Source organism: Sphaeramia orbicularis, chromosome 18, assembly GCF_902148855.1.
Source record: "Sphaeramia orbicularis chromosome 18, fSphaOr1.1, whole genome shotgun sequence".
In the NCBI taxonomy this organism is placed as follows: Eukaryota; Metazoa; Chordata; class Actinopteri; order Kurtiformes; family Apogonidae; genus Sphaeramia; species Sphaeramia orbicularis.
The window spans coordinates 17,661,582-18,238,297 of record NC_043974.1 but is presented as its reverse complement, the minus strand read 5'-3'; the positions used below and the strand labels follow the sequence as shown (position 1 = coordinate 18,238,297).

Below are 576,716 nucleotides of genomic sequence, written 5' to 3'. Positions count from 1 at the left end.
TTTGAACCCATAAAGACTGGACATGTGGTCTGATGAGTCCAGATTGACCCTGTTACAGACTGATGGGGCATCAAGGTGAGAACAGAGGTGAAATGAAATGATTACCCATCATGCCTAGTGCCTACAGTACAAGTCTGTGGGGTTAGTGTTATGATCAGTTGGATAGGTCAAGGTCCATCAACTTTTTGTGTCAAAAAATGATAGATATAAGTTTAGAAACATTGCATGAGCTTATTGATACTATACTACACTAAGTGTGTGTTGTAAACAATGAAATATTTGTGTAAATTTGTTTTTGGCCATGGTGTGTATGTTAAAATAATCAGAAAATTTCAATTGTGTGTTTCCTCAGGGCTCCTTGTGATTTTGAAGAAATTCCATGTTTTTGTCTGATGTCTTTTACACTATTTCAGTCCTTTATTTTCTGCTTACTTTTTTCCTTCTCATCTGGTTACCTCTTTTTACATTGTTTTAGTTCTATCTTTTGCATTATGGTTGACTTGTCTTTTACGCTTTCATATTTTATTTATATTTATAAAGTTTATTTGTCAGGGACAATGCAAATTACATAGTATTACTTCTACCTGTTACAGACTATCTGTAGTAACTGATGATTCACATAAAAAGATTATACTTATTGCGAGTTTCCATCTCCAGTCCCTAGTCAGGCTTTTAGCAGGGAAAGAAAGAAAGAAAGAAAGAAAGAAAGAAAGAAAGAAAGAAAGAAAGAAAGAAAGAAAGAAAGAAAGAAAGAAAGAAAGAAAGAAAGAAAGAAAGAAAGAAAGAAAGAAAGAAAGAAAAGTGAAAAACATTTAAGGTTGCATTAAATGACAATGTACAATCACACACACACACACACACACACACACACACACACACACACATATATATATATATATATATATATATATATATATATATATATATATATATATATATATATATATATATATAAACAGGAATACAGCATATGTAAATATTTAAAGTCACATAACAGTTAGATGAAATTACAGTAAAATCAGAGTTGTTACAAATGCTTACATCTCTGATTTTGCTTTAGCCAGCCTTTGACACTTCTATTAAAAGTTTTTATGTCTTGTGTTAATTGTATTTCTGTGGGCAGTGTGTTCCACATTTGAGAGTCTTTTATGGAGAACGCTGACTGCCCCATGGAGGTCTTTCCATATGTAATTTTGCAATTACCACTGGCTGCACCCCTGGTGTTCCCACCATTGTAGATATTATTATATCTTTGAAGTCATTTTCTTTTTCTTTTCTTTTCTTTTTTTTTTTTTTAACCTAATTTTCTTCTTATGATTTCTTTTTACTCATATTTTTCATGTACATCTCCTCTGCATTTCCATTGGTTTTGGTGAGATCAACTTGTATAAAATGTTACATACTGTGTTTTCTCTCTTTCATTTGTGTATCACATATTATATTATTGTTGTTTTGTACTGTATATTACTTATGACATCCCTAAGTTTCGGAAAGGTAGCAAAAAAAAAAAAAAAAAAAAAAAATCCTGTTCTTACGGTACTTCAATGTACACTCAAAATTGGAAAAAAAAAAAAATTGGACCACAAGTCTCCCATTGAATGTGTTCATTTTTTTTTTTATTGAATTATTATTGTTATTCTGAGCACCTATTCAAAACAGTTAAAAACATTTAATAAACACCCTGAGTGATGATTATTTCATCGTCTGCGGTGATTATCATTCCAGTCAGTAGTTTCACCCTTACTTCTATCCACCTCCATTAACACTATATATATACATTTCAGTTGTATCCAACTATAGAACGTCAAAACCCTTCTCAGTCATCAGCATACACAATCTAAATACATCACTAAATTTGGGGAAATATATGTCAGTTAAATAGTTCTTCACTAGAGGGCGAGAGAGAGCAGGAGGGTGTGAGTTTAGGGGATGTTTCACCTTTTTCTAAAAATACTTCATTGTCATGGTGACGGTGCTGATGCAGATTGTCAGCTCTGTTATTTTTCTAACCTCTTGTAATCTTGGACTGATTCCTCATTTAGGTGGATTCATCGCAGACAGGAACAGGAGTGATGAAGCTGATTTGAGGTGATAATCACTTCACAGTAACATACACATAATATATTTCATTGTAGGTGAGATGGGATGATAATGATTATGAAAAAACACAGTGTTTTTTTTTTTTTACAATATGTCCTCCTCACTGCTGGATTATAGGATCAGATTATAGGATGAAGAGGGATTAAAGGAGATCTGGTTAATGGCAGGTGTGCCAGGTGAAGCTGATGCTGTTATGTAATATTTTAGATGATCTCTGAACTATGTGTCCTTTCCACTCAGTAACTTTTGCTGGTTTCTAGTCAGCATCACAAGCATCATTAGAGTCTTTGCCAACAGCCATCAATGATTAAAGTACTTTCTGAAAAAATACCAAGACCTAATTAATTTGATAAATCATTATCTTCCTGACCTAATATTTTACAGAAACTGTGTCTCCAGAAACTACTCTGTTATGTTCAAGGTCTCCAAATTCTGCTGTTACTATTGTGTAGAGTTCATTAAACTGCAGAGGAGCTTAATTTACTTAATTTACTAAAAGCATTAAACAACATCTATATCTTCAGACTGATTTGTTCATTATGTTTGTCAAATTTTATGTTCTTAAAAGATTACCGTCTAGGAAAAGGTTCAGAGAAACAGCTCTAATCAAATCTGTCCATTCATCATCACGTTTAGCAAAATCCAATAAAACCAAAAACTCTGGCAAACTTTCCATCATTTTAGCTACTTAGGTGTCATATGCTTTATCGTCAAATAATTGTTCTTTAGCACAGGGATAAAATTAACTTAAATGTAATAAAATGGAGCATTTAAAAAAAAAAATAAAATACGGAAGAAGAGAAATTGTTAGCCTCATTGCATTATAACCCAAGTCATATATTTTCAGCACATAGCCAATGATGCAAAAAGAAACAGCAGCGTTAGGAGAGTAAACTTACACAGATATCACAGTTTGGACAAAAATATGACTCATGCACTAACTAACTAACTAACTAACTAACTAACTAACTAAATAACTAACTAAATAAATAACTAAATAAATAAATAAATAAAACCTGCATCAGTTTCACTGAAAGAATTTGCATCTGCCAAAGCAAAACACCTATAAACCACCCAAGAAGTTCAATAACAGGACAGTTAATGTAAATAATATGAATACTATGTAGGAAGTGCTGATGAAACAGTGCTACTGACATCTGGACTTCACTATAACCAGTGAAAGAACTCATGGGTCTGGTCTGGGCCTGGGTTTAGTCTGACTCTGGGGATGAGTCTGGGTCCGGTCTCGTGTGGGTATAATATCTGGTTGTGGGTCTGGTGTTGGTTTTTGTGTTGGTCTGATCTGGTCTGGTCTTGGTTTGGTGTGGGTGTGGGTGTGGGTCTGATCTGTGTCTAGTCTGTGTGTGTTCTGAGTCTTATCTAGATCTGGTCTGCATTTAGTCCGGCTTTGGTCTGAGTCTGGTCTGATCTAGGTCTGGGTCTAGTTTAGTCTGACCTGGGTCTGGGTTCGCCTCCGTCTCAGGTGCAGTTCCTGCAGTTGAGGCCTAGATGGAGCTGTTGTGCAGGATTTGAAACAAGGAAGCGCCGCCGTTCACAAGAAACTCATCTTCAACAAGTCAGACACCACATACAAACATGGCACCGGATGTAAGATTAATTTACTTTCAAAATAAAATAGATTAAAACGAGGGCTCTTAGAGGGTTTCCCACCATTCTGTCAAATATAGTTAAGGTTAATATAGTTCAGTTGTTGAAACAGTTTCATACAAAGCAGTAAATAAATCAACAAATAACCAACAGGGCTGTTGTCTTAGCATAAGATATATTATAACATTAAAAAAATATAAATGACATAGTTAACTATGTCATCTGTCAAACATGAATGACTTTTGTCTGTACAAAATAAAAGAATAAATAAATATTTTTGATCTACTTAAATTCATGGCCCTTAATAACAAAATAATGCTATATATAATGCTGTGTGATGAAAGCTTCTCAGAAACATAATGGGCAAATATTAAAGATAAAATTGCAAAATTAGATGAGAGAGAAAAAAAAAGATACTTAAAAAAAAAAAAAAAAAAAAAGCAAAAAAAAAAAAACCCTATCATAAATCAATGGACTTGGACTTAAATGTAGAATAAACATTGAACATTAAAATCAAAGCTCTTAATTAGCATTTTCTTTAATTTACAATTTGACACTAATTTTACTGGAAAATAATGTTCTAATCATTCTGCACTTGCAAGTTTGTGCTTTTCTTCTATTGTTTGAATTAAATGCTTTTTTTTTTTATTCTATAGCATGTACATTGTTACCAAGCTAATGCTAATTTGTTTTTGCATTTTATAACTACAATTGCAGCCTACTGTAAGTTTTATAATTTCATTTGCCAAAGTTGGATTTTATTACTATCACTTTCTGTTAAATTTTTTTCTAAATTTGACTTGGTTTAAAAGCCGTAGAAGTTTATATTTCCTGTTAAATAAAGTTTGGTGAAAACATTTACCAATCCAGTATTTTTTTTTTTTTTTTTTTTCATTCAAAACTGTATTTATTATTCAATGATAGAACATACAAAACATCAGAGTCAGAATCAGAATCAGCTTTACTGGTCAAGTATGTGAACACATACAAGGAATTTGGCTTTGATTTTTACATTGCTCATGACATAGTTTTGACATGAACCCAGACAACATGTGGACCTGGACACAATAGAGACAAACAGTCCATCGGAGACGAAGATGACAATGGGTGGAGATTTACATTGGATTTACAATGTGATATGTACAGAGTGCAAATTGGAGTTTTTATACAGTGAGTGGGGTGTGTGGGTCCGGTCTATTAAAAATATATGTATATGTATATATTATTTACAGTGGGTTTTATATTGTAGTATGTATAGAAAGTGCAAATTGAAGTATTTATACAGTGAATGGAAATGTACAGGAATACAGTCTGTAAAAAAAGACTGAACATATGAATATAACAAGAATATACAAAACATCAGACATTCAAAGACACAATAATCATAAACTAATAATAAGAAGACATAAAAACTACAAGAATAAATAAATAAAACAAATAAGACAAAATATAAATAAAAAAATTAATTTAACCCTCCGGTATCCTGTCCAGCAAGGCCCTTACTAAGCACCAAGTGTGCCTTTTTGGCACACTTGTGCAATAATGTCAAAATTTTTTTCATACAGTTTGTTTTTAATTCTTTTACGCTTTTTTCTATTTCATCAACTTGAGTTGTAAATAAAAATACCCAATACTCAATAACTGTCACATTTTTTAACCCTTTAAATGCCGTGTTTATAATGTAAACAAACCATTTTTTTGGATGCAAAAAACACAAAAAAATATTTTTTTTCAATATCCTACATAAAAAGTGGATCACATATTATTTGATTTTTTCATCCTGGCATATGTCAGTGATTAACTCCAACATTGGTTAATTTGCATTATTATTTTTGGCGCTAGGTCAAATGTTCAAAAATACTAGCATCTGTCATCAAGTGTGCCAAAAAGGCACACCTATAAATCAAACTATTAAATATTAGATATTGATTTATTTTTCTGCTCTAATTTGATTTTATTTTTGTAAATCAAGGTCAGCCCTAATCATACATATCAAATGGAAGAAATAGTGCGTTTTAGGCACACTTGGGAGACAGATGCTAGTCTTGTAATTTTCTTTTGTTTAAATGTGCAAATTTTAGTTGGTGGCCAGAATTTTAAAGACCATGCAAAAAAAATGAACAACTTTTGAATTCTAACCTTATTTAAATTGTAAAAAAAAAAAAAAAAAAAAAAAGAAGTTTTCTGGGCGACACGGTGGTGCAGTGGTTAGCACTCGTGCCTCACAGCAAGAAGGTCCTGGGTTTGATTCCAACACAAGTCGATGTGTGGAGTTTGCATGTTCTCCCCGTGTCTGCGTGGGTTCTCTCCGGGTACTCCGGCTTCCTCCCACCATCCAAAGATAATCTAAATCTAAATTGCCCATAGGTGTGAATGTGAGAGTGATTGTTTGTCTCTATATGTCAGCCCTGCGATGAACTGGCGACTTGTCCAGGGTGTACCCCACCTTCGCCCTATGTAGCTGGGATAGGCTCCAAGCGACCCCCGTGACCCTAGTGAGGATAAAGCGGGTTCAGAAAATGAATGAATGAATGAATATGAAGTTTTCTAACACGAAGTGCAAAGTGTGCCTAAAATGCGCACCAAGATACCGGAGGGTTAAGAGAATAAAAATGAAGACCCAACAATAATTAAAAGTACAATCAGAAAAGGAAAGAAAAATAATATTACAAATTTCCTCAAGTTTACCAGTCCACTCATGTTGAAGTGTTTTAATCATACCGCGCATGTGCTGTGGGGTTTTTATTTTGAAACATGTAGCCGGATGTGCGCATGTGCATTACATCTGTTTCGACAGTAGCCAACTAATCCAAGTGTCAGCCCAGAGACAAACACAACAGCAGGTCGCGACGTCCCTGTCAACTCCAGGAGAAGGTCCGGGGTGTGCGAACAGGAGCAACCGAGCCTTCACCGCCTTCACGAGCCACCACCGAACCTCACCTGAGCTCGCGCTTTCACTGTGCGTCCGGAAAGGCGACAAGTGACACCTTTAGGAGACTGTGGGAAAAAAGGGATTTGTGGAGAGTATTAAAGCGTCCCTCACCTGAACATGGCTTCAACGACCTGCACCAGGTTCACCGATGAGTACCAGCTGTACGAGGAGCTGGGGAAGTAAGTTTTTTCACATTACATTCTACCTGGAATTAACAGAGACACAGAAACATGTTGCTTTTTGCGTGTTTAGCCGCAGTTTTTCACGTAAATGAACCTCCGCCTACCTGGTCTTACCTGGATATAGGTTCACTGTGCGCCTGCGGGCTGTAAATCACATAAAAGGCATTGAATAAATCTTAAATAACAAAAACACACACTCACTCATAACCAAACAGCCTTGTAATATATAGAAAAAATTAAAAACATAACAACCTCATTGGTGTTAAATATCATAGTTCCTTCTTTTATTGGTTATTCAACTTTTTTGCATCGGTTTTCATTGCTGTTATCGGAGGAAAGCGCCGGAAGTAAATAAATATAATAATAATATTGCAATTCGAATTAAACAAGCGCGTCCACTTTTTATTTTATTAAAATATCACCTTTTGGATGTGTACAAATGGTGATATAAGAGGAAAAATAAAAAAAAAATAATGACATGCGTAAAATCTGAATGGAGCATGATGGTGCGTTCACGTACAAGTGCAGTGCTCCACACCTGTCATGGCAGGCGCTGATTATTAGTCACTTATCAGCTACTGGATGTGTTTTCTGTGCAGTTTTTGTCGGTGTTTGCAGAGGTTTCCGCCCCTATGTGCAAAATGCGGAGGGTTGAAATTCCTCAGTGATGTGTGGTGTTGTTTACTGCTTTCACATTGAGACGCTCAGCTCAAATGTGCATTACTTTCTGTCTTTATAAGATCAGTAGGTGGGGGAGGTATTTAAATGTTTATCTAGGTAAAACGAGCAATTCCATGCCATAAACCACCACTGTTATGAGTTAAAACAATACATTCAGTGGAAAAAAATGGCACCAAAATACACGAAAAGTATAAAAATTTCCCATTTCAGAAACCTATATATAGGAATGAATGCATTAATGCAGGGGTGTCAAACTCATTATAGTTCAGGGGCCACATTCAGCTAAATTTGATCTGAAGTGGGCTGGATCAGTAAAATAATATAACAATATAACATAATATAGAAATCATGTCGATTCCAAACTTTTTTCTGTGTTTTAGAGTGAAAAAAGTAAATTTACATCATGAAAATGTTTGCATCTACAAAGTATCCTTTCAAACAATGTGAATCACCTGAACAAACTGAAAAAATAAGTGTAATTTTAACAGTATTCTGTCTCAGTTTGTCATTTCCACATGTGCATTATAACGTACAGATCACAGTGGATCTTCAAATACACAAAACACTTAGTAACAGACAGAATCTTGGTTAAAAAAAAAAGTACTTACTTCTCTTAAGACATTTCAGGTTGTTCATATTTGTTCAGGTTATTCACATTTTTTGCGAAATTATACTATGTTTTAGTGTAAATCCATGAAAATATTTACATTTACAAACAGAAAAATTTGGAGTTGTAATTATTTATATGTTATTATGGTCGTATTTTACTGAATCCTGCCCCTTTAAGATTGAATTGGTCTGAATGTGGAACCTGAACTAAAAGGATTGTTAATATCTTCAGTGTAATTTTTGCATTTCACAAATTCATCCCAAGGGCCGGACTCGACCCTTTGGCGGGCCGGATTTGGCCCCCGGGCCACATGTTTGACACCTGTGCATTAATGTGTTCTTCATACATTCTATACTAACCCTTAAAGACCTAGAACTATTTTTCGATGAGTTTCAAATTAATTTTTTTCTACATTTAGCCTTTCTTGAGTGATTTATCAAAATTTATCATAACATTATCCTCTGCATTTTACATTTTTCAGTGAAAATCAGGATTTTCCCTTTATTTAACCCATAAAGACCTAGTGCTACTTTTCTGGCAGTTCCCAAATGAATTTTTCCTCTCTTTTTAACATTTCTTAAGTCACTTATGACCATGTATTGTAATATTATCCTCTGTATTTTGCATTTTTCATTGTAAATCATGTATGTTTCCCTATATTTGATTAGCAATCAAGTAGATGTTCATGAAAACGCAGAGTTAATTCAAAGGTTATTATATCAAAACAGAGAAAACTGAAGAAAAAGTGACTTTTCCAGCAAATCTATCAATATCTGAACGTAAAACAAGTGTGTCCATCCACAGTCATTGATCAAACTCTGTAGAAACTGTAGAAGATGACAGTGTTTCCATGTTCACTATGGAGTCCCTGAACGTCTAAAAGGGTCATATCTGATGACCATGAAAAGACGACAAACTGTATTTTACACCAGTTATTTTCATGTTTTGATAGGATTAGTGGATCAACAGGTATTAAACAGTTCACATCAGTAGCTGGTTTTGGTCACCAGTAGATGTTTGGGTCTTCAGGGGTTAATTCATTGATCATGTAGATGTTCATAAGTTAACAGTAAATTAAAAGGCTATTCTATCACCACAGAGAAAAATAAAGGAAATGAGACTCTTTCAACAAAATATATCATTGACTGAACATAAAAACAAGTGTCTACAACCACTGTTATTTGATAAACTACATGTGAGTCAAGGTTGCAGGAAATGATGGTGTTCCCACATTCTTTACAGTGTCTCTGAGCATCCAAATGGGTCATATCTGATGACCAAGAAAAGCTGAGAAACTGGGTTTGACCTGAATTATTTCAATATTTCAGCTGGATTAATGGTTCAAGTAACACTGGTCTACAATTTGTTTTAGAAATGATCCGTCTCAGAGATTAAATGTCCTAAATGTTACGTATTTTAATAAGATTAATAGAAAACAAATGACAGAAGTGCTGGTTTGCTGATGTTTTCAAGGTATATGATAAAGTGTCATTACACATATATATTGGTTTATGTACATTTATACAATAGATTTATAAATCTTCCACTAGATAGAACCTGTAAAGTGAATGTATTATTATAATGTGCAGACAGTGTTTTGAAGTAGATCTGGTAGCTCTGAGACTAATATTCCCTTTGAGTAACACCCATTCTTTTGTTAATTCTCAAATTTCACATTTTGACCCAAGACTGTACCTTGGAAACTTCAGCCAACCAGCAATTTTGACTTGATTTTTCTTCATCAGTATTCGCATTTCCATTGACTCTCAAATTGTGTAAATATAACTTGTGCATAAAAATTTGCCTAATGGAAAAACGACAATTTCGCAAAAACCCTCGTTTTTCCATAAAGAGTTTTTGCACTTACACACTTCTGTTTTTTTGACATTTAGTAAATATTGGTAAAGTTTTGTGCGTATGTCCAATGAAAAAGCAACTTGTGACTCACATGTGGTAAAATTTCACTACTTTTATTCTGAAAGCATTTTACTTGTAGATCAGTGTAATTAAACATTTTAGATCAGTCTATGCTTTTGGTTTCTAGTGGCTGTTTAGGTCTTTAAGTGTTAATGTTGCAGCAGATCATTATCCCTAATCTATATTATAAAAGCCAAGTGGTCTCTGTGTGCGTGTGTGTGTTTGTCTCAGGGTTCACACAAAATCCGTAAAGACCTCACTGCTGCAGTTTGGCATACTTCTGGATTTTTGGTCAAGGAACAGACTAGCGAAAATGGCAAGTTGATAGGACCAATATTTTGGGAGATATTAGTAATTTTGGAATATAATAGTCTTACAGTCACATTGCTATACCCAGACCACTTTGGCGGTGACAGCTGGACAGATGCGGTACAGCTTGCACGAATACACAACAGCATAAAAACTACCATGTCTAGCGGGTCAACGCACTAGTGTATAATAATCACCTTCATCATCAGTTATGTTTTTATTTCATATTAATAATATCAATTTGTGTCACAACTGCTGTACTGGGTAAAAAAAACACCAAATGTAAATGTGTACCAGGAAATCAGGAGCTTGCTAAGGGTGTGAAACCAGAAGGGACTGTTTAAAAAAAAAAAAAAAAGGTCATCAAAGTGCAAAAACTCACAGAAGGCCCTTTTTGCCCTTCAGTCATTCATAACTAAAGCTGTGAAACAAATGTGGCTGGGTAAAATTGCCATATTTGCCTCTGAGATGAGCAGAAAGTGTAAATACTCAAAGTGCTAAACATTACTTGTGTAAAGCATGCACTGGTTACCTTCCACTACTGCTTTAAATCAGTTTGACTGCAACATTTTTAGCAGCTGAGTGTTTTTCTCCTTATTTTTGTCTGTTTGCAGAGGTTTGTGTTGTTGACATGCATAACAATGCTCAACTTTTCACCTGTTTGGAGACTTCTTCTGTTGTAAAACCAAGCAGAAATGTGCACTTTATTGACCTAAACCTTGTCTTCAGTTTTATTTTGGAAGCTGTGACTCAGTTTCAGTTCAGGTTACACGAGTAGTCTTGATAATCAGGGAGCAAAGATCAATCACACTTATCAGATAACAAACCATATTGAAATAGGACTTCTGTGCTGGTATTCAGATCTGTTTTCATCAAAGACTAAATATAGGCATACATATCATTCATTCATTTATTATCTGAACCCGCTTTATCCTCACTAGGGTCACGGGGGTCGCTTGGAGCCTATCCCAGCTACTTATGGGCGAAGGCGGTGTACACCCTGGACATTTTGCCAGTTCATCACAGGGCTGGCATACATATCAGTTATCACTCTAATCTGTTAGCAGTAAAACAGCCTCTTAAAGTGAGTTTTGTTGTTAAATAATACCTGCTTATTCTGTGGTCAACCTGAGGCCTAAAGAACCTCTACCTTCAGGGAAAATTCTTGTAATGGCTCCTTGCACATAGTAATTTAGATTCCTGGTATTCGAGTTACTGTCGTGGAAATTTACCGTTCAACTGTTAACTCACACAAAGAAAAAGGGAGAAAGTTAGAGTTAAAATAATAAATGCATTTATTGAGAAATCAATCACAGACAAAGCTCTGTAAATGAAGTCTCCCTAAACAAGAGAAAACTAAAGATTATATAGAACCAAATCCAACCCCCTCAAACTATGCTGTCATTCCTTACGTACATCGTACCACCCCATACTACTCCTTCTCTGCTCCGTGAAGAGGTCATGAGGACCTCTTCACTCTACCCTTGCTTGAATACAGGCGCCATCCTCTATCTACACATTCAGACATTTAGGTGTTTGGGTTTCAACTCAAGGTAAGAACTTCGTCCCCAAGTCGGGGTTGCTACAGAGTGGTAAACAGCACACATAACAATGACTCAGCATGTACTTAACAGTATAACATATTAAAAGAGTATAGAATATAAAAAGTAAATTTTTCCACCACATTTCCTCCCTTTTGATTATTTATCCAAATCAATCATGTAAAAACATAAAATTTACGAACGAGTAAGGATTACAGGATTACACATTGCTTTCTTCGTCATCCTCAAAATCCTCTAAGTCATCAAAATCACAATCGTTATTATCATCATCAATCACTTCATGCAGTACCATACTAAAAGTACCAATCACTTTGCTGATCATTGACCGTATTATTGGAATGATGCAACAGGATAATACAAGGAGTAATACAAACACACCAAAAATCATAGCAACAATTTTCATCAACATTGTCTTCCATCCCCCAGACATCAGCCAGCCCCAAAAATCCCAACCTGTTGTAGTGTATGCAGTGTTTTCCTCATGTAGGACCCGTCTAAGGTGATCAAGCTGATTGTGGACATCTGACATGTTAGCAGTAACATCAGGTACATAGGTACAGCACTGATCGCCAATAAGATGACAGACACCTCCCTTTTCGGCCAATAGGAGATCCAAAGCTGCCCTATTCTGTAATGTGACAGTGCGGAGAGCCTTCATCTCACTGGTAAGAGCATCAAATCCTCTTTCAACTGACGCCGTGAGATTTTCTAGCTCCACTGAAAGCTCCTCTATGTACCAAGATAAACGAGCAGGGCCGTACATGGGAATAATACTGATTGCAAACTTATGGCCACCTGAAATCCGGTCCCGTTTTACACGGGTGTGAGGCGGTGACATAACTGGACTGATGGTCAATTTGGAGATAGCTGGAACCAAATAAGAGAGGTGACATGTGCCTGCCCATTTTGCTGGGAGATACAGATAAGAGTGTTGACCACACGTCCACACCATATCTGTAGGACAGACATACCCATAATCAGAAGGAGTTAAAGCTAGTACGTCATTATATGTAGTCGTAACATTAGTCTTAGAATCATAACGTATCAGTGGGGACTTACCTAATAATGCAGTGAGATTATAAACGACGATAAATGGAGAAGGAGAGAGTGTCCCTGTTGTTGGAAAAGTGTATTTATCAGTCCTGTTTTCACAATTTGCTAACCCACATGCTACCTTGAGAGTAATGTTACACCCAGATGTGTGCCCCAAATTATAACGTGTGTGTTCTGTGACTGGGGAATGGAAGCACAACTGTGGAATGAAAAAAGGATTAGACATGTCTCTCAGCCGAAAAACAACATTTTTCTGTACCATAGTAGTATTAGTATCTCTAGAGAAATTTCTGGGATTTCTGAAGGTCATGTTGGGTTTCCACCTCAGCCAGGGATACTCTTCGACAGACGGCCAATCACCCACTGTCCACTTTATCATTGTCAACAGTGTGTGATTGATCGAGAGAGGATAAGGAGCGAACAGAGTATCTTCATGTGAGCTGTGTGGCATCAAACTGCACACATAGCAAGACTGATCAGTGACACGTCGTGTCAGATCACGTGTCACTCGCCACCATGTGTTATCGCTATAGTCGTGGTGATCAATGAGGTGGAGGTCACGGCCGTGACGTCTCCGAAGCTCTTCTGACCCTGGCTGTCCTCCGACAGACCAGGGCGCAACAGGAATGTGATGTGTTGGTGAAGGATCAGATACCTGATAGAATGTGTCCATGTACCACATGTACAGGCACAGGAGGGTGATGCAGGTGACAGCTTTGATCACCTCCATCGTCATCGAATCAGTGTATGTGTGGGGCAGGGGGTCTTCAGTCACTCGCCAGCGACCAGGCAAAGGATAAGTGTATATGAGACGTCACTGGGGTCGTTACCACCGCTAGGTTTCAACCAGTGGGTCTTGTGTGTGTGGGTGCGTGATACAGCTGTGTCCAGCTCCGGTGTCCAGTCGTCCAGTCTACGCTGTCGATCGATGCTCCGGCCCGTCCTCGGCTGCAGCAGTTGGCGGTTCTCCCAGAAACCGCTTACAGTGGGTTGCGTGGATCCACGTGGCACGTTCAGCAACCTTGACCGCTGTGTGCGTCGTCAGGAGCACCTGGAAAGGTCCTCGCCACCTGCGCTGCTTCCAGTGCTTTCGCCTGAAGTCCCGGACCAGGATCCAATCCCCTGGCTGCAGCGGATGGAGCGGCCCCTCTGCAGGAACCGGTAATGCTGATTTCACCAATACCTGTACTTGAGATAATTCAGAGGAGAGTTTCCTACAATAAGACAACATGTCATGCTCCAACAATGATGTCATCCCGGTGCTTAATTGGGGGGCCTGGAGACCTGTATATGGGGGTCTCCCAAACATAATCTCAAACGGACTTAGCCCACTTCGAGTCCTACGTCTCATTCTCATTTGCATGAGAACCAGAGGTAGGGCCTTGACCCAGTTAAGGCCTGTTTCCTCACAGCATTTAGCTAGTTTTGATTTTAGGGTGCTATTTTCCCTTTCAACAGCCCCCCCTGATTGTGGATGGTATGCACAGTGTGTTTTGAGATCAAAACCTAGCATTTTCCCTAACTCAGTTAGTGCTGTGTTCACAAAGTGAGTACCGTTGTCTGATGAGATCCTTTTTGGGATCCCCCAACGAGGCAAAATTTCAGTTAACAAAGCCTTAGCCACTGTGGAGCTGTCTGCATGTTTTGCAGGAAAACATTCAACCCATTTGGACCACATGTCTACCATCACCAGACAATACTTTTTACCCTCAGCTGGAGACAGCTCCACAAAATCCATCATAAGGTGGTCAAAGGGGAGGTGTGGTTGCTCGTGACCTGCTGAGCGACATGGGAAAGACTTTGTAGTGTTATGAGCAGCACAGATAAGACATTTCTTGCAAAATTTCTCTGCAACTACTGTAAACCCCTTCGTGAACCAATACTGTGCTATAGCATCTAACATTCCTCCTTTAGACACATGATCTACGCCATGTGTCAACTTAGCAAACCAGGGGAAGAAATGTTTGGGTAGACAAGGTCGCCCATCAGCAGCACGCCACACAGAAGAAGAATCCAGTGCACAACCACACGAGGCCCAAACACGCCTTTCATCAGGAGTGGCAAAGGACTGTGTGTCAGACACTGACGCGGGAGGGGCCCCCTCTGACTGCTGAGACAAGAAGGAGGAGGCGGCCTCCAAGGACGCAGCAGCCCTGGCAGCTGCATCTGCTCGGGAATTCCCCTGCGTGACGTCAGTGTCTTCCTTCTGATGCGCCTGACATTTCACAACTGCAATAGCAGAAGGGAGAAGAACAGCATCCAACAGATGTGCCACAAGAGATGCATTCAGAATCGGCTTACCATCGGACTTCAAAAATCTACGGTGCTTCCACAGGGCCCCAAAGTCATGCACCACACCAAAGGCATACCTGGAATCAGTAAAGATAGTGACAGAATGGCCCTCAGCCAACTTACAGGCCTCCGTCAAAGCGACGAGCTCAGCCGCCTGTGCTGAATAGTGTGAGGGCAAGGGGCCTGAGGAGACCGTGTCGACGGACGTGCACACCGCAAAACCAACCCTGTTTGTGCCAGACGCGTCCCTAAAAGAAGAACCATCTGTGAAGAAAACAAAGTCAGGGTTTGACAAGGGCACATCAGAGATGTCCGGGCGAGGGGAACATGTCTGCTCCAACGCGGCCTCACAACAATGAGGTTCTCCATCCTCAGCAGTCGGAAGTAGTGTGGCGGGGTTAAGCGTCGTACAGCGCTTCACAGTGACATTTGGCATGTCCAGCAGAACGGTGGTATATCTGCGCCACCGGGCTGCGGACAGATGTGAGGTCTTCTGCTCTAAAAGAATGACAGAGACAGAATGTGGAACCAACACAGTCAAAGGGTTATACCCAACAATGTCACGTGATGCAGCCACAGCCTTTTCACATGCAGCGACGGCACGGAGGCAAGAAGGAAGACCCGCAGCCACAGAGTCAAGTTTAGTGGAGAAATACGCCACCGGGCGTAATCTGTCACCGTGAGCCTGCAACAAAACAGAAGACATAAACCCACGTTTCTCATCCACAGTCTGTGTGAATGGTTTGGCCGGGTCAGGGAGGGCCAAAGCAGGGGCAGAACCCAAGGCCATTTTGAGAGACGTGAACGCCTGTTCAGCCTCAGATGTCCACACAACTCTATCATGTGCATTCAGGCCCTTACCATGAATACATGATGTCAGAGGGTGCTCGAGCTCAGAATAATCAGGAATGAACGCCCTGCAATAACCAGTCATACCTAAAAATGACATCATCTGCTTTTTCGTGACCGGCCTAGCAATGTTCTGAATGGCTCGAATCCGTTTAGGATTGATGAGCCTTTGGTTCTGAGAGATCAGGTGCCCCAGAAACACAACCTGCTGTTTACAAAACTGGAGCTTTTTGGCGCTGACCTTATGACCCTCCTCCCCCAGGTGAAGCAACAACGACCTTGTGGCCTCGACACAAGCCTGTGAAGAAGGACAACAAAGGAGAAGGTCATCAACATACTGCAAAAGAGCAACACCTGGTGGGAGGTCAAGGTGGGACAGCGACTCAGCCAAAATGGAATTGTAAATGGTTGGGGCCTCACAATACCCCTGAGGCATGCGTGTCCATGTGTACATTTTGTTTTTGAACTGAAACGCAAACCAATATTGGCTATCTGCATGCACAGGCACAGATGTGAACGCGTTCGACAGGTCAATAACAGAAAAGTGAGACGCAGATGGCGGAATTTGTGACAAAATTGTGTGTGGATTTGGAACCGTGGGCACGCGTGGAACCACGGCTTTGTTTACTGCCTGCAGGTCTTGAATAAACCGCCATGTGTCTGGGTCAGGGGGGGTCCGTGCCTTTTTCAAAGGAAAAATCGGGGTCCTGACCGGTGAATCAGGACATGGGACTATAATTCCCGCATTCAAATAAGCTTCGAACACGGGAGTTATGCCATCGATTGCTTCCTGCTTCAGAGGATACTGTTTCTGACATGGCCTGTAGTCAGATCGCGGGGTGACGATGACCGGTGGGCAATTTCGGACGAGACCCACATCATGAGGACCCGCAGCCCAGACACCAGACGGGATATCAGCCAGTTCGGGTGGCACAGAGGCGGGAGGGGGATCTGTGGGAGATGTAGACACACATATGAGAGTTTCATCATCTACTAACTGTACAGTTTTCTGACAGTGAAACACTGATGTCATGCTCTGCCTGAATCCCCCCAGCCGGGGGGAGAACATGACGGTGGGGTCAGCAGTGGCACGCCAATCAGACACCCACAAGGCCTTTTTCATCCATGAGCCCACGTGTTTCCAATCCATACCACGTGGCTTGGAAAGTGCAATGTGCGGTGTGTCATCAAGCCTGTAGAAAAGACGTTGGTTATCAGTCAGAGACACAGACAAAGCACAACACTCTGAATCCCAAAACATATACCCAGCTGTGAGCTTATCAGAAGTTGTGTGGAAAAACTTTTCCTCGTATGTGGAATCAGGGCCACCAGGACTAAAATGAGAGGCGCAATATAAGTCGTCAGGGGGTGAAACATGGGCGCCAGGCTGAATTCTGTTGGCGCACAGTTCGACCCATTTTTGCGTAATTTGGGGAGAACAGACCCTCCACTGGTATGCATAGTCTGGAGCCCCAGCCGCATACCTAAGCATTGTGTGTGCATACACAGAATGTGAGTGGAGGCCTGTGCCCGCGACAGTGTTTCCCTGAGTTATCATTAACCCCTCTGGACCCGATTCAAGTTTTACCCCCAATTTACACATCAAATCCCGGCCGCACAAATTAATGGGACAGATGGGTGAGAGTAAAAACGAATGTTGGAATGAACATTCCTGTGAAACACATGTCAACGGAACAGTAAAGCACTCTCTGTCCTGTTTACCCCCAGCCGACACAGAAACAATAGTTTTTCCACTCAACTGTGGTGTAGGTGTTAGATCTGCATGCCTGATAACAGAATATGTAGCCCCACTATCTACTAAAAATGACAAATTGACACCATTAACAGTAAACTCAAGCACTGGGAGTTTCTTAAAGGAGTCAGTAGTTAGCTGAGCGTATGTGTGTGTGTGTGTGTCTGCTATCATTGCATGTGTGTGTGTGTCACCTCCTCCTCCCTGAGGCAGAGCTGCAGACCCAGCAGTGGGCGTGGAATCCGAGTCTGGAGGTCCGCCCCTCAAGGCCGCGAGTCAATCCCCGCCCCTGTTCCCTCTTCGTGGCTGTCTCCTCCTCTTCCTCTGTGGGCAGTCCCGCTTCCAATGTCCTTGCCGGCCACAGAGGTGACACGCCCCCTCACGTGACGGTGGACCACCCCTTCCTCCGGCAACAGGCGGCGCACGGCTGGTTTCCGGTCCCTTCCCCCCTCCACGCCGCTCTCCATTGTTACGCGGCATGGCAAGCAGAGTCAAAGCAGAGGAAAGAGATTTAGCTTGTTTGTCATCTCTGTCTTTCTGTCTCTGCCTGACGACATCCTGGGCATGATGTGCGTGTCGCACCAGCTCTTCCAGACGACAAACTTGCGCCATGCCCACGTAGTGGGAGCGAATGACAGTCCCAATGTCTTTCAGAAAGCCGTCCATCATGGTCTGGCAAAGCAGTTTCTCCCATGGGCCTGCGCTGTCTCCCAAGGGGGAAGGGCGGGCCAAGCCGGAGTTTTTGGTGAACTCCTCTTCGGCCCTGCACACAAAGTCTTCCACTGCCTCATCAGGCCGCTGTTTCAGGGCTCTCAAGGCCGTCAGTGAGCCCCGGGAGGGAAAAACCTCTGTCAGTGCGGTACACAGCTTTTCTACCGCCTCCCTATAGACAGCGTTCTCGGCATGTGCCCACTCAGTCTGTTGAACCCTCAGGTCGTCCCTGGGGATCTTGTCCCGGATCTTCGCCAAGTCACTAGGGCCCATCTTACCCCCTAGAAGACGCCTGAGCTCGACCCCGGTGGGCCTGTGTTCTTGGCAGAATGTCCGCAGCTCAGTGGCGAACTTCGCACCGTCATCTACTGGATTAGGCAGAAAAGCAGCGTTCTCCTTTAGGTCAGCAAATGTCCATGGTCTGAACACCAAGATGGGCCCGTCCGGCCCGCTGACTTCCACCATGGGCATCTGTGAGGTCGAAGGCCCCGCCGGGCCTCCCTCATGGTGGTATGCTCTTCCGCTTCTTGTCTTAGACGTCAGACTTTCATCAGCAGCCCCACCCATCAGGGCGGGGTCAGTCGAGTCGGGCATGCGCAGTGGAGAAGATGGGAGGACCCCGGCCCTGGGGGCTCGTGGTGTCGGTACCGGATGGGAGGTATCGACCGAGAAAACCTGGAGGGGATGTGGGTTGATGGGGCGGCGCGGCGGGCAGACGTCCAGATCCGGGTCCACTTTTGCAGCCTGCACAGAGACACAAGGGGGAGGGGAAAGCAGTGTATTGTAAAGCGGCGGCGGAGCCGAGGCATTGTCTGTTCTACCTATCACGGCCCCGCCTTCATCTCCCACTCCTGCCAATTGTTTACCATTCTTTCTCCTATCTCTACACTCAGCCTCCTCCAACCACATTCCAACACATTTGCTACACGACTCCCATTGTTTATAATCCCTAACCTTGATTCGCTTATCTTTTTTCTTAGCCTCCCACTGTTTCTCTAATTTTTCCTTCATCTCATTCAACTTCTGTATGCTTAAAGTCCCCGTTTTAGGAAAAATGCCCATGCTTACCCAATAATCAGCACAGTCAAGCACAATTTCCCCATATTTTTTACTCATCATTTTTGGAATTGGGGCCTCCCTGTCCACACCCCCGCCACTTTTCACCAGCTGGTTTCCCATGTTTACACTTAGAACGTCTCCTAAGCGGTTTTTGTTCCTCGGCGAACAAAATACTAAAAAACCCTTTTGATTTTTCTTTTCAGTTGTCAGCGAAAAAATCACCTAAAACGCTTACAAGTTTGTTATAAACTTTACCCTACTGTATTTACATACAGTAGCAACCTTATACGACTTTTCTTTTTTGGTTGAAGGCAGGCGAAAAAATCTCCCAAAAACACCTGTACTCTATTGCATTTGCCTACAATAGCAACCTTATACGATTTTCTTTTTGGTTGAAGGCGAAAAAAAATCTCACAAAAACGCCTGTACCCTATTGTATTTGCATACAATAGCAACCTTATACGATTTTCTTTTTGGTTGAAGGCGAAAAAATCTCACAAAAACGCCTGTACCCTATTGTATTTGCATACAATAGCAACCCGACTCAGGTCTATATATATTTTTCCCTCTTCTTTTTTTTTTTTTTTTTTTTTTTTTATTATATATATAAACCCGAATCGCACACCACTATTATTTCAGTGACGTGCCCAGTGACGTGAGTTTGGACCACAGGGAGTACCCCACCACCCCCAACTGTAACTTTCTCACCGTGTGTTGTGTCGTTGAACTCAGTCTATAGGCATACATATCATTCATTCATTTATTATCTGAACCCGCTTTATCCTCACTAGGGTCACGGGGGTCGCTTGGAGCCTATCCCAGCTACTTATGGGCGAAGGCGGTGTACACCCTGGACATTTTGCCAGTTCATCACAGGGCTGGCATACATATCAGTTATCACTCTAATCTGTTAGCAGTAAAACAGCCTCTTAAAGTGAGTTTTGTTGTTAAATAATACCTGCTTATTCTGTGGTCAACCTGAGGCCTAAAGAACCTCTACCTTCAGGGAAAATTCTTGTAATGGCTCCTTGCACATAGTAATTTAGATTCCTGGTATTCGAGTTACACATTTTCCGAATGAGCTCCTGTTCTAGACCTTTAAGAAAGGAGTATAAGTCAAGCGCAGTTTAAGGCAGTTAGTTGTTTTAATTAGTTTTAATGTTATGTGGTAATTTAACATGTCATACATTATATGAAGCTGGGTTTATTTTGCTAGCTTTTTAGACCCAATAATAAAAGACAAATTTAGACATATTTCCCCCCAGGATGTACCTAATGATGACATCGGATAACTGCAAAAAAATTATATTTTTGCCCTGAGCCATCCCAAAATTAATGAATTTTTAATCAAATATTGGGACAAAAATTGGGACAGGAAAAGCTACCTAGGTGTCAGTGCATTTGATCTGGAAAACATGGCTTGAAATGGTCTTATATACCACTATAAATAAAGACACTGTTAAATTTGATGATCTAGTGGTTTTTCTAATCCAGACATACGGGTTTTTCATGAATCTCAGTCTCATTTCAGGTTTCGTGTGTAATTCCATTGTATCCACTTGTGTTACACGCAGAACCTGCCCATTTAAACCACATATAAACCACGAGTGATTTTGCAGCAGCGGTCATTTTTGTGAAACACTCTGCCTTGCATAATTAGTCGGATTCCCAGAATGTACCTGTGAGAGAATAAATAGATATTTGAAAAAATAGTAGCGCATAATTTTTGTGTCCTTTTTGCTGTGTTACATGCAGATTTTTGTATGAAAATAATAAATAAGTGTTTTATCTGAAAAATAGTTTCTCTTTTAACTCAGTAAATATTTCTTTTTAAAATAGACCCAAAGTGCTTCCAAACTTGCTTCATAACATTCGTCTATATCTGGTTTGAATTTTTAGCCCCTCTGTCGTGTTTTTAGGGACCAGTTTCATAGAATCACCCAAGTCTTAAGTTATTTCTTCTGTCAATAATGTAATTTCATGCATTTGTGTGTTTTGGAAGGTCTTGCCTGTATGTTCTAACTGTGGCTGTTCCATAGGGGGGCTTTCTCTGTGGTGAGGCGGTGCATGAAGATTTCCACAGGGCAGGAATACGCTGCCAAAATAATCAATACCAAGAAGCTGTCTGCCAGGGGTAAGTACATGCTCTGCAGACTCATGAAAAACTGTCATGGAACATGTTGCGGCTGTGAGTGTTCAGGTCTGATGTGGGTGAAGTCTGTCAGGTTTGTCACACAAGGACTTTATCTGTGTCTAAAATGCTTCCTTTATTTTTGCCGTGTCACCAGCTTCCTTTTATGCATATTTTCACACGCCTTCACAAATTTTTCTTCCAGTCATGTCAGTAGTAGCGGTAGGTTGGTGGGCCGGATTCTAACACTAACCACATCTTACTGTCGTAGTCGTAAATTTACTTCCAGTTTCACGCTTCCCATCCCCCTTTCATTTTTGCCACTCCACTTATTAAAGTGATACTAAGCATGAACAGCTCTTTTGTGACTCATTTGCTGTTATTATCCACAGACTCTGATTTGTGATGAGCCGCGCATGAGTCACAGCGCCGTCTTTCACATTAACACACGAGACAGTGAAGGCAGCATGGCGCTCAAATCTAGAAAAAGTTGTTGTCTTTCCGTGTTGGTTTCTGCAGTATAATGGAGCATCTGTCTTCGAGTCAGAGGCCCGGATTCTTATATTTTCCCCCCTTTCACCTTTTATTCTCTCCTCATTATCCGTTTCCCCGTGCAACAGCCGGTGCAGCGTGGGCTGAAGCTTCCCCCGTTTGAATGTGGCGCTGCTGATTGATCCCCGTGCAAGGCCTTAATATGCACACAACACACAAACACAAGGAGATGGGCTTGAAAAGACACACAGCGATGGGTGAATGAGTGCACGGCAGCAGCAGATGTAGCGTCTCATGGGGGAAGCAGGGGGTTTCCTCACCGCTAGCAAGTAGAAAAGCAAAATGAGCGACTACATGTGGTTTTACAAAAGAGACGTTACTAACAATGAAACGAGGAGCAAAAACAAAAGGGATTTCTGCTTAGTTGGTTGATAAAGGCCAAAAGAACAGTATCTGTATTCATGTGTAGCCAGTCACTGTGAAGACTGTGGCTAAGTCCACTGAGAAAATAGTGGTTTTCCCTCTAATTAAGGCCGCCTTTACTTCTGAGGTGAGGAGAAAACATGAGCAATGAAAGGGAGGAGAGGAGAAAGAGAGGAGGGCAGATGTTTATAGAAGGGGACTCCGTGATTGATTCCATACTGGGATTGTTTTGGCCGAATGCCTTCTGAGCCCAAGCCTCCCTCACCTGAAGGAGAAAATGAGAGTGGAATGGAAAGGAGGAGGAGGAGGTGGAGTGTGTGAGTGTGTGTGAGTGTGTAAGGTCAGTAAAGCACTCATCAGCACCTTTTGATGGTTTGTACAGGGTGAAAGGGAAGTTTTCAGGAAGTAAAACTGAAGAAACTCATTTTGGTTCATAATGAAAGTCGGACAGAGGCCCCCCCAGAGTAGACGTCTGCTGATAAATAGACTATTGGCTTTTCCCTGTCTCCAAACTACAGTTATTATATCAGCCTTTAAAAATAGACCACCAGTCAATATCTATTGTTGGCATGAGACTGTAGCCCTGTGGTATTTATAGTATTCAGCTAAAATCTGCAGAGAGCTGCTACCCGCTACTGAAACTAAGTATTTAATTAAGCACTAATTACTAGGAATGCACTAATAAATCAGCTTTGTTGGCTGCTACCAGCAAGGGAGTTGATATTCACTCATGGCTGTGAGGTTCATATATTTGTATGATTGCACTTGTGGTCATTCAACAGTGTGATGAAAGCCTGACAACCAGTCCAATTAAGAGTGCATTTTTCCCATATTTTTAAAAAGGTAATTAATTAACAACAAAATAAACTTTGTCATAAGCTCACAGACAGATTGTTGTTGTTGTTAGGTGATGGCTCAGAATATTTCACATTACTTCATCCCTATTGACACCATATGACCTTTAAGAATCAACTGACACTTGGCTTAAACTAAACTTTTACACATGAGTGACTTTCACACACCACCCTACTTTCCATTTTATATTGTCTTTAGCTGTACACATGTATTACATTGTATTTTTTTGTAATACTTGTACAGGCATTTAACTGATTACATAAGCTGCTACTTTTATACCTATACTATATCATAGTGTTGTAGTCAAAACCGGCTAGACCAAGACTAAGACACTGCCAAGACTGAAGGATATCGAGACCAAGACCAAATGAGTTGAGTCCCTGACAAGACCGATACTATAAAAAAACAAAAAAAGTCTCGAAACCAAGACCAGTTTGGAGAACTACATCACTAGTGGACTGTGGAGGGCTGGCATCGTCTATTAAGAATATGTATACAATGTAACATGTTTATAAAATAGATGCCTCTGACTGGGTGCATTTGAAGAGGGCGCATAATAAATAATGATATTATGTTGTGATGATGTGGTTTTTGCACAAATCCCATCGAGACTGCTATGTCTGAGACCAAGGCTACAAAAAAATGGTCTCGAGACCGGTCTCAAAAACTACATCACTGCTATACCATGTGGGAAAGTCGACTCATTAGCTATTGTCCCTGATTTAAAAAAACAAAAAAACAAAAAACATGTAGAGTAGCTGGACTGAACTGGAACCCCAATACCAAAATTGTAATAAACCTGAATTATCTGTATGCAGAAATAGACATGCAACCCAAATTGACTCTCCATCACCATAATGAGCTATCTGTCCTGAAATAGTATGTAGTCAGATCTTTTTTCCCCCTCAGCTACAACTTGTTTGAATGGTGACCACAGCCTTCCTGTTGTTAGCCACAATCAGCCATTAGTCACACAAATACAAGCAATGTAGCTAAAAATAACCAAATTTTGCTGTTAAACAAGATTCAGTCTGACAGATGAATCAGCCTGATGACTTATGCTATTGGAGCCTTGTATGTTGATTCTTTTTAATGGTAAAAATTGCATATCACAGCCTCAAATCATACAAACCACCGTAATCCGCCTTATGGGCGTTTGACATGATGTCAGTGCAGTGGTGTCCTGGTAGATACTGGAGCAGGCAGGCTGAATTGAAGGTCACATCCAATGAGGGGAAACCCCAGACTTACTGCCAACGCTGCTGCTGCTGCCGCGTGATGAGAAATCCTAAACAGGAAGCTCCATCTCATCGGAGAGGCTTTATGTGGCTGTAAACCCTGGCTTCACACCAACCCTCTCTCATGTAGTGACAGGATCCTTCCCTTTCCTGGGAAAACTGAGAAGTATGACAGCAGAACTGTGATGTAAAATCTTTGAAAAGCATACACAAATTACAGTAACAGGATAAATAAAGCACACACATAAAGCAGAAATAGAGGAAGTTTTTTTTATCTGATGCAGTTGAAATGGTCCTAATGTTGCTGCACATAGTTTTCACTGTTTTTAGTTCTCAGCTTCTATCCCTAGTGGTTCTTTTACATAACACAGACACACCCAGAGACCAGTGATCTCACAATCTTAGATCCTGATCAGTTTTCGTTTGGCAGATGATCTACTTTTCAGAGGGATTATACAGACTGTGTCAATAAAAAATAGAAAGTGCCATCCAAACCTTTCTACTCAGTTAACATTCATTTTAAAAGGCCTGTTTATGACTTTTAAGTGCAGTTTAACAATGCTGCTTACTCCATACTTACTCCTAGCGCAGGTTTTTGTCATGATAGTGACCCCTTATTATTTCTAGTGCACTGGTAATGACTGAGGTGGGATTATTTTGTGTAGTTTGTTGTCTGCTCTGCTTTGCTTTTTTGTTGTTGTTTTTTTTTGTTTTTCTATGGTGCTAGCTGCGTTTAATTTACACCCATACTTAAGATTTCTTTCATGACCATTCAGCACTGCACTTGTATTATATTGAGAAAACTTCAATTAAAAGATCTTGATCAAGAAAAGGCCTGTTAATCAGCGTAATTATGTCATTTTACAGAGAGCATTGAACTAAGCTATAGGTTTGTAGCATTACTGTCACTAAGCTGGTTATAGAGTGGAATTCAGTTTGTTTATAATAATAGTTTAGCCTCTGTCTGCACTGAAGTATTTGTATTTAGGCTGCATTGACTTACACAGTTTGTGTAATGTGATGTTTTGATGCTGCTGACGACGTAAAGAGAAGAATTACCATAGATCCATCAGCTGTGGGTACGGCTTTTACACTGACTGATTTACACCGATGCTTAAGACTGACGCTAGTGTGAAAGTGTTTTGAATCATTATACAACTCCAGTGGGACACATTAGGCCACAGCTTTGGTAATTAATGGAAACACTGCAGCTTCATGGACAGGAAAATGTGGACTAGGGTTTAGTGCATCTGGATACTGTCAATATTCTAGTAAAATTTTCATGGTTTAGTCGTACTCACCTGTTTTTATTGATAATACTGCTTGAAGTTTTAGAGAAATCTGCACTTGTTTGATTGATCTACATTGTTTGCATGTGGATGAGAGACTAAAACATAGAGGAAATGCTCAGAAAACATCTGTACAAGTGTTGACAAGACATGTGTTTGGATGACTGGAAACACCTGCGATGCATTCAGGATATTTGAAGTGTTTCTTACTGATTTGCAGTATGTTTTCAGAATGTATTTATGCCAGTGCTTCATCCTCATGTCAGAATAAAGAATATTTGTGTCAGCTCAAGGTCACCCGTCTACGCAGGGGAACTCAGAAGTGGGCCACTGATATGTAGATAGGACACAGCTTGGATTGAGAGCAGTAAAGGTGAGACTCCTTAGGGTGCAGCCTCCACTCTGGAAGAATTCTGGGTGTAAAACATGTTTCTGTCAAGTGAATGTACTTTCTTAAATGGAGCTCTTGAAAGTCTGCTGCTGCCATTCTGGTTTATGTTTGTATACGTGTATTTCAGTGGATCTATTCACTGTTAGCCTCTAGGGGTGTTAGAAAATATCGGTTCTGCAATATATCGCGATATTTCATTACACGATATTAAAAAGTACTGTATCGATATTTTTAGATATTTATTAAAATGCAGATATGGCGGAGATTCATTTTTGTTTTTCTTTATTATTTATATCTTATTTATTATTATTTAACACTGTTTTATTTAGTAATGGTTATTTAAAGCATCCTAAAAGCACTTCTTACTGTCTGAGAGGCATATGTTAATTCCTTTGTTGGGACAAAAATAAAATTATGATGTTAGTTATGAACTAATAGAATATGAACATTTGAACAGGATCTTAAACTGTAATGTCTGTAAACATAAATTCAAGTTTGAACAGGAAAATTTTGTGATATAGCATTAGATCTTGTTGTGATGAAATAAAAATGTGTTTAGTATTTGTGCATATTTCTGGTGTATTTAAATTTTTTCCTGGAAATAACCCTTGTTTTTAAAAATAAACAAAATATTGCCTTTTTAACAGTATCATGATATATTGTGATATATCGTATTGTGATCCTAGTATTGTGATTTGTATCGTATTGCCAGATTCTTGCCAATACACACCCCTGTTAGCCTCAGTATTTGACAGGTATTAACTGAAATAGGAAATTGGGATCTCCTCCTGTTAAAGGTCCAGTGGATTGGAGGTCAGTAAATGGTATTGATGTATTAAAAGTTTACATTTGGGTTTTGATGCAGATTGTAGGTGGTTCGTGTGTGTTTGGTTTTAGATCTGGATTAGTTGTAGTTGCGTTCATTTGTTACGTCCACATTTGAGTATGCACCTGATGAATCCTGTATTCTGCTCTGTTTTGGAAAATCATTGCTTGGTATAAGGTTAATAAGCATGTTGCAGATTTTTTTCCTTTGTTAGTGGACATTATTCATATGGTTGTTTTTTGTTTGTTTTTTGTGCTTGCTGGACCTAAATCCTAACCTACAAGCTGATACTTGCTGCTCTTGGGTTTTATTTTCTGTGTGAGGGCTACTACTAGTGATAACTTTGCATAATATTTACATTTTTGCCCTTTCATTAATCGGTGCACAATGGTATGTTTCTAAATAGGTGGTTTTTGTACATTTTCAGAAGAAAAGATGCAAATTTATGCACATTTCCTTCCACTCCTGTTTTCGAGTATTAAGAGCTTTATCATGATCGTAGTGGCTCAAAACTTTGCCCAACATGGCTTATCTGAGTTCTTCATACATCAGGGGTGTCCAGATCCGGTCCTCGAGGGCCACTATCCTGCATGTTTTAGATGTAACCCTCTTCCAACACACTTGATTCAAGTGATAAGCCTATGATCAAGCTCTGCAGAAGCCTGATAATGACCTTCAGGTGTGCTGGAAGAGGGAAACATCTAAAACATGCAGGATAGCGGCGCTCGAGGACCAGGATTGGACACCCCTGTCATACATGGACCATGTGACAGCTTCTGCCCCTGACCTGAACCAAAGCACTGATCTGAATCCTATAATATTGTCAAAGCCTTTGTCTTAAATGTATTTCAGCAGGTCTTCATACGTGGCCACGTTCATTGGTGTTAGACATGTAGGCCTAATTTGGAATTTCTGTTTCTTGTATGTATTGGGGCATCTGTTTGAGTCTCCTAATGGGTCCACTATGCACGTATTCACTTTTTCTTTTTTTCTACTTCTCCAAGCATATATTTTGTTTGCAATAGTTTCTAAAATAATGGACATTTCAGCTTTTCTATGCACAAGTTTAAAATATGAACGCAATCTTCTGGATGGAAAAACACCTAATGTTTGGCTTATTCAGGAATCTGCTGTTATTTACTGCCTCGATCAAATATTTTTCTCATCTCTTCTGATAATTTTGCTAAAATGCGACATGCTAAGAGGTTTCTCCATGGGCTTTAATAAAGAGGATAAACACACCGCCACCATCCTCCAGTTGCCTTTGGCGTATTCTCCAGTAACAAAAGGTCCTCTCTGTCTTCTTCTGTAGTGTTGGGAAGCATTTCATCACATTTTCCTACTAATCAGAGTCTTTTTATTCAGATAATTCAGGTTAAACTAAAACACCCCACCTTTAGAAAACAGTCCAGTACAAGGATCTACTGTTTATTTATTTTCCCTACAAAATAAAAGTCCAATCACTGCGACAAACACAAACTGAAACATTATCCAGATGTAGTGAAGTGAAAGCCTGTCTTCTCTGACGGCGCAGGCTTGTATGAAGGGAAAACTAGGACAGCGGTTAAACACAGACCTAGTGATGCTTGGGCTCAGTGGAGTGGAAATGATCACTTGACAAACCCACCAGGCTGTGGAAAAGCCAGCTATGGCTCAGGAGCCCAGCCATTCTGTCGTTTGGCTTCTGGAAAATACCCCAGGCCCCAGTCGCTCACGGTGAACTCTTCATTCCCATGGAAACAACAGAGATGGAGTTCTAAATATAGTCTGTGGGGTAATATAGACATTGAAGTATATTTCACTCTTTGTCCTGTTAATTGTGAGTGTGTGATGCTGCCAGTCCTTTATGAATCATTGAGCTGAGGCACATTTAGCCAAACAATGAGTGGTATCATTTACTCTGAAATATGCCAGTTTTGGTTTGGCTTCATTTAACTGCAGTGAGCCTTGTAAGTCCTTCTGAAATCACAGGAACAAAGATATTTCCTCTAGAAAAGTGAAAAAGCCTTGTGTTTGGAAAATTAGTCTTATTTGTCATTTTTAGGCCTGTTTCTGTTAACTTCATTTTAAGAACACATGTAATTTTGCACCTAATATTGAGCTTATACTGGTTATAGATTTAACTTAAGATAAAATAATGGCTTGTACAATATCCCAGCAGAGGAGCAAGATTTTTCCAGTTTTCCTAATTTGAGAGTGAGACTGCTTCACATTTTAAAACTGTTTGAAATAATTATAATTAGCAGAACTTCATTAAAATTTAAAGTTTTTTTTTTCCAGTGTTTTGAACAGAGCTGGAACAACTCGTTAAATTCATTGAGTTGCCAAGTATTGAATCACCAACTATTTTTAATAATCAGTTCATCTTAAGTATTTTTTAATTTTCTGAGATGGAGAGAAAAATACAAGTTTGGGATTATTTACATAAAAATTTTGTCTTGATTGGAAATGGCAAATTGTAGCGTTTTTTTTTCCCACATACATTTTTCCCCAAAAGTGGACAAAAACCTCACAGCTGGGTCTCAGGAGGTTAAGAGTAGAACTCACAATTCTTTTATCCCACCTTTGTATTTTCTGATGTCTTTACTCCTCTATAACACATGCTGAATGTTTTTAACTTGTCAATCATATAAGACAGTGGTTCTCAAAATTTTTTACATCGGAGTACCCCCTGAAATACACTTCTTTAGCCAAGTACCCCAATTCTCAGTTCAGCATTTCTGATTGAAAAAAAAAAAAGAAAGAAAAATTTTGGCTAAACTTGTTCTTGTGCCAAAGGTGTCTGTTTCTATTTTCAAAACTTTGTAAACAAGCAACATATATTTAACTTTAACATATTGAAAATAACAAATCTTTATAAGTACATTTTGTGTGCAAAATATAAACTGAAAAGTGCCCTCCTTCATTGATAAGAAAAATAAATTAAATGAACCTTCAATCAACAAAAAATAATCACTGAATTGCTTAAATAACTCATATGGAATAATATATAATACAAATGTTCTTAAAATATTACCAAGAATTAAACAACATGATTAACAATAAAACTAGCAGTGTCACTTTTATTACATGAATGTATTTAGTATGTTTTTTATTTCAGTATTAATTCTCATTATTTATTTCGTATTCAGTATATGATGACTTATTTAATGTATTTTTCCCCCAAAAAATTTCATGTACCCCTGTGGGTACGCATACCCCCATTTGAAAGAGACTGATATAAGACATAGTGTTAGGGGTAATTCAATACTGTAAAAAATAAAAAATAATGTTCAGATTAAACGATATTGGAAGACTGTTGGATATAGACTAGACTTGTATTTATTTATGTATGTATGTATTTATTTATTTCTGCTTAATAAAAGACAATTTGGCAGTTTATATTGTTAAATATGGAGAGTATGTACTCCTGTCCAGTAGTGTGTATTATTTTATTTTACTGTAGTGTTTTCAGTGGAGCTCAACACAATAAAGCCAACTGCTTTTAATGTCAACCTCAGGTCACACATCAGAGGTGACGACCCAACCCTCGACCCTGTGGTTTATATTGAGGCTGGGTCAGTGTTGCCTAAATCCCTCCTGTCCTGCCTAAACACACACTCGCACACACACTGTGTCTAAATAAAGTGCTCCATCACATGTGTGTGGTGCCAGCGGGTGGCTTACCAGCTAATGTCAGGGGCTCAACACGCCATTTACACAGCACCCTGCTAAGACTAGACATGAAAGGATGGATCAAGAGAGAATACACTGTCTGTTTGTGTTTGTGTGCAGCACACGTGAGTTTGCGTGTAAAGAGGGAAAATGTCGAAATGGTATTTGAGCCGGTCTTGACATTGTATCCTGTAGCACAGCTCATCCCTCAGGTCCAGGCTGACCCATATGACTTAGATGACCGGTGAGCGCTTCATCCAGGCCTGTTGACACAAACATAAGTGATGACTCAGTGAGCTCAAAGAGAAAACCCCTGTGTCTCTGTCAAAGCTTAAACAGTCCTTCTCTCGTGCCTCTAGTGAGACTGTTAGACCTGCTTTACTTTTGTTACAAACGCCGTACTCTGATCGGATTTACTGCAAACATTTTTGCACCCTTCAGTTTATTGTGAAATTGGATCAATACGACAAATAATGAGGTGGTTGGTGTATGTGTGAGTTTAATCAGTTGAAAAGCCAAGAGAATTGTAATCTAGAACAGTTTTGATGATATTCAATTTCTTTGAGCCGTTTGGCAGTAAACTGAAAAACAAATCTGGGTCAGATTCAGAATGAACATATAGTGCTAAGTATGTTTTCACATGCAAAGGAATTTGTCGATATGCAAATGGAGACAATAACGGCAATAAACATATTTAGAAAAAAACTGAGAAATCAAAAGAAACACACAATAAATATAAATATATAAAAACAGTGCTGTCAAACGATTAAAATTTTAATCAGATTAATCACAGGGTTGCTGTGGATTAATTTCAATTAATCACAATTAAATGTCATGTTTAATCTGTATTAATTGTTTCATTTTGCATGAGCAAAGAGACTCAAGAAAGAAGGGAATATATAAGCACTTAACATGTTTGTCACAAGCTGGGTGACACGTTAGCCGAAGTTCTAGCAGAATCTCTGACTAATGTATGCTTTGTGTTAATGTGGTATTTTAATGTGGAAGTGCTTCGGTGAAAAGAAAACTCCTTCCTGCTGAGTGTGTATAATACTTTATGTTGGTCGACTGTTCCGTCTTGGGTTTTTTTGTCCTCATATTTCCATCCAGAGGGCCCATGTGCTGTTTAGTGTCTTCTATCTTTATGGGTTGGTTCTGCTGCCTGTCACTACTGGTTTAACTGCCAATTTGTGCATGTGCGATGCTAACTCTACTTGGACAAACTGCCCTAAATGTGTTGGCAGAGACGTTCAGTCATTCTGCGCTGCAGATGGGTTAATTGTGTTAAAATTCTTAATCATATTAATCATGATGATGGATTTATCTGTGTTAATGTGTTAATTTTGACAGCCCTTATATAAAAATAAAAATATGGCAGTGGCTACTGCCACAATACTGTGGCACAAAATATCGGTTTGTCTATTCCCACAGAGCCAATCAAATGATCCACATTCTGCACCCTGAATGTTGGTTGTCTCAGTGGTTGATTTATATTCATCAAAACCCAGGCAAATTCCTCATATGAGGCAAAACAGTTGCCACTTTTCATGTTGTTTGCCTGCATGCTGAAACTGAAAGTGTGAATAGGCGCAAAAACCAGCTTCTAGTAACTGGTACTGCAGCCTTTTCCTGTTCCTGGATAGGCACAGTGGCAGCAGAGTGACAGGTTACCAGACTACACATGATACAGCAAGGGTGTTGACTGGCTCTGTGGTAACAGACAAATAAGAAAGTAGTCCCACAGTACTGTGGCAATAGCCACTTTGAAAAAATATACAGGAATGTACATAATGTGTAATGCACAGATTTTAAAAAGACAAGGAAAAGAGTGTAAGAATTGTGCCGTGGTTTTCAACTCAAAGAATATTTACAGATGTCACCTTGGGCACTGAGAATGTAATGATAATAATCCTTGAGCCAAAAAGGTTGTTGACAGATGGTCAATAAACTGTAGCTGCAAACATATAAATATGTCCTGCATATTTTTATGTGCAGATGATTGTTGTGCCTGGCCCCACACTCTGAATTCAGATTACATCATACAAGAAGAAACTAGAGTCTCTAGTACAAGTCATTTCATTAAAATACACTGTTTTAAAGTCACATACATTTTAATGGACATCCAGAAAGAATCCACTTTTGATAAGAAACTGGCTCATGTACAAGAGCGTGCTAAACATGGAGGGAGTTGGTTCATTTCAGTACCTAATTAGAGTTAAAACATGCACTCGGATCATAAATTGGACAGCCAACAGCATCTCAGTCTGCTATGGTTTAGATATTCATTTAATCATGTGAGTCATTTTGGCAGGAAACAAGACTGTTTTGCTCTTTCTTGGGCAAAAAAAATTATCAGTTGAAGATGTCACCTTGGGCCCAAAGAACATAGTATAGAAAATACATAAATCCTTGAGCAAAAAGGTTGTTGGCAAGTGGGCAATAAACTGCAGACCCACACATATAAACAAGAGCTGAGATTATTATGTCAGGATTCACACTGAGAATGTACTCAGTTCAAAGGATATATGAATCATAAATCTATGCATGCAGGAAAAACAAATCATTATAGTAAGCATAGTGTTACAGCTGCGTGTGAAATATTAGTATTAAATAGAAAATGAGATGAACTGATACATGACCTTGAAGGTAGTTGGGTAGGCTGTAGTTTTATGCAACATGTTGAGCTGTTGAAAATACAGAATGTTTATCTGAAATATGCATGAAATAACCATGACTTATCTAAGGTCTATGAATCATGTGGATGTTTTCATGAACCTGTGAGTATAAATCTTTTAGTGACAGTGTAAAGCCAGTCCTTTTACCTGTTCAGGGAGCTCAGATTGGAACAGACACAAGCTGGCAAGTCATGTTTCTTCTTGACATTTCATCAAAAATAAAAAGGAGGCTTCTTTACCCGGTGAAGAAGTGTCAAAACGGTGCATCCTTTAGATAACATGTTGTTATATCTGTTCCACACTGGACTGGTGGGGATGTGTTTTGGTTTTTTGCTGAATACTGATCCAGAAGCAGCTTCTCCTGGTCTTTAGTTTATCAGGAAGGCTCTGATACCGTGGTTTGTATTGACTCTTAGCCAATTTGTACAACTGTAAGGTTAAAACGCACTGACGTGACTGCTTCAAAGTGTTGCAGTTTTTCTGTTGTCTTTGTACATCCTCAAATTTCTCCCCAAAACTCACCTTTTTAACTTAAAAAAATAAAAAATAAAAATAATAATAATAAATAAATAAATAAATAAATGAATATATATATATATATATATATATATATATATATATATATATATATATATAATTTGTCCTGATGATGTGTGTTGTTTTTTGCTCACATATATGAAGCTTAAGTGTGTCTGGTATGATTACTTTATTTCTATACTCCATGTTCTAATCCAGGGGTATCAAAGTTATTTTAGTCCAGGGGCCACATTCAGCCCAATATGATCTCAAGTAGACTAGAACACTAAAATAATAACATAATAGCCTATAAATACCACATTTTTCTCTTTGTTTTAGTGCAAAAAGTACAATTAAATTATGAAAATTTTTACATTTGGGTGGTTCTCTGAAACTGGTCCCTAAAAACAGGACATGAGGGCTAAAAATTCAAACAAGATGTAGACTAATGTTATAAAGCAAGTTTGGAAGCACTTTGGGTCTATTTAAAAAAAAAAATTTAGTGAGATAAAAGAGAAACTATTTTTCAGATAAAACACATTTTTCTATTGTTTTTATGCAAAAATCCGCATGTAACACGGTAAAAAGGACATGAAAATTACACGCTATTATTTTTTCGAATATATTTTTATTCTCTCACAGGTACATTTTGGGAATTGAACAAATTATGCAAGGCAGAGTGTTTCACAAAAATGGCCGCTGTTGCTAAATCACTTGAGATTTATTTGTGTTTAACTTGACAGGTTCTGTATGTAATGCCAGTGGACACAATGGGTTACACACGAAGTCTAGAATGAGACTGAGATTCATGAAAAACCCACATGTTTGGATTAGAAAAACCACTACGATCCTCAAATTTAGCACAGTGTCTTTATTTATAGTGGTATATAAGACCATTTCAAGCCACGTTTCCTAAATGAAATGCACTGACACCTAGGTAGCTTTTCATGTCCCAATTTTGGTCTTTTATTTTTGGCCCCAATATTTGATTAAAAAATCCTTAATTTTTGGATGGCTCAGAGCAAGAGTATAATTTTTTTTTTCATTTATCTGAGGTCACCATTAGGTACATCCTGGGGGGAAATATGTCTAAATTTCTCTTTGCCAGTGCCAGATACCAAAATAAACTCACTTTCATAGGAGCACCCATTTATAAACTATCCTTTAACAAAAAAGTTAACCTAAACAACCTGAAATTTCTAAAGAAAAATAAGTGCAATTTTCACAATATGCCTCAGCTTATCATTTATGCATGCACATTACATATCTCAGTGGATTCTACAAAGGCACAAAACATTTAGTAACAGGCATAATATTGCTCTGCCTCTTCAACCACTGCTCTCTTGCAGAATTATCAGGTTTTCTAAACAGGTTTGTCATCATGTGTTGATGGTTATTAGAAAAATACCATGTCTACAGCATATATCTTTCTGTATATCCTCCTGAGACCCAGCAATGCATTTTTGTCCTCTGTGAGAGACAAGAGTTTCACAGCTTTATTGAAAAAAAAAAAAAAAAAAAAAAAAAAATGCTGTCCACTGCAAAGGATGTTCCATAAATTTTTTAAATATGCATCTGAATAAAATGTTGTATCATGTTGTTTCCAATAAAGGCAATTATTTAATGTAAAAAAAAAAAAAAAAGAAAAAAAAAAGCCATAACTTCTACGTTTCTGGGTCTCAGGAGGATATTGTAGAAATGCATAATATTTTAAAATAAATTTGCAGGTAAATGGATGAATCTTTCAATCATGATATTTCAAAAGGCTTTATAAAGACTGTTGTGTCAAGATGAATAAAATATTTCATAGCTGTCAGTGATTTAACTTTACACCACTTATCAGTCTTTAGTTTTGCGAGTAAAAAATTGTGCAAATGTCATCCGTCATACAATGTACATATTTGACAAATCTGAGCTATGTTTTGACTTGCACGTCTTTATCACCGACCCCGATATGTTTGTAAAACGAGATACTAGAAAAAACACAACTGAGGTATTTGTGCTGAAGCTTGTTTTTTTTAAATAATTCTACTACATAAACAGACTGTGGATAGCCGTCACTTTTGTTAAGGTGGGATTCCACCTGGATAAGAGAGGCATCAAATGGCCTTAGTGTTACTTTCTGTGGCTGCTTTACTATGCTTACCAAGAATAACAGGTGGATATTGGTTTTATCTCCTTGATGTTTGTACTCAGCAAGGCTTTATAACCCTCAATTGATTTGTGCATGAGCATAAAACCTCAGAGTCTTCATTCCTCTGCGATTGATTCCACTGAGACAAAAAGGCTGTGGGAGCTTTTTACAATCTGCTTTGAACTCTTTGGACTCAATCAATCCAGAAACAGAAGGACTGTGAGTGAAAATGCAACAGTAAAGATTAACAGTAGTGCAGTGAGAGTGTTTGCGTATTTATACTAATTCACCCCAGACTCCCTCTTCTTGAAAGTGAAGCACAGCTGCTCACGGCGGGCTAAAAATATCTCATTAGGCCCACGCAAGGGAGCATGAAAATCAGAAATCAGGCTGCCATGTAATAGAGCGACTGATAGCGAGAGCGGAGGACTCCCCGGTCTGTGGCGGAAAGTATTTTTATGTCTGCCTGCCTAATTTTCCCATCAATCACCTGGCAAAGAGACAGACCTATCACTGAAGCATTTCTTTGTTTTTGAACAATTATTAATGCCATTTCCATTTCAGGTTTAGCAAATTCTGTTCAAGTTGAAAAAGAATGAATAATTGAAGGTGTGATGATGGCTGGGATGGAGGATAACAAGGCAGGGAAAATCAACAGCATGAAATATGCATCATAAGATAAACAGACACAGTAGAGGGGCATTTCATCACATGCCAGGCTGCATATGGAAACTCAAGGAAATAGAGTGAAATAATGAGATCCTATACGGTGAACATATACGTCCTCGGGTGGGAAGTTCAGAAAGATTTGATTTGCACTTAATATACACATCACATCCATGGGATCGTGTCTTATCCTAATGTTTATCTTTTTTTGACATGATGGCGATAACTGTTTTGGCAGTGAAGAGGAGTAGAATCAGTGTCTGAGAGGAGTTTGAAGGTTGAGGTTGAAGCTCTGCAGATCTTCAGCTTAAACAGCTTGATAGTTTTCATGAAGACTCTAGCACTGGTGACACAAGACAGCAGGTCTTAATGCACAATTTGGATTTTTTGGTGAAATTTGATTTTTTGTGTGCTCGTTCATATTGCACATTAAATACGAGTTCTGTCAGTTTTGAGTATGAACTGAATGCAACACTGAATGAGACCCTGAAGTAACCCTCATCTGCAAAAGAGGTCCTGACCAAGGTTATTATTGTTAACGAAAACTAACGAAATGACGAAAACTAGAATTGTAAAAACATTTTCTTTAACTGAAATAAATAAAAACTATAATTAAAAGAAAAAAAAAAAGATAACTGAAACTGTGGTGTGTGTTTGCAAAACTAAAACGGATACAAATTCTGGATAAAATTCCCTTTGTTTTCGTCCTTGTCAATGTCAGATTGATATGAAATCGATTTATTTCCCTCAAGCAATTTTAGCTGGTGGCACCATATGATATTTAAGGATCCGTCACTTGTGGTCACTTGTGGTTTCCAGTCATCTTCTGGCCCCCACTCTACCTGGAAACATGGAGACTAAAGGTGGGAGAAAGCAGCAGAGTCCTGTCTGGGATTTATTTGAATTCGACGGAGAAGAAGAGAAAAGATACGACAAAACTAAACTAAAACTAGGCATTTAGAAAATAACGAAAACTAATAAAGACTAGCAAACCTGCTCTAAAAACTAATTAAAAGGAGTTGAATTAGAGAAAAAAAGTCAAAACTAAATAAAACTAAACTATAATGAAAAATCCAAAACTATTATAACCTTGGTCCTGACCACGCAGGCACGCACTGTGTTCACAGAAGTAAAAATATTTTTCCCGATGTTCCTCCTCTTGTGATGCAGAATTGGAACATTTGTTGCATTTCAATGACATAAATAATAATGATGGATTAGATTTCTAAAGTGCTTTTCAAGGCACCCAAAGCACTTTACATTATTGATCCATTATTCATTCACTCACACATTCACACTCTGGCGGTGGTAAACTACATTTGTAGCCACATCTGTCCTGGGGCAGGCTGATGGAAGCGTGGCTGCCAATTTGCACCAGACGGCTCCTCGGACAACCACTGAACATTCATACACATTCATACGCCAGTGTGAGCGACACTGGAGTATCTTGGCCAAGGACACAATGGCACATGACTAGGACAACCGCCAACCCTTTAGTTATTGGACGACCCGCTCTACCTCCTGAGCCAAGGTTCGGATAAAGATGACCTGGCCGTTCAGACTTAAGTCGCATTGCAAAATATCAGATACATATCGGATTTAGGACCACATATGACAGTGGCCTGGATCGAATTTGAAAAAATCAGATTTGTGCTGTTCAAACTATCTGTAACAGATTGGCCATAGGTCACATATGGGCAAAAAAATCAGATTTGGGCCACATTTGCCTGCAGTCTGAATGTAGTGTTACTGATTCTCAATGTCCCATATTTGTATTTGACTTTTCTGTACACAGCTAAAATTACGAATACAAGTGTACTAATCAACTTTAATGGCTTAAAAAATTATATGAGCTGCAAAGGAAATTAAACGCTGATTGCAAAAAAACCAAAAAGTCACTCCAGGGGATGTTTTCTTGTGTGATTTGATTTGATATTAATTTACCTTGTGGTGTATCTGTCTTTTAGCAGATGGTATTCAGTCACCAACCCACAGTTTACCAAACAGATGACATATTGAAATGACAAGTGCCAGTTACTCTTTTTTTGCAAACTTATCACAGTCATTTGGTGCAAATAATGGACTTCTGGGTTTGTGATTGTTCAACACCAGTAAGATGATGACCCCTACATCAGTTTATCAAATTGGACACCCATCTTCCAGCTGTGAGATGTGTTACAGAGTGACATTTCCCAGTACTTGTAGATAATCATCATGAAAAGCGACAGTTTGTAACCATCAGCAGCTAAAAACAAGCTAATTTGTGTTGAGTAAGATAAAGAGAAGATGGATTCAATTAAACATGGAGTAGAATAATCCTGAATGGGAACATTTGGCTGTGTTGAGACGAACATTGAAGTGTTCCGTCACAGTAGTTTTTAATCGCTCATTTTGCGGGCAGCAGATGGCAGGTATTGATGTTTGATGATTAAATACATGGCAGAGTGCTAAGCTTATTTGTCTCGTATCAGCCACTCCATCAAAGTCCACAGGAGGCACTTCATCAATACTGATAAGCTGCATCGTCTTTTCTGTTGTGGAATAATAACACCGGATGGATTTTGGTGGATTAGTGTCTCCGTCTCTCGGTTTTAATGAATCAGCATTGAAGAGCAAGGCCAGGTTTGTCCTTTTGTGTCTTTTTCTTTTTCAGCTATGGCCAGTAGATGTTTGAAGGTCGATCGGTTTTGCCCTTCAGGACTAATTGTACCAAGTCTGTCTTTTTGTTTCCCACTGCTTTTAAAAACAGATGGGATGTGTAATGTTTGTCGTTTATTCTAGGTCTACTCAGTCAGACGTGCTCAGAATGTTCCACCAGTCTCCTTATCAGCCTAGACTACCACATCTGAATGCTTTGTCATGATCTACCAGTGCTTCTGCTCTTATCCTGACCCTAACAGGGGCTTCAGCGAATCTCTAAGCTACATTTTTACATGGGTTTTACTGGTTCACCTAGATTTTTCAGTTGAATTCCTGAAAAAATATAATACTGTCATGAGATGAGCACCAGCTGTGAAATAATTTAATATTATTAAATACTGAAATAAATAATAAATACAATAAATAATAATAATGAAAAAAAAAATACTAGCAAATTAGGCTACTGGTATTATTATTATTATTATTATTATTATTATTATTATTATTATTATTATTATACATTTTTGCATTATTACAACAATTATTTTCTCCCTCACTCCCCCCTCTTTCTTCTCACTTTCATTCACACTCCCCTCTTCCCCTTTTCCCTATCGCCCCTAACCAAGCTTTATTGTTTAGTTGCTGTTAACATTTATTTATTTGTTTGAATTTTTTTTTTTGTTTTGTTTTTGTGTTGTTGTTTTTCTGTCCACAATGTCTTGTTAACTATCACAAATTAAAAAAAAAAAAAAAATCCTTAAATGTCTTTTATAACTATGGTATTATATATTCTGCTCTGTTTTGTGTATGTAATTTAATCTGTACACTCGCTGGTGTTCAACAGGAGCTGATCTGCAGACCATGGCATGCCCCTGCCATAGTTAGGGATGTGTTTGTGAATGTAGACATGGTGATTTTTTAATGATTCCCTTCTGAATGTAAATAATTCCCATGGTAAAAGCACTGCTCTCAGCTTCGGATGCCTTCTCTCCAATACTTCTGATGCATAATATTGTCTCTTTGATTGGACAGTATATTCTCTGTGACACATATTTTGGGCTTTTTTGGATGTGGTAGACTAAGTGTAGCTCAGATGAGGCTATATCCGCTGAACGTGTCAGGATTAAAGGTGCCCTGCCACACAAAACCGTTTTACTTGTATTTTTTGAAATATCTTAGGTCCATAGGTGAATTTGAAAATGAACCGCTACCTCATCTGTCTGCTATTGCCACTGAAAAGAAATAAGCGGAGAAATCAGGTCAATTAGAAAAGCTGGTCTGTGTGACGTGTTAATGCCTGAGCTCATTACTATTCATGAGCTCACCCGGGTGAGACCACGCCCACAGAATTCATCTAGCTCAGTGACAGTTTTCGTATACAGCAAGCTAGGGCGCCGTACAGGCAGGCATAGAAGCCAGGAGTCAGATGTTCAAAGCATGTCAAGTTTCACTTTCCTTTTCACCAGTTCCTCTACTTGTTGTGCAGGGTAAAGGATGCTGAAAAGCCAGGCTCTCACTGGCTAGCTGTTAGCCAATCAGAGTCAAGCAGATTAGCATGTTGAATATTCATGAGAACCAAGGTTATTATCGTTAACGAAAACTAACGAAATGATGAAAACTAGACTTGTAAAAACATTTTTGTTAACTGAAATAAATAAAAACTATAATTAAAAGAAAAAAATAACTAACTGAAACTGTATTGTGTGTTTACAAAACTAACTAAAACGGATAAAATTCCCTTTGTTTTCGTCTTTGTCAACGTCGGATTGATACGAAAGTGATTTATTTCCCTCAAGCAATTTTAGCTAGCGGCACCATATGATATTTAACGGTCCGTCATTTGTGGTTTCCAGTCGTCTTCTGGTCCCCACTCTACCTGGAAACATGGAGACTGAAGTTGGGAGAAAACAGCAGAGTCCTGTCTGGGATTTATTTGAATACAACGGAGAAGAGAAAAGAGACGACAAAACTAAAAGTAAACTAAAACTAAGCATTTAGAAAAAAACCAAAACTAATAAAAACTAGCAAACCTGCTCTAAAAACTAATTAAAACTAACTGAATTACAGAAAAAAAAGTCAAAACTAAATAAAACTAAACTAAAATGCAAATTCCAAAATTATTATAAACTTGATGAGAACTGACACAAATCAAGCTGAGTCTTCCTGCAGGCTTTCTACACCACGTTAGAATGGCTTGAAACTGGGTAACAAAAGCATTTTTTCCACAAAAAATGTTACAGAGTCCATGGTTGAACTTCAAACATTACCACAAAAATAATGAAATACATGTGCCGGGGCACCTTTAAAGCACATGGTGGACCAGTGAATCTAGACTGGGCCTATCGCTGCAAAAAACTCTTAACTTGTTTTGAAATTGCCAGTCATTTTCAAGTTGGGATGTTGCCTCATTTGTTTTTTTCCAGTTAAGAGTACAGGTTTGAATCTTTAGAATTTTATATGACATGTCATGCTTTACAACTTTCATCAGGTCAGGATGTGGGTTGGAAGGAAATATTACACAAATTCACACAAAGGAACAGACTTTCTGGATGTCATATGTGCCAATGTAACTGATGAAAATGGTCATCACTGGTTTTGGATCCGTGTTCTACCATCTTATGAAGTGAACACATTCATCCTTTGGTCTTGCACCTTCTAGTTATGGTTGTCATCATTTCTACTCGGACATTAGGTAACGGCTGTCTTGTACGTCTACATTTTGAGTTTGTCTTGAAGAGAATCTCAAGGCAGATCTGAGGTATGAAGGACTGACTCCCCTAGCCTTAGGACTGGATCTCAGTGTCCATCTTTGACATCTTTGAGCTCTGTTGTGAATTAATTTATTTGGTTTGAGAATGTGTCAGTGCTTCAAACAAATGAGGTACGATGTTTGTGTTCCCTGAATAATTGTGTTGTGTGTGTACAGATTTGTGTCTTATTTGTTATAGCTACAGGAGGTAAATCTTAGGGGTCCATCTATGTGTCTTTGATTGGCGTCCACACAGGTGCCGTCTCTCCCCATCTCTCTGAAACATCAGGATAAACTGGAGTATTCCCTCTGGGCCTTATTCTAAATCCTCATTTAGCCAAGTAGGCCAGTCACTTGAGGGACAGGCTGCTTCCTTTAATTAGGTGTCTTTGTCTGTCACACAGACTGGGCACTCCAGTCCAGAGACGGCGTCTTCCAGCGGCGCTTTCCCCAGCCTTAATAAACCTCTGTGCTTCTCAGTGAGGGCACAAGGTCAGCCTTCTCTGTCTGGCTGATGCTTACCAGCTCTTATCCTAATCTCTGTCCTCTGTGCACTTCCTGTTAAAGAGAAGATGGAGGTCATTATTCTCCATGATGTTGAACTTTGGACTCCGGTTTTTGTTCAACACTTGCTCTCTGTGGGATAAAGGTAGAATGTAAATTGGAGTGTCCACAGTCTCACATTTTAGTGAGTCATAGAGGTTGTGCTGTCCATGTCATCCTGCCTTGAAACTTCACTTAATAATTTCAAAGAGGATTTAATGATGTGGAGCTGTGATACCTCAACAATCCAACAGAGCCTCCTGAGATATGAATCTGACCAGATAGATTACTTTATGGGTAAGGATGTAACGATTACCGGCATAACGATAAACCGCGGTAAAATTTCTGATGGTTAGAATTACCTTTTAAATTGTAATTATCATGATAACTGTGTTCAATTATCACACTTAGAAAACTAGAAAACTTGATATGTAAATGGTCAAACAAGCTCCACTATGACCTGTCCAGCTCCTTTTTTTTTTCCCACTCAAAAAATACTCAGGAATCGATAGGAGAATTGATAAGGAATTGGATTGGTAAACAGAATCGACAATAGCACTGATATTGATAAAATCCTACCAATTCCCACCCCTAATGCAGATATCTCTGGCCATAAGGTGCCATCTTTAATGCACATTTGTATGTTTGATGTTTACATGTTAATATTTGAATGTTTCTGCCACAGAGAGTACATTGTGCATGTTATGTTATTAGATTTTTTTTTTTTTCCAAAATACAACTTGGTTACATTATTTTAGTGTGCGTATAAGTACTTTGTGAACATTTTGAGCATATTTCAGCAATACCGCAATAATAATGATAACCGTGATAATTTTGGTCACAATAACCACAACATGAAATTTTCATATTGTTACATCCCTATTTATGGGTCTGTTTTCCTTAACATGACATAGATGTAAACATAGCAGTGAGGGTTTGAGCAGTGGACAAAGAAACCAGAGCAGCTATGGCTTGAGATCTTAACACAGAATGACCAAGGGGCAGACACAGGAGAGAAATGACTGAGGAGCCAAACACATGTTCATATGTGAAGTGATGGAGAGTGAGGCTTTTTAAAGTATGGTGCAATGCTGCAGATATTTTTACCTTTATCTGAGTGTCTACAGATTGCTGGACACATGTTTGAATTTTCTGGTGTGACGTTTCAAGTGATGCTGCTCTACCATGTAAGTCCTCAGGGTTTTCCCACGAAGATGTTATTTTCCATTATGTCAAGCTGCAATCGCTTTAAACCCCTCTGAATGTGAGCTTCAGCTTTCAGTGGATTAAGTTGTGATATGCCACAAAACAGCAGCAGTGACTGTGACAATATCTGTGACATAAAATATGCTGCATGTTTAGTTTCATTAAAAAAAAAAGAAAGAAATTTTGTATTGAAATACAACAAAACATTTGGCTGCTGCTTCATGACTTTCACCACTTTCTCATTTCCATATGAGCAGTTTATTATTCCACGGTTTTATAAAGATAATACGATGTAAAAGTATTAGAGAAAATACGCTGTCTAGGAATTGTAGGACATTGTGCATGCACATTTTAACCAGGATCATTCAATAGTCAACATTTATGCATTTATTTCTTGACTATTGAGTAGAGAATGCTACACACAGGCAGCTGTCTGCAGATATCAGACTGAACATTCTGTTCAAAATGTACTGAAACTAATTATTACTTTTTATGTCTTGGTGTTTATTTGAAAGGCTTTGGATTAAATCTGTTCTGTTGAATATTTTTTAATATGCATAACAATAACAGCAGGTTTTGCAGGTCTTTTAATTTCCTTTTTAGCATTTCTTTGGGGAAAATAAAATCATGAATCATCCCCGTGTCTGAATGATGGGATTTTCTCTAATACAGCTCTCAAAGTAGAAATTGATGTCAGCTTATAAATGGCTTTTATACATGAAAACATAGTAAGATATTGTGTGAAATCGCTCGGCCCACACGATCAATCCAATTTATTTAGACCATTCAATCTCAGTGCTAATGGTGTTAAATGGTTTGGGACAGTAGGTAATAAAGTGGATAATGTCAATAGAGCTTTTTTCTAACGATGACCCAACCATTGTTGAAACGTCACACTGGGGCTTCTCCCATAGTAATTAATGGTTTGTACATTGCTAATGGAGTTCGCTGAAGTTGCCTCATGTCTCGGAGGAACACTGTCTGGGTGTTAAGTAATGCTGTTTCGCTAATGCTTGGACAGCCCACACATATTATGGACCAACAGCAGAGGTGAAAAGCTGCCAGAACCATGCAACGGCATTGATCCCTCCAGGGATACTCTTGGCAAAGGTCTTGTTTTGTCTCTCTCCCTCCCTTTTTACAATGTGCTTTCTCCTTCTCATGCTCGGTGGATGAAATCAGGGATTACATCATTCATGTTTAATAAAGGCAGCCACAGGAAATGTTTTTTTTTCTGGCTAAGAAAGAGCTTTAGGTTCAAGTTAAAAGCAATAACAGCAGCACATTAAGTGTAATATGTAGTTGTAGGGCAGGTTAAGACATGCACAGAAGATTTTTCCGTCTCAGAAACACTGGATCCTTTATTTCCTGCGTTCTTCCCGTTTTTCTTATTCACCCTTTAGTTTTTCAATGCTGGCAAAAATATGTGTTAATATTCAAGTATTCCAGTGTGAGCTGAGACAACCACTGAGGATAAAGATAACCTCTGAAGATGTCATCAGGGTTATAATCAGAGAATAAACAACTCGGCACCAAATATTCTGCAGAAATGTTGTCATACTGAATAGTTGTCCACCTGACTGACTTTGGAAAGTCTGAAAGTTTCCCTCAAAAAGGTTGAGCTTGGTCACTACTGTCTATAACAGGGCTGTTAAACATGTGGTCTGTGGGCCAATACTGGCCCGCCAAAAGGTCCAATCTGGCCTACTGGATGGATTTGTGAGGTACAGAAATTAGTCTGACGATATTAACAGTCAAGGGTATCAAAGGAATTTATGTCAGGGGCCAAATACTCAGCTCAATCTGATCACAAGTGGATCAGACCAGTAAAATAACCTATAAATTACAGGATTTATATGGGTGCTTGAAACCCTTGAAAATGCTTCAGTTCCAATGTTGTCTTTTCAAGGTCTGAAAAGTGCTTGATCTTAGTTTAAATGCTTGAAAGTGCTTACAATTACAACTCTGTGATATGACTAATTTAATTGTTTTTCATATTAACTCTTCATATTAAAGCTACTTACAGAGAGGTGATACATTTTGAAAAATAAAACTTTGTCAAAATTTTATCTTAATCTTTGTCCCAGTGCGAGTGTGCCAGAAGAACACCAAGTGGCATCCTTTTTTTTTTTTTTTTGGATAAAACTTTGTTTTCTTTTAATTCAAAAATTTTTGCTATAATGAAACATAATTTTAGATTTTTATAGCATAATACATTGTACATCATTGTGATAAAAAATGAAAAAGATATTCATAAGTATATGTATTCCTCTAGATATGTATTTTACCCCAGTGATAAGGTACTGCACTGGAAAAATTTGAAAATTACCCTTAAAAGTGCGTGAAATTTTCTTGAATTTGACCTTGAAAAATGTGTAGTAACCCTGAAATTATGACAACTCCAAATTTTTCTTTTTCAGTGTGAAAAAAGTACAATTATATGATGAAAATTGTACAAACATTTTCATGTGCAAACTATCCTTTCACAAAAAATGTGAATAGCCTGAACAATCATGAACAACCTGAAATGTGTTAATAAAAGTAAGTGGAATTTTAACAATATTATGCCTGTTACTAAATGTTTTGTGCATTGGTAAATCCACTATAAGTTGTAATGCACATGTGTAAATGAGAAGCTGAGGCATAATATTGTTAAAATTGCACTTTAGTTTTATAACGAAATTTCAGGTTGCTCATGATTATTCATAATATTCACATATTTTTGATGGATAGTTTGTAAACGGAAACATTTTCATCATGTATTTTCTACTTTTTTTTTTACACAACAGAGAAAATTTTGGAGTTGTGATTATTTATAGGTTATTATGTTTTTAATTTACTGGTTTGAGATCATATTGGGCTGTATGTGGTCCCTAATTTGGACAACCCTGCTGTAAATTACATGTTGCTTTGCGCATTACAGTTTTTTGCACTAAAACAAAGAGATAAAATTTGGAGTTATAATTTCTAGGTGATAATGCTATTATTTCACTGGTCCAGTCTGCATGAGATCCAATTTGGCTGTATGAGGCCATTGAAACTAAAATGACTTTGGCACCCTTGGTCTATAATATATCATGTAATAAGACTGCAGTAAATACTAAAGGTAACATGTCATCCAGGTGTTGAATCCAGTTAGTTGGAGGTATTATTCAGACATAAAGCTACAGGTCATCTAACTCCATCTGCTCTGCCCACATGTTTTGCTGTTTCTGTATAAAAGTCCATGATGTTGCCATGACAGTATTTAACACAAAGCTCCAGTTTTTCTCTTGAACTGTGAAGACCATAACACAGCAGAGCTTCAATCCAACCTGGGTGGGTGGTTGGGTGTTTTTCATGTCCTGGCTTCATTAATGGTGAGATTTGATTCAGAAATTGGTCTTATAAATACATTTTCATGAAGTTTTTGCAGCCACCAATTACTCTCTCACTGCCATCTGTCACTAAGTAATTGAAGAAAAGAAGAAAATCAGAAGGGTTGGCACCATGATTTGGAAGTGTTACACACTACGTGATGAAAATAATGAGTTTAATGGAAAAGGTGACCAAAGAAACTCGCAATCTAACTGATGGGGATGTGCAGGTTGAAGGAATGCACTTTGTGAAATCCATTTTCAATTCACCTTCTGTCTGTTTTGATTGAAGCAAGAAAAGGGAATGAATTTATATAGAGATGGAGGCATGTGATGTAATGTGAAGATGGAGAAGAAATTAAGAAGCGAACAGGTTTACACAGACTGAGGTTAATGATCGTTTTTTTAAGTGTGTACATGGGTTTCTTTAGAGCAATATAACAGAAGAATGTTGTATTAAAAGTACACAGAGGTGAGTGAAAGAAAAAGGTTACTGTGAAATTGCAGAGTGTTTCAGCCTTGTGGAGACGCACTGATGTCAACCATGGAAGACTGATTAGTGTGTGGGTGAGAGTTAATAAAGTTCTGCTGAGTGGGCTGCTGCGATGTGAATCAGTAGAAGACATATGTTAAAATTCAGTATAGAGCAGGTTCTGGTCTTAAAACATTTTAATCTGATTACATTTATTTAACCTTAAACTCATCCCACCCCATAACAAAACAACAGCTATCTAATGGTGGCAGTGCATTGTGGGAATGATTTTTCTGGGCTGGTACCTGCTCTAACCTATGATATTTTTTTCTATGTCATATATAATGGTTTACTATTCAGAGGAGCCATACACATTTTGTCTTTATGTGCAGTTTCCATTCATTTGTGAAGGTCTGTTTATCAACGAAGGTACAGTGTCTTACAGAGGGTGCAGAGACAAGTGAGTTTATGTCAGTGTGTTTATAGCTTTACTGAAGTGTTAAAGGAGTGATGTTTTGCTTTTTTTAAAAAATGGAATTATGCATTTTAAAACATTTCCTTGTGGTCTACATAAACTGTAAATGCTATGCTTGGGTCTGAATTCTTCATTATTTCAACTCCACAGGTCCATCTCAAACTGATTTCTGAGTAATGACACCAGAAAGGTCGTTTTGAGCGCTGGCCCTTTAAATGCACATGAGCCACTTCACGCCCCGCCCCCCTCCAGGTTGTTGACTGTGCTGCTCTGTCCCGTTCAGCCATTTGTGTTTGTTAATAGAACCAACAATTGAACATTTTATGTAATCGACTCGAAGTTTGGACATATTTTCAGTATGGGCTACAACCGCTGCTGCTGACAAACAATTATGTCGTCCTCGGAGAAATGTTCGTTGGAGGTCTTGACCTTATACGTGCAAATGTCATGACGTAACGAGTTATAGACGTAACAAATTAAGCAGGAATTATAACGGGTTGTAGAAATTCACTTGATTTTTGCCTAAATGAATATAAAGATAGCATTGCAGCACCTGGAGGGTTCAAATTGAAAAGGGCAATTTGATTTGCAACAGAAGTGTACATATCTCACATATCACCAAAACAATCAATCTCACATAGTACAATAAATACAATAAATACAGTAAATAAGTCATCATAGTTAATGGTCCATTGTTCCCAAACAGCTCGTCTACAGGCTATTTAAAAACTTAACAGCAGATGGGACAAATAATTTGAGATATCAGTTTGATGTGACTCTGCAGGGGAAAGTGTACCTTCTCTTAGGTGGAAGAAGCTGAAACTCTGCATGAAGAGGATGGAGAGGGTTTTCCAAAATGGCCTTTGCCCTCTGACTGGCTTTGGCTTGATACAGATGATCAAGATCATTCAAGCCAGTGCCAATTGTCTTTTTTTGGCAGATTTTAACATTATTCCTCAGCTTCCCCTGCTACTTTGATTACACTTGAATAGAGCAATTGTAATACACAATTATTTTCCTCTGGGATTAATAAAGTATTCTGATTGTAATGATGTATAGAGATAAATGCAGATAACAAAAAGTCATCACACATACCTTTAAGTCCTAGTTGCGGTGGATTAGGATTTAGGAAATATGGCGTATTCACACAGAGACGAGCAAAGCCTCTTTTTTTTATGCAAAATAACAACATTATTCCCCAATCAAAGCTCACTCTTAGTCTTCAACTTACAGATAAGTGTTGGAAGAGAATGAAATACTAGTTATTGTACCTACTATGGGTTTAATTCATATCTTAATAGTTTTAGATTTTTCTCTTATGAAGAATTTAAGTTGCTTTTTGATTAAATGTCTGTTATATTGTGACAAACTTTCATTCAACATGACCAACCAGCCTTCATAGTACTCCACCAGGAAATAAATTAATAAATGCATGGAAAGAACAGAAAATTTACTAAATAAGAGATATTGAGTTGCACCAGATTAATATAATCACAGTAGTTTTTACTTTAACTGGAGACATGACAGAATTCACACGGAGTTAAGATAAGACCAATTATGTTTTTATAAACTATTAGTAGCTCTCAGAAAGTTTCCAGAAACCCTAATATAGTTTATAAGAGAAGAGAAAAGTTTAGTTCAGGTTGTGGATTGTAAGTCAAATAAAGAAAGAACAATATTTGTCAGTTATTATAAATAAATACAAAAAAATACACTTTCTTTTCTTAATTACTCCTTTGCCTGAGACCACAGAGCGGTGACTGCAGAGAGAATCCTCTGCATCAGAGCCAAAGCCAAATTACTGCATTTATTTTTTATTGGATAGAAAAAAAATACACGCAATTGTACAAATTTATATATGTATTGGATTTGATATTTAGTCTGGAAAGTAGTCTATTCCTGGTGTTGAACAGGTGTGTGTTTTCTGTCACTAAAAACACAAGGATGGGTGGTACTGCAGTGTTTCATTCTTTCACATGTATAAGATGTAAATAAGGTGTAATGTTTCATTTTATCGTGATGTGAACGTGTTGCTACGGAAGCAGGAACATTATTCAAGGGTTGACTGAAGGTCTGTTCCAACCTTACATTTTTGGACTTGGATAATGCACTAAGTTGGTGGTTCTTATCAAAGTGTAGGTCAACTTGAGGCCATCATGTGACTTGCTTTTCACATTTGAGTCCTGACCTTGTCACTGCTGAACCCACTGGTCTGATTAATAATCTACAGCGGCTACACTGTGGCCGGTGTTGGTTACGTTCCAGCTGCATTAGATCTGAATAAACAGCATCTTTGAAAGCTTTCATTCACACGTCACTGAAAAACCCATTAAATTTGACGTCATTTGCTGTTGTGCTCAATGTGGCACCATCAAAAACAAAGTTAATCCTTCTTTCATCCCACCTTTTTTCTTTTTTTGTCTCTTTTGGCTGCAGCTCAAATATTTGCTTCCAGTGTCTGTTAAGCGTTGGCTTCGGAACATCCTTGGCTCTCTTTTAGTTTCCGTCTAATAAATATTGTGGATGGACTGTGCAGGGAGGCCGGTGGAAATGTCCCCAAACAGATGGTCACTTTGCTCAGTGGAGCCAAACAGGGCAGAGAGGATCATGCTCACGCTGTTAACGCAGTCAAACTCAGGGATTCCATTGGCTTTTCCGCTGTGGCGGCACATGAAAACACACTGCAAACTAGAACATGCTGTATACAGTAGACTGTGTACTCAGAACGGCTCAGATGTAGGTGTTTGGCTTCTTTCAGGAGGGCACATGTTTTTGCATGATGGAAAGGAACGCTACGGTCAAATCTGATTTATTTGTTTTTATATTTTCAAGATACAGATTCTGATTTTTCTACTTTGAGCCGCCATATAGCTTGTAGCTGTGTAGACGTCTGTTCATATTTTGAACATTTTTATGCAAACTTCCACAAAGTTTTGACTCTTCTGAGGTATAGTTTCGCCTTTTCTAATATCCACTGACATTCAATATTATTGGCATAAAAAAATACAGTAGTAGCTGTATCTTTCAGGATCCATTGCTCAGTATGTGAATATATTTACTTCCTGAAAGCCTCATTGTCAGTTGGGTAACCTTGGTAACTGGCCAGTCTCACCTCTACCAGCATCTGTAGTACTATTCAGTCTGCTGGCAACTGACAATTAGGCTCTGTTGAACCTCCTTTTCCCTAATCACTGTTATGTTTATAGGATGTTCATGCAGGTGACGTGTTAAGATTCTCCATTCTGTAACATACTTACCGGTTTGGGTTTATACTGCAGTTTCAGACACTACAAGGAATGCTGCATATTAATTCAGCTACTCATTAGCATCGTTGCATGGAATTTTAATGGGAAATTGAAATGCCATTGTCAAATTCGTTGGCCTCATGGCATAGTTGCCATATTTGTCATATTTTTGGCCAAATTGTGATATGTGTAACTTTACTCTTAACACTGCTCCCTCAGTTTTCATCATTGGCTATATCCTGAAAGAAATCTGACTTAAGCAATTATGCTATGAGGCTAACAATAGTCTTTTTGGTTGTTTGTTTTTTGTGCCTTTTGGACTAAATTTACTGGACATTATGGGAACTCCATAGACTCGCCTTTCACCAAGGAGTGCAGTTATAATTTATTACTATCATCAATAGATCAATTAGCTACTCTTTAATGGGTTAAACAAAAGGTAGAAAAGTTACTTCTAAAGTCCAGTAAGTGACATTATCATAAGCTTCAATCACAAACCAACTGCCCAAAACTTTAAGATGGTTTAAGGTAGACTTTCTGGAAGACTAAAAAGGGTTAGAAATGGCAAAAATCATCACATTTGGGAAGGAATTGCTTTTACTGCTATTTTGGATGTGGATTCTTATTAAAGGAGTGATATTTTGCTTTTTTTTAAATGGAATTATGCATTTTAAAACATGTCCATGTGGTCTACATAAACTGTAAATGCTATGCTTGGGTCTGAATTCTTCACTAATTCAACTCCACAGGTCCATCTTCAACCCTATTTCTGAGTAATGACACAAGAAAGGTCGTTTTGAGCACTGGCCCTTTAAATGCACTTGAACCACTTCATGCCCCACCCCCTCCAGGTTGTTGGCTGTGCTGCTCTGTCCCGTTCAACCAACAACTGAAAATTTTAAGTAATCGGCTTGAAGTTTGGACATATTTTCAGTATGGACTACAACCACTACTGCTGATAAACAATAATATCGTACTCTGAGAAATTTTCGTTTAAGTCTTGGCCTTATATGTGCAAAAGTCGTGACGTAACTAGTTATAAAATGTAACAAATTAAGCAGGAATTAAATCAGGTTGTAGAAATCCACTCAAGTTTTGCCAAAATGAATATAAAGATAGCTTTGCATCATCTGGAGGGTTCAAATTCAAACTTTTGGAACTATTAGGGTCCCCAAATACACAAATAAATGAACCAAAGACCAATAAGTGGGTTTAGCAAAATATGACCCCTTTAAATAATCTAGAATTGTCGCAGCTCTGCTCTCAAAGTAAAGCAAAGTTTCATCACATCCAGTAAAGCCAGCACCTCTTTATCTGTACCTAAAGGGATGATGTAAGGACACTAAACAGAGCTGTTGAATACAAAACACTGCGGGTTATGAACACACTGTCCATAGCTTAGCAACAGCAATGATGTGATACTTTGCTGAAGACTTAAGATCTACAGTCAGTCCATCTAATTTGACCATAGAAGTTACGTAAAAGCTTTTTGGTGCAAATACATTAATGTCTGTGTGTCCAGCAAGTTTCTTTTCTTTCCGTTCGATTTCAGTCCTGGTGGGATCAGTGCGGCTGCAGCGAGAGATAATTGAGGTTGTGTCACACCACTGTCGAGATTAACCGCCTCCACTTGAGGGTGACTCAGTTCTATAAATTGACTAAATGAGCCAGAAGAGAGGAAAATATGCATGTGTCTTCATGTTCTGCCATGTGCATGATTTCAGTGGTTTTGTATGTCAGAACACTTGTTTCCCAGTGTTCTTTTTCTAATTTTTTGTCCAAGTTGCTCCGCATCAGATGCAAATCAGTGGCACAGGTGACACCCTGTTATACAAATAACACAAAGAGAAGCTATTACAGCAGGACTTGAAGGCTTTTGTGAAGTCCATTAAGACCCACTTGTTATTCTGACAGTTGACAGCGATGAAGAGATTTACTCTAAAACAGAGCTTCCGCTGTTTGCAAAAAGCATCTTTGACTAAATTCAGATATCATCACGCGTGTTCTTTTTACAAATGTGTTAAGTGTACATTGCATTATTTGCTGTTCCAAGTAACTGGTTTCTCCTCATTGCCACCAGCTAATCATAGTGTTAGTTTGCCACCCACTGTAGACAAAAATAAATGAGCTTGAACAGGCCATGATATGGTATCGCACTTTCCCCTTCTTTTCTAATTATGTGATTGTGATATATGTTTTTAAGAGAATGAAGGCTGGCTCTGGTTATTTTAAAATGGTTTCTGTTGGTTGACTGAAAAATCATATATGGATAAAAGAAATACTGAAGTGCCAGTGTGTAAAACTAAGATTTATCCATCAAATGCAGTATTTTCAAGGGAATAATGGCTTGTATGTGTATCTGTGTGTGTGTGTGTTCATCTATCTGTAAAAGAGACTTCACTTTATCACAATTCTTTAATATACAAATTTGGAAATAATTATTAGATCACATGTCCTTCAAAATGGTTACTGTATATTGTAAGAGTAGGTAATGATGCATTCAGTAAATGGTGTATAATATAATTTTTTATAAAATTTCACACTATCAACATTTTTGGGAAAATAGTGAGTGAATATGAGTGAGTATTTACAAAAACCAACACAGTTTATTGGTTTCAATATTGCATATCTTGATTTTGCAGTGTATTCAGTTAAATATTGTTTTTCTTTTTTTTTATTTCTTAACCTTTATTTAACCGGGAAAAAGACTTGTTGCAATTAAAAATCTCTTTTGCAGGAGTGTCTTGGCTAAGACAGCAGCAGCTGAAGTCAGAGAAAATAGAAATTTCAGTCATACATCCAAACTAAAAGTGTACATAAAACACATAGTAAAGCTCAGTTTTAAAACTATATAGAAAACACCAAACTAAAAACATTATAGGTCAAAAAGGATTTGCAAACCATTGTATTCTGTTTTTCTCTGTTTTACACACCATCCCAACTTGACTGGAAATGGAGTTGTATGTGCGTATAGTTGTATGTGCAACAATCAAAGGTCAATTTTAATGCAACCAAGAGAAGAGAGTGTTGAGCAGAAAACATGTTGATGTGTCATGAAGTGGAGGATAGTGAGAGTCTCCACTAGAAGAGCAGAAAAACAGATGTTTATTAAAACCTCCAGAAACAAAAAGTAGTCTGATCCAAGATCCATTAAGAGGCACAAAAACACTTTCCAGCATCACATCACGGTGGATTAGGAGTCTTCCCAACAGCTGGATTAGGGGTTTGCAGTATACACAGAGGGGATCAGCTGATTATCGGATCCAGTAGTCAGCATTTGTTTGATTAATAATTATCTGTTTTTTAATGATATCTGATTAAAGACATTAGTTTCAACATTGGCTCATTTGGCTCCTGAGTAACTTGCGTATACTTGAATTTATTAGCGCTAAATGCTTGTGTGTGATCCCTTCAGTTCAATGTGTAAACATTATTTAACTCCTTTCTTTGATTAGACGACCAGTGTTACTATCACTCAACCTTTACACCAAGGTTTTCATTTTACTTAAAGTATAGTATTGATTTTTGGTGTTCTTTATTACTAATAATTGGTATCACTTCCTCCACTAATAAAAGCAGCATACCATAGCAAATATGCATATGCTTAAGAGGGGGATTGTTGCCAACACACATCATTTAAGTATTTTCAGTCTTTTTGTCACTATAACTAATGTGGAATACTCATACCTTTCTATATTATAAACAAGACTGAATCACTGTGAGATATGGTGTTTTAATAATAGTTTCCAGTTATTGTATTTTCCATTCCAGCATGTATTTTTAATTACATCATGTGTTTTGGCCATGGTAGAGATACATTAAATGTGATGCAGCCACTCTTATACACTGCAGACTTTACCTGAATTGCTATGATTTTATAAGTTAAGTATAAGTTTATCAGGGACCATGAACCAAAACCTCATTAAAGAAGACATCCTAGTATATATAGTCCATCTGCAGTCCCTGGGCAGATAGACACAACATTTCAATACAAATACATATCCAATGGCTGATTACAAATAAGATGAGATGGTCAAACATAAATACATAGACATAGATAGCCCCATCCACTGATAATCCCTTCAATATATAATCATCATATAAAAATAATAATATAAGGATGAAAACGATCTATATTTAATTACGTTTTTTTTTTTTTTTTTTAAAAACATCATAAGAAAAAAAAAAAAAATAGCCACATTTTCAGATTCATTGAATTCACTTATTCTATTCCTTGCTGAAAACAACCAGAATTGTTTAATTGATAGCATCCTCGTGCATGTTATGAAAGTGAGATGAAATCATGACATGTTAAGCAGCGTCACACAGACTGTTCAGGGGAATGAGTAAAATGCAGGCTGCAGGCCAAATCCAGCGGTGGATTTGTGTTTTTGCGAGCTTGCATGTGTAATCCAGGGTTTATAATCCTAGTCCCGTGCTGCTGCTGCTGCAACTGCATCATGACCAGAGACTCGCACACCTCCTCCACACTCTGGATTATATCTTGTCTTTCTGTCACAGTCATGCATCTGTCAAAAAAAAAAAATATATATATAACAAAACCCTTCAGGGCAGGAGCAGTTTTGGACAAATGACAGCTGGGAGTTAGCAGGAGGAAGTGGTAGTCTCTAAGCAGCGTTAAGATCATATTTCAGACCGAAGGTATTTTACAGAATCGCAGTTTTCCATCCATGTAGAAGGAACCTGGGCATCATCAACACTTGGGCCAAGCTCCAGCTATAATTTCAGGATGAGAAATTCCATGTGAATATTGAAGCAGGACTAAATATAAATCTTCTTTTTTTAGTGCCAACTTCTGTCCATTCTGTAAACATAACAGCATGGAGCCAGATCAGCCAACATGTCAGTGCACATATACTCCAGACTAATCTATCCACATCAAAACAAGACAGAAAGACATTCTCTGGGCATACACATATGTCTCTTTAGCCGGTGTGATCAGTTTCCCCTTTAATTGCGTAGATTAATCAGGTGAGAGTAACTGTTTAATGCATCTTTGGCGTCTGACCAGATTACCTGAAGTGATCTTAACTGTATAGCTCCATGAAACACTAACACACGCCTTCCTGATGCCATTATTGGGAAGTTTTATTGTCAAAAAGAATGACCAAATGTTATAATTACCCCGCCCCACGAAGGGTAAGCAAACGGTATTGCTTTCAGTTTGGTTTGTTTGTTAGTTAGCACTCTAACAACAAAACTATTGGTTGAAATCATACTAAATTAGGTTTATAGATTGCCAGTGACCCATAAACATCTGATTACATTTTGGGAAAAGTAGGTCAAAGGTCAATTTTCTTATGAATTTTTTAAAGCTTTTTTTTCCCCCATTTACTTATAATGGGTGAAATTTCACATGTCTTTAGCAGCAAAACTGTTGGTTGAAATCATACCAAATTGGGTTTATAGATTGCCAGTGACCCAGAATAGATGCCATTACATCTTGGGAACAGTAGGTCAAAGTTCAAATTTTTTATGAATTAAAAAAAGAATTTTCTTCTCCCATTCACTTATAATGGGCGAAATTTCAAATGTCAATTAAAAACATCAATTTTGTTCCGATTTACTTCAAACTTGGCACATATATAGAAGCAGTTGATATGCTGACATTAGCATATGCACAGATATGATGACATCAGCTGGATCGATGCCAAAATAAGCTACAATACGTGCGAGGGGTGGGGTTTGTTGTGCCTGGCACCACTTGCTCCCTACAGTAATTTCTAAAAGTGATAGCCCTCCCTCACTTACCTAATGTATAATTCACACCATTTATGTTTCTAAATGCACTGTAATGAGTCTAAGCCGCTGAGAATTAGAGTAGGTTAGGCAGGGGTTGAACTTCATGGAAATATGTAACAGAGTCCTCATTCTGTGCTGCAGAGTTTAAGCCAACAGTTGACTCACTAAACAAACTGTTTCAGTGACTGTCGCTGACTCACACCTGAAGGACTGCTTCAGAGCTGATGAGAGCCCAGTTAGTTGAGATGATGGAAAAAATCCACAGGCTGGCCAAAAAAAGACACCACCTGGATTTAACTAAACAAATAAGTGAGAGTCTTCCATTGGGTAATTACTGCTGCGATTAAAGTTTCAACTGGAAACATGTTCTTTAACCCTTTAACTGATGCAGTAGGTTCTCGTTTCTGAAACAACCAACAGTTTATAGAGAATAAAGATTGGACTGTTTTTACATGGAAAAGGGTCATGTGGTCTGAGTCCAGACTGACCCTGTTCCAGAGTGATGGACGCATCAGGGTGAGAACAGAAGTAGATAAAGTGATTACCCATCATGCCTAGTGCCTACAGTACAGGCCTGTGGGGGCAGTGTTATGATTTGGGGTTGATTCATGCCATGTATATATGTAGCTGCGTATCTGCAAAAATGGATATGTTCTCATGTGTTTTTGTCTTTCATCCACATGAAACTTTGGTTTAAGTCATTGAAAACAATTGTTTCTGAAATCTTTGGTCAAAGTGGTTTTGGATTTGACAGCTTCTTTTGTGTGTGCTTGTGCACATATAGGGGGAAATGGAATTTTAGCATCTTGCTTAGGGCTTGGCGATTTGGAAAAAAAATCATATTGTGATAATTTTTTTCATATCAGATAATATTGATATGTATCTCAATATAAATCAAATCACTATTTTTGTCAAGCTTAAATTTTCTGTTACTCATAAGTTTGTTGTGAAGACATCAGAAGGTTATTTTTAATTTAAATATGATGTATTTTCTGTCAGAGGTTGAACATGACAGATGTGCTGAAGAACATTATACAACTGTTTCAGATAAATGAAACACATACATATATTGAAAACTAAATTAAAAGTCTGGCCAGCAGGCAAAAGCTTTCAAGTTTTAAAAGAGGATACAAACAAAACAGACCATCTTCACCAAACAGTACTAGGGGTATATACGTGGGGATGCATTCCTTAACTGCCTTAACTGGCGTAACCCGAAAATTAAACTTAACATCCTTTGAATGTCCAATTCCTGGCTTCTATGCCTCACCCTACTTTTCAGTAACCTTTTTACCCGAGTTCTTGGTCACATTTTCTCCAGAGGGAACACTCATTACCTCCCACTGCCGCCCAAATATTACCGTGTGTGCTGCAGCTGCTCTTCTGCCTGTGCTGTGTGCGTCAACCTAACTTGCTGTAGCTCTAGAGTGATTGGTTCGGTGCAGCGCTACTTAATTATGATTGGCTGTTCTTATGTCTGTCAAAACAAGGACGACTGAATTCTATCGAAATTGTATCGATCATGTCTCGTATTTCTATCAAGGAAAAGATATTTCGACATATATATCGCTATCGTTTTATCACCAGGCCCGTACAACACTTCATGCAACAAAAATGGCTTACCCTAAGGGCTCTATATGCAGGTTTGTGTTGATGAAATCTTTTATGAAAACAATCTTGTGTATACATTATTTTTGAAAATGGAGGTGGGTAAATGTCCATTTCTATGAATACCCGCCTACGTGTATACATGGCCTCAGTTGGTCAGACGTTATATGTCCAATAAATTGTGGAAACCCCGTGACCCTAGTGAGGATAAAGCAGGTTCAGAAAATGAATGAATGAATGAAATTGTGGAAATAAATGGCATTGCATAAGCTTATTGAAGCAATGCCACGGTGTAATCGAAGCTAAAGTTGGTCCCATGAAATATTAGACTATGGGACTTTTTTTTGGCCAGGTATTATCAGATTATTCCCAGTTGAAGGCATGTTGGAGGAAAATACTGAACCCATCTGCCGTTAGACTAGGGTTGGATTAGCATCGCTGTGTGCACATGCTCAGTAGTCACACAGGAAGATATGCAACAGCACATTTCATGCTCTGTTTTTTTGCTGCTTCATACAAAAGAGGAAATGACTAACTTATCGAGTAGAGAAGTTTGTCTGATAGAACATGATTTACATTGATTTAAAGGTTCCTAGATTTGGAGTTAGTTGATCATGACCTGTCAGAATCTTTTTGGTCTGGTGCATTTTAATAAGTTGTAGCAGAAATTTTAAGAACACATAGCTCACACTCCAGTCTACAAAGTCAGAAGTACTTTTTCAGTCATATTTTTTTCCACATTCAAATGACTCTGGTGAAAATCGCTGCATTTTAACATGCTGTAAATACACAAATGTCTTCTTTTCTCCAACGAAAACTGACAACAAACTTGCTTGGATACCGAGGTTAATCAGAGACTCTTTGGAAAACCGAAGGCAATTTGCCAAGCAGTTGACAAATGCTGTGGCAAAGTTCAAGAAATAATGGTTTGACCTGAAAGCAGCAGCAAAAAGAATGATCAGCAGCAGCTCAGAAAAAAAAAAAAGGAATCAGTGTCAGGGGAAGGGGGCAGAATATCACCTCAGTGTCATCCACCAGTGACAAAATAGCTGCAATTATTGGTGAAACATTTCTAAAAGGCATAATCACTTATGGTGAATCAAAGCCTTGAACTTCAGAAAAATAGTGCACTTAGCTTTTAATCAGTGCTTTACTTTAACCGTTACAATTAGGAGAAATGTCACTTCAGTTTGTAGCCTTGGTTTCAAAAATGTAGTTTATCATTAATGCATAATAACATTTGATTAAATACTAAGAGCGGTCATGTGTGCTCATCTAGCTGTGTTTATTTAGAGATGCTACGATGGAGGAAACACTTGAACAAATGTCTATCAAGCTGCTTCCATCCATGTTTTTGTACCGATAGTGTCTGAATTGACCATGCAATGCCTTAGGGGCTGTATAATAGTCACAGAAGCATTTGTTTACCTCTGTATAATTAAAATATCCTGGAAAAAAATATTGAAATCCTATTAGAATGTGTGTGTTACTGCTCCAAAGTAATTTCAAGCAGATATGGTAGTGATGGAGGGATCATTCTGTGCGTCATTGATTGTCATAGTCATAAAAAATGAAATTGTCAGTCAATATGTAAATCAAGTGGAGGATGTGTTACATATTTCAGGGTCATGGTTTCTTACTGCATCTCTACTATTAGGTACTGAACTTATGAAATCACCGCTAACGACTTACGCAATGCACAGTATTTAATATCCATTTGATTTTACTGCTAAGTGTGTACATTTAGCTCAACCTTATTACTGTTAATAATTACTATTAATTCCAGCTCCAATAAGAGACTGTACCACATTTAACAGTTTTAAAGACAATCTAAAAAAAAGTGGCTAAAAAGAAACCAGATCTGTCTGCACTAATTTTATGCTTCTCTGTGTCTTCTCAGTGTTCTTTGTTACTGTCATTAGTAATATTAATTAAAAAAAATAATAATAATAAATTTTAGTTGTATACTGCTTTTTGTGGTACTCAGACACTTTGCATACAGCAGATAAAAACAGAAACCAAACACACTGAAAACAGATAAACAGCAGGTGCAAAAGGCAGGTATATGAGTGTAAAACAGTTAAACATTAAAAGCAATCTTAAATAAATGAGTTTTTAAAAGGGATTTGAAGGTGTTTAGGTCGAAGCAGCATCGGATGGTAGGTGGGAGGGAGTTCAGAGGGTTGGAGCAGCAATAGAAAAAGTGTGCCAGTTGTCCAGTTTTTCTATTGTGTTGTTAATTTTCTAATTTTTTATATTTGTTATTTGTAATTTTTGCCATTATAATGTTATTTTTATGTTAATGTTAAGAGCCAACTGTTCAACAAGGGGTTCAAATAGCTTGGGACATGTACATAATGGAAAAAATCACCTTCACCGTTAATCTAAAATTAGAAATATTGGGAAAAATGGGAACAATATGTGAAACAATAGCTACATGCCAAATGTTACCTTGGTGATATAAAAGGAGACTATTCGATTTAGTATGTCCTTTTTTACATTTTATTTTCATTCTGTATTAACATCGCTCGTAATCTTTCTTTTCTATCGAATATCATACAAAGCTAGATATGTCCATGCTGTTCTCTTTCTGGATGTTTGAAGGAAAAAAAAAAAATCCATTCTAATCCTTAAGAAAGTGGGACAGAGACAACTAGAAATGTATTAACCTCACTGTACCTTGTTTGATGGAGAATGTGTAAATATGTACACAGTGAGGAGTATGTAACAGATTAATGTGATTGGAAGATGTGTCTCTTATGCTTCAATAAAAACAAAATAAAAAAAAAAAAAAAAGGATAGCTTTGCAGCACCTGAAGGGTTCAAATTCAAACTTTTTGAACTATTAAAGTCCCCAAATACACAAATAAATCTACCAAAGACTAATAAAAGTGGGTTTAGCAAAAAAAAAGGTTATTTCTTCTGACCTCCCAGGGACTGTGAATGGAAAGTAGCTAATTCTGGTATGTTTGCAGTTACATATACATTAATATGCACTGTTCCTTTAAATAAATAAACGTGTGACCCTATATATGGAATGATCTCTTCTTTCTACCAACACTCATAATGCAACTTGTCACATTTTAGATATGAAAATGACAGTTACACAATAGCACATCCGTGAGTGCTCACAACCAAGTGAGCGGTTTAGTGTTTACTACGTAGAAAGCAGTTAGTGAGTGCACCAGGGAGTGATTTCAGTGCAGCTATTATCCAAAAGTTTTTTCTAAATTTGCCAGTTGATATTTTTTGGTCATTAACAGTTTGTTGAAAGTGCCGTAATCACAGATATTTGGTCTAAACTGCAGTTCATGTCACTGCATTTATTAGAATGATGTTGCATGATGAGGCCCGTCTTTCCTGTCCTGCCTGTTCACTGTGTCACTCTGTTTTTTTCTCTGTTCTGCAATCTAGACTCTTTTATACAGTTTAATTGAGGTGTCTTTCTTTTCTGGTGTAGCGGTGAAACTGAAGGTTATTAATAACTTGCTCTTCAGGACCAGTTTACATGACAATGCTCTTGGGTGAAAACGACAAAATATTTTATCAGATGTGCCTTTCGTTTAGACCGCAACAGCGTTTTTGGGGGTTGAAAACACACAAAAGTGAAACCACCTTCCACAGTGGAAATCTTAAAAGTGCTCCACTCTCATGTCACTTTCTAAAGCAGTGTTTTTCACCCATAGGGACGTCTGGAATTCAAATGGGGTCGCCTGAAATTTCTAGTAATTGATTAAAAAAAAAAAGCAACCAAAAACTTACTAATAAAAAAATCAAGGATTAAATGTTCACTTGCTGCTTCATACAGGGGTTGGACAAAATAATGGAAACACCTTCACCTCAAGATGATAATTCCCCAATCCATACAGCTAGAATTGTTAAAGAATGGCATGAGGAACATTCTAATGAAGTTGAGCATCTCGTATGGCCGGCACAGTCCCCAGACCTCAACATTATTGAGCATTTATGGTCAGTTTTAGAGATTCAAGTAAGACGTCGATTTCCACCGCCATCGTCTCTAAAAGAGTTGGAGGGTATTCTAACTGAAGAATGGCTTAAAATTCCTTTGGAAACAATTCACAAGTTGTATGAATCAATACCTCGGAGAATTGAGGCTGTAATTACCGCAAAAGGCAGACCTACACCATATTAAATTATATTTAGTTGATTTTTTAAGGTGTTTCCATTATTTTGTCCAACCACTGTATATCGAACCTACTGACCAATACCATAGGAATGAGATAATCAACATTAATACCACTTTTCTTTGATCAATGTTAAACAGACAAAAACTTGGACATTAAAATCAGCCCAGTTTAAAGAATAACTGCACTGATTTTACAAAGTATGAGGTCATTTGTCATGAAGCATTATTTATATAATCTTTTTGAAAAACGAAGTGGTTCGTTGTATATTTATTGTTTAGAAGTCCAGGTTTTTGTAGCCCTAAACATGAAATAAGAATCTGACAAAAAAAACAACAACCTGTGCTGCTTCTGTCACTAGGCTTTTACCAGTTCCACAGTCTCTCAGCAACTAAATTGATCACAGCAGCAAACTGGACATGGGCAGCAGGAGGTGTGTTTCTTTGGTCCTTCACTGGAAGAACTGTGTTTAAGTAGAGAAATGTTTCCCGCAGCTGCTTCTATGTGCAGCTGAATTAGGTGCGGCTCCTAAGGAAGTGTCTGTTATTGGTGACAAAATGACTTTGAGTTATAGAAGTGATAAGAGTGATAAGATACCGCATGTTGTTTCTGCATCCACAAGATGAATTGGAAAGATGTGAAAGTGATGCATCTGACATTGTCAGGCTGCCAGGATCTAAACAAGATCTAATTTTCCTGATGACTGCTCAGTCTGAGCCTGGAGGGTTCATCAGCCTGCTTTGACAATCCTCGATTACAACATTAAAAGAAATTAGCATGTTGACCCATGGGGATCCACGGGTTCTAGATGTGGTAGTTTTTATGCTTTTGTGTATTTGTGCATGCTGTACCACATTTGTCCAGCAGTCACCACCAAAGCGTGATTGTAAGGCTATTGTATTTCAAAATTACTAATATCTCACAAAATATTGGGCCTATCAACTTCTTGGTAGTTCTTTTCGGTTCAACTGGACTACTTTAGCTCTTTTGAAAATATTTCGTCCCTCATCCAAGAGACTTCTTCAGAACTACAGAAGCCTGCACAATGAAATATTCCGAAAATGCCATGAAACTGATGTCTAAGTATCGTTTTTCATGATCACACACCCCGTATTATAAGATGACAGTTGACTTACACTGATTCCTTCCATTCCTTCCGGTAGCGGATGTGGTTTCATTGCTTGTTGTCTTAATGTTTGTTACTGCCGCGGCTGTGTGGAATTCCAATTCCCACAATGCACTTCGTGACAAAATTAGTGAAAAAGCCTGAGTGACGTTTCAGTTTGTTATGTAAACAAACAGACTGCTTATGATGGAGTCATCTTCGAAGTTGTTCACAATGAGGGAAGGGATTTAGGTAAGCACGGAAAGACAAACAGAATAGTGATAATTAGGCTATCACTGGGGTTTTACACATTTGGAAAAAAAATAGTGATGAAAGTCATATGCTGCTTTAAGGATGTACAGTTTATTTGCAAGACTAGAAGAGGAAACAGAGGTCATTAAAGCTGCTTATGGTCTACCTGTTATTTATGGTGGGATCTTTACCAAGCAGAAAGGCCAGTAGAATGAAAATGGTTACGAAAGAGATGAAGGTAAAACAAGAAGGGGATAAAGACAGAAAGAAAAGATAAAAGTGTGAGATGTGAGCATGTGTGGGTGGCAGTAAATAAAGGTTGCCAGCGGGGGATGTTCTCAGAGCTGGATGTGCCTGTGGTTTGACAGACAGGTCGTGTGTTGCCCTGTGTTTTTTTTTTTTTTTCCCCAACACTAGTGATGCCCTGAATGTGAAGATTATTTTTTATTATGACACAGATGGTACATGCCAGCATAGGGTTAAAAATATTAGTATTACATATGGAAAGGCAGAACTGAGTGCTAGGTTTATAGAGGTCCATTAGATCAGAACATCTGTTTGCAAAATTGTCCTTCACCCCTTCACCTCCATCAATTTAGGATTTCCTTCCAGTCATATTCATATTCATACCACTGTTTAACAGGTTGAACATTATTAGCTTCACGTCATTGTTTTCAATGAAGACTGTTCTTGTACCTTAACCCGTAAAGACCCAGTGCTACTTTTGTGACAGTTCCCTAATGAATTTTTTTTTATGTATTTAACCTTTCCTAAGTGATTTGTCACCATTTATTGTAATATTATCCTCTTTATTTGGAGTTTTTTTCAGTGTGAACGATATATTTTCCTATGTTTAATTCACTGATCATGTAGATGTTCATAAAAGCTCAGAGTAAATTCATTCATTCATTCATTATTCTATCAAAACAGAAGAAAAACTTACTTTTTCAGTAAAATATATCATTAACTGAATGTCAAAACAAGTGTCTCCATCCACTGTCATTGATCCAACTCCATGGGTTTTACTGGTGAATCAATGTTGTAGAAGATGACGGTGTTTCCACGGTAACTACAAAGCCTCTGAACGTCCAAATGGGTCATACCTGATGACCATGAAAAGATGACAAACTGTTTTTTACACCAATTATTTACATGTATTGATAGTATTAATGGATCAACAGGTATTAAACAGTTTAGATCAGTAGATGGTTTTGGTCACCAGTGGCTGTTTGGGTTTTTATGGGTTAAGTTGTGTCATGACATGAGATTCAGTAGATTTCTGTCATTATATGCACTGTACCCGAGTTTATTACATCCCTGTTGCGCTTTCTGGCTGCTGATAAACTTACAAGACTGTTTCATTTGCACAGTCTATTGGACTCTTAAAAGGTAGCCGTAGTTTAATTCATTGCATGTTCTGTGACATATTCACATTTTTATCATTTCTTCAAAGTCAAATATCTACAAGTACCTTAAAAGGTTAATGTTAGTTTAATATGGGCAATCACTGATATGTGACCAAAAGAAATTAGCCATTAAAGTGAAAACATTATGGATGAATGTTGATGGAAACATTTTATGTAAGTACAAGTCAAGTAAATGGGGAACATTAAACATTTTCAGATATTTTAATCCACAAATGCCACATAACCTTGGTATGCTACAGATTCTTGTTTATGCAGTATGTGTGTTATTATTATTATTATGTGTAAATAATTAAATTAATTAATTAATTAATTATAGCCCCATCCCTACAATTTTTTTAGGTTGGGACTGATGGCATTAAAGGGCAAACATTTAGACCTTAATGTGTTAAATCCGGCTTGACTGTAACTTACCATCTGTAATATTTTTCTCCTTGTGTTTGTGCACACATATTCATGACTATGACTTTATGTTTTACAAGTGTCAGGAAAAAAAATACTTTGGCTGATGGGGACACACCCAATTGTTGGCATTTTTTCAGGCCATTGGTACGACAGGTCTGTGCTTGTTGAGGCTTAGACAAAACACAAGAATGTGAGATTTTAGAACAGATAGCTGCCACATAACATCCTTCACCAGTTCTTATTTACTTTTCTGTCTTGGCCTACTGTGTTTCCATGGTGATCTACCTTGAATTCATAGCTTTTAGTGGTTGAAAATGTTCGATGTCACTGTCGTGGTGTAAATTTTGGGCAATGTGACATGTGAGAACTTGGCTGTGGCATTTTCAGCCTCACACTGATGTCACTGGTGTCAGCTGTTAAAGCGCCTTCAGGCCAAAAATAGCCTTCCTTTATCATACAACGGTGCTAATGTGGACATGCTGCTGCAAGTCCCTATGAAGAGATGGGATATGATCCAGGATGTCCAGGCTGAAGTTAATCCCATGTCTGAGCACTGCACAGAGCACAGCACTCCATACTGTTACAGGATGTTTCCTTCTTTTATTTTGTGCAGTTGATGTAAAAAGATATTGAACATATTTATCTGAAAATCCTAACTCCTTGGCCCCTCCTGTTTCCTGGGGAGAAAAAAAAATACCTGTATGGGAGCAGGATTTTTGGCATGTTTCTACTTGTGCGTCTGCCTGCATCTGTACGTCTGAAGATCATATGTACCGAAACAAAAACGTTCATGGCAAATATCCGTTAGAAGAGAAGTGCACTATGTTTAAACCGCAGTTTCTGACATTTTGTCTTCACACAATCAAGTTCAACAAGTGCTGTTATATGAGGACACATGACTCCACATCTGGTTGGGACACTCCTCACTAAACTGGTACTAAACTTTTAATGTAATCCTGCTGAAAGACAAAAACTAATAAACAGATGCAGGTGATTATTTCACCTCCTTTTTATATAAACAAAAATAAACAAGTCCGTGAGTTGAAGACTTGGCTTAAATCTAACTTCAGCAGTATATCAAGGCCCATTTTGACTACTGTCAGCTTTATAAATGAAAAAGGAGAACTTCAAAGATTATAGCGCTGACACAAGAACATAAATAAAATTGTAAGAATAAAATGCTTTTTTCTATATATATTTGTGCCTTTGTAAATATATGACTATATAATGTGTAATATATAATTAAGGTTCAAGGTTCACTTTATTGTCTCCCATGGGAGAAATTTGACTTAGAGAAGGGTAAAAACAAGCTGCACTGCAACACATAAAACAACACATGCTACTAAAAACACATAAAATAGTGAAATATAATAAATAAGTTAAAATAAGTTAAGTATTATAAAGACAAAAAAAAGAAATACACACACACCCCATACATACATACATGCATACATACATACCTTTAATGACTGACATAATGATGATTATTATTATCAGACAATGTATGTAGACTAACGTTCTCACAAGAGACTAGGACTGCATGATGAAAAACATTATTTGTTATCTTTTTGGTAAATTATTCTTTAGTTATTTTGCTGATAATTTCCAGTAAAATAGCCCGCCAATTTGAATAATTTCCAAAAGCATGATGTTTTGTACCCAAAACGATATGTTCTCTTGTGAGAAGATCTTTATTTACATACATTTTAAAACATAACTTCTATTGTTATCATCATCACACTTGAAACAGGGTGGCTTCTAAACTCATTACACATTCAGATACAGACACAGATTAATTTTCCACCAGATCAAGAAAATAAAAGAAAACACCAGCGCAATAGTTGAATGACTAAGGTATTGTAGAGTCTGCAATGGGGTTGAAGGATATTCTGTACATCTCACTTCAGCATTTTAATGATATTCTCTACATATTAACAACATAAATCCTCACTGTAAATAAGCTAACATATATTTGAATAGACCGGATCTAAATATTCATCTGCTCACTGTACTCTGACTAATTTGCACTCTGTACATATTGACAATATAAATCCTCACTGTAAATAATATATACATAAACATATATTTTAATAGACCGGATCTCTGTGCACATCTACTCAGTTATTTATATTTATTTTATACTATTCTTCAACCCATTGTTGTCCTTGTCTCTAGTCGAATGTTTGTTTATATTAAGTCTATGTTTAAGTGTGTTGAAATTGTATGTCGTGAGCCATTGGAGCTGCTTCTCTGGTTTGTCAGAATCGGGTGAAGAGGATGATCCAGATTGTTCAGGGTGTCCTCCACCTTTATACAGAGTGCATTCTCAGTTTCTCTCCAAATACTGAGGTAGCCTTCTTCACTTGTTTGTTCAGCCAGCTTGCATCCTTTTGTTTGATACTGCCCCCGCAGACACAGAACACTGTACTGGCTCCAACTGACTGGTCAAACATGTGCACGATCTTGTGCAGATGTTGAATCACCTAGGTGACTCTGTTCTTTTCAATAGAGTGAATCTGTGTCCAAATGTTGTCCAAGTGCACACCAAGACATTTGTGTGTCACCTTAATGTCCACTCTATAAATGTTGTGAGGTGGATTAGACTTTCTGAAATCTGTCACCATTCCATTAGTCACTGTAAAAAAAAACACCAAACAGTCAGGGATGTTACATTACTTCCTTGATGGAGGTGTTTATAGAGAGCATTGAACACAAGAATTCGGAACTCTTGCTCCTGTTAATCCTGAACGACTCAAAGTAAATTCTAAACCAACCGCATTTGTCAGATAAGGTGTCTGTGGTATTTAATCGTAACCTTGCAGCCACTGCGCTTCACTTCAGGTTCATTCTCAGTAGTCTTCATTATCTGTTTGTTCAATTATGATAATTTTTTGTGGCTGAACACTTTTGTTTTTGTGAAATCTACAGTGATAATGTTTCCACTGTTGCTTTGACGTCATAGCCAGGCTTTGTTCAGTAGTTCAGGTGTAAGGAGAGGAGCCTTTAGTGTTTCCCCTCTTATCTGTTTTATGTCAGCATCAGGGTGCTTGTTCCATTCCAGTCCCAGATTAGAGGAAGGAGAGGGGATTTAAGGGTCTGCCCTTTCAGTGGGCACTCAGCCTGAGAGGAAGGAATGAGGGATTTTCTGTTTTTTTTTTTTTTTTTTCCAATGCTCCACTATCATCAAAGTCAAACCACACACCGTCTGTCAGTGTATTGACATTGTAAAGATATATGTTGTTTTTCTATTTCTTTGTTACATTGTGATGAATTGTTGATTACCCGTGGGATGTTTTTTACACTTCCTCTTCTTCCTGTGGTAATATCGGAACAATATACAGGACTGTGCAAGAGTTATAGTCCAACATTAGGTTTGTTGGTTTAGTAAGGTTCAGTCTCTATATTACGATACAATCTGATATATGTGAAAGATGCACAGCAGTAAAAACAAAGATTTCAGGGGAAAAAACAGCTTCTATAAACCAAAGTGGTAGTATTTAGTGTGACCTCCCTTTCCACTCAACATTAACCTTTTTGTTCAGAAAATATGAGATTAATTTCATTAATTTTCTGATGTTTTATGCCAGATTTCATTCAACTAGACAGTGAGTTTAACCCTTTAGAACCAATTTAGTTCAGTTTTTTATGTGTTTTTTAAGGCTGTGCACATGTTTCCAGTATTTTCTTGTTCTATCTAAAGAAAAGAGAATGATAAATAAATATGTATGCTCATTTCAACCCTGCAGAAACAACAAACTTAGAGGCACCCTATGATTTTTGCTCAGTACTATTTCTTGCACTGTAAGCTTTCTTTAAATCAGTTAAATACATTGCATTTACATTTGATGAGACAAAGTTATCCAAACAGGACTGTTTGGATTTGGTTCCTCTATATTTGGTTATTATCACATTAGCACAAGTTAATGAAAATCCAAGCAATAGCAAAGGCCTGACTGATGACACAATGTTAAGAGTTAATATGGATGTTAATATTGGATTTTCTCTACTATTAATACATAGTGTAACATAATCATATTTGCTTTATAAATCTGTGTATGATACTTAATATACAATATGCAGCTTTACTAAGTTGTCAGGACAGACGTAAACAAAACAGTTCTTAAATAATCAAATATCTGCTGATTTACAGACCAAATGTGAGACTCTGAGACTGAGACCAAATCTGAGACTGGGCATTTTCACAGTCATTCTGATGTGAACATGCACAATAAACCCACCACACAGAACAGCTTATGTGGGCTATGCATTCACATCCAGAAAGTGAACATTTAATGGAGCCCTGAGCCTTGAGCAATGCATGTACACATCTGGACAATCAGATGAAGCCTCAGGTGACCATAACCAACCCTCAAATTAGATGGTATCAATTTGGTAGCGATGTTGAGATTGTGTGTTTATTTATTTATTGCTAGTCAAATCATCTGTGCAGTGTTGTGAAATGTCATTACACATTGCTAATTGGATGCAGAAAAGTGCTTTTTATTCCTGTTTTGGACAGAAATACACCACTGTCTTCACTCTGATATACTGGTTTATAGTAATGTTTTAATTTTAGTTGGTGTTGACTGGAAGTAAGAATCCAGCAGTGTAAATGTTTTGTAAATTTTTACAAAGAGGAAGTGATAAAATGGGGTAGACTCGACTGCATGATTTGTGTGAGAATACCCAAAGCTCAGTTTTGCTCTTGTTATTCTCCACTGATTAAATGATTGACACTGACTCAAAAAAACATGTTTTAAAGTTAGTATCCATTACATACACTGACTTGTGGGTTGACGGAGCAGTAGATACAGATAGGCAGGCAGGCAGGCAGGCAGGCAGGCAGGCAGGCAGGCAGGCAGGCAGGCAGGCAGGCAGGCAGGCAGGCAGGCAGGCAGGCAGGCAGGCAGGCAGGCAGGCAGGCAGGCAGGCAGGCTTGTTGTGCTTCACTGCCTCTCTGCTCCTTCCCTCCTCCCTTGAGAAAGCCGAGGTAAGCACTGTGAACTGAAAACATCTCTGAATGGGAGCTGTGAGGGAGCTTTTTCTGCACATTTCTCATCCTGCCAGATAGTAATGTAAGCAGATATAGATGACGACATGTTGTCAGGCTTTAAAGCTGCTATGTCACCTGTTTATTCACGATCTGAGCAGCAGCACCGAGGAATAAACCTGACGGGGAAACACCAGAAATCAGAACAGTGACATGAGGCCCCCTCCCACCTCACCTTGATGCATCGCTTTATTCTAGTGCCTCTGATTCAGCTCACACTCCCCTGTCCTTTTCCTCAGGATACACTTCTCTACCAACGTAATATATTCAAATTCACTGTTTCTTCACCTGCCCTCTTCTTCCCCTCCAGCTCATAGCTCTCCATTTTCATTCCTTTCACATCTGTCTGTCTACTTTTCATAACTCTCATGTATATTGAACACATTTTTTCTCTTTTGTCACCGAAAACCTCAAAGCTTTCATCTCTTTGTTGGAGAGACTCAAAATTTTAGCATTATACATTTTTCAGAATTAGAAAACTACTGTTTTTAAAATGAATGATGACGTATGGAAATATGATGGAGACAGTATAATAATGACTATATTTTTATTAGTATATTGAATATTTCTGTGTTTTCCAGAAGTAAATGAGAAAGATATGACTAAAAAAATAGAGTTAAATTTACTCTTTAAAGATTACAATATACTGCTGCAATGATCCAGCAGCTGTTTAACATCTTACAATGGCAAAAAATCAGATGCAAAACAGCTGAATAAAAGACATTCACTGCCTCCAGCAGGCAGGAGAAAAAAACATTATCATTTTCTTTGCGCATTTAAAACAGGAGGGCTCAAACCTCATAGCAATTATGACTGTGTAAATATGAAAAAAGAAAAAAGGGCCCAAAAGCCTGCATAAATGTAATCAAGACAGACAAATCCAGACTTCCTCATGGTAAATGTGTCAGAAGAATTCAAATGCAGGATTTATTTTATTGTGGATTTTGTAGTTTGGAGCAGATGAATAATTTTTTGGGAGGGGAAATGGTTGAAATAATAGCTCACAATTTACTACTACTAACTAAAACATCTAGATCTAAATCACCGACATTAAGGACCCTGGTCCATTGTTAACGATCACTCAGTTCAGATTTATTGAGGCGAGGGTCAATACAGGCATTAACCTTTTCATGCCTTACTCTTATGGGACAAATAGGAAATCGATGTGTCCAGTGGAAGATGTAACTGGATAAATGGCAGTGGCCTTCTGAGAGGGAGCATGCCTCATTAGACGTCAGTGACATCCACACACTGTGCTGCTAAGGGTGACGTAGACCTCCTCAGATCACATCATTTGAGGAAAAACATCAAAAAGTTGTTCGAGTGAGTTTGATTTGGTTGACTTTTCTAAAACTTTGAGCCCATGACTGAGCCGCTCTACAAATGAAAAATGGTTGATGAATTTTTATGACTCAACATTTTGTGAATTGCCATTTTCAATTTCACTGGAGAGCTTTCAAAGGGAAGAAAAGAAAAGAGCACTCACAAAACTAGCATAATGTGTGCTGGCAGGCATATCATTGGTCTCGGGATAAATTTTAAAAATCTGCAGTTTTGGAAATGTGCTGTTTTTGACATTTTTAGAAATGAAGATAATCACTGAACTAGAAATTTTGTAGAAGTAATAAACCCCTAAATGAATAAATGAGATAAGTGAATAAATCTTGAACACAACTTTAAACCGTGTGCACAAGCTCTGCATGTGTTTTGATCATGCATTTACCTTTTATTTGATAAAGTGGAGAGAGAGAGGGACTGACATGCAGCAAAAGGCCTCAGGTCAGAGTATTTTTTACCAAGTAAGCCATCAGGCACCACATGAATTTACCTTTTTTATTACTAGTTCCATCAACTTTAATATTGTTGTGGCAGATGTATAAATTTTATGAGTGGGCAAAGGTTTCGAAACAGGTCTTTGCAGGGTTGAATGGGAAGAAAGTATGTTGGAATCTCCATGTACAGCAGTGGAAAAAAGTTTTGTGAGATTTTGCATTAAGAATCAGTACTGTTCCATTCTCAAACCCACATGCTCACTTCTGCACATGCTGTTCCATCAAAATCAAAACTGGATGTTTCAGTAAGAAAATGAAACACATCCAGGGCTCGACATGTTGAAACAGTCATGAATTTAGTTTAGGTTGTTCTTGTTATAACGGCAGACACAAAATCATTTGCATTTTTTTGTTTCGGTCTGATGCAGTCACACCTTTTGAAACTCAAAAAACACTAGTGGCTTTTCCTTTGGACATCTGTGCAAAACCTTAGCAATACTTACTAAATGTAAAAAAAACAAAAAAAAAAACAGAAGTGCATAATGTCAGTTTTTCCATTAAATCACAAATGTGATGATTTGTTTATTTATTATTGTGAGATGACACGAGAAGTCATTCCATAAACATGGCAGCGAACATCAGTATGGTGTTGGTTTACAGATATATTCATTATTATTATATATTACCCCTCTATCCCGTACTAAATTAAAAAAAGGATTCAATTTCCTGGTGTGTCCACATATACTGTGCAGTGTGTCTTTTTAAACTCTTCGTCCTCGCTTGTTGTGACGTCCGCCAACATCTGTTTTTTTTTTTTTTTATTCACTCTAGTAGACTCTAGTTGTGGGAAAAGCTCTTTCCATTGCATTTTTGCGTGATATACCAGTTTCGCTATGCCGAGAAAACCACCTCTTACCAGCACAAAAACATTTCAGTGAAAAATGAGAGTTTGGGCGAAATTGTCGTTTTTCCATTAGGTAAATTTTTATGCCCGAGTTATATTCACGCAATTTGAGAGTCAATGGAAAAGTGACTACTTATATCATGATAATATTTGAGATTGTATAAAATTTTAAGGGTTTCTGAAACCTTTTTTCCACTACTGTTTATGCGTACTGTATACTGTGTATGCCCTAGTGGTCTTAATGCACTTTGGTCCACTGCAGTTGTTTCAAAGTGCTTTATAAATAAATTTGGATTGGATTGGATTGGATTGGATAATGCATAACAGCCAGTGTTCAAAGAAAAATTGAGCAGCTCATTAAAAGTAAAAGTATTAATATCAAAGTGAGACTTTTAAATTCAGATTCCACTAAAGTTTGAGAGGAACATTTAGCTACAGCTTTTGTTGCATTGTACTTGGCAGTTACCTTTGTTGCATAAAGCCCACACAAAACCAAATGGGACTTCAGAGAGACATCTGCCACATCAGAGGTTTGATGAGGTCTGTGTGGAGGCTCAGCTCTTCTGTGCACGCGTGACAGTGATGAGCTGTAAACCCCGCTGAGGTGGAGGAGCTGTTAAAACAGTTTGACACCTCGTCTCAATCAGCTCTCTGCCAGTCTCAGTCTCAGAGGCAGTTCTACAGCGAACACTGAGGACGCCGCTGAGAACATCACAGTGTCATAAAACACCTGTGATCAAACACCATATCAGAGGCTGAAAGGGATTTTAGAGATGTTGTTAAAGGTTGAGGTTCTAGTATTTTAATAGAAGTAGTTTTAAGAAGGGAAGGGATAATTAAAATTGTGGTGGTAAGTGGCAGAATTAGTTGAAATGCCTCCACTCTGGCTGTCAGTCACAAAAAGAAAAGTATAAGATAATATTTGTATTTACATTTCTGGCTAAGGTAAATTGTAGAAAGGTTCTTTTCTCATGCATGTGTTCAAATGTTATTTAGCTGTGATGTGTTTCCAATTACTAAAAGTGATCAAGACCAGCAAAAATCACTTCACCAGTTTTAAGTTGTGCCATTCTGATCAGTTTAAACAAACCTTCTGGAAGAAGATGGCTATAGATCAGGCTCCAAATAGTAAAAGCCATTTTGTTCTACAAATAGTTACACTAAAACAGCTTAAAATGTTAGTTACTGCTCATGAGATTGCATTATATTGCTAAAAATGAAGGCTTTCAAAGAGAATATCCTGATTGTTAGAAACTGGACAGATTTCCCTGCAGAATAAATAGTCAATAAGCTGGGACGTCACTGAAAAAGAGCAGCCTTAGCTGAGCGATTCAGTGTCCCCAAAGGGAAATAAGAGGAAAAAAAGGAAGAAATGTTGGCAGGGAAGCCCAGCTGGTCTGTCCAGCCTTCCCCTTCTCTCCACTCTGTGCCTAACAGCTGGGCCTGTCCTCTTCCTGTTTACACTACATCAGCTTCATCACATGGACAGCCTAAGCCATCAGCACACATGTTGTAGCTGCAATCTGGCTATTAGTATTAAAATCATCTGAGAGCCAAAGAAAGTCAGTAAGCATGTTATGTTCACAGCAGAACTATACTAAATCATTGCATTTATCGAATAAAGGCACGGCTCATGTGTCTCCTGGGCCCAGATTTGTGCAGCCGGTGTTAATCTGTGCACTCCATCATCAGCTAACCTCCTCATCAGATGCACATCCTGCTGGACGTCCACTCAGCTCTACTTAGACATGGCTGTGAGGAAGGTCTGCACTGTTTGTCAGCGGTGTGATGTGGGGCTGTCAGATTGTGGGTTTATGATGGATGTAGTACAGAGCACTCACGACGGTGTCAGACTGCCTGCGTGCGGGTGATAGCGCGCGGCGTGTTGACGGCAGCTTCTGCGGGCGGTGCCACCTGCCTGCCCACACACTGACTCGTCATATCATCTTCCTCCAAAGTCTGAATGGAAACCGTGCCTCAGGTGCCATAAACTGAAAGCCTCTTGGACAGAGAACATAGAGTTTAGCGTACTCTATCTGTGCCCTGTCAGGATTTACATTGACTGGCAGCACTGGAGTTGAAGCCTGCGGATTGGCCTGTCTGTCAGAGTTGGTGGAGCTAACCACAGCTGAGTCAGTGGAGTGGAAAAAGACCATTACATGTAGAATTGATGTTCCAAACTCAACAGCAGGGGAAGTAGCATACAAGATCGCACCGACAGCTACTGAAACCAGCAATAAAATAACACCATGCATCCACAGACTGTATCACTCACTGAATAAAGCACAGGTGTCAAACATACGGCCTGGGGGCCAAAACCGGCCCGCCAAAGGGTCCAATCCGGCCCCTGGGATGAATTTGTGAAATGTAAAAATTACACTGAAGATATAAACAATCAAGGATGTTCAATCTAAAGTGGGTCAGACCAGTAAAATACTATCATAATAACCTATAAATAATGAAAAAAAGCAATTTTTTTTTCTTTTTGTTTTAGTGTCAAAAAAGTGAAATGACACAAAAATGTTTACATTTACGGACTGGCTTTTCACAAAAAATATGAACAACCTGAAATGTCTGAAGAGAAGTATGTAGTATTTTAACAATATTCTGCCTATTATCAAATGTTGTGTATTTGTAGATCTGCTGTGATCTGTAAGTTGTGATGCACATGTATAAATGATAAACTGAGGCGTAATATTGTTAAAATGACACTTATTTTTCTTCAGAATTTTCAGGTTGTTCATATTTGTTCATGTTACGTTCAAGTGCGGTTCGTAGATGTAAATATTTTAATTACGGAATTTTACTTTTTTCACTCAAAAACATAGAGAAAACTTTGGAGTTGATATTATTTATAAGTTCTTATCCTATTATTTATATTATTTTAATGGTCCGGCCCATTTTAAATCATATTAGGCTCTATGTGGCCCCTGAACTAAAATGAGTTTGGCACCCCTGGAATAAAGTATATAACTGATTGTTTACACACACATCTGTATAATGGTATGGCATTTTCTCCTTCACATTAAAAACAAAACTAATTTATTTTGACAGTCGGCCAAATTAAATGTCTTGTAATTTTCACATAGGTTTTATATTTTACAAATTTTCCATTTTACATACATACATTCTGGATCTCTTGTACAAACACACTACTACAAGAGGATCATTTTTAATGTACAAGCTCTGCGGGTGTTTCAGACCAGCTCCATTTTTGGGGGTAGATGCTTTGAAAGATCTGCCAGCTCATACATGCTGCACTATTTGATGTTTATCCCATTTTATTGTGTTTATTGCTTGCTGAATTGCTTTTGTAATTGTTTTATCACCACAATTTGTACAAATATTGGCAACTCCACAGTATACAGAGACGAAATAAAGGTTGCAGGTGTTACATTTCCAACTGGTAAACGCATGTGTTGTCTGTCGCCACAGGTTTTGTTCTTATTGTGTTTAGTTGTATTCAGTCACACCTCTGTCAGACATTCTTTAGATTCCTGTCACCTTTTTCCATTTCCCTCTTGCAGTCCCAGCGCAATCTCTGAATTCTAGTTACACCTGCTCTTTGCTGTCACCCAAGGCACTGTTAGTCCTTTGCCTCATGTGTGCTACTGGTGCTAGTTTCTAACCCAGGTTATTTTTGACCCAACACATCAGCTTCAGCACAAGTCAGTCATTTGTTTTCCGTTTTGTTCCTGCTCTCATGTGCATTTGTCTCATCAGTTGCCTTAACCGTTCTAGTGTTTTGAAGCATCTCTTCATGATGGTGAAAGGTTAAAGGTGAAGGTACGACTACAGCGCACACTTTATCTCTCTTCTGTCTCGACAAGCTGCAAGTTACAGCTTCCTGTAGCTTTTATAGGCTTAGATTTAGATCTTGAGTCATAGTTTTTCCAAACATTTTACATGTTTTATTGCTTTACTTTTCCTGCCCATGTTACCATAACAGTGACGTCAGCCGTCTGATGGCTGAGTTTAGTGTGTGGGTTGAACTACTCTGTGTGGTCTCGCAACTGATGAGGCCATGAAGTCCAGGGTCTGGTCGGAATATCCTCTGTGGCTTAAACTGGGCTGGAAAGACTGGGGTATAACTGAGTGTGTGCAGGAGGTTTTGGTCTAAGGAAATCCAGACTGACATGGTGGAGCAGAATATGATCAGATAGATTCACTGGGGATAGACAGGATGAGGGTGGATAAAGAGCCAGGCAATAATTGGCTTGGTTAGTTTTTTCCCTGGTTTGGGTAACGCTTTAGATCACAGGTGTCAAAACGTACAGCCTGCGGGGCAAAATGGGACCACCAAAGGGTCTTATTAGTAGAGGTAGACTGATATATTGGGCCAGTGTATTGATTTTTTTCAATATCTGCCATTGGCCCTAATTTTTTTTTTTTTTTTTTTTTGAAAGCAGTTACCATACTTTCTGGGCTATAAGCCGCACCTGACTATAAGCTGCAGGTGTCCACATTGTAACATGAGATATTTACACAGAAAGACGGTAAACAGAATGATTTAAATATTTATTTCCATACCTTAACTGCTTTTTTCCAAACAGTGCCTATAACACGGCAGTGAAACGGCAGTAACACGGCTGATTAAAAAACCCAAAAAAGTCATTGATCGCTATCTTCATCTTCCTTCTGTGCATTGAAACCACTGAAGTCGTCTTCTTCAGTGTCAGAGTTGAACAGCCTCAAAGGCTCCATCACACACCTTCACTTTCTCAGTCTCTCTTCTGTTGTCACTCTCAATGGCGCTTCCATACAGCAGCTTTACTTCCTTCTTGGACAGACAGATCGATTGTTTTTAACTTAAAAGCTGCATCATATGCATTTCTTTGTGTGTTTTCCATAATGAGGGTTTGTGCATTTAAGCTTAAAACTTCTCCTCTTCGCATCACCTCTTCCACCTGTCTGTCACGCTTTTGCGCTTCCTGCTAGAGCGCCCCCAGGAGGCCGTTAGCCTGTAAAAATCTATACTCGAGCCGCATCATTGTATAAGCCGCAGGGTTCAAAGCGTGAGAAAAAAGTAGCGGCTTATAGTCCGGAAAGTATGGTATTTGATCAGTAGTAAAAATGTTATAAGATGTTTGATTAGACACTTGTGTGGGCAGCACTTGAAGTTCATTAAATGTTAAGAGTACTATGTGTATGTGTATTAATAACTTCATTTATATTGCTGCATAAAAATCTTAATTATCTGAGTGTTTCAATTGTATTTTACGATCAATGTGCTTTAAAATAAATAAATAAATAAATAAATATCGGCCTCAAAAATCGGCTGGAGATATTGGCTATCAGCTGACCAAATTCACTGGCATCGGCCTTAGAAAAACCTATATCAGTCGACTTCTACCTATCAGCCCCTGACATGAATTTGTGAAATGTGAAAATTACACAGTTAGACATTAATAATCAAGGATGTCAAAAACATTTTAATAATTCAGTATGATCTGAAGTGGGTCAAATGAGTAAAATACTATCATAATAACCTTTAAATAATAACTCCACATTTTCCTCTTTGTTTTAGGGTAAAAAAATAAAGTTACATGAAGCTATCTGCATTTACAAACTGTCCTTTCTCAAAAAAAAAAAGTGGATAATGTGAACAAATATGAACAACCTGAAATTTCTCCAGAAAAATAAGTGCAATTTTAGCAATATTCTACCTGTTGCTAAATGTTTTGTGTATTAGATACGATTCAATTAGATTAGATTAGACTTTAGACAACAGGGAAATTCAAAGGTCAAGGCAGCAACAGAATAAAAAGCAAGAAAAAAGTGTAGATGCATAAGGATAGTGCAAAAGCAAACAATATGAAATAAAAAAATAATAGTAATAAAAACTATATAGACTATACATATTTACAACAGAAGGGAAATTGTAAATATTCAGACAGTGCAGTTTTCATAATGCAATTTTACTTTTTTCAGTATTATTGTTTTTCTGATCTGGCCCACTTGAAATCATATTGGGCTGAATGTGGCCCCTGAACTAAAATGTGTTTGACACCCCTACTTTAGATGATCTGTGGTCATGTAAAAACCCTCTTTATAAAAGGTCACATGTCTAAGAAAATAAAATGACACTCACCATCATCCAGTGGCTGATTATTTAATATTGAATTTATGGTATTGCAAAGAAACTGTAAAGAAACTGAAAAACCTAAACCCTCGTTTTTAACATAAAGAGGATTCCTATTAAACATTTGTATTCTTCCAAAAATTCACAATCACTGAATCCCTGCTTTTATACATCAGGTAATTGAGGCCTGTGTTCAAGTCCAGTGTTTTCACAAATCTAATGTGCCATAAAGAAGTAACCTCTTGGGATATTGCACAAGTAAAATAGAAAAGACTGTCCTAAATTCTGTTCACAAAAGAAGGAATTTGATGCTACCTGAAGAACTGAAAGAAGACAACAGGTAGAAATAGGTGTAGGTAACATGGCTAAAGTCTTCTATCAAGGTGTATATGAGTTTATATTGCAATAATGGTGCAGTAAACGTAATCAAGACATGGTTTACAACACCTCACATTTGATTATTTTGTATTTTATTTGGAATTTCCCTATAACGATTCCAGTCCACAATTAGTCCAGTTTGTGACATGTTCACATTTTTGTTTTTTTGGTGCCTTCAGGCAAATTTCCTGCTTGCGCTTCTGCCAAGAAAGAACACAAGTGCATGATATTATGAAAAAATATTAGTAAAAAGTGTGACTTGCAACAGAAGACAGCAGAATGTGAAAAGATAGACATTCTTCTATGATCACATGATATTTGTGGGTGTATCATAAGCACCAAATCAGATGCAGTTTGGCTGTTTAAGAACTTTTTGTCTTCTGTTGATATTTCATAAGGCGTTTACACCTTTAGATATAACAGACAAGTGTGATTCTTATACATGTTCAAGGACACATCAGCTAATGTGTGATGCATGGATGTGTTTTATACATTTGCATTAATGTCCCAGATGCTCCTTTAAAGAAATCGTCCTCTTCCATGGTGAGGAATGTGGAGAAGAGTGTAGTTCTGCAACTAATTATCAATATAATCTGATTTGTATTTGAATTATTTGCGGTTTTATCTTTAAAACATCAGAATTGTGAATGATGTTTGTTGTACTGAAGTGGCTTTGTATTCCAACAAGAAAGCATCTGAAATATTCAGTTTGGTGTTAGCCGCCAAAGGAAAACGCATGAAATCTTCAAAGTAGAGAAGCCAGTTTTCATTTCATTTATCTCATTAATCAATTGATTAATCATCTCTGTAACAGTGGAAATTCTTTTACTGGGTGATTCATTATTTTGTACTTGGTTGGACGGGATCAAAGTAACTGAACTAATTGTGTCAAGAATGAAAACGATGGTTGGAGAGAGAAGTTCAAAGGCTTCCTGCTTTTACATCTGGACAGTCTCTCGGGTCAGTGGATCATCTGTTTCAGGAGGATTCAAGACCCGGATGCGGCCCCTAACTTCCTTTTTTCTAAATCAGAATGCTTGCACCGGTCTTAAATGTCTGTTAGGAGTATAAATACTGTATCACACACATAAGCACTCACAGGCTGCTTGGGGAATATTATTCTGTATTAAATTAAGCTTCACTGAATGCAGAAGTAGTTTGTTACATCTGAGCCTCCTTTCTACACTGCAAAAAAACTGTATACAATTGAAATAGCATCATCCCGTCATTTTTGCATGGTTTGTTTCAGTTTAGATATGAGCAGGATAAACTCTAGGTTCACTAAAAATTCAGTAACTCAACCTTCTTGGGTCCATTCCCCTCTGTCCTTAGGTTCTGTCTATTATCTTTCCATCTACAGGGTGCTTGCACAGGTCTTCAGCGTCTTTAAAACATATGGAATTTTGATTCGCTGTTTTCCAGACCTTGAAAAGTCTGGAATTTTGTGTGAAAGTCTTATTAAAGTATGGAAAAAAAGTACTTCTTCAAGAACATGGAGGGAACATTGCTGGAAAAATATAATTTCATTTTTCATAACTCCTAGAATTACACCTAAATATGTGTCCAGAGTTCAACCTTGTTGGAGAGAATCTGGAGATGTCAATGTAAATCATGCACATGTCTTTTGGTTATGTCCTAAACTTGCATCATTTTGGGATAATATATACTCAACAATTGTTACAATATTGGGTCATGCAATCCCTAAAACATGTTTGTTGATGTATTACTGGAAATAATGTAAGAAAAAATGATAGATATTTGGTTAAAATACTATTAGCAGCCTGTAAAAAGGCTATTACCAAAAAATGGTGCAGATTAGAACCACCAACAACTAACGACTGACTACAAATTGTGAATGGAATATTTGAGATGGAGATTCTGATCCACAGATTGAGGACTCGAGAAGAACAGTGTCATGATAAATGGAAGAAATGGACAATTTTCATTTCAGTGTTACATTACTAAAATCAGTTTTTAGTCACAAAGGTTTATTATGGTCAATGTATCCCAAATGTCCCTCATGCTTGTATTGTACAGAAATCAAACAATAAAAATAAAGTGTAAAAAAAAAAAAAGTATTCAAAAAAAGGTTTCTCATAGTTGATTTTTAGAGTATGGTCAAAGGAAAGGCACATAATCCTGTAAGATAAGAAATACAAATAGAAAAACTTTCACTAACCGGTCAGTACTGGAATTATTCTAGTGAAACATGTTTGTGTGAGATCCATGCATTTTTGTGTTTTTTTTTCATATGATTTGAAAACATAATTTACTGCAAATTATGCATTTATTCATACATATATTTATTAAAATGAACTTTTCTACTACACACAACAGGTACAATCTCAGCCAAAAATTACATAAAGTCAAAGTCTGGGGAAAAAAAAAATCACAGTTTTGAAAAAGTCTGTAAAAAATCTGAAGTTTGTGTTTAGAAAAATATTAAGCACCCTGTAAATGAGTTTGATATGATTTGATAGTGGACCACAGATCTATGAATGTAAGGAAAGGCTAACCTACCTGTTGACCCAGTGTCCTCAGGGATCGGATAAATGCAGCTTGATTAAAACATTTCAAGGCAGATGTCACTCACAAACCTCTACTTACATGTTCCGAGCACACAATTGAGTCTGATGAGTGGCCCTCCCCGTCTCACTTGACCTTAGCTTGACTCCATTAGCTCATCAACAGACAACACACATGGACACACACAGACAGAACTCTACAGCTAATTGCATTTTGACATGGTGCTCTTATTACAGTACTTCCAATTACGCCCACACCAAGAGCGGCCAGTGCATCTGTATCTGCAGCGCTGAATAAAGCTGTGATGATTATGCTCTCTAATGGTGATAGTCAGCTCCAGCAGCAGAGTAGACCTCTGGGAAGGCCCCGCTAACCTTGGATGCCACTGCACACATGTTCTTCATGAGCTGGTGTGCTTTGTTTATCTGAAAATATGTGTGTTTTTCAGACTTTACCACCTACTTATTGCATTCATTGTTTTTCGTGGTGTCTTATTTTCAGTCTCCGCATCCAGGAAGCCCAAGTTTTTATTTTGTCTCCCTTCCCTTTTTTGCATGAAATCTATGTCGTATGAACTTTTTTACAACCTGACGCTGGTCACAATGTTGAATCGAACATCAATCAACATATCACATGACAGGGTTGCATTTAGTTGTGTTGGTATGTTTGGAAATAAATAGCTTTGCTTGTACACTTTCAGCCAAAAAATAAATCCCGACAAAGAAAATAAATTAAAAAATGATCATAAATCTAATCTGAGCTCATATATAAACAGTTTCATATATCAATATACTTATCCATTTCTCACAGTATGATAAGATGATCTGTTTTTGTGTCAAATATCTTTTTATTGATTGATTCTTGACATGGGATTGTGATCGGTAGAAAAAGATGGGGTAAGGGGGCGGGAATATATAAGTTATACTTCATCCCGCTCCTTTTCAAATGTTTTGTTTTGTTTTGTTTTTTTACCTTTTTTTTTTACTTTTCTTGTCCTTGTTTTGTTTTTTTTTGTTTTTTATATTCAAAAGAAAACAAATTCTCAGTAGTGAATAACAGTAAAAATATTTTTTTCCACATAGACAACCACAGCTGACCATATATAGGGTGTGTTCTAAATAATGGATGAATAAAATTATAATTATAACCAACAATATAATATAAAATATCAATAATATACCTTAATAAAGTGTTTTTCAACCTTGGGGTTGCCTGGAATTCAAATGGGGTCGCCTGAAATGTCTAGTAATTAATAAAAAATAAACAGAACTTGCTAATAGAAACTATAGGATGACGCTCAAACTGTGAAGCTGAAACTGAAGCACTGTGGTACTGTTTAAAAAAAAAACAAAAAGAAAAAAAACTTAGTTATAAAAATATATAGTGAGGTGAGAGAGACAATCACAATCCATAAAAGACATGACAAACTCTGAAGTTGAAACTGAAGCACTGTGGTACTGTTTATCTTTCAAATGTTCATTGTGGTCGGTTTCAGATGCTGCAGCTCTTTCATAATTCATAGTTTGAGTTCTTGTTTGTTCAGTATTAATTGTCAGCCTTGTAAATCCAAGCTGGACTGACTGTACATATCCTGACCAAGGAAAATCAAATTCTCACTTTGTGCAGTAATCCACACCTGGCTTTTCTGCCTCCGTCCATAATAATATACATTATATAGACTAAATGTCGTCTAAACTTAACATTTATTAGCAACATATTATAGCAAGTTATTACATAATCGAAAACAAATTAATTTTAGCAAAAAAAAAAAAAGGTCTCCGTTTTGAATGTCTGGGGTCGCCACAAACTTGTGATGTTAAAATGGGGTCATGAGCCAAAAAAGGTTGGAATCCACTGTCTTAATACAAAGAGAATTATTCAATTAACAAAATAAAGAAGGAAGGAAGGACTCATAGATCATCATGCTAGTTTCTTAACCATGTGTCATACTTATTATTATTCCCCAGGTGGTGTAATGGATTTTTTTTTTTAATTTTTAAATTTTTATTTTTGCTTAAAACATGTCTGTCCAGTGTGAGTGGGAAGGAGGAGCAGAATCCTCTCTCTTGAGTAAAACAACTTGTCGAGCCAGTAGCAGAAGTAAAAGCCAGCATGTTCAGTTTTGCTTTGGGCAGATCCAAGCTTGGAAACACACCAAATGACAGTCAAAAGGATCTGGGCTTTAAGTAACAACTAATACTGAGAAATGAACATATTTTGATGGATTAATTTTACTTTACCAGAGTCACTGGTGTGTTATTGGTATTTTATTCATCCAATAACCTGACAACAGTAACACCGACACCGATCCAAAACTTCTTGTAAAATGTTCAGCTGTCGACACATCCGGCATCTTCTGATTCTGTCTACATCCCTGTTGGCTCTGTGCTGCGTTTGCTGGCATTGTGCAGAAAACATGACTGTGTTGTCGGTGGTGGGCATTTAAAAGAGTGAGCAGGAAATAAGAAACAGATAAGAGAGGCGATGTTTCCTGGGGGGAATAAAAAGAAATTACAAGTGGTGTTTATGCATCACAGTCCCATTCTGTCTCTTGGCACCAAAGTCCATTACTCACCTATTACTTTAAGAACAGCAGGTGAAAATAGTGAAGGATGACAGCTCCTTTCTAATGCTTAGTCTCGAGCAAAGGTCAGTACCCTAAATAGCACGATTTTACTCAGTTGAGAACATAATATTCACGTGGCTGCACATTTTTGCAGAACCAGCTGTGCTTCTTTACAGTCCTGTGAAGGCAGCTCATTTGATCAGTCATTGAAAATAGCTGCTGCCCTTCTTTTTTGCAATTCGATGAAAACATTGTGGAGTTCATCTGGGTGTCTTTTTTATTTTTATTTTTTTAAATGGGCCAACTCCTGAGTGAATCACACCAAGCACTCGAATTCATAAGTGAGAAATGTCTTTGGGTGGAACCGAGCAGCAAATGTGTCTTGGCTTCTGGCGCTGTGGAGAAGTAGAGTGGTATCCTGACCGGGGAAGACGCTGACACTGTTTGCCTGTCGTTAAAAGATTTACCAGACATGCACACTGTGTGGATGTGTCTGCAGGATTTGTGGCATCACTGATATTTTGTAACCATGTAATTTTTATATGTGGAGTTTAGAAGCATGAATTCATACTCACTGGACTTGTGGATACACTTGTGAAATTTACTATAATTAAATATAGTGTGAAAACCCTTAGCAAATGCATGTCTCTATTAAAGCAGAGAATTTTTTTTGAATTTTTAAAAAAAATGTTCTTGAGTTGGATCCTTTAGATTAGTATTGTACCCCTAGTGTATATACTGTCTGAGCCATAGAATCACCCTAAAAGTGTCATGGAAGTTTTTTAACACTCTGGACACAATTTGTTTTTGCGAAGCATTATCGTAGTACAGACTTGAGATCCCCTGATTGGTACATTATGCTTCATTTTTTTATATCAACATAACAAATGCACAATCAGAAATGAAAAGAAAACAACATTGATAAAGTGAGGAAAAAAATGAAAGAGAAGAAAAAGGGAGCAGAAAAACAAAAACACAATTAAAACACAAACATAATCCTGTTGTCGTTGGGGATTGTTGTTGTGTCATCCATGTTCTATCTATTACAGAGTATCGACAGATTCAAAGTTTTTTGCATCTAGAAATGCTTTTATAAATTCGTCATCAGCGAAATTTTGTTTTTTCATTATTTTGTCCACACACAGAGGCCCAAATACACATACATGTACAAACAGGACCAATATACATGCACTTACTGTGTAGAAAAGTGTCAGAGTGAGCCTGCTGCCTTATGGTTGGGTGCCCTGAGCAGTTGGGGGTTCAATGCCTTACTCAAGGGCACCTCAGCAGTGCCCTAGCATTGACTAGCACATCTCTAGCTACCAGGCCACATGCACTGACTTGTCCAGAATGGAACTTAAACCAATGACCTATCAGATCCCAATCAAAGTCCTGCATCATGGTTCTGATCAAACAATCTGATAAGGTCTGTAATTTAGAAATGTACCAATCATTTTTTTCAGTAGTGTCAGATATCTGTGAATATGTAATTTTACATCACCCTTTACAGGACACTCATAAAAATGCTCTGAAATTCAAAATGGGAACCTTAGTGTGTTTTTGGTGAACATAACAAGACTTTATTACTTTAGTGAAATTTTTCAAAATTTTGAATTGTCATATAGAAGATCAAGGTCAATGAAGTTACCATATTTGGTTCCTTACCCTTAAGTGACAAAAAAAAAAAAAAAAAATCTATCTGTCTGTCTGTCTGTCTGTCTGTCTGTCTGTCTGTCTGTCTCTCTCTCTCTCTCTCTCTCTCTCTCTCTCTCTCTCTCTCTCTCTCTCTCAAGTACAAGAAAAACACATGGAATGGATAAGGAACATGTATTTTACAACATTAGAACATTAGACCAACATAAGTACTGATCCAGACCCCTGTCCACATCCACATTATCCCTTTGAACATCATTCCTTACATTAGTACCATTACTTCATGGTACCTAACAAAGCAGGTACACTCACTGTTCATGCAGAGATGGACCTTACAGACCCTGTAGACCACATTGGACCTGAGATTGTTGCCTCTCTGTAACTGTTGCTGTCACTGTCTTGGAATGTGTGCAGAAATGACCAACAGCAGTCACTAGCCTAATAAAGTGTTAGATTGGATTTACTGTAGCGTTATATGGCAAGTTAGATTTACACACCTGTTGCTTTTTCTGTGATTTGAGACCATAACTCAGAAATAGAAATATTTAATGAAAGCATCACATTCAGGTGATTGACATCAGTCCAATATCTGTACAGTACAGTTTTGGACAGTGCTATGAACATGTTCGGTACAATGTGGAAAAAGTGTTGGGGTCTAATACCAAACACACAAGGTCTGAGGAGAATGTTAGTAGAGTACAATGTAGCTCTTTAAAATGATAGATGATAGTTTGTTGGTTCTGCTTCACGTTGCCACTAAACAGATCCATATAGAGATCACAGAGGTTGCAGTGAGGTTTGAGACGGTGAGTGAGTGCCACTCAGGCTGTAAATCCTGTTATGTCACACATTAGCAGTGTGCCATGCCGCTGATGTAGAGGCTGAGGTGGATAACCAGAGTGAAGCCAGCGTTCAGCGGGTTACCAGGATTACAGCTCTGTAAAAGCACATCCCATTGGTCTGAATAGGATTACAGCCTTGAAAACCGAGGTGCTATTGGGGATGGTGAGGCCACATCTGGGTGGAACCGGCCCGGGATTACAAGCCTGGTGACCCACTGTTGCTAGATAGAGATTACACTCACGGTCAGATCGACAAAGCAGCCTTTTCACTGGTGTCTGGACAGTTTCTGAGAACGCAGCAATTTATCCAGTGTACTGTCAATATTATCATCTGGTATTAGTTTCACACAGGCTGCAGAGGTGAACGCATACACTAGTCGCTTTTCCATTGACCGTCAAATTGCGCAAATATAACTTGCGCATAAAAATTTACCTAATGGAACAACGACAATTTCACCAAAAGTCTCATTTTTCAAAGTTTTTGCGCTGGCAAGAGGTGGTTTTTTGGGTGTAGCGCAAATGGTATATCACGCAAAACTGCAATGGAAAGACCTTTTTTTGCAATTACAGTCAGGTGAATTAAAAAAAACTGATGTTTACGTACATTACAACAAGCGAAGAAGAAACATGTTGCGATATGTGTGGACACACCAGGAAACCCAATCATTTTTTTATTTAGTACAGGATAGAGGGGTAATATATAATTATAATAATGAATATATCTGTAAATCAACACCATATTTATGTTTGTCGCCATGTTTATGGAATGACTTCTCATGTCATCTTGCGATAATAAATAAACAAATCATCACATTTTTGATGTAATGGAAAAACCAACTTTACACACTTTTGTTTTTCAACATTTAGTAAATATCAGTAAAGTTTTGCGCAGATGCCCAATGGAAAAGCGATTAGTGTAATACAGGAAAAACAAAAACCTCTGTCCACTCCACATGTACACAAACACTCCGTCTTTTAATCTTTTTCTGCCCTTTTTTCCCCCAGTCATCATTCACAGAGCTCCCCCTGGTAGATAAAAACACAGTGCCACTGACCTATACTGTATACAGTCTTATTTGTTAAAAACAGATAGACAGGAATAGAAAAAAAATCTACATAAGCACTGAAATAAAGTCACAAAATGATGATACTTTTAAAACTATAACTGATAAAAAAGAGTGAATTTGTATCTATTAATGTTGAAGGGAAAATGCTTTTTATGTTTTTCCAGACCAGTGGGATTTAATAGCATCATCTCGATGGCAGTAACTGTGTTTACTGATGTTTACTTGTGCTGTTTTAGTAATAGTACAACTAAACATCAAATAGCAGATTGTCCAAGCAGAAAAGTGTGTATGAAATAAATGCTAAAGAGGTTAATCCCTTCCACTGCAAAGCCCTGTTGACCTGGTGTATACAGTATATTATCATGTGCCATAACAACCGTATGTGCAGATACCGGCTGTTGATGGCCTGGTGTAGTTGAAAAACGCAGATGTATCACTTTAGACCAGGACTTCACAGCCTTTTTAACCATTTGTCTGAATCACAACCAATTCTCAGCACAAATATTCTGTAAAACCACACAGTCTGAAATGTAATAAGAGCATCAAAATTTGAATATTTCTGTGAGGTGGCAGTAAGAGTTTGGTGCAGGAGCAGCATGTTTTCCATGAAGCCTGCAGTGGAGCGTTGTTTTTCCAGCAGTGAGAGCTGTTTGTGTGAATTTCAGGGTACTCTACCTTAACTTTAATCCAGAATGATGGGACAGACAGCGATACAAATAAATCTTTAATCCCTCTCGTGGTTTATTTCCAGTAGTTTGCTCTCTTGTTCTGTCTCACGTGATGATGGTTCAGCAGTGATAGGGTGATGTATCCACCCCCTTTAGCTCCTCTTTCTCTGATCTAGTCGGTTGAATACAAATACTGTATCACACTAACAGGCTGCTTGGGGAATATTTTTGTGTTAAATTACGCTTCACTGAATGCAAAAGTAGTTTGTTACATCTGAACCCCCTTTTTATACAGCAAAAAAACTGTATACAAATGAAATGGCATCATCCCGTCGTGTTTGAACAAAACCATGCAAAAGTGGGTACAGTTTAGATACGAGCAGGATAAACTCTATAGGTTCACTAAAAACTAGGGCTGCATGATATTGGAAAAAACTGACATGTGAAATATGAAAAAAATATGAAAAAAAAATACTCAGAAGGGTATAATAGCTGTGTGGCGCTGATGTAAATGGTCAAACAAATTAGTTGTGTTTCCTCTTGTTGTGGCGACAGGTACAAGACACTATTGACACAGAACATGTCTTTCAGTGTCATCCCTTTTATAGCCACAATAATTCCAGATAACTGACGTTGCTTTTCTGTTTGGCACCAAGTCTTTGTTTTCTGTCATTTTTCTCTTGTTTGTTGCTCATTTTTCAACGTTGCAATGTTTCCTGTGGAATTGATCTGTTGGTGTGGCAGTGTGTAATCTGGGGGGGTGGGGGGTTTGGTCAGTAGGTCGGGGGTAGAGCTGCACAATATATCGTTTGAGCATCGTCATTGCAATGTATGTGTGCTCAATAGTCACATCGCAGGTCCTGCAATGTAGGAGGCAAATTAACTCAATGTGTTCTCATCTAATTTCCACCTGGGTACCTGACACACACTACGTGCAGCGATCCACCAATCACAAGCATTCTTTATCAGTTTGCCGAAGCAGACCACACCCCTGCACATGGAGTGAGTTGCTGGTAACAACATTGAAAAATGAGCAACAAACAAGAGAAAATGACTGAAACCTAAGACTTGTGGCCAAAAAGAAAAGCAACATCAGTTATATGGAATTATTTTGGCTACAAGAAGGATGATATTAAAACACGGGTTCTGTCTCGATGGTGCCTTCCACCTGTTGCCACAACGAGAGGAAACACAGCTAATTTGTTTGACTGTTTACATCCCCACACAGCTATTACATCCTCCTGCGTATTTTTTCATATTGCAATATATATATATCACAGGGTTAAAAAAAATCGCAATGTCAGTTTTTTCCAATATCGTGCAGCCCTAGTAGGGGGATACTAAACTACAGGGTGTATCAAAAACCCCCAGTTCCGTATTTGATCATTTTTGGAATTTTACTTCATGGACGTCGGTAGGTAAGGGATTGGTAGATATTTGTCCAAATTTACAGACCCAGGTTTTCATGCATGAGTGAGCAGGGGCAAATTGCGCAACCCAAGTTAAAACTGGTTTGCGCGAAGTAGCGGTGGGATTTAAATCCAATCAAAGGTCATGGGAGGGGACAATGGGCATCAATCTTGTTTTCCGCAAAATTGCCAGGTTACAGCATTAACACTGTGGCCACCATGTCAATTTCATTTCTTTACCCATGGCAGCTGTTCCTGCCTTTCAAAGTTAATTCAACTTGTTTAGGCCTGAAAATGTCACTGAGGACAGGCCAAGTTAGGGTTAAGGTTAACCCGAACCCCCAAATTGACATGGTGGCCAAAGTGTTAATGCTGTAACCTGGCAATTTTTTAGAAAACAAGATGGATGCCCAGTGTCCCCACCCTACCTACCAACGTCCATAGAAGAAAATTCCAAAAATTATCAGACACGGAACTGGGGGTAATTTTTCTAAATGTGTATATATATATATATATATATATATATATATATATTTTTTTTTTTTTTTTTTTTTTTTTTTTTATACACCAAGGTTATAACAGTTTTGGATTTTTCATTATAGTTTAGTTTTATTTAGTTTTGACTTTTTTTTTCCTGTAATTCAGTTAGTTTTAATTTGTTTTTAGAGCAGGTTTGCTAGTTTTTATTAGTTTTCGCTATTTTCTAAATGCTTAGTTTTAGTTTAGTTTTAGTTTTGTCCTATCTTTTCTCTTCTTCACCGTATTCAAATAAATCCCAGACAGGACTCTGCTGCTTTCTCCCAACTTTAGTCTACATGTTTCCAGGTAGAGTGGGGACCAGAAGATGACTGGAAACCACAAGTGACAAACCGTGAAGTGTCGTATGGTGCCGCTAGCTAAAATTGCTAGAGCAAAATAAATCGATTTCGTATCAATCCGACATTGACAAAGACGAAAACAAAGGGAATTTTATCCATAATTTTTATCCATTTTAGTTAGTTTTGTAAACACACAATACAGTTTCCATTAGTTAGCATTTTTTTCTTTTAATCAGTTTTTTATTTCAGTTAACGATAATGTTTTTACAATTCTAGTTTTCGTCATTTCGTTAGTTTTTGTTAACGATAATACCTTGTTATACACCCTGTAGTACAGATCAGAGATGTCTCAGGTTTAAACTAGAGTTTAATCCTGCACAAATCTAAACACGACCATACAAACTCACACATGATGCATGATGTTACTTCAAATGATGTTGAAGCGTTAATTCAGAAAACTGCAACGATGCCACCACACGTCTGATAAATTAAACTAGCTTTACACCAACACTAAGATAATTTGATGATCCAGTTGGTTTATATAGCGGTCAGCCATCACATATCGTTCTCTGGTAGAAACCACTTGCATTCACTACATGACAGCGTTGTCTAAATAAACACTTACTTAATATATCCCCTTTGAAATAATTCATCCCTGTTCATTATAATCAAGCCAGTGCAGGCGGCTGAAGTCATTAATACGACTGCGCGTTGTGAACGGATGAACTACACCTCACACTTCACCTCACTCTACACAGAAAAACCTTTTTAATACGTCTGTGTCAACCTTATCTAAGATCCACAGCGCTGAATAATACATACTTGAACAAGAACAGTGTATTAAATATGCAGCAGTCTTTTGGGTAACTTAGTCTCCATTAATTCAACATCCTCAAAGCCTCTTCATTTGAATGGCAAATCAGCTGCATTGGAGATGACCCCAGTGACACTTCTTAAATGTCTGAGCTACTCACAGCTTCGTACCCTATTGTTTCCTCCGTTCACTGTTATTATTGCGATTGAATGTCTAAATGATTTTTGATAAATTGGCCTGTCTGCTGCATTTATTTGTATACATCAACCTTTTCACTGACAGGTTCCTGTTTAACCTCGATATTTAGATTATTTCTGTGTGATCTTTTAATTAGATTCTCATTCAAGAAGGCACATATTTGCATCAGTTTTTATTTCGATGAGCATATAGCAGGTGCAATTATACAGAGATAATATGACGGCATCATCACACAGGTTTGGACCAGATAATCTGTAATGTAAACACTGGAGACTTGGCCGAGTTCATCTCCTGGTCACAGTAATGATAAGTAATCCACGCCTTTGTAATCACTTGGCTGGATTACAGTAATATATTTGATATAGGGGTTAGTGGGTCCTCTATCGCACGTTTTCAGCTGGTTCAGAACGCAGCTGCACGTCTTTTAACTGGCACAAGAAAGTTTGAGCAAATTTCACAGATTTTCACTTCCCTCCACTGGCTTTCCATCCATTTTAGAATTCATTTTAAAATTCTTTTTTTTTTTTTTGCTTTTAAATGTCTAATCAGTGGTTCCCAACCTTTTTTGGTTTGTGACCCCATTTAAATATCACAAATTTATGGTGACCCCAGACATTCAAAACGGAGACATTTTTTTTTTTTGATAAAATGAATTTGTTTTTGATCATGTAATAGTTTGTTATGCAAATAAAAGTTAAGTTTAGATTACATTTAGTCCATATAATGTATATTATTATGGACGAAGGCAGAAAAGCCAGGTGTAGATTACTGCACAAAGTGAGAATTTTATTTTCTTTGGTCAGGATATGTACAATCAGTACAACTTGTATTTACAAGGCTGACAATTAATACTGAACAAACAATAACTCAAACTATGAATTATAAAAGAGCTGCAGCGTATGAAACTGACCACAATGAATATTTGACAGATAAACAGTACCCCAGTGCTTCAGTTTTCAGCTTCACAGTTTGTCAGGTCTTTTATATATTGTGATTGTCTCTCTCAACTCACTATATATTTTTTATAACTAAGTTTTTTTTTTTCTTGTTTTTTTTTTTATCAATTACTAGAAATTTCAGGCGGCCCCACTTGAATTCCAGGCGACCACACGTGGGGTCCTGACCCCAAGGTTGAAAAACTCTGGTTTAAATGGTCTTGTCCCAGCATACCTCTCTGAGCTTCTGCACCCCTACACACCCAGCTGATCTCTCAGGTCAGCTGACCAGCTGCTCCTGAGGGTTCCCAAAGCGAGGCTGAAGCTCAGAGGGGACCGAGCGTTATCTGTCTCAGCTCCAAAACTATAGAATGAACCGCAGCTGCACATTAGACAGGCCTCCTCACTCTCTGATTTTAAAACTCTTCTTAAAACCCACCTCTTTTCTTTGGCGTTTCATACCGCATAGGATGTTGATTTTATGTGAACAGATGTTTTATCTGGGGTGATCAGTCTATTTATTTATTTATTATGTTTCATTGTGTTTTTATCTTGGTATTTTATCTTGTTTAGTATGTTTTTATTGTGTTTATTTTACTGTACAACACTTCGGTAACCTTTGTGTTTATTTAAATTTTTGCTTTATAAATAAAATGGATTGGTTAAGTTATGGTTGTTAGTTTTAAAGCTCCAGCTGGAGGGAGATGGCAGGAGCAGAGGGCGGAGTTTCTAATGCGTGGGGGTTTGAAGAACTTCAGGACAGCTGAACAGACAGATGTGACAAATGTGTCGTCTTTTTGTCTCAACAGATCACCAGAAGCTGGAGAGGGAGGCCAGGATCTGCCGCCTGCTCAAGCATCCCAACATCGGTGAGCTTTTATTCAGTGCATGTTGAGGGTGGTACCCAATGCTTTTGTGCATGACGTCAGCCATGGTTGATGTATAGATCTGATGTTGAGAACATACGGTACACTCGAGATGCACTTTTTACCCCGCCCCCCGAAGAGGAGGCAAGGGGCTGTTTTGGTTCGGTTTGTTTGTTTCTTTGATTGTTAACGCTCTGGCAGCAAAGCTATTGGTTGGATTCATACCAAATTGGGTTTATAGATTGCCAGTGACCCAGAATAGATCTGATTATATTTTGGGAAAAGTAGGTCAAAGTTTCAATTTTGTATGAATTTTTAACCCCCCCCGCCTATTTACTTATAATAGACGAAATTTCACTTGTCTTTAGCAGCATAACTATTGGTTGAATTCACACCAAATTGGGTTTATAGATTGCCAGTGATCCCCTATAGATTCGGTTACTTATTTTGGGAAAAGTAGGTCAAAATTCTAATTCTTTATGAATTTTTATATCTTATTTCTTCTCCCATTTACTTATAATGGGCGAAATTTCAAATGTCTATAAAAACATCAATTTTGTTTCAATTTACTTCAAATTTGGCACATATATAGAGGCAATTGATATGCTGACATCAGCACACACATAGATATGATGACATCAGCTGGATCGATGCCAAAATAAGCTACAAAACGTGCAAGGGGCGGGGTTTGTTGTACCTGGCACCACTTCTTACATTTCATTCATTTTGACAGGCTTTAGAACATAGGACTTTGTATTTGTACCCCACTGATGCACATTTTCAATACGCATTGTACAACATTCAACTGTTTTTTATTTATTCCCCAGATACATATCTTAACCCAAAACCTCCTAAGTAAATACACTTTTTAGTGATGATGCTTAGTTCATAGTATCAGTGCAAATATCCACAGGATCTTCTCATTCCATCTCATTCATTAGTCTGTAATGTGCCTGTTCTATGGGTATAAAAATGCATATGCACAAAGAACCTATAGAGACTTCTATGGCTAGAAAATGGTGATTTTCCTTCTTTTTTTTATACACCAGGGAGGTTTCATAGGGCTGAATATTTAAGAAGCCTTAAGACATACATGTAAATGAGCTGTGAAAGTGGCAGGCCTTCATGTTCTTGTTCTTTAATAGAACTTTAGTGAAATTGAAGAGATGTTTGGGGCAGAAAGGTCAGTCCAAAAACACAGTGTGCATTTCCATTAAACATGATGAGTGTATATTATACAGTATTTACTTTAGCTAAAAAACACGTAGATATGATGTACTTGGGAAGAGCTGTAAAATTAATGTGCATAAATTAGAATGAATTAAAATGATATCAGTGCTTATAAACTGCTATTTAAAAAAAAAAAAAAAAAAGCCCTGAGACCAATACTTGTGCTTTTTCGAGGTATATTTATTTGTGTTTGCTCCAAAATTGTTGCCATTTACCACAAGCATCTCATTTAAATAACTGGTCTGTATTATGGAGATTAAATGAAAGACAAAAACTTATGTACAACTATTCAGATTTTAACAACATAACTGATCAACAATGATCAATATTTGGTGGAATATCAGTGATCTTCAGTTGGGTTTCATATGTCTTGGCTTTTCTCCACCAGCGTGATGTAATTCTTCATCTTCCTCTCCATCATATCCAGAATTACCTGAAAAAGTGACGCACTGTAATGAAGCAACAGTAATTTGTGGCATCTCACATCTGTGTCCATTATAAATAGAAGCTTAAATCCCATAATTACCTTTCAACATACTGCACATATCTACCCTGTGACACTGACTTTGTCTAATTACAGGCATTGTCACACAGGTAGGAGGGTTAAATATATGATTGACAGCTGTAATTACCAATTGCTGATCAGACGTGACTACTGCTTTACTCTGTGGAAGGAAGTGTCTTCTCCTTTCCACAGCAGCGTCATTTATATTGATATTTTGTCCTCTGATTGCCACTCAGAGGAGATTTCAGGTCCTGAACATTAAAGCAAATATTATGACATATTTGAAGACAACAAGTCTATTGTAGGTAACAACCCCATAACTGATTTCAGTATCATCAAAAACTATGGGGATGTTGTCTTTACTGACCTGAATCAAACACACATCATGCACACACTCACCCTCCTTCGAGACCCATCTGTCTCCTGTCAAACAGTTATTGGTTGGTAGAAAGTGGTGCCGGTCTCATTATTATTCCGTTCACACAATATCCAGCGCTGGGAGAGCCCTCATTCGTTTGAGGTCGCCGTGGTGATAAATCTCCGAGATGTCAATCAGGAGATAAGCTAAACGGAGATGTCAGAGAGTCCACACTGGGAGAGTTTCTTTTTTTTTCTTTTCCCTCCTCATGCTCTGACCCATTTGTTTTTGACCTGAGTGGAAACAGCCTTTTCCAGCAACAAGCTATTTCACATCCAGTCACCCACATTCATTATATCATTAGTCTTTCCCCGTTGCTCTTATTAACTGGAGTCCATTATTTCTCTCAGAGCGCAGAAACCCTCACTGGTATATTTACTGCTAACCTTGAACAAGGAACACAGTTTAGTTAAAGTCTAGGGAAACAAACAGCCAAAGTCACTGAGTCTGTTTACATGACCATAAAAGTCCGATATCTGGGAGTAATCGGATAATTGTAATAATCAGATCTAACACATTTACATGCACTTAAGAAATGCGCTAATCAAAAACACCCTGGATTAGACACTCCACTCCAGTATCAGATTTCTTTCAGAGTATGTACGTACGTAGTGATGGTAGATGTTTGATTACGTAACTTCCGTTCTCTACTATTTTTAATTGTGTTTACACATGCACAGATGTAAAAGAACAAAATAAACCAGATTAACCTGTATACATGCAGGAAGACATCGGTGTATTGGAGAGAAATCCAGGTGTGTTGATCCAGTTTCTCATAATCAGATTACTGCTGTTATCAGATAAAGCCTATCAGATTATTCTGTTTACATGATCACTTGAATAATCTGATAACTCCAGAAATCAGGTCATGATTGGAGTATTGGTGTGCATGTAAACGGGTTCAATGATGTAAGGCGTTACAGCTGCATTATAGTGTCTTTAAATGGTCATTGGTCCTGTCATGATGATCCTTCTTTTTTTTTAATTGAATTTGATCAGTGTGTGGTTTACTTGTCTAATGTACAATGTTTTACCAACTTGTTTATCAGCACAGTAAAAAAATAAAAGCAACCCTAACCCAGTTATATACGTGGGGGTGCAGTCCATAGCTAGTAGTAGTCATAGTAGTAACTAACGCTGGCGTGAAACGAAAGTGAAACTTTACATACTGTACTTTCTGGGCTATAAGCTGCACCTGACTATAAGCCGCACCCGCCAAGTTTTAAAAGAAAAAAATATTTGTACATATATAAGCTGCATCTGATGATAAGCTGCAGGTGTTCACGTTGTAACATTAGATATTGACACAGAAAGATGGTAAACAGAAAGATTATTTAAATATTTATTTCCATACCTTAACTGTTTTTTTTCCAAACAGTGCCTGTAACATGGCAGTAAAACGGCAGGAACACGGCTGGTTAAAAAACCCAGAAAAGTCATTGATCGCTATCTTCACCCTCCTTCTGTGCATTGAAACCACTGAAGTAGTCTTCTTCAGTGTCGGAGTTGAACAGCCTCAGAAAGGCTCCGTCACACACCTTCACCTTCTCAGTCTCTCTTTTGTTGTCGCACTCAATGGCACTTCCATGCAGCAGCTCTATTTCCTTCTTGGACAGACAGATTGATTGCTTTTAACTTAAAAGCTGCATCATGTGCATTTCTTTGTGTGTTTTCCATGATGAGGGTTTGTGCATGACACACAAAATGATTGTTGAGTTAAGCTTAAAAGTTCTCCTCCTAGCATCACCTCTTCCATCTGTCTGTCTTGCTTTTGCGCTTCCTGCTAGAGCGCCCCCTGGAGGCCGTTAGCCTGTAAAAATCTATACTCGAACTGCATCGTTGTATAAGCTGCGGGGTTCAAAGCATAAGAAAAAAGTAGCGGCTTATAGTCCGGAAAGTACGGTACTTTCAGCATCCAACTCCCAGGGTTTATTCTTCTCTTATACAGTGGATCTTACAAGAAATTTTCACAACTTCTAACCTGTATCCACTGGACCCCCTTCACTGCTCTATGGCCCCCCCACAAATGCTGAGCCCCAGGAATTTGTCAGGCCCCCCCCCCCACCCCCACCCCGCTTTATGGCGGCTACAGAGAACGTTTGCGCATTCTGAGACTGCGGACAGTTTGGTTCAGGTGAACATTAGTGCCAGTAATGTAGGATATAGATGTAAGAAAACTGTCACAACCTGCCTGCTATTTACATTGGTTGGTTGCCCCCCCCCCCCCCCAGGATGAAATTCACTGAGCAGAAGTAGGGATGTAAAAACCACCCCTCCATCCCCCCCAACAAATTGCACCCTGAGTGTTTCTGTACCGATCTGCTGTTGAAATGATGAATCTTAAAGTAACAAATTACAAAGCAGTCATTCTGTTTTTCCACTATGCAGGACTCTTCAACAAGTCAGTATTTACAGAATAATTTCAGTGAGTCAGATTTATTCAATGATTCTATGGACAAATGACCGGACAGACTTGACAATTTGCAAACCTGTGTTTTTTAAATTTATTTATTTTACACCAGATATGTATAAATATCTTAGTGGAAGATATGATAAAAGCACTGGCTTGTTAAAAAGAAGCCTGCTGCATTAATGTTTTGTTAATTGCGCTTTAATCATGGAAAAATAGAGATATTAAATATTTCATATAATATTTTCCAGCCTCAGAGATTATATGTTTTAACAGTGTTGGACCCAAAGACGAACCTTCTATCACAGGCCAGATCTTGGCTGATGGGTTTTTTTTTTTTTTTGTTATACTTGTTAGCTAAAGGAGAATAGCTGAGGAAATGATTAGAGGATCTATACTCTTGTTGCTTACGTAATGTAGATACAAGGAACAAGTTTAAACAGAGGTCCCTCAGCTGTCAATCAGAGCCGCCACTGTCAAAATAGAAATACCATGTTGTAAACCAGCCAATTCTGGTGAAACTGTATCCCTAAGCTAATGCTACTGGACATTCTCAGTTCTTTGCTAGAGGCTTTGTACTAGTCACACTTTCAGCATCTCTGTCACTTCACACCATGTCATTTCACGTTTATTACACAGTGAAGCTAATTGGCTCCATGAACGCTCAGCGATGGCAGAGGTCATACCTTTCTGCTGCCATCACCTTCCTCTGCTCACCAAGTGGAAGAGACAGCTCTCCACCCTGACGTTCATACTCATTCAGGAGACCAAAGGACTAAAAATAGAGCAGCACGAGTAATGTGAAGAGAGCAGTGTTTTCTAATCAGCTCTAATGTACAATCGCAGATGTGACTCAGTTTACGTCATTTGCATATGGCTGCAAATGTGATGACCGGTCTCCAGGGGTTACACATGGGACTTTTTAACAGATACGAGGGGCGATTGAAAAGTTTTGAGCCTAACATGGAAAGGATTAAGATATGAAGACCAAATTTGGTCCATGAAATCTTTCACATATCTTAATCCTATCTACTAAATTTCTTGGTCATAGCAATCTTTTTTCCTGTTTTACAGGGCCATGAAATTTCTGTATCAAGTGTTTCCTGAAAAACGGACAAACTTGAGTATCGGGCTGTCATCCAGTATGCGTACGACCTTTGCCTTCTTTGGGGTTGGGGACATGGGATGTTTCCATTGTTTTGACTGCTCCTTGGTCTTAGGCTGATAGTGATGGACCCAAGTCTCATCCATAGTCACAAATCAGCCCCATACTCAAGTTTGTCCATTTTTCAGGAAACACTTGATACACAAAGTTCAGGGACCTGTAAAACAGGGAAAAAGATTGCTATGACCAAGAAATTTATTGGATAGGATTAAGATATGTGAAAGATTTCAAAGACCAAATTTGGTCTCCGTATCTTAATCCTTTCCATGTTAGGCTCAAAACTTTTCAATCACCCCTCGTATAAGGCATTTCTCAATATCAAGTTATGGAGTATGGTCTTGGTAAGAACAGTCTCAGAGAACAGACTTCTTAAGAATGCATGTCTGTTATTAGAACAGTTGTGTACTTATGAACGTTCTGCCCTGGCTCTGCTGTATTTCCACCATCAGCTCCTTAATGTATTCCCAGAATCCACCACAATATGTCACTCGATTTGATTTCAATACATCTGTATTACTATTGACATGTCTTTTATTCTTATTCATCAAAACTGGATAAACCAATTTTGTTGAATCCTGTATCATGATAATAAATAAAGTCATGTATTTTCTCACTATTCTGCCTCTGGCACATGTTCCAACATTGTATGACATCATCTGGTGATGGTCATCTACTCAATAAATATTTCTGAATTAGAAGCTGCTATTGCCTTTGAGAGTAAATTGACAGTAGCATGAAATGCATCTTGGGATATTTGCCAGCAAAGTCCACATGAACCACCAACTAGTGCATCCTTGGTTTAAGCTAGGAGACAAGAGCACCATCTGGGAATTCCATCAGATCTTGGTTTGTGCAAACTTTTAAATGGAACAGTGCCTTGGCTGCGACTTATGACGTTTCATGAGATCGCAATAACAGAAGAACAGACAAGAAGGTGTATTGAGAAACACCTATAGTATATGCATTTATGCCTTTACACACCATAAGCAGGATGAGTAAACAATATAACAGTGTAAAATACTCTATTTATGAGTATTTTTCATCAAAAGCATTCAAACAAATTGCTTACATTCAGCGATCTGTCTGAAAAATATTAAATTCCACCAAAAAATTTTTACAAATATTTCCAAGTAAAAAGCTTTTTGTCATCTAGGTCTAAAGAAATTATGTATATACCTAAATTATCAGTAATTGAGCAAATGGGAAGACAGGGAGAGAAAAGCCTATTGTCTGAATATTATAACCTGCTTAGGTCAAATTCTAAAGATTCAGCAATAGGTACATTGAATGCATGGAGACATGACATACAAGAAGACATAGATGAACCAGACTTGACCCAGGCCTGTTTGAAGGCCCAAAAAACAAACTATAAATACACAACTTAAGGTTCTACAATATAAATGGTTAACAATGGTTTATGTAACCCCTGAAAAACTTCATCATATGTCCAGTCATATTCCTGATACATGTACTCGATGCCAAGATAATAAAGGAACTCTTATTCACTGTCTATGGGAATGTTCAAAGATACAAGGATTCTGGAAGGAGGTCATGAAGTGTATATCTGAGGTTTTTTAACATCAAGATTCCATTTTGTGCCAAACTTTGTATACTGGGAATATATCCTGAGGATTTTACACAAACTAAGAAACAAACTAAAGTGTTGGACTTTGGACTGTTGCCTGCCAGAAGAGCTCTTGCTTTGAACTGGAATGGAAGCTCCTACTATGAAGCAATGGATAAAAGAACTATCAGAGTGCATCGGACTGGAAAAACTGACTTATATATGACCAAAGTAAAAATTAAGGAATTTGTACAATTATGGGAACCTTATATGAACATTATGGTATCTGAAAAATAGGGACATGACATCCAAATAATTACTGTTATATTTTTATTATGACTACGGTATTTTAAGTTTATCTCTACGTATATGTATACATGTTCATAAGAATCTGTCTGTCTGTCTGTCTGTCTATCTATCTATCTGTCTATCTATCTATGTAATGTAATCTAATGTAATCTATCGGTGCAAATTTACCTGGTATGAATGGGTGTGTGTATGAGCGTTTTTGTTGTTTTGCTTTATGTTCTTTTTTTACTTAGTTTACCTTTCATTATAAAACTTGAATACCAATAAAAATATTGTGGGAAAAAAAAACAACAACCTTCAAATGGGTGCCAGTGTGAACTAGCGATAGCAGCCTGTTCAGCAGAAACAATTTAAGTGATCAGTATTCTGTTCCTCTGGGTTTGTGTGCAGTCCAGTTACAAATACACATATTACATTAATACTACACAAGCTCCTCACTGTCCTGATTGTGTATTGTCTGGTATTGTCATTTTCATGTCCAGTTTGGGTAGAAGTCAACAGGTCAGTTGCTGTTGTTGTCGTAATGTTCATTTTACACATGTTACTTGGTTTGTTCGGTTCAGTGGTTTGTCACTGTCATCATACACCTTCAGCATATATGCAAGTGAGATAGTGTTCCCCATTCATCATAATACTCAACACACATTCATCACACTCCAACAGTCACGCTTTTAAAAGGCAAACAATCCACACATTAAAAACACAGTGACAGATTGAAAAATGCCGCTTTTCGCTTTAAATTTTGCTCTAAAAGTAAGTAAGACTGCATGTATCTACATAATATTTGCATTCTCTGTGCAGTCAAGTACTCATGACATGAACAATGGATCATAAACATACACCATGTTAAGTAAATACCAAAAATGCCTCTGGTGTATATGGATCTGTAATGGGATGTAACAGCTGTGAAACCGAGATTCAGTCTGTCATACTACTTTGTTACAAACAGTTTATATATAAACATAATGTTCCTTCATGTGTCGCTTAGAGCGACTTTCCACATTGTATTTGATTTAATAAAAAAATATTTCTTTTCTAGATATTCTTATTCACCCTTCCTCTACGAAAACAAAACAAGTAACATATGAACCAAACCATGGCTCAAAAATCAAGGTAGAAAAGATAGATTTTATTCCACACATTCTGCACAGTGATAAATACTACAATGCACAGTGAAATGTATTTTTGTACCTCCACCCACAAGTAAAATAGAAAGTACACATGCAGCAATGTATGTAGAAAAAATGTAAATGTAAAAGTGGTAACTGTACTATATACATGCAATTTACAGTATTACAGGTCTCAACCAAACCACTGATTTACAGTATGGCTGTAACTATTATCTCACAGTAGATTAACCTGTCCAATACTTTCTCACTTAGTTGATTAGAAAACCACATTTTATTATTGAAACCAGAAAATGTAAAAGGCAGGAATCAGAACATACTGGTTGACAACTGATGAATTAATCGTTGCTGTGCTAATTAATTATTAAACCCACCATAGTGGTGTAATTATCACATTCGTTTTTAACTGATCTCTAAAAAAAATCTCTGTTTGGAAGAGAAATACATGTCATTTCCACCAAGAGATCTAAGAACATGAGTAGTTTAATGGCTACTTCCTGTTCCCAGCAGTGACCTGCCTTTACACACACAAAATGACTTCAGAGTAAATGGAAGGTGGAAATGAGGTTTGTTTTTTTTTTTATTTATCTAAAATACCTGCTCTGGAACCCAAAGTAGAGAAGTGACACCCATGCATGTATGTGGAAAAGCCAGCTGAGTAAAGTAAATATTTCAGTCTGGAGGTCTGTTCACTGTACACTATACTGGTGCATATAGTACATATTAAAGCGGGTTTGTATTCTGAGCTGCATGTACAGAACTGACAGAGATGGTTAATAATTTGTTGTTGTATCAATATTTGAATCACTTCTATGAAAAGGAAAAACGGTCCAACCTGCATTCACTTTAGACCACCATGGATCACCACTGTTCTTTACTGTGTGGAGAAGTTACCACATGGAAATACAGCTGGATTTTACAATCAGTCCAGTGCTTTTGCTGCTGACTGTACAGTAGTAAAAGTTTTGCTATATTTCCATAAACTTTTTTCTTGGGTAGCTGCACTGACAGTATTATTAATTTCACCACTGGAAGTTCCTGTCTATAACAAAGCTTTACAGCAGGGTTCCACTGGAGAAACTGCATTTGTGACAGTAAAATGGATGGTTTGGGTTCAAGCCTCTGTCTGTGACAATGATGCAAAATGTCACAGTGTCAAAAGTCTTTTGGCACTTTTTGTCACCTTTTGTACTGATGTAACCATTGGAGCTGAAGTGGTACACTTCAGTTATGCAAAATCAGACCAGATAAAATCTCAGAAACTCAATTCTGTAACTTTTACTACATAGAAAGAAACACATCAAGCTTTTACATTTGCCAAATATCTACTCTATATAGATGATGTAACAGACCCAGAAGTCTTTGGTCTATAGATATTTTTCACATTTGTGCATTTTAATCCAGTTAAATCAGGCTGTGGTTCATTCTCATGCTTGGGGTGGTTTATTTGGGCAGGGGTGAACAGTGGTTGTGTTCTAGTGTGGATCAGAACAACCGCAGTAGAAGCTTTTCCATTGGACATATGCGCAATACTTTGCCAATAACAGAAGTGTGTAAAGTTGGTTTTTCCATTAAATCACAAATGTGATTATTTGTTTGCAAGATGACCGGAGAAGTCATTCCATAAACATAGTGATGAACATAAATATCATGTTGATTTACAGATGTATTCATTATTATATATAACCCCCCATCCCGTACTAAATTAAAAAATAATTCGGTTTCCTAGTATGTCCACACATACCGCACCACGTTTCTTTAAAAATTCTTCTTCTTTGCCTTTTGTAACGTCTGTCAGCATTGTTTTTTCTTTTTTTATTCACGTGACTCTAGTTGAGGAAAAAGGTCTTTCCATTGCAGTTTTGCATGATATAGCATTTGCGCTTCACCCGAAAAACCACCTCTTGCCAGCGCAAAAACCTTTAATCGAAAAACGGAAGTTTTGACGAAATTCTCATTTTTCCATTAGGTAAATTTTGATGCGCAAGTTATATTCGCGCAATTTGAGGGTCAGTGGAAAAGTGACTACTGAGACCATTGAGCAGATGGAGGACATTTCCACACTGTTTATCAGATTGCATATCATATTTGGATCTTACCATCATTACGTCTCCATATATTTCATTTGACTGATTTATAGATGGGTGGATATTTGACATTGGTTAATTTGATTTATTTTTAAGTTCTCTTCCATTTGTTTTTCTCCTGCATTTTGTTTATTAGCAATAACAGCCTTAAAAAACATCCTGTGATTCATGCAAACTTTGGAGTCACTATGTTTTTCACATAGTAAATGAACCGAACCATGGTTCAGTTTGATCCAGACCAGCCCTTTGGTCTGCACCACAGTCTGGCTGAGGTTTAGGTGTGACGGAGCCTGTCGTCTCCAGGTTCATGGTTCTTACCTTCTTAATGGATTCTGGACTCAACTAGCAGGTGGACTCTAGCAGACTCAGACAGTAGAGTGAACATTATCATGTGTTATGTCCTGATGCAGTATGGTTTTCTTGGGTTTTTTTCTGTTTCTGCTCCTAAACTCTAGAACTCTCTCCTACTGCACTTTTATTGACATTTAATCAGATTCATTTTTATTTTATTTCATTTTTATTTTGCCTTGAGTTTTCATTAGGATTTTCGCATTTAATATCCATTATCCTTTATGTGCTTTGAATGATTTAAAGAGAAGTTGAGTGATGTTGAATTTAATGCTAATATAATAATAAAAGAGCAGATGCCTTATTATTAATTGGCAGATATCACCACCACTCCCGAAAAATATTCTGCGTTATTAGAAATGTCGTATTTTTTATGTCTTTATAGATTAGATAACTCTTGCACTGAACATCAATTATTTAATTAACTGTCAAAATTGAGGTGATTCTGGGGTCAATATTGCTTATTACGTTCCCTCAAAGTAAGTTGAGAAGCCTGATATTACACTATCAGAGCCAGATTCTGCTGAGTTTGTAAAAAAAAATCCTGTCGGCACCAATAAATCAGCCTAACTTTGTTGTGAAATATTTTGTGATGTGGGCTCTTGGAGAAAAATAAATAAAGCTTAGATAAGATGAGACTGTAATTAATAGTAGCCAAGAACAGGCTCCAGCACAGACATAATTTCTGTCAGAACTGAAAAAGTGAAATTGGGAATAAAAAAAAAAAAAAAAGTAAGTCCAGAAATGTGTCTGAAACTCTTAAACACACTTCAGTCTTAAAGACAATGGTGTTTTTGTGATGCTCAGAGCTCAGTTTGTGGATAATGAAGTGTTCTGGATTCAAACTGTCACCTGCTGCTGCCTGTTCTTTGAGCCAAAATGGCAGGTTGCCTTCTGAGGCATTGTTGCATTTCCATAACTGAGTAACTTTTTTGTCTTTCTCTCCAAACAGTGAGACTCCATGACAGCATATCAGAGGAAGGATTCCACTATCTGGTGTTTGACCTGTAAGTGCACTTTCTGTATTTTGCACATCACAACTCATCCTCTTCACAGCTCTGTGAAGAAGATGAGGACATACACCTGACACCTGCCAATCACATCTTATCACCAAGACATGTTCACACTGAACCAACAGGTACAACCACTACTGGTGTAGAATAAGTAGATGTAGACGCTGATGTGGAATAGTGCATTATTACATTTCATCCACTAAAGCTAGTCTGCATTATTTAGGATCTCACACACTTTGAATCTCTCTGAATGATAATTAAAACTGGCCCACACAGATGGCAGGTAGCTCACTTTATTCATTCATGTAGTTTCAGCAGCCATCTATGAGGGGCCGTATGGGACATTATTCAGAATTACCATTCACACACACATATGAAATGCATTCATGCACACATGTGAAAACACACACACTTGCATATGAAATGCACTCACACATACATACTCTTAAGCACGGGGGCGGTCATGGCTCAGATGGTAGAGCAAGTCATCCGAAGGGGTGGTGGTTCGTATCCTGCTCTGTCCTAGTCAGTCCGTTGTGTCCTTGGGCAAGACACTTCACCCTCCTTGCCTCCAGTGCCACTCGCACTGGTTTATGAATGCGTATGACTGTTTGGTGGTGGTTGGAGGGGCTGTAGACGCGAATTGGCAGTCTTCTGTTGGTCTGCCCCAGGGCAGCTGTGGATACAGACGTAGTTTACCACACCAGAGGGGAATGTGAGAGCGGATGAATAATGGATCAATAATGTCAAAGCGCTTTGAGTAAACAAAAAAGCACTCTATAAATCTAATCCATTATTACATGTGAAAATGCACACACACACATGTGAAATGCATTCATAATTTGCTCCATAATTTGTTAGCTTCTGCACAGACACTGGCAGCTCTGGCAAATATGTCTACAGACGGCCAGCAACTGACTACTTCGACACAGTCGGTCGGATCCGTAGACAAACACCTAACAATGCTTTTTTCCTCACATCAAGCGGGCAACGGCTCGGAGCTGATTCTACCTTTATCTGCAGATATGCCTGGATGTTGCTTGGTGGTTGTCTACAGGTCCGACCGACTGTATCGAAGAAGTCGGCTGCTGGACTTTCGTGTCCAATCGCGTAATATTCAAAATGTTGTAAAATGGTGCAGTGCTGTGTCCCATGTTGCAACAACAGAAATGACATAAATAAAACCCCATTACTGCCGCTTTCCTCCGACAAAAAGAAGAGAAGATGGCTGAAGTTGATATGGTAAGTTGGATCTCAAATGATTAATATCATCAGAGGTCTTCCTGTTCAAGTGAAAAATTTTTGTTTGAGAAAGTATTTCACATGTGTTTGTGAATGCATTTCATATGTGTATGTGTGCGTTTTCAGGTGTGTGTGCGTTTTCACATGTATGTGTGAATGTATTTCATATGTGTGTGTGCATGCATGTGTGTTTTCACATGTGTGCATTTCATATGCATGTGTGAATGGTAATTCTGAATAATGTCTCATACAGCCCCTCATAGCCATCTGTTGCTTCTGCCTGGGAGTCGTCTGGTTATTAGATAATAAAATCACATTTAAAGATGTAAAGTGTATATATTTAAAACTCCTATTGGATGATAAACTTTGGATTGGTTCTTGGAATAAAAAGGTGGTGTGAATGCATCACCACTGGCTGACACTAATTCCTATCATACAGCTCTGGAAAAAATAATAGACCACTAAAAATGATCACTTTCTCTGATTTGACCATTTATAGGTATATGTTTGAGTAAAATGAACATTTTTGTTTTATTCTCTAAACTACTGACAACATTTCTCCCAAATTCCAATTAAAAATATTGTTATTTAGAGCATGTATATGCAGAACACGACACATGGTCAAAAGAACAAAAAGATGCAGTGTTTTCAGACCTCAAACAATGCAAAGAAAACCAGTTCATATTCATTTCTAAACAACACAAAACTATTGTTGTAACTTGGGAAAAGTTCAGAACTCAGTATTTGGTGGAATAACCCTGATTTTCAATGACAGCTTTCACGTGTCTTGGCTCTCCTCCGTTGCTGTTGGATGACTTTATGCAGCTCCTGGCAGAGAAATTCCAGAAGCTCAGACATGTTCCATGGCTTGTGACCATCCATGTTCCTCCAGAAGTTTTCAAAGTGGGTTCAGGTCTGGAGACTGGGCTGGCCATGACAGGGTCTTCATCTGGTGGTCCGTCATCCACACCTTTATTGACCTAGCTGAGGCCAGGAGCATTGTCCTGATAGAAAAACCAGTCCTCAGAGTTTGGGAACATTGTCAGAGCAGAAGTCCAGTAGTTTTCAATAGTTATTTTTGGATTCCAATTACTTTTGCGGTACTAATAGCACTGTTTTGTCTATTGTAAGAAGATAGTGATGGGCACATTAGTGGTTTTTATACTTCTCCTTCTTAAATAAGACATGGATCAGGTGTTTATTCAGTAGAATAAAGTGTGCTTGTGTTGGAATTCAACAGACACAGGAATGGAATGGCTGTCATACATGCAGACATGCGGATTTCACAGGAAATTGCAGTGGTCTCTGAATTTTTTCCACCATTTTGTCACTGCATTTCTGACATTCTGTCCTTCTGATTTTTCTCTATTTTAGAAATGACAGATTGATTTTTGTCAGAATATATAATAAATGTAGGAATTGTAGATTAACATATGATGCAATACTATCATGGTGTATTGTCTACAATGACAGTAGCATCACACATCAGTGCGTCTGTAGTACTTGATACATTACAACATGGCTGTCGACAATATGTCCTGATATCTGAGTAACTGAAGAAGAAAAACAACCCATAAACACGCAAAAGTAGAAACTGAAACATTGTGAAAACTGACATTTTTTGACAATAGAGATGTGACGTGACTCCAATTTAATTTTATGTATAGAGTCCGATATTACAACAAAGTCACTTCTCAGGGCTTTACAAAAATTGTTGAATTGATAAAGAAAAAAACAAAACAAAACAATGAAGATAAACAAACAGTCAAGTAATCAGTTTCTAAACAGTTGGTGAAGCAAATGGATCCTCTGTCCTTAGACCCTACTTCTCAGCAAGGAAAAACTCCAAAAAACCCAGTGGGAAAAAGAGAAACCTCAGGGAGAATCACAGCGAAGGAGAGATCCACTCCCGTGGATGGACAGGCTGTAGATGAGACCAGAACTGATGGACATCCATTTGCTGATGTCCGTCAGTCTGTTGTCTTAAACTCTATGTACTGTACATGGGATTAGTGTAACCTGTGAACCGGTGGTAATTTGTTGTAATTTTGGAGGTCGTCTGTGATCATAGTTCTGTGCAGATCAGCCATGTCTGGAACTGGTGAAGTAAAAAATTCACCACAAATGATTCATTATTTCATCAAATGCAGGTCGTTTTGTTTCCTCTGTGCATTTATTCAGCCTATTTCCTGGTTGAAGATGATGAAGGCTGCACTAGTGATGATAACTCAAAATTCTAAGTATGTTAGAAGGAAATTCAGGGAGCTCATGTTAGAATATACAACAAACTTGAATCTTTTAGCAGTGACATCTGGTAAGATGGATGGGAGAGAAGCATGACAGCTATAATTATGAATTTTTTTCAGTCTTAACAGTTATCTGACACTAGAACTGAGGAATAATGTCACTAAACTTAAGTCAAAAACAGACTTTACTTATCCTGCACCACATGAAACAGACGTGGGGGTTTATTTCCAAATGACCAGATGTTATCTGTGATGATAACTATCCTAGTCTTGTATGAATAAGGATTTTGCTAAGTGTCTGCTTAACTCACGCTGTAACTTTCATTTCCACATTTGCCTTTGGATTTAATAGTGGTATGTAACAATGTAATGTGATATATTGACACATCACTGTTTTTTTTCCTCTTCAGTCCATGATCATTTCCAATACTACTTCAGGCCCTAGTGTAATTGATCATGGTGCCCAGTGTGCTATCTCTTCTGGTATTATACCACATGTAGTTTTATTTATGTAGTGCCAATCATAATACACAATTGTCTCAAGGGACTTTACAAATGGAGGTCAAGACCTCATAATATTAAACAGAAAAACCCAACACATCCCCTGAGAGGAAGCCGCTGGCGACAGCTGGGAGGAAAAACTTCATTTAATGGGAATAAAATGTAACATGCAACTCAGAGAAGAGAGAGAACTGAGAGGAAAAAAACACAGTGGACAAGAAATTAGTGACATAATGATGATTATATAAACACAGCACCGAGCCCTCCACACTTCACCTCAGGACAGAAACCTCAACGGCCTCCACTGAAATCAATGAGAAACACTGGAAGTGCCATTGGCTGGTGCGTTATCGTCTAGAAATAATACTCTGTAATTTCCATTCTCTACAGAACCTCTTTTTACTATGAATACATGACTATTTGAGCAGTTCTTGTGAAAATTTGTGGTCACTGCTCATTGTGTGTCATCTTGGAAGCTGAGGAAATATCGCCACAGCCCCATAAAACCAAGTACAGGACATGTACTGGCTCCACCAACAAAACACACAACTACTGAACAAAAGTAGCTTTAAATATCTACTCACAAACACAAATCTAAAAATACATATGAAAATGATTGGATTAATTTTGAATGTGTTCGTCAGTTTAACACAAATATTAAACTGAAAATAATACTAAAGATTCAGAATGCAAGACTCCTGTGTGATTATGTGCATAACTGAAGTTTGTGTTTGAGTCTGTGTTCTGCTAAATCCAGTAGCACTAACGACCCTGAGGAGCAATGATGAGGATTTTTCTAAAAATCCAACCTGAATCCACTGGAAATCAGTATGTACTCACAAGGATGCAGACCATCAAGGCAAAAGTTAGTTTAGAAGTGCACTTACAGTGCTTTACAAATTTATTAGACCACCTTCGCCTATTTGTTTCTGAGACCATCCAGCATCATGAGGTGCTTTAATGTGAACTCAATATTTTACTATTTTGAACAGGAATGAAGAATTTCAGACTGAATTCACCTTTTTATTCCATATTTAAGCTGCTCACTTGTGTTCTCTGAGAAGTCACAAATTAATCACACATGACATTTAATCAATAAAACTGACTTTTCTGTTCAGGAATGCAAATAAATCAAGAAATAATTATTTGCTTGACTGTTTTTGTAATTTTTGTAAAACAGTCAATTTGAAAATGCATGGATAACAATCATATTTTAGCATAAAAATAAAATTTCAGTTAGAACACTTCAACATACTAGTGTTTGAACCATTACAGAAACATAAAAAAATTATTTTGGTAATTACTAATACTGTTAATTGCAGCTGTGCCATAATCCTTACATTGGGTGGTGGTCTAATATATTTGTTAAACACCAGAGCTTGTATCAACACATCCAGCTCCCAACAAGAAACAGACTTGAACACAAAGTTCACTCAAGTGCAGAAGCATCCATGAGTCTTGAACTCTTAAAAAAAAAAAAAAAAAAAAAAAAAACTTAAGTAACCTCCACTGCGTTGAATTTTTTTACCTGCTTGCGAGTTTTTACATGACAGATGAAATGTGCATGCATAAACTGCAAAAGACAAACATTATAACAAAAAATAATAATAATAGTAATGAATAAGAAACATTGTATATTTTGTCATGACACTGTATCACATCTTATGCTGTCAATTTCATAATTTAATTTTCTGAGCTAGTTTTTCTAAGGGCATTTATGGATCCGTGCTGTACCTGGATACGTTTACACTTTTCCTGCAGATGTTGCATTCACAAGCATGTACCATGGCCCGTGCCTGAGAAGGAGTGGGTGTTCCAGGGCCGAAACAGAAGGTGGCAGTGGGGAAGGAATTCTGTCGCTATCCAACAAACGCAGAAGACAAACCCTTATGTCATCAACTGAGCAACTGTTCTGTTCGCAGGCAATACTTTTCTATCTGTTAGCTTGTTTGAGGTAAAGAGAAGAAGACCGACCTTCGTTGTCCCTGATAGGCCTATATTACTGAGTGGTTCGGTCAGTTAGGCGAGTCTGTACCACGCAGCTCTGTGGCTTTTTCAGGAGACAACAGGAGTGCCATCTATGGTCTCATGGTGATTAGGTCACTTCCGATCTTGGGTACAAATTGCGGTCACCTGGCAAAATTCTGTACTGATATCCATACAGTCCATACCCAGGACTACCTTCTCAGCTGGACTCGGGTACAGTATTTGCACATGGAACATTTGCATTCACGTTGATAAAACTAGAAGCCCTCTGAGAGCGCAGACCTCCGCCAAGGCAGATCAGTGCCCCGAATTTGGATGAAAATTTCAGGAAATGTTGATACTGGCACAAGAAACAAATGATTACATTTTGGTGGTGATTGGGGGTGGGGGGGGGCACAGGGGCCCACTGATCTGCCTTGGCGGAGGTCTGCGCTCTATGAGTGCTTTTCTAGGAAAGACAGCGCAGACCTCCGCCAAGGCAGATCAGTGGGCCCCTGTGCCCCCCCCCCCCCCCAATCACCACCAAAATGTAATCATTTGTTTCTTGTGCCAGTATCAACATTTCCTGAAATTTTCATCCAAATCTGTCCATAACTTTTTGAGTTATCTTGCACACAAACAGACAGACAAACAGACAAACCAACGCCGACAAAAACATAATCTCCTTGGCAGAGGTAAAAATTAAGTGGACTTTGGGGTCCAATGTACTCTGATACCCAGCATGAAAACGGCCTAAATAGGTCAACCAAACATTGTTCCCTGGGGTGATTTGACTGTAATTCAACTTGGTAGTTTATAAAACTGTTGTCAAACTAGTTTCCTCAGTACTGTGCACTACTCAGTTTATACACACACAGATCAGTATCATCTTTCTTGTACTAAATCTAATATCCTGGCCATTGTCTGTCATTCATTTAATCTTCCGCCCTCCTGTTCATTCTCTGTCTTCCTTGAAATGCCTCCTCACCTTCCATAACCTTTGCTTCATTTCTCTCTCCTGTGTATTGTCAGCTGTTGTTTTCCATCTAATCTGGCAGCTAGTGAGGAAATTGATTTAAATGTATTTTAAATGCTGCGTTTAATTTGCCCGGGGCTATAGAATCTGAACAGAGGATCTTTTGTTTCTATTTTAGAAAAGTGAATGAATACAAATGATCAGCGAGATATAACAAGACCAGAAGTAGATGCAGCCATGAACTACAGTGGACACAGTGGAGAGCTTATGTTTATGTTTATGTTTATATTTATGCATTTGGCAGACACTTTCTTCCAAAGCGACTTACAGGGGAAAACCAATCAAGTCACTCAATCAATCAAATTTTATTTATATAGCGCCAGATCACAAAAAAGTTATCTCATGACACTTTAGAAATAGAGTTGGTCAAAACCAGACTCTAAGCCAATTTTACAGAAACCCAACAGAATAATATCATGTCTCATATTATATGAGGAGTTATTAACCATGGATTGAAACGGACTGAAAAATAATGTTGAAACAGAGGAAACTTTAATGTTCTTACATGTTTTGTGAGCTCCTGTATATGTGCCAATAATAGCACTTGGAATTGAGACACTGTTATAAACCCAAAGACATTGGAAGTTGAAATGTTTTCCACAGAGGCCGTGGAATAGTATTTTCTTTAAAAACTGTAATATTTTCAAGTCGTCTGCTGGGTATTTGTCAAGAGTAATATTTCAACTACAGGAAATTATCAAGATAAATCAGTAAACTTGAGTATATTGCTGTATTTATGTTATGTCAATGCAGAGACTGTTTACACTGCAATAAACACAGTTGTAATCCGAACTAATGCTGACACATTCACTGTACTACATCTATTACCATAACATGTAAATAAGCAGAGAGATAAGGAGAACGAAGATAAAAAAGGTTCAGTGTGTCAGAGTTTTGGGGATTTATGGTAATCATATTGCAGAAATGACATAATAGTTATGATGAGGTAAATTTTTGATTGTCACCCAAAGCAAAAATGATTGCAGGTGATAAAAGGTGACATCCATTACCATCCAGTTATTATCCCCTTGACCAAAAAACCCATAAATGACAAACCAAACAGCGGCTCTCATCAGGGTCTTCTGTGTTTTCTGCAGCTGTCAGAAGGGAGCAACTTCACTTTTACTTGCCACTAAATATTACACACCCATCCTTTAAAAAAATCACTACCTCAGAATATAAATCTGTTCACTTTCATCATGTGTTTTGTCAAACTAAGGTGAAAATGTTCATAAATCATACATCACAGTTTCACAGTCGTCCATTTGAGTGCAGCAAAACAGCTTCTGTTCCATCTGCAGAGAAACAGAAACCGGTAATAGCTCCACAGTCAGCAGACGTACAGAAAAAAGGTCACATAATTGAAAGAATCAGCACCGACAGACTTGGCGCCTTCTCACTTAAAGTTGCACATTGTACTATTTTACTACCACCTGTCAATGAGCCCTCACAGAAATTAAAGGTGTTATTAAAGCTGTAGTGCTTGGTAGGTTGTTTTTTTTTTAGCATCTATGGGTGAAAAGCCCATTATTACCTTTCAGTGCTTTATTATTCAAGTGATCTGACAGACTTCTGCATCTACGCTTTGACTGTTTTCAGGCTGTAGAAAAGCTGCCTTGTGATGCCAACATTTTAGTAAATTACAAGTGTTTTCTGTGTGTAACTGTTTACGTGTCACACTAACTGTCGCATTATAACGGTTGCATTATGCAGTTTCCAATCAAGACAATTTTTTAATGTAAAAAAGCTAGGACTTTCACTTTCCTGGGTTTCGGGAGGATATATTTAGAGGGACTTACAGTAATGGTGAGTCACATGCTGCATCATTTCCTCAGAATTTGACCTGTCACAGCACACTGGGACTAAAAATGTCAACAGCTGTATTGGCAGTATTTACAGAGTTAAATACAGGAGGTGCATAAGGTATAGATAAAAAAAAAAAAAAACCCTTCATAAATAGTTGAAATGGGAGTGAGAGTTAAGATACTAGCATCAATACTGCATAGCTTTATGAGGTGACAAGAAAAATCCTTTTTGCTCCAGTTTCCTTTTAGTCTCTTATGGACTGTATTCATTGTGTCGGCTCTGAAGTCCAACGGGGGCCTGCATACAGTATGTTATAGTTATAGTGCTCTGTTATTACTGTATATCCCTTCAGTCATTTTTCATGAGACCTTCCAGTCAGTGCTGCTCAGCTCCTTGGAAAAGCAGTGAATGTGAGTCACGACCTCAAACAAAGACATGGAAACTCTATCAGCTGAATAAACAATGTCCACATGAGCATATCTGCTAAAATGTGTTATTGCAGTGATTTCACTCAGACACACAAGCACAGCATCACTCTTTGACCCAGCTGGTCCCAAAATAATCTCTTCCACATGGGGGTTTGCAATCGCGCAGTGTGATCAGGTTTTTCAGTTGTGCAGAAGCAGAAATGAACATCTGTGTTTTTACACTTCACTTCATTTCAGCACATACATGTATTTCCTGTCCAGATTTCTCTATTCACTCTGTTTTGTCTTTCTTCCTCCCCCACTTCCAGAGTTACCGGTGGTGAGCTGTTCGAGGACATTGTTGCCAGGGAGTACTACAGTGAAGCTGATGCCAGGTCAGTGTCAAGCTCTGTTTGGCTATATTGTTCTTTTTGCTGTGTTATCTACAAATTCGCTGTATAAAAGCACTCAAAGGCATATTAAAGGCAGACAGAAGCACAATGGAATAATCATATACAGTGAAAGTGAAGCATATGGCTGAATCCCAATTTACCCCTTGGCCCTCCCCTTTACCCCTACCCCTCCATTTTGTGTATACACCTGAAGGGGGAGTGTTGTCCCGATTCTTGATTAGACAGAAGGGCTAAGGGTATAGCTGTATAGCCCTCGAAACTAAGATTTTCCAGGACCACACTACGAACAGAGGGGTAAGGCAAGGCAAGGCAAGGCAAGTTTATTTGTATAGCACATTTCAGCAACAAGGCAATTCAAGGTGCTTCACACAGAACATTGAAATACAACAACAAGGGAAAAAGAAACACATTTGAACATTATAAAAGAAACATGTAAAAGGTGATTAAAAACAGCAAGTTAGAAAACAACACATAAAACCCAAAAATATAAAAACACACACATATTAAAGTAACAGTTGCAGTGTAGGAGTTTGAAGGAGATTATAAAATTTAAAAAGTCAAAAGCCTTTTAGTCAAAGGCAGCAGTGAACAGGTGAGTCTTTAACCTTGACTTATAAGAACTCAGACTCTCAGCGGACCTGATATTTTCTGGTAGTTTGTTCCAGATATACAGAGGGTAGGAGAAATTCCCATAATTCTGTTTGAATCATTGGCAAGATGGAGATAAACACAGCCAAAAATTGCAGCAGTGTGATGAAAGAAACACACAAATGTATGTATTTTCTTCGTGAACAACTTAATCATTTGATCAACAGTTTAATGCTGTTTCAATGTGTTATAGATCACATTTCTGTCGCAAAAAGACAGCCAAAGCCCTTGCAACAGAGGTGGTTATAACTACTGATGGCATGATGAATACTTTCAGAAACAAAGTTGTCGCATCTGTTAAGAGCGGCATCAGTGACTGCTGATGACAGAACAGGTCACGAAGGGTTGTCCCATTTCATAAGAGAATGTTTCAACCCCTAACCCTTCCAGCTCTGTTTCAAGGGGGAGGGCTAAGGGGTGAATTGGATTGGGCCTATGTGTATGCCATAATGATGCAAACAGTATATATGTATATGCAACATAAAAACTGTAGCTCCTCTTGTATTATTGTGTAGTCATTACCGCTGTGCTCCAGTGTTTCCTGCTGCCTTTGAAAAGCCTCAAGTGCTGTCTGTCTTTTCTATCTTTGTTTTATGATTACGGGCTTATTTCTTCCGGTTCTACCATCATCTCCCTGTTTATTAATAATCCATTCAAAAGAGAATCCAGTACAGTGCTGTGCTGCAAGTAGACCTGTGGGTTTTATGAACAAAACAGAGGCAGCAGATGCTCTATTTAGCTTTGAGTTTCTGTTCCTTTTTATTTGGTTTTTTATTTGGTTTTGGTTTTTTATTATAATTCATAGTCATATTTCTTCAGTATTATCTGTATTAGAGAATAATTCATTACAATAAGTATCTAAAAGGGTCTGGATTCTGTTTTGTTGGGATTTTTACCGTCCAAAGGGGTATTGTAATCGTTTTGTCATCCGTCTGTCTGTCCACTCAACAACGTAATCGCATTATCTGAAGAATGCATTGAGATTACCGCACCAAATTTTCACAAAGACAATCTATACACTACACATCGTACACTATATTTGGCCGAGGGGTATTAAAACTGAAAAAGCGATAAACTGATCTGTAAAAGTTACTTTAAAGGTGTCATCTAAAACAAACCTATGAGGAAAACAACATTCATGTTTCCTTCCTCCTGTTCTCTACATTTTGAGCACCTTAAAAAAATCATTTCAACATTTTGGGAAATGTGCTTATTCACATTATTTTGAGAGTGAGATCAAAAGATAAACCTGAGTTATTTTTGCCTGGCAGAAAGTTTAGAATTAGTTAGAAGGGATTTTTTGATGTACTATATTTGCCATAAAAGCATCTGTGGTTGCCCTGAATAAATAACTGACTTTGCTGTTGTTACTTCAGGGGAAACGCGACTTGTGCTTGTATCAAGGCAACCAACATAAGCTAAGTAGTAAAAAATATACATGATATTCAGTCTATAGGAGAGTTAGAAGAACATTGAAGTGACTGTAAAGACGTACACATCCAGCAGTGACTGACCTGACCCCATCTTTCCAACTGATAAAGCTATGATTGCCCCAATATGCATCTCCAGTAGTACTTAAAAAAATAGAAATGTTTGTGTTCTATAACCAAATGTTTTAGTTTATTTTCAGCTTTTTGTTATCTTCTGGTCCCTTGGGGATGCTGAGCTTGGATCGTGAACCACAGAGTTAAACAAACACAACATGGTGAAAATGTGGTAGTTTTTTCTGATTTTAGTACAGTGTTTTTCTACCTTGGGGTTGGGACCCCACATGGGGTTGCCTGAAATTCAAATGGGGTCTCCTGAAATTTCTAGTAATTGATAAAATAAAAATAAAAACTTAGGAATGAAAAATATATGGTGAGTTGAGAGAGACAATCCCAATCCATAAAAGGCATGACAAACTGTGAAGCTGAAACTGAAGCACTGTGGTACTGTTTATCTTTCAAATGTTCATTGTGGTCGGTTTCAGATGCTGCAGCTCTTTCATAATTCATAGTTTGAGTTATTGTTTGTTCAGTATTAATTGTCAGCCTTGTAAATACAAGCTGGACTGACTGTACATATCCTGACCAAGGAAAATAAAATTCTCACTTTGTGCAGTAATCTACACCTGGCTTTTCTGCCTCCGTCCATAATAATATACATTATATAGACTAAATATCGTCTAAAATTAACATTCATTTGCAGCATAGTATAGCAAACTATTACATGATCAAAAACAAATTAATTTTAGCAAAAAAAAAAAAAAAAGTCTCTGTTTTGAATGTCTGGTGTCGCCAGAAATTTGTGATGTTAAAATGGGGTCACGAGCCAAAAAAAAGTAGGAACCACGTTTTAGTAGTTGTATTTGTATAGTTTGGACAGTGTGACGGAAACCATTTCACCGCTGCTTCATGTCTAAGTAAAGTTCTACATCAGGAATGTGGTCGTACTCTCGAAAATAAAGCGAGTAAGGACGTTTCCCAGAAGTCTTTAAAAACTGAAGTCTTGATGTTTTGTGTGGTTGCTGTGTTCTGTCTGCCTGTTGTTGTGTTGTGGTTTTCTGACATTTACCTGTTCTCCCTCTTCCTCTCCTTTTTGCTTCTGGCCTGGTTTCTTTCTCCTCCACAGTCACTGCATACAGCAGATTCTAGAAAGTGTAAATCATTGCCACATAAATGGCATAGTGCACAGGGACCTAAAGGTTAGTAAGTGACCACAGTAACTGCAAAAAGACACAGGCCTGGCCACTTCTGGCACCTTGCCTCGCTCCTCCACTGCCTGATCAGTCGACTAATTAACCTCTCACCGAGTACCGTCTCCTCCAATACCACCCCCCCCCTCCTCCACCAGTCACCCTCACATGCCACCACCTGTCAGAATACTTCTTAAAGCACCCACTGCAGGGCACTGTGGGCAGGTTGGCTGGAGAGGGGGCGGTAGGTCGCGTAGTGCTGGGAGGGTTGGTAGATCTCATCATGGCCTGCCTCCTCTAACGCCAGGACACACAGTGCATGTAGCATCTGTCCAAAAACCATGCTCTGACACGGCCGCTGGGAGTCTGACACCTGAGAGAGGAGGGTGGACGAGAAGGAATCATAGTCCTTTGTGTTCCTAATTACGGCACCAGACCACTGGAGAAAGTTATTAATTGGAACCTGCCTTCACATTATTTTTTATTAACATAAATCGAACTAATTGCAGGACGTGTTTGACCACATGACTATAGGCTTATGGAGCCCTGTTCAGACAAAAGATTCACATCAAGACGAGCTAAAATATTGCGAAACACCGATTCGAAAACCTGCCCAGTTCTTTACATCCACTCACACTGCAAGGTTTTGTAGCTAGATCAATTAGAAACCCATGAATGCATTTGTGTCCTCTGGAGGGGACAAGAGTTCACAGCTTTTCTTATTAAAAAAAAGGAAAGGAAAGGACATACATTAAAAAAAGAATAAAAAAAGAATCTGAAAAACTATTTTAGTATGCTCTCCTGCAATCAAGAAAAAAAAAAAAAAAGCCAAAACTTTTATAGTCCCTAGGTCTCAAGGACATATACGTATGAGTAGTAGCACCATTCTATTATTGATTAAATGTCTAGTATTAAAAAACTATTAAAAACAAAAGAACAAGATGGTTGAGAGATTTTCTCATTAATTACCAGAACAGGTCTTTTGTTTTGAACTTGTGCCATCTCCAGTAAGAGGTGACAGTGAAAGCAGAGACAGGATTTCACCAGGGGAACTGCAGCCCCAAATACTGATGACAAAACAAAACAATAACTAGTTGGGTTTGCATTACCCTCAGAAATGCGCAAAATATAAATTGTGAAATGGAAAACTGATAATGGAAACACAGAAATGTCGCAAAAACTGTCAAAGATTGCTAAAAAGTTTAGAGCTGCAACCGATTAATCGACTAGGTGCTTGAAGCCAATGCAAAAATTCCCAATTCGATTAATCGACTCGAATTGATTGAAGGGAGATATTCTGTTGCAGTTTTCCTGAATTGAAGCTTCACAATAAGCGTCCGTGTGAAACACAACACTGGAACCAATGTTTAACAGCAGAGAAATGAAGGAAACAAAGCTTTGATTCAGGAGAACTGTGGCTGAGTGATTTTTTTGGATCACTTTGAGTCGATAAATCGGTTGCAACTCTAAAAAAGTTTTACGCTTTCATGAGGCAGATTTTGAGATGTTTCCATATAGAAGTATTGTGCAAAAGTGCTTGGCCGCTGCCATAAATAAGGACTTTGCCTTGGGACAATCAGACGTGTCTGCAGAGTGAAATTGTTATGCACGGACTGCACCCCCCTCTTTCTTTCTCTCTCTGCGAGAAGTATGACGTTTTACGAGACGGGTAGACAGGACTTTACTTGAATCACCCATCAAAAACCACACACTCTCCAATGGAAACGCCTACAAATAGCAATTATACTTCATCGAAACTGTACAAATATCACTTTTATTTTCTGGAAAACTGTAATGAAAACCCATCTCATGACCCTCAGTAATCCAACCAGCTGAGTTGGCTGCAGTCAAGGTTATTATCGTTAACGAAAACTAACGAAATGACGAAAACTAGAATTGTAAAATATTTCGTTAACTGAAATAAATAAAACTATAATTAAAACAAAAAAACGATAACTAACTGAAACACTATTGTGTGCTTACAAAACTAACTAAAACGTATAAAAATTATGGATAAAATTCCCTTAGTTTTCATCTTTGTCAACATTGGATTGATATGAAATCGATTTATTTCACTCAAACAATTTTAGCTAGTGGCACCATATGATATTTAATGGTCCGTCACTTCTTGTTACTTGTGGTTTAGAGTCGTCTTCTGGTCCCCACTCTATTTGGAAACATGGAGACTAAAGTTGGGAGAAAACAGCAGAGTCCTGTATGGGATTTATTTGAATTCGATGGCAAAGAAGATAAAAGATATTAAAAAAACTAAAACTGAACTAAACTAAACATTTAGAAAATAACAAAACAAATAAAAACTAGCAAACTGCTCTGAAAACTAATTAAAACTAACTGAATTAGAGAAAAAAAAGGTCAAAACTAAATAAAACTAAACTATAATGAAAAATCCAAACTATTATAACCGTTGGCTGCAGTGCCATCAGCTCAAGGTCAAAATGTGATGTGCCAGTTCACACCGCTGCAACTTTTCTCTAAAACATCCCAAAGTGTTTCATCTCGTTGTTAATCTTTGGTCTGAATTTGTTTTTACAGACACCAGAACAGATCCAAACCACACACCACAGATTCCCTCCTCCCTTTATCAGGATCAGGCCTCCCATTGGCCGAGAGCTAACGCCACTTCTGTTTTGTCACTCGGGTTAGCAGTTAGCTGTGTGTATCTGTGGTGGACAGACATTATAACAGCGATACGAATGAATTATTTGTTCTTAGGTCTTTTTGTAAACATCCATGTACTATTGCTTTGAACATGCTATTCAATCGCATGTTTGGTTATTTCATTTTGTTATCTGAACACTATACCCACTGATGCCACCGGCGACTCCCCGAGTGTCAAAGCGAGCTCAGAGCCGCAGACAGTGAGTAGTAGCTTGTCACTAACCCATGGCCCCCTGGTGTTTGCATGCAGTCATTGCATTCAGCAGATCCTAGAGGCCGTGCTCCACTGCCACCAGATGGGCGTGGTCCACCGCGACCTCAAGGTAAGTCAACACCACCAACAAACGTTCTGTCACTTCACCGTCATGTGGCTGTGTCTCCTCTGTCATCTGTATTTGATTCTACTTTTATTTTCTGTGTCCAGCTGCTTGTTTTACTCATCCTCTGTCACTTACACTGTAACTCTGCTCCTTTCTGATATAAAAATTGTTAATAGCCCGTAGTAGCTTCAGTATGTTAGTTTACACCTTCCAGGGTCATGTTTCGATTAAATATCACCCACGACACAAATGTGTTTATGTGCCTGGAAGTAAGATTGGCTGTCCTCCAGTTAAAAACACCTCTGCATACTGTATGTAGACCCTGTTAAAAGGAAACAAATGTCTGCAGGATCTCAGTTTAAGTGTTCCAACTGGGTTTTTTATACAACACTGATGGATATCTTTTGGTTTTAAAGGGGTCATATTTTGCTAAACCCACTTTTATTAGTCTTTGGTACATTTATTTGTGTATTTGGACGCTAATAGTTCAAAAAGTTTGAATTTGAACCCTCCAGGAGCTGCAGAGCTATCCTTATATTCATTCAGGCAAAAATCCAGTGGATTTCTATAACCTGTTTTAATTTCTTCTTAATTTGTTATGTCTGTAACTAGTTACGTCATGACATTTGCACATATAAGGTCAAAACTTCTGACGAACATTTCTCAGAGTACACTATAATTGTTTGTCAGCAGCAGCGGTTGAAGTCCATACTGAAAATATGTCCAAACTTAGAGACGATTACCTAAAATATTCAGTTGTTGGTTGAATGGGACAGAGCAGCACAGCCAACAACCTGGAAGGGGTGGAGCATGAAGTGGCTCAGTTGCATTTAAAGGGCCAGCGCTCAAAATGACCTTTCTGGTGTCATTACTCAGAAATAGGGTTGAAGATGGACCTGTGGAGTTGAATTAATGAAGAATTCAGACCCAAGTATAGCATTTACAGTTTATGTAGACCACAGGGAAATGTTTTAAAATGCATAATTCCATTTAAAAAAGCAAAATATCACTCCTTTAATGTTTACAAGTGAACATTTTTGTAAAGAAAACAAAATGGTTCTTGATGAAATTCCAGAATATAGTGTATTTTTTCCTCAACTCTGTTTAGAGTGTTTTCTGTATATAATAAATACAGATAGTAAAGGTTAATATTTATAAAGGAACTTAGGAAGTTTCATTAAGTTTGCATTGTTATCACATCAAGGTTTTACTCTAGACATTGAAATGACTGACCTGATTAGAGACACATTTCCATGACTTATTGCAGTTTTTTTAAGTGTGTTTTATACTATCTGATAAGGGTGACTCTCTGGGTTAATTGCGTTTCACACACCGTAAAATGTGTCAAAAAATGTACCCTGCTGTATCAAGCCGTCCAGCATTAATACCAGATGGACTTTATGACTGTCATGCAGCTAATGTCCTCCCATGGTTCATCTGGACCACGCTCATGTTTTATAAGCAGCAAAAAACAAGCTTTGGCTGCAGACAGACAGAGCACTGGACTGTGTTAGCATCAGCTGTTTACCCTGTTTGGTTAATTAAGCATTGAGGCATTACTTCCTACATTTTTGTCACAGTTTTTGGTCACTGCAGCTCTAATTTTGCCTTTATTGATGTGTCTCGTAAAGTTATAAAACAACTGACAAATTAAAGGTTAAAACAAAACTGCACAGTTTGTATGATGCTTAACTAATTCATTTGTATTTAATGTAAATTTATCTAAATGATTCATTACTGCAGTGTGAATTGCTGACATTGGGAAAGCGGTTATCATTCATGTTTTTCCCCCTCTATGGAAGAACTAATTGTCTATTTATGAACAGTTAATGTTTTGCAGAGCATATATCTGCTTTATGCTATTTTATGCCTCTGTTTTGCTATACTGTCTGACAGTTGTAGTTAGTAATTATACAGATTTTCCTCCTTGGATAATATGTCAGACTTTTTAAATACAAAATAAATATTAGGTTTGTGACTTCCAGCAGTCTTGGCTGCACACTTTGTGCTTGATGCTTCTATGCTTTTATTTAAGTAGGATTTTCCATGCCTTCCTTTCACTTGTAATGTCATATTTTTACAGTGGTGTACTTGTAGTGCACTAATAGTCACACAAAAAATGGAGATGTAGCCTAGTAGAACAATCTCATGAAGCTGACTCATTACACTGTTGTTGTATTATATAGTTATAATCAGTATGAATGGGTAGATTTTAGTAAGTAATGTCAGATTTAGCTCACTTATTTTTTTAGAGAAGTTCTAACGGCAAACTATCACCAGAACCAAACCCACTCATGAACTATTTTAGTGTGTTGAGTGAGGTTAAATTATGCACCATCATTACTGAATAATGTATGTGTTTACGTATTGAGGCAGGATGTTAAACTAAACTCTGATTCTAGGTAGTTCTCGTTTCTGTTTCAAGTGCTATTTTTTTTTCACTGTGGTTTGGTCCCAGAGCTCTGATTTGCCAATCAAATGACCCGGGTGTGTCTGAGGTTTGCTCTAACTTCACCCATAATAAGCTCCCATTTTTGCATTTTGCCGACTGCCCTCTCTCTGCGTTCTGATTGGCTGTTGCCAGGCAGCCGCCATGGCTCAGTGCAGAAACACAAAGACAAAACAAACACAACCAAAACAAATAAGCAAGCCGCAGAGCACAGGCACTATGGAGAGCACCTTTTGCCACATTGTGTGTATTCAAGTGATTTCTTTTCCACAGATAGCGATTTGGGTCATACGCCACAGTGTAACGCACCCACACATGGAGCACAGAGTAGAAACACACAGCTGTCTTTATAAAGTTCTTGTAAAGCTTTATAGAGTAGGTGGATAGTCTAGAGTCTAGACATTTTGATTTATTGACACCATCAGACCTTTTTTTTGGAATGTGATGACACATTCTTCTTACTTCTGAACTTTTACCATTTCTTCTTTTACTTTAACATCAGCAACAAAGGGTGATATTAGACTAATTTCTTGAGTCTGGAAATTAAATGCTGACTGTATTGTGACAGGGAAAAAAACCTCATATGCCAGGGTTGTAGTTTTTAACCTCTTTTAATTGCCCTCTTACTTTCTACCTCAGTTCCTAGTTTGCTGAGCCACTTGTCAGATACTCCCCGTTGTGTTAAAGAAGGAAATGCTCCAGGGGAAACTTGTCTGAGTGCAACATTTTGCTCACAAGTGCAGTTTGTACAGTAACCATAACAGTAGTAGTCCCGCAGATTGAAGCAGAACCCCCGGGCCGGTTGAGGAAACCAGTAATTCTATCTACTTTATGGCTTACTGTATTAAACACAATCCAATTACAACTATTACACACCAGCAGCAAGAAGGCAGCATCAGTCCTGACCAGTCTGATATGAACAGAGCTTTGTGTACTCAGAAATCCTGTCTCATGCAGTGCAGGTTTACATGATGAATGTAGTTTTCTGATGTGACAGCTTCTTTGCAAGTGAACCTGACCACATCCTGGACCCTGTCATCAGTAAAATACATCCTAGGTATTTATTTGTATTTATTACCTGGATGTTTGACTACATTTGCATGTGTGTGGCAGCTGTAAATTAAACTACAGACCTGAAAGCCACATGAAGACACAATTAATGACTAAAAATATTTGTAGTATTAAGTGATTCGATAAAGAATTTGGCAGGTGTTTCTGTGTAAGGAAACGTTGCCATGAATTGCGTGATCATAAACCTAATGTTCCAAAACTTTTTAAGGAAGGAGCTTTTGAAGATCATCTTTTAGTCTCTATACTTGAAAGAGAACTTGAGTTTTTCACGACTAGGATTTTATCTTTTAGTATTGGAGATCATTTCTATCTTTGATGATAATTCTCAGCAAAAGAATCAGTGAAAGCCATGGATACAAAACAAAAAAAATGTTCACATGAAGACTATTGGTCCAAGAAACACAGTTAATTTGACAAAAAAAAAAGACATGACTTTATTTGGAATAAATACTGGATTCATAGCACAAGGAAGGGATTAATGTTTCTTTTTTTCTTTTTTTTTTTTTATAATTTATGGATTTTCAACTACATAACATGGATGCATCATACAGTGTGTATATTTTTCCTGTCCTTTTTAACATAAGTCCCCACCCCCAACCTAGATATAAACATAAACATGTACATATACTGTATATACCAAAAGACATCAGGAATATGAACAGGAAGCACATGGCATTCACACAAATTCTAGATGTGAAGGCATAGAAAAAGCAAAAATAAATGAAATAACATTAAATAAATATCAAGTTTAAAACCAAAAGAAACACAATATGTATAATACCTACAGTTATCCAGGTGATGACTGCTGATTTGGTATTAAAGTCGTGATAAAGTGCTCATTCTATAAGTTTCTATGTATTTTAGAAAAGGCTGCCATGCTTTATAGAATTTTGCAGTTGATCCTGCTAATGTACAACTCATCTTCTCCATATGTAAAAACCACATGATGTCTGCAATCCACTGATTGGATTAATGGGGTTCTGATCAAAATATTAAGAACTGAAAGCGTGCACCTAAAATGTTGGCATGTACAGAATTTTACCTTTCGTTCTCAGCAATCCTGGTATCTGGATGCCCTGAAATGCACCAAAATGAGAGAAAATCATTTGGTAATAGGTTTAGATTTTGGAGTCAGAAAAGTTCCATACTATCCTGTACTTTCCTTTGTCTTTTATCTGACTTGTGTTTACCTGTAGTTAACATGGGCTTATGGGTAATGGGTTGTGTTTGCAATGACTGCATGTCACCGCTGACTGCATTTCCCCCTCCTTTCCTTTTGCATTCCTCCCTTCTCTCCTCATCCTCAACCTCAGTGCACACTGTATGCCCCTTTGACTTGCACAGAAAACTGCTCTAACAACTTAAAAAAAAAAACACATTAACTGATGAAAATAACTGATTTTTGTAGATGTAGAGACTGATGCCAGTGAAGTACAGGCAATACTGAAATATATGTGCAGGTGATGTGTATGCAGCATCAGAGGAGGTGTATAAGCCAAAGTTCATGCTGAGCTACACTTGTTTCTACTGTCACTTACAGATTTTACATTTTCATTCAATAGATTAGAAGATATATGCATGTTTAAGGACTACATATGGATATTAAACTGCCAGGACAAAAAACACAAAATCTCAAACATAACATTTCTTTTTCACCACCTTCAGCTTTGATTATGAAACTCATTCAGTGTGATGCTGTTTTTGACACAAATACATATACAGTGTCACAGTAAATGTCACAGAATTGATTTCCATCCACGCTTGGATTCATTTTAGGTGAAAAACTTATACTGATGATGGGAAAGTCGGTCCACTGTGGGAAGTTTTTCAATAGGGTTTCAGGTCTGGACCAAGGTTATTAATGTTAACGAAAATGAAATGACGCAAACTAGAACATTTTCATTAACTGAAATTAATGAAAACTATAATTAAAAGAAAAAACATAACTAACTGAAACTGTATTGTGTGCTTACAAAACTAACACACGTATAACAATTATGGATAAAATTCCCTTTGTTTTCATCTTTGTCAGTGTCGGATTAATATGAAGTTGATTTATTTTGCTTGAGCAATTTTAGCTGGTGGCACCATACAGCACTTCACGCTCCGTCACTTCTTGTCACTTGTTTAGAGTCATCTTCTTGTCCCCACTCTACCTGGCGACTATAAGACTAAAGTTGGAAGAAAGCAGTAGAGTCCTGTGTGAGATTTATTTGAATACAACAGTGAAGAAGATTAACCCTCCGGTATCTGGGTGCGCCTTTTAGGCACACTTTGCACTTCATTTTAAAAAGCTTCATATTATTTTTTACAATTTAAATAAGGTTAGAAATCAAAAGTTGTTCATTTTTGCATGATCTTTAAAATTCTGGCCACCAACTAAAATCTGCACATTGTAAACAAAAGAAAATTACAAGACTAGCATCTGTCTCCCAAGTGTGCCTAAAACGCACTATTTCTTCCATTTGATATGTATGATTAGGGCTGACCTTGTTTTACAAAAATAAAATCCAATTAGAGCAGAAAAATAACTCAATATATAATATTTAATAGTTTGATTTATAGGTGTGCATTTTTCGTACACTTGGTAACAGATGCTAGTATTTTTGAACATTTGACCTAGCACCAAAAATAATAATGCAAATTAACCAATGTTGGAGTTAATCATTGACATATGCCAGGGTGCAAAAATCAAATAACATGTGATCCACTTTTTATGTAGGATATTGAAAAAAAATATTTTTGTGTGTTTTTTGCATAAAAAAAAAATGGTTTGTTTACATTACAAACACGGCATTTAAAGGGTTAAAAAAGTGACAGTTAATGAGTATTTGGTATTTTTATTTATGGCTCAAGCTGATGAAATAGAAAAAAGTGTAAAAGAATTAAAAACAAACTGCATGAAATTTTTTTTGACATTATTCCACAAGTGTGTGAAAAAGGCACACTTAGAGCTTAGTAAGGGCCTTGCTGGACGGGATACCGGAGGGTTAAAGATATGAAAAAACTAAAACTTAACTAAAACTAAGCATCCATCCATTTTCAGAACCTGCTTTATCCTCACTAGGGTCACTGGAGCCTATCCCAGCTCCTTATGGGCACCCTGGACATGTCGTTAGTTCATCACAGGGCTGACATATAGAGACAAACAGTCACTGTCACATTCACACCTATGGGCAATTTAGATTAACCTATCAGTGCATGTCTTTGGATGGTGGGAGGAAGCCGGAGTACCCGGAGAGAACCCATGCAAACACGGGGAGAACATGCAAACTCCACAGAGAAAGGTCCCACCCCCATCGACTGGTGTTGGAATCGAACCCAGGACCTTCTTGCTGTGAGACACGAGTGCTATCCACTACACCACTGTGTTGCCTTAGTTTTAAAACTAAGCATTTAGGAAAAAAAAGAAAACTAATAAAAACTAGCAAACCTGCTATAAAAGCTAATTAAAACTAACTGAATTAGAGAACAAAAAGTGAAAACTAAATAAAACTAAACTGTAATGAAAAATCCAAAACTATTATAACCTTGGTGTGGACTCTAGTGTCCAGTCCACTCTTTAACAACCTGATCCTGATGAATCCTAGTGTTGTCATCATGGAATAAGTCTGTGTCATCAGGGAAGACAAACTCCACTGATGTTCACACCTGCTTATTTGGTGCATTCATAACATCACTGATCAACTGAACCAACCCCAGACCATAACACTGCCCCCACAGGCTTGTACTGTAGGCACTAGGCATGATAGGTAATCATTTCATCCACCTCTTTTTTTACCGTGATGTAACCATCCGTCTGGAACAGGGTCAATCTGGACTCATTAGATCACATGACCTTTTTCCATTGAAACACAGTCCAGTCTTTATGCTTTTTATCAAATGAGAAGCTACTGCATCGGTTAGATTTAAAGAGCCGGTTGCAGGTGACGCATACGAGTATTAATCACTGCAGTAAATATCCAATGGAAGAGTCAGAACTATGGGCTCAGTTAATGCAGGTGGACACTTTTTCTTTTTTGGCGTGGCTGTGTAAGTGGTCATTAAGATCACTGACATTAGCTTTGCAGATTTTTTCTTATTGTTGCGTTTTTGGCCTTTTCACATCCGAAACTCCAAATCAAGGTTCGTGTCTTCTAATCCGGATTTTTTTAATGGCATTATTTCTAGTCAACCTTCATCTCCTCCTCTTCTCATATGCTTGCTATGGTTAATTTTTCCTCATCTGTTTGTTTGTTTGTTTGTTTGTTTGTTTTTTATCATCATTCTTTCATTTAATATCTGATGAAAGCTGTAACTTTCAAACCATCCAAAAAGTATGTTCATGGTTCAGTTTGATCATTTTGTCTGACAATAGACAGACCATGTATCTGTTTTTACACTTTTTACACCAGTTTGTGCCAGTAATTTACAAAGTATGTTTTTGTGGATGGCATGGAAGGTAAATGAAATCTTATTTATGAGGAAAGTTCAGTTATGTTGCCTGTAAATCTATAAAATAAATCAGAATAAGACATTAAATGTGCTGTAGGACGGGTTTATGTGGGTGAAAACGTAAATCACATTAAGTGTAGCTCCGTGTGAATCATGGCTTATACATCCACTTAGACGATGGAGTAGTTTCTCTCTTCAACAATACTCTCCCTTTTGTTGCTAATGTATTACAGTTGAACTATGTGAATTTATTATTAGGCTGCATCACTGAAACTGCTTTAAAAATGTCAGCAGATCTATTCATCATCCTCCTGATGTTCCCTGAAGCCACACCCCTTCCTCCAGTGGGGGTTTGAGGAGTCCTGGTAGAGTCCGACCCCACCAGCCTAACACGCTCGGCCAATTTGACCACAGCCCGTCAGCACAACGTGATATCATGACTCATGTGTTATCTGTACGCATTATAAGCTTTTCACGCGTATGTTCACGCCGTGTTAAATACCACGCACTGAGGGTTAGGGTTATGTGAACTGGAGATCTTGGCGGAAATTGACACGGCGCTGGAAAAACATGCAAAAGGATGAAAATGTGTAGCACGCTAAATGCCATAAGAACTGCCGTGACATACAACGTGATTTCATGAGATCAGCCTTGTTAGCATGTTGTTGAATGACATCAACCCAACGCCACTGGGCTGAGGTCAGCATTGGCCCCCGTCTGAACCGAATGGGCCTCATTACACCGCATGAGTCAGTGGTGGCTCAGTGTGCACAAGTTGGACTGTGATGCTGACAAACCTTCTTGGTGTAGATGTGTGTGAGTTGGAGCTGACGGCTGCTACAGACATGAACTGTTAAACACACCAACACATTTAATGACATCAGTCCTTATTGTGGTTACACTGAACCAGAATAAGCCCAACGCCAAACACCAAAGTGAATCTCCACCAAAGCCTCCTCGTCGCTGCTTTGTACCTTTTGTTAAGCGAATCTCACCGTACTAGTGCAGGATACTAAAAGTTTGTATCTGTTCTTTTATTCCAAGCCAGAGAATTTGCTCCTAGCCAGCAAGTTGAAGGGGGCGGCGGTTAAACTGGCAGATTTTGGCCTGGCCATTGAAGTGCAGGGAGACCAGCAGGCATGGTTTGGTGAGTACACACTGTATCAATCATTTCTAATTTGTTTTCATCTTTTGTGGTAGCGTGTATCTGTTTGTGGCTTACTTTCATGGGACTATTATCTGTTTTCTCCTCCATCTGTGTTTCATGTCTGGAGTCTTCACATGAGAAAGAGCCTGAGAATTTATTCACATTATTCCTAATATTAGTATGATTCCAATATGGGTTAGGAAGTGTCCGGTTGTTAGTTATAGGTTTAATCATTTATCCATCAATCAATCTAATTTTATTTATATAGCGCCAAATCAAAACAAAAGTTATCTCATGACACTTTACATATAGAGCCGGTTGGAACCAGATGATCAAGCCAAGTTACAGAAACCCAACAGAATCCTCCAGGAGCAAACACTTGTGACTGGTGACAGTGGTGAGGAAAAACTTCCTTTAACAGGCAGAAACCTGGAGCAGACCCTGACTCCTGGAGGATGGCCGTCTGCCTTAACCAGTTAGGGTTAAAGATAGAGGATAAAGGAGAGAGAGAGACTGGGGAAAGGGGGGCGGGGGGTAGAGGGAGACACATGGATGCAGTTGATGCACAGATAGCTGAACTATCAAAAAGTAGTACTAGTAGTAACATTTACTGTAGGTTTTGTCAGCAGGGGTGTGTGGACAACACTGGGGGGCGTTTTGAGCGAGAAAGCTGAGAGGGGCGGCATTCAGGCTCAAATAGGGGGCATTGGTCACTGTTATTCATCACAATGTATAAGTATCTATATCAGAACAAACTTTACTAATTTGAACATGAAATTATATAAAGCAAGTGGTGCCAGGCACAACAAACCCCACCCCTCGCACTTGTTGTTTATTTTGGCATTGATCCAGCTGATGTAATCATGTCTATGTGTGTGGTGATGTCAGCATATCAATTGCCTCTATATATGTTCCAAGTTTGAAGTAAATTGAAACAAAATTGGTGTGCTGGGTCACTGGCAATCTATAAACCCAGTCTGGTATGAATTCAACCAATAGTTCGGCTGCTACAGACATGTGAATTTTTGCCCTAGATAAGTAAAAGGGGAAAAGAAAATTCATAAAAAATTGAAACTTTTACCTATTTTTCCCAACATGTAATGACATCCACTTTGGGTCACTGGCAATCTATAAACCAAATTTGGTATGAATTCAACCAATAGTTTTGCTGCGGGAGCGTTAACAAACAAACAAACTGAACCAAAAACAATACCCCTAGCCTCCCCTTTGGGGAGCGGGTAACTATGCAGGGTGTATCAAAAAAAACTATACATTTTGAAAAATTACCCCCAGTTCTGCATTTGATAATTTTTGGAATTTTCTTTTATGGATGTCAGTAAGTAGGAGATTGATGGATATTTGTCCAGATTTACAGACCCAGGATTTCATGCATGAGTGAGCAGGGGCAAATTGCGCAATCCAAGTTAAAACTGGTTTGCGCGAAGTAGCAGTGGGATTTAAATCCAATCAAAGGTCATGGGAGGGGACAACGGGCATCCATCTTGTTTTCCATAAAATTGCCAGGTTACAGCATTAACACTGTGGCCACCATGTCAGTTTCATTTCTTTACCCATGGCAGCTGTTCCTGCCTTTCAAAGTTAATTCAACTTGTTTAGGCCTGAAAATGTCACTGAGGACAGGCCAAGTTAACCCTAACCCTATCGTTTTTATTTTTTTATTTTTTTTATATACCTTGTATACTTTGGGCGTGATTAAAAATACCAGTGCTGCTGATGATCTCCTTTCCCCACTACCAGCGTGTAATCTCCATAGCAACATCCCCAAATAAATTCCTATGCAGCAAGCACAATTTCGTATAAGAAGCGGCGGCAGGAGGCACATGATGAGATGAGGGAATGTTTGTTCAAAAAAGGTTGAGAACCACTGATTTACTACCTAGTAACTGTTCTGTCTGTTGAATACATCTGCATTCATTTTACCTTCTCTCTTTTGATGGATTGAACTTGTAACTTGGGTAGCAACATGAGCTGCTTGTGTTTGCACCAAACTTATTCATTTCTAATTGCCATAGCAATTCCCATAATTCTCAGTAGGGAAAACAAAAACCCTTGCAATAACCCAAACCCCAAATAATGAGCCGTTGAATATTATCGCATGTCTTCTGTGTTTGGAAACATATGGGAGGCCATTTATGGTCCAGTTTTGACTTCATAAATCACAGACATGACACGTTCACCTCTGATTAGGATCCAGACGACCACTGCAGTTGGTCCAAATTACAGAAGATCCCCAGGTAACAAGAGTTCAGAGAAAATAAGGGCTTTAATGACATTTGTTCTATACTTGAAGACAGACATTTTCCATGCCTGGGGTTTGCAGTTTTGCAGATGTTCAGTACAGACGGGGTAGGATCAGCTGTACTACCTTCTAATCACAGTTAAAAATGAGTTCAGTGATACTCTAGTTATTTGAAACAATTAGATATAAATTTGTAAATTGTTGTTGAGTGCTTGATTGCATGTTTGCCCACAGGTTTTGATCACACCATGCATAGTTTTGTTATTGAGAAGATATTAATTTTCCAAAAAAAAAAAAAAAAAGAAGAAGGGAAGACATATTGAGAGTTGTCTTTTTGTTTTATTTTCTGAACAGTGAACTTATATGGACTGTGTTTATATTAAATTTAGGGATGTAACGATATGAAAATTTCATATCACGGTTATTGTGACCAAAATTATCACGGTTATCATTATTATCGTGGTATTGTTGAAACTGTGCTCAAAATGTTCAGAAAATACTAATACACACACTGAAATAATTTAACCAAGTTGTATTCAAAAAAATAATAATAAAATAAAATAAATGGCACAATATCCCTTCTGTTGGCAGAAACATTCAAGTATTAACCCTTAGTGGTCTGAGCCTATTTTGTCCGTTTTTCAGTCCTTTTGATTTTGCCTTTATATACTATATAAACAAATGTTTACTATACACGTTTAGTATCTGTTTTTTCAGCACAACTTCATTTCTATCATCTGTCTATTATAATTGCACTTTAACCAACTATATCAACACAAAAGGACAAAAAACACACACAAAAAAAATAAAATCCAATTTGAAAAATGTATATAATTTATTGTATAAATAATACAAAGATGCTTAACGAACCTTTTCAAAGACTTTAAAAGTGAATATTGGTTCCAAATATTAGGAATATATAATTAAAATCGTAATAAATTAAAACTATACTCAAATATTTGACATAAAAACAGATCTTTGTATAGGTGTTTTCTATGGAAAAGTGTGGTAATCAAACACGGTTATCATGATAATTAGAATTTAAACGGTAAAACTAACCGTCTGCAATTTTACCGCGGTTTATCATTATACCGGTGATCGTTACATCCCTAATTAAATTTCATGCTTTACCATTGTTGATTTTTCAGACATGATTTACAAATGTGCTTAGTTGTTGTTGTTTAATTATAAAAAAATTAAAAGATATTAATTTTCATCTTTCACTTATGGCCAAATGTCAAATATATTGATAAAAACTACGAGTGTAAGAAAATTAGCAACAACTTTAACATTGCATTATTATGCTTTGTGATACTGTATTGAATTTTCAGTCACTGGCAGATTTGGCAGTTCCCTTTGTTTCCGCATCAATTTTTGCTAAAAAAAAAAAAAAAAAAAAAAGAAAGAAAGAAATGTGATGATGTTGGATGTTGTAGGGACTGTGATAGTTAGGAACAAACTATCACAAAAAAGTAAAATGGTTTAGTCAGATTTTATGCATATGTTTTCTTTACATTGACAGTTTTCCCAGAATCTAAAAGTGTTCTAAAATATTAAATTATAAATCCTATATATGTATCATATTGTTGGATTGGAGAAGTGTCGTGAGAACAGACTTTTTTCACCTGCTTTCTTGCGCAGTGATTGTTTCACTGGGCTGATTAAAAATATGAAATATAACCTGGAATATTTGTCCTAGTTTTGCATTTGACTCAACATCCAAATCAAATGAACATCGTCACTACGGAGCCAGTCACTCCTCGTACCTAAAGGGAGTAGGTGTGCCACTGCTCTCAGCTCTTTATTCCATTTGGATTGGATAGATTTCAGTCCTATTTCTCCCCTCTATTCCCTGTAGAAACAGAATAATTAGTTGAATCCCCCAGTGCCAGCTGCCATCTGGAACCAGTTCACTTCGTGTGCCTACTTACTACTAGTTGTACTACGATTCATGGCCCAAAGGGTGAGCTGGTACTTGGAGGCTTTTTAAAGTAGGCTGTGTGGATCTGGTTATGAGCCAAGAAGGGTGTTTTCCATTCTTGGAGCTTGTTGAAGTGGCCTCATAAACTTAACTTAATGTGACCACTGATTGTTAGCTGCAGTGAAAGGATTTGCTAACAGTTAGATAGACTTGTGAGACACTAATGCTCTAAATCAGAGGTCTCAAACATGCGACCCGGAGGCCAAATCTGGCCCACCAAAGGGTCCAGTCTGGCTCCTGGGATGAATTTGTGAAACGCAAAAATTGCACTGAAGATATTAATGATTATAGTTCAGGTTCCACATACAGACCAATTTAATCTCAAGTGGGTCTGATCAATAAAATCCTATCATAATAACCTATAAATACTCACAACTCAAAGTTTTTCTCTTTGTAATTGTGAACATTTTCATGCCATTTTACTGTATTTACACTAAAACAAACTATCATTTCACAAAAATGCGAATAACCTGAACAAATATGAACATTTTGAAAGGTCTCACATGCAAGTTTACCAATATTCTACCTGTTATTAAATGTTTTGTGTATTTGTAGATCCACTGTGATCTGTAAGTTGTAATTTATATGTGTAAATGATAAACTGAGACAGAATATTGTTAAAATTGCACTTTGTTTTCTTAAGAAATTTCAGTTTGTTCATGTTATTCACATTGTTTTTAAGGATAGTTGGTAGATATAAACATTTTCATTGCATAATTTTACTTCTTTTGCTCTCTAACATAGAGGAAAATTTGGAGTTGACATTATTTATTTATTATTATGTTATTATTTCACTGGGCCGACCCACTTCGGATCAAATTTGGCTTAATGTGGGCCCTGAACTAAAATGAGTTTGACACCCCCGCTCTAAATAATATAAATCTTGGTTGCAACGTGGAGGTAAAACTGTGATGTGTTTGTTTGTGCTGCAGGTTTTGCTGGGACACCAGGGTATCTGTCTCCAGAGGTGCTGAGGAAAGATCCCTACGGTAAACCGGTGGACATGTGGGCCTGCGGTAAGACTTTACTCTGACACTCCAATAGAAAACAGAGGCTTTTTTGTGATTGCACCGAATATAATACAATTAGAAGTGCAATAACATGTCATGGCACAAAACACTTCAATGGTCAATTAGTTTAATTAGGAGAAGCCACATGGAGCGGCTGCTTATTTTTAGATGCACATAAATGTCATTGCCTGAAAACCAGTCAGATGCCTTTCCTGGAGATGATCAAAGAGGCTTCAAAGAACATACCTGGCCTCCAGAGTCAATAATACTCACGTTTTATTTATTTGTGCACATTTAAAACAACAGCTATAGTAAGCAAAACTGCAGAATGTGTTGCACTGTGCTTATTTTTTACATTGATTTTGGACAAATTAATGGTTTATTGTGGTATTTAAGGTCATATAGCTGAATCTATAAGAGCGCACACCTCTACCAAGGCCAGTAGTACTTTCTTTCTCACTCCACAACATATCTGCACATGTGCTGTCTTCTTTTTGTCCATTTCTACTACTGGTTTGTGTAAATGTCCTCAAGGTCTTAGTGATTTAATAAATAAATAAATAAAAAAAGTCTGTAATATGTGAGTGTGAATCCTTGAGTGTGGACCTTTATAAAGCAGCTTCCATTTGATATGTGACATAATTTAGATTTACACCCTTAACATGCGTCAGGACGTATTCTGAGCAGCAAATGGTACTAGTTTCATATTCATAACATGTCAGCTAATTCTGTGACACTCTTTAATGTTAAAGTCTGCTATAGAACTGAAGGGCTTCAGATAAATGTGAGTGCTTTAATGTTCCTTCCACCAATGAGGGAATATGTGAAGTTCTTAGGATGAGAAAAACACGAACCTCTTCTTGTTATAATCCAAGTGACACCAATACCCTGTCTTAGCTTATTTTAACATATGTCTCACATTATAGTTGTAAATACTGTGAGAGTTTCACCATATTTAAAGGTGAAATCTAAATACCTGTAGTTCTGTTACATTCATTTCAATATTTTTGTCCTATTTAGTATTTTCTCCTGTAGATAACCTGTGTGTGTGTTCAGTGTATTCACCACAGCGAAGTTCAGAGGGCTCCAACCCCTTGAATTAATCATTGCTGATCCTCATTAAACACACTTATCACAGTCCAGGCCACCTGGGCTCAAGGTGTCAGACACACACAGGGGTTGGTAGAGGCGTATGTGTGTTTTCATGTGTCCACACAAACAATAAGCTGTGTTGTGTTTGCAGTCAGACTGTCTTGGCACATAGAGGGCCTTTCATCTTTTCCTGACAGCTCGCCAGCCAATCAAAAACCACGTTTCCTGGTTACAGAAGCACACCCAACTAAGTGCACGGTGTGTGTCTATAGCCACTACTGACGTACGCTATATTTATCTGTGGGACACCTTACAGAATGTCTGTGCAAAGCTGCAGATTTTGACATTAAGTTGTTTGATGTTTCTGTTACTCCTCTGTTATTCAGAATATGGCCTTATTCTGCATGTGACAGGTATCATGTGTACACCTTAGTTTCAATATGCTGATTATTGCCTTTTTTCTGCAGGGAGCTTTTTTTTAAATGCCATTTTCACCTTACTATGAACCAATCAGAAAAGCACTTGGAGAGCACAGACCTCCGCCAAGGCAGATCAGTCCTGTCCACCCCCCCGGCCCAAAAATTTAATCATTTGTTCCTTGTGCCGGTATCAACATTTCCTGAACATTTCATCCAAATCCATCCATAACTTTTAGAGTTATCTTGCTAACAGACAGACGAACAAACAAAAAAATCCCCCCCCACACACACACACACACATCCCGTCCCCCCCGATTACCACCAAAATTTTATCATTAGTTCCTTATGCCAGTATCAACATGTCCTGAAAATTTCATGAAAATCCATCCATAACTTTTTGAGTTATCTTGCTAACAGACAAAACGGACAGACAGACAAACCCCAATGAAAACATAACGGCGAAGGTAAATATCAGACAAGAACAGATGCAGGTCTTGATACAGAAGCTTTTCCACTGATGTGAAGCAAAAGTGACAGTGTGACAGTTCCATCTCCTCTAGTATTTTTCTCTTCATCTTTCTTCAGTTTTAGAAGTCATCTTTTCCATGGAGTGTTAGATAATTGACAATCCCCACAGTTGGAGGTTTCCTCTAAGCCAGCATTTGTTGACACTTTTTTTTCTTGCAACGAGGAAAACCCTCAGGAAGGACTCACAGATACAGAGAGGAGAATGACCCGTCTATTTTAAAGCCCAAAACCCTAGATATTACATGCCCTACATTTAGCCAGAGGGTTTGGGTGTGTGAGTGTAAAATAAAAATAAGTGAACTCGGTCCACCTGCATTGATCCACAGTCCCTTCAGCAACAGTGTGGTGTCCCTGTCAGTTTTGGATTTGTACTTTGGCTTTACAAAAAAAAGGAAGAACAAGAAGCACTCTCCTCCAGAAAAAAAACCCCAAAAAAACCTCTAGGTCAAATCAGGTGAGTTACATGTGGGACACTGTGTTTCCCAGGCATCTAGCTATCCCTCCTCTTATATTTCTACTTTCATATCTTCTTCACACACATAACAGAGAATTGGGTTATGGAAGTGATGGCACTTATTAGCTTAAACATAACCCTTTTGTTACATTTGCCCTCATAAGCCTCTAAGGAAAATCTGCCTTAATTATAGGATAGTGACCTTTCATCAGCCCAGGGAGCATTTTCTGTTTAAGAAATGTGGGAAATGCTAATATTAATGTGTTTTTATGAGGATTCTCTGGGCAGGTATCTTTCTGTATTGAATTGAACTGTTCTCATCATGCTGCACGGCTTTCCTCTGTATCCTCTGGTTTTCCCTGTCATTACAAATACATACACTACAAACAAAAAGTTAAGGATATTTTTTAATTTTTGGGCAATTTTTTTCAGTTGGGATTCTTGCACAGTGCTTTTTACTTTTTTTGTGTGAACTGAATTGAAACACATTAATGAGCAGACATAGTTTTATTTACAAATGGCAAAAATGACAAAAAAAGAAGAATTAGATAGATAGATAGATAGATAGATAGATAGATAGATAGATAGATAGATAGATAGATAGATAGATAGATAGATAGATAGATAGATAGACTTTATTAATCCTCAAGGGGATATTTATTTTATTTATTCATTTGCATAATAAAACAGCAAAAGAAAACAACAACATTCAAACAAGTAACAAAATTGTGCAGGAGAGGTTAGAAGCCAATAGAGGCTTTTATGAACACCTCCCCAAAATGAACAATACACAAGAAGAAAGAAAAAAAGAATTAAAAATACAATACAACAGAATTAATAAACTAAAATAAAAGCAATAAAAATGTAAATCACATTACAAATCACCAAATACAAATTAAATGATATATAGCCCTGCATTTTTTCATGAATGAAAGTCCTTTTCAGATGCTTCTTAAACAATGGCAAAGTAGATGTTGATTGAAGTACCGGTCGTAAATTATTCCAGAGGTTTGTCCCATGATATTTAAGGGAATACTGACTGACAGAAGTTTGGCAGTACGGAAGATAAAATTTGCTTGAATATCGTGTCGAATAGTTGTGAATAATAGAAGACAACATAAAAAAATTCTGAAAAACTTTGGGAAGAATGTGAGTTAAGTGAACATATTTGTACATGAAGATCCAGGTCTGGTAAACGTTCACATCAAAAACTGAGAGAAGTTTGATTTTTTTGAAAATATATCATTATATATATATATATAATGATATTCAAAATATGGTCACCGCTCTACAGAAACAGTCACACCACAGCAACAATAAATACAGAATGTAAATAGCTAAAAAATAAGTTAGATTAAAAAGAAAAGTAGAATTTAAAAAGGCAGGGTATGTACTCTACCTAACACGTTAAACATAGAACCCCCCAAGGACAGAAGTGTTCTGGTGCTTCTACCTCCCAAACACCCCAACACAGCTACCCCTCCTCCCATCTCCTCCCACCTCCCCTCCCGCTCAAAGAGTTGTGCTATCTGATTGCTCCAGGGACAAAAGACTTCATGTATCTGGTCATTAAGCAGCTCAGTCCTGTTGGTTAAGACACAGTGCAGTGGGTGGTTGGCATTGTTCATGATTGTCCTGAGTCTGGACAGTGTTCTGTTCAGTGTTCTATTGAGCTCAGCGCTTATGCTAATGCAAGGTGTTGTGTGTATTAGGATGCGTAAAACACAAACACCAATTTCCTTACTGGGTGAATAAATTGAGCTAACCTTTTATCTTTAATTTCTATGTTTTTATCCCTGTTGGAGCTCCTGTTAACACTTATTTCACACTGTACTTTTAGACAAACATGGTCTCTAGTTAAGGTCCAAAGATAAGTCCTCAGTTTTGCTCAGCAGGGAAAATGTGCCTGCTTTAACCATTATGAAACAGCATATCAACAGGTTTCTGTGTGTATTGGTAAAGACCAAAAAGCCAAGACATCAAGAAGGTGTTTGGAGGAATGAGAAAGAGGAAGTTGCGTTGACAAAGTGGAAACATCTGCCACCAGTGAAATCCCTGTTTTTAATCAGGGAGTGTTTTACAGCATGTAATGTCAGCTGAATATTAATGCACTTTGATTAACATGTAAACCACTGATTAGGAAATGTGTCTTTTTCAAAATTAGGGTAAAAATCTGTGCATGCAAACACAGTCATTGTTGTCAGAGTGAGTCACTGTGAGTTTGTGTCTGTGTGTAGGTGTTATCCTGTACATCCTGCTGGTGGGGTATCCTCCATTCTGGGATGAGGAACCAGCACCGACTCTACCAGCAGATTAAAGCCGGGGCTTATGATGTAGTTTTAGACTACTTTCATCTGTCCGTCACTCAAATCACAGTGTCAAAATTCCAATCAACATTTCTATCTTGCAAATAATAATTTTCCTGTAAAACAAGGGTTTTATCCTCAAGAATCCAACACTGATTGATTAGTAGCGTGTCAGATTATTTTGGAAGAGCAGCTCTGTTTACAGTGCAGCAAATAGAATCTGTTCTAATAAAGTGAGTCAATAATTGGCCTGTTTCCATCAATCCATTAGCAACTCTATCTAATTTTATAGAATGTTATAGCCCTTGTAGACCATCACCATGCAGTCATGGCGAGAAAATATAGATCAGATCAATGCAGTTTGATGTGTGGTGTGTGTTTATGTAACAAACTATACAGGAGGTACTCACCTGTACCTATTCTGTTTCTTATCTGTAAAATATTATGTTATAAATGAAATAATTTGTCACTTTTGTAGGTTATATCTATGTATATGTAAGAAAAAGCAAATAATTGGCTCCATAAAAGACATTTTTACCACATTAACCGTGAAACCAAGTGAAACACTGCACATTAAGGTTGTCCTGATCACATGTATTACTTGTTTTATAGTGTTTCTCCATTTCTATATTTCTGCCAGTGTTTGTTGGAAACCCATCAGAGCGCACAGTCCTGGAGCTTTGTAAAACTGTGTTTTTTGGTCTGTTGTGTTCCAGACAGATGGGTGGGAGGAGGGGAAGGATAACTGAGTAGAACAAACCTCAAAGGCCAGAACATTTAGCTTGAAGTGGATCGGGAATGAGGAGTCACCATGTACAGTTCATTAAAGTGTAGGCCTATGTATGCAAAAAAAATAAATGAATGTTGACTTAAATTATATATTAACAAGGGGTGGCAGGCATAACAAACTCCCGCCCCTCGTACGTATTGTAGCTTATTTGGCATCGATCCAGCTAATGTCCATCATGTCTATGCATGTGGTGATGTCAGCATATCATTTGCCCTTTAGATATGTGGCAAGTTTGAAGTAAATTGAAACAAATTGATGTTTTTATAGACATGTGAAATGTTGCCCATTATAAGTAAATGGGAGAAAAAAAATTGCCTAAAAATTTGAACTTTGACCTACTTTTCCCAAAAATGTAATTACGTCTATTCCTGGGTCACTTGCAGTCTATAAACCTAATCTGGTATGAATTCAACCAGTAGCTTTGCTGCTAGTGTTAAAAATCAAACAAAGAATAAACAAACCGAAACAGAAAAAAAAAAAACAAAACCTTGCCTCGTGGTAATAAATAGAGCTCAAAAGAGATACTTTGACTTTTGTTAGTCATTTATTTCACAAAAAAATACTCACACAACACTAAATCATGTAGTTTCCATTGCTATAATCTTTGTTCCTCTGCTTTGCATTCATCACTAGAGTATGGTTTTATGAGCTCCACCAAATTATGTTAACCTACACTGTGCCTGAACGCATCCTGTGTCGACACAGATGGTGGACTGAAGGTGCAGCTGCTGCTCTCCTAAGACGCTGCTCTCTGTAGGCAGCCTGTGTAGACAATGTGCAAAACATTCAGAATCTGTTACACCTTATATTACATCTATTTCAGTTTTTTAAAAAAACCCTGTTTGTTCCTCTATAATCTAAGTCCATGTCAGTACAGTTAACAGTTTTGTAGTAGTATCCAGGAGATGCTCAAGTTATGTTTTCATGTCCTGCAAACTGAAGCAGCTCTGATACTGATACAGCCTCTCTATAAACTTTGTAGTGATTTCAACAGGCCTGTAAAAGCCTCCCATCCAACTTAAATATGAAGGAAAAATACCTTTATTTCTCCTTCCTATATTGGCAAAACTCAAAAACAACTGAGATGGAAGTAATTTTATTAGGAGTGATTTTATGACCTCAAATACGTGTGTTCAACCTGCAGCCTGTAAACATTATGAATCCATTTGTCAGGTCGTTATTAGTGAGTAGCCAGTATAGCTCACTGTAAGCTGTTTGTGCCCATCAGAACATGACATAATTGTGTCAAATCTGGTCGGATGGATTAATATTCCTGCCAATAAGGGCTGTGTTCTGTTTTTTAACCATCTGTGAGTAGCCTTGATGGATGTCTGAAGGCCTTTTTTCTAGTTATATAGTGAATTTTGGAGTCTACTCCAAGGTTATAATAGTTTTGGATTTTTCATTATAGTTTAGTTTTATTTAGTTTTAACTTTTTTTCTCTAATTCAGTTAGTTTTAATTACTTTTTAGAGCAGGTTTGCTAGTTTTATTAATTTTCTTTTTTTTTTTTTTTTTTAAAAATGCTTAGTTTTAGTTTTTTTTTTATCTTTTATCTTCCTCACCGTCGTATCAAATAAATCCCATACAGGAGCGCTGCTGCTTTCTCCCCAACTTTAGTCTCCATGTTTCCAGGTAGAGTGGGGACGAAAGACGACTCTAAACCACAAGTGACGAGGAGTGACAGACCGTGAAGTTTTGTATGGTGCCGCCAGCTAAAATTGCTTGAGTGAAATAAATCGATTTCGTATCAATCCGACATTGACAAAGACGAAACAAAGGGAATTTTATCCATAATTTTTATACACTTTAGTTAGTTTTGTAAACACACGATACAGCTTCAGTTAGTTATCGTTTTTCTTTTATAGTTTTTAGAAAATGTTTTTTCAGTTCTAGTTTCATCAGTTTGTTAGCTGTCGTTAACGATAATAACCTTGGTTATTCACACCGATGTAGGTCAAATAAATAAGATGGTAAAAAAGACTTACTACTAGGACTATTAACCTTAACCTTTGGACAAATGTAATTGATGACCCCTTGCTTTACATTAATGTAAAAGTCTGTTTTTATTCATCAAAATTCTTAATACCACCTTTTAAAAAAGCACAAGTCCAATAGATATTTTACATCAGAATAGACTCTGAGCAGCAAATCTCACATTCAGAACATATAAACTGACCCTGTGATGTTTTGTCTGTGGGCAGTTTCCTTCTCCAGAGTGGGACACAGTGACCCCAGAGGCCAAAGACCTGATCAACAAGATGCTGACCATAAATCCGGCGAAGGAGAGTCACTGCCACAGATGCACTCAAAACACCCCTGGATCCTGCGTACGTGTCCTTCAGCTCACATCAGCTTCTTCAACACGTCTCCCTGCAAACAACAAAAGAGCTGTGAAAAACTGCTTTTACGTAACGGTGCACTCTTGATCTTTGTGTTCACAGCAACGCTCCACTGTGGCGTCCATGATGCACAGACAGGAGACTGTGGAGTGCCTGAAGAAATTTACGCTAGAAGGAAACTCAAGGTGTGTAATAAACAACACTCGCTCACTGAGATTTGTAGTTGGTTACTAAAACCAACTAAGGTCAAAGCAAAGTCCAAACATATCTAATCATTAACCTTCCAGCTTTTGTCAACAACATGGTAAGTGGTCTGTGTCCATTTTCCTCTCCCTAGGGTGCTATCCTGACTACAATGCTCGCAACCCGCAATTTCTCAGGTAGGACAGAACTTTACCCCTGATATTATTTACCTGACTTGTCAATTCCTTACAAGACTACACTGTTACTCACCATTTTTGTCGCTTAATGCCTCCCATAGTGATGCCTGTGTATGTACTGAGGTGTATTATTGTTAAAAGGCTGCTCTTTTGAGTACACCTGTTTCTTTTGTTTTTTAAATGTGCTGGCCTTAGAGTCCAATAAGCTCTGTCTGTCCAGCCCTTCAGTCCCTGCTGACGGAATGAATGAGCACATGGATCAATGCAGGTCCATCCTCAGGTCCCTCTAAAGGGCAAAACATTCAACCTGAGTCTGTAAACCGAACTTTATTGATTGTATCTCTTTATGACGAATGAAAAGCCAGATTCACAATGTTTTTGACTCACTTTAATGGTGTTTTTGTGATATCTAAACCATCTGTCATGCTAGGATTAGATCAGTATCAGTGTAAACATGCCCTTAGTGTTTACTCTTGTTTTTCTTCCTTCCTCATCTTGTGTGGTAACTCGTGTAAGGTAAGAGTCCTCGGTGTGGCTGGCACTTTTCCAGTGTCACACTACACTATCAGGTTTAATCCTGAGGCATGTCATGTCTAATAAAACATCAGGCTTTCAGTTGGCACAGGGATCCCTTGGCCGCCATGTTGGAGGAAAACACTGTCCCAGACTTTATACTGTGTCCAAACCTACAATATGCCGTTTATGAACATATGGAATAGCAGGCACAAATGCACTCTAATATCAGTTGTTGAGTGTGGTTTATGGCACAGTTAGTACACATCTGTTTAAATGAGTCAAAAAGTGTAAACTATGAATGGTTTTATTGATAATATGCATAAGTATGTAGAACCCTTATTTAATATATACTTTTTTTTTGTGCTTGCATTGTTATTGACATGCAAACTTCAATATTTTAATCTAAAGGACACACCTATGCATTAAAATACATGTGATGAAGTATTATTGCTGTATGTGTTTGGAAACTGGGTTAACCATGGGTAACATTTGTAGATTATCAGAATACTTTGTTAATCCCAGGGGGAAATTATTGGTGTCACAGTCGCTCCATTTAAGTATATTAAAAGTAGCAAGAAAGAATACAACAGAAAAAGAAAAATATATAAATGCATATAGAGCTGCAACCAATTAATCGACTAGGAGATATTCTATTGCAGTTTTCCTGAATTGAAGCTTCTTTGTGCGTCACAATAAATGTCCGTGTGAAACACAACAGTGGAACCAATGTTTAGCAGCAGAGAAATGAAGGAAACAAAGATTTAATTTAGGAGAATTGTGGTTGAATGATTTTTTTGGATCACTCAATCAGTCAATTAATCGGTTGCAGCTCTAAATACATATAAAGCGCTAAATATACAAACATATATATAGCTCATATATATGTATACACCAATATACATAATAAAATACTCTATTAAGACACAAACTTAGAGCAGCAATTTGTACTAGACAATTTATTATCGATATGATGACAGCTTTACTGATCTCTGTAGACATTTTAAGACTTTAAGGCATTTATCACATGACTAAAAGCTAAAAAGTACTAGATTTACCACACTGAAAAGTATTCTAACCTATTCTACTTTAACTAGAGTTAATTATTGAGTAGTTATGTATAGTTTAAGTATAGTTAAACTATGTATTATGGTGTATTTCAATACCAAATTAGTTAAAAGGAAAAAAAAAAAAACATATTTAGAGGTGTGCCTATGTATTTGACACACATATAAATATTACATTCTGTTTATAACTATGTTCTTGTACTATAAAGTACAAACAACATCAGCTCAACATTTCAGAATATGGACAAATCTACTGTATAGTCATCGTTGTAAAAGATTACTCACAATTTCAGGTTATTTATTTTATGTGTGGACTAAATTGTTATAATTTACCATGAATACTGCAGATGCTTGCATGAATAACTTTACGCATGTCACTTAAACACCTGTGTATGTTATGTTTATTCTTGCATATTATTGTCTTCATGTGCTGCTGAGCCCTGACAGCAAGGAAGAATAGCTTTTTGCAAGAATTGGTTTTACCTTTAAATTGGATATCAGTAAGTGATCCTGATGTGGTTGAACATACTTGTGTCCTGTCAGGTTCATAGTTGGTATATTGTCCTTAAAAAGCACAGGATGGACCTTTATTCTACTATTTGGCCCAATGAGAATGGGTGTAAAAAATGTTTAATTGTAAAGTGAGATCATTTCAAGCACATCCACCTGTCAAACCTGTAGGTATCTGTGTAGTGGTTCAATAAAAGTTCAACTGTCTTTTAGATTTTTAAAATTTAATGATATAATAGGGGGGTTAAATTGACCTCAGTAACACAAAAACAGCAGATGTTTGAGTTTGACATTTCAGTTTATGTCTGAGGAAAATCCAATACGTCTGCCAAAGATACCTGCCGCCACTGCAAAGCCTCTACCAGTGACTAAACATTAACATGTATGAATCCTTCTCTGTGTTAGAGGATGCACACACCCCTGAAACCCATGTCCTGCTCCCCCTACCACTACCAGTCATCCACTCCCTGTCCCTGTCCCTGCATGTTGACTTAATGGGTGGTCATTAATCGCCCTCTTAACCTGAATCAGTACTCACATTATTTAATCTCATGTCCTCGAACATAAAACAAATCACAGGTGTTCTTACTGTGTATCTGAGATTTGAAGAAGTCTGTGCTTCAGGGAAATCAAGTGGAGAACTGAAAACAGACGCTAAAAAAGCTCGGTTCCCTGAGTACGGCTGCTGCGACTGCCTCCTGTAGTCCTGGCACATGGATCTAATTGCATGTTTCTGACTAATGATTCACTAAGTTTTATTTCATCCCCTGACTTGATTTGCATTTTTTCTCCTCTGCTTCCAATTCTAGCAAGGCCCACTTTGAGGTCGCTAGTAATTGGCTAGCCTTGAATAGACAGTGTGTGTTGTGTGTGCTTGTGTTATATTTCCAGCTGGCCACTGATTTCCTTCCATTGTTACCTTTTTTTTTTTTTGTCTACAGCAGCCAAGAGCCTGCTGAACAAAAAACCGGATGGTGTCAAAGTAAGTTCCCTCTCACTCTTCCCACTTCTGTTTTTTTTTTATAATTCCATGTGCGTGAATCATTCGAATATTCAAGTATATGACACTTTAAGAAATGTTCTCTGTACAGGAACACCGCTGTTTGGGTAAAAATAGAAAAATAGTTCTGTTTCCTCTGTGAAATTAGTCCTTTCTGAGTGGGTGTGACGGAGATTGGCCAATAATTAGCCCCCTCTGCATTGTCAAACTGTGAGAAAAGAAAGAGCATCTGTTCTGTGAACTGAAGAAACTCTTGGAAACTGATGATTAAAATTCTGATTGGAGGGTAGGTGATGATCTTCATTTCTCTGCCCTTCATCAGTCAGTTGTCACTAAATTAAAATCCTCCACTGAGACTGCCAAAGAATGTGTGTGCTCTGTTTTAAGCACTATAAATCTGTCAATTTCACCCTTGTTGCAGTTGATGAGCTAGACTCCTCTCTCTTCCTCTTCCATAAATATAATTAGAGCTGGTTTTGTTTTCTCTGTACTTACCGCTCCTCATTATTATTATTATTAACCATATAATCTAACCGTTCAAAATGCACAATGTTAAATTAATTTTAGATAGAAATTCTTGTACTGTAAGTTGCAAATACCAACAGAAAGTAATAAATCTAAGTTGGATATGAAAGTACTATTGCACCTCATGCTGGTAGTGATAACTGAAAGTGATAAGACGTAATAAAAGGTACATGTTTATTGATGCTGTTATATGATAGTATTGTTCACGTTGATTTGCAGCCACTGGTCGTAAAGATCCAGTTTGGTTCTGTAGGTTGTTTAAAAGTGCATTCAGTAGTTTCACACCACTAGAGGGCACAGAAACTGCAAAACAACCTTAAAGCAACAGGCATTTGGAGTCAAGTTTGTCACCTAATAAATACTTGCTATTACTGTTCTGCTCCAGTGTCTGTCCATTACATCAATCTGATTTTTCAGCTATTCCCTTTAAATGCTTCCTTCTTTTTCATCATATCTGGGTGAATCACTGGGTCTTTATGTACAGATAATTGTTTGATTGATTTGGTATTTCCACTTTTTAATGTCAAGTCTTTGAGGGGTTGTATGTAATATTTATTTTTCAATCTTTCAACAGCAAGCAGAAGTTGAGTACAAGAACCTACTTAGGGCTATTAAAACCACCAATGAATCCAATGATTAATGTAATTCTTTAGTTAATTTAAAGGGGTCTGTGTGTAGTGTTGATATTCCAAACTCAACAGCAGGTGGAGGTCTCATATCAGAACACATTTATAACCACCAAAACCACCAACAAATCAACACTATGTTTCCACAGACTGTATCACTCACTGAATAAAGTGTAAAGATCATTGTTTACACACATCTGTATTATAGTATCATCAAGTTTTCTTCTTTAAACTAAAACTCAAACATGCTTATTTTGACAGCTGGTCAAAATAACATTGTGTCTTATAATCCTCAGCTAATAGTTTACATTATAGCTCCGTTAGCTTAGCTCTGTTTAAAGACTGAAAACAACCACAATAAAACCACAAATCACCTCCGTTTTCTGTCGTTTGTGTTCAGTTTAATTCAGTTTTATTTATAGAGTCCAAAGTCACCTCACAGGGCTATACAGAAATTGTTAAACTGATTTAAAAAAAAAAATCACAATAAAAATAAGCAAACAGTCAAGTAATCAGTTAGTAAACAGTGTTGTCAGTAGCTGAACTAAAGATCTGTTTGGAATCAAACAAACAAGGTCAGACCTGTCACAGTTTAGTCTGAACTATTCATCAACAATCTAACTTAGCAAAGATAAAAACAACAGCTAATCACTTTATACCTTCATAAGCCTCATAATCCAACCTGTGTGGAAGAAACGCTGTGATTTCATTATCAAACTCCATTCGTTTCATTTACAGCTGTGTCCGGTGGAGAAAACAACAACAGTGCTCTAGTTTTGATCACTTTCTTTGACTCTAAAAGTGGTTCTCATCTCATTTCATCACTTTCTGATGCTTTGGTCAAAGGCCCAGTGGCTTTTAGTTTTCCTAACCATGGGAGACCCCCAGAGTGACTCAGTTTAGTTTAATTTAGTTTAATTGTGTTTATTCAGACGTTTCAAGTATTATATATTTGTGCAGGATACAATGTTTAAAAACAAAAGAGTCTGAAAAGGAATAAGTTGAAGCCTAAGCTTATTATGCCGACCCCCCCTATTCATATCCCCAAACAAAATGAAATAAAATAGCTACCAATGCCTTTTAATAATAATAGCAAGAACAAAAAACAAAACCATTCAATCGTTTGGGTAGTGGAAATATTAACATACATACATTCTTTATATATTTTCATGTCATTTCTTTTAAACATAAATAGCGTTGTACAGACTTTTAACTCAGGATTTAACTTGTTCCAAACATTTATTCCAACAGTAGAAAGGCCAAATTGCTTCATGTTTGTTCTAACATAAGGTTTTTTGAACACGTTACTTCCTCTGAAATTATAAACACTTTCCCCGCATTTTAAACAAGCTCTAAATATGAACACTCACTCAATACTCCCTCTAGTGGTCTTATAAATCCACAGCCTGTTTGTGTGAATTGATTAAGTTCATATCTCTACAATCTAATACACTGGCATTTTCGGCAGAACTTCAGAACCCCGTAAACACTCTAATTTATTTATTTTTTTATTAACCTTGAGATTAAAATCTCTTTTTCAAGGTAGACCTGGCCAATACAGAACACCATTACAAAGTTACAAAAATTCTAAAATAAAACACGTTAAGAACAGACAAAGGACAACAGATACATACAACAAAATCCAGCTTCGGAAAAGCAATTGCACTCTTCAGCAACGTTTTTTTTTTTTTATCAGAGCTTCGAACTCTCCCAGGGAGACCAAATCATTAAGCTACAATGTGTTCTGAAGATTGTTCCATTGTTCCCGCAAAATAAGAGAAAGAGATGATAATGATAATTTTAGATCATTTTTTAATATTAAGTAGAAATACTACATGTAGCCCCTTTTTAATGAGAAAACAGTACTAGTTGGTGCTTATTCAGATGCACTCAGACTAAGTGGGTGGGTTCATTGATGCTGAATGCATACACTTCAGAATGTATGTGTCAGGTTTATGGTCATGATCGGGTTCAAATGTTTTCCTCATGCTGTGTTGTGGCTGCCGATGCAGAAAAGGAAGACCCATTGTACTGAAATTGTAAGGGTAGGCTGAATGTGCTGCTGCTTGTCAGACACCTGCTGTGGATAGTTAGCTGTAGAAAACATGTGCATTTAAACATCCCAAAGTGCAGCTCGGGGCTGGAGAGGCACTGCATGACTGAACATACCTCATGCATAATAAGTCTTCCACTTTCAGGGTTGGTATCAAAAATGCAGATTCAATGAATGTTCAAGCTCAAAAACATACCAGGTCATTTCTGAGAACAGTTGGATATCCTCTATACATGTGGTCAGGGTTGTAGATCGAAGCTACAGCCACTGGTTTTATTTCAATCTGAAGATTTGAGGTTTCAGGTGAAGATTTCGACGTTTATAGTTACAACTCGTCCGTCTTTGTCTGTTGCCTGAGGAGCAGTTTATTTTCAGAGAGAGCTCTTGTAGGAGGCTGTTTCCGATCGATTTCTACTCCTGACTGAACTCAAAGACAAGAATGTGGAGTCCAGTATCTCTGTAAAAACTCCAACTCTGAACTGGAAAATTAAATGTTCTTTGGCTCGTGTTTAGACGTGTTGTGTGTCTCCAGCCCTTCTTGTCTGATTTAGAAAAATATTAATAGATAATAATAATAGAAAATACTGTAATAAATATTAGAGGAATTAGAACCGGTAATATTTTTGTCTGCTTTTGTTCAGTTTCTTTTTTTAATGACAAATGCATATTAAATATTTGACCCTAACTCCTTCTTTGACAAATGATACCTTGGTCTTTTCATTTTAACAGCTTTTTCGGGATCTTTTACTGAAATGTTTTTGTCAGTATATTGAATCCACACGCTCACATTATTCAAAGTCCACTCTAGGTTTTTAACATGGGATCACAGGTTTGATATTCACTCAGAACAAAGTGTACGTGATTTATCCATTTGTCTTAAACTGCTTTTAAGAAAGAAGAAAATCTGTTGAATTTATGCTGCGTGTCTCAGCTCACAGAAATCCCCCTGAAATACAACCAGAAAAACAATACTTGAGTTCAGTGGATAAGCCAGAGAAAGGGTTGGAAATCCCCTGGTGTTTGTTCCATTGTTGTTCAGCTGCTAAATAAAATGCAATAATTTGACAAAAACATAAGGTTTTACAGGTCATTAGAACTATTGTTAATGTTAAAATATACATAAATGCTGAATTACTAACATATTAAGTCCAATGCAATCATGAACAAAACATTATCTGTTAGTATTTTTACAGTGTTTGTATCATATTATCATGATTACATTATTGTATTTAGCTCAAAAAGCCACACACTTTTGTGCACCACCACTTTAGTTTCATTAAAGTTTCAATATGCATGATTTGCATGTGCTTTTGTAATAACATGAAGTTGATTTTAGAGTCTTATGTTGCTGGAAGCCTGTTAACTGTAGCTGAGACCCTGTTAGTGTTACACATTATTACTGATGTAGGCGTTGAAGACCTCAAACATAATGATCACTGGAAAAACGGGCCAGATTCCTATAGTTTTTTTTTTTTTTTTCTGTAAAGCTATAAATATGGTAAGCTGTGAAGTGTTAAATAACAGCGCCCAGCATAAAAGACACTCCACTACAAGCACACAAGCGTATATATTTGACATGCAATCATAGTGAATTTTAGTGTGTAAGGGCCAAACAGTGCATTTCCAATAACCACTGTTTGGACAATTAAGTCTTTGGTAATTTAGCTGAATTTGACAGATGAAGGTTTTGTTTGTGGTTTTATTGTGATCCAGGCAGTCAACAGTGATCATGAAGTTCAGTCTAATTCATCAGTGCTCTACAGAATAATTGGGTCGTTTGTTTGACTCCGATGTGGTCGTCTATTCTTGTCCAGCTCCGTGAGCCGGCGGCCGTCTGATAACAAAACTCCACCTTGTTTTCTTAACCCTTCGCTGTGTGTGATGCCACATTGCATTGAGTGGATGTGGGGTTTTCTGGACTGGCTCACTGACACTTCCTTGACAGCAGGTTTGGCGCTGGTCCGTCCACAGCAGCAGCTTGAAGACTGGTTGTGTGAACACTAAGCCTTGTCACTTCTGCCCTGTCCTGTCTGTCTACTTGTCTGTCCACTCTGTCCCTCCAGATCAACAACAAGGCCAATGTGGTCACCAGCCCCAAAGAGCCTGTCCCCACTCCTTCTCTGGTACACTGTCTGCCTGCCTGCCTGCTTGTCTGTCTGTCTGTCTGCATGAATCTGTCTGTCTGTCAGCCCATACTGTCAGTGGTATCAGTCAGGATTAAGCAGCTCGGTTCAACTCTTACTGTTACATTTTTTCTGTAAAGCTTTAGATCCACAGTTCTATCAGTGGTTGTGTAACGTCCACATGCTCTTCTGGGTTGCTTTATCGCATTGCTGCGTTGCTGTACATGGGCTACATTCTCCTTTGTTGTTGATGAAAGCTGTAATGGCGACCCCAGGGCCATTGCATATCAGCTGTGGCTAATACACTTTTGCCACAAGCCTTTGTTCTCCTGCATGTTCGGCCTCAACCATACGGGTTTGTTACTGGGTTGAGGCACAGGAGTATTTCTATTTTTCTTTTATGAACAGCTACATCAATCAGTGTAGCTTTTGTACAATTACACATTGCTGCAAGGGTTGTAGAAGAAAAACTGTATTAAATATTGTAGTGTGTGTGAATTATAGCTGCATAGTCCTCTATCTACCTTCATGTTTAAGGATCGGTTAGAACAGGGGTGTCACACTCATTTTAGTTCAGGGGCCGCATTCACCCCAATTTGATCTCAAGTGGGCCAGACCAGTAAAATAATACCAGTGAAAAAAGTAAAATAATATTGTGATCAGGTTTACATCTCCAAAGTTTCCCTAAAAATCTGAATAACATGAACAACTTGAATTGTCTTAAGAAAAACAAGTGCAATTTTAACAATATTATGCCTCGGTTTATCAGTTTATCATTTACACATGTGCATCACAATCGCACAAAACATTTAGTAACAGGCAGAATATTGGTAAAATTGCATTTACTTTTCTTAAGACATTCCCGCTTGTTCATATTTGTTCAGGTTATTCACGTTTTCTGTAAAAGTATAGTTTGGTAATATAAACATTTTCATGTAATTTTACCTTTTTACACTAAAAAACAGAGAAAATTTGGGGTTGTCATTATTTATAGGTTATAATGATAATATTTTACTGGTCTGACCCACTTGAAATCTAATTGGACTGTATGTGTCTGTATGTGGAACCTGAATTAAAATGATTTTGAGACCAATGATCGTTAATATCTTCAGTGTAATTTTTGCATTTCACAAATTCATCCCATGGGCCGGATTGGACCCTTTAGCAGGTTGGATTTGGCCCCCGGACCACATGTTTGACACGAATGAATGTTAAATACAGAACTGGAACCAAATACTATTAAGCAGTGCTTCTTATGAACTGATTCAGTGTTATTTGTTTTATTTGCATGCTCACAAAAATGTATAAGTGGTGTGGTTTTTGATGTAAAGTGACAGCCTTGGGCGTAAATGACTACCATACCAGCCCATAACTAAAAAAGGTGATTAGAAAACTACTGTTAGTCACAATTACATCCTACGCACAAGATATGAACATGTAGTGTTATTAATATTATTAGAGAATACATAAGTATATATATAGCACGCCAAACAGGAAAGAAAAAAAAAAAAAAGTATGTATGGGAAAACTGCACTAAAAGCATTTTTAAAATTGTGAATAAGCAGATTTATCTATTATTAGGCTGTTGTGTTTTTTTTCTTCTTTGTTTTTGTATTTTCTTCTTTTTTTGTATTTTACCTTTTTTGTTCTATGAGTACTTTGCTGTTTTTTATTACTGTCGTTAAGTATGTTATGTAGGACCAGGAGTGGGAGGGTGAGGGGGTGGGAAGAATGGGACATGCCTTTGAAATGGAATATTCAAATCTTCAATGTAACTTAAATCTGCACCAAAAAATGATAAATAAATATGTAAAAAAAAAAAAAAAAAAAAGAAAACTACAGTTAGGTCTTAACAAATTATCATTTTTACTTGTGATGCATGCATACTTGACTAACTGAGTTAACTGAGTTAAATATACAACACTTAGCTTAAAAGTTATAAGTTGCAGTTTTACAGTTTCCTACTCTGTCCAGTCTTTAAGCTAAACTAGACTAACCAAATCCTGACTCATGCTCTGTATGAAACGCATGTATGAAAATGACATTGATCTCATCCACTCTCTCCTGAAAAGAAAGTAAATGTTAAATGATTTCAGAAACTCACACAACACAAATGGCTAATGCTACAGTAGCATTAGCCATTAGCTGTGTACCTATGACAGAGTTCACCTGCAGATCATCCAATCTTTCTCCTCAGGGGCTTTAGTCGAAGCTGCATGATGTTACAATGGGTCACATGGGACACAGTAAACGGCAGTGTACGGCAAACAGTTTTGTAATAGCACGAACTGTACATGTGACTGAAAAATCCATTACAATGGACCACGTTAACCTTTCTCTCATTGATTTTGGGTGATTTGTGTAATACCTATAGAGTAATACAGATGTGTGATGTGTAAAATGCACTTATCTCTGTGTGTTTTTGGATATTTAAGCTGTTATCTGGGATGTGTGTCTGATAAAGGACCATCTGTCATAGGCTTTGTTCAGACTGCAGCCAACTCACATTTATTTCTTGTTATTTGCAAGTGATCAGATCAGGTTTGTTTGTGTTGATATCACCACTTATCTGCATTAGTGACTGTGGTGAAGCAGCTTTGTGACTTTGTACTTTTTCCAGTTTCACATGTAAAGGAGGAGCCTCCACTAACGTACCATCAGACGGGTTATTTAGGCCGCCATGTTCTCCATAGTGCAGGTCATATATTGTAGTGACCAAACTGAGAAATCAGTTCCATTTGAACACTTAAAGGTGGGGTCTGAGATTTTGGAAAAACGGTTCGAGCTAGCTACATTTTTAACATACTCAATTCAAAAGTCCAAACCCCTTTCTTCAGATGTCCCTCCGAAGCCATGCCTCCAGAGTAGTGGCACGTGCAACGCTTGTTCCCGAGAGTTCACGAGCGCTGCACAGCAACAATTAGCCGTGAGGCTCTGCTCCGTCCCAGGCTTTACTCCGATGCCGTATACGGTCCGACCCAGCCCCGGCCACAGCTCCATCTCCTACGTGAGGCTCCCTCGCCGGCTACAGCCCCTGCTAAACCTCCAGCTCACGTATCCATGCATACCTCATTCAGTCTCCTCTAACACCCCCACTCTTCCAGAACAGCCCCAGTTCAGACCTACGTGACTAATGTTACATTTCCTAGTGATTTATGTTAGTGACAAAACAGTTTGCCGGTGAACTTTCCATCCTAATATAGCCAGGTTCTGGCTTCGCTTCCTGTACAAGCACTTCATGCTCGAAGAGGGGTACGTGCAGAGGGGGGAAGGGGGGAGGGATGAATGGCAGTTGAGTTTGATAGAGATATCACCATTTGCGTGGGCGCTCAAAATGGTCGAATGGTGTTTTTTCAGTCCTGTCCGTTCCACAGGTAACTAATTTTTTTATCATTTTTGCATTATAGCATTTAATTAATTAGTTATAATCGGGGTGTGAAGGGGATTTTAAGGAATATAGTAACAAATGCTCCAGAAAAACATCTCAGACCCCACCTTTAAGTATCCGTTTTTACTGTCATCAACCTGGATACAGGCTGGATAAGTCAACAACTGGAGTCTGGCAGTCTGAGCAAGGCCATCGTGTCATGATAATGTGTTTGTGTTTCATGTCTGTTATTGTCATTTTGTCGACAGTTTTGGGTGAAATGTACCGATCATGTGCCATAAAACAACTGATGTGAAGAGGATTGTTGTATTTCCAGTGTTGTATCATTACCATTTCCATCTACACTAGTGCTGTCGTGTATTGAGTCTGTTTTTAGAGCTTTCTTGCTTTCTCCCAAGTCTTTTTCCTTCTTTTTCCACAACCTTTTTATGTTTCAAGTGCTTTTTTTCCCCCTCAAACCTCCTTTCTAACTCACTTTCGTTCTGCACCAACTGTTCGTCTTTTCAAATCAGGAGCCTCAAACCACAGTTATCCACAACCCAGCTGATGGAAACAAGGTATACAGCTGCTCAGCTGCTAGTCTGAAGGTGTAGTTTGCTGGTAACGTGTGCTCCATTTACCGTAGAGCCATAGTGTCGCTTCTCATGATGATGATGTTCGTATGCCATTGGATGTTTATGACACTCAACATGCCGTGACAGAACAGGAAACCATGGATCCTGCTCAATATCGCATGCCAACTTCTGCATGCTTCTGTGATTTAATGTTTTTCGTCATCTTTTTTTATCAGCAGTTTCTAATGTTACCATTCGAATGTCTTTATAAATGACGGTTTTTATTGTAGATGTGTTTCTGTAACGTCATGGACTGAGTTTGTGACATCACATGCCGTTACTAAAACCTGGTAAAGCATGTGCTACCATCGTCAATATAACATAAGATGGAGGTGGTTATGTGACAAAGGGATTATACATGCTGCTCAAATACCATGGATACCAGAGCTGTTCCATGCTATATGTTTAACAGTATAGCCTGAGTCCATTTAGCGTGTGGAGGTGATTCGTCTGTGCAGATGTACACGTCTATTATCATGTATAATCCATCAGGCTCTCGTGTGCATGCTTGTACCTTCCGCTTTGTGCAGTGACTTGATGGTGTTAGAGCTCAAAGTGTAGCGTATGTGTTGTGTATATAGAGAGAATACTATGTAGAAATGGAAATTAAATGTATGTGCTGCATTGCTTTAACCTGTAACCTGCTTTAAATGTTGTAAAGCAGTAATGTCTTTTTTTTTTTCCCCACTCGTTGAATCGCATGTTTTTTTAATCTGCAGGATATGATTGGCGTGAAATGCAAATATAGCAGTACAAAACACAATATACCAAGAGAAAAGGACACAGGGCCTCAAGCAAAAAAGTACTTGTATAGGCAGAACATGACATTTAGAGTTCAGATATTCCATCGTCTCCTATGGTTGAACATTATGGAAGTAATTATGTCACATATCACAGCTGTTACTTTAGCATTATTAAGGATTCTTTTGCAATGTAGTAAGTGACATAGTACTAGTTATCTGGTTAAATGTGTATTAGTAATGTAACTAATTATATAGAATACATTTTTTTAAATTTTCCTTTTAGATGAAATTTTCACTGATAGTAAACGATAAAGTAAGGGGGGAAAAATGAGGAGAGAGATCCTCCTGAGACCCAGAAAAGTAGAAGTTTTATCTTTTTTTTTTTTTTTTACATCAGCACAAATTCAGATACCTGTTTACTTTTTTTTTTTTTTTTGATGGAATATGCTTTGCAGTGGACATTTTTTTTTTTTTTTTAACTAAAGCTGTGAAATGCATTGCTGAGTCTTAGGAGGATATTGTTGAAAAGCAAAAGGAAGTTATAACTACACATCATACATCATGAATTGGATATTCTGGGTGAAATATTTTTACTGAAATGAGTCCATTTTAATGTAACCCGTGTATAATTGGCAAAATTTTGAAAATCAATCACATTTTTTTGTCGGTACCCTTAATTTAGTTAATTTAGTTACTGCATTGATATACACTATAAACAAAAAGTTAAGGATATTTCTTTTTTTTTTTGTCTTTTTTCTGGTCATTTTTGCCATTTGAAAATAAAACTATGTTTGGTCATTAAAAAAAATGTGTTTTTATTCAATTCACACACAAAAAAGTAAAAAGCACTGCACAAGAATCCCAACTGAAAAAAGTAGCCCAAAAATTAAAACTATCCTTAACGTTTTATCAACTGAAAGAAAAATCCAAGGCACTCTCTTTAAACATTAAATGCCTTTATTGACATGGCACGGTCATATCTAGGTCTAGATATGACCGTGCCATGTCAATAAAGGCATTTAATGTTTAAAGAGAGTGCCTTGGATTTTTCTTTCAGTTGATATCTACTTTTTGAGTCCCTTTTTTTGAGCACCTCGAACAAACTCTTTTTTTTGGTTCGAGAAGCATTCCTTCCCATGAATTTTTTGAACTATCCTTAACTTTTTGTTTGTAGTGTATATATAAAAAAAGACCAAAACCAGAAATCAAACATAATGTTATTAGACAGAACTCTAGTAAAATGAATCCCAAACATGGTCCACTCCTGTTCCGACACTGAGGTCTAAGTAACAGCAAACACACAGAGCTTCATGACCAGACAGTATGTGGACGGTGTGTGTGTGTGTGTGATGATGGTGCAGTTGTGTGTGTTCCAGGTGCTGCAGTAGATGATCATAAACCCTCCTGCTCTGTGTGACTGCTGAGTGTACCGATGTCAGCGCAGCTTTAAATGTCTGTTTGCGCTCGTGTACCGGGCTGGTTTTCCTCACGACCGCTGTGTTTGTCGTTTGACAGGAGTCCAGCGAGAGCGCCAACACGACCATCGAGGACGAGGACGTGAGAGGTAAGGAGGCCGACTAATACAAAGGAGCAGGACGACGCCCACACACCTCATTAAAACTGCTGCCTATGACGCTAAGGTCACCTTCCTCCTGTACTTGGGTGGTTATTATTAGATGTGGACTCACCACAGTCCAGAGTGCCCCTCCTGCTTTGCATGAATGCGTTACGCTGGATTAGTTATTGTCTTTAACTATGTTTTATTCATTGTCTTGGAGCATGTTGTTCATTGGTTTGTTTTGCATGTTGAGCTCCTTTTAACCTTAACCTTGACCAGTAACTCTACCAGGCAGCGGTGTCTCACAGCTGGATGTGGAGGCTGGTGCTTTTAACAGCTACATGAACACATTTTCACTATTTTAAGTGACAGACTATAAATAGGAGGCCTTTTAAATTCAACTTTTTTGATCAAGATCTTTTTATTGAAGTTTTCTCAATGTAATACAAGTGCAGTGCGGAATGGTCCTTACAGAAATCGTACGTAAGCGTAGGTGTAAATCAATCACAGCTCGCACCATAGAGCAGTGTTTTTCAACCTTGGGGTCGGGACCCCACGTGGGATCGCCTGAAATTTCTAGTAGCTAATTGATGAAAATGAAATAAAAACTTACTAATAAAAAATATATGAGTTGACAGAGACATCCCAATACATAAACGACATGACAAACTGAGTCTGAAACTGAAGCATTGTGGTACTGTTTCTTTCAAATGTTCATTGTGGTCAGTTTCAGATGCTGCAGCTCTTTCATAATTCATAGTTTGAGTTATTGTTTGTTCAGTATTAATTGTCAGCCTTATAACTCCAACAAAAGAATCAGGTCAGAATTTGGAAACAAGGCATTTAATCATAGAATCAATAAAAGCTATATTTCTGTATTTTTAAATATTTTGAGGTGAACTGCAAAATTCAACTAGTACAATTTTGCCGAGAATGTTTTTCGATCAAATAAGGTCAGCTTTTAAACGAAAACGGCATAAATGGAAAATGTGTAACATATCTTACACCACAACCTTCACGTTACATCAGTTTACTTTAGTTTAATTTATTATATCAGTTTAGTTTATTATATTAGTTGAATTTATTATATTTGGTAAGTTTATTCTATTATTTTAGTTAATTGTAATAGGTTAGTTAATTACATTATTTTAGCTTATTATATTAGTTTATCATATTACTTTAGTTTATTATATTAGGTTAGCTTATATTAGTTTGGTTTGTTGTATTATTTTAGTTTATTATATTAGTTTAGTTTATTACATCAAAATACAAATACTGTGATGAGTGTAAGGAAATGTGTGATATCAAATAGTTCAGATGTTACGATATAACAAAGACAGTCAACAGGGGATCTGAGAGACAGCTTTTATAAATAAGGTCAGCTTTTAAATGAAAACGGCATAAATGGAAAATGTGTAACATCTTACACCACAACCTTCACGTTACATCAGTTTAGTTTAGTTTAGTTTAATTTATTGTATCAGTTTAGTTTATTATGTTAGTTGAATTTATTATATTTGGTAAGTTTATTATATTATTTTAGTTAATTGTAATAGGTTAGTTTATTACATTATTTTAGTTTATTATATTAGTTTATCATATTATTTTACTTTATTATATTTGTTTAGTTTATTATATTAGTTTGGTTTGTTACATTAGTTTAGTTTATTATATTAGGTTAGCTTATATTTGTTTGGTTTGTTGTATTATTTTAGTTTATTATATTAGTTTAGTTTATTACATTAGGTTAGCTTATATTAGTTTGTTTTGTTGTATTATTTTAGTTTATTATATTAGGTTAGTTTATTATATTAGTTTAGTTTATTACATTAGTTTAGTTTATTACATTAGGTTAGCTTATATTAGTTTGTTTTGTTGTATTATTTTAGTTTATTATATTAGTTTAGTTTATTACATTAGGTTAGCTTATATTAGTTTGGTCTGTTATATTAGTTTAGTTTATTTACATTAGTTTGGTTTGTTGTATTAGTTTAATTTATTATATTAGGTTGGTTTATTATGCTAGTTTATTATATTACTGTAGTTTATTCTATTAGTTTAGAATTGCCTAATGCATATCCTGTTTAGTTCCGTTTTGCCACATTTCTAAATGTCCTTAGATGTGAGCTCTGAGATCCACAGGAAATAACCACGAAATACAAATACTGTGATGAGTGTAAGGAAATGTGTGATATCAAATAGTTCAGATGCTACGATATAACAAAGACAGTCAACAGGGGATCTGAGAGACTGCAGAGGACAAGTACAGTGAATATTTGTATTGATTTGTGATTACGTTTGTGTTTTCTGATGGTTCACTACAGTATTGACCTTCACCTGAACTGATGATCTGACAGACAGAGGAGCTTTAACATGTACTCAACATAAATCTGATGCAGTGTTTATCAGTGTTGATCCTATTTGCCCTTTGTGGTCTTGTTTTTATCTGATCTGTGTGACAGATCATGGATTGTCACGTTGGTGTGTGTGTGTCTGCGTACAGGAAATTCCTGTGTGTTGCTAATGTATGGGTCCATTAGTGGACGCTTCACTGGCCTTTATAGAATGTCTGCCGTTGGTCGTCATCCTGGATGGGGTCGTCATCCCCCGCTGCTCCAATAACCTTATTCAGCAAAGCTTTGAAATGACCTCACGCTGCTCCACTTAAGGGTTCACACAGATTCTCGCGTTTCATTCGGTGGTTATTTTTCTTGTGGGTAATAATACAGCTCTATCTCTGTCTGCAATCCATGAACCTAATCCAATCTGTTGAAAATTAGGAGCAGATTTCAATGGAGGCTTCTTTTGTGATCTCAGCGCTGGTGAAGCTGCAGCATCTGTGGCAGGAAATGGGCTGATAGAAGAGCAAGGCTAGTGATGAGGGCTAATGGGATTTCCTACTCCTTCAATATAACGTGTGTGTGTGTGATGTATAGTTGGCAGCGTTACTTCAGTGTGTCATTTCCTCTGCAAAAGTGTTGAGAATGAGCAGCGTTTCTTTTCCTCAGTCGCTGGATTCAATAAAGAACGCGGTTTTCTGACAGAACACGCATTTTATGGAATAAGAATCAGAGCAAATGTTCCGATTCCTTTGGGGCATTTTGGAAAAGGCTGTAAACGCTAACATTGTCTTACGCTGTGTTAAAGCTCGTTTCTGGTGGGTTTTGGGTTTTTTCCCAAGAAATAGATAAAAATGTTATTTCCCAGTATCTTATCCAAAGAGGCTTTTGTACTTTTCTGTCTGTGTCTGCAGTGTTTTTCAACCGTGGGGTCGCCTGAAATTTCTAGTAGTTGATAAAAACAAACAAAAAAAACACTTACTAATAAAAAATATAATGTGAGTTGACAGAGACAATCCCAATACATAAAAGACATGAAAAAGTGTGAAGCTGAAACTGAAGCACTGTGGTGCTGTTTATCTTTCAAATGTTCATTGTGGTCGGTTTAAGATGCGGCAGTTCTTTCATAATTCATAGTAGGGCTGAAAGATATATCGTTATCGTATCTATATCTAGATATGAACATTCAAGATATTAATATTGAAAAAGCAATGATATAAACAATATAGATTTGCCCTGCATGTACAGCTCTGGAAGTCACAAGTCACAGTATTTATTCGTACTTTATGTTAATGTTGATGACTGGCAGTGAGTTCTTATAAATAAAACTGCACTTTCCACATTCTTTTGTATTATGATGTTTGTATTTTTCTGAAAAATGCTTGGTTTTCACCAAACCCGTAGTCATATTGTATTGTATCGATATCGAGATATCTGGCATGAATATCGAGATATGACATTTTGTCCATATTGTTCAGCCCTAATTCATAGTTTGAGTTCTTGTTTGTTCAGTGTTAATTGTCAGCCTTGTAAATCCAAGCTGGACTGACTGCACATATCCTGACCAAGGAAAATAAAATTCTCACTTTGTGCAGTAATCTACACCTGGCTTTTCTGCCTCCATCCAAAATAATATACATTATATATCTTAAATGTCATCTAAAAGTAACATTTATTTGCAACATAGTATAGCAAACTATTACATGATCAAAAACCAATTAATTTTAGCAACAAAAAAAAAAAGTCTCCATTTTGTCCGGGGTCGCCAGAAATTTATGTTAAAATTGTGTCACAAGCCAAAAAAGGCTGGGAACCACTGAGCTAATGCCAGACTTTTTATCTTTTTTTGAAGATTTAAACAGCTAAAATATGTTTAAATGAGAAAAAATAACTAAGCTTTTATACCTATTACACTGGTTACATAACTGTCAAGATGTATTTTTGTTTTACAGCACAGGAAGATGAGTAATTGACGATTAAGACGTTAAAACAGTGAGTCACTGTAGAAAAAGAGGTTCTCATAGTGACAAAAACTGATAAACACAGCTCTCAAATAGACCTCTGCTTTAACTACAGGTAGATGTTTAAGTAAAATGGATGTTTGTAGAACTAGTGACAGTCAAATTTCATGTAAAAGTACAGTCATAAAAAGCAGACAATGACAGCTGATCATCACAAAGATGAGAAAATTGATTGTTTTCAGAGTTCAGAAATTAGTGTTCAGTCCAAAAACGATTATTTCCATCAGCTGTTGTTCATGTTTGCGTATTCTCCATCAGTCGTCTGTGTTAATCTTGGATTCATTGCGTCTCCTGGAACAAAAATCCAGCAGCTCAGTTCTGTTTGCCAACTCCTGACTGTCTATCTCCCTCTCAATCGCATTCCAGAGGTTTTCAATGAGGTTGAAGTCTGGAAATTTGGAATGCCCTATTACAGTTTTTCCTTTAGCACAGCTTTTCGCATCTTTGTGCTAATTTTTGGGAGAGGTTTTATAATAACCACAATTTTCCTACTTTGGCTCATTATCACAGCAGTTTTATATGAGATTCTTGGAGCTGATGAGCAGTATGATGATCAGTTTGAGTATGTTTTAGAGAAATGACAAACCAAAGTCAAACCCAGGTCACCGGTATTTATTCACCAGGCAGCTGTAAATGTCAGTAATGATGTTTCATATTTACTGAGTTCAAATGTTTGCTCTATATTTTCAGGGTTGTCACTGCTGTTTTAAATGGTTTGTTCTACTGCCCCCAAGTGGCCAGAAATATGAGCGATGACTGCCCTCATACTAGTGGGTTATACACAAACAGTATTGGCATATTTAGTGGTATAAATACAAGTCTAAGCTCATAAATAAATACTTAAAAGGCTCGTCTCCGTCCACACAGATAAAGTACAGTTATTTTAATTTTAGGTGTTTATAAGTGCTGGGTTTGTTCAGTTGTGTTCGTGTCATGATTGTTCTTTTTCTCCTCATGTTGTTCATCTCTTCATCCTTTCCCCTCATGTTCTCATCCAGGCTGATTGGTTCAGATCTGCTACTATCTGAAGGATTCGAACAGCTTTCATTTCTTCATGTCATGTTTTCATTTTCTCCATTTCACTGTCATTTTAGAAAATTCTCGCCCCTCTAGTCCCCAGATCTTCCACCTTAAACACTTGCACTCCTACAGCTCCTCCATTCGCAGGCCCTCCTCCTCCTCCTCCTCCTCCTCCTCTTTGTCATCCTCCTCTTCCTCCTTCTTCTCCTCCTCTGTCTCCTTCTGGTCCTCCTTCTGCTGTTGGCCCAGTGCTGAGGACTGTTGCCGGTTCATCCTGTGGGTGCTGGTCGCTGTCTACCTGCTGCTCTTCTTCACATCTTCCTTTCTGGTCTTTTTCTCTGACCATCCCACTACATGCCACTGTGGCCCCCATCACACCCCCACAAAGGGCCCTGGGCCCCGACCCCGGCCCAGCCCGGGCCCCTCCAGGTCCCAGTGTAAGTCCACTTCCCCCAAGATCAGGATGGAGCTGGAAGCCTCCTGTTCTGATAGCAGAGTCTGTAGAGTAGAAAAAGTGGAACGAATCTATGAATGATTAAGAAATGATGGGCTTTATACTGTGAAATTTCATATAAGTTGAACTGGAACTTAGCCCACATTTGTTTTTGTTGGCACTGTTTTCTGTTAAACCCAGTATTCTTCTTAGGGTAGTGATAGTTTTGCCTTTGTTTGTCTTTTATTTGCAAAACATCTTCATATTCACAGCCTCTTTTGCAATGTTACAGCGTTTTTTGTAGTTGGTTTTCTTTCATACATGTGTTGCCGATGGCCAAATGCCATAACTGTGTAGATGTGTTACATTCTAAATAATGAATACCAGCTGATCTGAAGCAGGAGCATGTTACCTGCACAACTAAACTGTGACTTTCACTGTCACCTGAGGACACAGCCTGTGCACTGACCTTCTCAGACCTTATTTTGAGTTCTTGTGCCACAATATGGACTGAACTGGTGCAAATATTCACTGACCAGAGGGAATGTCCTCACTGAATGCACAAAACTAGACAATATCGACTGTATTTAATGATGTTGGAACTGTTAGTGCAGGTTAAGGCGGGTGCGCTGAGCAGTTTAGTGCATAAAGAGGGTTTACATCAGTAGCACAATATAGAGAATGTCTGCTGTCGGCAAAACAGGAAGGACTCAGATGAAGTATTTTACAAACGCTGTATTCAGTATTTGGGAACAGTCAGGGCCATATGAACATGTTGGGTGAAAAAAAAAAAACACCTTTTAAGACAGACTTATTTTGTCATTTGTAGCTGATACATAACTGTTAGGGAGTCCAAAAACTAACTGTACTGTTTCTAAATGATGTCTACAAAAACAAAGAGAGAGCCAATGGATTTTCACTGCTTTAGAAGACTATATTTGACGTCCACATTTACATTTTTGACTCATACTTTACTTGCCCAAGAGAGTACTGGTTTATATCTCAACCTTAATGATTATAGATTTTAAACATTATTTATACTTAGAATTATTCACTCCAGCATGATATTGGGATATTAAATAATTTGTGCTTGACAGATAATTTAGATTACCAGCCTCAAGGACCTGAGAATTTACCCTGCATAACCATAATCACTTTACCCTGCGTAACCAGACTTCACTTCATATTGACATCTCCCAATCCTAGACTGATTTTTTTTTTTTCGCTAAAATTGCAGGAGTTGCAGTTAACAGTAGACCTGACACTATGGTGATGTTAATTTAGGCAACTTAAAGTGAAAACAGAAACTTTTGATATGCTGAAAAATGTGCCAATTTTTGATGTTTTTTCGCCTTACGTAACTGAGATGTTTTTCATAAAGATTTCTGTGAAAATGGCTGAAATTGACCAACATCTTTTATTTGTTTATTTATTTGTTTAAATTGGATCCCCATTAGGTGCTACCAAGGTAACAACTAGTCTTCCTGGGATCCATCACTTAAAATGGCACATGCATCATTTTATATATAAAGAAAAGTTTACAAAATAGGCAACAGTGTATGTATTGTAACTTACAAATGTATTTCAAATTTGGACAGACTCTTACTTAGTCTTTTCTCACCCCACTGTCAGATTCTTACGTGGTCTTTTCTTAAGGATAATTTAAAAACTTCTTATATTGTTAGGTTTTTTTCACAGCACAAGGCCACCTATTCCACTGAGTAGCAGCTCTATGCAGACCGCCTCTGCATGGCCTCACAGTACTAGAAGTACCCTTTCCATCCATGTATAACACTTATATGCCAGGTAAATGTAGGCCGACTTGTTATCATCTGAGCAATTGTTTTACCCTACATAACCGTTTGACCGTGCCCATTTGCCAGTGTGTCGATAGGGAGTTTTTTTGGGAGCTAACATGATGCTTCAATGGCTCATACTCACCTGGTACAGTTCTAGTTTTATATTCTGAACTCAATCTAAAAGTAATTCAGCAAAAGCCATGCAGAGCACTGAGAGGTCATGTCACTCTCGGGTAGAAAATGAAAATCAAGCAGCTCAGTTCAGAACCACACCTCATTCACTGTGAGGGCACAGCTGCTGTCCTGCAGCGCCTCTCACTGGTCAGAAGCTGGAATGACACTTGTAATGTGTAAGTATCAGCATTAAGTTTCCATCTTTTACATAGTGACCAATTAACATAGTAAACACAGAATTAAATTGGTGTTAAAATAGTAGAAAGAAAGTACGTTTTCAAAGACCTGGAGAGGAAGAGAAAAAAATAGACAAAAAATACTGGCATGGTAGAGAAAACAAAACATCCTACTAAAATAAAATAGGAACATACATGGACAGTTGACAGTGTGTATTCCTTCATAGTAGATGGTACTGTGAATTATTAGTTTGGGTTTTACTGTCATTGGATAGTTTACTCTGTCTCTGCAGTTTCTCTATATATTTCTCTATATTCTCTTTGTGTTGTATCTATACAACTTGTGATAACATTGATATTTTAATGACAATAGGACTTATTTAATTATGCAGTAATAACTGAAGCATCACCACCAAACGGACACTGATGAATCGAACTGATGTTTCATGTGGATTCACAACTTCACATTGAGAAGATGATTAAAATCTGATTTATCAAAGGGTAAAATGAAAATATATAATATTAGTGTCTGTCCGTTCCAGTGGACCCCAGAGGACAGGTGTCCACAGCAGACAGATGTTAGAGGCTTTTATTTCCACTCTGTGAACACCCACAGCAGGACAGGGCTGTGTTTATGTGTAGTGACACTGAGGTTCTAAACTCTTATGTTTATTGTGGAAACCAGACCTGATGGTTTTATACATTTCTCCTCTGCTCATTTACACAGACCTGTGAAGTGGTAGAGGATTTAACATATCTCAGAGCCTCTGCTGTGTCAACACCAGTGTGACTGTGGACGTTTGCAGCTGAGTCAGTGTTTACTCTCACTGAAAGTAAAATTAATTCTCTGATTTCATTCGTCTGAATTTGAGCTCACTGAAAACTGTTCAAGCAGATACCTACAAAACGGACAAACAGGAATAGATTAAAGACTTATAAAGTTTAAATAAGCATATTTCCTGATATGATTAACATTGAATCCATATGGATTTGTTTGCCTGACTAAAAATGTTTTTGGTACATTTTAGTTTTAAGTCAGTTTGTGCTTAAACATAACACTATAATCAGTGGTGAATAATAAACTAGAGAATATTCTGGTTTTGGTAAAAGCATCAGTTTTGTGCCCACTAATGTTATAACTTCCTAAAACTATGTTAAAATATGCACTTAGATTTTTTTTACGTACATGTTATGATAAAATTTCAGAGAAAATGTAAATTTTTTATTACATGCATCACAATTATTGCATCGGTTTTAAACCGTATCCAACCATTACATTATTATTAATGATTTACTTTTAATGAGGTTAAGTGCAAATTATACTAGATTTTTTGCAAATGGTTGCATAATTCTGTGCCCCAAGCCCCTAGTTTACATAATCAGACACATGAGGAGCATCTCTCTGATCCACGTCAGTATAGCTCCAGTGTTTGCAAAGTAAAGTCCACAATGAACCAACAGTGGTTTATCTGTCAGGCCTTCTGCCAAATCAGCCAATCAGAGGATAGAAGGCCGGTCTGGACTAACCCTAGCGTCTCCTGTGTTCCAGTTGAAGTCAGTGGATGTGGTCTTAGTTGATCAGGCAGCATGTTTCCCATCTCAGCAGTGACTCTGTTGGTTTTTCTGTCAGCTGAGTGCATCAGCGCTCAGACTGTGAGTGTTCAGTTAGCTGGAAACAGCAGCACACCTCCAGCTGTGGAAGGTAAAACACACCTCTGTAATGATGCTGTGTGTCTGTGTGTGTGGGAGAGAGAGAGAAGTGTGTGTCGTATACAAAGGTTTCATGTGGTGACTGACTGCAGTGTCAGCTCATCCTGTAAATGTCTGCAGTGGATGTAGAAGAAGCACTTATTCTTTCCATTCATTGTCTCCTAGCTTACCTTCTTAGCATGAAAGGTAATGTAGATGTCGTCATGTGGTCCACGCTGACTAACTTCCTCTCACTCATTCATTTCTACATGACACTGGTGTTTCTTGTGTTTCTTGACATGTGAACTTCACACCATGAGTGACCAGCTGTTGTGGGTGGATGTCATCCTCATGTTCCGCACCACTCCTCTCTTCAGCCTGAGTTTGTGACTCTTCTCTTGGTGTTTTTAAAGCTTGTGTATCGCTGTGTAACGACCTGTGTGTCTCTGTGTCTCAGCTCGTAAACAGGAGATCATCAAAGTGACCGAGCAGCTTATAGAAGCCATCAACAATGGAGACTTCGAAGCCTACACGTCAGTTCAACTCCTTTCATACTTTACTACAGGGGTGTCAAACTCATTTTAGTTCAGGGGCCGCATTCACCCCAATTTGATCTTAAGTGGGCCAGACCAGTAAAATAATACCAGTGAAAAAAGTAAAATTATATTGTGATCAGGTTTACATCTCCAAAGTTTCCCTAAAAATCTGAATAACATGAACAACTTGAATTGTCTTAAGAAAAACAAGTGCAATTTTAACAATATTATGCCTCGGTTTATCAGTTTATCATTTACACGTGTGCATTACAATCGGACAAAACATTTAGTAATAGGCAGAATATTGGTAAAATTGCATTTACTTTTCTTTACACATTTCCATTTGTTCATATTTGTTCTGGATATTCATGTTGTTTGTAAAAGTATAGTTTGGTAATATAAACATTTTCAGGTAATTTTACCTTTTTATACCAAAAAAACAGAGAATTTGGGGTTGTCATAATTTATAGGTTATAATGATAATGTTTTACTGGTCTGACCCACTTGAAATCTAATTGGACTGTATGTGTCTGTGTGTGGAACCTGAATTAAAGTGATTTTGACACCATTGATTGTTAATATCTTCAGTGTAATTTTTGCATTTCACAAATTCATCCCACGGGCCAGACTGGACCCTTTGGCAGGCTGGATTTGGCCCCTGGGCCGCATGTTTGACACCTGGGCTTTACTAGATCTGATATCTAACGTTCACACAGTCCAGTCATGTAAGTTCTGTCTGTTCTTTCAGGAAGATCTGTGACCCTGGACTCACGTCCTTTGAACCCGAGGCCTTGGGTAACCTGGTGGAGGGCACCGACTTCCACCGCTTCTACTTCGAAAATGGTACAGATCTGTTTTTATTCTCCTGTGCACAGAAGGCAAACACTTAATAGAATCCTTCACATTATTGGCCCTCCAACATTTCATTGGAAACAAGTATTGGAAGGTTGTTTTTTACATATAACTTCTGCCTCTAAGCACTTCTCCATTGAAACAATAGCATCATTTAAAAAACACACTAATTAGCACTAGTTAGGCTAATTAGCAGTTAATGTCATGTAATATTGAGTTAGTGCTAGCATTAGCTTATGTAGCTACATTAGGGCTACTTCTGTATCAGTTTAAGCGATTTATGACCATTTATTATAATATTAGTCTCTGTATTTTGCATTTTTCACTGTAAATCATTTATTTTCCTATATGTAATTTCCTACATTTGATATAGATGTTCATGAAAACTCAAGAGTTAATTCAAAAGTTATTCCATCAAAACAGAAAAAAACTGAGGAAAAAGTGTCTTTTCAGTCCAGTCTCTCATTAACTGAACATAAACCCAGTGTGTCCATCCACCGTCATTGATCCAGCTCCATGGGTTTTACTGGTGAATCAATGTTGTAGAAGATGACAGTGTTTCCATGGTAACTACGGAGCCTCTGAACATCCACATGGGTCATATCTGATGACCATGAAAAGATGAATAACTGTATTGGCGTATTTTACACCAATTATTTACATGGATTGATAGAATTAGTGGATCAACAGGTATTAAACAGTTAAGGATGGGGGGATGTTTGGGTCTTTATGGGTTAAACTTTTGTGTGAGAGACTGATAAGATAATTTGTGACTCGCAGTATTGGACTACATCAAAAATGAACTGAACAGATTTTGTAGTTCAGGGAAACTAATTGCCAACATTATCTCATACGATCCTATTGGATTATTGGAAGAAAAACTTAAAGCAAACTGTATTTACTTGTGTTCATTTATATGTATATAAATCCAACAACCATGCGGTTTCATTATGTATAAAATCCAGCATATGTAAGACCTTTTTAAAGAATGAGCGGTATGTCACCATGTTTCAGTTAAATTCATTAAATCTCATGGATTGCTGTTAATACTATTCTATTAAATCACAATACATGAAATTCTCCTAAATCTGCATTATCACCTCGAAGGTACAAATCAAACAGGTAATTAATTCAATACTAGATAATGCAGTACCTTAACTAAACACACTGTACTGTAATGACTCAGAAACCTTCCTATTTAAAGAATAAATACTAGTAGTTTCTAAAAGGAGTGATAATCAGAGGAGCAGAGTTTAGCCTCCATCATTAGAACCAGGTCCAAAGTATGAGAGGTGGGACATGTCATGTCCATCACTAAAGGAGACCAGACCCTCCACTAACACTCATCTTGACGAGGGTGGGACGCCAGACCGAGGACAGGGCCAGTGCACTGTTTCTGTCTCTTTGTCCAGTATCCATGTGTGGTTGATGGACTGTGATCACTCCTAAATCCCATTTAGTCTCTTTGACCTGAACCTCCAAACAACATCTCCCTGAAGAGAGTCCAGTAGAACACCTCAGTGGGTTTTCTGGATGTTTCTTCATCACATCTCCATCACTGACCTGTTCCTCTTCATCAGACAGGATGAGGATCAGGATGAAGAGTCAGAACCCCTGGACTTTACTCAGCTCTGCCTCTTCTTCAGTTTGTCCTCCAGCTGAGACCCTGTTCTTGTCACATTCACTTCATGTGATGGTAAAGTGAGGCTGACCATGTTCCAGGCCTTTTTGGGTGGAGCAGCTTGGTTGTGAGTTTTTACAGGAAGTGGTTTAGTGACTGTGAGAGGCTCCTCTTCAGTTCTGAGATGTTCACTTCCAGCTGGTTAATGAAATCTTCAGCCTGGTTCTGTCTGATTCTGTCTGTGGTTTTCCTCCATGTCCCCTTGACTCCATCAGACCAGCAAAAATCTGAACCCCTTCTGCTGTCTTAGTTTTCCTACTGAGGTTGACTGAGTGTGTGATCGTCAAATCTTGTCTTTATGGACTCATCTACTGACTGTCAGCCTTTGTGCTCTAAAACTGCACACACATCTGATTAGTTGGTCTGGTAGAACGTCTTCAGAGGTCCACAGTGCCTCATACTTGTCCTGTGTGTGAGGGTCTCCACAGGGTCCACCAACTGATGAATTTTTAGCTGTGCATCTGTCAGATGAGCCTCTCAGCAGGAGTCCAGACACACCAGGCAGGACTTCAGAGCCTTCAGACTGGATTCAGTGCACACGTCATATGGAGCTTCTGCTTTTTCTGCAGCTTGTTCATGTGAGCTGCTGCTGCCGGCATCCTGCTGAGTTTTCTGTTTGAACTGAGAAACCTTCTCACAGCAGAGTTGAGATTTAACTGAGGTTTTTGGTGGACAATGATTTAGCACAACAGGCACACGTACTGGTCAGTCTTTGAGGACACTTTTGGACAAATTGTGTCTGCATGATCCAGACAGATGGACACTGTTCTTCAGTTGGCCAGTGGCAGATATGAACCACACAAAAGTACAGAATTATATACTATACGTGTTTAGGAAAAAAATATTTTGTTTCCCAAGTTTCTGCATAAAATTAGTTGAAACAAATATTGTCTTTCCTCACCAGATAAATACCGATAGTCATTTCACACTGAACAGCCACATTTCAGCTGCAGCTCTGCTCATTCATTTACATCTTTTCTCCACTTGCGACAAAATTCAGGAATAATTTAACCCACGTGCCAACAGGAAGAAGTGTGTGCTCCACCTACATTTCCATGAAGCTGTGGCCACATGTATTATTTTTTTTCTTTATTTCAGAGCTTTCTTCTCAGTAACAGTGCTCTCTCTCCCCTCAGTCATTCTTTATCTCCCTCAACCACTGATTTCTCTTGTTGATTGATTGACAGTGACAAATATTACAGTTTACATTTAATTTATTAGATTGGAAAAAACTAGAAAAGCACAGAGCTGTACCTAAGAATAGACTTTGTGTTCGTAACATGTTAAAGACATTCATTCCTGTCTTTTGGTTCTAATTATTTGGACATGAGTTTCCATTCATATAAAATACTTTATGTTCCAGTCGTAATGAGAATGAAATGTCAAATAACTGCAGGAAATGTTTCATCATCTTTTGTTTTCAGTTTTGAAAAAGTTACACAATTATCCTGTTATCATCCACACATTGGTGTAAAACTCTTCTTAGATCACTGAAGTGACACAATTACCAGCACACTCAACTCACACAGCGTTGATTACTGGTCTCCTTTAATACTAATGTCAGTATGAAAACCATCTGAGTGGATTCCTACTGTGCAATGCTGTCACTGAGTTTATTGTGGGGAAAGTACAACAGAGAGGCTAGTTTTCTAAAGAAATGACCAAATTTTTGCCAAAAGTGACAAAAATAGCTGTGGTTCTCCTCTTTGTACCATGATCTGATCATCCTTTGCTGTCTTCAGCGCTGTCCAAGGGGAAGCAGCCCATCCACACCATCCTGCTCAACCCTCACGTCCACCTGATCGGCGACGAGGCCGCCTGCATCGCCTACATCCGCCTCACCCAGTACATCGACAGCAACGGGATGCCCCGCACCATGCAGTCAGAGGAGACCCGCATCTGGCATCGCCGGGACAGCAAGTGGCAGAACATCCACTTCCACCGCTCCGGATCGCCCACTGTGCCCACCAAGTGAGTGGATGGCTGTGTTATTATTAGGGATGCACCTCTGGGAAAAAACTGAACTGTTTGGTCCGCTCTGCACGGGACAATCCGCCCCTATGGTTTTCGGTTTTGCGTTGGCTGCTTTACAGGCCACTGAGTGTGTGCCTGTCTCCCACAAGTTAATGTCCAATCACTGTTGTGCCTCCAAAACAGTCTGCACAGTAACTACAGATGGAGTGTAGATGCAGACATGGCTTGTCTGTCTGTCTGTCTCTGTCTGTCTGTCTGTCTGTCTGTCTGTCTGTCTCGCTGTCTCTGTCTCTCTGCTGGGGGTCAAGAAAATGTGTGCTGAATTTGAAAAGAACTGGGTGAATAGTTGACCAGTACTTAGTTCAGGTGTGTCAAACTCATTTTAGTTCAGGGGCCACATTCAGCCTAATATGATATCAAGTGGGACGAACCAGTAAAATTATTTATATACAGTACAGGTCAAAAGTTTGGACACACCTTCTCATTCTTTGCATTTTCTTTATTTTAATGACTATTTACATTGTAGATTCTCACTGAAGGCATCAAAACTATGAATGAACACATGTGGAATTATGTACTTAACAAAAAAGTGTGAAATAACTGAAAACATATCTTATATTCTAGTTTCTTCAAAGTAGCCACCCTTAGCTCTGATGACTGTTTTGCACACTCTTGGCATTCTCTTGATGAGCTTCAAGAGGTAGTCACCTGAAATGGTTTCCTAACAGTCTTGAAGAAGTTCCCAGAGATGCTTAGCACTTGTTGGCCCTTTTGCCTTCACTCTGCGGTCCAGCTCACCCCAAACCATCTCGATTGGGTTCAGGTCCGGTGACTGTGGAGGCCAGGTCATCTGGCGCAGCACTCCATCACTCTCCTTCTTGGTCAAATATCCCTCACACAGCCTGGAGGTGTGTTTGGGGTCATTGTCCTGTTGAAACATAAATGATGGTCCAACTAAACGCAAACCGGATGGAATGGCATGTCACTTCAGGATGCTGTGGTAGCCATGTTGATTCAGGTTGCCTTCAATCTTGAATAAATCCCCAACAGCGTCACCAGCAAAGCACCCCCACACCATCACACCACCTCCTCCATGCTTCACGGTGGGAACCAGGCATGTAGCATCCATCCGTTCACCTTTTCTGCGTCGCACAAAGACACGGCGGTTGGATCCAAAGATCTCAAATTTGGACTCATCAGACCAAAGCACAGATTTCCACTGCTCTAATGTCCATTCCTTGGGTTTCTTGGCCCAAATAAATCTCTTGTGTTTGTTGTCTCTCCTGAGCAGTGGTTTCCTAGCAGCTATTTGACCATGAAGGCCTGATTCACACAGTCTCCTCTTAACAGTTGTTGTAGAGATGTGTCTGCTGCTAGAGCTCTGTGTGGTATTCATCTGGTCTCTAATCTGAGCTGCTGTTAATTTGCGATTTCTGAGGCTGGTGACTCAGATGAACTTATCTTCAGCATCAGAGGTGACTCTTGGTCTTCCTTTCCTGGGGCGGTCCTCATGTGAGCCAGTTTCGTTGTAGCGCTTGATGGTTTTTGCGACTGCACTTGGGGACACATTCAAAGTTTTTGAAATTTTCTAGACTGACTGACCTTCATTTCTTAAAGTAATGATGGCCACTCGTTTGTCTTTACTTAGCTGATTGGTTCTCACCATAATATGCATTCTAACAGTTGTCCAATAGGGCTGTCAGCTGTGCATCAACCTGACTTCTGCACAACACAACTGATGGTCCCAACCCCATCAATAAGGCAAGAAATTCCACTAAGTAACCCTGACAAGGCACAGCTATGAAGTGAAAACCATTTCAGGTGACTACCTCTTGATGCTCATCAAGAGAATGCCAAGGGTGTGCAAGGCAGTCATCAGAGCTAAGGGTGGCTACTTTGAAGAAACTAGAATATAAGATATGTTTTCAGTTATTTCACACTTTTTTGTTAAGTACATAATTCCACATGTGTTCATTCATAGTTTTGATGCCTTCAGTGAGAATCTACAATGTAAATAGTCATGAAAATAAAGAAAATGCGAAGAATGAGAAGGTGTGTCCAAACTTTTGGCCTGTACTGTATATATATATATATATATATATATATATATATATATACATACACACACACACAAAAATAGTATAAGAATTTTCGAGTGAAAAAAGTAAAATTCTGTAATGAAAATGTTTAAATCTACAAACTGTATTTGAACATAACATGAACAAATATGAACAACCTGAAAATTCAAAGTGCAATGTTAACAATATTATGCCTTAGTTTATCATTTATACATGTGCCTCACAACATACTGATCACAGTTTATCTACAAATACACACAACTTTTAGAGAATATTTTTAAAATTCCACATACGTCTATTAGGACATTTCAGGTCATTCCCATTTTTTGTAAAAGGCTAGTCTGTAAATGTAAGCGTTTTTGTGAACTGTAACTTTTTTTTTTTTTTACACTAAAACAAAGAGAAAAATTAGCAGTTTTCATTATTCATAGGTTATTATGATAGTATTTTACTGGTCTGATCCACTTTAGGTTGAATTGACCTAAAATGATTCTGACATCTTTGATTGTTAATATCTTCAGTGTAATTCTTGCATTTCACAAATTCATCCCAGGGGCCGGATTGGACCCTTTGGCGGGCTGGATTTGGCCCCCGGGCCGCATGTTTGACACCTGTGACTTAGACAGAATTCCTGGTATTACCAAATACCCTATAATAACCATACCATACATAACCATACACACTACCAAACATTCAATAATTTGCATAACTATAACCCTTTAAATGCTGGTTTAATTAATTGAATTATGAATTATTTATTGCAAAAAACCAAATGCAATGTTTTCCACACAATAAATAGTAGGGGGGTGGGACATTGGTGGTCATTACAGACTTGGATATGTCAAAGATTAACAACAAAACTGATTTGAAATGTCACTACTTTTCTACCTCAAATTGAAATGGCAGTGAGATAAAAAAAAAAAAAAACTGGTTATAATAGAAATCAATGGCTATTTTTGGCCACCAGAGGGAGTATTTAACACTACAGAAAAAATCCTGATGCTATCAAACCCATTTCGTTGTTAATCTTTGATACATCTAAGACTCTAAACACCACTAATGCCCCATCCCCTACTTTTTATTATATGGAAAGTGTTTTTATTTTAATAAAATATATATATAATACAAATAACTAAACTGGTAATTAAAGGGTTGAAATGCTGAAAATGATCGAATGTTTGGCAGTTTTGAGTAGGGCTGAAACTGTTTAAGAGATTTATGAAAAAAAAAAAAAAAATAGTATGATGAGGGTAGGAAATTAGAAAAGGGCACAAGGGTTAAGAATGCCTGACCTAATTTCTGCAGCCAATCCAAACTTTAATCACTACTCTAATCAACACACGACTAAAATGAATTAGTTGCTATATATGTATATTAACTGTAATTTATTATAAATATCTAATTGTAAATTAATGCATCTACCCAAACAAACGTTAATTTCCTGAAATCCAAACCAAATACTCTGTGGTAAAGCCAGGTTTCCACACATTGTTCTGCTGACCTGTTACTGTCTGAGTTGAATGTGTTGTGGTGTTCTTCAGTCTACATGTTAAATGCTAAAGCTTTTCAGTAATGGGTTACAAGTCATGATTCTCACTGTAACCTAAACATTAATCTTTAGACGTGTTTAACTGGTGTCAACAAACCTCAGGTGTCGGCAGCAGGAGATGAAATGTAAACGGTCAAATAGATGAGACGGGAGACTGTCACCAGGTAGTCGCATGTGTGGACAGAAAATGAAAAAATAGTCTAATAAAGCTCTGTTCCTTAGAATAACAGTCTGCTTTAAAGGGTTACTTTAGATTGATTATTTTTGCGATATATTACACACATCATAACCTGTTTGCAGACGCAGAGTGCTACTTTGGATGAGGACAACAGCAGAAACATGTTTTATATAAATCTATGCTATATCTACGACATCTTTCACCACTTTATCTTACTGTTAGTCAACACTTTTGTTTTGCTCAGTGTAACGGCATCATTTCCCATTTGGAGACTTTTTGATGAAGTAAAGCAGTGTCAGTGTCAGTTACAATAAATTGTACAATCGTATCTTACACAAAACCCTTCAAATAAACCTGACTTTTTTTTTCCAGTGATTTTATCATCCTCAAGAGAAAACTAAATCCATCTCAGAACATTTTACCTCATTTCATCAAAGCTGTCAGGGTGTTTTTTTGTTTTGTTTTTTAGTAGAAGCTTAGAGTTTTTACATTTTCTGTGTTTTTCATTTCTGTTTCAGTTGAGGACTACCATTGACAACAAACACCCTCCAGCCTACGGTGGTCACCTGACCAGACCCCGCTTATCAAGTGTCCATCAACCCCTCAGCCAATCCCTGTCCACGATAGCTAGAGCTCCGCCCTTTTCAGTGTGTTGTTTACATATTGTCGCTGCTGGACTGAAGATTATTGTAAATGTTGGAAAAAACAAACAAAAAACAGCAAGGGAGATGCTTTAAGTCATAATATAATTTTGTAGTGTGAGTGTATGGTGTTGAGTTCACACTCATTCTGTCTGCAGCATGTTTTAACAAAAGGAGCCTGGTGTTTCAGTTGATTGTTTTTGTTTTTTTTTCTTCAAAATGGGCTGGTGAAACATGTGAAACCTTCCAGTCATCAAGTAGTGACAGTATCTCTCTTTAATATTGCACAGATGAGCTTGTGATGTTTTTTGCCTTTTGGCACAATGACCAATATATCACATATCTGCTTTTTACTCATGTATCTTTTTAACAGTTGCCATCTAGAAGAGCTCCGCCAGGCTTTGCTTTAGTTTCAGTGGTGTAGAGGTTTTTTGGTAATCGATGTAAATTGCTCTTTTGCGTAATCTTTAACAGTATCCTTATGATCTGAGTTGGCAAATTTTACTAACTGTTATCACATCTGCCATTGGCATTAAGTATGTTTACTAGGACTTTGAACTTCATGTTTAAAAGGGAAAGCCAGTTTTAACTGATTTACTTTGTCTCTATGGATCATCACAGCAGGACATCCTGATAGAATGTAAACTTTAGACGATACATAAGGCCATTCATTGTGTAACTCATAATATTTTCATAAGGAGATAATTATGTGAATCTCAGTTGTTTTGTTTACTTTTTATATTGTGATATTGATGCAGTAGCTTGTCCCTCCATTGAAACGCTTTCCTCTCTTCCCTTCTAACCTGACCCTTTATTGGTAATTTCTACATTCACACTGGTGTATGCAAATATGTTACAGCACCACGTACTACACTGGACCACGAGAAACATGACACTGACCCCAACACCAAACTCAGCCAAAGCATTAAGTTTCCTGTTCATTTTGATCACTTGGACACCGCTGGAGGTTCACTTGTTTTCCTTTCACTGTAGAACTGAGCTCAAGTGGGTAGTTGCAGTAGGTTTAGGAGCTGTTGTAGTAAAGTTCACGGATTTTCTGTCATTTAAGGTGAAGAGGAAATTTAATATAAGCAAACCACGAGAGTGGGGACGGATTTAATGATTAAATCTCATTGGGCCTCACTGATGATTGTTATTAGTGATGGCTTCACTAAATTGCTCACAGTTCTTCAGATGTTAGCCTTCTTTTGTTTCATCACATTTATTTTTCCACTAACACTTTGTTTTTATCTTACAAAGTTTCCTGATGGAACACTGGTACATAACGTTAACACGATGGGACAAGTCTGATGTGTGTTTTAAGAAATATCAAATAAATTGTGTGATTATGCCAAATAACCTGATTTCTGCTTATTTCATGTCTCTTTTTTTAAACTTGATTTGAAACTGTACCAAGAAAAAAAGTGTTAAATGGTGTTCAGTGTTGGAGTTTTTGAGCAGAGTTAGATGCACCCCAAGTCTGCAGAATTAAATCCAGACATCCACACAATGTTAATTTACAATGTTGAATTAATGGGTGCTTTAATACTACTTTATTTGTTTTCTATGACATTAAAATCAATGCATTTTAATGTTTGCTATATTTTGAATATTTTCAACAGTTTATGTTGCTATTGGGTCAAAAATAAGGGTGATTTTACCTCTGAGTGATGGTTGGGGATTTCCTGCTGATGGATGTGGATTTGGGTGTTGTCTTAACACTCCTGCAGTGTTAAAGACCGCCGTGGGTGAAGCCACATCCACACCTTGAAACACCATGAGTAAAGGAGGCTGCAGGAGGCTGATGATCATCCCTGTGCAGCTGCAGAAAAAGAGCAGAGCGATACTTTAAACCTTCCACGCCTTAGTTTCTCAGCCACACCCACAAAAAAACATTTATGCTCACTTTACATACGTAAATAGATTCGTATGCTTCAAACATCAAGCGTCACTGCCTTCATACTCATGCATCCATTCATTTTCCAGACTGTTTAGTCCTTGAGGACAAAATAATAATGTAAATAATTCAGGTAAAATGCAGTTTCTCAGTTTTTCATAGTCATCAGATATGACCCATTTGGACGTTCAGAGGCTCCGTAGTGAACATGGAAACACCGTCATCTTCTACAACACAGTCTTTGACTTTTGAATTCATGGTGAGGGTTTAGACTAGTGTTTTCAACCTTGGGGTCGGAACCCCATGTGGGGTCGCCTGGAATTCAAATGGGGTCACCTGAAATTTCTAGTAAATTGAAAAAAACAAACCTTACTAATAAAAATATGTGAGTTGACAGAGACAATCACAACACATAAAAGACATGACAAACGCTGAAGCTGAAACTGAAGCACTGTGGTACTGTTTATCTGTCAAATGTTCATTGTGGTCAGTTTCAGATGCTGCAGCTCTTTGATAATTCATAGTTTGAGTTCTTGTTTGTTCAGTATTAATTGTCAGTCTTGTAAATCCAAGCTGGACTGACTGTACATATCCTGACCAAGGAAATGAAATTCTCACTTTGTGCAGTAATCTACACCTGGCTTTTCTGCCTCCGTCCATAATAATATACATTATATAGACTAAATGTCGTCTAAAATTACTGTTTATTTGCAACATAGTATAGCAAATTATTACATGATCAAAAACAAATTAATTTTAGCAAAAAAAAAAAAAAAAAAGTCTGTTTTGAATGTCTGGGGTCGCCAGAAATTTGTGATGTTAAAATGGGGTCACGAGCCAAAAAAGGTTGGGAACCACTGGTTTAGACTTTATCTGGTATGAGGGGGTGTGGGATAAGATGGACTTAGTTCACCTCATCTGGAAAATGTCCCCTGTGCCATATGACTACTTCAGTGACTCTTTATCCTACCAGTGGGAGAGTGGATGCTGCGCTCGTTCACTGAGCCGTGGCACAAAGGGCTTGTTTGCTGTATTGTCAGTTAAGTTGTAACACTCAAAGGTCAAAAGCTTCGGTCCAGACACATCCAGATAATCATCCCATTCACTCAGCTCAGAGAGAAAAGCACTGTGACATCCAAAGAAATCCACCAGGGCAGGAGATAACATTTACTGGGCTACTAGACAATAAGCTTTTCCCAATACACCTGGTATTTCATTATCGTTTTCAAACATAAAGAAAATTAACATAGAGCAGGAGCCTTCAACTAAAATACCAAGAGGTCCAGTCGGTCTGCCTTTCTCTACAGCTGAAGTACGAACAATTTATGCTTTTTTGAGAAAGTTTACTGAACAACATAATCATTTTCTCAGTTTTACAGAAACATGTTGTGGTTTCACATAAAGGATTTGGCCACTCCTCTAAATACATAAACAGAAAGACACTTTCAGCGCAAAACTAGGCCACAATAAATATTTATTTTGTTTGTAAAAGGTAAGTTTTTTTCCAGTAACTTGTGGCGTTAATAATAGATATATCTGCTGTATATCCTGGTCGTATCCTTATACTGAAAGTGAATTTCGTGTGTGGTCATTATAAGTGAAACAATAAACCTTGTGGTGGAATAAGACTTTTACACACATGTGAATTTTCTTTTTAAACCTAATGGGTTTATGTTTCTCTGTCAGTAAGTGTTCAGGTGAGTTCATCTAAAAAAGTTTTAAGTTTACTTCAAGGAAGGAGGAGAAATTTGACAAGCTTCAGTATATTTTTTTACCAAATGAAACATTAAGACACTTAGACTGCTGAACACTGACAATTGAAATATGACCAAAAATGAGCCCTTACAAATGTGTGGGTTGGGAATACCAGGTAGTCTTGCCTAGAACAACTACTTATTATTTAACTTCAAAGTACAATGATAAGCACTTAGCTTAGATGATGATATCTTGTTCAGCTGAACTCCAGTGAGAAAGTCTGCCTTATCCCACCAGTTGGAGAAGAACGTTTCAGGAATTCAGGAGTTGGTTGCCATATCAGGTTGCTCCACCCACATGAGAAACCAAGGCTCCAACTGGACCCTGTGGTCTGAAAAAATGTTAAAAAAAAAAAAAAAAGTTAGTAATCTCAATAAGCAGCATCAAAAATGTTATCTATGGTTATATTAGCAGTGTCTTCATATAATATTATTTAAATAACAGGCCAAGTAAATACTCCTCTAAACCCTTCAGCCCTGCATGCCCCAGGCTCTGCTCATTTTATATTGAATCATATTTTCTGGTTTGTTTGTTTGTTTTTTATCTGAAATCATGACAGCATCATAACAACCTACTATTGAAATGGTTCAGTTTTTCAAAAATGAATGATTTGTCATCAGTAATTAGGTCACATGTAGTTGACAAAAATTACCTTAAAGGAGCGTATGACTTTCATCACAGGTTTTTCTTCAAATGTGTAAAACCCCAGTGATAGCCTAATTATCACTAATCCATTAGTCTTTTTGTGCTTACACACCTAAATCACTTCCCTCACGGTGAACAACTTTGAAGATGACTCCATCATAAGCAGTCTGTTTGTTTACATACCAAACCAAAATGTCACTAGGGCCTTTTTGGAAATTTCATCACAAAGTGCATTGTGGGAATGGGAATTCCACACAGCCACAACAAACAATGGAACAGTGTGCACTAAAAGGTGAGAAGAAATGGAAGGAATCGCCGTATGTCAGTTGTCATCTTATGATACGGGGTGTGTGATGGTGAAAAACAACACTTAGACGTCAGTTTCATGGCATTTTGGGAATATGTCATTGTGTAGGCTTATCATACACACCTTGCAAGCACACAGAGTATGGACGGGCCCCAACTGCTCACTCACTCCTCACAGTACATGTATGATAAGCCTTCAATAATGTTAAGCCTATGATAAGTGCTGCAGCTGCGGCTGCATGGAATTTCCATTTCCACAATGCACTTCGACACAAAATATCCAAAAAGGCCCAAGTGACTTATCAGTTTGGTATATAAACAATAGAGGTGCAGCGGTACAGGTAGCCCATGGTACGGCCCGTTCCATGGATTTTGGGCCATGTGCCGGTACATGTTTTGTGCGTAAAGGGAACTGTTTTTTTTTCTCCCAAAATTATATTTTTTATTTTGCTCATCAGTAAAAACTGAATTCTACAACAGGAACAAATTATATCACTGCAATGAACAATTTAACTCTTTCTTATTGCTCAACTACTTGAGAGAGAGAGAGAGAGAGAGAGAGAGAGACAGAGAGACAGAGAGAGAGAGAGAGACTACAGTGGTAAAATGCTCATTAATATCATTAATATTTGTGTTACACCTTCAAGAGAAACGATTTCTATCTCTGTTAAGGTTGATGTACTGTAAAAGTAAATCCTTTAACTAACAAATGTACATGGCAAAAACTAACGACACATAATACAATAAAATGAAAAGCAAATAAAACCAGCTTACTTTCCAACAATTCAAACAATGTATTGTGCTTTATGATCAGTGATTCACCACCAACAGGTAGTTTATTTTGCTAAGGACCTACCGTGAAGGAGGAGGGCTGGATGCAGGGTGCAGAGCTGGCAGGTACTTGGTGGGGGTTCATGCCATAACGCAAAGGCAGCTGGGAAACGCCATGGCTGTACAGTCCACGAAAGTAGTCTGACATGACATCATCATATGATACAGTGTGTGTGCACGCCTGAAGAGTAAAACACATGCATTAAACACATGTCAGTGAGAGTAAATACACCGCTTTAGAACACAAAAGACCTTCACCCATGCAGGTCAGTGGGGCTATCAGGTCAAAGTTCATGAGTCATCAAACATTTAGCTTCATGACCTCGATACACATTTCAACACTTGTGATTAAAAGCCTGTGCTGGAGCGTCAGTGAAGACAAACACTGAAAATGGAGCACAGCAGCAGAAGCAGATCATCCTCATGCTTTTTGTCAGATACATTAAAGAGACCAGGTTCCTTTCACCACCATATAAAACACAGTCAAACACGGACTGACGGTGCTAACATTTAACAAACACATCTAACTGACTACTATAACTGAACCTCAGAGGGTTTCAACAGTACAGCTCATTTTTAAGATTCTTCTTTAAAATGACTTTTCCTGGTCTGACTCAGATACAGAGTCCCAGGTTTTTGGCAGAATCCAGTACTGATCTGGTAACTGTGAAATAAAGGAGCAAAATTACGCTATGTGTGGAGGAGACTTTGATCATTCTGTTCTGAGTAAAGGATCAGACTTGACTTTAAACACTGTTTCCCAACTATTTTTTAAAAAATCTTTATATATGATTTTTTTTTTTTTTTTTTTTTTACAGATTCAAAAACAGAAAAAAACAAAACAAACAGGTCATGAGGTCATGGGATTACAAAGATCACATTGCTTAGACAACACAATTTTTACACTTACAGGTTTACGAGTTTGCCTCACAGGTTATGTAGACATGCCATTTTTCCCAAAGTTCTTCACCCAGTTCTTTCTGAAGTCATATGGTGTAGGTCACCTGTTCTAGTAAATGGAGACATTTTACAATATTGGTAAAGACAGTCATCAGTGGACATTCTCTCCGAAGTCAGTATTTTGTAACTGCCTTTTTACTCGCTGCCAGCAAGACCTTGAAGAGATAAGCGTCATTCTTACTAAGACCATCAGCTTCATGACCAAGAAAGAGGGAAGTGAGCTGTTCCCCAACTTTGTAAAACAGAATGCAACAAAAATATAGATACGTGCAAATCAGGCTGCACGATTAATCAATTTTAAATTGAAATCAGATTTTTTTTAATAAGGAAGATTTTTTAGAAAGGGAAATTAAATTCATCTTTCTCATGTTTCCGGGCCATGTGCCTCTGGGCTACTGGAGGCTCCTCCTCCTACCTGTGAGACCAGTCTCCACACACCAGTACAAACATGGCATTAAAAATCAAGAGCAAATTGGTTGTGTGGAAGTGGTACAGGTTCAAAGTTTCAGATGAAGATCAAACTATTCTTCGCTGCAAACTCTGCCTGAAGGTGGAATCTGTCAAGGACAGCAGCAGCACAACCAACTTATTTCAACACCTCAAAAATAATCACATGCCACAGTGGGAGCAGTGTGTTGCATTGTGGGGTGCCACTACACACAAAAACGCCAACGCCAGCCCATAAGCAGGAAACATTAGCAGCTTCCTTTTCACATGGTGTCCTGCATAACAAGACAGAGGCCAGGTGGAAAACAGATGTGGTGGCATTTCATCTCACTACAGACATGGTCCCTGTATGTACAGTAGAAAAGGCTGGGCTCAAATTCATGTTGAAAGTAACTGACTCACGCTATGAGCTACAAATCCTTTGGGGGACGCCATCTTGGCTCAGCTCTACGACACCTCATGTGCTAAAGTGTCAATGCAGTTTAAAGATATGCTGTTCTTCTCTGCGATGACAGACCAGGGACGGTTCCAGCCATTTTGGTGCTCTAGGCGAGATGTGAATTTGCAAAGCCTGAGAGGAGATGTACAAAGCAGCCAGCTGTAAACCAGATAGAAACATATATAAACCACATAGAAACATATAGAAACCACAAAGAAACATTTAGAAACCACAAAGAAACATTTAGAAACCAAACAGAAACACATATAACCCAGTTCATCATCAGTAAACACACACCTTGGCAGATCTCTCATATCTTAATCATCTCCAGTTCCATTATTAGCCAACTTTGCCTCATTTCACTTCAGCTAGCTGTTGCTAGCAACACCAAACATTTGTTTAACATTATAAAAGTTACATACCTCTATAATTGGATTACTTTCCTGCCTCCTCTTTTCTCTGCTTCGAAATTCTGAAGCCAAGTGCTTGGAAGGCCTTTTCATGGTGATAAATTCTCCAACCTTCAGCTGAACACTTACTTCTACACCTGTCTCAGACGGTCAATCAGCTCCGCTCTGACTCACACTCAGGCACATGCGCAGTGAGCACCGGGCATGGGCGAGTTCACCTGAGAAATTACAGGGGGGGGGGGTTTGTTTTTGTTTTTTTCCCCTCATTTCTTTATTTTTAAGACAGGTAATGAGAAATTATCATGCTATCAGTACTAGTATTTCTTTATTTACTATAATTTTTATTACTATTATTGTTATTTTTTATTTGTGTATTTTTTGCTTACCAGTGGTGCCCCCTATAGCGGGTGGCGCCATAGGCAACCACCTATATGCCCTATGTCAGGAGCCAGCCCCGTGACAAACCTAAGGCCAAGCCAGACTCCCAGACTTTAGAATCTTCCTAACACTAACCCTCACCACAAAACGGTCTAAAAATCAGTCTTTTTTTTTAGTAAAGGAACATCAGAATACTCAAAGAACATGTGACTATCAGAACTATAATTTCAGAACTTATCTGAGGTACAGACTAAACTGTCACAGTCTATACTTAATGAACTGATGAAGGAACTGTGACACTGTGATACATGTTCATCTACTTTGTGAGTGTTAATTTAACTAGAGAAACCTAAAAGCTGTAAAAACCAACTCGGTGGAAGTTAATTCAACACTGAACTTTTTGCTGTGTATAAAGCTGTTCTCTTTCATTTTCTATCCAAACTTATGATTTTCAGTCCATTTTTTATAGTCTTACTGCTTTACTGCTAAATACAACAGGTGGCCATGTGAAAAAAAGATTGGAAGCACTCTGAAAAGCATAAAGAAGTGCTTAAGACATTTAGGAAATTATCTATTAGAGATTAGAAACATGACATATTGTCCAAATGACTATTCAGAGCTGCTGTATAGAATACTCCTCATGTAACCGTGTGAAAAAACCTCAAAAAGCACTATTGCCCACTAAGCCAGTTTCACATTGTATTATACATTATAAAGATCAAACATTCAACAGTGTCACCTGAAAAAAGTCTTGAAAACATTCCCAAACACTTCAAGGAGAAGTGAATACTCTTTAAAATGTATCTAAAATCATTTATTAATTAAATGAAATATTATCCAAACAGACTATTTTCAGAGCTCATAGTACAGTCTTATTGCAACACCACTACAGACTGTTAGTGACAATGTTCTAATAGTTTTGGATTTTTCATTATAGTTTAGTTTTATTTAGTTTTTACTTTTTTTCCCCTCTAATTCAGTTAGTTTTAATTAGTTTTTAGAGCAGGTTTGCTAGTTTTTATTATTTTCTAAATGCTTAGTTTTAGTTTCTTTATATCTTTTCTCTTCTTCTCCGTCATATTCAAATAAATCCCAGACAGGACTCTGCTGCTTTCTCCAAACTTTAGTCTTCATGTTTCCAGGTAGAGTGGGGACCAGAAGACGACTCTAAATCACAAGTGACGAGAAATGACGGACCGTTAAATATCATATGGTGCCAGCAGATAAAATTGCTTGAGGGAAATAAATTGTTTTTGTATCAATCCGACATTGACAAAGACGAAAATGAAGGGAATTTTATCCAGAATTTTTACGCGTTTTAGTTAGTTTTGTAAACACACAATACAGTTTCAGTTAGTTATCATTTTTTCTTTCAATTATAGTTTTTATTTATTTCAGTTTACGAAAATGTTTTTACAATTCCAGTTTTCGTCATTTCATTAGTTTTCATTAACAGTAATAACCTTGGTTAGTGACCAACTGGAAAAGTCCTGATAAAACAATATGAAACACATTAAGGAGTGTCTGTTAATGTTGAAATGAAGTTAAATACAATGGATCTGTATAAGGTTTGAAACTCTAAAAACAGGTAATATCCACGTGATAGTGATGAAATGTGGTTTGTAGGCTGTAATGTAGTTCAAGTGGTTGGGGCAGATGTTTTGTCACCGTTGTTTCCTTGAGCAAAAATACCAACATCACACAGCGAAGAAAATTGAACACTATAAGAAACAGTTGACAATGCTTTAAAATGTGCATTAAACTCTTTAACACACAGGTTAATCTGTTCATGATGAGCGCAGACTACAGTCTTACCTCTTCTCCACCTGAAGCCTTTGGACAGGATTAGACCTAATCTGAAACGCTTTCACAGAGGCATGGTCACGTCTTCAAAATACCAAAACATGTCCAAACTTACCATTTTCAGACCATTATTAATTCACCACTTAGGGAATTTTTGGACACTAACTGAAAAAAAGTCTAAGAAATGAATCAAAACACCCTCAGACACACTTAATACTTTACTTTAGACCTAAAACCTTAGAAACATTTATGAAAAACTGTCAAACTAACCATTTGACATACATATATAGTAAAGCCTTACCACGTCACTACCTGAGGATGATGATCAACACCTGAAAAACAACAACCTGAAACACTGGAACTGTTGGACACAAGTGCAAACAAAACACTTTCATTTGTCTTATTTCATATTATTTGCTTTTTTTTTTCATTATTTTTAATTGGTCATTTATGCAGTGATATATTTGACTTAACATGTAATTAGCTTTACTGCTATTACTCACTTTATCTAAAGGTAATATGTTAATTATTGAACTGAATTTGTCCATTTTCAGTGTATTTTAGGAAAAGTCTTGATTGACTGGGTTAAGTTAAAGTATTAAAAGATGTTTAGTATTTATAGGTCAACTAGATCTCACAGCTTTGAGTCTAAGTAACACTAACATTAGCATATATTATTTAATTTCATTGTATATATCGGCTAAAATTTACTCAGGGGGTCAAATGAGTGGCCATTTTTGTCAAAAACAAAAGTTGTAAGAAATGCATAGAACTGTGTGGAAATAATGCTAATACATTTTTACACAGACTACTGATATTATTTGACAGTAGAAGCTCTATTTTCAGAAATATTGGATTTTGAACAGCACATGTATGTGAAAAGTGTTGCTGGTGGACGGACGTGACATTACCCATGATGATCTGGTCAGTACCAGTACTTTATTAGTAATAAACTTATATACTTACTATTGCTAATTCTCCTCTTATTTATAAATGTTAGTATTGTGGATCTAAAACAATAACAGCTGACACAAAAACACAAAATGTGGCAGTGGACGGATGTGACATGGTTGTTACAGATCTCATCATACTGATGCTCGGCAGCCATGTCACCGTTTACACAAATGATCCTTGTGCAAAAACTAGGATCAGAATTATTTATTGTATAGTTTATCATCATACTAAAGAGTAAATAACAATATAGAATTGTTATTTCTTTATAAAAATGCTTATTATTAGAAAACTGTTGATTTAAAAAGTGACGTGTGACATTCTTAATGTATGTATTGGCGTAACATAAGCAGGATGGATCAGCACCATACTCCATATAAAACATGTGATATTTAGGATATAATCTGGTAAGAAAAAATGGGGAATCTAAAAGAACAGAATATTTGTTTTTCAGGTAAATTCCGTTCAAATATAACTTGGCCATTTGTGACATGAAAATATAGCATTAATTGTGATAAAACTGGACATTTTTGAGCTGAAAACATAGTTCATATGAACATCAACATGTTGAACAGAACTGAAATCCTGTAAATTTGCATAACTTGCATTTACCAACACAAAGTTCCTTTGGGGATTCACTTATATTGATTTCTTTTGCACAAAGACATAAATAAGACCTCTAAGCAAATTTTAGCCGATATGTATAATGACAATAATGGCATTCTATTCTATTCTATTCTATTTTAAACTAGAAGCACTTGGAGAGCGCAGACCTCCGCCAAGGCTGATCAGTGCCCCCCCCCTGAAAATTTCATCCAAATCTGTCCATAACTTTTTGAGTTATGTTGCACACTAACGGACAGACAAACAGACAGACAAACAAACAAACAAACCCTGGCAAAAACATAACCTCCTTGGTGGAGGTAATAAATGTAACTCATGTCAACTGGTTCAGAAAATTCTACCCATGAGGGAAACGTGTCCTTATTAGGCCTTTTATTCTGTGTGTGATGAAATATATAAACCCAAAGGTCCACATCAAACACAGCATGTGAAAAAAAAAAACACTATATTAACTGCTTTAGATGGAGAAACAGGAGCTTGAATCCACTTTGTGTTTTCTGTTAAAAAACCACAGTCACGTCACATTTGACACATGTACAGTTTTATTTTTCTGCTGTGTACACACTGCAGCTGCTATGCCTTGTTAGCGTTTTTTAAGTTTTTTTTAGTAATAATTTGATAAACTCATACATGCCCGCATAGATATTTGCACTGGTAATATGTTGAATATTGTTATCACCATGGAAACAAGATGCTCATTTATCAAATCGATGGTCTCTTTTAACATTTCTTTTATTCTTCCATTTGATCACACTCAAAAAAGTAAATGGCAACATGAAGATTGTACTGTTACACAGATAAAGTCTGACCTGTAGTTTTACACCAAACCTATGTCATCAGGCCAAAACAGACTCATTTCAAGTCAAATCCTGTTTGTCTATGGTTGCAAAAGGGGAAAAAAAAATCTTCATTTGTCATTACTTTTAGCTTTAAAACACATTCAAACACACACCCAAACAGAAACACCAGTCTCAGCTTCCAACGCAGGAGTACACAGGGGGTCACAAACAGACGGCAATAAATAAATATAGTACAGAAGTGTTGATCGGAGGGCTCGTGGAAGTCATGATGTGTGGATCCTCTGACGACAACAAAAGGTCAAATCAACGACGGCGATTAAAGCAAAAGCGTCTCTACATGTGAGGGGTGTGTGAAACCGTAAAAGGATGAGGCTGGTGTTCTGACTGTCGACAAACCCGACAACAACACAGTGAGGAAATCCTACCAACAGTCTTAAAAAAAACAGCTCAAAATGCTGACGTTTGTAAAAAGCTCCCACATTTTGTCGATTACTGAGTATTTACAGCAACAGGACGGAGTCAAACACACTTCAGAGGCAGATCAGTGCATGCCAGTTCCCTTCCAATGCATCCACATCCATTTTTATTGAAGTTCCATTTGATAAGTCTCATTTATTTAGCTCACTTAATTGATTTCTAGCATCGCATACAGTACGACTGATGAGAAAAAACACTAGCAGACATTAAAACAATCAGCAAACAGCGACTAAAACCGAACATTTTCAATAAATTAGGGCTCAGAAGAAAGGTAACATCTGTCAGATTGATGTAGACGTGTACTGTTTAGAGTAACTGTTTTTAGAATACAGCAAAAACACCTCTACCTGAAAAAAACAAACAAACAAAAAACACTACTGTGGATGAAAAGCACTTGGATATCATGGGTTTGTAGCTTGTTCAGACCAGTTTATGTTACCGCTGTATGGAGACATTCAGACTGGGCTGCACCAACATTTAAGAACATTAACTCTTTCATGCATAGCGGTCACTCCAGTGGACAGTTCTTCTCCAGCTGTTCTCTTGTATATTCATGGGTTTTGTTGTTTTAGTTCCATATCAGCCAACACAGTGGACGATTATGCACCATCCCATACACTGACATTCATACCATTACTGTCACTTTCCTGTTCTTTTATCTAAATTAATTGCTAATTGTTACTAGACTGTAATTAACAGAGGGTTTTTTTTTTTTTTTTTTGCACATTATCTGAGTGAGTAATAACTAATATTATCGTATGTTCAAATGTGAGAAAACATTAGATTAGCAGCATTAACCTCCTGAAACCCAGGAAAGTGAAAATTTTAGCTTTTTTCCATTAAACAATTGTCTTGATTGGAAACTGGAATTTTTTTGTTTGTTTATTTTTTCAGATACATTTTTAAAAATTATTTTTATTTATTTATTTATTCTATTTTTTTTTAAGTGGAATGTCCTTTGCAATGGACAACATTTTTTTTTAAGTAAAACTGTCACACTTGTCCCCTACAGAGGACAAAAATGCATTGCTGGGTCTCAGGAGGGTAAAAATGTTTTTATTTCATAGTTTTCACACAGTATGTCAGTAAATACATGTTTCTTTACTTCAAAAATTAAACGCATGGTGTCCAGCTGAGTGAACATTTTTGTAGTGCCATGAAAAATAGGTTCATAAAAATAAATAAATAAATCAATCACATTGTTTTTTATGCCTAAAGAAGAATAAAAACACTCAGGAAAAACTCTTGATTAAGGTTCTCATAATTCATGCATGAAAGGGTTAAGGTCTGATCAGAACATAAAAAAAACTACATATAAAATGAGTAAATCCATATTTGTACTCATAAAGTATTAGTTAAAGTTTATGGATGTACACCACAGTTAAATAGAATTTCACCAGAATGCAGATGCTTGTCAAAATATAGTAAATAATCAATACATTCATGAAGACATAAATAATACATCTAATATAGTAGATCAGGAGATAGTGAGTATAAGAGAAAAGGCAAAACTGTCCGATAAAAAGTCGTATTTGATCGGATAAAAGTAAAGTAGCCAAGTCAAAAAGGCTCAGAAAAATGGCTCTAATTTTACTTCACTAAGGAAACATCTGGTGACTGAATAAACTAATAAAGCAAAATAATAGAAGATTAAGAAAACAAGCAACTTAACCACTTTTATTGAATCCATCTCATAAAAGCTGATATTAAATTGAAACCTCATGTGTTACTTTAAAATTAAACCTGGATCAGCAATATTGACACCCATTTTAATAATAATAAAAAAAAAGAGAACAGTGTACTTTGTGTCAATTATGTTCTGTGTAATATGTTGTGAGAAAAATCTGAATTAAAAAAAAATTAAAAAATTTGAGGAGTCAAAAACAATAGAAATTAGCTGCATCTGTTATTGAAGAAATGGACTCTTTATAAGATCCAGAGAGACAATATCAAAAACCTATGTATATCAGATCAGAGAGTTTGAGTTGTAGCAGTGAACTGTATTATTATCTGACCTATTGGTAAATAAAATGAAAACCTACAGGGGTTGGACAAAATAATGGAAACACCTAACATTGTGGCATCATAGAAGGTGTTTCCATTATTTTGTCCAACCCCTGTATAGAGAAGTAAAAGAGCTTTTTCTGTTGCTGCTCCAACCCTTTGAACTCCCTCCCACCTACCATCCGACACTGCTCCGACCTCAACACCTTCAAATCCCTTTTAAAAACTCATTTATTTAAGATTGCTTTTATTGTTTAATTGTTTTATATTCATATACCTGCCTTTTGTACCTGCTTTTAATCTGTTTTTAATGTGTTTGGTTTCTGTTTTTATCTGCTGTATGCAAAGTGTCTTTGAGTACCATGAAAAGCGCTATACAAATAAAATGTATTATTATTATTATTATTATTATTACTAGTGACATTGTACCCGTGGTGCTATTGTACGATAGCATGAGAGGCTAAAATCACCCAGCATACCTCGCTACATTTGGATACGGACATAAAATTGTGCCTAGTAGATAGTCAGGTAATGTTTATATTCATTTGGCGAGTTTGGCGGCGATTGGGCCTGTGAAGGCTGAGGAAAATCCGTACAAACACCCTCCTGTGCTGCAACATCGATCAGACACAGAAAAACAAAACAAACAAAAAAAAACAAAACAATTAAACCTGGATCACATTTTACACTGTTGTTTTGTTGAATTTACCCTCGAAGTACGGTTAAAAAGAGACTAACATTCTAAGAATAAGTGCAACATAATGTTAAGTTAAATTATAAATTAATCCTTGTTGGTGCAACCCAGACTCAGTGCATCCTACAATTCCCATAATGCAACTCTGAGGCTCTTTCACCACTTCTTTCACATATCCAGGCTTTCTGTTAAAAATACGATGACACTAATATGTGACTTTTTCAGATCGAACTGTTTTTCCAGCTGTAGTTCTGTCTTAAAGTAAAATGATGCTAAAGTGAGATTGAAGGAACAGGCGCGTACCTCATGTTTACGGTTTTAAAGAGGAGGAGCGTTTATTCCACACTCGTTGGTAGGATTAGCTCAGTGTTTCTTAGAGTTTGTTAACAATAAGTCAAAGCTTCATCCTTTAACAGGTTCGATGATGATAAATACGCGAGCGGCGCTGCAGTGCGATGTCAGGAGAAGCAGCATGTGTGGAGGTGAAATACAGTCGTCAGGGTCGGCGTCTACGGGGACGGTGGGTACAGTAAGTGGTCGATCTGCGTCAGATCTCATAAAACACAACATTCCTCTTCACTACTTTCTTTCTCTTATGACATATTGTATATACACACAGAGGCGGCAGCTCTGTGACGGATACAATGTGAGTGTACGATACACACAAGGAGGACAGACACACACACACAAAAAAAAGGGAAGATGCATCATGGGAAGACAAAAGGTGTGATCACACAGCCTGAAGATGTACACCTCTTTGTAAACAGATCAACGGGTTGATGTTTGGCTGTAAAAGAGTCCATGATGACACATTCACTCCTCCTCTGAACATTAATCTCTCTGTACGGTGGCCATTCTCCAGCTGAATCGGTGCATGTACAGCAGGTTTACGTGGGCTAATGTATTAAATGCTTTGAATTTTTTTGACTTTTTCCAGTCCAAGCATGTTTTTCCATCTCCTGTATATACAAAAGTTTACAACAGTTCCTCCAGAAGAGACCCATGCGTGAGGCGAACGTCCGAGATGCCCCCCCCCCCCCCCCCCGCCCAGAATCTGATCCACCTTTTTGTCGCGGTTCTACTTCTAATCACACCACAGCAGCCGGGTACAAAAATCGTCCGAGAGCAAAAAAAAACAAAACAAAGGGGCGCTATCTTTGGTCACAAAATGAGCAAAGGAAACACAATGTGCGAAAAGGAAGGAAAAAGAGTGAAAGCGTGAAGATACTGTTCCATCGACTGACAAAAAAAGAACGAAGGAAGAAATAACTCCAGTCATCAGCGAGGACAAGGATCTGAGTACGTCACTGGAAATGGAGGAAGAGGATCAGCTCAGTCTAAGCCCTCCTCCTCCTCCTCCTTCTTCCCATCCTCCTCCTCTTCCTTGTCATCCTTGCAGTATTGCTGGAGCAGTTGGTGCAGGTGCTGCTGAAGTGCGTCGGGCTGCATGGCGTCTGGGGTGTCGTCCAGCCGCTCCAGGTGCACATGCTTCCCCTGGGCATCCCTCACCACAGTCCTCTTCTGGGTTCGCGACTTACGCATTTGGCTTCTGTGGACAGAGAGGAAAAAAACCACAGAAGAAGAGTTACACTCGATCCTCGGATGTTCGCAGGTACACTTACAGTACACGTAATACCCCTTCTTTGTTTGTTAACACTTAAGCAGCAAAACTATTGGTTGAATTCATACCAAATTGTGTTTATAGATTGCCAGTGATCCAGAATAGATGTGATTACAATTTGGGAAAAGTAGGTCAAAGTTCAAATTTTCTATGATTTTTAAAATATCTTCCCATTTACTTCTAGTGGGCGAAATACATGCAAGGCATCACTCCTTTTTATATCTTATTTTTTTAGATTTCTTTTTACCGCCGCCAAGGAGGTTATGTTTTTGTCGGTGTTGGTTTGTCTGTTTGTCTGTGTGCAAGATAACTCAAAAAGTTATGTTTATGCATTTGGCAGATGTTTTTTTTCCAAAGCGACTTACAGGGGAAAACCAATCAAATCACTCAATCAATCAAATTTTATTTATATAGCACCAGATCACAACAAAAACGTTATCTCATGATACTTTATATACAGGGTGTCCCATAAGTCTCCATACATAGGAGACATAATACATATGGTTCTAAGATGTATTTCTTTATATTTCTTCTTTATAGTTCTTCAGCAGTGGAGGACACGCATTGAAATGTGTTCCCGACAAAATGGCAGTCATATAGAGCATATTATATAAATAAAAATGGTTTGTCAAGAAACGTTTATTTTTCCTATGTATGGAGACTTATGGGACACCCTGTATAGAGTTGGTCAAAACCAGACTCTGAGCCAATTTACAGAAACCCAACAATCCTCCAGGAGCAAACACTTGTGACTGGTGACAGTGACGAGGAAAAACTTCCCTTTAACAGGCAGAAACCTCGAGTTATGGACGGATTTGGATGAAAATTTCAGGAAATGTTGATACTGGCATAAGGAACAAATTATTAAATTTTGGTGGTAATCGGGGGTGGGGGGGCACTGATCTGCCTTGGCGGAGGTCTGCGCTCTCCGAGTGCTTCTAGTTTTTATTTGCTTTACACTAAATGTCAGAAATTTGCAAGAAATGAATAAAGCCACGAATATTTCTTAAATCCAGTTTTGGTGGATTTCCAATCAACAGCCAAAATGACACAATTCACTCTTTCCGGAGTTAAATAAGCTTTTTTTTTTTAATATTCACTGTCTTTTTCTATTTGCCTTGTTAATTCACATTCATGAGATGAACATGCCGAATTCCCTGTCTCAAATGCCTCAAATGAAAACGGAAAGTGAGGGTATATATGTTTATTTTAGCTCTAACATCAGTAAAAAAGACCTTCGTAAACATTTTCCATGGGTTTGTTAAACTCAGAATATGATGAAAAAGACTTTACAAACCACACACTGATTAGACAAACCATGCATCTTCCTACAAACCTCAGGCATGGTTCACACACATTCTGCATTTCGAAGCTTCTGAACTACTTTATGTTACATAGTTTACATTCAGTCCGTATAATGGAGCTCAATGGAAGACACATGGCCGGTAATATACAATGACTTGTACATCTGTGTAACTGGAGGTGAAATGAAAGGCTGAAGGACCAAAAATGCAGTGTACATTCAGTCATCAACCAGTGGTGGACTGATGGAAGACACTGAGGAAGAAAGTAATGCAACCACAAAACACTGCAGCAGGACTTTGAAACAGACACAACGCCTGAATCAGTTCACAAAGAGTCCATGTTACATAAAGAATGAGCACAGAGACGTTACTCTGTTGAGTCGAGCAGTGTTGTTGTGTCCCAGAGCTCACTTATGAGATCGGGGTGTTGTGTTTTACATAAACGACGACAAAAACTAACAAGACCCTGACTGTTTTTTTTCTATTTCCACTTACATGTATAAATAAAAGATTTGGACTGTCGAGTTACAGACTGGAAAAGAGAGTGAGATCAGACCATGCTTCTGTGATATAACCTGTTAGTAAACCCCAGTATCTTTGGGGCCTTTTCGTAACACTCCCATGCTGCAGTCCAACCTTTTAATCACAGAACCGTCGTCCTGCACAATCTCTTTCTCTACTAAATGAGGCAGGTGCACTTTGCCAAAGCCTCCAGCATAACTCAATGCCTGGAGGGGAAAGAACGAGGGAGGAGAGAAGGATGAGAAGGGCAAAAAGACCAAAGACACACACTAGAAACCTGGAAAAGATCTGTGCAAGTAACAGTAACTGATCAGGTATTAGAAGTGACTTTGTTCAAAACCTCATGATAAAATCCACTCTGTTGTTTCCTCCTTTGGACCCACTGACCTTCTCGAAGTCCTCCCTGGCTGAGGGGAGGTCAGCAGCCAATGAGGAGTCTCCCGTGTGTTTCTCCATCCTGTCACCCCTCACCACCGTCGTCTTGACAACCTTGCTGACCTTTCGACCCTGCACTGGCTCCACCTCGAATTCTGATGTGGTGGCGGCGCCCAGGGCCCGCGGCTCTGAGAAGGTGAGCTGGAGAGAATGTAAAATAATATGTCAATAAATGTACATGTACGGTGTTTAATGGATCTGGAATTTCATGAATGGAGTTGTTCCACTTTTATTCTGAAACAACAAAATTGTAAAAATGCAAAAAAAAAACATGACTGAAGTGCTTTCAAAGTGCACACCACAAACCAATATCATGTGTATGTACATACAGGGTGGGGAAGCAAAATTTACAATGAACATTTAGTTGTTTTTTCTCAGCAGGTACTCCGTCAATTGTTTTGACACCAAACATATATTGATGTCATAATCATACCTAACACTATTATCCATACCTTTTCAGAAACTTTTGCCCATATGAGTAATCAGGAAAGCAAACGTCAAAGAGTGTGTGATTTGCTGAATGCACTCGTCACACCAAAGGAGATTTCAAAAATAGTTGGAGTGTCCATAAAGACTGTTTATAATGGAAAGAAGAGAATGACTATGAGCAAAACTATTACGAGAAAGTCTGGAAGATACTACAGTCTACTCTCGTTAAACCGCCCGCCGTTATACCGCCATTTCCGCTTATCGCCATCCGCCAGCCCAGTTCCATGCACAAACAACACTTATACCATTGATTTCCCGACCGTTATACCGCCAGCGTCGCGGCACCTCCGAGGTGCGCCGCTGTGGCACCTCCGAGGTGCGGCTCCCAGTGTTGTCTTTTCCGTGGAAACCGGGTCGAAATGGCTCTTTGAGTGTTAAAGGTTGCCGATCCCTGCCTTACAACATAACAGAATCAAGATTTATTTAGAAACGCAATTAGAACGGGTTAACGGAGGCAGCATAGACATCATATAGTAAAGACATGCACATTATGGACGCAACCCGTTGTAACGCCATTTTCGCTATACCTCCAATTTGGCCGTGAACGGAAGTTGGCGGTATAACGAGAGTAGACTGTATTAAAGAAGAATGGGAGAAGTTGTCACCCGAATATTTGAGGAACACTTGCGCAAGTTTCAGGAAGCGTGTGAAGGCAGTTATTGAGAAAGAAGGAGGACACATAGAATAAAAACATTTTCTATTATGTAAATTTTCTTGTGGCAAATAAATTCTCATGACTTTCAATAAACTAATTGGTCATACACTGTCTTTCAATCCCTGCCTCAAAATATTGTAAATTTTGCTTCCCCACCCTGTACATATACTGTACATACACAGATATCGCCCCTTGAGAATCAGCTGGTTCTATGTCCACTTTTCCTCATTTTGAGAAAACAGAGTTTGAAAATTTCACCTGTCTGATCCCTGATATTTGGAGAGTTATCAATCATCTTTTGTGTGGAATAGTGTTGACTGTGGAAGGTACCCTAAACATATTGTTAACATGTTCTAAATCTCTCCAGAAATGCCAAATTTTGCGTCAAAATGCCTCATACACTCAAATATAAAATGACTATAAAGTACACAGGTTTATCATTGAGTTATCAATGATTTTTTCTGAGGAGTTCTCATTTTATGCTTTACATGTGCTCCATGACCATTTTGAGTGAATGTCACATGATCCAGGTATGGCCCCTGAGTGGGTCCTTGGACATACAACTACCTGATCTGAAATGAGCACCACTCAGGACATAGAACTAAATGTTTCTAGGTGTGAGTGTGTGTAGATGTTTAGCTTGGAGCTAAGCACTTTGAGACATAAACTTAAACTTAAAGCTTAACTCCATTTCTGCAAAAAGTGGACATAGAACCAGCTGATTCTCAAGGGACAATATACATACATATACCACACATTTGTACATCTTTGTAATACCCAGTGATTAAAGGACAGATATTAAAAATTGAGTTCTTTCTGAAACAAAGGTGCAAAAGAATTGGCAAAAAAGACCTTTTCTGACACTTTTATTGCAGAGGCAACATGAAGACACTTAGGCGGCCTGTTATAATGGCAGCCTGAAAAAGGTTCATTTATCACTACAAACCCACAAACCACTGTTAATACAGACACGATTTCAACCACACCACCCACAGGAGAATCAAGCAGAGATACTGACCTCTTTCTGACCTCCCTCACTGTGAAGCACAGTCCTCTTCACCACTCTGGAAACAGCATCGCCCTCTTCGATCTGCACACTCTCCTGATGAGAGCCTTCTATGGTCACTTCCTGCGTCTCCATGCCGTCAGGAGACACGTACTTCCGAATCACCTTCCGTGTGATCTAGTGGAGAAAAGACAGTGGGTATGACCTGTGAAACTGTTTGACATCAGGTGATGTACTGAGACTTAAATGGTAACTGGAATGTCCTCTTACCTTCTTGACTACCATGTTCCCATGCTCATCCGTGTACTTCTCCTCTGTGACTGACTGTGGTGGGATATCTGGTAGAGTATCCGCCTATGGAAAAAAAACATACAGACATTTACAGACCTGCACAACACTCAAAGAAAGAACTACAAGAAACAAATACCACACAACAGTGACAGTAACTGACACCATCAATATAGATGATCACATTATGGCTTTCATTCCTCAACATTAAACCATAGCATTTCTATAAAAGCACAGATATTATCTTACTGAAGTGACATAAATGGAAAAGAAACAGAAGTAACAACCAAAAGGCAAACAAACAAGCACTTTCCAATCCTCCTCCAATCTTAGAAGTGTGGTCACAGTAAGAGGAGACATAAGTGGTGTTAGCCAGCTACAAAACACACCAAAACCACTTAACCTGTTTACCACTAACCCTGCACCACAGTACTGCGCATCATGCTTGTTTACCTGAATGATAACTCTGCGTCGGACCACCCTGGTGGTCAACACCTCCTCCTCTGAACTATCAGAGGACAGCATCCCTAGCTCCTCTGCTATCTCCTGGGAGACAGCACACAACCAGTACAGGTCAATAAACCAGTCCGCACAGTAACACCACAGCACTAACAGTCCTGCAGGCAGCAGCTGATCCTTCTTTTCTCTTAACCTCACTTTTATATTCACTTGTGGAAAAGGATCATATGGAAAAAATGAAATGGGAAATAAACAAAGACAGTATATGCACTAGGAAGGGATGATAAAATTCACAGATTAGCAATGGTGCACCTGATTGAAAGTGTGGACCAAAGACAATTGGGGATGAATTTTTACATCTTTGAAACAAAAAAAATATTTGTCTATAACTATTAGTAGAAGACCCAAGCCTTTGCTATTTAAAAATATGGTAATTTTTATTTATTTTTTTACATTTACTAGTAAACTGATTCCTCCTCTCTGAAGTCAATAATGTTTCACACATGTATTAAAAAACCTTAAGACTGTTTTCGACACATTACAAAAGTGTAACTGGACATAGAATAGGAAGGAAGGAGTGGTTTAAAGAAAGACAGACCTGACTTTTGTCAGACAGTGTTTGTGAAAAGGGTCAAATAGACACATGAATAAGACGGCGGTACTAGAGAAAGAAATAGGTGATGTAAAAATGGGATGCCATTACTTAATTTAAGGAGGAACCAAAGAAATGAAATCAAATGTGTTTGTATCACGAGGTGTTGATTTGAAATAGCTCTGAATCACAGTGCCACATTGGTAGCTGCTTCATATTAATCTTTGCTCTAGTGGATTGTTCACAACGCCTTAACACTTGTGTCACATCCTGCCTCAGTGATGGAGATCCATAACGTGTACATATAACAGTGATGTGAGATGAAGAGAAGGCACAGGTATGCAAAAACCGTTAACTGAAAAACACATGCAAGGATGGAACAACAAGCAGAAATCAAAAGATGCAAAACAAGTGCATGACTTGTACCTGTTCTTTAGTGCAGTTGTGACAGTAAAAACATCTCATATAACAGCAACAGTTGTCACACCACTGCTCTGACAAACACGTTCAAAGAGTACTGATACACAATCCACCACAACTCATTCACTGGTCAGTTTGTGTTATTTTCAGTCTCTAAAGGGGAAGGCTCTCATGCATACAACAGCATTTGTTAGCCTCGTTTAGTCTGTACACTTGCGTCTCTTCAATGCAGCCCTACAGCAACCAGCCTGACCAGGCAACACACCAACCAGTGCAGCGTTGTGCTCATGCTCAACCTCTTACCCTTCCTAGGAAGTCGTCATCATCATAATACCCTGCCTGATCTCTGGAAGGCAGCTCCTCACACATGGGGAGATTGCCCTCTGCTCTACACTCTCGTGAATCTGAATCATAAGCAAATTCACCGAGGCTTTCACTGCCAGAGGAGAACCGCTTGTAATCTTCAACTCGGAGGAAAGGCTGAGCTCGGTACTGAGGGTTCCTTCTTAGGAAGCCAACGTCTGGGCTGCTTCCAGGCATAGGAGATGGGGGTTCTGATATGTGATAATAAAGTTCATGGTCTAGTTTTGGTTCTTCTGGGTCAGAGTAGTCAGAGAGGGCTTGTCTACAGTCATAGAATTCCACATCTGAGTCCGAGTGCTGTGGAGACTCTGTGTCCTTTCTTGGTTTCTTTGGAAGAACTTTTGGTTGCTCTGACTCAAATTCAGACGCAGTTTTCTCAAATTCTGACAGGACTCGATTAAAGTCTGGGGAAAACTCAAAGTCTCCCAGAGTTCCAGACTCTTTGCTGATGTCTTCAGTCACAATTTGAGCTGAGTTGCTGAACACAGGTGAAACAGGACTTAAATCATTCAAGGAGGCTTGACTACATTCAGAAACTCTCAGGGTTTGATGTCCTGAAAATACAGCTTCATAATCTGGAGGTATCAAGAACTGGCTGGACATGGGTGAAAAAAGCTCGCTGGACTGTGCTTCATTTGGGGGGAGCTCCCAGTCTGAGTCTCCAGTAAAACTGTGTGACTTCTTCTCATATGACGGTAGAACAGGTGTAACGGTTCTGTGGGTTGTGTATGAGCTGTGGTCGGGCAGCTGTAGAGGTCTCAGCTTGTCCAGTAAACTTTCTGAGTCATTAGTGGACAATGCACCTAATTCACTGGCTTCCTGAGTTTCATCTGATGCCTGAGAGGCCTGTAAGTGAAGGTCAACATAAGCTACATAAGTTCGTTTTCAGTCAGGTTACAGGTTTGTATGAACACACTGAACAACAACTGCATGTAGTGATCAAGTCAAATTTCATCCAGCCAGCATCTCATTTAGATTAGAATAATCAGTGTTGGGCATGACTCATTACATGTTAATAGCGTTAGGAAATGATATAAAACAAAAAAAGTAACTGCAACATGTTACAGTTACTGAGAAACATATGTAATTACGTTACAGTTACCATCAAGCGCTCATGACATTGAAAGGTTTACATTGAATTAGGGCTGCATGATTTTGGCAAAAAATAAATTCCCGATTTTTTTCCTCTAAAAACTCGATTTTCAATTTCAATTTTTGGGTTAAACTACAAAAGACAACAGAAATCAGCATGTCGTTTTCGCGAGCAGCCCACAATGCAAGCCACTGCTCCGACCTCAAATCTGTGATGGTAGCACATGATGGGCCCACAGAAGTTTTTTTTTTTCTTGATTAAGTCTTTATTGAATGAAGTAGAGTATACAAACAATGTATACAACAAGAAAATAACAGAACAAGTTTGCCAGAATACACTACAATACAATGCCCAAATCAGAGCAAATACTGATGGTTTTTATAGCCTTTTTGGTTCCAAATTTATGTAACAGCTTTGAATAAAGTTCAACATTATTCAAAAAATAAATAATATTTGGTTTTGTGTTACAGAACTTACATTTGTGAATGAAAAAATTAGCAAGTAAGAGGACTAAATTAATTATAAAAAAAATGTACAGTAGCCCACAGGCACGTGGCCCGGAGGCACGAGAAAGATGAAATTGATTTCACGATTTCCCTTTTTTAAAAATAATCCTAATTAAAAAATCCGATTTCAATTTAAAATCTATTAATCGTGCAGCCCTACATTGAATATATTCTCATCTGAAAGAAGCTGATATGTAGAATACAACATTCACTATGTTGTGTTGTGTGATTTACTAGGACAAAAATCCTTCATTTGGCAGGTTTGTGGGTCAGCAAAACTGATGCAAGAAAGACTCTTTTTGGACTCTTATTGTCCAGTTGTTAAAGTTACCAAAAATGAATTGTTGGATTACTAATTATTCTCAACAGGGTAACTTGTAATCTGTAACCTAATACATTTCAAAGTAACACTCCCAACACTGACAACAATATGTGTGAAGCCAAGACATGCAAATTTCACCTAATCGAGCATTACACAAATAACACTGGAACAATTACTAAAAATGTCAGAGATTAGTAATACTTAAACTTAATCTTTAATTTATATTTCCAGGACATTGTGAAAACATTCCGAGCATTAAGAGTACTTGGTGTTAGTTTATCATGACCATCTGTAAATGTGATTATGTGCATGTTTACTTGCATCATCCGGGGCATGTTAATGATTTCATCCAGAACACAGTGAGTCTCGATAGTCATGCTCTGACTCTTACCCTTTGTGGCGTTTCTTCTTCTGTTCCTTTGACACCTTGTGATCTCTTCACAGGGGAGTCTTTGTCACAAACAGTGGTTTGTGAAGTCAAGTAACTTCTAGTCATTGATTTAAACTGCAGCCAGTCCTCATACTCTGACTGTGTCATTTTAGACCAGTTAGGACTGGCAGGTCCTCCTTCAGATAATGCCTCACTAGTAGTTTTGTGAAGTCCTGATAAAGTCTGCTCAGGTGATGAGGTAGATGTCACATGACTCAAATGTCCTGGTCTAGAGACTAAAGTACTTAAACTTCCTGTACAATATAAGCCTGATTCCTCCTCTGACTCGATGCTCTGAGGGCTCAGTGGCCGTGGGCTGTCATCCATCCAATAATCAACAGGTAAAGCCACAAACTCAGACTCTGAGGTCAAAGACACAGGTGAGGAAGATCTATCTGAGGGACCTACATCCATAAAATATGAGGATAATATTCTCATAAACATAGGTACTGGTGAGTCAGGCATGAGTCGTCTGAACTCACTGACAGACGATATGGATTCAGGTGAGGATGGTCTCTCAGTGTCTGTGGTTCTCGATGATGTGACTATAAACTCACACTCCGAGTATGAACCAACCGATTCAGGCGATGATGATCTGATGGTAGTGGTATATGTGTCTAATGATGCCATAAACTGAAGCACAGGGGAATCAGGAGACAGTGATCTGTTCACACTGTGCTCTGTCATTGATTCTGGAGATGAAGCTCTTTTGTCAACCATGTACATGGCCGATTCCAGTGACATAGGTCTATACTCTGGCTCTGATTGAGGTGATAGTGACCTGTCTTTCTCATTCTGATCCTCTGACTGTGCAGACTCTGGAGATGATGCCCTCCACTCTGTAAATTCAAAATCCAGTGGCATATCATCTGTATCTGAAGCTACGTTCTCAGGTGAATATGATGCTGATCTCAGGAAGGTGATACACTCAGGCAGCGTACTCCTAAATTCTGGTAAAGGAGAATCAGGTGACAGCGCTCTAAACTCATTAACTGATGTTACAGATTCTGGTGATGATGCTCTTACTTCTACTTGCATGGCTGAATCAGGGGTCATGGGTCTGTACTCTGCTGAATCTGGTGAATAGCAGAGATCATTATCCTCTGCAACAGACATTGAAACATCAGCCTCTCTCTCATCATGTCGAGTTATTGATTCAGTCATTTCAAACATGTACTTAGTCTGCCTGTAAGGAACTGCTCCCGAAGGAAAAATATGTTCAAGCATTGGTGGAGGGGACTGCGCTATGTTGACTTGAGTTGTGTCTGTTGTGAACTTACTTCTGGTCTCTGAAGGAGGTTCTAAAACATTAGCCTCTTGCTCATCTTGAACTTTAAATGAATCATCTAGCTCATCATCTGAAACACTCCTTCCATATTCTATTTTGCTGCAAATGAATTGCATAAATCCTGTTTTACTGCTGAAAGTTTCCCCTGCATACTGAGGATCCCGTATGTGAGAGATTAACTTCCATAGCTCAGCATCATAAACTAGGTTGTACTCAGCAACCTCGACTGCTGATTCTTCACATGCAGTAGGAGCTTTTGGTTCTTCAGTTGGGACTTTTACTGTTGTCACTGATGATTTGCGTGACAACCTTAACTCCTCCTTATCTGATTCAACTGACTCTGGTGATGCTGCTCTCTCCACTGTACAAAACAGGTCTGAAGTTTGTGATAAATCATCGGAATCAGATAATTCACAGGGTGATATATCTGTCATTGTAATGATGTTTTCTACAAATGTCTCTGTAAAATCAGGTACTGGTGATTCAGGAGGCAGGGGTTTACATTCATCATCTGACTGAGGTGATGGTGGTCGCTTATCTGTGTCTTTTTTGTCTAATGAGTCTAAAAGTCCCATTCTGTGTCTGACAACATGGAATCTGGGGAAAAACAGTCATAGTAGGTCTCTGCTAGTGTAGATTCAAAAACATTTTGTGTAAATGATGGAAGAGGTGAGTCAGGAGATAATCTCTTGTATTCATTAAGTGATTCGGTAGATTCTGGAGATATGGATCGGATATTTCCAAGCAAGGTTAGTGCTTCAGGTGACAGGGGTTTGTATTCTGGTATGGATTCAGCTGATGGTGGCCTCTGCTGTACCTCTAACTGTACTGACTCTGGAGAATCTGGTCTATCCTTAATGTCATAATTCAGGGACATAATAAACTCAGTCAAAGCATACTCAATATCTGAGTCAAATGATTCAGGGGAGGGTGATCTATACCCAACATTCATAAAAACATATTCATGTACTGCTGGTTTGTAATCAGGTAAAGGTGAGTCTGGTGGTAGTGTCTGGTACTCATCACCAGATGCTCCTGAGCCAGGAGAAGAGAGTCTGTCATCATGAATTAGTGACCCAAGACTGACAACAATGTACTCTACATCTGAACATTCTGATTCAGGGGATGATGATCTATATCCAAAAAGAGACTCAGATAATTCATAGTGTTGAAGCATAAATTCAGGTACAGGGGAATCAGTTGAAAGTCTGCTGGATGCTCGAGATTCAGGAGATGAGGGTCTCTTTTCCAAGAAAGTTTGCAAAGATGATTCCCTGTCACTACCCCAATCTGACACCACTGACTCCGGAGAACAGGATCTTAAATCCATATGGGAAATGGTATGCTCTTGTAATGCCTGTGCAAAATGAGGAATTGGTGAATCTGGTGAAAGGCGTTTAAATTCATCTTTAGAGGCAGTTGAACCAGGAGATGAAGGTCTGTCTTCACAAAGCCAAGGGCTACACAAATCAGTCTCTAAGTCCTCATCTGAACCCACTGATTCAGGTGATGTTGACCTATATCTGACTCTAGTACACTGAATGTGAGTGTACTGTGGAACTGGAGAGTCTGGACACAAACGCTGGCTTTCATGAAATGACAAGATTGACTCTGGAGAATCTGGTCTCTCCTCTGTCTCAAACATCTGAGACACTAAGGGTGCAATTTCTATATCTACTGCCACTAATTCGGGGGATAAAGAGCCATCATTGATAATATCAGAACATGGAGCTGGAAAAGCTGGTCTGAAATCAGGTATGGGGGAATCAAGTGAAATACTGGATGCTTGAGATTCAGGAGATGAGGGTCTCTTTTCCATGAAAGTTCGCAAACATGATTCAATGTCTATTTCTAAATCTGACACAACTGATTTGGGTGAACAAGATCTGAAGTGCATATGGGAAATGGAAGACTCTTGTAATTCCTGTGTAAAATGAGGAATTGGTGAATCTGGTGAAAGGTGTCTGAATTCCTCTTTAGAGGCAGTTGAACCAGGAGATGAAACTCTGTCTTCCCAAAGCGAAGGGATACACAAATCAGTCTCTAAGTCCTCATCTGAAACAAATGATTCAGGCGATATGGATCTGTATCTGACTGTAGTTGGTACAAAATTAAAGTACTGTGGAATTGGAGAGTCTGGCTGACTTCCATGAAATGACAAGACTGACTGTGGGGAATCTGGCCTCTCCTCAACCTCATACAGCTGACATATCAAGGGAGCATATTCTACATCTATCACCAGTAATTCAGGTGAAGACCTGTCAGTGATAACATCAGAATATGGAGCTGGAAAAGCTGGTCTGAAATCAGGCACAGGAGAATCAGGTGAAAGTCCTCTATGTCTGCACAGAGATGATGAGGACTCAGGAGAAGAAGGCCGATCCTCACATATCACTGAGGAACTTGACTCCATATCCTCCTCCAGATCTGCGGAGACTGATTCTGGTGAAGTGGACCTACATTCTCTGGGTGTGCTAATTGCCATGTGTGGCATCTGTCTGAACTCTGGAATAGGGGAGTCTGGTGAAAGAGCTCTGAATTCACTAAGAGAGCTTGTTGATTCAGGAGAAGACGATCTGAAATCAGAAATGAACCTCAGTGATGCAGATGAAAGAGGTCTATACTCTGATTCAGAATCAGCTGACAGAGGTCTGTCTTCAGCATCTAAAACTAATGACTCTGGAGAATCTTGTCTATCTTCAGTGTCTGGAGGTCCACAGATCAAAGGTGCATACTCAACATCTGAGGAAAGATCTGATTCAGGGCCTTCTGACTCTGTCCTAAAACCAACAAATGAAGGAAAACGTTCAACCAATCTTGTTCCAAACTGAGGTACAGGTGAATCTGGTGGCAGAGCTCTGCACTCATTTCTACCTTCCACTAAATCAAGTGATGGAGGTCGACACTCATCGAATGCTGCAAACACCTCATATTCATAGTCTATATCTGAATAATAAACAGAAGAAGGTGAAATAGATCTGTATTCAGTGGGTGAAACAGTGCTTAGAGCCTCCATAAATACAGGTATGGGTGAATCACATGAAAGTGTCCAGAACTCATTTTCAGAGCTGGGCGTCAAGGATCTTGCTTGTCCTTCAATAAATACTGTGTCCAATACTTCCACTTCCATCTCTGAGGTTATAGACACAGGTGATGCTGTCCTACTCCCCCCTAGTAGTACAGCTGTTGTAATTTCTTGTCCAAACTGTGGTACAGGAGAATCAGGGGACAGCGTCCTAAATTCATTAACTGATGTTACTGAATCAGGAGAAGAGGTCCTCACTGCTGTAAGCATCAGCGAATGAGGTGACATTGGTCTATATTCTGAGTCTGAATCTGGTGAAAGTGGCCTTGTCTCATTTTCTGAAAATTTTATATCGCGTGAATCTAATCTGTCTTTAAAAGGAAGTTCTTCAGGCAAGAATTCGGATGAATCCTCAAGATCTGAAGACCCAAATTTACACTCTTTTATTCCCTGTCCACTGATGAAAGGTTCTAAGTAATGAGGGTCATAAAGCTGACAAATAAGTGTGTTGGCCTTAAATGTTACACCAGCATCTGACTTAATTTCTCCTGTCATGTAAACAACTGAATCTGGAGAGTCTGCCCTTTGCTCTGTGAAGACCTCAGATGTTGAAACCTCAAGCTCAGCATCTGAAAACACTGACTCTGGTGAAGATGACCTATACCCAATGACAGATGATTCAGTCTCTGCAGGTCTGAAGTCAGGTAAGGGTGAGTCTGCCGATAATGCCTGGTTTTCATCTACAGATATCACTGAACTAGGTGATGAAGGTCTGCTTTCACTAAAAAGTCCAAAAAAGCAAAGATCAGATTCCTCATCTGATATTGCAGGTTCTGGTGAATATGAACAAGATTGTACAACGGTAATAAACTCATTATAAAACTGTGGAACTGGTGAATCTGGACTCAAATCTTTTGTAGAGTCTGGGGAGTCTGACCTGAATATGCTAATTGAGGTCAATTCTCCAGGAGATAAAGGCCTGTATTCTGGCTCAGAATCACATGACACTGGTCTCTCATTACCCACAATCTTTAGTTGTTCCACTTGTAGAAAACCTACATCTGATGAGACATCCAACTTCACACTGTCCTCTGACTCTCCCTCTCTAAGGCCTGAATCATCATGAATGTACTCTATCCTTGTTCCAGCATATTCGAAAACCCCAGTCTTACTACAAAATGTCTCCCCAACATAATGAGGGTCGTGTATTTGTGAAATGAGCTTCCAAAGTTCTGCATCGTAAACAAGTTTATAGACCGGTACCCTGACTGCCTTTAGAGGTAAACTGTGATCCAACAGTTGTTCTGTGGTTTCTGACACTGTTGAATCTGGCGACTCTGGTCTCTCATAACTTATATATTCACTATATTCTGCATATTCAATGTCAGATGCTATTGACTCAGGGGGGGATGTGCATGGCATAACTGAAACCAATTCAATTAGACCTGTTTGGAAATCTGGCATGGGTGAGTCACCTCTGTAGTCATCTCCAGAAACAACTGAATTTGGTGAGGATGGTCTCACCTCACAAGACAGGGGTGATACAGACACATCCCCAAATTCTACATCTGAGCAAACTGAAACAGGTGATGAGGGCCTTTCTCGCAGTGTTGAAACCCAAAATTCTGTTGCAGCCTGCATAAATTCAGGAATAGGCGATTCAGGTGAAAGTGATCTGTTCTCGTCAATAGAATCGGGGGATAATGGTCTGTTGTTGTTAGTAAATGACAGCAAAGAAACACATTCCACATCTGAGGCCAATGATTCAATAGATGAAGACCGATCCAAACTAGACGGAAAAGTTAGTTCTTGCAGAAATGTTTTGAAGTCAGGAATTGGTGAGTCAGGAGACAGTGGTCTATTTTCATCAACAGAATCAGGTGATAATGGCCTCTTCTCAATTAAACCTGGAGAAAGAGACCTATAGTCTGGATCCGAAGCCAATGATTCACAAGATGAAGACTGTTTTAATCTATACTGAACAGTTGATTCTTGCAAGGATGGTCTGAAATCTGGAACTGGTGATTCAGGTGACAGTGGCCGGCTTTCATCAGCAGAATCAGGTGATAACAGTCTGTCACCAGTGAAAAATGAAGAGAGAGATTCACATTCTAGATCTGAGGCCAAAGATTCAATAGATGAGGACCGATCTAATTGAGATTTAACAACTGACTCTTGTAAAAATGTTCTGAAATCCGAAATTGGTGAATCAGGTGAAAGTTGTCTGTTTTCATCAACAGAAACAGGTGATAACGGTCTCTTCTCATTTAAAAAAGGAGAAAGACATCTATATTCTAGATCTGAAGCCAATGATTCAGGAGACGAAGACCGATCTAATCTAGAGTGAACGGTTGATTCTTGTAAAGATGGACTGAAGTCCGGAATTGGTGATTCAGGAGAAGGTGATCGGTGTCCATCAACAGAATCAGGGGATAACGGCCTCTTCACACTTAGAGACAGAGAGCCAGACTCATATTCAAGATCTGAGGCCAGGGATTCAAGAGATGAAGACTGATTCAATCTAGACTGAACAGATGCTTCTTGTAAAGATGGTCTAAAGTCTGGAATAGGTGAGTCAGGTGACAGAGCTCTGAGAGAACATACTGAAGCAGGAGACACTGGTCTGTCATCACATATCACTGAAAGGTTTAAGTCTCTCTCCAGGTCTGGATCCGATGACAGGGACTCTGTTGACGCTGCTCTGTGATAAAGCTCAGCGGCTGCACAGTAAGAGGAAAAGTACTGATCAACTGGAGAATCTGGAGTTAAAGCTCTCTGACTATCTACAGATCGTCCTGACTGGGGAGAATCGGGTCTGAGTGCATCCACTTCCCTGAGTGAATGTAATGACATAGGTATGTATTCTCCTTCAGAATCAGGTGAAAGGGATCTTTGGTTAATTTCTGATTGACAACTTTCTTCTTCTGGAAACAAATGTGTCTCATTTAACTTGTTTAAATCTGTTCTTTTTTCAGTAAACTGAACCACTCCTGTTTTACCCTGGTAGGTTTCTCCTACATACTGAGGGTCATGTATTTGAGAGATGAGCTTCCAAAGTTCTGCATCGTACACTAATTCATAGCTTGACACTATATTTTCTGTCAGAGGTGTAGAGAATGACAACTCTCCAGGTGTTTGCTGATTGTCAAGTGTATGTGAATCAGAGACTACTGAGCCTGTTTCTGTTGTTTCTGGTGACAGTGAAGAAAACAGTGCTTTATCAGACACTTCCATCTCCTCATGTACTGGTGGTAACGCAAATGATTTTAATTTTGTAATATCTTGCACAGTTTCATCCTCAGTTTGAGCTGCTTTCTTACATTTTTTCTTTTTTGTAGACTTTTTCTTCTGAGTTATAGGATTGTCTCTTTCTTCATGGCATGATTTCTCTTCAATTACTTCAGTTGTCATACCCTCAGTTCCACCTGATGGTATGAGAATGTTTCCATCTTCCTGTGCATCCTTAAGTAATGCTTCAGTTTCACAATGTTTCTGAGGATGTTTTTCCAAAGATTTTGAGGTGGTTACATATATGGTAATATTTTCTTCAGTTTCTGACTTTTCTTGTTCAAAAATGACACTACTTTTTGTTTCAACCAACTTTTCAGAAAAGGTATTTTCTACAAATGTTGTTGGTATGGTTTCATACTCTGTCTGAGGTGCTGATGAAGGATGTTGTTCAGTAATAGTATCCTGCATAGTTGGTGCATGTTGAATAAGATTAGAACTTGGCGACTGATACTCATCTAAGGTGTCTGATTGAGACACTTCAATATCTGACACTTCTGATTGTATGGATACTGCACTTACGTCAGATACTGTCTCTGATGAATGTTGTAGTTCCTCAATATCTGACAAAGACACAACAACCCAATCATCATCATTTTCAGATACTGATTCCAATCGTGTTTCTGGTTTGATGACAGGACATACAAAATCTTCATGTGACTCAACAGTAACACACACAGTCTCTGTGTGTTCTATTAATTCAGGTGAGGAAGACATGTGTGTAGTGATAGGTACTGCAGACTCCGCTTCATCTCCAGATGCAACTGAACAGGGAGATGAAGGTCTATTGTTATGATCAAATAATGCAGGAGATGCAGTACCATTTTCTACATCTGAACATACTGATTCAGGTGAAGTTGCTCTGTCACCAAAGATTGCAACAGTGCAGTCAGGCCAGTTGTGACTGAATTTAGGTACAGGTGAATCTGGTGACAATGATTTATGTTCATTCACTGATCCTACAGATTCTGGCGATGAGGGCCTGTTTTCACATGATGATGTCAAAAGCACTGTCTCAAATTCCAGACTTGATGACAATGAGTCCGGTGAAGTTGACCTACATCGCATAAATGTAAATGACTCTGCGACATATTGTCTAAACTGTGGAATGGGGGAGTCTGGTGAAAACTGATGCTGTGCAGTGAAAGATGTGACAGATTCAGGAGATGATGATCTCAATTCACTGAAATCAGTAGGAAATGTTACATGCTCACAAGATGTGAAGAGCCAAGGCATACTTTCTGAAATAACAGATTCAGGTGATAATGGTCTGTCTTCGATATCATAGCTTAATGACCGCATTGAAACGGGTGTGTCCCCACTATATTCACTGTCTTGTGATACTGGTCTTCCAAATGGTCTCTTATTTGAAACCATTGGTGTTAACGGCCTTTCTTCTGCTTCTGATCTTAAAAACTTAGCTACAGCTCCAGGTGCACATAACAATGGCTGCCCTTGGTCAGAAGCCAACTCATCACCAGCTTCCCAAGGTAAAACAGGGGGTGGCAGAGGGGAAAGAGGCCTGTACTGAGGAATGGGTGAATCAGGTGTAAGAAACTTCAGTTCATTTACTGATGATAGTGATTCAGGTGATGAGGCCCTTCTCTCTGCCAGCATTTCTGAATCAAAAGCAGATAGGCTGCTCATTGGCACAGGTGAATCACAAAACTCCATCCAACTTTTGTCAGCTACAGGACAAGGTGAAGATGATTTAACATGAGAGTCAAAAACAGTATCAAATGTGGGTTCAACTGTACTAAATTTATTTTCAGATTCTTCAGCTATTAGGGCCACACAAGCTCCTGTTTCCTGCAAAACTGTCATCAAATTTCTTGACTCTGTAGAGGTCATTTCTCTGTTTTCAGGCTGGCAACTAGCTAACAGAGTTGTTTCAGAGATGTATTCTGCTCCTGGTACAGAAGAAAAGGTATCACTTATCGAGTGAATATCTACCTGCTCAACAGTTGAGTCATGTGACACCTTAATGACAGAAGTAGAGGTTTCTGACTGTGGTTTTTGACTCATCAAACCTGATTTGGTAGGGCTACCATCAAAGGGATGTGCTTGAGAGGTAGTAACATGGAGATCTGAGGCAGAGGACTGAATAATTTCATATTCAAAGTCTGAAACACTTTCATCAAACAGGGCAGATCTTGTCACAACCTCATCTCTCCTGTCTTCAGCTTGAATCGCATCTTCAGGGGATGTGGGCAGATCCCCACTATCTGAATCTATAAGATCCACATCAAATCCATATAGGACTTTATATAGTCGACGTGAAACTTCATCCATGTGCCTTGCAGATGCTTGCTTTGCCTGCTCTGAGTCTGGCATTGTGGTAACAGGACCAGAGGGAGGTGCAGAATTCGGCTCAACTATTTTACTTGTTGATTTTTGAATAATGCTCTTCTTTTCAGAGATGTCACTACTTTCTGTAAGTTCCATAGACAGTTTCTTGAAGTCTTGCTCAGCTTGCTCACACTCTGTTAAACTGTCTCCGTAGTCGGTCATAGAGAGCGGTCGACTTTCACAAACACCAGTTCGAGAGCTGTTGAATGCTTCTCGCCAACTCAACAGTGATAAATGATGAGCATCATATTCGGACTGTCTGCTTTGTAGACACTCCAGGCTCCATTCCTCTCCCCCCTCAGCCCCCTCATATCCCACAGCTCCTTCATCATCACAGGGTTCGACATTAAGGCAAGGAGATGGGGTTATCTGAGCACACAACTTGGGGCCCCCTTTGTATACAGGGTCAATTACCTGGGATCGGAGATGGTAGGGGGAGGTTCGGTACAATGTGAAGAAGGGACTTACTTGTTTAAAACTGCCTGTATGAAGTGGAGGGTCGGCCACTTCCTCATATATTCCTTGTGATGAGCTGCAAAAAAAGAGAAGGATCCATTTCAGTATAGGGTCTTAGATGTAATAAATTTGAGTACAACATCAAGTTTGATGTGTGCATTCAATACAGTACAAGTCAATATACAACAATAAAACATCTTCATCATGCATCATCCATCTACAGCACTATAACCACTGTAATCAGAACTGTTATAGTAAACAATAAAACAAAGCAAGACAAAAAATATCTAGTTTGAGGTAAATGTTTTCATCATATATACATTTTCATTGTGTTGAGTGGTGCATCATTTCATGTTGGATTCCTGTTGGTTGGTACATTTCAGTAATAGCACCAATAACAGTCTGAGATGGTCATCAGATTATCTTTGATGGAGGACTGCTAGTCTGGAACCATAACAGAAGATATTGCTATTTTTCTTAATGTTGCTTAACTTTGGTCCAGGAAAGTCCAAAATTGCATAGATTTTACCTTACATTTTATGTAAGATAGCTTTTCTTACCATAGATGTTTATTTGTTTGTTTATTAAGAAAGCCACCATGATATAATACCAGACTCAGTGTTTGTAGTTGGGGAAATTAGTTAGAAAGCTAAAATGGGAGTGGAACTTACAAAAATGGTACATTAGTGCTGCATGCAAATAAGCACAAATGAAATGATTTAATGTGGCATTTAATCTAGCAATGAAACATTAAAATAAACATCAGCAAACTCGTTAAACAGTTCGTATTACTTACTATGCGGTTTCCATCTCTTTTTGTACTTTTCCTTTCTGGGTGTTTCTAAGAAGGCCTGTTGCCTCTGATCGTCCTGTTGTGTCATGAAGCGATGACAAACTGGAGGACAGGTCCTCTGCTGATACCACAGGTACATCTTGTCCTGAGCCTGGACTCCTACGTGCAGTATCTGTACGCCGGCCTGGTCTGGGGCTGTCGATGTCTTCATGAAGAGCAGAGAAACCTGACAAGAATACAGTGCAGGTATACACATATTTGAAGTATCCGAGTGTGTTTCATAGCAAATATTGATACAACACTTAAATCATGCTGCTTTAAGTTACAATGAGCAGGTTTACCTTCACTATGATCTAGAGCTATAGTCCGCTCTATTTCTGCATAGGTATGTGATGATGTCTCCTCCTGAGTGGACTTGATTATCTTGGTTTCAATGAGGTGAACTATGTCCATTCGGTTAATCTTAGTGAGTCTTCTAATCAGTGTTGTTTCTGTAGAGAAAGAAAATGGTTTGTTCCCCTTCACAGAAATATCAGTAATACTTTTGTAAAAATAAATACACTATATATGCCTCCTTTAATTAACCTGCAGCTTGTGGCCCTTCCTGCTCTGCCCAAAGTTTCAGAAGGGCATGGCTTTGGTCTTGCAATGAGTTGGGGTTTTCAATTCGTATTAGGTTGATCTTTTCCTCACTGAAGTCCAGTTCACGGGCAAGCTCTGTAGAGATTTAAAAAAAAAAAATCATGATTATGACAGTACTTATGAGAAGATCATTCTGTGTGTTTGAAATGTGTTAGATTTCTTGGGAACCGTTCATAAATGAAGCAATAATTTACAGACGGTTACAAATGAAAGGAAAAACAAACATAAAAATGTCTTCTTAAGGGGGATGGACCACCATATTTCACCCAAAACCTCTACTGAGAGTAAAGGTATTAACTGACAATTCACATCATTTACATGCTCTTTAAGCCCCCATGAATGAAGACATTGTCATCTAAGAAAACAGCACTGCTATCAGGTTTTTTCTTAAATTTGTCACCCGTCTGTATGAGTTGACTCACAGCATGATCTTACAACCAAAGAGTGGCTCACCTGTCCAGCTGAAGCCCAGGTGGTCAGCTATAATGGCCAACCGTTGCTCTTTTCTCTCTGCTTCATCCTGTGGATCTACTGCAAATACCACCAGACAGCCATGAGCGGTCAGAGCCGCAATATATACCAAATCAACTGACAACTAACACTGACTAAAAAAAAAAAAAAAGAAAATCTTCACTGGCTTTCTTAATTTTGTTGTACTGACAGGTGGAAAAAAAGAAAGGAATTGTAATCCACAAAACAAGAATGTACCTATATAGATCTAGAAATGATACTGAGATATTTACATCGGAATCACTGGAGGATCTTTAACATTAAGTCTAACATTATTCACACATTGATTTTGAAAGATTTCTAAGTTGTTTTCACTCCATAAAGCCTTTAAGTCAATCTTGAGATTTTCAGGACACAAGGAAAGAGAGACGCCAATACAAACACAAACACAGCTGAACGACAGCCACATGGATTCTTCAACTACACAGGGAATTCACTACAAGAGACAGAGAGGCGGCACCTTTACAGCTACAGTATACTAATGAGGCACAAGAGAGAGAGAAGAGCCCATTAAACTGGGGGGATACCTTGACTTTGGACTTTATCATCAGGGATTCGCTGCATCTGTGTCTCAACAGGGTCATCCCACAGTGGTCTAATGGGAAAGACGGCTCCAGAGGGAGGGAACTGCATCTCAGCGAAAGCTTCCCTTTCTAGGACTGATGGATCAATGAGACTGCTCTCATCATCTGAGTTGGCGGCTGCAGCCTCTAGCTCCTTCTCTGTCTCTGACTGTGCCAACCTTTCCACAACTTTTGCTGCTTCATCACTTATTTCTTCAAAGAAATCGTTGGCCTGTTTATGTGGCACACGTTTCTCTTTAGTAGATGTTGACTGACCACTTTTACCTCTGACTGGGAGTCTGGACTGGAAACCTTTAGATTTTGCTGACTCGACACTCAAGGGACGACCCTGTTCCTTTCTGGCGGATGGTCTGGTAGACTCCCCTTCACAGAAGCTCTTAGCTTTGGAAGATGGTGTCTTGGTTTTGATTTCCACAGAGGGACCTGCATCTGTCTCAGATTTTCTCCTTGCATCCTTTTTTACAGGGACCTTGATCTTTTTTTCTTGCATAGATTCAGCCCGTTTGGAAGCAGAATCAGGCTTCAGAGTGCTAGCCTTGATGGGAATTCTAGATTTAGACTCAGAAGTAGGGGAGGGGTCTTTTTTAGTAACTGAAGAAGTTCCAGAAGATGAAGATGACACTGTGGGTTTACCTCGACCTTGAGAAGCAGACTTAGCTTGTGTTTTGACTGGAGTCTTTTTAACACTACTGGAGGTACTTTGTTTGGATTTTCCTGTAGATTTTGGGGCTTCTATCACTGACTGTGGTTCCTCTGGAGAGGAATCAGAGGATTCCTGGCCTTGCTCAGAGTATACAGATCTAGTGACTGTAGTCTCTGCTGTCTGTACATTTGTTATCATTTGATCGGAGGAACTGGATTCTAACTCTAGTGATGCTTCATTTACATTTTTGTCTGTTTTAGTTTCAGGACCTTCAGGGGATGTTTGATCTTTCTTTGCAGATTTGGATGAAGCTGAAATGCCCATTTTTGGAATTTTTGATTTGGAAGCATCAGCTTTGGATAATGTCTGATCACCTTCAGGTGGGGATTGAAGCTGAGAGTCAGTTGTTTGTTTAGATTTCTCATCTTCCTCAGTCTTAACCTCTAGTGTTAGATTGAGGCCAACCTCAGGCTCTGCTGCTGATCTCTGACCTTCCTGTTTGACCTCCTCTAAGACAGGCTCCTCTACAAGTTGTTCACCTATCTGAAAAAAGGCAAAGCCACCACCCTCCTCCTCATAGCTCCTCTTAGTCATGTCAATGGCACCACTTCTGGTCATCTCAAAGAGTTTGCCTTCTTGGAACAGAAAGGGGTTGGGCTCACTGGTAGGAGTGCTCTCTTCTGTCGGTGTTCTACCAGGTGTTGTGTCTGGGGTTGCTTGAAGAGACTGACGGTCCACCACCAGATTTAGTATCTTCTGTTCCTCTTCTTTGACACGTGCTGCAAAAGCAGCATCATCCTCTCGCATGGCAGTCCATGAGTCAGTGTCTACCCTTGCAGTGACACCTTTTGACTCAGTTCTTGGTGGTTCCAGAGCCTCATCATCCTCCTCTGTGTCATCATAGATACAGACCTCTGGTTTGAACATGTCTTTTGTATGAGCAATACCAACGCTTGAACCAACTGTCCCACTTCGCCCCTTCTGATCTCCTTTTGCTTCATCAGTTACATTACTCCCCTGTTTTAGGGTCCCACTAACACCTAACTCTTCTTTGTTTTCTTTTGATTTTCGTAAGCACTCCTCTTTTTGCTCATCAGTCCTGTTTTCAGTATCTGATGTTACAGTTGCCTTTTTGGCAGTACCATCCTTATTAGCGGTTACAGACGCTGACAGTCCTTGTTCCTGGGCAGTTTTTGAGTTTGACTCTGAATGATGTTGGTCTGAGACAGAGTGAGATCCCTCTGAAGTGACAGTGGCTGTTGTTGTGTTCGTGACCTCTTTGCTCTTGGGTCCATCATGCAAACCTGCTGAAAAAGGAGAGGGAGGTTGTACTTTAATATGGGGATCAACACAAAGAGCTACCTTTGAATCTTCTGTGGGTCTACTGAGACCGCAAGCACTTTGGGAAAGCTTCTCATTTTGGGAGTCTAATGTTTCATAGCTGTCATCCCCTATTTTGGCATCTGCTGAGGAACATAAATCTTTTCTAGAGTTCTTTTTGGTCCTTGCTTCTTGTTCCATTTCATCAAATGTTTTTATTTTGGCTGCCATTTTAAACATCTCCTCCTCTGGAGTGAACTTTCTCTTAGCTTCATAGCTGTCTGATGTATCCTCTTCATCTGGATCTTCAGGGATGACAGCCGGTTTGGATTGAACACACAGGAATGAATGGTCAGGGGGTTTGGGGTTTACCTCATAACTTACCTCTTCAGAACTAGGAGTTTCAGGGGAGAGGGGACTCTTACCAGAACTTGTCATCTGAGATGTCTGCTCACAACTGTCATCGTCGGCACTAGCATCATGGTCTCTTAGCAGCCTACTACGCAAAGCATCTTGGGGGAATTCTTTAGCTTTGGAGGGTTCTGGATGGCTAGAGATTGTACTAGAAGGATCTAGCACTGCTGGGAAGGATAGATGTGTTTTTTGCTCTACAGGACTGTTCTCTAAGGAGTCATGAGGTGGTGACTCCTTAGTTGGGCTAGGTTCAATTGAATCTGGGGACTTATGGGAGGAGTTTTCTTCCATGAGAGGACTACCCTCTAGAGAGTCTCTGTGGCTTATTGTCAAAGAGTCATCAGCTAAAGGACTAAGAGCATCTGAGTCCTGTTTTAAATTAAGCTCTAAGCTGTCTTGACGCTGAGAAGAGGATCTAGTGACTGGAGAACCAAAAGATAACCCTAGCTGGCGCTCAGGGCTCTCATCATCACTAAGAAAAGTTTCTACTGTCTCTGAAATTCTCTTTGTAAGCTTATGAGGTTTACTTGGCTTAGATTCGCTCCTCCTAACAGATATAGACTCACTTGTAGTGTGGTCATCTGCAGCCGTGCTTGAAGAGACAGGGAGGGTCAGTTCTGTAGGCAGTTGTTCACCAGTGGTTCCTAACCCAGAGTCTCCAGACTTCTCTGTATCTTTACTTTCTTTTTTGTCTGTTGTCTCAGCAGCTGCTGATGACTTAGAGGTCTGTCCACTTTTGGGAGAGAGACACAAACTCTCAGGGCTTGTGCCTGGAGTTGCAAGACCCTCATGCTTGTAACTGTCCTCAGAGCTCAGATGAGGGGTTCCATCTCCAGAACTGGCACTTAGTGAGTCTGCCACACCTTCATGCTTTAGGCTGTCAGAGCTATCATCAAGGCCACCATTTCCAAAGTCTACAGTTTCAGTTAGCTCTGAATGGGCGGCAGAAGTAAACTTAGCCGTCTTCTCTTTGTCTTGTGTGGGTTCTTTCTTGCGAGGTTTTGAATCCAAAGACATTTCCTTTTCTTGAGAGACACGTGAGGTTATTGCTTTGGTCATGGTTTTTGACTGGATGGTTTCAGATTTTGTAGTTTTTTCTGATCTTGATGTTGTGGATGTTTTTACCTCAAAAAGCCCAGTCTTTCTCTTTGAGGGGTCTTGCCCTGTTTGGAATGCTTGCATTAGCTCTTTAACTGACATGGTCTCCTCAAGTTTTTCAGATTCAGCTTTGGGAGATTTAGGGGGGCCCTGTTTAGATTTAGGGCTCTCTTTGGCTTTTGGGGAAGGTTTGCTTGAAACAGGCAATTGTGAAGGTTTGCTCCCAGTGACCTTTTTGCTCTTTTGCTCTGCCTCGACTTTCTGTTGTAAGGCTTTGACTTTGTCCTTTATGGATCCTATTGGAGTTTCTTCTACTACTGGGGATACAGGTGATTTTTGGGCCGGGGCTGTAGGCACATTTAGAAGACCACCTGCCTCTGCTGATTCCTCTGCCGGTCCATGGTCTTTCCCCTTCCTTCTGACAGGCTTTTTAATGTCACCAGTAGTGCTTTTTTCTTGCACTTTAGTTGTTGGTTTTGCACTTTTACGGAGTACAACATCGGTGAATTTTTCTTGCACAGGTGTCTCTTTTTTAGCTTTTGTTTTGGAGCTTACTGGTGAATCAAGGAGGTATTCTTTTAGGTCACCACTGTCCTTTATGGCTTTAGGTCTGGGAGCCCCTCTGTTAGCTCTACTTTCACGTAGGACTGGCTCTTTTACTTCTAAGGCTGCCATCTTTTTGGCCTCCTCTATCTCACTGTCAGAAAGGAGAACCCACTCCTCTGCCATTCTAGCAGCCTTGGCTGCCTCCTCCGCTGCCTCTCCCTCATAAGTCCCACTCCTCAGTATCTCACTGACTTTCTCTAGGTCCTCTTTGACTTTCTCTAAATCCTTTTCCATTATTTCTAATGGCTCTCCTGACACATCCTCAGTCCCTTTCTCTAGACCACACCCTCCTATGGAAGGCGATTTCTCTGTGGAGTCTGCAGTCAAGATGGCAGTCATTTTGATCAAATCTTGTTTCATCTCTGACACGTCGGATAGGAGGTCTGGTTCTCGAATCAGCTCTGATTTCAGCCCTGATGTCGCCGTCTCTTCATCTTCCATATGGAAGAAGAACAAGTAAGGAGTAAACAAAACCAAAAATTCAAATGAAAGGAGACAGACATTGGAGAATGTGGTCAGGATAAGATTGGAGCACACTTCAGGGATCATAGGACAACAAATTCACAATGGGTTCTACATCTGGGTCTTAAAGGAACTGGGCTCAAACGCTCATACAGTATGTCTCTGGGGATCTGTGGTAAAGCAAAAGCTAAAGAATACCAATGGGAAGGAAGTGAGCAGGAAATAACTTGCTTATACACTCAGCACATCCACACTGACAAGACAAAACTATAGAACAAAACTAAAGTACATACAAAAACTAAACCAACTAAATACGAGTGAGATCAGATGGTGAAGAAACCCACCAAGCATAATGGAAAAAGGGAAAACAAAGGAAACAACAAAACATCACAACATCTCAAGATTGCTTAAATGTATGATAAATGTCAAAATGATAACAGCAAAAAAATGGCTTCAAGAATGGTATCAACTATCAGTGAAAGCCAGTGATGACATATGCCATATGATGATTTGACATGCTTTTCATTCTAAATAAAAGCACATTTTCTTTCAACTCTAAAGAAGCAATGCTAGAAAAAGTAATCTGAAGCACAACTGAAAATTATAGTGGACAACTCATAAAAGACACAGTGCACAGAACCATAAACAAATATTCTTGTGAGGGAACATTCCAAACAAAACAACAAATGAGCTCTTAAAGACTTCACATATAAAACATACAGACATACAATCACACCCATACACATTTATGTAAGGCAAGTTATTTCCATGCAAAGCAAAGGGAACTGCTGATGGAGAGGTCATGGTAGAGAGTGAATGGAATGAGTGGGAAATTAAGCATATCAATAAAATACAGAATTAGAGGATAAGTGGCACTCATAATGAAGAGCCACTTGTTAATATAGTAAAACCCCCATTCAGTAATGTGGTGAGTTCTTCATCTTCTGCTACTTTACATATGAAGGATATAATTTTCAGGTCTACATAACTAAGTTCAAGAGGGTAAAAGGGGACGGATTAGGAGTGGGGGAGGGATTGGCTAATAATTTGCTTTACCATTCTACTGCAGGAGCAAGAAATCTACATTTTTGGCCTCTAATTTCTTGAAATTCAGCACTAGTGCCATCATTACCATAGAGTTTCAGGAGCTTGGCGAATAAGCAAACAATTTTTGGAAACAAGCTGCTTGGACTACATCAGCGTATCATAGTTGCAGCAGGATTGGCATAAATAGAAGTTTAACCAGTGATGGTTTAAAGGATCAGCATGTGACTGGAAAAACATCTCTGGTCATTTATAAATTTTTTTAGTCAGACCACCCATCTTAACCTATAGCAAAGGTCTGGGATTCCTGTAGTTGTTTCTACACAAAAAACACTGTTTTACCGTAGACAGGGACAGATGTATTTTATAATTCTTATTTACATTTTTGAGTAAATCACTGGATATAAGAAAACAATACAGTAAATAAATTTGAGTTTATTTAATTGTATATAAACTCATATTTTCTTCACCAATACTTTTTGTGGCCACATGGGAAGTTCTGGTTTGCTATAACTCTCCATGTAGTCTGTGCTAAGATAATCCTTACAATGGATGACTACTTAAGACTATATTGTCTTGCCTTCTGCACAATCAATTACCAATCTCTGAGTTGATGCCTGTCTTTTTATGTGCAGTGCTTGTGTTTGTACTGTGGCTGATTTACCGATGATGCAAATGTTTGACCAAACTAATTTTCCTTTGACACTATTTTCCAAACAGAGGCGATTTCTCATAGACTGCAAGGGAAGCCCGGCTTCCCCTAAAATTATGAAAATTAAATGGTTAAATATGTTCGGTTGTGTTGACATTTTATTGACTACAAATGTGTTAGAACACGTTCATCTCAAAGACGAGTTCGATCATAATCAGCTTTATCACAAATCAACGGACTCGATGTTGTTCACTTCTCATACATTCCCGTTGCGCTGTTTCTCATACGATCTCTGCTCAGTGCATTTGCCCGTAGAAGCTCGGCGTCCATGCACTTCAATGGGACTGAGTGGAACAGATTTTTTCATTGACTCAAAACTGGACGGTAATTGCATAAATGCCACGATGTTGTCCCGCCCTGGATGCTCGGCGTCTCTGGGGGTGAATGGAGCTGTGGGCGGAGCGCAGCTGGGCTGGACGCCGGGATTCCACGTGCTGATTGGAGGATCAGTTGAAAGGCTGAATCCTGTTTGTTTGACAGCTATTTTGAGATCTACTCCTTCACTTGACAGAGTTCAGTTTAATACCGTCGCGCATTCTGCTGTGAAAGCGAGAGAGAAACCACTACGAAATTACTTGTTTGTTTCTTGGACTGTAAATAAAACACTCATTGTACTTCCTTGTTTCAATTTAACACAATTTCAACGTTTTCTTGTTTACTTGGTACGATAAGGTCACTGACCATTTTCTTAAAAAGGAACGGAGGGCCGAATTTATGTTTAAATAACTTGACTTTTTTTTTTAATGTAAGCTGACAATGAGCTTCCCCTCTCTGAAAGACGAGCAGCCGCCACTGTTTGCAAACATATTGTCAGTGCATCCTGTGCTTGGTACCACCTAAGATGAGTATGATTTGTTTCAAGAAAAACAAACTACTCATACTAAAAAAATCCAGAGGGTTTCTTTTTTTTGCTCTTCTAGAATAACCATGGAAAGTGCCAGGTCTATTTCCAGTGCTGACATATCTCTAATGAGGTGTGGCAACGGGACAGAGTAAAATCCACACCATACATCGACACTGATTTGGCAAAAAAGAAGTAAATCCATTTCCAGTCACCATAGCTGTCCTTAAAACTGTCACTGCTTGAATTCTTATTATTTTAGATAGAAGGCATTATCAGCAGGGGTGGCGATGCTACAGTAGAAGTGACACTACTGGACATCAGCTCATCTCACTCCTTTAAAAGACATTTCATGTGCCACTGAGATAACTGCAGAGAGTCAAACTAAACCCCACATATAGTTATGAATGCCACCACACTGACAGGAGTTGCTCACTGGTTTAAAGTCTGCTTTCATTCATTGAATTGAAATATAAGTGTGCAATGCAGACTTAAAAATGTTGTAACCAAACATTGCAGCAGTGGAGCTTCATTAATACAAACTCAAAAGTGTGTTAATGCTTCTGTTGGCTTTGGGCCAGTACAAAATTAGAGGCCATTACCACATAATTATCACCACAGTATGAATGAGTTTAAATGTAAAAGGTACATACGTAGATGGATGTGTTTAACTCTTTCTCCGCATTTGCGATCTCAAATTATGAAGGGGAAAGAGTTAGTGTTGAGACAATAAGCCAGGTGTGAAACCAGAAAAAACGTAAAGTCAGAGGAAAATAGATAATATTGTGAATTTAAGACGGAGGAAAAACAAAACACTGACATGGGGAGATGCAGGTAAAACCTTTTAGTTTGTGTGACAAGACAAAAAAAAAACAAAACAGGAAGCTTAAAAGGCTTTGATAAGATGTATATGTAAGAGAGGGTGAAGCTGTTTGTGTCAGTGTATCAGTCTGATTATTACTCTGCGTATTAACCTAATCACCCATTAGTTTAATTAATGCATGCAGTCAATATTATTATAGAACAGCATCAATTTTAGTACATGTTAAATAGAAAATAGAATAAATGTCTTACATTTCTCTAGCGTTCTGCCGTTCTGGAAAAAAAAAAAAAGTACAGAAAACAGATCAAAGTTAGAACTGATTCACCTGCTGCATGTAGCAAATCTAAAACTACTTCTACTTATACAGTTACTACAGAAAAAAGGGGCATACAGGACACAGCACAAACACAGAAATGAATTAACCACAAACCGATGTAACAAAATAAACAAATCTGAAATCAAGTCAAATGTTCTTTATCTAGTCTTTATAAAAGATTGGTCAGGTCAGATCAGCAGAGCTACTGGGGTTAGTAGAAGGAGGACGGGAAGCGGTGGCTGCTTTTACCTCTTCCTCTTGGTCGGAATCGGACTCCTTTTGAAAGCAAGAAGCAGCGAGAAGCAGAAAGATGTACACATAAAACAACAGTGACATTAAAAGTGAGGAAAAAGACAAAGGGAAATGTGTAGTTAACCATGGCAACAAAGACAACCAGTCAGGGGAATGAGTTTAGTTCTTAAAAGCAGAATTAGGCCAAAAAATACACACATTCACATTCTTAGTTGTTTTTGACATTTTGATATAAAACATTACAGACACTGTGGGTTAAATTAAAGCTACATTTACACTAATATACTTTAAAATAGTGTTTTAATATTCTTCCCAAATGAGATTTCTATCCATTCTAAGACGCCCGAAACAGATCTAACTCGACTGCAACAGCTAAGAGTCAAGACTGATGTTTTGTTTTCATACAGAAAGAGACACATGATAGAAACACAATGAATCTGACGACTTGTAGTGAATGATGTGACAGACCCAAACAAGCTGCAAACATGGGTGTCTGTACTGTTTCTCCACTACTGTTCCTCTAGACTGCAGTGCAATCCTGGAGTTTGTAAACTAAAACAAGCTTTTGAAATGCATTATATGCTACTTGGAACACACACACATATGTTATACATGGCAATTATACACATGGCAATGACTTTTAAAGTAAAACATATCTAAATGAATGTTTTAGAGATTTTCACTGTTTTCCTTATTGTTTAATTGCATGTTTACAGTCTATAATGTTGGTTTAAGATAACTCAGTGGGTAGAAATGTCATTTTACACACTTGAATTTAATACAATGTGCTGAAGAACTAATCAAGTTATTTCTACCGAGAATTTTTTGAAGTAGAAGAGGAATTATGCAGCATGCTGACAGTAACAGAGTGTAGTCCTCACCTTACAGTATGATGGGAGAGTGATATTGAGGTTGCATATGGCATTTTGGGTAAGCGACCTGTAATTCCTGGGTTCTTTCATAAAGGATAGACGACCACATGGCTCCTGAGTGTTGTCTCTAATCTATAAAAAATAACACAGTTCGGTATTATTCAGGTAGTTGGCTGCTCGTCAGGATAAACAGGCTTATAATGAGAACAGTGGATTACAGAAGAAATGGTGCTTACTTTGATGAAGAGAGCTAGTCTGTTCTCCTTGAAGGCAAAAAAGCTGAAAAGATGGTGCTGGCCACTTTTGGTGAGGGGGACGAGGTTTCCAAAACAGTCTGCATAGATAGGTTTACCTTCCAGGACCTAAGAATAATAAAAAAAAAAGGTGTGTACAAAAAAAAACAAAAAACTGATGAGATATACTGTATGTATGGCTCGTCCTATGGTGAAGAAATAAATACTGAAATAAATGACTAATAAGCCGAATAACTAAGGTAATTGCTGCTAACAAAAACTAAGGAAATCATTAATCTAGATACAAAAAGTGTTAATTGAATTCACTAAAATTAAGTGAAGAGAAAATGCCTGTAGTCTTTTCACATCATTTTACACCATATACATACTTTTGACAATGACACATTTATTTTGTAGTTGTCTGTGGATGATTATTAATCTGTTCATTTGTAAAACTTTTTCAGCCCATATAACAAAAACAGACTAAAACTAATGAGCAAAGACTAAGGTATAACAAAGCATTTTTGAAGAGTAAAACAAAACAGAATTTAAAAACAAAAGTCCAACCAAAGTGATAAAAACTAATGATCAGAAACTGAATCGGCTTTATCGGCCAAGTATGTGAACACATACAAGGAATTTGGCTTCGGTTTTTCTTTGTTCACGTTTCAACATGAACCCAAAACAACATGAGCCCAATCACATCTGAACATAGACCTAATATAGACAAATATTCGACTGGAGACTAGGACAACAATGGGATGAGATTTACAGTGGATTTATATTGTAATATGTACAGAGTGCAAAGTGGAGTTTTATACAGTGAGTGGATGTGTACAGAGATCTGGTCTATTAAAAATATATGTTTATGTATATATTATTCACAGTGGGTTTTATATTGTAATTTGTATATATCACTTTATATCACTGCCCTGAAATGAGTAAATACAATCAGAAGTCTTTATTTACAGTATTGTACAGGAAGCTCTTTTAGAGGAAGTTCTTTAGTAAGGGTCTTTTAGAGTATATATACTAACCTTAACGTCAACCTGGTTACTAACCCACTGTTTTGTTTTGTTTCGGTCTGTGTGTTTTTTGTCTTCCTGTGCTGTATGCAAAGCTGCTGAATCTTGAATTTCTCTCGGGATTAATAAAGTATCTATCTATCTATCTATCTATCTATCTATCTATCTATCTATCTATCTATCTATCTATCTATCTATCTATCTATCTATCTATCTATCTATCTATCTATCTATCTATCTATCTATCTATCCATCCATCCATCCATCCATCCATCCATCCATCCATCCATCCATCCATCCATCCATCCATCCATCCATCCATCCACATAGTGCAAATTGGAGTTTTTATACAGTGAGTGGGTATGTACATGATAAATTTAAAGCTATTATAACTGTGATGATTTCCTTCCTCACCTCTACGTCTCGGCTGCGAGCCACCTCAGTGAAGTTCTCCTGCTGCTCCAGTGTTTTGTCGATCTTGTCGTCGGTCATGCAGAAGCAGCGTAGGCGGGCCTCGATGGGGTCGTGGGTCTTGGCAAAGATGACGAACTTGGCCATGTAAGGGACGCAAATGATCTCCCTGTACACCTGAGTAGAGAAGTTGACAGATTCCTGGACTTGCCGACAGTCTATCAGCCAGAACCTGAAGAGCAGAAGGTAAATCGGTGATGTTAGATATGTGTTGGCTGTAACATCAATGTCACTTTAAATTAGGAATTTGTGTTACCTGGCAGACACGTTGGTTGTGAAGGAGACACAGTCATTGATAAATGTTAATGGTGTGGTTCCTGTTATATCCTCCCATTGGGCTGGCGTTGTCCCACCTGCAAATGAACACAAATATCATTCATTCAATTTCATTTAACCCTATAACACCAAATGTATCATATTTGATACATGACTTTTGAAGCCCTCTACATGATCAGTGTGATATTTTTTTTTCATGAAAAACCTGATGTATACAATTAGATACATGCAATACACAGATAATCCACCAGAACGGAGGAATTCATCCACCAGAGGCCTTTCCAGTGACACTACAAGATTGTCATTAACGTGGAAGGAGGAAGAACTTTGCCAGTTTTGAAAATGAATTACCAATTTGTTAGACATGCATGTGTTACATTATGTTTTGTTTGTTCAAAAATAATAATATTTTAGCATTGAGACCTAATGTATCAAATATGGTACAAAATTGAAACTCATACATGGAAATTGATATTTAAAAAAAGAATTGGGGAGTTGTTCAGAAGGACCAATAAAGGCTCCAGTTTCAAAGAACTGGAATTTTCTGTCAGTGATTTAAGGGTTCAGGCTTTACAGGGTTAAAGTGTAGAATCAGCATGCAACATCATCCCCATATACTTTACAATTTAAATAAAAAGTACAGTTAAGATATACATGACAACACCCACATCTGGTAGCTAAAATAATAAAAAAAAAACAAACAAAAACAATTAAAAGCATCAGTATGGAGGAGTTTGTTTATAATTAATACTAAAAATAATAAAAATGGAAATTATTACATGAAGCAATTACATGAAGACATTGGGGTTAAAAGGAATGTTCTTGAACATTTTTGTTAAAGTTGTTGGTGTAGAGGAGGGCATTATTGGATTGGGTTAAAGTTACTGTAGCATCATAAAATAATAAAATAAGCTGAATTTTTGCAAGACTGCAAGGATGAAAAATAACTGCCCTGGTAAAAGCATTAAAGTGAGACTTAAATATGAAAGTGACATAAATACGCTTAAACAAAAAACCGAGTCATCAATGTTAACTCTCAATAAATGAGCAACTTTGGCTGATCTAAGAGCTGTTTTACAAGAGTTTTTTTTTAATATTATGTGTGTTTGTCTCTGGTTGGTTTATGCAAATTCATGTGTGTTCTCTCACCAGTGATACTACAGAGCAGTCGTAAAGTGGGCGTGTCCCCTCCGAAGCCATTGAGGACCGGGTCAGCGTTGGTTTTGGGGACGGGGATGGTCATGGTGATGGGTTTATGGAACTTCCTCCTGCGGGGCTCTAAGGTGACGATGGGGCTAAAGGTGGCCTTGTTCCCCAGGATCTTCCTCACTACATCCACAAGCACTGGCTGGGCCTGGGAGGCAAATGAAAGCCACAATATTAACTTCAGAGGGTAATAAATGCTAGAAAAGGAATGAGGGAATAAGTGATGAAAAATACCAACACCAAAAACACTTGTTCAAACAGAAATGTTCCAACTCTTCATCCTAGCTCTTTATTTACTAAAATGTATTAGCAAGGACTGAAAATCTTGTCAACTTTTCACAGTAATAATTTATTTCAGTGGTCCCCTATTTGCTGGGTAATTTCTTTTTTTTTTTTTTCTTTTTTTTTAAATTATCTTTTTATTAGAAAGGCAAATGTCAGTCACAAACATTAATTACATAATCATTCAAAAACAAACAAAAAAACCCCCCCAAAAAACCCAATAGGATGGATACCAAAAGTTTAGATCATTATATCCATATTGCCCTTCTATAATTTCTTTTTTATGGACCCTTAATTTTGGTTAAAATGTTAATACAACAAAACAGAACAGGGGAGCGCACCACCTCACACAATCATAAACTCACATAAAAGCAGACAGATTAACACAAAGCACAAATACAATCAAATGAAATCAGAACTGGTTGGTTTTACATACTCAGTCCATTTAGACAATATATTATATATTTTTTTCTTTTTCAGCTTTGAGGGAAAAGGATATCTTCTCCATAACATAAATCTCATAGACAATTCCAATCCATTCATCAGTGGTGGGTGGTTCTACTTTTAACCATTTCCTCGTAAAACAGATTTCCTACTGGCTGCCATCAGTATAGGCAATAATTTTTTGTCTTTAATGTTCCGTGACTCAAACGGTAGATTGCCCAAATACATGGTTTCTGCTCGGTAATTTCACACAAACCAGACATAGGGCTGTGAAATATCTTAGAAGGAATTAATATTTAAATATATGTTCCTTTTCTTAAATTGATGGAAAAACATTTAGGGAAATTGGAGTTTCCAGTTTGATGCTAAAATGCAAGTGTTTACTGGATGATAATAAATAAATGAATAAATAATATTGTTGAATTATATTAATAGCAGTATTTTTTTTCTGTGGGAGGTAAATTCTATATATTGGTTCAATAACTAAACAATGGAGTAAAAAAAGTACAATACATCTACATATACATATACATACAAACTCTGAAATTAATCAATGAAAATGTGACACTCAAAAAATAACTCAAATTTTTAGTATAAAATCTAAATGAAAATTTTCACGACCACCAATGAGGTCAGTATAAAACAAAATAGAGAGAATTTTGTGCAAAAATAAAAAAAAAGAATAAATAAATAAAATGGAAAACTGCTGTGTAAAACGGCAAACTCAGAAATTCCAATATCCCACAAAAATCAATGTTACTGTGAAAAGAAGCAGACCCAAACATGTAACATGACCACAGTCACCTGCAGCCCGACCCTGATCCTCTTGGTGAGGGCCCCCTCAGGAAACACCGCCTGGACCTGAGGGACCACAGTGCTGCTCAGGATGCCTCCTTCAGGACCAATCAGATTACTGTCCTGCTTGATGCGTGACACCACTGCAAAGTATTGTGGGAAATCTCTGGTGATGATGCGGCAGATGCGCTTCCTCTCCAGCTCTTCCGGTGTGTCTAGCTCTAGAGCAAAGAAAAAGAAAAGGAATGTTATTGGAGCGAACTAAGGATCCCCTCATGGTGCAGTTGACCAGTAGACCTTCCCAAACGGACCCTCGTCCATGCCGTTGAGTATCTGGTTCAGCTCCTCCTGGGTGTGCTCACAGTGATGCTCCTTCCAGCTCTCTCCTGTCTCACTCCTCAGAATAACCAGTTCCCTCTCTTTCCCTCGCAGGGCAGCGAAGTGTGGGATCTCCACGATCACAGGCCTGGAGGAGTTCAGGACAGGTGGGTGACTACACAACTTCATGCAACATCTTCCTCATCTTCATCAAGTCTAGTGTGGGCTTTAGCTGTTTTGGTTAATCTAGACACTTACTATAACCTCTTTACTTTCTAGAAATTGCATGTTACACCTGGATTTAACACAGAACACAGTATGCAGACAGCTAGAATTAGTGACGATGAGCTGTTTTAAGCCCTCAGATGGAATGGGTCTCTGATTGGCAACACTTTCTGAAGAGAAATGACCAACCCCTAACTTCTAATACTGGACATTAATTTGCATAAAATTCAGATATGCCCTGAAAGCAGGATGAATCCTCATGTTTTTGTTTTTGTTTTTTTTTTAAAAAATAAATAGTAGTACCACGCAAAAGCCTTACACTACCAGTAGGTTTGTTGTTTTAGCAAGATTTAAATGACATATTACAACATGCATATGCATTTCTGAGTCCCTGTAAAAAGATATGACTGAAAGATGTAGGAAATAAAAGCGCATTAAAAACAAGAATTTCAGATTTTAAAAAAGCACACAGTTTCTCTATTGTTTAGTGTGACTTCGCTTTGTATTTAACATGTCATGAAGTCCTCTGGGCAGACGATATGGGATTTACTGCACTAATTTTGTGTTGTTTTACACTCATTCAATACATGTTGAATGTTTCTTATTGTTTGGGCTACTTTAAGCCATGAAGACCCAAAGATCCACTACCGACCAACACCATCTACTGATCTAAACTGTTTAGTACCTGTTGATCCACTAATTCTATCAATTCATGTAAATACTTGGTGTAAAATACAGTTTGTCATCTTTTAATGGTCATCAGATATGACCCATTTGGACATTCAGAGGCTTGTTGGTGAACGTGGACCCACCGTCATCGTCTACTACACAGGTGTCAAACATGCAGCCCGGGGCCAAATCTGGCCCGCCAAAGGGTTCAATCCGGCCCCTGGGATGAATTTGTGAAATGCAAAAATTACACTGAAGATATTAACAATCAAGTATGTTAATATAATTTTAGGTCAATTCAATCTAAATTGGGTCAGACTAGTAAAATACTATCATGTAAAGCTATGAATAACAAAAACCGCAAATTTTCCTCTTTGGTTTAGAGTAAAAAAAAAAAAAAAAGGAAAATTACACAAAAATCTTTAAATTTACAGACTAGACTTTTACAAAAAATGAGAATAACCTGAACAAATATCAAGAACCTGAAATGTCTTAAGAGAAGTATGTGAATTTTGACCAGTATTCTGCCTGTTATTAAATGTTTTGTGTATTTGTAGATCCACTGTGATCTGTAAGTTGGGATGCACATGTTTAAATGATAAACTGAGGCGTAATATTGTTAAAATTGTACTTATTTTTCGTAAGAATTTTCAGGTTGTTCATATTTGCTCATGTTATGTTCAAGTACAGTTTGTAGAAGTAAAGATTTTCATTATGGAATTGTACTTTTTTCACTCAAAAAACAGAGAAAACTTTGGAGAGGACATTATTTCTAAGTTCTTATTATATTATTTTTATTATTTTACTGGTCCGGCCCACTTTATATCATATTAGGCTGAATGTGGCCCCTGAACTAAAATGAGTTTGACACCCCTGGTCTACTACATTGATTCACCAGTAAAACCCATGGAGTTTGACCAATGACTGTGGATGGAGATGCCGGTTTTGACATTCAGTTATTGACATATTTCCTGAGAAAGTCACATTTTCTTCAGTTTTCACTGTTTATAATATAATAACCCTTAACTTTAATCTTAGTTTTAATGAAAATCTACATGATCAGAAAATTAAATGTAGGAAAATACATGATTTTCACTGAAAAACCACAAAATACAGAAGATAAATGACAATAATTGGTGATAAATCACTTCAGAGCGGTTAAATATAGAGAAAAATTCATTTGGCAACTGACACAAAAGTAGCACTGGGTCTTTATGGGTTAAGTAATGGAAACAGAAGTCACATAAATACAGACTGTTTCCTGTTAAAGCCATTTAGTTCACATTTGTGGGAGTTTTCAATATTGTGCACATTATTTCCCTTCATTTTCATGTATCTCAATAAAGAGCCAGAGAAATAGATATCATGCTCATCTTGTAAACACAACATAGCTAAAAGTGGAAGAAGACTTTTGCTCAGTAGTGTAATTTTTCAATAAATTACAAACTAAAACATCATTAAAATATCTAAATAAAACATACCTTTTCTGTCGTTATGTCAGACACTGGCATAATACTATAACTGAATTTGATTTTATGGGGCCTTAGTTTGATTTTTATACTACATTATTCCTCTGGGGTCAGGTTGAAATCCAGCACTGGTTCATGTTAAACAAAATATAGACTGTTTTCTGCACTGCAATGCACCAACAAACAGATTTCCTTAGTATAAAGCATTTTAGCATAATGGACAGCAGACAAGCATGATAAGATGTATCACTAGAGTCTGCAGCAATGCAAGTTCAGAGGGTTCAGGAAAAGTAGACTTAGACATGTAGACTTCTTATATGCAGTATTTAAGTATCAATGTGTTACTTTAATACTTACCTGATGTGTAAAATCAGAACAAGCTAGCTACAACAGACTGTATGTTTATAAAAACATGCTAAACTGAGAGGCACACACCAACGATGAGGACAGACACAGCTGACATAGCGGAGCTGCTGATATTTTCATGTGATACTTGACTTGTTTTTGGCCTCAGGATACATAGTAATGTATTCTCTGTATTTATTTTAGTAACTAAACAATGTTAGATGAGTAAAGAGCACTGAGGTCATCAGCTTTACAATTTGATGTGCCACAGAAAAGGCAGGAGACACAGTTTGATACCTGACCAATCATAATATAATAACATAATGGAGGACTTAGCATCATGTTTGACCTTATTACCTAATTTACAGGCCATGCAACTGTTTAAAGTTCACATGAAAATAGAAAAAAAATCTACTTGTAGCTCATAGTTATTAAGAAAATGAAAAGCATAAATACAGAGGTACACATAGAAAACAAGCTAAGCAGAGGAAATAAATAAATAGAGGGAGAATAAGCAGAGACATGATGTGTAAAGGGTAATAAGCTGCAAAAGTTGAAGGACACAAACAGTATGACAACACAATGATGTATGGACATGTTAACATCCACAGGAAAGATGAAAAGGAAAACACTGAGACAGCATCCATGGATTGTTTCATATGCAAAACTTTTTTCCACCCTACCCGAGAAATTTTGTGCCCGGCGGGCCGAGCTGGAGGATTCTGCTAACCAGACTCTCTCCCTCATTAAGAGGTGGAGGCGCACTGGGGAGGTGCAGTTTACTGAGTGATCGACCAAGCGTCCACACGCAGCAGAGAGGAAGAAAGAGCACACACATGCTTTGGTTGGGTGCAAAATAGAAACCTTGGGGAAGTATTTGCTAAGTTTGGTGAAATTTTCACAGTTTTTGCTATAAATATGGAGATCAAAAATGTACAAATGGAAATAGAAGTATGAGACAGAGTGAATCAAATAATCTAATAAATACAGACATAGGCAGAGGTTCTTATGCATGTAAAAATGTACCTTCATGTCTAATAATGAATGAAACAAGTCAATTAACAGTGGCTATGCTATTGTTTTATAAGTCAATGATTGTATTACATATTTATTTGAGTCTTTTAAAGCTTTTTAACAGTTTAGCCTCAATGTATAAGGTTTCTGAGGGTTTTTAAGGTGGTTGAATGATGAATTACAAGTGCTCAGACACCTGATTAAAATAAGAGTAACATCATTTGGTAGTTTAGGTCAGGGAGACCCCCCATCAGGTGAAGGGTATGCAGGTCACAGGTAAAGAGTGCTTACAAGTCATGAACTTAATAACAAAAATGCCTACAAAGTCATGATAGAGGTATAAAACCACTGGCAATGGGCAGAATGTTAGGCTACATATCAAACCAATCATGGTGCACTGGAGGTGCAGTTAATCAGAAAGGCTTTTCTATAGAGGGTGAAAGGGAAAAAAGGTTAAATAGTTAGACTGCAGCTGTTATTAAAGAAAACACAGCATGCAGAAGAGCAAAGATTAACAGATCTGTGGCGCTGGGAAAAAGCAAGAGCAGATACAGAAACATGTTTAGTAAGGCTGAGGCAGGGGTTAAATGAATCTGAAAAACAAAACGGCAGCAACTTGAAGTCATACAAATATTGGCGTGTATGCAGTGTCATGGCTCTTCATTTCTTGAAACAGTACCCCTCTCTCTCTTACCTGTCCTTTGGCGCCTTTCCACTTCATACTACTGATTCTAGTTGCCTTCTTAGGTTTTACATCAGGATAATGTTGTGGAAACTTTTAAGGTACTTTTTCTTAGCATCACCTTTATTGAGGTAAATACTAAATGATGCCAAAAGGCAATGATAACTACTGATTATAGAAGCATTGAAATCACTACATTATCATTGTGTGAGACTGGACTATTCAAACAGTCAAGTTCTTACACTCTATTCACTCATAATATTTATCTGTCTTCATTTATTGGACTATATCACTCATTATGTGGCAGCTTTGTTTGGAAGACGTTTTGTGTTGTGCTGAAGATGAAGCATCAGTGTTGCTATGACTACCAACAGAAAAGTGCCAATATACTCAAGATATATATATGTATATGTATTTTTTTTAAATAAAAAAAATCAGTTTAACTTTACAGGTTATTGGATGAATGATGTAAACTCAATAAAAGCTTGTAAAACTGGCAGACTACTTTTGGTTGTCGTCTTCTACTATTCATCATCGGTTCTTGTTGTCTTACCCAAGAAACTGGGCTCCAGACGGCCCCACCTCGATGAGCCTGCTGGCCAGACCCTCACCCTCCACCATCGGGGGCATGGTGGCCAGACGGTGCCTCTTCACCAGTCGACATGTGACCCGTGTAGGGGCGCTGCACTTCCTGGGCGGGATGATAATGCGTAGACCATTGTGCCGGCATCCACGCATGGCTCCGCCCCTTGCGTCCACCATAAAACTGACCAGGAAGCTGAGAGGGAACAGGAGAAATTGCCATATGTTAAATGCTGCCTTCAATGTCGTTGAGTATGCAAATACAGACACCATAAAAAGCAAAACACATCTGCAAAAAGTATTGACAGATGAAATAAAAAAGTTGTAGTAACCTCATATGGTTTGTTTTATGTTGTAGAAGAAAAACATGGTTCATTATGTAAAAAAAAAAAGACAACTTTTAATCTTGCTTGATCTAATGTAGAATATTCAACTGTAGAACAAACAGAGAAGTCATAAAAAACGTGTGAGAGGCAATTTTCAGTTCAATACAAAGACCACACATCGATTAGCATGGTTGTTCGAAAAACAGTAATTTCTGCAGCCAGGGGTCTCATTAAAAACAAGAACAAAAGACGGGGGAGATAATTTTAAGTATTGTTGAATCAGGGGAGTTGTTTTCACCACCATTCCAAATAAAATTCTACCTGACATGATAAAAACAGAAATAGTTTTGCAGAAAATATAATGCATTAATTCTATTCACAGCATGTTTAGTGATGTATACTTTTCATTCTAATGAAATGTCTCTGAGTAAAGTTAAATAATAAATATAAGTGACAGGGATGTAACACCACTGACAGGTAACCTAATGAAATGGGTCATAATTACAGATTTCTCTAATGTTGGAAAAATTATCATAGCAGTGACATTTATTTGGATATTTTAGTGTCAACTGTTACATAATTCACCTTTAACCAAATAACTAAACAGTCTTTGTATCTGTTAACATCTTGCATTTTACCAAAAGTACCAAGAAAAACAATCTATGTGATGATCACTTGAATAATTTTGGGTTTGTCTCAATATTGAACAGGAAGGGTGATGAAAAGCTCCATGTCCATCATATGTAACTATGTATGTATGCATGTACGAATTTGGCTTTTACTTCACACCACATGCAAAGTAGCACAATATTTATATGAATATGGATCACACATCTGAAGGAGGGGGGGGTATGGGTTCAATGAGGTGATGTTGCAGTGTAGTAACTATTCCAAATACTGGTGTGATACTGATATTTTTGCTGTGCCTTTAATCAAGCAAAGACAAGACACAGGAAAACGTGTTATTGAAATGAGCAACAACACACACCGGCGTCCTTCACTGTTGTAGCAGTTAGCACGCTAACCTGGTGGATTATCTTAACCCATAAAGACCCAAACAGCCACCAGCAGCTAAAAGGATTCACTGATTTACGATGTCTAATATCTGTAGAGCCCCTAACCTATTAATACATGTAAATAATTAGTATAAATACAGTTTGCCATCTTTTCATGGTCATCAGATATGACCCATTTGGACATAATGTGGAAACACTGTCATCTTCTACAACACTCATTCAACAGTAAAACCCATGGAGTTTGACAAATGACAGAAGTCGTAGATGCTTGTTTTTATGTTAAGTTGTTGATAACTTTGCTAAAAAAAGTCACTTTTTCTACAGTTTTCTCTGTTGTAAAATAATAACCTTTGAATTTACTTAGTTTTAATGAACATCTACATGATTAGTAAATTAAATATAAGGGAAAATACCTGATTTACACTCAAAAATGCAAGATATGACTCTAAATGTGACAGATGCAACCAGGAAATCTTTCATACGTTTCACCAAATTAAGCAACTTTTGGCAATCGATATTTAATTTCTTTTCAGAGATCTTTGAAACCCTAACAGAATGTCATGTACTCACTGCAATATTTGGAGTGATTCCACAGAATACACGCCTCAACAAGAATTTTAAGAACATCATTGCTGTCACAACTTTAATAGCGGCTCATTCTACTTAAATGGAAAGACAGAAATCCATTGATATTCAACCTCTGGATTAAAGACCTTATGGACTATCTCTCGTTAGAGAAAATAAGATATACCACAAAAGGCAAGCGGCCAAATTCTATGCAATGTGGCAGCCTGTCTTATCATATATTAAAAAGGAGGACACTAACAATTTCTCATCGTAACTAAGGATAAACTGTATATATATTTTTCTTTTCTTTATTTTAATTAATTTTATTTTTTGTATTCATTTTGGATGCATGTGTTTATATATTTTTGGTTGAGTATGAGGTGCATCAGGGTTGGGATTACATAACTATGTTGTTATATTTTATGTACATTCAATTATACAGTTATGATTGTTACAATATGAAAATTCAATAAAAAAGAAGATATAGAGGAAAATATTATAATAAATGGTGATATATCACTTAAGAGAGGTTAAATGGCGGCGCACTAAGTTGGCGACACACTAAGTTTTCAGCAGCTCGATGCCCTAACATCAATCTTAATTTCGTTTGATGTACTGTACATTGTACTGTGCTGTCAAATGACAATAAAAGCTATTCAATAAAAGCTATTCTGAAATGGAGGGAAAAATCCATGTGGGAACTGCCACAAAAGTAGCACTGGGTCTTTATGGGTTAAGCTGAATATTGTTTTATGTATAAGTATTCCTTGTGCTAAATGGTATGTCAGTGTAAATATACAATGTATTACATAAACAAACAGGATCTTTAACTTTCACCGCCTCTGACATCTCATGGGTTATTTGATTCTCCATATCACATAAGAAGGAAGAACACATGTATAAGACGATGCCAGTTAGAGACGGTGACACACATATACACCTCTCCATCAGGAGAGCACACTGTGAGAGGAGGAAGAGAATGATGATGAGGAGGAGGAGGAGGACAGTGATGGAACCAAGGTGCAGAAGGTCACCTGCTGTGGTCTCCATGATCATGGCACGGAGAGGAATGGCTAAAACGCAGAAACAGTTCAGAGAAGAAGAGGAAAGAGAAGAAGAAGAAACCCAGAGAGGAAAAACAAGCAGGTATGACACAGCTTCTTACAAAACACATTCAACAAATGCTACAAATGAACTGAGTTTCAGTACTGTGTATTGTAGGGGAGTGGAGCAGATCGATAACTTCATAGTCATACATTACAATAAAAGTGCATTGTACTAAAAATGCAAATAGTCTACATATATTACATGTAACCAAAGAATACAGACTCTTTTATTTTACAGACTATGAACACAGATGTGGAAAGAAAATGAAGATGTTTTCGCTATGTCTTAGCTACATAAGTAACTGTTTCTTCATTTTAATGTGTTTAATGTAAATCTGTTGTTATATTGTGTATAAATAATAACATTTTAACATCAAATTAGAAGTCAGAACCTTACAATAATTGCACATTAAAATAATAATGTGCTAAACACCAGTAACAGCTGTCATGTGTTTAAGCACTCACTATTCTAATTATGTAATTCACTAAAGTCAATGAGCTGATTTAGAAACACTATGATTACAGATTATTGCCACGACTAGAACATAACAGCAGCTGCGCCTTTTGTTAAAATGTTTAAGCATTTTCATAAATTTGATGACAGTGTTTGTAAATTCATGAACACACAGGATATCTCACACATTTCCTTACATTACAGACACTTATGCTTATAATTTATAGTGTTTTTAGGTTGAAATATTTGGGCGTCTAGTCATTGTGAACATGTTTTCTCCAGCCTGTACTTACCCAGAGTGAACAGGACTGGAGGATAATGCCACGTTGTCCAGGTTCTCTGTGCCCCAACTGAGTCGGTACGAATCTCTCTCATTCTCCCTGGTAAGAGTCGAAACCTGGAATCAAATAAAGGCATAAACTCAGTTATCAGTTGTACTAAAGATGGTGGATTTAACATGAGTTCAAGGAATGAAAACAACTGTGTAAAGATTGCATTTTAAGCACAAACGTCGAAGCAAAGAAAGAAATATCCTACCAAAGAAATAAGGTTAAAGAAAAGATACTGCATAGTTTCATAAAAGGAAAGAATATCATTAGCCTCGTAGCATGATAAGTCATACACTATATGGACGAAAGTATTGGGACACATTGAATTCAGGTGTTTCTTTTCTAATAGGGGTCTGGGATACAAAACAATAATGACGAATGTCATAACATAGTTTTATATTGGGATAAATATCATATTGATTATTAATATTGATGTTTATAGCTCATTCTTACAGCTGTAGCCATGATGTGTCCCAATATTTTTGTCCATATACTTTAATGGAAGATTTTTCTTCCAATGCAAAATGTGAAGAAAGTAGGTGGTTATTTCAGTCAGAGCACAAAAAATATTTCAGAAATTTAGAAGTAGAACATTCAATATCATAGTCATGGAAAAAAAAATCATGAAATTAAGAAATTAATCAAGAAATTAATCAAGAAATTAAGTAAAAACCATCTCTAAGGCATTTTGGAAGCAAAGATAACAATTAAAAAAAACAAAACTAACCAACACAATGATATTTATCACAATATAAAACTATATTATGACATTTTTCATTCTGTCTTGTATCCCAGACCCCTGTTAGAAAAGAAACACCTGAATTCAACATGTTGTTCATATAGTGTAAATTTGGGCAATTATGCTATGAGGCTAACAATACAATAGTGTTCCTTCAACACACAAATTAGAGCATACAGAATATCTGACTTCTAAAACACTAAGAAGCTCCTTTTGACCCATAATGTAGTATTCCAACTCAAATATCTGACTAAAATAATAGCATAAAAACATATATAGGCAGCACCAAGACTATGCTTCTATTTGCTTTTGCTTTGAATTGTTTGTGCTCTTTGTCTTCTGTCTTACTTGCTCAATGCACAAATGAACAGTAACATGATTTTGCTTTTGATTTCAGCCTAGCTTGCTGTGAATGGAATGCTCCGTCTTGTTCTACCTGGTGACTGGTGAGCATGTCGTCCATCATGCTTTCGTGTTTCGGGGAGTAGTAGCTGTGGTGGGTGGGGGTGAAAGACCGGTCTGAACTGGAGTAGAAAAGGAGAATGTCAGTAAAGCTCAAAGTTTATAAAGACAACAGATCAGAGCAGAGTAGGAAACACTGAGGAGAACAGGTAAAGCATGTCTGAAAAGTAGAGGTCGCTCAGTATGTGTTTTTTAGGTCAGTAACGGTGGACTAACATACTGCTGCAATTATTACAGTTATGTATGCAGTCCTGACTGATTGTAATTTTCCACATGGGATACATTTCTAAGCTTGGTATATCATGGAACTTAATTTGTAGAAAACTTACTTTTGTGCAGCTTGCATATATTTTTCTATATTTTCAAATTGCAGTTGTAATTAATCTTTGAAATCTAGAGGTTGCCACTTCTTAAGCCCCTTGAGGGTTTTTGGTAACCATCCATCACAATTTTTAACCAACATGTATTTATGTGCATGTTTTTTACTATGTGAAAATAAAATAAAATATATAAATAAATAAATAAATAAATAAACAAACCCATGAAGACCTAGTGCTACTTCTGTGGCAGTTCCCAAATTAATTTTTATCTTTTATCACAATTTATTATAATATTATCTTCTGTATTTTCTGTTTTTTCAGTGAAAATCAGGTATTTTCCTATATTTAATTCACCGATCATGTAGATGTTCATTGAGGCTCAGGTTAAAGTTGTGGGTTATTATATCAAAAACAGAGAAAACTGAAGAAAAAGTGACTTTTTAAGTAAAATATATCATTAACTGAACATAAAAGTGTCTCCATCCACTGTTATTGATCCAACTCCATGGGTTTTACTAGTGAATCAATGTTATAGAAGTTGACAGTGTTTCTACGGTAACTACGGAGCCTCTGAATGTCCAAATGGGTCATATCTTTAATTTACCTCATTTACTTACATCTATTGATAGGCTTAGTGGTTTAGAAGTTAATAAACATTTTAGATTAGGCTATTTGGGTCACCAGTGGCTGTTTGAGTCTTTGAGGATTAAAAATTAAAGACAATTTTTAGCTATTGTGGAATTACTTACATGTATTGATGGGATTAATGGATCAACAGGTATTAAACTGTTTAGATCAGTAGATGCTTTTGGTTGGTGATGGATGTTTGGGTCTTGGGTCTATGGGTTAAAATACTGGAAATGTAATTTTACTTCTAAACTGTTAAAATGCTTTTAAGCTGTCAGTAAGGTTTCGACCATATGCATCGTCATTTTTCACACTGAACTGGAAGGAAAAGTACAAATAAATGTACTTTTCTCATTTCAGCATTGTTACTGTTGTTGAGTGTATGCTTTATGAGACAAAATAGAGCATTTTTAAAAGAATATACCTTATTAGATACTTAATTAAAAAAGGCGAATAATGGGTAGACCCCTACTGAAAAGAGTTTGCTTCCTACCCTGCATCTTATGACTTAATGAACATTAATCAGGAAAAGATAATGATATAAAACAGATGAAAGGAGTCATATCACACAGATTGAGGTTAGGGCTGAGGAGGGTGAACTCAGTCTGGCAAAAGTATAAATAAATAAAAGAGTTTATATTTGGAAAAGTTAAAATGGTTGTTCCAAATGCAGTGAGCCCCCCCCTCAGCCCTGATCATCGGTTACAGTTGACTTGAGTAGTGCTGAAGGGTTCAAAGGCCACATATTCGGCCAGTGTCAGCACATACCTTTGCATTCGACTATGGAGGCATGACAAGGGAGACCAACGATGACGAATGAGCAGGAGAGGTTGCAAAACACACACACAACACATAAAATACAGGCAGTTAGTGGTTTAGTGAATTGTCCGCAAAAGGAGTGATGCGTTTGTGCAATTATCACACACTTATTTATAAAGTTAGAAAGTAAATAGTTTTAAAACATGTAGTAGATGTTAAGATGAGATAGAGTTGGATTTACCTGTCAGTGCGTCCGCCCTCGAGGCTAAAGCGCAGGTAGTTCATTCCGTCCAGATACTGTCCTGGCAGAGAGTCGTCTCCCAGCTCTCGGAGGTCCTCAGCCCTTAGGTACTCCCCCCCATCACCTGTCATTGTGTCATCACCTTGGGAGAACACAGAGGAGGAATTATATTTACGACAAAGACGGACTGAACAAATGAACTCCCCGGGTTTTCAGAACAGCTGGAATTTCTTAAAGCATGTGATGACGCTACATGTTTAGACAGAGTTTGTGTGGTAGTTGACATTAGCTCCTCCTCGGTCTGATACTAGACGACAATTAAAGGTAAAAATATGAATCTGATGGGGTTACTGTACAGGTATGAGTCCATAATACATTCAAATTCAATCTTATTTTATATGTTTTTAAACTGTTGGAGAAAGAAAAACACTCAAGTGAAGTGCCATTTACCATTTTCTTAGTTCTTCTTTATGTAAATCTTATTTATCTGTACAAATAAGCCAAACTAGCTCCATACCGCATCAGCTTTCTTTAGCAAGTACTACCTGATGCAACACTTCGCAGTCTACTGTACTGCACAAATGCATTGCAGCTATAAAAACAGTGTCTACTAACTTAATTTCCTGTCTTTATTTTCGCTGCAAATCTGTGCAAAGCAACACTTTCTAGTGCAAAGCGTGCTTTTAATATCTGACAGCCAACTGATGCTTGTTATGCCAGCAGTCTATTATGTGCTTGTGTTATCTGCTCTGTAGTGCCAAAGCTGTACTGCTGTTTCCTCTACTGTACAGCAGGAGGGAGCATCACTGCTGACTGCAGATTAACCTGGGCCAAAACACTCCACATATTCACCAGTTCACCTGGACCTTTAAAATGAGCCTCACATTCTCAGGTCTATTTACATGGAATAAATGCAGTAAAATAAGGTATCACAACTTGTATATGACTGTAAAAAGGACGTACAGAAAACAATAACTCATTTATATTAATTGTTCTGTTTGTATAAGAAAAAGGCAGTGAAGTAGATGATTAATATAAGTTCTTTTTTTATTTTTTGCATTTTAAGTAAAATATTACCAGCAACTATATCACAGTCAAGAGTTATTGACTGATTATAGCCATATTCAATTTATCTCATAGAGAATCAAGACAAAAGAAAATGATCCATTAGAATGCAAAACATCTGAAGAACTGAGTCTTCAAATGTAAAAACTCTGACGATGTTAGAAAAGCTTTTTAAAATAGACACCATGCACCATTTGTTGTTTTGTCTTGTGTGTTTTCTCTGTGGCTAAAATTTGCTTTTCCAATACTTTTTACTGTTATCTCACCCATAAATTGTCACAAATGCTGCTTAAATTGTAGCAAACAACCTAAAACCTAGTCCACACATATACCGGTAGTTTTAAAAATGGAGTTTTTCTTCTCAAAAAGGTCTCATCTACACAAAAACAGCTAAAGTTCATTTGAAGGAGTAATTCCACGATGTCGCTGTATCACTTACACAATGATAATATAGTTTACTCTATGGAAAACCAGCAGATCATTATGTAACCCTGTGTCGGCACGTTGCCCAATAAGTCAAACAAAGGTCAGAACATTCATTTTTTGGCTTTTAATGTCATAATGTGCCATTTTTCCTGTCTACATACATAACATCAGTGCGTGGATTCTCTAAATTTGTTCATATTTGAAAGAGGTTTCCAAAAATTTTCATTTCCAAAGCCAAAATGCATAGAAAAATCTATGTTTACCGGTGTACATGTGGACTTGGCTGAGGCCGGCGGGCAGCAGATGGTAATGGTGTCATAACAACATGAGCCTGAGAGTTCAGTGCGTGACGGTGCAGCTATGTTGATATAAAGCTGTAGCTGATTTTGGCCCAAGTCTGACAGAAAGCGTTATGTTACTGCAGCAGAACAAGTGAGTAACATACTGTAGTTAGACAGAGAGGTTCTGGTGCCAATAGTATAGAGGCTGCCTGAGGAGGGAAATGTACAACAGAGACATAAAGCAACATTTTAATGGAATGCTCCTGTTTCTATTGAGTCTTTTCCTCGAAGTAGGTCACTACACATATAATTAAGTCAACATGATACAATACTTCAATTACAAATTCGCCCCAAACATCACAAACATCATCTGTGGGCTGTTACATCAAAAGAATCTAGTACGGCTAATGTTAATAGAGTCTTGTAGGGTTTGAAACTAGCTTTGAAGTGACAACACTGTGGATAAATTAGCTGTAATGTCATATTTGGTTTTGCTCTACTTTTCTTCTATTTTCTCTGGAGGATAAATGATAGTGTTGCTTTCTAATCTAAAACATTTTCTCTTGTGTTACTTCGTGTCCTCTGGCTTTCCTGCATGTGTTATATCCGAACAGAATGTGACAACAGAGGGGAATAGTATTATTTAGCGTTCGTTTTCTTTGTGAATGTTAGTATAAAATCAGGAAGTGGGCACAAATAAAAAGCCAAACTCTGCTTAAAGTCAAAGTAATCTCACTTCCTGTCTGCTACACATACACACAAATGACAATGTTAAAATGACAAACAGTGCCTGAGAATTGTTTCTTGGAATATTTGTTTTCAATGAACATGCAGTAAATAAGTGTCCAAGTTTTATACAAATAAGAGAGTAATGAAAGTAAAGTATGTGATAAATATAATAGTACATAATATATAATAGCACATCAATTCAGCTAGCATTAAGCTCTCTTTCTTTAATGTACTCTGGTTAGAAATTCAACTTTGGTGTTATTTTTTTTCTGTTACTAATTTCCAAATCTCATATTAGTTAATTCAGCAACATGTAATTAAAACAGCGGTTGCTCCAGACTCATTCATCATGCATAACACACCATCTCCCTGCGTAGAATCAGCACAGCAAGCCTTCAAACCAAGCTGCGTGCTGAATACCTTCAACATCCATGAAGTCCTCAGACATAAAGTCATCATCAATGGCTTTGAAAGCTGTGGGTGGACACACAGTCACTCATTCTTTTGCCTCCTTAAATCTACACGTTGTAGAAAAGCTCTCTGATCTCTTCTCAAAAGGGAGGAAAACAGTAAAGAAAAACATAACCCTGGGGCTTAAATGTGCATCCTGGGTAAATGTAGGTTGTTTTTTTTAACACTTTGTTTTTTAAGAACATGTAACAGATATGGACCTACAGAAGGAAGACAAAAAAAAAAGAAATGCAAACCTCAAAAGAAAAAGAACATAGTGGATTGCCATGTCTCTACAGTTTGCTCCTGTGTTCTTATCAATAGGATCGTCCTTATCCTGTTGTCGTATAAACAGACCATTTCTACCACTTTTCTCGACATTGTTCTTCTTGAGTCCTCATCTTATGGGTCAACAGTTACATTACATATATCTCACTCACAATTTTTTGCCAGTCATGCTGTGTTGGCGGATCTGCTTTGTACTATTTTCTTGTGATTGTTTTCTTGCAGGTGGCTAACAAAATTTTCAGTAAATGTCATTGCCTGACATATTGAGCAGATAAATAGTACACTTGACTTTAAGTAATTCCCTGGTGAACATTCTCCCAAAAACGTAAATGTATGTTTTGTGAAACATATGTGAAACAAACGTAAGTGTTGGGGGGATATATGTGGAAGAATATCACAAATATAATTTCTGGAAGGTAACAATTAAGTTACCTATAGTTCTAGTGAGTCATAACCCATCAGTATTAGGAGCCACACTAATTCACACTGATATTACACTAAACTCAAAAATGTGCATAAACTGATCCATTTGGAAGCAAAGGGACAATGTGACCCACAATTTCAGTGGAAATTGTCATTTCTGCATTTCATTTTCCCTCAAAAATGTAAAGTTGATGAATTGATTGAACTGATTTTTGCTGGAGTCTTAACTGTAACAGCAAAATATCAGTTGTAGATCGAGGTCCCACAATGCACTTTTATACAATTATAATTACAGTATATATATCAGGCACATGAATCTTTTCTGATTCTGAAAATATTTTATCCCTTAAAAAATCTAAACAGCTGATCTAAAATGTTTATTAACCTGCGAACCACTAATCCTATCAATACATTTAAATGGTAAACAGTAAAATGTAGTTTCTCAGCTTTTCAATAGCATCACATTTGTCTTTATGTGGACGTTCAGAGGCTTTGTAGTAAACTTGGAAACACAGTCATCTTCTGCAAAATGACTGTTATTGTGGAAGCTTGTTTTTATGTTCAGCTTATGATAAATTTAGCTGAAAAAGTCACTTCTTTTTAATTTTTCTCTATTCTGATAAACTAACCTTAGAATTTACTTTCAGCTTCCATGAAACTCTAAATGATCAGTAAATTAAATACAGGAAAATACCTGATTTTTCACTGAGAAATGTAAAATGCAGAGGATAATGTTATGAAGAATGGTGATAAAACAGTTAAATGCAGAGTAAAAAAAAAAAACAATTCGGAAGTTACCATAAAAATAGTTCTAGGTCTTTAAGGATCATTTAATTAATCCTAAATATGAGTATATTATAGTACTTTTGAAAGATATGCCATATAAAGCTGTATATGTATTAGTGTGTTATGGCAAAGTATGATGGGTACAAAGCAGGAAGCTCATAATTAAGAAATGCATAGATAAAAGATTACGTGTATGCATGTATGTGTACTTGTATGTTGTGTATAAACGTATGTATGAGTATATGGACGTATGAGTGTGTGTGAATGTATATATAAATACAAAAGAGTAATGCAAAAGGAAGGAGATAAATATATACAATTAATATTTTATGGAGAAGGGGCGGGATTAAATAAGTTGTACTTCTTCCCATCCCTTTTCGGGCATGTAAATGAAACTATTGTGCTGTTCTTCTGTCTAAGATTGTCTTGATTGTTGATTTTTGTATTATTATTTATGTTTTATTTGCTCACATTTATGTTAAATTTCATTGCATGTTCAAAATAAATCACTAAAATCAAAAATCTAAATATCACTCCACTGGAGTTTGCTGTGGAAAATAAAACGCGGTGCTGCTGGACATGTCGTTAAGTATCTTTCTATCCAAGAGGCTACAATGTGTGTTAATGTGTGTTAATATTGACAGACTCTTGTGTCCAACAGGACTCACCCTCTTCGTCCGAGACATCCAGCACTTCAGTCATCGTCTCTGGCACATTCAGCTTGTGTTTCTCTGTCACCGTCTGGCAACATGGACGGAAAAGGATTTCATTAAGTGTAGTACTCATCATGTCAATCAACCTCTGCAGATAATGCGAGGCTGACAAAATACCAGGAGAAGTGGTGTAAAGCCTTCACTGACTGATGTGTTCATAACTTATCACATCTATTCTAACACAGACTCCTGTTGTGTTTAACATAATAAGACAGAAATTAAACATAACATTAGAATTTTAGGTGAATATTGCGTGTGTGACATACCGTAGTGGTGGTAATGATCTCCTCGGTGACGACTCTCAGCGTGTCCACCACAGAAATGTAGCCCAACCTCCGAGCAATACCCAGAGCAGTGTTACCATTCTGAACAGGAAAATACAGTGAATAGCATGAACAAATACACATTCATATACTTGTGTGTGTGTGTGTGTGTGTGTGCGTGTGTGTGTATGTGTGCGTGTGTGTATGTTCGTCTGTTCACGCACCACAGTGGTAGCGTTTGGCTTGGCTCCATATTGTAGCAGTACATTAATGATGTGTGTGTTTCCTTGCTGGGCTGCCTGGTGAAGGGGAGTGTATCCGTTCTGAAACAATAAATAGAAATCGAAGTGACCAATTAAAAGTCCAACGAAGAAATGTATTACGGACAGTTACACACATACAGATTTTAAAGGGGTCATATTTTGCTGAACCCATTTTTATTAGTCTTCGGTACATTTATTTGTGTATTTGGACTCTAATAGTTCATAACGTTTCAACCCTCCAGGTGCTGCAAAACTATCTTTATATTCATTTTGTCAAAAATCAAGTGGATTTCTACAACCCGTTTTAATTCCTGCCTAATTTGTTAAGTTTCATAACTAGTTACATCACAAATTTTGCACATATAAGGTCAAGACTTCTGACCAACATTTCTCCGAGTACAACAATTGTTTATCAGCAGCAGCAGTTGTAGTTCATACTGAAAATATGTCCAAACTTCAAGCCGATTACCTAAAATGTTCAGTTGTTGGTTACATTAATGAACACAAGTGGCTGAACGGGACAGAGCAGCACAGCCAAAAACCTATAGGGGGTGGAGCATGAAGTGGCTCATTTGCATTTAAAGGGCCAGCGCTTAAAACGACCTTTCTGGTGTCATTACTCAGAAATATAGTTAAAGATGGACCTGTGGAGTTGAATTAATGAAGAACTCTGACCCAAGCATAGCATTTACAGTTTATGTAGACCACAGGGAAATGTTCTGAAATGTATAATTCCATTTAAAAAAGCAAAATATCACTCCTCTAAGGTGAAAGGACTTTTTAAGAACCACTGGAAACCATGTTGGGTTTTAACTGATCTTTATACTAATCCTGTTGATACACCGTACAAAAACATGCACCTAAAATAATTTAAAATTGTGACATTTGTGACAGTGACAAGTTTTTTCCTACTCAAAATTTCAGGGCATTAATAATAATAATGGATTAGATGTATATAGCACTTTTCTATTTACACATACTCAAAGCGTGTACATTGGATCCATTATTCATTCCCACTCTGGTGGTGGTAAGTTACATGTGTAGCCACAGCTGCCCTGGGGCTGACAGAAGCGTGGCTGCCAATCCACGACCACCACCAAACATTCACATGCATTCAGACTTCAGTGCAAGTAGGACTGGAGGCGAGGTGGGTGAAGTGTCTTGCCCAAGGACACAACAGCACATGACTAGGACAGAGCGGAAATCGAACCACTCTATCTTCTGAGCCATGGCCGCCACATACAGCTTTCAAATAATAATACGACTAAAAAACAACAGTAATTTTTCAAACTTCTGTATCAATCAAGCTGAGATGGTTTTCTGAACCTTGGTCTCACCTTGGTCTTAGCATTTACGCCGGCTCCATTCTGTAGCAGGAAGTTGACCATCTTGGCGTTTCCATAGTGACAGGCCACAATAAGTGGGGTGTAGCCCAACTATAAAACAACAACAAAAATATATTCAAGGCTCTGACAAAAACCCAAGAACTTACATGGAGAATCCCTGTAAAACAGCGCTGTTACGATGACGCTCTTACTTTGGTCTGCTGGTCGAGGTTGGCACCGTGCTTGGCGAGAATCTCAGCAACGGCGACTTTGTCCTCCTGAGCTGCCAGATGGAGGGCAGTCAGGCCGCTCTGCATGTTGGACACAAACACATGGACTGTTACTATGTTCGTAAGTGCCAAAACTGCTGAAGACAGAACGTCCTATTCTTTCCTAACCAGCTACATGACGTTTAGTACAACAAGAATTAAAAGGAAAATATACAGAAATGCTCAAAGCTGTAAAAAGAATTCATTCTCTTGGACTGTACCTTAGTGGAAACGTTGACCTGAGCCCCCTTGCTCAGGAGCAGCGCGGCCATGTCACTGTGACCCTCCTGGGAGGCCAGGTGCAGTGGGGTTACGCCCTGTTTGGTCAGGATGTTGGTCTCGGCGTCGTACTGCAGCAGCACTGTGGCGATTTCCATCTGGTTCTTCTTAGCCGCAATGTGGAGAGGGGTGTAGCCATTCTGATTCATGAACACAGGAAAGAGACACTTAGTTAACATAATACATCCTCCTGAAACCCAGCAATGCAGTTTTGCTCTCTGTAGGGGACAAGAGTTTCAAAGCATTACTTGGAAAAAAAGTCAAAAAGGAGGAGGATATAATAAAGGTGAAATTTGAGAAAAAGGAGAGGTGCATTATAGAATATAAGGCCTGAAAGACTTTTTCTTGCAGTTGTTTCGTTGAATAATGCACTCATTTAAAACAATTCTGTATGCTGAACTTAACCTCTGAATCTACATGAATATTTTAATCATTTTCTAAGTATAATTAATCAGACTATATGATAGTTCACATGCATTCCCCCATTTTCTTATGGATTGTCAACCTAAAAATGAGTAGTCTATATTAAACATATAGGCTATCTTCTTCTGAACCCGCTTTATCCTCACCAGGGTTGCGGGGGGTGCTGGAGCCTATCCCAGCTACCTATGGGCAAACATATAGGCTATGCTTAAATGTTGATTTAACACTGCCAGAACAAATTCACTCTGCCATGTTTAGCATCACTTGTACAGAATGGTGTATCAAAATGTGTACTTATAAAGTTCAAATGAGTCATGTGATGTTCAGGATCAAACCAGTAAATAGACAGAGAGTCTTTCAGATAATTAATATTAAGTCGATTTTTGCACCAATGGCCTGCCTCTGTCCACTTCACACTCTCACCTTGGCCATGGTGTGGGGGGACGCTCCTTTGTCCAAAAGCAGGAGCGCCACCTTCTGGTTATCGTAATGTGCTGCGACATGGAGCGGGGTGAGTCCATTCTGTAAGGGATGGATGGTGAGTGCACACAGATTAAAGAGCAGTTAGTGCTGTAAGAAGCCGTTAAGACCAGTCTAAACACAGAGTTAATATCAGGGTTATAAGGGTTAACACTGCAAGCTGAGATGATCCAGAGTTATATTAGACAGCAGAAGCTGGAAGGACCGCTGGGTGGATCCTTGTGCAGTTGTAGTGTTAGGAGCACGGACGAACATATTTAAAGAAAAAAAAGGAATCTTAATGTAAAAAGGTGCCTGTTAACTGTTTTTGTTTTCTGGAATAAAACATAGTTAATCCAAACAAAGGCTAATTTTATCAAAACTAGTCTTACCGGAGCTCTTGTCGTCAACTTAACAGAACAGATAAATAGCAATGCATCATTTACATTTAAGTCCATACAGTTCATTACATTAACATGCAAGAAAAGGCTTCATTAAAACACTGCATAACTGTCCTACTACATCATTCTCTTTCCTTCTAATATTAATAGCATTTAAGTTGTTTTGAGGCATACCTTTCCAGCAGAGTCAGGTGGAGCACGGCGCTGCAGCAGAAGCTTGGCCACATCCAGGCTTCCATACTTGGAGGCCACATGAAGGGGAGTAAACCCTTTCTGTGGAGATAAAGAACAAAAGAGCGATTATACCTCAAAACATGGGGCATTTTAAACCATGTTAACACAGATTATGACATAAACAAGTCGGATTCATTATTTTTTAAGCCATATACAGTCCATAAATAGCTGAACAACAAATAACATAAATGATACAAACACTTGAAAGAAGTTAAAAATACATAATACACCACTTTAAATGGGCATATATCAAATAATTCATCATACAGACGTGACTCATCATTATTGACAGCACTAAAGAAGTGAGCGCTGATAAGATCATCTGATCATCAGTACATTTATAGAAGTGTTTAGGGACAGAGTTCTATGGTCCTGTCTGATTATCTCCTCTTTCAGTACAAAATGTGGTGTTTTAATATGTTGCAGTGCTCGTTAAGTCATCACATAAACTTTGTAGTGAACAAGCAACAATGAAAGTATCAAGTAAGTTCTGCAGTTCTTCTGAAAATGTCAATCGTTTCATATTGGCAAAGCATTTCACTGACACCTACCAATATGCTGATGCAACTACAGGTAAATTAGGAAAAAAGCTATGTGAGTTATACTATAAGGCCAGCAGAGGGCGCCCTTTAACCATTTTATAATACAAAATCAGCCTCAGGCTGACAAAAACCACATGATCAGCCTGTTTGTGACCCAGCCCTGCCCATAGAGGAAGCACCCCTTTGTTCATCAAACCCTGGATTATGTTGGATGTGACAGATATAAGGGGAATAGGATGTAGACGTGGGGGGATGGAGAGGGGGAGGTTCTCTTGACATTGAGATCGGAGAGATTAGTACTACTGTAAACACGTTAGGATGGATGATAGATGTATGTATGAATTCATATATGATGTTGTGTTTGGTTTCCACAGCGACAGCCACACCCATCCTCCACAGGGAACGAGTCAGAACTACCAGACCCTTACAAACTGCATCGCAGTCTCATCCTGTATGTTCTTCGAATAAATTATACGACTAATCCATCCTTGACCAGGTGCAAATGAAGATGTGGACTGTGGTAAACACCCCCACAGTGATGACAATAAATCACTTAAATGTGTTCAAGCTTCATGCACTATTCAGACAAAAGCAGCAGCCTCATCAATCATTCATCCAAACTGGGTCAAACAGATAGACCTGCACTTAGAGCAAAACAGTAACTTCTGCCTATACAGGATCTGTGTAACTGTGATTTAGCCTCTAAAACGTATGTCTGTGATAAAAGTACTGCACTGTCTACAACTGGCATTCTGATTCTGACCAAAAATAGTTCACAGAGTGCTACAAAATGAAACTGCAGTCCGCTGAAGATGACTAGATGACAAACCATACTGGTCAAAATTCAGGGTTTCATTCAGCTGTCTGAATGACAGACCCGCAGCGCACAACGGGTTTCTACTTTTGTTTTATGTTCAGGGGTACAAGCCTTGGAACTTCATACTCGTAAATTTGCATGGGTGGTTAATAACACATTTGTCTGTGGTGACGAACACAGAACACCCTTATTTCAGCTTTCCTCAGACTGTGAGGTGCATTACTGCCACCTACCCAGCCTGAATGTGGGCCAGAGTTTCCTATTTATAAACATTAAATGGAGATAGATCTCAAGAAATTTAGGCAACAATGAGTAGGAATTGCTGAGACAAGCTGCAACAAATTCTTTTGGTACGTTTTGCTATGAAACATTTACATACAAATGATGATCTAGAGCATTAAAAAAATGCATGGTCTTGCACCTTGTAAGGTTGAAATGAACGAGCACTGCAGAATAGACACTGGAAATGAATACAAGCAATCTCATACCTAAGAAACACCATTACTATTGATTCAGGAAAAAAAAATAGGCCAACATAAACCTCTATAAATGCTTGACAGCTGGTGCCTGGTTACTGTTTCCATGGTGATCTTAAACCTGTAAAGCCTATAGTTTACATTTGCCTCTATTGTAAAGGGAGACCCCTGAAACTATGGTATGGATTCTCAGATGGCAAAGATATAGAAATTATGGTTTTCACTTGTGCTTCCTGGTGGTGTAGAAGTTCATAAGTTTCTCAAGTTGATTATAATCACAAAAAGCTCAATTATAATTTGCCTTTGAACCTTTTTTTTTTTCCACATAATGTGACTTTCCCCTGTTATAATCTAAATGGTGAACATACATGAAAAAATTCCAAAAATGACGACAGTGTAGAGAGGAAACAAAATTTAAGAATTTTCCAGACCATTATGAATGCAAATTAAAATCAACTTGGCATCTGACTCATCAGTTTTCTTTGTTTGATTTAGCTTTTCCATGAACAGAACCCTCACTTTTGAAATAAGGTGTCTCTAAATGACAACTGCCAATTGTAACTGACATAAAACATATTAGCCCTTCAATGAACTGGTGACACGTCAGAAAAATGGATGGACGGATGGATTAAACAACTTCTAATGTCAATACTTTCTAGTTTCTGCGATATGAGAATCAGGGAACATGGTCTGAAGGAGCCCTCACAGCCCTTTTAAATTTAACTTCATAATTCAATACATTTTTATGATCTGTAAGCATCATATCAATACATCCTAAGGCCATAAGTGCAGATTATTAGATTTTAAATGTTTAAGACTTTAGCATTTTTTCCACCCACCTTAGTGGCCAGTGAGTGTGAAGCCCCAGCCTCCAGCAGGACCGAGGCCGTCTCCACCTGCCCCTCTCTGGCTGAGATGTGTAGAGGCGTGTAGCCGTTGGTTGTGGCGGCATCAGGATGGGCCATGTGTTGCAGCAGTAGCTGGACGATCTCTGTTTTCCCCAAACGGGATGCAATGTGCAGGGGAGTCTGATCCTCCTGTGGATAACGCAGTGGAAAGTTAAAACAGCTCATTCATGTCACGTTAATATAACTGTACTATATTCCTCTTTTCCCTACATACTCACCCGTGCCCTGGCGTCCACTATCGCTCCGTTCCTCAGCAGACATCTCACCACCTCCACCTGACCTGCCCTTGCCGCCATGTGTAACGCCGTTTCTCCACGCTGGACACACACAACATAGGCACTATTTGCGACACTCTTTGCACTTAATTAAAAGTACACATCAGTGCAGTCTGTCACTTACAATATTGCTGACATCAGGTGAGGCTCCATTCTGTAGCAGCAGCAGGACGATGTTCAGGTGACCCATGAAGGCTGCTACGTGGATGGGAGTCAAGCCAGACTGGACGCAAAACAGGAGAAAGTTATAAATAAACTGTTGCACATATAGTACACATTAGCTACAGTGGCGATTTTTCTTAGAGATGGAAACTAGAAACACATTTTCAGAAGTGGAGCTAGCAAAGCAACACCAACCATATGACTATATTATGGTATGGGGAGTATTTTTTTTTACATTAAATTTTTTACATACAGGTAGCAGACATTAGGGTTGGTCCTGGATTCTGCCACTAGTTTACAATCTGATAAATGAGGAGGTTATCACAGAAGTAATACAACAGTGTTTTTCAACAGGGGCGGTACTGCCCCCTAGGGGGTGTTGGAACCCTATCGGGGGCATTTGGAACGCGAAAGCTGAGAGGGGGGCACTGAGACCAAAATGGGGGGTGTTAGTCTGTATGTATCAATATCAAGCAGCATGTTATGCAATGGCAAATTTCTGTGACACTCCCCTGTCGGGTACTTATTGAGTTACACCACCCCCAACCCCTTGTCGTAACGTCTGTTGAGGGAGGGATAAAGTAATTTACTCTTTTAACAGTTTTTATTAAAGTTTTCAATGCACACATACAGTCACAAACAATGTTTCTGTAGAAAATACGATACATACATTGTTTAAGTGAGGACAACTGTAAGGAGAATATGCCCTTTTCCCACCCACCCAACCACCCCTTCTTACCCTCCCAATTATCCCCCTATTACTACCAAGTTTGAATCTACAAGGAGGACTTAATTCTCTTAATTATGGAAATATTACAAAAGAGGTGCCCAAAATATGACATAATAATCACAGATAAGAAAATAGAAGGGCAACCATAATAAGAAAAGAGAAAAAAAATAAATAAATAAGGGAATGCATAAAGGTTTCAAAAATACGAAATTAAACAAACAAAAACAAAACAAAAAAACAAAACAAAACAAAAACAACAAAAAAAAAAACTAGGGACAAACTAATTTATAGGAGTTTTATAAACCCCTCCCATGGTACAATGCTAACACTGTGTTTGGCATATTTTGATTTTAATGTTTAATTGTCTAAGAGAGGAAACCCAAATGTTAGAAACTTAGAACATGGACTTGGATTCTACAGTGTAAGATATTAACAGCTACATTAACATACACCAGAACAAGTGTAGAGGATTTCATTATTAACTAAACAAACATTATCTGTGATTTCATGCTTGGAAACTCTCAATGAAGTCAAAGTCAACAAAGTGAAATGTCCTCATACAGGCAGTGTAATACTAAAATGATTTATAAAAACCCATTCCATTATTTTTTTTGTTTTACATTTTGGCAAAGTTACAGTTAAACTAACTAAACTGTTAGCAGTGACAGAAAACCGTCATCACACACCGGTTCATTTGTCTATAATGTACCTCTGTGATGGCCTGGATAGAGGCTCCATATTTAACCAGCAGCTCCATCACCTTCACTCTGTTCTTCTTACAGGCTATGTGCAGCGGGGTGAAGCCGTTCTGTGCAGGAAACATGAACCACAGTGTCAGTCGACTAAAAAACTAGACTCTCTCTACGGCACCATTTCACTTAGATGGCTGCGATTTGTTTTCTGTCATACCAAAGCCCTGGCATTAGGGTTGGCCCTCTTGTCCAGCAGCAGTTTGGTGACTCTGTAGTGGCCGCAGTGTGCTGCCACATGGAGCGCTGTCAGGTAGTCCAACGTGACATCATCAACAGGCGCCTTGTGCTGCAGAAGGTGTTTGACACATTCAACATGGTCCCCTTGAGCGGCCATGTGGAGAGGAGACAGACCGTTCTACAAACCGAGAGAAAGAAAACGGTCATTTAGTTTGAAAGAATTTTACACAACACAACCCCACTGTAGTTTCTTAAGTAATTACAGAGATTCTACATAAAACTACACTGTTAAGATGTTAAGCTAACAAGCTAGGAATCTAGATGAGGTGTGATAAATTGAGTTGTGATAAGAGAAGTCTGTGTTAGTTCGTAGGTTAAGGTAGAAGAGATGAGTTGTATTCTAGTTACACTCGTACAAGTTAAAGCAAAGTTAAAAACTCAAACAGCCACCGGCGACCAAAAACATCTACTGATCTAAACTGTTTAATACCTGTTGATCCACTAATCCTATCATTATATGCAAATAACAGGTGTAAAATACAGTTTATCATCTTTCATGGTCATCAGATATGACCCATTTGGACATTCAGAGGCTTCGTAGTGACCGTGGAAACACTGTCATCTTCTACTACATTGATTCACCAGTAAAACCCATGGAGTTTGATAAATGACAGTGGATAGAGATGTTTGTTTTTATACTTACTTATTAATATCTTTGCTGAAAAAGTCACTTTTTCTTCAGTTTTGTCTGTTTTTGATATAATAACTTTTGAATTTACTTTGAGCTTTTATGAATGTCTATATGATCAGTGAATTAAATACAGGTAAATACCTGATATACACTTAAAAAAACACAAAATACAGAGGATAAAAATATAATAATTGGTGATAAATCACTTAAGAAAGGTTAGTGAGAAAAATTCATTTGGGAACTGACACAAAAGTAGCGCTGGGTCTTTATGGGTTAATAGTGTAGTACAACTCATCTATTTCTGCCTTAGATGAACTTAAGAACTATTGACACCACTAATACAACAAGACAATCACCTGAAAACCTTACAAAGATCTAATCTCAAGTGACTCCAAGTGAGAACCAAGCTGTGACATGACTATCTAGCACATATATACATTATATGTATATGCCACTGCTGCTATTACTGCTAAGGTTTCCTGTGGAGGAGCTTTCTGTAGTGACAGGGTTAATGTTTATTCATCTATTTAACAGCTACTGTCTTGTCTAGTGTTTAAATTGATAAGACAGCTCCTATGAAAGGGCATAAAACTAACAATGCCTTGGCATATTTACAAATACATCATGTAAATGGGGACTAGATAAGCAGCACACCTTGGTTCTGGCCAGTAAAGGTGCTCCCCTTTCCAGCAGCAGCTCCACAGCTGTATCGTGTCCACTCCGAGCTGCACAGTGAAGTGGTGTGAGACCGTCCTACAGAGCATACAAACGAACCTGTCACAATTCAGTCTGAATGTGGTCTGCATAGATTAGAACAGATGATTTCACAGAACACTGATAGTAGCAGTGATGATTTTGGATGCTTTTGTTCAGGTCTAAGGGTTTCACTGTGCCTCTTCATTACACTCACCCTGGTTTTAGCATCGATCTGAGAACCACGGTCCAGTAACAGGCGGACCATGTTAGTGTTTCCACGCTTGGAAGCCACATGTAGGGGAGTAATCCCATTCTGCAGGTTGGAGGAAATTTAGATACCATTAATATATTAAACAGCAATTAAAACAATAACCTCATAATGTGATACAAATGAAAAACAGCACATCATCAGTAGAAGTTATTCAGGTCTGCAGACAAACTCAGACATTTGAAGACAAATACTTAAGGTAGGTTTTCTTACTCCATTCCAAGCTACAAAATGTATTTATTGACAAGTTTAGTTTCTGCTAAATTGAGAAAAAAAATGCAGGTAAGAAGAAAACCTGTTTTGTGTTAGTGATGAATAACACATATTGCTATTTTTATGGACTTTAGCTGCTTAAGTTAACTTTTACTGTATATCACTGATTACTCCTGATATGTGCATGCTGTCACTTTGGATAAACATAGTAAATGTAACGTGCAAAAAAAAAAAAAAAAAAAAAAGTTGGTCTTCACTTATTTTTCAAGGATATATTGCACTGTTAATGACATATGTAAACTCTTATGTCTTCATTTCTGTGGCTTTATTTTTCACTGAACACTTCTGCCCCTACAGGGTATGGATATTCAGTGGCTTTTGTCCGCACTAAGTTTCCAAAGACGCCAAAGAATCTTATTTGGCTCCTTACTCAGCTACTTATGTCAGCAGTATCTGTGCTAAGTCTGCAGTCAAACTACCAATCAGATGAAGCGTAGCAAATATGCTTTTATACTTTTCTGCAGGGTGAGGTGACAAACCAGCTATTTTTATCTTCACTGCTTAACTGGCTAAATATAGAACATCTAAAGTTGTTTTCTGGGCTCATTAAAAGACAAAACACGACATGAGAAGAGGGCCGATATAAATGAAAGTTAACATTTTGGACTGCTGAGTTTGCTGAAGAAAGAGGCTGGAAGTGGTAAAGGAGACTGTCATCCAGTCTATACTCAGAGTGTGGCCTTTTCAATCCCTTCCTCAGGTTGGGAAAGAACAAGAGGGTTTTCTTTGTGGGTGTGAATGGTCATAGATCATAGAACCCACATGCAGCAACAAGGAACTTCTGACTGGCTGATTGTGTAATTTCAAGTTAATTAGTATTTATGTAACAGAGGACAAGAGAAGTGTCAGAGTTCCAATCGATGATACTGCAAATCTTAACTGGACTGTCAGAAAATTGGCAAAAGAAATAGTGAATTAATGTATTTCACTATGACTGAGAATAGGAGTCGGTTTATGAGAACCAGTAGATATTAGAATTAGAGTTCTACATTGTGCCCTCTCTGGACTTGGTTGACCATGGTGATGTGAGCCTTCCTGGACCGACTTCAAATTAGCCCTCTGTAGATTCTTCTTGGATAACTTCCTCATTGTATTTGCTGTGAGTAATGTGTGGATTTATATACATATGAATGTGTACAGATGGGTGTAAGTATAAACCATGTACATAGACTGTGTAGGTATATAAATGAAAGGAAACTGAGAGCCATATGAGGGAGGAGGGTGGGGGGTGGGATGGGAAAAGTTTGTGCAATATTTTTGTTTTGTTTTGATTTAAATTTTTATTATTTATTTATTTATTTCTTCTTTTCTTTTCTGTTGTTCAAAAATCATCCATGTGTGGTGTATCTACAAGTTTATACATTTATCTATGTTCCTTCTGTAAAATGCACCTTATCTCACTGTAACAAACTGTAGATGTTTGTTAAAAACCATAAACATTCTGTAAAAGCTTCCGCTAATAAAAACAAATCTTTAAAGAAAAAAAAAAAGAATTAGAGTTCTAATGAAGTAAATAGTAATAGCAGTTATCAAGTTGATTCGTAATTACCGGAATGTGATATGAAATAAACTTATCGATGTAGGGTCGGTTTAAAGTGGATTTGTACATATTTCAAGTTAAATGTAGCATTTCTTACAGTACTAATGTTAGCCTCATAGCATAACTGCCTAAGTGATGTTTTTTTTTCAGGTCATAGTCAATGACAAAAAATGAATCAGCAGTGTTCGGTGAATAAAGTTACGCCGATATCACAATTTAGCCAAAAATATAACTTTGGCAATTAAGCTATGAGGCTAACGATGTTCTACCTGAGCTGTCGGCTGTGACACTAACAGGCCTTTGGCACAGAATTTCCCCATTTTCTAAAATCCCTGAAAATAGCTTTAGCTTTGCCCCTAAATTGCAGGTAGACAACTGATGCTGTTTTTGGAACTCGTCCACTTTCCTTCTCACAATTTGCCATGATTTGTCAAAGCCGTTCACACATTCTGGCATGTTGCTGTTTCCCATCTAATAAATCACTAATGTTCAGTCAGTGTTTGTTCATCAGTCTACATCAGCATATATGTCACCACTTACTCACTCAATCTGCTTCCATTGCAGCTGAGATATCTGCACATTTTAAAACCCTTTTAATACTTCCAAAAAGCAAAAATAAAACTGTTACTGCAGCAACTAGACTGCAGGAAGCATCTACTGAAGACTGCGCAGATGTCATTATTTACTGTGTATGAGCGGAGTCATCCTGTGTCCAAAACCCCGAGAAAAATGTTAAATGCTTCCTGATGTGAGATAGCATGAAGGCTTTGCCAGAATGGATATCTCTGCAGAAGATAAAACATCTGTAGTATGCACTGTAAAATGGTCTTTGTCACAGACTATAAAATATTAAAGTTAAATAGATTTAAAACTGAACCAAACATACAAACACGCTCATTTATTTTGCCCTTGATCAGATTTAACCCTTTAACCCCTGAGACAATATTTCTGCTGCAAATTAGTGTCTGTTTCAGTGTCAGAAAAGCTGATGTGAGTATGTGCTTGTGTTCCTTTTCTTCAGTGGTTTTGCTTAACTGTGTTTTAGGGTCAGGTTTTGACAGGTTTTTACTAAATAAGGCACTCAGAATGTACATCGATAAGAGATTAAGGATGTTGAACATGAACTGTAAATTGGAACACACTGAATAACAGCAAGTATTTGAATTTTGGCCCAGTAGATTTTGTTTTGGGGCTCTTCTTTTTTTTTTTTATAAATCAGTTCAGCTGCTTTTTGGCACCTGGTTGAACCCCAAAAAGCAGTTACACTATCCAAACTCGGTAAAAACACAGTTAAAAAAAAAAAAAAAAGAAAGAAAGAAAAAACACCACAACACTGCAAACAAAAAGCCCAAACACTTTTTATAGCGAGTCGGTCTCATTCACTGCTGTGTTTTGCCCCCCCCCATTCCACAGATGGCGAGGGGTGCACTGAGTGGTTGAATTTTTATGAATATCTAAAATAAATCATACATTCAGAACGCTCACTGCTGATACGTCAAGGGTTAAAGCAGGGGTGTCAAACTCATTTTAGTTCAGGGGCCATATTCAGCTAAATTTGATCTGCAGTGGGCCGGACCAGAAAAATAATAACATAATAACCTATAAATAATGACAACTCCAAATTTTTGTCTTTGTTTTAGTGTAAAAAAAAACAAAAACAAAAACATTAAATTATGAAAATACTTACTTTTATAAACTATCCCAAAAAAAAAAAAAAAAAAAAAACAAACCCTGAAAAAACTGCGATTTAAATTAAAAAACGTAAGAAAATTTAGTGCAATTTTAACAATGTTATTCCTCAACTTCTCATTTGTCCATGTGCATTATGGATCAGATCTACAAAGACACTAAACACTGAGGAACAGGAAGAAAAGAGTTCAAATTGTGCTGAATTTTCTTTAGACATTTCAGGTTGTTCATATTTGTTCAGGTTATTCACATTTTATTGTTACAGGATAGTTTGTAAATGTAAATATTTTCATAATTTAATGTTATTTTTTGCACTAAAACAAAGACAAAAAATTAAGTTGTTAATTCTGGATTTTTTTTGGCTTAATTAATTAACACTTTTTTACTTAATTGAAGATTTTTTTTTTGCTTAATTAAAGATTTTTTAAAAACTTATTTGAAGATTTTTTTTTGGCTTAATTCAAGATTGTTTGCTAAATTTGAGATTTTTTTGACTAATTGAAGATTTTTTTTACTTAATTGAAGATTTTTTTTTGCTTAACTCAAGATTTTTTTTTTTACTTAATTGAAGATTTTTTTTTGCTTAATTCAAGATTTTTTGCTAAATTTGAGATTTTTTTTTTTTGCTTAATTGAAGATTTTTATATTTAATTGAAATTTTTTTTTGGCTTAATTCAAGATTTTTTTTACTTAATTGAAGATCAACATCCCAGGGACCGAACTGGACCCTTTGGCGGGCCGCATTTGGCCTCCGGGCTGCATGTTTGACACCCCTGGGTTAAAGGGTTAATATCTTGTATTCATGGAGTTTCTTACCCGTGCTGTGAAGTCAACGGCTGCCCCTCGGTTCAGCAGCAGTGTGGCCACGTTGACGTTCCCATAGTGGGCAGCGATATGCAGGGGGGTGAACCCACTCTGGAAGACAGAAAGAACAGAGACAGACAGACAGGAGGACAGAGGTCAGACATTAGCCTTTCCTTCATGTTGCTCAGCTTTGACCCGTGCCTGTTGATCTCTAGTCTTCCTAGCATGCAGCAGTCGCATCAAGCATCACAGGTGAACTGAACGTGAACTGAAAAATAAATAAATAAATGGAAATATGTTCTTTTTTCTTGGGGGGTGGAATATGCATGTCAGAATATACAGCACCCAACCGCACAACCCTAAAACACACTCAGACACGTGTCACTTCCATGCAGGTCACTAATCACAAAAAGAAAAAACAGAGGCCCTTCTCTTTGCTACAGGAAAAATTATTGAAGTGAAAAGAACAAAAAAAAAAAAAAAAAGCATAAGGTTAAGACGTACAGTACACACAGATTACCACGACTGACATCAAGATGGACAGACAGTATTAGCTACCCAAACACCAAATCATAAAGTCTCACAGAACAAAGATTGTACATTTCTGAGAACATCAAAGTGCACTATGTTGACTGTACGTCATAGGAATATTAGAGTTAGCAATGAGAAAAGTATGAGAAAAGTTAGAGATTGCAGAGCAGATTGGAGTAGATGTGAAATTCTTGCCTTACCTTGCCATTCTGTAAGTGATGGTCCGATTAAATGTGAAAAAGGTGTTTACAAAAGTGTGAAGAATACAGTGACTAACGTGATGGTTTAAAACTGTACACAGTAAAAAGCTTAGAATGATGCAAATTAAGGTAGCATGGATGCAACATGCTTTGAGCCGTCGTGTTCTTTTTTTGAACACAAGTCTTTGGCCGAGCGGGTAATATCCTGAAAGCTTTTAAAGCTTTGCATGCCGCTAATCGGTATGATATATTAATAGTCAACTTTCATCATCTTCTAGAGCAAAACATGCATTTCATAACTGTACAAATACCACATCAGAAAAGTCATAAGTGCAGAAAACTGAGGCTGCCAATAGTACAGTGTTGTCACTTAATCCACTTGAAATTGAATTTGGATTGTGTTTTTAATAAAACTAATTAAAACAGCTCACCTTTAATTTCCATGTGTGAAAACGTGATTGTTTTACCAAAATTAAGATGATAATGATAATACACACATTTCAGAGATTTTCGCTGTTAGATTTGATGCATAATGTTCAGGGTTCCGTTGCAAAATACCAAATCAGAATGTAAATTGTGATGAATACATATTTATTCACCTTAACTGCAGTGTTATGACTGTTACAGTGTAAATTATTTATCAATAAGTTTTTGCTTCAATCTTATTTTTTCACCAACTCCTGGAATAATCGTACACACAAATCTAAATTCAAATGACTAGATGATTTTTTTCATTTTTCTGACAGCCCAAGCCTTCCATGTAAATAAGTAACAGGAAACTATAATATTTTGGATTATGTCACCAATACAGTTTTTATATTATTATTCATAGTGCATCTCTATAAATCATGCAAAACGACACAAACAACACAATTACAAAACAGACGGATGGACTATATACAATCATATCTGTAAAGCATCCAGTAAAGCATCAGCACAGTATTTACATCATATCAAAACATAATCACTCAAAAGAAATTCATAAGTAGTTCATCTCAACCATGATGATGTTTGGAGATGTTTTAAATGTACTGAGGGTCACAGGTGAGAGAAGACGCCCTCTGAGCCAGTGACAAAACATATATAAACTGAAAAAAAAAAAAAAAAGAATGAGAAGTTTAAATGAACAAAATCCAAAGCCCAGAAAATGAAATTAAGCGGATTGTGTGCAGGACAAACAGCGGTGGCTCGGCCATTCCTGCCAGCTGTGCATGTCGGCCTTTTATTTACAAACCAACAGAAACAGTAAAATGATTAATCTAATGATCGTCACCATGCAGGGCTGTGAAAGAGACAAAAATAAAGGCGGTGGACGGAAAGAGTAACAAAGGGATGGGACTGGACAGTGGAGTTGTGAAGAATTAAAGGAGCATGTGTATACCTCAGTAGTCCTATTGACCATCATCTGAAGCAGGAGGAATGAGGGAGGGAAACATCAGTTCAGTTAGGTGTCTTTCACACACTTCTGCATTCGGATGCACTGGTCAGTGACATGGCTGGAATGTTTACGGCTCAACTATCAGACCATTATTTTAACCATAGATCTCTTTAGAAACAATGACAAAAACCCCCACAGACTGTCTCTGTTACTGCTGATGTCTGATTATGTTTGTACACCTCCAAAATCATTAGTTTCATATATTTTTCAGCTGTAAGTGAGATGATATTTGGAAGCTTTTGTCACTGTTTACATGTCGGACCTTTCTCTAACACACCTATTTCAGTCAATTAGGTGTGCAGGCTTTTATTTTTTATTTTTTAAGAGCAATTGCTATTCTGTAAAAAACTAAAATAGTGAAAAACAATAATTATATAATAACAATAATCCAAGTTTATTACACACAGGGTCATAGGAATGGAAAATAGAGAAGAAAAGTGATATCATTCACTACTTAACCCTCCAGTATCCTGTCCAGCAAGGCCCTTACTAAGCACCAAGTGTGCCTTTTTCACACACTTGTGGAATAATATCAAAAAAATTTACATACAGTTTGTTTTAACTTCTTTTACACTTTTTTCTATTTCATCAACTTGAGCTGTAAATAAAAATACCAAATACTCAATAATTGTCACATTTTTTAACCCTTTAAATGTCGTGTTTGTATTGTAAACAAACCATTTTTTGGATGCAAAAAACACAAAAAATTAATTTTTTTCAATATACTACATAAAAAGTGGATCACATATTATTTGATTTTTGCAGCCTGGCATATGTCAATGATTAACTCCAACATTGGTTAATTTGCATTATTATTTTTGGCGCTACGTCAAATGTTCAAAAATACTAGCATCTGTCACCAAGTGTGTGTAAAATGCGCACCTATAAATCCAACTATTAAATATTAGATATTGATTTATTTTTCTGCTCTAATTTGACTTTATTTTTGTAGATCAAGGTCAGCCCTAATCATACATATCAAATGGAAGAAATAGTGCGTTTTAGGCACGCTTGGGAGACAGATGCTAGTCTTGCGATTTCCTTTTGCTTACAATGTGCAAATTTTAGTTGGTGGCCAGAATTTAAAAGATCATGCAAAAATTAACAACTTCTGAATTCTAACCTTATTTAAATTGTGAAAAATAATATGAAGTTTTTAAAAACAAAGTGCAAAGTGTGCCTAAAAGGCGCACCCAGATGCCGGAGGGTTAAAGAACCATAGACTGAAATGTGTCTTTAAACAGATGCTGATATTGGGTTGCAGAATGAGGTTACAGTCGTCTTTTACTGACATTGGTGTTTGTGTAAAAAGTGTCCGATCAGCTCATTTTTTAAATACGGTGCAATATCACTGACTGGAAGAACAGGTGAAAGTGAAGAAAACAAGACCCTATTTGTAACAAACAAGGATTATCTTGTGGAGAAACGCAATTATGACAATATCTGTCATAATATGGAGTAATAAGACAGTAATTGTGTACATACAGACAGGTGAAGAATTAAAGGACAAACCAAGTGTCTGAGGTGTTTTTGCATTTTCAGTATTTAGTTTAGGTTAAATTGGACTCTTTGGTGTCTTTTCCCCCTTAGTGTGATATTTTTTGGCAGGTGTGAACACAGCATTCACTCTGCTGGGAACCAAAACAACTGCACTGAGATCTGGAATGAGTTGTTTGTGATGGGAAGATGATTCAACCCAAATACCTACTTACTACATAATGTGTTTTGCATTCTGGGAAAGCATTCAGTGTAAACTCTAGTGGCTGGTGCAGCAGTAATAGGATGAGGAACTGATCCATGTTTAACTGCAAATTTCCTCTATTGAATTAATACACAGGTCATTCTTCCTGTGTTTAACTTCCTGACTTCCTGGATCAATAAGTGGGTTGAATATGATCACATGGGTCAAAGTGATGCATGGTTTTCTTGCATTTTTCTCTGTGGGAAAAAAACCCAACTCAACTGCCTCAGACAAGAACAGACCAACTACAGATACACGTCTGTCAGGATATTCCCTAAGTTATCATTAAAAAAAAAACACATGAGCCCAGTGTCAAACACATGGGCCTAGAACAGGGGTGTCAAACTCATTTTCTTTCAGGGGTCACATGCAGCACAATTTAACCTCAAGTGGGTCCGACCAGTTAAAATAATAGCATAATAACTTTTAAATTCAAAAAAGTGTAAACAAAAAAAAAAAAAAAAGAAAAAAAGAAAACTATCTACTGAACTATAACATGAAAAACTGGAATTCCTTAAGAAAATTAAGTGCAATTTTAACAATGTTAAGCTGTAACTTATCATTTATACATGTGCATTATGGATCAGATCTACCAAGGCACAAAACATTTAATAACAGGCAGAATATTGTTAAAATTCCACCCAGTTAGCTATAGACATTTCAGGTTGTTCATATCTGTTCAGGTTATTCACATTTTATTGTTAAACGGTAATTTGTTAATGTAAATATTTTCATAATTTAATGGGTTTTTTTTGCACTAAATTAAAGAGAAAAATTTGGAGTTGATATTATTTATAGGCATAATGTAATATTATTTTTCCACATTAAACCATGATTTGGAGTCATTTATAGGTTATTATTGAATTATTACCCTGCCAGGCAAGGGGAATTGTTTCAGTTTGTTTTGTTTTTTAACACTCTAGTAGCAAAACTATTGGTTGAATTCATACCAAATTGGGTTTACAGGTTGCTAGTGACCCAGGGAAAAGTAGGTCAAAGTTAAATTTTTTTTAATGAATTTTTAAAATCTTTTTTTTTCCCCATTTACTTATAAGAGGCGAAATTTCAAAGGCCTATAAAAACATCAGTTTTGCTTCAATTTACTTCAAACTTGGCACATATATAGAGGCAACTGATATGCTGACATCAGCACATGCTGACATAGACATGATGACATCAGCTGGATCGATGCCAAAATAAGCTACAATATGTGCGAGCGGTGGGGTTTGCTGTGCCTGGCACCACTTGTTTTACTTGAGATCACACAGGTATGTGGAAACTGAACTAAAACAAGTTCAACACCCTTGGTTGTTAATATCTTTTCATCCCGCTGGCTGGACATGCTTGACACCCCTGGTCTAAAACGTCCCACAGGTCTTCCACTGGGTTAAGATCTGATGGCGTTGAAGGTCATAGTAGATAATTTATGCCATTTTCATACTCATCAAATCATTCATTGAGGCCTCGTGCCCTATGAAGAGCCCCCTCCCATCAGATTTATCCTTTAATTTGTCATCTGTCTTTATGTTTTAGTGTTTGTACTGACATTTATTGCTGTTTTCCTCTGCATCACTGTGTCAAGTTATGGATATACTTTCACTCTAGCCACGACACTTAAACCCACTTCCCAGTATCAGCAGAGAAACACTCACAGCAAAAAGTTATTGTTTCAACATCAACAGGTAACAGTGTTTACCCCCACTGATACAGAGTTGAACTTAAACCCCTCCCATCCCTTGCAGATGGTCAAAACCAAAGGTAAATACAACTTCCGCCCCTCCCAACCCCCCAGTGGTTGCATGCAGCCTTTGGATACGACCACCATACAACCTGCAGACAGTGGGACACTCCATGCAGTGGACAGTGCTACACTTAGACACCGGTGCAGCGGGGTAGGAGGGATGATGGGAGGGGGCAGTGTGTGAGAGGAGAAGCATTTAAAGGGAGAAAGGAAAAAAATAGGGAGAGACCCAGTTAGCAGGAGAACCAGGAGTGACGTGGCAGGTACAGAGACACTGAAGGAGAGAGACAGAGAGATGCACACACACACAAATGGAGACACAGACACACTCTCACAGGTTAGACAGCGTCATGGAAAGTACATCAGGACAAGACAAGTACAGAACATCATCATACATGTGCATTTTACTGGATCCTTGGACCCTATTTACACCTGACGTGATTAGCTTCTGGATAATGAAAACTACCACGTGACAGAAAACCATCCAAACTACTGCCACAACCCATAAGAGATCCAGTTACCATGACAACGCTTTGTCAACTCCACTGTTACAAATGAAGAAAACATACATGAAGTTAAGGTTAGCCATGTGGGATACAGTCCTGGATGGTTCTCATGGAGGAGAAGGTGTTCACTGTTTAAGGACCTGTACTACAAAGAATACCAAGGATATACAGGCGTGGAAAAATTTATTAGACCATCAAAACTCATCAGAAACAATAGTTATGCAATCAGTACTGACTCCTGTGTGTATCATGTGACTAAAACAGACAGAGAGAAAAAAAAAAGCATGGAATGCCTAAAAGCACTGTTTTTGACAGTACAATGCCATAGATACTGATGTAAGAACTTCAGTGATTTTGGTTATTATCAAGAAAACATGGAAAATGAATAGATATCAGCTCTGAAATTAAACTCTTATGAGCTATTTTTGTTGTTATCATATTTGTCCAAACAAGAAAAAGGCATTAAAATGAACAAGAAATTGAAGAAAACAAGGGGTGGTCTAATAATTTTTTCTGCGACTGTATATTCATTACCTGGTGAGACAAAACCCAGCAAATGCAACGTGCTAACAACTCATTTTCTAAGTCTAGCTGACACATATGGCTTATCTGCATATAATAGATGCTAAACACAACACTACTGCTTCAGCCAAAGCTGGGAAAGAACTGCATTAACTGTGCTAATTGTCTTACCAATAAACCTGCCTCATCATTAAGACACAAGTATATGCAACCCTGGCACTTAATGATCTTGGGAACAAATACAGAACAAAAGGTCAACAACTTCAGGGCTTTAATGCTCTGATTACTCTATTTTAGGATTGTCTAGCTTTGCATAGGAGAGCAAAACAGTTCAGACAATCACTATAAAGCATTTTGAGGTGTTTTTTTTTTTTTTGTGTGAAAATCCAGAGTGAAACCTGGCATGACTTCACAAAAATCTTCCTTCATTATACAGGCCCCTGATGTGCACTGGCCCAACCAACCTGTCAGCCCTCATCCCTAAAGCCATGGTTGTTCTTGTAAAACCAAAACAAAGTCATATCCTGTTTAGATTTTTTTTCTTCTGTACAAGCTACTCACAGTCTGCTGTTACTGCTTATTACCCACAACCAGTGAGGAAATCATACTGGTGTGATGCTATAAATTTCTATTGTAACAGATTACATCAGCTGATAGTTTACACACACAGTTTATATTGTCAACCACTCCGCAGCTAACAAAGCGACAACAGACTTACTGAGCTGTGACTGCTTCTATAGCTTTCATCAGCTCCTTCAGTGGTAAATGACTTAAAGTATATCATGATTTAGCTACTTAAAGCTGTTTCTAGTCCTCTGTAAAGGGGGCTTACACTTCTTTTAGTGACATGCATTGAACATCTTCAGATTCTTGATACCTGATCATGTAAAAATGAGCAGAAGGGTGATCGCTGTGGGTAGAAACCTTGTCATTTCATCACCTACAGCTCAGCCCACACTTTTAAGTCCATGCTGCGCTACAACATCATCTACCTTATAATGGTTTTTCACCACGTTCCACCTACGAGTCTGCTTTGCATAATTTGCATTACAAGGACAGACTAAACAGGTAGTTCATGATCAGAATACAATATCCAGACAGAGACACATTTAAGTAGCAGATGTAAATAAGGGTCTTTTAATCCAAATATTCTAGTGGCATTAGTGAATCCTGTTGGTCTGTTATAACATTAACGTCTTCAGAATAAATCAAAAATCAGAAAGTTTCAGTACATTCTTCATCATCCACAGCATGGACACATGAATGTGTAGCACGACATGCCAAGATCTTCCTCCATCGGCTCAAACAGCGCTGTGAACATACCTTCGATTGGACATCAGCGTTGTGGTCGTTCTGTAGCAGCAGGGCGGCCGACTTGGTGTCGTCCTTACGGGCAGCGATGTGCAAGGCCGGCAGCCGGACCTTTCCTTTTGTATCGTTCTCCAGTAAGATAGAAACCACCTGGTTGTGGCCCTGCTGCAAGGCGATGGCCAGAGGGGTGAAGCCATCCTGGACAGGAGGAGGATGACAGGTTAGCTGTGTCCACCCAAACATGTCTGCAAACATCGCAAATCTGGCACCATGTTACAGATTTGAATGAGAATAACTGTAGCTGATGTAAGATTCGATAAGAAATTACTTCATTAATCCCACTGTGGGGAAAATGCAATGTTCACAGCAGCAAAAACACCAAAAACAAAGTGCAGAAAGATAAGAAGAAACATTCAAGAATGAAAACAGGAAATATAACAGAGAATTTTCCATTTATATTACTTCTTCTGCACATATATCCATACTATTTACTATTATTTACATATATGCAATATAGTTGTACATGATATTGATATGATATGGGAGGATTTCTGAGAACTGTATAGTCTGATGGGGGTGAGAAAGAATCACCAGTGGTATTACTCCTTCTTGCACTGGGGGCCTGAAAAGTTGTTTTTTACATAATGATTTATTTTGTTATTTAAGAACACAATACAAATCCTAAAATGCTAAAAACCTGTAAGCTTTAGTTATATTGGTCACTGTTTTTCCTTCCTTATTGACAGAATTAAGTTAGATGTGTCTTCCCTTTACTATATGGCTAAGCACTTTATCACTGTTTCAGATATGTGCTTTACACATAAAGTTATCACTATATAATAAATGAATAAATGAACAAATGAATAAATAAAAACACAGCTGCAAACTTCATTACAGGTTGGTCCAAAACAAAAAAAGTTCTGATTTCGCTCCCAAAAATTTAATAAAGCATAAATTAAATTAATCTTCACATGTTATCAACCTAAAAAAAAATACAAACATTAATCAGATTCTATATAAACTTAACAAAGATCCAGTACTTGGGGTGGGTGGAGTGGGTGGGGGGGCAGTTGGATAAGAACTGCATAAAAGTTGTATGTTTCTTGTTCTTGTTTGAAAATTAAAAAAAAAAAAAGACCTTGATCAGAAAAACAAGGTCATGGCAACACCAGATTGTCACGATATTTCTTTCCAGATACTGTGCTCTTTTTCTCTCACCTCTGTAGCAGTGCTCTGGTTGCCTCCATTCTCCAACAGGTATCGGACCACATCCAGGTGATTCTCCTGGGCAGCCATGTACAGAGGAGTAAATCCATTCTAACGAACACAAACAAACAAAAACATAACTCAGAGTATGTCTTCAACAGTTTTTCAGAGAAACACAGACAAACACAAACTAAGTCTGTGGTGACTAATAACAGTAATAACAGGTACAGCTGTCAGTGAATGTGAGACGGTGCAGCTAACCTGAGACTGTGCGTTGATGTCAGCTCCACGTTTAACCAGGATCTTCACCACTTCAGCCTGACCCGCTAGAGATGATATGTGAAGTGCAGTGTTTCCTTTCTGTATTAAAAAAAAGGTAAGTAGAGGATGCATTTACTTAAACAATCTTATTACCAATAGTAAACAATCTAGCCAATTTTTATTTATTGTGCACATGTTAGTTAAATGTGGTGAACAAACACATCAGTTTGTAGTTAGTAAGGCGCTTCATGTCCTAAATAACCCCATATTATACTTTTACAGGCATAATTTTACTTAAAGGATGAAGTTACTCGTTGTTGTGTTCTCAATTATCGTCTGTTTTCCATTTTGTTTTATGTAAACTATTACAAAATAACAAAAGCTGATCTTCCCAGGCTTAAAGTGAATAACTGTGAGTAACTGATAAAGTGATATTTTTTAAATGTCAGACAAAATTATGCTCAACAGTGTAGCTGCATAAGTCAATGGTGATGTAAAATACTGGAGGTTCAAATCAGAAATATCCATAATGTGGTTTAACTGATATCTTTATACATGTCTTTAACCCTTTTGTTCAGACAATATGAGATTTATTGTATTAGCTTTCTGATGTTTTATACCAGGTTTCAGCCTTTTTTTTTTACCCTTATGAATCCATTTAGTTTTGTTTTTTGAGTGCGTTTTAAGGCTATGCACATATTTCCAGTATTTTCTTGTTCTATCTGATGAAAAGACAATGAGAAATAAATATGTATGTTTATTTCAACCCTGAAAAAACAACAAAACTAAAGATGGCCTATGAATTTTGCGCCATACTGTGCCTTTGTTTCTGTCTGTAATTTTCATTAAACAACGACCAATAATTTATGGTAGCTTTTCATTAATGTTGACTAACAGGTGCGACTATGTCTGTGTTTATATTAGGCATACATCCATCCAGGTTTGGTGGCATTAGATATCGGTCTGGAAAATAATATTTTCCAACGTAGTTTGAAGTCTATTTTATTTACATTGTCCTGTATCACAAATCATTAATTTCCTTCAAGGGGCCTAAGTTCAGAGTGAGTAAAACTCCCCAAAAGCATGAAACAGGGGGGGAAAGAAGATTCAGCAGAGGCCAGAGAGGACGGATGTTATTTTCCATTTGCTTTGACTTAAGCTGATCTCTTAAAAGCCTCCCACTCCATCAGTCCAGCTCTGATGTTAAGCACCAGCATGTCTTTACATTCTGGACTGACACCAACATGAGAGTCAACACTGTAAAGCTGCTCCGTAATGAGCTTGTACCTACTCTGATTGCAGTAGCTGGAATGATCAACATACCACCACGTGTAGTACCTCACTCTACATATCACTTTCCCTCAGTGCTCTACTTTTCCTCTTCTCTATTTTAATGATCTTTGCAAGGATGTTTTTCTCAATGAATGATGTGAGCCAATCATAAACTAGGTCGAGCTACTGTAAACTGTAAACAAAATACTTTCAATATTTCTTTCCAAACCCACTTTCAATATGATTTATACTGCTGTTTTGATCTGTTTTTTTTTTTATTACTACTTTGTTCTTTGTTGAGTTCACAATATTCAAAGATCACCAGGATAAAAACAACAGGTAAATCTCTAAGATGTGACTTTATGAACTGCAGTGACTGGTGATAATTTCAGCACTAACTGAACTGTACAGGGTGTCAGAGTAAAACTTAACAGTCGTGGACCTGTAGGTCATGTACATGTATGAATCCTGACCTAGTGACCAATACTATACATTACACAAAAAACAAACACAAAACAATACAATACAATTACAATATAATACAATACAAAACAAAAATTCAATCCAAAAAAAGTCAGTAATTAAATTTCAAACTTTGGTTATAGTGAGAAGATGCATTGGATAGTAATAAAATCATTGCTCACGTACTTTAAAGTGTTTTTTAGTAAGTAAGAAACATTCACCTCTAGAACAACAACATTTCTATGAAATCATTCTGTCAGTTAAACCACAAACATCAGCTCATCTATTTATGAGATGATTACGTGAATACACAAAAATAATTTTAACTCATAAAGACCCAATACTTTTGTGGCAGTTCCCAAATGAAATTTTCTCTCTATTTAACTTTTCTTAAGTAATTCATTACCATTTATTATAATATTATCCTTTGTATTTACATTTTTCAGTGAACATCAGGTATTTTCCTATATTTAATTCACTGATTATGAAGATGTTTAAAAAACTTATAGGTTATTATATCAAAAAAGAGAAAACTAAAGAAAGAGTGACTTTTTCTGTAGAGATACCAGTAACTGAACATAAAGACAAGTGTGTCCATCCACTGTCATTGATCCAACTCCATGGGTTTTACTGGTGAATCAATGTTGTAGAAGATGAAGGTATCTCCACGTTCACTATGGATCCTGTGAACGTCCAAATGGGTCATATCTGATGACCATGAAAAGATGGCAACGTGTATTTTATCTCAGTTATTGACATATGTTTATAGGTTTATTGGTTCAGAAGTTACTAAACATTTTAGATTAGGAGATTTTGATTGCCAGTGGCTGTTTGGGTCTTTGAAGGTTAAAAACTTAAGACAACTTTTTGCTATTGTGGAATGTCAGAGTATAGAAACAAAGAAGAAAAACTCTTGCTTTTTTCACAAAAGATTTTGGTCCAAAGTGGTGAAAATGTAGCAACACAAAATGACCTTTCTTTCCTCATTTAATATGTTTTATTTATTTTATTGTAATTTTTTATTTATTTATTTATTTGTCTGTTTTTTTTTCTGTCTTTGTGCCCAGTTTACTCAGTTCTTGTTGTAGTTATTCTAACCATTATAATTATCAGCAGGGTTGTTATTGTTTGTATTGTTGATATTTTCTTGTGAGGGTCTTCACCACCTTCTTCTTCCCTGCCCCCCCCCGCTTTAACTCCATGTCAGGTCCGCATTGAAATGTGGTTCAACAAAACTCATAATAAAGACAGTAGAATATCAAACGGAGCCTCATATACTTTAAGAAGTTTCCCTTGGCAAAGTACATTTGTTCAGCACCAAAACGCAGCCAGACTACAAGTTAAAGAAAAAAAAGAAAAAACAAAAAAAAACAAAAAAACAAAAAAACAAAAAACAAAATGGCCTTTCACTTTTTATTAAGTTGTTTGACAGTAAGTGTGTAAAGGCCAGCAATTACAGAGAAAGATTTTAACTGTGGTGCTTATTGAAAAAAAGCTTTAGGTCCAAAACATGGAAAAGAACCTCTAACAATATCAGATGGTGTCCATTTATGTTCTTTGCTAATGCTATGAAATAAAAGCCAATAAATGTCAAACGTCTCCTGAATGAACTATAAATTATTGTCTGATTGTTTACAAGGTTATTGAAGTGTCTTGTATCTTCGAATGTTCCTGTGTGTGATCTTAAAGCATGTGAGATCATCTACCTTTGTAGCCGAATCTACAGCAGCGCCTCTCTCCAGCAGCTCCTGGACCAGGTCCATGTGGCCCTCCTTGGCCGCCAGGTGCAGTGCATTAAGACCATTCTGGAAAAAAAATTAAAAAGCAGGGGGAAAGGTCAGACTCAGAGTCAACAACAACAAAGAAAAGGCAAAAACACTTCCAGACAGAGAGGGGCTACCTCCTCCTGGTCTAGAACTGATAAATCCTCCCTTTCTTTCCCTGGTTTCATCTTCTGTCCTTTACTTTCATGTAGAACAGGGACTGAAATATCAAAGCTTGCTATCAAAGTTGGGTTAGATGTTGTGCCATGTTTTGCTGCTATGGAGTAAATCCAGCCAGGGTATGAAGTTATAAATAGTCAATCAGTGTGTGCTGTGGTCACATGTGCTTATTTTCCTTTCTAAGCGTGCTGTGCTGACCACTGTCACTCTAATATTATGTCACCATATTTGAAACAGATGAGACAACACACAAATATGGGGGATTCATCTTATAATATCACAGCTAATTAATAAAAAGAAGTTTTTTTGTTTCATTTAAGAGTCCTTTGGGACCTCTATTCATATCAGTTGGACTTTTAAGTGTCCATTGCAATAGGGTGGGAAGAAAGTAAGAGCTGTCGACTGCTTAAAGGAGATATACAGTATGTAAGTCTCCTGTAAAGCTAGTGCAAGGTTATTTTAATTTACACCGACTCTAAAAGAAAGCAAATGAAGGAGACTCAATTTGTGTTATGGGTACAACACTGTAGAGATGTTCTAAGGCACAGGTGTCAAACATGCGGCCCGGGGGCCAAATCTGGCCCGAGGGATGAATTTGTGAAATGCAAAACTTACACTGAAGATATTAACAATCAATAGTGTTAAAATCATTTTAATTCAGGTTCCACATACAGACACATACAGTCCAATTAGATTTCAAGTGGGTCAGAACCAGTAAATATTATCATTATAACCTCTAAATAATGACAACCCCAAATTTTCTCTTTGCTTTTTTAGTGTAAAAAAGTAAAATTACATGAAAATGTTTACATTACCAAACTATACTTTTACAAAAAAAGTGATTAACCTGAACAAATATGAACAAATGGAAATGTCTTAAGAAAAGTAAATGCAATTTTGCCAATATTCTGCCTGTTACTAAATGTTTTGTGCGATTGTAATGCACATATGTAAATGATAAACTGATAGACGGTGGCAGAACATTGTTTAAATTGCACTTGTTTTTCTTAAGACAATTCAAGTTGTTCATGTTATTCAGATTTTTAAGGAAACTTTGTAGATGTAAACCTGACCATAATATAATTTTACTTTTTTCACTGTTATTATTTTACTGGTCCGGCCCACTTGAGATCATATTGGGGTGAATGTGGCCCCTGAACTAAAATGAGTTTGACACCCCTATTCTAACGTTACAGCAAACCTAACAATCATGTCATCAGAACATGACATCCTATTTTAACAGGACGTTTGTGTACAAATTTAGTTTAATAAACAAAGAGGTCTCAGGTCTCAGAAAACATGGCTTATATTGTAATGTGGGGAAAGTAGGACTCAGTGTATTTGGTAAATGACATATCTTGGTCATTTTCTCCTTAATCTCTAACAATTCTGAATCATTGACCTGTGGATCTTCATATTTGGCCACTTGTAACAACAAAAACAGTTGAAATCACTTGATCTACTGAATCAAATAAATAATGTGAGCCAGTGAGGCTCTTCATACAGCCAGCAGATATGGAGCAATATCAGTACATACTTAAAAGCTGTGTGATTTAGCTTCTAAATTCTCTACTTTCTTCACTAACTACTTGTAAACTTTTATGATGTAATGTGCATACATATTTTAGTACTTCCTCACTGACACCATCATCCTGTTGGTAGTTTTCATAGTATGTGTCATGGGTAGGGATGTAACGAGATGAAAATTTCATATCACGGTTATTGTGACCAAAATTATCACGGTTATCATTATTATCGCGGTATTGTTGAAATTGTGCTCAAAATGTTCAAAAAGTACTTATACACACACTGAAATAATTTAACCAAGTTGTATTTAAAAATAAATAAATAATTGCCACAATGTACCTTCTGTTGCAGAAACATTCAAATATTAACCCTTAGTGGTCTGAGCCTATTTTGTCCGTTTTTCAGTACTTTTGATTTTGCCTTTATATAATATATAAACAAATGTTTATTATACCCATGTTTGGTATCTTTTTTTTCAGCACAACTTCATCTATCTCATCTGCCTATTGTTTTTTCACTTTAACCTACTATATCAACACAAAAGGACAAAAAACACAAAAAAAATATAAAATCCGATTTGAAAATGTATATACTTTATTGCATAAATAACACAAAGATGCTTAACGAACCTTTTCAAAGACTTCAAAAGTGAATATTGGTTCCAAATATTAGGAATATAAAATCAAAGTGGTAATAAATTAAAACTATACTCAAATATTTGACATAAAAGCAGATCTTTACATAGGGTTTTTTCCCCTAAAAGTGTGGTAATCAAACACGGTTATCATGATAATTAGAATTTAAACGGTAACACTAACCGTCTGCAATTTTACCACGGTTTATCGTTATAGCGGTAATCGTTACATCCCTAGTCATGGGAGTAATTTTTAGTCTTAAATGATACTAATAAGGGGAGTCCCAGAGCGCTGAAACCACAGTTTTACTATCTAAACTAACTCTTGCTCCAGTCACAGTCGTTCTTTTCCTTAAGGCCTTAGAGTTGGAGGAATGAGGTTATTGTCAGGTTAGCGGTTCCCCTTGCTCCACTGTTCCAAGTGACCCAGTACCGATTCAATAACCTTTTCAGCACTGCAAGCATTAGACTGCACTTTAAAAAGAGTCGCTGAGTCGATAAGTAATTTCCTCAGTGACTGCCAAGCTAACTGTTATCACAGAGCCCCTTGAGGCTGTTTCTCCCCCTGGATTCCTAAGGCCCCCACTCAGGCACCCTGTGGGATCCCAAAAACTGTGAATGCTCGTTCTAAAATCATCTGACGCTGCCTGAGTTTGCTGGCAGGAAACATCTGTTCTGTACTCGACCAGAAAATGCATTTTAGCAAAGTCCTGCTGTTTTTGGTCAAGCTGACGTGTGCATGAATGAGCCAGGGTCCACTTTGGCTCAAATCATCCTGCACTATGGCAGTGTTTTTAAAGCTGCTGTTTAATTGGTGGATTGATTTCATAACGGTAACGCTCCACTGCAAAGCTAGTTCCTGTGGAGGAGTCATGTACCTTACTGTGTTTTGTGGCCTCGGAAGCAGTAAAAGGAAAACTGTATGGACTTATAGGCTATTCATGTAATATATGGCGTGATTTTGCAATACAAGTTTTCTATCCAATAATCACTGATTATACAGGAACTAAATATCCATTTGTGTATAGATGCAAAGAATATCATAAAGTGAGTCATATTTTCATTAATAACACCAATAGAATTGCAATTAATGTGCAATTTTGTAAATTACAATCATTGCCTAAACTTATCTGTATATTATGTGCTTTAACTACATTCGTTAATGAACATTATCTTTACATACTCTGTATTTAAAATATACTGTGAAACTTTATGTAGGGTTTTGCAGAATCATCATTATTATCTGGTAATGAGGTTGATTTTTTAAATTAAAGCACACTATTTTCATTTGGCTCATTGTGGATTATCAAGGCTCAGTTAGTGCTTGCATTAACATTCTGTGTAACGCAGGGCCAACAGTTGTTTTGTCAGAAATTAACATAATGCATGACTGCTGAGCAGAATCCAAGTCTTGGCAGCTTTTCAGGACATTTGTCAAAATTCTGAAACATCCATCATAATCATCTGTGAATTAATTAAAACACAAACACATAGTCTATGTTTGATGGCAGAACAGGTGTTTAGAATCCAGTTCATCAACCATAAACAGTGTACTGAGTTGTCTCATAAATCTGCTTTAATGTACTTGACTGTTGCTGAACCTTTAATAATCTCAGCATGTGGCCAACTGTATGAAGTCTAAATCACCCTGACTGACTGCTATTCAACCCAGGTTAAATATACAGTTACCTTCTCAGAGCATTAAAGGCTAAAAAAAGGGATGCCCTATTCTTACATCACAATGTAGCGACTAAGCTAGGTCAATGAAATATGCATTAAAGCCCATAAATGGAGAAAACCACGGAAAGACAGTTATGATTCATGCAGCATGACAAACACGAGAAATCAACAACCTCCTCAGCGTCAGCGAGATCTGAAAATGTTATGAGCAGTGGCTTCTCTTGCTATTTATGTTCTAAAACACAATTACTCCCTGTTCCATCACAACCGCTTAATTTGAACATGTCAAGTTGAACAACATCAAATGAAATGATAATATTCAAGGGCTCTTCTTCAACCAGAGCCAATAATAAAGATAATAAACAATATGAAACTCACATCTTTGCTCATGAGCATCTGTAAGTTCTGATTCTGGTCAACAAGGTAGTTACTGAAAGTCAATTATCCCTGTTATATGATACAACCACTGCATCACAGAAATGTTATTTTCATTTGCACTGCAACATGAGACTGAAAAAACCCACTTTATTTACACATCCCATGCATTGATTGAAGCCCTAGTTATCAGTCAGTAAGTAACTAGTGTCAGAGCAACATCAGCCAATGTTCTTTTAACATGAAAATGTATAGAATGACAATTCTGTGGAACAGGTGACACAAAAAAGCTTTTTTTTTAGGTTTGGGAGAACATCCTGCTTGGGGATAAAATAACTAAGTTAGGCCAGAGGACTTTTCTCATGATAGCTGCAATAATAAACCTCATTTGAGTTAGAGAACATACCTAATGATCCACCCTGACTTTTTATGACACTCATTAGAGGTACGAACACTAGATGTTGCTAAAAAAATAACATATGCAACTTTTTCATAATAGACTGTTTGCCAATCTACCCGACGGTAGAAGGAGAAAATTTGGGACTCACAAAATAAAAATACAAAAGCACACACTGACATGTATGGAACAGCAGGCAACATCACAACTGCCCCTTTTCTTTGGCTTCTGTTTTCAGAGGCATCGGTCTGTTTGAAGTTGCACCTGTCACTGTTCTACCATAAAACACCGCTGAGCTATTTATCGGCTGAGACGAGTGCCTGTGTCTTTTGTCCCTAAGGACACAGAGACAGAAGGAGGCCAAAGTATTCTTTACAGCTCCTCAGGTCACAGCCTTTGATCCTCCAAACTACATTTCATTATTTACTGCTCACAATTTACCCTTACTTTCACATTGTTTCTGTTTTACTTTCTTTAATATTGAACATAAATAGCTGTCACTAATAAATGCACCACTGCCACACCACGTGTCACCCTCAGGGGACATATTCATCTTGTACAGGCCCCCATATGGTCTTCGTTCACCTCCAGAAAGGCAGTCCCCCTTTATCTTCCAACATGCCCTGTCCACCCACTCACTCATCCATCATATCTGTTACCTCATTCTGTCTGCCCATATAACACACAATCACTTAGGAGACGATCCCTTATTATCTATTACATCTATTAAGGCAGCCAATTTTAATGGAATGCAAATGTGATGTGGTGAGAATCTAATTTGGCAGTGGAGTCAGAGTGGTGGAGAGTAAATACCAGCTCATCAGTGCAGTGTTATTGAGCTATTATTATTCAGCAGCAGAACACAGTAAAACACCCTTTAGTCACGAGATTTAGTGGGGAAACAGTAAAGCTTATTACCAATTAGCATGCTAGTGAATCAAGTTTTTTAGATAAAACTGGAAAAAAAAAAGAGTTTATTGACTCATTTCAATGTGATGTTCCCTTCATCACATGTGGAAAATGCCGCATAATGTTGAATAGCTGAACAATTAAGCCTTTAATCTGTTGGAAAACAAATCGTGGCTGACAGCGTACATTTCAGTGTATGGATTATTCATGTATAACATACAAAGCTGCATTAATTATTATAAAGCTGCAGAGACCCTTCACCTGCAGAAAACATGTTTAAAGATGTGATGGCTCCATTGGGTTTGCTCTTCTTTAACATCTGAAAAAAATATATATTTCACTAGCTGGTAGCTGGCTGCATGCTACACTAGAGGTAAGTGCAAGTTGATTTCTGCTGCTAATTATACTGCTATGAAGGCAAAGTCTATGTGATGCTCAAAGTAATAATCTAAGGCAAGATGTTGAAAAGTTCCTTAGTGGAAAATAAATTTGCTGATTTACTGAAGTGGTCAGGATTTAATACACTGTTGCCCATAAAGTTGGAATAACACATTTTTACCTCTTCTCATGAAATGATTGTGACAACATGATTTATTCTTGAGAGATAAAATGTAATTGGGACTCAGTATGTAATCACTGAAATGGGTTAAAGGTGACAATTGATGTGTAGAAATAAGGAAAAAAGAGGAATGTGTCTGAAATCAAAATTATTTCAACTTTATGGACAACAGTGAGGTTGATATTAATCAGGCAGTCAGAATGGATCTGATAGATTAACCAAGCAGAGGAAAAATTGTTGATTAAAACTATTATATAAGACAATAAACAAAACATGTGCCCTGTGTAACTATTAGCGGATAAGTTACTGTTTTCAATATAAAATTCCTGATATTAAAGATTAATAATGAAGAGGATATTAAACATAGGATCCCTACTGTTCAAATACAATCCCTGCTGTACATGTAGTTATGCTCCCACAGTAATTGAACTCCATGTGCATGTAAAACAACTAACTTTTTTACTAATTTAATTAACATGAAATATATAAATATTCATTAAACATTCATTATCTTAGATATTCTCCTCTTGTAAAGTAAATTAATCTCAAAACAAGATCACTATGATGAAGTATAAGATTCCAAGTCTTCATTTAAGCTTCTTCTGGAGCTTCAACCCACATCTTACAGTGGATTAAAGTTTGCTCAAGTGTCCTGAAGCAGGGTCATTTGTCATCATGTGACCTACATCCTGAACATCAATCATGTTGTATGGGCTTGTAAGTGGACCTTTGGGAGCTATTATTTTGTCAAATAAAAAATATTGATTCGTATAAGTTTAAGTTAGCAGTGCCTGTATGTTCTGCTGTGTATTGAAAAGCATTTTCCGCTATCAACCATTCCGACCAGCACTCTATCACGGTAATGGAATCATTTTGGTCCTCTGGGTGTCCACTAGTGAAGGAGAAGTTTTGACTGATGTTTTAAGATGTTTTCAGAGGGATATGTTTTTGGACATACAACATGTGTGTGTGCTCAAGGTCTTCTCATGGTCATTTATATCAGTAGTATAGGCAGCATGTTAGTGTAATGGAATGGACTTTTACTAGCCCATCTTTATTCGACCCACAGCAGCTGAGGCGATCACTATCAATCACTGAAGCCCACACTAAAATCCTGGACAAGCATCCATCCACTACTGTGACATGTATCTGTGTGGTGTTTGTTACTGTAGTGCAGGTGTCTTCAGTGTCTGAAAACTGGACGCACACAAACACCTGAGCCTTTTTCAACCTCTACAACCTCTGCAAGAAAAGTAACAATTCGAGCGATTCTTTAATTGGACAAAAACCTGGTATACAGTACATCCGAAAGTGTAAGATGAGTGATAAAATGTTTTTAGAATTTTCCAGGAAATGACAAACTATAAAATACTATTAAGATTTAGAGATGACATTCTTTGGCTGGCGTATGCATTGTTGGATCAGAATCTCCTTGTCTGATTTCAGCTCAGCCACACCATCACAGCGTTATGTTTCAGGAGTGTAAAGTTCAGCTCTATCCACTGTTTTGTGTTTTGTGTGTGTTGTGTGCTGAACTGTGTGCACCTCTGAAGAGAAGTACTCTAAGTGTTGACACATAAACAAGTAATTGAAGTCAAGGTCAGTGGTGTAGACTGTGAGTTTAGCTAACGGTCAGTGTCATGGCAGTTAGCGACAAAAGAACATGAAACCAAAGTCAACAAGTAAATAAAAAAACATCAGTATCAGTGTCAGTATCAGCCAAATAGTTGGTACTGGTCTGTACTGGTATCGGCTCAGAATTTCAGGACTGGCGCATCCCTGAGGTAGTAAAGTTAAACTACCAACAGTCACAGTACATATACTGTATGAGGCTCCTCAAAACACATTAGTTACTGGAGAACTTTGCACGGAATAATTCATGCATATTTCATTTTCAGAAGGCTATGACACTAACTAAATAGAAAAAGGCTCAGAGTTTACTCAAAATTTAATGAAGTGTTCTGCAAAACTACTATAACCATCATAACCACTTCACCAAGGCGTCCATAAATGACAGAATCCCTGCATACCGTCCCCTGTTTACTTCATAGATATTAACCCATTACCATTCTCTTCATTTATTTAGAAACATGAAAACTACCCAGTGATGCTGAACTAAGCTCCACACAAAAAAGGAATATGCAGGAGAATATGTGGATTAGACACAGTTGCCTGACAGCAGCAGTGTATGCCAACAGAGCTCATATTAATGTGGGAAACCAGGGAGAACCCTATTAACTGGACATATGGCCTGATCTGAGGTGGGGGGAGGGGTGCAGAGGTACATCCTAACCAAATGGACAGATCTGTACTCAATATACGGTACATAACAGCACAAAAACTGCATTATCTCTCAGTGTGTATGTGTTCATACATTTGTCAGATACAAACAATAAACACTTTTTAAAGGTTGAAATTGATCAGACAGTTGATTCCCGCCAAAGGGTCCAGTCCGGCTCATGCAATGAGGTTGGGAAATGCAAAAATTACACTAAGATATTAACAATCATTTTAGTTCAGGTTCCACAGTCAGACCAATTCAATCTCAAGTGGGTCAAACCAGAAAAATACCATCATGATAATCTATAAATATTCACAAATCCAAATTTATCTCTTTGTGAATGTAAATATTTTCATATATTTACACTAAAACAAAGTATAATTTCACAAAAAAAGTGAATAACCTGAACAAATATGAACAACCTGAAATGTTTTAAGAAAAGCAAGTACAATTTTAACAATACTCTGCCTGATATTAAATGTTTTGTGTATTTGTAGACCCGCTCTGATCTGTAAATTATAATGAACATGTGAAAATGATGAACTGAAGCATAATATTGTTAAAATTATACTTATTTTTTCAGTTTGTTCATGTTATTCACATTGTTTTGAAAGGATAGTTTGTACATTTTCATTGTTTTATTCGACTGTTTTCACTCTAAAACATAAAGAAAATTTTGGGGTTTGACATTATTTATATATTATTATGTTATTATTTCACTGGTCTGGCACACTTTAGATCAAATTTAGCTGAATGTGGCCCCTGAACTGGAATGAGTTTGACACCCCTGCCATAAATATACCACATTTTGCACATAGTCATTGCTCTGAAGAATAATTTACATTATTTTACAATTTAATAAATCATCATTATTAATTTTGTGGGAATTTAAAACCAATAAATGCACAACGTCCCCACAGTAACCTGTCTGATACACCACCGTTTAACACCCGACCGGTCCTCTGGTGCTCCTTAAAGTCACAGTCATGACGCTCCATGTGACTTGTGTTTACCGGTCACAGACGCTGTTGCCAGGACGGGGCTGTTTCCATCCTATCAGTTTTCACTGACCCTTCACATCCACGGATGGAATGCTAATGAGCTTAGAGGAGACTAGATAATGACTGGGTCTAAATAAAGAAACACAGACTTCTGTGCAGCAGGAATCCAGAGTCATTATCATATAATAAATGAATATGTGTGGACCAGCAGTGGAGGAGCCAGATTCATAACAAAAACAATCAACTTGGAATGCTTTTCATTTTCATTTGTAGGATCAGAATGACCTGACAGTGAGAGACTACCACTAAATTTTATGTATTATGTAACTAATAACTATTGGAAGTATGTAAGTTATAGCTACATTGAGAATATTATTCTATTAATAATCAATTTGTATCAAAAGGTGCTGCATAAACCCACTGAGAATCAACACCAAACAACTCTGCTGTTACTCTGCTATGTAATTATGTACTTGATTACTTGTTTATGCTGTTTTATGTGCAACAAGCTGCTCCAAACTAACTATGCAGAGTGAGACTGACATGCTTTGTAGTTTAGTTTAGTTTGTTTGGATTCTCAAATATTGCTGCAATTGTGTGTTTACAGCAAAAACCTGCCTTTGATAAAGAGTAGAGAAGCAAAGACTGTAGGTGGCATCATTCATTGACGTTAATCAGTTCACTGAATGGTACCGTACTGACGTAGACTGACAGAAAAAAAAAAAAAAAAAAAAAAATCATGTGTTTCTTACCTGATTGCAGGTACTGATGTCCACTCCACTTTTCAGATATTCCAAAACCTTGTCGATGTTTCCTGCCCTTGCTGCTCGCAGGAAACTGGTGTTACTGTCCGACTGGAAAAAACACAGAAAGACATTTTTAAAATAATTTACTGTCCAGTTAACTATTAATATATAATTTGCCCATTTTGACAGAATGAGTAATACACTTCCCTCAAAGCAATCCCTGATTTAATTGGTTTTAAATGATAAGTGCTTCATTCTCCAAACTTTTCAGTAAAAAGCAATTAACCTGACATGAAATATGACATGAAATACGGACTTTGACCTCCTCCTCTGCTGTGTATGATTGAAAAAGAAAAAAATAGAAAAAAAGAAATTTCACTAAATGCAAAATTATCAAAAACTTTGCGGAGAATGCACAAGGCAAGTATTACATGGTATAAATACGACATATATCATACATCACTACATGTCAATCTGTGTGTAAGGTTTGTGTCTGTGCTTTGAGGACACGTCCTCTGTTTTTGACGCTGACTGAGCAGTCGTTGGAGTCAGACCAAGACTGTACGGAGGCAGAATGATTCAGCATTTTCCTCTTGGTGCCTTCACTGAAACTAAATCCTGGCTCTCGCAGTCTGTTCAAAGCGTACTGTTCCCACTGTGGAAAAACACTGTGATGCTTTTGTTTTTTTTTTACTGCATTCAAACTGTTTTTTTTTTTTCCTCTGGGAGGTCAGAGGTCAGATGCAGAACTACAGCACCAAACTGGACTGGCAGTACTCACACTGCCTCAATAATGGACACTTCAGCAGTTCTCATGTTGTGTTTTTAGCTGAGAGATGCTCTTATTAGCTGGCAAGGTCAAGTTTTTCCTCAAATTAGCATTAGCAGTGCTTTGATTTGAGTGCACTCTGCCTTTTTTTCTGCATCACAGTCTGTCAGCTGAGGCGTCACAGTGCCCACATTTCCTCTGATATCTGAATAAAAAGCTGCATCGTTAATGATAAACGCATAAATGAGCAGGGACACTGCAGCAGGGATGTATGCTTCACACACATACAAATCCCCACGCTGTGGTGTTTGTGGTTGACCTGCAGTCAGCTGCTGCAGAGGACTGCACTGCATCACTACATTCACAGCTAGTGGAGCTTCTGCTACACCAACACAGTCCTCTTAAAGGACCAGCACGTCTGAATAAAGACATCTCACGGTTACTGCGACAAAGTCAAAACAAAGTATCTGCCCCAAACCCCAACTATGCTACTAATGCTCAAAATAGTTCTGGCCATGTAAACAGCATCTTTCTGGTTGTGAATATATGTTAATTCCTGAAAACATCCTTGCCAACTGGGAACACATAACCTTGCTAACCGGCAAATCTCACCTGTACTAGTATGTGTGTAATGCTACGGACTATAGCAGCATCTATAATACTACTCACTGGAAACTTTGTAAAACTATAAACTGTGCAGAAATACTGACAACCACCTACTGGGCTCTGTTGGACTTCTGTCATTGTCCACGGTCATCACAATATTTATGCTGATGAAGTGGCCAATGTTTGCATACTGTAATATTTAGCTTAGAACAAGATGGGCTTCATAAACAACATCCTGCAGGAGTTTCAGGCATATTTACAAATCCTGTATACTGTTAAAGCCAACTATGTAGCATGTTAGTATGGAATTTTGGACACTGCCTTAAAGTCACGCTGTATAGACTGTTTACAAAAACACTGTTCTTATAGTGTGTTTTAGTATAAGAGTAGAATGAATGAAACCACTGCCGTCACGAGAACTTCATGAATTCAAAGCAAAACAACTGTGACTCTTCAGTCTCATGTAGCCAAGATGATCTGCACAGTTTATTTTAGGATCTAGTTACTAGTCTGGAATAAAGGGAAAGCCCATAATCATGTTTGGTGTGTGTTCGGTGCAGGAAGAAACAACAAAAATGAGCTGCTTAGGTGGAAAAGTGCCAATCATCAGTCAATCAGATGTGTGCCATCTTGTAATTGTTTTTATAAATAGTTGTTTATAGTTTTCTGAATTGTAAAAATGTTTCATAGAACATGTTTGTGGCATCATATTGTGACACCAGATTGTTTTGTAAATACTTGTATATAGTTCTACTAAAAAATCCTCTCCCATTACCTGCATGTTCATGTAAATTGTTATCATGCAAACTTTATTTGCTAAATTTCTAATCATTTTTTTGAAGTTTTCAATTTATAAGTTCATTCTAAGTTATAACAATGGTTTGTTCAACATGTTTTTGCTGACAAACAGTAAAGAGTAAATTTTTTTCCAAATAGAAATCAATGCTTTTGTGTGATTTTAGGTTCAGTGTTACCATAGCATGTCAAATTAAAAAAAGCAACTGTAAAGTCACAGTGGTGAACGGAAAAAAACAAACAAACAAAAACAAAACGATACCTAACAAGGCAAGGTAAACAGAGAGCTATTAAGTCAAAATGAAAAGTATTCAGAAATGGCCAAAATTCACTCTTAAGGGCTACAACCAATAAGTCGTGGACAAGGATGCAGAAATGTCATATTTAGAAAGGGTGTCAAGCGGTGACTTTAAAAAGAACAACCCTCTGAAAAAGAAAAGGCCAGAAGGAACTGAGACCTGTCTTACTGAACAACGTCAAAGCTTGAAATCTTCGGTGTACAGTTATTAGGCTGGAGTTTGACAGTAACGCAGAGAGCAGGACAAAAAAATATGGACTGAAATCTTCCACCGTTAGCAGCTACAAAAAATACACTGCAGGATTATTGGTTAACAGAGCTTAGAGCAAAAATGAACTATGGGAAATTGAGTTAAATACTGTTACTTCCAGGCAGAAACCATGACAGGCCAACAATATACAGTAATATGATCATATGAATTCCAGCTCAGCCCACTCTTCACTCCCTCCCACTGCCACCCACCCACCCATCACACTCCACAGCCCACTCCCCATTAGCCACAAACATCCATCTCACCCACACAAATCCCCTTCAGGTCAAACACATAATTAATTCAGAATATTCAAAGACAAAATGGATAAACAAGAGAAAAAAAATACATAAAAACATAAAACATGATGGATTCAGAGATGGAATAAAGAACAGCGCTTGTGGCTGAGGGAAAACATTAATGATGTAATGAATAAACAGATGCAACAATAAGCAAACTAAATATTAAGTGAATTATTACAAGATTTTAAAGAGCTGTTCATGGCTGAATGCTACTAAAAACTATTTTCCTTGCATTGTTTAGTATCTTTTTTGTTTTTAACACAACCTCACCTGTGAGGGTTTTTTTTTTTTTTTTGAAAACTATATACAACTATATACAAAACAATCTGGTGTCACAATATGATGCCTCAAACATGTTCAATGAACCAGTTTTCCAACTCAGAAAATTATATACAATTATTTCTACAAACAACCAGACGTCACAAGATGTCACACATCTGATTGACTGATGTAGCACCCTTCTCCACCTTAGAAGCCTGTTTTTGTTGTCTGAATGCGTTCCAAACGTGATGACAAAATTGCAGACAATTATGTTTTTATTGTGTATCATAAGTCTGGTTTTACTTGCCTTTCAACACAAGTGGCTTCACAGTATTACTTTGACATCTGCACTTTCCATACAAGCTGAAAGGCTCTGTCTGCAGCTACATCACCTTTAACTGGTCATGTGATTTGGATGTGAAAGTGTGTCCAGGCACTCTGAAGGGTTAAAGTGTATAATATTGGATATATGAGTCAATTGCAACTTCATGTTTACCAAATCCTGGACAGACTGGTTTGTGTAGCGTCATGCGTGGCCTTACAGGGTCAGCATTGTTTTGTAGCTGCAGTACAAAGCAGCTATTACCATCATGAAGTCTGTCCCATAACATCCTCACATTCCCTTCAGAGCTGCAGAGTCACATTATACAAGACCCCGCCCTCATTAATTTAACACTTATACCATTAGGATTCTCAGACAAATGGGGCTTTGAATGGGAGACACTTTAACACTGTTCAGAAAGGAAGAATTGTGCAAAACAGCATCCTACAGAAATTGTTTCATAACTCCTGGTTATAAGAAGCTTAGTCAGTAGTCACTCTTTTTGATGGGTAAATGTTTTCACTGTGCACTGCAGATCAGAAAAGCTGCTTTGAAAGGCACGGTTACAGGAAGGTCGTGCATGGGGGGAGTTGTGTTACTTCTGGTATTACCGCTACTGGTATGGAAAGAACAGAAAGCTTCAAAGTCTCAAGGTCGTGATTTTCTGATTTTTAAAATACTGTTCAAAATAAGAAAATGTGGTAAAATTCACAAAAAACAGTGCGCTCAACTGTGATTGGATGCAAGAACGATTGGCTATATCAATGGCTTTTGTGTTATTTTTGCTCCTGCCTGTGTCTAGACAACCACATTAATTTGAGATGTAATCAAACCTGCCAAGCGTGACAAAGCACAGTCCTGAAGCTCCACCACCAACACATGGCATCAAACATTCATTTACAAAGTCACTATCTTGATCTAGTAATGTGCCAGTAGCTTCATCTATAATGCAAACACACACTGTGAGCGACCAAGGCCTAGGCTGGGAGCATCCTCGCACCCTCCCAGTTACCACGGAGACAAGAACTGCCCTCTCTGAAAGTAACCATGACAACAGGACTTTCTGTTTCTGAGACTGAAAGATATCCTCAGAAAACATTAAGGGCACTGCATCCTTCAGAACTGTACACATAACATATCTATACATTACATATAGTTTTCAGTCAGTGTAGCCACCGATGGTAAGAAGATAAAAGATAACTTCAACCACTCACAGTATGAGCTAATGCTAGCGAAAACACTGAAAGCACCCAAGCTACAATACTAAGCATAACACGAGCTAAAACACTAAAAAGACAAAATCTAAAACACACACAGAACATAAAAATAGCAGTATTTGTACTAGTATTAGCTAGCTCTACCTGAACAGTCCCAGTAAACAAGCTAATGTTGCGCTCTAGGCCCGTTTTTGAGCCCATAAGTCACGACTTCAAGCCATGACTCACGACTTTGTAGCGTTCCAGGCAAATCACGCCAGACTGCCGGAGGGCAAAGAATTGTGGTAGCTAGATGTAAACAAACCAGCATGGCAGACCAGATGGGCCTTATGCTCATTTACAATCATTTCTATCGTCAGAGGTGCTTGCACCTTGCTTTTTGGAGGGAAGCAGGAGGAAAAACGGTGCATAAGGCAAGAGAAGGTGTTATACCTTTTATGTTAAGTTATTTGTACATCTGGATTAGGGATGTAATGATTACCGGTGTAATGATAAACCGCGATAAAATTACCAGTGGTTAGAGAGAGAGAGAGAGAGAGAGAGAGAGAGAGAGAGAGAGCGAGAGAGAGAGAGAGAGAGAGAGAGAGAGAGAGAGAGAGAGAGAGAGAGAGAGAGACCTCTGTTAGTTCTATCTATCTATCTATCTATCTATGGAAAAGAAACTAAAGCAACTCAAACTTGACATGGAAAATGGTCAAACAATGGCCATAAGGTGTCATCTTTAATGCACATTTGTATGTTTGATGTTTACATGGTAATATTTTAATGTTTCTGCCAACAAAGTACATTGTGCTGTTATTTTATTTGTTTGCTTGCTTTTTTGTTTTTGTTTTTTTTTTTTAAATACAACTTTATTAAATTATTTAAGGGTTTGTACAAGTACTTTTTGAACATTTTAAGCACAATTTCAACAATACCGCGATAATAATAATAACCGTGATAATTTCAGTCACAATAACCGTGATATGAAATTTTCCTATCGTTACATCCCTAATTTGGATACGTATTTGGTAATAATTTATTCTTGCACTCAATGAAAATTAGCTAACGCTAGAGTAGCTGCTGATTATGCATAACATTTGCGGATAAATAACATTAATTTGCATAAACACCACATCCATGGGGGCCACTATTGTTGTTTCACGGGTTATGTAACACCAGAGCGCAGAACTGGGAGTACATCAATCTAGTATGAGTTCAGGGGTGGTAAGTCACGGGTTTGACCGCCATTCCAGTGCATTTTCACTGGTAGAAGGTTGGAAAAACATGGGTTACATGTTGCCTGGAACGCAGCATAACACAAGCTAAAACACTTGTTCACAAGTTTATAGAAGTTAAAAACACTCATCGGACACAAACTAAAATACAAGAAGAAGGCTCATAAAATAAGTTAATAGAAGTTAAAGCACCCATAGGATACAAGTTAAAACACAAACCAAAAGCTAAAGAGTCATAGCAAACAAGCTAACAGGTGTTCCAAATTAAACCATTCATGGCCTATGCTAACACAAGCTAAAACACTCACAGCGCCCATGCTGACACATGTTAAGACCAACCAAAACAGTGCTAACAAACAGCTAAAATAGTTGACCACTGGCACATAGAACAAAATAATAATGGTACACAGGCTAAAATGTTCAAACACGTGGGGCAGAATGAGCTATGTACAGTACTACAAGCTAACTCATGCGTAGACATAGAGTTCAGCTGTTGACTTTTTTTTTTCCTAATAACAAATGTTTTAGTTATTAAAAAACACACTTTAGCCACTTAGAGAAAAAGCACATTTCAATTCTAATTGATTTACACATGTACCGTCTGCAATACTTACACACAGTTGTTACTGCACTATGTCTGCATGTTAGCTTGTTTAACTAATGCTAATATGTGTAGCATTAGTCATTCATGTTTGAGCAACAAATGTTACCCTACTACTCTCACATTCAAATATTTGATTTGAAACTAAAAGGATTATTAAGACAGTAACTTCACAGCACCATAACTTTAGTATTAACTGTGATATAGTACATATTTCACTCCCAGTTCCCATGTAGCATTTGGTAGCTAGCTGTTTCTTGCTTTGCAGTTCTTTTACCTGGTACTGCTTACTAAAAACTATTAGCTCCTCTACTTTATTAACACCATATTCTTGTATATTTTTCTCGAAGGCAGTCAATCCAACAGTGACGACACACATAAACAAATAAAAACACACATGAGGCGGAAACTACAGTACATCGCTGCTGGTTTGATTGAAAGAGTACATTCTATTCCTAGCTGAGCAGATGGAGAAATATTATGTGTGTTTACTAGCAACGGCACATCTCCCATCGGTGCTGTTTGTGTGTACGTCTGATATTAAAAGCTTCAGTGGTTGGCCTTGTACACATTACTCCATGAAGCAATTCACACCCACAGAGGGAAGACAACAACAACAGCACTTTATTCAACACAACCAACCAATGATCATTACAACCGCAAGATCAAGACCAGACCCACAGATAAATAAAAAGCCACTTTTTCCTCACATGCATAATGGGGGTGTGAGTATTTCACCCCCATCAAGCCATGTAATTGAGTATTCTTCCTCTTCTTTACAATTTTAATCAGTCAGCTGATATGGACGCAGCCCTGGAGGACCATTTAGAAGACACTAACTAAAAGGGAGGAAAGGTTAAAGGTCAAAGGTCGATGCAAAAAGCCCTCCAGAATAGAGCAATTCTAAAATGGGGGGGGTGTTTTATTAGAAGTGGGGGTAGGGTTTACGATAAAAGAGCAAGATACTGTCAGATGATTACAGTCATAATGAAGCCAGTGGTGCTCATGCATACAAAGTGAACTTTTCAGTGCTTTAACTATGATTAACAATGATAAATGTCACATGGGGTCAAAATTAATCTGATTCGATGTTTTTCTAAGATGTTGATTCCAAAGAGACTCAGTGTCTGACCTTTAAGATGTTTTAATCTGTTTAAAATGCTTGTGCAGTTCATCCATTCAGTTATGACAGTACAACATAGCAATAGGGTCAATATGACTGACTCAACCAGGTGTTTCTCAAAGTCACAGTAGGATCCTTCAAGGAGTGATTTATGTAGAGCTACGTCATCAGATTTCACTGGAGGACTGTTCTAATATTCAGAATCCATCAATGAAGATCAAACTGCCACTTGAATCGCCAGTGCCATGTGACCTTAAATATAATTAGGCAACTTATACAAAACACTACTGTCATTGTGTTACTAAATCAGTAAACTTGGGTGTAGGACCTTTTCCACAGTCTCACTAGACCATGGGTTGCTGACCTTTGCTATCTTTATTCATTCATTCATCATCTGAACCCACTTTATCCTCACTAGGGTCACGGGGGTCGCTGGAGCCTATTCCAGCTACATATGGGCGAAGGCGGGGTACACCCTGGACATGTCGCCAGTTCATCACAGGGCTAACATACAGCGCAGTGGTTTCCAACCTTTTTTGGCTCGTGACCCCATTTTAACATCACAAATTTCTGGCGACCCCAGACATTTTTTAAGCTAAAATTAATTTGTTTTTGATTCTGTAATAGTTTTCTATCCTATGTTTCAAATACAGGTTAATTTTAGAGGACATTTAGTCTATATAATGTATATTATTATGGACGAAGACAGAAAAGCCAGGTGTAGATTACTGCACAAAGTCAGAATTTGATTTTCCTTGGTCAGGATATGTACAGTCAGTCCAGCTTGGATTTACAAGGCTGACAATTAATACTGAACAAACAACAACGCAAACTATGAATTATGAAAGAGCTGCAGCATCTGAAACTGACCACAATGAACATTTGACAGATAAACAGAACCACAGTGCTTCAGTTTCACACTCACAGTTTGTCTGCTATGGATTGGGATTGCCTCTGTCAACGTAACATAGATTTTTTTTATTAGTACGTTTTTATTTTTTGTTAATTACTAGAAATTTCAGGCGACCCCATTTGAATTGCAGGCAACCCCACATGGGGTCCTGACTCCAAGGCTGAAAAACACTGATATAGAGACAAACTATCACTCTCACATTCACACCTATGGGCAATTTAGATTAACCAATTAACCTATCAGTGCATGTCTTTGGATGGTGGGAGGAAGCTGGAGTACCAGGAGAGAACCCACGCAGACACAGGGAGAACATGCAAACTTCACACAGAAAGGTCCCATCCCCATCAACTGGTGCTGGAATCAAACCCAGGACCTTCTTGCTGTGAATGCTATCCACTGCACTACCGTGTCGCCCACCATTACTATCTAAAGAGTCATTTTAGGAAAGAAATAGAAAAATCTGGAGCCAAAAGATATCCTTATATGTTATACGTCAAAGTGGTAACTGTTTAAGAAGCTGTTTAGGAATAAATCAAGAGTAAATCAAAGTGTAGATGCATTTACAGAACTACACTAATGAAAACAGTAATGGCTGTCATTATTGTGTTGTGAAGGTTTATATATACAGAGTATACAGATGGATACCTTCAGCGTCATAAAATATAAAGTAGTCTACTTTTACTACTACTATTACTATATTTTTTCTGATTCAGTTGGAGTGTAGTCAAAATTTTTACAACTGCATAACATTAGAATTACTTCAAGGTTGGGCAATAAATAGCAAAATGTGTAAATAAATAAATAATAGGTGTTATTCCTTTCTATATGATGAAGCCACATGGAGCCACATGAAAAGGACCTAAGAGCCAAATGTGGCCTGGGAGCCAGAGGTTGCCTACCCCTAGGCTGGACTGTTTCACTCATGAATGTATTGATAAGTGGGAAGGTTCTCAACTGGCCTACGTAGAAGACGACAACATAGGATGGATCCATGACTCTGATAAACAACACACTGTCACTTTTTCCCTGCATCAGTAATGAAGACTGGTTCATTTTCTTTCAGTTGCTTACTGTTTCACTAACGTTTGTCTTTGTGTGTCTGTTTTAGAATCAATTAGAACAGTCTGGAGCAACACCAAGTTATAGCAACAAAAATCTAACACAGGATATTTAGGCCACAGTCAGTACTAAGATGGAACACCTCTAAGAACAATGAAATACTTCAATACTTTCTTAAAAACTGGATAATGTTGGAGTTAAAATACTCAAAGCAAGAAAGAAATTCCTGACAGAATGCCATTTTTTTCAGTACAGATTTAAAGAAAATAGTCCCAACAAGGACAAGAAACAAGGAATCATTATAGTCCCAACAATGTCTTTGCTTCATAATAGAGAGGACCAAACCATTACTCACTGATTTCAACTTTGACAACAGCAGTTTAAGCCGAACACTGCTTATTTATTAGGTGCGGAAATGTCTCATCTCCAAGATACACAGCAATGCAAATTATGAGGGCAAGCAATATTTATATCTCTGCTTTTAATGTACTACAGATAGGTCATACAGATACTGAAAGCACTATTAATAATAATAATAATTTCTAAAAATTATTATTAACCAGGTTGGTCCCATTGAGATGAGCAATCTCTTTTTCAAGGGAAACCCAGCAGGGATACAGTCCCATAATTACAGTTTACAATAATAACAGCATTTGCAAACACAGAAAAAAAACCCTCATGCAATCAATCAAAACTTTTACTTGTCAACTACCTTGATTCCATAGATTTCCCTCTCTCTTTAAAATAAGGCAAAGGATTCAGTGTTTGCAGATGTAATTTCTATGATTAGAGATTAACAGTGAACATAAACAAGTACATAAGATGTCCACAAAACAGTTTAATATCCTGCACCTACTGCACAGCTGCTAATGAGAGTGAGAGAGAGAGAGAGAAAGAAAGAGAGATAGTATCTTATGGAAAACATGTCTATTGCCTAAATTCAAAGTCATTCTAAATAAAGTGCTCTTTTTCACCCTAAGGTTTTCATCAAACACCATGAGTGAAACTGAGGATAGTCGACGTTCATCTGATTTGACAAATGCTTGCAGGAGTGTGAAAGCATGTAAATAATCATCATGATTCAAGAAAAGGTACATTACAGGTTGGCAGAGTATAATATCACTGTTTCTCTTTACAAATCTGACACTTGTTTGGAATTGAGTTTTTTGACTTTATTACAAACTGGATAACTGTTGCACACAAAGTAGTACATGCCAAAATAAATACAATATTTCTTTTCTCTTTATATATCCCTCTGTAAAAAGCCTAGTAATGTAAGGTGCAAAATTGCGAAATTACATCATTATTAATGATGAAAATGGCATTTAATATTTGCAGTAGGAAAAACCCACACATTAAGACTCAATAGATTAAAGTGATATTTTTGACTTGCATTCCCAGGAGCAGTACGGCACGCTGCTAAAGTCATTACATAGCCTTTCAAATTAGCCACAAGAGTCCACATGCTCCTGAGCAGAGACACTTTAGGAACAAAAATGTCACACAGTCCTTTAAAGGGAGAGGAGAGGAACCGACACCCCGCCCCAACCCACAAACAAACACACACACACACACACACACACACACACACACACACACACACACACACACACACACACTTACACACTAACCTACAGCCTAACACCTGAGTATCTGTGTATACCTGTCGAATGAGGGAAAATACAAAACCATGTTGTTTGTTGTCAAAGCTATGACAATACAGTATTTCACACATATAATTTATCACCTACAACAGAAATGTATGATGCTACAAAAAAAAAAACCTAAACATTGCATTCTCCCTGACAGCTACAAAAAAACACAGTGACTGAAGTAAAAATAACTCGCATGTTTCAAAAAGGAAGAGCTGACACTGACAAGTTTTTTTTTTTTTTTCCAGAAAAAAGAAAAAGTTCCTCAAAACCTCATGTGTAAAAAATCTCCCAAAATACCCCAAAGGAACATTTCAGGAGCGTCCCAGATGCCTGAGCATGTACTGAAGCCTCTGCTGCATCTGCCAGTGTGGTGTCTTACCAGCATCAAGGGAGGCTGCGCCGGATAATGCTCCACACAGTAATACTCGGGCAAAGCATTCTGGTCCAGGTTGGACAGGCTCACGGCGGTCCTCAGGCCTTTATCCGAACCGCAGACCTTACACATGGCCACGTTGCCCATGATGCAAGGTCTTCAAGTCTATCCCATCAGAACGTAAATGAAACTAAGTGCATTTAATCACTCCGCTAATCCACTGGCTGCCCTTGCTTCCCCTCCCTTCCCCCTAAAAACCTCACAGGCCACCGTCCAGGGGGGATGATGACCCCCTTCAGTCCTGTCCAAAGCTCACTTCTCTTCCTGCGTCCTGATACTACAGCAGCACAGTGCTTACTCTTCCTCATTGCCAATTCCAACTCTCTATCATTGACCAACATAGCCCCCCCCTGCCCCCCCACCTCCCAACTCAGCTATTTTTACACCCACCAGTCCAGCTATGCATGGGGAGAGAGGAGAGAGAGGGTCGGCAAAGGGCAGCACGCCAAAACAGGAAGGGGGAGGGGGCATCAAAGTTACAGTAACGGATATGAGGCTGAAATGGGACAAAAGTTTGTAAAGTCCTTTTTATTCTGGAAGACACTCAAAGATAAGGATGGGCAAAAAAACCCTACAATTTTATATTATATGGCTAAGATTTTAATGAAACCAATGCTGATAGTTATTATCTCTTACATTTGATAGAAAATATTTGTCATTTTTAGAGTAAAAAAAATGGATCATTACAATTGTATGTCAAGCCACATGTTTCAACAGGTTTCAATAGTTGAAAAGTACTGAAAATGATGCACCTGCTCATGTTTGGTATTTTAGTTTTCACATCCTGAGACCCAGGAAAGGAAAGGATTTGGCTTTTTTTACATTAAATAATTGTCTTAATTGGAAACAGCTTTTTATTTTTCCTGTTTCTTTTTATTTTTTTATGGAGTGCGCTTTGCACATTTTTTTTTAAAGTAAAGCTGTGAAATTGCTGTCCCCTACAGAGGACAAACATGCATCATTGGGTCTCAGAAGGTTAAAGTATGTATATTCTCACTCTAAACCTCCACAGTCAACATCAGAATGATAATAAAGCTGATACTGAAATTCTGCATCGTGTAAATATCATTAGAACAAGTAACGTTTCATAACAGCTCATAACTAGATCATTTAGAGTTCCATCTCTCACTTTAACAAGCTTTGGGTGGACAGTCCTGCTGTCAAATATCAAAGAATGCAAAATTGCAAATTGGACACATAATCCTAGCGTTCAACAAACTAAACTCTACAAACTGCCATATATCATCAAAAGTCTAAACAAATTAATACAAAGTTGGAGGAAGACAAAAAAAAACAAGGACTTTTTTTTTTTTTTTGCTGCATTAACGAGTTCCTTTGCGGAGGACAAGCGCTTTTAGCCCAGAAAAAGCAGGATGGGTGTATTTAACAAACACACTACATCCATCAGCCATGACAATATGACTACTGAGAGGTGAAGTGAAATATACAGCCAAAAAAAAGTCGCAAATTGGATTTAACAAAGCAAATAGTTCAGATCCTTCCATTGGATAATTACTGCAGTCATTAATTGAATTCAGTTGCAACAAGTTATTAACCTTAACTGATGCTGTAATTAGCTTCTCATTTCTTAAACAACTATTAATTTGCAAGGGAGCATAAAGATACCAGGATTCATCAGGTTCACTGGGCTTTTGGCCTCCACAGAGTCCAGAGCTGAACTACAGGGGTTGGACAAAATAATGGAAACACCTTCACCTCAAGATGATAATGCCCCAATCCATACAGCTAGAATTGTTAAAGAATGGCATGAGGAACATTCTAATGAAGTTGAGCATCTCGTATGGCCGGCACAGTCCCCAGACCTCAACATTATTGAGCATTTATGGTCAGTTTTAGAGATTCAAGTAAGACGTCGATTTCCACCGCCATCGTCTCTAAAAGAGTTGGAGGGTATTCTAACTGAAGAATGGCTTAAAATTCCTTTGGAAACAATTCACAAGTTGTATGAATCAATACCTTGGAGAATTGAGGCTGTAATTGCCGCAAAAGGCGGACCTACACCATGTTAAATTATATTTTGTTGATTTTTTTAAGGTGTTTCCATTATTTTGTCCAACCCCTGTACATTGAGAATCTTTGGGAAGTGATGGAGAAAAGTTTACGCAACACTCTGCCACTCCTATCATCGATACAAGATACTGGCAAAAAATGAATGTAGCTCTGTACGGAAATAAATGTTGTCACAGAAAATGTGTCCTGTAATCCGAGTTAAAAGTAGTCCAATGAAATATTTTGTGTGAGACTCATTTTTTGACCAGTTTAGTTGAATCTGAACAAAGTTGATGTGTTAGAAGAAGCAAAATGGGTAGTATAAGGACTTTGACAAGAGCCAAACTTCAGGTCTTGTCAGTGATTCCTGGTCAACAGTGGACAGTTCCCAACCAGAAATCCAAAAATGGTTGCCCATTTTGTCTGTTTCCAACTCATCAACATTGAGGACAAAATGTTCATTTATATCCCACCCAATGAAAGGCGCCATTGTAACAAGATAATCAATATTATTTCCGCTTCATCTGTCGTAGTAATAGAGTTATGGCTGATTGGTAAATATGGATATGACAAATGAAAACATATTAACTGGCATGGAGTTTATTTACTCTGTTCATTATATTAAACATCTGTTAAAGCAGGAATCTCATTTTTATACCACATGTTCGTGTTTGTCTTTTCGATCACCTCTGCTACAGTGTGGTTTAAAGTCATAAAAAATTGATTTATGCTTGTTTTAAAGCAAACATTGTGTATTTCTACATGGGTAAGAGGCTTCAAGGAAGATATTGTCACCGTCTTAAAATAACGGTCTAAGTCATAACTTTCTGGGGGTTTTTTTAAAACAAAAAATATATATATAACATATTATATACTCTTAACCTCCTGACACCCAGTAAGTAAACATTTTCACCATTTTACATTAAATAATAGCCTTAATTGGAAACAGCAGGATGCAACAGTTTTTTCAGATACTTTTTTTTATTATTATTTTTTAATATAATGTCCTTTTCAGTGGACATTATGTAATTTTTTTATTTTTAAAGTAAAACTGTGAAACTCTTGTCCACTACAGAGGACAAAAATGCATTGCTGGATCTCATTAGGATATATTTAGTTCAGTTTTTTCTTTTTATGACTTAGGCCATTATTTTAAGAAGGTGACGATATCCGACAGGTCAGTTTGGTGAAAGTACATCTAGATAATTTGCCAACCTATTATATTACACTAAATGCCCACTTCCATATTAGTTTTTCAAATGAGAACCTTCAGTGACTGTTTCCAAACTTGAAAGTTAGTCATTTGTGTGCGAAAACGTGACTTTGTCCATGTATCCAGTACTGTAAACATCAGCAAATACAAAGATGACTGAACAAGCACCATGACAACCAAGCAAACGCCATTCACTGATGAAGGCTGTGAAATGTGACTCAGAAACTCTCCAAAGGCATATAACTTGACCCTGAAATAAAAGACTTTGATAAAATATAGATAAACTAATTGAATCGTCTTGAATTTGCAGAGTGTTCTTGACCTGCACAGTCAATGCAATCTACTGACACTGTCCATCTGCAACAGTAAAAGACAGAGATTTGATGATTAACATTCTGAAAAATGTGTCTAATCCACATTCACTGAAAAATAATACTGTGAACATGTCCTCCCCTGCTGATTGTGCTATGTAAGTCTGTGGACAGGATCCTCTAAGCTTACATAAACAACCAGCGTAACCTGTTTACATGTGACCTTTTCCTAAATGCTCACACTGAAAACTAAGTCTTGCTTCTTAGTACATGCTTTCTAAAGATATGACAAAGCTCTGGATGTGGTAGAAGAAGTAGAAGGACTGGAAAAGGAGCTTGGTTGAGTCATTTAGCAAGAAAATACTGGAGGAAAACGTATGTGTATATGAGATAAAGACAGATGATTATTCATTTTGGTCAGAACAATACCAGCTGATAATATTAGGCTTTACAACGCGATTTACAGATGTTAAGGGAACATAATGGCAAAGAAAATCGCTTCCAATGACATTTTTAAGTACGTGATTACTCCGTGATTCAGCTTTATTTACACTTTGATTTGATATTTTAAAGTTTCTAATAAAAGTATGTTAATTTCTGACGGTGTTAAGAGTGATATCCTCCTGAGACCCAGGACAGTGAATTTTTTTATAATTTTTCTTTTTTTAGCTTTTTCACAAACAATTGTTGTAATTGGGAACTGCATAATACAACATATTTTTCAGATACATTTGTTAGAAAAATTAGGCTATTAGACTATATCCTGTATATATCAGGTGTCCAGAGCACGAATCATGGATGGGTTATGATGACATTTTGCAAGAATGCCCAGACATATCCACTCAGGATATGTCTACTAGTTCTTTGCTACCTGTTTGTTTTGTTCTAGTTTGGGACCAAAGCGTACTTGTTGTCCATCCAGTTTGGGTCCAGAGCGGGCTGCTGCCCTTGAGGAGATCAGGCCGTGGGGCAGGTGGGGGAAGAGTACAGACGCGGTCACTGAACCCATGCATCACTGTGTTTTGAATACCTAAGCCAATGGTGAACCTGATCAACATTATAATATTTGTACACTTGGTCCAATGATTGTAATACTCATGTTCTTTCATAAGATCTTACACTTCCTGTTGATAGTCAGTCAACTGCTGCATCTCACTGTATGTACTTGACTCCTTGCAAGTAAAATCTTCTGATTCCAGAATCCAGTGACTCCGTCTTTTGTCTCAGAGTATATCACAGAATTTTTCTATTAACGTTTTTTAAATTATTCTTATTTATTTTTTAATGGAATGTCCTTTGCAATGGACAGCATTTCTTACGTAAAACTGTCAAACTTGTGTCCCCTACAGAGGACAAAAATGCATTGATAGGTCTCAGGAGGATATGGGCTGGTTTTGGTTATTTGTTTGCATAATTAAGAAAAACAAAATTGGGAAAAACAAAGATCAAAATGCAATAAAGATAAATATCCCAGGGGATCTAAAAATTCTGCCAAATAAGGGTTTGAAGATTGAGTGTCAGTTTTATGGATGGATGGATGGATGGATGGATGGATGGATGGATGGATGGATGGATGGATGGATGGATGGATGGATGGATGGATGGATGGATGGATGGATGGATGGATGGATGGATGGATGGATGGATGGATGGATGGATGGATGGATGGATAGATAGATAGATAGATAGATAGATAGATAGATAGATAGATAGATAGATAGATAGATAGATAGATAGATAGATAGATAGATAGATAGATAGATAGATAGATAGAGGGTGGGGAAGCAAAATTTACAATATTTTGAGGCAGGGATTGAAAGACAGTGTATGACCAATTAGTTTATTGAAAGTCATGAGAATTTAAATCTTCAAATCATATTTTACTGCATTTCTAATGGTCTTGTTGTCTACCTCAAGTTCAATTGCCATTTTTCTCATGGATTTGGTTGGATCCTTTAGGATTTTGGATTTGAGAGCTTTAATAAAAGCTTTGGTACGTTTTTTGTTGCTTCCTCCACTTCCAGACTTTCGCGTAATAGTTTTGCTCATAGTAATTCTTTTCTTTACATTATAAACAGTCTTTATGGACACTCCAACTATTTTTGAAATCTCCTTTGGTGTGACGAGTGCATTCAGCAAATCACACACTCTTTGACGTTTGCTTTCCTGATTACTCATACGGGCAAAAGTTTCTGAAAAGGTATGGATAATAGTGTTAGGTATGATTATGACATCAATATATGTTTGGTTTCAAAACAACTGACGTAGTGCCTGCTGAGAAAAAACAACTAAATGTTCATTGTAAATTTTGCTTCCCCACCCTGTAGATAGATATATAAATAGATCGATCATCGATAGACAGACAGACAGACAGACAGACAGACAGATAGATAGATAGATAGATAGACTGATGGAAGGACAGATGGATGGAAGGACGGATGGATCAGCTGATTAAACTGTCAAACTTTAATAAGCCTTTAAAAAGCACAAACAGTTGTTCTTAAATATGAGTTCCAGTCTCTGTTCCTCTTCTATTGGAGGATGCATGTTGCTACCGTACAGCCACATACTGCGACATTATGCCCGCTAGCCGTCATGTCACAGACTGTTTAATAGAAGCAGGCGTGGTGTTTTGCTAATGCAGATATGTGTCAGCTGTAGCCCAGAGCAGGGCTGTATTGATTGTCTTTGACCAAATGCAAATTAAAGTCCCACAGACCTTTTCATTGCAATCGGCTTGTTCAGAGTTCAGACGTTCGGTTCCTGCTGTCTCTGCACCACTTATTCACCGTCAGATGTATGTTTGTATTCAACCCATGTGTGCATGTGTGTGTCCTTGTCTGATGACATCAAGGAGGTAAATGTTCCCATTCTCCTTTAGGACTCAGACAATACTGGCACTGTTGAAAAATATCAGCCAAACATTTCTCATTCATGGAATATTTTAGCGTAGGGAGAAAAACTTCTTATTGTTTGTAGTGACTGAGAAACCACATGAGAAAGCAGCTTTGGAGTTTTCTGAGAATGGAGGAATAATAGGCTGAGTAAGTAAGCACATGACTGTCACGTTTTTACGAATGAAACCTGCATCAGCTTTTGTTGGTAAAACGACAAAAAACAAGGAAATGAATAAAACTGAAAATAATTGGAATATATTCACAGAGTAACAATAAAATGAAAGGTCTGAAAGTTTCCTTCTAGAACAAATGAGGTTTGATACAGTATGTGATCTAAATTCAGGATGATTTTATCAGTGTGTCACCTTCTTTGTTGATTTTGAGGGTAATTATTTGTAACAGAAAGTACGTACGTGTAAAGTACGTAAAACCAATGCTTGGATCAAAGTCTCTGCATCAGGAAGCGTTTGGAAGTATTGCAAGGTATTGTCTTTCTTATATACACTCTAATATACACTGTTTTACCTGAACTCCACAGTTTTTGATAGCAATGTAACATATTCTACAAGTACTTTTCATAGAGAAGAAAAGCACTTCATACAGTCTTTAGCAACCATTTTCAAGGAATCAGTGGACAATGCACAAAACTGCTGGTGATGCTACACATATGGTCAATATGATCCAACACAAGTCCATTGACCCTCAAATTGCACGAATATAACTTGTGCATTAAAATTTACCTAATGGAAAAAAACGACAATTTCACCAAAAGTCTCATTTTTCGATTAAAAGTTTTTGCACTGGCAAGAGGTGGTTTTTCATGTGTAGAGCAAATGGTATATCATGCAAAGCTGCAATGGAAAGACCTTTTTGTCGCAACTAGAGTCAGGTGAATTAAAAAAACGGATGTTGACAGACGTTACAACAAGCGAAGAAGAAGAAGAAGAAGAAGAAGAAGAAACATGTTGCGGTGTGTGGAAACAGCAGGAAACCCAATCATTTTTTAATTTAGTACGAGATAGAGGGGTAATATATAATAATAATGAATATATCTGTAAATCAACACCATATTTACATGTGTCACTATGTTTATGGAATGACTTCTCGTGTCATGTCGCGATAATAAATAAGCAAATCATCGCATTTGTGATTTAACAGAAAAACCGACATAATGCACTTCTGTTTTTTCAACATTTAGTAAATATCGGTAAAGTTTTGCGTAGATGTCCAATGGAAAAGCGACACAAAATGGGATAATATTCCATCCAAACTTTGACTACAGGACTGCTCGCTCAAATAACCATGTCCTCAATAGCAGAAAATAAAGTATAAAATGGCAAATATAGGCAGTTCCTCAGTTAACCCTCCAGTATCCTGTCCAGCAAGGGTCTTACTAAGCACCAAGTGTGCCTTTTTGGCACACTTGTGGAATAATGTCAAAAAAATTTTCATACAGTTTGTTTTTAATTCTTTTACACTTTTTTTCTATTTCATCAACTTGAGCCATAAATAAAAATACCAAATACTCAATAATTGTCAAATTTTTTGTAACCCTTTAAACGCCGTGTTTGTATTGTAAACAAACCATTTTTTTGGATGCAAAAAGTACAAAAAAAATTTTTTTTTTTTTCAATATACTACATAAAAAGTGGATCAAATATTATTTGATTTTTGCAGCCTGGCATATGTCAATGATTAACTCCAACAATGGTTAATTTGCATTATTATTTTTGGCGCTAGGTCAAATATTCAAAAATGCTAGCATCTGTCACCAAGTGTGCCAAAAAGGCACACCTATAAATCAAACTATTAAATATTATATATTGATTTATTTTTCTTCTCTAATTTGATTTTATTTTAGTAAATCAAGGTCAGCCCTAATCGTACATATCAAATGGAAGAAATAGTGCGTTTTAGGCACACTTGGGAGACAGATGCTAGTCTTGTAATTTTCTTTTGTTTAAATGTGCAAATTTTAGTTTGTGGCTAGAATTTTAAAGATCATGCAAAAATGAACAACTTTTGAATTCTAACCTTATTTAAATTGTGAAAAATAATATAATGTTTTTTAACACGAAGTGCAAAGTGTGCCTAAAAGGCACACCCGGATACCGGAGGGTTAATGGAAGCACAACCTTTTAGCATATGTACAACATGAATGGCTAAGGCCAGTTGAAGCTCCAGGAATTGAAATCAGGAGGAAAAGACCAGAAATCTAAAACACTAACCTTCTATCTGCAGCTTGTGCTTCTATTTAACCCCCAACCTGTTTAATTACCAAAAATCTGTGTAACAAACTAGACGTTCTACAGCCTAAGAACACAACAAAGTAGATGCAGAAGTCTCATTTTTCTCAGACCGTTTTGATTACAATAGAGTAAAAATAGTAGATTTTTTTTTTTTGCCAAATAATGTTAAATAATATCAACCACTGCAGCTTTAAGACTGTATATGACCTTTAGGTATAAACTGGTGTAAAATGTTGGGGCTGAGTTTTCTTCTGCAAATGTAAGGTGAGAAGACTGACCTGCTTCTCTTTGAAAATATCAAGCTGCCTAAACTGTGGTGGGTCATGTTTCATACAGCACTGGAACCAAACACAGTACGAACACACAGCACATAGGTCATACACTTGTACTATAAGTTAACAAGGTGATATATCATTCTAAATACAGTTCTGAGAATGATTTTGACTCTAGATGTAAATGTCAGAACGGGTCTTCGGAGCAAGTTTCTGTTTTGAGATACCATTGAGGCAACTTTCATCAGAAAATAAGCCGGAACAAAACAAATATTAGTCTATATTTACTTAGAGGAGAGGTTTTATCTTCTCTTGCCTCAACAGGTCAATAGTATGTGTTGTATTGAACCTGCCAATGTCAGGCTGAGCTCACAGTAAACATACTTTTATAAAATCACATATGTAGATTGAAAAAGTTGTTCTATGTTCTAAGTTCACAAACGACAACATAATATACACTTGTATTAACAGTATCAGACCCATTTTTCTTTCCTGTTACTTTACAAGACAGCAAACAAATTCTTTTTTGTTCCTATAAAGGTCAGATTTGCCAACTTGTTCAGTTTGTCGACTGTTTCTCCAGTAGCAGCGATTCCATTATGCTTTACATCTCCTGGGTTGTAGCTGATTATTATTATTTTTTTTAATTATAAACATTCCTAACAGAGCTGCAGCTATAATAACAGCCGAGGTAAGGTGCTTCACTGCTTCCTTTCGTAGCCTCTTTAGCAAAGGACACCCTGGACTTTCCTTTACCAAACAAAACTAGATAATGCAACCTATAATTTCCTATGGCAGCAATGTCGGACTATCTGATCCTTCATGAAAACAAACGACCAACGTGACTAACAGCGGACGAACATTTTCATCTTATGCCATAAAATATGCACCCACAACTGGACAAAGTGGAGATAACAGCAACACTGGTGTCAGGCACACACAAACCACAACATTTTAGTTTAAAAAAACCCTTAAGGTGTGGTCTTCCACTGCTTCGTCACCCAACAGGCCTTTTTAGTTTCATTAACCTTCCCCTTTAATTCACTTAACGTCTCGTCCAATCTTCTCTCTAAACCGCCGTCATCTGCCAACACACTCATCCAATTACAGCAGCCATGGCTGTGTTTGGATGTGTGCTTTAAAAACAAAGGTCATTCCTCTACCTGCAAACTGAAAACTCTCTACCCCACTGACTCCTCGGTACCTACACCCCCCCCCCCCCTTCCCCTCCTCCCCTTCTGCACTCTGCTTGTGGGCTGGTAATCCACCGGTTGGGGCAGACAAAGACAACAAATGCTTTTAATCTGTGATCGACCATATGGCTCTCTGGCTGCAGAAGGGAGGATGGGCACAGAGAAAAGCCACTTGTACAGCTTTATGCTCATGCTGCGGGAAAAAAAAAAAAATCTGATGTGCATGTCTCTGTGCTGTAACTGTGGGAAAATTAGTAATGGAAAGGGAGAGGAGGTGTTTTTGTCAATGCCTCAGATGTAAACAGTGTTGGGAAGTAAACTGCAGTTAGACAGAGGATCCTGCTTTTCTGCGCCTCAACTAATAATGCAAAATGTGTCAACTAGTCCTTTTTGCCATCGTTTTCAGGATTTGAGTGTCATGCTATAAAATTTAAGTGCAAAAAAAAAAAAAAACCTCAAATGGAGTTTTTAATGCAAACATGCTTTAAGCCTACTAGCTAAAGTTAAGACTAGCTTAAAGATAAACTAGTCATCAAATCATGAAACGGAAGAACAGCCCATGTAAACAGTATGTAAAACCAGTAGGGGGTACATCCAGTTATCAAAACACAAATCTGGGATTTACAATTCAGCATGATGCATGTTCTGTATTAAGCTACTGCTACATGTATGTATTTGTGTGTCTGTCCTTAATCAGTATTAAACTCAAATGTATCGTCTTCATGTTAGGTTTGTATGGCAACATCCATCCTTAAAGAGCAGTCTGCATCTGCTTTGAAAAGAGAAAAGATGAATTATAGAAGTTGGATGCCAGGTTGCTATGGAAACAATGATTTGGTAAAGGTTTATGCATGGATTTTTTTTCTTTGCTTCAAAATAAGAGACCTGCAGAAAATGTCTTCTCCAGGAGCAGGCTAAGGAACAACAAATTCTAGAAGTTATTATTTGTTTCTACCTCATGATTCTCTCAGTACGTTGGCAGAGCTGGACTGAACCAGACCAGTTCTGGGTTTGGTGATTCTGGTCTAACTGTCAGTCTATATGAGGTATTCAATAACCAATCCTAAGGAAGTCCAGTGGTGGAAGGTAGATGTATATAAAGCATATAACGTGTTGTTATTGTTGCCTTTTTTTTTTTTTTTTTGCATCTATTAAACACAATAGTCTGACAACAAATGAGACACTGTTGACCTTCAGTTAACATATTTGTACCTCTACACTGTCTCTTTTCTGTTGAAGTACAATGAAGTCTAGTAGTAGTAGTCAAGACAGTACATTTTGAAAAAAATATATATATATTGAAGGAAAAATATTTTTTGTTCTTCTTCTATTGTTTGGTTCTTCTCCCCTTTTTGTCAGCCTTAAAATCAGTTGGTGTTGTGAACGTTCTCGCTGCAGATTTTGTTGTTCTTTATGTTGTGTGTACACATCTATAGGTAAATCCACTACAAGTTTGAGTAGCACATATATTGATTGCATTTATCAAAAGATAAAAAAAAATCTATACAAATGAATAAAAACAAATAACCACCAAGGTTATCTGCTCTGTAGATGTGTCTGCATGGGTTTGAGATAATCTCAAAATGGCATTTAACCATCTTAAATAGTTGGCCAACTAGTCAGAGCCAACAGTCTCTTTCAATGGGCAGCTGTTCACCAATTCTAGAGCCAAAATTCAAGTAAAATCTTTAGTTTTCTTTTTTCTGTTCAAGTCTGTTACAAATCCATCCTCAGGTTGCCAGACTGTAGCTTTATCTTTACATAACCTCAAAAAGCTTAAATTATTATTACTCTCTGATAAATTTATATTTCCCCAATTCAAGTTTTAGTGTATTTAAACCAGTAGATGTGAGAGTAAACCATGCATTAAGATAAAACCAGCCCAGACTGGTGCAGTTGTAAACTGGAGGTCATGATGGGCCAGATGTTGGAGAGTTAAGTAAGTATAAAAGTGCTGCAGCTGCTGTTAACCCTGTTTGTCCAATCAGAACAGAGCGCTGTGGACGTCCTGCTGAGACCCAACCAGCTGCTGGTCTGGACACTGACACACAGCAAACCCACTGGTCACACACACACACACACACACACACACACACACACACACACACACACACATAGTACAGTGCAGTTGTTCATAGTTCACTTTAATCATAACCCATTTTCAAGCATCCACACTGCTAACTTTGACCTCTGACCCCCCAGCCTTTAATTAATATGTCCATGTTTTTCCTAAATGTATTCATATGATGCTTTCTGTGCCTCTGTGGGTGCTTGTAATGCTGCCCTTTTTGGTGTCTATTTTTATTTAGCTCCTGTTTTTGTTTTCTGCTTTTTCTGGTGCTGCCCCAGTTTCTTACAATGGATCATTCAAGTTTCTGTTTTATCTCAAAAATAAGTCATACAAAAATACCTACAGTTAATCAGAGACACAGAGAGATGTTGAGACTGGATGCATGGAACAGACCGAGTCCATGTGAATAATCACAATGAAACTTTTAGAAAAGGAAAGTATGCGTTTTAGATGACAGCTGGTGTAAATCCTCTACAGCAGTGTTTCTCAACTGATGTGTTGCGATCCAAAAGTGGGTCACAAACCCATTTTCAGTGGGTCGTGGGCCTTTGTCTGGACAAAAAATAATGTTAAGAAACCAATCCTTGCTTTATTTGTTATGGAGCTGAGCGCCGCCCATTCACACTCTCTAACAATAGGTGGCGGTAATGTGCTGTAATGTTAATTAACACCGGACAATTCACAGCATAAAAGAAAACCCAAAAGTTTCTATGCATATCATGGAAAAACTCAGGTATGACAACAACGACATAAGATATGGTTTTACCTACACTGAGGACAAAAACCTCAGTGTGTTTAATACTTGAATATGTGACTGAATGCACTTTTAATGTTTAACTGAGTTAGTTTTGGTTCAAATGTACCTAATTTAGTGATAACAGGATTATTTCCGACTTTGGCATCACCACCTGCTGGTCTTTTTTTTTTTTTTCCATTAAACTTGTCTTCTTTGTTTTCATACTGTGATAATCTGCTTTATCTCAGGTTCAAAACACACCATCTTTTCATTAAATAAATTTGAGAAGTTTAACTGTTATTAATGTGGGTCATGGCTTGTCATTGAGGGGTGACAGTGGGTCCTGAAGCCAGACCAGATGAGAACCACTGGTCTATAGTGTACATAAGAAAAGGATTTTTTTTTTGGCCTGTTAAATTGTGGAGTAGATAACTCTGACATCTTAACTCGTTTTCACGGATTAAAAAAATCCATATATCACATTGCATCTGAGGAGTATATTTGCTAAAAGCCTCCATTTGGCATTTCAGTCTGTCTTTAAGCAGCTTCCTGATACCCTCAAGGACAAGCAGTGAGTAATCAGAAAACACACACACACACAGGCAGATGCCAAACGGAAATCAGTGGGGTAAATTCAGCCCAGTAGGCTTCCACCACAGCTCTTTTACAACTACAGAGATGCTGGACTTCGTACAACCTTAGCAAACCACCTCACAAAACAGACACAAAACATTCAGAGAAAAAACTGGTATGTGGAGAGATGATGAACTTGCTGAAAATAGCCGAACAAACACCCACAGGGCTGTGTTAGAGATGAGAAGAAGAATGGCTCAGAGTGCACAAGAAAAAAAAAAACAGTGGAAGAGGAGAAAAGGAAGCAGAATGAGAACAACAGAACAGCAGAGCAACTACAGAAATGATGCATAAGCTAAAATACACACCCTAGTCTCCAGGTAGTAACACCAATATCACACCTCTTGGCATCACCTCATTATGCCTGGAGTTCAGACTGTGCTTTCAGTTAGAATTTAAATTATCACCTCTTACCTCGCCTCAGTACTCCACTGTCTTCTACTAACTCCACTACATCACCCACAATCTGTTCCACATCGATATTCAGTATTTTTAAATGCTTTTTGCCTGGAGTAGATGCTGAAATACTGACATCTAAGCTCACTCTGGAGCCATTTTGGGCAAGGACATGACTCTGCAGTGAATTTACTTTGTTAAAGCTGCAGTATTGAATAGTTTTCAATTAATAATTATCACTGAATTGATTAAATAATTATAACATTTTTATCCAACTGTATAGAGTAGAGCTGCTGCTCCTCCACATCAAGAGGAGCCAGTTGAGGTGATTGAGGTTTCTGGTCAGGATGCATCTTGGACCCCCTCCCTGGTGATGTGTTTTGGACAGGAGGAGACCCCGGGGTGGTGCCAGGATACAATGGCTTGGGAAGAGGCTGCATAGGCTGCGGACCCCGTGATGGATGGATGACTAGCTCTTTTAAAGGAGTGATATTTTGCTTTTTTAAATTGAATTATGCATTTTAAAACATGTCCCTGTGGTCTACATAAACTGTAAATGCTATGCTTGGGTCTGAATTCTTCATTAATTCCACTCCACAGGTCCATTTTCAACCCTATTTCTGAGTAATAACACCGGAAAGGTCGTTTTGAGCGCTGGCCCTTTAAATGCAAATGAGACACTCCACACCCCACCCCCCTCCAAGTTGTTGGCTGTGCTGCTCTGTCCTGTTCAACCAACAACTGAACATTTTAGGTAATCAGCTCGAAGTTTGCGCTGCTGCTGATAAACAATTATGTCATACTCGGAGAAACGTTTGTCGGAAGTCTTGACCTTATATGTGTAAATGTTGTGACGTAACTAGTTATAGATGTAACAAATTAAGCAGGAATTATAAGGGGTTGTAGAAATCCACTGGATTTTTGTCAAAATGAATACAAAGATAGCTTTGCAGCAGCTGGAGGGTTCAAATTCAAACTTTATGAACTATTAGGGTCCAAACACACAAATAAAATACACAAATAATAGCAAAATATGACCCCTTTAAAACTTTTTCTTTTGCATTACGTTTGTTTTACTTAATGTCTAATACAATGTCTAATGTAAAATGCGAACCTGTTTAACTTTGTGTTCAATGAAGGGGGCATTACTGGCATGAAAATTCTAGGAAAAATGTTGCCAAAGCAATAACGTACAATTCATTAATAAAGATAATAACTGTGTGACTGTAACAATGACTCAACACCATCTCGTCCAACAATGTGTCAAACTTTCTGTATTTAGCATCCAGATTACAGATCCTATGACATGTCTGTAGTTAACTCAATATGCATGCTAGATTTTTTTTTTATATAAAATTCCTGCAGCTGAAATTTACTGGGAACATTCATTCATTTTCTGAACCCGCTTTATCCTCACTAGGGTCATGGGGGTCACTGGAGCCTATCCCAGCTACTTATGGGCAAGGCAGGATACACCCTGGACATGTTACCAGTTCATCGCAGGGCTGATGGGGAACATATTTACCTCCGCCAAGTGTAACGGTGGAGGTTGTGTTTCCATCAGGGTTTGTCTGTCTGTTTGTTTGTTTGTCTGTTAGCAAGATAACTCAAAAAGTTATGTACGGATTTTCAGGAAATTTTCAGGAAATGTTGATACTGGCACAAGGAACACATGATTAAATTTTGGTGGTGATTGGGGAGGGGGTGTTTGTTTGTCTGTTTGTTAGCAAGATAACTCAAAAAGTTATGGATGGATGTAATTACATTTTCAGGAAATGCTGATACTGGCACAAGGAACAAATTATTCAATTTTGGTGGTGATCGGGGGGGGGGGGGGGGGGTGTGTTGATGAAATTTTCAGGAAATGTTGATACTGGCACAAGGAACAAATGATTACATTTTGGTGGTGTTGGGTTTGGGGTGCTTTTCTAGTTTATCATACTTTTTGCCTGGTGAGCACAAACATAAATTGTGCACAAGCAAGTACTTTTAGTTAAAATATGCATACCAAATAGATCTATTTTGCCACCGCTTAACAAACAAAAATAGTATAATGTGAAACCTCAAGGATCCAATGTCCAACGAAGTGAGTGAGAAACATCTGGACCTTAAGTAGCTAAATCCTGACCTTTACAAAAAGACATTTAAGCACGTAACTTTTTTCAGAAATGGTTCTCTCTCAGGATAAGCTCCTTTGGGTGATCTTTTCTCTTGCATAACTAAGCCACACATCATCTGTCAAACTGCATCACACTCTGAACCTTGGACCAGCACATGCCAAGAAAAAAACACAGTGACTGTTTGTAATAGCCACAAAAAACAAAACAAAACACAGCAATCAGACCATCGTCTACTTCTACTCCTACAGCTAGTACTGCTGTAATACACCCATATTAACCAGTGTCTCTGCACTTGTAGAACAGACTCTGCAGTTGCTGCTCTGTAGTGGATTCTCCCTCTTTTGGTTGCCATGGCAATAGGATTGGTATCTCTCCTGAGCTACAGTGTCCCATAGCGCCACAGCAACCAGATTATAATGCTCTAATCCAGGATTTTACCAATCCCAGTACAGCATCAAAGAGTGGTGCAACATCCATGTACCATCAACAGGGTGTGTCTCTGAACCAGAATAAATAATGATGAAAGTTTGTGATTTGCATTTTGCCATCACTGCATGATTAAATAAACCCAAAATAAACTTTTTCTCAAGTCGACATGTTCATTTTCAAAGCCAAAACACTAGTCTATAAAAATACTAAAGAAGAGTTACCATATAATTATAGGATTTATGACCCAGACCATAAATGTATTAAATATTACAAATATTCTGCCCCATAATCCATCAGCTCTGAGCATAGATCCATAGATTGACAGAATGAAGGGGAGAGGGTGCTGGTGTTGGCCGAGATTAACATCTACACTACAAACATTTCTCCCTAAATTGCTTCGGCCGAGCATCCAGCTGTAGCCTGAGATTAGATGTGAAAACACACAGGAGTGGCTTTGATGGAGGGGGGTGGAGGTGGGGGTCCCAATCAGTGCAGGGCTTAGCAGACCACGGAAAGCATTATTTGACCAAACATTTCAAATATATTGCATTGGTGGTCATCTAAAAGACGCTATTAATCTGACAATGTTTTTAGCAGATTCTGTGCTAACATTAGGAATCCAAAGGGGCTCATATGTTCAATCCAATATGATCAGTGTGTTGATGAAAAACAGTACTTGTAATACACATACTTTAATTTTAAGTCCTGTTTGCATAGAAATAGTATAATTTGGCAACCTCTGGTGATTTGTAAAAATTGCGATGGTCGTCTGTAACCTTAATGTGTTATAAATCTGCAATGTCTGTAATCTGTAACGCAAAATTTCCACTGCAAGTTCCATCCCCCCTTTCAGCAAATAAACACAGAGGTCCTGTGATAAGTATCAGCCCAAGGTGGATCAAAAACTGATTTGGTAGGATACGCACAGTACTTAATTTGTAAAGTGGGAGGTACCAGAACGCAGAGGGGGGGTGGATCTGGCAACTCAAAACATGGGTGGAGGTAACAGGGACAGTCTAAAATGCTTAATGTAAAAAAGCTTAATGTAGCTTTATGTCCGAAAACTGCAATCAGTCATCACCAAAATTATTTTCTAAATTCTCTCTCTCTCTCTCTCTCGTACACAAATTGTCAAGATGGAGTGAATGACTAGACTGCAATGTGCAGTGCTGAAGGGAAAGTGTTTTATTAACGGAAAAATAAGGCTTAACGTGGACAGCATCCATGATATTGAGGTTTTCATTTGATTTTTGCAGAAGTTAAAGTGATGACTGATCACTTTTTTCAGACATTAAGCTTTTTTTCTATAATGTGCACCTATGGAGAGGAAAACTTTTAATGTATATGACATCCATAAAAGTGGGGTTTTCATTTAGATTTTAGGAGAGGTGACAGTGGGCATGACTACAGATGTGAAATTTGGTGATAACTGATCACAGTTTTCGGACATTAAGCCACATAAAGCTTTTTTAAGCGTTTTAGACTGTCCCCGTTTCCCTTAAAATTTCCCTTAAAATGCATCTGAACACAAAATTTTTGTGAAACTTTGATAGGGAATAAAGATTAACAAGACAGATAACCATAAACTTTTTTTTTTTTTTTTTTTTTCATTTAGGCTATTTATTTTTTTCATAGCGGTGCCGGATCCAATGAAATAGGTTCTGGATCTGACGTTGGAAGTCCCAATCCGGCTGGATCCGGCTCAAATTAAGCCCTGGATAAGCAAAGTTTTTTTTTGCTTCCTCACACATTTATTTACCTTATTTTCTGGTCAAGGAGTAAATGAAATAAAAGTTTTAAGTATCCTGGGAGTAAATGATTGCACAGATATTCACTGATGACAGAATGACATCTCAAATGGCACGGCAGCTCCAGTATGGAATTTTTTTTTTTTTTTTTTTTTTTTTTATATAACAGCAGTGATCTGTTAAGGGTGAGTCTGGTCTAGACACCGGAACCATTGAATACTGTCAGACAGAAACAGTCTTTGCTTATCCGGTGCAAATACATGAAACATTAAGATGAGGATTAATTTCCAAATCACTGGTCCACAGGTTATATTAGTCCCATGTGAATAGGGCTTAATATTGGATAATATTGGATACAAGATCTGTCTTAACAGCAGCACATTTGCATCCTTCTAAAACAAATTTTAATCCCACTACACCTTCTGCCAGAATACATGGAAATAAGAATTTAGGGGAATAAAGTCATTAGTGTGGAAAGTCAGAAAAATCAGGAAGTTGATGCGAAAAAGTCACCTGCAAATACTAATTTTTCTCTGTTTTCTTTGAACTTTTTTTCATAATGTTAAGTAGTAAATTGAAAAAATTCCAAAACTACTTGCCTTAGATCTGAAGTTGGACCCTGAGCGATTTCATGCTTTTTACTAATGCTAATGCTACGTGCTGTGAGTATTAGGAAGGATAAAATGGAGAGACCAAATCACCCTACGGGGATCACAACATGACTCCTAGTGAGTTAACTTAAAAATTCTTACATTTTACTTATTGGAACCTGGAGAAATTCATAACCTCCTTTTCACCTGGAGTAAGGCTAAACTCCCAGTCACTCCAACACATAAAATAATCACATTTCTCCACTAAATCCTACTGCGTCATTGAAACTGAAAGTGCAAAGTATCTGGTTTGTCTATAAACAGAGACCTACGATGGAGTAAACTCCCAGGTTTTTTAGCTGTTTAACCTTTTCAATAACAATATAAACTGTTCAACAACACTGACTGGTTTGGAGACGGCACTGACACAGGACTTGAGGTAAGTTTCTTAACATAATATGAACTCAACAACGAACACTGAGCAAGCTTTTTTTTTTTAAAATCCATGAACGGAGTTTTATTAAGTGAAATGATGATATAAGCACAGGTAAATATTAGGTAAAAGGGGGCTTGTTGATACTTTTACAAGAGAAAACATCTTAAACACAACCAAATGTGCGATGTGTATGTGTATATGTGAAAATGCTCAGACAAAATCATGCACAATTTTTGTTTTCTCACACTTGTCTTTTGATATTTCCAAGATGCATCCATTTTTTTTTTCTTCTCACAGTAGATGAAACAGCCAAGAATGACACCCTGGACCAGTGTGAGGTGTGAGGTCTTTTATAGAAAATGTTCCAATAAAACATGTTCTCTGTAGCTGACATTTTCACATTTTCACCTAGCATTGCCGACTTCAGGAAATGATTTAATATAATACTACAAAAGCCCTACAAAGGTAACACTTTTGCATGAAGCACTCCTGTCAGTCAGCGTTCCCTGCGTATGTTCCTCTCCGTCAGCGCTGCCCACACACTAGAAAGTGCTACAGAGGTGTGTGGAGACGGAGTACCCACTTGCACAATCACAGGTGTCCATATGAGTCACACTTTTACACAGTCGGAGTTGGTACGATGCTGAGGATGATAAGCAGTTTCAACAGAACTATATGAGCAAATGTGTGTAAAAATACCTGCATTAGAAATCAATTTGCACCAACAAACTGCACATCCAGTAAAAGAAAAAAGAGATAAAATGATAATGGTTCAGTGTAGGTCCATTTACTCATAACCTACCAACTAATACTTTGAAAAGGTTAAGGCAGGAAATGCACTGAGTCAAACACAAATGGCCAGAAAAACAACTACGGAGAAAATGGCAAATGGATTACCAGAGCACTGAGGCCGTACAGAGGATTACACCATCAATCTCCTGTTATATTTTAGAGATAGAGACAGAAACAAAAAGAAGGAGCCGGAAACAGAGTACTGGGATTGGGGGGGGGGGGGGGGGGATTAGGAGGGGTGTTACGTAATTGTTCAGTTCATTTCAATTAGTCTATGGCAGGAGATTCATAACAACTCCTCTGGGTGGCTTGATCAAGTGATTAAGCATGAAAAGTGAGAGCAAAACAAGTTTGGAAGAGAAGTTGAACAGCTGGTACTGAGTGAAGGTAACAGCCTCGGGGCGACTGTAGTGTCATACTAGTACAGAGACTGAAACAATCATTCAGGGCAAAACTTTTTGGGAGTTTTTTTTTCTTCAGCTGCAATGCACACCTATATTCCACTATTCATCTAAAGCTGACAGAAGTCTGAATGTCACAGATGACATGTAAAGAGCATATTCCCCTTGGATATTCCGAATTAGCATTTTCCAATTCAGACGTGGGATATGCAGATGTTATTCTATTTTTATGAGGATTCGTTGAGCATGCACGTGGCGCATTTAGGAAATGAACTGCAGGCTGCAACATAAAAGCTGCTGTTTAACCCTGAAAGACCCAAACAGGTGCTAGCAACCAAAATCATTTACTGATCTAAAAGGTTAAATAATTGTTGAGCTACTAATCCTGTCTATACATGTAAATAATTCAGGTAAAATGCAGTTTGTTGTCTTTTCATAGTCATCAGAAATGACCTATTTGACGTTCAGAGGCTCCATAGTGAACATGGAAACGCCGTGATCTTCAACAACATTAATTCCCCAGTAAAACCCATGGAATTTGATAAATAACAATGGATGAAGACTTTAAAATCTTTGCTGAAAAAGTCACTTTTTGCAGCTTTCTCTGTTTTTGAAAAACTCTCAACTTTAATCTGAGCTTTTATGAACATGTACATGATCAGTAAATTGAAAACAGGAAAAAAAACTGAACAAAACTGAATAATTTTGACTGAAAAATGTGAAATACACAGGATAATATAATAATAAATAGTGATAAATCACTTAAGAAAGGTTAAATAGAGAGAAAAAATTCATTTGGAAGATGCCACAAAAGTAGCCCAGGGTCTTTATGGGTTAAGGTCAGCAAAAGAGAAGACAAAAGTCCACATTTCTGGTCGCACCAACGGGTAGAAATTATAACAGGATATCTATGGGTTTACGGATATGAACAAATATCTAAAAGTCAACTTTTTGTGGAGACTGGAGGAACAAAAGAGGTTGCACACTGGAAAGTCTGAAAATCTTTGAGAAAGCATTATTTTTAAATGTGGTACAGTGGTGGAAATAAGTATTTGGACACCCCATGTATTTGTGATATGTGCATTAATAATCATTCACAAGTCATTCAGCTGAGAGTACTGTTCTATTCTCCAAATCCACATGCTCCTTCTGCACATGCTCTGTTCCATTGTGATCAAAACTGGATGTTTCAGTAACATAATGAAACACATCCAGGGCTGGACATGTTCAAAGTGTCAAGAATTTGTTATTTTTTTCTTCTTAACAGTCAACAACAAAAAAATAAGTTGCATTTGTTTGTGTCTGTCTGATACAGCCACACTTTTTGAAACACATTTTTTTCCCCCACAAATATTTCATGATAATATTTGAGATTATGTAAAATCTCAAATATTGTCCAAAAACTTTTTTTCCACTACTGTATGCACAGATGCATGTAAAGTGCAATATTAGAGAAATTTCATTGTCATTAGCCATGTAAACAAGGTATTCGGGGATATCATCTTTTTCAGAATTTGGGAAAAAAAACAGTATATTAATGTGCATGTATTTGTAATCAATAATACAAAAACTGGTTTGTTGACCATATGATGGAAGGCTACTCATGTAGATCGCAACAATAAATTGAAAGTGAATAGGCCTATTTGCTAAGCCTTTAGAGTGGCCTTATGTTCAACTGTTTCATATGTGGACTGTGTTTACATCTTGCCACCTAAAATACCTAAGGCTGAATGCTGCAGGCAGAAAGAAAGTGCTGATTCACCAAAAGAAGAAAAAAAGACTTAATAAAATGCATCAGCTGTTTAGATTTCTATCAATAAGTAACCTTTTAAAATCTGAAGAGTGTGAAAATGAGTGGTAAGATTAATCCTACAGAAGTCTAGTGAAATCAGACATACAGACCGGGTTACATGCAGTGGTTGATTTGGACAGATAAGAGGTGAGTGTGCGTTTCACTACTACGCAGCCTCCTCTACTGCAGTGTGTTGACAGCAGAGAAAAAAAACACAAGAGGAAAGAGCAGCAGACCAGGAAAAATGAGCAGAGTGAAGGCGTCATAGGAAACACGTGTCACCGACAGAAATAACAATACATGGGAATGACACAGCGCTGAAGGATTGCTTTAATTCTGCCCTTGTGGGTTTATTATACCTGCAGAGGAGGATCAGTGCACTTGTCAAGATGCACTGCAGTACTTGAACTGGTACGAGGACAAAGCTGAGCAAGGGAGACTGAGAATAAAGCAGCTTGTGTAGACAGAGTCTTCAGATTTAACTGGCATGCAGGATGTGAAGTCCTATTTTAGATCTGTCAGACTGTTAGAGGTGGCCATGGTGTGGTTATGTTGTTTTGCAGTTTGTACATAGATTATAATGATTGGTCTTGGTCTTGTAAGTACAGACTTCCAGGCTAAAACACACAGAACATCTCAATCAGATTCCAGTATGACTAAACTTGACTTTACCTTATTCATTCATTCATTCATTCATTTTCCAGTGGATGCTTTAGCGTTGTGAGGGTCACAGGGGTCCCAAAGCCAATCCTGGCTAACAACGGGCAAAGGTGGGGTACACTCTGGACATGGCCGGCTCATCACAGGGCTGACATATACAACCATTCTCCCATTCACACCTATGCGTGATTTTAGTTTGACCAACCAAACCTATTAAGTGAATGTGTTTGGGTGAAGGCCATCAGCCCATAATACCATAATAACATATAAATAATAACTCACTTTTCTTTCATCTTTCTTTAATTGTAAAAAAAATGTAAAAGTGCAATTTTATCAATATTATGTCTCAGCTTTTTATTTACACATATGACTGACAATTAAGAGATCACAGTAGATCTACAAAGGCACAAAACCGTCAGAAACAGCCATAATATTGTTAAAATTACATTTATTTTTATTAAGACATTTCAGGATGTTCATGGTTGTTCAGGTTATTCATATTTGCTAACTATATGCTAACTAAAGAAAATCAAACATCTGAAATAAGAACACTGAGGTCTAAGTACATGGCAAATCAATTTGAAATCTACTGAAAAATTGCAGAGAAGTTTCCAAATGTAAAGAGTTATAAGCAGAATCAACTTGTCCAGAAACTGATAAAGCTAACTCATAAAGCTTGTTACTTGCTAGCTTGAGTTAGCTAGGCTAAACTGAAGCTAACTGAATGTATAGTGACCAGATAGGGAGGCTACTAACTAAAAGTTTGTACTGTATGTGTAAGACACAGGGCCAAGTCACCCAGCTTTTAACATAATATTTAGAAATGATTGACATTGATAAACATTGTGAATGTTAATTTCATTAAGCTAGGTCATTTAGCTAGGAACTAAAATGTTATTCTACCAAGACATGATATTTAACCCTTAAAATGTTTCATGGAATTAAGAAAATGTTTGTCACAGTAAAATACATTTTTATACACAGGGGTATTTAAATATAAACCTTCTATGTGATGATATGACTTTCATGCTAGCAGCTTGGTTAGCTAATATTACAACGCATTTTTTAAAATTCGTTAAAAATGTGTTATGGTTTTCAGCAAAATGGCTACACAAATATACTTATCGGCTAAAATTTTTAGGGGGTCAAATGAGTGGCCATTTTTCTCAAAAAAAAAAAAAAAAGTTGTAAGAAATGCATTGAACTGTGTAGAAATAATGCTAATACATTTGTGCACAGACTACTGATATTATTTGACAGTGGAAGCTATATTTTCAGAAATATTGGATTTTGAATAGCATGTGTATGTGAAAACTTTTGCTGGTGGACGGATGTGACATTACCCATGATGATCTGGTCAGTACCAGTACTTTATTAGTAATAAACTTATATACTTACTATTGATAATTCTCCTCTTATTTATAAATGTTAGTATTGTGGATCTAAAACAATATCAGCTGACACAAAAACACAAAATGTGGCAGTGGACGGATGTGATATGGTTGTTACAGATCCCATCATACTGATGCACGGCAGCCATGTCACCGTTTCCACAAATGATCCCTGTGCAAAAACTAGGATCAGAATTATTTATTGTATAGTTTATTATCATACTAACGAGTAAATAACAATATAGAATTGTTATTTCTTTATAAAAATGCTTATTATTAGAAAACTGTTGATTTAAAAAGTGACGTGTGACATTCTTAATGTATGTATTGGCGTAACATAAGCAGGATGGATCAGCACCATACTCCATATTGCCACTTGTAAAAATAAAACGTGATATGTAGGATAGAATCTTGTAAGAAAAATTGAGGAATCTAAAAGAACAGAATATTTGTTTTTCAGGTAAATTCAGTTAAAATATAACTTGGCCATTTGTGACATGAAAATATAGCATTAATTGTGATGAAACTGGACATTTTTGACCTGAAAACATAGTTCATTTGACCATAAACATGTTGCAACAGAACTGAAATCCTGTAAATTTGCATAACTTGCATTTACCAACACAAAGTTCCTTTCACTTATATTGATTTCTTATGCACAAAGACATAAATAAGACCTCTAAGCAAATTTTAGCCGTTATGAATATTAAGAACAACAGGAAAAAGGTGAGACACCAATTAAGGTAACACTGAAACTGATATTGCACAACAATTATGTCATAAATAGTGAAAACCATGTTCAGCTGAGGTCATTCATTGACAACACAAGCACAATCTAAGCTGTGATAACATGAGTAAAGGTGCAAATTCAGGCTTAACATAACTGAAAGTTTCATAGATCAGTGAGCAGGGCAGCCTCGCATTCTGCATTGTTTTCTTCAGGGTTGAATTAGTCTTTAATGTGCCGGGAGTCTAATGAAACCTCTACAACATCTGCTCCATCTTGTTGACTGCCTGTGCAGCACATAAAACGACAAGAGTTTCATCAAGATATATTGTGACGTTTGGCTGGAAGTGTACGCCAAATTAATCCACTCCCTCTGGATACAGTTTTACATCAAGAAAATGCAGTTGTAATTTCAGATCTATAACTCAATGGACGTTAATCAGCCCTGCTCAGTGATTCAAAGCCCTCTATAAGTGACTGGTAATGTAGTAAATACACTAAGCATGAGCGAGGTGTGTAGAGAACTGCATTAAAGAACAGATAACTCATTTTGCTGCCGTACCAATGCTGTTGTGATTCCCTATAGAAAGAGTGGTCTACTTAGTCAGTTTTAAATATTTATGCACTGTAGGTATCTCTAAAGTGGCTGTTCCTTTTAGTTTAGTGTTTCACTTAACTGAGAGGCTGCTATGTCACAACTACATAGATCTGGGGGACAGATTCATACCTTTGATTGGAAAAAAAGGAGTTTAAAGCTCCCTGAGTGGAGCAGATATATACTGTTGAAGTCTGTTAGAACAACCCTTTTATTTATTCCCCTGGGGATAAAAGCAGTTGATGTGTATCTGTGTCTGTACCAGTGAAAAATCTGTATGTAGGAGTCTGTGTGGTTCAGTGTTGTAAACACAAAATAGTTAAATTCTGGAGCAAGTTGCCATATATGTATACACAGTACTGTGCAAAAGACTTGGGCCACAGCTAGGTTTGTTGTTTTTGTAGGGTTGAAATTAACATATACTGTATATTAATTTCTCATTTTCTTTTCTTCAGATACAAGACAATACAGGGAAAAAAATATGCACACATCCTTAAAAGACAAGAAAAACAGAACTAAATGGGTTCTAAAGGTTAAAGTCACTGTTTAGTGTGACCCCTGACCCCATGACAAGAAGTAGCAGTTAGAAATATCTGACATGTGTTTAATGAAACCTGGTATAAAACATCAGAAAATTAATGAAATAAATCTCATATTGTCTGAACAAAAAGGTTAAATACATGTTAAGTACAAAGGAAGATCATATTAAATACTAACTGTTTTTTCCTTAAACTTTTCTTTTTACTGCTGTCAATACTTCATATATATCCAGATTGGATCTTAATACAGAGACTGAGACATGCACAGAGATGTATACATATAGAAGTGTAAAGTATACTGATGTTTTCAAAGCAGCAAGAGGAAAATGTAAGGCTCTATTAAAACAAAATGATATAAGAGGCAGGTCAAAGTGCAGTGAATTATAAAAAATACTTATGCAACAATGTAAAGCACATGTAAAGGCTTTTTCAATGTGGCCTGTGTTTTAGATGGTATTTGTGTTGAGGTTGCTGTACAGTACTGTACATAAGCAGTAAACTGTTCTGCTATTATAGAGGTTAAATGCTCTGCTGTCACTGAACAACAAGACATTTGCTGATGCACCATCTTTACTGTGTATTTTCTCTGCGTTGTTATATAATTGGTGATGCAGGCACAACTGTGCATCGACAGTGACATATTAGAGAGGAAATCCAATGTAATGTCCACAAAGCGTTTTATCATTTCATAACAACATGCTTCAGTGATCCACTGTCCAGGCCGAGGCCTCTGACTCCCATAAAGTACCATTAACATGGGGTTAATTGTTTTCCAGCAGGAGTTGACGACCAGTGATAAAATAGCAGTGTATGTGTGTTGCTGTGATGTAAAGGTCTGCCCTCGGGTGCTCAGCAGAAAATCCACCAAATTGAATCTATTAGTCACTTTTAGATGCATGTGCGTGCGTGTGCATGCATGTGTGTGTGTGTGTGTGTGTGTGTTTGTGTGAGTGCATTTGTGCATGTGCGTACATGTGTGTCCATAGACAGAAACAGACTGAAAGAGAGGGCGCACAAGTAATCCCATGTGATAATCTGCCTTATAGCTCTGTCAATAATAACAGCAGTGAAGAGGAGAGAGAAAACACTACAATGGTGCCAGAGCTCTTCATCCAAACACATACACAGGTCATGACTGGATTTGGGCTTTAAAAGGCGCTGTTTTGATGGATGATAACAGTGTCCATCAGACATTAACTGTACAGTTACAGCTACAGACAGACACAGATGCCAGTACAAGTCACTTACTCTAATTATGTCCTTTTAAACCAGGGGGTCCAACTCATTTTAGTTCAGGGGCCAAATACAGCCCAATATGATCTCAAATGGGTTTATCTACTAAAACAATAGTATAATAACATATAAATCATGAAAACTTCAATGTTTGTTCTTTGTTTTAGTTAAAAAATTTTAAATAACATCATGAAAATGTTTATAATTACAAGATATCCTTTCACAAAAGAAAGTGAATAACCTGAACAACCACGTACAGCCTGAAATTTCTTAAGAAGAATATTATGCCTCAATTTTTACACGTGTTACAACTCACAGATCACAGTGAATTTACACAAAGCATTTAGAGACAGACAGAACATCATTAAAATTGCACATATGAACAAGAAAGTTTTGCTTGTTTATATGTTATTTGTATTTGGTCTGAAAGGATAGTGTATAAATGTAAAGATTTTCATAATGTGATTTTACAACTTTTACCCCGCCCCCTCGAAGGGGAGGCAAAGGGTGTTGTTTTTGATTCTGTTTGTTTCTTTGTTTGTTAACACTCTAGCAGCAAAACTACTGGTTGAATTCATACCAAATTGAGTTTATAGATTGCCAGCGACCCAGAACCGGTACAAATACATTTTGGGAAAAGTAAGTCAATGTTCCAATTTTTTATGTATTTTTAAATGTTTTTTTTTCCCCACTGACTTACAATTACTTATAATTTCAAATGGCTATAAAAACATCAATTTTGTTTCAATTTACTTCAAACTTGGCACATATATAGAGGCAATTTACATGCTGACATCAGCACATGCTAGACATGATGACATCAGCTGGATCAATGCCAAAATAAGCTACAATACGTGCGAGGGGCGGGGTTTGTTGTGCCTGGCACCACTTCTTCACATTAAAAAAAAAGAGGGAAATTTGGAATAGTGTATTATTGACAGATTTTTAAGCTATTACTTTACTGGTCTGACCTGCTGGAGATATTATTGAGCTGTTTGTGGCCCCTGAAATAAAATGAGTTGACACTGTTGACTGTTAATATCTTCAGTGTAATTTTTGCACTTTGTTAATTCACCCCGTGGGCTGGACTGGACTCTTTGGCGGGCCAGTTTTGGGCTGCATGTTTTAAACAGCAACATATGATCTGATTCAAGACAAACACACTTTAAGAAAAACATCTTTTTACACCTGTTAAATTTCCTTGAGAAGTGGACACTGTTATGCAAACGTTGCAATTGTTACCTCTGTTGTGCAGATGCTAGCTGGTCGTTGCAGAATTACTCTTACTCTATGTTAACTCTCATATGGAGAACATTTTTTTGTGCAGAAATTATATTTGTTTGGAGAACTTTAACCTTTTTCTTGATCTGATTTAACCTTTTTTATCCTTGTGTGTCAGGAAATCTGAGCAATGTGGAATGGAGTGGTAGGTCTACTCTTACAGAGGCCTTCTGAAATAAGAGACAGACTGGGTCACATGCAGCGGTGGATTTGAGGACAGATAAAAGGTCAGTTCACTACTGAGCTGCTACATCTGCTGACATAACCTGTCATCATTCCAGCAGTGGAACAAGTAGCCACTTTGATTCAATAAAAATACTATTAACACACTGTGAAAATACCTCTTTAAATACTTATTTAAACCATAACTTATGCATTATGAGCAAAAACTACTTAAAGTTTGAAGAGCAAAAGTGATAGTAATTAGTATTTACTACCGTAACATATAATGGTTTAGGATTCATTTTACTTCTGCATTAATGTGTGTTTGAATTTTACTGCTGCAGATATTTAAGGTTGAGCACATTTTAGTTACTTTATATACTGTTGGGTAGTTTCATTTACAGCAACGCAACATATTCTCTGGAACATCAGGTCTTCATGAGCTCAGGAAACAACCCTGTTTGCAGCTTAGTGATGATACTTTTTCCAGATAATACAGGAGACTTTTTAAAGAATTCATCTTCAGAAGCAGGCTAATTTATTTCAAATATTCCAGATCAACATATTTGGTTTTCACTGCTCAAGAAGGATGTCGGACAAATGCAGTGGAGTAAAAAGAATAATATTCATGTCTGAGACGTAATGGAGTAGAGTTGCATGAAACTAAAATATTCAAGTAAAATACAAGTACCTTGAATATGTCAGGGTTACACATTTTTCAAGGTCAAATGCAAGTACTTTTCAAGCACTTTTAACGGCCATTTTCAAATTTTTCCAGCACAGCACCTTGTCACTGGGGTAAAATACATATGTACGGGAATACATATACTCATGATAACTGTTTTCACTTTTTGTCACAATGATATACATTGTATTATGCTATAAGCATCTAAAATTATGTTTCATAATAGCAAACTGTTTAGAAATTAAAAAAGAACACAAAGTTTTATCCAAAAATGTATCACCTCTCTGTCAGTAGCTTTGGTTTGCCATCTAACCTGGCAGAGTGAATATCAATCAATCAATCAATCAGTCAATCAGAGTTATAATTGCAAACACTTTCAAGCACTTAAACTGAAATTCAAGCACTTATCAGACCTTGAAACCAAACATTTTCAAGAATTTCAAGCACCCGTATGAACTCTGATTTGTAAATAGTTTACATTCTATCACTGACACTGCTAATGGTGGCAAAGTCATTATTGACAGCATCATTACCATAGCACATACAGCCACAATATAGACATTTATAGTAAAAACCATCAGTTAAAAAAAAGTTTTCCATAAATGATGACTTTACATATCTGTATCAGTCTATTGTCCAGACATAAGATAAAATGTGCTCATGACCTTGCTCACAGAGCAAAGAAAGGCATGATTTACAGTAATCCTCCACAGAATGATGCAGAATGCCTCCCTAAAATGTCTTGCTGGTGTGAAGCCATTACTATAAAGCCACTGACCGTGAATATATTTCATTATCAAAGCGGCGCACCTTACCAACAAAACCATAGCACTTGGAGGCACATGATGTAAATGAACAAACAGAGAGTACAAATACTGCGCAGCCGAACAATGCACCAGAAACTGAAGTGTGTCCACAGGGAGACAGATATTTCTACGACTTTTTCTGCATGTACAGTATGTTCTAATGACACCCACCCAAGGTATGTTGGAAAACTGATTGGAAGAGACTGATGACTTGCGCAGCAGTCATTCATTATAGCGTGACAGGTGAATGATGACAGAATGAAGAGCGGAACGGATGACAGATTGAGGAAGATCCTTCAGCTGTGACAGGATGAGATGACGACAGGCAGTGACAGCAGCAGGGATCAGGAGACTGTGGTCATGATGGTCATTATTTGTGTTCTGAGCAGGTTGGTGGGTGACAACAGCCAATTTAAAGTGAAGTTTTAAAGTTTTTATAAAATTGAGGCCAGTTTTTGGATTCATTTTTGACTTCATTTTCCCATTTTACCTTTTCTTATACTTAAAATGTGTTGATGGAAACATGATAATGCTATGAAATACTGATCCCAAAAAACACGCAGAGCAGGAGATGAAGATGAAGGTGGAGGTGAAAACCATGAAGACAGGCAGAGTCTTTGATGATGCTGCACAAGCTCTTCTCGGCTGCCACCAAGTCTTGCTCAGTCCACAGTGGTAATGATGAAGATGATGTGATGTGATGACTGGAAGCAGGATGAACTAAGCACTCACACACTGACTGCTCACGCAAAGTGGGAAAGGAATGAATAAATGGGTGGGTGAGTGAGTCTTCCCCAGTCTGCCCCGGTACCTTGCGCTTGCGTTCAGCACGTTCCCGGGAACGCCGCTTCCTCTCTCTGGCTTTCTCCAGAGCCTTCAGGTCCGGAGGTTGATCCATCTCGGACCTGGCCTTCTTGATGTGAGCCGCAGCGTGAGCCATGGCTACTCTGTCAAGGTTTGTTTCAGAAAGAAGATACTAAATCTTTTCGATCACTTAAGGAAAGTCTTCACAGGGAGCTTGCCTCATTGGAAAAGAGGCAAGACCAGATCCAGTTGGCCCCTACCCCACCAGGTGAATGCACACACAGACAAGTCAGTGTGGGTGGGTAGAGAAAGGCGAGGACAGAGGTAGAGCTAATGTCCTCTACTCCTGTAACCCACCAGCTCCCTACACTCAGGCAGAGAGTGTGTGTTGTGAGCTTCCCTCCCTGCTGCTAACTGCATCTGAGATAGAAAGAGAGGTGGGGTGGGCCAGTGCACGCCAGCAGAGGTAAGCTATAGCACCAATGGGAAGGCAGAGAAGTCAGAAATACTGACAGAAGCAAGGGCAAAGCCCCACCCCTTCCCTTCCTGCAGAGGTAGCAGCGAATGATATGAGAACCTGTGAAGCCTCTGATTTGGACTCTGCCAATCATCCACATACACCACTTCCCTTCTCATTATTCACTGGGGGGGAAGGTGGGGCAGTTGGGGATTATAGAGAGAGGGGTGAAAACGGGGGTGGGGTGGGGGGGGGTGTTGATATGTGGGAGGGGATACAAGATATGAAGCGTCCGTGACTGTCCTTTAGAAAGAAAAAAAAAAAAGAGCAAGGAAGGCACCACTTTCCCTGAAGTCAGAGGGGGTTACAGACTTAGACTCAGACGGCCTACCCCTTAGGCAGGCTGAAAATGGTACAGTCTGCCCTAGTGACTGGAAGATTTCACAGCTCCAGAGCAAACACACGCATAAACTCACACACAAAAACACATAAGTCAGTTTTTCTAGTGCACACATCTACAGCTTTTTTTCCCGTGGAGTTGTCAAAATAGTAGAAACTGAGGATTAGAGCAGAGTTTGTTTCTGAGGCATCTATTATGTGTACATTTAATAAAATCTATGTAATTACTATCTGGCGGTAGATTACACAAACAGCAAAAGGAAAAAAATACTCTATTCTGTCCTCATCTCTTGACAACAAGCTCAAACCGTACTTATGGACCTGTGATTGGTCGTTGTTTTTACAATTTATGTGTCTTGGATGTAACACTGTACTGTCTGGTTACTTCATACTGTATTAATGTGTTCATACTATTGCAGCCAAATGTACCACTGTTGTGTACGCCAAATGTACCATCTGAGAAATAAAGCTTATCTTATCTTATATACTCCAGAAAAAAGTATTGACTGTGAATGAAGGCTCTCTGTCTGATCACTGTCCATGGTGCTGAAATCACAACACCAGCCTTGCATCTCAACAACCATTACCAGAGAGTAAAACACGTCTATCCAGATCTTCTACCCAGTCCTGAACAGTGAAGAAGGATCGGTACAGGAAGCACTGAAGGATCACATCGATATTTTCCACCGGTTTTATTATCAGCGGTGTCAAAGATAAGACAGTGGTCCAATACATGTCTAAAAATCTAACAAATCAGCAGCTTCACAACAGAACACACATAATGTTTTTTTAATGTCTTACATTATGTCTCCACTCAATACTCTTCAGGGACATCGACAGCAATGTTTATCTTTTCCAAGGCCTCACCCCTTTTGCTTTTTGATGCAATGGTACCACCTCATGGCCAGGCCCAGTATTGCACGTTAAACGTTCTAACTGTTTTGAGGATTTATGAGAGTTGACATATTCAATGCACAGGTTGTAGCTGAGTGTTTGCAAAGTTAGTGTGTTGGATACTTCTGCTATAGTGTGCCAAATTTGTGTAAATCCTGATAGTTTATAAATGCTGCAGGTATATACAGCGGTTCGATGATCCTGGTACACAGTGTGATGTTGTGTGTATTGAACTGTGGGTTATTATAGCAGATGAAAACTGCCTATGAGGTGTTTTCATAACTTAGATGCAACTTAAACAGAAAGTGAATTTCAGGTGTAAATGGGGTTTGTTTCCCCACATTAATAGTGATTAAAGTATAAAATATCTTAGCACAACACGGCACCAACGCACAATTGTTTAGTAAATGATATTTGACATTATGCGCTTTTTTATTTTTATTTTTCAGCTTTTATAAATCAACATTTCTCTCAGAAAATTTAAAATCAATAAATTAAACCAAAACTAGTGAATTCCTCAAATTATAAATAAAAGTAATAATGCATTTGCAAAACTAAAAATGGACTTAAATCAAAACAAACTGAAAGACTAAATAAAATAAGAAGAGTCAAAATTTCTATGATCTTAACAACGATAAATCCTTTTAATATAGATATGATGATAAATCCACCAAATACAATTAATGCCCTAAGTGTGGACCATCACATTCAGCACTAATCAAGGTGAAATGGCTGAAACTGTTGGTAAAAATGTAAAATCATTGCAGAGAGATCATTTTTTTCACTTTTTTTTGTAGTTTACATTAAAATAACATTAACTGAAGAAGCCTGTACTATTTGTCCATGGCTTATAGAGGTATTTTTGTGCTGTGTCAGTGTTAGTCATGGTTTAACCCATAGTCTAACCAGTAAACCAGGTACCTCTGCTGGGTCCTTCTGGTTTCTAGTCCATGTTACCAACAGGGAAGGAGGTAGGAGGAATATGTTTGCATTTTAACAGTAATCTGCTGAGGGTCTCAGAGTGATTAAAGGACCTCCAGCTGACTCTGAATCCTCAGCGCACAGGCTTACTGCATGCCATCCACAAAACACACTCAGTCGTCACAGAGAAGAGTGTGTGACCCTGTCAGAGCGGTGACCTCTGAGCCTGTAAAGCTAGGACTAGTTAGCTCAGGTAATTGGTTCAGAGGAGGCTGCAGCTGGGGGATGACCAAGAAAGACAATTAGAGCAAAATCTGCCATCGTGTTGGCCGGTCAGTGGAGATCAGGGGTTCCAGCTGAGCCTGGATATGCTCTAAAATAACAACCCAATGTGCAAAAACATCAAGAGTTACTATTTATAATTTGCTGACACAGAACTGGTTTAATCAGAAACTGCAATAAAATAAAATGACCAGGACTAGCGATGTTAAATCCAGGAGAGGCACCTAGTGGCCTCAGCAAGAACTACATGACATAAACATCCACGCCCACCTCCTCAGCTGAAGATGTGCTTTTCTAAGCAGAACAATCAATACAACTAGCAGGAGCAGGAGCAGGAGCAGCTGTATCCTGGAGCATTATGCCAAAGAACAACTCACAGCACCTACTGTACTGAGGAAAACTCATCCCAACGACTCCCCACAGATTCCACAGTCCAACTGAACTTACCTGAAAGAGAAAACACAGAGGACTGTATTAATATCAGGTCAATGGTTTATTTGCTACACAAGCATACTGGAAAATAAGCTATAAAAATATGTAAATTAAAAAATGAAACTGTCCCAATAATATGTACATGTTTTTAAACAGTATCCAGAAATGTGAAATATCTACATATAACATTTGAGTATAGAAAGTATACGATAAACATGATCATACAAGCGACAATAAGAACAACATACATGATATTTGACAAAAACATGAGAGAAAAGGACTACTGTTTCCTTCCCAGACATGCCAGTGATTCCTGCTGCTGCAAACTGTTCTGACATTTTGTTTCTATAACAGGTGAAGCTGGAAAAACGCAGATTCCTACCCATAATGCAACTTGATCATGTCTTTCCTTTGGCCCTCAATGTCACATATAATGTCTATTTATATTTCTAGTACATATCGAGGAGGTTTTTTTTTTTAAATAAAAATGACTGTCACCAAACCTAAGCCATGGTTTCTACAAATCCCACAATGCTTTTCAGTAACATCCTTCAGCAGATAACGTTCTTCTCGATGAATGATGGTGTCCGGTAAACTCACATTCCTGATGACATATAGTCTGGGTTTTTTATTGTTCAGACAATAAGGCTACGTTCAGACAGCTAGTCTTAATGCACAATTCACATTTTTGGGTGAAATCAGATTTTTTTGTGTGCTCGTTCATATTACACATTAAATGCAACTTCTATCAGTTTTGAGTATGAACTGAATGCATCCTTGAAGTGACCACAAAAGAGGTCCTGATGTAATATGTGACGCTGCAGAATTGTGATGTTTGTCGCATTTCAATGACATAAAGATCGGATAAAATGTGACCTGACTGTACAGACTGAAATCGCACTGCAAAATATCAGATACGCATCAGATTTAGGACCACGTATGAAAGTGGCCTGGGTTAGATTTGAAAAAATTGGATTTGCACTGTTCAAACTGTCTTCAACAGATCGGATACAGGGCAAAAAAATCGGATTTGGGCCACATTAGAGTGGAGTTTGCATGTTCTCCCCGTGTCTGTGTGGGTTCTCTCCGGGTACTCCGGGTTCCTCCAACCATCCAAAGACATGCACTGATAGGTTAATCGATTAATCTAAATTGCCCGTAGGTGTGAATGTGAGAGTGATTGTTTGTCTCTATATGTCAGCCCTGCGATGAACTGGCAAAATGTCCAGGGTGTACCCCGCCTTCGCCTCTATGTAGCTGGGATAGGCTCCAAGTGACCCCTGTGACCCTAGTGAGGATAAAGCGGGTTCAGATAATGAATGAATGAATGAATGAATGGGCCACATTAGCCTGCAGTCTGAACGTAGCCTTATAAACGACCTGTAAACGTTTTAAAAGTCTTCATCTTGGATAAAACCCATAAAACCATTGGGTCGTAGTGTTTGGCTATTATACGAAAACAGTTTGTCACGATGCTCATAGTTCAGATTAAAAATATTTCTGGAGTTTAATATTAAATGTAGAAGTGGTTGTAAACACCTCTGTCATAATCCTCACAGCCCAGTGACTGTCCAGTAGTTCAACACATTTACTCCTATGTTTACTATTTCATCTTCTTACCTCAGATAAACTCACATACCAGACAAAGAGACGCCACACAAACATAACAACAGTGTCCCAAAGGTGCCTACTTTCAAGACATGAGTGTTTTTTTGGAGTGTCCTTCGGGTACGGAGCAGACAAAGAGGCACCGCTAACCCAACCACGCCCTAACATCTCAAACACCAGCAGCAGACACACTGATGGGAAATCCCTGATTAATTACACACTGATTAACTCAGCTTCTGTCTGTATCAACAATTTTACTTTAAAGTGACCACAAACATATGTCACATGCGGAGTCGATTCTGTTTCCATTGTGTCTGTTTAGTGCAATTTAAACACAATCCTTCACCTCTGACAGCATGTGTGGATGTGGACCAGTGGGGGTTGGGTTGATGTATGTATATTTTGTATGCATCATGTCCGTTCAAAAGCCCTGGGGGGAGGGACTTCAATTCAATCCGGCACTGCCAAAGCAGCCGGTGATGCTACTCAGATTGAGCTGTAATGTGTCAGTGTCAGAATCCCATCCAGATAGTTTCAATGTGCAACAATGAAGCAATTTCACTCCTTACCGGTCCAAGCTCCTCCACATTGTTTGAAGGCACCCATGGGACAAATAGAGCTCAATCTGACCACGGATCATGTTCCAGCTTGAACTACAATCACTGTAATACCACTTTGTATGTCAGTGGTTAAATGAATAATGATGATCCCTGCTCGTATTGTTGCTGTTGTTCACACAGATAATGACAATAGTGTGGTTTTTGTCTCCATGATTACCTCATATTTCAATTCTTACATTTTTTCAATTTTCAATTTACAATTTTCAGTGATGTCAGCTGGATTTAGTGGAAATACACAAAACTGCATGTAACTCTAAATCAATATGTTTAATTTTCATCTCTAACTATGGCCTTCCTTGGGTTAAAATCCAGTCTGATAAAAAAAAAAAAAAAAAAAAAAAATGAACACAAAAAAATATAGGTCACTTATAGCCAAGAGATGCCTCTGAAACACCAAATCTCCCCCAAGACCAACTAACTTACATACTGACCCACTTACTTATTGACTTAGTGACTTACTTTCTTTCTGCCTTCAAATTCAATTGAGAAAAGACTGAAAGTATTATAAAACATCCTAAATAAATTCCTCTTACTATCATGTACACTTTGTGAGATATGAAACAGTAAACAAACACACCAAATGTCACTAGTTTCCATAAAATGTCTAGTGATTCTGTGACAGTGTAGGCTACGCTATCTAATAATAAACAGAATTGAAGTCTATTGTGGTTCATTTCAGTCATCTCAGGAGTCCACCTTTTTTGTATCTGACGTGTTTATATCAGAATATCTGGGAAGATGAGGCAAACAGCTGATCAATCACAAGATTTATTTTTTTTTGACAGTGGTGACTCGATTTCCTGTTGTGCATTTGCTCCTTGGCAAAAAAAAAAAAAAGCAAAATTTCATGGAATTGAGGGAAGTTTTTTTTTTTTTTTTGTACAAATGCTGCGGTTTCTAAGTTTACGAAAATATACCTTAAATCTAGTTTTTGCACCTACAACAAATTCAGCCTCTGGAAACTTGGCTTGAAATGATAAAAACATAAGACTTAAATTTCACATCAAAGTTAAGAGTCTCTTTATAGATATTAGTAAAAATAAATGTTGATCACCACCAAATTTAGCCCAAAAACAGCTCATTCATGCAAATCTGCAAATTAGAGCGCCTTAAATATCTGCCTAATCATGTACTAATAAGTCACTCACATATAGCATATATAGTAACTGTGTCTATGGTTATTTACTTACAATATCAATCTGCTTTTGGGACATCAAATATACAGATAGATAGCGAGTTATCTTACTGGTAGTAGCTAATGGATACTAGTTAAGTTGGGTGGAATGAATGACAGATTTTTTTTTTTTTTTTTTTTTTAATGATTTGTTTGCGGAAATAAATTGCCATCTTAACCACATCCAATACAAATCCAATAACAGAAAATTTACAAGAACTTAAATGATATTACATATTTTGATTAAAATACTATATACCTAAGAACCTAATGTCTAATTCCATTTCTACAGGCTCTCAATACCGTGCAAATCTGTGTCACACTAATGTAAAAAAGTCATGTCACGTTAACATTACTAATATTAATGTACAATACAGTCACAATGATGCAATACAATCTGATATCAAAGAGAAAACTACCATGGTTCATAAATATTATTTTCTATATTTTACTACACAATAATTCATAACAATATAAGTGTTTTTACTGAAGTAAACATAGATTTTCTTCCTCATAGTAACACTCACATATAGTGGCTGCTCTCCATCACCCATTGCCTAGCAACAAGGGTGTGGGGCGTAGTCGGTGGCAGCAGTGGAGCAAAAGAAGCTGGAGAAAGGGCTCTCTATAGGGTTGTATGTGTGTGTCCCGTGGGTTTCATTAGCACAACCTTTTCTCACCTAATGAGCTGAAAACCTGACACACACACACACACTGAAAAATGAGAGCTTGTATTGTGTGTACGAGTGTGTGTGGGTGAGTGTGAACATGCACATCCTAACTGCTATTATGTGGACGTCAGATATCACGGACAGAACAATCAACTGTCCTCATCTCCACTGATACTAGGCACAAAAGAGCGAGCGAGCACCACACAGAGACTGAGAGAGAGAGGGCGTGGCAGTCGGGGAGGCGATTCATCAACGCTCCGCCCACCACAGCCAAATGAGCCGACCCAGAATCCCCCCGAGGCCCTGGTTACGTCACCCATCGCTGCTCCGCTTACTCTGCTTTACCAATAATTCATCTTAACACATGCACACATTTTTTAACCCGTCCCACTTTCTCCTCTAATGTGACATTAGAGGGCTGAGTGCAAATAATAAAACTTAAATGGAGGAGACCACTCATCACATTACTGTTACTCACTGATCACCATTGTCTGCTATAATTAACAAAGATCTACAATGTCCAGGTGTGGTATTTAATGTATTTTATATATATTAAGTCTCACCCGAGTACCTAAATAAGGGACATAAATCAAAGCTACCACTTACTGAATCATGAAAAACAATGGGAAACTTGAATATCATTAAGCTGGAGATTTCATGTAGGTCTGAATCTTTTTAGTCTGATGGATGACATGAAGCCCTCCTACACTTTTAATTAAATGGTGAAGGCTAAATAAACAGTCTTTTCTCTCATGCATTCTAATCAGAAGAACCTCTGTAGCGACAGAAGAAAGCATCACATTCATGTCAAGTGGGTTAAGACATGTTTTTTCTTTGCAATTAGCAACAAATTGACAAAAGTTAGTAATTTGCACAATCTGTATAAATACTCCGAAAGCTAAACATATACAGCAGCTACATAAAAAGGCCAGTTGTGAACCAGATTGTATATAGCCCATTCCATCACTAAAGTTTTGTGAGCATTTTTTTTTTAAAGGAAAAAAAAAAACGTAGTAGGCATTCCACTGGGTCAAAAAACACAAAATGTAAATGTATATAAAGGAATCAGCTGCTCAATGACAGGGATGGAATCCACAGAAAGCAAAATGGCAAAAAGTTGCAAAACCATTAACCATCAATGTTAAAAAAAAAAAAAAAAAAAAAAAAAAGTAAGTAGAGGAAGAAAACAACAACCAGAAAAAAGTCCTTTACTACCTATTTTGGCGTTTTTCAACCTTAGGGTCATGACCTCACAAGGGGTTGCCTGGTATTCAAATAGGGTCGCCTGAAATTTCTAGTAATTGATAAAAAAACTAATAAAATAAAATTACTAATAAAAAATATTTTATAATGATTCAATACAGGGTGGGGAAGCAAAATTTACAATGAACATTTAGTTGTTTTTTCTCAGCAGACACTACGTCAATTGTTTTGAAACCAAACATATATTGATGTCATAATCATACCTAACACTATTATCCATACCTTTTCAGAAACTTTTGCCCATATGAGTAATCAGGAAAGCAAACGTCAAAGAGTGTGTGATTTGCTGAATGCACTCGTCACACCAAAGGAGATTTCAAAAATAGTTGGAGTGTCCATAAAGACTGTTTATAATGTAAAGAAGAGAATGACTATGAGCAAAACTATTACGAGAAAGTCTGGAAGTGGAGGAAGCAACAAAAAACATACCAAAGCTTTTATTAAAGCTCTCAAATCCAAAATCCTAAAGGATCCAACCAAATCCATGAGAAAAATGGCAATTGAACTTGAGGTAGACAACAAGACCATTAGAAATGCAGTAAAATATGATTTGAAGATTTAAATTCTCATGACTTTCAATAAACTAATTGGTCATACACTGTCTTTCAATCCCTGCCTCAAAATATTGTAAATTTTGCTTCCCCACCCTGTATATATTTCATTATAATTAAAACCACACATTTTTCCTAATAAAAATCCAGTTCAAATAAAATGCAGGATATAGTATCTGAGAGGGCATATCTTGATTGACCTGATCATGTGACCATGTGCATTACTACGCTTCAACCTGCCCAGACACTGTCGTAGTCAGAAAACCAGACCGAACAGAAAATGGAAAGATTTCTTTGTTTGCCTGGCCCCGCTAAGACCCCTCCAAGAGAAACTGAGAAGCAGACGCTAAAAAGGTGCATTTTATACTATATATAGCCTAAATATCATCTAAAATTAATGTTTATTTGCAACATAGTATAGCAAACTATTACATGATCAAAAACAAAATAATTTTAGAAAAAAAAGTCTTTGTTTTGAATGTCTGGGGTCACCAGAAATTTGTGATGTTAAAATGGGGTCACGAGCCAAGAAAAGTTGGGAACCACGGACCTATTAGGACACCTTTGCCATATTTTTTAATTCCTGAAGATCATTTGCGTGGGAAAAATCTGACCCAAAATGTACAACAATAAAAAGGATCGACAAAAAACCCTGATTACTGTTAGAAGCAACAAACTATAAAATCCAGAGAAACCCATATACCACAATTTAAAGAGTATTACATCCCATCAAGGCACACAACACACATCTGTTCTGGTTTTCCCTCTGCGGGTGAGTAAAAAACAGACTCTATTTAGCTACTTATTACAGTCACTAATGATTATCTTGAAATTATCTGGCATCATATTTAGCAGCGCTTTCCCTGCCATTAAAAGACTTCAGTGCATCTAACCATTTGGGCACCACCTCAAATAAATGAATGTAAAATCAATGAGGAGAGCATCAAGACTAACCAAATTACTTCCCCAGATTTAATAGTTGCAGTTCCCTAGTGGATGAAGCCTGCTGACAATATCGATCCTGCTGGGTGGAGAAACACTGTAGTGACAGGACATTCTGTGTTTTAACTGGATTACTGTTAGAATATTTTGCTTTAACCATTTTCCATGAGATAAATGTGTAGCGTACTTGACATCATCCACAGTGAAGCCTCTGCTACTATAAACATGAACCCGAGAACGAACAGTAGCATGATTTTTAATATAGTTTAGTGACACTAATAAATGCACACTTGTTCATTATTGCACTCAAATGTCTGATGGGATTACAATAATTATAGTGAAGTCACTGTGGGCTTATGTTGGTGTATGAGCACCAATTTTAAGTCAAGTGTTGCACACTGATGCAAAGACCCGCTTAACTAGCCTTATAGCTTTTGTCTGACTAATGACTGTCTCAGATTTTAATCCAGTGTGAAAAGATGGAGCAGAGAATCCTGTTGTGGGGGGAGATTATAGGGGGGTAAACCTAGAAAGAAAAGAGTGGTTTCCCTTTGAGAGTGAGCGGAAAAACCTCAGCTACTAGTCGTCACATTACCAACTGACAGGTTTAATTAGAACGTCAGGACAAGCCAGATGGAGGGAAACTAAAAGAACACAAACCTCAGGAAAAAGCCTCAGATTACGCATTACAGTCAAGTTCAAGTGAGAATTCTGTTGCACATGAAACATAAATATGCAAATAAGCGGCAGTTATTGCTTCAAATTTGCACAGAAAACCAGGTGGTTTGTAAGGGCAGTTTGTTCAAGAACGTAGCTTATGTTAAAATTATACCGTTTTGCGGAGCTTAAATGTTTAATTTCTGTATTTTAGTGCTCATCACTGACATCTGAACCACTAAACTAGATAATAATTCATCTTAATTGTAAAAGGAAGGCTGTTCAGTTGCCACACATGACATGACAACAACATGCAGAGCGCAGAGAGATCAGACTGATCCATAAACCAGAGGCAGAGTCCTGTCAATCACTGCTCACCTGGCCTGTTGCTCCGACCACCATCCCTGCGCTCATAGGTGCTCCCAAAACGGCCAAGACACCCTGGGGTGAAATGAATCCAATTTGGGTACGGATCTGGGCGTCCGAGCCAAAACTGAAGCATGCGTAGCGCGCGTATTTTGCGTAAAGTGTGTACGTGTGCTGGGATAGAAGAGGAGCGAGTGCGGGACGGTCTTGCCGACTGTGAGTGGATTAGTGTGTGTAACGTGCTGGAGGTATTAACACACTGCTGCCGACGTGCACACAAACACACACACACACACATACATGGATGTGTGCAGGCTGAGGGGTGTGTACATTCTTAGAGGGGATTATGTTGACAAAAATAGAGGAGTCTTTTCTACTGACCTACAATCAGAATGTTGAGATAAAGACAGACAATGGAGGGCGGACAAACTGGAGAACACACACACACACACAGGTAAGGTGAAGACAACACCTGCTGCATTCCTACTATGTGCTTCTAGTACACACAGAAATACAGCAAAATGACACATTTACATGCAAAATGAAAACGTTCTGCAGCTGAAGAAGCTTTGTAGTTTTTACAGAAAGCAAACGTAAGGAGCCTGAGGTTTGTTTGACATCTGCCTCAATGAAAGAAGAAAAAGAAGAAGAGGAAGAGAAATAAGAGGAAGAAGAAGAAGAAGAGGAAGAAGAGGAAGAAGAAGAAGAAAAAGAAGAAGAGGAACAAGAAGAAGAAGAAGAGGAAGAGGAAGAAGAAGAGGAAGAAGAAGAAGAAGAGGAAGAAGAAGAATATTTTGTTATTCTAATGTTGTTATTGTAAACATCTGCAGTCCAACTTTTTGCTACTGTCCAGTAACATGTAACATATATGCTACATGAAGAAGCTGAGGAACCTCTGTAGTTTTAACACACAGGTGTCAAACATGCGGCCCGGGGGCCAAAACCGGCCCGCCAAAGGGTCCAATCTGGCCCCAAGGATGAATTTGTGAAATACAAAAATTACACTGAAGATATTAATAATCAAGGATGTTGAAATCATTTTAGGTCAGTTTGATCTAAAGTGGATCAGACTAGTAAAATACTACCATAATAACCTATAAATAATGAAAACTGCAAATTTTCCTCTTTGTTTTTAGTGAAAAAAAGTAAAATTAGGAAAAAAAAGTTACATGTACAGACTATCCTTTTACAAAAAATATGAATAACCTGAACAAATATGAACAATCTGAAATGTCTTCAGAGAAGTATGTGAAATTTTAACAATATTCCACCTTTTACTAAATCTTTAAGTTGTGATGCACATGTATAAATGATAAACTAAGGCGTAATATTGTTAACACTGCACTTTTTTTCTTAACAATTTTCAGGTTGCTCATATTTTTTCATGTTATGTTAAAGTACGGTTCGTAGGTGTAAACATTTTCATAATGGAATTTTACTTTTTTCACTCAAAAGCATAGAGAAAACTTTGGAGTTGACATTATTTATAAGTTCTTATCCTATTATTTAAATAATTTTACTGGTCCGGCCCACTTTAGATCATATTAGGCTGAATGTGGCCCCTGAACTGAAAGGAGTTTGACACCCCTGTTTTAACAGAAAGCAAACTTAAGGAGCCTGAAGTTTGTTTGACTCCATCTGCCTCAATGAAGAAAGAAGAAAGAAGAAGAACATTCTGTTATTCTAATGTTGTTATTGTAAACATCTGCAATCCAACTTTTTATTACTGTCCACTTACATATAACATATGCTACATATCTGTGCTCATGTGGTAGATTTGTCTATTTTTGGAATATCATACAAAGTCCACACATCAGCATACAGTATAAATACGTTTTCATTATACAATTTTACATATATAGAGAGATTCAGTATAAACACATATACTGTATTATGTTTGTGGATTGGGTTGAATGGAAATTTTCTATTCCACCACAGGTTTTAAAGCCCAGTAAATGTGAGTGTGGATACCAAATACTCCTCTATATCTCAGCAGATTAGTGCTCAGCCAACCTGTTAATCAAAAACCACAGTCCTGCCCCTGAGGATTTATAGGCTTTATGAGGTCCGCTGCATCATCTACTTCTGTCTGCATCTGGGGTTGCACCGATAAAACCTGGAGTTACTTTCAGGTATCTGAGAGGCTCAATTCAGCCATGCTTTTAATGTGATAATTAGATATTCATTATAAAAAGGGATTCATGTTGAGCAGACAAAGACTAATTGATCTTCTGAGGACTATAAATACACACACTACATTGGATAACAATCTGGCTGGTTGGGAAAATGAAAGACAAAAAAAAAACAAAAAACCCTGAAATTCCTTTGGTTGATGTTCGTCTTTGGAGTATCAACGCTGTTCAGTATCATTAAATAAAACTGCATCATTCAGACACTGCCTACATCGAATGAAAAATCCCTCATATGAGAGAATATTTTCAAGAGTATATCTCCAAGAGCAAACATCTGGCTCACACCACTATCATCAATCATCTTTGATACCATATGTGAGTATGGTGTGTGTGTAAGTCTGTTAGGTCAGTACAGGTCATGGATGTGTGTACTGATGTGTAAGTGCTTGTGTAAGCAGCGGTGCAGACCACATGCTGAGCTTACAGCTGCTGTTTATTTTCAAGATGCACACTGATTATGTAATAGTTATGTTTGTAATGTCACACACACTGACAAAAATACACTCCTGATAATGAAAAACAAAGACGTTAGCACAGGTTTTAACAGAATGGACTGTTAATAAGAAGTCTGGAATATTTCTAATCAAATATATCCGACAGAGTGCCTTTGTATCATACTTCATACTTGTATTTATTTCCACTAAATTCAACCAAATCAATCCAAAAAAGGCTAAATATTACAATATTAAAAACATGTATCACAATAATTTAAGTTTAAAGCTACAGAGCATTGCAAAAAGTGATATAAATGCATCATCTGCAGATATATTGAGGTGCGTTACAATGAAATGGGATTTTTGTGTTGTGATATTTCCATCCTTCCACACACAAGCCTTTTATTATATTGTACTGCATGTATGAAAGATTTCCCATTAGAAAACAAATGAAACAAGAAATAAAATGCTGTGTGCCGCCTGTTTATACAAAAGAAAAGAGGAAGAGCTTGTATGGTGTAAATTGAAGTGTTTGACAGGAAGGAGATCAGACATTTTCCTACATACAGAATTATGAGGCGGCCAGTCCCGTTTGTGCCACCTCCAGCTCTTGGCATTTATGATTCTCGCCCAGTCTTTTCCAATAAAAGTGTTACTTTACTGCTGTCAGACAGGGGGTTTGAAACTTCAAATAGATGCTTTATCACACTCATTTTTTTTCTTCCTGTAAGATGTCCAATAAATGTCTAAAAAAAACCACATGGATAATCAGTAAATCTGTGATCACAGTAACTGGGACACATTTCTTTTCTGTTTGGTAAGGAGTACACCACTTGGCTAACTCTTTGAATGTGATAACTGTTACTTTGTCATCATATAATCATCATAATACAACTCCTAAAATATGTAAAGAGTGCTTGCTCTAACTAGGAAAACTGACATGGCCTGATCACAATCAAGGGTACCAGAAAGGGTGCACATATAGATAAAAAATAATAATGCTCTCTCAAAAAATCAGACAGACCATTTCATTTGTCTGATATTTCTCTTTTAAAGTCCAAAATATTTTTGTATCATGGTGTCTACTAAAAATTTTGCAGGCTTGTACCCCTGTCAAATCAGAAATTATTGGGTGTAAAGACACTCCAGCCTAATAGCCTCCATATTTAATGCATACAAACATATACAAATGTTTCAGCACTCAGGATAATCATGCATTGTTTATTGCATAGATGTCGTGTCCAAAGCATGCGTGCTGAAAAATTCCATATATTGACAGAAACAATAAAATTAGACCCACATATTTTGAATATGGTGTACGGACACTACTTGGTGTACGGACTCTACAAGATCGGAATGGAAATCTGGCTTACCACATGGTGGCATCTCTGTTAGATCTGTAACTAAGTCTTCCTGCTACAGGAGTAAATAAACATTTGTGAACAAGTTAGAACAATATATCTATAAGGCATATACGCGATATTATTGATGGAAGTATATTTGTGTACGGACACTACATGAATTTTGGTGAACAACGCACCATTGAAAACATGCGGTTCGACGTAAACATCCGTTTGACACATTGTTCCCAAATTTTCTGCAGCCAAGGAGCATCCCAAAATCTGTCTAGTTATGCATATTTAGTCATAATAATACTGAAATAACAGGTTCCCATTCTATTATTACAATTAAATGGTTGTAAAAGAAGGGTTTTCAGAACAAAATGGTTGATTGTCTTAATACTGAAAATAAGAATTGATAATCAAACAGCTGTTCAACAAAAATGATCACTAAATGAAAAGCAATGTGATGTGTGTATTTTGTAATAAAAAAGACACAGGAGTTGAGTAGTAATTATTGTGTTACAAAACATTATGTACAATAATTGTGCTCTCTTATAACAATAAAATTGTGCACGTTTTCACGCTCATTGGGTCGCCATTTTAACAGTTTTTATCCAATTTTCTTCAAATTTGGAGCATTGCAAGATCTAGTAATAAGATGGCCCTAGAAACATTTTGGGAATGGTTTTGGAGGTATCTTTTTGCAATACTGATTAATAACTGATGCAAATATACATGTACACCTTGATTATGATCAGGCTGAGGACAGTGAAACAGAAACAGTGTACTGCTGTAACTCTACTGGACCTTATTCCACAGTGTCTATGTGGGATTAATGTAGTGAGGATTCTCTGACAGCAGGTGCCGCCACAGTTGGAGCTGCGTGGTTATAATCCTCAGGTACTCAGCTTCATTATTTAATGCTTTATGGCCACAAATGACCGTATCAGTTAACAGTACAGGTGAAGGATCTGAATATATGTCCACACCATGTAAACCAGGATCAAACACTGGAAAACGCAGGGTGACATTTAGTCCCAGCAACCCATACGACATATACCAATGCTCAGAAATACACTAGTACACACCCTAGTACATGTTTTTTCACATATAAATACAAGAAAACACCAAAACCAAGCAGAGGTGATGGTCAGGTGCATTTATGCGCACATACATGCACTCCATGGGGTATTAAATAATGGATGGAGGCGAAGGGGGGGAGGTAGGAGAGAAGAGGAAGGGGTAACGTGGGGGTGGGATGGTGATTATTCACCATAACCTTGGGGTATTCACTGTGGGGGTTGGGTCTACTAGAGAGGATGCAGAGCAGAGAAACATGGGCTCATTACCCATCATGAGAGTACATTTCCATATGCTGTATTAGCATCTCGTATAACACACACCCCTCGCCGTATTTCAGCGTGAGGGTTAACATTGCGGTGTCAATCAGAAGTACTCAGGATGCAGGAGGGAGTTGGGCCGTGAATTTGTCAAACCAAAGTAAATAACCTGCATCTGATGGGACAAGGGGTCAGAAGTCACTTGACAGATTCAATGAGCCAAGGGAGTCGGACCAATAGGATTGCTTCAAATAGCTATGAATCACCTGCCAACCATTTGTGAATTATTACTCCAGTGCAAAATGAAACCAAGATTAAAGGGTTAAAGCAGATTCTACGCCACGTTATTAAGATAGAGGTTGATTTATGTATAAACACAGGGATCTGATCAATGTTCTCTTCTATTACTGCAGCTTGGATGAATAATAAAATGTAAATGAGAAACATTCTATCTGCTGAATTCTATCTGTATACTTCAACAGGATTTTCTTGCATGCACATAAATCATATTTTGCGCAGAAAACAGTCACCTTCGCCAAATGTGCACAGCGCTACAACCAATTACAGATACTTGCATCAGACTGTGACTATGAGCAGGGAGATGTAACCACTATCAATCAAATTACAGGTTATCAATATGTGCTTCATGCGGATAAAAGCATATACAAAACATTTGGTGAGCAGAGGCTCTTTTCAATCTGTGATTCTGTAATTTTCACTTATAACTGTGTCAAAAAAAGTGTATGCATTCATGTAGTGTCAAGAAAATCTAAGACATAAGAGAAAATGCAATATTTTCATAGAGTTAGAAGAACATAATGTTTTAATAGTCAAAAGCAGGGTGACTATCAGTGTTTTAGAGATGTGGTCTTAATATTGGAGGATCTGTTTACATGCAAATTTTAATGTGTGTGCTGACATGCATCATAGTTTTCACAGAAAAAAAAAACATATTACTCAAGAGTCAAGTTTGTATGTGCAAAAAAATCAGTAATAAATGGTTATAATTTGACCAAGTTGTGTACATACACTACAAACAAAAAGTAAAGGACATTTTTATTTTTTATTTTTATTATATATTTTTATTTTTTTGGGCTATTTTTTTCATTTGGGATTCTTGCACAGCGTTTTTTACTATTTTGTGTGTGAATTGAATTGAAAGACATTTTTTTTAAATGACCAGACAGTTTTATTTACAAATGGCAAAAATGACAATAAAAAAGACAAAAAAAAAGAAATATCCTTAACTTTTTGTTTATAGTGTATATTCAGAACAGGTCGTATCTGATTGTATTTGTGTGACAGAGATATGACAAACCCAATATAGAGATGTTATATAATATAAAATGGTTTATTCAGAAGCAGCACAAATATCACCAGGGGAATTAACCTTGACCTATTAAGTATATAATGATATACGTCTAATATGATATGCAGATCTTGAGTCAATGCTCTTTCAGTTTTCCCTGGGTCACATCACAGACTGAATAAATGATGAAGCCCAGATAACATTCCATACTAATGTATCATTTACAACAAGTTCAACCATGGTGAATAAAGGCCGGATTAGAAAAGTCAATTGGGATGGAAATTTCTACTAATGTAATACACAGTAATGAAGCAGCTGTGAAGAAGCTAGATTGGAATATAAATCAGTCCGTTAATGTGGAAAATCATGACATGCCTTCCACTGCGAATCTCAGTCAGACCAATTACACTGTCTGTAACCCCCGCTTCCCAGTCCACTCTTCCACTCTGACCTCTTATTGTATTGGATTAAATTCTAATCTACATCCAGCACTTGAACACGGACACCGACCAAAACATCAACACAGATCTCCAGGACACGGCTGACGGCATCGCCTGCTTTTCCTCTGTGTCACTTCTAAGAAGCAAAGGGTGGAAGGACGCGAGATGCAGGGGACGGTCTTGCGTAACAAGGCGATCTTTCTGTGCTGATGAATAGACTGGCCTTTCTGCCTTTCACTCCGGCTGCTTAGTGAGCTGTCATGTCTCCAGAGCTGCTTTCACATGTATGACAGGCCTTGTCATTTGGAAGTGGCCTTTAATTCATCCTAGACCAGGCGCTCCCATCGATTTTAACCCTGTGACATTCGCAAACTCTGGAATGTGAACCCAATGTTCAGCAAAGTGGACAAAACACATGCAAACACTACAGCTGCCAAGATTTTTGTGGCAGGACTATTGACCAACTGAATGAACAAAGGTTAATGGGACTTTCTACATGGAAACTTCTCATTCTTAACCCTGGTCTTTAAAAACACGCAGATGTTTCGGTATCTAAGGCCATGTCCACACGAAACCGCATCTTTTCCTATGTGATCTTTTTTTTTTGTTGTTTTCAAAAAAGTGCTCCGTAAACAGGAAATTGTTTCAGGAAATATCTGCGTCCACACAAAACCACTGAAAACCACTGAAAATGATGTAGTACAAAGGCCTGGATGTGGCCTTGTAATGCTCTTGCAAAAAATGGAGAAGACCTGGAGCATGTGCATAAAGCTTGCTTGGTTCTACCGGGTCTGGTCCAGTATTTCCTTCTGGTTGCCCCTCTCTGCAGTAGACCCAAGAGCATGTAGTTTATGTTTATGTTTATGTTTACGCATTTGGCAGACGCTTTTTTCCAAAGCGACTTACAGGGGAAAACCAATTAAATCACTCAATCAATCAAATTTTATTTATATAGCGCCAGATCACAAAAAAGTTATCTCTTGACATTTTATATATAGAGTTGGTCAAAACCAGACTCTAAGTCAATTTACAGAAACCCAACAGAATCCTCCAGGAGCAAACACTTGTGACTGGTGACAGTGGCGAGGAAAAACTTCCCTTTAACAGGCAGAAACCTCGAGCAGACCCAGACTCCTGGAGGATGGCCGTCTGCCTTGACCAGTTGGGGTTAAAGAGAGAGAGTAGAGAAGGGGAAAAAGAGAGAGCGATAGAGATAGAGACTGGGGGAGAGGGGGAGAAGGGGGGAGTAGGCGGAGACACATGGAGGCGGTTGAGGATAAGTGAGTGGTGATGATGAGGGCAGGGAAGAGGCCGGACCACCGCAGCAGGTCCAGAGATAATCGTGAAAGAATCTGTGGTTATCCTGGGAAAAACCTTATTAGAATATTTAAAATGGAATGTTTGAAAGTGCTAGGACAGGAGGTGCTCTCGGAAGAGCTGGGTCTTCAGGAGCTTCTTGAAGATAGGCAGGGATGACTCTGTTCTTGTAGCACTTGGTAGAGCGTTCCACCAACGTGGAACGACCCATGAAAAGAGCCTGGATTGTCTTGTACAAGGTCTGGGGACCACCAGACTACGTTCCCCAGATGAGCGGAGTGGTCGTGGGGCGACATAAACTTTTATTAGTGCACCTAAGTAGTCAGGAGCAGACCCACAGAGAATTTTGTAGGCTAGGATTAAAGATTTGAATTTGATGCGGGCAGCTATGGGTAGCCAGTGTAACTCAATGAGTAAGGGGGTGACATGTGCCCTTTTAGGCTGATGTAGTGAATATTGTTAGCTATGGTTGTTTGTCGCTCATTGTAATGATAGAGTAGCCGAAGATGTTGATTCAATATTTCCAATAAGCTCAATAGCTGTAGTCCACCATTGTTGTTGTTGTTGTTGTTGTTGTAAAGTGGCATTTTGCTTCCGGGGGGAAAGGTTAGAGAGGTGGGGCTATGAAATTATCCTTTTAGAAAAGTTGTGGTTTGGTCGTACCGACGAATATGCCAAACCGATGTTTTCAAATGTATCCACTCTGGAACCCAGTTTAAAAAGTTGTAGTTTCAGTGACTGAAAATGCCGATTTCGTGTGGATGAAAGGCCTATCCGATGCAAAACTTTTGCGGATACGACTGAAACCGTTTTCGTATGGATAGGGCCTAAGTTGAGAAATTTTTTCCTCTCTGTGTTGACACAATACTTTCCTCAATCAAAAAAAAAAACTGAAATTGTACAGAACAGCTTTGTCTTTTACAGCCATTCATAATGTGGCCTGTAGCCCCACTCTGACCGAACACTTCTAAACCAAACCAGCTGAAATGTACTTAAATGGCATTTTATTTTTGACAGATATAAAAAATTCATTCCAATTTGCATTTTAATTTTACAACTGAAATGAAAAACAGCTACTGAGCATCAATAGCACACTTAATTCACAGAAAATACGATCAGAATCTGCTTTATTTTCAATATGTGGTCAGCTTAGACTTTTTTGTGAGTGACATCTGATCATTTACCAACTCAAAATTCAGTGAATGTACCGATGTAAAGTGTTAGCATATTCTTAAATATTCAATTTTCTGAATACTCTTGTGTCAGCTAAATTATAATTTATTCCTACTTGGGTTCTATTTTCTTTGATTTATTCATTTTTTCATTTTGGTTGTCATACTGGAGTAAATTGAAGAAGGCAAAAAAAAAAATCCAGGCAATTAGACCCAAGTGTAGTTTAAGTGTGTTCATTTTTATATATATATCAGCCAGTACCTACTTTTAGCATGTCCTCTTTTTCAATACAGTATCCATTTTCTGCCACAGTACAAATGAAACACTCCAGTTAAGTGTGAGTTGTTATTGGTGTTCCCCAGGGCTCTAATCAGGGTCTTTTTGCACTTTCATAAGTGGAAAAGCATGTTTCACCACAAAGCCCCCTGGGATAGATCAGTTATTAGATTTATACTGTCTGTACGATTACTAACATGTTTAGAGTCTGGGAAGCCTCTGAGGACCAGGAGGATTGGTTCATGTGCAGATCCACTGCAGTGGGGTCAGAACTGACTCTACTTACTGTTTACCAGTGCCATTAACAGCATTTCTGTTTGGCTTCTGTGACTTTTCAAACTAGTCAGCAGAGGATGGAAAAGTCTGTCTTGTGCAATTTTTTTTTTGTCAGGATATGATGAAGTATCCCACATGCTGTGTTTGTCGATTTCCACTGCGACCACACAGGATAAAAACAGCAGCTGTCCCATTCAGTTTGTATGACAGTTTGTGAAACCCAAGTTTGACAGAATGACACTCATTCTTGGAAAAATATAAATCCAAACCATACTGTAGGATACTCAATAATTATATGACTGATAAATCTAGGCTTCCCAGCCAAAAAACACATTTTTTGTTAGACACCTCTAGCTTTGATTACAGGATGCGTTCACCATGGCATCATTTATGCAGGTGCCATAATGCTTATGCGATGTCACATATTTAATTCGGTTCAGAGCTGCATTAAGTTTTTGCCAACATCTTGTATTGACAATGGGAGGATTGGACTACTAGATCAAGTCGTTTCCAGAAAATCCCAAAGATTCTCCATGGGGATAAGGGTTGGAATCCATAGAGGCCATCCCATGTATGAAAATGATGTCTCATACTCCTGTATCAATAGTACATGTGTAGGTTGAGTGAAAAAAATGACCAAATATATTTAACCCACAAAGACCCAAACATCCACAAGTGACCAAATTTATTCACTGATATAAACTGTTTAATACCTGTCGATCCACTAATTCTATCAATACATGTAAATAACTGGTGTAAAATGCAGTTTGTCATCTTTTCATGGTCATCAGATATGACCCATTTGGATGTTCAGAGCCTCTGTAGTGAACGTGGAAACACTGTCATCTTCTACAACATTGATTCACTAGTAAAACCCATGGAGTTTGATAAATGATGGAGAGACTTATTTCATGTCCAGTTAATGATATATTTTGCAGAAAAAATGATCTTTTTCTCCATTTTTCTTTATTTTGGACATAATAACCTTCAACTTGAATCTGAGCTTTTATGAACATTTATATAATCAGTACATTAAATATAGGCAAATACCCAATTTTCACTTGAAAATGCAAAATACAGTGCACAATACTAGAGTAAATGGTGATAAATCGCTTAAGGGAGGTTAAAAATAGAGAAAAAATGATTTGGAAAATGACACAAAAGCAGCACTGGGTCTTTATGGATCAATAAACAGTGATGTGTAGTTGGCCATTAAAAAAACACCCATATCCAGTTTAAGAACAGGATGGGTCTACATGTCATCAAATATAACCTTAGACTACACATAACATTTCATTTTCTTGCTTTTTTTTCACTGAGAAAGTTCTCTGTTTCCAACTTGTAAATGTGCATAAACTGATGCACAACAAATCCTTAATTTTAGCTACTGTTTGTATGAGCATTAATGACATCAGATTGTAATTTTTCCCCATTATTCCAAATAAAAACCTACCCCTGATCCAAATTTATAAAGCACGGATTCATATGTGCTGCTGGAGAAAAGGCAGCATAGCGTGGATGTTCAGAATGAGTATGACATTGAAATCATTTTAGAAGAACTCTGTTTTGACTGTAAACAGACTCAGCTTGTAGTTTGCAGATAATACTAAGCCTTGTTTTACCATCAGCGTGAAGATTGACAAGACAAGAGGATGTGCTGAGGAAAGAGCAGTGTTCACTGATGACTGACTGACAGGGAGTGTTGGACAACGATAAGCAAATCAAACGGTGGCTGGGTTTTTTTAATGTAACTGACCCCGCCCACTCCCAACACTTCTTTATCATTTTACACAGCAGTAGGGGTCCCTCAACCATTCGTAATCCATAGGGCCGTGGGGGGTGATTGAGGTGTTGTTACAAAGAGGTAGATTCAGCAGGATGTCTTGTGTTTCTCTGTGTGACGGTTCATCTGTATGTGAAGGGGTAACAATAATATTGAGGTGAATGTGTGTCGACGCCTGGGTGTAGCGTGTGGCGAGGCTGTGCCAATGGGATTAACGGAAACAAAAGGTGATGTTGGTGGTGAGGCGCGCTGAATAGGTCCCACTACAGAGCCCAGCTAACTGGATTAGTCCAACCGATGTGGGCTAGACTGTCATTAAGGCTTCATGGCTTCATGCCTCCAAAAACCCAGATGGGCTGTGAGGAGACGAGGGGAAAGAAAAAAAAGCATAGAGGGGGATGTTGGAAAAAAAAAAAAAAAAAACACAGTGAGAAGGAGATTAGGAGGTTGAGGAAGACGGATTAATCACAAGATTAAGTGAAAGAAAGAGTATGGCAAAATAAGAAAGTAAACGCCACAAATGCTGAAGCCACTTCGTCTGATAGTTGGTTTTAATGTCAGAAGGTGCTGTAATGTTGATTTTTCTTTAAAAAAAAATGAGGACATTTAAGAACATCTGCAAATGTTTTATGTTATAATTTTGGTACCAAATAAACTACAGACCTAAACTGAATGTCACATGTTATACACATGTTATATTTGGGGTTGTGTTTTTTTTAGTACATTTGCAAAAGTTTTTTTGTATGTAGAATTGTGAAGTAAAAAAATAATTTCAGTTTAATTTTGGAATAAGGCTATACAGGGTTCCTACAGGTTTCTACAAGTTAAATTTAAGACTTTTTTTTAGATCCTTTTAAAACTACTTAAAACAAAATTTAATGCCCATTTCACAGCCTATTTCATGGCCATACTGGCAAAAATTTGTGACTTCTACAATTTAGGAATATGTATTTATTTACTCCACCGCCTTGAGTCCCATCATTCCGAGTCATTTCCCACCACGGGCTGCACGGTTAGTGATAATCTGTTCCTAATTTCAATATAAATTGTCGGGTTAGAGCTGTGTAGACTAACGTTACTTTCTTTCCAGCTTGGACATTTAACAGATACATTTAAACACAACACAGCCAAGAAGTTTATGGCAACATAACTTAATACCTACAATGTCAAATGTAACACCTTTTAAAGAGTTTTTTAAGGTATTAAATACAGATTTGTAAATTCAACACTTTTAAGACTTTTTAAGATCCTGCAGGAACCCTTCTATAACAGAAGAAAATGTGTAAAAAAAATTTTTTTTAAATAATAGGTTAAAATGTGTTGCAATATACGATTAAAAATCAAGCCTTGTGATGCAACACAGAAATCTTAGGCTCAAGATGCAAGACATCATGTCTCTCTGATTATGAGGAAAAGCTAAAATCATAATATGCATCACAATAATAACCATGTATTTTTTTCAAACTCAGCCATTCCAAATAAAATATTCCTTTGGACCAAACAGACACAATGCAAAGTGTTTTAAAGGGTTGCATTTAGGAGATGTGTTGGCCACACTGTGGTTTGCACAGCGGTGTCATGTCTGCATGAAACAAAAACAAGATTAAGGTCAAAATGAGCTGTGTGTTTATTATGTGTTGTGGGTGTCATAATGTTAGTACCAGAGGTGGACAGGAGGTATGCCATGACAGGAGTGTTGGTTTTTTATACACAGATGCACAAGTGTTAGAACTTGTCATTTTCTGGGGATATATTCAATGATATATTCAATGCATACTTACATCACACCTACAACAACAGAGAAGCGGAAATAGATACTTAAAATGGCATTCTAAGACATACAAGTTACTTCAGTTTTCACAGTGTAAACAAAGAAATGGGCACTTCCTCCAACATATATTAGATACTCTGGCTCTGAAGTGCTTCTACATGATCTGTGTCTGTTATTATAACACTCTCATTTCCTAACACTGATTATATAGTTGTCTGAATACACTGCAATTATCCTTCAGCCTCACTGTGTGAACTTGTAATTCATAGAATAAGAAGAGGTGAGGATATAGGAATGTCACCTGAATTCCAGAAAGTGCAACTGTAAGTGTGTAACCAAAAAAAAAAAGCCAAACTGTTGAAACAATTGAGTACTATTCTGTATAAGCTCTGGAATGATGACAAAAAGATTTTAGAAGTGGAGAAAACCAGTGTTTTGCTTTCCTGCTGACATTTTTTCCATGTTCTTCTTACTAACTGGATGTGGATGAACAGAAATAGTCATAATAATGAAGCAGATTTTTAAATAATGAAATAATGACTAAGAATTTTAGTTAAATGTTGCTTATTTAGTCATTAATATTAAACATTACAGGCAAATAACAGCTGGCTTCTACTACCAGTCCCTCGTGATGGATCTGATTTTGTTTCTATATTCCAACCAACAAGAGGAACTCCTTACAAATCATCCTTTTAAGGATCCTTTTAAGTATATTTTTACACTTTTTTTTTTTTTTTTTACACTAAACTACAATACATCTGGATATATGTGAAGTATGTACAGCAGTAAAAACAGTTTAAGGGAAAAATAGTGGTCGTATTTAGTGTGACCTCCCTTTACACTTAACATGTCTTTAACCATTTTGTTCAGAATGTATGATATTTCTTGCATTAATTTTCTGCTGTTTTAGCCAGTTTTTATTCAACACAAGTCAGATGTTTCTAACAGTCCTGCTTCTTGTCATGGGGTCAAATAGTGACTTTAACCTTTAAAACCCATTTAGTTCAGTTTTTTGTGTGTCTTTTGAGGCTGTGCACCTATTTCTGTGTTGTATCTGAATAAAAGAGAATGAGAAATAAATATGTATGATCATTTCAACCCTGTAAAAACAACAAAGCCAAAAGTGGCCTGAGACTTTTGCACAGTACTGTAGCCTATATTTACATTTGCTTGAATAAAGGCTTTTTATCATGTGTTTTGCATTATTTTGAGTCTCTCATGTCATTTTAAATGTAACTTGGTATTATTGTAATCCAACTACTGTCAAAATAAGTTTTAAATACATTTAAATACATAAAGATTGAGGATTTCCCCATGTTAAAAACAGTAAAGGTAAACAATGGAGACTGGGACTAAAAAGATATTTGTCCATTCCATCTTTTCAAACCACAGAACAACACTCTCTATCTCTGCTGTCACAGTGAGCATCTAAGTTTTCAGCCTCAGGCCAACAAGTCAAAGGCCTTTGAACGCACCATCCTCGTCTTTCATGGGTAAAAATACACAAAAAGCACATAGACACACCTGCCAACACACACAGAAAAAAGGCAACTAAGGCAGAAGATCCTCAGAGTGAAGAGTCAGCTCAAAAAAAAAGCAAAAAAAAAAAAAAAAAATGCTGCAGAACATGGCAAATATCAAACCACATTTCAATCACAGAAAGACTAAAGCAGAGCCCTTTAGATGCCTCAACCTCTCTCCTCCCGGGCCTCCAGTCCAATAAAAAACAAACTCACACCACAGCAAATCGCAGCAAATCCCCAGTGAACCCCTGAGCTACCACGCAAAGGTCAATCTTCAATCAGGAAGTCGGGGGGAGGTGAGCCGTCACAGAGGTCAGAGCCTTAAAATGAGTCTTTTAAAGCGAGCGGGGGGTGTGTGTGGTCTCCAGGCCCTCGGTCTGCAACGAGCCTGAGGTCAAACACAAGCATCCACAAGCACAGGCAGAGGCAGTTGCATCATTAAGACTGCACAGAGGGATGCTGGGTAACAAGCAAACCACTGTCTGCTGTTCTCTGGGTCTTTGTGAAGTAAAGTCCATCTGGTTCAAAGACTGTGTTGTTTTTGCATCTATAGAAACAGAATATCTGTATCTTATATGCATGTTTATAGATTTTACTATCCATTTTAAATCTAAGGGTTTGTGTTTTTGCTGGCACTTTATTTGCTTTGATTGATTGATTGATTGATTAATGTATTTATTTTGAACATGAATGTCAAACAGAAGAAAATAAATAAATAAAACACTTAAACATAAGACATATAATACATATTCGAAAAGGAGTGAGAAGAAGTACAATTTATAAACTCCCACCCCTTCTCCTTATATAATTAATAACAATAATAACCTTCCTCATCTAATCATATCTATACACTATACCATAATATGACTGATACTTACTAGTAAATAATTAGGTTTCTGGCTTTATATTATTATGAACAAATATAATATGATTTACATAAACACATAATACAATAACACATATGTGTAAATAATTATTCATACACAGATCTATACACACATATACATCTACATATATATATATATACACACACACACACACACACACACACACATACACACCTATACACACATTTACACACACTTACCACATACTTGTACATCTTTAGAACACCCAGTGATCCCCAAGCCCTCCCTCCTCCCTGTACCTCTGAAAAAATGTGTCTTTGTACCTCTTTTTAAATTCTTTCATGCTTGGACATTGCTTTAACTCTATACTAAATCTGTTCCACAGTCTCACCCCGCGGACAGAAACATAAAAACCCTTCCTAGTCATGTGTATTAAGGGAATTTTAAAGTTAATTTTCCCCCTTAAATCATAACCCCCCCTCATGAATACATGTTTCATATAAAATTACATATGTTTGCCTCAAATTATTGGCTGCATTGGCGTAGCGGTTAGCAGATTGGACCAGGGCCTTTTCTAGTTTACTGGTTCTCTCTGCACTGCTCTTTGTTTTCCATTAAAAACAAGTATACGTTAATTCTCCTGTCAGTGCCCTTGACCAAAGAACTATTGAAAATATAGTTTGTCCCCAAGTGTTTTCAATGGCAGCTCACTTCTCCTAATGTGCTAATGCTAATCACAAATGCTAATACTAGGTACTAAGCAAATGCAGAGACCAAATTTATAAAGTGAGTTAACCTTAATGTTTACACTTTAAAAACAGAAAATCTTTAATGCATATCTGCATTGAAATTGTTTACCTAAATTGTAATATCTTGTTCTAATTCTGACTACTTAAACTTAATAAAATTCATACTAACTGGATGTATCTGCACTGTACACATTTATATATGACTTTCCTTATTTTTACTTTGCACTTGTAGTTTTATTTGATTATTGTCTGTTGAATATTCCAACTTTACTGGCTTTTACATTGTTTTAAGTTTTTTTACTTGTGTATGGAATATATGGTTAATAATTTGTTGTTTCCTACAAAAAATGTTCAAGTTGTTCTTCCAGAATCTCAATTGTTTTTTAGAAGTTAAACAGTCAAAAAAGAAATACTTGAAAATACAGAAAATGAGCAGATTAATAGAATTTGACTTTCCAACAACAGTAGACACATTAAAATATCTACTACATATGATACATAAGTGCTTTATTATTTATTTTCCCATTTAAATCTTCCTTAAACTGTACACATTTGTTATAAGAAAGTGAAATCATTCAGAACTCTCCTACCTTACCCCTTCTCAGGACAGATGGTGTGTTAACAGCATGCCATATGTACAATCTGAGGCATTCTGGGTAATTTTTCTGATTGGCTGCATCACATCTGACAGCTCATGTTAATGTCAAAACCTCTGATCCAATTGGGTTAAACAAGGACGTAAAGTTTCCTGCACTTTGCCTTCAAAGGACAGGAAGCTGAAGGATCATGAGTCAGATTAGTTACAGTTGCTGTCATCAAAATCATGGAGGTGTCAAGGTCAACTGAGGCAAACCGTTTTGTTTCTGTCATGGAGTGGAGTTTAATCCAACTAGTGAGATGGTGGAAAATCCAGACTCAAATCTGTCAGGGTCCAGTCAAAGGTACAGATCTGAGCATTGAACTGACTGAATTTCTTACTATCGACAACTGAAAAATACCACAACATTTTTTATCAAACAAGTCTCTGCTTTAAGAAGAAGCCTAAAGTTAAATCTGAAGTAATCTAATAAAAGTTAAAGTCAGATAAGTCAAATGTAGCAGTGCATCTCAGCTCAAAACAGATAAGTTAAGTCCATATTCAAGAAAACATTTATCTAACATCTATTTCACCAAAGGCCGATTGCTACGGCGTCTACATCTCCTTATCTTTCCTCTGCTCATTCACACTCGGTCAAACTTGGCAGCTGCTCCAATCTCCAACCCTCTTCATCCCTATCACATTCTATCTGCTCATATGGCAGCTGTGCAACCCTGTCTTCCAGAAATGACCTTCATACATAACTAAACTGCAACTAAAACTTCTTCCAATTCCTTTTCAGACGTTAAAAATTAAAAATCATACAAATTGTTGCACATTTGTGTGATATTTGTTCATTTCCATATATTGGATTGTCCTTTTGGATCTGGAATTTCATTTGCCTACTTACGTTTGACATGAAGTCTATCTATATCCAATCCAATCCAACTTTATTTGTAAAGCACTTTAAAAACACTGCAGTGGACCAAAGTGCTGTACAGAAGAATAATTAAAACCAAAATAGAAGAATAAAATACAGAATAGATTTAAAGACATAGAAACTGTACAAAAAAGAAAAAAAGTGCTATACAGAAGAATAAATAAAACCCAAACAAAATAATAAAATACAGGATAGATTAAAAAGCCATACAAATAAAAACCACAAAATATAGCATAATATGGTTATGAAATGGACAGAGTTTATTTTTGATATGTATAATATTTTTGTGTTTTGTGTTGGATTTATGTATAGAATTTATTTTGACATGTGGAAGATTTGTTCAGTAAGTTTTATTTATAGAGCACTTTTCACAGGCAGGGAGTCACAAAGTGATTTACAATACAACATACAATTAAAGGCAACTAAAAAAAAAAAAAAAAAAAATACAGTTTTAGGGTATGTTGAGGAACTGACATAGGACTTTGTGATCAGCAGAAAAAGATGGGGTAAGGGGGCGGGAGTATATAAGTTGTACTTCATCCTGCTCCTTTTCAAATGTTTTTTTTTTTTTCCTTTTTTTCCTCCTTGTTTTTGTTTTTTTATATATTCAAAATAAAAATTAAAAAAAGCAAAAAAACAGAAGAGAGGCACAATTTTCCTACGTCTTCTGAGTGTATTGTGAGTGTTGATGGAGTTAGCTAATGTCAGTGTTTTCATAATATCAGCTGGGTGTAATTACAGTGGAGAAGGCAATATTGCGATCTAAAAAAAAAAAAAAAAAAAAAGAATCACTCATATTCTATCAATAATATGTATGTCAATTTATTACTAATCAAACCAAATGTTTCTATTGTGCAAAAACAAACACCTACAAGACTGAAAATGCAATCTAGGCAAAATCCACCCAACTCAACTAACACCTTCCTATTGAGAAGAGGCAGATACATTACCTTTTGTTGCAACAAAACCTCTGCTATTACTTCTGTAGCAAAATATGCAATGGATAGTTTTACCTTTATAACTAATTTGGTAAAATGTGAAAATGTGACTGGATTGGCAATTTAGTTTTAACTCACATCTGCCTGGTCCACTAATTAGACCCATGTATCGCTGCCCTTGGCTTCTTTTTATAGAGGAATGTGGTGAAAAATGGTCACAATAGGGCAGGCATGTCCAAAGTCCGGCCCGGGGGCCAATCACGGCCCGCGGTCAGGTTTTATACGGCCCACAGCTTGGGTTTTATATTATATTATTTATGGCCCGCTTGGACTGTTGATCCGAGTACATGAATCATAAAAGGTTCAAAATGCAGTTTCTCCTTTCACCTCATGGTGGCAGCACCACTCTAACTCTATCTGGCTCTGTGACCTCACAGTGAACCATTTTCGCTAATTTCTAACCATGGCGCCTGTAAATAAAAAAAGGAAAGTTGACAGTGAGGGCCGCCGCTTCCAGGAGAGATGGGAATTACAATTTTTTTTCCACTGAAAATTGAGGTGATTGTGTTTGCCTAATTTGTCAAGAGATTGTTGCCTTCTTTAAGGAATTCAATGTAAAGACACACTAGCAGACAAAACATGCTAACGCATACGACAAGCTAGCAAGGAGTGAGCGTTCTGAAAAAGTGAAGCAAATTCAAGCTGCTTTAAACTCACAACAGTGACTCTTCATGTGAACCTGGGAGTTCAATGAATTCACCACCAGGGCAGGCTACCAAGTTGCCAGGTTAGTTGCCTATAATTGCTGGTGTTATGTACTTGTAGATGTGACACAAATATTACTTTCTGAATGATTTTGTGAAAGACAAGAGTAAGAATCATATGTTTTCATCTTAAACGTTAACAGACTTTACATTACTGAGTAATATATAAGTAATGATTACTCAGTTAAGTCATGTTTAAAATGAATGAGGGGTTAAGATTTTTATCAACTTCTTGGAAGTTTAAGATACTCCACACAGTTTGTTCTATGTTATCTGACTCCAGATGGGAAAGGAAGGCAGAATTGTTTTTTCTTTTTTTTTAATTTGTTCACACCTGAGTGGCGTAGATTTGGTTACATTGCCATTAAAAAAAAATATTGTGACAATGAAAATGAAATTATTGTAGAACAGCACATTTATATGTAATTTTTACTGTTTAAAAAATGTCCGAAGGGACCACTGGCCCCTGGCAATCTCCACATTATCAGATCTGGCCCTCTTTAAAAAAAGTTTGGACACCCCTGCAATAGGGTTTTTACAGTTTAATGTCAAGGCTAATTTGCCCTTTGACTTTATGGATTTTAAATGGCATTATGCCATAATTTTATTTTACTGTATTACACAAGTGTGGCACATTATCAGCATTTAAATCCATGAGTATAGTCAAAAAAAGTCAACATTTTTCCAAATCTGAAGAAATAGCATCAAGACAATGCTGAGATATTGTATTTATGACAGTCGTTGGTGTTGATGCCGTTGCCAAAGGCCAAAAAATTCGATGTGTTGACCCCAATTTGACCTTGAAAGTGAAGGTCAAGGTTGATGCACAAAGAACTCATCCAAAAGCTTCCCCAGTTGCACCTATATACCAAACATGAAGCAGAACGGGGGATTTGATGGAGAGTAACCACGTTGGCACTAATGGACAGACACCACAGGGTACGACAATACCCCTGTGGTCACTCGTCAGCCGAGGGGTAAACACATAAAGCCTGTAGCCATGGCTGTCGCTGGCTCCGAGGCATAAAAATGATGCGACTCTGGTTAAAACGCTGAAAATGAAGAGTCTGCGGGTGATTGACAGGTTTAATTTAAGCTTTTCATTCCTTGGGATATTCATATGGACAACACAGGACCACAGTGTTTGTCCAACCCGAGTGAAAAATGAATGTTCAGCACAACAACAGCGCCTTCCAAATCCACACAGGACTTTCAATCTTTTAAAGGAATGCTGGAGCTCATCCAGTAATTCTTTCCGTCATGTAGTAAATAACACATTAGAGAGAAGATTTAGAGAGAGAGAGTGAGAGAATAGATGATAAAAACAGAAACAGAAGGATTTTGACACCGTTTTTTCCCTTCGTCAGCACTTTCAGGTCATCTCGTATGAGAATGTTGAGGTTTATTATTATCTTTATGATGTTTTTATCCTATTATTTAATGAAGGTTGTACATTCAGAGAGAGAAAAAAACCCATAAATCCAACTGAATGCAAAGCCAGCTCTTGACATGGACTTGGAACTAAGAGACATTATTGGATGGAAACAAGTTAATGCTGCAAATCTAATAAAATCCGCTGTTTTTCCACAGTGTGAAGGGTATATTAGGATGCAGGACTGAGGAATTAATATACTCCAGGCATTTGTGCACAAACCTGCCTTCACTTTGAAGGGTAAAGGTTACAGTATGTGTTATTTAATCCAGTTGGGTCAATGCCATTTGTGACATGATGGTCTGAAATCTTTCCTTTGGGATATGAATCAAGACATAATACACACGTTTCTGTAAATATCATTCATTTCTAATTACTCTGAGTGAGGAAGCTTACTATAAACTCAAACCTACCATTAGAAATCTATAAAAGTTTTTCTTTATTCATTTTTATGTGCTTTCTTTTTCTAACAAATTCTGTGCTGGATTTCTACTGAGACTGACAGATGGCTGAAATAACAGGAAAACACACATCAATAACAGAGATTGGCCTCGAGTCAATAGCTCCCCAGCTCCGTCTCCTTCCATGGGATGGATGCGAGGCTAAATCATCTTCCTGCCTGCATTAAAATACCACATTCAGCAGGAACTCCTCTATTAACAACGTGTAGGGTCAGAAAATCGAAAGCAGAGCAACAAAACTCCCACACAACATGAGCTGAGGGAACGGAAGCTCAATTTCAGCCACGAGTCACATCCAACTCACTTTTTCCCCACAAGATTAAAGGCTACAACTTTATCTATTATGTAGTTTTTTTAAGGCCCACTGTGTGAAATTGAGTTGGATCTATTTACAGAAACCGAGTCATAATGATGTTTTCATTTTATAGTTATCGGAAAATAAGAATCATTGTGTTTTTGTTTCTTAGAATGAGCTGTTTATATCTACAGAAGGAGGGGGTCACAGCTCTGCCAAGTTTCTGCAGTACCTTAGAGCACACTTCCTCTTTTAATCGTTTTACAGCAGGTGGCATCCAGCACGGAGGTGCATTAAAGTCACCTACTATGTCTGACTAAAGGAAACTGTCTTAATGGAACTTAGAAGCCTATAAGGCACAGGTGTCAAACATGTGGCCTGAAGGCCAAATCTGCCCCACCAAAGGCTCCAGTCCGGCCCTTGGGATGAATTTGTGAAATGCTAAAATTACACTAAGATATCAACCATTATTTTAGTTCAGGTTCCACATTCAGACTAATTCAATCTCAAGTGGGTCAGACCAGTAAAATACTATCATAATAACATATAAATAATGACAACTCCAAATGTTTCTCTTTGTACATGTAAATATTTTCATGTATTTTCACTAAAACAAAGTATAATTTTGCAAAAAATGTGAATAACCTGAAATGTCTTAAGAGAAATAAGTACAATTTTAACAATATTCTGTCTGTTATTAAATGTTTTGTGTTTGTAGATCCACCGTGATTTGTAAGTTATAATGCACATGTGTGAATGATAAACTGGGGCGGAATGTTATTAAAATTACACTTATTTTTTTCAGTTTGTTCATGTTATTCACATTGTTTGGAAGGATAGTTTGAAGATGTAAACCTTTTCATAATGTAAATTAACTTAAATTAAATTAATTTTTTTGCTCTAAAATATAGAGAAAAGTTCTGAGCTGACATTATTTATATATTATTCTGTTATTATTTTACTGATTCGGCCCACTGCAGATCAAATTTAGCTGAATCTGGCCCCTGAACTAAAAGGAGTCTGACATCCCGGCTATAAGGGATGAAGTAAACATCTAATATGAGCTACTCTTTTGTGCCCGCTGTAGGTTAGGGTAAGGGAGGGTATTCAGTTGGTTACAATATGCAATTTCAGCACTAGATATCATTAAATACTACTCAGTCCTCAAAGCAGAGCTGCAAGTGGGACATCATGAGACATCCTCACCACAGAACCATCATTGTAAATAGATGTCAGTTATACGACAAGTCAAATAGTAGTCTGTTATTGTATTGTAATGCACCAAAATATTCTATGATCTGTCAAATGAGTGTTTTAGTCAACTTCTTAACTTTTAATTCAATTTACATTGTGATTAGATTCGAAAAAAGTGTACATGCATAAAGATAGTGAAAAAAAAAAAAAAAAAAAAAAAATTAAAATTAGAAATAAAAATAATAGTAATAAAAAACATAAAGTGTGTGCCCTTGAAAACCCTCGGCCTGACTAATCAGGCGCACTACTGCCCCCAGCAGCGGCCTGACTTATCAGTACATGCCAAGGTTTTTGGATGTACAGATGGACGGATGGAAAAACGGACAGACGACCAACTGATGACAATACCCTGCGGACAGTGTGGGTGAGGATAAAAACTATATAGACTATATACATGACATGACATGATGTGATGTGATGTAGTGATGCGGAACTTTTTTTTTTGACACGTTTCACATCATACACTAGGTCATTTTAAATAACTAATACAACTTCATATTGCAGAAAACTCTCATTTCTAAACTCCTGCTCCTGTTGAGGTCTGTAGAATACTGAAATGTGCCACACCTCTTCTATACATCTCAGACTTTCCCAAGACTTCCACAAAACACCCTCGGTTACAACTCCTCCAGCCAACCTCCTCAGTCCTCAATGAACATTTAACGGCATGGAGAAATCCTTCCAGATGCCCCACGGAGATGATTGATTTCCAGGTAAGCATCGAGCACTGAAGACTCGAGGAGCCCAGGAGGCGAAAAATAAGGAACTGAGAAGGTTCTTGTCTTCCAAGATAAAGCCTGATCCATTAAGAAAGAATGTTGCTGTGTTTATCTACGTTTAAGAGATGTGATGAGTGTTTCTAACTAGATTTTGCAACTTTTTCTGTGAAAGCCCTGGGTGATTTTTAGACAGAATAGCTTCAGTTTGCTGGATGAAGTCATCTGTTTTGCTTTTGTCTTAAATTAGTGGTTCCCCAACTTTTTCAGGAGACCCAAACTTAGAAAAATACATTAATATCTGCAATAGACCTACATTTATTTCCATTGACCAACTGTCTGTGAAAGTCTTTTTTTAATGTGCTTAGATTATTTTTGTCTTTTATATTATTTCTGTCAGATTTACAGTTAATGCCTCTTCTTTGCATTTCATGTGGCTTTGTTGAGGTAAACATTTCTAAACTTTTCTGTCTGCATTAATGAGGAAAATTAAATCACTTGTCATGATATATTTACTTTTGCCAGGAGGTATTGTGATCGCTTTGCTTTGTGTGTTTGTTTGCGTGTTTGTTTGTTAGCAGGATAACTCAAAAAGTTATGGACGGATTTTCATGAAATTTTCTGGAAATGTTGATACCGGCACAAGGAAGAAATGATTAAATTTTGGTGGTGATCGGGGGGGTGGGGGATGGGGGGACAGATCGGTCTGCGCTCTTCAAGTGCTTTTCTTGTTTATTCTGCCAATTGGAAAACCAACACAACAGCTCCCTCAGTCCTGAACCTAAGCACACTTCAAACATATTTGACATATCGATGGCCAAAAAACAAAACCTCCTATCTGCAAATTTTTTGATTTTGAGTTTTCACATTAAATGGTGAGAACAAGGATGACTCCACATTTTCAGTCTATCTGCAAGATAATCCTGCCCTTTCTTATGACATGAAGGTCACCTGACAACAACAACAAAGATCATACTATAATAAAACTAAACCATCAATCAATCAATCAATCAATCAAATTTTATTTATATAGCGCCGAATCATAACAAAAGTTATCTCATGACACTTTACATATAGAGTTGGTCAAAACCAGACTCTAAGCCAATTTACAGAAACCCAACAGAATCCTCCAGGATCCACGTTTTTTTTTGTTTCCTGAAAAAAGTGATTCTTTTCAGATAGGAGGTTTTGTATTGTGGCCATCGGTATTTGTTATACCGACATGTCTGAAAAACGCTGCAGATACTTGACCTGCTGTCCTTGCTCTGTCATGAAACATCTAACTAACATTACTGATGGTACAGGGTTTAAATCCAGTGGTATTGTCCTCCCTACTCATTCCCACTTTTCAAAGGAAACAAACCCACGTGTAGAATTACAGTGTCAGCTGATGTGGTTGAACGCACAGTGATCACGGGTAATCTTTGTCTCCAACCAGGTTAGATGTCACTCCTGTTTAAGAGTGATTGCTGAGAACAAAGCAGAGCACTACAATCTCCCATTACATCTGTTTTCAACAGCTGATTGCATAGGTGAGGTTGGAAAACAGAACAGAATCAGACGAGGTATCAGCCTCTAAGTGCGCACTCATACATGTACATGACAGCGGTCTGAATAACAGGACGTTTCTCCACAACATTATTTCACAAAACATTATAAATAACTCTTTCCAACATAATATTCACAATTCCAAACTAGAAATGCATTCATTCCAGCCTGAAATACAACAGATACCTCCACCTACTCACATATACGTCTAAATATAGAATAACTGATCGGCAATTTTACACAAAAATATCACATTTACACAGAGCATGGTGTTATAAGTAACCATTACAACACACTGTGCAATCCAATGCTTTAAATAAGCTGATAGGATAATGTAGTTTTTCCCCTCTGGGCAATCTCCAAACAGGAAAGGAAAACAAATGAATGCTATACCTGCATCCCCTGTACCAGGAGAACGCTTACACTGCAGGTTGTAAATCATTTTCACCCGTGGCACATTGTTATACTTGTATTAATATACTATTGCTGCAAAATATGTGATGCAATTGTGTGAACTCCAGTAGTGCAAAAAAGTGGACCAGATCAGATGTTAAACTTTAGAACAAGGAGAATTGACAATGCACCCCCTAGCATAAACTGAAAATATGATGATAGACAGTTGGATGGACACTGTTTCATATAAATGTGAAACAAAAATATTATGGGCAGGATTGTTGCCAAGGCTGAACCTCAAAACCTCAAAACCTCATATCTTCATAAAATTAAGAGAAATTAGAGATAAACAATATATGTCATAATGTAAACCTTAAAACAGAATGTGAAAGTATCACCATATTCCACATTTAATAATGAATATTTAACTGTATATTTAAGAAGTAGGCCAGTTGTTTCCAATATAAAAAAAATAATAATAAAAAATTGACACTTCATTTACAAAAACATACATTTTCCTGTTTTATACCACCTTTGTGGCCTTTCAAGTACAGATTTCTGAGGTTACAAATTGCACTGGAATGCACCACGAAGTCTTACTGTGTCTGTCAAACTCCAACACAGAGGAAGCAGTGTATAGAAGCAGCATGTTGGCAAATGATGAAAAACACAGTAGAAACTCACAGATGCTTTTGTGATAAGACACAGATACTGTGCTGTGCAGATGGGTCTGATCCAAGTCTTGTCAGTGGTTGGTCATTACCAAGTCTTACAGCAAAAAAAAAAAGACCTGTTCATGGCCAGAATTAGGGCTGTAGCGATACACTAATCTCACGATATGATACGATACACGATATTCAGCTCACGATTCGATATATATCACAATATTCAGCCAACAATATGATTTGATGTGCTTCAATACGATTCGATACACTGACATAATTTTCTGAAAAATTTTAAAGGGACAGAGTGATTTTGGTGACATCTTGTGAGTGTTCCATTGACTTGGATTGAATTCATTGAACTGAAAACTCAAAGCATCGATCAATTACACAATATATGGCTCTGACTGAACAGAGAGTCTACAGCTTGCAAATGCTGGACAAAATGAATCAAAGATCTGATTAGAAAATTTGTTTGATTTACTGAAACAGTGCAAACTGTGGCTTCCAAGCCTTTGAGAAGTGCAGAATCTATAATCCCCTTATTAAACTTTTTATAAACGTATACAAATCAGAACTCCCAAGAGAGATTATATCACAGCTTTATAAGAATATTTCAAATCTTAATAATCATTCCACCAAATACATTGAAGAACTAGAAAAGCACTCGGAGAGCACAGACCCCCCCCGCCAATCACCACCAAAATTTAATCATTTGTTCCTTGTGCCAGTATCAACATTTCCTAAAATTTTCATCCAAATCCATCCATAACTTTTTGAGTTATCTTGCACACAGACAGACAGACAGACAGACAGACAGACAAACCAATGCCAGTAAAAACATAAAAAAAAAGGTAAAAAAGGTAAAAATGGGAAAAGGAAGGAGGATTTATAAGATGAAGACTGAGAGCGGACATGCACATCTCGCTTTCCTTCTTTTTAAACCTGAAGTGTTCCCACACATCTGCCTTTAAGTATGAAGGTGCTGGATTTATATTCGCCGCCATTCTCCTAAATCTCTTAGCTCTGACTGCGTAAACAGGAAGAGAAAGACGTCGGCGTCTGTGTAAAGAGAGTATATAGACGGGTAAGTTGCTAGAAATGCTCTACAGCGACACTAGCGGCTGGCTGACCTAATCGCTCTTCCTGCAAAGCGAACAGGGGAAATGGGCGGCGAGCAGAGTGCCAGACAGAACACGGGGGATTTGAATGGGGCTTAATGTATCGATACTCGCGGCGATACTCTACTTTCTGGGGAAACAAAATATCTATATATATCGCAGAATCGATAAAATCGCTCAGCCTTAGCCAGAATATTCCATCCTGGGCTTTCATAAGTCTGAAAACTGAGTGCAGAGGAGGTGCAGAATGCCAGTTTTCGCTCTAAAATTTGCTAAAAGCTTATTATGAAATTTTGTTAACAATGCCAAAAACATCATCTACAGAAGTTCAGTTCGGACTATCTGTCTAAAGTTCTCCACTTTTTCTTAGCTTACTTGGCTGATTTCCAGGTTCAACCAATCACAACCTGACACATTCCCCTTCAGCCAATCAGCTGTAGACTCCCTCTATAACTGGAACACCTTCTTCATACACATATTTCCTTTGGTGTTCTTCCTGTCAGGGTCTAAACACCAAAGTCTACTGCTTTTGTTTGCAATAAATCCAATCACACTGTCCATTTTCTTCTTTGTTTCCACTGACTGAACAACACACTATGATGTTATCTCCTCCAATGAACCAGACTGAAGCAGATTTGGTCCAACCAGGTCTCACAGCCATGATGCATGATTCACAACAACAACTGGTCCAAAGTGTGCCTTTTTGCACCGCATAAAAGCATGAGATACAGCCACCTGCTTCTGTTTTTTTCCTTTTCTATTCATGGTTTCAGGGAAGTGTATCTGTGGCGCGTCATGTGTAGACAGGAAATTGGCCTCAGGTGCCATGGAAACAAATCAGAGGGAGCAGAAACTGGAAGAAGCTGGAGACGACAAAGGAACCTAAGACTTCGGGAGGCCTTGGATGAAAATGTGGTAGGAGTGATGGCAGAATAATACACGGAGCGAAGGTCACATCCACCCACCAACACCCCACATGAATAATATATATAAATGTGTACACAAGCATTAACTGTAGACGCACCTACCAAACATACTATACATGCATTTACTCCTCATCATGTGCAAACCAGTCTGGTGAGCCTAAACACCTCACCTCATCTAAACTAAACCAGAGAAGCTCCATCGATCAGCATGCCACCCTTTGGTCCCCAGGCATCACTAATGGATAGAGTTTCTCATCAATAAATAATCCTCTGCCAACCAGTAGTGAGAAGGGAGACGCCTGCTTAGTATCGGCCTGAGCACTCCCACTTCAGCCCAGAGCTGGCTTTCACAGCTGTCACTACACATCAATACAGAGTTAATGCAGCCCTGACACTCACTGACGGACTGGGTTTATACAGAAAGTGGTCACTTTGGTTGATGCATGGGCCAAAAGCTGATAAAGAGGTAAATTCAAGTATCCTCGTGGCATGGTTTGAAACTAGGCAAAACTGGAATAAGACGTATGCATATGGAGAGTATGTCGTATGTGTCTCAAGGGGCCAATCAATCAATAAAATAGCAACAGACATAGTAGTAAATTCAATCATGAAGTGGTGTGGGACCATGGGAAGAAATAGATGATATAGATGAAAATGATGTGACTCAGGCCAAAATCATGTTTACAAATTAAGTAATGTATTAAAAGTGCTTTATTAAACATAATAGGAAACTGTATAATATTTTAATATTCTGTGCCCAAAAGAATATAGGACTACACTGGACTTCTAGTAAACCCCCTACTATTTCTGGATGAAAGAAGGTAATACTGGAGCATAGGGATGTAACGATATGAATATTTCATATCACGGTTATTGTGACCAAAATTATCATGGTTATCATTATTATCGTGGTATTGTTGAAATTGTGCTCAAAATGTTCAAAAAGTACTAATACACACGCTGAAATAATTGAACCACGTTGTATTTAAAAAAAAAAACAAACAAACAAATAAAATAATTGGCACAATGTACTTTCTGTTGGCAGAAACATTTAAGTATTAACCCTTAGTGGTCTGAGCCTATTTTGTCTGTTTTTCAGTACTTTTGATTTTGCCTTTACATATAATATAAACAAATGTTTACTATAGCCATGTTTGGTATCTTTTTTTTTCAGCACAACTTCATCTATATCATCTGTCTATTATTTTTTTTCACTTTAACCTACTATATCAACATAAAAGGACAAAAAAATACACAATAAATATAAAATCCGATTTGAAAAATGTATATACTTTATTGCATAAATAACACACAGATGCTTAACGAACCTTTTCAAAGACTTTAAAGTGAATATTGGTTCCAAATATTAGGAATATACAATTAGAATTGTAATAAATTAAAACTATATTTAAATATTTGACATAAAAGCAGATCTTTATATAGGCATTTTCTCCGGAAAAGTGCGGTAGTCAAACACAGTTATCATGATAATTAGAATTTAAATGGTAATACTAACCATTGGCAATTTTACTGCGGTTTATCGTTAAACCGGTAATCGTTACATCCCTACTGGAGCACATTCCGCTTGACTTTTTGACATGCTTGGGGCTATACTGAAGGAAATGTGTCCTCAGTTCTGTCTCGCGCTTTCATCTGCTCTTAAATGGACTTTTATCATATTATATAGATATGAATGTGATGGGAATCTGTCTCTATGCTGACTGTAAATCTCTATTTTTGTTTTGACTGTGGTGCTGAGCTGTTTTGTTTTGTGTTGTTTTGAAAAATGAAAATTTAATAAATATATTCTTTTAAAAAAAGTGCTTTTTGGCATAATTTGACATAATTAAGGCGGCTGTGGCTCAGGAAGTAGACTGGGTCATCCAGTAACTGACAGGTTAGCGGTCCGAATCCGGCTCTGTCCTAGTCATGTGCTATTGTGTCCTTGGGCAAGACACTTCGCCTCCAGTGTCACTCACACTGGTGAATGTTTGGTGGTGGTCAGAGGGGCCGTTTTGGCAGCCATGCTTTCCATCAGCCTGCCCCAGAGCAGCTGTAGCTAAAATGTAGTTTAACACCACCAGAGTGTGAATGTGAGAGTGAATGAATAATGGATTAATAATGTAAAGTGCTTTGGGTGCCTTGAAAAGCGCTACAGAAATCTAATTTATTATTATTATTATTATTATTATTATTATTATTATTATTATTATTATTATTAAGTACTTTCATTGTAATAAAATACCCAGAAGTAGAGTTAAATAAAGGGGATCTGTTTCCATTGATCAGTTATATTAAATGAAATTATTGTAGTGGTGTTGGAAACATCTAATTCAAGTAAAAGATGCTTTCTCGAAACATGAAGCTATAAAGATACAGAAGTTGCATAATCTTGAATGTTATTTTAGTATTAAAACAGTGAGTGTAGCAGTTAAAATGTGGTTTGTCCCATCCTTAAAATCGCAAAAAAAAAAAAGCCCCAACATTTCAGACTTAACACATAATTTTCTCATGTAAAATGAAAAATGATACAATACATGAGACTACACAGAAAGATTAGCTAAGCTCAGATGAAGTATTGTAATCAAACTGTATTCAAATTGGTTTGTGACAAACATAATTAAGTACTTTCATTCAAATAAAATAACCAGAAGTAGAAGTAAATGAGGATGTGATACCATTGACCAAATGGACCAGTATTTAGCCAAATTGTCGTGTTTTTGTAAAACTTCTAATGTTATACTTCTAAAATGTGATGACTCTAAAACATGATAATGAAGCGAGCATAGTGGTTAAAATGTCAAACTAGCCTTAAAATCACAAAAAAGTACCCACATTTTAGAATTAAAACAGAATTTTCATGTATAAAATGAAAAATGATGACAAGCAACACATTACAGAGCAAGATTAGCTAAAATAGTTACACGAAGTTGTAGAATCTGCAAATCTTAAGGGTTTTTTGGTTTTCTTATGGCTTAAAATGTAAAAAGTCTGTTACAAAACCAATAATAACAGATTTTTTTTTTTTTTTTTGTGCAGATGTAGGTGTCCTGTCAACGGTTTCACAGATGCCTTACAGATCATTATTTTTTAAAATGCTTTTTTAGCCACAGGGGTTATTTTTAGTTGCAATACCACAAGTGGCCACTAGGGGAATTGGCAAGAATGCTGAGCTGTGATGCCATATTCAGTTCTCCTGATAGATCCATGACTATACTTCCCAAGTAGCTCAGGTCTTGCAACAGATAACCAACAGCCAAAAGATGATATCAGTTTCTGAAGCTTTAAATTTTTCAATATGTCTACAAGATGCGTAATGGTATAAAATTAAGATACCACAAGAATGCCACTAAAAAAAAAAAAAAAAAAAAAAAAAAAAATGCTAATTTAGGGCTTGTGATTATACCGTAGGGTGTTTTAATTTGTCATGTGTTGTTCTGGTTTTTAATGGGGCAGTGGTTTTATTAGTTGCCATCCGTTATGGCAGCAGGATTCGGCGCACAGATTGATCGAAGTCATTTTCTGATTCAATCACACATCCACCACATCATCTTCTATAGCATATTGAAATTAAACGCTCATTAAACCCATTCTTCTTTCTTGGCCCAACTCTTTTCTTCAGCATCTCCTGCTTCACCAGTGTCTCTCTTGTATAGTAACACTGTTTTCTTCCAAGTGAAAAACCAATAGTCTTTCTGTAGGGTCAAAAATGATCCAAAATTACCCAAATTATCACTCTTCGAATTAAAAAAAAAACCTGAATTGTAGATCTGAGAATATGCTGCCAGCCTGACATGTCACCTCAGATGTTTTCAGCAAAAGGTTTTCGTTTTGGCGGTGAGGCCCGTGGTCGCTATGGTAACGTCTGAGTGCCATCCTCACAGACCATCTGTGTTGTTGTTTGCTGTCCAAAAAAAAGAGGCAGCATGGAAGGGGTCAAACACACGCAGTTCTCAAAGAAGGCTTTTGGGCAGAGATTTAAAAAATGCTAATTAAATACAGAAAAATCTAAATGAAGAGTCATGTACGTGTAGATTTACTGAGAAAATACCGAACTGTGTCCCCTTTTACATGCAGGACGCATACATAAACACACAAACATGCACATATGTATGCATTTCCAGCAGCTCCTTCCTTCTCTACAGAAAAACAGCTGATAATATAAAAATTCCACTCAAAATGATGGCCTACAGCATCTAAACACACACACACACACACTCATCAAATTTTACACATGACTACACAATGAAAATGAAAGCACACTTCAACAAGTAAATCCAGCTGATGTCACTGGCATCGGTCAACATACAAACCGCTTCCCTCACTCTGATCATGAAACCAGCCTAGATGATCTAAATACTGACTATAATTTAACCTAAATCGAATCTTTTACCCTTTAAAATGCATTAATTTGAACCTTAATGTGAGTATATTTGGTCCAAAAATGAAAAAAAAAAAAAAACAACAAAACCCACACATATCTAAAACAAAGAGCAAAAAGATAATGAATCAAAAGGCTTCTGCTTAAAATTATTATTTATTATAAAACAAAAATATTGTAATCCATAATAGTGACATGATATGCCTTCTGAAATGGAATGAATAATCTTTTTTTGCAATTCATCTAAAATGAAACAGGCTTCTATTTGGACACCTATTTTTGCCTGTGCAATCAAATCTACTTCATTCAATTCATTTCTAAACATAAATACTTTTCTGTCAATACAATCATATTTGTCTAGTTTTACAGCAGTTATATAACTACAAATGAAGAAGGTAGTCAGAGCTTTCGAGGGGAATATTTTTTCTATCAATATTTGTGACAGATCTACAAAAACTTACTCTGCGATAAAGGTTACCTCTTAATAAAAGTCTCTGACATTTGCAAAATCTAGTTTATTTAAAAGATTTCAAAGTACTGTCATTATAATAGCATTTGAATAGTTTTCTGTTTTCTTATTAATGCACCACTTAATATTTTATAGAGTTTGAGATGCAACAATATAAAAGAATATGGATATATATGTTTAAAATATATTATATCATCAAAAACACAATCATGTATGTCACGTCCCTGACCCAGTGTACTCAGATAAAGTCTTTCCATTTGTGTTTTTCCAGCACAAACACTTAAGACACACTAGCACTTCCTCTTTATGTTTAGACTTATTTCCAGACAGATCAAACCAGACAGCAGAGAAGTTACCCAGTAATTTTGTCCTGCCGGTCGATGCTACCCTAAAATTAGAATTGACTTTTTCTGTCTCCATCTTTACTCAACAGAATCTACCCATTTACAAACAAAAGAAACAAGACAAGAGATTCAGAGTTTACCCCCCACTAAAAGGAGAACAGTTTGATAAAAAAAGAAGAAAATGACCTGATTCCTTGTGATTAATGACTAAAGGATGTAGAAGGATTTTATCACATACAGCCCCAAAGGCTGGACAAATGATCTGTTTTGCCATTTAGGCAGGAGGACTTTGACTGAAAAAACTAGTATTTATGAGGATTTGGCCTAACTGTCTCCTATGAAAATGCAAAACTAAGAAAAATCAACATATAAGCTGAAATTAAGGGTGTATTCAGAAAACGGTACCTGTACATAGGACCTCCATGTTTGCTTTCATCAACACCCGCCGTCTCTGATTCACCCCACCCCCGACTTTTCTGTCCAATGCCAGCAAAGTTCATCACATGTGCGCTTCTGTTTACAAATTTTGGTCCACTAGCAAAAACTGCAATGAGAATGCGATCCGACCCAAATGAAAAAAATAAAGTCTGCGTTCGATCCGAATCAAATAAGCGGACCAAAGGACTTTCCAGGTGAGGATACACACTAAAGCGCTCAGTTCAAATGGGGATAAATCATCTACAGCAGGGGTGTCAAACTCATTTTAGTTCAGGGGCCACTTTCACCCCAATATGATCTGAAATGGGCCGAACCAGTAAAATAATAACAGTGAAAAAAAGAAAAATTACATTATGATAATGTTTACATCTACAATGTTTCATTCAAAATCTGAATAACATGAACAACTTGAAATGTCTTAAGAAAGAGAAGTGCAATTTTAACAATATTCTGCCTCAGTTTATCAGTTTACACATGTGCGTCACCACTTATATTACTATTGCAAATGCACCAAACATTTAGTACCAGGTACACTGTAAGCCCGGAAAAGTAGAGTTTACTTAAAAAATTTGAGGCAAGTGATTGCACTTAAATGATCTGAGTAATGATCAACTAATCAACTGGTTTAAGTCGGTTCAACTTTAATGCTAAACGTATTGAACTTAAACTATTAAGTAGAAAACACTAAAAAACAAGTTATTTGTACTTTAAATCTGTTGTAAAATCAACTCCACCATCCAACTCAGCATTTTAGGTTACACTGACTAATTTTCTCAATTGCAGCCAAATTAATTTATCACTGATTAAACAACTTTTTTTAAGTTAATCAAAATCAAAATCCTATTTCTGACCACAATCGTTATGCAATTATCCAACTTAATATATTTTAGCATGAACGGAAGCTAGCTTGAGGAAGTGAAAGAAGTGCTTTTAATTTGATAAAACATTACGATTTCCATTGTACAATGACAGGCTTACATGAACAGGAAAGCCATTGTTCTTCCTATGGCTCTGATTCATGGTGCAGCTCTACAAAAATACAAAAACAAACACAAAAAGGCCAATAAACACTGCCATACACACATTAAATCCAAATTGACACTAACACCACAACCCCGCTGAACCCCTGCACAGAAAAAGAACACATTTTCAACAACATGCCCAATACCCACAATGCAATGCGAAGATAAAGAGGTGTGGTCATGACTAAAATTTAGTGATTTAATTCCATTCAACATAAACTTTTTCGTACTTTCAACTATGTCTACAAATTAGTAGAATATACTTAACATTTATAGTAACATCATAAAACTTAAATCATTTAAGGGCATTGTAATTAAAGCATTTTAGTCAAAACAAATTCTGGGCTCACAGTGTATAATATTGGTAAAATTGCATTTATTTCTCTTAAGACATTTCAGGTTGTTCATAGTTGTTCAGGTTATTCACATTTTTTGGAAAAGGATAGTTTGTTAATGTAAACATTTTCATGTAATTTTACTTTTTTTCACTAAAACAAATATAAAATCTGCACTTGTCATTATTTATACGTTATTGTGATACTATTTTACTGATCTGACCCAATTGAGATCTGTATGTAGAGCCTGAATTAAAAATATTTTTACACCATTGATTGTTAATACCTTCAGTGTAATTTTAGTATTTCACAAATTCACCCCACGGGCAGGATTGGACCCTTTGGCGGGCCGGATTGGGCCCCCAGACCGCATATTTGACACCTGTGATCTACAGGCTATGGGTGGGTGTCAAACATGCGGCCCGGGGCCCAAATCCGGCCCACCAAAGGGTTCAATCCGGCCCATGGGATGAATTTGTGAAATACAAAAATTACACTGAAAATATTAACAATCAAGGATGTTAGAATAATTTTAGGTCAATTAATTCTAAAGTGGATCAGACCAGTAAAATACTATCATAATAAACTATACATAATGAAAACTACAAATTTGTCTCTTTGTTTTAGTGTAAAAAATGTAAAATTACACAAAAATGTTCACATTTAGAGACTAATCTTTTACAAAAAAAAAAGAATATCTGAAATGTCTTAAGAGAAGTATGCAGAATTTTAATAATATTCTCCCTATTATTTAATGTTTGGTGTATTTGTAGAGCCACTGTGATCTCTAAGTTGTGATTCCTGTGTATAAATGATAAACTAATGCGTAATATTGTTAACATTGCACTTATTTTACTAAAGAATTTTCAGGTTGTTCATATTTGTTCATGTTATGTTCAAGTACAATTCGTAGATGTAAACATTTTAATTATGGAATTTTAAGTGTATTTTTGCGTGTATTGTAGGACATTAAGCATATTTAAGTGTATTTTTGCATGTATTGTAGGATTTTTGAGCATAATTAAGTGTATTTTTGCATGTATTGTAGGATATTTAAGCATATTTAAGTGTATTTTTTATTTTATGGAATTTACTTTTTTCACTCAAAAGTTCTTATCCTATTGTTTATATTACTTTACTGGTCCGGCCCACTTTATATCATATTAGGTTGCATGTGGCCCCTGAACTAAAATGAGTTTGACACCCCTGGGCTACGGATTCCAAAAACAAAATAAAACTGCCTGACAATGTAGGAGCGCTGCTTGAGTGTCATTTTTTTCTAATAGTTGTTGTCGTACATGTTGTAAAAGGGTTTGGGGATGTGAAAATGTACCACTCCTGGTGGGTGGACGACACTGGGTGAAGACAGCAGAGGAAATTATCTTTATCAGCCATCTCATCAGCCATGAGTCATGGATCCCATTTATAGCCCAGTCTTACAGCGCGTCCAATCAGAAAAGACTAAGAGGGAGAACTTAAGCACTTCAGACATAGCATCAGTGCAATTTATTTAATTTCCCCAACTTCAATAATCATGTCGGTGAATTCATTTTGCCACTCGTGATTTGACAGCATTTGACATTTAAGAGGTTTGTCAGTTCATTTTTAATTATGGTGTTTAAAGAAAGGCTTCACGCAAGAATTATTCCTTCCTTCAGTACCTGCTCATTCCAACAAGACAAGTGTTGAGGAGGAGGACCACCAAAAATATGTTGAGGATTAGGTGCTATGTTAATCAGTGTATTAACTACATAAAATAATAGGATGTCATTTACTTTAAATCCACCTAGAGTACCAGCTTTAAAGAAGGAAAAATGATTGCCAATTCAATGATTCAGTCTTACAAAGGATATTAAATATTAATTCTGGACTTGGATTATTAATGAATTTAACCCTTAAAGACCCAAACAGCTGCTGTCAACCAAAAGCATCTATCAATGTTTTTTTTTTTACGACTTTATTTATCATTTTCCCATATCAACACATTGACATCATTAAAGCATTTCTTACAAAAGTTGTGAACTTGACCCCACCCCCACCCCAATCCAGGTAGCATCATCACAAATACATCCACATAAACACACACGAATCAAATGGGCAAACAGAACACCAAAAGAGAAAAAAAAAAGAAATATATACAAGTACAAAAAATAGACACACACACAAAAAAAAATTAAATTAAGCTAAAAAAAAGACTCAAACCAATCTGTGTTGGTCATTCTGGTCATACCACCAACATTCTGGACCTCTGGCATAATAAAACAGTCCCAGCAGTCAGAGTGTGGGCACTGAGAAGACTAGGATGGCAGTCAAAGAGCGAGAAAGAAAGAAAAATAAATATATTAAGTAAAAACAAGGAGTCAGGCAAAAGGCAGGCTCTTGATATGAGTTATGAGCTATGACCAGGTTTTGTCATATTTATCCTCCAACCCATGTACTGTCTACCTCATTTTTGAATGTTTAATAACTTTTGACCCATTAATCCTATCAATACATGTAAATAAATCAGGTAATTTCAGTTTGTCAGCTTTTCTGTAGCATCAGATATGTCTTTTTTCGTACATTCATTGGCTCCATAGTGAACATGGAAGCACAGTCATCTTCTGAATGTTGACACACCAATAAAACCATGTAGTTTGACAAATGATAGTGGTTGGAAGATGCGACTTTTCAGACTCAGTTAATGATATATTTTGCTGAAATTGTATTTTGTTTGACATAATAACCTTTGAATTTACTTTGAGCTTTAATGAACCTCTACAATATTGGAAAATACCTGATTTTCACTGAAAAATTGTAAAATGTAGAGGATAAAGTTATAATCAATCATGATAAGTCGCTTAGGAAATGTTAAATGTGGAGAAAAATTAATTTGGAAGTCACCACAAAAGTAGTTTTAAGTATTTAAGAGTTAACAATAACAAACAAAATCACTATCACTCACTTGTGAGAGTTGAAGAGTTTGGAGTTGTGCAGCACAGAGACATACCATTTAAACATAACATCAGGCAAATTTTTAATGGGTCATTAAAAATGGACAAATGTTCCCACTTGAGATGAACCAGAAACTTTGCTAAGTTTTAATGCCAGATACATAGAAACATAACAGATGTAACTGTAATAGATCCAGGAACTGAAAGTAATCCTCATCAAACATGAAATATTGGTAGATTTCCCATTTGGTGAATTAATCTGAGAAGGCTAATGTTTGTATCAAAACAGTCAGGTAATAAAAAACTCTCTACCTCTGTTTGAGGTGAGTTCTTCAGAATTTTGTCACGACGTGCATTGTGGGAAGCGAAGGCTCACGCAGCTGCCTGACAGTGGCAGCTGGAACAGACAACGTGGAAACGGCAGGAGCTCCCTTCCCTCTATGCATATTCTTCCAGCCAATTCCACGTTTCAGCCGTTTCCGCGTCATGTTTGTTTCATCCATATAATATCATATGGTTGCGTTGCCGCTGCTGCTGTCAGCCGGCTGCACGAACCTCCCTTTCCCACAATGTATGTCACGACAAAATTCTGAAGATACCCAAGTTACCTCCCGGCTCTGTTTGTAAACATATGATTTGTTTATAGCGGATGGCACTTCGAAATTGTTCACTGTAATGCAAGAGATTCAGGTGAGTAATCACAGAAAGACTTACAGATTCATGATACTGAGGATATGACTGAGGTTTTACAGATTTAATGAAAAATTGGTCACGAAAAAATCTCCCGCACCTTTAAAGTGAATCTGATGTTTATTAAATCAAATGAGCAGGTGACACCAGATCCGGATGATTTGTTATTTGCTTCAGCATGACTGCATCTTTTTCCGACAGAAAAACAGCTGAGTCACAGAAACAAACTGTAGCTAAAACCCCCTGAACTCGCTGTCCAATGAAACTCAACACCGGTCTAGTTTCGATTTGCTGTCCTCGACCCTAGAGGACACTAAACCTTGAACCTGAAACCTCCCTGTGCTCATCAGAAAACAAACCCATCTTCATCATCATCATCACCATCTTTCCGCTCTTGCAAGAGGCCCCACAGTGTATAACCAGAAGCTGTGAGGGTACAGTGTGGCAGTGGTTAAAACCCCCCATCGGATCAGAGTGAGGGGGTAGTTTTAATTGAGGCGGCATGAGATTAAAGTGCTTAGTGCTTTCATGAAAGAGCCAAGAACATACTGTACTAAACAACGGCTTTCTACCAGTGTAAAAACATCATCTCCAGTGTGGTCTGTGCCCAAAAATTAAGCATTGCACCAGCACTCGAAGCAGAACACCTTAAGAGTCAATATCCTTGGACATAGCAGAGATCAGCTCCCATAGGTCAACACAGGGGTGTGTATTTATGTGTCCTGCAGTGTGCCTATCTAAGCATGGGGGAGGGAGCATATCAATAATTCATCCATCGATCTAATTGCCCCCTGCTGCCAAATGCTTTGCCTCTGCTTTCAGAAACGATACTTTTGTAGATTCAGCATTACCTGCTCCCTTCTGGGTTTCCAACTTTGTCTATTGTTTTCGTATTAGTGCAGCAGTGAACCAGTACTGTCTCCAAGAACTTTCACTGATGACACACACTGGTGTTATACAATAGAGGTGCGTTCGACCGGTGTTTGTCAGGGTAATAAAGTCACAAATGACGCCAACATGTTTCATTATGAATAATAAAACAGTATGTGGAAAAACTAGAGAGCGCTTAAAATAATCTGACCTTCCCTGGACTGACATGATTACATAATATTATTGTTCACAGCTGAAAGTCAATTGTTGGTAGGAAACAGGAAATGAAACCACATACATGATGGGTAGAATCAGAAGCTGCAAAAATGATGCCAACTACAAAAAAAAAAAAAAAGACATTTCATTACCAAGAAGAGCCTATAGACGGATGACAGCTCATTTGCAGAGCTCTGATATGTGATATATAATATATATATATCACTTATCAGAGCACTGCAAATGAGCTGTCACCTCATGGACAGACATGATTATGTAAGATTATTGCTCATGGTAGACAGATACTAATGTCGACTGTTGGTAGGAAACAGGAAATGACCAGCACAGGTGATAGTTTTTGCGTCTGGACAGGATTTGTCACAGCGTTTCAGCCCAACTCAGAATCATAAGATCTAAAAATGAAGCCAACACCAAAAAAAAGATGCTAAACTTCACATAGAAAAACTTTAAACGTAAAAAGTAACATTAAAAAAATTATGTATTGTTTCTCAGAGCTCGTCAAGAGATCTGAAACATCATGATTACATAAGATTATTCAAACTGACGTCTAGTATGAGTAGGGACGTAACGATTACTGGTAAAACGATAAACCGCGGTAAAATTGCAGACGGTTAGTATTACCGTTTAAATTGTAATTATCATGATAACCGTGTTTGATTACTGCACTTTTGCCCATGTAAAGCATTGCTTTTATGTCAAATATTTGAGTATAGTTTTAATTTATTACAATTTAGATTTTATATACCTAATATTTGGAACCAATATTCACTTTTAAAGTCTTTGAAAAGGTTCGTAAAGCATCTTTGTATTATTTATGCAATAAAGTATATACATTTTTCAAATTGGATTTTAAATTTTTTGTGTGTTTTCTGTCCTTTTGTGTTGATATAGTAGATTAAAGTGAAAAAAATAATAAGCAGATGATATACATGAAGTTGTGCTGAAAAAAAAAAAAGATACCAAACATGATTATAGTAAACATTTGTTTATATAATACATAAAGGCAAAATCAGAAGTACTGAAGAACAGACAAAATAGGCTCAGACCCCTAAGGGTTAATATTTGAATGTTTCTACCAACAGAAGGTACATTGTACCAAATATTTTATTTGGTTTTGTTGTTGTTGTTTTTTTTAAATACAACTTGGTTATATTATTTCAGTGTGTGTATCAGTACTTTTTGAACATTTTGAGCACACTTTCAATAATACTGTGATAATAATGATAACTGTGATCATTTTGGTCACAATAACCGTCATATGAAATTTTCATATCGTTACATCCCTACTATAGAGAGAACAACAGTGCTCAAAACATCACAGCTAAGATAAACCCTAATATGAGTGTTATAAAGATGTGCAGACTGTTTCTTATTTTACTCCTGTTTCATTGATTATCCATCAACCAGCTAGATCATTCACTATGTACAGGCAGGACATTAACAATGGTCTTTATGTGACAGCTGCACATTTTATTGGTTAAGGTCAGAGCTAGGGTTAGGGTTAGGGTTAGATCTGCTTCAGAAGTGGACAGACATTTGCCTGAACCTTACCAACTTAACCACCTCATATATAGATACGAGGGCCGTTCAATAAGTTCATGGTCTCACCCAGAACAGAACAACACAGACTGATAATTTATATTTTATTTTTCAACATAATCTCCATTTACAGCAATGCACTTGGTCCATCGATGTTCAAGCATCACTATCCCATCACGAAAGAATGTAACATCCTGTATTATAACAACCAGTATTTCTGGGTGAGGCCATGAACTTATTGAACAGCCCTTGTACATTGCACCATTTTTTCTTCAGTAAAACTCACATATTCTGCACAGTTTATCAAAAATAAGACAACAGTTAAACCAAGTTTCGATCTGCAAGATGAAATTAAAAGTATTTCAATCTTTTTTTCAACTACAATTTGTTTAAAGCTCAATAAATGTCTAAGAAACAATCACAGTAATTTAGTAGAAGTGAAATTAGTGCACAATGAAACGTTTGTGGATGCTTTTATGTTTGCTACCACATTAGCATAATTCCCCCAGTCCCACTGAGTGTTTGTGAAGCCCTCGTGTCCCTTCATGCCTTCAGGCAGCGTCTTTCTTGTCTGTAAATGGGGGCGTGGCTGAGTGCTAATTGCTGGTGTTTTGTTTTCAGTGATTGTGTCTTAGATTTCGGGGGTAAGCAGTCATTACTCTGGTGTTTGTCCGTGAAAAGACCTAAAAGATTACAAAAGACGGTGCCTAAGCTTCTGTTTTCTTGCACAAGCCAAACAAACTACATTGCAATAATCAGCAGTATTCTGTCTCTCTGTGTGTGTCCTTGTAACCTCGGGTAAAAAGCTCCAACTGCAATATATAGAAGACAAAGATGGATAGAGAAAAAACACGTTGACAGTTCTCTGCTGCTGTATAGAAATTGCTGTTTGCCTTCGCTAGCAGTTAGTATTTATGAGGCAAGATAAATCAGTTTATTGATTTAATGCTCGTAAAGTCATCTGACAGCAAAACCAGAAATATATCCACAAAAAAAAAAAAAAAAAAAAAACATCACAGAAGCTCGAGACATGTGTCCATATATAAGGAAAATGTTTTAGCAGGTTGATTTAAGGTTGATTTAGGTAGATTTAATAGGTGTGGTAGTGGAAGACAAACATTGGTAAATAAGCTTTATCTTTTTTTTTTTTTTAATTTCTGACATGAAGACATCACGGAAACTATTTATTTATTATTGGGAGCTAGCATATTTACAAGTGTACATTTTTATGCAAATGCACAGAAAATAGAAGTTAATAGTCAAAAACAAGGAAGGAAGTAGGAAAAACATTGAGAAATCGCATCATCCTGATTACTGCCAGTAAATTTATCGCATTTTTATGGTCATTGTGTTAACATGTGTGTTGTACTTACACTTATTTGACAGATGGAGTTGCGTACACATGATTTAGTCATCATCTACAAAGAATCTATTTTACTTGATGTTATTTAATCAATTGTTTAACTTTGTTGATCTCTACAGATGTTCTTGCAGAGGGACAGAACATCCTTATTATTTTGCTGCTTGTTTTACCTTTGATTTTTATGCATGAGCCAAAAAAAAAAAATCTGAATTTGTGAATCCTTAATTAACTGGGTGATGTTAGTCCTACTGTCATTAAGTTAAAGCATTTACTCATATTGTGCCTGGTGCTGATAATATTTACTATCGTTGTGAAATTATTGCAAGGCCCCAGCATAAAAATTAACTTGTGAGAGTTTTGTGGGGGTGGTAATCAGATCAACTCAACCCTGTCATGATGATATCAGGATATGGGTCTTTCCATGAAACTGGGTTCATTTTGGTATCTGGCACTTTGCCAGCTTTTTTAGACCCAATAATAAAAGAGAAATTTAGACACTTTTCCCCCCAGGGTGTACCCAATAATGACCTCAGATAAATGCAAAAAAAATTATACTCTTGCTCTGAGCCATCCCAAAATTAATTAACTTTGAATAAAATAATTGGGGACAAAATTAGGACCCAAATTAGGACATGAAAAGCTACCTAGGTGTCAGTGCATTTGATCTAGAAAACATCACTTGAAATGTTCTTATAAATAAAGATATTGTGTTAAATTTGACGATCCTAATGGTTTTTCTAATCCAGATATGAGGGTTCATGAATCGGCAGTCTCATTTGAGGTTTTGTTTGTAACCCATCGTGTCCACTCACATTACATGCGGAACCTGCCCATTTAAACACAAATAAATCCCAAAATGTACCTATGAGAAAATAAAAAGATATTAAAAAAAATAGTAAATCGTAATTTTCATGTCCGTTTCACCTTGGTTACATTGGGGTAATCATTACATGCAGAATCATCTGTGCACTGCTAGAATACTGACTAGTCATAATTTCAGGGAAAAACGCAGATATCACTGAGTTATCTGTGGATTTGCCTTGTGTAATTGTGTGGGTATTGGGGGAAAAAAACCTAAAAGAAAAAGACAGGGGAGCTCATTACAGAAACCTGGTGTCTGTGTTACATGTGGATTTTTGTATGCGCACGTCAAATAAAAATATATCTCAAAAATAGTTTCTCTTTTATCTCAGTCAATATTTATTTTTAAAATAGGCCCAAAGTGCTTCCAAACTTGCTTCATAACATTAGTCCAGATCTGGTTTGAATTTTTAGCCCCCATACCCTGCTTTTAGGGACCGGTTTCATAGAAGCATCCATATCGCAATACTTGACGCTTTGAAAAACAATTATGTGCAAGAACTGTGTATTTATTTACTGTATTTGATGGAAAATGCTGCTTTAACAGACATCCTCTGATTCCAACTTCCACATCTGTTCATGTCATGGATTTCAATTAAAAGAGCAATATGTCATGCACTCATTATATATATGGCAAGAACTGTAATAGAATATATTCCTTTAATGACAGTTTGTCCCACCCCTTGTGCTCTGTGCTGGATATAGAGCACTAGAGCGTTCCTGAAAATTCTCCACGATTGGCTGAAACTGTCCAATAAACAGATCTCTTGCTCTGTCATGTAGTAATATATTACCTCACAATTAAAAGTATGATGTAATAAAAAAAAAATAGATCATCTCCGTATAAGATTTCACCTCGATTGATAGGAAAAAGCTTCTACCATAAGTATATTTGTCTTCATTAGCATGTGCTTCAGTTTTGTGTGCATATATGTAATTTGTGTCATGTATGTGTGTGATCTCATTGTGGTTTTCACGCAAACAAAAGCAACAACAATAATGAGCAGCTACAACTACTTTGTGTAAAACAAAACAAAAACACACATCTTAGTGACACCACAGCAATGATGTGGAAACAGCTGACATCTTTTTGTAACGCCGTCCACAACAACAGGCACACAAAGAGCGAGTGGAGCAGGGACCCACCCTGTCAGCATGTGAGGGCAGCCTCCTCCTCCTACTACTCACTACCAAGAGGTGTTCACAACAACAACAACAACAACAACAACACACCAGGAGATAGAAAACAACACAGAAGAGGGTGAAGAGCAGGGACTGATTGGAGAATAATCCATCAGAAATAAAAGGTGGAATGGGCAGAGACGGAGCGCTCCCACTGGGACACTGGAGTGAAGATGGAAATGGAGATCAAGATGGAGAGGGAAATTCAATCAGTGGTGGAGAAATTACACAAGGAACAACCTGAAGTCCACTCTCTGACCCAACAAAAGCATTTTCCTACTGAGCCACTCCACTCCACTCCACCTGCCTCACCTCCACTCCCCCGTCTCCTCCCCACTCACAGCGCCACATGGCTCTCCATCTATTCATTTACCTTCTTGGGTCTCTTTCTCCTCTGTCCCAGCCCACTGAGGCGATCGCTGGGGTCCAGCCTGTAGTGGGAGTGGTTGTCCTCACTCATCCTCTCCCAAAAACAACCACTTTACGCTCCCTTTATTCCTTTACTCCTCTGCTTTCCGTCCGCTCGTCTCGTCTCTTCTCCCCTCCTCAGTGAAACGAAGCGAGCCGACCTCTCTCCTCTCTGGTCCTCACTCTGTGGCTGTGTGGAGCGCCGAGCCAGGCGAAGGGAGGGAGGAGGGGGGAGTGGTCGGATGGGAGGGAGGAGGGAATAAGAAGAGGGCGCACAATGGTGTTGCTATGGCAGCAGCTGCCACCAGTGTTTATCTGGAAACCTCACTGGAGAAGCAAACTAGCACCACACACATCACATGTGTTTTGGTGGAAACCTCTGAACCTCTTGGATTTTTTTGCACTTTTTTTTTTTTTACTGTTAAAAAACTTTTGATAACAACAATTAGACTTTATGTTAAAATATTTAGAATTTAAGGAGTTTGAGTGATGAGAAAAATGGCAAGATTGAGCTTCATTCCTTTGGTGACATTTCTTACTCAGAAATTCTAAATGCTCTTTGTTATAATATATTATTTGTGAATGTTTCTTCAATCATTTTCTTTAAGCCTAAGAAGTGAAACACCTTGAAAAAACAGAAACTACACAGTATTTTCTGTTTTTTTAATGAAATAACGGACACTGTCACACTCCTGCAAGTGTTATTTTTTCTAATTATTTCACTTATATGATGTGAAGTTTTGATAAATTGTCACTATAAGACTTATTTTGAGTTCAAGTAGAGAAATTTTAAAAAAAAAGTATTAAAATTGTCTAAAACAATGAAAAACTGAGACTGATTTTTTTTTCCCCTTATCACTTAGCGTGACAAAAATAACATTGTTAGCCTAGATTACTTTTTTACGCTTACAAACTGGAATTGTTTTTGTTGTTCGGTGATCTTGATTCTATGATCTTGATATTGTTATCATTCATTTATGTAATTGGCATTTTTTACAGGGCAAAACTACCAAACATTCACTATTTCCAAAATACAAAGTCACCCAAATAGAATATTATTTGACATTCCATAAAGAAAAATTAAATAAAACACGTATCTGAAAAAACTGTTGCATCATGCCCTTTCCAATCAAGGCAATTATTTAATGTAAAAAAAAAGTCAAAACTTTTAGTTTCCAGGGTTTCAGGAGGTTAAACACAATGTAAACAAATTAATCACAAAATCACACATTATTGACACTAAAAACATCCAAAAAGCATTATATTGTTGTCAGTTTGCTCCCAGTACAATCAGATTATTACACGCCCATGTACGGTCCTATAGTTAATTATGTATTTAATAAAATTTTACACTCACAATATTTTTCATTTGCAGAGAGCTTATACGACAGAAAAGTTAAGTCAGAAAGGCTGCTAGCATTCGTGAAACAAGAACAGCTAACGAAATATTTGAAAATTGATTTTTTTTTTTTTTTTTGTGTGTGTGTTTTGTTTTGTTTTTTTTTCCAAACTTAACAGGATTTTTTTTATATGTTCTGTACTGTAAGACTAGACTATCAGGGTTAGACACTGCGATTGCTTTTGTTATTTTTCATTATTTTCCTGAAATGATCATCATTGTCGGAAACATATTTACTGAAGAACGATTTACATTTTAAACTAGGGCTGTCAAAATTAACGCATTAACAGATAAATCCATCATCACGATTAATCTGATTAAAAATTTTAATGAAATTAATCCATGTGCAGCACCAAAAAAAACCAAGATGGAATAGTCGACAGTCATAAAGTGTGATGCACACACTGCAGGAAGGAGTTTTCTTTTCACCAAAGCACTTCCATCTTAAAATACCACATTAACACAAAACATACGTTAGTCTGGGATTCTGCTAGCACTTCGGCTAACGTATCACCCAGCTTGCGACAAACATGTTAAGTGCATATATATTCCCTTCTTCCTTGAGTCTGTTTGTTCATGCAAAATGAAACGTGATTAATATAGATTAAAAATGAATGATATTTAATCGTAATTAATCAAAATTAATCCACGCCAACCCAATGATTAATCTGATTAAACATTTTAATAATTTGACAGCACTATTTTAAACCTTTACAGTTAAGAGAATAGCGTAAAACATAACCACAAATGAGCCAAAAGTAATGCCTTTAATCTGGTTGGTCTATCTAAAACAAACACAACCTTATTTAAACAGACTTGAGGCCTGAAATGTTGTTTTTTTTGCTTGATTAAGACTAAATGACTGTAAATTCATCAATTTTCTAATATGATCAACTGTACTTTCTATCTCATTACAAGTAATTTAACCCTTTCATGCATGAATTATGAGAACCTTAGTCAATATTTTTTTCTTGAGTGTTTTTATTCCTCTTTAGGCATGAAAAAAATAATGCAACTGATTTTTTTTTATTTTTTTTTTTTTATGAACCTATTTGTCGTGGAGTTACAAAAATGTCCACCCAGCTGGACACCATGTATTTAAGTTTTGAAGCAAAGAAACATTTATTTAAAAATCATCATCAGAAAGTGATATACTGTGTGAAAACTATGAAATAAAAACATTTTTAATGCCACTAAATTGCATTTTATCATACTCTAATATTAGTTATGACTCATTTCATGAAGATAATATCCTCCTGAGACCCAGGAATTTGACAGTTTTAGCTTTTTGACATTAAAAAAAATGTCTTGATTGGAAACTGCATAATGCAACAGTTTTTTTTCAGTTTTTTTTTTTTTTTTAAATTTGTATAATATTGATTAATTCTTTAATGGAATGTCCTTTGCATTGGACAGCATTTAAGTAAAACTGTCAAACTTTTGTCCCCTATAGAGGACAAAATGCATTGCTGGGTTTCAGGTGGATATGCAAAAAAAAAAAAAAAAAATTGTTTGTTAATTACAGTCTAATAACAATTAGCAATTGATTTACACTAAACCATGTTACTACAGATCAGGTTTATCAAGAGCAGCAAAGTTCCAGTAATTGTATGAATGTCAGTGTTTGGGATGGTGCATAAGCATCCACTGTGTTGGCTGATATGGATCTAAAACAATAAAACCCATGAATATATCAGAGAACAGCTGGAGAATAACTGTCCACTGGAGTGACCACTGTGCATGAAAGGGTTAAATATATTAAATGATGAAAAGTGTTAATATTGGCTACCAACTGTCAATACTGTAAAAATGAACACTGAAAACTGGACTGAAAAGCCTCCAGTAACACAAGGTGACAAAGCCTCATGGATGTTTCTTTAAGCACATGTGAAATAGAGGCCAACATGCTCCATAAGATTCAGTCAATAAACTTCCTTCCAGTGAGGATTACATCCCAGACACACACAGCAAATCCACACCGCCTTGTCAGTCTTTGTTGTCTGAAGGCAGCCAGGTCTTAAATCCATGCGTACCCACACACACCCCACCCTCACACATACACCCTCACACACACACACACGGTCAGCTTTATGAGTTGCTTTGACGATTCTTCAATTGGCTGTATCTTAATGACGGCCCCTGGCGATCATCTAGTACCAGCAGGTTGAAACAGCATTCATTACTGGGAAAAACAACTCCACATTCTGCGTTCATCATCAACATCCTTTGTTCACAGTTGAACCGAAATGAAAAAATTATGTAAATATGGTTTCGTGATTTTTTTTCAGTCCCTGTTCTGTCTTTTTGTCCAGGTCTTTGTTTTGGTGTTCACTCCCTCCTCATCCCACCTCAGTCACCCTCTCACGTTTACACCTGCCACTGTCAGCTGTTCTATCAGCTACTGATGGTGTGTGAGGTGAGTTAAGGTGACAATAGCAGACGGAGGTAGCAGCTAGCCCGGCCGCAAATTCAATTCTATCCAGTTAACTTTATTTATACAGCAGCACCTGAGGGTTGAAGAAATACCATAGGTATAAGAAAGGCTATTACCTCTGCCAAGGAGGTTATGGGATCATTCGCATGGGTTTGTAGTGTGTGAGAGAAAGACTACACAAAAATACTGCACTGATTTACAAGATAGAAGCGTCAGTCCGTTAAAATTATGCTAAATATTAACATGTTCTTTGAGCTGTAAATGGAATTACACCATTTAATTGTGATAAAAAGAGTTAACACTATCGATAATGCACATAAAAATCAACAAATACACAAAAAAATTAGACAAGACAAAACCAGACAAGACAAGACAAGATATGATAAGATAAGACCAGACAAGACAAGATAAGACAAGGACAGACAAGAGAAAACAAGACAAGATAAGATAAGACCAGACCAGACAAGACCAGACCTGACCTGACCAGAAAAGATAAGACAAGATAAAATAAGAAAAAACTTTATTCATCCCAAAGGAAATTATTGTGCCAAAGATGCATAGCAAAAACAATATAGTGCAAAATGTGCTGCAGCAGGATATATACAAATAGAAAACAAGATGAAATGACCATATAACAAGTAACAGGATAAAACAAGTGGTGCCAGGCACAACAAACCCCACCCCTCGCATATATTGCAGCTTATTTTGGCATCGATCCAGCTGATGTCATCATGTCTATGCATGTACTGATGTCAGGATATCAGTTGCCTCTATATATGTGCCACGTTTGAAGTAAATTGAAACAAAATTGATGTTTTTTTAGACATTTGAAATTTTGCCCATTATGAGTAAATAAAAAAAAAAAAAGAAAGATTAAAAAAAAAAAAAAATTAATTAAAAAATTGACCTTTGACATACTTTTCCCAAAATGTAATCAGATCTATTCTGGGTCACTGGCAACCTATAAACCCAAATTCGTATGAATTCAACCAGTAGTTTTGCTGGTACAGACATTTGAAATTTTGCCCATTATAAGTAAATGGGAAAAAAAGGATTAAAAAAATTCATAAAAAAAAATTTACCTTTGACCTACTTTTCCCAAAATGTAATCACATCTAGTCTGGGTCACTGGCAATCTATAAATCCAATTTGGAAGGATTTCAACCAATAGTTTTGCTGCTAGAGTGTTAACAATCAAACAAACACACAAACCAACTAAAAACAATACCCCTTGCCTCCCCTTTGAGTGGCAGGGTAGAAAAAGAAAAAAAAGTGTTAACTGCTTTACTAGGAAACTGCATCAGTGTCCTTGGTGTATTGCACCAAATGAGGTATATGCACCAAATGAGGTATATGCAAACCAGACTGAGGTGATCACTATATAAAAAGAAAGATCACATATAGGACCAGGATATATACAGATATATATAAAAATCGAGACTTGCATTTTATTGATGAAAACAGATCAAGTCGCCACCTCTTGTATTAAAATCATCTCAATCCTTCCCACCATAAAGCAGAGTCAAACATTTGGTATGAGTCATGAAATTTTATTAAAATGAAAAAAATCGGTGTTATCACCTCCAATCAGAGGTTTTCTGTCATATTCTACTACACCTCATTCATTTATTTGACCATTTTATCATTCTATTCTCAACAGCTGGACTCACTGGATTTTGCTTTGTAAAACCACTGCCTTGATCGGTTCATTTATTCCTCATTTTCACGTTTGAAATAACATATTAAAACACCGCAGTGACTCAACAAACGCAGGCTGCTGATTGGCTGTTTTTGACAAGGAAGTGTGGTAGGTTTACGAGCACTTCGTGGCCTCAGTTCTCCACAGGAAAACACAGTATGAAAGCAACACAAAGCCTTGTAAATATTCTAAATATAGCTCACACGTGGATGACTTGGAATGGATATTGATCTTTTTGGGCAAGCCTTTCTTCAGCGGAAAAACCAGCACAAAAACTAACCTTCTCAGAGCCTCATATGGTTCTACATCAGTGAACATTCAGGCACCGATCACCACACCACAAATATAACTCTTCCATTAAGCTCAAACTCCACTGAATAATATATAATGAATGTGCATTATTACCTCCAACCTCTTATGAAAGTATTTTCATATATATTACTGTGCAAAAATACCAAACATTCACCTCCAGTTTCTTTTAGGTGAAAATTCACTCACATATACTATAATTTTTTGCTATTTAAAATACATAAAATAAACAAATAAATAACAAAAAGCACAGGCCTACACATTACTAACACCAAAAACATGCAAAAATTGTTGAATTGGATTACATTGTTGCTAGTTTATTCCCAGTAGAGTCACATTATTAAATGGTCATGTATGATCCTTTTTAAAGTTAGAGATTTTTAGTTTAATTTTTTTTAACCTGTTTAACCCTGACCATATTTTCAGGGGAAAAATGCCTAAAAAGACATACCCAAAGTAAATGAAGAATTACTTCACAATAATAACGTTCATATGGATGTTCTTGGTGTCTATGGACATTTAGAGACCTCACAGAATCTATTCCCATTGTCGAAAATATTGTATCTATTACTATGCCTGAGTAAACTGTAACAAACTAAAAGAGAAATTAGATTTTTTTTATCCTCGCCTGTTTTTTTTCGGCTGGATTGACGATGATATGCATAAATTAATTGTTCGTGTCAAAGATTTTTAATAGCGTATATTTCACCCCACAAAGATTAAAAATCATGTTTGAACATTAAAGTTTGCACTACAATACACTTTTGATGTACTTTTATTAACATTAGGGTCTAAACTTTAAGTAAAAGTTGAAAAAAACATCAATTGTCCTGATTTATTATATTTTTATAGTAGATGAATATTAATATGGGCTGATAGGGCTAAAGAGCATATTTATTTTGCACTGTTTCTTCTGCAGGTCAGTGTTGTACAATTATGTGTTGTTCTTGCATCTGTCTCACTGTTTGCTCCAACAAAATAAGATGTTAATAAAGACTCAAATGAGCAGCAAGTTTACAGTTTTACGCAGCAGAAATTAACTAGTGAAACCTAAAGTGATGTTGTCAAACCAGTGTATATGGCTGACTATGTGTTTAGTATGTAATTACACTGACATGTCAGGTATGACAATAGTCGTTTACTTGTACTAAAAAAAAAATTATGTATTAATTAGTGCTTTAAACCAAGAAAAAGTACTGTGTTGTGTATACAGGCACAACCTTTATTTTTAGTAAATATAACTCCTGCATTGACCCCAAACTGGACTGAATAATCTATAAAGAATATGCACTACAACCTCCAACCTCTCATATGATTGTGATGGTATTTCCATTAGTGATGTCCCCATCTGGATTTTTTTTCGCTTCCGATTCGATTTTTTTAATGATTAGTTTTGCCGATACCAATCCGATACTTTTTTTACTATGAATTTTGGATTCAAACTTGGAGTCATTATTTATAGGTTATTATACTATTATTTTACGTGAGATCACAATTGGGCTGAATGTGGAACCTGAACTAAAACACATATGACACCTTTGACTCTTAATAACTTTAGTATAATTTTTGCACTTTCCAAATTCATACTGTGGGACAAATAAAAACCTTTTGGTGCGCTGGTTTAGGCCCACGTGGCGTATGTTTGCCACCTCTGCTATAGCACATCTATGGACAGGTCCGTTCAGGGATTATATGAGGGGGTACGTTCCATGCTGTACGTACCTCACAATTAGGGGTGTAAGAAGTAAAGTAAAGTAAAGTAAATTTTATTTATAGAGCACTTTTCACAGACAGAGTCACAAAGTGCTTTATCAATTCAAATCAGAATCAAATTAAGTTTACAGAGACCCAACAGAATCCTTCAGGAGCAAACACTTGTGATTGGTGACAGTGGCGAGGAAAAACTTCCCTTTAACGGGCTGAAACCTCAAGCAGACCCAGACTCCTGAAGGATGGCTGTCTGCCTTGACCAGTTGGGGTTAAAGAGAGAGAGAGAGAGTAAAGGAGGAGAAAAGAGAGAGCGATAGAGATATAGAGAGACTGGGGGGGGGGGGGGTGACACATGGAGTACGTTATGATGAATACATAGAGTGTAATCAGTCTGTGGTGGTCCTGGGTCAGGTGGGAGACTAAAAAGCCTTTTTGAACAGGAGGGTTTTGAGGTGTTTCTTAAAGCTCTCTACAGAGTCCATGGACCGTAGGTGTAGAGGCAGGTCATTCCATAGACGTGGTGCCACAGCTTTAAAAGACCTGTCACCGCGTGTGCTAAAACAGGTGCGTGGAACCATCAGCAGGTGCTGTCCTGAAGACCTCAAGCTACGAGTTGAGCTGTAGGGCTGGATCAGGGAAGCAATGTATGCAGGGGCCTGGCCATGTAGGGCCCGGAAAGTTAGCACAAGAATTTTGAAATGAAGACGATATAGAACAGGGAGCCAGTGGAGAGATTTAAGGATGGGAGTGATGTGGGTTCTCCTGTTTGTGCAGGTCAGGAGCCTGGCAGCAGAGTTCTGGACAAACTGTAGACGGGCCAGCTCCTTCTTGTTTAAGCATGTAAACAGGCTGTTGCAGTAGTCTAAGCGAGAAGATACGAAAGCGTGAACGATCATCTCGAGCTCATTTGTGGACACCATAGATCTGAGTTTGGAGATGTTGCGTAGGTGGAAGAAACAGTTTTTGACTAGGTGTTTGGAGTAGAATTCTAAAGACATGTCCTGGTCAAAGATGACACCCAGATTCCTCAGTTTTGTCTTTACCGAGGAACTCAGGTCTCCAAGGTGATGTTTGATCCCTGGGATTGCACTATCCGGGGCAATGATGAGGGTCTCAGTTTTGCTGGAGTTCAGCTGGAGGCTGTTATCATTTAGCCACTGCTTCAGCTCTGACAAGCAGTTGATTAAGGAACTCAGTTTGTGGGGCTCAGAGGAGTTAAAGGAGCAGTATATCTGGATGTCAAGAAAATATCAGTCCTGCAATATATCGCAGTATTTCATTTCAAAATACTGTATCGATATTAAAAAGTACTGTATCGATATTTTTAGGTATTTATTTAAATGCAGATATGGTGGAGGTTCATTTTTATTTTTCTTTATTGTTTCTATCTTATTTATTATTACTGAACACTGTTTTATTAAATAATGGTTATTTGAAGCATCCTAAAAGCACTTTTTACTGTCTGAGAGGCAGACGGTAGTTCCTTTGTTGGGATTGCACAAAAATAATCTTCTGATGTTAGTTATGAACTAATAGAAAATGAACATTTGAACAGGATCTTAAACTGTAATGTCTGTAAAACATAATTTAAGTTTTAACAGAGGAAAAAATTGTGATATAGCATCAGATCCTGTTGGGATAAAAAAAAAAAGTGTTTAGTATTTGAGCATATTTCTTTTGGAACTCAATTCTTCAAGGAAATAATCATTTAAAAAAAAAGAAATAAACAAAAAATTGCCTTTTTAACATTATCATGATATATCGGGATTTATCGTATTGTTATCCCAGTATTGTGATTTGTATCGTATCGCCAGATTCTTGTCAATATACACCCCTGCTCACAATGAGTACACGCAAGACCATACGACTGTAGAAAGTGAAAATGACACTTAAGACGCTTTCCTAATTCCTCTAAGTCTCCCACTGTTGTGGAGCTCATTTTCCTTTTCCTTACTTATGGAAACTTTAATTTGAGGAGGTGGGAGGGACATCCTTATTTTCCACTATATTTGATGGTGCAAAAATACCAAATACTCACACTATCCAGCTTCTTTTACGTGAAAAATTCACCCTCTTCTTGCAGCCGAAATTAACTAGAGAAACCTAAAGTGATGTTGTAAAATCAGTGTATATGTCTGACTATGTGATATGAACTATAATAATAATAATCTTTTACTTGCACTAAAGATTTTTAATGTGGAATGTAGTGTTCAAATATAGGCTTCAACCCCAGAAACAGAAATGTGTCATATGTATACAAGTAGAGTCTTTATTTCTAGTAAATATTAGTAAGTATAACTCGTGCATTAAGTTCTAATGAATGTGCATCGTTACCTCCATCTTCTCAGACTGGCTACAGCTTGATTAACTCTTTCTATGTGTTTCAACCTGTGACTGAATGGAGTCATGCCAGTGCCAGAGGACACACCTGTGTGTTGGCACCTGAAGGCGGAAAGAAGGGGAAGATGGCAGCAGCAGCAGATGGAAGAGGAGGAAGAGGAGGAAAAGGAGGATGACACCGACATGGGACAGAGTGGAGGATTAAATGTGTGTGTGTTGAGATCTTCTGGCTGGACCAGACCGGACCAGACGCCACCAAAATCATCATCATCATCAAACACAGGCAGATATGTTAATTCTAGTCCCTATTAGACTGACTCCATCTGTTACAGACTTCATAATTACATCTTCCTGGGGTGTTTCAGACTTAATGTGGAGAAGTTTACTCTTCTCTAGCTCTACTCGATCACAGTACATCACAATAACAAAAAATATTTATTTTTTAAAGAATCATTATCTAATGATGAGTAACTGTAAAGACTCCATGACACGGGCATTGGAACTGGCTTGAAAACTGTTTCGTAATTTCCAGAAAACAGTGTGTCATTGTTAGTAGTGACCTCATGCTCCACTACCAAACATATTCAAGACCTGAAGTCATCGTAAAAGGCTTAACAATCCTGCTTTTCCCATCAAATCACACTGCCTTCCTGTGTGTCACTGAACTGAACAGGCAATGGTAAGATTTTGGATTCTTCCCTCATGGTCAAACCACATGTTCAATATTTCACACTGTGCATGTAATCCTTTACTCATATGCAAATTACCTTCAAGAGATTTATTTCCATCTGCTGACACACTAGAATATTTCATATCCAGCACATGTTAAACACCATCTCATGTTGTATATCACAATGGATTACAGTATAAGCCCATCAGTGTAGTTCATGTGTATTTGTATGTATTCTTTGAGCCCATAGTTTTAACAGTAGGATCAGTTTTAAGCACGTATATACTAAACAAGAACAATGACAACAAACCACAAAAATACACACATATAGAAGAAATTTGCAATAATAGACAATCCTTAATTCAAATTAAGATGAATCTACTCCAACATGACTTCCAACAGACTACTTCACGCTACTTTGCAATAGATCTGCATTTCCCAAAAGAAGCTGAGGACCTGTTTTTACTGGATCACCAATTGGTAGAATCAAAAATTTTGCAGAAATAAAGTTGCAAATTTATGAGAAAAGAACTTTGCTATTCTCTAATATTAAAATGCACATTTACAAGAACAATTTGTGCATGTCTTGAGGATCATACAGTGAAATAACAAACAAAATGGACAAACTCTCTGAGATCATTTATGTTTCTTTACATTTACAAGAAAATATGAATATTCTCTCAAATTATAGTTGCAAAGTCACAAGGAAAATAGTCTATCAGAGAAAGAATTAGTTGGTTTATGATTTCTGTCATCTGTCAGTGTCTTGTTAGCTAACACAACTTGTCAGTGATAGAGATGATTGTGAATATTAACATCTTAGCCGCATTTGACATTCCAATATTCCGTCTTATGATCATGTCTCAAATGAGTTTCAGATATCAAAGTACAATTATTCAATATTGTTTTGATGGTGAAAAAGTCAGTACAAATGTAGATAGTGAAATTCATGATGTATTTTGGATGATGTAAGTTTGGGTCCTGAGGGGAAACTGTATTAAGGTTGTGGGTCGTGAGCTGAGATAGTTTGGTAAGCCTTGTTAGAGTTGACGATCGTTCCCGAACTTAAATGAAATGGTAAAAAGTTGATTTAATTGAGGCTTGAAGTTGAGCATCTCTCCTCATCCCATGGCTGATGAATCAAGGAGCATTTACATGAATCTGGGGATAAATTTTGGATAAATAATTTTAAAATTACAGTTTTGCATTGTTCTTCTTAACCTTCAAAGATCTAAACAGCTGCAGGCAAAGAAGAATCTACTGACCTAAAATGTCTAACCACTTATCCTATCAATACATGAAAATAATTCAGGTAAAATGCAGTCTCTCAGCCTTTCATCATCAGATATGACCCATGTGGACGTTCAGAGGCTCCACAGAGACTGTGGAAACACCGTCATCTTCTACAGAATAAGAATACACCTCACAGTGATACTTGGACACGTCATCAGTGATAAACCTGGGGTCACAGGGTGTTTCGGGTCTTTAATCATCAGACACCCTCGCCCGGGTGACCCATCCGGGGGTGATCAGACCTCGGCTTGTGTCCAAGTAGCGCACCACGGATCCCCCCTACGGATCCACAGCCATCGGGAGGCCTGTTCTGCGGCCTCGAGGATGTTCTTGGTGGCTTTCCTCAACTGCAGTCTTCTAACACCAAGGAGTTTGAACACTCACTGCAGCGAGCGACCTGCAAAACCTCTGCACCCGATCTCGACTGGTTCGCAGCGGGCTTTCCAGCCATTGCTCCGGCACTCTGTGATGATCTCCGAGTATTTGGCCCTCTTATGCTTGTTTGCTTCGTCGATCCGGTCTTCCCAGGGGACTGTCAGCTCTAATCGTACCACTTGCTTGGTTGACTCCAATGTCAACACCATGTCTGGCCGGAGTGAGGTGGTACCAATGTCTGCCGGGAACTTCAGTTGCCTTCCCAGGTCCACTTGGAGCTGCCAGTCACGAGCGGTGGTAAGTAGCCCTCCTGAGGAGTTGGGCTGGTGGCTTACCTTCTGCCCTGCTCCGATGAAGGTAATTAACCGCTTTGGGGTGACCTGGGACTTGCTGTATTGTATCGCTGTGCAGATGGAATCCACCAAGGATTTTAAAACTTGGTCATGGCGCCAGCAATACCATCCCTCCCCTAGAGCCTTTGGGGAACGGCTCAGGATGTGTTCCAAGGTGCCCCTCCTCCGGTACAGCTTGCACTCTGGAGTGTCTGCCAGGCCCCAGGTGTGCAGATTGGCCAGGTTTGGGAGGACGTCATACACAGATTGTATGAGGAACTTTGTGCGCAGTGGCTCACCTCTCCAGAGCTCTTCCTAGGTTAGTCTGCGAGGTTCCACATGCTCCCACCTTGTCCATGCCCACCATCACCATCTTCTACAACACTGATTCACCAATAAAACCCATGGAGTTGAATAAATGACTGGTTGTTCGCTCTAGTTTCTGAAATATTTTGTTGAAGTCACTTTTCTTCATTTATGAACATCTACATGATCAGTAATGCAAAGTAAAAGCAAAGTGAAGATGATGATATAATAAATGGTGATAAATCACTTAGGAAAGATACAATTTTGACATCACAACAAAAAGACTTTTAGTTCTTTTAGTTCTTTAAGTGGTTAAACTTCTTATTGACTGCCATTAAAAGCTGTCACTTATATCTGTGACCAGCCATATTCATTTTAGGGTAGCTTACATTACTTTTCACAACAAATATGTGAAGACGGTGGAAAAAAAAAAGTTGAATATGTAGCCATGGAAACAATGTCAACCTCTTGTATGGTAAACTCTCATTAATTCCTTTCTGATTATTAAATATGGTGTTTTTTTTTACGGGGTTTGAGATGTGGGTAGCCCCATTAGACTGGCTGCAGCATGAGCTTATGTATGAAGTAACAATCACAGGACTGAAGGCTCCACAGGCTCACACAGTCCGCTACTTACTTCTATTGAACAGAAGTCAGGCATTTTGTCACATAAACACTGTAGCCTTCATTTAAGAGAGCACTTGATCAGATGGTGATGTAACTAGTCAAATATTGCTGCAAAGAAAACACTGAGTTGAGTGTTTTTTTTCTGTCCTGCATGTGGTAGAGGACAGTTTTAGAGAATTCTTGCCAGAAAACAAACTTTATGTCTCCACTAATGTATCGAAGCTTATCAAAGTGTATCTTTCGTACGTCCTGCTTTTACACTGCAGAACATGACAGCCGACATACAGTACACTCACCACTCTGACGTTAATGTGCAGTTCCTCAAACATCACAGAAAAGACTTAATAGCTTTTTTACTGCAAACACAGCCCAGGAATAGCCATTAAAATTTAACAACAGCAGTATGTTTGTGCAAGCAACGCAATTATTTTCTAATGAGACACTGTCAGCAATTATACTCCCCTCTGGCTGATGTTTGCCAACAGAAGAAAAAAGTTATCTCAGGTGCAAAACACCACATATAAAGTATATTGACATCTCCTGTTAGTTAAAAAACGGGGTGTTGTATTACTGTCTCTTGTGGTTGTTCCTGTCAGCACTTCTATAAATGGTGTCATCACCTTTCATTTTGACAGGGATGATATAGGATACAGTAAAATAAGGACAGGAGTCAGACTGACCCTGGTTCTTTGTCCTTTGCTTTGACCGATTCATCAAACATCCTTGGAAAGTATGTGTTAAATAAACTGTACAGTTAGGTGTATAAAAGCAAACATGAAAATGGACCAAAAACTGATGTCATGGTATAAAGCTGGGCCATCTGGACATTGCAACAGTATCAGCTCCTATAGAAGGTACAACTAAACTATACTATGTCTTCCTATAGTTTGCTCTGTCTACAGGCTTTTGTCTGTTGCTGATGTGTGACTAATATTTTTGCATCACTTTAGTCCATTATTATTACCATATATTGACCAGACCTAGATAAAATAAACATGAATCCATATTTTCCTGACATCTCAACATCTATGAGAACTGTAGTGTTTCTATGATAACCTAGATTGTGATGGCTTCATTTGTCCTGCAAGAGTCTTCTAATTAATCAAAACATTAAAACTCCATAGTATCTGTGTTAATCAGACCTACCGCTCATCAAAGTTCAGAAGCAAGACCTGCAGCTAACAGACATAAGGTAATTTTTCATCATTATTTCTTCTTCTGCAGGAAACCAACACAGTATCCAAACTCTGCAAGCTAATGTGGACTGAACCTGAACACTTTAGTGTGGACAAAAAACTAAGGCATCACTATAAATGGAAAGAAATATCCTCACTAGCCTAGCAACATGCACCTGTGACATTAATACTAAAAAGTCAAACCTGCAACACTCTCCATAATAGGGGTGTTAGAAAATATTGGTTCTGCAATATATCGCGATATTTCATTGCACAATACTGTATCGATATTAAAAAGTACTGTATCGATATTTTTAGATATTTATCCAAATGCAGATAAGGCAGAGGTTCATTTTTGTTTTTCAGTTTTCTTTATTGTTTATATCTTATTTATAATTATTTAACACTGTTTTATTAAATAATGGTAATTTGAAGCATCCTAAAAGCACTTTTTACTGTCTGAGAGAGGCAGATGTTAGTTCCTTTGTTTGAGATTGCACAAAAATAATGTTATGATGTTCGTTATAAACTAATAGAATATGAACATTTGAACAGGATCTTAATCTGTAATGTCTGTAAAACATAATTTAAGTTTGAACACAGGAAAATTTTGTGATAAAGCATTAGATCCTGTTGTGATCAAATAAAATTGTGTTTAGTATTTGTGCATATTTCTGGTGTAATTCAATTCTTCCAGGAAATAATCATTTTTTAAAAAGAAACAAACAAAAAATGGCCTTTTTAACAGTATCATGATATATCGTGATATATCATATTGTGATCCTAGTATTGTGATTTGTATCGTATCGCCAGATTCTTGCCAACACACACCCCTACTCCATAAAGTAATACAATTAGTCTAATAACACTGGAACCCCTCAGAGAAGAACATCATATACCAACTTAATAAGATTAATCATAATCTAAGATGGCTGTACATTTCTGAAAACCACAGTCAGACTGTAACTTTGACATCATTTGTCATGTTCTAATTCTATGTCTCTCCTAAACAGGGCTGGTTGAGATGGAGGGTGGATATACAACTCCAGGCCTAAGAGAACATGAGACTTCTGCATCTACTGTAGAAACTCTACCCTGTGATACATATTTCATCTAATAATACATGTTTTCAGTCAGGTAGGAGGGTTTAAGAAATGACTGACAGCTGTAATGACCAATCGCTGATGAGATCCTTTCAGACGTGACAACTGTTTTACTCCATGTCTCATTAAAGAAACTTGGGAAAGTGGGTTAAATTTTCCACAAATAGCATGAATCAGCATCAGCTTCATCTGTATTTATATTTAGTCTTTTGTTTGGACCGAGAAGAGAGAGCTGCAGATGGAAGTTGTGTATTTTCTGGTGTTTTTTCCAACTTATATCCACTCCTGCAGCTTTAACAGACCATTGTGTGTTGTGTTATTGTGTGTTACTATGATGCGTATGTGAGTTTGGTACATCATCTTCTTCCTACTTCAAAAGGTTTGGTCTACAACAGAAGCTAGCGGGTTAAATACTCAGCATGGAGTCACATGCAGTACACACACTGACTGTGTATATTGATCAGGGATAAGCGGATACTGAGACCTGGTTTAACCAAGTAACTGATTGTCAACTGTGTTTGTGTGTGTTTGTGTGTGTGTGTGAGAGATAGGCTATGTGAAGCTAAAACAAGGGTATTCTCTGTTCTCCTCCTCTTTAGTTAAAACACAAAGACGAAACCAAGATGCTTCATTTTATGACCTGAGGAACAAAAAGTCTTTTCACACAGTTTCCCACACAAACTGTGCACACTCACACTCTTAGGCCTCGGTGACATTGACCCGGTCTGACATTACTTCCATTAAGATGCCTGGCTGTGATGGCTTGGGAGGAAAACCCACGTAACACAGCAAAACAAAAGGAACTCCCACATTCCACAGAGCCACTGAACGCCCCTCTACCCACTCAATCACACTCACAGAAATGCATAAAAGTGTCCCACAGCAATCAGAGTGATTTAATAGCCAATGGCTCTGAGTCCTAAAATGTGACTTCACTTTTGTGGATGTGTCTGTCACACTCTCGTCTTGTGACAAATCTGCGCTGACATGTTGGGAAGAAGGAGGAGATAAGTCGATACAAGATAAGCCGTTACAGATATTGTGAATTCAGGTGAGAAAATAGCTTTTCTCTTGGTGTCTGAGCTTCTGTTCCTCTCTTTCAGCAATACTCGCAGTATTAGAGAACAAGGAGATTAACTTCCAGGAAAGATCATGATTATGCACTGGTGTGGATTACCCAAGTGGACCACATGCCCCCAGGCCCCCAGTCCAACAAGGGCCCCGATAATCCACTGTTTCAAACAGACCCGTCTCCGTAGGAATTATACTTCATTTTGGATAATTCAGGACTTCATCTCAGTCAAGACCACTGATCTGGTTCCAAGTGCAAAGAAATCTGACTCTGTAAAACATTCTTTTCAGAGGATTAAATTCCTTTCCCCATTTAAAGAGCTGTTTTATGTAGGGGTGTAAGAAAATATCGGTTCTGCAATATATCACGATATTTCATTTCACAATACTGTATTGATATTAAAAAGTACCATATCGATATTTTTAGGTATTTATTCAAATGCAGATATTGTGGAGGTTCATTTTTGTTTTTTGAGTTTTTCTTTTTTGTCTATATTTTATTTATTATTATTTAACACTGTTTTATTAAATAATGTGTGTTCCTTTGTTGGGACTGAACTAAAATAATGTTCTGATGTTCGTTCTGAACTAATAGAATATGAACATTTGAACAGGATCTTAAACTGTAATGTCTGTAAAACATCATTTAAGTTTGAAAACAGGAACATTTTGTGATATAGCATTTGATCTTGTTGTGATTAAGTAAAAATGTGTTTAGTATTTGTGCAGATATCTGGTGTAATTCAATTATTTGAGGAAATAATCATTTTAAAAAAGAAACCAAAAAAAATTTGCCTTTTTAACAGTATCATGATATATCGTGATATATCGTATCGTGATCCTAGTATTGTGATTTGTATCGTATCGCCAGATTCTTGCCAATACACAGCCCTAGTTTTATGACACCTTAATCTATGGATCCACTGACTTTTTTCCCATTTTTAACTGCATACAGTGTCCTTTACACAAATGAAGAAGGTATTTGAACCTAACATGTTTAGAGGGAACATGGACTTACTGTGTGGATTATGTTGACTGACCTGACAGTATTTCGTTGTCCAAGAAGCACTAGCACACAAAAGTAGAATTTAGAAGAATTTAGGGTTAGGAATCAGATTTAAAAAAAACAAACAAACAAACAAACAAACAAAAGTAACATTATTTCCTACCAGGGTACCCACCGCCTGTCACTGTTAGCAATACCAGCTGATAACAACTCATTAAGGGGCATTTAGCAGATATCCCTGTACATAGATTCATCGTAGTGTCTTCTGTTACAAGACAGATACAGAGAAGCTTATTAACTGAGTTAGCTAATGAGCTGGAAGGCAACAGTAATTAAAACACTCACTGTTTACAACTGAGGTAGAAAAAGCACAAAAGCATCTCTGAAAACACATCACATCAAACCTTGAAGCAGATGAGCTACAGCAGCAGAAGGTCACACAGGGTGCAACTCCTGTCAGCTAAGAATAGGAAACTGAGGCTATAATTCACACAGGTGCAATAGAATTGGACAATGAAAGACATGAAAAATGTTGCCTAGTCTGATGAGTCTCAATTTCTGATGAAACATGTGGATAGAAGGGTCAGAGGTTGGAGTAAACATCATGACAGCATAGATCTACCCTGCCCTCCATCTAGGATACTGGTGGTGTAATGGTATAGAGCAGTGGTTCCCAACCTTTTTTGGCTTGTGACCCCATTTTAACATCACAAATTTCGGGCGACCCCAGACAATCAAAACAGATATTTTTTTAGCTAAAATAAATTTGTTTTTGATCATGTAGTAGTTTGGTATACTATGTTGCAAATAAACGTTAATTTCAGTCAACATTTAGGCCAGGGTGTCAAACTCATTTTAGTTCAGGGGCCACATTCAGCCCAATTTGATCTCAAGTGGGCCGGACCAGTAAAATAACAACAGTGAAAAAGTAAAATTATATTATGATCAGGTTTACAGCTACAAAGTTTCCTTAAAAATCTGAATAACATGAACAACTTGAATTGTCTTAAGAAAAGCAAGTGCAATTTTAACAATATTCTGCCTCAGTTTATCAGTTTATCATTTACACATGTGCATTACAATCACAAAAAACATTTAGTAACAGGCAGAATATTGGTAAAATTGCATTCACTTTTCTTAAAACATTTCTGTTTGTTTGTATTTGTTCAGATTATTCACATTTTTTTATAAAAGTATAGTTTGGTAATGTAAACATTTTCATGTAATTTTACTTTTTTACACCAAAAAAAACAAAGAGAAAATTTGGGGTTGTCATTATTTATAGGTTATTTTGATAATGTATTACTGGGCTGACCCACTTGAAATCTAATTAGACTGTATGTGTCTGTTTGTGAAATCTGAATTAAAATGATTTTGACACCATTGATTGTTAATATCTTCAGTGTAATTTTTGCGTTTCACAAATTCATTCTGCGGGCCGGATTGGACCCTTTGGCGGGCCGGATTTGGTCCCCAGGCAGCATGTTTGACACCTGTGATTTAGGCTATATAATGTATAAAATGCACCTTTTTGGTGTCTGCTTCTCAGTTTCTCTTGGAAATGTCCTAGCCAGGCAGGCAAAAAAATCTTTCCATTCTCTGTTCAGTCCGGTTTTCTGACTGTGACAGTGTCCGGGCAGATTGAAGCGTAGTAACGCATGCAGTCATATGATTGGGTCAATCAAGATATGCCCTCTCAGATGTAATATCCTGCATTTTATTTGAACTCGATTTTTATTAGGAAAAGTGTGCGGTGTTTTAATCTTAATGCAATATATATTGAATAATTAAAAATATTTTTTATATGTAATTTTTTTTAATCAATTACTTGAAATTTTAGGTGACCCCATTTGAACTCCAGGCGACCTCACATGGAGTCGCGACCCCAAGGTTGAAAAACATTGACTTAAATGATTTTAGCAAATGGCTGCAATATAACAAAGAGTGAAAAATTTAAGGTGGTCTGAATATTTTCCACGTAGTCACATGATTGGGTCAATCAAGATATGCCCTCTCAGATATTATATCCCGCATTTTATTGAATTTGATTTTTGGTAGGGAAGGTGTGTGCCGTTTTAATAATATTAATAATACTGGATTGGATTTATATAGCGCCTTTCTAGACACCAAAAGCGCTTTACATTATTGACCCATTATTCATTCGTTTTAATTATAATGAAATATATATTGAATCATTAAAAGATATTTTTATTGATAATTTTTATTTCTATCAATTACTAGAAATTTCAGGCGACCCCATTTGAATTCCAGATGATCCCAAATGGAATCGTGACCCCAAGGTTGAAAAACACTGCTATAGGGGATGTTTTCTTGGCAAACTTTGAGCCCCTTAGTACCACCTGAGCATCACTGAAATGCCAGAGCCCACCTGAGTGTTGTTGGTTGCCCATCCTTTTGTGACCACAGTGTACCTTCAGCAGGATAAGGCATCATATCATCATCTCAAACTGGTTTCCTGAACATGACAGGTACTCGACTGTGCTCAAATGTCCCCCGCAGCCACCAGATCTCATTCCATTAGGGATGCGATAGAACACGAGATTTGCATCATGGATGTACAGCAAATGAATCTGCAGCAACTATATAATGCCATCATGCCAATATGGACCAAAACCTCTAAGGAATGCTTCTGGTACTTTGTTGAAGCTATGCCACAAAGAACGAAGGCAAAAAGAGGTCCAGCAAAGCAATAGCGAGTTGTACCTAATAAAGTGGCCAGTGATTGTACTGTAAATACACTGGACAAGCATCAACATCAAACATCAAGTGGAGAATTCAGATTCCAGATGGGTTCTAGTGGATTATGGGGAGAGCACAACTGTGACAGCGGATTGATAATCCAGGTTTGCACTCAGTGAAGTCTACAATAAGGAACCTCTTTGTGAGTTTAATGCATCTTGTAGGCTCATTGGGAACTCCAGGGCTCATTTTAAGCTCGAATCATCATGACAATCAGACCATTCTGCATTTAAAAGAACCTGCACTTGGTAGCATCGAGCCACGTGTCCTGTCAGCTGGCAGCCTGCCTGCCACAGAGACAGAGCGAAGGAGGGGGCATCTGGCCAAGCGCCAGGCTCTCTGAATATTTTATGAAAGGGGGAAAAGGTGGGGAGGTGAAAGGGTGGAGCTGGGTATGAGGGGAGGGGGCAAAAAGGAGGGGAAAGTGAAATGGAAGGAGGATTGAGAATAAGAACGACACAAATGGTAAGTTCCATGGCGTTCATTCAACTGTAAGGCAGCCATAATTATCATATTGGCACTAGTTGTTAATTTATGATACAATTTTCACTCGAAGAACTCATTGGATTCAGCATTAATCCTCCATTTGTTGTTGAGCCCTTTGAGACACACTTCACATGGAAGAAAACGAAAGAGATGAGAGCCAGTTAAAAAAAAAAAGTCTCCCAAAAGTATTCCCTTTAGCTCTTATTGTGTGCGTATATTGTTATTCATTTTTTCCTGATTCTTCATTGTGAACATTTGGGAGCTTTGGCAGCCTTTAAATGCATCAAATTTAGCTGTTTCTATTTTTCAACACATATGATTTTTATTTAGTTCTTCAGTTTCAGCCCAGTTTGGTGTAAATGAACCTTTGCAGAGCAGTTTGTAAATACTATATTTCGTTCAATAAAAACTAAAAATCTGATACTGGTCATCTGAGGCTGTTTTGACTTTGTTACCATGGCAATGCTTTGATTTTAACATATGACCTATATATTTTATTATATGATCAATTATATTTATCAAACAGTGGAAATAAAGGCCAGTAATTCAGGTCTGTATAAAATAAAGATCTGTTACCTTCTGTAGTGTTTGCAAAAATTCATTTTATCTAGAAGGTAGGGATGTAACGATATGAAAATTTCATATCACGGTTACTGTGACCAAAATTACCACGGTTATCATTATTATCGCGGTATTGTTGAAATTGTGCTCAAAATGTTCAAAAAGTACTAATACACACACTGAAATAATTTAACCAAATTGTAATTAAAAATAAATAAATAAACAAAATATTAGTCACAATGTACCTCCTGTTGCAGAAACATTCAAATGTTAACCTTTAGTGGTCTGAACCTATTTTGTCTGTTTTTCAGTCCTTTTGATTTTGCCTTTATATACTATATAAACAAATGTTTCCTATACCCATGTTTGGGATCTTTTTTTTCAGCACAACTTCACTTATATCACCTGTCTATTATTTTTTTTACTTTAACCTACTATAAAAACACAAAAGGACAAAAAACACAAAAAAAATACATATAAAACCCGATTTGAAAAATGTATATACTTTATTGCATAAATAACACAAATATGCTTAACGAACCTTTTCAAAGACTTTAAAAGTGAATATTGGTTCTAAATATTAGGTATAAAAAATCAAAATTGTAATGAATTAAAACTATACTCAAATATTTGACCTAAAAGCAGATCTTTACATAGGCATTTTCTCCAGAAAAGTGTGGTAATCAAACGCAGTTATCATGATAATTAGAATTTAAACAGTAATATTAACCGTCTGCAATTTTACCGTGGTTTATTGTTATACCGGTAATCGTTACATCCCTACTAGAAGGTAAACATTAGTAGGAATGCAATCATTACACTTCAATCATTCATTTTAACCACAATACCAACTATGCTTATGTGATTAAATCCGTTAGATTGAAATATCTCTGCACTACAATTTAATATTCTATTAACAAAATGTCATTCACACTCACTAACAAATACTGGATTGATGCTGAAACTGACCAAAATATTTTCTTCAGGTACAGTAGGTAAAGACTGTGTCTAAATACAGTACAGTGTACGTACATCTGTGTGAATGCCACAGGGTTTAATGAGGCTACTGGCAGCTGCCGATGACCTGCTCAGGACAGAGGCTAAAAAAAGCAGTAATGAAGCATTGATCGCACCAACGGGCTGATACATAGCATGACGGTGTTACATCTGATCCGCCAGTAAATCTGCAGAGCGGGCAGCTTTGACAAATGACACAGGGTCAGAACAGTCATCTATTGATCCGTCTAAGAGAATGAAGAAGATAATGTTGTCTGTAATTCAGGGTGAATATATTTGATCAGGAGCGAACTCAATGCTGAGTCATTTTGAGGTGATGTAAAGACTTCTCCCATTAGTGGAAACTAGCTGACACATCAGTATTGGTAGAGTTACTTTATAAATATAATGGGTTACAGGTTACTTGTTGACCTGTTACATGTATTAAGTAATGTAAGTATTTAATCTGCAAAGTTACCCCTACTTCTATCAGTTTACTTGAGTATAAATATTACATTTAACTGCAGACTTTGTGTTTTCATAAAGTTCAATAAAAATAACATAAGATGATGAAGGTGTAAACATAATATATAGATTATATAGAGTAAATGCCCTTTAAGCAGCACACTGAACATCTAGTACATCAACTAAAGCTAAAACTTGGTTTCCTCTTCAGATACAAATCCTCGTTCTCTGTTCATACAAGGAAACAATTAATTTCTGCTCCTTTTTTACCTCTGATGTATTATGGTGAACTTTTTATGAATGCATTTGAAATCTTTTTAAAAAGCTGGACACTGTCTACTACTGTGCCTTCAGTTTTATGACTGGCTGTGGAAATGGCGTTCACCATTGTACTTTGTATGCTACGGCTGGATTCCCTTCTCTGTATGTTTGCAGGTGGTCTCATCTGTTGATTTTCATTTACAAATGTATTCTCTGTCTCCTCCCATCTTACCTCTGTACTTACACGTGGAAAAAACAACAACAGTATGCTCTGTGTTTGCAGAAAAACATACTGATGATGGTTCCTAGAGCCAGAACAGAGTTGGGTAAGACTGCATTTCAATATGCCCTGCAAAACAACCTAAATCTATCTGAACTTGTTTGGTTAATTTAAAGCTATTTTAAAGGAGTATACAATCTATGAGCTTGGTCAATGAAACCGTTTTTAAACTTGCACAAATGACTGTTTTGTAACCATCAATTCTAAGTTTTTGTATTATGTGTTGATTATGTCTTGTCAGAAACTGTATGTTATGCTGCTTTTCTTGGCCAGGTCACGCTTGAGAAAGAGATTTGCAAACTCAATGAGGCTTTTTTAAAATAAAATAATAATAATAATAATAATAATAATAATAATAATAATAATAATGATAATAATAATAATGATAATAATAGCCCTGCAATGAACTGGCGACTTGTCCAGGGCGTACCCCACCTTCGCCCCTATGTTACTAGGATAGGCTCCAAGCGACCCCCGTGACCCCAGCGAGGATAAAGCGGGTTCAGAAAATGAATGAATGAATAATAATAATAATAATAATAATAATAATAATAATAATAATAATAATAATAAATAAATAAATAAATAAAAATAAATTAATTAATTAATTAATAATACTGTTGTGTGTCCAGTAGAAAGCTCACTACGCGGAATTAGAAACTGAAAGCCATTATTGTCAGACTACATGGTCACCTGACTGGATATGGTCCGTACAGTTGAGTCATTTTCCAGTTTTGCTAGTCTGACGCAGAAGCTTAAACCTTGAAAAAGAGATCCCCCATCTAAAAATAAAAAATAAATACAATATTGACTGAACTGTCATTTGTCATTATTGTCATTACTGAAATGTGGACTGGATTCTGGATTCAGGATTCTGTTGGGTTTCTGTAGAATTGACTTAGAGTCTGGTTTTGACCAACTCTATATATAAAATGTCAAGAGATAACTTTTTTGTGATCTGGCGCTATATAAATAAAATTTGATTGATTGAGTGATTTAATTGGTTTTCCCCTGTAAGTCGCTTTGGAAAAAAGCGTCTGCCAAATGCGTAAAAGATAAAAGATAAAAGATTATTCAGATTGCGTCAAATTATCATGTCCTATAACAGCAGCCTGATGTCAACTTGTTTTGCATCAGTAATAAGCAACATGACAACAACATGAACATAATTTGACATTATTATAAACAGAGTAACAGAGTTACTAGTGTCTGAGGAACTGTATGTAATTTACTGCAAAGCTAAGGCAAGTCACACAATGAAGATCACATTTCAGCAGAGGAAGAGGGAGGGTGTGCGTGGTGCATGTTATGTTTGTTTGCTAGAAAATTCATTAGTTCATGTGCTTTTTGGGGGTTGAGACCAAAGGAGGCTCTCTAACACAAACTGCACCAATATGGCACTGTGGCTGATCTGAAGCTGATGAAAGAAACGAGCCAAAAAACATACAGGGTGGGGAAGCAAAATTTACAATGAACATTTAGTTGTTTTTTCTCAGCAGACACTACGTCAATTGTTTTGAAACCAAACATATATTGATGTCATAATCATACCTAACACTATTATCCATACCTTTTCAGAAACTTTTGCCCATATGAGTAATCAGGAAAGCAAATGTCAAAGAGTGTGTGATTTGCTGAATGCACTCGTCACACCAAAAGAGATTTCAAAAATAGTTGGAGTGTCCATAAAGACTGTTTATAATGTAAAGAAGAGAATGACTATGAGCAAAACTATTACGAGAAAGTCTGGAAGTGGAGGAAGCAACAAAAAACGTACCAAAGCTTTTATTAAAGCTCTCAAATCCAAAATCCTAAAGGATTCAACCAAATCCATGAGAAAAATGGCAATTGAACTTGAGGTAGACAACAAGACCATTAGAAATGCAATAAAATATGATTTGAAGATTTAAATTCTCATGACTTTCAATAAACTAATTGGTCATACACTGTCTTTCAATCCCTGCCTCAAAATATTGTAAATTTTGCTTCCCCACCCTGTAGACTATTGCTTCCTCTTCATATTATTTACTAAAGGAGCCTTACTTCCACCAAGTGGACTGGAGTCCATACACTCTCAGCCATGGGCTTTGGTAGTCTCATTTCTTCTTTTCTGCTAAGTGGAAGTGTGTCACCTAATGGTAAACTCCAGTAGATGTTTTCAGTTGAACCCTACTGGTCAAGGCAGAGTCAGGCTGATTAGAGCAGTGCATTCACTTAATAATTCACAGCTCATTTAATTTAATTTTTTGATTTAATTTACTAATGAACCAATGAAAACACTCAAAACATCCACACACACTCAGAAAAATGACTCAAATCCATTATCAAACTGAAATAATCACAATGGTCGGTAATAAATTTGTTAGTTGCACAGACAGGTGCACTAAAGCTTGTCCTAACAGGTTTGCTGAGCTGATATTTATTTGGCTCACATGTACAATTCAGCAGTTATTCAGTTCATAAAAAAGGCAAATTAATTAATTTAGTTAATTTCCAAAATGAATTACCTAAGTTTTATGGACAATTTCCAGAGATGGGTGAATGTATGAGTCAATCCACCATTGGTCGAGCTCTATCGTTACTCCCTTAAGATGGACATATCGCTCTTACAGCTCTTTATTTCCTTTGAGGTCATTTCAGTAATTTTTGGTAACATCTAATCTAAGATCATGTCACTGGGTATCCCAAATATAGCCAATGTAAACCACTTTAAAGATTGCTACTTTTTTCACAAAGGACAGAAAGTGCCTTTAGTTAAATAATGTAGCTTTTGGAACTCCACCTGATCAACCCCCACCCCACTATGTTCATTAAGTCATAAACATATGACCAAAATAGGCATATCACATATCATATCATTACATATCAAGGCTTAGGTTTTCCACATTTTTTCTATTTGGGTATTTTATGGAAATGATGAGCACTAAATAATAATTCATCATAAAGTAAAGACTTGTCAAGGATTATCCATCCATTATCCATCTAGCGGTAGTCAATTATGATTTAAGGAGGTCTGGATAGAGACAATTCCCTCGTGTACACGTCCACAGCAGCATCATGTTTACGTTGCATTATAATTTACTTGTATGTTAATTGATTTATATATATTAAAGAAGTATTGTCATTGTATCAACATCTGTAAGTCAAAGGCTCAAATCTAATAAAGCTGTAATTCAATGTCATGTCAACAATTTTCATTTCTGGTGCATCTCTGGAGGGTTATAAACATTATATAAACATTCAATAGAAAATGTAGCATCTGTGCATGTTTAATATCTCTGATAATGTTTATAACCAAAAACAGGAAACACAGAATTATCCTGTATGTATGTTTGCAAGTCGTGTGTCTCCACCTGATCTCCTGCTGAGCCACTTCCTCTCAAGCCCTCGGAAACAGCGTTGCTATAGTAATTGTATCTAAGCAAATAACCATAGCAACCAGAGAGATGCTTTTGATGCCACAATGGTAGCGGCTGGTTTTTTCAGTGCCGGAGATCAAACAGACCTGTTGTTGTTGGAGGGGAGAGGAGGAGAGGAAACGGAAAAGAGGGAGACAAAAGGACGAGAGCAGGAAACGAGAAGAAGAAAGGAGGAAACTGAGAGAGAGAGAGAAAGAGAGAGAGAGAGATGACTGAATAAGGGGGTATTCCCTGAAGGCACTGCCAGAAGCCTTTCCTACTCCCTGTCGTCTAATAATTATGGCGTGTTGTGTGAAAGTAGAGCAGCACCTGTGCTCTGGCTTAGAATAAGAGGAGATGGTGATAACTGTTTCATCCGTGCCATGTTTCATTAACATCAAGTCTAACCCGCGCCAGTGGCTTCAAAAGAACACGATTCCCTTTGACGTAACCCTTGGAGGGTTATCACTGTTAGATGTTGACTGTTTATACTACAGTCACACAATGTAATCAAAAGGTTTGGGTACTTTATTCTACTTTTGAGATCATTTCTGTGGCTTAGAATGTGCTATGTTGTGAATCACTATTGTGCAGATGTTCCATTTTTTGTTATGTTCTTCTCAGGTCAGTCCAAACAATGCATCTACAAATGGTCTGTAGTCTTAATTTGTGTATCTCCATGTCTGTGCACAAAGTTTCAGTTGACCTGCTGATTCTATAGGTGAAAAGCTGAAAAAAAAAATGGAATATGTCAGTTTAACCCTTTATTGGGCAAGTGACTATTTTTGGTAATTTCTGCATACATTACAAGACAGTGACAATTACAGTGAGGGAACAATCTCAGGTCCAATGTGGTCTACAGGGTCTGTAAGGTCCACCTCTGCATGAACAGTGAGTGGACCTGCTTTGTTAGGTACCATGAAGTAATGGTACTAATGTAAGGCATGATGTTCAAAGGGATAATGTGGATGTGGACAGGGGTCTGCATCTGCACTGATGTTGGTCTAATGTTCTAAAATACATTTTCCTTTCATAATACATGTGTTTTCACTGTGTTTTTATATTTACTTCTTGGATATATATATCTATATATCTATATATACACACACACACACACACATATATATATATATATATATATATATATATATATATATATATATATATATATATATATATATATATATATATATATACACATTTTTTATTTTTATTTTTTTTTTAATTTATTTATTTTTTTGGCCACTTATGGGCAAGGAACCAAATATGGTAGCTTCATTGACTTCGATTTTCTACATAAAAATGAAAAATTTCACAAAAGTAAAAGTCTTGTTATGTGCTCTAATAACACACTAAGGTTGAAATTTTGAATTTCAGAGTATTTCTAAGAGTGACCTATAAAGGGTTTAACACCTCCTCTATTTTCCTGTTTCCCCATATGTACTGTATATTTACACGATATATTTGGAACCAACTACCAGGGAGCTGCAGATTAGCTACGACACACAGAAATCAAGACTTATATACTGTGAAACTTTTACTCCTTAATTTATGGTGCCTTTTATTTTCAATCGAGTTCTTTTAATTCTAAAGGCTGTTTAAGTTGTTTTATGTTATTTTTTTTCACAGCCTGGCCAAAATGTCCCCCACTATAATAGTTAACTGGACCAATTTTAGCTTTATCATCAAATATATTTATATAAACCTTCACTGTCAGTACTATAACACAAGACCCAAATCCAACATCCATCATTGCTACTTCTTCTCTATTAGTTGTTTGTCCCTGGAGCTCTGACAATCTCCCCTTATGGTGAAAGCATTTTTATATTGTGGAACACATCATTACCCTGCGATGAACTATAAATATGACCAGGGTGTTACCCCCCTTTAACCTGTTGGCAGCCAGGGTGGACTCCACCCCCAACACAATTCTCTCAAGCACCAAGTTGGAAATGAATGAATACATCATTATAACTGTTCTGTAAATATAAGTGAGGAACAGTGTAATATAGCATACCATTATTGATAACTTTTGATTGTTTTCTCCTTTAAATTTGAGGTTCCGTACAAGAAGGTGACTGGTTTAAATGAGTCACCGCTAAAAATAAAACAGTAAAAAAATTATATATGTTGCATAGATTTCTACTGCCACACAGTATTGACATATTACCAAATGCTGGTGCAAGCGACAGAGAAAATGTCCATGATAAGGACAATAAAATGTAAAACGAAACAATACAAATATTCTATCATATCTAAATTTTAACCCTTAAAAATAAACAGATTTATGTCTCTGCATTTAGAAACTACAGGTCCCTGGAGGGTCTTGTAAGCAACAGCAGAAGTATCATATTTCATTGTATTTTTTTACACAATAAAAAAGCATTGAAATTGTTGTTTCAGTTTGACTCTAAAGCAGCATGTTACCGTATGACCATAGAGGGGTCACCCATTATGTTGAGACATTTTTCAACACTATGTTTGCACAAAGCAAAACCTAACCCGAAACGCCTCGTCTTAACGCTGAGGAGAAAATAAAAGACAGATCACCCGAGGTTTATCATTTCTGAATCAAATTCCCAGGTGGAGCCTCCACCAAGCTGTCAGACCACAGAGGCGGGGAACCCTCGTCTGTCCCGTCTCCAAGGAAACCCTCGCCTAAATGTCTGTCTGTTGTCAGGGCAACAGGGCTAAAGGGGAACGCTGGAGAGGAAAATACCGATGGAGATAAGGGTCAGCTGCAGCAAGGGCTGATGGGAGGATGACAAAGACGGGCGGGGCCACAGATGAGCAGCTCAGCCTGGCGGTCAGCTGACATGTCCATGATTCATGATTCGACTGCTGAAAATAACATGTACGTACAGTCAGACTAAAGATGAATGTGCACATGAATGAGCATCTGTGCAGCGGAGCATAAATTAATACCATGTCTCTAAAAATATATCTAATGCCTCAGAAGCGCTTCTGAGGCATTTTAATTAGTATTGTAGTATCACCCTGTACAAAAATTACATCATTCACTAGAGACACACTTCTTAAGATAATGTACCCCCTTAATTACTGTTTTAAACAAGTTGCTGTGCTCATTTATCTCATCCCTAGTTGCCTTAATACTCCTGAAGCCATCCTCACACGTGTGTAAAACATGGAAAAAATGCAAACAATATTAGCCTAGTTTTACAGGACAAAACAAGAGTACTATTTAAGGTTATTTCAAAAGGTGAAGGCAAGTAAATAAAGCAAAGTGTCATGTCAGAGCATTGGAAAGACTAAGAAACTGAAGAGTGACAGTGGGTCAGTTAATCTGAAGAACATCTAATCTGAAAGCAAACAGCACCAAAACCATTCTACAGTTTAATCTATATTATAAAAGCTAAGTGACCTCTGTGTGCGTGCAGGTGTGTGTGTCTCGGGAATCACACAAAATCTAGCAAGACCTCAATGCAGCAGTTTGGCAAACTTATGGATTTATGGTCAAGGAAGACAGTGGCAAAAACGGTAAGTTAATAGGACCAATATTTTGGGAGATATTAGTAATTTGGGATACAATTGCAGGTGCCTTTGTTAGTGAGGAACAGGTCAACATATTTGCTGTAATTGTGTGTATATTTACAAGTGAATGTGTGTATATAAGAAAAAATGGCAATAAATAAATTTTATATATATATTAAAAAAAAAAACATAGCCTTACAATCATGTTGCTATGCCCAGAACACTTTGGCAGTGACTGCGCTGGACAAATGTGGTACAGCATGCACAAATACACGACAGCAGAAAAACAACAACATCTATGGTGCAGTTTCACTTGCTTTTATATTTGACTTTTACCATCGTCATGACAAGCAGCAACTAATGCATTAGTTTAGTGGGAGATCTCATGATAACAGTAACAACAACAAATAGTGGGGATGAAGTTCCTTTTCAGCTGCAAAGCGCTTTATTGCTGTGATTTCATGGATGTGAGAGTAATAAAAAAAAAAAAAAAAAAGCCAAAGAGGAATCGGAGAGACAAGATTCACCACAGAAGGACAATGGAAAACTTAACCCATGAAATAAGATAAAATGAGAATGAAAAACTGATACAAAAGTCTGATTGGTGACATGAAAATGGAACCATTAATGCAAAACAGTAATGATGGATGTATTTCATCAGACTTAAAGGTTTACGGACACAGATATATGATTATCACTTTTATTCTAATTATTCCAATACCCAATAGCAGTTCAGTCTATGCAGGCACATGTTGCTTCCTTCAATAAAACCACTGTGCAAAACATTCAAAAACACACTCTCATCAACAATTACCAGATTCAGTATCCACTCAAGAAGCATCTGAGCTACATTCTGCCCTCTAGTGGACTGAAAGGCTAATAGAAAAAACTACAGCTCTGGAGAAAGAAAGGAGGCCACTGACTTAATTGTTTATCTGCTTGAGTGACATGAACATTTTCTTTATTCTAGAAACTACTGACTGAATATTTGCCCCTAAAAAAATATGACAACTGGAATTTTTTTTTTTTCTAAATGCATGTTGTCAGACCTCAAACAATGCAAAGAAAACAGGTTTACATTCATTTTCTTCAACTCAGTACTAATTTTTTAACACAGGAAAATTTCTGAGATGGGTATTTGGTGAAATAACCATGATTTCGCTCTAAACTTGTCTGTCACATCAGTGTTGGCTGCTTTAATCCATTCCCAGTGCTAAAATGCAGTAACTCAGATTTGTCCATTCATCTTCCTGCTCACATTCCAGAGGTTTTTGGTGGGAAATGTTGATTCTTCGATTATCTTACAGCTGTATATGATTTACAGTACTGTGCAAAAGTTTTAGGCCACAAACTGAGTTGTTGTTTTAGCAACAGTCGGATGATATGGTATAATGTATGTACACATTTATCAGCTTCTGTAACAATAGAAACTAGAAGCACTCGGAGAGCGCAGACCTCCGCCAAGGCTGATCAGTGGCCCCCCCCGTGGGCCCCCCCACCCCCGATCACCACCAAAATTTAATCATTTCTTCCTTATCCCATTTCCAACAAACCCTGAAAATTTCATCCAAATCTGTCCATAACTTTTTGAGTTATGTTGCACACTAACGGACAGACAAACAGACAAACAAACCCTGGCAAAAACATAACCTCCTTGGCGGAGGTAATAAAACATAGAACAGCATTAAAAACAAGAATTTCAGGGGAAAAAATAATGCTAGTGTGACCTTCTGTTGTACTTAACATGTCTTGAGCTCTTCTGTGCAGACATGATGGGATTTACTGCGATAATCCACTGTTTTACACCAGGTTTCATTCAACACATGTCCAATATTTGTTATTGTTTGGGCTCATTTTTATCATGGGAACAGTGATCACACTAAATACTGTTTCCTGTATGAACACCATAGTTCAGTGTTTTTCAACCTTGGGGTCGGGACCCCACGTGGGGTCATCTGGAATTCTAATGGAGCCACCTGAAATTTCTAGTAATTGATAAAAATAGAAATAAAAACTCACTAATAAAAAATATTTGGTGAGTTGAGAGACAATCACAATACATGACAAACTCTGAAGCTGAAACTGAAGCACTGTGGTACTGTTTATCTTTCAAATGTTCATTGTGGTCGGTTTCAGATGCTGCAGCTCTTTCATAATTCATAGTTTGAGTTCTTGTTTGTTCAGTATTAATTGTCAGCCTTGTAAATACAAGCTGGACTGACTGTACATATCCTGACCAAGAAAAATAAAATCCTCACTTTGTGCAGTAATCTACACCTGGCTTTTCTGCCTCTGTCCATAATAATATACATTATATAGCCTGAATGTTGTCTAAAATTAATAGCAAACAATTACAAACAAAGTAATTTTAGCAAAAAAAAAAAAAAAGTATCCGTTTTGAAAGTCTGGGGTCGCCAGAAATGTGTGATGTTAAAATGGGGTCACGAGCCAAAAAAGGTTGGGAACCGCTGCCATAGTTCATATATTTTGTCACTTTTTAATGCTGTGCATAATATTCCACTGTATTTGTTTGTTGTATTTAGATAAAGACACTGAGAAATTGATATTTATGCTGATTACAACCATGTAAAAACATCATTGCTAAGGACAGCCTTAGACTTATGCACAGTACTGTACGTGAGGTTTGAAATAATTAATTACTTAATTAATAAAAATACAGCTGTCAAACCTGGTCATTTTTGCACTACAACTATTACTCGTACTACTACTACTACTACTACTACTGATCAGGTGTCTTTAGTAGGTATTTGGCTCCCTCTTGTGGTGACTAATGCATATGACTGAATTCTATACAATGAGATTTGCATTTGAAGGCAATTTACTGTAATCTATACAATCTATTATTATTGATGTCTGATTAATGTCTGCACATGAACGTTGATCAGACTGTGTTCACAGAGACGTCCTCTTCTGTCCTGACCTTCTTCACACTGACACTTATTACAAGTGTTCTAAGCGTTCAGTGTTATTCTTGGCAGCTGCTCACATGACACACTGTTATGTCAAAGTGTAAACACACACAGAGGAGACGCTGAACAGTGTACACATCAAGGTGTCACAAATACAACAGTTTAGAGCGTGCCATAAATAACCCAGAGCAGCCGAAACAGGAGCCGAGTGTGGAGTGGCAGCGTGTGACTGTGCGATCAGCTGGCTCGGCTCGGCTGATCTGGGGTCAGATTACTGCATCACACACAGAGCCAGACACACCGGGTCACGGTAACACTTTGACTTGAGACGTTGAGGAAGCCAAGCTCAAACGTGAGAGCTGGTATCAGATGGAGAAACTGACCCTGTTGATGTCGGTTTGTAGACGTTTTCACATTTGAACTGGAGAATATCAGGTCCTGACACTGAGGTTGTCTCATATATGTGATGCATATTAGTTTTCACCTACTGGAAATACTCCATTTGCTTTAGGTCAGGAATCATAGAATTATGGATCATTCCTAAATGACTCAATACTGCACGTATTTCTACGTAGATCTATCCATCATATCAGAAGTGTCAAACATGCGGCCCGGGGACCAAAACCGGCCCACCAAAGGGTCCAATCTGGCCCCTAGGACGAATTTGTGAAATACAAAACTTACACTGAAGATATTAATAATCAAGGATGTTGAAATCATTTTAGGTCAATTTGATCTAAAGTGGATCAGACTAATAAAATACTACCATAACATATAAATAATGAAAACTGCAAGTTTTCCTCTTTGTTTTAGTGTAAAAAAAGTAAAATTAGAAAAAAAAAAGTTACATTTACAAACTATTCTTTTACAAAAAATATGAATAACCTGAACAAATATGAACAATCTGAAATGTCTTCAGAGAAGTATGTGGAATTTTAACAATATTCCACCTTTTACTACATCTTTAAGTTGTGATGCATATGTATAAATGACAAACTAAAGCGTAGTATTGTTAACATTGCACTTTTTTTCTTAAGAATTTTCAGGTTGTTCATATTTGTTCATGTTATGTTAAAGTACGGTTCGTAGGTGTAAACATTTTCAAAATGGAATTTTACTTTTTTCACTCAAAAACTTCGAGAAAACTTTGGAGTGGACATTATTTATAAGTTCTTATCCTATTATTTATATTATTTTACTGGTCCGGCCCACTTTAGATCATATTAGGCTGAATGTGGCCTCTGAACTGAAATGAGTTTGACACCCCTGCATCATGTCAATAACAGTGAAAACTTAGGGTGTATAGATATACATATAGATACTCCATTGATTTCCTTCTAAATATTCACTGTATAATCAAGTTGAAATACACTTTATGGACAAAAGTACTGGGACACGTTGAATTCAGGTGTTTCTTTTCCAACAGGGGTCTGGGGTACAAAACAATAACGACAAATGTCATAATATGGTTTTTATATATTGTGATAAATATCATTGCATTGTTTAGTTTTATTTAAATTGTTATCTTTGCTTCCAAAATGCCTCGGAGATGGTTTGTACCATCTCAGTTGGGAAGAAAACCATTAAACTTTAAGGAAATACTGATGTTTATAAATTATATGGACAAAAATATTGGGACACATCATGGCTACAGCTGCAAGATGTTCTGTTCATGCTGATTTTAGATATAACATCAATATTTCCTTAAAGTTTAATGGAAGATTTTGAAGGAAGTAGATGGTTAGATGTGGTAGACAATAGTTATTTACAGAGTACAGAAAATATTTTGAAATTTAGAGGTAGAACATTTAAAATCACAGTCATGGATTTAAAAAAAACTAAATCAATGTTGAGAGAAATTAAGTAAAAACCATGCCACCTACAAGTATCCATCTTGAGCTGAAAAGCCCCTTTTTTCCCTCTAACTGAAAACTTACACATTTTTTTTTAACTATATTGTCTGGCTCTAGTTTGCTGATTAACAACTGACGTCAACTCAATGACATTCCAGCTTAATAACTGCTTAACATGTCTTGCCACCTTAAATGTCATTTTGGTGTACATTTTGTGCCTCTGTACAGCACCATGAACTGTCATGTGTCAGAACATACTTTGTAAGTAAGTAATTAGTTGTAAGTAACAGCAGTGAATATTCCAGACAATGACAATGATTTGACATTTACACAGATTTTGCACAATGAAGCTAAAGATTAAATCAGTTTCATGTTCATTTAACCCTTTCATGCATAGTGGTCTCTACAGTGGACAGTTATTCTCCAGCTGTTCTCTTGTATACTCATGGGTTTTGTTGTTTTAGTTGCATATCAGTCAACAGTGGACTCTTATGCATCATCCCATTCACTGCAATTCATACAATCACTGTAACGTTGCTGCTCTTGATAAACCTGATCTGCAGTAACATGTTTTAGTGTAAATCAATTGCTAATTGTTATTAGACTGTAATGAACAGTTATCTGAAACAAAAAGTTTTTTTTTTTTGTTTTTTTTTTGTTTTTTTTTGCTTATCCTCCTGAGACCCAGCAATGCATTTTGTCCTCTGTAGGGGACAAAAGTTTGACAGTTTTACTTTTAAAATACTGTGCATTGCAAAGGACATTCCATTAAAAAAAAATCAATCAATAAATAAAAATAATTTTAAAAATGTATCTGAAAAAACTGTTGCATTATGCAGTTTCCAATCAAGACAATTTTTTAACATAAAAAAGCTAAAACTGTCAATTTCCTGGGTTTCAGGAGGATATTATCTCCATGAAATGAGTAATAACTAATATTAGAGTGTGATAAAATGTGAGAAAACAGTAGCAATTTAGCAATTAGTGGCATTAAAAATGTTTTTATTTCATAGTTTTCACATAGTATATCACTTTCTGATGATGATTTTTAAATAAATATTTCTTTGCTTCAAAACTTAAATGCATGGTGTCCAGCTGAGTGGACATTTGTGTGACAATGAAAAATAGGTTCATAAAAAAAAAAAAAAAAAAAAAAAAAAAATCAATTGCATTGTTTTTTTCATGCCTAAAGAGGAATAAAAACATTCTAGAAAAAAATATTGACTAAGGTTCTCACAATTCATGCATGAAAGGGTTAAATGCTCTGTCACACACAGCTCCTCTTAGTGAAATATAACACATTCAACCAGCAGTCCATGTCCAAAAGGTGTTTTTTAAGGTCATACTGAGGCTTTTAATTTTGTATTAAACACAGGAGTAAAATCAGTAATTAGCGTTTAATTGCAGTAATACACTCTGATGGTGTATCTGGACTATTTATAGACCACCAGGGTGTGCTCTGTGTGCCATACAGACCCCAGGAGGTTATTTATGACATATTAATTATTGATACTCAAAAGAGCACACACACAAACACATACTAACATATGATGGCTCTCCGTGGGCAAATTCATAAAAAATTAATGTATCTGCATAACAGCTTCAATTAAGGGGAACAGAATACCCACAATGCACACTGACTGCATGTGTCATATGATTCACTGGTTTGATTTTTCAATGAAACTCAGACTGCGATCGATCTAGGATGACAGGAAACTCATGGCACTCAAAAACAAACCAATCAACTCCCAGGACAGTTAAATTAGATGCAAATGAATTCTCAGTGTTAGCAAACACAAAGCCAATAACGTCTCCTCCGCTGACCTTTTTAAAGAAGCATATTCCAGATACTAAAGTTGACCAACCTGAGCATCAATAGTTCCCAGACTCTCCCCGGGTCACGACAGGAACATTAAGATGTATGGGACATCTGTGTCTGTTTCAGAGCAGCCTAACAGCACAGGAGCCAGACACACTAACTCAATACAGCAGACGAAATGCATCAACAGTGTAATGACCACGGCTGAGGAAAAAAACGCCTCGAAATTCAGACTACAGCCTGCCAAAATACCTCCGAACACCAAACTCTAACCATTCATCACATTGAGAGGGGCATTCAGGGACCCCCCCCTCCATGTGACACTGTATCTACTGTACATTTATAATCAGATCAGTCAGGATGAAGGTCTGCTTCTGCCTCCACAGCTTTAACATCATCATCCAAAGTTCAAACAAGGCTGACAAGACTTTTATTTCTGACCTAATCCAGTTAGAGAGTCAAACTACCAAACAAGCAATCCTACTAACAAGAAATGAGTGTGTTCCATTCATCATCGTGGAGTGAAGCAGCATCGCATCCAGTAAAAAGGAACAAAAGCAGAGAGAATAATAATCGGGAAGGTGCAGTTACCTACAGTGTGATGTCTGGTTTGTACAGCTCCAGGTCAACTTACCTGCAAGAGACAAAAGAGATGACAGTTGTTAGCTTGGTTAACACCAATAACAATAATTCAGCCTTCTTTTATTGAATATGTGGCCGTAGACTGTATATGAATATACACGACGAGACAGCACCCAAAAACTGATGCCAAAGTATGAGAGCTACATAGAAGAAAGTAAAGTACAGAGATTTAGTACGTGGCTTTTACAGGAGTATTTAGGGTGAAAAGCAGCGTAAACAATAAGAAATATTAGAGATGTGTTGAATAAAACCTGATGTAAAACAAAAATTTCACACTGTTTGCACAGAAGAGTTCAAGACATGTTAACTACAAAGGAATGTCACACTAAATACTCCATATTTCAGTTAGTTTTTTTCTGAAATTCTTGTTTTTAATGTCGTTCTACATTTCAGCTGTATCTTGTTACAGAGACTGAGAAATGTAAATTATACTATTATGTCATTATACTCTTTTTTTTTTTTTTTTTTTACTTTTTATTTAGATTTTTGCACAGTATAAAACAGAACAAAACATCTGAGACAAGACATAAATGAAAAAATAAATTACACCACATAGTATTATTATTGTTACAAATATTATACTACATCTATAGATACATTGCCAAATATCGAAACATTCATAAATTTGTATACATATGCACACATCTATATAAATACAAAACACCTCATGTCAGGGCTTATAAGAGCAATTCTCGTCAACAACCCAAAAAGTTTAATTATACAAATAGTCTTCGACCATGTGCCATCTGCGCTTAAAAAGATCCATTTTCATTTGTAATGATGCGGTCATTCTTTCCTGAGTGTACACTTGTTTCAGTCTTTGTTTCCATTCTATTACCGTTGGTGATTTGACACTCTTCCAATTTGCTGTTACTATTTTTTTAGCAATCAATAGTAAAATATGTAAAATATATATCTGCTCTGCATTAAAATCATTGACCAGTATGACTCCAAGTAAATAGAACAAAACATTTGAAGGGACTTCTCTTTTTACAATTCTTTCAATTTCTTCTTTGATATTTTTCCAGTATATATAAACAAGCTCGGACAGTCCCAAAATTCGTATGTATGGTCACCTGTTTTACCACAGTTTCTCCAGCATAAAGCTGTAGATGGATCCTTGACAAAATAAGATATAACCAAAGGAGTATGAAAAAATCTGGTCTTGAGTTTCCAATCAAATTCCCTCCACTGCTGACTATTGATGCCTTTATGTCTAATATTACATAATTTGTCCCACAATTCATCTTCTATAACAGTATTTGATTCCAATTCCCATTTTTCTTTGATATCATAGGTATTTTGAAAGGTGTCTGGTGAGAGTCTTTCATAGAGATGAGAGATATGTTTGCCCGATAGGAATCCTTTTTCTGAATGTCATTATACTCTTGCTAAAACAACAAATCTACTTGGAAAATGAAGCTAATGTACATGTTTTATACACAGTCCTTGTTTACAATCAGCTGGAATAAAGACATAGATCCTCTGCTCCAAAATGTATGGTCAGAGAGACAAACATTATGACAGAGGATATCAACAGGTTTAATGAAATGAGCAAATGTTACAAAACTGACCTTTTCTAGATAGTATTTGAAGGGACAAAACAGGGAGGCTGAGTTCGCAAAATTACTATTTAGCGCGCAGGTGTCAAACATGCGGCCTGGGGGTCAAAACCGGCCCGCCAAAGGGTCCAATCTGGCCCGCGGGATGAATTTACAAAGTGCAAAAAGCAAAAATTACCCTGAAGATAGTAACAGTCAAGGGCATCAAACTCAAAAATAACAGCATTATAGCCTAGAAATAATGACTCCAAATGTTTTTCTTGGTTAAATGTGAGAAAAATAATATGATATTGTGCCTCTAAATAATGGCAATACCATTTTTTTCTCTTTGATTTATTGCAAAGAACATTAAACTGTGATATCCTTTAACAATAAAATGTCAATAACCTGAACAAATATTAACAACCTGGAATGTCTAAAGAAAAATAAGAGCAATTTTAACAATATTCTGCCTTTTTTGTGTCTTGGTTGATCTGATCTGTAATGCACATGTAGAAAACACAAGTTGATAAAATTGTATTTATTTTACTTCAGAAATTTAATTTATTTTCCAGTTATTCACATCTTTTTTGTTTTGGATAGAAATAGTTTCATCATTTAATGTTATTTTTTGCATAAAAAAATTTGGAGTTGTCATTATTTATAGGCTATTATGCTTTTATTTGACTGGTCTGGCCCACTAGAGGTCAGATTGTTCTGAATGTGGCCCCTGAAAGAAAATGAGTTTGACACCCCTGATTTAGCACGTTGTTGCATATGTGCATGCAAACAGGAATATTAGTGGAATAATAATTTTCATTTGCCCTATAAACAGCTTGTAGGAATTCAGTTTTTTTCATAATACTGGCAAAAACTAAAACATCTGTGCATGTAAATGTAGTCATTGTGTAGTTTTTCCAGCTTCAGACTTTGTTGAATATCCTTTCTGGCATTTATAATTAAGGCTTAGAGAGCTGGTTATTATGAATGCATGTTTCTAACTTTATTTCACATTAATTTTGCTGTAAAACACATAAAAACATATACACGCACTTATTTTTTCCAGAGGAACCTAGAGCTAAATGGAAAATGAACGTGCTGCTGTGAAAAGGGTCATCTAATAATTCTTCTAAGACTAATCAACTATAAAACAACAAGTTTAATCACAATGAAAAGCAGTGGAACGTACACAATGGATTAATGAGGTTATGACTTTTTTAAAAGTAGAGAAAATTAGACATTTGAAGCGAGGAAACTCGAACCAATTCTATAATAAATGGCAAGTGTTTTTGGATTTTTTTTGAGACAATGTAATTCCCTTTCCCCTCCCTTTTTTTTTTTTTTAAATATAATTTAGTTATTAATTATTTATTTATTTTCTTTTGTTTATGTCAGTAGTTTAAGTATATTATTCACACTATGTTTTAGTTTACTTTTCATTATATTGTTCGTCTGGTTTTATTGTTATTTGTCACAAAAAAAAAAAAAAAAAAAGCAAATTCAAAAGTAATGATGTTTACAAACCTGGTTAATGTTGACATCAGGGTGCCATGGTGTTGGCATGTACTTTTTGTTTTCTTGTATGCATACCAATAAAAAATATGAAATAGAAAGCAGTGGAACAAGAAAAGAGAGGCGCGGTGTCATTGCTAAACGGAGAGGTCACTGCACCCACTGCCGATGGCACCAAGTCCGCAGTGCAGCAAATACCTGTCTGCTTATTATCATACATGCCAGCACCGTCCGGGTCTAAAACTACTGAGCCAAGAATACACACAGAAAAAAGAAAAAAAGCAGAGAAGGAAATGAATATAGTGTCTGTGTCACTTCACTCAGAGTAAACAGCAGAGACTCAGATCACTTTCTGCTGATGCTGCCTTTATAATTCTACTCTTCTCAATGTGCTGAGTCATTATATTTAGAAAAGAAAGGACACGTGTTCTGGAACAGACTCCAGACCTGAATAATATAAATATTTAACAAATCAGGTACAACATCTTCATGGACAGGGTTTAGAGGCATTTATATTCCTTTGTTTAAAGCCTAAAAGACTGCATTACACAACACAACAACATGCAATCCATTTTCATTTCATTATGTATGTTCACTTCACCCCATGACCAGGTTTGTACTCAACACAAACTTCAGATTTATTGAACATGTTGGAAAAAAAACAGCTAAGGTTACGTCCAAACATCATAAATTATACTTAACAAGTAGCCTTAGTTAGTCAAGGTTAAAGTGATTCTATGTGGTATTGCTATTCCAAACTCTCACCAGCAGGGGACAGTCATGTCATACCAAAACTACCGACAAATCAATGCTATGTATCCTCAAACTGTCACAGTATAAAGATCATTGTTTACACACATCTGTACTATGCCAGCATCAAGTTTTCTTCTTTAAATTAACACTCCATTTTAACAGCAAGTCAAAATAACACTCTTATAATCTTCACGTCCTGCATCAGCTGATAGTTTACATTATAGCTCTGTTAGTTTAGCTTTGTTTTTAGATAGAAAACAGCCACAGTAAAACCACACATCACTTTTGTTTTCTCCGACTTTGGTTTTCATCCCATCTGGCCACTTTCTGACACTTTAGTCAAAGGCCCGTTCGTTTTCGTCACCATTGGAGACCAGCAGTGACTCACTACTCCCTCTAGTGGTCACATAAATCCACAAGATCATCGAATGTAAATATAGTCAGTTCATATCTCTTCAATCCAATACACTAGTGTCTTTGGCAGAACTTCAGAGCTCTTTACTGTAAATGCTTTAAGGCAGGGGTGTCAAACTCATTGTAGTTCAGGGGCCATATTCAGCTAAATTTGATCTCCAGTGGGCCGGACCAGAAAAATAATAGCATAATAACCTATAAATAATGACAACTCCAAATTTTTGTCTTTGTTTTAGTGTAAAAAAAACCCCAAAAAAACATTAAATTACGAAAATACTTATTTTTATAAACTATCCCAAAAACAAAAAACAAAAAAGAAACAAACCTGAAGATAGTGGAATTTAAATTAAATAACATAAGAAAATTTAGTGCAATTTTAACAATGTTATTCCTCAACTTATTATTTCTACATGTGCATTATGGATCAGATCTACAAAGACACTAAACACTGAGGAACAGGCAGAAAAATTGCTAAAATTGGGCTTAATTTTCTTTAGACATTTCAGGTTGTTCATATTTGTTCAGGTTATTCACATTTTATTGCTACAGGATAGTTTGTAAATGTAAATATTTTCAGAATTTAATGTTATTTTTTGCACTAAAACAAAGAAAAAGAATTTTTAAGTTGTTAATTCTAGATTTATTTTTTTTGCTTAATTCAAGATTTTTTTTTTTAACTTAAAGATTTTTTTTTAATTTAATTCAAGATTTTTTTTTACTTAATTGAAGATTTGTTGGCTTAATTCAAGACTTTTTGGTAAATTTGAGATTTTTTTTGGCTTAATTGAAGATTTTTTTTTACTTAATTGAAGACTTTTTTTGGGCTTAATTCAAGATTTTTTCCTTAATTCAAGCAATTTTTTATTTTTTTTATTTTTTTTTTTGCTTAATTCAATTCAAGACTGTGGAATTTTTGCACTTGGCAAAAACATCCCAGGGGCTGAACTGGACTCTTTGGCGGGCCGCATTTGGCCCCCGGGCCGCATGTTTGACACCCCTGCTTTAGGGCATTTTTATTTGAAAGTAGAAACACTACAAATATCCCCTTTAAGTATTTTAATTACCGGCAGAGTTCAACTTAAATTACTTTATGTTGTTAAATGCATCATAGTGTGTAAAACCTTACAGTAGTACCTCTAACATTATCCACCTTCGAGGCTCCTAGTAGCATTAGATAGGTGTAAAATGAGCGTTAAAATGCAGAAAGCATGGATGCTAGAACAGTTGGCGCCATCCTAGAAGAAGCTTTAATAGAATTCCTAAATGCAATAATCTGCTCTCAGAGAATTCAGTGAGTAGATTGTGAGTAACATAGTAAAGCTGGTTTATGGAGTAAGTGCTCAGATCCACTGCTTTAAAGGAAATAATGATACAGGGAGATGGAATTATACAGGACATTTAGACATGGTGGAAACATGATAACTGCACAGAGCAATACAATGTGTCTTAGCAACATAATGTGTATACCAGGCAAAATCTTCTGGTCTGATCCACTGGTGTAATTTGTAATTTTCTTTTTAGCAAAATTATAAAACAGTAGTGTTTAACTTTTCAACATTGGTGTTTCTAACCCACAACATCTGTAAGAGCTAAAGAAGGAAATTATGTAATAACGTCTTTATTGCTGTCATAGTTGTCAGATATAAATGTCTCAAATACTGGCAGGGGTTTTCTCATCTGAACTGATAGATACTGACAAAGCACAGCCTCAAATGGGTAAAGATTAAAAAGTACAACAGGGAATCGTAATGAGACTAAAGTAAAACATTTACAATCTTTAATAATGAAAATGGCAGCAAAAACCTGTGTGGTATGTGTTTTTCAGCGACTTCGCATACGTTATTATGATTTTCTATGATTTATGATAAATATTGGACTTTTTTCAACAAATCAATGCGACAGAGAGGTTGCTCCGAGAGTAATAAACCTCTTCTGGAAAAGAAAAGTACACTGTCAGAATAGCTCAATGTGCTGAATCTACATTTGAGCAACATCTGAAGTGTGTACCTTTGGACAAAATGAAAACTACATTTTTCTTCCAGTTACAGTTTAAACCCAAGTCTTTTTTTCACTAAAAGTAAAAAAAATAAATAAAAAAAGCCATTAAAAGCTCTTCCATTGTGAACCTTTTGGTCGGCCAGTTGGCCAGCTCATACTTTGTAAAACCAATCTGAACACAAATGTTTGTCAGTGATTGCAATGTCACATTTTCACCATTTTTTTGGGGGGTGCTTCTGTGAAACTGGGTTTATTTTGGCATCTGGCACTTTGCCAGCTTTTTAGACCCAATAATAAAAGAGAAAATTAGACATATTTCGCCCTAGGATGTACCTAATGATGACCTCAGATAAATGCAACAAAATTAGACTCTTGCCCTGAGCCATCCCAAAATTAATGAATTTTTAATAAAATATGGGGACCAAAAATAGGACCAAAATTGGGACATGAAAAGCTACCTAGGTGTCCGTGCATTTTATCTGGGACACATGGATTGAAATGGTCTTATATACCGCTATAAATAAAGACACTGTGTTAAATTTGAGGATCCTAGTGTTTTTTATAATCCAGACATGCAGGGTTTTCATGAATTGGCAGTTTCATTCCAGGTTTCATGTGTAACCCATTGTGTCCACATGTGTTACATGCAGAACCTGCCCATTTAAACACATATAAATCGCAAGTGAAATTGCAACAGTGGTCATTTTTGTGAAACCCTCCGCCACACATAATTAGCTCAATTCCCAAAATGTACCTGTGAGAGAATAAAAAGATATTCAAAAAAAATAATAGCGATTAATTTTTGGGTCCTTTTGTCCATGTTACATGCAGGTTTTTACATAAAAATAATATTAAAATAATATAAAAATGTGTTTTATCTGAAAAATGGTTTATTTTTTATCTCAGTAAATATTAATTTCTAAAACAGACCCAAACTACTTCCAAACTTGCTTCATATCATTAGTCTATATCTGGTTTGAATTTTTAGCCCCAATACCCTTTTTTTAGGGACCAGTTTCATAGAAGTACCCTTTTATCTTGGTTTTGCAGAAACACAACATAAGACTAAACATCCAAGGTCTAGGAATATAGTTGGTACATTATGACACTGTTTGAGGGTAACTAGATTGTGCTGGCTTTCTGAAACTACTTTATGAAAAAGCTTATGTCCAGAAACATCAAACTACAGTATATCGATGTAAACTGTACTGTATTTCAAAGATATAAAGTATAATTAGAAGACTTTATCACACATCCTTGTCCAAGGACACTCCTTCCCAGTCTGTTATACTTTGAGTTACCCCTGGCACTCAAATCTACACAACAATGAGAAAAAACAGCAGAGGCACCAACACATAGGTCAAAGGTCACCGTCTTTCTTCGCTGACTGTGTGCCGCCTTTGTCCTTCCAGGCTTTTGCTTCCCTGACGTGATAGATGGACTCTCGCTACAGAAACTTCGCACACTATTGAGTGGGACTGTTCAAGAAAGAGGTGCGAAACAAAAAGTTATTTAGTCAAGCTGAGGGAAAGAGAGGATCTAGTGTTTCTGAAAGTTTTCAATGAAAGAGACGGAAAACATCAATGATGAACTTTCTTGGTTTGCTGCTGAAGTTGTAGCTTTTTCACTGGTTGAACTCTACTTGGCAGATCATCTATTTTCTGCACTGAAAGAAGGAGGAGGAGGAGGACCTGAGGAACTGTTTAATAGTGACAGCTTTTTACTGTCCATTGTTGGAGACTTGTTTACAACTTGTCTAATGGTCTCAATGTTCATGTTTCTCATCTTGCTTAACTTCGCTGTAGCAACGGTGGCTTGTTCCCAGATCTCAAATGATCTATTTAGTGATAAAAATGGAATGAATTAAACAAATAACAACAATAGTAGCTAAAGCCTGCATTGTAATAAAAGAAGAATTTGAAGCCACATGCATGTTTCCTTGCTTTCAGACAATGGTTTGGTTATTCACAATGTTAATGAAGACAGATTTATCAACAAAGAAAATAGCTCTAATCTGCACTTAGTTTCTGTAACAGTATCTTTATATTGTTGAGTCACTGTTAAATCATTTTAGAAAACCCAAATAAAAAAGTTCAGGAAAGATTCAGTTTGATAAATGTTTCTCTATAGCTATTAGAGTTGTTATACAAAACATCACTTGCAACTTTACATAACAAGCTATTCAGCTTTCAGTACTGCCATATACTAAAGATGTAGGGTATTCTTAGAAGCCAAAAAAAAAGTGGTAGTAGACAAAATGCAAATGTGTATAACATAATCACATGCCCATGAAGGACAAAGGTGAAATACATGGAAATCAAAGGGGTAAAATTCAAGTCTGAGGCACTCAAATAAAAGTACTTTACTACCTTTAGGGGCACCTTCACCACTGCCCAGACTCTTCAAGGTAATAAATGGGTAATGAAGGACTTTTTCTTATCTGCCTCAGACTTGTTTCTGGCTGTTGTATTTTTGCAACAGTCTGTTTTGCCCTTTTATAATATTTTTTGTTTAGAAAATCTAATCAGATCCATAAATATTTATCCAGTCAATAAGTTTATGCATGAGTGACCTTCTTGTTTGGCTGGCTTCGTTTATTTCAGATCTATTGCACACAGAGCTACTACAGGTGCAGCTGAAGAGGACTGCACAATCTAGAAAAAGAACATTCAGTCAGGCCATTTCACTACTGCAATCAATTACAGAGTCCTCATTGAAGCACCAGTTAAAGAAATGGCTCATTGAAAACTAACAATGTGGATACGGACATTGTATTCCTTCTCCTTTAACAAGACAACACACATTACCTGTTCTTTTAAGTATAAAGGTATTTAACTTCATTGTTCTTTTGTTTCATTTCTGCTTCATTTACATAGTAGGATCCTTTAACTATGATAGTGTATTATTTATTGTTGATGGACTACTAACTAGAGGTAAAAAGGGACTACCAGTAAATATAAGCCTTTTAAATAACTTGGGTACATGTATATTTAATCTATCCCTCCTCAAAGAACCAAATAGAAAAAAGAGCATCTAGCATGTTCTAGTTGTGTTTGAATGACTCCAGAAACCCAAATGGCATTGAAAAAGTGAGCACTGTAGACACTGCAAAGGATAATGGTAGATTTAGCTTGTTCTGTATTTACCTAATACACGGCTCCTCCTGGTTCAGCATCTTAAAAAAATTGTTAAGTAGCAAAGGACATTAAAGCCAAGTGGCGAAAGAGAAGTACAAAATACTTGAAAGAATACATAAGACAAACTAACAATCTTTAAAAACCACATAAATCTCCATGAAAATGACTCTATGCAGATGACACCCAGTTTTATTTCAGTCACCCTTAACAGTAGCAGTAGGTTATGTGTTTAGTAAGTCTACAGATACTAATAATTCTATCAGGTGTTAATGCAACATTTTTTGCCATATTGTAAACTATTAGTTAATTCTAATAGAATAGAATAGAATAGAACAGAACAGAACAGAACAGAATAGAATAGAATAGAATAGAATAGAATAGAATAGAATAGAATAGAATAGAATAGAATAGAATAGAAATCTTTATTGTCCACACTGTGGAAATTTATCTTTGGCCCCACAGAAACATAAAACATCTAACAAATTATTACACAAGACTTCACAGCCAGTACAACAAACACTAAATGGTTAAATGAGTTGGACACTGTTATATTTTACCAAAAGATGTGCAATGCAAATACAAATAGTGTTAGAAAATGCAGTATCATAGATGCTGATTTCCAAAATCATTTTAGTGTATATCTCATAAATGCAGTGATGCTGTTTTTGAGCATAACAAATCTCTAATAACCTTCAGCAAGGCTGATACGTTGAGAAGAAACAGGTTATAAATATGTGGCAAAAATTAAAGCCAATATTGGACATCTATATTTACTACATTTTCAAAAATTTGACATTAACTTTCCACCTTCAGCCCTGACAGCACTTTTTGGAGCGATTCCCCCAAACATTTATATTTCTAAATATCATTTAAATGCTATTGCATTTGCTTCTCTACTTGCACGACGTCTTATACTTCTGAGGTGGAAACAGGAAACCCCTCCCACACATGATCAGTGAATCGCAGACATGAGGTTTTTACATATGGAGAAGATGAGATGTACGTTAGCAGGATCAACTGCAAAATTCTATAAAGCATGGCAGCCTTTTCTAAAATTCACAGAAACTTATAAAATGAGCAATATATCATGACTTTAACACCAAATCACCACTCATCACCTGGATAACTGTAGATATGGTACATATTTTATTTCTGTCTTTTTTTTTAATATATGTATACTGTAATTGCTTTCTATTCAATTTTATTTTATGTATTTATTTTTGCTGTCATAATCCTGATGTCTTCTGGTAAATATATTTAAATGTTTATGTTTATATTTAAGTTGGGGGTGGGGACCTGTGTTCAAAAACATAGTAAAAATGTAAAGATTGTATGATGCATACATGTAATGCTGTTAAAAATCTACAAATAAAATTATAAAAAAAAAAAAAAAATTAAAGCCAAGCCAAGACTTAAAAAACAGAGAAGAAGAGATGTGTGAAGGAGCCTAAAAGGAATGAGAGGCCTTGGTAAAAGGAGAGGAAGCACAGAGTGGACAGTTGCTGATTCCTATTTGGATGATCTTCAATAGTTGCTGCAGCAGAGCAGAGAAACACACCAAGGACAGTCATTCAGTCAGACCGAGGCTTTTCAGGACTCCCACAGCTACTAAAGACTCCTTTAATTAAAGTGAGCATGTGTTCATGAGACACCTTCATTCCACGTCCTCCTCATCTTTTCCTCTGCAGTTGTTTCCTGCCGTCTCTGTACTGTCATTGTTTAATACATGCATCACAAACTGTGACACTTTCTCCTTTTTAACTGACAAACTTTTACTCTATTTATTCTGAACAATGTTAAGATGCTGTAAAATTTAATTAAAATGTCTTAAACATTTTTTCCAGAACGGTCTACCAGGAGCAGGATGGATTAGGCCATTTGAGCCACTGAGAGGCTGTCAGTGTGAACCCAATAAAAGCATAGTGGAAATAACTTGAACTAATTATGGACACTATGAAGTTAGGGTTAAAGTTATTTGGTCAAAGCTACAAATGTGCCAGCCATCAGTCCAGACTACTAACACATCAGGAGATTCATCAGTATCTGTCTCACCTGTAGGCGACACACATCTAAAGCTCAGCTTATCAGGACTCCCACAAAGAAGAAACAAGAACCTGCTGTCACACACTTCGTATTTTTAGACTGCGCTTTTTTTTTTTTCTATTTGACAAGACAAAACAAGGACATCTTGCTCTAGGGAGGAGTCGATCTGCAGATATAAAAAGCAAAGGCTTCTGGAAATCTAACGCTAGATGATAAATGTGGAAGTTGATAGAGCACTACAGTCTGAGACCGACCTACAGTAATGCTCACGGGTCAAACGTAATTCGGTGAAGTCTTCATGTTTCAGACATATGAGCTATAAACGACAAAGATATGTTACAATCTAACATGCCAGCGATATAGTTGTTTGGGAAAAGCCAGTGTAGATGCCACAAAAGGCTGATCAGTCAAGGTGCTGTTTAACAAACCATTAGGTTTAAATCACAATGATCCTGACAGCTGGACATTAGCCAAAATGGGAGAGCTGTGAGTCACCAATTCAAAGTACAATATATAGTAATAATATGATATGTGAATTCTGCAGCAGGCCTTGTATTTCACACTGAGGCCATCAGCAGTGTTCTACTTAACTTAATCCGTCTTTTAATATCAATACTATTCAAAAAAATGTAACATAATCGGCTACTGCATCTCAGACAGGTATCTCACGTAGTCACATAGTTAGAGTGAATGTCATTACTTTCACTACATTTCACTACAGCCACAGCTACAACAGCTACCTCACCTCAAGCGCAATCATCAGTATTTACTTAATACAATAACAAAAATATACTAAAGTACTATACCATCTACTCACCAAAACTACTGCATAGTTTTGTATATATCCGTTTCTTCTCTGTCAACTATTGCGGATTTGGAAAACAGCTGTTATATCTAAACCAATACATTTTATCTTATACATGCTGTTACAGATGTTGTTTACTAGCTGAGCGTGCTCTGAATAGTCTTCTTTGACCGTCCAATCAAACCTCAAAATGGTGACATTATTGTATGCATGTTAGATCGCCTCTGTGTGACCAGCATGAAATCTGATTGGTTACAGCAACAGGTTAATTTCTATTTAGTTGATTCTGAAGGCCTCATGGTAGATTTCTTTTACCTGGCAACACATGATGGCTAAAATATGATTGGACAAACACTCAAATAATACAGAATAACACAAAAATGAGACAAAGAATAAGAATCAAAAAACAGTTTTTTTTTGAGACAGGAAACAGTTTGATTAACATAGTCCATGTTGTTGTAATACTGCTGTAATATAATCTTTAGTTCTAACGTTCATTTTCACACCTAATATGCACAGAATGGGGCATGATTTGACATCTGAGCCACCACTGCATGACAACATCCAATCGAAACAATTCAATAACTAGAAGCACTCGGAGAGCGCAGACCTCCGCCAAGGCTGATCAGTGGCCCCCCCCCGTGGGCCCCCCCACCCCCGATCACCACCAAAATTTAATAATTTCTTCCTTATCCCATTTCCAACAAACCCTGAAAATGTCATCCAAATCTGTTCATAACTTTTTGAGTTATGTTGCACACTAACGATCAGTGGCCCCCCCTGTGGGCCCCCCCACCCCCGATCACCACCAAAATTTAATAATTTCTTCCTTATCCCATTTCCAACAAACCCTGAAAATTTCATCCAAATCTGTCCATAACTTTTTGAGTTATGTTGCACACTAACGGACAGACAAACAGACAGACAGACAGACAGACAAATAAACAAACTAGAAGCACTCGGAGAGCGCAGACCTCCGCCAAGGCTGATCAGTGGCCCCCCCCCGTGGGCCCCACCACGCCAAGGAGGTTATGTTTTTGCCAGGGTTTGTTTGTTTGTTTGTCTGTTTGTCTGTCCGTTAGTGTGCAACATAACTCAAAAAGTTATGGACAGATTTTGATGAAATTTTAAGGGTTTGTTGGAAATGGGCCCCCCCGTGGGCCCCCCCACCCCCGATCACCACCAAAATGTAATCATTTCTTCCTTATCCCATTTCCAACAAACCCTGAAAATTTCATCCAAATCTGTCCATAACTTTTTGAGTTATGTTGCACACTAACGGACAGACAAACAGACAAACAAACAAACCCTGGCAAAAACATAACCTCCTTGGCGGAGGTAATAATAAGACAACACCACAACAAGTACATAAATGTAAGCTCTACTTTGAATGCATTTTCGCAATTTCATGTCCAGACTGTAATGTAACTGATAATCTTGGTCTGAAACATCTTACGTCTAATATATTTTGATAATTTCATTCAATGTTGATGTTCTGTGAAGTCATCTTTCCTGAGTTGCTACTGTTTTCTTACACGGCATGTGAATCACAGATGAGATATGAGAAAAAGGAAGAGGCTCACATCTGATCTGATGAAACACTGGATTAAACAAACAGACGGCATTATCAGTCCTTTAGTCATCATGGAAGCAATGGGAGCATCGCAAGACTAAAAATAAAGCTGTGGAAGAGGAAACAGAGTGTGCATTTTTATGACAGGAGAGGATCAGAGGAAAGGAAGGAGAGCTGCTGTAGGATGGAGAATGCTTTATATATATATAGGTTTATATATAGTCAGAACACACAGCGGGATCATTTAACACAGTAACGTCAGATCTCAACAGAGTAACAGGCATTTTTAAATCCAATTTTATGTAGATTTATTTATGTGCAGCAGGACAATGTAACCCCCAAGTTCAAAGTCTCAAATGTTTAACTCTCAGCTACAAGATCTTCTAAAACTCTAAGCACTAGAAGGAGACAAAGTGGAAAGTCTGTCCCATTAAGTGACCTTTTCTCAACCATCACTGCTAAATGTGCGTAGCATTGGCTCAATTGCCTTTTACATTCCTGGACTCGCTGCCATGTCTGCCAACTGTGGTGTTTTAATGACTTCCTGCAGACGGTTCCACAGAGGCAACACTTCACCAGCATCTCCACTGTCAGTATTTCCATATTTCCATCCTCAGGGCCCTGGAAAACTTGGACAGTATCCTTTTCACCATGGAAAACACCAAACTAGCCAGTTCTGTGTGTAACGTAAGTTCAGGCTAAATATGACAACAAAACTTTTATTCATGTGAAACTGCATATTCCTGCAAATGTCAGGTAAACGCTCAAAGTGTGATATAATTCAGTCTCTTTAATTTCAGCAGCGCTCTACATTGGACCATTCATATAGATCCTAAGGTGCAAATGTGAAAAATGACTGGATACGCTGATGCCAACTGACTCTTGATTTCCAACATGCTGAGGAGTTGCACCTCCCCACATTCAGCCACAGCTATATACAGTGGGTATGGAAAGTATTCAGACCACCTTACATTTTTCATTCTTTGTTATATTGCAGCCATTTGCTATTATCATTTAAGTCAGTGTTTTTCAACCTCCACGTGGGGCCGCCTGGAATTCAAATGGGGTCGCCTGAAATTTCAAGTAATTGATTACAAAAAAAATACTATTTCAATTACTAGTTTCATATAATTAAAACACCACACACTTTTCCTTATAAAAATCAAGCTCAAATAAAACGCAGCATATAATATCTGAGATGGCATATCTTGTTTGACCTGATCACGTGACCACATGCATTACTACGCTTCAACCTACCCAGACACATTCAGTCAGAAAACCGGACCGAACAGAAAATGGAAAGATTTCTTCGCCTGCCTGGTCCCGCTAAGACATCTCCAAGAGAAACTGAGAAGCAGACACCAAAAAGGTGCATTATATACACTAGCGGCATTGTACCCGTGGTGACATTGTACAATAGCGCCGTCCCGTGGTGCAACAGCGACATTGCACCCGTACGCCCTCCCGTGCTGCAACATCTGGACACGTGTCGGACAAACACACGCCAGACACAAAACATCCATTATAGTAAGATTATATAGCCTAAATGTCATCTAAAATTAACGTTTATTTGCAGCATAGTATAGTCAACTATCACATGATCAAAAACAAATTAATTTTAGCAAAAAAAGAATGTTTCCGTTTTAAATGTCTGGGGTCGCCAGAGATTTGTGATGTTAAAATGGGGTCACGAGCCAAAAAAGTTTGGGAACCACTGATTTAAGTACATTTTTTTCCTCATTAATTTACACAGCACCCCATTTGACAGAAAAAAACTAAACTGTAGACTTTGCAGATTTACTGAAAAAGAAAAACTGAAATATCACATGGCCATAAATATTCAGACCCTTTGCTGTGACACTGGCATATTTCACTCAGGTGCTGTCCATTTCTTCTGATCATCTTGGAGATGGTTCTGGAGTCCAGCTGTGTTTAATTAAATTGACTGGACTTGATTAGGAAAGGCACACACCTGTCTATAGAAGACTGAAAACTTGTGACCATGTGATATTTCAGTTTTTCTTTTTTAATAAATCTGCAAAAATGTCTATAATTATGTTTTTTTCTGTCAAAATGAGTTGCTGTGTGTACATTAATGAGGAAAAAAATGAAATTAAAGGATTTTAGCAAATGGCTGCAATATAACACAGAGAGAAAAATCAAAGGGGGTCAGAGTACTTTGAGTGCCCACGGTAACTACTGTGCCCTCACACCTATTTAACATTAACTTACATTTTTAAGAAATATGCAAGTACTTTTAAAATCCTGAAGCTGAATTTCATCAATTGTACATGGTCTAAACCTTATAAATAATGTATTTTTCCCTGGATTTGGTTGAACTTCAGACTGAACGCCCAACACCTCAGATCATTTTCAGAATGTATTTGTGTAAATTTGTTGCTGATGTCTTGTACTCAATGCACATATCATCATTATAACTTTATTAAATCAACAAACCTAATGGTGACTTAAGACTTTTTCACAGTACTGGACTTCTAACAAATCTAAAATCCTGCATAAAAATGACTGCCACATAACTAAGTGAATGTACCTCCAGAGCAGAAAAACACAGATTCTAACTGGATATTTTCCAAAGTAGAATGATTTGAATCATTCACATTCTTATCAAAAGTTTGCTATAGTTTAATGATGAACCTGGTTCATCTGCTCTTCCTGGACTTTCCTCTTTGCTGTCCTCCTGTCTACCACTTCATCCCTATCATCCAATCACTGCATGTATTCTGACCTATTTTATGTCATTCCATTCAAAGTGGAACTCTCCCTCATTGTCCCTCTGGATCATCTGGCTGGAGCTCTACACCACCTCAACACCTCCTTCCACCGGGGGACTCTAGACTCCTGACTGGGGCAGGCTCAGACCTGCACCACGCTCTACTGGGACCTGCTTCACCACCAACCATGCAAACCTCAAGTCTGAGTCTAAGTCTAAGTGGTGAGGTCCCTTCTAAATTCATATGTGTGCAGTGAATATTAACCCTTTCAAATAAAAGTTTCAACTACACCATTTTAGAGAAAATCCATGATATAAACTATGAAAGCTACATGATTAAAATCTATTTGCCTACCACTAAGGGTTTTAACATAAAGTATAACTCTAACTTATATTTAACTTGCAATATAACAAGTTAATCTGTTAATTGTACTTTTTTTTTTTTACATTCTAGAACAGTGCACAAAAGTTTGAGGTTTAGGACCACATTAAAGATTAAAAAAATGCATATTTTAGAAATAAAGGCATAATATTTCAAGAAAAAAAGTCATGTTACAAGAACAAAGCAATAATAAAAAAAATGTTAAATAAAAACTTTTTTTTAAATTATGAGAATAAAATCAAAAAGAAGGAAATTGTTGGAAAAGCAGTTTGTCACTTGCAATAAAATAAGGAATGCAAGGCATCTAGTTAAGTGACACTCTCACACATAAATACAAATTCTCAGTCAAATACTTGGACTTCCCTAAAGTTGGAAAGATATTCACAGTTTCCAGTTTCCAAGGTTCAGCTGTTTCTCTAAGCCTATGAATTGTTTGTCCTCAAAATATTACAAGTTTACACACAAAGACCTAAATTCTTATTCCCGGAACATTCTATTTTTTTCCTCTAAAAATCACAACTTTATTCTCATAATATTATGATTTTTTTCTAAATAAACTCTGACTTAATTCTTGGAATATTATGACTTCTTTCTCCAAGCATCATATTTTAAAAAAATATTCACTGTGCCCCAAATTCTCCTTCATACAGAACATACATACAGAATGCTAAAATGTCATATGTAACATGAGAATCTGTTTCCCTTTTATACAGTGAGTGCCATGTTTGAGAAATCTGAATTCCAAAACCAAGATTTTCACTTGGCTTTATAATCAAAGAAAAATGAGATAGTGTCTCTTTTTATAGCCACACTCCCAGTGTGACGCAGGTACAGATGCAGCTTTGGGGGTGGTGTTGGGGTGTTGTGTCTGGCTGAAAACAGACTGGCTCCATCAGGGCAGCACCTAAAGCCTCGTCTCCAAACTCAGCATCACATTCAAACAGAGATGGTGCTTGGTCTTTGTGAACTCAGCAAGGTCAGAAAAAGTCAGACAGAAACACACCTGAAGCCTCAATAACACACGGGGTAAAGACACCGTGTCCTGTCAGCGACGCACACTGAATACAAATAGAGTCTTACGTAAACAAATAATGTCTGTCCAGCTGCATTAAAAAGGACCTTCTCTGTCTCATCCTGTGCAAAGTGGACCACAGCACCACGCTGCACGCCACAAGTGGGCGTGGTCTTGAGTGTGAAACTGCATTTGTGTCCATCATCATGTGTATTCTACAAACATAAGCATAGAGAGCATCAAACAAAGTAGGATGCAAAATAACACATATGAGTACTGTCTGACTGACCACAAAACAAACCACAGACCCCGTGACATTTAAAGATATTCCAAACTCTCAACAGCAGGATGAAGTTTCATACCAGAACACATTTAAGGCTACCAAAACCACTGACAAATCAACACATCAACACTATGTATCCACAGACTGTATCACTCGCTGAATAAAGTATAAAGGTCATTGTTTACACACATATGTATTGTGCTAGCATCAAGTTTTCCTCTTTAAATTAAAACCTCAAATCACTGCAATTTTCTGTAGTTTGTGTTGTCAATAGCTGAAGTAAAAATCTGTTTGGAATCGAACAAACAAGGTCAAAAGAGTTTAGTTTGAACCATGGATCAACAAACAATGAACTTAGCAAAGATAGTAACATCCCATAATAACTTTATACCTTCATAAGCCTCATAATCAAACTCACCAATGCAGAAGAAAATGCTGCATCCTACAACTACATTCTTTTAACCCTTTCATGCATGAACTATGAGAACCTTAATAAAGATTTATTTTCCTGAGTGTTTTTATCCCTCTTTAGACATAAAAAAAAAAAAACAATGAGATTGAAACTTTTCTTATGGATCCATTTTTCATGGAGTTCCAAAAAGGTCAATTCAGCTTGAAACCATGCATTTAGTTTCTGAAGCAAAGAAACATGTATTTACTGAGAGATCATGTGAAAACTATGAAATAGCAACACTTTTAATGCAGCTAATCTGATGTTTTCTCACATTTTTACGCACTCTAATACTAGTCATTACTCAGTTCATGGAGATAATATGCAAAAAGAAAACAAAAAACCTTTATGTAAAAAAAAACCAAAACTGTTTAATAATAATAATAATAATAATAATAATAACAAGCAATTGTTTTACACTCAAACATGTAACTGCAGATCAGGTTTATCAACAACAGCAAAATTACTGTGATGGTGTGAATTGCAGTGTATGGGATGGTGCATAAGTGTCCACTGTGTTGGCTGATATGGAACTAAAACAACAAAACCCATGAATATATAACATATATAATATAATATATAACAGCTGTAGAATAACTGTCCACTGTAGTGACCACTATGCATGAAAGGGTTAATACTATTTTTAATCACGGTCACTTTTTGACTCTGAATGTTGTTTATTATCAGTTCTTAACCTCAATTCGGCCTTGGCGTTAATTTTCCTCACCATGGGAAACCAGCAGAGCAACCCACTACTCCCTTGAGTGGTCACATACATTCACAGACATCGACCCGTGGCTGTGACTAAATTCAGTTTATATCTAAAACAAAAACACACTAACATCAGGATAACATCACAACTCCAATGATACGTTCAGGTCATCAAATGTGGAGTAGAAATAATATATATATATATTACTCCTTTCACAGCTTTGTACCAATTATATAAATGTGTATACAGTTAAAATGTGCGCAGTTTCAAAAGCATTTACGTAAAACAAGACACATTGCATTTGGAGATAATGACAACAAAGTAATATCATTTAAAACAGCTCAAAATACAGCGAAGTATAGATCCACACACCACATCCCTGCCGGAAACACAGCAGCTTTAACTTGCCACAGACTTGACTAACATAAAACACACACACAGCATCTGAAGGCATGAATGTGTGTGTTCATAAGTGAGTGAATATAAGGGGCAGTAGTACGTCGTCTCTCTGCTTCACAGACTCACAGGAATGTGAATGAAGCGCACTGAGACAGAAATAAACACGTTTTTGTCATTTTTCAAGGTTTCCCGACTGAGCCGTGACTTTGCTGCTGCAGGCAAATGCCATATCCATTAGGAAGAATCCACTGTGGGGCCACATCTTTCCCACTTTCTTGGTCTCTGTGACTTTTTTGCATCCACCCGGCTGCGTCTATATCAGGTCAAAGCCAACACATTCCCGGTAAATAGAGTTGTGCTGCTTCAGATGCTTCAGGATTACTGCAGCTTTGTTCATTTAAAGCCCTAAAGGATGTAGGTATAATGTGTTATTGCAGCAGGATATGCTCCGAGGGGGGATTGCATCTCTTTCAGCTCTCTAAACTAATAATTTATAGGCTCTGGTAGAGTCTTATTCACCGCTCCACAAGTGAACAGAGGAGGTGATGAAGCTAATTGTATAGATAACTAGATTACAAGATGGTTCAAGGCTGACAGAGTTTTATTTGAGCTTCCATCATATATTTAGAACAGAAACTAATGATACTACTTCATAAAAATAAGTTAAAACTAAGGCTGCACAATATGGTAGAAAAGTCATATTACTGTGACAAAACTGTGATTCCAACAACAAATAATGAGTCTAATTTACGGACATATACATTGAACTTAAACTAGCTGAAAAAAAATGTAAATAAACAATATTTGTACATTACTGTCTAGAAAATTACCTTTCATATTGCATGATTAAATAAATAAAATGAATAAATAAAACAAACAAAAATATATTCCCGTGTAACAAAGGTTTATTACAGTCACTGAGGAAAGTTTTTGTCGCTGCTTTGGAAAGAAAAGACATTATATTAGTCCAAGTTAGAGGATTTTTTTCCTCCTAACATAAAAATGTAGTGGCCAGAAAGTCCTCAAAAATAAAAAATAAAAATAAAAATAAAATAAATAAATAAATAAATAAAAATCAGAAAATCCTCATGGACAACACTGTTTTTAAAACAACTGAAACAAGTATGTTAAATAAATAGAAACTGGAATGTCTTTTTTGTCATTGTACACGTATAATGAAATTGTGTGTAGTCCCATCATTTCGAGGAAGCATAAAATATCATTCCTATATAAAGTCTGTTAAAAGTACTTATTGTCTTAAAAATGTACTAAAAACAAATAGAAATGTGTAAAAACACACATGCCATCACATATATAAATGAATCCTAACTTATTTTCTGCTCACAAATATGAAATTAGCAGGGACAAACACATCTTTGTCAAATTTTAGTATTTTGGAAGAATTAATGATATACTGTATTTGGTTTTTTGATATATGTTTTTATCAACTGGTTAATCTACCGTCATCTTTAACAAATCCTCATCTGTTTAAACTGTAGCCAATAAGATAATCAGATCACTGCTAAATCTGTGAAGAGGAGCTGTTTATTCTGGGTGAAGCATTTGTTTGATATAATTAATACAATAATGGTAACCACAATGTTTTAATGTTTAATTCCCATTTTCTATAATTAAATAATTGGAGCTCCTAAAATATGTTTCTGGTGAAGTGTTTGTTTGAAACAACTGTAGGTGCTGAAGTGACAGGGTGGCACCACCTCAGCCTCAGGTAAAACGCTGATAAAATGTTGTTTACTTTCTGGAAATAAGCCTTTTTAAAAGAAGGAGACGTCTTATCTGTTAAATTATAATTGCATGTTAACAATATTCATGTTATTGTTAGATGGGTCATGCAAATACTGTATTTACACAAAGTATATCATGGGTTTTTGTAGTTATCAATTATTGTGATTCTTTAGTCGATACTGGATTTGTCTGCTTTAACCTGTAGGAGTTTGTGTGATGTCTTTTGCTGCCGATCAAGAAACACAAATGAAAATAACTATAAGAGTTCACATAAATAGCCCAGCTCAGTGCCGTTGGCATCTATGTTCACCTGGTATGCAAACCACACTGTCATGTCGACATTAATCATTGTCTAAATGGAGTTGAATTAGCTCTAACTACAGCCATAGTGCACGAACAAACAGAATGCGTGAATACACTCACATGCACAGTTTCCATTTAATTAAACTGCAGCCTTCCGTGGTTATATAATCACACAGGCTGACATTGAGACTGATTAGACTGAGCACTTAGTACTTGTTAAAATAAATACATTTGATTAAATCTGATTGTCAGCAGTAGAAGAACACGCGACATGAATCCATAGAATATACAATATAAGACTTCTGGAAAATACCATTGGAAACAGGTTTACAGACCCATCTGAGCACACGTTTATTGTGTCTGACTACGGGTTTCTTAACAGATGAAGCACTGGATTTTATTTCATCCTCGTCTAGACCTCAGACGTGTCGACCATACTGATGCTAATATCGTTGTCAGGACTAAATGGAGGAGTTGAGAAATTACAGAACGGGCTGGAGTTCACTGAGCTGACAGTTTCTACTCTGACATCCCCTTGACCTTGTAGATGGAGATGGACAGATATGGCCTCTTCAAGGTTAAGTGGTCTGAATAGTCCTGTTGCTGATGATGATACCAGAGAGTTTGCATCTTTCACTGCAATATCTTTGCTGTAGTGAGTTGGAAAAGCCTTTGAACCAGTTTACTGAACAAATCAAGTGCCAAAACACATTAAGTAACTGATGTAAAAACTCCCCCTGAGAATAAGGACAGCTTAAGTGTCCCTAATGAGTAAACTGCTTAAGTTACTTAAAGGAGTGGTATTTAGCTTTTTTTTTTTTTTTTTTTTTTTTTTTTTTTAAATGGAATCATGTATGTTGAAACATTTCCTTGTGGTCTACATAAACTGTAAATGCTATGTTTTGGTCTTAATTCTTCATTAATTCAACTCCACAGTTGTGCTGTTTATTGGCAAGAATCTGGCGATTTGATACAAATCACAATACTAGGATCACAACAGGATATATTGTGATGTATCATGATACTGTTAAAAAGGCCATTTTCTGTTTGTTTCTTTTTTTAAATGATTATTTCCTTGACGAATTGAATTACACCAGAAATCTGCACAAATACTAAACACATTTTTATTTGATCCCATCAGGATCTAATGCTATGTCACAAAATGTTCCTGTGTTCAAACTGAAATTCTGTTTTACAGACATTACAGTTTAAGATCCTGTTCAAATGTTCATATTCTATTAGCCCAGAACTAACATCAGAACATTATTTTAGTTCAATCCCTACAAAGGAACTAACATTATTTAATAAAACAGTGTTAAATAGTAATAAATAAAATATAAACAAAAAAGGAAAAAAAAAAAAAGATCTTACATCCCTACTCCACAGGTCCATCTTCAACCCTATTTCAGAGTAATGACACCAGAAAGGTCATTTTGAACGCTGGCCCTTTAAATGCAAATAAGCCACTTCAAGCCCCACCCCCTCCAGGCTGTTGACTGTGCTGCTCTGTCCTGTTCAGCCACTTGTGTTCATTCATAAAACCAACAACTGAACATTTTAGGTAATCGGCTCAAAGTTTGGACATATTTTCAGTATGGACTACAACCGCTGCTGCTGACAAAGAATTATGTTGTACTCGGAGAAACGTTCGTCGGAAGTCTTGACCTTATATGTGCAAATGTCGTAACATAACTAGTTGTAAACGAAATAAATCAAGCAGGAATTAAAACAGGTTGTAGAAATCCACTCGATTTTTGCCAAAATTACTACAAAGATAGCTTTGCAGCACCTGGAGGGTTCAAATTCAAACTTTTTGAACTATTAGGGTCCAAATACACAAATGAAGCAAGTCAATGTAGTTGATTTGCTGTTTTCATGCCAAGTTTAATGCCTGGAGTCTGACCATAGTGCAGGTCATGCACATGGAACCAACATGGCCATCAGAAACAAGTCAGTCAAATCTTCCCAAACACTGGTATTATCAACATTCTGCTCTTGTCATCTCTGCATACTCGTATTTATCAAAGATGTCTGTCACCCACTGGGCTCTTTGATCACATTCTCTGTCTCTCAGCTCAAAACGAGATCATCTGAAACTGTGAAAAGTTTTCTTCTCAGGATACTGAGGCTCAACCCATCCAAACACTCTGACTGAGCATGGCAACAAAGAGTAAGACCAAAGAAATGTCAGGCATGAAAGTGGGACAACATAAAAAAAAGAAGACATATGGTTCTAATTTCCAGCTTTCTGAATTGCAAAAACCTGATACTGGGTAGAAATATTTTTCCTAGAAATGTATTTATTTGCAGTGTTATCACATCCAAATACATTCTCTATGTTATAAATATCAAAAAATAGGTGAAAGCATGACAGAGGGGGGAAGACAGCATTAACCCACAATTTGGCAGTTTCATCTAACAGTCTGCCTCTCTGGGAACCAATCCAAGACCAAGTCCAAAGATCAGGTCTGGATTCACAAGCTATCTGAAAAGTTGATAACATAAATATGAGGTCAGCCATTACTCAGACTATCCACACACCCTTACAGAGTTCATATACACTCGGGTTGACATCAGACAGTACAGATAGGGCGGCATAGTCAATCATTTTTTAATCTCTTTCTCCACTGTAATCTCATTTTTTACATGATTGTACCAGCATTGCATTAATAATCAAACTGAGTCACTTTTTTCTGCTGTACATTGCAGCATAATTCGGAGAAAATAAACTGAAAATGAAGTAAATTTGTCAGGAGGAGTCTTCAGTTGATGGCAAAGACATAAATCAAATCCTGTATCACATAATAACATCAGTAACAATAATATGAGAAAGTAACTAATGGTTCACTACTGTTGTTCTAGAACACAGGAGTCAAACATCCGGTCCTCCAAAGGGTCCAGCCCGGCCCTTGGGATGAATTTGTGAAATGCAAAAATTACACTAAGATATTAACAATCCTTTTAGTTCAGGTTTCACATTCAGACCAATTCAATCTCAAGTGGGCAGGATTCAGTAAAATACGATCATAATAATCTATAAATACTCACAAATCCAAATTTCTCTCTTTGTAAATGCAATATTTTCATGTATTTACACTAAAACAAAGTGTAATTTCACAAAAAACGTGAGCAACCTGAACAAATATGAACAACCTGAAATGTTTTAAGAAAAGTAAGTACAATTTTAACAATATTCTGCCTGATATTAAATGTTTTGTGTATTTGTAGTGATCTGTAAGTTATAATGAACATGTGTAAATGACAAACTGAGGCTTAATATTGTTAAAATTACACTTATTTTTTCAGTTTGGTCATGTTATTCACATTGTTTGAAAGGATAGTTTGTAGATGTATACATTTTGATTGTTTAACCCTTTCATGCACGAATTATGGGAACCTTAATCAAAATTTTTTCCTGAGTGTTTTTATTCCTCTTTAGGCATGAAAAAAACAATGCGATTAAAATTTTTCTTCTGAAAAATAAATAATAATAATAATTAAAAAAAAAAATAACAATAATAATGTTTTAAAAAATTAAAAATGCATAAAAAAATAATAATGAATAAAAAAAAATTCTTATGAACCTGTTTTTCATGAAGTTGCAAAAATGTCCACTCAGCTGGACACCACACGTTTAATTTTTGACGCACAGAAATATGTATTTACTGATAAATTGTGTGAAAACTATGGGGAGGGCTTGTGATTCTGGGGCTTTATGCTCAGAAGAGATCTACATAATGTTACCAATTCATGCCAGAAAAGATATGTAGTGTCTTAAAACTTTCATAAAGATATGTGTAAAAAAAAAAAAAAACAACAACAGCAAAAAGAACAATAAAATCCACGAATATACAAGAGAACAGCTGTAGAATAGCTGTCCACTGTAGTGACCAGTGTGCATGAAAGAGTTAATTTGACTTTTTTCACTCTAAAACAGAGAAAATTTTGGAGTTGACATTATTTATATATAATTATGTTATTATTTGACTGCTTCGGCCCACTTCAGACCAAATTTAGCTGAATGTGGCCCCTGAACTAAAGTGAGTTTGACACCCCTGTTCTAGAAGAATATTTTACTTCTCAGACATACAATGATGTTGAGTTTTAGTATTCTGCTACTGTATTACCAGCTTGTTCTACTTCCACAGCCTTCACTGTTAGCTATAAACACATCACAGTGACAATTACAGATTATGACAGTTTGTCTCTTGTGTTTTACTATCATATCCCATCATGTTTCACAGATTCAATAATGTTTTGTTTTTATTCTTTGAAGCAGATCTCTATCAGATGCTTGAACACATATAGGCTACACAAAGAAAAATACTGGTTTAGGGTGTTAAAATTAACAGCAGACAAGATGTGTATCATTTCTTGCAGCTGTAAATGAGTTGTTAAAAGAGCCAATAACCTTCCTGTTGTTCTTCCTGTTGCTACATCTTCAGTGCGTGATGTAAAAATAATTGGAGACATACTGTGAGAGAAAATTGTGATCTCATTTGTGAGTGAATTAAACCATGATTCTCATTTTACTCAGAACCGTGAAGCCCAAACTACCATAAGACAATAAGCAGCAAGGGTGGAGTCAGCACTGAATACATATTAAATAAAGGGCAGCCAAGAGTCGTACAGTTACTGAAGCATGTTGTCCAAACGCACATGAAGCACACATACAATCTGTGTTAAGTCAGACAAATGAATGGATTAGAGCCCCCCCACTACACAGGCACTAAGGCAACCAGCACATAACATACTGTCAATATGAAATCAACTTATATTAACAACAGAATATTTTGATTTTTGATTAATCATAAACTCTATGATTGGAATTTTCACCTTGAAACGACGACAAACTCCTACAGTTTCATTAACTCAAAGGAAAAAATTATTAGACCATCAAAAGTCATCAGAAACAATGGTTATGATGGAGAGGTCAGTGGCCCGGATGCATGCAGCCAGTCGAAAAACGCTAAATATGTGGGATGCTGTTTACATTATGGTTAAAGAAAAAGTGCAACATAATTGTCTAGGACTATCCTGATCACCTATCTGTTTATATCTGTAAATTACATCCATTTTTATCTATATACGTGTATTTGTTTTTATTAGTAGATTTTGTATTTTGAGGTCCAGGTTTGGTTGGTACGGGGGGTCGCCACTGGTTCTGGGGGGGGGTTAACACTTTGTGTGTGACAAAATCTTATATGATAAAATGTGAATTTCTTTCTGTTTTTTGTATGGTACTTTTGGAGAAGCACAGTGAAAATAAATAAAAAACCTATCCAAAAAAAAAAAACAATGGTTATGCAATCAAGTACTAACTCCTGTGTGTATCATGTGACTAAAACAGACAGAAAAGAAAACATGGAATGCCTAAAAGCACTGTTTTTGTCAGTACAATGCCATAGCTACTGATGTAAGAACTAAAGTGATTTTGGTTATTATCAAGAAAACATGGAAAATTGTTAGATATCAGCTCTGAAATTAAACTCTTATGAGCTATTTTTGTTGTTATCATCACATTTGTCCAAACAAACTTACCTTTAGTTGTACCAGGTATTAAAATGAACAAAAAATGGAAGAAAACAAGGGTGGTCCAGGGGTTTTTCTAGAAAAAATTAGCACAGGTAGGCGAGGGAGCAAAGCGACCAAGTGGGGGGGATAGTGCAGAGGGGGGGGGGTTCCCTTTTGAAAAATTGAGGGAAAAATGGAACATTCTGAGGCTATCTGAGAGGGATACTGGAACTCTAGTGGCCCCCCTGCAATTTTTTAAAGCAACCAATCAAAGTTACTGTGGTAGTTTCGCCGGGAAAAGATCGTTTTTGGAAAGATTGCATGTTGTGTAAGTATTGTGTTGCACGTAACTATAAGTGTACGGCGTAACTGTGAGCTTTGGTGTAAAAAAAAAAAAAAAAAAACGGAATTCCGGTAAGGGGGCACTAGCCGAAAGTATGAGGGCACAGCGCCCCTGTTGCCCGGTTAAGAAAAACCCTTGGTGGTCTAATTGTTTTTTCCGTGACTGTATATTGGAATCAGGGCTTCAGTGTTTAAACATTACCTGGATTAAAAAAAAAGATACACAAAAACTTTCCAAAAAAATAAATAAACAAATAAGTTAAATATTGTGTTTGTTCTGTTGCTTCTGCAAAGTAAAACCAGGACTAAATCTTGAGATGACATCTGCCTCCACTAGCATCTGAGTTACTATAAACCAGTGGTTCTCAGTCATTTTCTGTCAGGCTCCCCTTTGGAGGACAAAAAATTTCTAGGCCCCCCTCAATCCCAACAACATTTTAACAGTGGTGCAATTATAACTTTTATTGAAAAAAACATCAATACTGTAAGAATACTTTTAGCTTTTCCTTCAATTATTGTTGCGCAAATTAAAAGTAACTTAGATGTTTGTGTGAACAATACAAATAAACTCCCCCAGACTGCTCCCTGAGACAATATTTGTCCAAATAAAAATAGGAAATGTGCAATTATCGAACAACTATGACAATAAAGTTCCTTTTTTTAGAACAAACACATTTTGGTAACATAGATGAGCATTTTAAAAATATCAGTGGCTGCAATGAGCCTGTTTACATCGCACATCTCAGAACATCAAAGTGTAAAATGTACAAACTGTGCAAAAACACAAACATTGCACATTTGTCTTGTCCGGTCAAATTCTTGTCCATTCTCCAAACCTAAACTCTTTGTCTAGTCTAGTGACAGATCACCATGGCAGCACACTAGTTTGTTTTATGTCCCTAAAATGAGTCCAGGGTGCTCCAACGCTAAAACATTAGTTCCACCTGCTACATGTTCTGACCTGGAAAAAAAAAAAAACACCCAGGAGTGATCCCGTGTCCCCCCCGGCAAGCCTTCGCGCCCCCCCAGGGGGCCCGCCCCACAGTTTGAGAAACACTGCTATAAACCACTAATAAGGCCACTTGAACTTGTCTCATTTGCAGCAAAAAAAATTACACAAACTCCTGCAGGTTAAAGCGGACGAACTCTATATTCCACATGAGATTTTGTGTAATTCAACACAAACACATGCAGTTACACATACAAACATTTCATCATAAACAATATATAAGGAAAGGAAATCCTGTTTAAGGTCTTAAAAGTCCCTCACACGCTGTTCTTCACAAAACAAAACACACACTTATGGCCAGTGTAGTGAGAGCTTATTAGGTTTTGGACAGAAATCCAAACCATTACATCAGCCCAACCAAAGTCACACAACAGCTGCAAACCCACAACCATGGACCATCAACATGTACAATCCCTGCATGAAGCTGAGCTGATTTAACAGGATATGAAGACTGACAACAAACATGCACGGAAAACAAAGCCTCCAGAAACAGCACCAGCTTCACATCAGCCTGTACAGAGGGAAGAACCAGAGAGACAGATTGAAACCAAGGACAGAGGCCCACGGGATCAGAGACTAAATACTAAGTAATAAAAGAATGTTGGGAGGGACCAGAGGAAATCAGCACTGATATTTGGAGGTTTTACAGTTGTAGCTTAGTATGAGGGTCAGCTTTTCCTTCAAACTGAACATCTCCTTCAATGATCAGGACCCCAACACAATGATGACTGCTGAATTAGGGACAGTTTATGTACATGCATGAAGTATTTGTGTAGAAAAACAACAGCTGGATTAATTACCTTTTTTCTGCTTTTTGGGTTTTCTGTTTTATAGTCCTCTTTCGTTTCACATTTTTTCCCGGTCTTGTTTCTATTACATAAAACAAACTGCACACAATAAAACCTGAAAATGAAAAAACAGCAAACAAAAGCCTAATGAATGCCCCAAAAATGCAATCTGGTTCAGCCTGTTAGCATTTCAAGCATTTGGCCTCTACTGAAGTGTTAATGATTGAGGGTTTGAGTGTGAGTCATCTGCATCAGAATACACCATACGTCCAGCAGAGCTACAGCAAACTGGCTAAGCCTTGAGCTAAACCCCGGCCCGACTTAGTGCTACTAAATTGCTAATCTAATTTTTGCCTGGAATATTCTATCATGGGATTAAAGAGCCCAGCGGCATGGAGACGTGCCAAGACCAAGACATTTTATCAAATGAGACTGCAACAGCAAGAGTATCCCCCACCCCTGGATGAGTTTTTTGGTTCATGTAGCCAAGGAAAATTGATTTTACTGCAAACATGATTTTAAATGGGGTGTAATGGAAGTGCAAAACATATTTAAAGGAGGAGAGCATAACAGTGACATGGTGTTTCCACCCAGGGGAGAGGCTCACCCAGCCTCACCCAGATAGAGCCACCCTCTGAGGCTGGCTGTGTCACATTTCACCTCTCAGATGACGTCATGGAAACACTAAAATGTTCCAAGTGATTGCTTTCTTTAAAAACTGTCAGATCAGAAGACAATGAGGAATTCGGATTTAGGAGCTGAACAAAAGACAGTCGTGTTTGTTCCAGCTAAGCTCACCTACCTATGCTTTTATGAATATCTGCATTGGGAAATGAACTTTACAACTTTATTTAACAAATACAAAATAATGTTTCACTCATTTTCCATCACCTCCACAGAATTATTCTATTTTGTGCTTTCATGGTTGGAGTTTATACACCACCCTGATCCCTCTCACCCCTGTAGATGATGCATTTGTTTTTTTTTTTATGTACGATAAGAAAATAAATCTCTATAGAAACAAATGTAATTGAATTTTGAGGCCAGTGTTTATTCACAACTTTAGTTCAAACACATTGAAGAAGGATTTATAGTTTTTATGTTGTCTTCATTTATGTCACAGGTGTCAAACATAAGGCCCGGGGGCCAAATCCGGCCCACCAAAGGGTTCGATCTGGCCTGTAGGATGAATTTGTGAAATGCAAAAATTACACTGAAGACATTAAGAATCAATGGTGTAAAAATTATTTTAATTCAGGTTCCACATACAGAACAATTACATCTCAACTGGGTCTGACCAGTAACATATTATCATAATAACCTATAAATAATGAAAACTGCAGATTTTATCTTTGTTTTAGTGTAAAAAAAAGTATAATTACATGAAAATGTTTATATCAACAAACTATCCTCTAACAAAAAATGTGAATAACCTGAACAAATATGAACAACCCAAAATGTCTTAAGAGAAGTAAATGAAATTTTACCAATACTCTGCCTGTTATTAAATGTTTTGTGTATTTGTAATTGTAATGTAAGTTGTATTGCACATGTGTAAATGATAAACTGATACACTAAGGCAGAATATTGTTAAAGTTGTACTTGTTTTTCTTAAGACATTTAAAGTTGTTCATGGTATTCAGATTTTTAAGGAAAATTTTGTGGATGTAAACATTATCATAATGTAATTTTAGTTTTTTCATAGTTATGATTTTACAAATCCGGCCCACTTGAGATCATATTGGGCTGAATATGGCCCCTGAACTAAAATGAGTTTGACACCCCTGATTTATGTTTTTGTCACAGATGTGTTATATTTCAATAAATATACTTTTGTGACATTTTTGTTTGGTGGTATGCCTTGTGATTTTTCTAATGTAAAATATGTGCCCCAGCTCAAAAAGGTTGAAAAATACTGAATTAAAGAACTTGTTGGAAGTGAGACATACTGATCACTGCAGTAAAAATCCAATGGAAGTATCTATTTGTTCTGTTAAATGTAGGTGAGGACTATTATCCTTCATTAAAAAGAGTCAAATGCATATTTATAAATGGCATACTTTAAAGCTAACTTTTCTACTCTCACATTTTCATACCTCTCACAACCTGCTCATTCATCTCTATAGGCAAATAGTAGAAATAAAAATGAGCTCTCCTACTGTTTTACCCCTGGAGCCACACTTTCAACCTGTAATAATTTCCATACAATCCCTTTAAATCCCAGAATGAAATGCTTTTAGATCACGATAATCCCATTCCTAAACTACCTTTTCAAGTGAAACAATATCGAGAAGAAATGCATGAAGTCTTGCAAAAGCATCCACGGTTTCATCCACACCTCATTACATGGTCATTGTTTACAAAGCAAAATAAGCCTTTTCCTGTGTGTGATGAGCAGTGTTAGCAAGTTCATTAGACGAGAGAGAAAGCGACACAAGCATTGACTGTGTCGTCTTTGATGATGGGCTGTCATGCCTCTGTTGCATCCTTCAGATACAGCCCTCATCAGTGTTATTGATCCACAGTGGGCTGAACTGCATACACAGTATCCTCATGCTGTGATGGGGGTCAATCCCACTGCCTCTCAGCTGATAACAACCTTCATCTCAAGGTCTCGAGAACATCAGTTCCCCTTCAGTGACGGCACAAAGAGGGAGGGACGCGAAGGCCTCTGATGTATAAGACAGAGATGAATGAGAGGTGACAGAGTAAAGATGTTATCTGCATGTGTGGGCGAGTGTGGGTGGGCGTTTATCCAACATGCTGCTGGTATAAACTGACAAAAGATTAACTAAAGTAACTACAAGAAATGCTCTACAATTAGGATGTGCAGGGAGTATTTGTATCTGAATTTGTCGAAGCAGCAAAATTATTCCAACTAATAAAATACGCATTAAAAAAAGTGAAAACAAAAAATTATCTGCTTTTCCTACACATCTAATTTAAGAATAAAAGTGTTAATACACGTGCGCTTCAATAAACTATTACAATAACTCCATATGCTTATAAATTATATTTGTTTTGTAATCCCATAAATGAACATGTACAGCCATAAATGTCGTTACATCTAAAACTGTACATTTACTCAGTGAGGCCTACAAATAAGAGAACGGATGCAGATTAATCTGTCCAAAACCAACTAAAATGTATATGCAAATATGTATAACAGGGTGCGGGCTCTTTATCCAAATAAAAATTCCAGACTTTTTCAAAATTGATATTTTTTCTCCCAAACCTTGACTTTATGTACTCTTATACTTGCATGTCTACTTTTTTGGTCGGGATTGTACCTGTTGTGTGTAGTAGAAAAGTTAATTTAAATAAAGGTATGAATGAATGAATGCATATTCTGTGCAATAAACCATGCTCATATGTATAACCTGTATACATGTCTGTATATATATAATTATGTGTGTATAAGTCTACGTATGAGTATCTCACCTATCCAACCTGTGGCATGATCAGCATGTGCAGCAGCTGTATATAGTATTTATAGCTTTTTTATTTTGTCTTTATTTTTGATTTTGCTATTTTTTGCCCTTGTGTGCTTTGTTTGTACTCCACTATTGCTGCTGTAAATCTGGATATTCCCCTTGTGGGACTAATAAATGAATATCTTATCTTATCTTATCTTATAATTCACAGTAAATTATGTTTTACTGACAGAAACATTTTCAAAATGTATGAAAATCACAAAAGTGCATGGATATCACACAAACCAGTTTCAGTAGAATCATTCCAGTACCGTAGTTATTGAAATCAAATCAGATTTTTTTATATATATTTTCCTCATGTATTTATTATCTTACAAGATTATGTATATTTGACCATACTCTAAAATTCGACAACAAGAGAAACATTTTTCCATACTTTGTTACGACTTTCACACAAAATTCCAGACTTTTGAAGTTCTGGAAAACAGTGTTTCAAAATTCCATACTTTTTTAAGACTTTCAAGACCTGCACAAGCACCCTGGTGTATGTCCATGTCAATAGCATATGTACATCTGTGTGAAATCTGAATGTTTCTTAGAGAAATAATCACAACAGTAGTCAAATGAGGGTTTGCATTTACATTTTACGAGATTGTAAGGAATACTATAATACTGATTCCAATTTTTACATCAGTTTCATGTATCGAAATCATTGATTAGGCATATATTCGTGAACTACACTTTAATTAAGATGATTCACAATGAGTTGTGTATGGAAAAAAACCTGAAGAAACCCTCTTATTGGGATTATCATTATGACTTGAGATTTCTTTATCTGCTTTGAGCTTCAGATTCTAACCAATACAGTTATTTTGATCAGTTTGAAATATCTTTTAAGTGGATGGTGATCAGTTTTTGATAGACGATAAGTGTGCATTGTGTCATAGATAAGAAAACAGCAAAGTTACTTATTTCCAGTCTATTATCAGCTAGCGGAAGTGTGTCTTGTATCTTGAGTTGGATAATAAGGTCTTAAGAAACTTTTCATGGGCATCAAATATGGAGCTCATCACCAAACTGTCTCCTTGTCAAATACTGTGTCTTCTGATGACTAATCTTTATAAAAATACATTTTAATGAAAGGACGCAGTGACAACACTCCTTTGGTCAAATCAGTGCATCTTGTTTCTGGCAATGAAAATACAAAATAGTACATGACATAATCATGTAGTCTGGTTTTCTTTCTACAAATCATGCCTTTAAAAATTAGCGACTATTCATAATAGTTCCTTGGCATCTGACAAGGAAAATGTTCCGTCTTTTCTTACCAGAGGTGGAGCAGGGTTTTGCCCAGTCACACACTGACCCGCTGCATCCTTCTGGTTTCCTGTCGTCCATTAATGGGACTATATTCATTAGATAACATGCTACTTGAAGAATAGAACCAAAGCTGATCAAGTTCATCATAAGTGCTAGCTGTGAGCTTAGCTGCTGGCTGAAACCTCAACCCTAAATTTAGATAATCTCAAACACAGCATTTAATTCAATTAAAGAACAGATGTCAAACATGTGGCCCGGGGGCCACATCCGGCCCACCAAAGATTCCAATCCAGCCCACGGGATGAATTTGCAAAGTGCAAGTTCGGGCATCAAACTCAAAAATAATATCATAACAACACCAATTTTTTCTCTTTGATTTAGTGCAAAAAACATTAAATTATGAAAATGTTTACATTAACAAACTATCCTTTAACAATAAAATGTGAATAACCTGAACAAATATGAACAACCTGAAATGTCTAAAGAAAAATTTAGTGCAATTTTAACAATATTCTGCCTTTTACTGAATGTTTTTTTGTATCTGTAGATCTGACCTATAATGCATATGTATAAATGATAAGTAGAGGCATGATACTGATAAAATTGTACTTATGTTTCTTTACAAGTTTCATGTTTTTCAGGTTATTAACATCCTTTTTTTTGGATAGTTTGTAAACGTAAATATTGGCATAATTTAATGTCATTTTTTGCACTAAAACAATTTGGAGTTTTCATTATTTATTGGCTGTCATGCTATTATTTTACTGGTCCGGCCCACTTCAGATTAAATTGGGCTGAATGTGGTCCCCGGAAGAAAATGAGTTTGACACCCCTGAATTAAAGTAACAGTGACTGACTTTGACTGACTGGACACCAATAATGTCAACTTTCCATCTCTCTTTGTCCTCACATCAAGACAAACTGCAAAAACCAGTCTGTTATTTCTGACAATAACTAGTATTATATTTATGAGCTATATTTCATTTAGAAATATTACATCTACTCATGAGCTTTAAGATAGATCATGAGGGATGACACGTGTTGTTACACAGCCCGATACAACCTTATTTACTCTCAAATCTGTCTCGTAGTCCAACTCCACTCGCTTTTTCTTTTTGTTTAATTATTTATGCCTGATGAGAGTCATACCTACTAATATTGTTGCTTTTATTTGTTTATTTATTTATTTAATCTCAGATTGGGATGTACTACTAGGGACTTTGTAGGGTGGGAATTGTATATATGTTATGTGGAAAATCCAAAAGTATTGATTTTTTTCTTGTATGACTGTCACTTTTTTTTTGTACCTTGATTCCAATAAAAAGAACATTGAAAAAAAAAAAAAGGAAATATTACATCTGTCTACTTTAGCAGGGAAACACATGTTGTCAGATACTATCCCCCTAAGCTGAAAAAAGGACATTCACACATGCATTAAAGGGATACAGGTGACATGTCCTCTAACAACAAAATGCAAACTTGAAGAATCGTTACACCCCTATTACGCAATTTGACCTCTCTAAAATGAAATGTGCCACAGGAGACAAATGTCACACTGACAGTAGAATGTATTACACCTCCTTGAATGTAATTAAAGAGAATGAAATTCCAGCACCCACTACTATCAGCCGACACTCAACAGTGGATAACATGATGTTGCATGTGACGAAATTATATATAGCTATTATTTACGAAATTCTATAGTGAATATTCTTTATAAAATCGTGAGGCTCTGTTATTATACACTACCGGTCAAAAGTTTTAGAACACCCCAATTTTTTCAGTTTTGTATTGAAATTCAAGCAGTTCAACTCCAATGAACAGCTTGAAATGGCTCAAAGGTAAGTGGTGAACTGCCAGAGGTAAAAAAAAAAAAAAAAAAAAGAAAAAAAGGTAAGGTTAAACAAAACTGAAAAATAATGTACATTTCAGAATTATTCAAAAAGGCGAACAAGAAATGGGTTAACAACTTAAAGCAGTTCTGCAGCAATGGAGGTTTATCAAGCCTGGAAAGTTGGTGCTACCAATTCCTACAGGTGTCCCAACATTTGTGAATTCCTTCCAACCCCCTGTGTCTGCATAAAAGTAGTGTTGGAACACACTTTGGTACCATACCATTGTGAGCATTATTTGAACAGTATTGTACTGCAGAAAGTAGTGTGTTACTATAAAAATGGTGAGAAAAAGGCAATTAACGATAGAAGAGAGACAGACCATCATGATTCTGTTGTGTCTTTGGGTCTGCCAGACCTCTTCCTGTCAGCATTTCCCCCAGTTTCTTAGTGCCTTTTGATGATGAAGGAAACTGAACTTACTGACACCTTGACTTTCTTGGCAATTTCTCTGTAGGACAGAGCTACATTTTTCAGTGTTATGATGGTCTGTCTGTCTTCTATCGTTAATTGCCTTTTCCTCGCCATTTTTATAGTAACACACTACTTTCTGCAGTACAATACTGTTCAAATAATGCTCACAATGGTATGGTACTACAGTGTGTTCCAACACTACTTTTATGCAGACACAGGGGGTTGGAAGGAATTCACAAACGTTGGGACACCTGTAGGTATTGGTAGCACCAACTTTCCAGGCTTGATCAACCTCCATTGCTGCAGAACTGCTTTAAGTTGTTAACCCATTTCTTGTTTGCCTAATTGTATTACTCTGAAATGTACATTATTTTTCAGTTTTGTTTAACCTTACCTTTTTTTTTTCCCCTCTGGCAGTTCACCGCTTACCGTTGTACCATTTCAAGCTGTTCATTGGACTTGAACTGCTTGAATTTCAATACAAAACCAGAAAAGTTGGGGTGTTCTAAAACTTTTGACCGCTAGTGTATGTTAATACATTCAGGCATGTGTACATCATTCCTGACAGACACTAATTTGTTGTGTTCCGTTAAATAGCCTTAGAAAGTCTCTGTGGACATAACATCAATACTCCAGACACTCAGATACAGCAGCTCATTGGTATTCAGGACACAAAGAGACACATAAGAGCACACCGACGTGGATTTTTAAAGAGCTCTTCCTCCTCAGAACAGTGTAAAGACGTATAATACAGCTATAGAAATAATTAAGGGGTGAGTCCTGTGTATTTCCAATATATTAACATTACTCCAATGGGTCTAATAACCTCATATGGAAGTAAAAGTTATCAACAATTTTGTGTTTTGACTTGACATATAAGCTAAGTGTTGTGTTTTGGTTTTAACAGAGAAAAAAGAGATGAGCCAAACCGAAGCTGCAGAGGTTAACAGTCCTGACTTTTAGCCTCTATGTGGGTCATTTCCCAAAATGCAACTTGAAAGGGTCCCTTTTTAGACTCTTCATCTGGAGGGTTATCTCATGACCTCATCAGGGTTATTGCAGGGCTACAACAGACACATACTTTACAATTCACATCTATTTTTACAGGCTGAGTAAAAGTCCATTCAGGGGTAAAATGAACTCAAGAGTCACTCAGATTCAGTGGTTTGTTGATCTACAGGGTAAAACAGCTAGGTTTTATTGACTATTTTGGCCAAGAGAGTTTCCATAGACACCTATAAGGGATCAATTTTACCATAAAATTATCCATGAAGATCATAACACTACATTTGATAATTGTAGGAATACTCATCTCCCCTCTGCTTCTGTCATGTGTAAGTCCGACTATATGTGGACCATATCTGTCTTGGATCTGCTGGTCCCTAACCTTCTGCATCTGGTAAAGGAAGCAGAGATGGATGTCCTCTTCCACCGACCTCTCAGATAGCCACAGGTCAGATGATAAAGCAGCCTTAATTTAGATACTGTTTTAAATAGGCCTGTTTATCAGGATACAGAGACTGAACTAATGTGTTCTGACCACGCTAGATTATTTTTCTTCTTCCGCTTTCTGTTCTTTAGTCACTGCCAAAACAAGCGATGCTGTTAAATACTCATCCCTGATATTTGCTACAAGAATGAAAGAAAGTTTAACCCATAAAGACCCAGTGCTACTTTTGAGGCAGTTCCCAAATGAATTTTTCTCTATTTTTATATCTTCCTTAACTGACTTATCACCAATTTTTAAAATAATATCATCCTCTGTAATTTGCATTTTTTGGTGTAAATCATGTATTTTCCTATATCATATTCACCGATCATGTAGATCACAGGTGTCAAACATGCGGCCCAGGGGCCAAATCCGGTCCGCCAAAGGGTCCAATCCGGCCCGTGGGATGGATTTGTGAAATGCAAAAATTACACTCAAGATATTAACAGTCAATCCTTTTACTTTAGGAGCCATATAAGGCCCTACTTCAGTCTTTAGTGGGTCAGATCAGTAAAATACTACCATAAAAACCTACAAATAATGACAATTCCAAATTTTTCCTCTGTTTTAGTGTAAAAAAGTGAAATTACATGAAAATGGGTAAATTTAAAAAACTAGCCTTTCACAAAAAAATATGACAAACCAGAAATGTCCTCAAAGAAGTAAGTGCAATTTTACAAAATTTCTGCCAGTTACTACAATATTTTGTAAATTTGCAGATCCATTGTGATCTGTAAGTTGTAATGCACATTTACAAATGATAAGCAGACGCAAAATACAGTTAAAATTGCACTTATTTTTCTTAACAAATTTCAGTTTTTTATGGTTGTTCATGTTATTCACATTTTTAAAAGGACAGTTTATAGATGTAAATGTTTCCATAATGTAATTTTACTGTTTTCACTATAAAACATATTGAAATGTTTGGAGTTGGCATTATTTATGTATTATTATGTTATTAATTCAGTGGTCCAGCCCACTGCAGATCAGATTCGGGGGATATGGCCCCTGAACTAAAATGAGTTTGACACCCCTGATGTAGATGTTCCTGAAAACTTAAAAAAGTTAATTATATCAAAACAGACAAAAATGAAGAAAAAGTTACTTTTCAGTAAAGATATTGCTAACTGAATGTAAAAACAAGTGTGTCCATCCACTGTCATTGAATCAATTCCATGGGTTTTACTGGTGAATCAATGTTGTAGAAGATGCCGCTGTTTCCACGGTAACTACGGAGCCTCTGAATGTCCAGTTGGGTCATATCTGATGACCATGAAAAGATGACAAACTGCATTTTACACCAATTATGTACATGGATTGATAGGATTAGTGGATCAACAGATATTAAACAGTTTAGATTAGTAGATGGTTTGTGTCATCAGTGGCTGTTTGGGTCTCTATGGGTTAAGGAAATCTTTAACAATACATAATAGGTGAGATGATTCATCGTTTCACTCCTGAAAGAAAATTATTTTTAAACAATTTTTCACTAAGAATTATCAGCTCTTAGTTAAGCAATCCCTGCCAGTGTTTTACTATTAAAAAGGATGTTTTTAAATTAATTACTTCTACATTGCTGTGTAGAGCTTTATTTCCATGATACTAAAATTACCTGTGAACCTGCGGTAATTTCACTCAGAGGTCCTGTGATAATATTTATTTGTTCCTCTGCAGATTTATTCAGCTTATTTCCTGGTTAAGGATGGCAGCGGCTGTGCTGGTGATGATAAATAAAAGTTTTAAAGGTGTTTTAGGTGGAAATCCAGGAGGCTCCTGTCGTGAAATAGCAAGGATGTTCACTGAAAGAACCTAAATATTTCAGCAGAGTGACATCTAAAAAGGTGATGAGATGGATGAAAGGCATGGCAACTACAGTAAGGAACATTTCTCATCTTTCAACAGTTATCTGGAAGTGCTGAACCTGCAACCAGGTAAGAAAGTCAGAATATTGAATAAAAACAAACTTTGCATACCACATGTGAATGCACCGCATGCAACACAGACATGGGAGGTTTCTTTCAAGATGATCAGAGATCCACGGCTTATGCAAGACATGTGCAGATAGCCCTTATTTTGCATTTTACTCCTGTCGATGTTTAACCCATAAAGACCCAAACAACCACTGGTGATCACAATCACCTACTTATATAAAATGTTTAATAACTTCTGATCCATCAATCCTATCAATCCATGTAAATAATTAGTGTAGAATACAGTTTGTCATCTTTTCATAGTCATCAGATATGACCCATTTGGACATTCAGAGGCTCCGTAGTTACCGTGGGAACACTGCCATTTTCCACAAAATTGATTCACCACTAAAACCCATTAAAATTGATCAATGACGGTGGATGGAGACACTTTGTTTATGTTCAGTTAATGATAATTTTTGTTGAAAAAGTCCCATTTTCTTCTCTGTTTAATGACAACTTCACTTCAACCACATTTCATTCTGCAAAAAACAGCAATCAGAATTATTCATAATGCTGATGTTCAGGCTCACGCAAATTACTTCTTTTTAAAATCCAAAACTCTAAAATTTTTTGACTTGGTGGAACACAAAACAGCTAAATCACTATACAAAGCAAGAAATAAATTACTACTGAAAAACATTCAAAAAATGTTTTATGAAAGAGAGGGGGGCTATAATTTAAGAGAAAATTTACATCTAAAGGTCAGAAGCGTGCGTACAACATTGAAAAGCTTCTGTATCACTGTTAGGGGAGTTAAACTGTGGAACAGATTGAGTGCAGAACTAAAACTAACTTCCAGTATGATTGTGTTTAAAAAGAGGTATAAAGAAATGATTTTCCAGAGGTACATTGATAAATAAACTCCACAATTTTGCACGGGTATGGTGAACATGTTGTAATATGGATGAGTAACTAAATGTACATGTTTCAAAATTGCTGATAAATTTGTGACCGTGTTGTTTCCAGTAAGTATGGAAAGGTTTGAAGGGGTAGGATTAGATAAGTTCTTCTTCTTCCTACTGCTTTTCGCTCATGTAAATTTTAAGGCTTAAGACATTGCCGTTTTAAGTTAACGTTTTGTTTTGTTCTCATTCGCTTGATGATCATTTATTTGCGTTTCTGCTTTTAAATTGTCATTTCCATGATCGAAATAAAGATATCAATCAATCAAACAATTAACTTTAATATGAGCTTTTATGAACATCTACATGCTCAGTGAATTAAATATGGGAAACTACCTGATTGTTATTGAAGAAATGTAAAATACAGTTAATAGTATGATAAATGCTGATAAATTGCTTAATAAAGGCTAAATAGTGAGAAAAATTCATTTGGGAGCTGCTGGAAAAGTGACACTGGGTGTTTATGGGTTAAGGTTGAGCTCTTCTGACCTACTTTATCTATTGCTGATAGTTTGATCTACAACAATGCATCATGTTCTGTCAGATCATTTGTAGCACTGCTGTCCTGTGGGAAGTCATCATTTCATGAATTCTGTCAGCTCAAGAGATTTCAGTTTCATATCAACGCATTTTACAGTAAACTCTAGAAGGCTTGCAAGGCATCTATTTAATTTAAGTAGGATAACACTTCATCCTTCAGTTTAAAACAAATATTCTATATCAGCTCATTTGAAGATTTGAAAACCTGAAATCTGAAATGTAACTACAGCTGTTGGGAGTGAAAAGGGTCAAAACACTGTAATATTCCATCAGAGAGCGAACTTTAATTGACTGCCATTCCAACATTTATTTCAAAATAAAGTAACTCCTTGTTTTGGATAATCCCTCACGATCCAATTAAAGCAAAAATGAATTTAAAAGTAATAATGTGGGTCATTTAGCAACGCTAATCTGTCAAATTGTCTCTGAAATGTCCCGTCAAAGAGATTTCAAATACCATGTTTTGACCCAAAAGTGCAATTTTCAGATGTATTGCAGTAGAAGGATGACATAGTACAGTGTTGTACATGTGACTCAGATGTGAAAGCACTGGCTGATTTCTTCCACTGGGGTTCAAAAGCATGTCGTCGGCCTCTGACAGATTTTCCTCCAAGGCCACAAACACAAAAGACTCTGAAAGAGGTAGCAAAGGCTGATCAAATGGCCAATTGTGCTGTTTTTGGGAAATGGACAGCTCCCTAAAATCCGCCTCCTTCTCTGAGGTGAACAAGCAGTGGCTTTGTCCCCTGAAGGCTGCTGATCGTGCCTGGACACACAGACTGCCATTCACCCACTTCCACATACGCACACTTCCACAAAGCACGACGAGCCTCCGGTTTGCACTTGATTCTATTGATCGCTGTTTGAACATCGCTGCACCACTTTGCACTCCACATGTCCCGCCTGTCGCCATGCACACAACAGACACTCCAACAACACAACACACTCACTTATATACCAGTCCAGGAGGCCCAGCTAAGGCATGCAACCAATGTGACACATGCCCACAGTCCAGAGCCGGGAAGGCTGTCTAAATAGTCTCTATGATCCCACACCAGTGCAAATATGCTGTCAGCGCCTTCGGATTCAGATCTGAGAGCGAGTCAGTGAGCGGTCAGAGATGACTGAACAGTCTGTGTGCCTCAGTAGAAAAGAATAATCCACAGCCTTAACCTTTAACACTAAAATGCATTTACACAGGACTCTGTAGATGTTAGATGAGATGCATGAGCAGAAGTTCCAGTGTTATTATCTCCCACCTTATTCAGGACTGATTACAGTTTACTGGACTGTAGAGGACTATACTGAATTACAACCTTATTACAGCTAACACAAGCTAAAATAATAGAATAGAATAGAATAGAATAGAATAGAATAGAATAGAATAGAATAGAATAGAATAGAATAGAATAGAATAGAATATAGTTGACAACCTAAAGTCAAAGACCAAAATGAACAGTGACTTAATATTTATTTTGTTACCAGAAATAGAAATACAATAGCTTGAAAAAATACAAAAACTAAAAAACTCACGTAAAAGTAGTCAAATGCATAAAATAAATATTAAAATACATGTAAATACTTGTACAAGTAACTAAAACACAACTAAACCAAAATGACCAAGCTGAAAAACTAAATAAAAATGAAGTAAAAGTAAAAGTATAAGTATTTCATTTCTACAACCCTTCATGCACACTTGAAATTACATATTTAAACATATTACTTGTCTTATATTACTTACTTATCACAAAAAATGTCTCTAAAAAAAAAAAATTCTTATAAATAATCTTAAATTTCTAAGATATAATACTTGTCCTGTGTCCTGTAGTTCATGTCAGTACATATTAAAGCTTTTTTTTCCAGCAAGTGTGTTTATTTATTTCCAGAGAAAATAATCCCTCTACAACAAACAACTAATAATACAGGTGCGAAACAGAACTATCACAGTAACGGTTCATCTTCAATAAGATAAACATGACAGGGCAGTAGCATCCGATAATTGGCACAGTCCAAAACATAAGTCATCCTTAAAAGTCACTGGTGGTCCAAAAGTTAACTTAGTTATCCCGAAGCAAAAGGCATTTCAAATTTTAAAAAAAGCAAAGACCAACAGACGTATACTAAACACATAGTAATACTCATTTGTTGATGGTTGACGTATAAGGAGAACATGCCTCCAATGCTTTCCTCCCCTCCAAGAACACCATAAAAGATCTCCACATACTGTCAAAGATGAGAGATTTAGCCTTTAATGCAGTATTTTTTTTAACCTTGGGGTCACCTGAAATTTCTAGTAAATGATAAAAATAAAAAAATAAAAATAAAAACTTACTAATAAAAAATATAATGTGAGTTGACAGAGACAATCACAATCCATAAAAGACATGACAAACTCTGAAGCTGAAACTGAAGCACTGTGGTTCTGTTTATCTGTCAAATGTTCATTGTGGTCAGTTTCAGATGCTGCAGCTCTTTCATAATTCATAGTTTGAGTTATTGTTTGTTCAGTATTAATTGTCAGCCTTGAAAATACAAGCTGGACTGACTGTACATATCCTGACCAAGGAAAATCAAATTCTCACTTTGCGCAGTAATCTACACCTGGCTTTTCTGCCTCTGTCCATAATAATATACATTATATAGACTAAATGTTTCTAAAAAGGTTTATTTGCAACATAGCATAGCAAACTATCACATCAAATCAAAAACAAATTAATTTGTGATGAATCCAACACTTGCGACCAATAGTGAAGATACTATGAAGTTAAAAAAAATAAAAAAACAAAAACGTAAATAACTACTAATTCTCACTTTGTGCAGTAATCTACACCTGACTTTTCAGCCTCCGTCCATAATAATATACATTATATAGGCTAAATGTCATCTAAAATTAATGTTTATTTGCAACAAAGTACAGCAAACTATTACATGATCAAAAACAAATTAATTTTAGCCAAAAAAAAAAAAGTCTCCGTTTTGAAGGTCTGGGGTCGCCAGAAATTTGTGATGTTAAAATGGGGTCACGAGCCAAAAAAGGTTGGGAACCACTGCTTTAATTAAATGTAAAAGTGAGTTTTTCCAGTGCTAGAGAGTCTGACAGTCCTGCTAGCTAGGCCGTTTTAAACTGGATTTAGTTCATTTCTTTGTGAATATGTTAACTTTCTGATCATGGGGCATCAGTCAAATGAGTGCTGAACATGTGACCTGACGCTGTGCTCTCATTGGAGGATTAAAAAAACACTCTCAGGTCACCAATTTCTACACCACACCATGTAGCAATTCAAAATTCTCCTCATGCGATTCAGTGTGATGGCATACATATGATAACTCAACTGCAGAATGAAGGTAAAGCAGATGTTACTTGTTAAAAATGTAACAGGGAACAAAGTTTAGTCCTGTTCAGTTTGTTATACCAGCGTTTAGTCTCCTCCAGCTCTGTTGTTTTACATAATAATAATAGTTAAACTGAGCATGAGACCAAACACCACTTAGTTATTTGCTGAGCATGATACAGGACAAGTGGTCACGTCCATCCAGCAAGTAATAAGGTTAATATCTCCATTAAAAGGCAGGCAGACTTTAGTCGAACATAGCCAAGCAATTTCAGCTGAATGGAACATAAATAACTGGCTTTGAACACAAATCCATAACTCCTCCTTGTCTTGTTCATCACCAGCTGCTAATTGATGATAACAGAGGAGGCTGAGTGTGAAACAAGGGAGAAAGCTTATGTCACAAAGCGTCATAGTTTCACCCCCATGTTTTAGTCAGTTTTCTTCAAACATTTGTCAAGTTGGCAATCTCAGGTACTGTGTGCATCACTTTGTTCGACAGTGAAATACTGTGCAACAACTGGTTACTAGTGTGCAATTTTGTAAAAACATTCATGCCCTAGTTTTTCTCTTTATATGTAGATGGAGAAAACAGGACCAGCAGAGCATACATGATGACGGTGACTGGAATGAGCTAGATTTTGATTTAGATTTTAGTTTGATTGAGTCAGACCGGGGACGATCTGCAAACAGCAACACACACAACAATGTCCCAGTAACACACGTGAACACATCACTAGTGTGGACAATCTTCCCCATGAGTGAAGAAGAAACACAGAAGAGAGGAGTAAAATTATTAAAGGTGACTCGCCAAGTGGAAGGAACGTCACGTGTCAGCAGTAGTGATGACAGGCTGCTGAAAAAGAGCCAGGAATAATCACAACTAACGCTATGATGTTGAAGTAGCAATTAGAGTAGTGCTGTTTATTTTTAGTGGGGTTTTTTAGAATTTTTACCTAAATGCTCTCAAACACTTTATTTTACGATTTCTTTCCGAGAAGCTGTTGCGACCTAGAGCAGCTTGGAAAAATATAACAGGTATTTAACCCTTTCATGCAGGAATTATGAGAACCTTAATCAAGACTTTTTTTCCCCCCCGAGTAATTCTTATTCCTCTTTGGGCATTAAAAAAAAAAAAAAAAAAAAAAAAAAAAGATTTAAAAACAAAAAAACAATGCAACTGAATTTTTTTATGAACCTATTTTTCATGGAGTTACAAAAATTTCCACTCACCTGGACACCATGCATTTAACTTTAGAAGCAAAAAAAAACATGCACTTACTGATATACTGTGTGAAAACTATGAAATAAAAACATGTTTAATGCCGCTAATCTGATGTTTTCTCACATTTTAACACTCTAATACTACTTATTACTCACTTCATGGAGATAAGATGCAAAAAAACAACTTTTTGTTTAAAAAAAGCAGTGGAAAAAAAACCCTGTTAATTACAGTTTAATAACAATTAGCAGGGTTTTTTTTTTTTACACTCAAACATGTTACTGCAGATCAGGTTTATCAAGAACAGGAATGTTACAGTAATGGTATGAATTGCAGTATATGAGATGATGCATAAGTGTCCACTGTGTTGGCTGATTTGGAGCTAAAACAACAAAATCCATGAAATATACAAGTGAACACCTTTGAACAGCTGTCCACTGTGGTGACCACTATGCATGAAAGGGTTAAAGGGGTCATATTTTGCTAAACCCACTTTTATTATTCTTTGGTTCATTCATTTGTGTATTTGGACCCTAATAGTTTACAAAGTTTGAATTTGAACCCTCCAGGTGCTGCAAAGCTATCTTTATATTCATTTTGGCAAAAATCGAGTGGATTTCTACAACCTGTTTTAATTCCTGCTTCATTTGTTACATCTAGAACTAGTTCCGTCATGACATTTGCACATATAAGGTCAAGACTTCCGACGAACATTTCTCCGAGTATGGGGAGCAGCGGTTGTAGTCCGTACTGAAAATACATCCAAACTTCAAGCCAATTACCTAAAATGTTCAGTTGTTGGTGGTATTAACGAACACAAGATGCTGAACGGGACAGAGCAGCACAGCCAACAACCTGGAGAGGGTGGGGCATGAAGTGGCTCATTTGCATTTAAAGGGCCAGCGCTCAAAACGACCTTTCTGGTGTCATTACTCAGAAATAGGGTTGAAGATGGACCTGTGGAGTTGAATTAATGAAGAATTCAGACCCAAGCATAGCATTTACAGTTTATGTAGACCACAGGGAAATGTTTTAAAATGCATAATTCCATTTTTTTAAAAAAGCAAAATATCACTCCTTTAATATTTACAAGTGAATGAAAACTTCAGTGTTTGTGTAGAAAGGAAGAAAATCACAGCAGGTCATGCGAATAAAGAAATCTGTATTTGTGAGTGCATCTTTGCATCCCTTACTGACAGAAATATCTTAACCTGTATTTCAAAGCTGCCTTGAAATTTGCTAGAGAATCTGGAAGCTCATTGTGTTTCACCTTCACTCTTCCATAATTAAATGATGACTGTTTCCTCTAGTGATGCCTCAGAGGTCAAAAACACCTTAAAATAGACATGTTGATAATTAGAGACTTATAATGAATCACAGTGTGGCTTTTTAACTGTCTGCGCACTCAATTACTTATAATAATGTTCTAATGCTCTGACATACTCCAAATCCAGAGCAGACAGCTGGTTCTGTACTCTAACCCTAGTACCGGTGTACATGGACATGTCATCATATATGTGTTTGTATTTTATTTATTGTCTTTTTAACCTTTGCTGTAGAGGCTTGGGGTTTCATGAAAGGCGCATACAAATAAAATGTATTATCATTATTATTATTACAATTATTATTATTCATGTCTACATGTTAGGCTTTTCCCATACATTTGCAGACATGACCACAGACAAGAATCAAAATGACATGAGACAAACTGAATAAAGGACTGACGTTACATTTGTGTTTGTGAACGCTCTGTTTAATTCAACCCCCATCACAGCTCAGGGAAGGTTTATCATCTGCCTTGGCTGCAGGACACGCATGTAATGGGATTTGTCAGAATGAATAAATGGGGGATGTGAAATAGAGGCGTAAGGTTTGGCTAATATGAGGAATCAAACTAACTGTGATTGAAGAACCACAAAGGGAACGTGCAGTGAGTCAGAAGAAGTCGAAGCCTAAATCAAAGATGTAATGAGATTACCCAGCAGAAGAGTGAGTCATTTGAGAAAAATATGCGGCGTTATTGGACGAGTAGTCAGGGCGGGATTTACTCAACGTGAGCATGACACTGCGAACTGTGCCGGTGCATGTGTTTCCTGCCAGATGAGCAAAACATCTGTGCAGTATGACACCTGCCAGATGTATTACACAGCATTATCAAACACAGCAGAGGGATGGACTGTCCTCTGAATGCAGAGCAGTTACACACAAGTGCAGCCACCGAATGTAAACTACAGTCGCAAATGCACAGGATTAAATTATTTTCCACAGTGGAATTTCAGAGCAAAAGGTAAAGGCTGTGAGGCATTTACTAATTCAGATGAGAACAAGAATATTGCAAGCATAAAATAGAATATTTTACATAATTAGATTATTTTTCATTAGACATAACCATAGTTCATTTAAATTGACATAACAGTGATAGCGATAGTCAGCTATTCTGCTGGATGACAAAATAATGATAATTCTATGTCATAGGGTAGTATCATTTTTATGTTAAAGGAGTTGTATGTAGGATTGTGGCCAAAACTGGTACTGCAATCACATTCAAAATACTGTAGAGCAGTGTTTTTCAACCTTGGGGTCGGGACCCCAAGTGGGGTCGCCTGGAATTCAAACGGAGTTGCCTGAAATTTTTAGTAATTGATAAAAAATTAAAACTTACTTTTAAAAATTTACAGTATATAGCCTAAATGTTGCCTAAAATTAACGTTTATTTGCAACATATTATAGAAAACTATTACACGGTCAAAAGCAAATTAATTCTAGCAAATAAAATGTCTCCGTTTTGAATGTTTGTGATGTTAAAATGGGGTCACGAGCCAAAAAAGGTTGGGAACCACTGCTGTAGAACGTGGTATCCCCTCCGCCTCCCCCCCAGACAAAGGGTTGCAAGATCCAGCATGACTGTCTACTACAAGGAGCTACCATGGCAAGCCGGTACTTGTACCAAGCCCACCCTCTTCACCCGGGGTCAGGCCGGGAGAACAGAACGCAGGCCCTGAAGAAGAGACTGCGGGCCGGCCCCAGCTCTCATTGGCTCTTACCAGGTGAGGCCCGGGCCTTAGGAGACCACAAGAGAGCCAGCATCAGTCTTCAAATTCTTCTCCACTTTCAGCCATCTCCAAATTTCAAAAGTATTCCATAACCCAATATCTTAACAATTGTTGACTATACATTAACCCAAAATGATGCAAGTTTAGGACAAAATCAAAAGACACGTACATAATTTACACTGACATGTCCACATTCTCTCCAACAAGGGTGAACTGTGGACACATATTCAGCTGTAATTTTAGGAGTTATGAAAAATTAAATTATATTTTTCCAGCAATGTTCCTTCCATGTTCTTGAAGAAGTGGTTGACTGTTGAATTCTCCAGATATTGACCCAATCCTCCTCTGAGACAACAATTCCTAGTTCTTTTTCCTATTTCTGTTTCACTTCTAAAGTGTTACAACCTCTCTTCTCCATTAGCCTAACAGGTTTTAATATTAGTTATTTCATTTACTCTAGGCCAGGGGTGTCAAACTCATTTTAGTTCAGGGGCTACATACAGCCCAATATGATCTAAAGTGGGTCAGACCAGTAAAATAACGGTAGTGAAAAAAGTCAAATCACATTATGAAAACATTCACATCTACAAACTTTTTTTAAAAATATGAATAACATGAAAAACCTGAAACATCTTAAGAAAAATAAGTGCAATTTGAACACCTCATTTACACATGTGCATTACAGCTTACAGATCAGTGGATCGACAAAGACACAAAACACTTAGTAAGAAGTAGAATATTGGTAAAATTCCATTTACTTCTCTTAAGACATTTGAAGTTGTTCATATTTGCTGAGATTATTCACATTTTTTGTTAAAGGATAGTTTGTAAATGTTTACATTTACATGTAATGTTAGTTTTTTTACGCTCAAATAGAAAAATGTGGAGTTGTCAATATTTATAGGTTATTATGATGGTATTATAATGGTCTGACCCACTTGAGATTGAATTGATCTGAATGTGGAACCTGAACTAAAATGATTTTGTCATCACTGATTGTTAATATTCATTCATTCATTTTCTGAACCCGCTTTATCCTCACTAGGGTCACGGGGGTCGCTTGGAGCCTATCCCAGCTACTTACGGGCAAAGGTGGGATACACCCTGGACATTTCGCCAGTTCATCGCAGGGCTGACATATAGAGACAAAAATTACTCTCACACCTATGGGCAATTTAGATTAGCCATCAGTGCATGTGTTTGGATGGTGGGAGGAAGCCAAAGTACCCGGAGAGAACCCACGCAGACACGGGGAGAACATGCAAACTCCACACAGAGAGGTCCCACCCCCTGTCGACTGGTGTTGGAATCGAACCCAGGACCTTCTTGCTGCGAAGCACGAGTGCTATCCACTGCACCACCGTGTCGCCCTGATTGTTAATATCTTCAATGTATTTTTTGCCTTTTAAAAACTCATCCTAGGGGCCACATTGGACTCTTTGTTGGGCAGGTTTAGGCCCACGAGCCGTAGGTTTGACACCTGTGCTCTTAGGCTGACAGCTCAATATTTTAAAAGCCAGAGATCTGTGGTGACCTTCAGAGAGGAGCAAAGGATTTACATTGGAGATTAATAAAAAAGGGATTATGGGAAATGTATGTGAACTTTTAAGAACTCATTATCATAAAGACATCATCAGTGTGATAGAATATAATTAGAACTACGACGTATAGGTGTGTGGATGTTTCATTGTGTGTATTGCTGGGTATCTGCTCTGCTGGGAAAATGCTTAGTCATGTCCTCCGAGGTGGATGCAGAGACAGAGACGGATGCTGGGTGTTGGGACGTCACTGCAGAGGAGGAAACTACACATCAAACACCTCAACACATTCCTCATCTACTGCAATCACAACAGTTTATATCTCACACCAGTAGCATAAACATATATTTTCTAATCCTCTTGCTTGGCTGTTCTTATCATGCATCCTAGCATTTGTTTCAGTGGTCACCAGAGAAGTGCATGCTGGTCCGTCTTTCATCACGATATTGCCAGACTCCTCCCTCCACTCTGAAAAACATTACATTTTGTCACTGTTTGCATAGTGCTTCTCTGTTTTCACTATTTTAATTGTACTAAGTTACATAGTGAATTTAATTTTGTATTTATTTTAGATTATTCTGGGGTGTTATTATGCATCTGTTTGGGAAAAGACAAGAAATGTGTGGAAAAAGAGAAGGGGAAAAACATGCAGCCAGTTGTCCAGCCAGAAGGGAATGAAACTGGGACATTTGCACCCAGGGTTTAACCACTCAGTTATCGGGTCACCCCAAATTAAAATGTTTATGCATTTTTATCTTGCCCCTATTTTGGTTTTATCCACTGGCCATGAGAACAAGCCGACTGAAACACACTCAACATGTTTAACTCCAACTGAGTCAACTTCATTCAACGACTTTCCATATTAGTTGTTGTTCTACCTTCCACATTCCTTTCAATAATAAAAATAAATGACACCAAAGATAATTTAAAGAAGGCACCTACTTGGAATTGACATTATACATGCCACAATAAATCATCATTATTATCATTTACTTCAGGTTTCAAGGCTGAACTTAAGTCCTGAATGAAAGATGAAGAAACCAGATACTTAATTGTGATTTTGAACTCTTCTTTCTGGTCAAAAAATTGCAAAAATATTTGTAAATAGGTAGAACATTAAAAACAATTATAGTGATAAAATGTTTGTTCAACATTAAGAGATGGAATAGACATAAAATATTTAGAAAAACAACATAACATTGAAGCATTAAAGTGTTTTTGCTGACAATCTCAATAGAATAAACCCAAAGACAAATCCTGATTACATAATTTTCAATGTAATATAATAAAATTATCATTCAACTCTTTTTTTCACCGTAACCTAACTAGAACCACAAGGTCAATAAGATGCATCCATTTCTCTGAATGCCATAAGAGGTCACATCAACCTTGACCTTTGACTTTCAGCTTCTAAAGTCTAATCAATGTATCCCTGAATCCAATGGAACATTTGTGTTAAATCCCATGGTGCTCCAGAGGTATCATGTTTTAAATGTAATGGGGACCGACTGACAGACTGATCTTCTTATGGAGATACACCATGGAGGCATCTAAAAATATAACAACACCTGATGGAAAAGGAGTCAACTCATGCAAATGTCCGTGCTACGTGGACTCTCACATGACCTTGTGAGTCCAGACTTAGATGGACACAGATGTTTTTGGAAGTTGGAAGAAAATAATTAAATGCAAAGTACAGTCCGGTTGTATTAAACTATTCTTTCAATTTAAAGCAATATCTAACATGTGAATAAAGCCACAGCCTGTGCACTGAGCTCTATGTATAGAACTCAGGTCAGATTTTTCACAAAAATCCAAACAATGATGTTTACGCTCATCCCTGAGTTCTTCATTGTGTTTGTTCTGCTCCTCTACAGTAGCAACAGTGTGTGACACTAGCTAATGTTAGCTAGGGGTGTTAGAAAATATCGGTTCTGCAATATATCGCAATATTTCATCTCACAATACTGTATCGATATTAAAAAGTAATGTATCAATATTTTTAGGTATTTATTCAGATGCAGATATGGCAGAGGTTCATTTTTGTTTTTTGTTTTTCTTTATTGTTTATATCTTATTTCTTATTATTTAACACTGTTTTATTAAATAATGGTTATTTGAAGCATCCTAAAAGCACTTTTTACTGCCTGAGAAGCAGATGGTAGTTCCTTTTGGTGGGATGAAAATAATGTTATGATGTTAGTTCTGAACTAATAGAATATGAACATTTGAGCAGAATCTTAAACTGTAATGTCTGTAAAACATAATTTAAGTTTGAACACAGGAACATTTTGTGATTTAGCATTAGATCCTGTTGTGATCAAATAAAAATGTTTAATATTTGTACGTATATCTGGTGTAATTCAATTCTTCAAGGAAATAATCATTAAAAAAAGAAAAAAAAAAAATTGCCTTTTTAACAGTATATCATATCGTGATCCTATTGTGATTGTATCATATCACCAGATTCTTGCCATCACACAGCCCTAATGTTAGCTATAGAAGGTAATGTTACATATTGTTCCTTAATAATAGAAAAAGACAAATTTATACTTTTTAGTACTGTGCAAAACTCCTAGTCCAACATTAGGTTTGTTGGTTTAGTAAAGTTCTAATGACCACACTTTCTCAGTCTCTGTATTAAGATCCAATCTGGATATATGTGAAGTATGTACAGCAGTAAAAAAAAAAGTTTCAGGGAAAAATCAGCTTCTATAAATCAAAGACATACAGTAGTATTTAGTGTGACCCCCCTTTACACTTAATATGTCTTTAACCTTTTGTTCAGACAATATGAGATTTACTGCATTAATTTTCTATTTATTAATATTTTTTTATGCCAGGTTTCCTTCAACACATGTCAGATGTTTGTGTTTGTGGTGCTTCTTGTCATGGGGTCAGAAGTCACATTAATAGTCACTTTAATGTTTAGAACCCATTAAGTTCAGGTTTTTGAATGTATTTATTTTCCTGTTGTATCTGAAGACTAGAAAAGCACTCAGAGAGCGCAGACCTCCGCCAAGGCAGATCAGCTGCCCCCCCATCACCACCAAAATGTAATCATTTGTTCCTTGTGCCAGTATCAACATTTCCTGAAAATTTCATGAAAATCCGTCCATAACTTTTTGAGTTATCTTGCTAACAGACAAACCCTGATGAAAACATAACCTCTGCCATTACACTTGGCGGAGGTAAAAAGAGAATGAAAAATGAATATGTATGCTTATTTCAATCCTGAAGGTGGACTAAGACTTTTGCACAGTCCTGCTCGTCATGACATCCACATCATCACCTTGTTAAAAAATGATATAGTTCAGAATCAGCAGCTTACTTCTAAGATATGTTAAGATTAAGTTAAAATGTTAATGATCTAGAGCTAACTCTACATATCGACATTTTGGATCACTAATTCCATTTTACATTGTATGATATTCAGAGATATTTTGTTGAATGAAGTTCATGTGGACAGAGGGGGAAAATAACAATTAAAAAATATCCATATTCATGTAGACGGGGCAATAACCCCAAAGTTTTGAGCAGAATGTGAAAGTGTTATTGTACTTTTAGAATGTAAGCTCCTTTTTATGTATTTGGCTTTGACCTTTCAGCCTGAGCCAACTTTCCTATATCTGTCATGTTTAACGGTTTTCCTCCAATATATTAGTATTTCATAATCTATGTGATGTTTTATTATGTTGGTCGTTTGTCCAGGACAACAGACAGAAATCAGCTTCTCTGCTAAATCTGGTGCATGCATCTTGTTCTTTGCAACTAATGCCAATACACACGGTCCTGTAGCTAAATAAATAAACAAAAATACAAGAAAATTCCTTATGAATACAGTGAGAATACAAATATCAGTTTTAACAGAAAACAACTTTAAGCTGTAAAGATGGAAACTATTAAAATGCTATTCGGCTAAAATGTACTTAGGGGGTCAAATGAGTGGCCATTTTTGTCAAAAAAAAAAAAAGTTGTAAGAAATGCATAGAACTGTGTGGAAATAATGCAAATACATTTGTGCACAGACTACTGATATTATTTGACAGTAGAAGCTATATTTTCAGAAATATTGGATTTTCAATAGCACGTGGATGTGAAAACTTTTGCTGGTGGACGGACGTGACATTACCCATGATGATCTGGTCAGTACCAGTACTTTATTAGTAATAAACTTATATACTTACTATTGATAATTCTCCTCTTATTTATAAATGTTAGTATTGTGGATCTAAAACAATAACAGCTGACACAAAAACACAAAATGTGGCAGTGGACGGATGTGACATGGTTGTTACAGATCCCATCATACTGATGCTCGGCAGCCATGTCACCGTTTCCACAAATGATCCCTGTGCAAAAACTAGGATCAGAATTATTTATTGTATAGTTTATCATCATACTAAAGAGTAAATAACAATATAGAATGGTTATTTCTTTATAAAAATGCTTATTATTAGAAAACTGTTGATTTAAAAAGTGACGTGTGACATTCTTAATGTATGTATTGGCGTAACATAAGCAGGATGGATCAGCACCATACTCCATATTGCCACTTGTAAAAATAAAACATATGATATGTAGTATATAATCTTGAAAGAAAAATTGGGGAATCTAAAAGAATAGAATATTTGTTTTTCAGGTAAATTCAGTTCAAATATAACTTGGCCATTTGTGACATGAAAATATAGCATTAATTGTGATGAAACTGGACATTTTTGACCTGAAAACATAGTTCATATGACCATCAACATGTTGCAACAGAACTGAAATCCTGTAAATTTGCATAACTTGCATTTACCAACACAAAGTTCCTTTGGGGATTCACTTATATTGATTTCTTATGCACAAAGACATAAATAAGACCTCTAAGCAAATTTTAGAAATCCCTGTTGGGGTTTGGGAGTTACAAAGTTTTATGTATAATTCGTCACTTCACAGGAAACTGTGTGGAAAAAAATATGGTGGGCACAACCAAGAAGTGGGTCAGTAAACCAATGACAGATGTTTATAATATACAGATCTACTGATTAAGAACAAGGATTTATAATTACTGTATTCACCTTGGTTTGTCGTCTGCTACTTCGCTGACTTCCGCTTCAGGCCGAGTCTAAGCTGCTCTGAGATTTAAACCAGTGAACGTCTCAATTACAAACGCTAACTCAATTTCCCTCCTCATCGATCCATATTTCTCACTGAGCTGCAAAGACGGAAACTGAAGACTAATGGGCTGCCTCATGCCGATCACATTAACATCCTTTAACTGATCATTACCAAGGCATCGCTCCTCCTCTCAGGCTCTATTTCTGTTTATATCCGTGTCAGAATCACGCGACCGGCACAGTCTGATTTTTCCTGTTACAACCTGACCTTGGCTGAGTCTAATAAAACAAGTGGCAGATGTCCTCCTCTACAGGGGCCGAACTGGTGGCAAACTGCAAATTCACCCCCCTCCACCTTTTCTGTCCATCAACCTCATGACCGCACTCCTGTTTGCAATGTTAATCACTCCACTTTTACATAATCTGACATGAATATTCTCAAGGTTGTGGATGAATGTGCCTCTGTTTTGAGCTGAGGTGAAACGAAAAATAGAAGCTCATTCATTCTACGAGATAGTGCAGCTTATAGGACGTCACAGCTCTAATGGGTAGTTTGTGAGTTGATAATGTGGAAAAAATTACAATCAATATTAAAGAAGACGAAATTGGCGGAGTCTAAATATCTTCAGAATCCTCAGAACTAGGACTGTGATGTGATATCTCATATTATGCTCTAACATTTATTTCATTGTCAAACTAGAAAAGCACTCATAGAGCACAGACCTCTGCCAAGGCTGATCACCACAGCAAAATGTAATCACTTGTTTCTTGTGCCAGTATCAACATTTCCTGAAAATTTCATCAAAATCTTTCCATAACTTTTTGAGTTATCTTGCTAACAGACAAACAAACAAAAAAAATCCACACCCTTTAGCCCCTGACGTGTCTGTGGTGCTCGTTCTGAATGTTATTTTGTTTTAACTATTCAGAAATTCAATATTCATAACAATTCTACCATTTGGGCTTTGAGTTTACCTTGTGTTTTTTTGTTTTTACTATTGTTTGCAGTGTTGTCATGATTTTCCTTTATATTTTTTAGTGTATTTTAGCAGAGATTTGACCATGTAACTGCTTTTTGGAGTTCAACCATGTGCCAAAAAGCAACTGGACTGATTTTGAAAAAAAGGCCAAAATATAAATACTTGTAGTTGTTCAGTGGATTATCATTCACAGTTCATGTTACACATCCTAAATCTCTTATTAATGTGCATTTTGAGGACCTTATTTACTAAAAACCTGTAAAACTTCAATTCCTCTCTGTCTTTTTCTGTTATTCCACCTTGTTTTGACCTAAAACACACAGTAAAGAAAAACACTGAGGAAAAGGAACACAAGACCATACTCACAGCAGCTTTTTATGTCACTGAAACAAACACAAATTCACAGCAGCGCATTTACCTGGAATAATGTCTCAGGGATTAAAAGGGTTAATAAAACAGCCAAGTCCAGAGATTTGCTTCGCTTAAGATATGACTAAACAGCTAAAATCCCAGAAAAACATGAAATAAAACAATATCAGATTGGGTCTGCATAACCACACGGCATCCAGACAGATTGAGTCTTAGCTACAAAAGGCGTAAAGGGAAAATGAGATTAAGTCGTCTCAATTTTGTCCCTACTCACTTTCAGAAACATCTCTGAGTAGTTATTGGACTAAAAGTGTGGATAACTGATGTGTTTGTGGTGTGTATCAGCCACCCGCAGTAACAAAAAGCATCCCACTGACCAGTCTTCTATTTATAATCCTGCTTTTATCACTGATAATTAAACATTCTGTAGCCTCTGCATAGTAAAAAGAAAGTATTCCTGCAAATGTAAGGCTCAAACATCCATCCTCACAGTGCAGCACATTGCTGTGGTAATTTGGAGTCCTTACAGGAAATACTGCAACTGTGGTTGGATGGAAAACACTGGCTAATAGACAACAGGCTTAATATGAGGCACTGTTACAGTTTTTCAGTCTGACCACACAGCTCTGTCTCGTGGCCTTTCTATCAATTCTCTGAAATTTATTGATGTCCTAAACATAACTTAAAGAGCAACTTTCAGGAAACCTCTGCTGTAAAAGAAACACCAGGGATCAAAATTTTATGACTGTTCTCAAAACTTCAGCTCCGTCAGCCAGATAGAGGCCTGTCAACATGTACCTTAAGCTGTCAAATAATTGATGACAAGAGAAAGGTTGCACAGTTACTACCTGGTAGCTCCACAAATTGGCACAAAGCAAAGTTAATCCGAACACCCTTGCCAAGACGGCAGTAGAAGCTCGGTGACATAGTGACTTCACATTTTGGCAGACAGTGCAGCTGGCAAGAAACAAGCAATATGCTGGAAGAGAGGCTAGCAAGACAACGGACTTTTAATTTAACACAATAAAGAATGCTATGAATGAGCAAAATGATCACAATCAACAGTATATTCTGAGTTGCAGTATTATATAACAAAAGATTTATTTTCTAAAATCCCTGTAAGGTATGATTTCAGCCCTGATTTTCCACTTGTTGATAACTTTTGGAGACAAAAACCCTCCTCAAAGGTAAATCAGCAACAGTCACTATATGTGAATTTTCAGAAATACATACGGTGTATCCAGCAGGTTAAATATCTGGACCTGTATGTTGTCCAAATCCATATTATCCATCAATAATGACACCAACGATAACTTACAGCCAATAAGAATACAAGACACAGGGTTGTGATCCACCACCACCACCTCTGAACCCTGTTTTATCACATTTCGGTTTATATATCTCAAGTTTCTAGAGAGTTTGAATAAATTCTCATGAGCAAAACATAAAAATATACTTGTTAAGTATCAACAGAAGCAACCAGCTATCAGTGTCTGTTCACTCTTATACACATGATCTTGTCTACTTTCTCATTTCACCTCTCATCTTTCTTGTCTTTCACTGTTAAATGTAGTTTGAAGACCTGACACATGTGAGAAATGTCACTGATCAATTGTGTAAAATGAAAACCACAATTTGACTGTGTCTATACTAGGGCTGAAAGATATATCGTTATCGTATCTATATCTAGATATGAACATTCAAGATATTAATATCGAAAAAGCAACGATATAAACGATATAGATTTCCCCCACACTCGCCCTGTAAGTACAGCTCTGGAAGTCACAACAAATTTCATTTTTACGATTTGTAATTTATTTATTCGTACTTTATGTTAATGTTGATGACTGACAGTGAGTTCTTATAAATAAAACTGCACTTTCAACATTGTTTTGTATTATGATGTTTGTATTTTTCTGAAAAATGCTTGGTTTTCACCGAACCCGTAGTCATATCGTATCGTATCAATACTGCGATATCTGGCATCAATATCGAGATATGAAATTTTGTTCATATCGTTCAGCCCTAGTCAATACTATGACTATACAGCACTATGTATAATAACAATAACAACAACCTAGCAAGGTAGAAAACCAGACAGCCCATTAACTCCTGCCTCATGGCTGATGCAAACGATGACACTCCTGTGAACTATTTTACTTTTATTTTATCTTAATTTAGAGCTGCACAGTTTGATGAAAAGAGTCAAATGTAATTTCTGTGGATAAATATGTTGGTCTACTTGTTAATATCCATTCATTTGTGTACTGTATTCAAACATTGATAAGTCAAGTAACATAAAATTGGGATGGGACCAGATATTCTCAGCTTCTTCCTCCTCCATTTTGGACACAAATTTTCTACATTGAAATATTTGTACATTTTTTATGGTATATTTGTTTGGATTTGGCTTGTTGCTTTTTATTTTCTGGACTGATCTGTTGAAATCTGTGTTTTTTCTTTTCATTTACCTTAATGATTATTTTCTTTCTTGAGTTCAAAATCAAGTTTATCCATTCATCCATCCATCCATTCCAACAGATATTCATGTGGTTTGCTGCCTAAACAGACTGGCCCTTTCTTCTTTATATGTGTAGATAATAGGGCTGAAAGATATATTGTTATCGTATCGATATCGAGATATGAACATTCAAGATATTAATATCGAAAAAGCAACGATATAAACGATATAGATTTCCCCCATGCTCGCCCTGCATGTACAGCACTGGAAGTCACAGCAAATCTAATTTATTTGTACTTTATGTTAATGTTGATGACTGGCAGTGAGTTCTTATAAATAAAACTGCACTTTCCACATTCTTTTGTATTATGATGTTTGTATTTTTCTGAAAAATGCTTGGTTTTCACCGAACCCGTAGTCATATCGTATCGTATCGATATCGAGATATCTGGCATGAATATCAAGATATGAAATTTTGTACATATTGTTCAGCCCTAGTAGATAACAAGCACAAATTGCAGCCATTAGTCATTATTTGATTGTGCATGCTGATACTGCTTTTCAATTATATTCTATAATTCCATAATAACACTCTATTTTTCTATTTCCAGTAAAGGTTATCATCTTTCCAAATTGCTATTGTTTTACAGTACGTAAAGTAGTATAGTAGGTTTATTTTATGCATTCAATAGCAGACAGGCTGATAAAACACTATCTCGTCTGTACACAGTAGAGTTCACGGTAGATGTCTGTGTATTGAAACCCTCATAATTCAGAGGCAGCGTCAGACTATTTCACTCTCTCAGACCGCCAGGATACAGGTTTGTAAACAGCCACTACTAAGCTGTACATTTGGCATTCATTTGGCATTCCTGTCACTTCATCCTTGTGTACACATTAGGACATCAGACCGGCGACACTGACACCACCGTACACCTGTTGCGAAGGCTTCATTTTGGAGCAGGCTATAAACATATTCACCTTTACAACTGCAACATTCTGCACAGCCTAAATCTGACTGTCAGAGCTCTGTCTCCATTTATGTGTTTACAATATCTGACAGAAACACATGTTGGCTCTGCTATGAATTACTCCCTGGCAAGCATCCCTAAACCTGCAGAGTGGCAGGTTCATGAAAAGAAAACAGATTTCATTTTCTCAGGATTATGTTTCAAGCATATCCTTGAAAATGCATAGGAGGAAAATGTCCAGCATCTCAAGAAAACCTTCTGTCTTGGATCTGGATTAACAAGAAACCAGGAGAACTTAAAGACTTCACAGCACTGATTTGGACAGTGGTGTAAGTGTTGCATTGTGGGAAACGCCTTCCTTTCCCATGCCTGGTGTCTCTTTATGGGACAAACTATCCTCCAGCGTTTCACAATCGCACAGACTTCACAGGACGCACCAAAGTCCAATCAAAATCCATCACACATACGCACATTTAACAACATACAACTGCACTTATACTTATCAGAAAATAAATCCACATATTCAGAAGTCTTTTAGTGTTGTGTTTAATTCGGCGTGCTTCGGAATCGTTTGGCGACATGTGTTTTTTATTCTATCCTAACTTTTATAGAGGTCATACCGCTGATAACACGCTCCACCTCGGTTTATTTTTATAACGCGGGGGCACTTGAGACGGGTTACAAATGGAGTTATATTTACACTTAGTCCATGTGTTTAGGTGATAAATGTAAGCCGAATTCAAGAACTGATTCTGATGAGTCATAAACACCCAAACAAATATGAATACGCACGCTTTTATTATTCCAAAACTCAGATTACGTCTTAATATTAGTCGTTTCCCAATGGAGTTCGGAGATCATGTTATTCTCAGCTGATCGCATGTTTTGGGGGCTTTTCGGACATGTGAGGGGTGTGTGTGTGTGTAAATATGTGCTTTAACCTACCTGTCTCGGTGTTGCTGGGTCGTCATTCCCGGTGGGTGAAGGCGTCCCTCCTTCGAGCGATGCTGGGGTGACCGGAGACGAAGCCATGTTCCCCGCGTCAGTCACTCATTTACAGCCGCTCCCGGTGTCACTTCCCGCGGTGTCCTCCAGTTTCCAGTCCCGCTGTCTGGATCGCTGATGCTGCTGCTGGAGGTGGAGGTGGACCGGTGGCGGTAATGTTTTCCTGGCCGAGCACAGTGACCCTCTGTCCGGCTACACAGTGGAGCCACTGTCCCTGATCCGGCCGGTGCTCGTATGCTTGTGGTCCGGTTGTCCAGTCCAGGCAGATGACGTCCTCCCCGGGTCTCTCACTCACTCCTTCTCACACACACACACACACACACACACACACACACCAGGGCACTCTGTCTTCTGTGTCTTCACTACTCACTTGTCTGAGCTCTGCACCACAGCCTCAGCAGCCACAAGACTCTTTATGTTGGATGACATGTTCGTCCTCTCTTTACTGCATCACTGTGTGTGAATCTGGGTTGCTGCATTTCCTCCAGCATCCTGACTCCTGGTTTTCACATCAGTGCAACATCCCTATAGCATGAGATTAGGAAATTGTTTAACAGAGGGTCATAGTTCTGGAAATACATTTTTGTGAGTAACTGTCACTGCTTGCCTCAATTTAAGGGTATATATTTAATATCATACAGGATGGGGAAGCAAAATTTACAATGAACATTTAGTTGTTTTTTCTCAGCAGGCACTACGTCAATTGTTTTGAAACTAAACATATATTGATGTTATAATCATACCCAACACTATTATCCATACCTTTTCAGAAACTTTTGCCCATATGAGTAATCAGGAAAGCCAACGTCAAAGAGTGTGTGATTTGCTGAATGCACTCGTCACACCAAAGGAGATTTCAAAAATAGTTGGAGTGTCCATAAAGACTGTTTATAATAGAAAGAAGAGAATGACTATGAGCAAAACTATTACGAGAAAGTCTGGAAGATACTATTAAAGAAGAATGGGAGAAGTTGTCACCCGAATATTTGAGGAACACTTGCGCAAGTTTCAGGAAGCGTGTGAAGGGCAGTTATTGAGAAAGAAGGAGGACACATAGAATAAAAACATTTTCTATTATGTCAATTTTCTTGTGGCAAATAAATTCTCATGACTTTCAATAAACTAATTGGTCATACACTGTCTTTCAATCCCTGCCTCAAAATATTGTAAATTTTGCTTCCCCACCCTGTAAAAGTAAAAAAAAAAAAAAAAATGTAGTGCCACACCAGCTCAAACTCAATAGGAACCAAATTTGCAATCTTATTGATGCGCTGTAGGTCAATATTAACCCATAAGGACCCAGTGCTGCTTTTATATCCAAATGAATTTTTCTCTATATTTAACTTTCTTAAGTGATTTATCAGCATTTACTCCAGTGGTTCTCAATCTTTTTCTGTCGGGCCCCCCTTTGGAGCATAAAAAATCTCCAAGCCCCCCTCAACCCCAACAACATTGTACCTGTGGTGCAATTATAACTTTTATTGAACGAAACATCAATATCGTTAGAATACTTTTTGCTTTTCCTTGAATAATTTGTTGCGCAAATTAAAAATAACTTCGATTTTTGATTGAACAATATTAATGACCTCAACAAAACTGCTCCCTGAGACATTATTTTTCCAATTAAAAATAGGAAATGTGTAATTATCTTACAACTATTACAATAAGGTACATTTTTTTGTAGAACAACAAACAAATTTTGGTAACAAAGATGAACATTTCAACAATATCAGTGGCTGCAATGAGCCTGTTTCCGTTGCACATCTCAGAACATTAAAGTGCAATCTGTACAAACTATGCAAAACCAGAAACATTGCACATTTTTCTTTTCCAGTCCAATCCTTGTCCATTGTCCAAACCTAAACTCTTGGTCTAGTCTAGTGACGGATCACTATGGCAGTAGATTAGTTTGTTTTATGTCCCTAAAATGAGTCCAGGGTGCTCCAACGCTAAAACATTAGTTCCACCTGATACATGTTCTAACCTGAAGAAAAAAAACAAAACACCTAGGAATGATCCCATGCCCCCTCTGGAAAGCCTTCGCGCCCCACAGTTTGAGAAACACTGATTTACTCTAATATTACGCTCTGTATTTTGCATTTATAAGTGAAAATCAGGTATTTTCCTACATTTAATGTAATGATCATGTAAATCACAGGTGTCAAACATGCAGCACGGGGGCCAAAACCGGCCCGCCAAAGGTTCCAATCCGGCCCACAAGATGAATTTGCAAAGTGCGTGTTAGGGCATCAAACTCAAAAATAATATAATAATAATAATAATAATAATAATAATAATAATAATAATAATAATAGCTTTATTTATATAGCACCTTTTAAAAACAAAGTTTACAAAGTGCTTTTGACAAACAAGTAAAGGGCACAACAGCAGGATACAAGATGTAAATAAAAACACTAAAACAGAAGCAACACAATAGGAGAGATGTGTACAACAATGCAGAAACATGACACTTCGAATAAATTAAATCAATCGGAATAAAGAGGGCAGGGATAATAAATAATTAATTATAAATAATGACAACATCAATTTTTTCTCTTTGATTTAGTGCAAAAACATTAAATTATGAAAATGTTTACGTTAACAAACTATCCTTTAACAATAAAATGTGAATAACCTGAACAAATATGAACAATCTGAAATGTCTACAGAAAATTAAGTAAAATTTTAACAATATTCTGCCTGTTATTAAATGTTTTGTGTCTTTGTAGATCTGATCTGTAATGCATATGTATAAATAATAAGTAGAGGCATAATATTGACAAAAAATTTTACTTATACTTCTTTACAAATTTCATGTTTTTCAGGTTATACACATCCTTTTTGTCTGGATAGTTTGTAAACATAAATATTGGCATAATTTAATGTCATTTTTTGCACTAAAACAATTTGGAGTTGTCATTATTTATTGGCTATCATGCTATTATTGTACTGGTCTGGCCCACTTCAGATCAAATTGGGCTGAATGTGGCCCCTGGAAGAAAATGAGTTTGACACCCCTGATGTAGATGTTCATTAAAGCTCTGATTATTTTATATATTTATATCCAAAACAGAGAAAACTGAAGTAAAATATGATTTTTTCTGCAAAATATATTAACTGAACATAAAATAAGAGTGTCCATCCACTGTCACTGATCCAGCTCCATGGGTTTTACTGGTGAATCAATGTGAATCACCATTTACTAAAATATTACCCACTGTTTATTTAATTTTCCAGAGAAAATCAGGTATTTTCTTATATTTAATTTACTAATCAGATCTTTATAAATGCCCAAAGTAAACTCAGAGAAAACTGAAAAATACATCATTAACTGAACGTAAAAACAAGTGTGTACAACCACTGTCATTTGCCAAACTCCATGGGTTTTACTGTTGAATCTGTTACAGTAGATGATGGTGTTTCCACGTTCACTACAGAGCCTCTGAACATCCAAATGGGTCATATCTGATGACCATGAAAAGATGACAAACTGCATTTTACATCTATTACTTACATATATCGATAGAATTAGTGGATCAACAGGTATTGAACGTTTTCTATAAGTGAATGATTTTGGTCACCAGTGCATGTTTGGGTCTTTATGGGTTAATACTTTTATCAAACCCAAAGTAAGCATGGACATTGAAGTAGCAGACATTGTGCATTTTTTTGTACATCAATGAAACACACCCAGTGAGTAACCCTAACTATTTTAGATTTTTTTTTTGGACATTGTTAGCCTATATATGGCAGATTAGGGTTTAGGAATGCACTGATCACTCAAGTCATGGTCGATATTATACTGATATTTATAATGACATACTTGATTCCATTACCAATGTTACTTTCTGTTTCTATTTTTTGTTTTTATTATCAATCCCTCAGTTGACAATGAACTATTCAAAACACAAATAAAAACATTTCATGATTTGAAAGTATTTCAGCCATCACACATCATCTTTGAATGAAAAAAAAAAAAAAAACTCAATAAAACATAACAGATGTCGATATGAGGTGATATTCAGGACATTATCAATACATATTGGTAGGTACCAATGCCCAGCTAATATACTGGTGCATCTGTATTTTATCTACTTGTCTTAAAAAGTCTGAAGTGTTGCAGAGTCACATTATCAGAGCAAACATATTGAGAAAGTCTCTGTACATTTTCAGTACATAAACTGCTCTAGAAGATAAAGCTACTTTTTTCACTTGGGGAAATGAAATGTTCTTTTGGAGGTTCTGATAAGAAGTTACAAAAATGTACCAGTGTTCAAAGCACTGTCTGAAGCCTGTTGGTATACAACTGGAGCAAAAAAGGATGCAGATTTCTGTATATATATGTGATCTCTATATGATTGACAAAATAAATAGAAAAGGTAAAGGTACACAAACTTAACTTAAATCAGTGCATAATATATTGGCACAGTAGGAAAAGCAGAGGTACATAGCCAAATACACAATAATAAAAATCCTTATTCAGCTAAACTGAATTTATTCTTTGGTTACTGTGTCATTATATCATCATTGTGCTGTCAATTTTAATCTTAAAAAAATTAACACAGTAAACTTTACCCCATAAAGGCCCAGCGCTTCTTCTGTGTCAGTTCCCAAATAAAATGTTCTCTATATTTAACCCTTCTTAAGTGATTTATCACCATTTATTATAATATTGTCATCTGTATTTTGTACTTTATCGGCATATATCATGTATTTTCCTGTATTTAATTCAATGATTATGTACATGTTCATAAAAGCCCAGATTAAAGTTGAGGGTTATTATATTAAAAACAGAGAAAACTGCAAAAAAAAAAAAAAAAAAAAGAAAAGACTTTTTCCACTAAAAGATATCATTAACTGAACATAAACCCAGTGTGTCCATCCACTGTCATTGATCTGACTCCATGGGTTTACTGGTGAATCAATGTTGCAGAAGATGACAGTGTTTCCATGGTAACTACAGAGCCTCTGAACATCCAAATGGGTCATATTTGATGACCATGAAAAGACAACAAACTGTATTTTACATCAATTATTTGCATGTATTGATAGGATTAGTGGATCAACAGGGATTAAACAGTTTAGATCAGTAGATGGTTTTGGTCTGTGATGGATATTTGGGTCTTTAAGGGTTCAAGGGCACCTTTTATGTAATAAATGCAGAACAAAGTGCCAGAAAATTAATTACATGGAACAGGTGCTTCACATGAAATAAACATAAAACACTTCATTAGATAACACCAATAAGAAATTTAAACACAAAGACAGATGGACCCAAAACAGGAAATATAGCTTATTTTAATTAGATTTTCTGCAGCCATAGATGTGCAAAACTCAAACTCACCGCTGCTTGCTGGTTACACCGTGATAAACATTTTACAGCTTTCATTTTTAGCATCACTTCACAGTAGCTACATTATTGCAACCCACACACACTGTGTCACCACCATGTCAGATCTCACACATCTGAGAACTGTCATCTGTCTGCACGTCCACTGCAAAATTCATTGCACCATTATCGACAGCTTGCTTCATTTGTGTATTCAGCTTTTCTTATAAGGTCCCCGTATGTGGATGCATCTTGGAGCTTTTATTTATGTGATAGAATTAACATAAATAACCCCAGAACATAGGTTTCAAATGTATTTTCTCTCAAAGCCTAGGACAACAAAAGCAACAAGAAAAATCTGTTTCTCTAGTATATTACACCTTGTACATACTCACACACCTGCCTTTCAGTGGGGCTATGGGGGATGGTAGCCTGTTTAATGGGGGGCTGGGGTCCCCTCACACATCCAATTTGTCACAGGGGATGCTGGGAAGGGGTGTGGGGCAGGGATGAAGAAGAGGAGGGAGGAGGTCTGGTCCTATCTGATTGGTGAAGCCGTTTCAGAATGGTGACATTGACTGCCCCTGTGGGTGACCCCAGAACAGAAGAAAGGGGAGAGGGGTTTCCTAGAGCCACCAAGGGGGCATGTGTGACAGTATTTGTTTAAAAGGATCAGCCTTTTTTTCTTGGGCTTGTAGGTGCTGCAATGGGTTTTTGGTGACTAAAACTGATGCTTCTTGGCAAAATCTTCGACTCATGTGATTAAAATATTGAAGAAATAGCTCAAAGAATTGTGGAATTGTGAAACAAACTGTCCTTTGAAGTCAACACGGTTCCAGTTTGCAGATCACAGAAAACCCAGACTTCAAATACATCATATATTTGAGCTAAAATGGTGTCTTTTCTCTCCATATGTTTTTTTTTATATTAGTACTGTGCATAAATGTAATCTCAAGAACGTATACAAAAGCAAAGTCATAAAAATGATTAAGTGAAAATGATTAAGTGAAGATCTAGCACGTTAACCTACAGTGACTGTGATAACCCGAAAACCCCATATATGTATAATCTCAATGTTTCTGAGCAAAAAACATGTATCAAATCAATTTAATAGATCTATTTTGAACAAAAAATACATTTATAGACACATGTATATCAGTGTTACAGTGTTTTAACAGCTTTTACACTGTGCCTCTCGAAGGTTATGTACGTATTTATCACTTCTATAGTTTAATATAAAATATAGTTTTATGTTTACAAGTATGCTAACAGCTATTAGTTAGGAGATGCAGTAAAGATACAAGGCTTAATTAGATGTTTGCATTAATAATGCAAGATAATGCATTATTAGTCTCATCACAGGAAAGTTTACAAGGTTACAGTAGCATAGGAATAGTTAGATTAAAAGTATGGATTAAAGCAAGAGATATATTGCATGAGTATAAAAAATATACACAAAAATGTAAAAAAATAAAATAAAGGAGCACTCAGCAGAAACAGCAAGAAAAAAAAGTACAGAAAATATATGTAAAAGAGCAAAGTGTGGTCTTGCACCTTGCTGAGGGCCATATACTTTATAATAATTGCACATTGTAAAATGATAGATGTTTGAGGTCTACTGGATGCAGTGGTTTGTAAAGGTCAACCGCAGTAGGATATACTAGATCCAGATATGGGATTTTTTTTTTAGGATGAAATTGAAATTTTTGTGATTTTCTCATAAATTAAGGCTGTGTGGAACACAACCACTCACATGCTGCATGACTATATCTGCATATGTATATTTTTATGTCTAAATCTTCTGTATTTGATACCGTTCCCGACCTCAGTTTTGAACACAGTCACTTCAGATTTAGTTTTTATTCACTGGTCATATAAAACCTTTTGACAGCGCTGACAGTGAAATCACATCCATTCCACCACAAGGAACCTCAAAACAAGTAGTGATGGAAATAGAAACATTAATCTAACTTTATGGATCAAGACATGTATATATTCCTTTGAGCATAGCCACAAAATAGAAGAATGATTTGGCCTTGTGCCTATGATGTACCTCTGATTGTCAAGTAATTATATTCTATTTTTTGATTTTATTGTGTAAGTACATGTATGTGAATGATATAATTATTTTGGAGTCAAAAAGACAACACAATACAAGTATGTTAGTGCAGCTTTTTAGCGTCATAGCGTAGAACAGTTAACAGTCCTATAGCTGTGTTCACATTGTTATTACTACATTTTTGTGGGTACTGTTTACTAAAACACACATTGTCTCTGAAACAGCTGTCATATGGTGTATTAAAACTAATCTATTACAGATGCTCTCAAATTGTTTTGCACTGACAAAAAATCAATAGTTGTGCTGAATTATGTAAATACAGACCATTATGTTTAACTCTTTATAGAGTTGTCCTTCATTTGACTGAAAACCATTAGAAAAACATTTAGATCTTGAAGCATGTTGCACAAAGACACACACCCGTGCTTGGTGAGTTGGGTGGGGTTTCTGATCCAATTATAGAGCTATTGGGCTGCACCGCCAAAGGAGACCTGCCTGTGGTAATTGAAAGAAAGATGGATGATGTAACATTTCTATGTGGAATGAGAAGTGGGACCAAAAGGTTGCAAACCTTGTTAATCAGAAAAAGATAGACAAGCTCTAGACAGAGTCTGGACAGCTGCAGGATCATCTGGACAGGTCAGACTCCATAGGTTACCCTCACCTCAGGACTGTCATACCTCTGAGCTCTGTGCATTCGTAATAATGTGTTTGCACGAGACCACAGCAGCAAAGAGGTTATTTTAGCAGTGACTCAGTTCACCTGTCAAAGTATATCACAGCTGGTTGAAACGCTCTACATCAATGAACAGTGGCTGCACCGCCCCGAGGAAGGAACAAGAGTTCGCTGTTTATGGAGTGTTTCATGAATAGAATTAGTATAATGTGTTGTGTATATAAAGCTCTGTGGAAAATTAAGATAACCGCTGTAAATTTCCAGACCTGAACACCGGTTGGAATGTGGTCAAGAGGAAGATGGATGGACAAGCAAAACCAAGCTGCTTGTTTTACTGGGCTGAGGTGGCATAAAGCAAACAACATGACAGTGAAAAATGAGCGGAGAACATGTCAGGAAGCATGAGAGCTGGGTCATTCCACTAAATACTAACTCAGCTGATTAAAGGTCCAGTGTGTAAGATTTAGGGGATGTAATTGTAGAAATGGATCCTAAATTCCTAATTATCTTTTCATTAGTGTATAATCACATTAACCCAAAAAAACCCAGTGTTTCTTTTGTGGCAGTTCCCAAATGAATTTTTCTCTTTATTTAACCTTTCTTAAGCAATTTATCACCATTTATTATAAAATTATCTTCTGTGTTTTGTGTTTTTTCAGTTAAAATCATGTATTTTCCGATATTTATTTCATTGATCCTGTAGATGTTCATTAAAGCTCAGCGTAAAGTTGAAGGTTATTCTATCAAACACAGAGAAAACGGAAGAAAAAGTAACTTTTCTGGTAAAATATATCAGTAACAAAATAATGAAAAGTGCTTCCATCCATTGTCGTTTATCAAACTCAATGGGTTTTACTGGTGAATCAATGTTGTAGAAGATGATTATGTTTTCACGTTCACTATGGAGCCTCTGAACATCCAAATGGATCATATCTGACGACCATGAAAAGATTATAAACTGTATTTTACATCAATTATTTACATGGATTGATAGGATAAGTGGATCAGCAGGTATTAAACAATTTAGATCATTAGATGGTTTTGGTCAACAGTGAGTGTTTGGGTCTTTATTTATTTATTTGTTACCTTCGAATATGCTGTTTATGTGACACCACTATGTTTCTACAGTAGCATTCAATGGATTCTTGTGTTTTATAGGAGGTGGCATCTAGTGTTAAGGTGCATTACTGTCTTCTGCTATGTTTGAGTGTGGAGCAAAGTTAATATCCCCATAAAGTTAGAACAATCAAAACAAACACTGGCTGAATGTTGGACTTCAGCATAGTTTTTGGAGGGAGGTGATAAGATAAGATAAGATAAGATAAGATAAGATAAGATAAGATAAGATAAGATAAGATAAGATAAGATAAGATAAGATAAGATAAGATAAGATAAGATAAGATAAGATAAGATATTCCTTTATTGATCCCACAATGGGGAAATTCACAGTGTTGTCAGCAGCAAAAACATACACATAAACATACACGTAAAACTAACAGTCATATAAATTTGAATAAAAAAGTGTTTAAAAGGAGGGTGCAAATACGGTTGATATGAATGTAGTGCAAAAAATATATAAATACAGATTTGAATATATACAGATTTGGACAAGTGTGGTTTTAGATATATAAATATGGTGCCTATAGACAGTGATGCATATATCATATATATGATATGTATTCTACAGTAAAATGTCACTTCTAGGTGTCACTAAATATGACACACTGAACCCGAAACATTAAATTTCATGTTAAAAATGAACACGATGCACTTTCATCACGTTATTTGAGGATTGAAAACTCTCTGTGGTGGTTCTCATTGTAACCAGATGTCATTTTCTACCAATAAATGCCAAATCATGATAGTTTTTATTTGGAATTTGGATGAAATATTATGTGTAATTTTGAGGATGAACAAAATATTCATATTCAAACACATGAATAGTAAGACAAGTGTTCTTTATATTTTGTAACTGTATATGTTCCTGACAAGACTGGCAAATATGCAGGTATTGTATTTATGTTAACTCATTTATAGACAAACTAATAAACCAAAGGCTAAACAACACAAGGTTCAAAACAAGCTGCTTGTAAAAATAAGCACTAACAAGCCCAGAAAATTTAATTTTACCAAAAAAGAGTCAAACTACATCTAAATTAACAGGTTTGCATGTTCAATTCATTATTCCTGTTTATTATATCGAACACATTTTGGATACTATAGTTCAATAACTGTAAAAGTGTCTCTTTCAAAAAGCAACCAAATTAAATGAATTAAAAACATGGAACAAATATTACTTGGCACATTATTTTAGCCACAAAAGGTGTAATTTATCACTAGAAACATCACCAAAATTCAGACCAAACAGTGGAATGGATAATAACACCAGTAACACTGAAGTCAAGCTAACAAATGCATATGGGAAGAAAAGTCACAGATTGGCCCAGGCTATATATGAGTCATGTTTATGTGCCGACAATGGAAAAAAAAAATAAGACGCAGACTACGGCAGGGCAAATGGTGAATCAGTGGCATGTGTATGTGTGCATGGTCAAACATAATGTTCCCTGCAGCAAATTGGTCACCACTGAACCGTCACCTGTAGCCTCTGAGAATGTCACAGTACCAATGCAGTAAAAATTAATTCATTTACATTTATGTAATTCTCAACCTGTACATATGGACATTGTTTTTCTTCTAACAAATGTAAAAACAGTCATTGGTCCATTGACTTCCTCTTCTTCTTTTTATGGTCTGGTGATGTGGTGAGGTACTTGAACACTGAATGTCAAAGTTAACCCATAAAGACCCAAACATCCACCGTTGACCAGAATAATTTACTTACGTAAAATGTTTAATACTTGATGATCCACTAATCTTATCAATACAGACTGATCTCAAGAAATTGCATTGTATGTCATGCCAGTTCTTTTGGCATTTGGCGTGCTATACACAGGCATTTTCATCCCTTCCTGTGTCATTCAAAATCATTTGATCGCGTGTCAATGTATACCAAGATCTCCAGTTTACATATCTGTATCCGCTAACCCCTACCTGCTAATCACGTGGTATTTGACGTGGCATGAACATACACACAGAAAGCTTATAATGCGTACAGATAGCACGCCAAATAAAAGTGGCATGTTATCTGTATGCAAATCATGATATCATGTTGCAATACATGCAAATAATTGGTGTAAAATACAGTTTGTCATCTTTTCATGGTCATCATATATGACCCATTTGGATGTTCAGAGGCTCTGTAGTGAACGTGGAAACACCGTCATCTTCTACAACATTGATTCTCCAGTAAAACCCATGGAGTTGGATCAATGACAGTGGATGGACGCACATGTTTTTAAGTTCAGTTAAGGATAGATTTGACAGAAAAAGTCACTTTTTTTTCCAATTTTCTGTTTCCGATATAATAACCCTCAACTTTACTCTGAGCTTTTATGAACATCTACATGATCAGTGAATTAAATATAGGAAAATATCTGATTTTTATTGAAAAAATGCAAAATAAAGAAGATAATATTACAATAAATGATGATAAAACACTTAACAAAGGTCAAATAGAGAGAAAAAAGTATTTGAGGCCTGCCAGAAAAGTAGCACTGGGTCGTTATGGGTTATGAGAAGAGGAAAAGTAAAAATGATAAAAATATGAATAGATTCCTGTAGTGGGTTATATTGTTGAGAAGTGATGCAAGACCAGGACCTTATGTGTGCAAAAAGATCCAGGCGCAAGGTAAAAACGTCAGTAGAGGGTATAAAAAAAGAAGAAAGTCAGCTCCAAGTAGGTAATTCCATTTTGACAATGCTTCGATCTACAAGACCGTCCTCAGCTGCATATCAAAGAGAACAAGAGGAACTTCAAATAGAAGCAGTAATGAGTTCAAAGAAAAGCTGACTGGGGATGTGACAGGATACAGGAAGCATTAAGATGAATCAGCAGCAGCGATACCATAGAACTGGTAGTGGATTTGAGAAGATCCACCATTCTGTCTATTAGGGGAGAGGATGTGCAGAGCAGCACGACATTAAGATGGATTACGACGCAATTTCCAAGTAAGAATCAAAGTAAGTTTCCTCTGGTTATAGTGATAGTGAAATCAAAAATAAACAAAGTGATCAAGATTTGGTCGTTATGTAGATCAGAGAGGTCTGTTCATTCTAATTAGCAGCTCCACAGTGTTATGGTTATGATTATTGTTAGGATTATGGTAATGAGATCAAGTGTTCTTATAAAATCCTCCATATTAACACTCTCCACATGTGCATTAATCGTGTTAATTACAGAGACATGTGATGATGTTTCCATAGCTGTACTTTAAACATTCATTCAGTCTTCTATAAAAGCTCAACCCTTCAAGTCCTAAACAGTCGCAGGCAACCAGATCTAAAATGTTTAATAATTTTAGAACCACTCATCCTATAAATACATGTAAATAACTGAGGCGTTTCCCAGCTTTTCAGTGTCATCAGATATGACCCATTTGGAGGTTTAGAGGTTCTGTAGTGATCTGCAACACTGACCCACCAATAAAACCCATGCAGTTTGACAAATGACAGTGGTTGTAGATTATTTAACTGCTTGTTTTAATGTTCAGTTAATGATATATTTTGCCAATAAAGTCACTTCTTCTTCAGTGTTATCTTTTCTAATATAATAACCTTTGAATTTACTCAAAGCTTTTATGAACATCTATATGATCGGTCAATTAAATACAGGAAAATACCTGATTTTCACTGAAAAATGGCAAATGCAAATGATAATACTATAATAAACTGTGATAAATTACTTACAGAAAGGTTAAATATAGAGAAAATTAATTTGGAAGTCACTACAAAAAGCACTTTAAGATTGAAGCCTCTGGGGGGTTGCGGGGTCAGAGCCTATCCCAACTTAGATCTGGTGAAGATTTCTTGTACTTTTGATACTTTAAAGCCAACAGTTCGTTGTTGTTTTGTTTTGGTGCTACTGCACAAAAACTCCATAATGACTTTGACTTTGTTTATAGAAAATATATACTGTGATACAATATTTTGATCTGTTACAGGTGTTTTCAGACACATTTGGCAGTTTTAATTAGCGATCACTTTCAAGAATCTGTCAAATGCAACCCTTCTGCTTTACCTGCTCTGACTCACACACAGAATAACATGGAGTCTTCCATAAGTGTGGTAGTTTGACTTTACCAAAAGCAGGGAGAACAAATCATCTACTCTTATATTTAGTCTTTTGATTTGGACAGAGAGATTAAAGTTGCAAACAGAAGGTGTGTATTTTCAGTTCCAGTGTTGTTTTTCCTGTAGTTTTAAGTATAATCTAATAATAATACCTGTGTCACATTTTCAACAGTATTTTCTTCTCACAATCTGTTATGTAAGTAAAAAATCGAAGCATTTCTTCCACCACACTACTGTGCAGACTATGGAAGGAGGCTTTGCCATCCAGTATCAGTTTTTTTCCTTTAATTCGTCACTATCTGTACCAGAGCTACATGTTCCTTTAAGAAAACGTTGAATCTCAGTGAACCAATCACACCACACTTTCAGGACCCAGCCTCTTACTGTAGTGAAGTCATGGCTGCCGTCAGTGTGTGTGTGTGTGTGTGTGTGTGTGTGTGTGTGTGTGTGCGTTTAACTTGCAAGACCACACATTGTGAACAGTGAAGGCTGCTCGGCTGAATGGAAAAATGTATGTGAGGAACAGACAGAGCTGTCAGTCAATCTGTCACCTTGCTGTGTGGACTGACATTGACAAACACACACCTGCCTTGTTTCTGTAAACCGTCACACACATTTGTACATTTACTTTTGCAAGGACAAGCACTTACATAATGCTGTCCCTGCTGTCTATAATGCGTTAAAGTCACTTCATTCATTCCTGTATATTCATATACAGGCTGTTGAGACACTATTAATCCATTAAAAACATTCATTACGCTCCTATTGTAACATGTTAATGACATTTGACAACTCTTAAAAGACAAGAGACAGCAGCTGTACAGTACTATTACTCCTGTAAATAGTCAATAGGCCTAAATTTTCCAACATATACTGTAGACACTCATGTCAGTTCAAGTCAATTAATCAAGAAAATCTGATTAATTCTAAATTCCACTTAATATTCAGTAGATGTGTTCTGATACAGAACAAAAAAAATCAAAATAGGCTTCATTTCAACCAAGTAAAGGATTGAAATCCCATTCTTGCCTTAGTGCATGAGTGATAATAATATAATGATATAAAATCCAAAACACTGACAGGCATCAAGTACTGGACAACTGAATAATTCTTACTTTAAGTATGTTTTGCTGACTCATATAATGATTTAAGTAAGGTTTTAAATGTATAATTTGTACTTGTTGTAGGGTATTTTCACAATGTGGTGAAGGATCTGAATATTTTCACCACTGGATTTTAAAGCGTTGCAGGAAAGTGTTCATTGTGAAAGTACTTTGCACCACCTTGGAAGCAAATTTAACCTACTGAGATTAATGGGACATAATACTTGGCCTGGCTGGTTTGTCAACTTCTTTTATTTTTGGTCACAATTATGTAATTTTCAAATAGTAGAACAATTTAATATTAATATTCACTGATGTCTCCAACAATTGTGTGAATCTTAACTAACCTATAGTTTGATGGAACCTGCAAAATAAGAAAATAGTAAAACATGGGTTCAGCTTTCATTTTTTACTCATGAAAATTTAAAAAGTTGGAAATTCACTGGAAACAAATATTGGGAGAAGTGTAGAGCTAGGACAGTCTCCTTCTCCTTTGCTAAAATGTGAGGGATAGCCCTGCACCATACTTAATTTCATGTGTGTCCCTACATTTACAAAGGATGTTTCAGAGCACAAAGCCTGTAAGAATGCTATGAGGGTCATCTTGATATTTTCCTGTACTTAATGAGGAAGTGTAAAGTTGCCAAAAGGTCCAACTGTCGTAAACTTCGTTTGAATTTGTGAGTCACCCGTGAGCTAAGTTATATTTGAATTACTTTAAATTATTAAAATTACAAACTACAGATTAATTATGATTCAATTAAATATGTTGACACCCTTAGGCATATGCCATTCAACGTCCATCTGTGCAAAAGGTCAAAACCCTGCAGCTCTTGAATAACTGATGTGTGACCGACTTAACAATGATGCCTTTAACAACAGCACCATCTACTGGACGTTTATCTCCAGCTAATTCAGAAAGGTTCTAAACACAGAATATTCTTTATCGATAGAATAAATTAAAATTTAACCACAAAAATTCAATATCAACATATATGGAGAGAGAAAAGGGAAGATAACTTGACATCTGAAAGATAACTAAAGGTTGTTAGACAAATGTAGTAGCGTAAAAAGAACAATATTTGGGTCTGACATGTAGAAGTAAGAAGTTGCAAAAACATAATCATGTAAAGTACAGATACTTCAAAATTTAATCCACTAAATCACAGGTGTCAAACATGCGGCCCGGGGGCCAAATCTGGCCCGGCAAAGGGTCCAGTCCGGCCCCTGGAATGAATGTCTGAAAAGCAAAAATGACACTGAAGATATTAACAATCATTTTAGGTCAATTCAATCTAAAGTGGATCAGTCCAGTAAAATACTATAATAATAACCTATAAATAATGAAAACTGTAAATTTTTCTCATTGTTTTAGTGTAAAAAAAGTTAAAATACATAAAAACGTTTACATTTACAGACGAGTCTTTTATTTGAAAAAAAAAAAAAAAAAAGTGAATAACCTGAAATCTCTTAAGAGAAGTATGTGGAATTGTGATAATATTCTGCCTGTTATTAAATGTTTTGTGTATTTGTAGATCCACTGCGATCTCTAAGTTGTGATTCACATGTATAAATGATAAACTAAGGTGTAATATTGTTAACATTGCACTTATTTTACCTAAGAATGTTCAGGTTGTTCATATTTCTTCATGTTATGTTCGAGTACAATTCGTAGATGTAAACATTTTCATTACAGAATTTTACTTTATTCACTCAAAAGTTACTATACTACTATTTATACTATTTTACTGGTCCGGCCCACTTTCTATCATATTAGGCTGAATGTGGCCCCTGAACTAAAATGAGTTTGACACCCCTGCACTAAATACTACCACAGACCATTTCATTTACAAGAAAAATGAACTTTTATTTTGTTGAGGGTTTTATTCTGAAAAAACATCTTACCGGAAGTGTAGATGTTGTTACTCCTGTCCGGCGGAATTCTGGGTTTTGTATGCGCGTAGACATCTGACAGTGTGGATGTAACACAGTTGTGCCCTGCGGTGTCTCCTCTGCTGCACAGAAGTAAGTACATTTAAACCAGTTTAATATCATGTTTAAACCTCAGACATTGTAAGTCTTGCATTTAGAGGACGTAAGTGACGTTGCGTATTATTTTCTCCCTCCTGCTGTCAAATGGTAATGCTAGCAGCCAATAAACTCATGTCACAGGTTAAGCCGTAAGCTAGTTTTCTTAACTTAAGACTGTAAAATGTATGACTTCATACCAATTAATATAGCGATTACATGTGACTGGGAACTAGTCGGGTTTCTAATATTGCACTTTTCCCTCTGTGACCTTATGCATGACGTACGTATCAGATATAAAGCAGTGTTCGTAAAAGTTGCTAATGCTAACTAGCTGACGTCAAGAGGCCAAGTTATAGTAGGAGCTACATAGTAAATAAAAGAAGCTTGAAAGCAAGTAAGTACATTGTTGTTTTTAATCTAACGTTGACAAACGTATATTTTAATAAAAAATAAACATAATATAAAAATATGACCCTTTAACCCGTTTATATCACTTCTTACAATATAAGAACAAGTTGAGATAATGACAAATCAATGAAAACAGTGATGTGACACACTGCATCTTTTGTTAATGCATTTTCACATGTTAGTCTTCAAAGTCCTGGGGATCGTTTGTTCTGATCGTGTTGCACCACAGTCACAGCCTGATCATTTGACTTTGCACTCAAGCACACTCGTAGTCCTTATGGAACCAGCCAGGTATGTGGACATTCAGGATATGTAGGCCTTGTGAAATGGTCTTTGTACCTGGTAACCTTTATACAGATAAGGCTTCTGGAGGAAAATGCTTGTGATGTGTTTATTCTTGATCAGATCAGTGTTAATTTTCTACAAGGAGCACCTTGTTAAACATGTAGCAACCCATTTCACTGTTTAGCATTTCTTCATGTTTGTAGAAGAGCTTTAGTTATGCAAGCAGTTTGTAAAATGGGTAACAAGCCTTTAGTGACCCTTGGCCCCACAATCCGGACCAAACCTAATCCATTTCCACACTGACTACGGAAGGATCAGTGATTGGCTAATTCTTGCAGTCATCCCCCTGTATTCTTTGTCAAGAGACAATGAATACATTTATTTGCAGTTTTAATGTGCATATACAGAGGTCATTGTATTGTTTCTTTCAGAATCGTACTGATAATAGAGGAGGATGTCGGGGACTGCGAACAATCCTTTCCAGCATATAGTTGAGCCTCTGGACCCCAAGAACCCAGATCATCAGTTTTATAATCTCTCCAAACTTGGAGATCCCCGATATGGTAACAGCAGAAACTGAGTAAATACAGATATTAAACTCTATCAGTATGTAAGCGTAGTTTTAGGACAAAACTTATTTGTGTTTCTTAGACCGCCTGCCATTCTCCATCCGGGTCCTTCTGGAGTCTGCTGTCAGGAACTGTGATGAGTTCCTGGTAAAGAGCTCTGATGTCGAAAGTATCCTCAACTGGAAACAGACCCAGACTCAAACTGTGGAAGTACCATTCAGGCCAGCCCGGGTTATCCTCCAGGACTTCACGTATGTGTGTCTTATCTATTTTCATCCAAAATGTTCTTAGTTTCTCTAATATTTCGTACCTGAATATTTTTAAGTCAATTTATATCAAATGAAACACTGGATGTAGCTGAATTTCTCTTCTGTAAACTAATGAATTTCAGTTGATATTGCCTAACTAATGTTACTGACTTTTCTCTGTCTAAACACTCCTTGCAGTGGTGTACCTGCTGTAGTGGATTTTGCTGCCATGCGTGATGCAGTGATGAAACTCGGAGGCGACCCAGAGAAGATCAATCCTGTTTGTCCGGCTGACCTCGTCATTGACCATTCTATTCAAGTAGACTTTAACAGGAAGTAAGAGCACATTGATCAGACTCATTTGACCACTGCACTCTGTTTATAATTAGACGCATTAGTCAACATACTGGCTCCCTTTTGTTTAGGTCTGATAGCCTTCAGAAAAACCAGGATTTGGAATTTGACCGCAACAGAGAGAGATTTCAGTTTTTAAAGGTATGAGCTGTAAACATACCCAGCGTAAATATATAGTATTCAATCTTTTAGGGCATTTGCTATGTATTGTCTCCGTCTTCACTAGTGGGGCTCCAAAGCGTTCAGAAACATGCGCATCATTCCTCCTGGTTCAGGAATCGTTCACCAGGTCAACCTGGAGTATCTGGCCCGTGTGGTGTTCAAACATGATGGATTCTTCTACCCCGACAGTCTGGTGGGCACCGACTCCCACACCACCATGATTGATGGCCTGGGTGTCCTGGGGTGGGGTAAGCCATTGAATCTGGACCATAGAGGATTGATTAATGATAGACTATGGCAGAATATACCATTATAGAGGACTTACTTAGTTCACCTGTTTACTTTTCATATTAAGCTGTTAGTTATGTGTTAAATAATGATTAAGTTACTTTGAGGTTCCTATGATGTATAGTGATCCGAATAATCATGGAAAAAAGAAAAGAAGGAAGTAAAGATCATTTCCTAGACTGTTGTCCTTATTCTGTTTCCTAGAATACAAAAAAATATCATACAAGCAAGTGTTTTTCCTGGCATTTGCAGCAGACAGGCAGCGTAGCCTAAATGAGTTTGGAGGTGCTTGATGTTAGTAAAAACAATTGGTGCAAGGCACAACAAACCCTGCCCCTTGCATGTATTGTAGCTTGTTTTGGCATTGATCCAGCTGATGTCATCATGTCTATGCACGTGCTGATGTCAGCCTAACAATTGCCTCTATATACAGGTATGTGCCAAGTTTGAAGTAAATCAAAACAAAACTGATGTTTTATAGATGTGAAATTTCACCCATCATAAGTAAATGAGGAAAAAATAGATTTTAAAAAGTCATTAAAAATTTGAACTTTGACCTACCTTTCTCAAAATGTAATGAGATTTATCTGAGTCACTGGCAATCTATAAACCCAATTTGGTATGAATTCAACCAATAGTTTTGCTGTGCTGCTCCAGTGTTAACAAAGAAACAAACCAAACCAAAAATAATACCCCATTGCCCCCCCATTGTAATAAGCCAAGAAATGTGGTATCACAATGGACATACACCTCTTTCCCTACGGATTCCAAATGAGAAAAGAAATGCAGATGCAGACATTGTGTAAATTCATTCCATATATCACTGTCCATCATAAGATGAGACCAAGGCCAACTACAACAAGCTAGAACCCCCAATGTACCAAATAGTCAGATAAGGTTAAGATATATTTAAACAATAAACATCAAACTATTAATGCTTTAATGTTAAATGTGGTTTTAAACATCTACTGGAAGTCTGGAATTTTCAGCCTGGAAAGATATGGAAAATGTGTATGAACTGGGGACTTCCATACTATATATTTTACTTATATTTCATCATCTATATATAAACCATTAGTGTAACTATTAACAGCAATACAACATTGTTTTTGTATTATTTTGACATTTTAAGAATTATCAAAAATTCACGTTAACCTCAATTTCTGAGTAATAAATATGGTGAAACCTGCAGGTGTGGGTGGAATTGAGGCGGAGGCTGTCATGCTGGGGCAGCCAATCAGCATGGTCCTGCCTGAGGTGGTTGGATACAAGCTGTACGGGACACCAGACAAACTCATTACCTCCACTGACATTGTACTCACTGTTACAAAGGTAATTTGGGCAAGTGACTGGTGCTTTTTAGGAATTCTTTGCGGGCATAAATTTATACAAGGCATGTCTGCACTGTGTGATACTTGAATGCAGGTCATAAATATATACTTACTTATATCCCCCTCCTCAGCACCTCCGTCAAGTGGGAGTGGTGGGGAAGTTTGTGGAGTTCTTTGGTCCAGGTGTGGCTCAGTTGTCCATAGCTGACAGAGCCACCATCGCCAACATGTGTCCAGAATACGGAGCCACAGCAGCCTTCTTCCCCGTGGATGAGGTCAGCATTCAGTACCTTGAACAAACTGGTGAGTGAAATATGACACATAACATCAAAGACATGTCTGTGTATGTCCAGGAATTTAACACATTTTTACTGTAGATGTTTGTGTGCAGAGGATTTTACACTTGTTTACTTTTTTCTACATCAGCAACAGGCAGAAGTTAAAAAAAAAAAATCACCTTCCAGATTCCATTCAACAGTCCTAGGTCTCTGTGATTATTTTCTAAATGTGTAATGTTTTTTTTATTCAGGACGTGAAGCAGAAAAGCTGGCCTACATCACAAAGTACCTGAAATCAGTGTCCATGTTCAGAGACTACAATGAAGTCTCTCAGGATCCAGATTTTACTCAGGTTAGTGTTGAAACACATTTGTAGTGTTGTTCATGACTTATCAGCCTATTAACAAGCACAAACGTAAGTTGAAATGAAGGGATACAAAGCAGACAGGCAAGTACATGTATAGAAATATACAATAGAGCACTGCTTCATCACTGTCTCTTCTTCTTTGTCAGGTTGTAGAACTGGATCTGAGTAACGTTGTCCCCTGCTGCAGTGGCCCAAAAAGACCCCAGGACAGAATTCCAGTTTCTGAAATGAAGAAAGACTTTGAAACATGCTTAGGAGCAAAGGTGGGTTGAAACACACACCTGAAAACCGCAGCAGCTTTTTGCAAAGTCAAGGTGTATTCTGTTGAGAATTTAGATTGTGTTTGTGACTCACCTCAAAAATGAATTTCATTTTGTTTTTGACATTTTTAGCAAGGTTTCAAGGGTTTCCAGGTGGCCCCAGAGCGTCACAGCACTGTGGTTCCCTTTGAGTTCAATGGGAATAATTATCAGCTCAGCCACGGCTCAGTGGTGATCGCTGCCATCACCAGCTGCACCAACACCAGCAACCCATCTGTCATGCTTGGAGCTGGTGTGTATTCCTGCCCTCATGGAATATCAGGAAGCGTTAGCTGTTACATAACACTGTTATTAAAAAAGCTTTTCTTGCAGGACTCCTGGCCAAAAAAGCGATAGAGTGTGGCCTGAATGTGAAGCCATACATAAAAACCAGTCTGTCACCGGGCAGTGGAGTGGTCACATACTACCTGAAGGAGAGTGGTGTCATGGACTACTTGTCTCAGCTGGGGTAAACTGGCTTTATATTTGTAAATTATCACAAGTACATGAATTTCCACGAACAGTCAAGGTTCACATAGTACTTTTCCATTGATTTTCAATGAGTGGAGTTCAGTTGTCAGGGAGCGTCAGATAATGTACTGTATAACCACCCATTGTCATTTAGGTAGTTCCATGACCAACTAGACTGACATGTGGTTGAAATATCAGGAAAAACAAGTGGGTTTACCTTGAGTGGAAATTTACAATATTTAGACTAGTAATGCTGGCCCATAATGTTTATACTGCAGATGTGTTGGTACTGGGTAATCCAGATTCAACAATCCACTGTTTGGTTCAGACCAAACTCTGAATTAGGAGCATTAAAAAATACAAGAAAAAAAATTCTGGGACACATAGCTAAGTAAAAATCTCTCCAAATAAATATAATTCTCCTAAGATTAGATGTATGTAACAAGGAGCCAATAGATACACCACAGATGCAGCTAGAAGTCAATAAAACCAGTGTATTAAGTTTTTTGTCAATATATATACAATATATATGTTAAATATTGTCACTATTGAGTGGAAACCTTATGTCCAAAATGTTTATTTTTCAAGAAGCTGGAAAAACAATGTATATTCTAAATAACTGAATGGAGTTAAGAGATGTAGTCAAAAGCCATTTTCAACACTTTTCATTGATTAAATATTTCTAAAACTGTCAGGCCAACATGAAGACTGACCAGTAGAATCATTTTATGACAAAAAAAAAGACCAAAAGTGGACTTCTGAGGTTTCTGCCCGACAGCAACGATACATTAAATAATAAAGCAGAGGAATTTGTATTAAATTCTTAAGTTATGCCTTTAATGATAAGTAAAAACTGTTGTACAAAGTCCTAAAGGTATGTTTTCAATCTTCCATTAGCTTTGAGGTTGTGGGCTATGGCTGCATGACCTGCATAGGAAACAGCGGACCACTCCCAGAGCCGGTGGTGGAGGCCATAACACAGGTACCTACAGACTGGTTCACACACATTCTGCTCATCACACTCTTTTTTTTCCTCCTCATTCTTGTCTTTCTTCTCATTATTGACACCTTTGCATTCCCTGCAGTAGAAGTCTAAAATACACATATAAATACAGTATTCTGTATGTACGTACCATGTACTGTACGCTCTTCTGAGGTCGTTCCTGTGATGTTCGTTTCAGGGTGATCTTGTGGCTGCAGGAATTTTGTCAGGGAACAGAAACTTTGAAGGGCGAGTCCACCCAAACACCAGAGCCAACTATCTGGCCTCGCCACCTCTTGTCATCGCTTATGCAATAGCGGGTACTGTGAGGATAGACTTTGAGACAGAACCCATTGGTGAGTAATTGTTTTCTAGTCATGAGAAAACAATATGCAAGAGCAGAGTGTGTAGGATTAATCAAGTTAATTCAAAGGATTTTATCTGTATAAGTGAAGAAAAACTAGAGCCATTTGGTTTGTGCAGACTATAAAACAGTGGATTTACAGTTTCATATTATGATTTTAATAGAACTCCTTAGCGATTTATGCACATTCAAGGCTGAATGTTGACCCCGCGGATGCCATTGTATGTTGTTATGCTCATTACAACGTCCTCTGACAAATGAGTCATTTTTTTCTGCAGTAGTAGCCTCGAGATTTATTTTGGCTACCCAGAATTTTTTAAAAAAGTGGTGAATCACGTGAATGCATCACAGTCTGAACATCAAAGTTCTTCCAGATTCATCCCTTTTTACACTAAAATGACTTTCAGTCCTCAGGAGACAGCCTCCAGTCGTCCGTTTGTGTCCTCTATGAGACGTCACTGTTATGAACTGCATTTACACACAGTGCTTTTATCCAAAGTGCTTCACAATTAGATTTCTTTTGAAACTGTTCACTAAGTGTCATCTTCAACCAAACAAAGATTCCTCTTACATTATTCATCTGCTTTGCTTCCCTGGTAGCCATTAACTCTGAGGGAAAGGAGATCTTTCTGAGGGATATCTGGCCCACACGGGAGGAGATCCAGGCTGTGGAGAGAACATTTGTCATTCCATCAATGTTTAAAGAAGTCTACGAGAAGATTGAGGTGGGCTGAACTTATCCATTGCTCTACTTTAATGCTTTAACCCGTATCCTTTTGGGCACGAAACTTTTATGTTTCCAACTTACTTTGACAGCGTCCAGTGCCAAATGTTGATAATTGGTAGTTATTCTCAGATCTAATAATGCTTTTCACTGCCATCTCACTTTAATACCTACACGCCACAACAATGTGTCTCACCACAGTTGCAAAATGAACCAAAGCTATTTTTACATTTCTTGTGACTACTCAAAATTGTGTTTTTGTGCTTTTGCAAAGCATTTGTTTGAAGCCAAGATCTAATTTTACAGTCCCCCAGTTAGTAAAGTCATTTTGTTTACTTTATATCCTCAGAGGTTACACATACACTGGCAGGTTAAAGTGACCCAACTGAACACTTTTCCTGCTGACAAATTCAATAATCACTATAAGCACACTTCAACACACTAACTAGCCTGGCAACATTAATGCTACAAAAGGGTCACTCACTGTAAAATACTGTATTTACACCAATACTGAACCCATTTATAATATTCATTGAGGAGAAAGTTTTGGACCGCACTCTTATCCAGAACATGAAACAATGGAGTTGAATATTGTTCAGTTAATGTACACACACACGCCTTTTGTACATTTTCATTTTGTAAAGACTATGTCAATGTGCAACGTCCAATCACAGAAAATAGGTTTATCTTTTTATGTTGTATGGCAGGGCGCTGAAACAGACAAGTCGTGTTACTCACTGTTATAGTTTTTTTTTTCTCCTCAATGTTAGGATATATTAATTAACATATCCCTTTAATGTAACAAAAGATTTGACTAGTAATGTCTTTAAACCAGCAAGATTGTTACTGAATAAATGTTCAGGAATGGGTATCAAAGCCAAAGCATTAGTATTGGAATATTTCTGAATGATATACAATCTCTATTCAGTCTGCTGTGAGCTGTGTTTCTGCTTTTAACATCAGGAATCACTTCAGTGTAACTTGCACTCATATTGTTTTATTTTATGTGTCTGCTTTCACAGAAAGTAAATGAACGCTGGAACTCTCTGGTTGCTCCCTCTGACAAGCTCTACACCTGGGACACAAACTCAACCTACATCAAGTCACCGCCATTCTTCGAGGGTTTGGTAAATATACACATTAATATTAATAAGTAAGAGTCATGTTTTGTAATATGTTTAAAGCAGAATCCTAATGTTGCGGTTAAATTACAAAAACCTCCACAGTGGCAGCAGTATGATCATTTTGTGGCTCTATGTCTTTTTTTTTTCTCCAGACTAGGGAGTTGCTGCCTCCCAAATCCATCATCAACGCTTACGTGCTGCTGAACTTTGGTGACTCAGTCACCACTGACCACATTTCACCTGCAGGAAACATTGCACGAAACAGCCCTGCAGCTCGCTACCTGACAAGCCGAGGGTGAGTGCAGAGTTAGAGTTAGTATTTCTAGTACATGTAGTAGAATCTGCTCTGCACTGATTTGGTCGATATCAATTCAGAACATTTAATTTGATTGTCATAAGTCCAGTTGATTGCAGAGATGATACAAGAAAATATCAGGGCAAATGTTTCTACAAGTTTACACAGATGGTAGGACTTTGGTTCAGTGTTTTCTCTGACATGTAGATCTATGTAAGATGCCGTTGCTGTGGAAACAAGAGCATCGTTTCCATTACATCTTCCTGTGTTGCCTTTTCTAACACTTTGTGGTTTAACAGTTTGACTCCACGTGACTTCAACTCATACGGCTCCCGGCGAGGTAATGACGCCGTCATGGCCAGAGGGACGTTCGCCAACATCCGCCTCTTTAATAAGTTCCTCAACAAACAGGCACCACAGACGGTCCACCTGCCAACTGGAGAAACGGTCAGCATACACCACCCGGGAATAGTCAGTTCTGAATGACTGCCTTTCTGTTACTAATGCGCCTACTCTTTCATCCAGCTGGATGTGTTCGATGCTGCAGAGAGGTACCGACAGTCCGGTCTCCCTCTACTGGTTCTAGCAGGGAAGGAGTACGGCTCTGGCAGCTCCAGAGACTGGGCAGCAAAGGGCCCATTTCTGCTGGTGAGGATCTAGTCTCAGTTCTACACAGATCTGCTCCTAATAACAGGAAACATAGCAGCTGCTCATAAACAAGGCAGTAGGATCTCTCAGTTTGTCAAAGAAAGCTTTAGCTAAAAGTGAAAAAATTTTTAGACAGCAGTGAAATCTAAATTTAGCGAGGCACTGCAGCAGACTGCAAAGTATGTCAGGTTGAACTCTCAATAAGACAGTGATCTCATACCTCCAACACACTGTGGAAGCTGTTGTACTGTAAAAGGAAGACACAAAAAATGTGCCCACGACAACACACTATACTAGATATAATCAGCTATCAAACTAAACATAATTAACTATAATCCAAAAGGACAATAAATGCAATTGTAATATTAAGTGTTTAATGCCAACAGTAGCAGGAAAATTTAACTCATTTATCACCAAATGTTACAATTACAGAACATCCGTAATATGAGTTCATGTAGTCATTTTCATGTTCATGAGAGCTTTGAGATGTAGATGAAAGCTCCAGAAATAGATAGTGAGTGAAGCTTGGCTTGTTGAGTACTGAATCGGATGAAAAAATGGTCTCCGTTTGTAGAAAAACCTGAACATCTTATCTATTAAATGTCCAAAATGACAAGAAAAAGTCAGCAAGACTTTCTGCACTAGACAACACTTCCACTTTGCTTGTGATGTTTAAGAAGTATTTTAACAAATAGGATGGTGGCATATTGGTTTAATGTGCTCTATTGTTTTCTTAATCTGTATTATGTTACTTTATTGTTGTCTTTGTTTTTAGTTTTTTCATTAACTGAATGGAATCTGCTACTAGTTTCACCTCTAATGCCAACGTTTTGTATTTCAGGGCATTAAGGCAGTTTTAGCTGAGAGCTACGAGCGGATCCACCGCAGCAACCTGGTGGGGATGGGAGTGATTCCTCTGGAGTATCTACCCGGAGACACGGCTGACAGCTTGGGGCTCAGCGGCCGGGAGCGCTACACCATCGTCATTCCTGAGAAGCTAACACCAAGGATGAAAGTTGACATTAAGGTAATACGGTAATAGTGACTGGGGTGAGAACTAGCACAGAAATGTGTTTGTTATCCGACAGAAAAAAGACAGATTCATCTACTATGAACAAAGCAAACAAAGTAGAATTGGAGGTAAAATCATTGTTTGTGGATCATTTGCGTAATAGGCAACTTAATATGATTTACAGAGAAAACAGTTTATGTCATACTTCTCAACTTTTATGAGTCAAAGCTTTCCTCATACTACCTGGAAAACTAATATAAAGACTAATGCACTAATACAGTAAAATGTGATATCTGACATGGTTTCTTTCATCCTTTCAGCTTGACACTGGGAAAACCTTCCAAGTACTGATGAGATTTGACACAGACGTCGAGCTTGCGTATTTCCACCACGGCGGCATCCTCAACTACATGATCCGCAAGATGTCAGAAAACTAAAAGCTCTAAAGGAACGACTCCGCCACATCTAATTGTTCTAATTCTCAGCCGCAGTTCTCCATGGAAGAACGTCACGTAATGGTCAACAACTAAAACCCGTCCAAACATTATCAAATCAGTTCCCACGTTTGCTGCGAGGAGCCATTTAGTGTGACCCGTTTACAGCCCGAGAGCTGTCTGAGAATGCTGCTACATACATGTGAGATGTGAATATTTAGACAGGATACTGTATGTCAGGTAGAATGATGCTTGATTTAGACATGCTATTGGTAAGAAATCAGCTTTTAAATAACCAGACGTCCTCAGTGATTTCATCGTTTTTCATCCACTGGGTTAGGAATGTTTCTTCAGCTCAAACAGAGACAGTTAAAAGAAACATACAAGTAGTTAATTAAGTGTCATTAGGTGCTTTTCCATCCATATACTGTATGTTTATGAGTTCAGGAATGTTGCAGAAAACCTGTAAGTGCAATGGAAAGAGATTTAGTGACTAATTGTGTTTGTATGTGCGAACCAAATAAAGGACTGCAATGTTCAATGAATTAACACAAGAAACAAATGTAGATATATAGATATATACATATAAATCTATAAATGTGGTACTTAAAATGAGAAACACTAATAGAATTTATGAAGAGCTGCAGAGAGCAATGTTAAAGACTGTCGAAACATAATATGATGTGGTTCATAGGTTTAAATGCTAAAGGTGCTTCAAGGCTTTTACAAAATGCAGCCTCAGTTATGTTACTGTGTAAAATACTAAATCCAACTGCTTAATGTTAAAACCATAACGATGCTGAAGAACCCACTGTTAATTTTCACACAACAGCAGTGGATGGAAACACGCATACATTTGCATCAAGTTTTGTTCAAATTAGTGATACTGTGTTGGGAATATTAAGAATATTTCTAGCAATTAGGAGGAGAAAGTTGTTTAGTAAGTGCTTGTGTATATCAGGGTTCCTACAGGTTTCTACAAGTTACATTTAAGACTTTTTAAGACTACTTAAAACAGAATTTAATGCCTATTTCTCTGCTATACTGGCAAAAAAATGTGTGACCCCCAGAATTTAGGAAAATATCTTTATTTACATCAGCAGTGATTGAATATTATATACATACTTTACACAGAAATGAATGTTCTGTGATCATCTCTCACCGGAGGCTGCAAAGTTAGTGATAGTTTCTAATTTCACTATAAATTGTCAAGTTGGAATGGGTGGAACTGAGCAGACTAATGTTAGTTTCTTTGCAGCTTGGATAATTAACAGACATCTAAACAACACAGCCAACAAGTTTATGGCAGCATAACTTAAGACCTACCATAACAAATTTAATAGCTTTTAAAGACTTTTTTGAGGTATTAAATTCAGATTTGTAAATTCGAGACTTTTAAGACTTTTTTATGACCTCGCGAGAACCCTGGTATATGTTGTTTGTTTCCTCTTTGAGCTGAAGACGTTTCCTCTCAGAGGATGATAAAGATCTGTTCTCTTCTGTCAGTCCTTCCTGCTGTTCTGTGCTTTAACCTCTGTTTGTCTTTGACGTTTAACTGTTCTGATAGAGCACTAGTTGGTCTATGAAAGTTCCTCTTGGGTCCTGCACTAACACATTCCTTACATTGCCCTTGTGCCCTGAGCGTTGGCCTCTCACTCACAGCCAAACACGTCCTGTTTTTAACATACATGCCTCCTTCATCCTCAGCCATTCCAGATTTTAATGATTTAATGATGAATTGACTGCCTTAAGAACTTATGCGCACTCGCATCCATTTACAGACCTTTGTCTTCTCGCCTATTTTGTCCTAAACAAATTAAAGGTTGGCGATAGACTGATATGGTTTTGTGGAATGGTTCATGTTTCTATCAGACTGAATGCATAATGCCACCTAATATTGTACTGACAAAAACAAATAAAGTAATTTTTCTTTTTGTTTTGCTGTCATTGGTTCATGCTTTGCCTTTCATACTAATATTTCTCCCATTTTTTTACATTTCACTGCTGTTTGTAAGAAATTGTGTACTCTACTAATTCTATTTACTGGTATTTTCATCTGCAGCTCATTTTTTAACAAGTCAAACACTGCCACAGTTACATCATCATAGTGGAATGTTATTTTTTTTCTTCTTGTGGATACACTGGAGACCATGAGTCTTGAAATAGTCCCCAAAAGCTTTTCATGTCCATAAATAGTGTACAGGCCTGTTATGCGGTGCACTGATTCCGCATCCACATAATAATTAGGACAAGACGCTGGGTTTCAAAGCCAGAAATCTTGGCACCAAAACGTGGTTTATATATTTGTTTATCACGCAGTTTTGTTGAATATTCTGTTGTGACTGGTCAATAATAGCCTAACATTATGTACAATAGACTATACAGTTCCAGATGTGGGATTTAACTATTTTATTAGAGGTAGCAATAAAATACTATTTTTTTTTTAATCAAATTATTGGTTAGTTTATTGTAAAGACAGTCATGTAATAAGCAGGATAATGTACAGTCAGTACTGCGGAGTAATAAAAATGCAACTTTCATGGGGATGTTGTTAACAGATAAATAAAACGGAGCACTATGAAAAACATTGATATTTTGGTTGTATAGTATATTGTCTCCTCATACATACAATGTACAGGCCTACGTTTACTGACTGGACCTTCTGTACTCTACACTTCTAAAGAGTAGGAGAAATGACAGTTTTAGATTCATCTTGATAACTAATGTGAGCTGCTCAGTTTGTCCACTAGAGGGCACACTAAGCAGATGCAGTCAGGTCTATAGGCTGTACAGCTCACATGATAACCTGTTGGATCTCAATGCAAGTATGGAGAAGAAAATTAATGCAGAAATAAACCCACTTTGAAATGAATGAATGTATTGATTACTAGTTTACTACTCTGAAAACATCCAAAGCATGGTGCCTTTTGTGTGGTTTGACAAACTTGGGCTTGTCGAGCCTCGGGTGGTAAACATCAAGTGCAGACATGTTGATCTGAACATGAAAGTGTGTACAACTCAAACAGAACTATTAGTGGAGTTCCCTTTAAAATTCACAGGTAGTTGTTATGAATTCTTGAATACCAATGTATCTGTTTTTTTATCATAATTTTTATGCTGCAGGACACCGTACTGTTCATGCAGACTTTTTTATGTTTTATTGCTAGTTTTCACTTATTTTTTTTCTCATACACTGAAATAAAAACACTTACAGAACTTGATTCTATTCAAACCTTAGCTGAACTCTTTAAAAGCACTGGTTTTGCTCATTTAATTATTAATGACCTATACACCCACCAGCAACCAAACATACTGACTGATCTGATCTGTTTAATAACATCCTGATACACAAAACCTATCAATACTTGAAAATGCAGTTTGTCATCTTTTAATGGTCATCAGATATGACCCATTTGGATGTTCAGAGGCTCCGTAGTGAACATGGAAACACTGTCATCTACTGTAACAGATTCACCAGTAAAACCCATAGTTTGGCAAATGACAGTGGTTGTACACACTTGTTTTATGTTCAGTTAATAATATATTTTGCTGAAAAGTCACTTTCACTTCAGTTTTCTCTGAATTTACTCTGAGCCTTTATAAAGATCTGATTCATAAATTAAATATAAGAAAATACCTGATTTTCACTGAAAAATTAAATAAACAGTGGGTAATATTTTAGTAAATAGTGATAAATGACCTAGAAAAACATTAAATGTACAGAAAATTTCATGGCGAGACAATTATAGGTAAGACATGCAAAATTAAGAATATTCCAATAAAAACATCTGCACACCAAGGTAAACTGGTTTTGAATAGTGGTCTTAAAAGACACTGAGTGTGTTAAGTGTTTTTTGTTGTAGATTTTTCCATATACGTGGTGCACTACAAACTTTCCAACTCCACCATAAACATGCAGGACTTGCAGGATCATAGTAGTAGTAATCATAGAGTAGGTGAGTTTGGTATAGTCCTATATTCAAGCCCTGAACACGTTTAATAAGAAACTAATTGTCCAGTAGAAGATTTATAGATGGAAAGGTAACAATATTTCAGGTAAAATGAGTTAACACCAGTACTTATAACTCCTCCTTCTTTGAAATGATTTTCTTACTGACTAAATTCACTTGGCGGCTGACATAACAGATAAATCAGATGCATTACTATATTTAGCTCTACATGCATTTAGCATATTTTAAACAGTTTCAACAATGGGTTACTCTCCACACTTTAAGTCCATTCTGCTGATAATACTTACATTATTTTACCTGTGGCCTTGAATGTAGAGCATACTTCTACTTGTAGTTTAGTAGTTTCATTGTGTCCTATTTGCATTTTTATTTGGCGAATTTTCTAAATACTTCAAGCACTATTCGTTAAAGCATTCATACCCAAACACTGGGTCACAGGAGATTTTATTTTGGGCCAGATAGATTTCAGATAACCATCAACAACAGCTGTGTTTGTTCATTTAGCTTAGATAACTGTTCTTAAAACACTGAATCTACTATAAAAGGCTGGTGTGGATTCTGTTTGTTGTACTGATGAATAGAATGATCACATGCATTAAGATTGACATATTTGTTCTAAAATGACAAGTTTTTCATATTAATGGTTGTAAAAATGTTACTTTTTTCACCAGTTCACTCTTATTATAAACCCCAAACCCTAACTTATCATTATTTGGGTAGTAATGGTTTGTTATTATGAAAAACAGCATTGTTAAAGGACACTGAAATGTTAAGAAATCTCTTCTATGTTCTACTGCATCATTCTAGTCATTTACCAGTATTGTTTTGCAGTGTTGAATTATGGGAAATATTAAGAGGAGGCTGAGACTCTACATGTGCAGTTATTTGAGCATTAAACTGAAACAAACATCAGTATCACAATGGACAAATTTATGCAGCTACATGAGAAGAGACGGAGTCTGCCAGAGTGAAATCAGACTCCATCATCATCATCCTCATTAAATCTAAACTACTACTATCTGGACTCTGCTTTATTTTCCACGACATTAAGCATTAAAGAGTTTTATTTTCACTATTTTAAGGCATTTTAGTTTGGCTCTCCATTGTCAACTGGCATTTGTCATAACTGTAACAGCACAAAGTAAATAAAAGTATAAGTAAGCTGATTCTTGACAGTATATTTACTATGATGAAGTATATATGAAGACATGTATACATTTTTTAAGCTTTTCAGATACTTTGTGTTACATTATTACTCATATGTATTATACATTTATATATTAATTATATATATATAGATTTCCATGTATGAGTGTAGATCAATGTATGTATGTGTTTATGTATATGTATACTTACATGTACAGGATATTATGTATGCTTTTTTCCTTTTTCCCCACTTCTAAATACTGAAATACTGTACATTCATGCTCTTTTTTTGTTTTTTTCTTCTTTTTTGTTTGTTTTTACTATTTTGGCATGATTGAAATAAATGATTAATCAATCAATCAATCAATCAAAAGAATGTGATACTAACTACATTTAAAGTTAACAACAATAGAAATACATATGAAAAAGTTAATCAAATGTGCTTGATGCAACCTAAATGTTCATTTTAAATAATAATTTCAAAGTAAAAGTAGATTCAAAGTTAGATCTACTATTTCAAATATTTTAGAATGTTTCAAAAAATGTGAAATTCTAAAACTGATTTAAAAAAAAAAAAAAAACTAATCCGACTGGATGATAATTCAAAAATGATTAAAATAAGCAACTTTACATTTAGTAAAATAATCCTGACTCTGTGGTTTCTCATTGTTTAAAGTGTATTCACTCTGTAGCATAATGTAGGATTTATTTCTGTCTTGAGATTTATCATTACTGAAACAATGGGGGAGTAATTTAGCTATGTGTTAAATTCAATTTAAGGGAGCTGAATGCAGTATTTTTATTTAACCCATAAAGACCCAGTGCTACTTTTGTGTCAGTTCCCAAATGAAATTTTCTCTATATCTAACCATTGTTAAGTGATTTATCACCATTTATTATAATATTGTCTTCTGCATTTTAGATGCATGTAGATGTTCATAAATGCTCAGATTAAAGTTGGGGGTTATTATCTTAGAAACAGAGAAAACTGAAAAAAAGGGGACTTTTTCAGTCAAATCTATCACTAACTTAACATAAGACAAGCATTTCTGTCTACTGTCCGTTAACTGTCTTATCATTGACAAATTTGCAACCGGGGGGTGGGGGGCTGGATGGACAACGCGCCGGACAATATGTTCCGTGCCCCCCTGCTCACGGACCTCCATCTGATACATGTGCGGGGGGAGTATGTGCTGAGTGATTTATAATATTGTGATGTACAAAAGTAGCTGCTAATGCACCTGCATGCACACACGACAATGTCAATCGCGACACCCCCATATGTTCACACACACACACACCCCCCCCACAGTTGAGAACCACTGGTTTAGAATATCAATACTATATATAACCCTGTTAATATGTGCCCTTTATTGAACAAATGCTGCATTCATTTACAGAATAAGTATTAATTCAGCCTTATCTGAGTGTTTCCAGTGTTTTACATGAACCAGAATCATCAGTTTGACCAGTTTTTTGATCAGTCATTGAGTCGAATTAGTAAATGTTGTTGATTGAGCAGCAGCAGCTCCACTTGAAGAAGCCTCCCCTCTGTCATGGTTCATGTTTCACCAGCTGTGTGTTTGTCGTCCAGGTCAGAGTAAAAAGAGACAGAGGGATGGAAAAAGCTGCCGTGGGGGAGGAGGTGTGGAGCTGATGTGTGTAGCTGTGTAGTTGATGTGTGAGGGCTCAACATAAAAAGCAGCTGCACGTGGTTCGTGACCAGGCCAAGGTCCAACAAACCGACCACTCACACAGAGGCTGAATGAGAGCTGGACTCACAAATCACACCGATCTGAGGACATCTGAATTATTGAAACATCTGAAATACATTATTCACATCTTTGACTCTTGGCTCTAAAAGTGAGAAACCACTGAAACCAAGTGAGTTATAAACTGACACAGATGGAGGAACTAATGAGCTTCTGAAACTGACACTAAACTGTGAGATCTAACTGATAAACATCTTACTTTAACAGCCTGAAGTTTGCACTTTAGCTACTGTTTCATACTTAAATGATGGTGGAGGAGCTACATGTCACAAAACGGAAGAAAAGAACTAATGGGAGGGTTTGATGTGTGGAAACAGTCAATACCAAGTCAATACTAACATGTTTACTGGAGAATGCCTTAATAAAAAGTAAATAGCCTAAACAAATAAATAATGATCAGACCAGGAATGTAACTGACCTTTTAGTGCCTGAAATCTACCTGAAGGCAAGGTAAACAATAATATGGACAACTACCGAGCTAATCATTAGACCGATATTACCCAATGACTTCTGTCTAAAACAGTTCAGAGGACGTTGTCTTAGAAACATGGATTCTGCCAAAATACAGAAGAGTAACAATGAATGAATGACATAATACCATGTAACCCACTATAGAAACTCACTTTCATTAAAGATGAATTAATGATATGGTGGTGCAGTGGATAGCACTTGTGCCTCATACCAAGAAGGTCCTGGGTTCGATTCCAACGCCCGTTGATGGGAGTGGGTTCCTTCTATGTGGAGTAGCATGTTCTCCCCATGTCTGCGTGGGTTCTCTCCGAGTACTCCAGCTTCCTCCCATCATCCAAAGACATGCAATGATAGGTTAATCAGTTAATCTAAATTGCCCATAGGTATGAATGTGAGAGTGATTGTTTGTCTCTATATGTCAGCCTGCGATGAACTGGCGACAGGTCCAGGGTGTACACTGCCTTCGCCCATAAGTAGCTGGGATAGGCTCCAGCAACCCTAGTGAGGATGAAGCAAGTTTAGATAATGAATTAATGAATATCCTTCCAGAAAGTGCAAACAATGGTTAAAAGAGAAGAATATGTCATGTATATGTTAAGTGAAATTATGTTAAATATGGTACATGGAAAAAAATACAACAAGAAGACAATCAAGAAATCAATGTTGCAGTGAATCGATACTGAATCCATCAACCTCGAACAGAAACTAAAAACAGATTATGCAAATTTGCCCAGAAAAACAGCGTTTCGATCACTATTTGTAACGTTACGGCATTTTACTTTCTACCTGCTTAATTCTATTTGATTATATTTTCCATGTATTGCTATGGTCCTATATTTACATGTGTGCAAAGATGCCTTTAAGGAATGGAGGAGATGGAAGTGAGAAAAGGAAACAATGCAGTATGATGAAAAAGAAAAACACAATTTGATGAACTAAATTAAGAGTCTTACACTAAAACTAGCACATTGACCCGTGGGGGTCCACAGGTTCTTGATGTGGACGTTTTTATGCTGTTGTATATTCATGCATGCTGTACCGCATTTGTCCAGCAGTCACCGCCAAAGCGTTCTGGCCATAGCAACGTGACTGTAAGGCTATTGTATTCCAAAATTACTAATATCTCCCAAAATATTAGTCCTATCAACTTCCTGTTTTCGCTGGTCTGTTCCTTGACCAAAAATACATAAATACACCAAACTGCAGCAGTCAGGTCTTTCCAGGTTTTGTGTGAATTCCCGAACACACACACATACACAGAGGCCATTTGACTTTTATAATATAGATAGCAAGAGGTCAAAGTAAGCCCACAAGTTTGTTTTTGACCATTTTAAACCACTGAGAAATTTAACTGAACAAACTATACATTTCCTCAGTTTTAAAGTAACATGTATGGCTTTGACATCATGGATAGATATGTTTGAGATTATGTATCATGAATGATTGTGAGCTTTAGAAAAAAAAACTTCAAGCAGAGCTAATCACAGTCAGATAAAAGTAAAATATAGAGAAAATACAGTAATGTGCAAAAGGCTTAGGCCAACTTTATTTTTGTTGATTTTTCAGAGCTGTAGGAACATACATTTTTATTTCTTTGGCTCTTTTCTTCAGATGCAATGTGAAAAACACAGAAAATCTGAACTAAAGATTTGTACTGCAATTAATGTCTGAATAGAAAAGACAATTTCAGTGTAAAACTTGGCCACACTAAATATTTATTTTATTTGTAAAAGCTGTTTTTTCCAGAAACTTGTGATTTTAACAATAGGTATATTTGCTGTATATTCTGGTTGTATCTTTATACTGAAACTGAATTTCATGTGTGGTCATCATAAGTGAAACAATAAACTTAATGGTGAAATAAGACTTTTACACATGTGAATGAACACATGCATGTGATTTACGACATTTTCTTTACAGACCTGGTTCTCTGTGAGTAATTGTTTAGGTGAGTTCCGCTAAAGAAGTTTTAATTTAGAACATTTTTATTGACTAAAATTTAAGGATCTGACACGTTTCAGTCTACTTTTTCTATTTCAGTGTCATTATATTAACTGGATAGAACACATAAGGATATAATTAACTCAACAACGGAAGTTTTGCATAACGACTTTACAAAATGTCTGACGGCTAATGCTAGCTGATCAAACTTCCGTCTCACCGGGAAAGGTGCGCGTGGGGTGTAACAGGTGTGGGGTTTGAGTGGGAATAGGTTCTTTATTTACCTGTCAAAGATGAAAGCAGGTGTCTACAGGTGAATCCACAAAGACCACAAAATATCCACGCACCGAACTTGTAAATTTTACCGGACAGTTAGCAAAACAAGTTAATTAGTCGTTAATTGTTCAGGGTCTGTGGTTTCAGGCCCGCACTTCCGCTACCGCATACTCTAGGACCCAATAGTCGACTTCGATGTGCCTGATCAAAAGCCTTTAATGATTATAAAAAAATAAATAAAATTAAATAAAAAAAAAAAAAAAAAGATGAAAATTGTTTTGTTTTTTGAGTCCCCCACCCCTGACATAGACGAAATTAAAAAAACAAAAAACAAAAAACAAAAAAAAAAAAAAAGTACTATGGATGCTTAGTGGATGGTTGTATAGCAGGGGTGTCAAACTCATTTTAGTTCAGGGGCCACATTCAGCTAAATTTGATCTGAAATGGGCCGAATCAGTAAAATAATAATATATAAATAATGTCAACTGCAAACTTTTCTTTATGTTTTAGAGTGAAAAAAGTTAATTTACATCATGAAAAGGTTTACATCTATCTGTAATTTGTAGTATCCTTTCAAAGAATGTGAATAACATGAACAAACTGAAAAAATAAGTGTAATTTTATCAATATTCTGCCTCAGTTTATCATTTCCACATGTACATTACAACTGACAGATCACAGTGATCTACAAATACACAAAACATTTAATAACAGGCAGAATATTGTTAAAATTGCACTTACTTCTCTTAAGACATTTCAGCTTGGTCCTATTTGTTCAGGTTATTCACTTTTTTTTTTTGCAAAATTATACTTTGTTTTAGTGTAAATACATGAAAATATTTACATTTACAAACAGAAACATTTGGAGTTATCATTATTTATATGTTATCATGATAGTATTTTACTGGTCTGTCCCACTTGAGATTGAATTGGTCTGAATGTGGAACCTGAACTAAAAGGATTGTTAATATCTTTGTGTAATTTTTGCATTTGACAAATTCATCCCAAGGGCTAGACTGGACCCTTTGGCGGGCTGGATTTGGCCCGCGGGCCGCATGTTTGACACCTGTGTTGTATAGCTGTACTTATTTTAGTGGATTCTACTGCTTTATGTTTTGTCATTAATATCACTCAAATTGTTTAGGGTCTTACATTACATTATATGTGAAAAGTTGTGGTTAGTTTGTATTCAGTGATCCATTTCTGATAATACTGTTTAATCATCTGTATTATCATATATTTATAATTTATTTATTTTTTTTATATATTTTATAGTTCTGCTTCAATAGTTGTGTTTTTTTATGAATTCTCTATATAAGGTATTCGTTTTGAAGCATTTTATAGCACTTATGTCATTCAAGGATTGTAAGTGTGTATTTGTTTCTTGTTATATTTTTTTAGTGGGTAGTGTTAGTCATAATGATTCAAATATTACCAAGAATGTTTAATATGTTTTGTCAGTATCATTTTCTTCATACACTTTTACCCAGTTTTGTCTTGGCAATTCATTCCCCAACTTATTTATAGTTCCATCTGTTCTTACTTTACTTCATCTGATTATTTAATCATTTTTACACTTTATTCCATCCCATTCATACATCACAAAAACTGGCAAATGGTCACTAATGTCATTCATTAATAGCCTGCTTCTTAAAGTACAGTTCATATAATTTGTGAACACACTGTCGATAAGAGTGAGAAGTTCTTCTAGTAGTTTGGTAAATGGTGGAAATAAGTTTATACTAAACACTGAAATTAACAGTTCTATTATTTTATGATTCTACTGACTTGCCTTTTCTTGTTTTTATCATCATTATTTATCTAAAATTCCTACTTTAATTTCTTCAGTTATCATTTTGGTTTATTTTTGTATATCAATTTATTTTATTATTGAATTGATGACTGTTTTCACCAGTGTTTCTTGTTGTTTTCCAGCAAACAAGGCTTCTACTTTAACATGTGAGGTTTAAAAAAAAAAAAAAAAAAGTAGAATGAATAAAACATAGCTAGCTTGTTTATTCTCAGATGCTATCGTTTAATAGTTTTCATCTGTTTTAGACATAACCTCGTCATGTCTTAAGGGTTTATAATTTTCAACACAGAGCCACCAGTTGAGATTAAAATGTATCCTCTGATCAACGGTATTAAAAGACATTTCTATACTTCCTTCAGGTATTTAATTTTTTTCAGTTTACGTTATTGTTTTTCATAATTTTTTGAACTTCATTTATTGTGTTTCATGATTTTTAATTTTTATTATATATTTTTGTTTATGTGTGGAATACAGCGACATGATTGTGATAAACTTGATGCTGTGACGTTACATATATTTCCAACACTCTTGACATGGTCTGTTTTCTTATTTAATAATGAGCTGCTAACAGGTGTACATACTGTATCTTTTTTTAAATCTTTTTTTCGCTTCCTACATGCAGATGAACCTTGACAGAACTGAAATACTGTATTAAAGCAAAGAGAAGTGAAACATCATGTGAGTTTTTTTCCCATGTTGTTGAGATATTTGTTTAAAGGTCAATCTACAGGACAAGAACAAACACTAATAGTGGACTAAACACAGCTAATGACATGTAGCAAATTAGAACAGAATAAATAAAAGACCACAGTCACGTTAGGTGTCTGCATAATTTAATTAACAGAACTGAAATCATCAGTAGTGCTGTTTAATACATCATTACATACATCATTATTAACAGATACAGAGTACTATTATCCTGCACGTTTTAATAGATCTTTTAAAAGCACGTGTAAATAATGTATTAGTGTCGTTCTTCAGTCACCCTGAGTACTTCACTAGATAAGGTGCAGTAGTCTAAAGTCTAACATTCACATCCACTCATTAAACATTGATAGTTTCAAGTCTGGCGTCCGACAGCGAGGGGACGAAAACCGCTCTAACGATGGTTCTTCTCAGTGGCACAAAAGCTGTATCGAGGTAGAAACATCGTTCGACACTGGATGCACCATCACCTCATGAACCTCTTAGATCAGTCTACGTGTTAGAAAGCACTACCGAAACCTGAAATGTGGAGAAATAATACAGTACTGCAGAACTGACCCTTAAGGGAACATTTCGAGTAACTTTAAAGTGCACCACAACAGCTTCTCACTATGGTCCTCCTAAAACTCAACCTTCTCATCTGTTCTTTTGTGCAAGTGAATGCATTAAAATACAAGTAAATAATCATACATTTTCTAATGTGAGACAGTGACTAACATTGAACATTTTTACCTCTTGCAAACATTGTGACGGAACTAAATACAAGCTATAACACGACAGCGTGATATAAAAATACACTTGAGCCTTGAAACCCTGGTGCAGTGAGGAGAATGGTTTGACCACACTGACTTTTACTACATACGAGGTTAAAACTGAACCTGCAGGATGTAAAAACTGTCTACCAGCACAGTTTCACATGCTTCAGACCAATAAATGCCCATAATTTATCTAAGTACGAGTTGAACAACATAGCTTCTTGGTTTTCCGTTGGAAAAAGTTGAAAGTAAAAGGCCCAGACGCTCAGATCCAGCGTAAGGAAATACTTCTGTTGTCATTTTATCTGTTTATGACTTAATACCACTAAATGATTGTTTGGTTGGGAATAAAAAACCAGAGCGGCAGCAGTAAAAGGGGACAAAATGAACACATATGGGCACACATATCTGCAGAGAGTGACTCTAAACCTTGACTCTTAGACTTAATGGCTGAGACAGTAGTTTCTCTGGTGTGGTTTAGCATTTTGTCTTCGACTGAAACCTCTGACGTAAAGTCACAAAGCAAGTGTCCATTTTCTGAAACATACATACTTGATAATTTAAGGGCAGATACGTCCATCACCTGACGTAATAACAGCTACTTCCTGTGTTACATTAGCAGTTAAATGACACATGGCGTACAGTATCGCTCATATAAATATGTAAATATGAGCTAAAATAGACAAGGGAGGATTAGGGACACAATGAAGATTAAAAAATATGACATTTCAGGAAAAAAGTTGTAACATTTGGAGAGAGAAAGTCATCAAATTCAGAATACAGATCCAATATTTCCAGAAAACACACATCATTTTGTGAGAATAACTCTTACATCTGTTAATATATTTTGCGTGGGTTACAAAAATAATAAAATACTCACATTAAGTTGGAAATACATTCACAGGTTCCAACTTCAATGGTTTAACTGGTTATTTTCACTGTCACACTGTGTTTTTGTCCTCATGAAACTATAAGCTTTTACTTAACAATTTGTAAATTTATATTACTATCATAATAATTTGACTTTCTCTCAAAAATTACAACAATTATGTCTTTGTTCTCTTCAGCGTGGCCCTAATCCTATTTTATAAATCAGACTAATTTACTAAAAATGTTAGCTCATGTTGTGCATAAGGTCATGATATTTCAGGTAACTCCATTTACCTCAGTTGGTAAAAATGTGATAAGTCAATTTTTCTTGTGGACAAAACATGTTATTGAAGAAAAACAGTTTATACTACTCTACTATCATTCAGACTGAAAAAAGTGGAACAAGATCTGTCTTTTTTCCACTTCTAATCTGGTCCATTTCCACACATGATCTCTCACAAAATCTCCCTCAGTCTGACGTCGTACGACATCAACCTAGATCGACAGTTCTAAATTCTGTCTCCTTTTCTTTTCATCTTTGTTATCTGCTGACAAATTTTCAGATTTTCATCGCACACAACACTGATTTGCATGTGCCGTCTTTGTTCTTTAGCACATGTGGGTCAGTTCATTCAGCCCACGCTGGAATCTAATCTGGCCCACATTTAACACAATGTGAACGTAGCCCCGCTTTCAGACCAACAGACTCTTTGCTTTGTGACTCCGTTGGGAAAACCTGAACTACCCGTTAAGTGCAGATTCATCCGGATGTTCCTGATGATGATCGCTCCTTCTGACAATGGCTTTTAATTCTGAAACTGCTTCACATCATCATTTACCTTCATTATGACGACTATAAAAAAAAAAAACTGCTGCTCTGATCTTTTCTGAAATGCATAACAGTGATATACACTCAGCAAAAAGATATGAACCATCTTTAACAGCATGAACATACTAGATCAGGGGTGGGCAACCTGCAGCTCCAGGGCCACATGTGGCTCTTTAGCATCTCTCTATGGCTCCTCTGGTCAAAAACACAAGGAACATTTTGAAATGAACTGAATGAGTCACTACTTTTTAACATCGTTGTAGGCCTAAATCTATTCTAATTTTGTCCATCTGCAAAATTGCGTAGGCTTTACACAAAATAAAATAATTTTTTGACAGTACAGGGTGGGGAAGTAAAATTTACAATGAACATTTAGTTGTTTTTTCTCAGCAGGCACTACGTCAATTGTTTTGAAACCAAACATATACTGATGTCATAATCATACCTAACACTATTATCCATACCTTTTCAGAAACTTTTGCCCATATGAGTAATCAGGAAAGCAAACGTCAAAGAGTGTGAGATTTGCTGAATGCACTCGTCACACCAAAGGAGATTTCAAAAATAGTTGGAGTGTCCATAAAGACTGTTTATAATGGAAAGAAGAGAATGACTATGAGCAAAACTATTACGAGAAAGTCTGGAAGATACTATTAAAGAAGAATGGGAGAAGTTGTCACCCGAATATCTGAGGAACACTTGCGCAAGTTTTAGGAAGCGTGTGAAGGCAGTTATTGAGAAAGAAGGAGGACACATAGAATAAAAACATTTTCTATTATGTAAATTTTCTTGTGGCAAATAAATTCTCATGACTTTCAATAAACTAATTGGTCATACACTGTCTTTCAATCCCTGCCTCAAACTATTGTAAATTTTGCTTCCCCACCCTGTATATAAACCAAAATGGATTATTTTCTTGCCAAATTCAACACAAGATGCTCACTTTGCATTTGTTTGTAGTTTGTAGGTAAGCCACTAAACATGAAAGTAGGGCTTTTTCTCCATTACACACTGTAATTATGTTTTGGAAATAGTGTCCATCATTTTTTTTAAAAAATGGTACAAATCTTGAATGTTTTCTTTCTTGTAGTTGTACAGGGTGTCCCATAAGTCTCCATACAAAGGAGACATAATACATATGGTTCTAACATGTATTTCTTTATATTTCTTCTTTATAGTTCTTCAGCAGTGGAGGACACGCATTGAAATGTGTTCCAGACAAAATGGCAGTCATATAGAGCATATTATATAAATAAAAATGGTTTATGTCAAGAAACGTTTATTTTTCCTATGTATGGAGACTTATGGGACACCCTGTATAATTTCATAAATGCACCAGACATTGCATTATTGTAATGGAAATACAAAGTTAAATAGCAAACTAATCATAAATAGGCTGGTAAAATGTAGATGGGTTTACATATTTTTTTCATGGCTCCAGTCAGATTTCTTTCTTTTTTTCCAAGATAAAAATAGCTCTTTAGGTTGTAAAGGTTGCCGACCCCTGTACTAGATGAATGTATTCACTGCAGTATGAATACAGTTTACATTTACATAACCAACATGGTCTGACAGAACCGGTCAGCAGGACATCATCTATACATGAAAGGTCCTTTTAAGGGTACAAAGCAAGCATGGCTTCTTAATGACAGGGCGAGTCCAATCCGCCCCTGAAAGTGCTTCACTGTAAGACTGATACGAGCTCTTTGCTGTTTCTGTTGTGTTGAGAAGGCCACCGCACTTCCTGCTGCAAGGGTCACTTAGAAAGAGAGAGGAAATGAGACAGAGGAAGAGAAGGTACCGATAGAAAAAAAGATAAATTCAGTACAAAACAATGTACAGTGAACGGGGGAGGGTGATGTGAAAACATAGCGAGAAGTTTTTAAAGATCTGTTGAAGAAGAGGAAGGGGAAGTGAGACAGGAGGAGGGATGACAGCCACTTCTCTAAATGGACGCCATGAGCCACACCAAATGTTACAATGGAACATGCTTTTCTCTTGTGTACCGACACCTGTCCTCCATCTTCAAGTGTGCCGTCCCTAGAGGTAGTTATTATCCCCAGTGTTCTCACATCCTGTTGTAACATGCAGGAGCAGCTCAGGGGACAGAGCTGGCAATGTCCTGCCATATCCACTCAACCAGACAGCCACCCTGCCGTGAGCTCAGAATATAATCCTCTCATCTCCAGTTGTCCCCAATTTCCCCTTATGAATGACTGAAAAATGCTCTCAGAGGGACGGGAACACGTGAGTCTCGGATTCAGAAAGGAAATGTTGTTTTCTTGTGCGCGTCTGTTTGTGGCATGGCTCTGTATGAATGTGCAAATGTTCCTTCACAGTAAAGACAACCCCAGTCGCCAGAATAAATGTTGTCATTATATGTTCCTTCAGCCGTGGATAACAGCCATAAATGTCACTGAAGGATCTGATATTTTTCTGCAAAGAAAATCCACGACATTGGCACCGAAGAGGGAGGTTTGTGTAATGAAAGCACTTTGGTTAAGGTTAGGAAAAGTTGTAATTATGTTTAAATACTATAAATATATTGAGAACCATTTTTACTTATATCTTTGAAGACTTCTTATGCGTTAAACCCTACACGTGTGCTGTTGGGGCTTAAACCTAAAGATAACAAGTGTAATAATATAGCAAATCAAGTTGAAAATTAACAATTTACAGTGAATATTATTAATATTCAATTGTTATATTGAAAGAAAACATAAGTAGATGGAATTACGTTAAACAAAACGTACCTGTGATTACAGTTTAGTTGGGTATGAACCAAGACTTGGCAATATATCCAAGGTTTTCATTTCTGAAAATCATGAAAATGCCTAAATCACAAAATCAAGATTATTCTTTCAAAGGCATCATCATGTTAGATAAAAATTCTTAATGCAACCTGTAATATATTAACTGAAAATTGTTTCTCTAATCATACACGGCATGTAGTTTTAGTAAAGAAAGAGTATTTTTATCAAGTTGTGTCTTAAAAATAAAATAAAAATAATGCAGTAAAATAATTATCCGAACACTGAAAATAATTGAGATTCAGTAATATGAAAGGAATTTTTCTGCGATAAGGTTTGATTTTCCATCGTGGCATCTTCCATGTTTTGATGGCAGTCCTGCAAGAATTATGTATTTTTGGTGAATTAGCTATAACCACTAAACAATAGATAACTGTAAAAAGTTGAATAATGCTGTCATTTTTGAGAGACGGAATTATTATGGCTTCATTTTATTCCCTCATAGGTGCCATAAGTGGAGTATTATTGACATGAAACCTTTTTTTGGTTTAGAACCTTTGACATTATTTATATCCATGATTTGCAGAAATCTACAATGACAACATTATATTGTGGCGTATGATTGATAAACTGAAATAACGATGCATCCTCTTTACGATTAGTGACACTTGAAGTGTTTCTTGAGGTGTTCCTTTGCTAGCTGGTCCCTCTGGGGTCCATAGATGCAGTTGGCCTGCCAGGAAAACCAGACGATGATGGAGATGATGGTCGTCTGGAGGAGGAACATGACCCCGTAGGTGGAAGTGACGGTTGGACCTGGTATGGGTGCGAGGGTGGCGGGGGGAAGCAGCAGATTGGGACTGAGCAGTATGGCCCTCACCTCCACCTTGATCATGTGGAGCTCGTCCAGGATGGACAGAAACGTACAACAGTGAAACCACTGGTGACTGTGGCCCCAAATGTCAAAACGACCCGGGGCCAGCCGCTCGGGGAACTTACTGATGTTGAAGACGGCTGACACCAGCAGCCACAGGCAATGTCGATAGAAGAAGCAGGGCATGGAAGTGGAAGCGGCAAAAGCGGAGGATGTGGTTGAGTAAGGCGACCGGGTGAGGAGGCGGTAAAAGACTGGGGTTGAAGAGATGAGGAAGGGGAGGAGGAAAACGAGGGTACGGATGACATATCGATGACGCCTCCAACGCTGACGAGTGTTGCAGCAAGATAACACGCAAATAATCGCAACTACACACGCAGATGGGATGTAGAAGGTCTCAAAGAAGACGCTGAACTCTGGGATTGCATAGAAAGGTTCATGTTTTGAATCTGAGCTGTTGTGGCCTCCTGTGTCCACTATCCCTGCCCGAGGGTGGATGTAGTAGTAGTACGCCAGTGACGAGCCCACAGTGTAGGCGCTGATAGTACCGTAATCCACAAAAAAACACACTTCTCTTACCACAAGAGACATGGAGTTGAGTAGGTGGGCCATGCTGCTAGCCATCAGCAGACAGAACACCCCGATAAAGTAGTTCCAAAGGGGGTAGAAAAATGGGTCGTCACCATGTGGCGCACCTTCCCAACCGAACACCTCCACGAAATAGTACGAAAAGACAAAAACTGGCAGGAAGTGTGTCCAGAAGTTTCCGGTTTCATTAGTGGGCCTGAATGCAGACAGTAAGCAATCCCTCAGGCTGTAATTTGGGAAGCGGTAACCGGTCAGGATGAAGTTCTCAATGACCCGAGGTGGGACGTCCGTGTGCCTCAGAAGAGGTAACGGTTGGCCACAGTTCAGAAGCATGGCTCTACCAAAAACACTTATCTGGACCTAGCTGTCATTACGTTGTACTTATTGCTTGGCTGTTGACTTTATTGCTGACCGTAGCATGGTTAGCAACCATTTAATCGGGGATAAGGCATCAAACGGCTGGACGGAACAACGTCTCAGACCTCTTTGGACTTTTGATCCCAGTTTCCACAGCGTGCAGCCTTGGTGAGCTGTAGGCCATAAACCACAGAGCGGGGCCGGTGTCTAATCCAGCAGAGGGAAAATGGCAAGAAGCTTGTTAAAACCCAGGATGTAATTTCAAGATGAAGCTTCATAAAGACACCTGCTTCATGAATTGTTCTTTTGGTTTCCTCTTTAGACCCCATTAAAGGTCATCCAAAACATCAAACTGCTGTTGGTGTGTTTCCTTTGTTTTGCATAGTCTGCATGGATGTAGTCAGTGTTCAGTCATATGCACATACTTGTCTTGTTATGCATAGTTCTGCAGCAGAACATAAAAATGAAGGTCACTTATTTGTGTTACAAGGTTGAACAGCCTCAGTTACTGTAGACTGTATCCATTTGTCCTGGAGATGTTCCCGTTAAGCTCGGAGAAGTAGGTCATGTTGGTCGTGAGTTTTCAGGCTTCTGAGGGGCTTTTATTCCTCCTGTTGTCCCCGGTCATTCATCCTGGATCCACTTCGACTTGAAAATTACCCGGCTCCCATTCCGTTGCAATGCAGGACGCAGCTGAGGAGTAAATGCGCCCTGACTGGAGGAGAAGCCGCCGTTAACGAGCCGCTTTTCAGTCCTTGAACGCAACGTCCAAACGCGTCTTTTACCGTTGTGTCAGAGCCGCACACAGAGTGGCCATGAGTGTCTGATGTCCGCACTGGAAGATGCACACAGCCGGCATTTCGGTGAAACACTGACGAACAGCGGACTGTTTGACAGCTACCAGAGTAAAGACCCCACACCGTGTCACAGCGATCATCCGGTCCGACCTTTCAAAATAAAAGCCCTGCAGATTGTGACGTAACAGCCTTTTGAATGTGGGTCCTTAAGCTTTAGCAGAGATGTGGAATGGGAAAGGGTATGGTTATTACCAAGGAAGTTTTTGATTTCAAATAAAGTGAGAGAGGTATCTTTAAAACTGTTACATAGGTGTTATCCAACTAATTCAACTCTGATTAAGTATAAGATCAATGTCGACCCTTTTTGCTCATTTTGTCATAATTCAGATGAAATATTAACTCATTTGTTTTGGGAATGTGCCTTTTGTCAAATATTTTGGTGTGATATCAATCTTTTTTTAAATAGAAGGCTGGATATTTCTTTTAACTTCAAAATTGAAGATATTTTATTTGGTTTCTTTATTATTGATTTGCCTGTTCGGAAATTGTTTATTCTTAATCTCATTTCCTTATTAGCTAAATTTCATATACATACAAGCAAATTTGCCAATCAGAAACCCAGCCTTGTGGTCTTTAAATCTTATTTGAAATCCTATCTAGACACACTTAACTTTTGCACTAACCCTAAAGCTGTGAAGACTAAAGCCTTATGTGACGAATTTAAGTTGTAATTTATTTATTTTTATTTATTTATTTATTTTTCTCTCTTCTTGTTTATTCCTTTACTTTTATGTTTTTTTTTTTTTTTATTTACTTACCTATTGATGTAATTGTATTTAATTTCTTTCTGCCTCACCTCGAGCATTATGTTGTGTTTTTTTCTCCATGCCATGTTCTGGTCTATGTGTATACAAAATTTTGTAAATAAAGTATGAAAAAAAAAAATAAATAAGCTTTAGCAGATAAACACATACTGGATGCATGTCTGTGTTCTCCACCTCAGTCTACTTGCCTTGTTTTCTTTGCTTTACTCTGATGCAGTCACTCTGTCACAGCAGATTCATGTGAACAACTGATGTGTGGATTTGTTACTGGTATTTAGGGATGTAACGATTACCGGCATAACGATAATCCATGGTAAAATTGCAGATGGTTAGTATTACCGTTTAAATTCTAATTATCATGATAACTGTGTTTGATTACCACACTTTTCCAGAGAAAACGCCTATGTAAAGATCTGCTTTTATGTCAAATATTTGAGTAGGATTTTAATTTATTACTTTTTTAATTGTATATACCTAATATTTGGAACCAATATTCACTTTTAAAGTCTTGGAAAAGGTTCGTTAAGCATCTGTGTGTTATTTATGCAATAAATTATATACATTTTTCAAATCGGATTTTATATATTTTTTTGTGTTTTTTTGTCCTTTTGTGTTTTTATAGTAGGTTAAGTGAAAAAATAATAGACATATGATATAGATGAAGTTGTGCTGAAAAAACAGATCCCAAACATGGGTATAGTAAACGTTTATTTATATAGTATATAAAGGCAAAATCAAAAGGACTGAAAAACGGACAAAACAGACTCAGACCACTGAGGGTTACTATTTGAATGTTTCTGCAACAGAAGGGACATTGTGCCAGTTATTTTATTTTATTTTTTTCTTCAAAATACAACTTGGTTAAATTATTTCATGTGTATTAGTACTTTTTGAACATTTTGAGCACAATTTCAACAATACCATGATAATAATGATAACCGTGATAATTTTGGTCACAATAACCATAATATGAAATTTTCATATCGTTACGTCTCTACTGGTATTATTTGTTACTGGTATTATTTAGGCGGACGATGAGTATGATATTCTATTCATGCGCTATTTTCTTATATTCATCATTTAATACGTCTTGTGTATTTTATTTTATTTTATTGTAATTTTGTTTGTTTTGTTTTCTTTCTAAGTTCTGGTTGTAGTTACTGGTATTATAATTATCATCATTGTTGTTAAAACAAGATCTACATATTATATTTACTTGTTTAATTCATAAACATTTTTTCTTACAATATATATTCACTAATTATTATGAAGCTATGATTCGTGTACATGTAAATACTAACAGAAAAGGGGTAAATACTTAAGAACTTTTGTACTTTTGTTTTGGAGGCTTTTATTTTGTCGGCTGCCGGTGCGTGTTTCCGGTGTGGTTGTGGATCAGTGCGTGCCTGGAAGCAGTAAAAGCCCGGTGCGGTGTCCTCAACTATTCAGATCCGCAGTCAGGTCTTTTATTTCTGCACTTTCTGCTGCTCACACATGATAGACCATGCATAACAGGAACAGACCCAACCATAGACCGGCTCGTCCACCCGTTCCGTGCTAACTCTGTCCCGTTCTAATGTGTTTAAAATGCACAGTCCGTCTCCGTTAAGTAATCCTCTTATAGAACCAGTCCATGTGCCCCCCCCACCCCACCCCCCCACCCCCACTCCTCTCAGATTCACTCTTCAACCTTGCTGTTTTCTGCTCAGATTAACAGAGGAGGATAAATACTACATCACATATAGAGTTCAATACAAATATGAGCCAGACCCTGAACACACCACAGCAACTAGACTTTTACACTTGGATCATGTGACTGTCAGCCCACAAACACCAAACACTGAGCGTTTAGGAACATCAGGAAGGACAGATGAGTCCAGACATGCTTTTGATAAATGTCAGATCACTAGTTTATACTGGATGTCAGGCTGAAGAAACACGGCCATTTGTAGTTTTGAGTTAAATGTGTAAATAAATAAATGTGTAAAATACATAACAAGATTAAATCTACACAGAAGGTGCAACAAGATAAAACATGGCCGACTGAAAATGAGACAAGAAAATTCCATAACAAGTATAACAAAAATGATAAAGACTAAAGGTGAAAAAATATAAAAGACTAAAGATTAAAACAGCCTTAAAGAGAAACAAGAAAATTACACAAATGAACAAAAATTACATTTATTATGAAACAAGGTACATAATTAAACTAGAAAAGCACTCAGAGAGCGCAGACCAGGCAGGTCAGTAGGCCCCTGTGGCCCCCCCCACCCCCGATCACCACCAAAATTTAATCATTTGTTCCTTGTGCCAGTATCAACATTTCCTGAAATGTTCATCCAAATCCATCCATAACTTTCTGAGTTATCTGGCACACAGACAGACAGACAGACAGACAGACAGACAGACAGACAGACAGACAGACAGACAGACCATCGCTGGCAAAAACATAACCTCCTTGGCAGAGGTAAAAATAGGACCAAGGGTCCTGTAGTCCAACGGCATATTTAAAGACATTGACATTCATTTGATCTGTCAAGGTCACACAAGGTCAAAGGTCATGGCACCAAATGAAAGCCCATGGGTGACTTCCTATCTAGTGTCAATAGTAATTACATCAATGTCTTCAACTGTTTTCAAGTTATAACACTGAAATGTGTCCCATTATAAACCAATGGGCATTTTTAAAATTTCAAAAATTCATAAAAAATTCCAAAATCAGTATTTCTCAATTCTTTGAACAAACTTGGCAGACCTTACCCCAAGGAACCTCTGCTATGAATTTCCATTGATTCTGGCTGATGGTTTTCAAGACAAAGTTTCTAGAAATCTGGACATAGATGATCTTGGGTTTGAAAGCTCATGGCAACAAATGAAAGCCCATGTGTGACGTCCTATCTATTACCAGAGCAAACTTGGTAGACCTTACCCCAAAGATGGCCCACAACAAATACCAAGTCATTCTGACTGACAGTTTCAGAGAAGAAGATTCTTGAAAAATTGTTTACAGACAGACAACAGACAGACAACAGACGGATGGACGGAGGACAGACGGACACCAACTAGTACCAATAGTTCATCATACTCTTCGGGATGTTGGACTAAAAATTGTTGCAACTAAGATCAATATATACAAAGAATAAAAATAACAATTATGTTTAATGATTGTTAATGTTAAACAAATGAATGAATGAATGAATGAATGAATGAGTGAATGAGTGAATAGTGTAACTTTCACAAGTGTAGACTAAAAAGACAATATACATTCTATAAAACTCATGAACACAACCTACTAACTAACAAACAGGACTAGTTTTTGTGTTTATTTTGATATAAATAAAATACAGACATTTTTACTAAATGACTCAGGGGCAGAATTAGACTTCAACTCCATCTGTATGTCTCAGGGATAAGATAAGATAAGATAAGATAAGATAAGATAAGATAAGATAAGATAAGATAAGATAAGATAAGATAAGATAAGATAAGATAAGATAAGATAAGATAAGATAAGATAAGATAAGATAAGATAAGATGTAACAGTGTGAAAACATCACAAAATACTAACCTTATTTTCCAGAGCTATAGTAACAATGAACATGAGTTACAACAGTAATAGTTACTGATGGGATGTAATCATTTGTTCTGAGGTCAGACAATGTAAATTTGGCTTTTTCCTACTCCTTTTTGACCATTAAGTACTGTTCAAGAGCTACAACAAAATAGTTATAAATTTATGTGATATTTGTTTTTTCTTTTTTGGTTAATTTCTTTCCATATATTGGAGTATCGTGTTTAAATTGGTCATTTCTTTTGCCTACTTATGTTTGAAATAAAGTGTATTTATCTATCTACAATAATATTAAATGTAAGGATTAAAGTATGAAATATAAAAAGTATAAAAACATAAAAATATATATACAACAAACAAATATAGTAAGTAGCACTCAGTAGAAATAGAAATGAAAAATAAGAATAGAAAATATATGTAAAAGAGCAAATTATGGAGTACTATAATAAGTCTGTCGTCTTTCAGGGTCATATACTATAAAATAATTGCACATTGTAAGAAAACTTTGCCATCTTACGTAAAACTTTCCAGATCTGCAACTGAAAGGATTAGAATGTATGTTGGTTTTTGGAAAGGAATAATCCTTTTAGATCGAGTGGAGTGATTTTGCAGACGAGTGCATCTAGAAATGAATACTAAAAAGTTCAAACTAACTTAAGTGTGAAGAATCTAAATGGGAACCGACTTGTTTAATAAACTGTCTGATTCATAATGAGGGCAGTGCTGATAAAACCTGTTTGGATGCTGCTTCTATTTGCATTCAGATCGTCCTGTTTTTCATTTTCAGGGTGTGGTTGAGTTTTATTTGCATGAGTTCACAGAGTGCAGCCCTATCTCAGATGCTTACTCAAGCAGACTTCCATCAGTTTTGGATTACGGTGACATTTTATAGACGCCTCAGCTGTTACTTATACACTGTTCATCGCTGCACTAAGATTTACTACTGGTGACAATCATGACACTCATCACTACGAGTTTGACGTTCACTCTCTGACTGGGTTTAATTTATTCATGAGGCTTTTTCTTTTTTTTCACCCCCATCTCAGTTCACTTCTGTCTCTGAATGTGGCCTCTTGTGCAAATGACTGTATTAAGTTACAGGTGCAGGTGACTTCGCTGAAACTGGAAAAATCATGTCATAATTTGGAGTAAATTTCAGATCATTTTTACTGTTACAAGTTTATCTTTAACTTGTTTTAATATTTTAATTTAATCATTCAGTGAGGAAACAATGCCTGCAATTACACTGGTCTACCAGTAAAATACCTCCAGAATAAAAGTAGTGAAACTCTACAAAGTCTGATTCACTAACGAAGATAAATTGAGTCAAAATGCTGATTGGCTGTTGTTTCTAATACAGTCTTGGATCAAAAATGTGAAATTCTGAAAATGAATGAAAATGGGTTTTACTCTAAAGCACGGGTGTCAAACTCATTTTAGTTCAGGGGCCACATTGATCTCAAGTGGTCCGGACCAGTAAAATAATTACAGTGAAAAAAGTTAAATTATATTATGATCAGGTTTACATCTACAAAGTTCCCTTAAAAATCTGAATAACACAAACAACTTGAATTGTCTTAAGAAAAACAAGTGCGATTTTGACAATATTATGCCTCGTTTGTTCATATTTGTCCAGGTTATTCACATTTTTTGTGAAAGTATAGTTTGGCAATGTAAACATTTTCATGTACAGGGTGGGGAAGCAAAATTTACAGTGATCATTTAGTTGTTTTTTCTCAGCAGGCACTATGTCAGTTGTTTTGAAACCAAACATATGTTGATGTCATAATCATACCTAACACTATTATCCATACCTTTTCAGAAACTTTTGCCCATATGAGTAATCAGGAAAGCAAACGTCAAAGAGTGTGTGATTTGCTGAATGCACTCGTCACACCAAAGGAGATTTCAAAATAGTTGGAGTGTCCATAAAGACTGTTTATAATGGAAAGAAGAGAATGACTATGAGCAAAACTATTACGAGAAAGTCTGGAAGATACTATTAAAGAAGAATGGGAGAAGTTGTCACCTGGATATTTGAGGAACACTTGCACAAGTTTCAGGAAGCATGTGAAGGCAGTTATTGAGAAAGAAGGAGGACACATAGAATAAAAACATTTTCTATTATGTACATTTTCTTGTGGCAAATAAATTCTCATGACTTTCAATAAACTAATTGGTCGTACACTGTCTTTCAATCCCTGCCTCAAAATATTGTAAATTTTGCTTCCCCGCGCTGTAATTGTACTTTTTTACACCAAAAAAATGAGGAAAATTTGGGGTTGTCATTATTTATAGGTTATTACGATAATTTTATGATAATGAACGGTCTGACCCTCTTGAGTTCTAATTGGTTTGTATGTGTCTGTATGTGGAACCCGAATTAAAAGGATTCTGACACCATTGATTGTTAAAATCTTCAATGTAATTTTTGCATTTCTCAATATTCATCCCGCGGGCCGGATTGGACCCTTTGGCGGGCCAGATTTGGCCCCCGGGCCAATGTTTGACACCTGTGCTCTAAAGGAATGTTTGTCTCAGAGCTACTAGATCTACTTCAAAACATATGCTGTGCATTTTAAATTCCCCTTGGCTAAAAATAGTGTAAGATTCTGCTGAAAGTTACTGCCCTATAATTTAGATTAGATTGTCTTTGTGTAAAATTTATTACATACATATTTATATTTGAAAGTACTCAGATATTATAACTGCACAAGGCCGTTTGACCTTGAAAGAGTAGGTCAAGGTCACTGTTTTCAATAGGCTTCTGCTCCATGTCAAGATGCACCCACAGTAGATATCTCATTGCATTCTTCAGATAATGCAGTTATGTCGTTGAATGGACAGAGAGACGACAAAACGATTATAATACTCCTTCGGCCAGAAGATGGCTGAGGGGTAAAAACTGTCTGTGTGTTATGATACATTCACTTTACAGGGTCTATATACTGGAACATTTATGGATCTATTGTGGAAATGTACATATGTGTGTGTAATTATACTTTATTATATACAGTGAAAACATCAGCTAACCATAACTTTTGTCATTTGTTTTCTAATTCATCTTATTAAACTACGTAAGATTTAGCACATTTAATCTCTGAGGTAAATGATTTCTAAATAATTGTACACCAGTGTTCTTCATGTTTAATTATATTATTATTAGTGTGCATTTTACTGAAAATTGAACTTTCTCCTCAATATTTTCTTCATTTAGATAAAGGTTAAATGAATAAATGACCACTTCAGGGTCATTTTTATGCCTCTGCTATTCTTTCTCTGACAACCAACCTGTTTGTCTAATTTGCAAATCACTAACCAAATGAACCCTTTCATGCACAAATTATGAGAACCTTAATCAAAATTTTTTCCTGAGTGTTTTTATTCTTCTTCAGGCATGAAAAAAACAATGCGATTGAAAATTTTCTTCTGGAAAATAAATTAAAATAGATAAATAAATAAATAAAAATAATTTTAAAAATTTTAAAAATACATTACAAAAAATGATAATGAAAAAAAAAAAAAATTCTTATGGACTTATTTTTCACTAAGTTGCAAAAATGTCCACTCAGCTGGACACAACATGTTTAATTTTTGACGCACAGAAACATGTATTTACTGATAAATTGTGTGAAAACTATGGGGAGGGCTTTGTGATTCTAGGAGTTTATGCTCAGAAGAGATCTACAAAATGTTACCACTTCACATCACAAAAGATATGTAGTGTCTTAAAACTTTAATTAAGATATGTGTGGAAAAAAAAACCAAAACAACGAAAACAACAAAATCCATGAATATAGAAGAGAAAAGCTGTAGAATAGCTGTCCACTGTAGTGACCAGTATGCATGAAAGGGTTAAAGTGTGTAAATACAACATACAAGAACCAACATAATGTATAATCACTGACTTCTGTGTTCATCCTTCAGACACTATATGTTTATGTATATTTTAAAGCTCAACCACACTATTTCATCTATATGTGCTGAAACAATGAGAGCTTTATGTGCGTCTAAAGGTCAGTCGTACAGTTCAGGGCCTTTCAGCTGTTGTTTTTCACTGCACCAGGATGTTGTTTGTTTCCATATGGGATGTTGTGTCTTCGTTGTGTGATTAACCTAATGTTGTGTGTACATTGTGTGCGACAACTTATCAGATGGAAGCAAATAAGTTTCTTTGTTCTTTTGTGTTCTCCATGAGATGTTTGATGTTCTTGACTGTCTCCATATTTTATCAGCAGCATTTTTTTTAAGAGTTAGAGAAGTTTTTTTCAAGATAAATCACATACAGGCTTTTGCAGAACATAACAACCTAAGACTATAGTTATTTTCACTGTTAATTAAGTGTGTTATATATTTTTTCAATCAATAGGTTAATCGTTTTGCCTAGAAAACATCTGAAATGAAAAAGTATCAATATAACGTCCACAATGTCAAATGTGACTCAGAATCAAAGAATTTAGCTATTTAAAAACTGTACTCAAATGATTATTAATTCTCAACACAAATGTCTATTAATTTAATAGTTATCAGTGTTGCTGCTCTACTTAAGTCTAAACAAAAAATACATTAATTTGGGAAATAATCATCAGGTTAATCAATAATAAAAACAGTTGCTGGTTTCAGCTCAACTAAAATTAAAAAGAATAGAAAACTAGAATTGGCTATATCTCTATCATCTACTTATAATGCACTGTTTGCAAGCTGTTGGCAGTAAAAAGAATTTAAATATTTAATATATACTCAAAACTGGCATTATTTTAACTTTAAAAGGAGCCAGTTTGCAGTATAATCTCTTTCCTTGTGACACTTTAACCCTTTCATGCATGAATTATGAGAACCTTAGTCGAGATTTTTTCCTGAGTGTTTTTATTCCTCTTTAGGCATGAAAAAACAATTGAATTTTTTTTTAATAAACCTGTTTTTTTTTTTGTTTTTTTTAAGACGGTAGATTTGTTTCTTTATTGCTTTAACTAAAAAAAAAAAATAATTCAATTTTTAAAAAAAAGTTTGAATGAAAAAAAAATTTATGACCCAAAAAATTGCATTTGAACATTTTTTTTCTTTGATTGAAGTGAATATTTTTTTAAATTGAATTTTTTTTTTTTTTTAATAAAAATATTTTTTTGTTTAACGCAATAAAAAAACAAATCTACCTTCAGAATTTTTTGTGAAGTTCCAAAAATGTCCACTCCGCTGGACACCATGTGTTTAACCCTTTCATGCATGAATTATGAGAACCTTAATCAAGATTTTTTTTTTTCCTGAGTGTTTTTTATTTCTTTTTAGGCATGAAAAAAACAATGTGATTGAAATTTTTTATGAACCTATTTTTCATGGAATTACAAAAATGTCCACTCAGCTGGATTTTTTCAGCAAAGAAACATGCATTTACTCACATACTTTGTAAAAACTATGATTTTTTTTTTTTTCTTTAATGCTGCTAATCTGATGTTTTCTCACATTTTTAACATACTATAATACTAGTTATTACTCACGCAGATAATATGCAACAAAAAAAACCCTTTTTGTTCAAAAAAACCCTGTTAATTACAGTCTAATAACAATTAGCGATTAATTTACTCTGAAATATGTTACTGCAGATCAGGTTTATCTAGAACAACAAAGTTACAGTAATGGTATGAATGTCAGTGTATGACATGATGCATAAGTGTCCACTGTGTTGGCTGATATGGAACTAAAACAACAAAACCCATGAATATACAAGAGAACAGCTGGAGAAGAACTGTCCACTGTAGTGACCACTATGCATGAAAGGGTTAATATGCAGATATAACATGACCAAGGTAACATCAACATGACAGTTCTATATTATAACTGAATGCATCAGTCTGTTAACATCTTCATGCAGAGTCTTCATGTGACCTGAAGGTTTTAACATTAACTTTAATTCTGGAACTTCATTCTGTGGAACCATGAACACCAGTAACAAATGCATTTATTGTAAGTGTCAAACTGAAAACACGTCCTGTGATTGAAACTGTAAAGGTATAATACACCTTTTGTAAACCTGGAAACATAATTATTTTGCAGACAGTGATTGGATGCATTTAATATATGTGAAATGGAAGGAGATATTTAGTCTAATTGTTTTGTTCTTTATATAACTCAAGTGTTTCTGTTTTCTTATATTATGTGTATGTTTTTTGAGGATACACTTAAATGTATTACAGTTCTGCTTTAATGAGAAAAAACATCCGTTCTTTACACATTTGGACAAGAGGTAGACCGATATATCGGCAGTCATCGACCTTAATTTTTATTTTGAAAGCCGATATTTGATCAGTAGTAAACATATTATAAGATATTTGATCAGGCACCTGTTTGGGCAGTACTTGTAAATGTTAAGAGACTACTATGTGTACATGTATTAATAATTTCATTTATATTGCTGCGTAAAAAATCTTAATTATCTGAGTGTTTCAATTATGAAATCTAAAAATATCAGCCTCAAAAATCATCTGTAGATATTGGCTATCGGCTGACCAAATTTTTAAAAAAATTGACACTGAGCTATGAAAAACCTATATCAGTTGACCTCTAATTTGGACACCTGAGTGTAATATTACTTCCATACTATCATTACAATTACTTAATGCTTTATGCAACTAAACAGTTTTTCAAGACTTTGTGATTTTGGAAGACATGTACAATGTTTGTCAGGTTTGGTTTAAAGCTATACCTACCAATGTGGCATTTCTCACAGCACTTAGTAAAAGTTTGAACATGAACAACCCGCCTCCCTCCAAAGCCCCGCCCCCTTCCCTCTGCCTGAGCTCTGAGGCTCCTCCTCCTCTCATCTGATGCGCGATGGAAACGGAGGAGGAAGCAGAGGTGGAGGTCCGGTCCGTTTTGGCGTGTCCGCGGACCCCTCCCTCAGTAATGAGATGCATCATCCACCCGCCGCGGGCCCGCGGCTCCTGTTCCATCAGTAGACCTGGTCTGTGCAGTACTGGGTCAGTGTCTTCACTGCAGTGCCCACGGGATGGGCGCGCGCACTGTGAACGTGCGGCCTCCGTGAATTTTCCGTGGACATTTGAGATTTCATAGTCCATACAATTATCATCCTACATCATCTTACATTGTGTGACGTCATGTACATGTACCTGTATGAGTCCCACCGTCATAAAAGCTGAGCTTTATGCAGACCTGTTCAGTCCAGTACAGCTGACTTCCGGACTTTTATCTCCATCCTTCATTCATCAGACTCCCGTTTGTGCCCCTCAGTTGTCGTTTCTGTTCATAAATCCGTTTTTTCCTTCCACATGTGCATGTCAGTTCTATCCAAACACATCCTTAAACAGTAGACTGTGGTCAGTAACAGGAGAAGCAGCACCAGTGAAGCGTCAGATTCAGAGGGACACATATTGGATGTGAGGTGGCGATAATGGATCGGATGCTGGACGGCCATACTGGATGATTGACAGGAGGTTCAGTCAGGTTCTGCCAATTATTTTATTCGGACCGACTAAAATGATTGGTCAGACTTTTATCAGAAATATATGAGAATTAAACATTTTTGAGTTTCAATACCTGGTGGATTTCTTTTACATTTTAGTTTGACACACACTTATTAGGAGCATTTTAAGACGACAAAAGAAAAGTGTAAAAATGCCACATCATACGGTATAGCTTTAAGGTTCATGGTTTGTGTTTCAAAGATCATGCCCAAGTGGACTGGAGTTACACAACACCGTACACCTGCATCACATGAGCACAGAAATGGTATTTCTTTATGAGGCTTCGACACCAGCTGGAGGCATCTTTAGAAACTGTTAAACACATGACACCGAGCAGCTCAAAGACTGAAACAAAACAAGAGTCACCAGTCCTGGAGAATAACTAGTGCTTTGTATAGTTCTGTCTGTAGAGGGAAATCATTACCACCAGAGAGAAATGAAATTAAAATCAGTAAGTGGTTGATTATTTACAGAATATTGACTATATTTGTCATTGACTAAGATGCTGTAGACTTTTATGGCAGAGCAGACAAAGGACCTACATGTTACTGAAGTGAGTCAATCATCTGCTTCTCCAACTGGTTAAAATGTGGTGCAGAGGATGATCTAGAACACCCAAGATGTAGTGCATGTGCTCTGACAGTCACTCTGAGGACAGTCTCCTTCCTGTTCTACAATATTATTTAACCACAAACTATGACCTTTACTCCTCCATTTTGTAAGCTAGTGCTGCTGGTTAATGTAACTGTTACCAAGGTAAGAAAGGCATTAGTTCCTGCGTGTTGGCTGATTCCAGTTGGTGTGTTTTGTTTTTTTTGTGATAGACGTACTTGTCATGGGTCAAAATACAGTAATGTCCCGTCAGAGACCGAACTTTAATTGATTGCCATCCCAACATTTATTTCAATATGAAGTAGCTCCTTGTTTTCGATAACACTGGTCAACAACAAATTTATTGTTTAAGTTTTTTGAGCTGATTTAGGATCATTTTGGTGTGCTGAATCCAAAAATCACATTAATTTTGCTCAATCAGGTCAACTTTCTGAACTATGCTACATATTGGCTTTTTAACATTTTTGCTTACATTTATGGGCATTTTCACATCATATGATACAAAATTCTTTCATATTTCTTGCAATAAACGAGTTCTGAAGATTTTACTTTTGCCAATTTATAATTAATGTTTTTTTTTAATATTACAGGTGAATGAAATGGCTTCGACTAGAAGATCTTGCAAAAATAAGCCTGACGTATTCTGCTACATCTGAGGTGAATACACCATTGTACCTAACAGGAATCAAGTCACAAGTTTCATAAAGTGTGCTTACCAATCTTATTTTGGTATTAATTATTATATTTTGTGAGAAGATCAAATTTTTCAAACTCAAATTAGCAAAAAAAAAACCTGACCTGATTAAGAAAAACAGATGTCATTTTTGGATTTAGCGGTGCAAAATGGTCCTAATTCAGTTGAAAAAACCTAGACAACTTGCAAAAACATTTTTTTGTAACCCAGTGTAATCCCTTATGGTCCAACTAAAGCAAAAATGAATTTAAAGGTAAATAGGTGGGTCATTTAGGAACACTAATCTGTCAAATTGTCTCTAAAATGTCCCGTCATAGAGATTTTGAATACCGTGTTTTGACCCTTATTTGTTTTGGTGGTTGTGCTTTCAAATTCCTTAACTTAATCTCAGTTCTAATGAAGAATATTCATTAACATAACTAATGTTGAAATTTGTTAAAAATCCATCAAATTAGATTACCTTGGTGATGTGACTGAAACAGACAAAGTTTTAGATGTTTAAGATGTAACTAGTCACCTATAACATACACTATAATATATATGTAGTTAAAAGGAGGCTGAGTTATAAAACAATAGACAAATGTTGAAATATATTTTTATATTGTGATAAATATCCTTGCATTCTGGGTTTTTAATTGGTCTTCGGGGTTAAGTTTGTTTATATTGTCATCTTTTTTCATTATAATTGCATTAAACATTCCTATCTCTAGAGTTCTGAAATTATCTAGTTGATATGATGAACTGAGAGCCCCTTTATTTGATGATATGTTTATCCGAAATCCTGATTTGTTCTGGAGCACTGATGATGACAAGATGAAATGGTTGTTTAGTTCTAATGTATATAAATTAGTATTATTTGTTTGTAAAGCCTGGAAAAAGTGGCAGATGTGTTTGTTTAAATAGGTCAGTATTTTGTTTTTTTCGTATCTATTGTGCCTATTGTCTGGCGTTTGATTTTTGGTTTGTATTTTTGGTGTCTTATAAGCCCATGTAAGGGCTGGGCATGTTTTTTATGCAAGACACAATAATAAAAACATTCATCCATTCATTCATTCATTCATTGTTCTCTTGGGAAGAAAAATCTGCCTTTACACTTAATAGAAATGTGGATTTGACATTTATCGTAATGATTATTGAAGACAGCTGACAGCATTTTATCATAATATTTCAAATCAACAAGAATGGGAAATAATACAAGCTATATGTGTGATAAGTCCCAGGATTTCAGTACATACAGTATATTACAAGTAACTTCCCCAACACTGTACGTCACACAATGTGAAACTTAATGCCGCTCCTCCTGATACCGCAGTCATTTTAGTTTTATCATGTCCCGTACATGACTCAACGCGGCCTCCAGGCGAGTAACCCAGCCCATCCATCTTCCCATTTAGCCTCTAGCAGTGAGTGTTGTGGCCAGATGTCAGGAAGTCTTTGAACCAGTAATTTTGGCAGGATGGGGTGGGGTGGGCAGAGGGGGTGGGGTGGGGGGGGGGGGCGGGGGGTCAGGCCACTTTCCAACTCCCCGTGGGGAATGAGAAGCAGGCTGCACTTCAGTTCACAGCAGAGCAAGAGATGCACAACATGCCTTTTTAATTAGTGATGGACAAGCAGAGATGATTTAATGGATGTGGAGCCACGCCTGTAGCTGGTTACTATGACATAATGGACATGAACTGCAGTGTAGATTTACAGGAGAGACTCATATTTGGCTTTAACCCCTGTAAAAGGAAAGATTATACATGCTGGAGCGCTGCGAGAGTTTTAAATTACATTCTGCTCTAAGTGGGATCAATCTTTAATTAAATTACAAGGGGGGGATATTCTGTATTTTTCATAAAAGTCTGAGAGGAACTTCCTGTGATGCCTTCAAGGACCCATAAAAAGATTTGTAGAGGCTCAGAAGAGACCTGGTGTTCACCTTAACCTACTGACCTGACTGTGAAACAAAGGCTGAGTTTAATCCGACACACAGCGGCAGCATTTCTGTCTAAACAAGACAAAGACGTGTCACAGCTGCAACTCATGCATTCTGCAGAGTGTCAGTCACATGACAGGTCATGCGGTGCAGAAAGGGAAATGCTGACTTACCACAGAAAAAGAGTGTGTTAACTTTTCTGTAATTTTTTTTTTCATTTGATCACACCATCTTTTCGTCCTTTTAACTTCGGAAGCGAGGGCCCATCTGTGCCCTCCCCCCGGGATGGTGTTTGGGTGGTCGGTGTTTCCTAAAACTTGTAGATGTGGTGGAAGATGAAGCCGTTGGAATACGTGGGAAACAGTTAAAGGTGAAGAAACAAGAGGCAGGACAGAATTAACTGCTTGTAATGTAATGAAGTGCAACCTCAGAGGAATCTCAGCATTCATCAAACCAGATCACAATTTAGATATGTAGCTTCAGGGCAGTGGAAACACACAGCTGTCACAACACGTTCAGGAACTCATGGTGTTTAATATGTTTCAACAGTACAATGCTGTGGTGTATTTATTCAATTTAGACTCAACTATCACAACAGAGGAAACTAGCTTTAACTCTGCTAGAGCCAAACGTCCACTCTAGTTCCATTTCTGCAATTATCCAAAGTACATCAACCTTAAACATGACCTGTTTTCCTTTTTTGTTTGTTAGCGTTGTAATGAAGCTCACAGTTGTTGGTTAGCCTGGGGGTAAATCATTTTCCAGAAAATAGGACCAATGGCCCTGTAGCTTACCGGCCAAATTAAAAGCTTTGGGAAATGTATCCAGATGCCATTTATTATCACCCAGTTATGTGTATTTATTATATTACAGAAACAGCCCAAGCTGAAAGCATGGACGGTCAGGATTTATTCTTTGATAGACCTGGTTTTGTTGAAACAGGTGTTTCACACATATTATTCTGGAAACAATGTGCATACAATAATGGCTTGATTGATTTGCCATACAGGGTGGGGAAGCAAAATTTACAATGAACATTTAGTTGTTTTTTCTCAGCAGGCACTACGTCAATTGTTTTGAAACCAAACATATATTGATGTCATAATCATACCTAACACTATTATCCATACCTTTTCAGAAACTTTTGCCCATATGAGTAATCAGGAAAGCAAACGTCAAAGAGTGTGTGATTTGCTGAATGCACTCGTCACACCAAAGGAGATTTCAGAAATAGTTGAAGTGTCCATAAAGACTGTTTATAATGTAAAGAAGAGAATGACTATGAGCAAAACTATTACGAGAAAGTCTGGAAGATACTATTAAAGAAGAATGGGAGAAGTTGTCACCCGAATATTTGAGGAACACTTGCGCAAGTTTCAGGAAGCGTGTGAAGGCAGTTATTGAGAAAGAAGGAGGACACATAGAATAAAAACATTTTATATTATGTCAGTTTTCTTGTGGCAAATAAATTCTCATGACTTTCAATAAACTAATTGGTCATACACTGTCTTTCAATCCCTGCCTCAAAATATTGTGAATTTTGCTTCCCCACCCTGTAGGTTAACTCTGGTCATAAATTGTAGTGAAATGTGTTGGCAATATATATCTCAAAGTATGTAACCATAAAATAACAATGGAAGGACTTTAAGGATCTATATGCAGCAAAGGGTGCCTGAATGCCTTTGGAGTGAAAATATGGTATTTCAAGACGGGTCATCTATCATGGTATTTGGGGGGGCTGTGTGGTCCAGAAGGTTAGGTGATGGACAGACATACCAGAGGTTATTATTGCATCGATCCACTTCCTATCTCTTATAATGGGGACATTTTTCAAAGTCGCACCAAATCCAGAATCAGATCAGGATCCAAATCCTTTCACTAACTTTTGTTGACATCATCATAAAGAAGCTGTATAACAAGTTTGAAGTCAATTGGAATTGTAGTTTCGGAGAAGAAGACGGTTGAAAGTTTTGTAATGGACGATGACGGCAGACGACGCATGACAACAATAAAAACTGTTCTAGGCTTTGCCACTTCTGACAGATTTGAATCTAAGGATGGATTGAAACCTCACATTTACACCTCCATTCACTCATATTAGTGTAATGGTTTTAATGGAATCCTGCTGACACACAGACAGACAAATGAGTGACAACTATAAACTAAGGACTTTTAGTTTTCTGCCGCTTATGACTGGAATTCTTCGCAACGATCCTTAAAACTCACCTCATTCATGCCACTCTCGTCATTTTAAAAGATCAGTGAATTACACTTTTGGACCAGTTCACCTGTTTTTAGCTTTTCTATTTGTTATATGTCATTGGGATCAGTTCTGCTGTCCATCCTGTTTGTTTGCTGTATATTTAATTACTCACTTACTTTAATTAATTACTCATTCTGTTTGTGTGCTGCCTCTTGACCAGGTCGTTATTATAAATGAGAATCAGTTTTCAACTAACTTACCTGGTTAAATAAAGGTTAAATAAATGAATGAATTAATTAACAGCAGCTTTATGTCTTTCTGACTTCCCACATGGCTCTACTGTCTTTATAATCAAAGCTCCTGACTAGAGTATTTTCTTACACGAGGTGCAGTGAGGCTTGAACAAAGCACTAACCACATCTGAATGAACATTTACTCAGGTTAAATCAGAGTAATACTTAAAGAATCAATTCTAACATATTACCCATAGAAGTAAGAGTATTGTTATAAAATGAAAAGTGCATTTTTTTGTCAAAACCTATTTTACAGTGAGACTGAAATGAAGTTTTTAAAGATAACATTAACTTCATAATCTTCATCACATTTACATTTTAAGCAGAAAAATTCAGATTATTGGATTTTAGATTTCGTGCAGCCCCTCATCTCTAACAGTCATTCAGTCGATAACATCAGATTGTGTATGTTTGATATTCTGTCATTTTAAGGAAGACATATCAGTTTCCATCCTGTTTTGATCAGTAATTCTGTGGGTACATGTTCTCACCGTGGCAGCCTGTTATCTCCTCCATTCATACGCAGAGGCCAGCAGAAAGGGCTGATAGTTGGAGGGGAGACAGCGCCTCCGGTGGCTGATCATCACCTGCTGTTTGATCTAACAAAAGAAAACTGGAATTGTCAGAGACTGAAGAAAACATAAGAGAAAATGCCATCAGTCAAACATATTATCTGTATGTTTGTCCATTAAGGTGTAGTCTCCACGTACACAGGTATTTTCAAAAATTCTTCTTTATGTATTTTGGCTTTTTGTCCAGAGTTCTATGTCACTAGAGATAAGATATAAACATCACTTGCAGAGTTGCCATGTGTGCAGTGAAACTGTTTTTGGTGTGTAAGCACGAGAGTGTTCACTGTTACCTCTTTTAACCATAAGGCAAATGTGTGCAACAACAGATGGAGCTGAGATAGTGTTGATGCTAACCTTTCACTCGAAAAATAATAGAGCTGGTGCCAAAAAGACTGTTGAAGCTGAGTGGTAATTGTTTTTTTTTTGTTTTGGAAGAATCTTGACCCAATAGTCATTGTGCACAAAGGTTGGCCTGAAACCTCTGAATGGACACACACAACATACATTACACACACACACACACACACACACACACACACACACACACACACACACACACACGCAGAATATGATCATCAAAAAGTATTTCACAAACAAAGGCCGTTTGATGGCGGGAAAGGAAGTCTGGCTTCCTTCCTACTTTTCAACAGCACACGAAACACACATTATGTTGTTTGTGCAAAGGTTGTAGATGTGAGGGACAGAGAGGCAGCAGGGTTTAACGAATTCATTAAAGGAGTGATATTTTGCTTTTTTAAAATGGAATTATGCATTTTAAATCATTTCCCTGTGTTCTACATAAACTGTAAATGCTATGTTTGCATCTGAATTCTTCATTAATTCAACTCCACAGGTCCATCTTCAACCCTGTTTCTGAGTAATGACACCTGAAAGGTCGTTTTGAGCGCTGGCCCTTTAAATGCAAATGAGTCACTTCGCACCCCACCCCCTCCAGGTTGTTGACAGTGCTGCTCTGTCCCGTTTAACCAACAACTGAACATTTTACATAATCGATGTGAAGTTTGGACGTATTTTCAGTATGGACTACAACCGCTGCTGTTGACAAACAATTTTGTCGTACTCGGAGAAATATTCATCAGAGGTCTTGACCTTATATGTGCAAATGACTTAAACCTGTTTAACCCTGACCATATTTTCAGGGGAAAAACGCCTAAAAAGACATACCCAAAGTAAATGAAGAATTACTTCACAATAATAAGGTTCACATGGATGTTCTTGGTGTCTATGGACATTTAGAGACCTCACAGAATCTATTCCCATTGTCTAAAATATTGTATCTATTACTATGCCTGAGTAAACTGTAACAAACTAAAAGAGAAATTAGAATTTTTTATCCTCACCTGTTTTTTTTTTTTGTCTGGATTGACGATGATATGCATAAATTAATTGTTCGTGTCTGAGATTTTTAATAGTGTATATTTCACGCCACAAAGATTAAAAATCATGTTTGAACATTAAAGTTTGCACTAAAATACACTTTTGATGTACTTTTATTAACATTAGGGTCTAAACTTTGAGCAAAAGTTGAAAAAAACATCCATTGTCCTGATTTATTATATTTTTATAGTAGATGAATATTAATATCATTTTTTAGCCCTAATATAATTTTTTAGCCCTATCAGCCCGCTGGCGGGGGTTAACTAGTTATAGATGTAATAAATTAGGCAGGAATTAAAACAGGTTGTAAAAATCCACTCGATTTTTGCCAGAATTAATATAAAGATAGCTTTGCAGCACCTGGAGGGTTCAAATTCAAACTTTTTGAACTATTAGGGTCCAAATACACAAATAAATGTACCAAAGACTAATAAAAGTGGGTTTAGCAAAATATGACTCCTTTAAAGGACACTGAAATATCTTACAGTGACTAAGCATTTAGTCTGAAAACCATTGCATCCAAGGGTCTGACATGAAGGTGACAAATGTACAATAACAGAGAGACACAAACACAGGGTGCAGTGACTAATATTTCAAGTAAGTGACTAATTATTGCGGGAAAATTGTAGTTAAAAAGGACTGGTTAAAAATTAAATAGTGGATAAAAATAACATGAGAGGTCAATGAGCTGGAGAGAGAAGGAGGAGCTCCAAAGATGACACTCCCCAACGACCAGGTCAGGTTCAGGCTGTTTTGTCTAACACAGGGGTCACCAATCCTAGTCCTCGAGGGCCGGAATCCTGCATGTTTTAGATGTATCCCTCTTCCAACACACCTGATTCAAATGCTAAGCCTATCATCAAGCTCTGCAGAAGCCTGATAATGACCATCACCTGTGCTGGAAGAGGGAAACTTCTAAAACATGCAGGATACCGGCCCTCGAGGACCAGGATTGGTGACCCCTGGTCTAACACATGCTGCGGTGAACTCTGACCCTGATCTGGGCAGCTTTCTGAGGCAGCAGCAGACTCGAGCGTGAGAAGGTCGCCCTGCAGTTCTGACAGAACACAGCATCGTCACTTCAGTGTAAAACCACAGCTCGGGCTAACAGGAGACAGGCCCGACTGCAGCAGGAGTCAGGTGTGAGTGCAGGTTTGACAACATCACACCCCTGAACTGTCTCTGAGCTGACAGACAACAGACATACTCCTCTTCACCACAGTTTACTTTATCTCTGACAGGGACAGCGCACATTTATCTGGTTCACTGTTGCCTAGTAACACAACTGGTAACTGGGCTTAGTGTCATCACATACAAAAACCTACTGTTCAGCCTTCAGTTTGCTCAATATGAGAGAAGAACATTTGCTATTTTCTGGATGAAAAGATGCATGTTATCACTGCACTTCACTGATAAGCACCAGGTCAAAGGTTAAAGTGCTTTCCTGTTGAAGAAACACAGCATGGACTCTAAATCTCCACAGACATTATAGAAGGAGTGTGAAAACTCATACATTAATAATATACTGCACTTCCAAGTCATGTTAGATTATCTCATGATTATCTCAATACCACCTAAGGTACGTTTCTAACATCTGAATGCACAATAAAACAGTTATAAGAGTGGACAACATGCTGAGAGGAAGGTATGTAAAAGTCTAGATGAATAAAAACTGGGACCACATAATAAAGCTTAACATACAGTGAGTTAAACATCTTACCCAGAAGGTCGCTAAAGTGTGAAACTCACTGTACGACTCCATGAAGTGGATCCTCAATGAGTGTTTCTTCGAATTGTTCACTGCTGGATCTGAATACACAAACAGATGTATTACAAAAGGACTACACAGTGATACTTTTACTCAAGTCCTGACCTGCAGTTAAGTACAAACTGGAGTATCAATTGGAGTATTTCCATCTTTATGCAGCTTTGTACTTTTTCCTCTGCGCCAAATATTGCACGTTTTTACTTCACCGCTTTATGTACTTCTCAGTTTTTCATCTCCTTTTTGTTCAAACCATGTCAAATGTGCTGATTTTGAATGTTAATAATAATATAATCTAAAGGATGATTTGTTTCTTTATATGTTGAGAAAATTCTCCATCTTCTTAAGCTAAATTCACTGTGGATTTGCTGGAAAATACATCATCATGAAGCTGGGAACAGACCTATTTCTCACAGCTCATGAAAAGGTTAGTTCTTCAGAGATATATGGTTCTCAGAGGACACTGACGCTACAAACATGATGTTATGGAATCAGATGCATTGCTGCTGATGAAACTACCAATAGGATAGAAGGTAAATTGAGCTCAGTGTCAAACATGTACGACAGTAAAATGCAACACACACACACACTAATGCAGCACTATCATCATAATAGTAAAACAGGAACCGCTTTACTGCACAGTTTAAGTACATTTTGCTGATAATACTGAAGTCAGATTTGGAATGCATAGGATTTGGCAGTGGAAAATTTTGACTGTTTGGAATTAGTACTGTTACTTAAGTAAAGGACATGAAAACATCCTTCATCACAGAGAATGTAAAAACACATGGAGTTTTCTGTACATTCATGGTGTGACATAAACAAGTACATTCTGACTCAGATGTTCCCCTTGGTTTTTAGGCATCTTAGACACTTTGAGTTCCAGTATCTACTTTAAGTTTGTGGAACACCTAAGCACATGATTAAGGTAAGAACAAGGCAAATGAGTAACCTGAAGTACTTAGATAAGTAGCAGACAATTTGATTTATCATATGAGTGTACGTCACTGATGGAGCGTCCAGAAAGATAAAATCATGTCATATGATCCTGAGCTCCATTTTAATTAGTACTGAAACATTGAATTAAAACACTTCTTTTACTGACACATTCTTACAATTGAAATTACTTGTGCAACTGACTGGTGGCCCATTGCTCTTACTGTCCACTGACTGTAACCTGTTTTCAACAGATTAACGTCATACTGTGCTCATAGATCTTAACCACATGGCCCCTCTTGGAAACCATTAATACCTGTAATGAACTCTACATGTTCATTTGTTTCAAGTTTAAGTCAAAAATCATATCTGCACCAGTAAACCTTGGCAGTAGAAAACAAACTGGAGAGTATTCTGTGCAGCATTTAAATAGATAACCTGATACTGTGAGACTGTTGGGATGATGTGTGTATTTAAAAAACCCTTGATTATAAAACCTGTAACTTACTATGAGCTGTTCAGATTTAGTTTAATAAAAAAAGGATATCAAAAAACATCAAATAGACAAACAGGAAGCATTTAGTTTTTGATATGACCCTTAGCTCCATTTGAATTAGAACTACAGTACAAAACCCACTTTTAAAAAAAAAAAAAAAAAGAGATTTAAATTACCACAACAGTGCATTAACAGTATTAGTACACTGTATATAATCATATGGCCCCCCTTAGAAGCACTCTCTGCCTAAATAATTCATGTACACATACACCCAGTGCAGGTGTCTACCGTTACCTTCTGCATAAATGAATGGCAGGTCTGCCAGCTGGGCCTCATGCTTCATGTAACCGACCAGTTTGGCACACCAGTGCTCATGCTCGGCATCTGCTGGGAAACATTTGTCTTCGCAGTAAAAGACTGCTTTGCACTGGGAGTTCTGGAGAGTTGGGAACAGAGGGTGGGGGGAGTGATGGGGGGGGTCACTGAAAGTACAGGCACAAAGCAGGCTGGAAAGCACAGGCTAAGGAAGGAACTGACAAAAGAGAAAAGAGAGGAGAAAGTGCCACTGATATGAGAGCACTGTGGTATTAAAAAGGCTTAGAAACAGAACAAAACATGAGCGGAGGAGTGGGCATGTGTCAACAGAAGGGAAACAATATGTGGAAATAACTGACATTTCACAAGTAAGATTAAGCTTTTTTCACCAGTGGTGGAAGAATAATTCAGAACCTTAAGTAAAAGCTCCAACACAAGAATGTCAAAATACAAGTAAAGGTCATGTATAATTTAAACATAAATGTTCATAGAAAAATAAAAGGAAACCATTTAGAACTTTAGAGGGAATAATCAGTTTGATGATGCTGTTTTTCTATAGTGTTTGAAATAATTTTATTAAAAAGAGTTTAAAAAATGACATAGACAAGCAGAAACATTTACATAGTCACATGACCCTGAGCTCTATTTTAATAGGTGCTAAAACATTTAATAATGGGACACGTCTGAAATATCAGCTTTTTGTAAGACGTCAGAAGCCACAAAGGTTAAATCAGTTATCTAATTGTTGAAGACGTATACTATTAAAAAAAAACAAACTTTTAATCTTCAAGAAGCTTTTGTTTACTCTTCTCATTAACTTTACTGTTTCATTTCACAAAGTGCACCAGTCTGCCTGTGACAGCAGTGTGTACCGTCCTCTGTGGCTTGACTCCAGAGATCTCAGTAATTACCATTTAAAGGACTAATGAATGATGCGTTTTGGCCCGTGCTACAGACTAAAATCATTACAGCTTGCTTTGACAGAAAGGTAATAATTAATCTTTGTGGTGACCAGTATTTGTGAGTAATGAGGACCTGCAAATGTTCCAAGTTCAGTTACACACTTACAATGGTGCCACCAAAGCGCCAGGTTTCCAAGTGACACATGAATGCCATTTCACTGGCCCACAAAAAAGTAACCCATTTATACAGCAGTAAAGCGAGTGGTTTTAGAGACGGACCTGGACTGCAATAACGAGTAGCTTTAAGCAGCGCTGACAGTGAAGCAGCAGAGATCAATAGAAGTCGATTTACTGAACCTGCAGCATTGTCTGTCCAAATGATGTACCGTATCAGACCATCATTACCCCTGACCCTGCAACGGCACCACAGTCAGGTCAGTTAGTATGTTCCTGGTACATATATGTTCTGTTGAGTGAATGCATAACAAAGATTCCACTATGTTCTAATACAGGGGTGTCAAACCCATTTTAGTTCAGGGGCCACATTCAGCTACATTTGATTTGCAGTGGGCCGAACCAGTAAAATAATAACATAATAAAATATAAAATAATGTCAACTCCGAACTTTTCTCTGTTTTAGAGTGAAAAAAGTAAATTTACATAATGAAAAGGTTTACATACAAACTATCCTTTCAAAAGATGTGAATAACATGGACAAACTGAAAAAAATAAGTGTAATTTTAATCATTTTCTGCCTCAGTTTATTATAACTTACAGATCACAGTGGATCTACAAATACACAAAACATTTAGTAACAGGCAGAATATTGGTAAAATTGTACTTACTTCTCTTATGACATTTGTTGTTCATATTTGTTCAGGTTATTCACATTTTTTGCAAAATTGTACTTTGTTTTAGTGTAAATACACGAAAATATTTACATTTACAAAGAGAAAAATTTGGAGTTGTCATTATTTATATGTGATTATAATAGTATTTGACTGGTTTGAACCACTTGAGATTGAATTGTTCTGAATGTGGAACCTGAACTAAAAGAATTGTTAATATCTTAGTGTAATTTTTGCATTTCACAAATTCATCCCAAGGGCCGGACTGGACCCTTTGGCGGGCCGGATTTGGCCCCCGGGCCACATGTTTGACACCTGTGTTATAATAATACCAACAATGTGTGTTTATGTTTGTTAAAATTTTCAAGACAAGTGACACAAGTGTTGAAGTGACTGAATAAGCAAGTTTCATTTTCAGTAATTATTAAAACAAAAGAAAATGACATGAAAATATCTCATGCTAAATATCTCAACAAAAGTCAATTAATGTATATTATAAAAATCTAGAAAATTGGAGTGATGATAACGGTAATGATAATAAGAAAAAGGAAGAGGAAGAGGGGAGGAGAGGAAGAAAAAGAACAAAAAGGCTGTTTGGGATTATTAATTTTGCTGGGGGGAGGGGTTCTCTCCTTTTTCTTTTTCCTTTCCTTTCTTTCCCCTTAAGCTTCTTTCTATACTATTATTTAAAACCCTTTAATGATTTCTCACTTCTGTATACTCACATTCTTTGACCCTTTTACTTATTAGACTGTCATTTTTGTTTTTATTCCCTCTTCTGTCTCCACCTGAATATGCCCAACTCGCACAAAATAACCATAAATAAACACACACACACACACACACACACATACACACACATATACACACGTGCACACATGCACACAAACTCACTTGTAAATAGCCCTCTGTTTGTACCCGCTTAATGTCTACAGGGTGGGGAAGCAAAATTTACAATATTTTGAGGCAGGGATTGACAGTGTATGACCAATTAGTTTATTGAAAGTCATGAGAATTTATTTGCCACAAGAAAATTGACAGAATAGAAAATGTTTTTATTCTATGTGTCCTCCTTCTTTCTCAATAACTGCCTTCACACGCTTCCTGAAACTTGCGCAAGTGTTCCTCAAATATTCGGGTGACAACTTCTCCCATTCTTCTTTAATAGTATCTTCCAGACTTTCTCGTAATAGTTTTGCTCATAGTCATTCTCTTCTTTCCATTATAAACAGTCTTTATGGACACTCCAACTATTTTTGAAATCTCCTTTGGTGTGACGAGTGCATTCAGCAAATCACACACTCTTTGACGTTTGCTTTCCTGATTACTCATATGGGCAAAAGTTTCTGAAAAGGTATGGATAATAGTGTTAGGTATGGTTATGACATCAATATATGTTTGGTTTCAAAACAATTGACGTAGTGCCTGCTGAGAAAAAACAACTAAATGTTCATTGTAAATTTTGCTTCCCCACCCTGTATGTCTTCTGAACTTTTTTTGGTCTGTTTTTGATTTGTGTTTGTCACCCCTGCCACAGTATTTGTCTAGTACTAAATAAATAAACTCATTCTAATTCTTTCATTCATCTTCTGAACCTGCTTTATCCTCACTAGGGTTGTGGGGGGGGGGGGGTCACTGGAGCCTATCCCAGCTACATATGGTACGGAAGTTGCCTTTTTGGACAATTCAAGTTGAGCATATAAACATGTTGTATTTGCTTAGTTAAGTCCACCCTATCAATATTTTTACAGACTTTTTTTTTGTGTCTTCAGTACTTTTAGCACAAGAGTCTTCAATTACTTAAGAGTATTTACCTTAATATAAATTGTGTGATTTTTTTTTTTAGCAACAAAAGCAGATTCAGTGACATTTTAAAATAATCACCCATGGTTTATCAGTAGGGGTGACACAGCGGTGCGGTCTTTAGCACTGTCACCTCACAGCAAGAAGGTCCTGGCTCCTGTGTGGAGTTGGCGTGGGTTCTCTCCAGGTACTCTAGCGTCCTCCCACCATCCAAAGACATGCACTGATAGGTTAATCGGTTAATCTAAATTGCCCATAGGTGTGAATGTGAGAGTGACTGGTTGTTCGTCGACCCTGTGATGAACTGGCGACACGTCCAAGGTGAACCCCGCCTTCGCCCATAGGTAGCTGGGATAGGCTCCAGCACCCCTGCAACCCTCTCAAGTATAAAGCACTTCTGAAGATGGATGGATGGTTTATCAGTAGCTTATGTAAAATTAACCCATGAAGACCCAAACACACACCATCGACCAAAAGCATCTAATGTTTAATACCTGTTGATCCACTAATGCTATTAATACATGTAAATAATTGGTGTAAAATATAGTTTGTCATCTTTTCATGGTCATCAGATATGACTTATTTGGATGTTCAGAGGCTCCGTAGTTACCGTAGAAACACAGTCATCTTCCACAGCATTGATTCACCAGTAAAACCCACGGAGTTGGATCAATGACAGTGGATGGAGACACTTGGTTTTATGTTTAGTCAGTGATATTTTTGCTGAAAAGTAACTTTTCCCTCATTTCTTTTCTGATTTGATATAATAACCTTTGAATTTGCTCTGAGCTTTAATGAACATCTACATGATCGGTGAATTAAATATAGGAAAATACATGATTTACACTGAAAAAACTTCAAATAAAGAGGATAATATTACAATAAATGGTGATAAATCACTTAAGGACGGTTATATATAGAGAAAAATCTGTTTGTGAACTGACACAAAAGGATCACTGGGTCTTTATGGGTTAAGTTGGCATCTGTCGTCTTCTGTTATGGCCCCAGAGTTTTGCTTTGCATGACACCCCTGGATGAAAGAATGCATCACACCAAGTATGTTTCACTAACACTGGTCTACAATTTTTTAGAAATGATTTGCTTCAGACATTAAATGTGCTAAATGTTACGTATTTTAATAAGATTAATTGGAAAATAAATGACAAAAGTGCCGGTTTGCTGATGTTTTCAAGGTATATGATTAAGTGTTATTACACATATATATTGGTTTATGTACATTTATATAATAGTTTTATAAATCTTCCACTAAATAGAACCTGTAAACTGAATGTATTCTAATGTGCAGACAGTGTTTTGAAGTAGATCTTGTAGCTCTGAGACAAATATTCCTTTTGAGTCAAACCCATTCTCTCGTTAATTCTTGAATTTCGCATTTTGACCCAAGGCTGTATCTTGGAAAGTTCAGCCAACCAGCATTTTTGACTTGACTTTTCTTTATCAGTGACTCTCATGTGGTAAAATTTCATTACTTTTATTCTGGAAGCATTTTCCTTGTAGACCAGTGTAATCAGTGGCTTATTATGTGTCCCATGTTGTGAAAAGCTATTTAACTTATTTTGTTAAAATCTCATATTATAGTGGGTTTTTTTTTTATACATGTTGCAAAATTATTTATTAAGTTGTATAGCAACAACACTGCAAGTTTATTGGAAAATTAATCAGATTTTATGGGTAACTGTATTTTGTTCTGGTCCAAGTAGAAATAGTCTTTCAATTTTTGCTTTTTAGGGGTTTTTTTTTCATCATTTTTATTTTAATTTCAATTAATAGACTTATTTTTGTAAGCTATTTTTTTCTTTTTGTTTTCTTGAACTACAGTAATCCTGGTCCTGAACTTATGTATTTGCCTGATACAGACAAACTCCAGCCCAAGACCAAAATGCTGATGATATGAAATTTACTACAAGTATTTTCGTGATATATTGCAGAACTAATAGTGCTGATCCTGATAGATGTCATCAGGGTTATCTCATCTTAGGTTTGGAGAAAAAAAGAAAAGTGAGCATCACAAACTGGGACATGGTGTTCATATTTAACCCTTTCATGCATGAATTGTGAGAACCTTAGTCAAGATTTTTTTCTTCAGTGTTTTTATTCCTCCTTAGGCATGAAAAAAACAATGCGATCGAGTTTTTTTTTTTCCTATGGAGTTACAAAAATATCCATGCATTTAATTTCTGAAGTAAAGAAACATATGTTTAAAACCCAATATCAGAAAGTGGTATGAAAACAATGAAATAAAAACATTTTTAATGCTGCTAATCTGATGTCTTCTCACATTTTAACATATTCTAATGCTAGTAATTACTCACTTCATGGAGATAATATGCAAAAAAAAACTTCTTGTCTGACAAATAACAATTGATTTACACTTAAACATGTTAGTGCAGATCAGGTTTATCAAGAACAACAAAGTTACAGTAATGGTCTGAATATCAGTGTATGGGATGGTGCGTAAGTGTCCACTGTGTTGGCTGATATGGAACTAAAACAACAAAACCCATGAATATACAAGAGAACAGCTGGAGAACAACTGTCCACTGGAGTGACCAGTATGCATGAAAGGGTTAATATGCAGATATAACATGACCAAGGTAACATCAACATGACAGTTCTATATTATAACTGAATGCATCAGTCTGTTAACATCTTCATGCAGAGTCTTCATGTGACCTGAAGGTTTTAACATTAACTTTGATTCTGGAACTTCAGTCTGTGGAACCATGAACACCACTAGAAGATGCATTTATGAGTGTCAAATGGAAAACACGTCCTGTGATTCAAACTGTAAAGGTATAATACACCCTTTGCAAACCTGGAAACATACTGGAGTGACCTGTGCATGAAAGGGTTAAGTGGACGTCACTATGGTTTTACTGGGTTGCCTGTGGGATCATAACATTGCATCTTAAGTCTACATCAGCCTTCTGCTGAAAACATCGTACACAAAGCACCCTGCTGTACCTACCACTCCTATAAGCGACTGGGGAAGGTTCTTCTCCTACAGATATTATAGTAGAATATTGGAGGCCAACGAAGGCTGAAGGGTGGAGACCAGAGACCAGTCCTTGTTCTCTACCAGACTCAGTGGGCTCCAGGCTGCTGGATTGCATGGCGACTGCTTTATGTCCACGATATTCTTATTTTGTTCCAACATGAACCTGAGCAGCAGCCTGTGAACAAACAGGTACAAAAAAATCAGCCAAAACTAATAAGTGGAAACAAGGCATAAAAAAATGTTCATTAATTCAAATTCAAATTTAAAAAAAATGAAGCCTTATACCTATAACTTTAACTGAAACTATATTGTGTCTGAACTAAAATCACTGAGAATCAGAGTTTTTGTCTGTCAGTTTATTTCATAAACTGCATGACCATTGTATTTGAAATATATTATAATACTATACTACTATATAAAAACTGTTATAAGATTAGTATTTTGGTATTTTAGGGAGCACATGAACATTTTTCTTATTTTATTATTCTTTACAGGGTGGGGAAGCAAAATTTACAATGAACATTTAGTTGTTTTTTCTCAGCAGGCACTACGTCAATTGTTTTGAAACCAAACATATATTGATGTCATAATCATACCTAACACTATTATCCATACCTTTTCAGAAACTTTTGCCCATATGAGTAATCAGGAAAGCAAACGTCAAAGAGTGTGTGATTTGCTGAATGCACTCGTCACACCAAAGGAGATTTCAAAAATAGTTGGAGTGTCCATAAAGACTGTTTATAATGGAAAGAAGAGAATGACTATGAGCAAAACTATTACGAGAAAGTCTGGAAGATACTATTAAAGAAGAATGGGAGAAGTTGTCACCTGAATATTTGAGGAACACTTGCGCAAGTTTCAGGAAGCGTGTGAAGGCAGTTATTGAGAAAGAAGGAGGACACATAGAATAAAAACATTTTCTATTATGTCAATTTTCTTGTGGCAAATAAATTCTCATGACTTTCAATAAACTAATTGGTCATACACTGTCTTTCAATCCCTGCCTCAAAATATTGTAAATTTTGCTTCCCCACCCTGTATATTTTCCTATCCAGCTACTGTAGGGTCATTTCATGGTAAACTGGGAACCTTAGTCCCTTAAAAATACATCCAACAGCCCTGAATACTTCTTTTCTTTCTCCCATTCCTACTAAAACCTCAAAGTCAAAATATGACAAAAATCTCTGCAAACAAGGAAGATTAAACACAATTCCACTGTGAAGATAACATGACAAACACCTGGCTGATAAGAATGTGATTTTACTCTGAGCTATTGATGCTTTAAAACCATGCGGCATTCAGAGAGACTGCTGATCTCCTAACACACTAAAGCACAGGTGTCAAACATGCGGCCCGGGGGCCAAATCCGGCCCGCCAAAGGGTCCAGTCTGGCCCTTGGGATGAATTTGTGAAATGCAAAAATAAGAAATTAACACTCCTTTTAGTTCAGGTTCCAAAATTCAGACCAATTCAGTCTCAAGTGGGCAGGATTCTGTAAAATACAATCATAATAACATAAAAATAATGACAACTCCAATTTTTTCTGTTTATAAATGTACATATTTTCATGTCTTTCCACGAAAAAAAGTCTAATTTTGCAAAAAAAATGTGAATAACCTGAACAAATAGGAACAACCTGAAATGTCTTAAGAGAAGTAAGTACAATTTTAACAAGATGTTTTATGTATTTGTAGATCCACTGTGATCTGTAAGTTATAATGTACATGTGTAAATAATAAACTGAGGCAGGATATTGTTAAAATTACACTTATCTTTTCAGTTTGTTCATGTTATTCACATCTTTTGAAAGGATAGTTTGTAGATGTGAACTTTTTCACAATGTAAATTTACATTTTCCGCTCTAAAACATAGAGAAAAGTTTGGAGTTGATATAATTTATATATTATGTTATTATTTTACTGGTTTGGCCCACTTCAGATCAGATTTTGCCAAATGTGGCCCCTGAACTATAATGAGTTTGACACCCCTGCACTAAAGTAAAGTTCATACTTTACAGGTCGTTTGTGCTCTGACTGTCTCACCTGTGGAGGATCTTGTCATTGACCCTCAGTCTTGAGGGTTGGCAAGGCATCCCACCATCAGTCACCTCTGCAGCAGTGTTTCCACCAGGGGTGTCAAACTCATTTTACACTGAACAAAAATATAAACGCACCACTTTTGTTTTTGCTCCCATTTTTCATGAGCTGAACTCAAAGATCTAAAACTTTTTCTGTGTACACACGAGGTTTATTTCTCTCAAATATTGTTCACAAATCTGTCTAAATTTGTGTTAGTGAACACTTCTTCTTTGCTGAGATAATCCATCCACCTCACAGGTGTGGCATATCAAGATGCTGATTAGACAGCATGATTTTTGCACAGGTGTGACTTAGGCTGGCCACAATAAAAGGCCACTCCAAAATGTGCAGTTTTATCACACAGCACAATACCACAGATGTCACAAGTTTTGACTGTGTGAGGAAAATGGTGGTCACACCAAATACTGACTGGTTTTCTGACCCCCCTGGACCACCCAATACAGTAAAAGTGCACATTTCAGAGTGGCCTTTTATTGTGGCCAGCCTAAGTCACACCTGTGCAATAATCCTGCTGTCTAATCAGCATCTTGATATGCCACACCTGTGAGGTGGATGGATTATCTCAGCAAAGGACAAAGGAGAAGTGCTCACTAACACAGATTTAGACAAATTTATGAACAATATTTGAGAAAAATAGGCCTTTTGTGTACATAGAAAAAGTTTTAGATCTTTGAGTTCAGCTCATGACAAATGGGAGCAAAAACAAAAGTGGTGCGTTTATATTTTTGTTCAGTGTAGTTCAGGGGCCACATTAAGCCAAATTTGATCTGAAGTGGGCCGAACCAGTAAAATAATAACATAATATATAAATAATGTCAACTCCAAACTTTCCTCTATGTTTTAGAACAAAAAAAGTCAAATTATGTGATGAAAATGTTTACATCTACCAACTATCCTTTAAAACAATGTGAATAACATGAACAAACAGAAATTTCTTAAGAAAACTAAGTGCAATTTTAACAATATTCTGTCTCAGTTTATCATTTAAATGTGTAAATTACAACTTACAGATCACAGTGGATCAACAAATACACAAAATATTTAATAACAGACAGAATATTATTAAAATTACACTTCAGACATTTTAAAACGTTCATATTTGTTCAGGTTATTCGTGTTTTTGTGAAATGTTAGTTTTAGTGTAAATCCAGTAAAATATGAAAATATTTACATTTTCAAGGACAAAAATTTGAAGTTGTGATCATTTACAGGTTATTACAATAGTATTTTACTGATCCGACCCACTTGAGATTAAATTGGTTTGTATGTGGAACCTGAAGTAAAATGATTAATGTCCTCAGTGTGATTTTTGCATTTCACAAATTCAGTCCAGGGGCCAGACTGGACCCTTTGAATTAATTATTAATTAACTCAATCCATTAGTTTATTACTTTCATTTTCATGTACATTCACAGTGCAGGAACCTGTATCACAATCACTGTCATAGATTCAACCATGTTTCTATGTTGACCAGTGTGTAAAAACATGATCCAAAGGTGTGAAATGTCAAAAAAAAAAAGTTTTAGAAAAAAAGAAATAAAAATCGATGCACGAAACACATATTTCCATTTATTGTCATGTACAGCTATACAAAACATAATATTTGTATATTTCATTCTATTATTGATATGATACAATAAGCTACAATGTGCGGGATTTTGCTGATGATAGAACTTAATGGTTGTAGAACATATGAATCCTATTGTCAGATGACGGTGTTCTTCTTTTTCTGTATGCGTGTGTGTTTCTTGGATGAATCATCTTTCCTCTTCCTGCTGCTGCTGTGACTGAACCGCTGCAGTCTGTAGGTTTTTCTGGCCAGGACTCGCTCCTTTTCCATAACCTCGGTATCATCCAGAATCTCCAGACCTGGGATCTGACTGATGACATACTGTCTGAAAAGGCAGAGGAGAAGCTTGATGCTAAGGGTATATTCAGAGTACATTTAGATGAACAGATGTTGCAGTGTCAGAAGCTGTAGAATAAACATATAATTTGATATTGTTGTGCTGTATATGCAGTAGTGCAACACAATGAGGTGCAGCAATCCTACAAAGCTATCGAATTCCATTTGTCCAGTGTTTCACAGTATGCTGCACTTGGAGCTAATGGCCTGTGTAGAATGATGAGACATGAGAGTACACACTGATGCACCTGCTGAGGCTTTGTGCACTTTGTCCACTTGTGTAAAAATAGCTCATGATGTTCTTGAAAAGCTGTGACTAATGGTTTCTTTACTTGTGGCTACAACTCTGAACACTGTTAAAACTGAAATAATAATAATAATAATAATAATAATAATAATAATAATAATAATAATAATAATAATAATAATAATAATAATAATAATAATAATAATTAGTCCAGTCATTAGTATTATCTCATATGGATTATGCCTCAGTTGTTTGGTCAAATACTAATGAAAATAATTTACACAAATTGCAAGTTGCACAGAATAAAGCGGCATGAATTGTTTTGGGTTGCCCTTACAGAACTAATAGAACCACAATGTACAACAGTTTGACATGGTTAACTGTAAAATCTAGATTGAAATATTCTTTATTATCATTTATTCGTAATATTATAGCAACACAAACTCCTGAAATTATTCACAGAAAACAATCATTTTCTGCTGATCAATATAATTCTCGTACAAGACAAACCACTGAAACACGGTGTGCTTTGCCTTTAGGCAGAACCAACCAGTTACAGCCAACTGTTTTTTAATCGGGCCATGGTTGCATGGAATGGATTGCCAGGATTTTTGTTGTTGGAAAATAATAGAAAATGTTTTCAAAAGAAATTAAAACTTTTTTTGTTTACACAACAGGCATGAAATGGAATGAGTATTGCTAATATTGAAAGATGTTTCATGATTTGTATCAGAAAGCTATTGTTTGGTGTAGGAGTACAAATGTACAGCATTTATTCTGTTTGTTTATTTATTTTAATTGTATTGGGCTGTTGTATATGTCCTATTTGTGTGTGTGTGTGTGTGTGTGTGTGTGAATGGTGTAAATATTAATGTAAAAATTTAAAATTGTAATGTAATGTAGCGGAGACCCCAGGAAGAAGAGCAACTGAATCATCAATTGCTTACGGGGATCTTAATAAATGAAATGAAATGAAATTAAATCTAAACATGAGCTATGACATTTAATGTGAATATTTAAGGAATAAGAAAATAGCCAATGAACTACATATGGTAATGTGTAAAAAAAATACAACAATTAAATTCAGCCACCAAACTGTGTACTGCACCTCTCCCAGTGGTAAATAACATGTGTCAACTTTGAAAAGCATCGGGTGAATAGTGTCTGAGAAGTGGGACAAAAATCTTAGACAGACTGAATTCCTGGTATATCTGTATTTATTATTATCAGGATTTTTTTTATTACCAGGACTTATTAATAAATCTAGAAAAAAAGGCTCAGCTATCCAATAGATACTCTGACAAATACTAGTAAATATAAAGAAAGATGGAAAAACAAATAGCAGTGGAATATGGGTAAATATAAAATGTATTTATTCATAAATTCATTCATTTTCATATTTAATAATTTTTTCTGGTTTTAGTAGTCTGTTCACTTCATCCATGCAGAAATAAATATATATAAATAGATTTATTTATTTATTTATTCATTTATTTTTACAAATTTTTTAATGTTTTTTGTTTATTTTCCAAACAAAGATGCAGAGCTATTGAATAATTGAGACTTTTGTTCTGAAATTTCTGCATTTATTATACAGGTTTAGAGCTACAACCGATTAATTGATTAGGTGCTTGAAGCAAATGCTAAAATTCACTATTCGATTAATCGACTCGAACTGATTGAAGAGAAATATTCTATTGCAGTTTTCCTGAACTGAAGCTTCTTTGTGTGTCTAATAAACGTCCATGTGAAATGCAACAGCGGAACCCATGTTTAACAGCAGAGAAATGAAGGAAACAGAGCTTTGATTCAGGAGAATTGTGGTTGAATGATTTTTTTGGATCACTTTGAGTCGATTAATCGGTTGCAGCTCTATACCAGTTATACATAAATAATTTTTTATTCATTCTTTTTTTCTATAACAGAAGCATTCTGCATAAAACTGACTTCATAAACTACAGGTAAGAGTATCTGTCTAATTCTAGTAGTTTCAACCAGTTCTTGTCCAATTGCAGCTCAACGTTTTGACTTTTTTTTTGTCCTGGTCCTCCAAACGGGGGCGCCAGAATACAAGGAAAAAAATACTTGTGAGCAAACAGTCTGAATAAGTTGGAGTTCAGACGTTTAAGAATCTGAAATTCTACTTATTCATTTCAGGAAGTGGGGCCTTGTTCTTATTATCACCAATCTCACAGTATATTTGTCGTCAATAAACAGTAAATAAAGAAACATTAGTATTTAATATCAGTGTCAGTAGTCTGTTGAATGACATTTTTGTCTATTTATGACGGTCTAAAAACTAATAACAGGCTGAATTAATTTGTGTAATGCAGATTCAGTCATTATTGTGGAATAAAAGGCTTACAGTGACTAAAACCCCAACTTTTAGTGAAAAATACATAAAAAAATAGGAAAAGAGTAACAAGCAGTCACATTATTTAAAGAATACACAATTAAATATATGAACCACAGACTCCAAAGAGCAGACTTATAGTTATTATTATTATTATTATTATTGTTATTAGTAGTAGTAGTAGTAGTAGTAGTAGTAGTAGTACCACCAGTAGTAGTAGTACGAGTAATAGAAGTAGCAGAAGTATCAGCAGTAGTAGTAGTAGTAGTGTCAGTAGTAGTAGTACCAGCAGTAGTAGTAGTAGTAGTAGTACTAGTAGTGGTAATAGTATTATTATTATTAGTAGTACTAGCAATAGTAGTAGTACAACCAGTAGTAGTAGTACCAGTAATAGAAGTAGTAGAAGTATTAGCAGTAGTAGTAGTCGTGTCAGTAGTAGTAGTAGTAGTAATAGTAGTAGTAGTAGTAGTGGTAATAGTAGTATTATTATTAGTAGTACTGCTAGTACCAGTAGTAGTAGTAGTAATAGTAGTAGTACCACCAGAAGTAGTAGTAGTAGTAGTGTCAGAAGTAGTAATAGTAGTAGTAGTACCAGTAGTAGTAGTAGTAGTAGTAGTAGTAGTAGTAGTAGTAGTAGTACCAGCAGTAGTAGTAGTAGCAGTAGTAGTAGTAGTAGTAGTAGTTGTAGTAGCAGTAGTAGTAGTAGTAGTAGTAGTAGTAGTACTAGTACAGCAGTAGTATATGCAGGGGTGTGTGTGTGTGGTCACCTGTAGTCCTTATACTGGGTCAGACTTCCTCCATTAAAGTAACTGGTTGCAGTAGTAGTAGTACCAGCAGTAGTAGTAGCAGTAGTAGTAGTAGTAGTAGTAGTACAGTAGTACTAGTACAGTAGTAGTAGTACATGCAGGGGTGTATGTGTGTGTGGTCACCTGTAGTCCTTATACTGGGTCAGACTTCCTCCATTAAAGTAACTGGGTGCAGCCTCGTTGTTCATCATGCTGAGGATCCTAGATTTCAACAGTACCTGTCAGTCCAACTGAAGCAGTGAAACTCATTCTGATGAGAACATGTGAACAAACTAAAGGTTTTCCACTCACTTAATATTTGGGAACTTTCTTCTAATTTCCTCCACGAACACTGGCAGGTTGTTGATCTTGTTCTTGTTGATGCAGACGGTGGTGACGCTCGGCATGTAGGGAAACTTGACATGAGACGTGTAGTTGTTACAGTCCAGGATCAGAGTGCTGAGCTTCTCCAGCTGACCCAGAAGAACCGGGTTCCAAGAAGAACTGAATGAAGGAGAACACACACAACTACAGCTGCACACAACACACACAACAGCACTTGTATTGAACCACAACTCCATCAGGTGAAGCAGAAGCAGCAGAGTTTTCACAGCTTTAAAACTGTTTTTATACTGAATTTATCTGTAAAAAGTATTTCTCATCACAGACTCAGCAGTGTGAAGTATTTATGAAGTATGTATTGTTTGATTTTGCAGCTTGGTTCAGTCTCGTCAACAGCAGCATAAACTAAAGTCAAAACTGTTTTTTGTTCTTTTTTAATTTTATGCATCTTTTATTTAATCAGGAGGCTAACATGGTTTTAGAGCAGTCATACATTCCAACCATAAAAACATCATGTGAACTTACTATGTAAAAGTGAAATGGGAAAGAGAATTTGACATAGAAATTGACGCTATAGATTGGCTAAACATGTGGAAATTACATCATACAACTACTAACTCTCGGACATGGAGGGAATTTGCCTGGAAAAATCTTATAAGATTTTTTATTACACCCAAGTTTAAAAGTAAACAGTTCCAGAGGCATCAGGAATGTTGGAGAGAACGCGGGGAGATGGATGTTGACCATTCTCATGTTTTTTGGAAATATTCAAAACTTTCGGAATATTGGGAAATGAACTGCAATGTCCTATGTCAAGTATTAGGATACACAATTCCTAAGAAACCTGAAATTCTTTATTTATGCAACTTTGGTGATGGCACTATACGTGAATACGATAAATATTTGGTAAAGGTGATGTTGATAGCTGCAAAAAAATGTATAACAAGGAATTGGGGGAAAATGAACGTACCATTAAAGGATCAATGGATAACTACGATCGACGACATATTTCTAATGGAAAAACTAACACACAGATTGAGACTACAAGAACCACAAATGAACAAAAAGTGGAAAAAATGGACATTATATAAGCAAAATAATTGATAAGACTGTGCTACCCAGACTTATTTATGTTGTTGTGTTTTGTTTTTGTTGTTCTTTTAAAACTAATAAAATATAAGTTACAAAAAAAAAACTAAAACATCATGTGAACCAAACAAGTTAAAGAGAGTTAAAATAACAAACTAAATATGCAAGTATTTATCGAAAATGACCAATAATCAACAATATAAAGACTGTAAAGATAGTCAGATGTTTCACATGTGTTTCAAACATAACGGGAATAAATGAGAGCCTTATGCTGATAAATATGAAGCAAATTGGATTTACTGATAATAAATCAAATTTACTAGGTTTTGTGAGCATGTGTAATAAACTTGTGCATTTAAACACATCAGGTTTTCTTGCTTGTTTTGTCAGCATTTAGTCAAGATTATTTATTTATTTATTTAAAGCTTTTAGCCTTTTTACACATGTATAAAGCCTCACAGGTACCAGAAAACAGAATTATTTTGGTATCACAACAAAAGAAAAATACTAAACCAATCACTAAATGTAAACACGGTAAGAATGTGCACACAAAGGGGTTGATGATCTGTATCTGTTACTCATCTGTCCACCATTATCAGCTGGTGAGGTCATTATTTAGTAGTTTATCACAAGTGTAAGATTTAAAAAGTACATTTAATACTCCAAAAGTTACTGTGTACCTTAAAAGTAGTGCAAATAGATGATGTAAGTCCTAATTCTATACTTCTATGGAGTTGATTTTAGCATGACCCAGGTGTTTATGTATAATACTTGAAAAGGTACAACTAGCAAGTGAATACGAGTATAATGGGAGTTTTAGTTACTAAAAACAAACAAGTATAAAAAAGTAAGCCTTAGGCATGTATTCAGATCAGAATAAAAATACTAAAGATACCAAATAATGCTGCTGTGTACAACAGTCCTGTCATTTTTTGGTTGGATTTTACAGCTAAACAAGTCATGTTCAGTGGATTTATTGATGCTAAAAGAGGATAAAAACTCCACAGAGCCTATAATACCACATGATCTAATAATGGTTATAATCTTTGCACAAATTCTCTTGATTTCAACATAACAAATGACACATTTTTATATTTAACCCTTACAAGCATAAGTGGGTCAAAAATGAACTAGTGAGGTTGTTTTCTGGCAATATCTTTATAATGAAAAATTATTATTTCATATTCCAGGTATTCCTCAAAATCATATCATTGACATTTTTAACTTTATTATAGATTTTATGAAATGGTAGTGTTTGTGTTACTACCCTAAGCTCCCATAGGTGGGTTAAAATCACTCACTCTGTTATATACTATATATTATTTGGAAAAGTAAAAAAAAAAATGCCTTCAGTTTAAAATTATTTAGGAATATTAAGTTGAAATGGTGGATGTTTTTGTTTTTGTTGATTTGATTTTGTTTTTTTCTGTTTATGGTGTGAATGCTCAATGCTGTACACCAGGGGTGTCAAACTCATTTTAGTTCAGGGCCCATATTCAGCTAAATTTGATCTGAAGTGGGCCGGACCAGAAAAATAATAACAGAGTAACCTATAAACAATGACAACTCCAATTTTTTGTCTTTGTTTTAGTGTAAAAAAACCCCATTAAATTATGAAAATACTTACTTTTATAAACTATCCCCCCCCCCAAAAAAAACAACTGAAAAAACTGAAATTTAAATTAAAAAATGTAAGAAAATTTAGTGCAATTTTAACAATATTATTCCTCAACTTATCATTTCTACATGTGCATTATGGATCAGATCTACAAAGACACTAAACGCTGAGGAACAGGCAGAAAAAGTGTTCAAATTGTGCTGAATTTTCTTTAGATATTTCAGGTTGTTCATATTTGTTCAGGTTATTCACATTTTAGTGTTACAGGATAGTTTGTAAATGTCAATATTTTAATAATTAAATGCTATTTTTTGCTCTAAAACAAAGGAAAAAAAAATTAAGTTGTTAATTCTAGATTTTTTTTGGCTTAATTCAAGATTTATTTTTACTTAACTGAAGATTTTTTTTTGGCTTAATTCAAGATTTTTTTTACTTGAAGATTTTTTTTTGGGTTAATTCAAGATTTTTTGCTAAATTTGAGATTTTTTTTTTTGGCTTAATTGAAGTGGGTGTTTTTTTACTTAATTGAAGATTTTTTTGGCTTGATTGAAGTTTTTTTTTTACTTAATTGAAGATTGTTTTTTTGCTTAATTCAATATTTTATCCTTAATTCAAGCTTTTTTTTTTTTTTTTTTTGCTTAATTCAATTCAAGACTGTGGAATTTTTGCACTTGGCAAAAACATCCCAGGGGCCGAACTGAACCCTTTGGCGGGCCACATTTGGACCCCGGGCCGCATATTTGACACCCCTGCTGTACACACTTAATTTAATGTAAGCAGTGTATCAGGTGAAAAGGAAAGGCAAAAAAATAAGCTTTTGCTTCTAGCCTATTCCTTATTTGTTTTTTATGTTTATTATAATTACTATGCTAAGTGCAATGATTAATGTACAAACCAAAAATAAATACATTCATTCATTACATTCTATATATGCATTGTTTTCGAAATAGATATAAAAAATATTTTAAGATCGTTAATGAAAAAAAAACAAAAACAAAAAAACAAACATTTCAAACATGATGTCAGTCTTTTGTGGACCGAAATCTAATACAAATCATTATTTTTAACATGACAAAATGATAAAAGTGGCATTAAAACACAGATTTTAACACAGGTCATTTTAGACTCAGTTATAGAAGACTGTTGGGTCCAGACACTCGAACATCTGAGAGTTAATATTCATCCATGTAATGAATTCACCCTTTGGTTATAAACATACTAAACAGTGCAGCCTATGTTAACTATGTGGCTGTGGTTGGTTTAATTATAAAAGGATACTCATCCAGCAGATTGTAACTCAGGTCCAGAACCTCCAGGGTTTCAGTCTGCGTTAATATGGTGTCATAGGGGATTTCAGTCAGACTCTGGTATGCAAAAGAAAGCCACTGAAAGCTTGTGGATTGGTTGTGCTGCGTTTGTTGCCCTGAGGTGTGATGGTCCATGACAAAAACACCAGCAAATGCCAAGTTTTCAGCCCCTCTGCCAAGGTCAGATGATCATGACATGATCAAACCCTGTAGAAAGAACAACGCCACAACAAATGAGAACCCTGTGGGAAGGAACAGAACAAGACTTGCCACTGAAACACAACCTCTTAACAAGTAAAGTAACATAACAACGACTTAAGATAAACACAACATTCTAATTTTTTTCTGAGCTCATCAAAAATCTTTACTAAAATGATCTAAGCTCTGGTTTCACAGACAAAGCACAACATACAGCTTAATGTGAAAAAGAAACAGGATTTAACACTTTTTTTATATTGTGAAAAGCTGACTTAGATTGTGATATTAACAAACTATAACATTTAATAACAACCTGACAGCTGTAGGAAGCTAACATCAAACCACTGTATCACAAAAACGCTCTTTGAAAAACTAAAAAAAGAAATACTTTGCATTGTAAACAGCACAGAAAAAAAAGAAAATTTGATTAGATGCAAATGAATTATGCCATACAAGCACAATATAAGGAGGTTCAAACGAGATAAGACAAAAACATCCAGGACAAAATGTTGGAGATAACATCACTGATGTGTAATAACAGCTAATAAATGTACAAGTGAATTAATCTGATTAATGCAGTAATTTAACAAAACAGGCGGTGACACAGGTTTGTTTCAAGACTTGCAACTAATGGTTAATTTCACTGTCAGTCATTTTCTTGCTTAACTGATTACTTGTTTGGTCTATAAAATGTAAATGAAATGGTAAAAATAAATTAATTAATTAATAAAATAAAAGTCAATCATCAGTTTCCAAATCTAAGATGACAAACCCATAGGTCTTGTTTGGGTCTTCATCCAAAGACACTCATTTTACTTTCAGAAAAGAATAAAGAAACTGGTAAATATTCACATTTAGAATCAGAAAATTATCATTTTTTTCTTTGAAAATTACTCATGTTGATTAACTGATTATAAAAATAGTTGATTCGTTTAATAGTTGAATATTGCAGCTTTCTTTATAATGATGACGTTATTAGGTGATG

The 576,716-nt window shown here is 37.1% G+C and overlaps 7 protein-coding genes and 2 long non-coding RNA genes across 34 annotated transcripts in view; 3 read left to right on the top strand and 6 right to left on the bottom strand.

Annotated features, from left to right (window-relative positions):
- Positions 1 to 6,510: 6,510 nt before the first annotated feature.
- On the top strand, positions 6,511 to 175,037 carry LOC115438984 (calcium/calmodulin-dependent protein kinase type II delta 1 chain). Its single transcript, XM_075353536.1, is given in 21 exon segments — positions 6,511 to 6,819; positions 21,658 to 21,752; positions 94,788 to 94,847; positions 106,960 to 107,014; positions 116,553 to 116,618; positions 122,891 to 122,963; positions 131,959 to 132,061; positions 137,235 to 137,318; positions 142,043 to 142,095; positions 142,097 to 142,138; positions 145,105 to 145,230; positions 145,345 to 145,405; positions 145,408 to 145,427; positions 145,580 to 145,622; positions 148,654 to 148,694; positions 153,980 to 154,039; positions 157,940 to 157,984; positions 160,300 to 160,348; positions 170,451 to 170,526; positions 171,278 to 171,372; positions 174,805 to 175,037. Coding segments are annotated over 21 exon segments (1,542 nt in total). The 5' UTR covers positions 6,511 to 6,757.
- Positions 13,893 to 19,892, bottom strand: LOC115438983 (uncharacterized). Of its 2 annotated transcripts, none has more exons than XM_030162880.1 (2): positions 18,043 to 19,892; positions 13,893 to 14,142 (listed from the first exon to the last, which is right to left on the bottom strand). In XM_030162880.1, exon 1 carries the CDS (start codon positions 19,736 to 19,738, stop codon positions 18,125 to 18,127), a length of 1,614 nt encoding a protein of 537 aa, XP_030018740.1. In that variant the 5' UTR covers positions 19,739 to 19,892; the 3' UTR covers positions 13,893 to 14,142; positions 18,043 to 18,124. The 2 variants fall into 2 exon arrangements, with proteins under 2 accessions (XP_030018740.1, XP_030018741.1); XM_030162881.1 differs by having other exon boundaries at positions 13,893 to 14,137.
- On the bottom strand, positions 156,393 to 157,650 carry LOC115438985 (uncharacterized). The gene is made up of 2 exons (XR_003938177.1): positions 157,535 to 157,650; positions 156,393 to 156,784 (listed from the first exon to the last, which is right to left on the bottom strand). It is a non-coding gene; the product is annotated as an uncharacterized LOC115438985 (long non-coding RNA).
- Positions 164,694 to 170,173, top strand: LOC115438986 (uncharacterized). The gene is made up of 3 exons (XR_003938178.1): positions 164,694 to 164,704; positions 167,788 to 167,795; positions 168,780 to 170,173. It is a non-coding gene; the product is annotated as an uncharacterized LOC115438986 (long non-coding RNA).
- An 18,533-nt stretch (positions 175,038 to 193,570) lies between the features above and the next one.
- ank2b (ankyrin 2b, neuronal) lies at positions 193,571 to 487,428 on the bottom strand. 25 transcript variants are annotated; one of them, XM_030161850.1, is made up of 54 exons: positions 330,849 to 331,261; positions 287,855 to 287,956; positions 277,503 to 277,601; positions 274,063 to 274,161; positions 273,814 to 273,912; positions 272,608 to 272,793; positions 266,718 to 266,741; positions 265,337 to 265,345; positions 264,618 to 264,716; positions 260,246 to 260,344; positions 259,990 to 260,088; positions 258,625 to 258,822; positions 258,425 to 258,523; positions 256,948 to 257,046; positions 256,767 to 256,865; positions 256,480 to 256,677; positions 253,746 to 253,844; positions 253,135 to 253,233; positions 252,231 to 252,428; positions 251,953 to 252,051; positions 251,753 to 251,851; positions 250,377 to 250,475; positions 250,156 to 250,254; positions 249,845 to 249,917; positions 246,665 to 246,709; positions 244,729 to 244,870; positions 244,497 to 244,508; positions 242,756 to 242,843; positions 241,545 to 241,648; positions 240,726 to 240,764; positions 237,754 to 237,978; positions 236,188 to 236,286; positions 232,790 to 232,944; positions 232,488 to 232,699; positions 230,901 to 231,105; positions 229,732 to 229,828; positions 229,419 to 229,647; positions 227,983 to 228,108; positions 227,756 to 227,878; positions 226,872 to 226,898; positions 226,558 to 226,579; positions 226,137 to 226,175; positions 218,287 to 222,858; positions 217,703 to 217,780; positions 217,193 to 217,324; positions 216,949 to 217,098; positions 216,611 to 216,833; positions 215,827 to 215,890; positions 201,206 to 201,289; positions 200,948 to 201,112; positions 198,738 to 198,926; positions 194,881 to 196,452; positions 193,924 to 193,948; positions 193,571 to 193,871 (listed from the first exon to the last, which is right to left on the bottom strand). In XM_030161850.1, exons 1-52 carry the CDS (start codon positions 330,975 to 330,977, stop codon positions 196,438 to 196,440), a joined length of 10,263 nt encoding a protein of 3,420 aa, XP_030017710.1. In that variant the 5' UTR covers positions 330,978 to 331,261; the 3' UTR covers positions 193,571 to 193,871; positions 193,924 to 193,948; positions 194,881 to 196,437. The 25 variants fall into 25 exon arrangements, with proteins under 25 accessions (XP_030017710.1, XP_030017725.1, XP_030017726.1 ...); XM_030161865.1 differs by having other exon boundaries at positions 193,571 to 193,948; positions 218,287 to 220,293; positions 220,732 to 222,858; positions 330,849 to 331,260; XM_030161866.1 differs by having other exon boundaries at positions 193,571 to 193,948; positions 218,287 to 220,293; positions 221,287 to 222,858; positions 330,849 to 331,260.
- Positions 201,653 to 207,254, bottom strand: LOC115438315 (uncharacterized). Its single transcript, XM_030161877.1, has 2 exons — positions 205,370 to 207,254; positions 201,653 to 203,903 (listed from the first exon to the last, which is right to left on the bottom strand). Exons 1-2 carry the CDS (start codon positions 207,128 to 207,130, stop codon positions 202,986 to 202,988), a joined length of 2,679 nt encoding a protein of 892 aa, XP_030017737.1. The 5' UTR covers positions 207,131 to 207,254; the 3' UTR covers positions 201,653 to 202,985.
- Positions 487,429 to 503,468: 16,040 nt separating the features above from the next.
- Positions 503,469 to 516,163, top strand: aco1 (aconitase 1, soluble). Its single transcript, XM_030161876.1, has 21 exons — positions 503,469 to 503,573; positions 504,704 to 504,835; positions 504,924 to 505,092; positions 505,288 to 505,425; positions 505,515 to 505,584; positions 505,670 to 505,853; positions 507,086 to 507,225; positions 507,356 to 507,527; positions 507,754 to 507,854; positions 508,016 to 508,132; positions 508,262 to 508,421; positions 508,502 to 508,637; positions 509,537 to 509,621; positions 509,821 to 509,977; positions 510,586 to 510,710; positions 511,732 to 511,836; positions 511,986 to 512,128; positions 512,428 to 512,575; positions 512,654 to 512,776; positions 513,618 to 513,803; positions 514,109 to 516,163. The coding sequence occupies exons 2-21, from the start codon at positions 504,727 to 504,729 to the stop codon at positions 514,223 to 514,225; spliced, it is 2,685 nt and encodes an 894-aa protein (XP_030017736.1). The 5' UTR covers positions 503,469 to 503,573; positions 504,704 to 504,726; the 3' UTR covers positions 514,226 to 516,163.
- Positions 516,164 to 526,428: 10,265 nt separating this feature from the next.
- Positions 526,429 to 534,278, bottom strand: paqr9 (progestin and adipoQ receptor family member 9). The gene is made up of 2 exons (XM_030161990.1): positions 530,274 to 534,278; positions 526,429 to 528,896 (listed from the first exon to the last, which is right to left on the bottom strand). Exon 1 carries the CDS (start codon positions 533,314 to 533,316, stop codon positions 532,180 to 532,182), a length of 1,137 nt encoding a protein of 378 aa, XP_030017850.1. The 5' UTR covers positions 533,317 to 534,278; the 3' UTR covers positions 526,429 to 528,896; positions 530,274 to 532,179.
- A 33,160-nt stretch (positions 534,279 to 567,438) lies between these two features.
- Positions 567,439 to 576,716, bottom strand: part of LOC115438762 (leucine-rich repeat-containing protein 72) — a 9,597-nt gene continuing 319 nt past the window's right edge. Inside the window, exons 2-5 of the mRNA XM_030162560.1 lie at positions 575,505 to 575,740; positions 571,490 to 571,672; positions 571,322 to 571,399; positions 567,439 to 567,781 (exon numbers count right to left, since the gene is read on the bottom strand). Of these exons, the coding sequence (XP_030018420.1) occupies positions 567,592 to 567,781; positions 571,322 to 571,399; positions 571,490 to 571,672; positions 575,505 to 575,668 (615 nt within the window). The 5' untranslated portion in view covers positions 575,669 to 575,740 and the 3' untranslated portion in view covers positions 567,439 to 567,591. The remainder of the gene's footprint in view (positions 567,782 to 571,321; positions 571,400 to 571,489; positions 571,673 to 575,504; positions 575,741 to 576,716) is intronic.

Bases quoted from the DNA above. Each gene is read 5' to 3' on its own strand.
- LOC115438983 (XM_030162880.1), bottom strand. From the start codon at position 19,738: ATGGGAAACCAGCTGGTGAAAAGTGGCGGGGGTGTGGACAGGGAGGCC.
- LOC115438315 (XM_030161877.1), bottom strand. From the start codon at position 207,130: ATGACAGATATATCACCCTGTGAATTATCTGATTCCGATGATTTATCA. The intron at 203,904-205,369 runs GTAAGAGTCAGA...CTTCACTTACAG, and splicing joins AAGAAGAAACGCCACAAAGG to GCCTCTCAGGCATCAGATGA.
- ank2b (XM_030161849.1), bottom strand. From the start codon at position 330,977: ATGGCTCACGCTGCGGCTCACATCAAGAAGGCCAGGTCCGAGATGGAT. The intron at 274,162-277,502 runs GTAGATGATCTC...TTTTTAATACAG, and splicing joins CTGTAGATTCGGCTACAAAG to AAAGGAAACACTGCACTTCA. The intron at 240,765-241,544 runs GTAAGTACAGGC...TCTGCGTTTTAG, and splicing joins TCCAGTCCTGTTCACTCTGG to CCATTCCTCTCCGTGCCATG.
- aco1 (XM_030161876.1), top strand. From the start codon at position 504,727: ATGTCGGGGACTGCGAACAATCCTTTCCAGCATATAGTTGAGCCTCTG. The intron at 510,711-511,731 runs GTGGGCTGAACT...CTGCTTTCACAG, and splicing joins AAGTCTACGAGAAGATTGAG to AAAGTAAATGAACGCTGGAA. The intron at 512,777-513,617 runs GTGAGGATCTAG...TTTGTATTTCAG, and splicing joins CAAAGGGCCCATTTCTGCTG to GGCATTAAGGCAGTTTTAGC.
- paqr9 (XM_030161990.1), bottom strand. From the start codon at position 533,316: ATGCTTCTGAACTGTGGCCAACCGTTACCTCTTCTGAGGCACACGGAC.